Below are 528,861 nucleotides of genomic sequence, written 5' to 3'. Positions count from 1 at the left end.
AAAAAATTGACCCACCCTAATGTATGTATTTTATAGGGTCTTCGACATTGACAAAGGGTATAATGAAATTAAGAACTCATTCCTTATAATAGTCATAAATAAATGGTTATTCTCCGCAGTTATTTAGGGTTTCTAATTCAGTACCAAGATCCAGAGTTTAAGTAATCGGCACGTCCCTGAGTCGTATCAAGCCTACAGTGCTAAAGCGTGTGTGTCGCGTTAAAAGACTTTAAAAATGAATTCATTGTACCAAATCGAAAAATTGGATGAAACGAATTTTGATTCGTGGAAAGTACAAATGAAAAGTGTCCTAATACACGGTGGACTGTGGCATATAGTGAATGAACGTTTGATAAAAAATGAAAAAAATTCGGGTGAGTGGGAAGCACTCGATGAAAAAGCATTGGCTACAATAACTCTAAGCGTGAAAGCGTCGCAGCTTAGCCATATCAAACAATGCAAGCCGTCTACAGAAGCGTGGAAAGTGCTAGAAAAATTGCATCAGCCAAGTGGGCCTGTGCATAATGTGTCGTTATACAAGAAACTGTTGAATATGAAGTTAAGTGACAATGAAGGTATGCCGAAATATTTAAATTATTTTACATCGGTTGTTGAAAAATTATCAGAAGTCGGTATTGAAATTAAAGATGAGTTGGTGACAATTATTCTTCTTTCAAGTCTGCCGAAGCAGTACGAACATTTTGTTGTTGCTATAGAAACAAGAGACGCGTTACCACCGTTAGCCATTTTGAAAGTAAAGCTTCTAGAAGAATCAGAAAGAAAAAAGCAGTGTAAAAGGGGTACAGTTGAATCCCAATTAGAATCCCAAGCGTTTGCAGTGTGGTCAAAGAACGCTGAAAAAGGGGAAAAATCTTCGAATAACCGTAACAAGAAGATGCAAAACATCAAGTGTTTTAAGTGCGGGCAGCGCGGTCATATCGCCGCGAACTGTAACGTAAAGAGAGACATTTTCAATCATAGGTCAACAAAGAGAAACGAACATTCGTTTACGTTGTTAGCAGCAGCGGACGCAGAGGCGTTCGACAACACAACCTGGCTTATTGACAGCGGTGCAACATCGCATGTGTGTAGCAATAGAAATTTGTTTATTTCATTAGAACAGCATAAAGAGAAAATCTCTTTGGCTGGTAAAAAATACATTACAGCTGAAGGTGTAGGAAATGTGCGAATAAATTCACATAAGAGTGACATTATTCTTCGAAATGTTTTATTTGTGCCAAATATGTGTAGTAATTTCACGTCGGTCGCGAGAGCCGTAGAAGGTGAACTAAAAGTATTTTTTGATAAAAACTGTGCAAAGATAATGAAGGACAGCGAAATAATATTAGAAGCAAAGAAAATAAACAAACTTTTCGTATTTCAACGCGAAAATAACAAGTGTTTTTATTTTTCGAATGATAAGGCGGTATCATGGCATGAACGATACGGACATTTAAATTATGGTAGTCTGCAGGAATTAGTGAATAAAGACATGGTTCGAGGTATGGAAAAAGTGACATTTGGCAAAGACATTGTATGTGAAGTGGGCGCGAGATGCAAAATAAAAGTAAAGCCATTTCCGAAAAATTCAGAAAATCGTGCTAAAGACATTTTAGGGTTAGTGCATACAGATGTGTGTGGTCCTTTTCGAACAAAGTCACTCGGAGGCACTCGTTATTTTTTAAATTTTATAGACGATAAAACAAGGAGAATGTTTGTGTTTTTTTTTAAATCTAAAGAAGAAGTTTTGGATAAATTTAAAATGTTTAAAAACTTAGTAGAAAGGCAAACGAAGAAACGGATTAAATTGATTCGTAGTGACAATGGACGTGAATTTGTAAACAAAGATTTTGATAATTTTTTGAGTGAGTGTGGTATAAAAAGGCAATTGACAGTGCCATGCCTCCACAGCAAAATGGAGTTGCTGAAAGAGCAAATCGAACAATAGTGGAAATGGCACGAAGCATGTTATTGCAAAGTGAAGTTAATGAATTTTTATGGGCAGAGGCAGTTGCTACTGCAGTGTTCTTACGTAATAGGTCACCCACAAAAGCATTAAATAATGTGACGCCTTACGAAGCATGGTCAGGACGAAAACCAATTGTGAGTTTTTTTTTAAACATTTGGCTCAGAAGCCATCGCATTAAGCAAAATAAATAATACGAAGTTTAAACCAAAGGGTAAAAAACATATCATGGTAGGGTATTCGCTTACATCGAAAGCGTATCGCCTTTAGGACCCTGATCAGCGTATGGTCGTAGAGAAACGAGACGTAACGTTTTTACCAATTAAAAGAAATGAAGCGGTAGATTTTTCGGACACGTTTGGGGACGTGGATGCTATCATCGAAGAAGGTACATCTGGTGACTTGAGAGTAGATGAAGCAGACGACAGTGAAAACAAGTTTGAAGAAGCGAAAGCATCTAGTGAATCCGGTTGCGATTATCAAGAAAGTTTATGCGAATCTCCGATCCAGGAAGAGTGTCCTGCACAAATGGGGCGAGGCAGGCCTAATCTAGTACGTAGTGGAAAACCAGGACGTCCACGAAAAGTGTATAATATAGTAAACATGATGCAAAATGTACATATGTGAAATCGAAATTCCTCAAAGTGTTGCCTAAGCTAAAGACAGTAAATATTCGAGCGAGTGGTCAACAGCGATGAAACTTGAATATGATGATTTAGTGCGAAATAAAACATGGAAGTTGGTTGACTTACCAAGCAAAGAGAAAGCAATCGGTTCCAAATGGGTGTTTACCATAAAACATGACAAGAATGGTAAATAAATCGTTTTAAGGCGCGTTTAGTTGCAACAGGATGTAGTAAAAAATTTGGGGTAAATTATACTGACACATTTTCCCCAGTGGTGCGTTACGCTACAATTCGTATGGTATTGGCCTTAGCAGCAGAACTAAAAATGTATACACATCAGATGGATGTATGCAGCGCGTACCTTAACAGTGAGCTAAGCAACCTGAAAATTTCGTTGGCAAAAAGTTTCCAGAACGTGTTTTGAAGCTCAATAAAGCTATATGTGGGTTGAAACAATCTGGAAGACAGTGGAACCAAAAGTTGGACGAAGTGTTGAAGCGAATCGGTTTCGTGGCGTGCTGTAATGAACATTGTTTGTACAAAATGGGCAGTCAAGGTAATTTATGTCTCATTGCTGTATATGTTGATTTGATCGTAAGTTGCCAAGCAAAGAAAGATCTTCTTACAATCAAAGCAGAGATCGCAAATAGCTTCGAGTGTGTCGACAAAGGTCCAATCTCATATTTTTTGGGGATGGAAATCAGTAGAGCCGGGGAAACAGGCAGCATAGAAGTTGGTCAATTGTATGTTAAAGAGATCTTAGAAAAATATAATATGACCAGCTGCCGACCAGCGAAAACGCCATTAGACATAGGTTTTCAAATTGGGTGCACCAGCGAATCGTGTGATAAAGCTGACGTTAAACAGTACCAGTCAGCAATCGGTGCATTAATGTATTTAGCCATTTGTACGAAACGGGATATTTTACATTCAGTCGCTAAATTGGCTCAAAGAAATCATAATCCTCACAAAGAGCATGAATCAGGTATTAAGCATATTTTACGATACCTATCAATGACTGAAGATTATAAGTTGGTATATCGTCGTACGGGCAAACAAATAGAAGGGTTTGCTGATGCCGATTGGGGCAGCAACAGTCTCGACCGTAAATCATACACTGGGTATGTATTTTTCTTGGGCGGTAGTGCAATTTCATGGGAAAGTAAGCGACAAAGCAGCGTAGCCCTTAGTAGCACAGAGGCCGAATATATAGTACTATCATCAGCTACGAAGGAAGCGGTATATCTACGACGCCTAATAGCAGAGATTGGTATAAGTAACTCAGATGACCCGATCAGAGTTTACGGTGACAACTTAAGCGCACAGCAGTTAGCAAAGAATCCAGTTTATCATTCAAGAAGTAAGCACATAGACATTAATATCGGTATTCTGCTTGAGACGATTGTCTCATGTCTCTAATTTTCACAATCTTCATTTAGTGACTCTGTTAGTCAGGAGTCTCACTTTGGTATTCTGGCAGATACAGTATATTACTATACAGTATACTACTTTACTGTGTCTGCCAGAATACCAAAATGAGACTCCTGACTAACAGGGTCACTAAATTACTATTGTGACAATTAGAGACATGAGACAATCGTCTCACGCAGAATACCGATATACTCGTAAGTATCATTTTGTAAGAGAAGCAATAAATAAGAAACAAATTGAAGTTAAAGCATACATATGTACCAATGATATGATAGCTGATGTACTTACTAAGAATCTATGTAAAATTAAACATGAAAAATTTGTAAAACTTTTAGCTTTTGAACAACAATAATGTAAGCGATCTACTCGTGTTGAGGAAGTGTGATGAAAATGTTCTCGGTTACTATATATTACAACTCGAATAGATCGTACTACCAAATAATACAACTCTGTATAAGTGCCATCCTCCTATTTTGTATGCTATGTAAGCATAAGTCACTCGTGAAATAAAAGCCAAACTGTAAAGACGTATTTAAACATTTTTCTACAGTGTGGTATATTTTGGTGATCCTCGATTTAACCTCCAACAATTTTTATGTAGTTCAAATCGTATGTCACCCTCTCTCCATAATAATTGGTTGGTTGAGAATATCTTTTCTAATCTTCTTGCTTGTAATAGTTCCAATTTATTAGTATTCGACGTACTATATTACAATTTGAAAGTTATGCTTTTGAGTTATCGTGGATAATGTCCCAAGTACGAATAGAGAACTAATTCAAATGGCGATAAATACTGTTATGGCAATGACACAAAATGACAATAAAAACAACAACAATGAAAACGCAATGCCATACAATAAATGAATCCACTAAAGTTAGTTGTCTTGTAAACGACAGCGAAATAACAAACGAAATGGTAATGCGCACAATGGGAGTAAGGATTGATCCATTTCAACAGCTGCCTGCTTATCAATGGACTTACAGGGCGTTATGCAGCACGTGTAACAATTTTTTCACATGCCCTGCGCCGAATGAGCACCCATTTCGTTGCATAAACTAATTGGGTGGCAAACAAAGACAGAAATGGACAAACTACTTTACAAGCTAAAACACATAATTAAGTGAAAACATATAAGCGATAATAAATAAAATAAGAAAGTATGTGATTTAGATACTTTTATGTATAAAACGTGCTAGAAAAGGTTAAGATCGTGCAGGAATAGGGATTGCTAACGGAATACAATTTTTAGAATCGTATATCATAGATGTATACTCGTATACTACAATGATATTAATCGGTTATGCAATTTACTTACATATTTAGATACCCGCAAATGCTTCACGAAATATATAATAATACCTAAAATAACTCCGTTAATTTGTCAAAACTGATAATAAAGACCTTCATAAATCGAAAAAGTGGTTGGAGTCATCGACTAATGTTAGTTTCGGCTATGTCTCCTCGGCCGCCGAAGATTTGCCTTTCTTTTTTATTGCATAGACACCACTTATGCGGTTATAATCGAAAACACAGCATCACGCTCTAGTCGTTCTTCCTTTGCACTGTTTGATGCCAATTGGAGATATGTAGGTCCTTCCCCATCTGGTCTTTACAACAGAGTGGAGGTCTTCCTCTTCCTCTGCTTTCTCCGGTGAATACTTTCAGAGATGGAGTGTTTTCATCTATACGGACGACATGACCTAGCCAGCGTAACCGCTGTCTCTTCATTCATTGAACTATGTCAATGTCATCGCTCTTCGTTCCACCGAACGCGATACTCGCCGTTGCCGATGCGCAAAGGACCCTAATTCTTTTTTCTCGTAACTCGGGCTCATGTCCTTGCCTTTGCACCATATAGCGAAACGGGAATAATGAGTGACTTTTAGAAGTTGTCCGTCGTGAGAGGACTTTACTTCTCAATTGTTTATTTATTCCGAAGTAGTACCTGTTGGCAAGAGCTATTCTGCGTTGGATTTCGAGCTCATATTGTTGTTGGTGTTAATACTGCATCTGCATTATCTACAACTTCGAAGTTATGACTTTCAACAGTGACGTGTGAGCCTAGTCGCGAATGTGTCGACTACTTGTTTGATATTTCGTCTTGTCTTCATTCACTACCAGAGCCACTTGCTTCGGTTTCTTATCCAGTTTGGAAAAAGCAGAACTAGCGACGCGGATGTTGAGGCCAATGTTAGCAATATCATGGGCATACGCCAGCAGCTGTAAATTTTTATGAAATGTTCTACCTCCAGGATTAGATTGAAGAAATCGCACGATAGGGATTCACCTTGTCTAATACCTCGTTTAGTATCGAACGGCTCGGAAAGGTCCTTCCCGATCCTGACGGAGCTTTTGATATTGTTTAAAGTCAGTTTCTTTCTTCAATATAGTTTTGATAATTTACGCCCGACTTACCGCATAAACACCAATCGAACAATGTCCAGTAAGAACTTCTACGATCGCGGCAAGATGTACTTTGCTAAGAGCAAGTAGTTCGGGAGGTCTATTAATTACTTACTTAAATATTCTTCGACAAACAATCATATCAGTCAAAGCTAACGGTTTGTTTCACCTAAACCTACTCGAGTTTAATATAGAATTACATACAAAAATATGTTCAGAATGAAGAGACGAGTTAAAATCCTGGTGACAGTTTAGAAATGTAGAAATAAATTTGTTAGAGGCATACACATTTTACACAGCCGCTCTCAAAATTATGCGATAGTCGTGGGATCGCCGACAGTTAGGTGAAAACCCATATCTCGTGACCAGCTGTATCGATTTCAACCAAATTCAACAGGTATCATTATACTGACATCCCTATATTACAGTATGATATATGAGCCAAATCGGACTACAACCTTACCGACTTTCCTCATAAAGCCTATTTTAAGCACGAATAGTGACATCCTATGATCAAAAACTCTCCAAATCGAACCAAAACTATTCAAGGTCCTTGGCACTGAATATGTGGACCCCGGTTCCTATTGCGAATTTTTTATCAGAAATATCGGTCGATCTGTGAGATATATTATAAAAATTGAAGAAAATCTGTTACTGATAATAGTATGCTTGAATGTTAAGAATAGATTGAATATGGTCAATAATTTCTTTAGTCCTCTTATATCTAAGAGACAATTTTTAGAGATTGAGTTATCTTTTTGAAGAAGAGTGTTTCTCTTAAAATAAAGTATAGTATTTTTGTGCTTAAAATTGATATAATTGGTTGAAAACTTAACCTACCCTCCATGTACATACATAACTAATATTAAAATTTTCAAGCATCCGGTTGACTTTACTCCACATACATATGTTAGTGGTGGTATGTGAGGTACTTTAATGAAACTCAAAGAGTATAACTTTTTTGTTAGTTATATTGTATATAGTATATCCAAAAATCTTCTTCTTCTTCTTTACTGGCGTAGACACCGCTTACGCGATTATAGCCGAGACAACAACAGCGCGCCAGTCGATTCTTCTCTTCGCTACGTGGGGCCAATTGGATATTCCAAGCGAAGCCAGGTCCTTCTCCACTTGGTCCTTCCAACGGAGTCGAGGTCTTCCTCTTCCTCTGCTTCCCGCGGCGGGTACTGCGTCGAATACTTTCAGAGCTGGAGTGTTTTCATCCATCCGGACAACATGACCCAGCCAGCGTAGCCGCTGTCTTTTAATTCGCTCAACTATGTCAATGTCGTCGTATATCTCGTACAGCTCATCGTTCCATCGAATGCGATATTCGCCGTGTCCAACGCGCAAAGGATCATAAATCTTTCGCAGAACTTTTCTTTCGAAAACTCGCAACGTCGACTCATCGGTTGTTGTCATCGTCCTCTGCACCATATAGCAGGACGGGAATTATGAGCGACTTATAGAGTTTGGTTTTTGTTCGTCGAGAGAGGACTTTACTTTTCAATTGCCTACTCAGTCCGAAGTAGCACCTGTTGGCAAGAGTAATCCTGCGTTGGATTTCCAGGCTGACATTGTTGGTGGTGTTTACGCTGGTTCCAAGATAGACGAAATTATCTACAACTTCAAAATTATGACTGTCAACAGTGACGTGAGAGCCAAGTCGCGAGTGCGACGACTGTTTGTTTGAGGACAGGAGATATTTCGTCTTGCCCACGTTCACTGCCAGACCCATTTGCGTTGCTTCCTTGTTCAGTCTGGAGAAAGCAGAACTAACGGCGCGGGTGTTGTGACCGATGATATCATAATCATCAGCATACGCCAGCAGCTGTACACTCTAATAAAAGATTGTACCTGCTCGGTTAAGTTCTGCAGCTCGAATAATTTTCTCCAGCTGCAGATTGAAAAACAAAAGGGGGGTCACTTATCCGAGGCTTGTTGTTCCTTTTCATTGGTAAGATTTTTTACGTGGCGGGTCCCAAACCCAGCATACAGCCCTGCGGAGGGGATGTTTCGACTTCTCACTTTAGCTCGCCTTCAAACGGATGTTCTTAGGCTACCCAGAGGATACTTGGTCGAAGACCGGAAGTCGTGAGCTGCTTGAGTCATATGCATGTAAAAGAATCGTTTCTGGCCACTCCCAAGTGAATGGCGATCAGAGAACTTTCCTCACTTGCGTGAACTTCTACACATGACTCCATATCCAAAAATACATATATAAAATTGGGTCAATACTACCCCATCTCCTATATACCTTATATAAGCTTTTCAGACTTGGCTTTATACCGTATAATCGGCCAATGTGTAAGATATCTTAGAAAAATTAACTGATTGTATGAAATGTATATATTTAGCTTAATGCCGAAAATATCTGAAACTATTTATACTACCTTTTCGTTATTCTAACAAATCGTATGCCGAATATGTGCACTGTGTGAATTAATTATTTATAAAATTGCTTGAAAATATGCTCTCGAGTATACCTGAACAAAATTAAAGTATAAAGCAACAAGCTCATATGATGTTCCCACGAAAAATTTTAAGGGATTAGATTACATTTAATCTCTTCACTAATCTAGCCGTTCTCACTGCCATTGGACAGATGATAAAACAGACGTTTTTGCCATTCAAGAATTCAAATCATTTATTAAAAGAAAACATTGTTTTATAGTTTTTGTTATAAAAGCGGTCTTCTTTTAAATATTTTCCATATAAAAGAAATAATGGACGTATTTTTTATTTAAGAAGTCAATATTAAGGTGATTTCAGATTCATTGCATTTAATTTATATGTTTGTTTACACTTTCTTCTCTTTTTAGTGTCTAAATCAGCTGTGATAATGAATGGATGGATTTCCAATGTTGACAAGTAGATGGTGCTAAATCAGGGTCGCACAAAGAGTTTTCGTGTAGATTAAATTCACAGCACCTCAGAGAGGAGATTAAGAAGTATCATTTTTGTATGGCGAAATCTTGATAAATGTATAAGATTGGCGGGATAAAGTACTCAACAGCCGAAATCGGGTGATTAAGTGTCGGTCTGAACGTGGTATCAGACTTATAGCGGGATTCTGTAACCAGTCTCTAGTCTCTATTTGAGACAATTTGAGGTAAAATCTCAAGTTACTATTCACTAAACAGTCTCTAGCGTTAGTTTCAAAATATTGCCTCAAATTTGAGACATGGTAGTTACCAGGTCACAAAACTAAAAAGAACGCTTGTCTGCCATTTTGAACATACTGAATAGAGATCATCATAGATATTAATCGATTGCCGTTTTTTGTATTTGTAAGCAACTCAAACACGAAAAGGTTAAAAATAAATCAATTTTACATAAATTTCGTAAATATTATGGAGCAAAGTCAACATATATTTTTATTTTTATTAATAACACTAGCCGACAATTTTGACATTTTTTTTCTGCTCTGAAACCAAACTTGTTTTTTTATGTTGCTTTGATAAGGTACATATATAATTTGAATATAAAAAAAAATTGCTAGGTCCAGGTTAAGAGAAAAATAAATGTAAAGTTTTTGCAAAAAATATATTGAATATTACAAATTTTTATCCCTCAATTTATATTTTCTTGTGCTTTTTTGAACTTCTGCTGTATTGGTAGTCAGGATTATCACGTAAACATATCTAGCAATAGTCTTCTAGCATGCGAGGAGTCCATTTGCCTTGATACCTTTTCTCCATACTAAATATGTCTTGGTGAAATCTCTCCCATGTTCATCACTGACTGCACCTAAATTGGGAGAAAAGAAATCCAAGTGCGAATGTAGGAAATGTATTTTCAGGGACATGTTTCACCCTAAAGCCTGAAATCCGTCAATAGGCTTGATATGAGTTCTTCATAATCGGGTGATTTGGTGTTACCCAAAAAATTTTTTACAACCTCAACAAATGAAAGCCATGCTTTTTTTTCTAGCGTATTTAGTTTAGAGACAAAGTTTTGATCCTTCATAACTCGTCGTATGTCTGGCCCCACAAAAATCCCTTCTTTTAATTTCGCATCACTAAGTCTCGGAAATATACTTTTAAGGTATTGAAAACCTTCTCCCGTTTTATCCATTGCTTTTACAAAATTTTTCATTAAGCCTAATTTTATATGAAGGGGTGGCAATACAATATTCTCGGGTTCAACAAGACGAAGATTGGACACACTTTTCTGATTAGGTACATAGTCTGTTCTTTTTGGCCACTCTTTTTGGATATAGTGTTTGCTTCGAGCTCTGCTATCCCATTCGCACATAAAACAGCAAAATTTTGTGTAACCAGCTTGCATACCTAGTAACATCCAAATTCTTTTAAATCAGAACAAATTTTCCAAGAATGTTTAGCATACTGTATTTTTTGTAGTAGATTTTTGATATTTTCATAGGTTTCTTTGATATGTACTCCATGCGCTAGAGGTACAGATGGAAGTTCGTTACCATTATGTAACAAAACCGCCTTCAAACTTATTTTCGATGAATCAATAAATAGTCTCCACTGATCAGGTGAATAGGTACAAAACATTTTTTTCATAAGCCCATATACATCTTTGCAATAGACTAGATCGTTTTCCTTTTCAAAGAAATCCACAAAACTACTATGTCGTTTCCGATAAGTACAGATTCTTGTCTCTGGATGCAATAAATTCCATTGTTTTAGTTTAGAAGCTAAAAGTTCTGATTTCTCTTTTGGTAAATCAAGGTAACGAATCGCTTTGGGTTATCAGATGTGGCTCTGTTGTTGACCTTGTTGGTGGTGGCTCGTAGTCATCGTCGTCAAAATCGGTGTGGTCGGAAGCATAAACATCAACACTACTTTCTAAGCCACAACTACCACGAGAAGTTGACGGTTCGTTAGAAGTTGAGGTCGTTGGAGTTTGTAGGGTAGCTGGTTTTGACATAGACGACACATATGGGTACTTTATAATATTTTTAGATGTCGACTTCATTCCAGTAATGTTCGTTAGACAAAAATAACAATCATTTACATGATTTTGTTGTTCTCGCCATATAGCTGGCATAGTAAACGGCAATGGTGTGTGAGTACCTTGGAGCCACCCTGCGAGATACCGTGAACATTTTGAACACAAAAAACTCGGACTCCAAGGTTTACTTAGACTTTCTTCAGCGCCGAATCCAAAGTACGAACGATACGCTACCAACAGTCGCAGCGAAAACTTCTTCGAACTTGAGCGTGGATTAAAGCCTCCACACACAAAACAAAATAAATTTGGCGAATTTTTACACTTTCTGGACATTATATTAAACGATTTAATGCAAAAACAATGGGAAACAACTGAGATGCGCACGAGTTAACGACGAAAATACTTCGTCATCGTAGGTCGATTTCCAAAAAATGGACCAACGCAGAGTATTTCAACCAAAGGTCACATAAAATAGTTGAGAATTCGCAGAAATGAAAGACAAAGGAAAGCAAGGTTGCGCAACCTGAATCTATCGCAACCTTTTCCGAACTCGTATAAGAAGTATAACTTCAATAATATTATCGTAATTGGACCTAAGGATTTTTTTTATTATTTTTCTAATGATATACATACTAACAGGAACCAAAATATATAATTTTTATTTCAGAGCAAAATCCATTGTCGGCTAGTGTAATTATGTTTTTTGACTATACTTATTATAGAAAATTCAATATTTGTTATCGACATATTTCATTGAAGTGTAAAAACATTTGTGAATAATGAAATGTAATAGATTTTGTGACTGTCACTTACAGAATAGCAGACGATTCTCAAGTCTCAAAAATTGTCTCTAACTTAAAATCTCAAATTTAGAGACTTGAGACTGTATCACAGTACAGAATCGCACGGTTTCCTCTGCATAGCGATTTCCGCTTTCCAGCTTATTCTAAACCATTTAAGCTGATCAAAATATGTGCTATTAATGCAATCAATTGTACAAGGTTTCTTAAAAATTAAAATTCAAAATTATTTTGAGAGCTTAGCGCTGACTTAGAATTTTGGCTTGGGCCTTGGTCTAAGCATCATATTCCTAACATGATGAATTCCGAACCCTTAATTAACGTTTTTGACATCAATTCAATATAACATACGCCTGGACCAATTTTGTCAATTCTTTTTTTTAAATGTTCGTTGAGGTTCAAGGATGGTTTTTACGGCAAAAAATACGAATAATTGCGGGAAAACCCCTAAAAACACCCCTTTTCTTTTTCCCACAAAAACGAATGACTGTTTGTTTGTTAGTAACGCTAAGAGAACGGCTGCACTAATCTTGATGAACATTTCAGAGGTTGTTCGTTGTGGATCGAGGAAGGTTTAGAAACCGTATGCTTTTCGTGAGGAAAAGTCGGAAAATTGGAAAACTGCAAAAAGTAACTTTTTTTCATAAATTTTTTTTTTAAATTTTTGTTTGTTTTGTTTTTCAAAATTTTGATTTGTAAATTATTTGAATCGTTCATAAAATTATTGAAAATTATTCAGTGAAAACTTTACGCGTGTTTCACACAAAGACATCAATTGCAGATTGAAATTTGTTACGAAGCCACGAAGAGGTCGCCCTAATATCGATCGGAGTTCTTTTTGCCATCATCGTATGGCGGCCTATGGAAAGGTAAGGCAAGAAGTATTCCCAGGATGCGGTGACATACGTGCAGAATTATGGATCGCGGTCAATCAGCAAGCGATCGTCACGATGCACATAGGTTTCTGCTAGTGCATACTACGGCTAAAAATATAAGGAGTTGTCGCAAGACAATGACATTTGGTACATCATTGTTTTGGATTCCAATCAAGAAAAAAATGAAAAAATTTTTTTAAAAAAGTTTATTTTACGCCCACCTCCCATATAAGGTGAAACTTAATTTTTGACCTAGAGCACTGATTTTTGGTACATAGCATTTTTATGACATTATATATGTTGGTGTTAAATTTCAATAATATCCGCCCACTTTTACGCCCACCTCCCATACAACTAAATTCTCTTTTATCAAGTCTCTTTTAGCAACTTTTTTACATCTTCGTGACATTCTGACATTGTTTTTTTCAAGGGGGGCAATTTGGGGCAGCTGAATTTTTTTTTATCGTTTAGCTGAGACTTCAGGCTTTAATTCGGTATATGTACAGCGGTACGACAGCGGTAGACAGCGCTAAAAAGATGCACCACTTTGAATTTGAAGAACATTGAAATTTTGACGTCCAAATTATGTTGTTCCACAAAATTTTTTATACATTATTTTTTTCAATGGATGTTGATGCAAATTTTTTCTTTGATACATATTATAAATGAAAAATAATAACAAAGTTGAATTTCAATAGTTGTTTTATTCTATCAATGATTTGACTTTTGAGTAAATTTTTTGCTAATTTTGATGTTCTCTACATTCACCAACTTTGGGTATTTCTGGACAAAAAACTAATGCAGATAGAATCCTAATACTTTGGGAAAATAATGTGTAAATAGTTGGTAACAAACTGTGAAATTTTCATTCAAATCAGACAACATGAAATTTTTGAATTTCGGCCACAGATATTCCAATGTGCGATGTGACAGCATGACTTTTCAAACAACACTTACGATATTTGATGGACATTATCTTAAAACAAAGTATATGTGGTGCTGTTAGTTGCTAGATGCACTCTGCTGAGTGGCAAAGGAGAGGTTTGCCGCACGCACACATTCTTCTTTGGATGGTGGTTACACCAGATCAAATTTCTGTGAAAATTCCTTATGCAGAGAAAGATCTAGTATTATACGATGTGGCGAAAACCAATATGGTTCATGGACCTTGCGGACACTAAAATCCCACTTCGGTTTGTATGAGTGACAATAAATGCACGAAACACTATTCACCTGCTCTTTCGGAAACAAAAACTAGAAATGATGGATATCCACTCTATCGGCGTCGCTCACCAGAGGACAATGGCAGAACATTCAGCATTCAAATTAGAAGAGTGAATATCGAAGTTGACAACACATTCCCCATTATTGTCTAATTCACATTCAAAGCTCATATCAATGTTGTGTATTGAAATTTGGTGTAATCGATAAAATATGTTTGTAATTACGCCACCAAAGGAAGCAACATGGCGGTTATTGGTCTTGAAGGGGTTACATGGGTTTCACAGTTTCAAAAAATCGAAAAAAAAATTGTTTATCTTATTAAATTCTATAACATTTCTAGAATATTGTCCTAAATTTTCAAGTTAATTTGATCAATACTTTCGGAGATACAACCCTGAGAACTTGTGCGCTCGAGGCAATCTAGGCTAAGTGCGCCGTCTTTAAGCGCGTTTTTCTCGAAACTGTGTTTTCAAAGTCGGTTGTCAAGATTTCGCGCGAACTACTCAACCGATCTTGATGAAATTTTACACAGGTCTTCGAATATCATTTACAAGATCTTGAACGGAGGTTTTTTTTTTTTTTTTGTAATTACAACTATTAAAAAAAAATGTCGAGAAATCCAATTTTCATTTTTTTCCTTCGTCCAATACCCAGTTTATTGTCTCTACTAAAACACGTATTTTTTTATTTTTATTTCTGATGATCCTGAAAGAAGTTCTGCTGACAACGCAGATGCACCTTTTTTCCGAGGGACTGCCGGAAATGGCGTCGTAATTACTGCCATTCTGATATTTTTTTTTTTGAAAATTTTACAAAATGTTTACTAAATATGAGTCTTTTAAATAAAAAAAATTCATTAAGATATTTTATTTTTTATATGTAAAAAAAAATTATTGAAAAAAGGCCGTTTTTTGCCCGAGGAAACCCATGTAACCCCTGAACAATACGGTCGATACGTGGACTATAATAAAGCGCTTTGTAGGATATTTACTTTTGTAATTCATGAACGTTTTCCGACTGTTGTGCGTCTCGCAGTTAATTTGGAGAATGACCAAAGAGTGTATTTCAACCCAGAGAATACAGTACAGCCAATGGAAACACCGCCAGCAACAAAATTAACATTTACGAGTTTTTTCACAACTTTCGTCAGTGATCCGTTTTCGAGAACATTGCTCTATTCTGAAATGCCTTGATATTATACATGGAATGCATCGCCGAAGAAATAGTTGCGCAGAAAGTAAGGCCAACCAGTAGATTGACATCCAGGTGTGTTCTCAACTAATGCCTTCGGACGAATTTACACAATCTACCCGAAAAACGACGATTGTTTCTACCTTCGGTTCAGTGGCGTAGCTACAACTTCGGGCGCCCGGGGCCAAGGATATTCTGCCGCCCCTCTTTATCTACCTACCTACAAGTTTCATGAGGTGGTTCGAACAAAAGTGAATTTTTACAAAATATCTTCGATATTAAGTATATAAAATTTAGGAACTAGAAGCCACGCAAATTCTGAAGTGCCAAAATTCTCACGAAACGGTTTTTGAGCAAATTGATAGTAAGAGAACAAGACATCTCATTAAAAGCCATAGAAAAAAACCATTTCGCCCTATATTTGACACAATTTGCAGGCATTTTTGCCCGAATTGGAGTTTTTAAATACCATTTTTGAAAAATTGGAGAAATAAAAATATTTTATACATTCAAAGTATAGGGTAACTGTGATAGTGACACGTTGCTAGGACAAAGCTAAAAAAGTGCATCTTTAAGTTCTACCACTATTTTTAAGAAAGATATAAGCCAAAAGATATAAGACAAATTCAAAGACTGAAGAGTATTCAAGAATAAATTAATATTTTTCATTGATATTCAGATTATTACATTGTGAGTGTACAACTCTTTATCATTTATAATAAATTTTGTTGTTATTTTTCTGAATATTAAAAAACAGCGAAGATCGTTTTGCCGCCCCCAAGACGTTGCGACAGGGGCGACGGCCCCCTTCGCCATTCGACATTGCCGAAAACATTTTACATCGTCTTCGCAAAACATTGGAAATGGGTTAATTCCGGTTGATACTTCCGGTGGTTCGATATCAATTCCAATCGCCGCTTATCAATTCACGAAAGATGAACTCATCACGAATGTTCGGGCATTGGCCAAATTATCGTAACTACGATTCCTTAAGTACACGCGCAATGCCGATGTTTGTTGACTTAAAATGGAAGATTCAAAGTCAAATTCCAGGAGACTTGCGTTTATACAAATCGATAGATCGTCTTGACAATGAAGACGACGCCGTGAATTATACAGTGGAATTTCTAAATTCTTTGGAGAGGCTTGGTATGCCACCGCAACATTTGCGTCTCAAATTTGGATCTGTCGTTATTATGTTTCGCAATCTACACTATCGAATACAAAGAGGCAGAATGCTTGATTCTACGAATTCCTGTGATTTCTAACATTTGACATTTCAGTTCAAACGTATTCCGTTTGCAGTGAAAATTGAATTTGAGATGCCAATTAACAGGACACAAGGATAGTCGCATAGTGTGTGGCATAATTTGGAAATGCTATGTTTTTGACACGCCCAGATATACGTGGCGTGCTCACGAGCTGGAAAACCATCTTTTCCGTACACCGGAACAGAAACCAAAAAATGTTGTTTATCAGCTGCGTTACATTGAAAACAAAAAATGAAATGATAAATTTAACTTTCTTTTAATTTCAAAACACATAATTTCACGCAGGGCAACGGCTGTGGTGGCAGCTAGTATTATACACAACATCTGTCGCAAAAGAAACAGGACTGTTAAAAAACAGCAAAAATTTAATATTTTTCAAAAGTTATATTTTTTTATTCAAAGTAGTTTCCTTGTGCTTCGATACCGTGTTTAGCCCGGTAAATTAGCATTTCAATTGAGTGTTTAAGGTCATTTTTCTGAATGCTCTTAAGAATATCGGTCGTCGCCTTTTGGATGGCTGAAATGTTCTGAAACCAGTGTCCTGAAGTTTTCCAAATAGGTAAAAATCACAGGGTGCCATAGGGTGAGTAGGGTGAGTGATTAGTGGTTAATATGGAGTTTTTTGTCAAAAAATCAGTGACAAGCGTCGACCGATGACACGGCGAGTTATCGTACAATAGGCGCCAGGACCCTGCCTCACGGTATTGTGGTCGAGCACGACGAATGCGTGACAAACGACACAGCATTAATCGTTTGGCCAGGTGGGATGAACTCTCGGTGTACAGTACCCTCGGAATCGTAAAACACAAATCAGCATTCTTTATTTTTGACTTCTGAAGACGACTTGTCTCGACTCGTCACAGAGGTACTGACGACCTTCTTGAAATCGCTTAAACCACTCATGCACATTACTACGGAATAAAAACTGATCACCATAGACTTTTTTCATCATTTGAAATGTTTCAGTAAACGTTTTCCCAAGTTTAAAACAAAATTTAATATTTGCTCTTTGTTCGAAATGCATTTTACGATCGGTGATCAAACGCTGCTGTCACTTTTTAATCGATAACATCGATTGTAGTTATCCAATTGTCTTAAAATTTTTACGAAATGTCAACAAGAGATCAAACTTTTTATTTCATATACCCACCAATAGATGGCGCCACCAGAAACAGTTATTTTTAAAAAGTTCTGATTCTTTTGCAATAGACCTTGTATAAAAATGGAACACTATTTCCATATATGCTCGCATAACGTCCGAACCACTGCACGGAGAGACATAAAAAGTTGCACAGTTATTCATTTAGTCTTGCAGAAGGTTCTAAGGGAGGCGGTTTTTGCAAAGTCACCGTCGATTTAGCAATATCTCTATACATTAATAACTCAAGAACAGTGGTCGGCATGAGAGGATCTGTCACTGTGTTGGTGAGCACGGAAAAAAGTAGCCCAGTGAGAAATTGGAATTAAAATTAAGCATCTAATCTAAATAATTAATAGTATAATGAAAATTAACAAAACGTCTTTTAAGAATATATTCCCTATTATCTTTAAAAGACTTGGAACATAAAAGGCATTGCATGGCACCAAAGGCATTTAGAATCATAAAAGATTTCTCGCAGGGCATATTTGGTTTTGCGCAATAACGGCTCAAGAACGACTCAACCAAAAGGTTGGTTTGGAGGTAGCTTGGAACATCGGCTCGGGCACTGGCGTTTTATGTTAAAAGTCAAAACAATTCATATTCAAAAATATGTGTTTCAAATCATAAGCATGTATTCAGTATTCATGTAAGAATCATTTGAATATTTATACCCTGAACAGGGTATATTAAGTTTGTCACGAAGTTTGTAACACCCAGAAGGAAGCGTCGGAGACCCTATAAAGTATATTTATAAATGATGAGTATGTTGACGTTGCGAGTTTTCGAGAGAAAAGTTCTGCGAAAGATTTATGGTTCTTTGCGCGTTGGCCACGGCGAATACCGCATCCGATGGAACGATGAGCTGTACGAGATATACGACGACATCGACATAGTTCAGCGAATTAAAAGACAGCGGCTACGCTGGCTAGGTCATGTTGTCCGGATGGATGAAAACACTCCAGCTCTGAAAGTATTCGACGCAGTACCCGCCGCGGGAAGCAGAGGAAGAGGAAGACCTCCACTCCGGTGGAAGGACCAAGTGGAGAAGGACCTGGCCTCGCTTGGAATATCCAATTGGCGCCACGTAGCGAAGAGAAGAAACGATTGGCGCGCTGTTGTTGACTCGGCTATAATCGCGTAAGCGGTGCCTACGCCAGTAAAGAAGAAGAAGAGTATGTTGAGCTGAGTCGATTTAGCCATGTCCGTCTGTCCGTCTGTCTGTATATTTACGAATTAGTCCCCCAGTTTTTAAGATATCGTTTTGAAATTTTGCAAACGTCATTTTCTCTTCCAGAAGCTGCTCATATCGGACCACTATAATATATCTGCCATACAAACTGAACAATCGGAATCTAGTGCTGGTATGGGAAACTTCCTCATTTGACAATATAGCTTCACGAAATTTGGTATACGTTATTGTGCAAAGAAATAATGTAATATCGTAAGAAATTGTTCAGATCGGCTCACTATAGCATATAGCTGCCATACAAACCAAACGATCGGAATCAAAGGCTTGTATGGTAAACTTTCGCATTTGAAGTGGTATCTTCACAAAATTTGACATGGATTACTGCTTAGTGTAATAATATAATCTCTGAAAAAATTGTTCAGATCGGATTACTATAGCATATAGCTTCAATACAAACTGAACACATAGTTACTAAACGAAATACACCTGTGAAGGTTCGGTGCAGCGAAAGTTAACGTTTCTTCTTGTTTTTTAAGCTTAGTACGCAGCTCTCAAGAAACGTAAAAACTTCATATAAAAAAACGCTTAAGAAACGGTCCAGAAACGTTCCTGCGATAAAGTTACTTGTGCTAGTACGCAGCTCTTAAGAAAGCTAGTACTAATTTTTAATACTTCTTTTCAATAAAATGTGAATATGGCAAACCTGGTTTTGCGAAGAAACATCAAATCAACAATTGTTTCTTGCAGGAAATTCGAAGTAATCGTCAAATTCATCCTAAATTAGTTGAAATCATTATTATAAAGTATGTTCCATTTTGAAATGTTGTATAAAACCAACCAATCATCAACAACATTCCTTAAATCTCAATGAAAATATTTGTGTTACCATACACATATATACATACGCACAAAGTTTGTTTACTTTGTTTATTCTCTCTTGCTCTTCTAATGTGGATCATTCACAATGCGTAACCAGCTGTCAAAATTACTTGAGAAATAATGTATTTTTGTTCTTGAGCAATTACTTGAGAGCTGCGTACCAACCTTTACTTAAAAAGAAATTAACATCGCACAGGTACTGGCAGGGTAGAGTAGTTTTTGTTTACATACATACCTACAAGTAAATGGATTATACTCATAGTTGTTACTGAACAAGAAAAAGCATAATATCTCACAAATATTCCTGAATCACAGAAGAATGCAATATTTAAACGGCAACGATCAATTTTGTGTTTTCTTACGTGTACTATTATCTCGGTTTTAGCCGTCGATTATTGCATTCGATGAATGGTATACAGTACTACATACATATATGATTAGACATAGGACGTGAAACGCCCCTCTTCTGCTCAACTCATGCACATTTATACACTATAACAGTAAGCATATATTACGAAGTCGATATAAAATGTAGATTACCAACTTACCTATTCCATTATATTGTTATCATTATTAAAGATATCCCTGACAACAAGGAGCGAGCGAAACTTCGGGTTTAGGCTAGTGTAAGATAAATACGTATCTTATTTAAGGATGATGTTAATATAATAAAATATACTAATGAGACAAAGTGAGTATTTGATCTTCAAAATAAGTTATTAAGATACTAAATTTGATTGTAATTCATTCATAATTTCGTCGAAGAATGATAAGTTGAAATGCGGATATCCGTTTTTTCGTCCGTCCGAGCTTCTATCTTTGCAATTTGTAACTTTAGTAAAAAAAAATTGAGACATATGGAAAAAAATGGAGAACAAGTTCTTAAATGGGTGTAATAGAACCACTGCCACGCCCACAACATACCATTAAGTGAAAATTTATAAAGTGTCATAACTAAGCACTAAATTAAGACATAAAACTGTAATTTGGCACAGAAAATTACAGTTACATGGGGCACCTGCGGAAAATTTTTTTGCAACAGTGGGCGTTTCGCCCTCTAAATGGTTAAGTGTACACATCTTCCAAGCCACTAACGCTACCTTAACCAAGCTTGATGTAAAGAAGTATTTTTAACATTTCTTCATATACTGTGAAAATGGCTAAAATCAGTTAATAATAACGCCCACTCTGCGTATAACAGTTATGTTGAACATTCCTAAATGTGCGATAACTCAGCGAATAAATGAGCCACAAGCATTAAATTACACAACAAGCATAAACAGTAAGTGGCGTTATAAGAACTAGTGTAAAAATTTGGCAATGAGCGTGGCTCCACCTATATGAAATCCTATATCTCAAATACTATTTGACTAATTTCAACCAACTTTGCTGTGTGAGAAATGAGCCATATTGGTTGACAACCACACCCAACCTGAATTCCAACTTCAAGTCTTTCACTTTACAGTATACAAATCAAATATCAATGAAGTTATTTGAGTAAAACTTTACACAAATAGTGTCCTCAGGTTATTTAACGTTACACCCAATTTGGTTATAAATATGTGTATAAAATCGGGTCAACACTTCTCTTAACCCCCATATACTTGTAGTTATATAACATAAATATTTTTGGACTTCAGGTTCACTTTATAACGTATCTATCGGTCAATATGCAAGAAACGTAAATAAAATTCCGAAAAAATGAAGGTGTTTCTTAGGCTTTTATCCTTGTAAGTTAAAAGAATATAAAATGTTGCAGGAATACCCTTTAAATTTCATATGAACGTGTCTTTGTTTTAACACCGGTCGATACGATTTTTGGGTCTAACTTTTGCACGTTAAATTTCGGTTTCTACACTACTATACCAAAAACACGGGAAACAAGACATTTTTTCATGAAATTTGCTTTTGTGGACACTTAATTCATACTTTTTTATGTCCGTATGCGCTAAAAATAAACAGTATATTTCAGTACAACGACACTCATTTAGATGGTATATTTTCCATACTTATATGAAAGTGCAATTGGCGAACATTTTGTCTTCGTCACATTGACCATCGTGTTTGTACACATGTATTCATTCGAGCTAATTAAAATTGTAACACCTTTAGTCGGTCGCCACGTCAACATTTAGTTATTTACAAGTCTCTCACGACATACGCTACATACTGTCGCACATTCACACAATATATTTACGTATAAATACCAACATAAACCGGCGGCTCACCGCAATGTCAAAGAGTCACATTGCTCACATTTGCTCGCGCGTTAATCGCTATTCCTTTTACCTTTTCAAATTGCACTTGCATGACTGACCGTCGCATGCCGTCAAAACGTTGGCGCCGAAGTCAACGATGCTAACACATAGCGAATCGAACAGTATAATATGCAAACATACATGACAGCATGACCTCAGCCGAAATACAGCCGTATGGCCGTTGTTAGGCTATATTCATAATATCTATGATTATATATATGTATTACATATACACACATATATCATTTATGTATATTGTATAAATATGTACACACACTTGCATACGAGCCGATATATTCACATTAAACCTGTTAAAGCTCTTCATAAGACTTTTTTAAAAATTGTTATTAGTTTAAAAGCTTTATATTTTTGAAATGAGCGGACTTAAGTTCATAAGACTAAATTAGTGCTACATTTGCTACGGTTTGCGCACGTTGCCGATTTGATGACACGGTGTTAGGAAATAAACGGATAAGTGTGTAAAATCAACTAATATTGCTGCGGCAGTAGTATCAGCAGTTGATCGGTTGTACGTGGAGATTTTTTGACCGATTGTAGTTACTCCTTGCCTCCTAAACATTATCGTCATCGATCATCAATACATAGAAACGTATACGTTAAATTGTATGTAATTCAGGATATTGTTAGTTTCTTAGGACTAGAGAACTTTTTGACTCATACTAAGTTATTGGTTCGTTTTCTATATCATTTATTTTAAATTTAGAACTATTTCTGATAATGATTTGATAATATTTTTGATAATATCAAAATAACAAAGTTTTATTGCAGATATCGTATCGACCTTACTGGACCATCTAGTCGGATTTAGTTTTTTTAGAGTGGTGTCTGATTCACCAGTAAATTTAAATTTGTAGATCCCAACGTTTGACGCTGTTTCCGAAAAAATTATACAAATCTTGCAACATTGCAAACAAAATCATTGTACTTTTTTTAAATCAATATTTTTGTCGATAAATAATGTTGGCTCTTGGGTGACTAAATCTAATGCGCCTTGTTTGGCTGCATAGAAGCCTAGAAACACTTCTTTTACTTTAATATCAATTGGCTGTCCATTTTAACATCTGGTTACTGCATTCCTCACAACAATGCTTATCTGATCTAGTTTCGATATGTCCTGCGTCGTGTCCATTATGATGGCAAAAAACGGTGTCGCTCTAATTTGTTCAAGGAGACGGGTTTCGAGTTAGGTTTTCATGTTCTCGATAAATTCATTTTGAATTGTTGCACTCAGGGGGCCTATTCTGTAACTCGATTCGAAAAAAAATGTGCTCGAATTCGGATTTTGTATATTCTGTAATTCGATTTTCGGATAAAATATTCGATAGCTTTTGAGTTGTAGAAAGCAAAAACGAAAATTGTACGTATTTATTCTGGCACAGGGTGGTACAACTTTCGCATAATTATAAATTAGATCCGAATTTCGAATAGAATACATTTTCAAATCGAGTTACAGAATAGGGCCCCAGATATCTTGTAGATCTTAAAAACGTAGAAAAACACAATTTCAAAAAAGTCCTGATATTAAACAGTTAATATTAAATTATAATAAAAATTAAACGATAGAAAAACTTGGAAATAATTATATTTACCTTTGGGCATATCCAAAATTGCCGCAAAATGTGATCATACTGAGCGACAAGCTCTTCCGTGGTATTCTTCCTGACTTAAGTATTCTTGATGTCTTTCTTTGCGAATTTCATTTTCAAGTTCCTTGTCGATAGCATTAGTATCGTTTTTTTTTTCTAAAATTCATACACAGCACATGCTTCCGAATGGCCCCCGAACAATTGTGTTGTTTAATTATTTTTGATAAAAAATTCCAAACTCGAATTCCCGACACCAAACATTATTTCTTTGTAAAGGAAATAACCAGCAGGGTTGACAATGGACAACGTCAACTATTTCGGAATAACATATCCAAAATTTTAGAATACGAAACGTAATACGATTTTGAAAAACACCTTTGGTTTTGGTTGACAGAAAAGGTCCTAAAGCTGTATCAAGAATTTGACGTTTTTCGCCATCACATAGTATTTTGTTCGCGAAGTTTCCTAAGTCATAAGAAAATTTGTCGTACACATTTACGAAAAATGTAGAGGAATGTTGTTCCTCCAAACCCCCTGCACCATAAGATGTCATACAAACATCATCCACGTCTCTAATTGCAATGATTATGGAATCTTCTCCAGTAGGCTTCTCAACCAACACTGCAGTTACCACATAATTTGAGTCACTATCAATAAAAATATTTTGGCCAATGTACTTGCAGAAGGCTGATTAAAAAACTTGTCAATTTTGGACAATTTTGGTTTACTACGTTCTCTTTATTGGCTTTGTTTCCGTTTAAATGCACCACTGGATTTCTTCTTTTTATCTATAATTTTAGATTTCTAACTTATTTAAACAATACAATACAGATACAGATTAAGCTTAAGTACTCACTGTTCACTGACGACGTTAAAAGTAAAAAAGAAGGAAAAAGAAAAATAGTGTCGTTATGGAATCCCCGGAAAAAAATTATCACCGTTAGTGTTTCTACAATTAACAATTGACAATTTAAGACAATTCCCTAGGCATAACTTTGGGATTTCTCTCAACAGAGTTCTCATGATTAAAGTGGGGTTGCAACCTTTCATATTTATTTTGCCTCGGGGCACTGCCCCGCCTAGCCCCTAGGTAGCAACGCCAATGCTTCTAGATATAAATCCATAGGTAGAACTCCTTTAACTTTCTTAACGAAAGCAAATAATTTGAATTTTATACTCTTGCAACCTGTTGCTACAGAATATAATAGTTTTGTTTGATATATATTGATGAAACCACGTGGGAGCCATGTCGCGAGTGGAGAAACAGAACTCAGTAACAGTACACTCTTATAGAAGATTATACCTATTCGATTAAGTTCTGCAGCTCGAATCATTTTCTCGAACGGCTCGGAGAGGTCCTTCCCGATCCTGATAGAGCTTTTGGTCTTGCCCAAGGTCAATTTACAAAGCCGTATTAGTTTTGCGGAGATACCAAATTCAGCGGCATAGAGACAGCTTCTTTTCGCGCTGCCAAACGCAGCTTTAAAATCGACGAAGAAGTGGTGTGTGCCGGTCCTCTTTTCAAGGGTCTTTTCCGCAACTTAGCGCATGGTGAATATCTGGTCAGCTGTTGATTTTCAACACCGAAAGCCACATTAATAAGGTCCAATTAGTTTGTCGACGGTGATATTTCACACAATACGCTCAATAGAACTTTATATGCGATGTTGAGGAGGCTTATCTCACGGCAGTTGTCGGAGATTATGGGGTCTCCCTTTTGTTGATTGTTGTTGGATTGGGCAGAGCACACTTAAATTCCAATCGGCGGAAGGAGCTAATGCATGCTCCTTATCAGGTCCTCGCCGCCGTGTTTGAATAGCTCGGCCGGCAATCCATCGACCGCCGCCATTTTCTTGTTCTTCAGACGTGTAATTGCTATTCGAACATCTTCGATTGGTGAATCGGGTTCGTCATCTCCTGGTGTTGTGCTTTCACTGCCGTTCAGCAGACTGGAGAAATGTTCCATCTATAATTTTAGTATGCTTTGAACATCGGTTACTAAATTACCTCTGGGGCTTCTACAAAATTATGCTCCGATCTTGAAACTACCCCTGTCGGCCAGCTTGTCAAGCTCTTCATTCTCACGCATTTCGGCATCTCTCTTTTTCTGTCCCCAATACCGCGCGTGTTGTGGTCGACAGTAACGTTACGAGGTAGGCAGTTTGTTTTTATTCCGCTGCGACATGACATTCCTCATCGTACCAGCAGTTCTTTTGCATTCTCCGAAAACCAATGGTCCTTTTGTTTGTTGACAGTGGTGCGACTCGATGTCAGGGCCTCGGAGCGAACGCACGCCTAAAACACAATCACAACATGATCGATCTGGTGCTTGATGAATTTTCTTATGCTAGATTCTAGTACTACATATAAACATATTTCGGGCACCGGCGAAGTCGATCAGCCACAACCCATTTGTGGATGTTTCATCGTGGAGGCTGAATTTATCGACTCTAGTGCCAAAGAAACTTTCTTTGCCCACGCTGTCGTTAAAGTTGTCTAGCACGATTTCGATATCATGGCGGGGCAGCTCTCATAGGTGCGCTCCAAGCGCTCATAGAAGGCGTACTTGGTAACATCCTCCTTCTCTTCTGTGGGTACATTGGCGCAAATCAGAGATGTGTTGAAGAACTTTGCTTGTATGCGGAATGTTCATCCACCAGTACTCGGCGTCTGAGGCTCTCTCCCACCACGATCAAAAAACAAAGGCCGGAAGTCGTGAGCTGCTTGATCCATATATAAAAGAATCGTTTCTGGTCACTCTGAAGTGAATGACAATCAGAGAACTCTCCTCACTTGCGTGAACTTCTACACATGGCTCGATCCTCCATATTCCATATTCGTAGATCACACTGTGAAAATGGGCGAAGTCGGACTACAACCACGTCTACTTTTCATACAGCACAATTTTAAATTCCATTTGATTATTTCTCTTTCCAATACAAAAATCAAAAAGTAAATAATGTAACGGGATAAAATTTTGGGTCTCTGAGCCCCCATATACCTAATATAAAGATTTTCGAACACGCTACTGTTTTTATATTATATACATATATCGGCCAATATTAGAATTACCTCATTACAGAATGTATTTTACTCATAAAAGTGTATATTTAAGTAGATAATATTGGGTGAAAGCCCAACTCGCATACAATTGCTTCGACCCCGATGAATTGGTTGACGTTTTACACCTTAAGATTTCCCTGACTTTGATTCCTGTTACAAGAGTATAAAATGATCAATTGCAGCCGAACTCAGCCCTTCCTTACTTATTCTAATTAAACTTATTGCAAATACGAAGGGATACCTATATATCATATATTTTATGGGGTACTTCGTTTACTTCTATTTTTGCCTGAATTTGTTTATTGAAATTAAACAAGTTGAATTAAAGCTTCTCATTATTCTAGTGATACATTAATATTAACTATTTTTATGTCCCTAGAATCGGTTAAACCCTTGAAAATTTCAAAATCTTTTTAGGTCTATAAATCTTCTTCTTCTTATTTGGCGTAGACACCGCTTACGCGATTATAGCCGAGTTAACAACAGCGCCCCAGTCGTTTTTTCTTTTCGCTTCGTGGCGCCAATTGGATATTCCAAGCGTAGCCAGGTCCTCTTCCACTTGATCCTTCCAACGCAGTGGATTTCTTCCTCTTCCTCTGCTTCCCCCGGCGGATACAGCGTCGAATACTTTCAGAGCTAGAGGGTTTTCGTCCATTCGGACAACATGACCTAGCCAGCGTAGCCGAGTGTTGGGTCTTTTCCAAGATTTGGCGCATGGTGAATATCTGGTCGGTTGTTGATTTGTCAGGTCTAAAGCCACACTGATAAGGTCCAATCAGTTTGTTGACGGTGGGCTTTAATCTTTCACACAATACGCTCGATAGATCTATAAATAGTATTTATTTATTTAGGAAAGTAATTGAAGTTAAACAAAATAAGTCTGACAGAAGACCTAGAAAGAAACGTTGGAGACGCTATAAAATTATATATATTATATATATAACCGATCAGCGAACCTTCAGTTTTAGATGTCGACCTTTGTTTGCACATGTCCTTTTCTCTTCGAAATAAAACTCTTTTGTGGGAACCACATAACAGATAGCCTTCGTACAAACTGAATTATCAAAAGTGATCATAATGAAGTATACTCGTATAACTGATCATCGAACTAATCCATCAGTTTTAGATATCGACCTTTTTTGGCACACGTCCTTTTCTCGTCGAAATAAAAACTCTTTTGTGGGAACCACATAAGATAGCTTTCATACAAACTGAATTATCAAAATCATGTCCTTGTACGAAAAAAAAATTCAGTGAGATAATTTCACGAAATTTGGCTCGAATTGTTGTTTAAACCAACGGTACAATCCTTAAGAAATTGTTCAGATCGGATCACTATATGTATAGCTGAAATACGAACTAATCGATGAAAATCAAGATAAAGGTCTTTTTATACCCTTATACCTTATACCCTTTTTTAACATATTGGATTATATTTACTCGTATATATCGGTCACTAAATACAATGGAGTCACGGCTCGAAAAGAGGTAAATACTCAGGAAGAGCAAATAACAGTCCCTTTAAAAAATTGTGAAATTTTGAATGGTCGTCCATAATGTAGAACTTCTTTAAAAAGCGTCTGGCTCAAATATTGTTGATTTAGATTTACAGAGAAATTAATCAGCATATTTTAGCTAAGACATCGAATAACGGTGTGATAATTCCAATAATTTCAGCGATACATTTTATAATATAGATGATTAAACCCACTTTTTCAGATAAATAGACACACCGCAGAATATAGCAGAAATTTTACGATTTATTTCAGAAATAGCGATACATTTATGTACAAATAGCATTCTTATGTTGATACCGCACAAGCCAAACAGGGAAACCAACGCCATTAACCCAAAAGGTGACCTAACAGTGATTTCTGAGTTACGTAAAATAGTGATCATAATGAAATTTCTTGCGTATGTAATTAAGTGTATTTAGAATTGCTATATGGAAAAAAATCAATTTTGAGAATTTTTGAGTTGCGACTTTGTATTTATTTTTATATTGTATGTATGTATATATGTGAACACGAACACGGCATCCGATATATCAAATTTAATAGTGACGAATACAAACAACACAAATGTAGTAGAGCAGGAAACAACAATTATTAAATTCTCACACATAAACTAAAGGATTTGATGTTCTTATCCTGATGATACCAGTACGTATCAGGCTTAGCCACGGTCTCACAGGGGAATATGTGTACCTATTACAAGGGACGAATTAAAAAATTTTAAGAATCCTCACAGAACCGTAACAAAGGTACTTAGCACGGCCTTTTGACACTAGTGCGGAATTTCTTTAAATTCCAATTCAAATGCTATCATCTCTGACAAAATAATTTAACACAATTTGGGGGTGACAAACGCCTCTGATGGCTTTGAACACAAGCTTCATTGAATCTTCTCCTCAGAAATTTAATTTGCAATATCTACGATGTTAGACACGTCCATATAGGTTAGCGCCGTTTAAATACTTTGACATTCCTATTTTTTCTCAAATTTTAAGAATATGAAATGAAAAATTCTTCCTCACTGTAACATTTTTATTCCAACTTTGTATTTTGAATGAGTGTAGAAAAAATATTAAGGCCATTATTTTATTTTATTTAAAGGAAATTCTTCTATAGATTTGTAAATTATTATTTCAATAATTTCTAATAAATGGTATGGAGTTATGGTTGTTATTCTAAAAAGCATGATAATTTGAGATCAGTGTATAATAGTTCACAAATATTTTTGAAAAATTCAAAAGAATTAGTTCAAAAAGCAAGTAAAAATCAATTACATGATTATTTTATTATCTTAAAAAGTAAAATACAACACAAAGCTTCCTCCAGAATACAGTAACGCATTGCTGTGGTATACATTTTATACTATTCATATAACAAACTATTCAATACAGTGAAAATTTTATTTACGAATAAAGGCGAAAATGGTTTTATCGGTATAAGAATCCAAGGGATTGTACTTGAGGTTTAATTTTGAATATGTTCATGCCAATAAATTGCATAGGAAAATATAACGAATTTAAGGCTGCTTTAAAAATGTCCGGTTACCACCCTTTCTGTTCAGTTAATAGAGTTGTCCGCTTAATAGAAAGTCCATTTAGTAAAGTTTCACTTTATTTTTTATTTTTGAATTGTTTTTACTATCTTATCTTCTAATTTGGTTCAAACTGGACACAGTGTGCTAATTTTACTAATTTCAGTTCAGTAGTTTAGAAGTCCATCGCGAACAAACAACGTGACACGTAATTTTTATTCATTTTTTTTCTTGGGCCCACCATGTGAAACCGGTAAAACATTTATATCATTACAACAGAAAATAGCATTGGCAATTGAGTTGAGTGCACTGTGGTTCATGAAAAACTTGATTATTTCAAGTGTTTTCCTTGAATAAAAATCGTAATCGAATCGGATCATAAATGATTCGGTAATCGGACTATATACTCGTATTATATATAATAATTAACTATCTTAGCGGCTAAAATGTAGTTGTTGAGGGAATTAATTTCCAGATACAACAGCTATTCCCAGGCGATCTGTCTAATTTTACAAATTCTCTAGATATACCTGGATAAGTCTACATAATCAAAGGTTTAGGTTCACCTATTATTCTTCAGCGTAATTTTAATCCACAGCAGTTAGGCAACGGTAATCAAACATAGCCTAGGAAATATTACTGAAGCAGCGTTTTGGATAATATCATTTAAACTATAAATATTATTTTTAAAAATTAAGAATGATGTTTAAGAAAAATAACAAGTAAGAAAGGACTAAGTTTGGGTATTTTATACTATTGTAACGTGTAAGAACCAATGCCAGGAAATACCTTAAGGTGTAAAATGTCAACCAGAGGATCGAAATCTATGCAATTTTGTATATACTATACATATACACTATACAACTCATACACCGACATACATACATATTCGACATAAAAACGAAAATATTACATGTTATGTATGGGAGTTGAGATAGTATCAGGCCGTTTTTATCTTCTATCATGCCACAAACAAAAACATATTCATGCCACAAACAAAAACATATTCCCTGAGTTTCATATGTGAGGTACATACAATCACCAAACATATGGAATAAAGTCAGCCGGCTGTTCGAAAATCCTGGTAATATTTATTTGGCGGGCTGGGTCAAGTTTTCGGAAAATGTTATCTATTTTAGGCACAAAAGTTCACTGTTATGGACAAAACACGTTCCGTACTTTTCAAGTCCGATTTACCCCATTTTCGAACTGTGACATAGGAATGACAGAAGAATGCCACGTACAAATTTAGTCTGTAGGTCGGATCCTAAGATATGTGATCTCACCAAAAAGTTGGCGGTTCTACGTCCATCGTCCAATTTTCACACCGGCTCCCATTAAGCCCTCTTATACTATCTCGGTGGTAAAATTTAATGTTATTGATTTATTGCGTTTTTAGTAGTTTTGTAATATGGAGAGTCTGCGGGGTTATCATCCAATTTTTTCACACTGTCGCTAGGACCTTTTATGATATTTGCGCAAGGCATATTTGGTTTGGTTTTGGATATATGTCCATACAACTTTTTAGTAGGCTGGGCCACGCCCATATTTTAAATTTTTTTCCCCACAGGTGCTCTTTACTTCGGCAATCCCCTGTGCCAAATTGCAGTTTTATATCTTAATTTAGTGCTTGGTTATGGCACTTTATAGGATTTGGGCGATTTGAGGGCGCATACCAAGTTTCATCAAGAAATCTCAATTTTTTCTCAAGTTACAGCTTGCACGGACGGACAGAAGGACAGACAGTCTCCCGGATTTCAACTATTCTCGTCATCCTGATCATTTATGTATATACATATATAACCCTATATCTATCTCGTTTAGTTTAAGGTGATACGTACAACCGTTAGGTGAACAAAACTATAATACTCCTTAGTTTACAAAAAAAATGAAACAAAAAGCATTTCGTATGTTAATAAAGCATTGATTTTGGACGAAATTACTGTTGAACTTGGGATATACATCAGGGAAATTAATCGAGCCCAGTCAACAGTCCGCCTAGTGGACTGCATATTATGAACCGGTTTTCAAGCGTGGAAAGGCAAAAAAGTCGGCTGGCAAGGTTATGGCATCAGTCTTTTGGGATGCAGTGGTGTAATATTCATCGAATGATCACTGAGTCAATTTTAATCCACTCCACTACGTATTTGGTTGTCCTTCTATTCTACCATTCCCAATATTTAGCAATTTTATTATTTTTTTCGAAGGATCAGTTTGAAATTGTACGCTTATATTTCATAGTTCCCATTTAAATATTGCACTGATCTGTGCAATGCTTCGAAAAGATTTCTGTATATCTCAAATTATAATAGACCTTTTTATCAACACTCCAGTTAGATATATCAAACGCATATATGCGTTTGTGAATGCATTTGCGTCCTTCGCCCATATTTTAGTAAAGTAGCCGCAATGCCTTGACGACGAAAATATCAACGCCATATTTTGTTTTGATATATTATATCTGACGGGTTCATCCTCCAATAACTGCCTGGATCAGGACCATACCTGTTGAATTGAAATTAGCAACCACGTTCAGATTTCTTGCGGAAGGAGGATTCCAACGGTCTATTGGAAAGGATTCACATATTGCATGTGATAGGACGACGGTGTCAAAAATTTTAAAAGAGATGTTAAACGTTTTAGAGCGAACACAATATCCAAAGTGGGTAAAGTTTGGAAGGACACATTATGAAGTTCGTCAGTCCAATTCACATTTTTACAACAAATTTGCTATACCTGGCGTTATTGGCTGCATCGACGGGACTCACATCAAATTACTAAAACCTTGCGACAATGAGCATTTATATTTAAATAGGAAAGGTTGTTTTAGCGTCAATGCTATGATAGTAAGTTAAATAATATGGCTTTCATACTATTGTATATACAAAATTAATATTAACGTTTTTGCAGGTATGTGACTATAAAATGAGTATAACAGCTGTGGATGCGTGCCACCCCGGATCAAGTCATGATGCTTTTATTTTCAATTTATCCAATATAAAACAGTCTCTTTTATCCAGTTTTCAAAGCGGTGACCACAGCTCCTGGTTACTAGGGGATTCAGGCTATGCGTTAGAACCATATTTACTCACACCTTATCGCAATCCGACTACTGGAACATCGCAGCATAAATTTAATTTGCAACTTGCAAAAGCTCGTAACATCGTGGAAAGAGTAATTGGGGTGATTAAAAGTCGCTTTAAATGTTTGCAAACTGTTTTGCCATACACCCCACAGAAAGTTGTTAAAATTATTAACGTATGCTGTGCTTTTCACAACATATGTCGATTTTATAATGTTGATGATTCCATGTATGCGTTTTCCGAAGAAGTAATCGATGATGACCCTGCTGAAAACAATAGCAGTCTTGAAACTACCGCGACAAATATCAGGGATCAAATTGCAAACAATTTAATGCAAACACTTTCAATTTCATAATTTTTTTTTTATTGAATTGTTTGGTAGCAAAATAAAAAAGACTTAATGTACTTCAATATTATTTACAGAAGGTGCTTGCTTTGCATTTCAAGAACTTAATATACTACTTGCATTGGGATACTTAAAAATAAGAATTTAATGGTATCTATCACATTTATATTACAGTTAAAAAAATAAAATTTAATTTATCACATTGCTTATAAAGGGTGATTTTTTAAGAGCTTGATAACCTTTTTTTAAAAAAAAACGCATAAAATTTGCAAAATCTCATCGGTTCTTTATTTGAAACGTTAGATTGGTTCATGACATTTACTTTTTGAAGATAATTTCATTTAAATGTTGACCGCGGCTGCGTCTTAGGTGGTCCATTCGGAAAGTCCAATTTTGGGCAACTTTTTCGAGCATTTCGGCCGGAATAGCCCGAATTTCTTCGGAAATGTTGTCTTCCAAAGCTGGAATAGTTGCTGGCTTATTTCTGTAGACTTTAGACTTGACGTAGCCCCACAAAAAATAGTCTAAAGGCGTTAAATCGCATGATCTTGGTGGCCAACTTACGGGTCCATTTCTTGAGATGAATTGTTGTCCGAAGTTTTCCCTCAAAATGGCCATAGAATCGCGAGCTGTGTGGCATGTAGCGCCATCTTGTTGAAACCACATGTCACCCAAGTTCATTTCTTCCATTTTTGGCAACAAAAAGTTTGTTAGCATCGAACGATAGCGATCGCCATTCACCGTAACGTTGCGTCCAACAGCATCTTTGAAAAAATACGGTCCAATGATTCCACCAGCGTACAAACCACACCAAACAGTGCATTTTTCGGGATGCATGGGCAGTTCTTGAACGGCTTCTGGTTGCTCTTCACCCCAAATGCGGCAATTTTGCTTATTTACGTAGCCATTCAACCAGAAATGAGCCTCATCGCTGAACAAAATTTGTCGATAAAACACATTTCGAACCGAACACTGATTTTGGTAATAAAATTCAATGATTTGCAAGCGTTGCTCGTTAGTAAGTCTATTCATGATGAAATGTCAAAGCATACTGAGCATCTTTCTCTTTGACACCATGTCTGAAATCCCACGTGATCTGTCAAATACTAATGCATGAAAATCCTAACCTCAAAAAAATCACCCGTTACTAAAATAAAATTTTTTCAATTCTTCGTTTATACAGGATTATACTCGTATATGTATGTACTTATGTACATGATATGCTTAAATAACTAGATAAATTGTAAACAAAATTTAATTCTTAAATAACTAAAAAAAAAATTCCGATATCTCATAACATTTTAAGTATTTAAAAAAAAATAATAAATTAAAATTATCTTGCACGTTTCGTCCACTCCCACTTTTCTTCCTCTATCTCCAACATGCGTTTCTTCATATCACTTTTTTCTTTCCCAATTCTCTCCTTTATGGAATTATGCTGACGCAAAATTTCATTTTGTTCTGCGGTAAGAGAGTTCTGTATTGAAATGAGATCGCATAACTTTTCCATCGATTTTATCACTGCACCATTGCTATCTTTCAAAATGTTTTTGGTGTCATCAAAACTTTCCAGGAGCTTCCCTAACGTTCCAGATATACAATCAACCGCACCTGCTTCCGTGGCCATGTGTTCTTTGATACATGCTTGCATTGAATTTGGTCTTCGCGTTCTTGTTGCAACCGCTGAAGTACTCGGTGTGGGATTTTCGTCATCAGATGATTCATTGCTATTGTCGCATTGTACACCGAATGAGGAACTTTGTGGAATACCTTCTACACAAGTATAAAGACCGCAAAGTTCTGCAATTTTTTCCTCAGTGCAGCTTAAGACAAATTGGTTGAAGGGACCTCCGCCGGTAGCTCTTGTCTCCGATTTGTTGTGTGCAATTTTTTTGCGTACGCAGCCCTTTCAGTCCGACCAAACCTGCTCAAGAAAAATTGTTAATAACCACTTATGTGTACTTAAGATTATCTCTTTTGACCTTTTTCCATCCGTTGATATCTTTTTGTGGTGGTCCTTGGCTGTTTAATTCTTTGGCTAGTTCTGCCCAAAGAGCCTGCGCTGCCACTCGGTCGCCCTTGACATAATTTTTGGAAATGTCAGGATGCTGCTCCATAAAACTTAAAAAAGTTTCGTCTTGCCTTGGCGTTTTATGCTTGCCCCTAAATTTAAAGGCATAATTAATATATATCAATAAATACAAATTTAAAATACTTACATTTCTAATGTTTCCTTCAATTTTTCAATAAATTCGCGTGCCCGCAGCTTCACGATTTCAAAATGGAAAACAAATGGCGGTTTCGATTTCTGGCACATGCCAAATCGTTGCGATTTGATGTTCGGAAACGAAAACGGATCAGTGAAATTCAGCACATGTCAGCACGATTTCGCTGACAATTTCATGCGAAAACGAATTGCAGCACATGCCCGTATCTGTACTCTCGTCAATACATATGGAAAAATACTTGCTTTCTTGCACCCTTCGCATAGTCATATTATAAATATGTCGGCCTATTACTTCAGTGCGTCGAGTTATAGTTGTTCGTGATAAAGGTATTGAACTGATAGCAGCGAAAACTTCCTGACCTATAGTACTGAAACATTGAAAAACCTTTTGACACATATCTTTAAAAAAAAACTCCGTCCTCGAATGGTCTTCCCTGCTTTGCCAGCTCTAAAGCAACAGCAAAACTAGCCTTTCGTTGAGCATAACGAACGCTTGAGTTTCCCCCCAATGAATCGTTAATGAATTGCTTATAAAACGGTTTTTTTAGTTGGCATATAAATAATTCTCTAGAACTGCCCGTTACCGATTCATAAACAGAATTGTGTCCGCTATAATGCCTTTTAACGAAGTACTCCCTATTTCGTTTAGTTATGTGTTTACAAACTAACACATACATTACCGAAAAAGTTTTCGGAAAACAAAAACTTGTTTTCCCACTTATCAGCGCGCACATACAAATTACATGCGTAGCAGTCAACAGTCGTTGATCAAGTGATTTTCAAATGCACATTAATTTTCCACAATGTATAGAGAGCGCTTGACTAATACGTGTGAGTGAATCTCTGAGAGAGCAATAAAGTCGGCCGCCCACGGGCTAGGTAAAGCGCTTCACTGCTGTACAGAAACAACTCAGTTAAAAGTGGAGCAAAGTTATTATTGACTGTCTTTTCAGTTATAATAATATAAAAACATTCCTTTGACGTACATACTTGTACGTCGTTCAATATATTGCTACTAACAATACAACTTTTTATTTATTTTGTAAAGTCATGTTAAAAAGATAAAGGTCAATAAAATAACTTTTTTGATTAGAGTTGTATTCTTCTCCTTTAATGGCATAGAAATCGCTTACGCGGTTATATCCGAGTTAACAACAGCGCGCCAGTAATTTCTTCTTTCAATGTGGCGCCAATTGGAGATTCCAATCTAAGCCATGTCCTTCTTTACCAGTTCCTTCCAACGGAGTGGATGTCTTCCTCTTCATCTGCTTCCCCCGGCGGATACTGCGTCAAATACTTTCACAGCTGGAGTGTTTTCGTCTATTCGGACAACATGACTTTAATTCGCTGAACTATGTCAATGTCGTCATATATCTCATACAGCTCACTGTTCGATCGAATGCGATATTCGCCGTGGCCAATGCGCAAAGAACCATAAATCTTCCGCTGAACTTATCTCTCGAAAACTCGCAACGTCGACTCATCAGTTGTTGCAGTCAGTCTGCACCATATAAAGGGTGATTTTTTAAGAGCTTGATAACTTTTTTATAAAAAAAAACGCATAAAATTTGCAAAATCTCATCGGTTCTTTATTTGAAACGTTAGATTGGTTCATGACATTTACTTTTTGAAGATAATTTCATTTAAATGTTGACCGCGGCTGCGTCTTAGGTGGTCCATTCGGAAAGTCCAATTTTGGGCAACTTTTTCGAGCATTTCGGCCGGAATAGCCCGAATTTCTTCGGAAATGTTGTCTTCCAAAGCTGGAATAGTTGCTGGCTTATTTCTGTAGACTTTAGACTTGACGTAGCCCCACAAAAAATAGTCTAAAGGCGTTAAATCGCATGATCTTGGTGGCCAACTTACGGGTCCATTTCTTGAGATGAATTGTTGTCCGAAGTTTTCCCTCAAAATGGCCATAGAATCGCGAGCTGTGTGGCATGTAGCGCCATCTTGTTGAAACCACATGTCAACCAAGTTCAGTTCTTCCATTTTTGGCAACAAAAAGTTTGTTAGCATCGAACGATAGCGATCGCCATTCACCGTAACGTTGCGTCCAACAGCATCTTTGAAAAAATACGGTCCAATGATTCCACCAGCGTACAAACCACACCAAACAGTGCATTTTTCGGGATGCATGGGCAGTTCTTGAACGGCTTCTGGTTGCTCTTCACCCCAAATGCGGCAATTTTGCTTATTTACGTAGCCATTCAACCAGAAATGAGCCTCATCGCTGAACAAAATTTGTCGATAAACACATTTCGAACCGAACACTGATTTTGGTAATAAAATTCAATGATTTGCAAGCGTTGCTCGTTAGTAAGTCTATTCATGATGAAATGTCAAAGCATACTGAGCATCTTTCTCTTTGACACCATGTCTGAAATCCCACGTGATCTGTCAAATACTAATGCATGAAAATCCTAACCTCAAAAAAATCACCCGTTAGCAGGACGGGAATTATGAGTGACTTATAGAGTTTGGTTTTTTTTCGTCGAGAGAGGACTTTACTTTCATCCAGCCTGAGTACCCGCTGTCTTTTAATTCGCTGAACTACGTCAACACGGCATACCTCACACAGCTCATCGTTTCATCGAATGCAGTGTTCGCCGTGGCCAACGTTCAAAGGACCATAAATCTTCCGCATAATCTTTCTATCGAAAACTCGTAACGTTGACTCATCAGATGTTGCTATCGTCCATGCCTCTGCACTATATAGCAGGACGGTAATAACGAGTGGCTTATAGAGGTTGGTTTTTGTTCGTTGGGAGAGGACTTTACTTCACAATAGCCTACCTAGTCTGGTTGGCAAGAGATATTCTGCGTTGGATTTCGAGGCTGAAGTTGTTGTTGGTGTTGAAGCTGCTTCCAAGATAGACCAAATTATTCACGACTTCGAAGTTATGACTGTCAACAGTGACGTGGGAGCATAGTCGCGAGTGCCACGTCTGTTTGTTTGATGACAGGAGATATATCTTCTTGACCTCGTTCACCACCAGGCCCATTTCCTTCGCTTCCTTTTTCATTCTGCAGAAAGCAGAACTAAACGCGCGATTGTTAAGGCAATGATATCAATACTATCGGCGTACGCCAGCAAATGTACAATCTTATAGAAGATGGTACCTTCTCTGTTTAGTTCTGCAGCTCGAAATCTTTTCTCCAATAGTAGATTAAAGAAGTCACACGAAAAGGAGTCGCCTTGTCTGAAACCTCGTTCGGTATCGAACGGCTCGGAGAGGTCCTTCCCGATCCCGATGGAGCTTTTGGTTGCTGAACGTCAGCCGTATTAGTTTTGCGGAGGGAATTTTGGATTGGACAAAGCACACTTAAATTCCAATCATCGGGCATACTTTCATCCGACCATATTCTACAGAGAATCTGAAGCATTCTACTTATCAGTTCTTCTCTGCCGTGTTTGAATAGCTCGGGGGGCAATCCATCGACCCTCGCCCCTTTGTTATTCTTCAGACGGGTAAATGCTATTCGAACTTCTTCATGGTCGGGCTATTGAACGTCTGCTCCTGATGTTATGCCTTCATTGACATTCAGAAGGCTGGAGAAGTGTTCCCTCTTTAATTTATTATGTTCTGGGAATCGGTTACTAGATAACCTCTGGGGGTTCTTCAAGAGAATGCTCGGGTCTTGAAACCCTCTGTTAGTCGCTGCATATTTTCGTAGAAATTTCGAACATTACCCCTCTCGACCAGCTTATCAAGCCCTTCGTACTCACGCATTTCGGCCTCTTTCTTTTTCTGTCTATAAATGCGTCTCGCTTCCCTCTTCAACTCTCGGTATCTATCCCATCCCGCACGTGTTGTGGTCGATCGTAACTTTGCGAGGTAGGCAGCCTGTTTTCTCTCCGCTGCGACACGGTACTCCTCGTCGTACCAGCTGTTCTTTTGCACTTTCCGAAAACCAATGGTTTCGGTTGCAGCTGTACGTAAGGAGCTTGAAATGCCGTCCCACAGTTCGCTTATACCGAGTTGTTGACGAGCGCTCTCAGAGAGCAGAAGTGCAAGCCGAGTAGAAAATCGTTCTGTTGTCTGTTGTGATTGCAGCTTCACGACGTCGAACCTTCCTTGTATTAGTTGACGTACGTTTTTTGCTGCACAAAGGCGGGTGCGTATCTTGGCTGCAACAAGATAGTGGTCCGAGTCGATGTTAGGACCTTGGAGCGTACGTACGTCTAAAATATTGAAGACGTGTCGTCCGTCTATCACAACATGATCGATCTAGTTGGTGGCTTTTAGATCCGGAGACAGCCGGAAGCGTGATGAATTTTCATATGGTGGAATCTAATACTACAGATAACCATATTTCGGGTCCCGGCGAAATCAATCAGCCTCAACCCATGTGGGGATGTTTCCTCATGGAAGCTGAATTTATCGACCGTTATGCCAAAGCCCTCATAGGTGCCCTCCAAGCGATCATAGAAGACATCTTTGGTCACATCGTCCTTCTCTTCCGTCGGGGCGTGGGCGCAAATCAGCGATATATTGAAGAACTTCGCTTGGATCCGGATTGTGGCTAGACGTTTCTCCACCGGCGTGGATGCCAGGACTTGGCGACGGAGTCTCTCTGCACCACGAGTCCCGCAGTGAACTCGCGCTCCTTTATATGCCACAAGGACCTACTCTTCTCAGTCATTGTCCGTCCTTCGCACTTCTTGGACGGCGGTGATGTCAGCCTTTATTTTTACCAGCTGAGCAGCGCGCATTTTCAATTAAGGGTTGGACATTCGAGGTGCATGCCTCAAACAGTAATCCTTAATGCGTCACCTTAAATAAAAGAGCTTAGATTCAATTACATACAATTTTTTCGGAGATTATACTGTTACTTTTGACAATGATCCCTGCAAAATTTTGATAACATATCGTGTCAAATGCAAAAGGTTTTCAGTCAAGGACATGCTTTTGATCGTTAAATTTGTATGCTGTAATGATTCGATATCGGCGGTTCCGACATATGAGCAGCTTCTTGAGGAGAAAAGAAAGAGTGCAAATTTTCAGATCGATATCTCATAAACTGAGGTGCTGACGGCTATGACTAAATCAACTCAGCACATCACGCTGATCCTTTATACAAAAGGCTTCAATTTCAGGAACCAAATAGTCACCGGCATCATTTTTGAAGAAATATGAACCGATTATTCCACCGGCCCACAAACCACACCAAACCTTTGTTTTTTCCGAAAGAAATTGCAGTTCTTGAATATCTTCAGGTTGCTCTTCGTCCCTAATGCGGCTACTTTGCTTGTTTATGTACCCATCGGGGATGAGATTACTTTACCTTTGCCAAATCCTTTTGTTTCATTTGAATACCGATTAATATGTCAAGCGGTATGAGCAAGTGCTGCCGCTGGGCATGTGCGCAAGGCACCCGACACGCCTGAAGACCTAACGAAGTCTGCGATGTTTGGTCTGGAATCCAGCGTGAGACCAAGATATTTAACGATATTAGACATCCCTACTATTCATACAGTGAAGAGTCCTTCCTTTCTACGTGGGTATAAAGATCATCTTCGCGGTCTTCCATGTTTCAAGATAGCCAGTGAAAAGCTATCTTTCATCAGCCAAATAAGGTATGACGGTAAAACCTGCTCTCCCTGTTATAAAAGTTCACAAAAGATACCATCTGCCCTCGGGGGCTTGCATTTCGCGAACGATGATTGATTCCGCAGTAAAGAGTTGTCTTACGACTACTCAATGTAAACGAGGTGACTTGTGTTCGACTACAGGTAGACACTGGTATTCCCGAATTGCGCTCGCCGAAGTACCCTAGCTCTTTCTTCCGCACTGGTCGTATATGTCCCGATATATATTTTAATTGTAAGCATCGCTGCTTCCGGTGTAGAGTTGCTAAGGCTTTGCTGTTTTGCAGGCCTAATATCCTTATTATTGGAAGTTAGGTTGCATTTATATTCCTCTCAGTTCCCCGTACGCTTAACCTTTCATAGGTCTCCTCGGTGTGAGTTACGACTTTGTTGCACTGGGCACTTTTGTAGAGTGAACAATTCTGAGAAATATGCGTCTAAAGTCAAAGCGATGCCATAAAATACCTCTGATTTGTAGGAATTTAAAGATTAAAGGTTTTGGAACTCACGATTGCAGTGAATTTTTTGTGGAAATTTTTTACAGGTTCTAACCCTCTAACAGGCAAAACTAAAATCGTGGACAGAAAAGATTGCGAATTTTTTTGTAGGCTAATTAGGCTCCATAAACGTCAAAAATACGATGACATAATTTTTTTTAATTTTTTTTTGCTCACAGGTGAGAATAATCTGAAGCCCGCCTCAGGGCAGCCCTGCCGGTTTAAGTCAAAATAAAGAAATAGGTGTGGTTACAATTAAAAATTAATTTTATTTCAAAAGAAAAGAAAATAAGAAAAACAAAAGAAGAATTTCAATAACTAGGGGAATTCAAATGCCTAAGTTTAATAATTTTTGTGATGATTGTCAAAAAACCGTTTTACGTAGTTGAGTGGCATTAATTTGGTTTATATTTGGAACAAAAACTCTGCGTTTCTGAACTTAAGCACAATTTACATTTTCTTTTTCCATCATCTTTAGGAAAACAAATGGCAAAGTGACCATACTGATCAAAGCAGACATGCGCGATTTGATGTCCTGCTCTTTTGCCTACATTTAGTTTCTTTCCTACGGGTGTTGATGGTGGGAAACTTGGCCGAGCAGCAGGACGATTGAGTTTGTAAGCGACAAGACCAGGAGCAATTTCTTCACGGAACTCGGGCAACTTTAACAGCTTGTTATCTTGTGCTGATGGATTGTTGTTGCAATTTGTCCCAACTATATCTACGAAATGGTAAAAAAAACCATGTCATCGGATTTCGAGTATTTGTGAGGATACGGTAACGACCCATAAGTCCATCCATTAAGTCTACTCCATCCATATGGCTATTATATTCCCGTATAATTTGGGAGCTATTCAGTATGCTGTTTTTTCGATCATAGCTTGCAACTTTGGCTGATTGCTCCTTTACATTTTTTCTTTTAAATGGCTGAATGTCAACGTAAGTTGATGCCAATCTAACTGTCTTGTTGTCTTTCCACAAAACCGTGTTAATATCAACATCATATGCAGTGCCCACGTACTCAATTGAGTAGCCTCCTTTTTCGTTCTTTACATTCTCCTCCAACGGAAACTTCTATTTTAGTATTCGGTTCGCTCGTATCGTGCCCAAGTTGTAGAGGCCTCTTGCACGTAAATATACCAACAAATGTAACGATATATAGAAATTGTCGAAGTATAAGATGTGATTAGCAAAATCAGGTATTGTTTGTGATAGTGGTATAACGACATTTGCAGTACTTCCAAGATCCGGCTGACCTGGTAAAAAGATGTTAACGCCAGCGCCGTTATAGACTTCGAAGCGATTCGCAAATCCTCACACGAAACGAACAATTTTATTCCCCACTTGTGAGCATATACTGCCGAAGATGATGTTTTAATTCTGTACAACACAATGCTCATCGACGCAGGCTTTGGAACAGAATCGAACCGTTTGTTGAGTTCATCTGACAATTTTCGTATATCATTTCTGATCATATCCCGTTTTATCTTTTTCAATCCTCTAAATCAGTTTCCATAGGTGTGTCAAGCTTTGTGATACGTGGAGGTAAGCGTGAGTTGCTGCGAAAAGCCACTACGTTCACATCAAGCGCAAATTTTGAATAAAAACCAAAAATCTGAACCTGTAAAACAACGAGAAGAGAGAATGACTAAGGGACCAGTAGTTTCCAGGGTTGGTAATGGATATCGTGGTCTTTTTTTTAATATATTGCTGTCAATGACCTTGCTGCGGTAGAGAAAGATGCTTCAGGTATTTTAGTAAGCGTTGATGATCCTACACGTATATCATCAATTAAACTTATATTCAAGGGCATATCGGTGTTTTGTATAAATGAATCAGTTGCTTCATCCTTTTTCCGAATACACGCTGAAATAGCATATAATCGCGGTCGTCCAATTAATCGTCACTGTTAAAATCACAATCATCCTCGCCTAATTCAACTGATTCTATTAATTGGAGCAGCTCTTGATTACTAAGTTTACTTAGATTAAATTTCCTGTCATTTCTATGCTCCATTAAAAAAAAAATAAAAATAAAAAAATACCTAAGAAAAATTTCACGTAAACAGGCAAGACCGCCCTGAGACGGTCTTCGTGTTTGTGTTCTTAAAACTCGAAATACTTTTTATTTTTTGTTAAAAATTATATTAACATAAAATAAATTAACTTACTTAATCAAAAAAAAAAGTTCTTCGGTATGAATATTTCGGTAAAACACTTTTTTATTTCCCTTCAGATTAAATGCCTGTAAGCTAAATATACCATATATTCAAACACGAACGTAGAAGTATATAATAAGTGTTTATGTTCAATTACAATTCCAACTGTCAAAACTACCCTCATATAAGAAAATTATACAGGCGTGGCTTAATATTGCCCATGAACAGTTCTCATTCGTGCCGTCCGACCGGTGTTAATTAAACAGTTAATTGTATATACACTAGCTATCCTGCTCGCATCACCTAATTCGAGCCTCATTGCCGATGCGTTATATGCTTAATGAAAGCAATGCAGTCCTATTGGTCATAGTGCCGCCATTACAGTTCTGGGCTATTCGGAAATGTTCGGAATAGACGAGAACCAACATATGTATTTTCATATAATAAATGCTAAATGCACTGTATGTATGTACGACTTGGCAGCCCATAGCTCGCATGGCACTTTCTAAGCATGCTCTGTGTATACGTGTGTCCGACACATACTTAGAATCATTGTAATGACATAGAAATGTTTAAACATGCTGTCAACTTTTAAAAATCAAAACGTACTGAAACTTCAATCAAACAACTATTTACGCTGAACATGGTATATTAGGTTTGCTACGATATCTGTAACACTCAAAAGGAAAGGTCGGAGACCCTATAGAATATATAAATGATCAGAATGATGAACTGAGCCGATTTAGTCACGTCCGTCTGTCCATCCGTATCTCTGTATATACGCGAACTAGTATCTCAGTTTTGAGATATCAATCTGAAATTTTGCACATGTATTTGCGAAATTTCGTTTGGCATATTAATCAAAACAGCGGTACATTCTCCAAAGAATTTGTTCAAATCGAACAACTTTAGCATATAGTTTTAGTGTAAGAATAAAAAAGAACCGAGCTTCTTCGCTTAGGTATATTCTTCAACTGAACTAAGCTTTATTTTTAATCTGTGCCGCTTACATTCTAATTTTATGTGCGCGCAGGAACTTATGTGTATGTATACGCTATAAGTTTTGATGTATCTAATTTCATAATGCATGATAGAGCTATTTGCTTGGTCAGCAGAAATGAGTAATCAAGTTATATTCGCTTCAAGAAAGAGTTCTTATTTCACTTGAGTTTTGTACGCTTTTTTAAACTTTGAATCTTTTGATATTAAGTTATTTCCCTCGTCTTTAAAATTGTCTATTCTCTTGTTTTTTGGTTGTGCTTTGTTAACTCTATGATTCTTTATATATGACCTGGTTTACGAAAAGCGAGCTAACGTGCGAAAACTAGTTTTCTGGGAAACAGCTGTTAAAAAAAAACAAAAAAAAAATGATTTTTTGACACCTAAGCCCCCTTTCCGTAGACCAGGTCACATATATTCACTCTGAAAATCTTTTATGTTTAATCTGTTTTCTATTTTTTTTTATTGATATAATTTATTATATTTTCTTGTTCGGAATGTTGGTTATTAATGAAATCAATTGGTATCTTTTTTATCGTAGAGTGTATGGTATTACTTATATTATTGCTTTGAATATTTTTTTCTTTCAAATTGTCGTTGTTATTTGCATCGGCTTAAAAAGTCTTAAGTGTTCATTCAAAATTTAGTGTAATCTTTCAACATCTGCGTTACCTGTTTTATTATAAGTGGTCATTAGGTGTAGGTTTATTTTATTATCTTTTAAGAATTGTTTTATTAGCACTGTATCTAATTCATTGCCTGTTACTAAAGTTTCCGGTTTGCCTAAATATTGAATTCTTTGTTTTATGGCATTTACGATTGACGTCCAAGTTCTGTCTGCGTATTTTGTTAATTTATCGATGCTTGTGAGGCACATTATGCCTTTTTGTGGGTACCAAATATCAAAATGAACAATTTCATTATGTTTTTTATGAGTTCCGTAATATTTATTTAATAATTGATGTATTTCTGTATTTCTTTTTGCAGTTTGGGGTAGTAGTGTGTTTTTTTATTTCCTCAAATACTTCATTTATTCCCCTGTGATTATTTTCCAGGTGTTTCTTTTGTATCAATGTTAAAAATTATCCTTTGTCTGTTACATCCTTTAAATTTATGTTTGATTTCATTATTTTTAGATTTGCATTATTTGCGAAAAATTGTATATATAACTCTTGAATTTGTAGAAATAATTTGTCATCTGGGCAGTAAATTACGATTTTTTTTAAATGTCACTTTCAAGTGTTATGTACGTTTATTATGTTTCTTATTTTCCTCTGATATATTATTTTCTTTGTTATTGATTGTCTTTGCGCTCTTTGAATTATGAGTTGATTTTTATATACATATGTACATATATTGATTGCGGTTTCTGTTATTTTTATGAAGTATGTCCGTTTCTGCGCTGTGCACTGTATCTATGTCATCGTCATTGAATATTTCGTTTAAATTCAATTCCGGTCATATTAGTATTTTCATAATTTAGCCTGCTTATTTTTTCTTTCCTTTTATGTAATTAATATTAAAATCGCACTCATTTAGTTTTATTTTCCATTTTTGGAGTTTAGCGTTTGGTTCTTTTAAGTTGTTCAGCCAAAGTAATCTATGATCAGTTTTAATAAAGAAGTGTCGGTCAAATAAGTATGGACGGAAATATTTCGTTGCCCAAACTATTGCAAGTAACTTTTTTTCTATCGTACTATAATTTTTTTCATATCCATTCAAGGTACGACTAGCAAATGAAATTGTTTTGTTATCTTGCATAAGGGCTGCTCCTAGAGCAAAATTACTAGTATCTGTGACAAGAGTAGACATTTTTGCAAAGTCTGGGTGGATAAGAATGAGATCATTTTTAATCAACAGTCTTAATTTATCGAAACTATCTTTTTAGTCCTTGTCATTAACGTTTATTTTTGCGCCCTTTTTTAAGTACTTTATAAAATGATATGCGATTTGAGAGTAATCCATTGTGAATCGCCTGTAGTATCCCGTAATACCTAAAAATGCTTTTATTTCCATAACGCTTCTCGGAAGTAGAATATTTTCTATTGCTTCCACTTTTTGAGGGTTTGGTTTAATACCATCTTTTGTAATCAAGTGACCTAGAAACTTTGTTTCTTGTCTTAGGAAGCCGCATTTATTTAATTGGACCTTTAGATTTTTCTTTTATTCTCATTAAAAATTTTCTCAATGATTCTAAGTGCTATTCTACGCTTGTAGAAAATACTAGATTATCGTCCATGTACACAGTGCAGATTTTGCCGATATATTCTTTTAATATATCGTTCATTAGCCTTTGGAACGTTGCCGGTGCATTTCGCAATCCGAAGAGCAGTTTTAGAAATTTCCATTTGCAGTGGAAAACGCTGTTTTATCGATGTCGCGTTCGTTCATTTTAATTTGATGAAAACCTTTGGCTAAGTTAAGAGTCGAACAATATAGGCATCTTTCCAAATTGTCAAATAAGTATATCGTCTATATTTGGAATTGGAAATCTGTCCTCTGTAGTTACGCTGTTAAACTTGCTGTAGTCCATTACAATACGCCGACGACGGGCTGTTGTAAGCAGGACCATCTAAAACCAAGCTGCGGCTCTTGGGCACACAAGAATTTGGGAGCCTTTTTGAAAGTAAAACGAACGACTTATACTAAAATTTTTTTTACATTTAATGAAGGTAATCAATACATGATATTGATATATAATAAATGTCATTAATGATGATGCGTGTAGGTGTTTGTGTCTGTGTGTGTGTGTGTGTGATAGATCGATAGATAGATAGATAACGATTTCTTTCGGGATTTCTGTTGAGAAAAATCTTCTATTATATCTTTAAAGTAAATTTTTTGAAGGATATCACTTTCTATGCACATAATTGACAAACTACTCAATCGTTCTTGTAACATTGTTGTTCGCAATTCATTTTTTATTCTCTTAAGCTGCGAAAATGACCGCTCTCCACTACAATTGGTAACCATTAGACAAAGGAATATTCTAGCAGCAATTTCTACATTTGGAAAAGTTTCTTCCAATTTATCTGATTTTATTAGGTTATGTAATATTGAGATATTGAAATCCGCTGATTGCTTTGCTGCGTTTTTTAAATATTGGCTTAAATGAAAACATTCTGTTTTGAGCTCATCTGCATTAATGTTTTCATGATAAAATTCTGAAAATTCTTAGCATTTTTTGATCAACTCGCCCGATTCAATTGTTGTTAACTGACAAAGAAAACTAAATCGACTATAAATTTCTTGGTGTGCTGCCGAACGTTTTTTTAAATGTGTATTTAATGTGTCAATTATGGGAATGAAAATATCTACACGAAACTTATCCTTGCCCCTTAACTATGCAATCTCTGATGATCCTTCAAAAAGAGTGATGCTTGTGCTGCGATTTTTTTTCTTTCAAATGTATCTTTGTAGTCAGATAATGGATTTTTTTCTTTAGCAGCCGTTTCGTACTGATCAAAATTATTGCGTGCGGTATTGACACTTGTTTTATTCATAATTCCCAAAAGATCATTCCATATTTCCGTTAGAAGAGCAATCTCAAAATTTCAATTTTAACAGTATACAGATTTCTTTGCTGGTGAATAAAGGAGCCATTTTCTTTGTAGAGACTCATCTTTCGTTTGTTTCAGAGAAGTCACTATTTATATTTTTGAAAAACTCTGGTCTTTTTCGAATCCAAATATCACGGACTTCTTCCGGTAAAATGTCGTCACAGTAAGTACCAGGGCCAGGAGACGCAGATACATTCTCTAAGCTTGCAGTTATTAATTCACAGTGGCTTGAAGTCGATCTTTTTCCTGGTGACATTCAGAGGTACTTTTGTTTTGCGGTGATGACAATGAATAATCCCTCGCCTTATTTGTTTCTTCAACCGTAAAAACGAAGTGAGCTTTGGAAGTTTTTCCGTTATTTCTTTTTGAGCTGTAACTTTTTTTTTTTGTGAACCACTTAAATATGTTTTTTTCGACATAATGAAATAATGTTTAAACGAACAAATTAAAACTCCTGTCTATTTTACTCAATTTTAAATATCAAACCTTAGATAAATAATCCAGTATTTATTGATCTCAGACTGAGATTCTCAGTATCAAACGAAACAAAATAACGCCACTCACTCACTCCTATCAGACTGAAAGTTGGGGTATCCACTAATGATGTATTATCATCATGTCATGATGCATTATCATTTGGGGATTCCCCCAACCATAGACAATGTCGACATTTATGTTAGGCCTTGTTTACACGGTGCAGCTTGACTTTAGAATTGGAGGGATTGCGTGAGTGATCGCTAGATGGTGTACTTTGTAAATTAGGTAGAATGCGTTCGGAAATTTACCCTCTGATAAGATTACTGATTTGTGAAAAAAGTGTAGTATGCCCGACAAAAATGTGTGAGAGAAATTGGCGGTCCTTCCCCCACAAATAGGGGCCCTGGACACGGGCTGTGTCTGTGACACATTTATCTTCTATGTCATTATTGAAGATTTCCACCTCATTGTCTTTATAGCTCATTTTGTTATATATTTCTTCTTCTTTTGTTAGATAAAAAGTTAGTACTGTTTTATTTGTTTTTATAATTCTGTTTGGCTAGTCTATTATCGCATATTTTCGTTAAGATATTGTTACCAATAAGTCCGTCAAAGTTTGTCAAAGTCTTGTTGAAATTACATTCAAGGAACTCACATATGAATTATTTTTCATTAAATTCTTTAAAATCTGCAAAGTTTTTTAAATTCCAATTTTCTTCCCATTGCTGTGACTTACACATCTACTTCCCTCTTCCATTTCGGGTTATAAATATTTTCTTTGATCAGGCTGAATTCTGCTTCAGTGTCAATGATGAAATATAACTTTCTTATGTGTGTATCTATTATTATATAATATAATATATATATATATATATATATATATATATAATTGTTTTGTGAATCCCACTGAAAATTTGTATTTGCATTGCCAATATCCACAGGTTCTGGTTTATTTCGATTTGATATTGCGAGCCGATTATAATTTCATGATTGGTTATAATTTCGCTTATGATTCCCGTCTCTTTGTAGGTTAAGGTTTCTATGTGAATTAAAATTTCCCTGTTGGCTATAATTTGTGTTTGTTGTTTAGTTTGACATTCTAGTTTGGTTTGATCCGTTGCCACTGTTATAGTTATTGCCTACATTCCTTGGGGCATACCGTTTTACCTGTTAAGTGGCATATAATTGTTATTATTATATCTATTATAAAATCTTCTATATTTGTTGCCCAAGCGCTGTGAAGCCTTGATGACTAGCTTCTAATATTATTTTGTATGCTTCATCTAGACTATCCGGGTTTCTTGCTATAATCATAGTTTTAGTGGGTTCCGGAAGATGTTCCTTAAATGATTTCAGCGGTATCCTATTAATTTCATTCGTTGAGAAATTTTAACCATTATGCGCTAATTTTATTAATTTTAAAATAATAATGTTCTATTGTTGAGTCGAGACTGATGGTTTTCAACTCATCTATTGGGTTGTCAAAAAAGTCTTGCGGTGTTTTCGCTAGTTGGCGCTGAAAGCGCGTAGTTCTAGTTTTATTCGTCGCATCGGGTCATATACCTTTTTGGAAAGCTCATTTCACGCGCTAACACGTGTTTGATTGATTGTCGTTTCTTTTAAGTCGTTCGTGAGTTATAGCGTCGCAAACATGGAGCAAAATGAAGAGAAAATACGGCATATTTTACAGTGCTACTACGATAAAGGCAAAAATGCATCTCAAGACGCCAATAAAATTTGTGCAGTTTATGGACCCGATACAGTTTCCATTTCCACCGCACAACGATGGTATAGAGGTGGTCGAAGATGCGCCACGCCCCGGAAGGCCTGTCGTCGAAAATTGCGATTAAATCGCTTAATTGGTCGAAAGAGACCGGCATAGTAGCAGCCGTAGCATCGGTCAAGAGCTGGGCATGAGTCATCAAAAATTCATATCAATTTCAATAAAATTCAATAAAATTACCGCAAGACTTTTTTGACAACCCAATATAAGTTCCGCTGAACTTTTCTTTTCCCCGTAATTGCTCAAAAGTATTTGTTTCAATGTTTCCCAATTACTAACTTTTGCATCAAAGTTGATATTGTAGGTAATATGTCTTCAATTGGCCTAATAAAATCCGCTAATTGGTTCGGATCTCGTCCGTCAAATTCTGCAATTCCATTAATGCAGTTTAAAATTAGTTGAAAAAATGGTTTGGTGGATGCTTCCATTTTAAGAGAATTTTGTTTCAAGTGAAAATAAAAAATATGTTCGTATTTGTTTTGATTCAACTTTGTTTTGTGTAATAAGTTCCTACTGTATATTTTAATTGATCTTGTACGGTTTGAGAGGTACTGTCTACTCTTGTAGTGAAGACACCTATCTAACAGTTAAAAAACAATTTTAGTCGAGACACATTAAAAACTTTATCGTTACAGTTTTGGAGTCACTGTTTTAGTGAAATATTATTATTTGTTTTAAATTTTGCAACACTCTGTATACACACGATTGAATTTTAATTTTACACTATTGTGCGATAATTTTTACACATTGCTATGTATTCTATTACTTACTCTAACAAATTTTCGATATATGTATGTATATTTACTTGTTTTCTTACTCTTATTATAAATAGAGACACCGCGCTTCTTCGCTTAGATCTATCTTCAACTGAACTAATCTTTACTTTTGATCTGTGCCGGTTACATTGTAATTTTATGTGAGCGCAGGAACTTATGTGAATATGTATATACGCTATAAGTTTTGGTGTATCTAATTCAGTGTTGTCCAACGTGACTGTGTGCACGTTATGCTTGTGTTGGTTATTCTAGCGTCAACTGATCGCAAAATTCTGCTTTGTTTGCCTACGAAGTTGAATACAGAAGCACAATCGTGCTTTCACAGACACTTGTCGCGACATGTTGGTGTGAGGTGTCTGGCACTGTCCGTGCGCTATTGTGCGCATAGGCCGTGGACAACGCTGATCTAATTTCATAATGCATGATGGAGTTATTTGCTTGGTCAGTAGAAATGTGTGATCAAGTTATATTCGCTTTAAGAAAGAGTTCTTATTTGAAGTGCTTCTTGAAGTGAATATTGTTTACTTATGCATTTATGTCAATATGTTTATGGCCAAGTTCTTGTAAGGAATATAATATTTTGTATATGTGAAGGGTATAATATCTTCGGTGAAGCCCAATGTAAGGTTTTTTCATGTTTTTAATTTTAATTGATATTTTGACTTGCACTCCTGCTCTCTGAGAGCACTCGTATACAACTCGATATAAAGGAATTGTGTGACGGCATTTCAAGCTTTTTTTCTTCTTCTTCTTCTTAATTGGCGTAGATACCGCTTATGCGATTGTAGCCGAGTTAACAACCGCACGCCAGACGTTTCTTCTTTTCGCTACGTGGCGTCAATTGGATATTCCAAGCGAAGCCAGGTCCTTCTACACTTGGTCCTTCAGACGGAGTGGAGGTCTTCCTCTTCCTCTGCTTCCCCCGGCGGGTACAGCGTCGAATACTTTCAGAGTTAGAGTGTTTTCGTCCATTAGGACAACATGAACTAGCCAGCGTAGCTGAACTATGTCAATGTCGTCGTATATCTCTTACAGCTTATCGTTCCATCGAATGCAATATTCGTTGTGGCCAACGTGCAAAGGACCATAAATCTTTCGCAGAACTTTTCTCTCGAAAAGTCGCAACGTCGACTCATCCCTTGTTGACATCGTCCAAGCCTCTGCACCATATAGCAGGACGGGAATTATGAGTGACTTATAGAGTTTGGTTTTTGTTTGTCGAGAGAGGACTTTGCTTCTCAATTGCCTACTCAGTCCAAAGTAGCACTTGTTGGCAAGAATTATCCTGCGTTGGATTTCTAGGCTGACATTGTTGGTGGTGTTTACGCTGGTTCCAAGATAAACGAAATTATGTACAACTTCAAAGTTTTGACTGTCAACAGTGACGTACGGTCTCATTCAGTCCGCCCGACGCCTTAGACCGTGGAGTTGCATTGCAACCTGGCGCCGTGCACATAGTACGGAAGAAATCTGTCTGTCTGAATTTGGTATCCTCTCAAAACTAACACGGCTTTGTAAGATTTCGTTGAGCAATACCAATAGCTCTATCTATCGTTAGATACCAAACGAGGTTTCAGGCAGAGAAAATAATTGGAGCTGCTGAATTTAATCGAGCAGGTACAATCTTCTATAAGAGTGTACAACTGCTGGCGTATGCCGATGATATTGGGCCCTGAGGAAAATTAAAAAATGGGGCCCTACTGCTATGTAAACTGTTTAGGTTTTATCAAATAAAAATATGATATATAGATATATTGCAACTTTTCGTATTTGTTTTGAAAATTGGAGAAGTTTCAGAAGTTCAATACAAGCGTAAATTTATAAGAAAGTATTGTCTTAATGTTATGTTAATGTTTTTTGGCAAAAACGTTATCTTCGACTTCACAATTGCATTTCTTATAGCAATTATATGTTTCGCTCGTAAAATACACCATCTTATACTATGTACCGACCAAAAATCTGAAGTGATCTGCTTTTGCCATTAAAAAATTTAGATCTTTTGATAACTATCATAATAGAACATTGTAACGTCTTATTTTGTTATAAAAGTCGTCTTGTTTTATATGTTTGCCATTTAATATAAATAATGGACGCTTGTTTTACTATATTTAGTAGATTAGTGAGATAATCTAATTAAAACTAAAAAGTCGTGATTAACAGCCCTGTTCTGTGAAAATCTCATAAATGATTTATGAGGTTGGTTGTGAGGTTTATTTTGTGAGGTTATTCTTGTTCAAATCTCACAAAAAAAGCACAAAAAACCCACTACATGAAGTACAAAGCACTCTGCTGTGGAACTGCTGTTCTACAAAAACAAACAAGACAAACGGACAACCAAGATAAGTGAGTAATTTTGCGAATCTATTAAATTTGGTGCAAACTTATTTTTAGGATTTCAAAATGTGAAAGCACAACTCAGGAGCATCTGCACATTACAGGATATTATTTAAACATAAATATCTTTTTATTCGCACATATGTATATACATATATTATAAAATGATATGTTATTAGAATGAAGTAAAATGTACAAAGACCGTAAGTTATTGTAGATAACGCCTTTGGAAAGAATAGTTCCTCCATTCTATTTCAATAAAATAACTGTAAATTACTTTAAAAAAATTTAAAAAAACACACCAAACACAACCGAATTTGTATTGTGAGGTTTGCATTTAGAAATCACAAATTTGTGAGGAAATTGCGAATATTTGAGGTTTTGTAATCTCTCACAAATAGCAAAAACGTCTAAATAGTGAGAATGGTGATTTTCCTGAGGGCGGAACACGGTATTACTGACAGTTTCCTTACAAGAATCGAAAATAGAGGGCGCTAAAAGCACTAAAAAACACAACCAAAACCCTCTTAAGAAATAACTATTGGCAGAGAACGTATATTTATAGAGAAGGTTCACGATATCAAAAATTTAGGGATATTTCAATTTTGGGATATTTACTGCTTTGGATGAGTGCATTTCACCACAGAAAATTATTAGCGCATTTCACCACTTAACATCAGGGGCACGACAATAACAGAACTGAGTAGTTGTTGGAGCCAATGGGAAAAAATATGTTAATTTCAATGTTTAGAAATGTACGCTTACAGATTCGTATATTTACAATGCGCAAACGACTGCATATAATTTATATACAAGTTAGCACCAGCTAAGTTGAAACCAAAGCTGACACCAACACTATTGCGCTAAGTCAACAATTACAAAGAACTGGGAAATAGCCCAGACGCGCGCTCAGCAAAATTGTCAATATCAGCAGCGCAATATCCGGCATGCGCCGATCAAAATTCTGGATCGACCTAAAAAAGGAATAAGCAAAATAAAACACTTGCAACAACATCCGGCATGCGCCGACCAATACCAATTGCTGACACAGGTAGAAATAGGGTATATTTAAGAGAGAATAAGTAGAATTAAGTTTTAGTATTAATGTTTTGGTGATTCAATAAAGGTCTTGTGACCAACGAAAAAATCTTTTTTTTAGCCTTGTACAATACAAGTCGATAACTTACATACATACATATCAGAGACCTGCATTGGGTATGATCGATCCGATTTGATCAGCCACGCTCAAAACGGTCACAACTCAGCACAGCGGTTCTCAACAAAATTGTTCGATCGAGTTTCGTGCTCAAAACGAAGGAGTTCGATCAGTTGATTGGATTGCTCTGCTTATAGCGGCCATACACAGGCATACTTGTGCGTTCGATCTGTGTGAATTCGTTTGCCCATACACGACACACAAATCCATTTTGCGTTCGTTCTTCACACAGTTAACATCTGCGACAGGCAAGCGGAAAATTTCTTGGAATTTATATGTATATGAAAAAAAATAAACAAAAGAAAAAAAGGATTTGGGTAGCGGAAAGGATTGGTTGCGTAAAATGTGCGACAGGCAAGCGGGAAATTTTGTTGCACTTCTAGGAATTTATATGTGCATAAAAAAAAAAATAAACAAAAGAAAAATACAAAAAAAAGGATTTGGGTAGCGGATTGGTTGCGTAAAAGGAATAATCGCTCTCATGTACATTTGTTAAAAGACATGGAAATCAGTAGTGCAAGAGATTTGACAAACTTTTTGCGAATGGATGCAACTACATATGGGATGCTTCTGAGCAAAATAACTCCTGCAATACAGAAGAAAAACACTATAATGCGCGATGCAATTACGCCAAATGAGAGGCTATCTGTAACATTAAGGTTCCTTGCTTCTGGACAAACCTACGAAGATTTAAAATTCTTAACAAATATTTCAGCCCAATGCCTTGGAAAAATTATTTTAGAGACCTGTGAAGCTATAGTTGATCAATTAAAGCCATTTATTCAAGTAAGTAATAAATACATATGTACATACATAAACTAGTAGTCAATTCTCTAAGGACACTTTGTAAAAAATATAACATAACATAAAAGATAAAATACATTAATATTAAAAAAACAAACAAAAATTCAACACTGAGATCAAAATGTGGTGTTAATTCAGGTACACATTTGCATTTACAGAAATCTTGTTTTACAATGTTCTGTACTTAATGCTATAGTTGTAAACTTATATTATTCGCTAAAATCTTGGAATTCTGGGCTGTCGAATAAATGTTGGAATGACTGACTTGATGATGGAGAAATAACTTCATTCGAAATTATTTGTATTGGTACAGCTGGATGTGATGAATATTGCGATGAACGGTTGTAAAGCTGATAATTATGATGCGAAAAATGTGGCCGAGGATTTTCATTATTTATAAATGATGTTAGCTTTAGGTTTCCCAATTGACCATGTAACAAAGTTTCGTCAATCAATTTTTTAGCAAATAATTGCTGCTCCTTATTTAACTTCCTATATGTTACAGCCCATGCTTCTCCATAAATGGTCGCTTCATCCTTTTTTGGATTGCTTTCAGATTTATCCAAAAAGTTCGCTGCTTTTCTCAAGAAATCCTTTTCTGTGATTTTCTGTCTTTTATTGTTAGGTTCCTGAAAGAAAAAAGAAATACAAAATTATTTTTATAATTTCAGATGCCAAATAATGCCGAGGAATGGAAAATAATTGCAGCCGATTTTGAAAGTAAATGGAATTACAACCACTGCATAGGTGCTATTGATGGAAAGCACGTCAATATAATAAAACCAGCTAAATCCGGATCTTATTATTATAATTATAAAAAACAATTTAGCATAGTGCTGATGGCGATAGTCAGCGCAAATTATGAGTTTTTAGCAGTAGAGGTCGGCATGAATGGAAGAGCTTCTGATTCTGGTATATTTGGGCAATCAAAATTTAAATACAAATATGATGAAGGACTCCTGAACCTTCCACAACCAGAAAAATTGCCACTTTCTGACGATATTCTACCTTATGTGCTTGTTGGAGATGACGCATTTCCTCTTTTAGAAAATTTAATGAAACCTTATAGTCGTCGCAATTTAAATGTAGAGGAGCAAATATTTAATTACCGATTATCTAGAGCACGTCGTGTTGTTGAAAACTCATTTGGAATTTTAGCAAATCGTTTCAGAATTTTACATACAACTATGAATTTGGACCCCGAAAAAAGTGCTAAAATAACACTTGCATGTTGCTATTTGCATAATTTCTTAATAAAAACAAACTCATCTGTTTATTTAAGAAATGATGTAAACAATGATTGTGTCCACTTGGTAGACATGCAGCCGACGAACTATGGAAATATAACACAAAATTCTGCAAATATTCGTAACAAATTTTGTAACTATTTTAATACAGTTGGAGCCGTTGAGTGGCAAAATAAATTTCTATAAAATACTCAAATAAAACTTTATAATGTACAATATATTGTCTTTTTACTTACTCTTTCTTCATCGTCGCAATCCTCAAACGACGAAATCCCTTCCATTTGAATTTCTTGGTCCATAAGGAAATTCATGCTTTCAAAGTACCACAGTGTTGGTACATAAATATTTTCTGAGCTTGCTCCTGATTTCTCGCTTCTCCGAACTTTTTGCAATTCGCGTCTATAGCAAGATCTTAAACCATTATACTTTTTTTTGACGGTTTCTAATGTAGCACTTTTATCGATTTCTTTATATTTTGTTAATAAATTATTCCAACTTCTATTTTTTTCACTTTTATTTTTATATTTATCACTTTTCGTTTGCCAAATTGCCACTTCATTCTTTAAAAGATCAATAAACTCTGATACAAAATCTTTATTTACACTTGCCATTGTTCGTCCGCGATCTTCACTGCTCGGCGACACGAGAGAAATGAGGTTTTGTGCGTTCACAACGCCATACACGATAAACATGTTCGCGCACCGATCGTAAAAAATCAAAAATTTTCGCGAACATGGATCGGTACGCGAACAAGCCCATACACGAGTAAACCGCATGTTTACACATACCGATCGAACGCACAAGTGTGCCTGTGTATGGCCGCTATTACTGATTGAAACTGATTGGTTGGTTCCGGTATGATGATTGGAAGTGATTGTACAGAAAGAGACGATCAAGTCCAACGATGCACGAAAACTCAGACATCGATCAAGTTGCGTTTGAATTGATTGTGATTAGACCAATCAGATCGAGAATTGCCCTGCAAATATGTAAAGGGTGATTTTTTAAGAGCTTGATAACTTTAAAAAAAAAAAAACGCATAAAATTTGCAAAATCTCATCGGTTCTTTATTTGAAACGTTAGATTGGTTCATGACATTTACTTTTTGAAGATAATTTCATTTAAATGTTGACCGCGGCTGCGTCTTAGGTGGTCCATTCGGAAAGTCCAATTTTGGGCAACTTTTTCGAGCATTTCGGCCGGAATAGCCCGAATTTCTTCGGAAATGTTGTCTTCCAAAGCTGGAATAGTTGCTGGCTTATTTCTGTAGACTTTAGACTTGACGTAGCCCCACAAAAAATAGTCTAAAGGCGTTAAATCGCATGATCTTGGTGGCCAACTTACGGGTTCATTTCTTGAGATGAATTGTTGTCCGAAGTTTTCCCTCAAAATGGCCATAGAATCGCGAGCTGTGTGGCATGTAGCGCCATCTTGTTGAAACCACATGTCAACCAAGTTCAGTTCTTCCATTTTTGGCAACAAAAAGTTTGTTAGCATCGAACGATAGCGATCGCCATTCACCGTAACGTTGCGTCCAACAGCATCTTTGAAAAAATACGGTCCAATGATTCCACCAGCGTACAAACCACACCAAACAGTGCATTTTTCGGGATGCATGGGCAGTTCTTGAACGGCTTCTGGTTGCTCTTCACCCCAAATGCGGCAATTTTGCTTATTTACGTAGCCATTCAACCAGAAATGAGCCTCATCGCTGAACAAAACACGCGCGCGAAACACATTTCGAACCGAACACTGATTTTGGTAATAAAATTCAATGATTTGCAAGCGTTGCTCGTTAGTAAGTCTATTCATGATGAAATGTCAAAGCATACTGAGCATCTTTCTCTTTGACACCAAGTCTGAAATCCCACGTGATCTGTCAAATACTAATGCATGAAAATCCTAACCTCAAAAAAATCACCCGTTATATACATAGTTTGTATGTACATATTTGTGTGTTTTAACGGAAACAAGTTGCGATGCATAAAATTAACCAAAACATTACTGCATATATTTCTTCATTTTTAACGCTTAAAACTAAAATTCAATTAATGCTTAAAATTAATAAACAAAGGTAATGCTTAAAATATTAGGGAACACAAATTTCAAATTTTTATCACTTCTTCATTGAGATCAACAAAAACTTAAAATTAAAAGAAGGTAATAAACTTGGTTTCTTAATCGCTAAAGCTTTAAAAAAATGAATTTAAAAACAATAAATTATCAACTGAACATGGTCCGAACCTATTTCTTTTTTAAGTTATAATATTTCCAGCTAAAGAAAAAGAACGCTCAGCGACTGCGCTGCTGGCAGGAACCAACCGGTATGACCAAACGGTATGATTGTGATCGATCGGAATGCAAGCAGCATTCTCGAACATTCTTTGCTGCTCACACAAGGCTTTCGATCGAGAAAAATCATGCCGAAACAAGCAACAGTGATTGAAACTGATTGTTCGCTTCGAGCACGCTCGCTTACGATCATTCATTTTTATTGAAGCAAAGTTTTCCGTCACAAAAAATCTGAGTCAATTATCGGGTATGATTGAAAAAATTGTGATCGTTGCAGCTCTCTGATACATATGTATGTATATTTTCTATATATTTTATATCAAAGCACACAAGCGTGTATGTACGTTCAAATTGAACTATTTCATGATGAATTCCTTAAAATCTTTGGAAATATATATTAAAGTCATACATGCATTATTACCTATGTATGTAAATCTTTAATTAATGTAGGCTTGATAAGATATATACATACATATTTATTTACAGGTCAGGTTTTTAAAAGTTTTGATAACATGTTAAAAGACCAAGCGGTCGCACATATTCACGTATGTAATTATGTGTGCATGTAAACAAAAAGAAACATACATACGCATAATGTTTATAAATTTGTCTACCCACAACTTTGTATGTAAATGTGTACACTTATTGTTTCATGCGAAATCTTCGTTTCACGGGCAACCAATGGCTGAAGCTTAAGTTTTTTCAAAGAGTCAATGTGTCGAAGGACTGACGTGACAACAAAGCATCACAACATTGTTTTGTAGGTAGAAAATCCAAGCTGTGCCGAAAACACAAACGAACGATCGCCAATTGGCACTGCTTCCCTTGCCGCTGTAGCAGCTTTTTGAACAAACCAGCGTAGATATGTATGTTTGTGTGTCAGCTTGCATACATATCGACGTAGATTTTTGCAAGCCGCAATCCCGGTTATGTGCCACAATCAAAGATACAGATGTTTGTGGTTTGTAAAAATAAAAATATGTATAATATGGTGCATAAGCGACTGCAGATACTTAACCGAGTCATGCTTAAAACAATAGTTTGAATGTATTTCAAAAAACAAACCGTAAGAAGCTCCAAGATATAGGCAGTTAAGAGGGAGGATTTTCATTTAAGCGGAGTACTACTTAACCGGGAATCACTGTACACATAAATCAGAGGAATATTGAATATTTATTTGCGGGGTTGGCACTTTTTCTTTCTCATACAAATATCAGAAATTGTTAAATTTATGATTTTTAGCTTTTGCCATCGTCGCGAAAAGACGCTTGTAGGCAAAGGCGTGCTCGGGGAGATGTAATGGTGTCTACTTTTATGAATGAAGCGAGTTTGCCTGTTGAAAGTGCGCTTGCGTTCATGAATGAAAATATTGTTGTTGTGTGTTTTTCTACAAATTTGAGCATCGACTATTTGGCTGCCATATTGATGCTAATAGAGACGATTCTTGTTGTTGTAGAACAATTTTTGTAGTTTTTGCGGGTGACATACATATCTACATGGGAACGCATGTGAGTATGTAAGTTGTGTATGCAAATTAACTTCCCTTGTGTGGGAAGTATTAAAAAAATATGTTCCGTTCCGCTACGCGCGGTAGAAATTAAACAAAGTGTTGGTTTGAGTGACAATGTATTGTGCGCTTTGATCATCAAGATGATCACTCCATACGCTTGCCGATTATACACTGATCTTTATTAGTAAAAGCACTTATATTTATATTCTTATAATTCTATGCTTATTACTAAAGATGCTTTGGCATTACATTAAGTGATGAAATGCCAGAGCATTGGATTTCCAATTATTCTCATTATCAAAACAAATAATGGAATATTGGATTTTGCTTACTTATCAAAACAAGTGATATATTGATTTCTTATTAATTAAAGTATTCTGCTGACCAAGCAGTAATACTGTGAGAAGATACAATTTGTTTACATTTATCATTCAGTATCTGTGTGGCTGCTGCCGTTAACTCCCCCCTCTCTAAGATGAATCGTCCCCGATTCAGTATCATTTTTTGATAACGGGTGATTTTTTTGAGGTTAGGATTTTCATGCATTAGTATTTGACAGATCACGTGGGATTTCAGACATGGTGTCAAAGAGAAAGATGCTCAGTATGCTTTGACATTTCATCATGAATAGACTTACTAACGAGCAACGCTTGCAAATCATTGAATTTTATTACCAAAATCAGTGTTCGGTTCGAAATGTGTTTATCGACAAATTTTGTTCAGCGATGAGGCTCATTTCTGGTTGAATGGCTACGTAAATAAGCAAAATTGCCGCATTTGGGGTGAAGAGCAACCAGAAGCCGTTGAAGAACTGCCCATGCATCCCGAAAAATGCACTGTTTGGTGTGGTTTGTACGCTGGTGGAATCATTGGACCGTATTTTTTCAAAGATGCTGTTGGACGCAACGTTACGGTGAATGGCGATCGCTATCGTTCGATGCTAACAAACTTTTTGTTGCCAAAAATGGAAGAACTGAACTTGGTTGACATGTGGTTTCAACAAGATGGCGCTACATGCCACACAGCTCGCGATTCTATGGCCATTTTGAGGGAAAACTTCGGACAACAATTCATCTCAAGAAATGGACCCGTAAGTTGGCCACCAAGATCATGCAATTTAACGCCTTTAGACTATTTTTTGTGGGGCTACGTCAAGTCTAAAGTCTACAGAAATAAGCCAGCAACTATTCCAGCTTTGGAAGACAACATTTCCGAAGAAATTCGGGCTATTCCGGCCGAAATGCTCGAAAAAGTTGCCCAAAATTGGACTTTCCGAATGGACCACCTAAGACGCAGCCGCGGTCAACATTTAAATGAAATTATCTTCAAAAAGTAAATGTCATGAACCAATCTAACGTTTCAAATAAAGAACCGATGAGATTTTGAGATTTTATGCGTTTGTTTATAATAAATAGTTATAAAGCTCTTAAAAAATCACCATTTATATTGTAAATGCTCTCTAAAATAGCGTTATATGATAATTCTTGGAATTTTATTTTTTTACTTTGCTTATTAGTTTTACATGATTTTTTTAACTTTAAAATCTTATAGATTATGTATATTATTATTAATAGTACAAGTATTACAATTATGTACCAGAAAAGTGAATGATTTTTAAATTCTTTAATTCTTTCACTCAAAATATTTATGTTTTCAAATTCAAATTCTTTGTTTTTTGTTTCAATGTATTCTATAATTTCAAAGTTATTAATATGATTATTTTTTAAATAATTCCAAATTTTACAATCAATATTTTCGTAAGTTATATTATCAATATTTGTATAATTTTCAAATGTTACAAGGTAAACTCCATTTATGGCAGAGTCATCTATAGTATGATTTCCAGAGACTAATATTGCTCCTTCTTTAATTATATCTATGTCTTTATGTTTTCCTTTAATTTTTTTACATTTCCCTTTTTTATTGGACAAAATATCTGATAGGCAAGTATTTTTATTATTAATTTTACAATAAGTATTTATCATTTCTCTTTTGCAATTTTTAATATTTATATATTCTTTTTTGCATTTCGCAATTTCATTGTTAATTATTAATTTACCATCTTTTTGTGGAATTGCTCTTACTTCATAATATTTGCAATCATATATAATTTTTGGATACTTAATATATATAACTATTACATCTTTATTTTGTACTATTTTAAAATTTGAAATATCTATTACATCAGTTATTGTCAATCGTCCATGTTCATTCTTAATTATACTTTTAATCTCGTCTAAATTTAAAATTGTCGGGTTCAAAATTCCCATTTTTCCTATAGCTATTGTATTAATCATATTTTGTAATTCTGTTATTAGGAATTGATTTTTCCGTTTCATTAGAATTTTAATATTTGAGTTTTCATTAATGTTATTGATTGTTTCAGTTAATTGGTTAATAATTCCAAAAATTTTAGAATTTGTTGTGTATTGTTTATTATTATTGTCAATTAATTCGTTTAATTTATTATTTACTAACACTAGGTCGTCATGGTCTGGTGTTCCTGCTATCCACTTCCATAATGTACCTATTTCATTTATTCCTCTCCTATATCTTGTATCTTTAATTTGTAGTTGTTCTAATAAAGTTTCTATGAGTTCTATTTCTGGATCTGTGTCTAAATCATTAATATATGCCTTGTCTTGTTCATTATTTTGTTCAAAATTTTTATATCTGAGTTTTTTATTATAATAATTTGTGTCTGAACTTATAAGTTCTCTAAAGTATGTTAAATTAGTGATGTGAAAAATATTTCCGTAGTCATTATACAGGGCTACATCTCCGTCTTCTAATAATACGTAATCTTCTCTGGTGTAGTCCACAATGTCTGTCATTGTATTGGTAATTAATGTTAGAATAATTAGGGGTATCATCCTCTAAAAATATATGATTAAGATTTAATATTATCTTTATGTACTATTCTATTCCTGTAGTTAATTCTAACTTTATTCCCTAAGTCTTCTTTTACTACCTGTTTCTTGTATCTAGGATTTAGTTTATTTCTCTCTCCTGTAATCTTTTCATATATTACATCTCCGCATAAATATGTTTTATTAATTCTACTTTTATTGTGTCTTTCTAGCATCTTAGTTTGTGCTGATAAAAGTTTGTCTGGTAAAATATCATGAGAGACTTTATTATAAAGTACTTCAAATGGTTTCTCATTAGTTACCGAATGTATAGTTTTATTATATTGTTAAGCAGCTCTAAATATTGATTCTGAAAAGCTTATTAAATTATATTCTTGTTTAATACATCGTGAAATTTCAATTATTGTTGAATGTACCCTCTCGATTTGACCATTCGTGGTACTATGATTTGGGTTACAAAAAAATATTTCTATTTGAAGTCTCTGCATCAAGGACTTAAATTGTACGGTAGTGAATCCTGGTTCATTATCAATTGTTAACTTCTTTATATTAGGGAAGCTTTGTAATATTTCTAACACTTTATCTTCTAAATTAATCTTATCTTCGATTTGCTTAATAACCAAAAATTTGGAATAGCTATCTATACACGTAATGAATTTTAAAGATTGCGCATAGAATATATCCATGTGTATCTGTACTCCTTCCTCTGTGGGTATTGGGACCTCTCCAATTGGTATTTTTATAGGATGTCTATCATATTTGTTTTTATTACATATGTCGCAATTCCTTACATATTCTTTGAATTGTTTTCTCATTTCAGGCCAATAATATTTTTTGCAAATTTGATCCAAATTTTCTTGGTAACTTCTATGTGCTCGTGTATGCGTTTGTTCAATTATAATTCCTTGGTCTTCTCTGTTTGTTATGTCAATTGCAAAATTTTTCGTATATATGAATTTATTAGTAAATGTTCCTCTTATTTTCGCTTGTATTTCGTACAGATCCTCTATTGAGCAATGTATTGCTGTAACTATATTTGGTTTGATGTATTCCTTTAATATTGTGATTAAATTATCAACAGTATCGTATTCAATTAAATGTCTAATTTTCCCAAATTCTTGAATTTGCTCATGTATTGTAAATCTATTTTTACTTAGTAAAATTTGTTGTTTAAATTGGTTTAATGGTTTTTTTGTCTCGGGTATCTGAGTATGATCACTACTTTCAGCTGAATGTTGGGTTACTGTGGTTGACGATTCGTCGGATAAATTATTAAGAAATTGTCGTGATAGAGCATCTGCTACCACATTTGTTTTACCTGGTTTATATATAATTTTTGCTCCATATTCTCCAATTAAAGCATGCCATCTTTTCATTTTGGCATTTGGATTTCTAGGTGAGACTGCAAATGTTAGTGGTTGGTGATCAGTATGAATTTCCAAATCTGAAACTCCGTATAAATAATTTCTTAGATTTTTTAATGCCCATACGATAGCGTATAGCTCTTTTTCATTAGTCGCGCAATTTCTTTCTGTTGAATTTAATGTTTTAGATATAAATGTAATAGGTTTGCCCCCTTGGCTTAAGACTCCACCAATAGCTTCATTTGATGCGTCTGTCGTTAATATAAATGTTTCGTTAAAATTTGGTTGAATTAATTCGACTTGATCTACTAATATAGACTTCATTTTCTCAATTGCCAAAAGTCCTTCTTGTTCCAATCTAATTTTAATTTTTTTGGACATATGTTGTGAAACTCTTCCGTTTTCACCTGATAAATGTATTGTTAATGGTTTTGCTATTTTAGCATAATTTTTAATAAACTTCCTGTAATATCCAATCATTCCTAGGAAACTTCGTAACTGTCGTAGAGTTGTTGGAACCGGAAAATTTAAAATAGTTTCAACTTTTTTTGGATCTGTCTTTATAACATTCTTTGCAACAATATATCCCAAAAATTCTACTTCTTCTTGGTAGAATTTAGATTTTTGTAATGAAATTTTCATATTTGCGTTTTTTAGAACTTCTATTATTATACTTAAATGTTTTTTATGTTCCTCGAAGCTTTTTGAAAATACGATTATATCGTCAATATAAACGTGACAAAATTTTCCAATAAAGTCCCTTAAAACATTGTCCATCGCCCTTTGAAATATACTAGGCGCGTTTTTTAAACCAAATGGCATTCTTAAAAATTCGTATTTTCCGTTATTTACTGAAAATGCAGTTTTTTCAATATCGTGTTCTTTAATAAGGATCTGGTGAAAACCCGATTCCAGATCTATTGTGGAAAAATATTTCGAACTTCCTAAATTTGAAAGTATTATATTGCTATCCGGAATTGGATATTTATCCGATTTTGTTACTTCATTTAATTTTTTATAATCGATTACCATTCGCAATTTCGGCGTACCGTCTTCATTTACACCTTTTTTTGGTACAACCCAAATTGGTGAATTATATGCGCTCTTACTTGGCCTTATTATTTTATCTTCCATCATTTTTTTTACCTCTTCGTTTATGAAGGAATTAGCAGAAAGAGGATATGGGTATTGTTTACTCCATATAGGAGTTTCAACAATTGTCGTTATTTCCGCTTTTATATCCGTTCGAAACGGTAAATTCATATTTATTGCAGAATGTATTTGATATATTTCATTTCTAATTTCCTCTCTTAAATTTTCAATTTCATCTTCGTTTATGTCGGTATTTCCTTCGACTGGCGCTTTAGAGAACTTTTCCTTTAAAGTAATTTTGTTTACATAGTTTTCCTCTTCTATATTGCCGGTATTATCATCGGCTGGCGTTGTAGAACTTCTTTGTTCCACAATATTTTTTGCATAATTATTACTTCTATTCTGCTGGTATAAATCTTCAGCTGGCGTTGTAGAGCTTTCCTGCTCCACAGTATTTATTTTTTTATATTTGCCGGTATTTCCGTCGGCTGGCGCTTTAGAAGTCTTTGCTTCCAAAGTATTTTCGTCCTCCTTTACGATCTTTAAATTATCCTTACTTTTCTGATGCTCATATTTGCATCCCAAGCTAAATATATCCTCCTCTTTTTCATTATTTATTATTAACTTCTTTTTTTCCAAGTTAATCACAGCATTAATGTCGTTCAAAAATTTGTATCCTATTAACAGGTCTGCTTCCAAATTTTCGATTTCGTAGAATATTTGTTTTTTACCGAATAATGTGATAATGTGATAGTAGCGTATTATCGAAAATCCATTAATTGTTTTTACTCTCTTTTGTATGTCCAATTTATTTTTATTTTTGTATATTCCCGATTTAATATAGCAACTAGTTGCTCCTGTATCTATTAATATTTTAAAATTCTGACCAGTAACCCTGTCATCTAGAAATATATATGGCAGAGTTAATTTTGGCCTAAAAAATGATCCTCCTTAATATTATTAATGCGCTGTGTCTTAGTTGGTGGCTGCACATTTTGTTGTGTACTTCCATGTGGCCTTTTTTCCAAATTGTTTTGATTAAATGTTGTTGGCTTTTGCAACATACGGTTGCGTGTATGGATGCTTGAGTCGACATCCATTGGTGTAGGTCGTGGTTGGTTATTCTGGTATCCCATTCTTTGGTTGTAATTTCTTTGTGGATAGACTTGTGGGAACCGTAAATTATTATTATAATTACCATTATTGAATCTGTTGTTATTATAAGTATATTGCCTGTCATTATTGTTAGGTTTTGAATTGTTTTGGTTTTTCCAAATTGTAATGCGAAGGACGCTCGCATATTGTTAGACTCTAACTCTTGTGCTTTTGCCAAAGCATTTGGTAAATCGCTTGGCGATAGAGAAAATAGTATATTAGCTAAATTTCCGTTTAGTCCCGTTATAAATGTGCGTAAAGCATCCCGCCTATTTTTAGCATTGAATTCCTTAGTTACGGCGCTATCTGATCCGTAAGTCATTATGGTTTTATTTATTAGCAAGGTTAATTTCTCATTAACCTTATTATAATATTCAATTATAGAGTAATTGCCTTGACGCAGAATACTCATTTCTTGCTCGATTATATGAGCTGGTCGCTTATCGGCGTAAGCGAAATCTAATCGTGCTAATATAGCATCAAAATTTAGGACTGTTCCGTGGTTGGACAAGATGTCATTAGCATCGTGAGTGATTTTATTTCTTAATATAGTTAATGCAGCAAAATACCTACGGCTGCCTCTTATGTATAAGCTCATTGCGTTGTTAGCCGATTCCCTCCAGCTAACATATTTATTTTGCTTTCCCCCAAATTCTGGTAAAGATTTTATTACTTCTAGGGATTCGTCACAGCGAATCTCTGAATTTATTACTTCAGGTTTGTAATCTGTTATTGTTGTCGACTTCGTTAAGTCTTCTATTTGTCTGCGCATTTCAGATATTTCTAATCTAAGTGATGCATTCGTTGCGGCAATTAGTCTTGCGACTAAGGTCTCATTTTCGCTAGTTAGAGCCATTTTTATTTATTAATTTTCCTTTTCTTTAAATATGGGCAATTTTCAATTTTATGGTTGCTTTTACAATAATCGCAATAATGCAACCTTTCGTATTTTGGAGCACTTGTATTACTCCCCATTTAAAACAAATATTCCTTTTTTGATACTTCTATCATCTCTATAGTTTCAGACATAACTGTCTCCTGATTATAATAATCCTCAAGTGTGGCCTTCTTATCTTTTCCTATATATTTAAAAACTTTCTCCATACATTTAATTTTAAGTTTATCTTTATTTACATCCCTTTCTTTTTTGTTAATGCTATCGACTAATACAAATCCTTCAAGATTTCTAACTATTCTGTCTATTTCGTTATAGTCCAAGTCAGTTGGTAGAGCATCCGTCATTTTGTTTTTATTTTTTTCCTAATTTTTATTTTAATTTTTTGATCCTTTCTAGGAAAGGAGACTCTTTTATTCTGGAGGGTCTGAAGTTCAGAATCGCAGAATTGAGTTTTTATTATAAACCGGAGGGTCCCCCTTGCGGTGGTGAATCGCGGTTTTTTAAAAATATTTTATTATTTGGCTGGTCGAGCCTTCATTTAAAATTTTTAAGATTTAATTTTGTACTTTTTATTTTTGATCCTTTCTAGGAAAGGAGACTCTTTTATTCTGGAGGGTCTGAAGTTCAGAATCGCAGAATTGAGTTTTTGTTATAAACCGGAGGGTCCCCCTTGCGGTGGTGAATCGCGGTTTCAATATATTTTATTATTTGGCTGGTCGAGCCTTCAATTATTCTTAATGGTTTAAACTTAATTGCTTAAATTTATTGGCTTAAATATATATGTATATGTATATTTAATATGATTGGGTTTATTTCTCATTTAATTAATAAATATGGTCTTACTTACAACTAATTTTATGTTGTTGCTGCTATTGCTGCTGTTGTTACCTTTGCTGTTGCGCTGTTGCGGTTATTGTTGCCTTTTGACTATTGAGTTTAGTGTTGTTGTTGTTTTAAAAAATTTGCTAATCTCTTTAATTAATTCTGTTGATAAAGCTGCTGCGCTCACACCTTCGTATCACAAATTGTTGTAAATTTCCTTACTTTTACTTCGCAATTTATATGTGAGTATGTTTGTTTGTGTTTCTGCTTGCTCTTCTGCTTCTTCTTCTTCTGGTATTTTTTGCAATTAACCGCCGCTTATGGTTTATTAAATTGTCGTTAATTGATTGTCCATTAGTTATTGAGTAATATCACTTAAGCGTGTTGTTGTTTTTTTTTTTCACTTTTCTCCCTATTTTTGGGATACTTGTTTGTTTTTTTAAAAAATTTAAAGTGTACTACCTCTCGCACGAGGTTTATTGTACATTTTTCGGTTCCGGCACCGGTGTTCATTAAACGCGATTTTACGAACACGTGCCCCACGTTGGGCGCCAATTAACTTCCCTTGTGTGGGAAGTATTAAAAAAATATGTTCCGTTCCGCTACGCGCGGTAGAAATTAAACAAAGTGTTGGTTTGAGTGACAATGTATTGTGCGCTTTGATCATCAAGATGATCACTCCATACGCTTGCCGATTATACACTGATCTTTATTAGTAAAAGCACTTATATTTATATTCTTATAATTCTATGCTTATTACTAAAGATGCTTTGGCATTACATTAAGTGATGAAATGCCAGAGCATTGGATTTCCAATTATTCTCATTATCAAAACAAATAATGGAATATTGGATTTTGCTTACTTATCAAAACAAGTGATATATTGATTTCTTATTAATTAAAGTATTCTGCTGACCAAGCAGTAATACTGTGAGAAGATACAATTTGTTTACATTTATCATTCAGTATCTGTGTGGCTGCTGCCGTTAACTTGCATTATTTGTGTGGGAATGTCATACGCACATATTTACATGTGTACGCATATACATAAGTATGTATGATGCTATTTGAAACCATTATTGTTTTTGTAAAGCAATGTTTGTAGTTTTTGTGGGTGACATATTTACATATGTACATGTGTACTCATATTTATATGTTGGTTTGTGTATACATTATTTGTTCGGCAATGTCGTACACATATGCATGTACATTAGGGTGATTCAAAAAAAAAAATTTTTTGTTTTTTTTTATTGGTACTCGGAAAAATGGGTTCCTAGACACCTCTAAAAATCATCTCCAAATATGAGTTTTTAATTGTAACGGGAAGGTCCTCCGCTTAACGGTTTTCTATTTTTCTTTGAGCAGATAGAAAAATTTATATCTCGCTTCCAACTACTTGAAAAAATATCTTGTTAATTAGGTTTTGTAGGAAATTGAATGCTCTAAAATATGGTCTCTTATGATTTTTTCGTAAGCCCAACCGTTTAAAAGATATTAACGGTTGAAATTTGACTATTTTTGGAAAAATTCTTTATTTCTTATTAATTTTATAACTCAATGAAAAAAAAATATTATGAATGATGAAACACATAGTTTTGTAGGAAATTTACTTCTCTATAAAAATGGTCTACTATGATTTTTCGATTAAGTTAAGCGTTTACGAGATATTCATCGTCAAACATCAATGCATATTAGGGTGGATCAAAAAAAAAAAATTTTTTTTTTCGTTTGGTTCTGTGAAAAATAGGTTCCTAGACACCTCTAAGAAATCCTCTCCAAAAACCTATTCATAATAATTTTTTTTCATTGAGTTATAAAATTAATAAGAAATAAAAAATTTTTCCAAAAATAGTCAAATTTCAACCGTCAATACCTTTTAAACGGTTGGGTTTACGAAAAAATCATGAGAGACCATATTTTAGAGCATTCAATTTCCTACAAAACCTAATTAACACGATATTTTTTCAAGTAGTTGGAAGCGAGATATAAATTGTTCTATCTGATAATAAGAAAAAATAGAAAACCGTTAGGCGGAGGACCTTCCCGTTACAATTAAAAACTCATATTTGGAGATGATTTCTTAGAGGTGTCTAGGAACCCATTTTTCCGAGTACCAATAAAAAAAAACAAAAAATTTTTTTTTTGAATCACCCTAATGTACATATAGAGCAATGTACGCACACTTTTTACTGATAAATGATAACAGTTATGATATCCACTTCACCATCACACAAAATATTAATATAAACATACATGTATGTCTGTTTACATGCATACATACATGTACACTTAAACATACTTACGTCATTAACACATAAGTTATGATATCCACTTCACCATCACACAAAATATTAATATAAACATACATGTATGTCTGTTTACATACATACATACATGTACACTTAAACATACTTACGTCATTAGTACATAAATTAAAATAAGCTAAGTTCTTTTATTGTTTTCCACTTAATTGTGCATAAGAGGCATCGAACTCTTTAATTTTATTCATTTGTTTATAAAATAGTCAAAATTGCATTGATAATTATTTGTAACCAAAATTCTAAAGAATTTTAAGTGCATTTCCGCTTTGCTTCAAGTATGTCTTTACGATCGACATTCTTAAGAGGCGTTGCACTTATTGATTTTGCTGATAAGAATTCTTTGGAATTTTAATTGTATTTCGCTTTCTGTCTTTACTAGCAATTTTGTGTTTAAGATTAAGAATTTTTGTAAACTAAGTTAGTCATATTCTTTGATTCAACAAAGTAAGAGTCATATTCATTGATTCAACAAAGCGAGTCATATTCTTTGGCCCAATAAAGTAAGAGTTACATACTCTTAGAAATGAATATAAATATTTAAATAAATGTTTTAATTGGCGACGAGGATGGGATACGCGGAAAAGTTTCTTTGAAGAATCAAGGACTTTTCTTTATTTTAATAATTAACGCGTACCAAATAAATTTTTACTAAAATCCTTAAAGAATTAAGGTAGTGAACAAACCAACAATTAAAAAAAAATAAAAACATCGAAGAATCCTGTATAAAAAGACAACATTTACGAAGAATCCTATATAAAGTGAGTTCCTACAAGAAGAAGACAACATTTACGAAGAATCCTATATAAAGTGAGTTCCTACAAGAAGAAGACAACATTTACGAAGAATCCTGTGTAAAGTAAGTTATTTGCATATATATTTTAAGTATACGTTTTACAAAGTTATTGTTACAAAAAAAAAATCATTTGAATAACAAAAAAAAAAAAAAAAAAGAGAGAGAGAACCATTAAGATTACTAAGCAAAATTGCAAACTGAAATTCAAAGTGTTACATATATAAATTCATTTTATTTTTTAATCATGACCCAAGCACCTTCTATTACCCTTGACCCTATCAAATATCTCAAAACATTACCTGAATTTAACGGACAACGACATGACCTTTACAACTTTACTACTCTGATAGATAGAATACACCCCTTACTAACGCAATATGACCAAATGTCCCAACTTCTCTTCTCTGATATAATAAAAAGTAGGTTACAAGGTAGAGCTAGGGAAATAATAGAAATAAATTTTCATGTACAGTCGTGGGCGGACATTAAGAATGTCCTTATAAATAATTTTGGAGAAAAATTAAGCGTAGAAGAACTTTATGATAATATGAGAGCAGTAGTATTCAGAACAAACACGACAGAATTTTTGTTGAAAATTAAATAGAACGATCATTTATACTTATTAAATGCAACTCTGCTCATATAAGCGGACATATTATTCTTTAATAAAATATACTTTACTTCCGTTTTAAGTTCACTTGAAGATGACGTGTTTTAGTTCGGCTTCCAGATAAAACTAAATTTACAACAGGTTATGGGCCTATAAGTCACGAAATAATATCGGTTCAAGTAGAAAAGCTTGAAAAGTAAACTTTGAAAAAGGTTTCCGGCGCGGATTGATTACTGTGAGCTAGATAATTACGAATATAGATTTTGGCATGGCAACCAACGCGTTAACTTTTCCATTCGAAAAACTTAAAGGTCGCGAAAATTTCGATGTATGGAAGCGGCACGCGAAGTCATATTTAATCATTAAAAACTGCTGGAAGATAGTTGAAAATGGGCTATCGGCAGTGTCTACAGAAAAAGAACTGGATTCCGATCAACGTGCATTAGCAGAAATTACGCTGATGATAGAACCAAATAATTTCTCACACATCGCAACGGCAGAAAGCGCAAAGCAGGCGTGGACAGCGCTACTCTCTGCATACGAGGACACTGGTCTTACACGCAAGGTGGAGCTCCTGAAACAATTAGTTCAATGCCAACTCTCGGATTACGTATCCACACAAGAGTATGTCAACTCCATAGTAATGACGTCACTAAAAGTTCAAAATGCTGGACTGAACATTGACGAAGAGCTCACTGCATCATTGATGTTAGCAGGTCTACCAGACGATTTCCGTGCTCTAGTGCTGGCTGTTGAAAATTCAAAGGAAAAGCTGACGATCGATAGTGTTAAAACCCTATTACTGCAGGATGTAAAATTTGACCATAAATTTTCTGAAAATGTCCTATATTCTAAAGGGAAACCGAAAGAAAAAAAATTTCGGTGCCGCTCTTGTAAGCAATTAGGTCATTTTGCAAAACAATGCCCAAACAAATCGAAACGAGATGGCAGCACGTTTAATAAAACAAAAAATGTTCTTTTCGCTTCTCTCTTTACACATGACATTCATCAAGATGACTGGTTCATTGATTCTGGCGCAACTTCGCACATGACCAGAAATAATAACATAATGGTAAATGAAAAATCGGTACAAAATAAAAACATTCTAATCGCAAATAACAAAACTCTTTCAGTGAGATCAAAAGGTGATATAAACATGGTGTTGTTAACAAAACATTCAAAAAATGAAAGTGTTGTGAAAAACGTGGAATATGTGCCGGAGCTTTGTGCAAATTTGTTGTCGGTTCGACAAATGACCAAATACGGCAATAAAGTGGTTTTTGAGAATGATGATTGTAAAATCTACAACAATGAACAAAAGTTAATTGCCAGTGCATGTGAAGTAAATGGGCTATACCGGCTAAATTGTGAAATCTCGTCTAAAAATCAAATAAATAAAACATTCATTGCGCGACAACATGAATTATGGCACAGAAGAATGGGACATATATGCGACGAACACTTGCGTAAAGTAAAAAATGCATCGTACGGCGTAGAATTCGGAAAAATGAACGATGAAAAGTGCATTACATGCTTAAAAGGAAAGCAATCGCGAGCATCTTTTAAAATCAGTGAAACACGTGCTGAAGGTTTATTAGACATAATACATTCGGATGTTATGGGACCATTTTCGGTAAAATCGTTTTCTAACTCTCGTTATATAGTTACATTTATTGACGATTTTTCTCACAAAATTTTCTTAGTGTCAATAAAAAGTAAATCGGAAGTTTTTGCAGAATTCGTAAAGTTTAAAAATCTCGTAGAGAATCAGTTGTCGCGAAAAATTAAAGTGTTGCGTTCGGATAATGGAACCGAATACACCAACGAAAAATTTAAAAACTTATTAGCGCAAGCGGGTATAGTGCACCAAACCACGTCGCCCTATTCACCTGAACAAAATGGTGTAGCCGAAAGATTAAATCGAACAATAATTGAGAAAGTGCGTTGTATGCTAATAGACTCGGGTTTAAGTCATAAATTTTGGGCAGAAGCTGCAAACACTGCAGCTTATATATTAAATCGTGTACCCTTTAAATCTAATTCGAAAACTCCAGTGGAACTATGGACAAAAAAAAAACCAAGTTTGAAACACATGAGAGTGTTTGGTTGTAAAGCTATGTGTCACATACCACGTGAAAAACGCAAAAAGCTAGATAGTAAGTCCGTCGAGTGTGTTATGTTGGGATATTGTGCGGCTACCAAAGCATACCGCTTGTACAATAATAAAACCAAAAAAATTGTAATAAGCCGTCATGTTAGCTTTATCGAAGCGCATAACAAAGACGAAAAAAGGAACAACTACATTTTCGAAATTCCATCTGAAAATGATTCAGATGAACAGCAAAGTAATCATAGTGATGATATTGTGGTTAATCAAGTCAAGTCAAACAGCGATTCCCCTGAAAATAAATTACGCAACATTCATAATTCAGCAGAAGATAATGAAATTAATAAAAATCAGGAATTATCGAATGTAGATCAACAGCAAAAGAAGCACAGTGCAGATGTTGAAGTTAATCAAATTAAATTCAACAGCCATTCCCCTGTCCATGAAAACGCAAATGATTCTGAAACAGCAGAAGACGCGCAAGAAAATATGTTGAGGCGTTCTAAGAGAGTCGCAGGTAAGAGACAGGATTATAATTTTTCCGCAGTTGATTTTGTCTCGTGTGACCCCAATACTATACAAGAAGCGATGGGCAGTACTCATTCAGATGAATGGAAAGCAGCCGCTCAGGCAGAAATGGATTCCCTTCGAATTAATAAAACGTGGTGTTTGACTGAATTGCCACCTGGTAAAAAGGCCATTAAATGTAGATGGGTATTCAAAACTAAAGTGGATGCAAATGGTCAGTTTGTGCGTCGAAAGGCTAGACTGGTTGTAAAGGGATGCAATCAAAAGTATGGTGTCGACTATGAGGAAACATTTGCTCCTGTAGTCAGATATACGTCGCTAAGATTTTTGCTTGCACTGTCAGCTAAATACAATTTAATTATCTATCAAATGGATGCGATTACCGCATTTCTAAATACTGAATTATATGACGACATCTATATGACTCAGCCAGATGGATTCAACGATGGGTCAGGGCGTGTATGCAAATTACAAAAATCACTCTATGGTCTGAAACAGTCAAGCCGGTTGTGGAACGACAAGTTCAATGACGCTTTATTAAGCATTGGTTTGACACGAAGTGAGGTTGATCAGTGCGTGTACTATCGCATAAGAGGCGACGAAAAACTTTATCTGGCGTTATACGGTGACGACGTGCTTCTGTTTTCAAATAGAGCAGATTGTTTGAACAAATTGAAGGAAGAGTTGTCATCACGATTTAAAATGAAGGACCTTGGTGAAGTTGCATCAGTTCTTGGTATGCGGGTCCAAAGAAACAAGGTACGGGGTACAATTGAGGTTGACCAGCATCAATATATAGCAGACATGTTAAGGCGCTTTGAAATGTTCGACTGCAACTCTATGGCAACACCTATTGACATAAACCAAAAAATGAGCAGCGAAATGTCGCCAACTACTGACGTTGAAAAAGAGGAAATGGCGAAAGTACCCTACATGCAGGCTATCGGCTGTTTGTTATTCGCTTCGCAGATCACCCGTCCTGACATAAGCTTCGCAGTAAATTTATTAAGCCGATTCTCCTCAAACCCAGGTAAAGGCCATTGGACTGCTGTTAAACGCGTCATGAGGTACTTAAAAGGTACAATAAACAGTGGGCTTGTATTCAATGCAGTTACAAGCGACATTGTTGGATTCTGCGATGCAGATTGGGGTAGCGACTTAGTCGCAAGACGATCAACCACCGGCTATATCTTCAAGCTACAAGGTGCTCCTATTTCTTGGTCCACTCGTCGCCAGCGAACAGTAGCATTATCATCAACTGAAGCCGAATTTATGGCCATGACAGCAGCCATCCAAGAGGCAACGTGGCTCCAGCGACTTCAAGATGAATTGACACCAGAAGCATCAACCGTAATGGACTTACATTGTGACAACAAAAGTGCTATTCATGTCGCTTTAAACAATACGTACTCGCCTCGAACAAAACACGTTGATATAAAGGGTAAATTTATTAAGCAGAAGATAGAGAGCGGTAAAATAAGATTGTGCTACACACCAACAAACAACATGTTAGCAGACATCCTAACAAAAGGCGTACCTAAAGTCAAGCATTTGAACATAGCTAAAGCGATAGGTCTGTCAAATATAAGTTGATATTGTTTATCAGATATGAATTAATAACATTGTTTATTTTACTACTGAAATACTTTGAATTAATTAATAATTTTGTTTATATTTCCTAAACATTGAAATGTTTTGAATGAATTAATATTTCTGTTTATTTCTACTAAATATTGAAATGTTTTGAATTTTTATCTCGTATTTAATGAAGTATCGTTCAGGAGAAGTGTTGAAAATTAAATAGAACGATCATTTATACTTATTAAATGCAACTCTGCTCATATAAGCGGACATATTATTCTTTAATAAAATATACTTTACTTCCGTTTTAAGTTCACTTGAAGATGACGTGTTTTAGTTCGGCTTCCAGATAAAACTAAATTTACAACAAAATAAAAGATAAGCTACGGAGATTAAATAATAAAACCAATCTAATAATGGGAGAAAATACTGGCACATCCGAAATAGCCAGAAATAATATGAAATCAGCACTTAACATTTTTAAAGGAAAAATTCCCGAACCAATGAAAACTATTTTGACTTGTAGAAATCCAGACACGCTGGAGGAAGCAATGGAAATTCTTTTCCAAGCAGGCTACGCATATAATGGCAACAAGACCAAACAAATCGAAGAAGAGCCACGAAATAGAAATTTTAATAAACAAAACTACAAAAATGATAACAGAATTAATTCTAATTCACAAAGACCAAATTCAAATTTTCAAAACAGACATAATTTTAATTCTAATAATTATAATAGACAAAATACCCAATATAAACCTAATTATAATTCGCAAGAAAATTATTCTAGACAAAATTTTCAATATAGGCCTAACAATAACTCAAACCAACAAAGAAACTCTTATAGTTCTTATAATACACCCAATGTAAGTCACCAGCAAAATAATCAACCAGAACCTATGGACGTAAATATTTTCCAAAAACAACCAACATACGAAAATTTTCAATTTCCAGCCTCACGGGAAAATTACCACATATAACAATAAAATCTAAATTAGGCTACTTAAAATTTTTAATTGATACAGGAGCTTCACATTCAATTATTAATCCAGGCATATGCCACCCAAAATGGAATATACCAACGAATGAAATAACTATTAAAACTCTACAACATATAATCAAAATAAATAAAAAGGTTCGTATCCCTCTTTTTGAAGAACTAGGTAGTAAGGACGTATAAATTGATTTTTTTTTTTGTAACTTCCATGATTTTTACGATGGATTGATAGGAAATAATATTTTAAAGCCATTAGGAGCAATAATAAATTTAAACGACGACGTAATCATTATAGGTGAAAATAAAATACCTTTAATATATGGAGATCAACAAGTGGAACATCATTTTGGAAAACCAGGAATATATCAAGTTGAATTACCAGTAGAGTGCAAAGAAGGATTAGTGTATAAAAACCAAGAATTTTCAAACGATAAAAGTCTAGAAATATTAGAAGGCATATATGAAGCAGATAACTTTAAAATTAACGCTACAATAAATTTTAGTGGAGACACCCCACAAATAATAAAATTTTCACCTCTTAAAATTGAAAACGCTAATACAAAAAATTTTTGCATATATAATGTAGGAGAGGAAACCCAACAACTTCCAATTTCGGAACAAATAAGAGTTGAACACCTCAATTCCGAAGAAAAAGAAAAGATATTACAGTTAATAAACAAATTTAAAAAAATATTTTATTCAGAAATTAGCGATTTAACTTTTACCAATGCAATAAAGCATGAAATAAGGACTGTGAATAACATTCCAATTAATACAAAAACTTATCGATACCCATACATTCATAAGGAAGAAGTGGGTAGACAAATTAAAGAAATGTTGAATGCCGGGATAATCAGACCCAGCCATTCACCATATTCAGCTCCAGTATGGATTGTACCGAAAAAACTGGATGCAAGCAAAAAGAAAAAGTGGAGACTGGTGGTTGACTATCGTAAGCTAAACGAAGTCACCATTGATGATAAATATCCCATTCCCAACATCGACGAAATTTTGGAGAAATTGGGAAGGTGTCAATATTTTACGACCCTTGATCTTGCTAAAGGCTTCCATCAGATTGAAATAAATGAAAAAGATATTCCAAAAACCGCATTTAGCGTAGAAGGCGGCCACTACGAGTTCCTTCGTATGCCGTTCGGACTAAAAACAGCACCAGCCACTTTTCAAAGGCTGATGAATAATGTCCTAGGTGATTTTATTAATAAAATTTGTCTCGTATACCTCGATGACATAATAATATTTTCAACCTCACTTCAAGAACATTTGGAATCTATAACAAAAGTATTTAATCGTTTGAAAGAAGTAAATTTAAAAATCCAGTTAGATAAACGCGAATTTTTGAAAAGAGAAACTAGTTTTTTAGGACATATAGTAACTGAATCAGGAATAAAACCAAACCCAGATAAAATTTTATGCGTACAAAAATTTCCATTACCAACAACCCAAAAACAAATTAAACAATTCTTAGGTCTCGCAGGATATTATCGCAAATTTATTAAAGACTACTCGAAAATTGCACGACCAATCACAAAGTATTTAAAGAAAGACGCTAAAATCAATGTTAAGGATCCTGATTATAAAGAAAGTTTTGATACTCTAAAAAAATTATTAACTAATTCTCCTGTCTTGGCATATCCAGACTTCAATAAAAAGTTTGTTTTGCAAACGGATGCAAGCAACTTCGCAGTGGGAGCAGTGTTGTCCCAAGATGGACATCCTATTTGTTTTGCTAGTAGAACACTTAATGATCATGAGCAAAACTATAGTACTATAGAAAAAGAATTACTAGCAATTGTATGGGCTACTCAACAATTGAGACCATATTTGTTCGGCAGGCGATTTCTGATAGAAACGGATCATAGACCCTTAACGTGGCTATTTTCTATTAAAGAACCGAATTCTAAACTGGTCCGATGGAGACTTCGTCTACAAGAATATGATTATGAAATAAAATATAAAAAAGGAGTTTTAAATGGTAATGCAGATGCATTATCAAGAGTTGAAATAAATATTAATGAAGAAACCCAAAATACTGAAATGGATGAAACAGAGATGACTCAGAATGAAAATACCATTTTAGAAACTAATTACCCAATAAATTTCTATCGACGGCAAATAATTCTTAATAAAACTGTATCGGGATCACTAAAAATAAAAAACGAAAATATTTTTAAAAATAAAAGAAAAACAATAACTGCAAAAATATTCGACGAACAAACACTTATCACCATAATAAAAAACCATTTTAATCCTAATAAGACTAATGCCATATTAATTACAGATGAATCTTTATTTAATATTTTCAATGAAACAGTCAAGAAATATTTTAACGAAAATAGGCAATTCAAAATCATTAGATGTAAAAAGCTACTAGAAGATATCGCAGATGAAAATCAGTTAACAGAAAAAATTGAAAAAGAACACAAACGAAATAATCACAGAGGAATAAATGAAAACTTTGCAGAATTGAAAACAATAATCTATCACCCCCAACTAAGAATACGAATAACCCAATATATAAATAACTGCGATATTTGTAACAAGGAAAAATATGACAGGCGTCAAATCAAACAAGAATATAAAATAACTGAAACTCCTGAGAAACCTGGAGAAATTATTCACGTAGATGTTTTTTATAGTTTACAGAAAACACTATTTTTAACGTTTATCGACAAATTCTCGAAATTTGCACAGGCAATTAAAATAAAAAATAGATCTTGGATAGAATTTAAATTAGCCCTAACGCAGTATTTGTCAACAGTAGGAAATATAAAGAAATTGGTTGTAGATAATGAACTAGGTTTTAAAGCTCTACCTCTATTGGAATTTCTTAGAGAACAAGAAATTGAGATACATTACACGTCAAATAATAATCATACATCTAACTCAGATGTAGAGAGGTTACACAACACTATAAATGAACATATTAGAATTCTAAAACATGATCCTAATAAAGATACAGAAAATACAGAAGAAAAAATATATAAAATAATTATGTTTTATAACAATACAATCCATTCAAGTACAGGAAAGAAACCAATTAATTTTAGAAATGGAAATATAGACCCAAGCGAATATCAAATAATTAGAGAACTAATACTAAAGAATAAAGAAAAAGCTATTAATAAACTCAACAAAACACGCAAAAATGTAGAAATTCAGACAGGCCCTGTTTATTTAAAGGATGAAAGAGGAGGTAAAAACCATTCTAAATTTCGAAAAATAACCGTCACTGGATTAGATAATGAACACGTTATAACAGATCGAGGACATAAATATTACAAATCACACATTAAAAGAAATAAAAAATTTCAAAATTTAAATAACGTAATACCTCAAAACTCCTAATATACCACCTTTTCAGATGATTTTTCTTATATTACTTTACGCATCAGTGCTACTCGACACAGGAGCACAATACTTAGAAGTTGAAGACTTGACAGACAACCACGGTTATATACCAATTAAACTGAAGGATACGGAAATTATTGAAAACTACCTAAGAGTAATACATATTATTAACACTACTCAATACTTTGAAACAGTAAATATTTTACAAGACAATATACATAGACTTTCGGACACATATACAAATGTTACTCCTCTATTAGGAAGCGTTAACAAAAGCATGGACATATGTAGGACAAAAATTAAAAACTTATTTCCTAATTTTAGACAGAAACGAGGACTAATAAACGCAATAGGGAAAGGACTTAAATTTGTAGTAGGGACAATGGATAGTGATGACGAAAAAGAAATTATGGACAAAATTCAAACTCTAGAAAAAAGTAAGACTGAAACAATGACCGCCCTAAACGAAATGAATTATCTGGGGAGTTCCATAGAGAACAAAATATTAAATATCACAAACCATATTAACAAACAACAGAAAACTATTCAAAAATATATAAATAAGGGTAAAACCGAAATCCAAAACAAAATTCTCAATTTAGAAGACGAAACAAATTTTCTCGAAAACATTTTTCAGATTAATAATGATATCAACTTGTTGATAGACCACGTAAATGAAATAGGACACGTCATTTTTAATTCAAAACTAGGAATAATTCCATCAGACATATTGACAACTGAAGAATTCAATTTTATTAACAAAACAGAATCTTACCTACACACAAAAGTATCCGTTACATATAAAGAAAAGTTAGTAGTTTTGACATTGAGCATCCCAAAATTTTTAAATGAAACATTCGCTGAAGTTGTATTTGAACCACTACCAAACATCCAAAATAAAACTGTAGTTTTAAACGAAAATACTGTTTTAATATATAAAAATGAAATATATGAACCGAACGCTTTAGAATATAAGAAATTAACAAAAATAAATGATAACTGCTTAACAAACATTGTAAAAAATTTAGAACCTAATTGTAATATGACTACAATGAAAAACCAAGAAGAAAAAGAAATTTATCCAGGCTTACTTATATTTAAAAATTACCATGATAAAATTATTACCAATTGTAAAAAAACACGAATATTTGAAAATTTAAAAACATTTTTGATAAAATATGAAAATTGCTTTGTAGAAACTAATTTAAAAATCTATGAAAACTATAAAATAAATGTAAAAGAAATGTTTATCCTAAACAAACTAGCATTAAGAGTTAAAGAAAATAATATATCACTCCCGAATTTAAATCTTAACGAAATACATTTTAACGAAACAATAAAGGCTGTAAAACATAATCTTTCTAGAAATACTATAATAAACACTGGGAGTAATATAGGAATTCTAATTACTTTTATCTGTACTATTATTATAATCTGTATAAAAAACAATAACAGAACTTATGTAATCTCTTCGTCGGAGCCTCAGGCTAACGGTGGGGGAGTTATGATATCCACTTCACCATATATGTCTGTTTACATGCATACATACATGTACACTTAAACATACTTACGTCATTAACACATAAGTTATGATATCCACTTCACCATCACACAAAATATTAATATAAACATACATGTATGTCTGTTTACATACATACATACATGTACACTTAAACATACTTACGTCATTAGTACATAAATTAAAATAAGCTAAGTTCTTTTATTGTTTTCCACTTAATTGTGCATAAGAGGCATCGAACTCTTTAATTTTATTCATTTGTTTATAAAATAGTCAAAATTGCATTGATAATTATTTGTAACCAAAATTCTAAAGAATTTTAAGTGCATTTCCGCTTTGCTTCAAGTATGTCTTTACGATCGACATTCTTAAGAGGCGTTGCACTTATTGATTTTGCTGATAAGAATTCTTTGGAATTTTAATTGTATTTCGCTTTCTGTCTTTACTAGCAATTTTGTATTTAAGATTAAGAATTTTTGTAAACTAAGTTAGTCATATTCTTTGATTCAACAAAGTAAGAGTCATATTCATTGATTCAACAAAGCGAGTCATATTCTTTGGCCCAATAAAGTAAGAGTTACATACTCTTAGAAATGAATATAAATATTTAAATAAATGTTTTAATTGATAACATCACGATTTGAAGTGTACTTACATATGTATGTATGTAATTATGTGCTAATATCTAGAATCTAGATTCTAGAATCTAGATGCATATGAAAATTTAAATGATGAAATGTGATTTACATATGATATTGTTGTAATATATAATATTAAGTGTTTTAGGGTATCTCATATACGTATGTATATATGTATATACAACCATATTCATACATATTTATATGAAATTATATAATATTATCAAACATTATAAATATTTAATAAATAACTCTTATCCGCACATTAGCCCCAAATATGTATAGTTTTGAAAATAGCATAATTTAATTAGAATGTTGTCAGTTTTGCATGTATTCAGAAAAATACGCAAAATGATAATCATATCAATTAATATGATTGCATGTAAACGTACAAAATTATATCCAAAAGACTAACATACGTCTGCAATAAGAATGTATATTTCTGAGCATAATTTTCATTGAATGCTCAGCTCTGTTCCAGTGATCTGCAGTGAATGAGTTAAACACAACTTTGAGCCACTTGCGAAAAATTGAGTATGAAGCAAGCAAATTATTCACGGAATGAGTATAAGTGTGAATACTACTCACTTACAATTATGAGAGAGAGAGTTTTGGCTTGTGAGCTGCTTAGCTTGTATGAAGCATATAAGTTAATAAAATACTTTTTATATTTTTATTTTAAAAAGAATTTTATTTTATAATATAATTTTTTCCGTTTATTTATTATTATTTGTTGGGAAGACTATGTCTTCTTAATCCAACCTCTTTTCTTAAGTATTATTATTTGTTGGGAAGACTATGTCTTCTTAATCCAACTTCTTTTCTTAACTATGCTTATTGACTACCACTTAACTACTGAATTCAAAACTTATGTTAAAAATTAGTAAAGTGTGTGAGCAGCGATCATCACATGCATTGCAACGTGACCGTACATTCAATGCAGGCGCTATGTCAGCACTTTTGGGTCGCGCGTGAGTTAAGGAACATGTGTTACTTAATCACATTTTTGTATCGAAAACATAAATTATCAACTGGTAACCTAAACAAACAATAACAATAGTCTCGCCTAGCATCATAAATGTAACAAACAAAATGAATGTGCGAAAATGTAAACTGCATCAAACTATCTCATTAGCAAGTAAGCAAATATTGTAAATGCACTATCAATACAACAGACAATGTATATGTGTACAAACCTAAACAAATAATAGAATCTGTATCTACAGAAACTATCAACTAGTAATAAGTAAACATTCTAGTTAGTATAAATAGAAGCATAACCATACACGCTTCGTCTTTTGTATTTTGAAGATTACGAAATAAAGAACGTTCTACTGTCAAGGCAAGTGTTATTAATTGGCGCCCAACGTGGGGCACACATCAAAAAAGGATTCAGTGAATAAAATCCTTACGCGTGTGGCTCCTGATAAAAAGTAAAAGGATAACCTTTATCCTTCAAATCAACGCATATAAAATTAATAAAAAGTGAAAATTTAATAACAGTTTAAAACCTAAAAAATGAACGGCGAAATTCAAGCACTCCATACTATAGTCACCGAACTACAGCGAAAAATAGCTTCAATGGAACTAGCTAATCCAACATTAACTCCTCAAGCGGAGGAAGAGGACGACGTATGTGTATACAATAATGCACATGAGATAGACTTAAACATGTTCAAACTAATAGGAACATTCAGCGGCGATCCTAAAGAATATTGACCATGGAGAAAAATAGTGACCACTCACATGAATAACATTATGCAATTCAGAGGAACAAACTTATTTGCTCAAGCAGTGCTCATAATTTTAGGGAAAATAACCGGCAGTGCATCACAGGTCCTGGTTAACAATAACACCAGAACTAATTTTAATGCAATCATCGATCGGCTTGACATAACCTATGCCGACCAACGACCACTCTATGTCCTGGAAGATGAAATGAGAAGGTTACAACAAGGAAATTTATCACTACATGAATACTACGATCAAGTGAATCAAGCGTTAAACCTGATCCTGTCAAAGTTAGAAATGACGTATAAAAACGAAGCAGTCCTAGCATCACATAATAAAGAAGCACAATTAAAAGCCACGAGAACATACATCTCCGGCATTAGAAGTTCCTCGATCAAAAACGCATTATACTCCAGATACTGTGCATCACTCACAGAAGCTCACGATATAGCCAGAACTATGCAACATGATGTCGGCTATCAACACCTAGAATACATACCCAGGATGCGACCACATCCGCAACACAATTATACAGTAATCAACAGGAACACATTTCCTCAAAGGATCCAACAACCCAGAGTAGAACCTATGGAAACAGATTCCTCAACACGATTCCGACGACCTACACATCAAAGAAACTTACAACTACCAAACAACCCACCAGTCCAACCAAGACAAGCAATCCAAACAGTTGGCAACCAATTCAAAAGGTATAGAGACGAAACAGTCACTAACGCCCACAACAAAGCACAGCGAGTGAACCAACTCAACAATGAAAGAAGCGAAATCCAGTCACTCTACAACGAACCAAACAGCAACTACACTGAAGAAGAACATTTTTTATAAGATACCACGGTCTACCAACACTCAAGGGAACCGCACCAGATGGTAAGTCCGTGCACATACTGATCGATTCAGGTGCAACCAGTAGTTACGTAAGCAAAAATTATAAATACGCAAAAAGTATACCATTAGGAAAAATAATTAATACAACTACACTTCATGGTAGTTCAAAAATAACACATAAAAGAAAAATTAATCTAGTAGGATTCGACTTAGAATTTCTAGAAATAAATGAATTAAAAGACTTTGATATACTGTTAGGAGAAGATTCATTAAGGAAAATGAAGGCAAAGATAGATCTTTTCAAGTATTCAATAACGTTTACTAAAGTGTCAAATCACTCAAAAAGTGCAAAGGTAAACTATACAGTAGGCGAGAAACAGTTCGAAAATTGCATAAAAGATTTAATGAAAAATAATTATAGAAACGAAAACTTACCGTATACAACTACAATAAAAGCTGAAATTAGAACAGAAACTAATGATCCTGTATGGGTTAGGCAATATCCATATCCATACGCGGATCAAGATTTCGTAAAAAAGGAAATAAATAAATTATTAGCAAACGGAATAATAAAAGAGAGCAAAAGCCCATACAATGCCCCGATATGGACAGTCTCTAAAAAAGGATTAGATGAGGAAGGAAAACCAAAAAAGAGAATGGTTATAGATTTCCAAAAGTTAAACAAAATTACTGTTGCAGATAGGTACCCGATACCAGATATCAATATGACTCTACAAAACTTAGGAGAAGCAAGATACTTCACGACGCTAGACTTAGAGTCAGGGTTCCACCAAATTCTAATTAGGGAAGAGGATAGGGAAAAAACAGCCTTCTCCATCAACGGAGCTAAATATGAATTTTTACGACTCCCATTCGGCTTAAAAAATGCACCATCTACATTTCAAAGATGCGTGGATGACATTCTCAGACCATACATTGGTAAATGCGCGTACGTATACATCGATGATGTCCTAATATATTCAACATCTCCCGAAGAACATATGAAGCACATCACCGAAATTGTACAAACATTACACAACGCTAATATGAAAATCTCTGAAGAAAAGTCAAAGTTTTTCCAAACACAAACCGAATTCTTAGGACACGTAATAAAAAACGGTAGAATAACAGTAGACCCTGAAAAAATAGAGGTAATAGATAGGTATAAAACCCCTGAAAGTTTAAAGGAACTACGCTCATTCTTAGGCCTAGCTTCCTATTATAGGAAATTCGTGCAAAACTTCGCACACATATGCAAACCACTTACAATATATTTGAGAGGAGAAAACGGCAAGATTTCAAAGAATAAAAGTTCCAATGTAATAATAAAACTAGATAAAAATGCACTAGATGCTATAAATACAATAAAGAAACTATTAAAAGAAAAAATCGAATTATACCAACCAAACTTCAAAAAAGGATTCGACCTAACCACAGACGCTAGCAATTACGCTATAGGAGCAGTTTTAAGCCAAGGAAAAAACCCGGTAGCATTCATATCACGAACTCTAACAAAAACAGAACAAAATTACTCCACGAATGAAAAGGAGATGTTAGCAATAGTTTGGTCATTACAGAAACTAAGAAACTACTTGTACGGTATAGCAGATTTAACGATTTACACCGACCATCAATCATTAATTTTTTCAATATCGGAAAAAAACCCAAACACCAAATTAAAAAGATGGAAAAATCTAATAGAAGAATATGGTGCGAAATTAAAATATAAACCGGGACAAGAAAATGTCGTAGCCGATGCACTATCGCGTCAAATTAATACCACATCAGATACGTCTATGCACTCTGCAGAATCGTCTGAATTAAGACACATAACACAAGTGAAAACACCATTTAATTCCTTTAAAACACAAATTGAAATAATTCACCATAAAGAAAATAACTTAGAAGCGAACACGCCATTTCCCGAATACGAACGGTTTACGATTAAATTTCAAACAAAAGAATACTTAATAGAAACATTAAAAAAATTAATGAAACCTAAACGAACCACAGCTTTCCACGCAGACCTAAAAACATGGTACGACGTGAGGAAAGACATAAAGCTCACATTCGATACATACGCAAAAGTGTTTACTCAACACAAACTAAAAGACATAACAGACCCAACAGATAGAGAAAATATATTACAATACACACATACCAGAGCGCACAGAAACGCTAAAAATAATTATCAAGAAATTACAGAAACTTGTTATTGGCCAACACTAAGAAAAGACACAGAAAAAATAGTCAGACACTGTACAAACTGTACAAAGAACAAATATGAAAGAAAACCAATTAAACACATAATCGGAACAACGCCAACACCCAATTTAGCTGGCACATCTATACAAATGGACATATTCCAAATACGCGGCACGAGATACTTATCTAGCATTTGTCGCTACTCTAAATACACATACTTACGTAAACTCGACACGAAGCGACAATTCCACGAGATAATAGAAGAAGTCATCACACAAATATTCCCCAACTGTACCGAACTAATGACAAATAACGAAAATATATTCAGCGGCGTCGGCACAACAGCACTAATGAAAAAACTACAGATTAAACATATACTCACAGCAGTGCATCATTCAACATCAAACGCACAAGTCGAGCGGTTACATTCGACGATACTAGAAATAGCTAGGACATTAGCAGCAGATAAGGAAAGTACAGCAGATGAAGAAATATTCCAGGCAGTAAAAGAATACAACAGGACACTACATTCAGTAACCGAAGCAAGACCAGTAGATGTATTCTTTAACAGGAACCTACATCCTGATATAGCAGAAAAAATAAAAAAGAAACAAAATTACATGCTTGAATACCACAACAAGAAAAGAAAACACAGAGAATTCCAAGAAGGACAAATAATCTACGAAAAAACAGACAGAAGAGATAAATCCGGTCATCGTTATACAAAACATATAGTACAAGAAAACCGTGAGGACACAGTCTTAACAACCAAGGGGAGGATCATTCACAAAGATAACATACGAAATGTCAACACAACAAATATGGATATTGCTGGTAACAATACTACTACTACATAAACAACTACAAACATACGAAATAACTAACGTCGAAGACAAAAAATAACCCTTCCAGCTATAGATATATTAGAATACGCAGAAATACATATAGTCAGGGTAGATAACGCTTTCATTAATATATATAAATACCCAATCATATCAAAGCAATGTAATACCTACGACATAACTGCTCTAAAATATCATCATGGGAAACTTATATTAGGCCCATTGATAGCACAATGTAATAATAAACTCATAACAATCACTAAATGTACAAATAATATGAGTAAATATATTTGCAAGCAAAACAAACGAGACAATTGTACTATACCAATATTAGAATACCAAGAAGCCTTTTGTAATACAATAGAAGAAAATAATATTCCCCTATTACAGATAAACCAGGGAAACATTCTCCTCGAAGGAGAACACAAAATTAATAATGAAACAATTAATGGAATTAATTTAATACAATTTATTGATACCATAAAAATTAATGGTAAAGAATATCATAACCAAAAAGAAGAAATTAACGAATATATAAAAACACACTCTAATGATAAAATTAAACTATTAGAAATCTTGAATGGAGAATCTAACTATAAATTTAGCAACATCCAAAAATTACATACATTCATAATCCCTTTTGAGGAACACCCTATTAAAACAACTCTTATAACAATAAGTATAATCGCTATTTTAATAATTTTAACATATTTATCATTTAAGTTATATTATGCAGTACTTAGATATAAAACATTGAAAACACAACGAATGACACAAAAACGTTACGAGGAAATACTACGAAAACAAGGAATGGAATACCTAACCAAGAAGAACACCACTACAACCGTATAAAAAGGCAGGAGCCTTTACTCTTTTTTAAAGGAGGGGAGAGTTAAGGAACATGTGTTACTTAATCACATTTTTGTATCGAAAACATAAATTATCAACTGGTAACCTAAACAAACAATAACAATAGTCTCGCCTAGCATCATAAATGTAACAAACAAAATGAATGTGCGAAAATGTAAACTGCACCAAACTATCTCATTAGCAAGTAAGCAAATATTGTAAGTGCACTATCAATACAACAGACAATGTATATGTATGTGTACAAACCTAAACAAATAATAGAATCTGTATCTACAGAAACTATCAACTAGTAATAAGTAAACATTCTAGTTAGTATAAATAGAAGCATAACCATACACGCTTCGTCTTTTGTATTTTGAAGATTACGAAATAAAGAACGTTCTGCTGTCAAGGCAGAACTAAAATAATTTTTTTGACTAAAATAACCCAAGTGTTATTAATTCGTGCAACGATCGGAAATGGACTAAACAAAATTTGGGACGTAAACAGGAAATGATAGTCAGCGAAAGTGTAGCAAAAATATGCTTATACGTTTCGTAATAATTATTGAGAAATGTAAATATGTTTGGTGTTAACTCCTCCCTTCTTAATTTGATTGTCCTCAATCATTTTAGAAAAAGGGGAAGAAAAAATTTCAAACATGCAATGGAAATGATAATTAGACTAAGAATAACAGAAATTGACCATCCTCCGACTTTTAGATGTTTTTGAATGGTTGAAATAACCTCCGTATTATTTATCTGCAATTCATTGAGAGCTTCGAGTGATAGTAAGTTAATGCGGTCACTTTCAAAAGGAGTAGGCTGCATTAATGCAGGAATCATTTGTAGAGGTGAGGCCTCTATGTTACTAAAAATTCTATTGTTAGCTTTAATAGTGCTATTATGAAATTTAATAAGGAATGTGCCAGAAAGATTTCGCATCGTTTCATCGACATAAATAGATGCGTTGTAATTATTTAGTAGGATAACGCCAGATTCGATTTCTTCGATTAATGGGATGTGATGATTGTTGCTCCTTACACATGTAGAATTTTGACTACTTATAAGATTAGGAATACATTTTGTATCTGAAATATTCTTTATTTGATCTTCTTTACAAATTCTTATATTATTAAAATTTTCACAATCATTTACTATACCATGGATAGTTTTTCCGTTTTTTAAAATCCGTTTAAATTCTAAATTAATTATAGAGTTTTCCTTTTTTACCGGTCTTAAAATTATGTTTTCATAGGTTTCCTTTTTTGTTAACGGAACCTTCAACAAATATAATATTTTTTTATTAGTACTGTATAGGACAGATACTTTAGCAAATTGGAGTGCATCTTCGGGACTCACGAACATAATATTTTCTTCACTAATTTTACTTAAAGCAATTTCAATTTGTTTTTTGTCTAATATTGATGGGTTTACAATTCCAAGCTTTGCCCATTCGATTCCATTTTGAATATTTATCAATTCTTCTTTAATTAATCTTACTCTGTTTTGTAAACTTATAACTATTTCGTTTTCTAATAATACATCTTTTCTTATGGCATTTGAAATTTTATTTACCATATTTGTCAGGTTATTTAATCTTTTATTAAAAGCTTCGTTTACATAAACTTGTTTATTATTATTTTTATTTAGATCATTTATATTATTAGCTATTATTTCAAAGTCGTCGTGATCTGGTGATCCTGCGACGTACTTCCAAACAGTACCTATGGCGTTTATTGCCGTTTTATTTTTTATAGTGGGTGTTATATTTTCTAAAATATTTTCGGTAAGTCTTAATTCGTGGGTCAGGATAGGATACAGGTTGTGGTGATTTGGGATGTTTTGTTGGATAAATGTATGGGTGTTGGATATGGATATTGCGTACTGTGCCAGGTCTATTGGATGTAAAATAGTAAAAGTTCCTTGCTGAATTTTAGCTGTACCTCTACTGATCGTGATAACGTATGAAGACGTATAATCCAAGATTTGGACCTCCGTCGCCACACAAGTTAGGAAGAATATGAAAAAATATTTTATTGTCTTTTAATATTGTTTTTGTGAACAGTCCTGCCTGCCATCGTGAGGACGGTTGTATTCCTATCTTCTTTAACTATTTCTTTTTTATACCTTGGCGTAAGTTTCGATCCTAATCTCCTGTTAATCCTGACGAATATCTCTTCTCCTGGTGAATAACTTTTGATTTCATGCCTAATTTGGTTATGGTAGTTTAAGTCCTGTTTTTGTTTTTCTGTCAAACGATTAATGATGTCTTGTTTATCCAAGATAGCTTTTTTTAGATCATTATTTGAATTTCTGTGGAAAAATATGTCTATAGGCTTTCTACCGGTGGTGGAGTGAATTGATCTGTTATACTCGTGTATTGTTCTTGTAAGTAAATCGTGAAAAGTTGTATGAAGTTTATCTGGTTTTATGCATCTCATAATCTCTGAAAGGGTAGAATGAAGTCTTTCTACTTGACCATTAACAGAGCTGGAGTAAGGGGGTGTAGTAAAGATTTGTATGCCAAATTGATCTTTGAGGAGGAAATTTATTGATGCGGAATTTAGGGATTTTTCGTTATCTATGACCATGGATTTAGGAATACCGAATGCCAAAATTATTTCTTTTAACGGTTCTTTGACATCTTCAACTGCTTTTGATTTTAAAATTTTCGCTAAAGCATACTTTGAAAATTTATCTATTGCGGTGAGAACAAGGTTTCCTTCGGTGGAGTAAATGTCGATATGAACAATTTCTCCGGGATTTTGTGGTATTGGTGTGGGCTGAAATTGTGGTTTGTTGGGACGACGATCGTACTTTTGCTCTCTGCAGACTTGACAATTTTTAACGATTCTATTAGATTTTTCGTTCATTTTAGGAAAGTAGTAATTCTGTTTTTTTTGCTCTATATTTTCTTTAGAGTTTCGGTGGGCTCTTCTGTGCTCATTGATTAAGATTTCTTCTTGTTCTACGGCGTTAGTTATTTCTTTAACCTGTGACTGTGTGAATCTTATTTTATAGTTTCTGAAATGGTCGGGATATAAATCCTGAATTATTCCCATGATTGGTTCAGTGGTAAATAAGCCATTGATGACGCTAGGATTAAGATATTTTTTTAATGTTGAAATTAGAAGGTCCTTGGTGTAGTGGGGTTTTTGTATTATGTGTCTATGATAGGTTGGAAATGGAATCTCAAATTTGTAGTTGTCTTTATTACCTATTATAATATGGAGTTGGTTTTTGAAAACGTTTATGGGGCATTCTACTGCTGGTATTTTGTTATCCGAAGAACTTTCGTCACTGTGTTGGGTTGGCGTCATGGAATTTATTTGAGATGGCCTAGATAGTGCATCCGCAACAACATTTGTTTTTCCTGGTTGATACTTCAACTCGTAGTTGTATTCCTCTAGGATCGCTTTCCATCTTTTCATCTTGCTGTTAGTATTTTTGTTGCTAAGTGCGTATGTCAAAGGTTGGTGGTCTGTAAATATGGTTACTTTTCGCGATCCGTATAGATAGTTCCTTAATGAATTTAAAGCCAAAATTATAGCCAACATCTCTTTTTCGTTTGTGGCATAATTTTCTTCAGTTTTACTAAGAGTTCTTGAGAGAAATGTTACGGGCCTTTTATCTTGCGAGAGGACTGCGCCGATTGCGTAGTCAGAAGCGTCTGTCGTTAAATCAAAACCTTTTTCAAAATCTGGGTGAGATAGGGTGACATCGTCTGACACTAGTGAATTTTTTAATTTTTTGAATGCCTCTAAAGCGTTCTGGTTTAAACAAATTTTTACATTTTTGGATGAATTTTTCGAGATGCGTCCTTCTTCTCCTCTTAAAAGGGATGTAAGGGGTTTGGCGAGCTTCGCATAATCCTTAATGAAGCGTCGGTAGTAACCTGACATGCCTAGAAAGCTTCTCAAATCTTTAAGGGTTTTTGGTGGTGCTAATTGGGCTATTGCTTCTACTTTTTGTTGATTAGCTCGTATTCCTATTCGTATTCGTTCCTACGATAAATCCTAGGAATTCGATTTCAGTTCTGAAAAATTCACATTTATCAAGCTGTACTTTGAAGTTCGCAGCTTCTAATGTTTTAAATACTTTACTGAGATTTTCGAAGTGTTCTTCTTCGCTTTTTGAAAAGATAACTATGTCATCTATATATACGTAGCATATTTTCCCTATAAGGTTTCTCAGGACATCGTCTAAAGTACGTTGGAAAATTGAAGGGGAGTTTTTTAATCCAAATGGGAGTCTGACAAATTCAAATTTTCCATTGTTTACCGAAAAAGCGGTTTTCTCAACGTCACATTCCTTTAAAGGAATCTGGTGGAAACCACTCTTCAAATCAACAACTGAAAAGTATTTGTTTTTTCCTAGATTCGCCAGAACTTCATTTATTTCCGGAATCGGGTATCTGTCGGCTACAGTAATAGCGTTTAGCTTTCTGTAATCAATGACCATTCTGTACTTTTTCTCTCCAGATGCGTCCATCTTTTTTGGAACAATCCAAACTGGTGCATTATACGGAGATCTAGAAGGTCTTATAATTCCGTCGTTTAGGAGTTCTTTTACCTGTTTTTCAACTTCATTTTTTAGTGCCATGGGGTACGGATATGATTTCGAATAAATTGGTGAGTCTGACTTGGTGCGAATTTCGCCTCGAACTCGAGAAGTGAATGTAAGTTTGTTGTTGGGATCTGTGAATAGATTGGGATGGTTTCTTATGACTTGTTCTAATTGAGATTTTTGGTTGTCATCCATATGGTTGGTTCTAAATTCCATTTTATTTACAGACTCGGATATATGTTGGTGAATTTTTATCTTTGTTTTATGATTTATCATCATATATCTATCTTTTATGTGAATAACTGCATTAAGTTCTTCCAAGCTATCGTGACCTAAGATACCATGGAATGATTTTAGAGAAGGTAAAATGTAAAATTTTATGGGGTGGTTCGGTAAATTGAAAAGATTTGCAAACGTATGGTGGGTTATCTTTATATCACCTGAAACTGAATTGGCAAAGAAAGACTTTTCGTTTTGCTTGGGATTGGTAACAAGGTTTGGCTGGATATAATTTTTATTAGATCCCGTGTCTATTAAGATTTTCAAAGTTTGGCCATTCTTCGCTTTACATTCGAAGTATGGAAGCGAAGAATGTGTTAACCTAAAAAATGGATATCTGTTAAATCTTGGGTAGGGATTTCATATTGTTGATTCTGTTGATCAAAGGATTCAGCGTATCCTTCGATGTCTTCATTCTGCAGTTGCTGGTAGTAATTTTCTTCGTAATTGTCAGGTTGAACTTCTCCAGATTCCATTAAATTATTGTAATGTTGTTCTTCGGTTTGTATGTGAAAATTTCGTTGTTGTTTAAATGGTGGTGGAACATGATTCAGGGATGGAGGTCTTTTGCCTTGGAGTTGTGTCATTTGACGGGGTCTATTTTGGTAGTTAATATTCCTCGATTGTACCGACTTATCAACGTCCATCGGTTCAGGTTTTTGAGGTTTGGGTGCTGTTGGCCTTGGGGGTGGGAATTGGAATTGTTGGCGCATTTGGTAATGTGGTTGAAACATAGGTTGGGAGTTACGGTTAGGGAAAGGATGTTGATTTTCGAATGTATTTCGTTGCATATTATTTATAGGTTTGTTATAATTGGTTGAATGTTGGAATGTTAGTTCTGGGTAAAATGGTGTACTATTATTTCGTATATTACGCATTGGAGGGAGTGGTGGTTGTTGACGATGTTTATGGTTTTGGCGATTGTTCGCGTATTCTGACCTATAATGTTGATTTTCTAATTTCAAGCATAGGTGTAGTGCTTGTGGGAGGTCTGAAGGTTCACGAATACCAAGTAATCTTGGTAGATCTCCATTTAAACCACGGACAAAAGTATCAAGAGCTTTGTCTCGATAAGTTTGAGTGAGAAGTCTCATGGACTCACTTCCAATTTCCATGCAGCCAATTTTATTTAATATTAACGATAAATGTGCATAGACTTCCTGATAGAAATTCTGTATGGTATTTCTTCCCTGGATAAGCGCAGTCAGTTGGTACTCTAACGTTCCTAAGTCACGTTTGTCTGCGTAATGTAATGTTAGGCATTTTACTATACTATTCCAATTGAGTGGTGTATTATACGATTCTAACGCTATATCGGCATTGTACAAATGAGCATCCTCCCCCGACCTCAACACACACACTACATTACCACACCACATCGTTTCAAAACTTACATCACTAACACGCAACCTTCACCACATCACACCACATCGACTCAAACCTACATCACTAACACGCAACTTTCACCACAGTACGTTACAACCCACATCCTACACTATATATATACTACACATATGTATCCCCAATATACATATATATATATATATAACCAATTAAATTATTGTTCTTTGCCTTTAAAACTTACATTCGTGTATACAAATACACACTTTTCAAAAAAAAAAAAAAAAACAAATTTTTTCAAGTATTTACTTCCTAACATTCTGGCAATACCGCTTCGGCTTATTAACTGTGAGAGGGATACTTGCAAATGCAATACCGCTTCGGATTATTAAGGCGTGAGAGGGATAAATGCAAATTATACGGACAATACCGCTTCTGCTTATTAAGCTGTGAGAGGGATTGCTTCCGAAAAAGTTAGCAAAGGCATAAAGAAGAATAAAGCATAAAAAGCACAAATACAATCATACATATATACATATCCGCAAACGCAATACATAGCAAAAAGCAAACTTATATATACATATATTATATATTATTTGACATTCTCGCTTTCGCATATTTACATAAACGCGATTACGTTAACGCAAATTAAAGGGTGATTTTTTAAGAGCTTGATAACTTTTTTTTTAAAAAAAACGCATAAAATTTGCAAAATCTCATCGGTTCTTTATTTGAAACGTTAGATTGGTTCATGACATTTACTTTTTGAAGATAATTTCATTTAAATGTTGACCGCGGCTGCGTCTTAGGTGGTCCATTCGGAAAGTCCAATTTTGGGCAACTTTTTCGAGCATTTCGGCCGGAATAGCCCGAATTTCTTCGGAAATGTTGTCTTCCAAAGCTGGAATAGTTGCTGGCTTATTTCTGTAGACTTTAGACTTGACGTAGCCCCACAAAAAATAGTCTAAAGGCGTTAAATCGCATGATCTTGGTGGCCAACTTACGGGTCCATTTCTTGAGATGAATTGTTGTCCGAAGTTTTCCCTCAAAATGGCCATAGAATCGCGAGCTGTGTGGCATGTAGCGCCATCTTGTTGAAACCACATGTCAACCAAGTTCAGTTCTTCCATTTTTGGCAACAAAAAGTTTGTTAGCATCGAACGATAGCGATCGCCATTCACCGTAACGTTGCGTCCAACAGCATCTATGAAAAAATACGGTCCAATGATTCCACCAGCGTACAAACCACTCCAAACAGTGCATTTTTCGGGATGCATGGGCAGTTCTTGAACGGCTTCTGGTTGCTCTTCACCCCAAATGCGGCAATTTTGCTTATTTACGTAGCCATTCAACCAGAAATGAGCCTCATCGCTGAACAAAATTTGTCGATAAACACATTTCGAACCGAACACTGATTTTGGTAATAAAATTCAATGATTTGCAAGCGTTGCTCGTTAGTAAGTCTATTCATGATGAAATGTCAAAGCATACTGAGCATCTTTCTCTTTGACACCATGTCTGAAATCCCACGTGATCTGTCAAATACTAATGCATGAAAATCCTAACCTCAAAAAAATCACCCGTTATATTTATATATTGCCGTATATCTTTCAATGCCTGTATACCTATAGACATAGGATACAATTATACAATACAGAGAAGAAAAATAAATGAACAGTGCGGTAAATAAGAACAATATTTGGGAAACAAAGTAAATAGTTCGCATACTACATACCTTTGTACATACATACATACATATATTGAAAGTCCAATTTGGCGATTTCCGAGCATTTTCTTGTTCATTGTCAAAAAAGAACAAGCATAATTGCATATTTCATTTAACGCATATTATATGCACATAACATCCACACGTATGTACAAAGGGTATTAACCTTGTGTTCAGTGCGCGCTGATACAAGGGCATACGGATAAAGCCATAAAAAATATTTTTTCCGATATCAAAAAAAAAAAAAAACACGCAAGTAAATACGCGAGCAATAAAAGCGATAACGCATGCTTACATTCTTTTTCGGAAATAACAGCTCTTCTTTATTGAAAAGAGCTTTCGGTTATACATATTTTAATAATCCAATTTTTCGGAAATAAACAACTCTTATTTATTAAAAAGAGTTTTCGGGAACAAATATTTCTATTATAATAAAATATCCTTATATTTTATTAACTCAAATTTTTCTGAATGAGCACAGATTCAAAAGAATCTAAAGCAGAATTCTTAAGAATTCCAAAAATGATTACTGATGATTAAAGCCCATGTACACCTGCTGAAGCTACACGCTCAAAGCAAGGTGCTACAAAGCAAAAAAGGGGGAGGGACATCTCGTATATTAAATTCATTTCTGAGAGTGACAGCTTGATTAAATACTGCACTCGATTTGCATCTTCACCGATTCAGGACAACTCTGAATCGGTACTAGAAATAAAAAATAAATCTATTGACAATTTTTGGACACGCCTCCAAGCTGCATACGACGCAATAGTAGAAACTGATGATTCAGATCTACCTGAAAATTTTAAATCTTCGGCTTACGCCAAATACGAAAATTGCTTAGACCGCTATGAAGACACAAAAGCAATGATCTCAGATCAATTAAAACTTATTAAGTCAATTTCACCTACTCTCCACAGTAGAGTAGAGTTACCACAATTACAAGCCCAAGAGGCAAGTTCAGGCATTCATCTCAAAGTGCCAGCGTGTGATACGGAAATATTTCATGGAGGTTATGAACAATGGCCGTCCTTCCGGGACATGTTTACAGCCGTGTACATAAACCATCCGAAATTATCACAAGCGCAAAAACTGTATCACCTCCGATACAAAACTAAAGGTCAAGCAGGCGTAATAGTCAAGCAGTTCGCATTGAATGACGATAATTTTAATTTAGCTTGGGAAGCTTTAAGACAAAGATACGAAAATGAGAGAATATTAGTTGACAAGCAAGTAACGATACTTATGAACTTGCCTAAAATTCAAAGAGAAACCAGTGAAGAATTCATGAAACTAGAATCCACTGTTTCAAATTGTTTGTCGGTTCTATCGACACAAAATATTCCCACTCACAATTGGGATCCTATTCTGGTAAACATATGTACCGCCGCATTACAAGAAAAATCATTACTTTTGTGGGAGCAATGGCTCTCATCAAGAAGAAAATGCCCAACGTGGCAGCAGATGAAAGATTTCTTAACTACCCAATACGAAATTGCGGAAAGGGTAGACAAAAAAGTAGTCAGAACTAAAAACGTTCAACAAGACTTAAGTCGAAGCTTCAATAGACCCCAAGCCGGAAGCAACAACAATTTAAACAGAAGCTTTTTCAAAACACAATCGTTCACATCTGAACAAAATAAATTCACGTCATGCGAACTATGTTCTGGAGGGCATAAGTTAAAAGCTTGCGAGAAATTTAAAAAAATGAATGTCACTGAAAGGAACAACTTTATCAGGTCAAAAAGACTCTGTACAAACTGCTTGTCCCACTCACACAATCTCAATACTTGCGAAAGCAAATTTAATTGCGTATATTGCCACAAAAGGCATCACTCTATGTTACATCTCAATAACTTTCCCAACACATCTCATAGCATCGCTTTTTCAAAAAAAGCCACGGGTTTAGTTGCCACAGCAACTCCCGAAACAAAAGAAAATTGCCAAGAAACACCATGTTGTTCAAAGGCATTAAAAACTCAAACGCTACACAGCGAAAATCATAGTAGAGTACTACTACCCACAGCAGTTGTCTCCATCGAACATCGAGGAGAACTGTTCAAACTAAGAGCCCTTATAGACCAAGGATCGCAACGATCATTCATAGCGTCTAGGGCACAAAATAGGCTAAAACTGCCAACAAAACATGCCAACTATGAAATTACGGGAATGGGCGGACGAGTAGTACAAAACTCAAGTAAAATCTGCCCCATTACCCTAATTTCCCCCAAAGCGGATAAGCGCATTCAAGCAAATGCTATTGTCTTACCGCAACTAACAAACATGCTTCCAAGCTATCAAATAAATAGCAAGCATTGGGATAAAATTTCACACCTGACACTGGCAGATCCCAACTGCAACACGCCAGCTCAGATAGACATCTTAATAGGCAGCGACCTTATACCGCAAATCATATTAGAAGGTGTTGAAAAAATTTCGAAAACACTACTGGCGCAAAATACCATTTTCGGATGGGTCCTAAGTGGACTAGTTGCGGAACCAGTCACAGCCATGACAACTCAAGTTGAGGAAATCTCAAACGAGTACCTCAATTCACAATTGAGAAAGTTTTGGGAGTTAGAAGAACTCCCCCCCATTTCAATTACAACACCAGAAGATCAGTATTGTGAAGACTTTTACAAAGCCACAACTACTCGATCAGCTAATGGTCGGTATGTCGTACGACTACCAATAAAACATCAATTTCCAGACACACTCGCCTTGGGTCACTCTCGCACCTCTGCAATACAGCAGTTTCTAAGTATGGAGAAAAACCTACTTAGAAAAGGTGAGCTTAAACAAGTTTATGATGGTGTCGTGGAAGAATACCTTCATTTAGATCACATGGAGGAAGTAAGCCCATGTGAAAAAATCATAAGAGGCAAATATTACTCTTTCTACTTGCCACATCATGCAGTAGTAAAGCCTGAGAAGAAAACAACAAAAGTTCGAGTTGTATTCAATGCATCACGATCCACGAGCTCAGGTAATTCCCTAAATGATATTCTATTTACGGGACCCACACTCCAACCAGATTTAATGCTCCTCATATTGAACTGGCGTATATACAAATACGTATTCAATGGGGATGTCGAAAAAATGTATCGACAAATACTGGTTCATAAAGATGATCAAGATTTTCAGCGGATTATTTTCCGAAAATCTGCCAATAGTCCACTACGCGATTTTAAATTGAAAACAGTTACTTTTGGCGTAAACTGTGCCCCATATCTAGCCATTCGTACACTACACGAACTGGCAGAAGACACAAAGCCAGAATTTCCACTGGCAACACAAGTCTTAAAAACGCAAACGTATGTAAACGATATCCTGTCTGGAAGCCACAGTCTTCCACAAGCATACGAGACCTTATCACAGGTAATAAATGCCCTCAATACCGCAGGGTTTCCTTTAAAAAAAAATTACTGCCAATCACCCAAATATTTTAAAAAATATTCCTAAAGACCATATGTTGGATGCTAATTTCCTTATATTTGAAAAGGATGGTACAACAAAAACACTAGGCATCCAATGGAATGCGATATCGGACCAGTTTTCATACACGACTGAGTCCATATCCGCATTATCCGCCATTACAAAACGCCAAATTCTCTCCTCGGTGGCAAAACTTTTTGACCCCGCAGGATGGCTTTCGCCAATTATGATACAAGCGAAAATCTTGATCCAAGAATTATGGCTAGACGGAACCGACTGGGACGAACAAGTGAAACCTCTTCGCTTAGAAAAATGGTCCCAGTTCGCTAATAATTTGAACGACATCTCGAAGATACAAATTCCACGGTGGGTAAACTATTCCCCCGAACACAAAGTGGAACTACACGGTTTCTTCGACGCCTCTGAAAAGGCATATTGTGCCACTATTTATGTGCGCACACAAAGCGATATTGCAACCACAAGCCACTTATTAGCGGCAAAAGCAAAAGTTGCGCCTCTAAAAACGATAAGTCTACCACGACTTGAACTCTGTGGCGCTCTGCTACTAGCAAAGCTAGCTTCAATGGTGCAGACCCACTTAAATATGGCGAAATACAGATTATATTTATGGTCCGATTCCGAGATAGTTCTAGCCTGGTTAGAAAAACCACCACATGCGTGGAAAACTTATATTTCTAACCGAACATCTGAAATACTTGACCTAGTAGGATCAGCCACTTGGCGTCACGTAGCCAGTGCTGACAATCCTGCTGATCTAGGAACAAGAGGATGCAAGCCTCTGCATCTTGCCACCTCCACCCTCTAGTGGAATGGCCCCCGATGGTTAACAGAATCTCCCGATTCTTGGCCACAATCGCCCATGCGCAACATACTTGCCCCAGAAAGTCGTAAAATCGACACTTATCATGCAACACTGGATGACACTGACATCCTTGAACGACTTTCATCGTTTCCCCGAGCCCTCCGGGTAGTTGCCTATATTCTCAAGTTTTTAGAGCGGCTCAAACTTAAAGTTAAAGGAGCAACTTATCTCCATTGCGATAAATTGACGCACCAAGACTTACAAAAAGCAAAGGTCGCTCTTATCGCTGCAACCCAAACGCGCTACTTCAGCCGCGATGTAGAATTACTAAGAGAATCGAAGCCTATCGATAAAAAGAGCTCACTCTTAGTCCTAAACCCATTTCTAGATTCGAAGGGTTTACTTCGTGCGAATGGTCGGCTTTCTAATTCAAGCCTAACGTACAATGAACGCCACCCTATAATCATACCAGAGAGGTGTCCGTTTGCCACGTTATTTATTAGATATATCCACACACTAATGCTCCATGCCGAACATCGCCTCATGCAACATATGGTCCGCCAAGAGCTGTACATACCCCGACTGAAGCCCCAAATAAAAAAGTGCATTTTCATGTGCAAAATGTGCACTATGCATAAGCAGAAAATGCGATCGCAGATTATGGCAGCACTTCCACCTGAACGCTGCAATTTTGCTCTGCCGTTCACCACTACAGGTGTAGATTTTGCTGGGCCTTTTATGATAAAGGCATCCATGTTAAGGTCTCCTACCCTCATGAAAGGCTACGTGGCTGTTTTTGTCTGTTTCACGACAAAAGCAGTACACCTTGAGCTATGTACCAGTCTGACAACGGAGGCTTTTCTCGCGGCATTTGCTCGCTTCGTCGGAAGACGTGGCTTTCCATCCAAAATCATGAGCGATAATGGCAAAACATTCATTGGAGCTCAACGAGCCACAGAGAAACAGTTTGTCGATTTCTCTAAACAAGTATCACCTGACATCGTACAAAAGTACGCACCCCAAGGTATCAATTGGCAGTTTATCCCCCCAAGCGCTCCACATATGGGTGGCTTATGGGAGTCTGCCGTAAAAAGCTTCAAATCTCATTTTAAAAAGATAGCTGGCAACCACAAATTTAATTACGAAGAATTCACGACCCTCTTAATTAGAATTGAAGCCGTTCTTAATTCACGGCCTCTCGCTGCACTCTCGCAAGATCCCTCAGACTTTATTGCCCTCACGCCAGGGCATTTTCTTAAAGGAGCGCCCATTCTGGCCACACCTGAGCCAGGCGTGGAGTCGCTTTCCTTATTAAACCGTTGGGAAAGAATTAAAATTCTCCATCATGACTTCAGTCGTCGATGGAAAGATGATTATTTAAAGGACCTCCACAGAAGGTACCGATGGAAAACAACAGAAAATGCGCCTAAGCTTGGAGATTGTGTCTTGATCAATGACGATTGTCTCCCCACCACCGAATGGCGGCTTGGCCGCATAGAGAAGCTCTACTACGGCTCCGATGGTCATATTCGCGTAGTCGATCTCCGTACACAAACGGGAACGCTAACCAGGCCGGTCGTTAAGCTATGCTTTTTGCCAACCGCGGATAAAACCGAAAAGTAAACCGAAAATAACGTACCGTAACTAATAAACAAAGAAACGAAAAATAAATAATGATAAAATGCTCCAATATCAATAACTAGCAACAAAAACCAAGAAAAGAGAGTCGATCCACATGACGACTCACTCGTGCCACATTTCGTGGCACCAATGCCTATATGAATATATATGTATGTATATGTTAACTAAAATAAAATCTTTTAACAGATAACAATGGATGCCGAGATGCCAACTGCGCCCACGCCCACAATACGTTCGGCAGTTACTGTTCCGCGCTCGAAGACTGCACCAGTCGCAGCGCCGCGAACCACCATCGCCCCCGCAGCTCCCCGAGCAGTTTCAACGGCTCCACAAAACGACACGCGATCAACGGCTCCGGAACCACCTCAACTCGAATGCGCCCTATGTCGCCGTCGTCATCGGTTGCCTCGCTGTGGCATCTTTAAGGGGATGACCCCTCAGCAGCGCCAGCAGATCGCTCAGGCACATGGGCATTGTCTGAACTGTCTGGCGCCCACCCATCGTACGCAGGAGTGCACAACGGGCTACCAGTGCCAAATGTGCATGGGTCACCACCATACGCTGCTACACCGCACCGGCGTACTCGATGGCGGACGTCGTAATGCTCCTCGCAGCCGTAATGCCATCAGAGGACCCCAGCGATCGCAACCACGCAGGCCGGCCTACCCTACGGAGAACTCCCGTTCCTGGCGTCACCGCTCTCCTACACCGAACCGGAGGCGCCAGCCAAGGCCGCAATCGCGTCGTTCCACCGGCCTCAGCAACGTGGTAGCCACGTTACAACGGCTTCAGAGGCTACTAGGCTAGACACTCGCCTAGGGGGGCCAGGATGTACAAATGAGCATCCTCCCCAGACCTCAACACACACACTACATTACCACACCACATCGTTTCAAAACTTACATCACTAACACGCAACCTTCACCACATCACACCACATCGACTCAAACCTACATCACTAACACGCAACTTTCACCACAGTACGCTTACAACCCACATCCTACACTACTCGTGAGAGCATTTACACACCGACATCTACACACATCAGCACACATGTACACCAACACCCATCACATCATCCGATTCAGCACCAACGGGATCCAGGAAGGACCGATAAACAGATCGACTCGCTCAGTTCGTTTGCGATATTAACAGCGATCGGTTTGTGACTATTTTTCTGCGCGTCCCGTTTCCAATCCGCCATCATCCGAATCCACGCCGCAATTTAATTTATCAGTTTTTATATTAATGATTATTATATAATCATCACGAGTCGTTTTGTGCTTTTTTCTTGGCAATAAAAATCGGTTGGTGTCACCCGGACACAAGAATCACACCCCCTCGATAAGTTGGGTTATTTTATTTTATTTTCTTGCGCGTATTGGTGGTATAAAAATCAAAAGGGTGAGTGCAAAGATTTCCAGGCATTTCCTACTATTTTGTTCCTTATGACGCTAAGGATGCCATAATATTTGGGTGTTCCTGCCATAAACTATAAGCTATAAATTTGCAGTACTCTATCGACACTTTTCTTCCATGAAATAAATTCTGCGGGGTTTCCGGAAAAATCTCTTAAACTTCTCACAATATCGGGTATTTTGTCTAACTTGTTTAGGTTTCCTCTGTATCTTTCTTCTATGGTCTGGTCGTTTCCATAGTTAATGTCTGCGTTAGGGTTTATTATTGATTGTACTATATTTCTACACTGTTGTGCACAAATAGACGCTATTCTGTTCTCTAGGTCTTCTGCGGACATTTGGTTTGGGGGGGAATGGGGATTTGGAACGTTAAGAAGGAGTGGTCTTACTAAATTGTTAGGGTTAGCCATATTGATTCGCAAGGTTAACTATAATTTAATCTTCGTTTTTATTATTAATTTTTATTTAATTTTTTATTATTATTTTGTTTTTATTTCTTATTTAATTAGTATAAAGGTATGGTATCTCTATTTACTATTGAAACGTTTTTTTTTTTTTTTTTATTACTATAACATCGAAAATATTAATATAATTAATGACTTACAATATTAAGTAGACCTGCTGCATTGTTTTATTACTTGCTGCTGATTCTGATGCTGTTGCTGTTATTGGTGATTAGTTTTGTTGTTGATGTTTCTGATGTTGTTGTTTTCGATGATGAGTTTCGTTGTTGCTATTTCTGATGTTGTTGTTATCGATGATTAGTTTCGTTGTTGCTATTTCTGATGTTGTTGTTATCGATGATTAGTTTCGTTGTTGCTATTTCTGATGTTGTTGTTATCGATGATTAGTTTCGTTGTCGTTATTTCTTTTAAAATGTTCTCTTTGCTGTTTGCTGTTTGCTTTTTTATGCACAAAAATGTTTCTCATAATTTAATTTTTAAAAAAATGTCAGTATTTGATTGTTTGTTTTTTTTTTCTTTTAATTTACCGCACCGATCGCTCGAATTTCGTCCTTTTTGCATATGTTGCTACTCGGGATTCGGTAACGACACTTTATCGCGCGGTTGCCTGCGGACTGACACTACAGGCAAGGGTTTTCACGAAAAATTTTTTATTTAAATTCTCGCGACTTTAGCTCGGGCGCCAGTTAATAAAATACTTTTTATATTTTTATTTTAAAAAGAATTTTATTTTATAATATAATTTTTTCCGTTTATTTATTATTATTTGTTGGGAAGACTATGTCTTCTTAATCCAACCTCTTTTCTTAAGTATTATTATTTGTTGGGAAGACTATGTCTTCTTAATCCAACTTTTTTTCTTAACTATGCTTATTGACTACCACTTAACTACTGAATTCAAAACTTATGTTAAAAATTAGTAAAGTGTGTGAGCAGCGATCATCACATGCATTGCAACGTGACCGTACATTCAATGCAGGCGCTATGTCAGCACTTTTGGGTCGCGCGTGCAACGATCGGAAATGGACTAAACAAAATTTGGGACGTAAACAGGAAATGATAGTCAGCGAAAGTGTAGCAAAAATATGCTTATACGTTTCGTAATAATTATTGAGAAATGTAAATATGTTTGGTGTTAACTTATATTCACAAGTGTTTGCTTATGAGCTCACAATACTTATGAATCTTTGCTCTGACATTCATGAATACAAAACACTTGTGAATATACGAAGAAGCTCAATTGTGCGCAAGCCACTTGAGCCACTTGAGCCGTAACGCTATGAACCAAAGGCTAAGAAATCCATTATGAAATTAGTAAGAGTTACTATTATATTATTGTATAACAACAAGGATTTTGTAACTGGTTCAAATAATGACTAGATATAATGAAATAAAAAACTGGATTTTCATATTTTGTGTTAATTTTCTCTATTATTAAAAAAATCACATATACATACTTACATACATTAATATGTTATCACTTATAATATTACATTTTATTTTATAAAATGATAATTTAGTTCCTTTCAATGGAATTAAAATTAAAAATAAAAATCACGTCAGTTTAATGGTATAAAAATTACATGAATTATTATCAAAAAACTAAATAGCCAACTTCAGTTAATTTCGGTAAAAAATAAAAATAATAAGCATAAAATTTACTTCAAGATTTATGTACATACATAAGATTCAACTCCAAAGATACAAGTATATATTATAAGTATAGCTTCTAAATATATATTAAGATTGAGGTATTGCACAAAATTACTTTTCAATATCATTGTATATTTTTGTTTTTTAAGTTTCTAAGGTCTTTTTGTCATATTAGTTAGTCTTAAATATAGAATTCCGAAATATTATATTATCTACGGTTTTGGGTGCAAGTCGATTTCTTTTATCAGTTATTAAATTGCCTGCCAAGGAAAATACACGTTCAGACGCCGCACTACTTGCAGGTATAGTTAATATTTTAAGTGCAAATTTTGATATGCGTGGAAAGTTAGCTTTATGTTGCTTCCACCATTGAATTGCGTCAAAGTCATTATCAAATTGTATTCTTTCTGTAAAATATCTATCCATCTCATCTTCGATACGTTCCTGCGCGCTCATGTTTGAAATATTTGTAAAAAAGAAGTTCAGGTCACAGCTTCAATATCGACATCTCTCATAGCTTTTGCGGGAGGATATGAAAATAGTGCTACTTTGTGGTAAATGCTTAAATTAGCAAGCCATATACTGTCGATATATGTTGATATGTTACGTTTAAAGCTGACTATTGTTGGAATGTCTGTATGAACTGCTCCGCATATCGTTTTTAATCGAAAAATTGAAGGAAGTACAAAACATATTGACGCAAAACCCACCCACATTTCTTGTATAAGTTAAAAATAGAAGTCACGACTTGATTGTTCGCAAGTCAAATTTATTCTGATCCTTTCTTTGCAATCTCACGATCAACCAACCAAGCTTTTACGAATAACCGATTGACGCATTGTGGGTTGAATTAGATTAGTGAGCGAGGCAACAATTATTTTCTTACTTTTTAAGCGCCGCATTGCGGTTAGAGCGCGATGTATTGATCAAGGCATCGTTCAAGGCATCGTTATTGTTCTGAGAGCGCATGCGCTGTGTGGTGATGATTCTTATTTCTTTACTTCTTAAGCGCCGCATTGCGGTTAGAGCGCGATGTATTGATCAAGGCATCGTTCAAGGCATCGTTATTGTTGTGAGAGCGCATGCGCTGTGTGGTGATGATTCTCATTATCCGGTGAAATATCGAGCCGCTCACTGCAGTCAAGGAAATTGCAGATGGGGCTACACTTGCTATCTTAACTACCCTCCTTGTCAAGTCCGAAACGTCCCTGTTGCGGTAATCCATCAAGCTTAGGCAGGGGTATTCAAATGGTGTCATATGTTGCATGGCGCACTTCATAATGTTGTTAAAAAATTGTGATTGGTATTGTAAAGTATTGGTAGTTGGTAGTTGGCTTGGTTGATCGTAATATAATATTTTAAATTACAGTGTTACAAATTCAATTACTTATTACTCTATGAATAGTTGATAATATGGTTTAACATTTTACTTGATAATTTAGATAAATGACCCAACGTTTTATGTGATAACGTGATATGTGTTGATTATGATTTGGATTTATTTCTAAGGGTTTTTATTTTTTTTTTTTGCGAACGTGTGCGTGAACGGAAAATGTCATCTGAGATTACTTTTATGGATTTTTTTTTCCCGTCTATCAGAACCGTGGTACCTAAATCTCTTTCCACTACTTTTTCTACATAGATTTTATTAAATTTATTCCCAAGCCGTTTGTTCCTTTTCAAAAACACCCTCTCCCCTGATTCGTATGTTTTCATCGTTTTATTTTCGTTTCGTTTATTTAATGTTTTCTCTTGCACTTTATGCAATTTTTCGCGTATTACTTTCAGTTCTTCGTTTGAACAGTTTTGAAAAACATCAATTGGTTTGGCATTGGTTGTGGAGTGAATGCTGTTGTTGTACTTATGTGTTGCTAATAATATGAGGTCTATAGTCTCGCACAACTGCTGTTGCTGTTTGATGCAACGGGCTATTTCCATTAACGTTGAATGGAATCTTTCAACCTGCCCATTACTTTCACTGTGTAACGTCGGGATGAAAAATTGTTCAATTGAAAAACTATCTCTGAGGAAACTTTTTATTGTCATGGAATGAAAAGCTTTTTCGTTATCTGAAATAATTGTTTTAGTGTTTTTAAATATCAGTAATATTTCGAGAAGTGAGGAGTGAGGAGATAGGTTTAACAACCGCGTATTTAGAAAATTTGTCGATACATGTTAAGAAGTGCTGCTTATCAGTAAAAAAAATGTCGACGTGTAAAATCTCACCTGGTATGGAAGGGATAGGGGTTTTGCGGATTTCGAGGTTGGACGGTTTACGCTGGTATTTATTTTCTAAACAAATTTTGCAATTCGAAATTATGGATTTTAACAACTTTTTTATATTCGGGAAAAAATAATCGCTTATTATTTGTATGAAATTTTCTTGTAGGCAGCGATGTGCTCGGTTATGCTCTGTAATGAGCGTTTCAAATTGTTCAGTTTTGTTAATTAAGTCAATTACGAATATTTCGGTATGTCGAAATTTTATACCAGGATAGGCAGAAACTAGACGGTTTTGTATTTCCCCTAGGATTGTCAGATCACAGTGAATTGCGTTGATGGTATTTGGATTTATTACACTTTTTAGACATTGTATTAGATTTTCGAGCTTATCATAACAAATTTTATGACGAACGTATTTTTGGAATACAATTGTTGTACTTTTGTTTAACGACGGACCCTTTGTTAATATTAGTTGGTTCTTAAATTTGTTTACGGGATACTTTATTGTTTCTATGAAGTTGGTGCAAGACTCTTCGCTATGCGCTGTTCCTATTGATTCGCTTAAGTTATTAATACACTGTCTGGACAGAGCATCAGCTACCTTATTCTCCTTCCCTGGCTTATAATGAAATGTAGGCGCGAATTCCTCGATGAATGCACTCCATATCTTCATTTTTGAATTCGGATTTTTTTCTGAAATAGCGAATATAAGGGGCTGGAGATCTATGAAAATGTGAATATTCTTAACACCATAAAGATAATGCCGAAGGGTCTTCAGCGCCCATACTATAGCAAGCAATTCGCGTTCATTTGTTGCGTAGTTTTGCTCAGTTTTGGAAAGCGTACGCGAGATCATCGTAAAAGGCCTATTATTCTGAGACAATACAGCGCCTTACGCATTCGATGAAGCATCAGTAGTCAACTCAAAAGGCCTATTAAAATCTGGGTACAGTAAAAGAACGTCTTCAGATGCCAGAATAGTTTTAATTTTTTTGAAAGCGTGCTTTGCATCCGAATCGAGTATTATCGGAACGTTTTTTGACTTACTAGCTGCGACGTGCCCATTTTCGCCTTGTAAATATTTAGTTAATGGCCGAACTATAGCAGCGTAGTCCCTAACAAATCTACGATAGTATCCTGCAAGGCCTAGAAAAGACCGTAGAGCGCGTAGAGTTGCTAGCATTTCATAGTTAATAATATCATTAATTTTCTTAGGGCATGTTCTAATACCATTTCGAGAAATCAAAAATCCCAAAAACTCAACCTCTGTCTGAAAAAATTTGGATTTCTCTGGTGAAACTCGCATACCTGCTGTCTCTAGTTTCATTAAAATGTGGTTTATATGATTTAAATGCGATTCTTCGTCGGGCGAAAAGATGATGATGTCATCGATGTAGACGTGACAAGTTTTTCCTATCTCGTCGCGGAGAATGTCATCGATAGCGCGCTGAAAAATACTTGGCGCATTTCTTAAGCCGAACGGCAAGCGGCAGAACTCATATTTGCCGTTGTTGATATTAAAAGCCGTTTTTGGTCTATCTTTATTTCGCAAATTAATTTGGTAAAAACCCGCTTTTAGATCTAAAGTGGTAAAGTATAATGACTTGCCTAGGTTTGCCAGAATGACAGATATGTCGGGAATGGAGTACCGATCGGGGATAGTTTTTTCGTTAATTTTTCTGAAGTCTATGACCATACGCAGCTTTTGCCTTCCGTTTTCATCCAGACCCTTTTTAGTCACGACATGGACCGGTGAGTTATAAGGAGAACACGACTTTCGAATTATGCCATCTTTCAAAATAGATTCGATTTCTGTGTTGATAAACTCCTCTGCTGAAATTGGATAGGGGTAGCTTTTCGAAAAGATTGCGTCATCGGTGATGGTGCAAATTGTTGCTTCTACGTTCGTATTATATGGTAGGGCTCTATCTGGGTGTGCAAATGCATTTGAATTTTTATCAATCATTTCATGAAACTTTGCTTTAATAGTGACCGGGACAGAATCTGCTTCTATTGTGATTGAATTAATTTGATTGCAACGGAGATGCTGAAGTTTGGTTTACCCACTGCGATGACGTAAGTATCCAGCATCGATATCGATTTTCGCATTAATCTCTTTAAGGAAATCGTAGCCGATTATACCATTGAATGTGGTTATATTCGCAAGCAGATAAAACGTCAAGGTATGATTAAAGATATTGATCAAACATTTTTTTTTGTAAGATTGACCCCATTTATTGATTTTAATGTAAATGGGTTTCTCATTACCTTAATTCCGTTAAGGGGTTATATACAGTTAGGATTTTCAAAAAATCGATTTTTTTGTTTTTACGTTTTCTTAATATATAAATTTTTTATTATTTTTTTTGCGGACCTCTGCAAAATTGGCAATATCAACGTTCCCGATAATTATTTTTGGCAAAAAAAAAACATGTGAATATAGTTTAAGGTTGTCATAATATAGCTGCCAAGTTTCAAATCAATAAACCAAATAGTTTGCTTAGAAAAAATTCTTGAAAAATGCCTTTTTTTTCTACCTCCTAATAGTATATAACCCCTTAAGGAGTGGGAGATTTTTGATAAAATTTTTCAAAGTCCCTGTATCGATTAGTAATTTCAGCTCCTGACCACTTGTTGTTTTTGTTATGACGAATGGTAGGAGCGATTCTAGTTTAAATGATTAATTTCACTTTCTAAACGATCGATGGAGGCGCGTGTTTTACTTGAGTTGTCGCGGTGGCAACTATTAATATGCGAATGAAGACTGTAATGGTCATCGCAAATATCGGGTTCGTCAAAATCTGAACTTACTTCTTCTGGCATATAGTTTACCTTTTGAACCTTGGGATGTGATTTTTGAAAAGAACCAGACTGGTCCCGAGAGCGTTTAAATACTACTTGGTGAGGTTGTATGTGTGGCTGCTGTGGCAACATAACGTTAGGCTGAGATTGGTAGTTGTTTGGGTTATGGAATGACAGGTTGTTCTGACGCGCTGGTTGATTTCGGTAAACGGAAGAACCGGGATCGACGTCCATCGCAGTTGGTCTATTATTTATATTCGGTGGGAGAGTCTTACGATAGGGCTGGGAAAATGTGTACCGGTGTACTAAGTTGCCCATAGCAAATGTTTGCGCAAAATCGTAACGCTTATGATTCGTCTCGAGCTCCTGGGCAGCAGCTAATGCAGAAGGCAAGTCTTTCGGACTTGAAGAAAACAAAATATCGCAAAGGGGGCGACGAAGACCCGAAATAAAAATGCGTAGTGCATTCTCCCTTGCACGCTCGTTGAGAGCTATAATGACCTCGGCGTTCTCGCTGTGTGTCATCATTTGCTTATTTATGATAAGTGTTAAGTTCCTATCTACCATATCGTAGTATTCTGAAATCGGTAAATTCCCTTGCCTTAGAATACTTAATTCGTTTTCCAAGACATGAATTGGTCTTTTATCTGCGTAAGTGTGATCGAGCCTAGCAATTATTGCCTTGAAATTTAAGACAGTGTTAAATGACGATAAAGTCATGTTAGCTGACCCAGTAATTTTGTTTCTAAAAATACCCATTGCCACATAATACCGTTCCGAACCTTCGGGGTAATAGTTAATTGCAAAATTTGCCGCGGAACGCCAAGCTGTCACCGTTAAATTCAGGCAAAGATTTTATTAAGTCAAGACTGAAATTTCCCGATTCTATTGCTGGGTTAATCGAAACCGGTAAGTATGGTTCGACACGTGGTGGCTCGAGCCGTCTCAAAACTGAAGTAAGGTTGTTAATTTGTTCTGCTAGTTCTAACCTAGTTTCTTCATTAGCGGATGTTATTGCCTGTAGCACTTGATCCATTGAAATCGCCATTTTGTATTTTATATAAACTTTTTAATCGCACGTTTTTTTAAGTAGGTTAACTTCACTTACGAAAATTCTTGAAAGAATTAATCGAGAATGGTGAACGAAGTTCACCCGAAAATTCTAGTAAAAAGGCAAGACTATGACCTTCACTAATTTTGTGATTTGAAAAATAGTTTTAGTTAAGATAACTTTAAACTTTTCACCATGAAAGATGTAATTTAGTTGTAATTAATATAACTTTACAGTGAACAAGGTATTTTAGTTTTAGTTAAGATAACTTTAAACTTTTCACCATGAAAAATGCAATTTAGTTTTAATTAATATAACTTTACAGTGAACAAGGTACTTTAGTTTTAGTTAAGATAACTTTAAACTTTTCACCATGAAAAATGCAATTTAGTTTTAATTAATATAACTTTACAGTGAACAAGGTATTTTCGTGTTCGGAGCCCTGGGAATAATTTGATACCTGAAACTGAACTTTAGTTTTTTCTTAATTATAAAGCAGTTTCAGATGTGAAAACGTTATCCTGATCACCAGTATTCTAGTTAATTTAGTTAAATTAGTGAAAACCGATTAACTTATAAAAACGAGAGCGTGTAATTTTCCGAACGCAAGTTCACACAGTTCAAAAATAAACTTCCAATATTATTATAAACTTTTTATTTTCAAAATTTAATTTTAAGCACAGCTTGTCAGTCACACATTATCAATTTTAATTTTTTACTTACAAATTTACTCCGATGTAGCTTAAATTTATCCTGGGATTGATGCTCGATATTGATATTCCCTCGATGTCACGGATGCTGATGTCCTGTAAATTTTTTGGAGTCCCGTCCACTTCTGCCTTTATGGCAATTCTGCTTGCCGAATTCAGGTGGTTGTTAAGCGACGTGCCCCACGTTGGGCGCCAGTTAAATATAGAAGTCACGACTTGATTGTTCGCAAGTCAAATTTATTCTGATCCTTTCTTTGCAATCTCACGATCAACCAACCAAGCTTTTACGAATAACCGATTGACGCATTGTGGGTTGAATTAGATTAGTGAGCGAGGCAACAATTATTTTCTTACTTTTTAAGCGCCGCATTGCGGTTAGAGCGCGATGTATTGATCAAGGCATCGTTCAAGGCATCGTTATTGTTCTGAGAGCGCATGCGCTGTGTGGTGATGATTCTTATTTCTTTACTTCTTAAGCGCCGCATTGCGGTTAGAGCGCGATGTATTGATCAAGGCATCGTTCAAGGCATCGTTATTGTTGTGAGAGCGCATGCGCTGTGTGGTGATGATTCTCATTATCCGGAAAAATATCAAGCCGCTCACTGCAGTCAAGGAGATTGCAGATGGGGCTACACTTGCTATCTTAACTTATATATGTATAGTATCTCTTAGTAATTTTACTATGTTTTAATGTGATTTATTGTTCTATTTTAAAAGAAAACTGAATAAAAGAATAAGAAACAACGAAGTTTCAGTTTTGTAGTTTCTACGAAGTCACTAGACTCACTCGTTCCTTTTAAAACCCCTCCGTGTAGGTATAAACTTCAGGGACTCATCTACCTAAGCTCTTCACTTTCTAGAATGTAAGATAAAGATGCAAGGGTTTAAGAAATAATTGAATAAAAGGATAATAAACAAAGAAGTTTCAGTTTAGTAGTCACTTCAATCACGCGTTTCGTTCCTTTTAAAACCCCTCCGCATATGTATAAACTTCAGGGACTCATCTACCTAAGCTCTCCAATTTCTAGAATGTAAGATAAAGCTTAAGAAAATAATTGACTAAAAGGATAATAAACAAAGAAGTTTCAGTTTTGTAGTCACTACAATCGCGCGTTTCGTTCCTTTTAAAACCCCTCCGCGTAGGTATAAAATATATTTTGAATAGGCAAGGAATTTGTGAATGTATTCATGAATAAATAATGAGCCACTTATTAGTGAATGTATTCATGAGCCTTTCAAACTCATCTAATGGTAAGCAACGAATAGCTCAAACAATTGTATACAGAGAAGCAAGCCAAGCCAAGTGTGAGCGATAAGTGATTGTGAGACATATTCACACTCATTATTACACAAGCAAGCCATGTGATTGTGAGAAGATAATATTTTTAGTGAGAGCAAGTGTGAGTGAATATTGGGGGTGATTCATGAATATGAGAGTGTATTCATAAGCCAAGTATTCACTGCAGATCACTGCTCTGTTCACGCGCCACTGTTGAAGTTTCTCCTTCTTAGCTAGCTGTGGTGAAATTCACTCATCGCATTTTGTTAGCTTTTGACAGTTTACCCGCCTGTCCGTTGTTGGACCTTCTCTATAAATATACGTTCTTGTGGGCGAGAAATTTTGAGATCCTGTGCCTTTTAATGTAGGCTTTTCAATAAAAATATTTTTTCCTGTTCCACGTTGTTTTCTTCAGACCATTTGATACACTTCTCAAAGCAGTAGATGGCATCAGGATGCTTTATTGGCGGCACAGCTACAACTGCAGCGGTATCACCTTCCTCCTCTTCCGAAATTTCTATAGCTAGTTCATTTTCAGCACTCGGGTTCTCTTCTACAAGTACATTGCTGTACTTGCTGTACTGTTCCATGCTTTCAAATCATCTGTGTTGAAGTTTGATATTCGCCTTTCTTTAACGATTGTCGTCTCAATGTGCCAGCATGTGTACCTTTAACTTCTTATCACTTTCCGGCAATTTTTTAAAATTTTGCAAACACTCGATTTTGGAATACCATATTTCAAAGAGATTTCTTTCAGGGGTTTTCCCTTTTTATTTTTGTCAATTATTTTTAATTTGTCACCCAAGCAAAGCCGTTTCCGAATTGAAGGCATTTTTAAATAATTTATGCGATATCCTCACTTTATCACTTTGAACTCACAACTGCTATTTCGCGCAATGAAGCGTACATACAAAAATATATAGAATTTAAAAAAAAAAAATAGCTCAATAATAACAAGAACTAACGGGTATTTAACTGCCTGCATTGTTTTTTGTTGTAATACAACCAAAACCAAACACAAACGCCATACATTCGTAATATCGAGTTCATCCAATTTCCAGCTTTCTTTATATAGAGTCATCAATGTATTGAAAAACAGCGTTCGTTATATTGAACATTCGTTATATCGGCGTTCGTTATACTGGAGCACCACTGTAATTTTGTACGTTTACATGCAATCATATTAATTGATATGATTATCATTTTGCATATTTTTCTGAATACATGCAAAACTGATAACATTCTAATTAAATTATGCTATTTTCAAAACTATACATATTTGGAGCTAATGTGCGGATAAGAGTTATTTATTAAATATTTATAATGTTTGATAATATTATATAATTTCATATAAATATGTATGAATATGGTTGTATATACATATATACATACGTATATGAGATACCCTAAAACACTTAATATTATATATTACAACAATATCATATGTAAATCACATTTCATCATTTAAATTTTCATATGCATCTAGATTCTAGAATCTAGATTCTAGATATTAGCACATAATTACATACATACATATGTAAGTACACTTCAAATCGTGATGTTATCATTTATCAGTAACCCTGCAAACCATCAGCGGGTAAAAAACCAGATAATCAGTGGGTAACATGGTGGTAAACGAGGGGATAAACATATAGAGTGTGTCTTAGGCCGACCGAATATTTAACCCACTCACGTACGTATACATGTGATCATACAACAAAAAATAACCCGAAAATGTGCGTTGGTGTTAGTGCAAAGAGAAAAAATGTGTAGTTGTATTGAAATATTTGTCACAAGCGGGTAGCCGTGGTTGGCTGGGTAAAAAGTGTGCGTACATTGCTCTATATGTACATGCATATGTGTACGACATTGCCGAACAAATAATGTATACACAAACCAACATATAAATATGAGTACACATGTATGTAAATATGTCACCCACAAAAACTACAAACATTGCTTTACAAAAACAATAATGGTTTCAAATGGTTCATTCCACTGTTACGTACAGACAAGTTCAACTAATTTTACGGTTTATATTACATATAACACTTAATTGTTTTATCAGATATATATATTTTTTCTCTAATTTAATAGATTATATACTAGTCTTTAATAGTGCGAAGAAACATTTAAAAAAGTCATGAAATACTGAAGAAAAATGCAAACAACCCACGTCACGTACGGGACACATCAAGTCAACCAGAATTTGAAATCGTTAGAGTTTTATTCAAATTTCAGCGAATATATTACAGGTGCACAAAAAGTGTCTTCGAAGGAAATTATAACTAAGAATCAAGCTTGCTACTAGCGAAAAAAAATATTAATTAAAACACATATTTATTATTCAAAAACATTTTTTTTTATTGGTCACGTACAGACAAGTCGCATCACGTACGGGACATAGTTCAACTCTAATCTATAATATATGTAAACATTAATATGTAAATACAGTTGTGTCTTGGGAAAGGCAATGTTTTCTGCACTCCACAACTTTCTCGACAGTTTTAATAAAATGGAAGTTGGAAATTCCAGTTATCGCTTTGGCATTGTCCCACGGCGATGCACTTTTAATCCTTTCATAAATTTCAGAGGATGGCACATAAATCACACGGGTTTTTGTGACTAATTGAGAAGCTAAATCAGAAAAGTCCTTGGCTGATTGGACAATGACATGTTCATTTTGGCTCATCATTTTCTCTCTTACAAGTCTTTTGATATTTCCGCCAACTCCGTCTATCACACCTTTTCCATGCGATGTAGCAAAATATTTCCAATAAAAGGGCCTTTTGTACTTTTCGCTCAACATTGATGTTAGTTTAACCATATAACGGTTCTTAAATTAAATTAATTAAAATCAAGTCAAACAACTTAGTGATGAAAACAAAAACTGTATCCTTGTCTTTCGAATTCGCATCTGAGCATATAAGATATGTTTGGCAATTGCCTTTGTAAAAACTTGCAGCAGTAAATAAAAGAACACTTTTTCGTGACGAGAGTGCGCTTTGAACTTCATTCTGGTATTCACAGCCAAAAGACATCGCAAAATCAACTTGAAGGATTCGCACATTTTCATTGCGTTGGTCTTTTTGAAATTCACCGGCTTGAACTCGTTTTAAATTAACATGCTTCATCATAATATGGATAGAATCAATCAATTTTTCTTTAAGTTCACCTGAACTTGTTTCGTGGTTTACTAAACGCAGTTTATTTTCTGAGTTTTTTTCCCATTCTTTCCATACAGAGATTGTACTTAAATCCACAGAAATTAATATTTTTTTGCCATCAGAACAAGTATCACATTCATTTTTCCAGCACTTCGAATCCAAAAAAGGATCACATAAAATCATAGTCCACCAGTCGTTACAATAATTTTGTTTCAAACCTTTCAATTTGAACATAAAATTTTCATGAGTTAAACATTTGCACTGGTCTGAAGTGTGTCTTTCATTAGCAAAACGTTTTTCGGTCTTAGACTACAAAATTTTGAAAATCCAATTTCGATATTAGGAAAAAATTCTTTAAAAATGCAAAAGGCTTCTCGTAGGTACAAAGTCAAATAATGCTTTTGACTTCTTCTTAATGCCGTTTTCCCAAACAACGATGAAATCATTTGCGCCTGGGCAGGTATACACAATATCCGGACGATAGTAAAATTCTTTCACATCGTCATAACGTATATCGTCACCTGATGTGCTAATGTTTGGGCTTTCTTCTAGAGCAATGCCCATTTTACGCGCTAGTTCTGTAAAATCCACTTTTTTCTTTCTTGATGAATGAGGCAGTGCTTTTAGAGCCTTTTGAACAGCTTTAGATAAAGTCTGTTTCGACTTGTACGGAGATTTTTAAGTTCAATCCGCTTTTTTGCCCTTTGCAATCTCTTCCTATCCCTTTCCTTAAGTAAAATTGCTTTTAACTCACCTTGAGAAAGATTTTCTGCTTTTCGTTTACGAAGCTCACGCAATCTTTTAGTCTCATTAGCGGTAAAGTTTGGATCTTTCTCTTTTTGCTTTTCTCGAAATTTTCGCATGCGGCTAGCACTGGTTGATGGTTGCTGGTCGCTCATTTTTGCGTTATTGAGATTTGCAGTACAAAAAAGGGCTTTGTTTATTACAAACGCCAGTAAAAGTTGAAGATGTCAGATAACTTATTCTTTAGCGTTACGTACAGACACTTTATTATCACCAAGAATATATTGTAAGCGAAGCGATTTCAAACAAAATTGTTTCACCAGTTTTTAGACCGCTAAAATTTAGCTGTTAACAGAAAAATTCAATTTGTATAGTCGACTTGTTTTACAACTATTAATAGAAAAAGGAATTAAGCGTCACGTATGGGACATCGAAACTTACCTTTCCGTTATGATTAATTTCTTATCAAAAAAACACTTAACCGAAAAAATTAGTATGCATTTAAATACAGCAGACCATACACTATAACTAAGAACAGAAATATAATTTCTATCTGATAAACAATAGCGGCAGCGACCTCGCAAAAAGTTGTGTAAAGACTAATGAAAAAATCCGACTTGTTGTTACTCTCAATAAATAACGGTATTTACAAAAAATGAGACCTACTCACTACAACTTTTGTAAATTATTTTAGATGAGAACATAATCTCACTATGTACGTGCAATAATATATAAAAAATGCATATTTGTAAAACAGTTCAGAGTTCCACTTTTTCATGGAATGCTTCAAATAGCATCATACATACTTATGTACATGCGTACACATGTAAATATGTGCGTATGACATTCTCACACAAATAATGCATACACAACTTACATACTCACATGCGTTCCCATGTAGATATGTATGTCACCCGCATAAACTACAAAAATTGTTCTACAACAACAAGAATCGTCTCTATTAGCATCAATATGGCAGCCAAATAGTCGATGCTCAAATTTGTAGAAAAACACACAACAACAATATTTTCATTCATGAACGCAAGCGCACTTTCAACAGGCAAACTCGCTTCATTCATAAAAGTAGACACCATTACATCTCCCCGAGCACGCCTTTGCCTACAAGCGTCTTTTCGCGACGATGGCAAAAGCTAAAAATCATAAATTTAACAATTTCTGATATTTGTATGAGAAAGAAAAAGTGCCAACCCCGCAAATAAATATTCAATATTCCTCTGATTTATGTGCAAGTTAACGGCAGCAGCCACACAGATACTTAACGATAAATGTAAACAAATTGTATCTTCTCACAGTATTACTGCTTGGTCAGCAGAATATTTTAATTAATAAGAAATCAATATATCACTTGTTTTGATAAGTAAGCAAAATCCAATATTCCATTATTTGTTTTGATAATGAGAATAATTGGAAATCCAATGCTCTGGCATTTCACCACTTAATGTAATGCCAAAGCATCTTTAGTAATGAGCATAGAATTATAAGAATATAAATATAAGTGCTTTTACTAATAAAGATCAGTGTATAATCGGCAAGCGTATTGAGTGATCATCTTGATGATCAAAGCGCACCATACATTGTCACTCAAACCAACACTTTGTTTAATTTCTACCGCGCGTAGCGGAACGGAATATATTTTTTTAATAACGGGTGATTTTTTTGAGGTTAGGATTTTCATGCATTAGTATTTGACAGATCACGTGGGATTTCAGACATGGTGTCAAAGAGAAAGATGCTCAGTATGCTTTGACATTTCATCATGAATAGACTTACTAACGAGCAACGCTTGCAAATCATTGAATTTTATTACCAAAATCAGTTGGCAGAAAATCCGCTTTTTTATCGACAAATTTTGTTCAGCGATGAGGCTCATTTCTGGTTGAATGGCTACGTAAATAAGCAAAATTGCCGCATTTGGGGTGAAGAGCAACCAGAAGCCGTTCAAGAACTGCCCATGCATCCCGAAAAATGCACTGTTTGGTGTGGTTTGTACGCTGGTGGAATCATTGGACCGTATTTTTTCAAAGATGCTGTTGGACGCAACGTTACGGTGAATGGCGATCGCTATCGTTCGATGCTAACAAACTTTTTGTTGCCAAAAATGGAAGAACTGAACTTGGTTGACATGTGGTTTCAACAAGATGGCGCTACATGCCACACAGCTCGCGATTCTATGGCCATTTTGAGGGAAAACTTCGGACAACAATTCATCTCAAGAAATGGACCCGTAAGTTGGCCACCAAGATCATGCGATTTAACGCCTTTAGACTATTTTTTGTGGGGCTACGTCAAGTCTAAAGTCTACAGAAATAAGCCAGCAACTATTCCAGCTTTGGAAGACAACATTTCCGAAGAAATTCGGGCTATTCCGGCCGAAATGCTCGAAAAAGTTGCCCAAAATTGGACTTTCCGAATGGACCACCTAAGACGCAGCCGCGGTCAACATTTAAATGAAATTATCTTCAAAAAGTAAATGTCATGAACCAATCTAACGTTTCAAATAAAGAACCGATGAGATTTTGCAAATTTTATGCGTTTTTTTTTAAAAAAAAGTTATCAAGCTCTTAAAAAATCACCCTATACTTCCCACACAAGGGAAGTTAATTGGCGCCCAACGTTAAGGCACGTGTTCGTCGTATAAAGGGAGAGAAATGTATCCCTAGAACCATAACGGTCGCGATTAGTGAACACTAACCGGTAAACGTACATAAACCTCGTGCGAGAGGTAGTACATATGTGAATAACGCATTAAAAATTAAAGAGAAAAAACAAGTATCCCAAGAAAAGGGAGAAAAGCCAAACCAAACTTGAAGTAAAGTGAGCAAAAACTTCATTGCTTGTTGTGTTGTGACAATCGCAGAATAAATAAGAACAAAATTTTTTTTAAAATAAATTTAAAAAAAATGAACAGTGAATAAAAAGTAAAGAGTGACTTATGTAAATCACAAAATACAAATATTTAAAAAACAAAAAAAACATCATTAGGCATTGCACGTCAAGCAGCGGCGTAGCCATCGAGGGAAACCAAGGACTAAGGAAATTACAACACACCACAAAAGACGAGGAGAAGAAGGAGTAAGATTTTATTATCCACATTTATCAAATATATTAGTACATTAATATATAAGACAATCAATTTTAGCAATTAAGTTTAAACTATTAAGAATCATTGAAGGCTCGACCAGCCAAGTAATAAAATATTTTGAAGCCGCGATTCACCACCGCAAGGGGGACCCTCCGGTTTATAACAAAAACTCAATTCTGCGATTCTGAACTTCAGACCCTCCAGAATAAAAGAGTCTCCTTTCCTAGAAAGGATCAAAAAATAAAAATAAAAAAATAAAACAACTGACTTGGACTATAACAAAATAGACAGAATAGTTAGAAATCTTGAAAGATTTGTAGAAGTCGATAGGATTAAAATTGCCCATATTTAAAGAAAAATTAATTTATCAAAAATGCCTTTAAGTAGCGAAAATGAGACTTTAGTCGCAAGACTAATTGCGGCAACGAACGCATCACTCAGATTAGAAATATCTGAAATGCGCAGGCAAATAGAAGACTTAACGAAGTCTACAACAATAACAGATTACCAACCTGAAGAAATAAATTCAGAGTGTCGCTGTGACGAATCCCTAGAAGTAATAAAATCTTTACCAGAATTTGGGGGAAAGCAAAGTAAATATGTTAGCTGGAGGGAATCGGCTAACAACGCAATGAGCTTATAAAGGGTGATTTTTTAAGAGCTTGATAACTTTTTAAAAAAAAAAAAAGCATAAAATTTGCAAAATCTCATCGGTTCTTTATTTGAAACGTTAGATTGGTTCATGACATTTACTTTTTGAAGATAATTTCATTTAAATGTTGACCGCGGCTGCGTCTTAGGTGGTCCATTCGGAAAGTCCAATTTTGGGCAACTTTTTCGAGCATTTCGGCCGGAATAGCCCGAATTTCTTCGGAAATGTTGTCTTCCAAAGCTGGAATAGTTGCTGGCTTATTTCTGTAGACTTTAGACTTGACGTAGCCCCACAAAAAATAGTCTAAAGGCGTTAAATCGCATGATCTTGGTGGCCAACTTACGGGTCCATTTCTTGAGATGAATTGTTGTCCGAAGTTTTCCCTCAAAATGGCCATAGAATCGCGAGATGTGTGGCATGTAGCGCCAACTTGTTGAAACCACATGTCAACCAAGTTCAGTTCTTCCATTTTTGGCAACAAAAAGTTTGTTAGCATCGAACGATAGCGATCGCCATTCACCGTAACGTTGCGTCCAACAGCATCTTTGAAAAAATACGGTCCAATGATTCCACCAGCGTACAAACCACACCAAACAGTGCATTTTTCGGGATGCATGGGCAGTTCTTGAACGGCTTCTGGTTGCTCTTCACCCCAAATGCGGCAATTTTGCTTATTTACGTAGCCATTCAACCAGAAATGAGCCTCATCGCTGAACAAAATTTGTCGATAAACACATTTCGAACCGAACACTGATTTTGGTAATAAAATTCAATGATTTGCAAGCGTTGCTCGTTAGTAAGTCTATTCATGATGAAATGTCAAAGCATACTGAGCATCTTTCTCTTTGACACCATGTCTGAAATCCCACGTGATCTGTCAAATACTAATGCATGAAAATCCTAACCTCAAAAAAATCACCCGTTACATAAGAGGCAGCCGTAGGTATTTTTCTGCATTAACTATATTAAGAAATAAAATCACTCACGATGCTAATGACATCTTGTCCAACCACGGAACAGTCCTAAATTTTGATGCTATATTAGCACGATTAGATTTCGCTTACGCCGATAAGCGACCAGCTCATATAATCGAGCAAGAAATGAGTATTCTGCGTCAAGGCAATTACTCTGTAATTGAATATTATAATAAGGTTAATGAGAAATTAACCTTGCTAATAAATAAAACCATAATGACTTACGGATCAGATAGCGCCGTAACTAAGGAATTCAATGCTAAAAATAGGCGGGATGCTTTACGCACATTTATAACGGGATTAAACGGAAATTTAGCTAATATACTATTTTCTCTATCGCCAAGCGACTTACCAAATGCTTTAGCAAAAGCACAAGAATTAGAATTCAACAATATGCGAGAAGCATTCGCATTACAATTTGGAAAAAACTATTCAAATCCCAACAATAATAACAGGCAACATACTTCTAACAACAGATTCAATAATGGTAATTTTAATAATAATTTACGGTTCCCACAAGTCCAACCACAGATGAATTATAACCAAAGAATGGGATACCAGAATAACCAACCACGACCTACACCAATGGATGTCGACTCAAGCATCCATACACGCAACCGTATGTTGCAAAAGCCAACAACATTTAATCAAAACAATTTGGAAAAAAGGCCACATGGAAGTACACAACAGAATGTGCAGCCACCGACTAAGACACAGCGCATTAATAATATTAAGGAGGATCATTTTTTAGGCCAAAATTAACTCTGCCATATATATTTCTAGATGACAGGGTTACTGGTCAAAACTTTAAAATATTAATAGATACAGGAGCAACTAGTTGCTATATTAAATCAGGAATATACAAAAATAAAAATAAATTGGATATACAAAAGAGAGTAAAAACAATTAATGGATTTTCGATAATACGCTATTATCACATTATCACATTATTCGGTAAAAAACAAAAATTCTACGAAATCGAAAATTTGGAAGCAGACCTATTAATAGGATACAAATTTTTGAAGCACATTAATGCAGTGATTAACTTGGAAAAAAAGAAATTAATAATAAATAATGAAAAAGAGGAGGATATATTTAGCTTAGGATGCGAATATGAGCATCAGAAAAGTAAGGATAATTTAAAGATCGTAAAGGAGGACGAAATTACTTTGGAAGCAAAGACTTCTAAAGCGCCAGCCGACGGGAATACCGGCAAATATAAAAAAATAAATATTGTGGAGCAGGAAAGCTCTACAACGCCAGCTGAAGATTTATACCAGCAGAGTAGAAGTAAAAATTATGTAAAAAATATTGTGGAACGAAAAAGTTCTACAACGCCAGCCGATGATAATACCGGCAAATTAAATAAAAAATATATTGTGGAACAAAGAAGTTCTACAACGCCAGCCGATGATAATACCGGCAAATTAAATAAAAAATATATTGTGGAACAAAGAAGTTCTACAACGCCAGCCGATGATAATACCGGCAATATAGAAGAGGAAAACTATGTAAACAAAATTACTTTAGAGGAAAAGTTCTCTAAAGCGCCAGTCGAAGGAAATACCGACATAAACGAAGATGAAATTGAAAATTTAAGAGTGGAAATTAGAAATGAAATATATAAAATACATTCTTCAATAAATATGAATTTACCGTTTCAAACGGATATAAAAGCGGAAATAACGACAATTGTTGAAACTCCTATATGGAGTAAACAATACCCATATCCTCTTTCTGCTAATTCCTTCATAAACGAAGAGGTAAAAAAAAATGATGGAAGATAAAATAATAAGGCCAAGTAAGAGCGCATATAATTCACCAATTTGGGTTGTACCAAAAAAAGGTGTAAATGAAGACGGTACGCCGAAATTGCGAATGGTAATCGATTATAAAAAATTAAATGAAGTAACAAAATCGGATAAATATCCAATTCCGGATAGCAATATAATACTTTCAAATTTAGGAAGTTCGAAATATTTTTCCACAATAGATCTGGAATCGGGTTTTCACCAGATCCTTATTAAAGAACACGATATTGAAAAAACTGCATTTTCAGTAAATAACGGAAAATACGAATTTTTAAGAATGCCATTTGGTTTAAAAAACGCGCCTAGTATATTTGAAAGGGCGATGGATAATGTTTTAAGGGACTTTATTGGAAAATTTTGTCACGTTTATATTGACGATATAATCGTATTTTCAAAAAGCTTCGAGGAACATAAAAAACATTTAAGTATAATAATAGAAGTTCTAAAAAACGCAAATATGAAAATTTCATTACAAAAATCTAAATTCTACCAAGAAGAAGTAGAATTTTTGGGATATATTGTTGCAAAGAATGTTATAAAGACAGATCCAAAAAAAGTTGAAACAATTTTAAATTTTCCGGTTCCAACAACTTTACGACAGTTACGAAGTTTGCTAGGAATGATTGGATATTACAGGAAGTTTATTAAAAATTATGCTAAAATAGCAAAACCATTAACAATACATTTATCAGGTGAAAACGGAAGAGTTTCACAACATATGTCCAAAAAAATTAAAATTAGATTGGAACAAGAAGGACTTTTGGCAATTGAGAAAATGAAGTCTATATTAGTAGATCAAGTCGAATTAATTCAACCAAATTTTAACGAAACATTTATATTAACGACAGACGCATCAAATGAAGCTATTGGTGGAGTCTTAAGCCAAGGGGGCAAACCTATTACATTTATATCTAAAACATTAAATTCAACAGAAAGAAATTACGCGACTAATGAAAAGGAGCTATACGCTATCGTATGGGCATTAAAAAATCTAAGAAATTATTTATACGGAGTTTCAGATTTGGAAATTCATACTGATCACCAACCACTAACATTTGCAGTCTCACCTAGAAATCCAAATGCCAAAATGAAAAGATGGCATGCTTTAATTGGAGAATATGGAGCAAAAATTATATATAAACCAGGTAAAACAAATGTGGTAGCAGATGCTCTATCACGACAATTTCTTAATAATTTATCCGACGAATCGTCAACCACAGTAACCCAACATTCAGCTGAAAGTAGTGATCATACTCAGATACCCGAGACAAAAAAACCATTAAACCAATTTAAACAACAAATTTTACTAAGTAAAAATAGATTTACAATACATGAGCAAATTCAAGAATTTGGGAAAATTAGATATTTAATTGAATACGATACTGTTGATAATTTAATCACAATATTAAAGGAATACATCAAACCAAATATAGTTACGGCAATACATTGCTCAATAGAGGATCTGTACGAAATACAAGCGAAAATAAGAGAAACATTTACTAATAAATTCATATATACGAAAAATTTTGCAATTGACATAACGAACAGAGAAGACCAAGGAATTATAATTGAACAAACGCATACACGAGCACATAGAAGTTACCAAGAAAATTTGGATCAAATTTGCAAAAAATATTATTGGCCTGAAATGAGAAAACAATTCAAAGAATATGTAAGGAATTGTGACATATGTAATAAAAACAAATATGATAGACACCCTATAAAAATACCAATTGGAGAGGTCCCAATACCTACAGAGGAAGGAGTACAGATACACATGGATATATTCTATGCGCAATCTTTAAAATTCATTACGTGTATAGATAGCTATTCCAAATTTTTGGTTATTAAGCAAATCGAAGATAAGATTAATTTAGAAGATAAAGTGTTAGAAATATTACAAAGCTTCCCTAATATAAAGAAGTTAACAATTGATAATGAACCAGGATTCACTACGGTACAATTTAAGTCCTTGATGCAGAGACTTCAAATAGAAATATTTTTTTGTAACCCAAATCATGGTCAAATTGAGAGGGTACATTCAACAATAATTGAAATTTCACGATGTATTAAACAAGAATATAATTTAATAAGCTTTTCAGAATCAATATTTAGAGCTGCCCAACAATATAATAAAACTATACATTCGGTAACTAATGAGAAACCATTTGAAGTACTTTATAATAAAGTCACTCATGATATTTTACCAGACAAACTTTTATCAGCACAAACTAAGATGCTAGAAAGACACAATAAAAGTAGAATTAATAAAACATATTTATGCGGAGATGTTATATATGAAAAGACTACAGGAGAGAGAAATAAACTAAATCCTAGATACAAGAAACAGGTAGTAAAAGAAGACTTAGGGAATAAAGTTAGAATTAACTACAGGAATAGAATAGTACATAAACATAATATTAAATCTTAATCATATATTTTTAGAGGATGATACCCCTAATTATTCTAACACTAATTACCAATACAATGACAGACATTGTGGACTACACAAGAGAAGATTACGTATTATTAGAAGACGGAGATGTAGCCCTGTATAATGACTACGGAAATATTTTTCACATCACTAATTTAACATACTTTAGAGAACTTATAAGTTCAGACACAAATTATTATAATAAAAAACTCAGATATAAAAATTTTGAACAAAATAATGAACAAGACAAGGCATATATTAATGATTTAGACACAGATCCAGAAATAGAACTCATAGAAACTTTATTAGAACAACTACAAATTAAAGATACAAGATATAGGAGAGGAATAAATGAAATAGGTACATTATGGAAGTGGATAGCAGGAACACCAGACCATGACGACCTAGTGTTAGTAAATAATAAATTAAACGAATTAATTGACAATAATAATAAACAATACACAACAAATTCTAAAATTTTTGGAATTATTAACCAATTAACTGAAACAATCAATAACATTAATGAAAACTCAAATATTAAAATTCTAATGAAACGGAAAAATCAATTCCTAATAACTGAATTACAAAATATGATTAATACAATAGCTATAGGAAAAATGGGAATTTTGAACCCGACAATTTTAAATTTAGACGAGATTAAAAGTATAATTAAGAATGAACATGGACGATTGACAATAACTGATATAATAGATATTTCAAATTTTAAAATAGTACAAAATAAATATGTAATAGTTATATATATTAAGTATCCAAAAATTATATATGATTGCAAATATTATGAAGTAAGAGCAATTCCACAAAAAGATGGTAAATTAATAATTAATAATGAAATTGCGAAATGCAAAAAAGAATATATAAATATTAAAAATTGCAAAAGAGAAATGATAAATACTTATTGTAAAATTAATAATAAAAATACTTGCCTATCAGATATTTTGTCCAATAAAAAAGGGAAATGTAAAAAAATTAAAGAAAAACATAAAGACATAGATATAATTAAAGAAGGAGCAATATTAGTCTCTGGAAATCATACTATAGATGACTCTGCCATAAATGGAGTTTACCTTGTAACATTTGAAAATTATACAAATATTGATAATATAACTTACGAAAATATTGATTGTAAAATTTGGAATTATTTAAAAAATAATCATATTAATAACTTTGAAATTATAGAATACATTGAAACAAAAAACAAAGAATTTGAATTTGAAAACATAAATATTTTGAGTGAAAGAATTAAAGAATTTAAAAATCATTCACTTTTCTGGTATATAATTGTAATACTTGTACTATTAATAACAATATACATAATCTATAAGATTTTAAAATTAAAAAAAATATATAAAACCAATAAGCAAAGCAAAAAATTAAAATTTCAAGAATTGTCATATAATGCTATTTTAGAGAGCATTTACAAAATATCAAAAAATGATACTGAATCGGGGACGATTCATCTTAGAGAGGGGGGAGTTAACGGCAGCAGCCACACAGATACTTAACGATAAATGTAAACAAATTGTATCTTCTCGCAGTATTACTGCTTGGTCAGCAGAATACTTTAATTAATAAGAAATCAATATATCACTTGTTTTGATAAGTAAGCAAAATCCAATATTCCATTATTTGTTTTGATAATGAGAATAATTGGAAATCCAATGCTCTGGCATTTCATCACTTAATGTAATGCCAAAGCATCTTTAGTAATAAGCATAGAATTATAAGAATATAAATATAAGTGCTTTTACTAATAAAGATCAGTGTATAATTGAGTGATCATCTTGATCAGGGATGGGCACATTAGCCCTCAGTGGCATTTTGCCCGTGCGGGCACGAGTGCACATTTTGAGGGCTCGGTGAGGGGATCATCGCGGGCAAACATGAAGAGGGAAGTGAGAGCAACGTTTTACCACTCCATATTTACAAATGAGAGCAATGTATTTTCCACCACCATTGACTGATCTATCACATGTACAGTGGTGTGAACAAAATAGAAACAACCATAAGGTGTTGTGAAGTTTTAAAATATGCGATGAACATCATTTGATCTTGATGATCAAAGCGCACCATATATTGTCACTCAAACCAACACTTGTGTTTAATTTCTACCGCGCGTAGCGGAACGGAATATATTTTTTTAATACTTCCCACACAAGGGAAGTTAATTTGCACACATAATTACATACGTGAATATGTGCGACCGCTTGGTCTTTTAACATGTTATCAAAACTTTTAAAAACCTGACCTGTAAATAAATATGTATTCTATTTCACGAAATTTTAAGATAAGTTTACTGGTTATAACGACGACGCATGCTTTTTTATTAAGAATGAATGTCGCCGATCAGTTGCGGAATCAATAACGGTAAAGTACGGTACAATGTTTTTATGTCTTTCGCTAGTACATAAGTAGCTATTTACTTATGTACATATGTATTTTGTAAATTTTTGTAGATCAATCTCGTCTTCAATGTATAAATGTCAGTTAGTTAGTTATTTTTTCGCGGTCAGACAATAAGAAGATGCGCCACAATGAGTGCTCTAAAGAGAAAATGTTTTTCTATTGAAGAAAAAGCTGCAATTATACATCGCTTAGAAGCTGGCGAATCAAATGCACTTCTTGCAAAAGAGTTCGGTGTTAGTCATTCCACAATATCTAAAATCAAGGAAAATAAAAGCAAAATTGAATCTCTATTCAATGAAAATGTTCGATTTTGCTAAGAAGCTTAACATTTCTGGCTTCGAATGCTCAACAAGTTGGATCAGCCGATTCAAAGTAAGATACAATATTGTTGCAGGCAAAGTTGCTGGTGAATCTCTGTCAGTCCAAAAGAGTGATGTGAGCGACTGGTTAGCAAAAGTTTGGCCAAATTTGAAAGCCCAATTTAGCGATGATGAGATTTTTAACGCTGATGAAGCGGGATTATTTTATAAGTTGACACCAAATCAAACTTTAAAATTTAGAGGAGAAAAATGTTTAGGCGGAAAGCTGTCGAAAGAAAGACTAACTGTGCTAATTGCAGCAAACATGAGTGGTACAATAAAAAGAAAATTGCTTGTAATTGGAAAGCCAAAGCGTCCAAGATGTTTCAAAAACGTACGGTCGTTACCTGTCGATTATGTTAGTAATAGCAGAGCCTGGATGACATCTGATATTTTTACAAAATGGGTGCGTGATTGGGATCGTGAACTCGAGAAAACGAAAAAAAAAATCCTACTTTTGGTTGATAATTGTCCAGCACACCATAAAATCGATGACTTGAGAAGCATTACTCTAGTTTTTCTACCACCGAATACTACATCCATATTGCAACCTATGGATCAAGGAGTAATTCGTGCGTTTAAATCATATTTTCGAAAATTCCTTGTTCTAAAACTAATCAACGACCACGATAACAATAAAAATAACAAGGTTGAGCAAGTGAAGATTACAATACTTGATGCCATTCTTATGACGTATGATGCTTGGAACAAGGTTTCTGAAATAACGATTTCCAACTGTTTCAAGCATGCTGGATTTTCTATCGCGAATATAGGCGTTACCAGCACCTCAATATCATCTGATTTTGATGATGAAGATGATGTTCCGCTCTCAGTTTGGGCAAGTGCTTTTGAAAGTAGCCTACCCATATCAACAGAAGAAATCGAGGAATTTTCTAGTATTGACAATAATCTTGCAATATGTGGAGAACTAACCGATGAAGCAATTGTGCAAAATGTAATTGTCGACAAGAATGATAGTGATGACAGCGAATTTTTAAGAATGCCATTTGGTTTAAAAAACGCGCCTAGTATATTTCAAAGGGCGATGGACAATGTTTTAAGGGACTTTATTGGAAAATTTTGTCACATTTATATTGACGATATAATCGTATTTTCAAAAAGCTTCGAGGAACATAAAAAACATTTAAGTATAACAAGAGAAGTTCTAAAAAACGCAAATATGAAAATTTCATTACAAAAATCTAAATTATACCAAGAAGAAGTAGAATTTTTGGGATATATTGTTGCAAAGAATGTTATAAAGACAGATCCAAAAAAAGTTGAAACAATTTTAAATTTTCCGGTTCCAACAACTTTACGACAGTTACGAAGTTTCCTAGGAATGATTGGATATTACAGGAAGTTTATTAAAAATTATGCTAAAATAGCAAAACCATTAACAATACATTTATCAGGTGAAAACGGAAGAGTTTCACAACATATGTCCAAAAAAATTAAAATTAGATTGGAACAAGAAGGACTTTTGGCAATTGAGAAAATGAAGTCTATATTAGTAGATCAAGTCGAATTAATTCAACCAAATTTTAACGAAACATTTATATTAACGACAGACGCATCAAATGAAGCTATTGGTGGAGTCTTAAGCCAAGGGGGCAAACCTATTACATTTATATCTAAAATATTAAATTCAACAGAAAGAAATTACGCGACTAATGAAAAGGAGCTATACGCTATCGTATGGGCATTAAAAAATCTAAGAAATTATTTATACGGAGTTTCAGATTTGGAAATTCATACTGATCACCAACCACTAACATTTGCAGTCTCACCTAGAAATCCAAATGCCAAAATGAAAAGATGGCATGCTTTAATTGGAGAATATGGAGCAAAAATTATATATAAACCAGGTAAAACAAATGTGGTAGCAGATGCTCTATCACGACAATTTCTTAATAATTTATCCGACGAATCGTCAACCACAGTAACCCAACATTCAGCTGAAAGTAGTGATCATACTCAGATACCCGAGACAAAAAAACCATTAAACCAATTTAAACAACAAATTTTACTAAGTAAAAATAGATTTACAATACATGAGCAAATTCAAGAATTTGGGAAAATTAGACATTTAATTGAATACGATACTGTTGATAATTTAATCACAATATTAAAGGAATACATCAAACCAAATATAGTTACGGCAATACATTGCTCAATAGAGGATCTGTACGAAATACAAGCGAAAATAAGAGAAACATTTACTAATAAATTCATATATACGAAAAATTTTGCAATTGACATAACGAACAGAGAAGACCAAGGAATTATAATTGAACAAACGCATACGCGAGCACATAGAAGTTACCAAGAAAATTTGGATCAAATTTGCAAAAAATATTATTGGCCTGAAATGAGAAAACAATTCAAAGAATATGTAAGGAATTGTGACATATGTAATAAAAACAAATATGATAGACACCCTATAAAAATACCAATTGGAGAGGTCCCAATACCTACAGAGGAAGGAGTACAGATACACATGGATATATTCTATGCGCAATCTTTAAAATTCATTACGTGTATAGATAGCTATTCCAAATTTTTGGTTATTAAGCAAATCGAAGATAAGATTAATTTAGAAGATAAAGTGTTAGAAATATTAAAAAGCTTCCCTAATATAAAGAAGTTAACAATTGATAATGAACCAGGATTCACTATGGTACAATTTAAGTCCTTGATGCAGAGGCTTCAAATAGAAATATTTTTTTGTAACCCAAATCATAGTACCACGAATGGTCAAATTGAGAGGGTACATTCAACAATAATTGAAATTTCACGATGTATTAAACAAGAATATAATTTAATAAGCTTTTCAGAATCAATATTTAGAGCTGCCCAACAATATAATAAAACTATACATTCGGTAACTAATGAGAAACCATTTGAAGTACTTTATAATAAAGTCTCTCATGATATTTTACCAGACAAACTTTTATCAGCACAAACTAAGATGCTAGAAAGACACAATAAAAGTAGAATTAATAAAACATATTTATGCGGAGATGTTATATATGAAAAGATTACAGGAGAGAGAAATAAACTAAATCCTAGATACAAGAAACAGGTAGTAAAAGAAGACTTAGGGAATAAAGTTAGAATTAACTACAGGAATAGAATAGTACATAACGATAATATTAAATCTTAATCATATATTTTTAGAGGATGATACCCCTAATTATTCTAACACTAATTACCAATACAATGACAGACATTGTGGACTACACAAGAGAAGATTACGTATTATTAGAAGACGGAGATGTAGCCCTGTATAATGACTACGGAAATATTTTTCACATCACTAATTTAACATACTTTAGAGAACTTATAAGTTCAGACACAAATTATTATAATAAAAAACTCAGATATAAAAATTTTGAACAAAATAATGAACAAGACAAGGCATATATTAATGATTTAGACACAGATCCAGAAATAGAACTCATAGAAACTTTATTAGAACAACTACAAATTAAAGATACAAGATATAGGAGAGGAATAAATGAAATAGGTACATTATGGAAGTGGATAGCAGGAACACCAGACCATGACGACCTAGTGTTAGTAAATAATAAATTAAACGAATTAATTGACAATAATAATAAACAATACACAACAAATTCTAAAATTTTTGGAATTATTAACCAATTAACTGAAACAATCAATAACATTAATGAAAACTCAAATATTAAAATTCTAATGAAACGGAAAAATCAATTCCTAATAACTGAATTACAAAATATGATTAATACAATAGCTATAGGAAAAATGGGAATTTTGAACCCGACAATTTTAAATTTAGACGAGATTAAAAGTATAATTAAGAATGAACATGGACGATTGACAATAACTGATATAATAGATATTTCAAATTTTAAAATAGTACAAAATAAAGATGTAATAGTTATATATATTAAGTATCCAAAAATTATATATGATTGCAAATATTATGAAGTAAGAGCAATTCCACAAAAAGATGGTAAATTAATAATTAATAATGAAATTGCGAAATGCAAAAAAGAATATATAAATATTAAAAATTGCAAAAGAGAAATGATAAATACTTATTGTAAAATTAATATTAAAAATACTTGCCTATCAGATATTTTGTCCAATAAAAAAGGGAAATGTAAAAAAATTAAAGAAAAACATAAAGACATAGATATAATTAAAGAAGGAGCAATATTAGTCTCTGGAAATCATACTATAGATGACTCTGCCATAAATGGAGTTTACCTTGTAACATTTGAAAATTATACAAATATTGATAATATAACTTACGAAAATATTGATTGTAAAATTTGGAATTATTTAAAAAATAATCATATTAATAACTTTGAAATTATAGAATACATTGAAACAAAAAACAAAGAATTTGAATTTGAAAACATAAATATTTTGAGTGAAAGAATTAAAGAATTTAAAAATCATTCACTTTTCTGGTATATAATTGTAATACTTGTACTATTAATAACAATATACATAATCTATAAGATTTTAAAATTAAAAAAAATATATAAAACCAATAAGCAAAGCAAAAAATTAAAATTTCAAGAATTGTCATATAATGCTATTTTAGAGAGCATTTACAAAATATCAAAAAATGATACTGAATCGGGGACGATTCATCTTAGAGAGGGGGGAGTTAACGGCAGCAGCCACACAGATACTTAACGATAAATGTAAACAAATTGTATCTTCTCGCAGTATTACTGCTTGGTCAGCAGAATACTTTAATTAATAAGAAATCAATATATCACTTGTTTTGATAAGTAAGCAAAATCCAATATTCCATTATTTGTTTTGATAATGAGAATAATTGGAAATCCAATGCTCTGGCATTTCATCACTTAATGTAATGCCAAAGCATCTTTAGTAATAAGCATAGAATTATAAGAATATAAATATAAGTGCTTTTACTAATAAAGATCAGTGTATAATTGAGTGATCATCTTGATCAGGGATGGGCACATTAGCCCTCAGTGGCATTTTGCCCGTGCGGGCACGAGTGCACATTTTGAGGGCTCGGTGAGGGGATCATCGCGGGCAAACATGAAGAGGGAAGTGAGAGCAACGTTTTACCACTCCATATTTACAAATGAGAGCAATGTATTTTCCACCACCATTGACTGATCTATCACATGTACAGTGGTGTGAACAAAATAGAAACAACCATAAGGTGTTGTGAAGTTTTAAAATATGCGATGAACATCATTTGATCTTGATGATCAAAGCGCACCATATATTGTCACTCAAACCAACACTTGTGTTTAATTTCTACCGCGCGTAGCGGAACGGAATATATTTTTTTAATACTTCCCACACAAGGGAAGTTAATTTGCACACATAATTACATACGTGAATATGTGCGACCGCTTGGTCTTTTAACATGTTATCAAAACTTTTAAAAACCTGACCTGTAAATAAATATGTATTCTATTTCACGAAATTTTAAGATAAGTTTACTGGTTATAACGACGACGCATGCTTTTTTATTAAGAATGAATGTCGCCGATCAGTTGCGGAATCAATAACGGTAAAGTACGGTACAATGTTTTTATGTCTTTCGCTAGTACATAAGTAGCTATTTACTTATGTACATATGTATTTTGTAAATTTTTGTAGATCAATCTCGTCTTCAATGTATAAATGTCAGTTAGTTAGTTATTTTTTCGCGGTCAGACAATAAGAAGATGCGCCACAATGAGTGCTCTAAAGAGAAAATGTTTTTCTATTGAAGAAAAAGCTGCAATTATACATCGCTTAGAAGCTGGCGAATCAAATGCACTTCTTGCAAAAGAGTTCGGTGTTAGTCATTCCACAATATCTAAAATCAAGGAAAATAAAAGCAAAATTGAATCTCTATTCAATGAAAATGTTCGATTTTGCTAAGAAGCTTAACATTTCTGGCTTCGAATGCTCAACAAGTTGGATCAGCCGATTCAAAGTAAGATACAATATTGTTGCAGGCAAAGTTGCTGGTGAATCTCTGTCAGTCCAAAAGAGTGATGTGAGCGACTGGTTAGCAAAAGTTTGGCCAAATTTGAAAGCCCAATTTAGCGATGATGAGATTTTTAACGCTGATGAAGCGGGATTATTTTATAAGTTGACACCAAATCAAACTTTAAAATTTAGAGGAGAAAAATGTTTAGGCGGAAAGCTGTCGAAAGAAAGACTAACTGTGCTAATTGCAGCAAACATGAGTGGTACAATAAAAAGAAAATTGCTTGTAATTGGAAAGCCAAAGCGTCCAAGATGTTTCAAAAACGTACGGTCGTTACCTGTCGATTATGTTAGTAATAGCAGAGCCTGGATGACATCTGATATTTTTACAAAATGGGTGCGTGATTGGGATCGTGAACTCGAGAAAACGAAAAAAAAAATCCTACTTTTGGTTGATAATTGTCCAGCACACCATAAAATCGATGACTTGAGAAGCATTACTCTAGTTTTTCTACCACCGAATACTACATCCATATTGCAACCTATGGATCAAGGAGTAATTCGTGCGTTTAAATCATATTTTCGAAAATTCCTTGTTCTAAAACTAATCAACGACCACGATAACAATAAAAATAACAAGGTTGAGCAAGTGAAGATTACAATACTTGATGCCATTCTTATGACGTATGATGCTTGGAACAAGGTTTCTGAAATAACGATTTCCAACTGTTTCAAGCATGCTGGATTTTCTATCGCGAATATAGGCGTTACCAGCACCTCAATATCATCTGATTTTGATGATGAAGATGATGTTCCGCTCTCAGTTTGGGCAAGTGCTTTTGAAAGTAGCCTACCCATATCAACAGAAGAAATCGAGGAATTTTCTAGTATTGACAATAATCTTGCAATATGTGGAGAACTAACCGATGAAGCAATTGTGCAAAATGTAATTGTCGACAAGAATGATAGTGATGACAGCGAATTTTTAAGAATGCCATTTGGTTTAAAAAACGCGCCTAGTATATTTCAAAGGGCGATGGACAATGTTTTAAGGGACTTTATTGGAAAATTTTGTCACATTTATATTGACGATATAATCGTATTTTCAAAAAGCTTCGAGGAACATAAAAAACATTTAAGTATAACAAGAGAAGTTCTAAAAAACGCAAATATGAAAATTTCATTACAAAAATCTAAATTATACCAAGAAGAAGTAGAATTTTTGGGATATATTGTTGCAAAGAATGTTATAAAGACAGATCCAAAAAAAGTTGAAACAATTTTAAATTTTCCGGTTCCAACAACTTTACGACAGTTACGAAGTTTCCTAGGAATGATTGGATATTACAGGAAGTTTATTAAAAATTATGCTAAAATAGCAAAACCATTAACAATACATTTATCAGGTGAAAACGGAAGAGTTTCACAACATATGTCCAAAAAAATTAAAATTAGATTGGAACAAGAAGGACTTTTGGCAATTGAGAAAATGAAGTCTATATTAGTAGATCAAGTCGAATTAATTCAACCAAATTTTAACGAAACATTTATATTAACGACAGACGCATCAAATGAAGCTATTGGTGGAGTCTTAAGCCAAGGGGGCAAACCTATTACATTTATATCTAAAATATTAAATTCAACAGAAAGAAATTACGCGACTAATGAAAAGGAGCTATACGCTATCGTATGGGCATTAAAAAATCTAAGAAATTATTTATACGGAGTTTCAGATTTGGAAATTCATACTGATCACCAACCACTAACATTTGCAGTCTCACCTAGAAATCCAAATGCCAAAATGAAAAGATGGCATGCTTTAATTGGAGAATATGGAGCAAAAATTATATATAAACCAGGTAAAACAAATGTGGTAGCAGATGCTCTATCACGACAATTTCTTAATAATTTATCCGACGAATCGTCAACCACAGTAACCCAACATTCAGCTGAAAGTAGTGATCATACTCAGATACCCGAGACAAAAAAACCATTAAACCAATTTAAACAACAAATTTTACTAAGTAAAAATAGATTTACAATACATGAGCAAATTCAAGAATTTGGGAAAATTAGACATTTAATTGAATACGATACTGTTGATAATTTAATCACAATATTAAAGGAATACATCAAACCAAATATAGTTACGGCAATACATTGCTCAATAGAGGATCTGTACGAAATACAAGCGAAAATAAGAGAAACATTTACTAATAAATTCATATATACGAAAAATTTTGCAATTGACATAACGAACAGAGAAGACCAAGGAATTATAATTGAACAAACGCATACGCGAGCACATAGAAGTTACCAAGAAAATTTGGATCAAATTTGCAAAAAATATTATTGGCCTGAAATGAGAAAACAATTCAAAGAATATGTAAGGAATTGTGACATATGTAATAAAAACAAATATGATAGACACCCTATAAAAATACCAATTGGAGAGGTCCCAATACCTACAGAGGAAGGAGTACAGATACACATGGATATATTCTATGCGCAATCTTTAAAATTCATTACGTGTATAGATAGCTATTCCAAATTTTTGGTTATTAAGCAAATCGAAGATAAGATTAATTTAGAAGATAAAGTGTTAGAAATATTAAAAAGCTTCCCTAATATAAAGAAGTTAACAATTGATAATGAACCAGGATTCACTATGGTACAATTTAAGTCCTTGATGCAGAGGCTTCAAATAGAAATATTTTTTTGTAACCCAAATCATAGTACCACGAATGGTCAAATTGAGAGGGTACATTCAACAATAATTGAAATTTCACGATGTATTAAACAAGAATATAATTTAATAAGCTTTTCAGAATCAATATTTAGAGCTGCCCAACAATATAATAAAACTATACATTCGGTAACTAATGAGAAACCATTTGAAGTACTTTATAATAAAGTCTCTCATGATATTTTACCAGACAAACTTTTATCAGCACAAACTAAGATGCTAGAAAGACACAATAAAAGTAGAATTAATAAAACATATTTATGCGGAGATGTTATATATGAAAAGATTACAGGAGAGAGAAATAAACTAAATCCTAGATACAAGAAACAGGTAGTAAAAGAAGACTTAGGGAATAAAGTTAGAATTAACTACAGGAATAGAATAGTACATAACGATAATATTAAATCTTAATCATATATTTTTAGAGGATGATACCCCTAATTATTCTAACACTAATTACCAATACAATGACAGACATTGTGGACTACACAAGAGAAGATTACGTATTATTAGAAGACGGAGATGTAGCCCTGTATAATGACTACGGAAATATTTTTCACATCACTAATTTAACATACTTTAGAGAACTTATAAGTTCAGACACAAATTATTATAATAAAAAACTCAGATATAAAAATTTTGAACAAAATAATGAACAAGACAAGGCATATATTAATGATTTAGACACAGATCCAGAAATAGAACTCATAGAAACTTTATTAGAACAACTACAAATTAAAGATACAAGATATAGGAGAGGAATAAATGAAATAGGTACATTATGGAAGTGGATAGCAGGAACACCAGACCATGACGACCTAGTGTTAGTAAATAATAAATTAAACGAATTAATTGACAATAATAATAAACAATACACAACAAATTCTAAAATTTTTGGAATTATTAACCAATTAACTGAAACAATCAATAACATTAATGAAAACTCAAATATTAAAATTCTAATGAAACGGAAAAATCAATTCCTAATAACTGAATTACAAAATATGATTAATACAATAGCTATAGGAAAAATGGGAATTTTGAACCCGACAATTTTAAATTTAGACGAGATTAAAAGTATAATTAAGAATGAACATGGACGATTGACAATAACTGATATAATAGATATTTCAAATTTTAAAATAGTACAAAATAAAGATGTAATAGTTATATATATTAAGTATCCAAAAATTATATATGATTGCAAATATTATGAAGTAAGAGCAATTCCACAAAAAGATGGTAAATTAATAATTAATAATGAAATTGCGAAATGCAAAAAAGAATATATAAATATTAAAAATTGCAAAAGAGAAATGATAAATACTTATTCTAAAATTAATAATAAAAATACTTGCCTATCAGATATTTTGTCCAATAAAAAAGGGAAATGTAAAAAAATTAAAGAAAAACATAAAGACATAGATATAATTAAAGAAGGAGCAATATTAGTCTCTGGAAATCATACTATAGATGACTCTGCCATAAATGGAGTTTACCTTGTAACATTTGAAAATTATACAAATATTGTTATATATAACTTACGAAAATATTGATTGTAAAATTTGGAATTATTTAAAAAATAATCATATTAATAACTTTGAAATTATAGAATACATTGAAACAAAAAACAAAGAATTTGAATTTGAAAACATAAATATTTTGAGTGAAAGAATTAAAGAATTTAAAAATCATTCACTTTTCTGGTATATAATTGTAATACTTGTACTATTAATAAAAATATACATAACCTATAAGCAAAGCAAAAAATTAAAATTTCAAGAATTGTCATATAATGCTATTTTAGAGAGCATTTACAAAATATCAAAAAATGATACTGAATCGGGGACGATTCATCTTATAGAGGGGGGAGTTAACGGCAGCAGCCACACAGATACTTAACGATAAATGTAAACAAATTGTATCTTCTCACAGTATTACTGCTTGGTCAGCAGAATACTTTAATTAATAAGAAATCAATATATCACTTGTTTTGATAAGTAAGCAAAATCCAATATTCCATTATTTGTTTTGATAATGAGAATAATTGGAAATCCAATGCTCTGGCATTTCATCACTTAATGTAATGCCAAAGCATCTTTAGTAATAAGCATAGAATTATAAGAATATAAATATAAGTGCTTTTACTAATAAAGATCAGTGTATAATTGAGTGATCATCTTGATCAGGGATGGGCACATTAGCCCTCAGTGGCATTTTGCCCGTGCGGGCACGAGTGCACATTTTGAGGGCTCGGTGAGGGGATCATCGCGGGCAAACATGAAGAGGGAAGTGAGAGCAACGTTTTACCACTCCATATTTACAAATGAGAGCAACGTATTTTCCACCACCATTGACTGATCTATCACATGTACAGTGGTGTGAACAAAATAGAAACAACCATAAGGTGTTGTGAAGTTTTAAAATATGCGATGAACATCATTTGATCTTGATGATTAAAGCGCACCATATATTGTCACTCAAACCAACACTTGTGTTTAATTTCTACCGCGCGTAGCGGAACGGAATATATTTTTTTAATACTTCCCACACAAGGGAAGTTAATTTGCACACATAATTACATACGTGAATATGTGCGACCGCTTGGTCTTTTAACATGTTATCAAAACTTTTAAAAACCTGACCTGTAAATAAATATGTATGTATATATCTTATCAAGCCTACATTAATTAAAGATTTACATACATAGGTAATAATGCATGTATGACTTTATTATATATTTCCAAAGATTTTAAGGAATTCATCATGAAATAGTTCAATTTGAACGTACATACACGCTTGTGTGCTTTGATATAAAATATATAGAAAATATACATACAGTGACCCACACGTCTAACCGGACGCGCGCATTGCCAATGATGGCACCCTCCAATCATGTAGTGAACATTTTAAAAATGATACATATGATACATCAAATTAAAGGAAAAATCTTCTATTTTATTTTAAGAAACTTAAAAATAGTAATAAATTTATTCACTGCGTAAAATTTAGAGAAATAGCTCGCAACATATAAAATTCGTTCCACACAACTAACCGGATTTTTTAAAAAGCTAATGATTACTTAAATTTCGTAGCATATCCTTTTGCAGATAAAACTGCTTGTAGTCGCCTTGGTATAGAGGCGACCAGTTTTTGACAAAATTCTGGTGGTATTGTGTTCCAAGCCTCCAAAATAGACCTTTTGAGCCCAGCAACATTGGAATACTGTCTTTAGTACACTTTTCGACTGACTTCTTGTCATACGTGCTCAATAACGTTCAGATCTGGGGATTGGGCAGGTGTCCCCAGTACATGAGGGCAATTGTATATTAACCAAATACGAGCAATCTCCGATTTGTGCTTCGGATCGTTGTCTTGGTAAATTGTAAAATTGTCTTTAATTCCCAATGTGACACATGACTGCTTTAAAATTTCCCTTAAAATGTCGACATATTGGAAACCATACATAATACCTTGCACAAAATGCAGGTTGCCCCTTCCTTTAGCCGATATGCATCCTAAAACCATTACTGGCCCACCACCGTGCTTAAGTGTTGCCCTAGTATGTTTTGGCAAGTAAGCTTCGTTGGGACGCCGCCATACAAAACATCAGCCATCAGATCCCTGCAAGTTAAACTTGCTTTCGTGTGTGAAAAGAACCTTGAAAAAGAAGTAATAATACGGTTTTATGATTACTAAATCAAAATTATGCCATTTGCCCTTTGTCAAAACTCATCAAGCCTTTTTAAATACAATTTCGCAAATTCTAGCCTATTCATTCTATTTTTTTCGTGTATGTACGGCTTTTTTACAACTGCTGTACCATGTAAATCGAAGCTTCTAAGTGTGCGGCGAATTGTTTCAGCTGAAACCTTCTTCCCTTTATCATTTTCCAATATGTTTCTTACATTTTCCGCCGAGGAAAATGGATTTTTTTCAACAATTTTCAGTGTAAACTTTTCTTCGGCTTGTGTTAGCTTCTTTCCTTGACCAGCTCTACTAATATTATTGATCCTATTTTCCTTCTCAAACTTTTTTATAATATCGAAGACAGTTGAATTAATTCTTTTCACAATCTCCGAAATATCTTTAATGGTTTTTCTTTCTTCCCATAACTGAATAATTAGCTTCAGAATTTCGATACAAGAATGAGCACGTGGGGGTGTCATATTGTTGTGTGGCTTACTCACAGACTTACCGGTAACTACTAATATGCTGAAAATAATATTCAGTGTTTATTCCAGTGGAATTCCACAACGATCAGAAGTATCGTTACTTGTAGAAGGTTACTTCTTGTAATTTTCCGGTTAGTTGTGTGGAACAAATTTTATATGTTGCGAGCTATTTCTCTATACTAATTATACGCAGTGAATAAATTTATTACTATTTTTAAGTTTCTAAAAATAAAATAGAAGATTTTTCCTTTAATTTGATGTATCATATGTATCATTTTTAAAATGTTCACTATATGATTGGAGGGTGCCATCATTGGCAATGCACGCGTCCGGTTAGACGTGTGAGTCACTGTACATACAGTATAATCCGAATATAACGACCTCGCTTACAGCGTCCGACCGCTTTTAGCGACGTAAACGCAACTTAAAGTTTGGTTTTAGTACAAATTTTTGAAAAAAACATTGCTTAAAGCGTCACCGTTTTTAGCGACATACCGGCTTTAGAGACGTAATTTCACGAAATTTTAAGATAAGTTTACTGGTTATAACGACGACGCATGCTTTTTTATTAAGAATGAATGTCGCCGATCAGTTGCGGAATCAATAACGGTAAAGTACGGTACAATGTTTTTATGTCTTTCGCTAGTACATACCGGCTTTAGCAACGTAATTTCACGAAATTTTAAGATAAGTTTACTGGTCATAACGACGACGCATGCTTTTTTATTAAGAATGAATGTCGCCGATCAGTTGCGGAATCAATAACGGTAAAGTACGGTACAATGTTTTTATGTCTTTCGCTAGTACATAAGTAGCTATTTACTTATGTACATATGTATTTTGTAAATTTTTGTAGATCAATCTCGTCTTCAATGTATAAATGTCAGTTAGTTAGTTATTTTTTCGCGGTCAGACAATAAGAAGATGCGCCACAATGAGTGCTCTAAAGAGAAAATGTTTTTCTATTGAAGAAAAAGCTGCAATTATACATCGCTTAGAAGCTGGCGAATCAAATGCACTTCTTGCAAAAGAGTTCGGTGTTAGTCATTCCACAATATCTACAATCAAGAAAAATAAAAGCAAAATTGAATCTCTATTCAATGAAAATGTTCGATTTTGCTAAGAAGCTTAACATTTCTGGCTTCGAATGCTCAACAAGTTGGATCAGCCGATTCAAAGTAAGACACAATATTGTTGCAGGCAAAGTTGCTGGTGAATCTCTGTCAGTCCAAAAGAGTGATGTGAGCGACTGGTTAGCAAAAGTTTGGCCAAATTTGAAAGCCCAATTTAGCGATGATGAGATTTTTAACGCTGATGAAGCGGGATTATTTTATAAGTTGACACCAAATCAAACTTTAAAATTTAGAGGAGAAAAATGTTTAGGCGGAAAGCTGTCGAAAGAAAGACTAACTGTGCTAATTGCAGCAAACATGAGTGGTACAATAAAAAGAAAATTGCTTGTAATTGGAAAGCCAAAGCGTCCAAGATGTTTCAAAAACGTACGGTCGTTACCTGTCGATTATGTTAGTAATAGCAGAGCCTGGATGACATCTGATATTTTTACAAAATGGGTGCGTGATTGGGATCGTGAACTCGAGAAAACGAAAAAAAAAATCCTACTTTTGGTTGATAATTGTCCAGCACACCATAAAATCGATGACTTGAGAAGCATTACTCTAGTTTTTCTACCACCGAATACTACATCCATATTGCAACCTATGGATCAAGGAGTAATTCGTGCGTTTAAATCATATTTTCGAAAATTCCTTGTTCTAAAACTAATGAACGACCACGATAACAATAAAAATAACAAGGTTGAGCAAGTAAAGATTACAATACTTGATGCCATTCTTATGACGTATGATGCTTGGAACAAGGTTTCTGAAATAACGATTTCCAACTGTTTCAAGCATGCTGGATTTTCTATCGCGAATATAGGCGTTACCAGCACCTCAATATCATCTGATTTTGATGATGAAGATGATGTTCCGCTCTCAGTTTGGGCAAGTGCTTTTGAAAGTAGCCTACCCATATCAACAGAAGAAATCGAGGAATTTTCTAGTATTGACAATAATCTTCCAATATGTGGAGAACTAACCGATGAAGCAATTGTGCAAAATGTAATTGTCGACAAGAATGATAGTGATGACAGCGAATTTTTAAGAATGCCATTTGGTTTAAAAAACGCGCCTAGTATATTTCAAAGGGCGATGGACAATGTTTTAAGGGACTTTATTGGAAAATTTTGTCACATTTATATTGACGATATAATCGTATTTTCAAAAAGCTTCGAGGAACATAAAAAACATTTAAGTATAACAAGAGAAGTTCTAAAAAACGCAAATATGAAAATTTCATTACAAAAATCTAAATTATACCAAGAAGAAGTAGAATTTTTGGGATATATTGTTGCAAAGAATGTTATAAAGACAGATCCAAAAAAAGTTGAAACAATTTTAAATTTTCCGGTTCCAACAACTTTACGACAGTTACGAAGTTTCCTAGGAATGATTGGATATTACAGGAAGTTTATTAAAAATTATGCTAAAATAGCAAAACCATTAACAATACATTTATCAGGTGAAAACGGAAGAGTTTCACAACATATGTCCAAAAAAATTAAAATTAGATTGGAACAAGAAGGACTTTTGGCAATTGAGAAAATGAAGTCTATATTAGTAGATCAAGTCGAATTAATTCAACCAAATTTTAACGAAACATTTATATTAACGACAGACGCATCAAATGAAGCTATTGGTGGAGTCTTAAGCCAAGGGGGCAAACCTATTACATTTATATCTAAAACATTAAATTCAACAGAAAGAAATTACGCGACTAATGAAAAAGAGCTATACGCTATCGTATGGGCATTAAAAAATCTAAGAAATTATTTATACGGAGTTTCAGATTTGGAAATTCATACTGATCACCAACCACTAACATTTGCAGTCTCACCTAGAAATCCAAATGCCAAAATGAAAAGATGGCATGCTTTAATTGGAGAATATGGAGCAAAAATTATATATAAACCAGGTAAAACAAATGTGGTAGCAGATGCTCTATCACGACAATTTCTCAATAATTTATCCGACGAATCGTCAACCACAGTAACCCAACATTCAGCTGAAAGTAGTGATCATACTCAGATACCCGAGACAAAAAAACCATTAAACCAATTTAAACAACAAATTTTACTAAGTAAAAATAGATTTACAATACAGGAGCAAATTCAAGAATTTGGGAAAATTAGATATTTAATTGAATACGATACTGTTGATAATTTAATCACAATATTAAAGGAATACATCAAACCAAATATAGTTACGGCAATACATTGCTCAATAGAGGATCTGTACGAAATACAAGCGAAAATAAGAGAAACATTTACTAATAAATTCATATATACGAAAAATTTTGCAATTGACATAACGAACAGAGAAGACCAAGGAATTATAATTGAACAAACGCATACACGAGCACATAGAAGTTACCAAGAAAATTTGGATCAAATTTGCAAAAAATATTATTGGCCTGAAATGAGAAAACAATTCAAAGAATATGTAAGGAATTGTGACATATGTAATAAAAACAAATATGATAGACACCCTATAAAAATACCAATTGGAGAGGTCCCAATACCTACAGAGGAAGGAGTACAGATACACATGGATATATTCTATGCGCAATCTTTAAAATTCATTACGTGTATAGATAGCTATTCCAAATTTTTGGTTATTAAGCAAATCGAAGATAAGATTAATTTAGAAGATAAAGTGTTAGAAATATTACAAAGCTTCCCTAATAAAGGGTGATTTTTTAAGAGCTTGATAACTTTTTTTAAAAAAAAAACGCATAAAATTTGCAAAATCTCATCGGTTCTTTATTTGAAACGTTAGATTGGTTCATGACATTTACTTTTTGAAGATAATTTCATTTAAATGTTGACCGTGGCTGCGTCTTAGGTGGTCCATTCGGAAAGTCCAATTTTGGGCAACTTTTTCGAGCATTTCGGCCGGAATAGCCCGAATTTCTTCGGAAATGTTGTCTTCCAAAGCTGGAATAGTTGCTGGCTTATTTCTGTAGACTTTAGACTTGACGTAGCCCCACAAAAAGTAGTCTAAAGGCGTTAAATCGCATGATCTTGGTGGCCAACTTACGGGTCCATTTCTTGAGATGAATTGTTGTCCGAAGTTTTCCCTCAAAATGGCCATAGAATCGCGAGCTGTGTGGCATGTAGCGCCATCTTGTTGAAACCACATGTCAACCAAGTTCAGTTCTTCCATTTTTGGCAACAAAAAGTTTGTTAGCATCGAACGATAGCGATCGCCATTCACCGTAACGTTGCGTCCAACAGCATCTTTGAAAAAATACGGTCCAATGATTCCACCAGCGTACAAACCACACCAAACAGTGCATTTTTCGGGATGCATGGGCAGTTCTTGAACGGCTTCTGGTTGCTCTTCACCCCAAATGCGGCAATTTTGCTTATTTACGTAGCCATTCAACCAGAAATGAGCCTCATCGCTGAACAAAATTTGTCGATAAAAAAGAAAAGAACCGAACACTGATTTTGGTAATAAAATTCAATGATTTGCAAGCGTTGCTCGTTAGTAAGTCTATTCATGATGAAATGTCAAAGCATACTGAGCATCTTTCTCTTTGACACCATGTCTGAAATCCCACGTGATCTGTCAAATACTAATGCATGAAAATCCTAACCTCAAAAAAATCACCCGTTATAAAGAAGTTAACAATTGATAATGAACCAGGATTCACTACGGTACAATTTAAGTCCTTGATGCAGAGACTTCAAATAGAAATATTTTTTTGTAACCCAAATCATAGTACCACGAATGGTCAAATTGAGAGGGTACATTCAACAATAATTGAAATTTCACGATGTATTAAACAAGAATATAATTTAATAAGCTTTTCAGAATCAATATTTAGAGCTGCCCAACAATATAATAAAACTATACATTCGGTAACTAATGAGAAACCATTTGAAGTACTTTATAATAAAGTCTCTCATGATATTTTACCAGACAAACTTTTATCAGCACAAACTAAGATGCTAGAAAGACACAATAAAAGTAGAATTAATAAAACATATTTATGCGGAGATGTTATATATGAAAAGATTACAGGAGAGAGAAATAAACTAAATCCTAGATACAAGAAACAGGTAGTAAAAGAAGACTTAGGGAATAAAGTTAGAATTAACTACAGGAATAGAATAGTACATAACGATAATATTAAATCTTAATCATATATTTTTAGAGGATGATACCCCTAATTATTCTAACACTAATTACCAATACAATGACAGACATTGTGGACTACACAAGAGAAGATTACGTATTATTAGAAGACGGAGATGTAGCCCTGTATAATGACTACGGAAATATTTTTCACATCACTAATTTAACATACTTTAGAGAACTTATAAGTTCAGACACAAATTATTATAATAAAAAACTCAGATATAAAAATTTTGAACAAAATAATGAACAAGACAAGGCATATATTAATGATTTAGACACAGATCCAGAAATAGAACTCATAGAAACTTTATTAGAACAACTACAAATTAAAGATACAAGATATAGGAGAGGAATAAATGAAATAGGTACATTATGGAAGTGGATAGCAGGAACACCAGACCATGACGACCTAGTGTTAGTAAATAATAAATTAAACGAATTAATTGACAATAATAATAAACAATACACAACAAATTCTAAAATTTTTGGAATTATTAACCAATTAACTGAAACAATCAATAACATTAATGAAAACTCAAATATTAAAATTCTAATGAAACGGAAAAATCAATTCCTAATAACTGAATTACAAAATATGATTAATACAATAGCTATAGGAAAAATGGGAATTTTGAACCCGACAATTTTAAATTTAGACGAGATTAAAAGTATAATTAAGAATGAACATGGACGATTGACAATAACTGATATAATAGATATTTCAAATTTTAAAATAGTACAAAATAAAGATGTAATAGTTATATATATTAAGTATCCAAAAATTATATATGATTGCAAATATTATGAAGTAAGAGCAATTCCACAAAAAGATGGTAAATTAATAATTAATAATGAAATTGCGAAATGCAAAAAAGAATATATAAATATTAAAAATTGCAAAAGAGAAATGATAAATACTTATTGTAAAATTAATAATAAAAATACTTGCCTATCAGATATTTTGTCCAATAAAAAAGGGAAATGTAAAAAAATTAAAGAAAAACATAAAGACATAGATATAATTAAAGAAGGAGCAATATTAGTCTCTGGAAATCATACTATAGATGACTCTGCCATAAATGGAGTTTACCTTGTAACATTTGAAAATTATACAAATATTGATAATATAACTTACGAAAATATTGATTGTAAAATTTGGAATTATTTAAAAAATAATCATATTAATAACTTTGAAATTATAGAATACATTGAAACAAAAAACAAAGAATTTGAATTTGAAAACATAAATATTTTGAGTGAAAGAATTAAAGAATTTAAAAATCATTCACTTTTCTGGTATATAATTGTAATACTTGTACTATTAATAAAAATATACATAATCTATAAGATTTTAAAATTAAAAAAAATATATAAAACCAATAAGCAAAGCAAAAAATTAAAATTTCAAGAATTGTCATATAATGCTATTTTAGAGAGCATTTACAAAATATCAAAAAATGATACTGAATCGGGGACGATTCATCTTATAGAGGGGGGAGTTAACGGCAGCAGCCACACAGATACTTAACGCTAAATGTAAACAAATTGTATCTTCTCACAGTATTACTGCTTGGTCAGCAGAATACTCTAATTAATAAGAAATCAATATATCACTTGTTTTGATAAGTAAGCAAAATCCAATATTCCATTATTTGTTTTGATAATGAGAATAATTGGAAATCCAATGCTCTGGCATTTCATCACTTAATGTAATGCCAAAGCATCTTTAGTAATAAGCATAGAATTATAAGAATATAAATATAAGTGCTTTTACTAATAAAGATCAGTGTATAATCGGCAAGCGTATTGAGTGATCATCTTGATGATCAAAGCGCACCATATATTGTCACTCAAACCAGCACTTGTGTTTAATTTCTACCGCGCGTAGCGGAACGGAATATATTTTTTTAATACTTCCCACACAAGGGAAGTTTATTTGCACACATAATTACATACGTGAATATGTGCGACCGCTTGGTCTTTTAACATGTTATCAAAACTTTTAAAAACCTGACCTGTAAATAAATATGTATGTATATATCTTATCAAGCCTACATTAATTAAAGATTTACATACATAGGTAATAATGCATGTATGACTTTATTATATATTTCCAAAGATTTTAAGGAATTCATCATGAAATAGTTCAATTTGAACGTACATACACGCTTGTGTGCTTTGATATAAAATATATAGAAAATATACATACATACAGTATAATCCGAATATAACGACCTCGCTTACAGCGTCCGACCGCTTTTAGCGACGTAAACGCAACTTAAAGTTTGGTTTTAGTACAAATTAAAAAAAAAAACATTGCTTAAAGCGTCACCGTTTTTAGCGACATACCGGCTTTAGCGACGTAATTTCACGAAATTTTAAGATAAGTTTACTGGTTATAACGACGACGCATGCTTTTTTATTAAGAATGAATGTCGCCGATCAGTTGCGGAATCAATAACGGTAAAGTACGGTACAATGTTTTTATGTCTTTCGCTAGTACATACCGGCTTTAGCGACGTAATTTCACGAAATTTTAAGATAAGTTTACTGGTCATAACGACGACGCATGCTTTTTTATTAAGAATGAATGTCGCCGATCAGTTGCGGAATCAATAACGGTAAAGTACGGTACAATGTTTTTATGTCTTTTGCTAGTACATAAGTAGCTATTTACTTATGTACATATGTATTTTGTAAATTTTTGTAGATCAATCTCGTCTTCAATGTATAAATGTCAGTTAGTTAGTTATTTTTTCGCGGTCAGACAATAAGAAGATGCGCCACAATGAGTGCTCTAAAGAGAAAATGTTTTTCTATTGAAGAAAAAGCTGCAATTATACATCGCTTAGAAGCTGGCGAATCAAATGCACTTCTTGCAAAAGAGTTCGGTGTTAGTCATTCCACAATATCTAAAATCAAGGAAAATAAAAGCAAAATTGAATCTCTATTCAATGAAAATGTTCGATTTTGCTAAGAAGCTTAACATTTCTGGCTTCGAATGCTCAATAAGTTGGATCAGCCGATTCAAAGTAAGACACAATATTGTTGCAGGCAAAGTTGCTGGTGAATCTCTGTGAGTCCAAAAGAGTGATGTGAGCGACTGGTTAGCAAAAGTTTGGCCAAATTTGAAAGCCCAATTTAGCGATGATGAGATTTTTAACGCTGATGAAGCGGGATTATTTTATAAGTTGACACCAAATCAAACTTTAAAATTTAGAGGAGAAAAATGTTTAGGCGGAAAGCTGTCGAAAGAAAGACTAACTGTGCTAATTGCAGCAAACATGAGTGGTACAATAAAAAGAAAATTGCTTGTAATTGGAAAGCCAAAGCGTCCAAGATGTTTCAAAAACGTACGGTCGTTACCTGTCGATTATGTTAGTAATAGCAGAGCCTGGATGACATCTGATATTTTTACAAAATGGGTGCGTGATTGGGATCGTGAACTCGAGAAAACGAAAAAAAAAATCCTACTTTTGGTTGATAATTGTCCAGCACACCATAAAATCGATGACTTGAGAAGCATTACTCTAGTTTTTCTACCACCGAATACTACATCCATATTGCAACCTATGGATCAAGGAGTAATTCGTGCGTTTAAATCATATTTTCGAAAATTCCTTGTTCTAAAACTAATCAACGACCACGATAACAATAAAAATAACAAGGTTGAGCAAGTGAAGATTACAATACTTAATGCCATTCTTATGACGTATGATGCTTGGAACAAGGTTTCTGAAATAACGATTTCCAACTGTTTCAAGCATGCTGGATTTTCTATCGCGAATATAGGCGTTACCAGCACCTCAATATCATCTGATTTTGATGATGAAGATGATGTTCCGCTCTCAGTTTGGGCAAGTGCTTTTGAAAGTAGCCTACCCATATCAACAGAAGAAATCGAGGAATTTTCTAGTATTGACAATAATCTTGCAATATGTGGAGAACTAACCGATGAAGCAATTGTGCAAAATGTAATTGTCGACAAGAGTGATAGTGATGACAGCGCTGATGAAAATGACCAGATTTCTTCATCTCCAAGCGTATCTGAAGCTCTAAAATCTGCAGAAATTTTAAATCAATTTGTACATGCTAATTTCGTTGATGAATCTGCAAAAAATATATTCTTCATAATGCTGTACGCGATTCTTATTTTCACCATAACAAGAAAAAACAAGGTAAAATTACAGACTTTTTGAAGTAAATTTGTATAATTGTACGTATGTATATTACTATGTACGAGTACATATGTTGATAATATGTATGTATACATAATTTGAATTGGAATAAATTTTATTTTTACTGAAAACGGTTTTTTAATAGCAAAAAAAAATATTCCAGCGTACTACAGTTAGTATGAAAACACTAGGGGAAGCGTAAAAGCAAAAAAAATAATCTCTAAATTCATTTTGAACGTCGACCGGTTACAACGACGTACGTATTTTCATCGGTCCCTTGAATGTCGTTATAACCGGATTCTACTGTATGTATGTATGTATATAAATTATATGCAGTCGTTTGCGCATTGTAAATATACGAATCTGTAAGCGTACATTTCTAAACATTGAAATTAACATATTTTTTCCCATTGGCTCCAACAACTACTCAGTTCTGTTATTGTCGTGCCCCTGATGTTAAGTGGTGAAATGTGCTAATAATTTTCTGTGGTGAAATGCACTCATCCAAAACAGTAAATATCCCAAAATTGAAATATCCCTAAATTTTTGATATCGTGAACCTTCTCTATAAATATACGCTCTCTGCTATTGGCACCAAGGTTTAGAAATGTAATAATCTTCAAAGGTCAAGGGAACGTATGTGATAAAAATATCACCAATAGGTAGCGCACCCTTGAACTAAATTCAAGCAGGATTAACAGCGGGATTCTGTAACCAGTCTCTAGTCTCTATTTGAGGCAAAGTCTCAATTTGTGACTAGTTACTATTCACTAAACAGTCTCTAGTGTTAGTCTCAAAATATTGAGACCTGGTAGTTAGCAGGTCACAAAACTAAAAAGAGCTCTTGTCTGCCATTTTGAATATACTGAATAGAGATCATCATAGATATTAATCGATTGTCGTTTCTTTATATTGTTGCGAATTTACTCCTTGCTAGTTTTACTTTACTAGGTTCGTATCTGTGGATTGACAAATAAAACCAAAAGCCGTTTAATTCACTTCAACTAAATCTCTTTATTTTACAACTCGTCTACACTATAGCAGTTTACTCTTAGCACTGGTTGATTACGTTGGCGCTGCCATGGCTTATATAGCCACGCACTCCTCGCTGATGCCGACGTGTCCTTCTAGAATATTGCGTCTGGGAATTATAAGAACATAATGCTATACGGCGCCAAATGCAGCTATTGTTTAGACAAGCAGACAGCCGCGGCGCCAGATGTCTACAACAAGACAAATGCTATTCCATATACCTACAGCTATTGTTCATAATAAGGGATGCATATAGCAATACAAATACAACTTAATACTACTTTTGTAACAATATTTTATAAGCAACTCAAACACGAAGAGATGAAAAATAAATCAATTTTATATAAATTTCGTAAATATTATGAAACAAAGTCAACACATATTTTTATTTTTATTGATAATGATGTTTTTTGACTATGTTATAGAAAATTTAATATTTGTTATCGACATATTTATTTCCATTGAAGTGCATAAACATCTCTGAATAATGAAATGTAATAGATTTTGTGATTGTCACTTACAGAATAGCAAAATCGTCTCAAGCCTCAAAAAATGTCTATAACTTACCGTGCGATTCTGTAACGTGAGACAGTCTCAAGTCTATAAATTTGAGATTTTGAGTTAGAGACAATTTTTGAGACTTGAGATGATTTTGCTATTCTGTAAGTGACAGTCACAAAATCTATTACATTTCATTATTCAGAGATGTTTTTACACTTGAATGAAAATAAATATGTCGATAACAAATATTAAATTTTCTATAACATAGTCAAAAAACATAATTATCAATAAAAATAAAAATATATGTTGACTTTGTTTCATAATATTTACGAAATTTATGTAAAATTGATTTATTTTTCATCTTTTCGTGTTTGAGTTGCTTACAAAATATAAAGAAACGACAATCGATTAATATCTATGATGATCTCTATTCAGTATATTCAAAATGGCAGACAAGAGCTCTTTTTAGTTTTGTGACCTGCTAACTGCCAGGTCTCAATATTTTGAGACTAACGCTAGAGACTGTTTAGTGAATAGTAACTAGTCTCAAATTGAGACTTTGCCTCAAAATGTCTCAAATAGAGACTAGAGACTGGTTACAGAATCCCGCTATTAAACTCTCAAATTTAGAGACTTGAGACTGTCTCACGTAACAGAATCGCAGGGTAAATCGACGTTAGGGTCTATGATCTTTATCGAAGTCAGTCCGGATATTCCACAGAAGAAATGTTAACCAGCGGCTTCTTTTTACACACAGTTTAATACAATGTTCCCACCATATAACAATAAATCAATTTTACATAAATTTCGTAAATATTATAAATCAAAGTCAACATATATTTTTATTTTTATCGGTAATTATGCTTTCTTACTAGGTTATAGAAAATTTAATATTTGTTATCGACCAGGGTTGGGCATAGTGCACTAAGAAATAAATGCAATTAGGTTTCACTAGCACTACTTCTTCAGTGGTAGTTAAACAGCAAAATCCACTATCACTGAAAATTTAGTGACAGTGAAAAACAAATTGCACTACCACTAAACATTTAGTGACAGTGAAAAACAAATTGCACTACCACTAAACATTTAGTGATAGTGAAAACCTTTAGTGATAATAAACATTTTTCAGTAACATAACACTGTTTCTTGAAGAATAAAAATAAGATTATGTATGTATATGTATAAGCTGAAGCAGTATGAGGCAATGTATTCAAAACCGAGTATATACTATTTGCTCTTTTCAGATATTAGCATTGATTTTCATGATACAATTTTTACCAAAGGTTTTTTGAAAGTTTGATGATGATTTTTTTTCATATAACGTAAACATTTTAGAACATTTTTCATTGTTTTGTAATTATTTAACTTGTCGTAGGTGTTGTGATATTTCTACTGGACAAAAAAGCAAACATGCATTCCTTTTTGCTCCCCAGTGTACATTTGAACATTCATACAAACATATGTATCGCATTACTACTGAGCTTCAGTGCAATTTTGAGACTGCCAAATCAAGTAGTCCGCACTTGACACCAAGAAATCATGTTTTATTTCGTTGTATTGGCTTAATGACAACGTTTAATTATACCGCCTATATACCAAGAAACATGTTTATCAACAAACTAGTTGATAATTAATATCGGCCATAAAATATAAATTCAAATGTATTTAGTTAAAGCTCATGTTTCACTAAAGGTTTAGTGATATCGCATTACTACTGAGCTTCAGTGCAATTTTGAGACTGCCAAATCAAGTAGTCCGCACTTGACACCAAGAAATCATGTTTTATTTCGTTGGATTGGCTTAATGACAACGTTTAATTATACCGCCTATATACCAAGAAACATGTTTATCAACAAACTAGTTGATAATTAATATCGGCCATAAAATATAAATTCAAATGTATTTAGTTAAAGCTCATGTTTCACTAAAGGTTTAGTGATAGTGCATTTTTTTCACTATCACTAAATATTTAGTGGTAGTGCAATTTGTTTTTCTCTATCACTAAAGATTTAGTGGTAGTGCAATTTGTTTTTCACTGTCACTAAAGGTTAAGTGATAGTGCATTTTTTCACTATCACTAAATTTTCAGTGATAGTGGATTTTGCTGTTTAACTACCACTGAATAGACAGTGGTAGTGCAATTTAGTGGTAGTGCAAAAATGCCCAACCCTGTTATCGACATTTGCATTTTCATGCAATTGTAAAAACATCTCTGAACAATGAAATGTAATAGATTTTGTGACTGTCACTTACAGAATAGCAAAAACGTCTCAAGTCACAAAAATTGTCTCTAACTTAAAATCTCAAATTTAGAGATTTGTGACTGTATCACAGTACAGAATCGAACGGTTAATCTCTTCACTAATTTAGCCGTCCTCACTGCCAATGGACAGATGATAAAACAGATGTTTTTGCCGTTCAAGAATTCACATCATGGAAATAATGGACGCATTTTTTTATTTGGGAAATCGATTTTCAGGTGAATTCAGATTCATTGCGTTTAATTCATTTGCTTGTTTAAAATTTACTCTCTTTGTAGTATCTAAATCAGCTGTGATAATGTAATAGATTTCCAATGCTGGCAAGTAAGTGGTGCAAAATCAGAATCGTTTTCAGAGAGTTTTCGTTTGGATTACATTCAAATTAACTCGGCAATTAGATTAAGAATCGTAATTTTCGTATGACGAAATCTTGTTAAATTTATAAGATTAGTAGCATAATCTACTCAACAGCCGAAATTGTGTGATTAATAGTGGATTTCTGTAAGCTCTCTCTAGTCACTATTTGAGACATTTTGAGGTAAAATCTCAATTTGTGACTAGTTATTATTCACTAAACAGTCTCTAGCGTTAGTCTCAAAACATTGACTCAAATTTAGGACCTGATAGTTAGCAGATTACAAAACTAAAACGAACTATTGTTTGTCATTTTGAATATACTGAATAGAGATCATTATAATTTAATAAATATTAAATTAAGTTATAGTATGTTCAGACCAACACTTAATCACACATTTTCTGCTGTTGTGGTTTATCCTACTAGTCCTATAAATTTATCAAGATTTCGCCACACAAAAATGACAGTTCAAAATCACTTCAGAGATGAAATGGAGTGCCGTTATCGAAATAAGCAACTTAGAAACCAGACCTCTTCTTCTCTTCTTTTATAGTCGGATATAAAGGATTCTTTTATATTGTGCTTTGTGGAGCTGTCTCTCTACTTATCAAATTGCCAACATGTTACAGCGTTTTCTTAAAACAACAACAGAGTTTCTATTGAATAACGCACGGAAAATGAAAACGAGTTCTGTGCAACCGAACATTTTAAACTATTGCAACTTGCAAGAATCAAGGCAAGGGAAATAGTTTAAGGTGCGAAACCAATCATATAGAGTAAAGTCAGCCGGATGTTCGAAAATCCTTTTATTAAGTATCAACACCAATTTATTAGGTTGTCAAATATCTCCCTTCCGCTTTTTTGCTCTTTTTTCAATGCTTTATAAAAAGTGTTACAGTGATTGGATTTAGAAAAACTTTAAAATTGCGCGAATTTCGGCGTTAGTGAACTCCATGTTTACACGTCTATAACTGTTGAAACTAATCATGCATAGCGTCGTTTTGTAGGTTATGTCAAGACCTTTCAAAGATGTATACTTGTAGTATTACGAGCGCCTTCTCCATTGATGGAGAAATACTTTTTGAAGTTATACTTCTTATACGACGCCGGAAAAGGTTGCGATAGATTCTGGTTGCGCAACCTTCCATATAAAAGTAACGCAAAGTTGCGCAACCTCGCTCCATCCATATGAATGTAACGCAACCTTGTCTGCGAAGATGTGCGAGCAGCAAGCGAAGCTATGACAATCGGCGATCGTTTGTTCGTTTCTTTCGGCACAGCTCGGCTGACACAACAACACAACACAATGTTCCATGCTTATGCTGTTGTTGTTTTTGTAGAACAATGTTTCAATTTTTGGTTGGTGACATATTCACATGTGTGCGCATATGTATGTTTGTATGCTTGTGCATGAATGAAGTCATACTTCTTTTTCTTTCGTTTGTCTTTCATTTCTGCGAATTCTCAACTATTTTACGTATGTTTTGGTTGAAATACTCTGCGTTGGCCTTTCAGAATCACACAGAATCATTTCTGTGGTTTTTGAAACTGGCCCACGAGGACGAGGTACATATATGGTTTTATCTGGGAGCGTGAGATTTAAGAAAATCGCTCGCTTACAAGGGATAAAATGACTTCTGAGTGGCGATTTTAATGAATAAATTCACAGAATCATATCTGTGCTTTTGGAAATCTATACTAATAAATATTTTTTTTTTACTAATAGAAAATAAATTTATCACAGCAATATACATAAACATATACATAATATTGCTGTGATAAATTTAATTTCTAATTAGTAAGCAAAAAATTAATAATAAATTTATTAAGACTATACTTCTCAGGGCATCACAGCAATGTTATGTATATGTATATACATATTATGCATATCTATTGCTGTGATAAATTTATTGCGAAAGCAAATGTTCTACAAAGTATGTATATTTCTATACTTAAACAAAATTATTAGAACCATCGTATGTTTCTTGCATTCATAACCAAATCATACTTAAGTCAGGGCAACCTAATTGTCAATGGTGGTGTTGGTGGTAAGCGCTTGGAAGGTCAAGATGCTAACACAGGTCCCAGGTTCGAATCCCGACAGAATAAATTTTTAATTTTTTGCTTTTAACATCGTATACTATAAAAATAAATATTTTTCTTTATTTTAATTTCTATTAGTAAGAAAAATATTTATTTGTATAGTATACGATTTTAAAAGGCATACATCTTCTATCCTATCTTGTGTATCTGCACATGCTCATATGAGTGTATGTATACGCATGTGCGCGCATTGACTTGCATGTTCATACATTCATATATACTTATATGTACATATATTTGCATACATTGCCGAACAAATAAATCACAAGCATACAAACATACATATGCGTACACATATGAATATGTCACCAACAAAAAATTGATCTTCACAAGTCAATCCGGCAGCCAAATTGGCGAAGAACAAAAGATAGATGATTACGCTGCATATTCTCTTCCGCAACGAAGAGACGGAACTACTTTTTGAGTCAAAATTCATTCATTTAGACTTTGCTTTATTCTTCATTTTATGTGCATAATAAATTTATAAAATGTGAATTTAAGTTTTCTAGTTTTCTTTCATACAAAATGATATGCATTTCTGAATATCACTAAGAAGTATAACTTCATCCGCGCGTAGGGACTCCACGCACCTTTTTTTTTAAAGCATTTTAGTAATCGCTTAGTTTCAAGCACTGTCCCAGCCACACGTTTTTTTTATAAATTATTATTTATTTCAAGTCTTCTAAAAATAATTGAAGAGTGTTAATTAAAATCGGAGGGGTAAGAAATGAGTATATGGATTCTTGAATAATTATGGTCTGATTTCGAGTAATACTTGTACCAGATGTCATCAAGTATAGATGGGCGGACAGACGAACAGAAAGTCAGATGTCTATCTCGATTATTTTTAGGCACCGGAAGTCCGAACTGAAGTGCATTTTTTACCAATGGTCTATGGTATTTATAATAGTATATAAAATATTTTGCTTTTCATCCTTTTAAATATTTGTTCTTTACCTCCACTACTACCAAAACCGAAAAATATTAAAAAAATATTTTTATTAAGATTTTTCTTATTTCATATAACATATAAAAATGAGTTTTATTTATATTGAAACAGAAAGGAGCGTACACTTTTGACTCATGAATTACTGTGGTGTGGCAACATAGGTAACTATGGTGTCTCCCGTCTGTGTAGCATAGTCAGTACCGTTAGCAATTTAGCTTCCTGAAACTAAAAGCAAATACAAAAAATTCAGTTATTTAAGCAACGATTTCTAAGATTTAAATTTTCTGTTTATATTTTTCTCACTCAGACATGCTACGCGGGATTTTTGAACGTTCTGCCCCGCCGCTTCTTCCACGATGCACAGATTCATATCGCAACAGATCTGGCAGCACTGATCCACAACTGTAAAAATGGTCATATATTAGGGCAATTCAGAATCTGGTGCAAATGGTCTTGCATCTTTGCAATTGCAAATTAGCTAGCATATTTTTGCTTTTAGCACCGTCGATGCACCTGCCACACCCTCGCAAAAAAGCAACACTAATATCGGCATTCTGCTTGAGACGATTGTCTCATGTCTCTAATTGTCACAATCTTCATTTAGTGACTCTGTTATTTAGGAGTCTCATTTTGATATTCTGGCAGATACAGTATACTACTACTACTTTACTGTATCTGCCAGAATACCAAAATGAGACTCCTGACTAACAGAATCACTAAATAACTATTGTGACAATTAGAGACATGAGACAATCGTCTCAAGCAGAATACCGATATAAAACGCCATTGTATTATTTGCAACACTGGTTTTCAAATTATGAACTGTTGTCAAAAATAAAAACAAACAAATAAAAGAAATGGAGCAAACCGGTTTAAACAGAAAAAGAATTAAACGTGAAAAACCAAACAAAAAGTGGAGCGAAAAAGAAATCCAGGGTATACTGGATTTTAATTTTAATAGGCACCAAAAGCTCAAATTTTTTATAAAAAGCTCATTGAGAGCACGAAAATAGACGCCACGTGGGATCTAACACGGTGGAAAGTGCGGCACCTGAAGGCTTCATACAAGCGATTGGCGAATGTCAACAGGACCAGGCCTTCTTGAGTCTGATGCCGGCTCACACTTGACGTTGAAGGTAAGCGTAATGAATGCAAAAAATTTTGGTCTAATGTTTATACTTCAGGCAAAATGTTGCAGATGTGCTCACACTTTAATCGACTTAAATATATTTTTGGAAAAAACATTGAATTACCTTTTAAAATGGTTGATAGTGCCAATATGGTTCTATTCAATTCCAATCACTGAGCGAAACACAGCGTTGATTAAAAATCATCTAATGTTGACGAACCGCTCATTCGCGTACAATGTGAGCCTTCGGTCCAAAATGCTTTGCTCACGTTTGCTCACTTCACGAAATGTAGAAACTTTTGCGTATGAGCTGATTCAAGGAAAAATTGAGTTTTGCAGTTCCTGGTATGTATCAGAGAACTGCAAAACTCACTTTTTCCTTGAATCAGCTCATACGCAAAAGTTTCTATTTAAGTTCAATCACTGAGCGAAAGTGAGCTAAACATTTCGTGAAGTGAGCAAACGTGAGCAAAGCATTTCGGACCGAAGGCTCACATTGTATGCGAATGAGCGGTTCGTCAACATTAACTGATTTTTACTCAACGCTGTGTTTCGCTCAGTGATTGGAATTGAATAGAAACTTTTGCGTATGAGCTGATTCAAGGAAAAAGTGAGTTTTGCAGACATCCCGAATTTTGATTGTATTGCGAAATTCAAGCGTAAAAATGTTAGATCAGCAGGAGTGGCAATTTATCAGAAATCGAATGATACCTCGAATATAGTAACTTCGAACATGGACTTTCTATTACGACATATTCGTGAAGTTGATATTGGTCAGTCATCAATTGGTGATATATGTGCTGCTCACTGTGTTTTGGACGATGGAACAAACATCATAATGGTAGTTGTTTACATTTCGCAAAATAAAACAGTTAATAATATCATAAAGTTTATATACAGAAGACTTATGATTTATGGTCGCGTAGGTTCTGAAGAACTAGGAGAAAACTATCATACGTTGCCACTAATCTTAGCAGGAGATTTAAATATCAATTTCGCATCCGAAGATGGACAACTCTTGATAAACTTTCTACGAGATAAATTAGAATTACAAATGAATAATGACCGTAATGAGCCAACTACAAGACATGGAACAACAATCGATGCAGTTTTTTCTAGATTTCTGTCTAATTTTAATTCTAAAATATATGTATCGTATTTCTCGTATCATAAGCCTATTGTCTCGGTTTTACAATCAACCACAGTAATTACTGATGTACCCAATAATGAAAATAACGAATAAAACAATGAAAAAAAAATAAAAGACCTATGCAAAAATATTAATTTACTAATGAAAACATAAAATAAATTTAAATATTTTGTAGGAAATTAATATATGTATATGTGCATACGTGTATATATTGCACACACACATTCATATATATACACTAGCTGACCCGGCGAACTTCGCCCCGCCCAATTTTTATTTGAAATAGTTAAAACGCTTTTTGAACTCTGTTCAAGGCCATTTATTTGTATGGAATGTTAATATATTCAGGGAATAACGTCTCTAATCAATTTAAATATTTTTGGCGAAGTTCGTTCTTTGTTTTGTTGTGTAGCGTGTAAACAAATAAAGAAGATGTCTCTCCAACACGCTAATAGCCCTGACAGACGACAGCGCTAATATGCATTAGCGGGCTTAATTTACATTTATTTGTGCATTTGACCCATGTTAATGCAAGTTTGTAATGCATAAGAATTCCGTGCATTTGGTTGATTTTACTAAATTTGAGTAGGCAACTCTGATCAAAAATGGGCGATTTTTGCTATTTATTGACAGATGTCGCACTGTTGCTATCTATTTTTCCAATATTCTTAACTTTTTTGCACACTTTTTCCGTAGTACAATCAATTATTGCTCTTAATTTCACTCTATTATCTTTTAACGTAGATAATAATAAACGAATTTTTTTCGTTAAATTTATATTGATTTTCCAAAATTACCAAAATTTCTTTTAATAATTTATCTTATTCATTTTTATTTCACTTTTTTTAATAAAGAAACAAATTTCACTATCAGCTGTCTAAATGCACAAGCCTGCCGTCTGTCACCATAAAATTTCAATGCGTATTAGCGTTGATTAAGACGCATTAATTTTGCTCGTCTGTCAGGGCTATAACATGCCACATACATAAGTACCTATGTATGTACATATGAAACTGTAAAATTTTGAACTTAAACGATAAATCGGTTTGAATCATTCGAATTCTCAGAATAAACATTTCCTCACTTTTAGATTTGCTCTGTTGTAGTAAACTATTCACTACAGTGAAATTATTATTTATGAATAAAGACGGAAACCTTAGTATATATCTGGTATAAAAATCCACGGGATTGAGATTTGAACTTGAGGTCAAAATTTTTAAAATTATTGATGACAATTTTCGTAGAGTTGATAATAAGCACAAATTTTCATAAAATAGTTCATTTTTGATTTTATATTCAAGTTTTTAACAAATAAGTTAATTACAAAATTGTTAGTTGATAACATGTAACATTTAATTTTATAATCTTAGGATAGATAATTCTTAATTTTTAATAGTAGTATTTATTTTTTTGAATTATAAACATTTTAATTTAACTTAGCACTAATTGGTGCACAATATTTTTGGTTAACCTGTCTCGAGCTAACACAAATAGATTTGATGGTTTTCCCACACGTGAGCATGCAACATATAATTGCCCATGGGAAAAACATGGATTATCCAAATCTAACCCACAAATGGACATTGTTTGGCCTTGAGACTTATTAATGGACATGGCAAAAGCTAATCGAATAGGAAACTGTAGTCTTCTGAATGGTATCGTAGATTCTGACGGTATCATTGGAATACGGGGAAACAGGACCACTTCTCCTTTAAACTTTCCAGTCAAAATGGTTGCTTCAAGAATATTCCCTGTTAACTTTTTGATGACCAAACGTGTACCGTTGCATAACCGAGGGGGATTCAAATTACGCAGAAGAATAATAATTGAACCAATCTTCAACCGAAGAATATGTGGTGGCATTCCGGGTATATCTTGAGAGTTTAAAAATTCAGTTGGAAAATTTACACTTTCATTTTCATCAACAACAGTATCGACTGATTTAAATGACATCAGATCGCCTGGCAACAACTGTTGTATCTGGAAGTTAATTTCGTCAACATCAACATTTTTGGCTGCCAAAATAGCCCGCCCACTGAGCCAGTTATGATCTAAATAATTATTTTGTATATCCGGGAAAATACTTTGAATCAATTCAATTTTTGTGTGAACAACAGTGCAGAAATTGTCTGGCAGTTTAATGCATTGCGTGTTTGGTTGCCGTTCTATTGTACCGTTCCCAATATCTAGCAATTGTTCCGAAAATATATGTGCTAATGGATCATTTAGTAAATGTACGCGCTGTTGTAGTAAACTATTCACTATAGTGAAATTATTATTTATGAATAAAGACGGAAACCTTAGTATATATCTGGTATAAAAATCCACGGGATTGAGATTTGAACTTGAGGTCAAAATTTTTAAAATTATTGATGACAATTTTCGTAGAGTTGATAATAAGCACAAATTTTCATAAAATAGTTCATTTTTGATTTTATATTCAAGTTTTTAACAAATAAGTTAATTACAAAATTGTTAGTTGATAACATGTAACATTTAATTTTATAATCTTAGGATAGATAATTCTTAATTTTTAATAGTAGTATTTATTTTTTTGAATTATAAACATTTTAATTTAACTTAGCACTAATTGGTGCACAATATTTTTGGTTAACCTGTCTCGAGCTAACACAAATAGATTTGATGGTTTTCCCACACGTGAGCATGCAACATATAATTGCCCATGGGAAAAACATGGATTATCCAAATCTAACCCACAAATGGACATTGTTTGGCCTTGAGACTTATTAATGGACATGGCAAAAGCTAATCGAATAGGAAACTGTAGTCTTCTGAATGGTATCGTAGATTCTGACGGTATCATTGGAATACGGGGAAACAGGACCACTTCTCCTTTAAACTTTCCAGTCAAAATGGTTGCTTCAAGAATATTCCCTGTTAACTTTTTGATGACCAAACGTGTACCGTTGCATAACCGAGGGGGATTCAAATTACGCAGAAGAATAATAATTGAACCAATCTTCAACCGAAGAATATGTGGTGGCATTCCGGGTATATCTTGAGAGTTTAAAAATTCAGTTGGAAAATTTACACTTTCATTTTCATCAACAACAGTATCGACTGATTTAAATGACATCAGATCGCCTGGCAACAACTGTTGTATCTGGAAGTTAATTTCGTCAACATCAACATTTTTGGCTGCCAAAATAGCCCGCCCACTGAGCCAGTTATGATCTAAATAATTATTTTGTATATCCGGGAAAATACTTTGAATCAATTCAATTTTTGTGTGAACAACAGTGCAGAAATTGTCTGGCAGTTTAATGCATTGCGTGTTTGGTTGCCGTTCTATTGTACCGTTCCCAATATCTAGCAATTGTTCCGAAAATATATGTGCTAATGGATCATTTAGTAAATGTACGCGCATGTTTATAGTCAATCGAAGTGTTTTAACATTTCTCCATAAAAATGATTGTTTTAAACATGCGTTAATCTCATCGGCGAAAGTAGAGCGAGGTATGACCGGCAACGTCTGTCGGAAATCACCAGATAGCAATATGACAGCACTTCCAAAAAGTTTATCATTGCCGTTCAAATCTTGCATAGTTCGGTGCAATGCCTCGAGTGAATATTTGTGAGCCATTGTGCACTCATCCCAAATAATGATAGAACTTCTTTGCAACACTGCAGCTATTGCGCTATTTTTTTTATGTTACATATTGCGTTTGGGTTGCTATGAATTTGTAATGGCAACTTGAATGCTGAATGTGCCGTTCGCCCACCATCTACCATAGTAGCCGCAATGCCTGATGATGCAACTGCCAATGCGATTTTCTGTTGTGACCGTATCTTGGCAAGAATCAACGATATTAAAAATGTTTTACCGGTTCCACCTGGTGCATCCAAGAAGAAAAAGCCGCCTTGTTTAGCGCAGTCAGCATAATCTGATTATAAATAATTTTTTGTTCAGCTGTCAATAATGGCTCACTGTTCGCGATAATTGTAGCTAAACTACCATGGTCATATTGTTTTTCTCGTTGTAAATCGGTGTTAATTAAGTCGGTGGTCGGACGATCAGGTGATGGCATACCATAATAATTTAGTGGTGAATTTGAAATTAAAATACATAAATCCTCGATCAACACTAACGTTTCATTATACATCGCTGGCGTGTAATCTATGTTTGGGCATTGCTCTGTTTGTCTAATTCGGTGCAATATGTCTTCCGTCATACAATTTTTATATTTTTCCCACAAAGTGGTTGCTTGTGATGGATAACACGTCGTCAAAATAATTGCAAACAGGTGACGAATGTTATTTGGCGTTGATGTGAACGCAGCATCGGCAAGTCTTCTAGCAATTGCAGTTCGCGACATGCATCTTGATATGTATTAAATACTCGGGCATTAACTGTTCGCAAAAATTTGAAAGACGTTGGTCCGGGAACATTCACCAATAACAAACGTAAATAGAAGCATTCACGTTGTTTTGGATGTACCGTGTAAAGTCGTCCCAATGTCTTAGCTTTGAATATGCCTGTAATAGAAAGATGTGGTTTTCCTTGTTTCCATGGTTCCCATTTTTTACCTGATTTGTTCCATGTAAAATAGCGTGGAACATCAGTGTATAGTAGCGTCTTTGCGAATTGGCCTAAAATACCAGGTTTTTGACACAATGTAAAAAATTCAGTTAGTGTCGTTTTTGGAGCCTCAAGCGCTCTTTGGAGAACATTTTCTTCAGTGAAGTATGCACGCTGACCGTTTTCAAGATGCACTGCTAAATGCTGGACTGAAGGGTATCTTTCGTGTATGGGAAAGCTAAGAGTATGCCAAATTGCTTCGTTGCTGCTGATGTATCTACCCATTTGGTATCGTGTTATTTCATCATTCTTATTTAGGTTTTGTAATTCAATTACGGCCAAGTCACTACCTTTGTTGACATATTTACATATGTACTTAATTGATTTTACGGAACTGCAAAGCTCGACATTGATATGAGCCTTATACGTTTTTGAAAGTAATGGTGAATATGGTACCACCCACTGATTGCCAATTTCTACTTGATTTGTATTATTTGATTGCCGGATTGTGAATGTGTGGCCACCATTCGCAACATTTCTGCGGCGATACATAGGATAACCGTCAGTATCCGTGATTGTATCATTCGTATAATTCTTTGGGAAATGCTTCTTACATTTTCCATTTTCCATGCATGGCGATGCCATGTTAAAAGTACCGCACGGTCCGTGGATCATTTGATTGGTAAAAACATCAAACAATTCTCGATCAATTGATGGGTCTGGAATTTCGGCTGAAATTATTTGATCAATTTCTTCTGGACGGATTTTATCTTTAAACCAAACTAAAATGTGGGCATGAGGCAAACCTCGCTTTTGCCACTCAATAGAATAAAGCCAACAACGTGTGTTACCGAAAACTGAATATTTAACAATGAAATCAATTAAGGATTTCAGTTTTTGTTTGAACACACGCGCAGTTATATCATGCCGATGTATTGCTTGTTGTCCTGGTAATAATAACGTTTGTATATCCTCCCAATTCGGATTACATGTAAAAGTTATAAACAAATCTGGACGACCGTAATTACGTACGTAAGTCATCGCATCCTGTATGTATTCCTGCATGTTCCGTGGACTACCGATGTAGCTTGAAGGTAAAATGAAAGCATTACCGATGTCATTGGGGTTTAAGTTTCCATCGATGTTTCCGACAATAGCATCTCGTAAGTGAATATATTCTTCTGATCGTAATTTCTGCTGGTTGTATCGAATGAATCGCAAGCGTTCGCTTTCGATCTTAGCATACATATCCACAATGTATTGATGGAATAGCTGACGATATCGAAGAATATAGTTATCCTGATTATTCCTAATCATCAATCGGCTTGCGTAGTAGTTCATTAAACTTACTTTTTTATCTCTTGTATTACCTAAAAAGAATAATAAAGAAATTAAATAAGAAATTAAAAGCAATACATATGTAAGAAATTAAATAGTTAATTGTCAAATTTACCAGTATTTGGATCACACTGTTTGATGTTAAGCTGATATTCATCCTGTCCTTGCCAAAATATTAATGGATATTGGAGTGCGTCATATGAACGGTGCAGGTCCGAAATCATACTAATAGTGTTGTCCCGCCGTGTAATTTTTATAGCTCTATTTTCAACTGGATCACCAACCATAATAACAGCTACCTCATCAACAGTTGGCGCGTTAAATCTTCCAGCATGTTCTCCTGATGGAACTTTGTCGGCTTTGATGACGATTTGATAGTTGTCACTTAGCAATTGTGGTGATACTCTTTTAAACAATTGAATGAGTTTATTCTGAGTTTCTAAAAAATTTTCCAACAATATCACAATTGCTCTTTCCTCTGCTTGTTCAATGAAATTATATTGGCACCGAGTTGTCACGCGTTCTTCACAACTGCCCATAAAATAAATTTGTAGATACTTTGGATTATCATCAGGCATTGGCATCAGTGACCCAATTTTATGGTACACCTGACCTTGTATTTTAAATGTAGGTTTAGAATTACGTCCATCGGATGCGAGATCGCAAATTTTAGTTGCCCCAAATGATGTCATTTGGAAGCAAGAATTAAATTTGCGTATCTTTCGCAAAAATATTTTTGAATTATCTGAATCGCCAGCAAGAAGCGATATTAAAGGTTCCGGCGGAGTGGGAAGAGGTGGCAGCAGAACTTTTCCTGATGCACAACACATGCCGGGTGTTTCATTGCGAAATTTTAATGCATGACAATATGGACATAGTTTATCCATTTTCCCGTTGGCAATTTTTGAATGCGCAGAGTAATCAATATCTGCTTCATATTCGAACGCAAGACGAACAAATGTTGAACGTGTTAATGAGCGGTTGGTCCGCTGTCTCTGTACATCTCGTAATCGTGCTGTAACTATTAGGGTATTCACAAGGTGTCATAGTGTGTCATATCGTCATATTGTCATATTTTTTTATGACTGTCATAACAACACTGTTGTTGTTTCACATGCAAAATTAAAATATGACTGATATAACACTGCGTGGTATGTTTCTTGAGTTCGCTATTCTATCAGCTGTATTTGTTTACTTTCTTATTATTGGCGTTTAAGTGTTTGAAATTAATAAATTTAATAAATTTCGTTATTAATATGGAAGGAAACCACGATATTCAGGTAAATTAAGTTGAATGTAAGTGAAATATGGAAATATTTTGATGTTTATGTGGTTGCAAATGATTTTATTGCAGTGTAAACCAAAACGCCGCCGTTTCAACCCGGTGCATAAGTGGAATGCGGCAGAAGAAAAAGCGCTTGTGGAGTTCCTAATGGAAAATAGAAGTTTCGAGGTTTGTCATTTCAATTTAAAAAAACAAAACAAAGTCAAATAATTTTTTTTTAAAGAAACCAACGGCTCAAAGCTTTTATGGTCGTTTCATCGAAGACACGCAGCTGACGGTAGGATGGAAAGTAGTGCGCCCAAAAGTATGCAATATGCAATCAGCTGATTAAGAGTAGAAATATGACAAAATATGACATACAACAGTTAAGGGTGCTCACAAGTGTCGTATTTTTAAGAATATTAAAATATGACATAAGACATACAACAAAGCTTGTGAATTGCCTATATGTGATGTTCACGCGTCGCTCTTGTTCTGGTAACATTTTGTCGCAGACGTCTATCACGCTGTTCTTGGGATTCTTGTACACGACTCTCTGCTGTCCTGATTCTTTGAGCTGAGTTTCTTGCTGCGATTTGTTCTGCAGACTGCTGAACTCTTTGAACTCTTTGGCGTTGTGCAGCTTTATTCCGTGCATTATTGAGGTTCGATTTTTTCGGTGGCATTTTATTGAAAATATTACTTCAAAGTTCAAAATAAGATTTAATAAATAAAATGAAAAGCAAGCTAATAATACTTACTTTTATTTAATTCGTTTAAAGAGTTTTAAACAATAAAAAGAAAGCAGAGCGTGCCGAGTCTGATAAATTTTAAACACACGTTTTACGTTTAATAAATGGTAAAATTTAAACACACGTTTTACGTTTAATAAATGGTAAATTTTAAACACACGTTTTAAGTTTAATAAATGGTAATAAATAGGTTGGTCCGCTGTCTCTGTACATCTCGTAATCGTGCTGTAACTATGTGTTGTTCACGCGTCGCTCTTGTTCTGGTAACATTTTGTCGCAGACGTCTATCACGCTGTTCTTGGGATTCTTGTACACGACTCTCTGCTGTCCTGATTCTTTGAGCTGAGTTTCTTGCTGCGATTTGTTCTGCAGACTGCTGAACTCTTTGAACTCTTTGGCGTTGTGCAGCTTTATTCCGTGCATTATTGAGGTTCGATTTTTTCGGTGGCATTTTATTGAAAATATTACTTCAAAGTTCAAAATAAGATTTAATAAATAAAATGAAAAGCAAGCTAATAATACTTACTTTTATTTAATTCGTTTAAAGAGTTTTAAACAATAAAAAGAAAGCAGAGCGTGCCGAGTCTGATAAATTTTAAACACACGTTTTACGTTTAATAAATGGTAAAATTTAAACACACGTTTTACGTTTAATAAATGGTAAATTTTAAACACACGTTTTAAGTTTAATAAATGGTAATAAATAGGTTGGTCCGCTGTCTCTGTACATCTCGTAATCGTGCTGTAACTATGTGTTGTTCACGCGTCGCTCTTGTTCTGGTAACATTTTGTCGCAGACGTCTATCACGCTGTTCTTGGGATTCTTGTACACGACTCTCTGCTGTCCTGATTCTTTGAGCTGAGTTTCTTGCTGCGATTTGTTCTGCAGACTGCTGAACTCTTTGAACTCTTTGGCGTTGTGCAGCTTTATTCCGTGCATTATTGAGGTTCGATTTCTTCGGTGGCATTTTATTGAAAATATTACTTCAAAGTTCAAAATAAGATTTAATAAATAAAATGAAAAGCAAGCTAATAATACTTACTTTTATTTAATTCGTTTAAAGAGTTTTAAACAATAAAAAGAAAGCAAAGCGTGCCGAGTCTGATAAATTTTAAACACACGTTTTACGTTTAATAAATGGTAAAATTTAAACACACGTTTTACGTTTAATAAATGGTAAATTTTAAACACACGTTTTAAGTTTAATAAATGGTAAATTTGAAACACACGTTTTAAGTTTAATAAATGGTAAATTTTAAACACACGTTTTACGTTAAATAAATGGTAAATTTTAAACACACGTTTTACGTTTAATAAATGGTAAATTTTAAACACACGTTTTACGTTTAATAAATTTTAGCTAAAATAAACGTTTGGACTTTTAATATAACAGCATCTGCTTCTATAGCGCCATCTAGCCTAATACAGCGCACTTATTCAATTACCTTACAACGTCAGCCGTTAGTATCACAAATAAGTGTCAATAAATGTATTCTCATGTAGCGCCATCTACTGCAATAGCACATACAGCTCTAAATTTAACTCCAAATGTACTCCATACTTATGTTGTGCTTAAGATAAAACAGGAAAATAGTGTTTTACAGTTCATACATAGGTTATGCTTAAGCATTGAAAATGGGAGGCTTAAGCAATGCTTAAATAACAGCTGATTTTTGTTTTGAATTTGCTTTGAATTTTCAGCGACATCTTTCGTAGCGTAGGGCAAGTGTCCGTTCGTTTGCACTCAATAACAGCTTATACTTTTCCTTTAGTTCCCATAGGTGCTCCGACTCGCTAGTGATGAAATTTGGGGTTCTTTTGTTGTTTTCATCAATTTTTGATATAATTTTCCTCGCAAATTTATGTATTGTCTGTTATAATTTAAATATTTCAAACATATTTTTATGAATGACATTTGTAAAACATATGTTGCCCATAACGTTGCCATATATCATAATAAAATTTTATAGAAATTAAGCATTGACTGTGAAACGCAAACGACTACTCAGTTTGCAACAATACACAATATTTAGGTACAACTTAAGTATGGACTGTGAAACCGGGCATTAGCCATACAAAATTCTATACCTAAATGCAAATAAATGAAATTTTTTTTTGCATTTAGGAAATACATGCAGAAATCAACTCTGCGATTTCCTAAATTCCTCTGAAATCTCCCAAATTCGAGGAAGATTTACTGGAAAAGAGTGGCAGCATTGCTTATTTGTCTGACCATACATATGTACATAACTTTATTTATTTCACGGATTGTATGGGATTTTTTCTTAAATTTAAAATATTGGAAGTCATAGATTCGTATAACTTTACCACAAATAATATAAACTTCAAACAACGTATTTTCATTTAATGTTTTTAGCAAGTGGCAGCTTTTGTTATGACAGCCTAAATCCATGAAAATTTAGAAAGAAATGTAGCGCCATCTATTGTAACATACCGCACTTAGCGCCACCAACTGGTGGATAGCTCTTTGCTAATAATAAACAAATAATTTGCAATAAATAAGTAATGCGACTATAAGGAGAGTTATAAACTATCCTATCTTTCAAGTTGGACCAAACTGCACACAGTGTTGAAAATTTCATTAAAATCGGTTCAGTAGTTTAGGAGTCCATCGAAAACAAACATCGTGACACGTGATTTTTATATATTAAGATATTGTTATCGGATTCTATTCAGAATTTCATTGTTGCAAAGGTAAGTAGTTCTTTTTACCTTTTACATACAAGTGAAAGTGAAAAATGAAATAAAGTGTCGGGTGAGAAAACAAAATGGAAGAGTGCCTCAGGGCACTTATAACAGTTTACATGAAAATTTGTGTTTTCTTTTTATTGTTTTTGTTATGTTTTTTTTTTGCAGTGCCTGCCATTGTTTTGTAGCTGAAAATGGATTTTCGAAACCGTAAAAAGGTCAAACTGAGCGAAATGACCGATAAGCAAATTTGTGAATTTATGGAATCGGTTGAAAAAGACGAAGAAGCTGATTTTAGTAGCGATGACGATATGAATGATCCGGATTTCGAACGTAATGAAATAAGCCCCGAAGATGAACGGTACATATCGGAGGTAGTTCACCAAATCGATGAAGACGAATCTGCTTTTTTGAATAAAGCGGACAATTTTTCGTTGAACTTGAGTACAATCAAGGAAGATCTTCCCTCAACTTCGCCAAATGAAGAAGTTGAAGAAGCTTCAGGAGAAGAAGGGCCATCAACTTCAACACCACGTTTGAAGCCACCAAAACGTGCCCGTTCCCCTTTGCTTGATTTTGATTGTAGTGGTCCGTCTATTGTGCCTTCCTCTGGAGGTTTCAGCGGAACAGGTAATATGATCAGATGCCGTATTCATTTTATTTGTGAATCTAAAATTCCATTTACTATACGTATTGAAGCAATAACCAAAGATTCGGCTGAGTTTTCCAAAATTATATGGCGAAAACGATCGATGTGTTTGCATGTAAATGAGGTGGCCTTCCGTGGTGACTCAAGCCTACCATCTTCGCTCAAAGAGCCTGAAACTCCGATGGAGATATTTCGTTATTTCTTCACTAATAAAATGGTTGACAAGATTGCTTTAGAATCGAACCGGACAGCTCGCCATGTCGATATCAACTCCAAGTTCATAACATCCGGCGAAGAAATTTACAAATACATTGGCATTCATGTTTACATGAGCATTTACCGCTATCCCAATTTGGAAAGCTATTGGGGCCCAAATGCGTTTCAACCAATAGCAAAAACGATGTCTAAAGCAAGGTTTATGGCGATAAAACAATATTTGTCCTTACGTGATGAAAACACTAGAGCCAAAAAAGGAGAGCCTGGTTATGATGCGTTGTTCCGTATTAGAACGTTGTCTAATTTTTTAAACACACGGTTCGATTCCGTACCCAAAACAGCCCGAATGTGCGTCGATGAACAAATGTGTGGCACCAAAATAAAACATCATCTACGCCAATACATACCAAACAAACCACACAAGTGGGGCATCAAATTATTCGTGTTATGCGATACAAGCGGATTCGCTTATCGCTTCGAGGTTGGTGCTGGCGACAATGTGATCTTACCAGGACAACCAGATCTTGGAGCCACGTTGAACGTTGTTGTTCGTTTATCGCAAACTATACCAAACTTCAGGAATCACATTCTGTATTTTGATAATTTTTATACATCGTTGCCGTTGTTGGTATTTGGAAATTGATTGTCCTCAAATAATCAAAGAGTCCAATAATCACATTTGCGGTGTTGACTTGATGGACGCTCTGATGGGCCGGTACCACATACGAGCGAAGTCAAAGGATGCAATAACTCGATTGTTTTACCATTTCATTGACATGGCGATCACGAATGCATAAAAACAGTAACGTCAACGGTAGGAAATATAGAGCCAAGCAATTCGGGCGTTGGCCAAAATTCAAAACATCCCGTACATGAAGTGCGCTACGATAGTCAAGACCATTTTCCAATTTGGCTTGGCAAAGAAGGCGGAAAAAAATTGTGTAAACTCTGTAAGAAGTCGCAAACACAGTGTGTTTGCTCCAAATGCAATCTTCATTTGTGCTGCACCAACGCAAAAAATTGTTTTTTTCGATTATCACAATAAAAATTAATTCTTTTGATTATATTTCGTGTTTGCTTATCTTTCAACTTTGCTTTATCTTTCTTTTCCAATCTACTACTCTGTCGTGTATACCACATCATATATTTGGCATAAACTGTCATGAGTGCTCTGAGGCACTCTTTACCTTTTCCTTACCTGTCATTCGAAAAAACACGCAAATCCCTTGGGGATGGTTTTTTTGAATTACTTTACACTCTAATTATTCTATAAAAAATTCCCACTCGCCTTCTTCCACGCTGAGAGTTTTGAGTGATAGAGGGTTAATGGTATTTGTAAGGGTTGTACAGAAATCACAAAAAAGACGTTCATTGTTGATGGTAAATATTTGCAATTGCATAATTTTGCAAACTCAGATGCACCAGATTCCGAATTGCCCTTTTGTAATGCTTTTGTACACATTTAAATAAAGACAGTAGATTTTGGAACTTCAGGTTATGGGTCCACGCCTGTCCTAAGACGACTGCGTAAAATAAGTTTATTTTTAGATAAAAAGTTCAATTGATTGTTTTATTATAATAGTTGGTATTTTGAGAATCGAACCGCTAGACGCGGAGAAATATGACTCGTGGAAATTATAAATACGGGCTATATCGAATACAAACGATTTGGATTTTGAGTATGCTGTCGGCACGAAATTGCGCCCCACAGATGAGATAAAGCTCCAGGAGCGGGAAATTTTTGGCCAAAAGCATCAGGGGTCGTCACGTTGGCGATAGCACCAGTGCACGTAAGTTGGATTGAAATTGGAATCGACATTTCAGGTTAAAGATCCAACTAGAAATGCGACGTTACTTACCAAGTGTTGTATATATGTATGTAAGTACTACTTACTAACGTGTAGCATTATCGCCCATGTGCGAAGACTAGAAAGTTCAACATTCAACGTGAATACAAACATTTTGAAAGTGTCTAGCAAATTCATAACGAATTAAGTTCAGCAAATAATTGTTCGACAAAGATAAGTGGTGCTGGTAAAGTGTGAATTATGGTAGACTTGTTTATGAATGAACCCATGGTTATGATTAGTGACTATAAGAATATATTGGAATTCGAACGAACTGGTAATTTGTATCATTTAAAAACATAGAAAAACTTAAACACACTAAAATCTAGTCGACTGTAAAAATTTTGCCATTGAAAAGCAAGTGCGTGAGTTACAATCCTATACTCTAAACATGTAGTACAATATTGTATGTATGTACATATGTATATAGTAAATGCTTAATATCGTACTAACATAGAATTTGTGTTCCACATTAAGCTTAGTTGTGGAATAAGAGAGTGAGCGTATTTCTGGTATGCTAACGCCAACTAAACTAAACACATAAATTTATATATTAGGGTGTTTTTTTTTTTTTTTGAACTATTAATTTTTTTTTTCAGTCCCGTCACGGAATTTCCTTGGAAATATGACAGAAGCTATAAAAAAAATTTAAATGACAAAAAAAGAGATCCGAGGTCAAAGTCGCTATCATTAATACTTCTCGAGTTATTCAGCTTTTATAATTTTTTATAGAAATTTTATAGATCATACAGCCTTACTTAAAAAGCTGAATAACTCGAGAGGTATTAATGATAGCGATTTCGACCTCGGACCTCTTTTATAGCAAATGAAATTTCCTACAAATTTGTCATTTAAATTTTTTGTATAGCTCCTGTCATTTACGAGATATATACAAAAAATACAAAATTTTTGGAATAATCGGGTTTAGAGCACTGGGCACTTTTGTAGACTGAACAATTCTGAGAAATATGCGTCTAAAGTCAAAGCGATGCCATAAAATACCTCTGATTTGTAGGAATTTAAAGATAAAAACTCATGATTGTAGTGTATTTTCTATGGAAAATTTTTACAGGCCTTGGTCCAATTCCTAATGTTAAGGGCTAAAATTTTCAGGGAATTTTTTTAGGGTATTTCCAAGGAAATTTCGTGACTGGACTGAAAAAAATGTATAGTTCAATAAAAAAACACCCTAATATATACAATATAAACAATAAAATATAATATATTTTGGGTTGTCAAAAAAGTCTTGCGGTATTTTTATTGAATCAATTCGTGTGGCACCCATACATCGAGCTTCTTAGTGACTCCAAGCTTCTTCAAATGGTTTATAACGGTTTGATGACTATTATGCCGGTCCCTTTCGACCAATTCAGCGATTTTATCGCAATTTTCGACGACAGGCCTTCCGGAGCGTGGCGCATCTTCGACCACCTCTACACCAGAACGAAAACGTTGAAACCATCGTTGCGTGGTGGAAATGGAAACTGTATCGGGTCCACAAACTGCACACATTTTATTGGCGGCTTGAGCTGCATTTTTGCCTTTATCGTAGTAGTACTGTAAAATATGCCGTATTTTCAATCAAACCCGTGTTAGCGGGTGAAATGAGCTTTCCAAAAAGGTATAGCATGACCCGATTCGACGAATAAAACTAGAACTACGCGCTTTCAGCGCCAACTAGCGAAAATACCGCAAGACTTTTTTGACAACCAATATATACAGATATATATATATATATATTATGGTGTCCGTTATTTACCAAATTGATTATTTTTGACGAGACGCTCCCTAAAATTTTAGTTTTCCATCTAAAAAAAAATATCAGTTCATAAAAAGCCCTTAATTTTCATAATAAACCTTGCCCCAAACACGATACATTTCCCATTGAAATTACATGGGATTTTGCCACTTTTTACGAATATTTTTTTTCTCTGGAACTTTCTCGTTTGTAGGAATAAAAAAAGTCATATTCTTATACAGAATTGAATGCTCTATAAAAAAGTTCTGGACAATTTTTCTATATACTCACACCTTTAAAAGTTATTCAAGGTTAAAGTTACCTTCTGGGTAATTTCTGGAATTTTCGAACTTTTACGGTAAAATATTCGTAGAAAGTGGCAAAATCCCATGTAATTTCAATGGGAAATGTATCGTGTTTGGGGCAAGGTTCGTTATGAAAATAAAGGGCTTTTTATGGTCTGATATTTTTTTTAGATAGAAAACTAAAAGTTTAAGGGGCGTCTCGTCAAAAATAATCAATTTGGTAAATAACGGACACCCTAATATATATACATATGTATATAAGTAAACAAGCTAATAAGGAATGCTAAAACAGTTAATCCAAATATTAGAAGCGAACCAACAAAGAATGTTAGTACAGTTAGCATTAGGATAAGTAGTATTAGGATAATAAGCATTGTAAAATTATGTCAGTCTTAAGACTCAATGCAATAAAGGAAGAAGTAACAGCTCCAGTTTTTTATTTCAACCTTATGTCATTCCTGGCGCAGTCAATGGAACTTTTTCTTAAGACAAACCGAACTCTAAGCTAAATTAAAGAAATATTTAGTGTATTTTCGGTCACAAAATAAATATCAAAATATTTTTTTCGGCAATTCAACGTTTTCTTCCGAGTGTTACGAACTTTGTGGCAACTTAAAAACCGGATATAATTCGAATATAAAAATAGTGAAAATTTCGTAAACAGTAACAAGATTTCGATTATTGTGGTGTATAAAAATAAATATAAAATTTTGGCTAAACTATTTGCGTACAGCGCGTTTAAGAAAATAGCATTGAAAATTGAAAAGAAAAATTATATTAATTAAAATAATCGGCAAAATAACTTATGAACAGTAGACAAAAGCGACTCGACAAAAACCGGAACATAATAAATTCAGAGGAGCTTGCCCAAATAATAAGAAGACAAGAGGAGGTAATTAATAACATGCAGTAGCAACAGGTATAGTTGCAGCACCAAATGCAAACACAACAAGAGCAGCTACATAACCAGCAGTCGCAGCAGCTCATTCCTGGTGACGATAAAGTTATATGTAAGTCACTTTCGTCATTTAAAGCCATTCAGCGGTCTGATAGGATTGCAGAGATAATTAAGTATATATTTAGAGGCAAACTAAAAGTTGATGTTCACTCCACGAGGTTTTTATCCAGAAGAAAATGTTATATTACAAGAAGAATGAAAGAACAAAGTAATAACTAATACTTATACATGTAAATGTGAGAATGACAGTATGTAAAGAATGTAATGACGTAAATAATGTAATGACATGCATAGTGTTAGGTAAACGACTATCTTCAACACGCCCATTCAATATGCAGGTCATTCGGTAGTCAAACCAAGTCCGTTAACCCTTCTGCTATGTTTGGGTCAATTTAACCCAATTTTTAGTAAAACTCGTCGAAATTCGCGTGTTATGTACTGAACACAAAACGACGACAGACGACAAACGACAAACGAGAGTACGAAAGTGAAATGAAAACAAAACAACACAGCTGTCCATTTTGCATGTACACAACGTTGTGGCCATACTAATACCTTGCACTTCAATGAAATTTTAATATTTTGTTCAAAGTTAAATTTTTTATGCAAAAAATAAGTAAATAGGTATATATTTTTGTTTTAAATTATCAATTGTTATTACAAATGATATAATAGAGCTATTTTATGCTTTTATTTGTAAAATAACGTCAAGTTTGTAAGAGCTGTGAATAATTTTACATTTTACATATTAGTGGCATCACCACTCTTCCTCATCTCTCTTCTTCCATTCTACTGTCGTTCTACTGTATTTGGCAAATAGGAGTTAGCGAGAATGACAACTGTCGGCCTACAGTCGTGTATTCGTGTCGTCGTCAAAATAAGTGTCCATAAGAACGTGTGTAATATTTGACAGATGTCGTTTGTCGTCTGTCGTCGTTTTGTGTTCAGAGCATTAGTCTAGTCGTATTGTATTGATTCTTCTTCTATTTGTTAATTGCAGTAAAAGGAATAGATAAAAATGAAAATTAAAACAATATCTGTTTTTTATATTACGTTGTTGACCCACCTAGTGTTTTGAAACATTTTGCCGTTTATTATTACATCACTCGATCAAAAACGCCGACAAAGAAAGCTAGTTATCGGAAATCGAGTATATTTTGCACAGCTCTATGTTTATATATTCTCGATAAATTTTTAGCCTTTTCGAAAAAGGGGAACTCCCGTTTTATGCACCTGTGCAAAGAGTAAGTGTCGATTGTTTGCTTCGTTAGTAATTTTTTGTCGCGCAGTAAGGAGCTTATCAAAGTTTTTATAAAGAAAGTGATTGCTAAATATATATTTCTACAATGTCCCAAAGGAAAGGAGTAAGTCAAGTTATTTAACTATGTTTATCTTGCTGTTACACATTTTTATATTTTTATTTTTGAAAAGAAACTAAGTATTGAAGAAATACACCAAATTATTAATTCTGTTGCTGAGGATATTTTCGACGAAAGTGATAGCGATGAAGACTTTGTACCTATCGCAGAAAATGAAACGGACGATTCAAATACTTCATCCAGTGAAAGTGAAGTAGATGTCGGTTTTGAAGGTAGCAATGCGACAGAAGAAGTTAATTTGTCAAATATTTTATCGAAAGATAAGAGCATAATATGGCATGATCAGCCACTTCCAATTTCAAGCGGCAAAATTCCTCGAAATCAAATTTTATGTCGAAGTCCTGGCCCATCAAAGTGTGCTAACTATTTCTATGGTCACAGATATAAAATCCTCTTTTGATATTTTCATGCCCTCAAGTATAAAAAACGTAGTGGTAGAAATGAGCAACATCAAAGGATTGCACTTTTTTGGAGACAATTGAAAAATTATAGACCTTATAGAATTGGAAGCATTCATAGGATTGCAAATCTTAGCAGGAGTATACAAACCGCACAATGAAAGTCTAATTCATTTGTGGGATGAAAATAATGGCAGACCAATTTTTCGGGCCACAATGAGCTTGGAAAGACTTATCAACATATCACGATGCCTTCGTTTTGACTCCGCTGCAGACAGGGATGGGAGAAGACAGCATGATAAATTAGCACCTACATATAAGAAACATTTGGGATCAATGGAATCGGCAGCTCAGGTCATATTATCACTTACATGAAAATGTAACAATAGATGAGCAGTTAGTACCTTTTCGTGGTCGTTGCAGCTTCAGGCAGTACATTCCTTCGAAGCCCGCAAAATACGGCTTAAAAATATGGGCTCTATGTGATTCAAAAAGCAAGTATGCCTGGAACGTGGAAGTTTATTAAGGACGGGCAAGAAATACGCAACCGGAAAGGAACAAAGGTAATGCATTTATAAATTGGCTTTTTGTTTGTCTCAAACCTATGTACAGTATAAATAAACCGTCTCTATACAACTATTTTTAGGTGAACGTGTTGTTCTATCCCTATCAGAACCCCTTTCCAGAGGTCACACTATTCCTTTTTTTCGACGTACAATCTCGCCGTTCAGCTACTTCGCAGGAACATTACTTTAGTCGGTACAGTGAGGACAAATAAGCTTTTTTTGCCACGAGAAATTGTCGACATGAAGGAAGAGAACATTTTAGAAAGCAAATTTTTATTTACGGAAAATGTAACTATTGTATCGTACGTCCCAAAAAAATATAAATTTGTTGTAGCATTGAGCTCCCTTCACCATTCTTCACTTGTTGATGAGGGTAACAGAAAAAAACCAGAAATAATACTTCACTATAATAAAACAAAAGCTGGTGTGGATGCGCTTGATCAGCTGGTTGCTAACTATACATGTAAACGTCAGACCAAACGGTGGCCAGTTGCCCTCTTTTCGAATATGTTAGATATATCGGCATATACGCACACGTAATATGGACAGAGATAAATCCCTCATGGAACACCAACAAGCTTTATAAGCGAAGACTTTTTCTTGAAGAGCTGGGAAAGCAAATTGTCGAACCAAATATTGTCCGCAGAGAGAGATTGCCGCGAGGAATCGCTGCTAAGAATATTGTAAAAAATATTCAAGAAAACTTCAAATCTGCAGAAGAAGCGCCTACTTCTAATATTTTTGCCAGAAATGAATCCACCAAAAACCGACAGCGATGTTTCTTCTGTCATCATACAAAAAATTCGAACAAATATTCAGCTGTTTGTAGTACGTGCCAAAAATTTGTTTGCAAGGAACACAGCAGCTTAGTTTGTGAAAATTGCCGTTAAAACATACATATTTCAAGTATTTTCTACAATTAACATACACTTAACTTGATTCAAATAAAGAAATATGAACTCCTTCAATAAAATAGTGTTATTAGTGGAGTTTTTATAAGTGGGTCAAATTGACCCCAAACACTATATGTGTAATTTTTTCCTAACATAGCAGAAGGGTTAAGACATCTGTCGTGGCTTGCTCGCGTCAATGGTTTCGTCATCACATCCGCAGTCATCTCTTGAGAAGATACGTGCCTCAATGAAAATAACCCTGCGCTAATGCACTCTCTCACAAAATGATGATTGATGTTTGTTTAAAGTATCCATTTGGTTAACCTCTAGTCCAAGACAATAATTTGCTCTACCAAGGGCCTTAATGTTAAAATATTTCAAAAGTTGTTGCTTTAATTTGTGAATAATATTCACTTTACGTGACGCAATAAGTAGATCGTCTACATATATGAGGAGTAAAACTAAGTTATTCTCAAAATAACCATAAAATAAACACGATTCATTTTCAGTGGGCTTTAACCCCATACTTATCAACTTCGATTTAAGTTTGGCATACCACTGCCTACTAGCTTGCTTTAGGCCATACAGAGCTTTCTTAAGTCGACACGCATTACCTTCTTCGTTTAGTTTTATCAAATTTCATTGTTATTCGTTGCAAAATATCATATAGCATGTCTGGTACCTTCATGAGCACTTTTTCGTTCAACGTTCCATTCAGATATGCGCTTACAACATCAAACTGCCAGATAGTGAGATTAAAATGAGCCGACAATGCAAGTAATAACCGAATCGATTCTAAACGTGCTACTGGAGCATAAGTGCCAGTATAAATTATACCATATTTTTGACCGTACCCTTTGGCTACAAGACGCGCTTTGCGGTGCTCGATCTTACCATCTTCTTCTTCTTCTTTACTGGCGTAGGCACCGCTTACGCGATTATAGCCGAGTCAACAACAGCGCGCCAATCGTTTCTTCTCTTCGCTACGTGGCGCCAATTGGATATTCCAAGCGAGGCCAGGTCCTTCTCCACTTGGTCCTTCCACCGGAGAGGAGGTCTTCCTCTTCCTCTGCTTCCCGCGGCGGGTACTGCGTCGAATACTTTCAGAGCTGGAGTGTTTTCATCCATCCGGACAACATGACCTAGCCAGCGTAGCCGCTGTCTTTTAATTCGCTGAACTATGTCGATGTCGTCGTATATCTCGTACAGCTCATCGTTCCATCGGATGCGGTATTCGCCGTGGCCAACGCGCAAAGGACCATAAATCTTCCGCAGAACTTTTCTCTCGAAAACTCGCAACGTCGACTCATCGGTTGTTGTCATCGTCCAAGCCTCTGCACCATATAGCAGGACGGGAATTATGAGCGACTTATAGAGTTTGGCTTTTGTTCGTCGAGAGGGGACTTTACTTTTCAATTGCCTACTCAGTCCGAAGTACCTGTTGGCAAGAGTAATCCTGCGTTGGATTTCTAGGCTGACATTGTTGGTGGTGTTAATGCTGGTTCCTAAATAGACGAAATTATCTACAACTTCAAAGTTATGACTGTCAACAGTGACGTGAGTGCCAAGTCGCGAGTGCGACGACTGTTTGTTTGATGACAGGAGATATTTCGTCTTGCCCTCGTTCACTGCCAGACCCATTTGCGTTGCTTCCTTGTTCAGTCTGGAGAAAGCAGAACTAACGGCGCGGGTGTTGAGACCGATGATATCAATATCATCGGCATACGCCAGCAGCTGTACACTCTTATAAAAGATTGTACCTGCTAGATTCAGTTCTGCAGCTCGAATAATTTTCTCCAGCAGCAGATTGAAAAAGTCGCACGATAGGGAGTCGCCTTGTCTGAAACCTCGTTTGGTATCGAACGGCTCGGAGAGGTCCTTCCCGATCCTGACGGAGCTTTTCGTGTTGCTCAACGTCAGTTTACACAGCCGTATTAGTTTTGCGGGGATACCAAATTCAGACATCGCGGCATAAAGGCAGCTCCTTTTCGTGCTGTCGAAAGCAGCTTTGAAATCAACGAATAGGTGGTGAGTGTCGATTCTCCTTTCACGGGTCTTTTCCAAGATTTGGCGCATGGTGAATATCTGGTCGGTTGTTGATTTACCAGGTCTGAAGCCACACTGATAAGGTCCAATCAGTTTGTTGACGGTGGGCTTTAATCTTTCACACAATACGCTCGATAGAACCTTGTACGCGATGTTGAGGAGGCTAATCCCACGGTAGCTGGCGCAGATTGTGGGGTCTCCTTTTTTATGGATTGGGCATAGCACACTTAAATTCCAATCGTTGGGCATGCTCTCATCCGACCATATTTTGCAAAGAAGCTGATGCATGCTCCTTATCAGTTCTTCGCCGCCGTGTTTGAATAGCTCGGCCGGCAGTCCGTCGGCCTCTGCCGCTTTGTTGTTCTTCAGGCGGGCAACTGCTATTCGAACTTCGTCATAGCCGGGCAATGGAATGTCTGCTCCATCGTCATCGATTGGGGAATCGGGTTCGCCTTCTCCTGGTGCTATGTGTTCACTGCCATTCAGCAGGCTGGAGAAGTGTTCCCTCCATAATCTAAGTATGCTCTGGGCATCGGTGGCTAGATCACCTTTGGGGGTTCTACAGGAGTATGCTCCGGTCTTGAAACCTTCTGTAAGTCGCCGCATTTTTTCGTAGAATTTTCGAGCATTACCCCTGTCGGCCAGCTTATCCAGCTGTTCGTACTCACGCATTTCGGCCTCTTTCTTCTTCTGTCTGCAAATGCGTCTCGCTTCCCTCTTCAACTCTCGGTATCTATCCCATCCCGCACGTGTTGTGGTCGATCGTAACGTTGCGAGGTAGGCAGCCTGTTTTCTCTCCGCTGCGACACGGCACTCCTCGTCGTACCAGCTGTTCTTTTGCATTTTCCGAAAACCAATGGTTTCGGTTGCAGCTGTACGTAAGGAGTTTGAAATGCCGTCCCACAGTTCCCTTATACCGAGTTGTTGACGAGTGCTCTCAGAGAGCAGGAGTGCACGCCGAGTAGAAAATCGTTCGGCTGTCTGTTGTGATTGCAGCTTCTCGACGTCGAACCTTCCTTGTGTTTGTTGGCGTGCGTTTTTTGCTGCACAGAGGCGGGTGCGAATCTTGGCTGCAACAAGATAGTGGTCCGAGTCGATGTTAGGACCTCGGAGCGCACGCACATCTAAAACACTGGGGACGTGTCTTCCGTCTATCACAACATGATCGATCTGGTTGGTGGTTTTTCGATCCGGAGACAGCCAGGTAGCTTGATGTATCTTCTTATGCTGGAATCTAGTACTACAGATAACCATATTTCCGGCCCCGGCGAAGTCGATCAGCCTCAACCCATTTGGGGATGTTTCCTCGTGGAGGCTGAATTTACCGACCGTAGTGCCAAAGATACCTTCTTTGCCCACCCTGGCGTTGAAGTCGCCAAGCACGATTTTGACATCGTGGCGGGGGCATCTCTCATAAGTGCGCTCCAAGCACTCATAAAAAGCATCTTTGGTCACATCGTCCTTCTCTTCCGTCGGGGCGTGGGCGCAAATCAGCGATATGTTGAAGAACCTCGCTTTGATGCGGATTGTGGCTAGACGTTCATTCTCCGGAGTGAATGATAGTACTCGGCGACGGAGTCTCTCTCCCACCACGAATCCAACACCAAACTTGCGCTCCTTTATATGGCCACTGTAGTAAATGTCATAAGGACCTACTCGCCTCTGTCTTTGTCCCGTCCATCGCATTTCTTAGACGGCGGTGATGTCAGCCTTTGTTTTCACAAGGACATCAACCAGCTGGGCAAATTAAGGGACCGGACATTCCAGGTGCATGCCCTCAAATCATAGTCCTTATTTCGTTTGCCATGGTCGTCATCAAAAGGGGGGTCTCTCATCCGAGGCTGTGTTTGCTTTTTCATTGGGGGTGTTTTTTTACGTGGCGGGTCCCAAACCCAGCGCACAACCCTAAGTAGGGGATATTTCGCCTTCTTACTTTAACTCGCCTTCAAACGGATGTTCTTAGGCTACCCAGAGGATACTTGGTCAAAGACCGGAAGTCGTGAGCTGCTTGAGTCATATGTAAAAGAATCGTTTCTGGCCACTCCCAAGTGAATGGCGATCAGAGAACTTTCCTCACTTGCGTGAACTTCTATACATGACTCCATCCTCCGATCTTACCATCTAACCCATATTTATTTGTCAAAACAAAACGGCATCCCACTATATTTTTGTTGTGATCGACCGGAACAATATCCCATGTGTCTTTTTTAATAATATTAATTACTTCACATTCCAATTCGTCGCGCCATTCATCACTCTCAGACCCATTTAAAGCATCTTGTAAGCTAACCTCAGCTATACCAGCAAACACAACTCTGGTTGTGCCGTTTTCTGTGATGGCTCTGAATTAACACGACTACGAAACACTTTTCGCGGTCTTCCTCTATTTCCCATTCGCATCAGTTTTGGCCTACCTGGCGCTCTCCGAATTTCTTCAAATTCACAATCCGCAGCTGCTGTTGGTTCGCTAATTCCGTTTTCATCGGTTTGAGAATGAGAAAAATCTACAAATTTACGACAATTACTGTGATTCTCTTCAGGAATTTTAAGTGGTAGCAGCAGATCACTAGCTTCATCAGTTGATGTTCGCTAACAAACCGGACATCATGTGCACATATGACTTTATGCGCTTTCGGTATCCGCAGTGTTCTATTCATTCGTTCTGCGACTCCATTCTGTCGAGGCGTCCTGGGAACACTTAGCCGACGAGCTATGCCACATTCTGAAAGATACTTATCAAAATCATTATTTAGATACTCACGTCCATTATCGGACTGCAAACATTTAATTTTAAACCCAGTCTGTCTTTCCATGAAACTTTGGTACATCTTGAATGCTTTGAAAACGTCAGACTTCTGCCTTAGTAAGTATATTTCGCACGACCTTGTACAATCATCTATAAAGTGACAAAATATCGAGCTCGTCCAATGGATTCATCTCTGAACGGTCCCACAACATTAGAATGTATAATTCTCATTGGTACTGAGCAAGGCACTCTTCCTCTATTGAACGGTAATGCAGACATTTTGCCTAATATACATACTTCGCACTGTATCAGTTGCTTCACCTCGCCAATATCAGAGAGGCATAGTTCCTGCCATCTCTTACCAATTTTGATAAATCAGCCCCGTTAAGATGACCCAGACGATAATGTCACTTCAACAGTTCGGAGCACTTCGCCTGAATAGAAGCACACTCGCTGCTTTCTCTGATATAATATAAATCACGCATGCGATCAGCAATCAAAGTAATTTCATCACTACGTTGGATACAAACGCTCCATCTTTGGTAAATGTCACTTTATGTCCCTGGTTAGTAATTTTTGCCACCGAAACTAAAGTTGTGCGCAGTTCCGGAACCAACAACGTATTTTGTAACTCAACTATTCGCTGGCCATCTGCTCGTGTCACTGACAAATTTACCCCACCTTCACCTCGTATATCTGCACACGCCTGTTGACTTGCCAAATTCAACTTAACTTTGGATGATTTTTCCAAGGTCGTCACTACATAAATGAGCAGTACACCCACTTTCCAATACCCAAGCTCGTCTTCCACGCATATCCCCAAGAAATTTTTCTTCTATTGCAGAATGATATGCTGCATACGTTTCATCAACACAATATGCCAAATGTTTGGAATTATTGGAATATTTTCCGTGAACACCATTATTGCTCCGAACAGAACAAGAGCTCGCCTTGTGCCCTAATGCGCCGCACTTAAAGCATTGGAATTCTCTTTTATTCTTTATGAACTTTTTCCTACTCAGCTTATCTTGCACATGTGATTTCGCGGCCATAGCCATTACTGTATTACCAGCCGATTGCTTACGTGCTTCGCTCTCCTCTTTATTTTTATTTTCAGTACCTCAGCTGATGGAAGCGCATCGCGTGATTCTATGGCGCACCGAAAGTTTTCGTAAGTATACAATAGCATGATACATAACAGATCACCGTTTATCTGTACATTCATGCTCTCCAACTTATCTACCGCATCGAAAAATTTCGCCATGTGCTCTTTCACATCATCGCTTTCATCTAACTTTGGCAACATCAACTGCTTCAATAATGTTGCTTAACGTGCCGGTCCTTTTGACGCATAAATCGATTCTAGTTTCAGCCAAACTTCCCGCGAAGTCTCACAACCCCTGACTTGCTTTAGTTCGGATGGCTGAATTGACAAAACCAAATCTGCTTTAGCTTTCTTGTCAGCTTTCAACCAAGCGCTTCTTGCCGTAGAGTCAGTCTCTGCCGGCATCAAAATAGAACCATTTACGTACTCCCACAAATCATTTTTATTCAGCAATGCTTCCACTTGCATGCTCCAAGTGTCGAAATTGTCCTTGGAAAGCAACTCGATCCGAGAAGATGTTGACGAAGTAATCGTAGCCATTACTTCAGCCGTATCAAAGCACCTGCTAGCTTTACTGATTTCAATTTTTGGCAAAAACGCTTCTGAATTCTCAATATCACTCATTAGTCTTACAAACTCTCAAAATTTAAACAAATTTACGATCCCGGGCCCATAAACTGATAGGATTGCAGAGATAATTAAGTATATATAATATTTAGAGACAAACTAAAAGTTTATGTTCCTCCACGAGGTTTTAATCCAGAAGAAAATGTTATATTACAAGAAGAATTAAAGAACAAAGTAATAACTAATACTTCTATATGTAAATGTGAGAATGACAGTATGTAAAGAATGTAATGACGTAAATAATGTAATGACATGCATAGTGTTAGGTAAACGACTATCTTCACCAGGGTCAAAGGGTGACAATTTATTCGCTTTCATCAGTGCCGTCGAAAGAGGTTTTTCTTTATCTCACAAAAAGTACCATTTGGAGGAGTTCGTTACAGAAATCGTTGTAAACGAAAAATTAAGCGGCGATTAACCGGAGGAAACCTACTCGCAAATCTTCAATTGATGCAGAAATATTAAGATTAGTAATTTAGAGAACTTTTCGATTTCGTTTTGGACTCTAGTTATAGGCTTAATGAGCTATACGAATTTGAACCACCAACCAGAACTCAGTGCAGAGCAGATGCTATCCGAACCAAAGTATTAGAAAACATAGTAATCAAGTTTCCAATTATAATAATACATACAATAATTATCAAACCAAGCCTAATTCACACATGACTGTTGATAGTCAAAGTGCTAGACGTAGTCGGACTGGTGATGAGCGATATTTCACTACCGATGATTTTTTCACTGTAATTGAAAAATCGCATATGGCAAATGCGATCACATTTATAAATAGCAGGTCGCTTCTATGAACTGCAATTGTGATAGCAGTTAAAACCTGTGATTTTCGATAGCAGTTCGAAACTGTGAATTGCGATAGTATTGCGATTGCAGTTCACAATAAACTTGTGAAATTGTGATTTTTTAGTAGTATAGTACTTGCGATCACAATAGCAAATAGCAAAAAAGCAACCGCTTTCTTCAGGGTATTGTATACATGTATATATGCGTATATGCTATTTTTCGTCATAGCGGTTTGAAGTTTTGAGTGTAACGTTCTTATAATTTTAATAATGGCAGAAAATGTATCAAGGAAAAGAAGTAAAGTGATAGTTCGGGTGGTGGAGCACGGTGCTCGCTCGTTCCAAAGATGTGGTTGGCCGTGGGGAAACGGTCGGTGCAATTATTCCACAGAAATATTAAATAAAACAAAAGCTTTCATATAATAAATGTATTTTTAAAATAACAAACTGGACAAACATTTACCACGTCTGTATCGCAGGGATGTCGCAAAAGGAGCGAGCGCGCTTTTTAGTTAGAGTTTAGTTGCGCGCGAATTCAAACTTCGAAAAAACTTCGAAAAAGAGGAAAAGAAAAGATTGCTCTGCCGATACAGACGTGGCAAAAGAAATTGGGCGGGGCGGGGTCAACATTCTCCCCGCCTTGCAGTATTACTGCAAATGCGGTTTACAATAAATTACTTAAAACTAACTTAACTAACTGGCTCCTGCACTTCCTCTTCCACGTCTTCTTTGCAGATGGGGTGGCCGACGAGACGAATCGAGTCTGGTTCGGTCCGGGAAATGCCGCTGAGATGAATCGAATCTCAGTCGGTCATTGCCATGCCGCCAATTTGCATTGAAGTCACCACCGTCCGAGGTCGGCGAGACGACTCGAGTCTAACTCGATCCTGGGTAGGTGGTGAATGTGAGAGGCGTTGGCAGCCAGTGCACTTTATTGTGCCGATGTAATATGACGCCGGATATTATATATCCCAGCGACGTATTTTGGGCGATGAATTTGCCCATTGACGCTGGTTGTAACACGGCAATATGAGCAGGGAGTAAATGTCCGCTCCCAAGATTATTTTGACTGGCGCTGCCCCGTGGAATTCGTTATCTGCCAGTCTTAGGTTGCGGAATTGTTGAACTAAATGATCTTCCAGAGACCTTACTGGCGTCGGTGGTAACGGACGACGTTGTATTTGGGCACTCACGGAGATTTCTGTTTCTCCACACTGGTTGTCCCGAAACATTAATTCGCACACTCGGCTGTCTCCACGTGCGTGTATGCAGTCGCAATCGTGCAATCGTGAAGGCGAGGATAACCGTGGCTGGACTGACTGGACTGATAATGGCCCGCACTGTTACGAACCTCGTTGCGGTTCGAACACTTATTAAGGCGGTTAGTGAAAGCGCAAGTCTTTGTTGCCAAGGTTGTGTTGCGTGCCTGGCCTTGATGATACGGCATGCATCGGCTTGACGACGAGTGTCTCGTCCACGCCTACGCTTCGGATGGGGTGGCCGGCGGAACGAATTGAGTTCCGCTCAGTCCGGACAATGTCGCTGAGACGAATCGAGTCTCAGTCGATCGTTGCCATGCCGCCAATCCGAAAGGAAGTTACCAGCACGCCGAAGTCGGCGAGACGACTCGAGTCTGGCTCGATCTTGAGCGTGTGGTGTGCGGGAGAGGCATCGTTGGTCAGTGCTTTGCGGCTGCTTGACTGTTGACGTCGGTTGATATGGTTGAGAGGGGTCTGAATCCGTGTTTGCGATTGGCATCCTCGTCTGTTTGCGCTGCTTATTCTGATGATGATGATGACTTTATCGGCGCCCTTGTCATAATTCTTTACAGTTGATATAGAACTGTGCGTTATTTGCGCATGCTGTGACAATTGTGTCTTGTCGCTGGTGGTGGTCGTACTTCTGTTTCACCGGTGGTTTTTTTCTGATGTTTGTTGATCACTTGCATGAATTCGCCTTTGACGTCGAGTCGTAACTCTTCGGGCACACGTTTCATCTCCTCGTAGAGTGAGAGCAAGAAGAGCTTATCTGGATCACAATTCTTCCGTCTTTTTGCTTTTGCGGATTCTCGTTGCATTGCGGCTGCTGCATGTTGTTGGCGGCGCAACAGATGCGAGTGGAGGCCGCTGTGGAATGCCTGCAGGTGTGGCATCGAATTCTGTTGTTGTGACGAACTACTGCCAGAGATGTGGTCACCGTTGTGTGATTGCATCCAAACGCCGGGTGCTCGAAATGCGCCACCACGCGTATCGGTGTGATTCGTTGAGCCGGGCGCATCATTGTTAGTCTGATCCTGTTGTTGTTGTTGCTGCTGTTGATGCTGCTGATGTGGTTTCTGTTGTATAAATATAGAATTAGAATTATTTTCTCTACAAAAATGGTTTTGTGTTTGTTGTTGAATTATTGTTGAATTTTGTTTGTCGCCTTTGCCATTTACCTTCGTTTCTTCGGTGGGAACGGAACCTGTTATAATCCAACAGAACACTGTACTTTGTGCAGCGAGGGATCCGAAACTTTTCGATTTTACCCCATTTAGTATAATTTTCGGGTAAAGATCTGCTACGATCATCAAGTCAACCTTTTGACTCATATAGAAATTATTATCCGCTAAGGGGATATTGGGTAACCTTTTGACAATTAAAGGGTTAATTGATCTGGATGAAAGCAGTTCAGTCAATTTTGGCAGTACCAACGCTTCCGCGTCTAGTCTTAAACTTTTGTTACGGGGCGAGCCAATTGTAATCGAGCATACCGATTGAACTCGTCCTGACACGGTATTATTCAATCCTGAAACTCGGGCGCTGACCTTTTTGCTTGTCAGATTTAAGCTTTTCTGAAGACTGTTGCTTACGAAGGTTGCTTCAGATCCCGAATCAATCAGGGCTCTGAGAGTGAAGGTGTTCTCATTGTGACATATGGTCACCATGGCTGTACCTAAGTGCATGCTTCGACTTTTACAATTTTTGACTTCATGTGAGTCTGATAAACAGTTTAGGCAGACGTGGAGTTTCCTGAGAGCATTTAACAGTGCGTTAGGTTGCATCTCAATGAATCTTTGACAAGTTTTCAAAATGTGTGATAGAGATGAGCACAGTTTACATTTAATATTGTTTGTCTTGACGTGATTGTCATTGAGGGGTTTAGATCCAATCCTTGACTGCAAGGTTGGTATCCGATCTTCACCATCAGCCGACTTAACTTTGGGTTGAGTACCCAACTCGCCTTTGAGATTTGATACTCTCTCAAGCGTTTTAACCCGTTTAGTTAGAAACTTGTCTAACTCAACCTATTTTGGTATCTCTGAATCCGAATCCAGAGATTGTTCCCAAAGCGATAGTGTATAGTCCGGCAGTCGAATAGAACAAAAATACGTAAATATGGCATCCCAGCTATCTATATTAATGCCATGTATTTGTAAAGCTGAAATGCAGCTATTAATCTCCAGCTGTAAATTTCTGAGTTCGGTCTCAGATTCTGTTGAGATGTGGGGGAGCTTGAACAATAAATTCAATTGGGTGTTGACAAGCACTCGCTTGTTTTTGCACCTAGACAACAAATTATTTCAAGCCAATGCGAATCCGTCTTTCGTCAGTGGCGCTTTCGAAACAATAACTTTCGCTTCACCACGCGTTTTTTGGTTCAGATGGAATAACTTTTCTACCGGAGATAGCCCTGGGTTATTCCCATATATAGCGGCAAATAAATCCCTAGAAGAGGGTCATTGTAAAACATCGCCATGAAATATTTCGGTATCGCATGGCGGTAAATTGATAGAATACCTCACGGGTTCTACAGTTTGTTGTAATCGTTCAGGTTGAATCACTGTAGAATTTGAAGTAGGGCTTTGGTTAAACGCCGTGAGGTTGGTCATGTGTTCGCCCATCAAGGCCGCGCAACACACATAGGCGTGTTAACAGCTTGTATATTTAAGCTTAATGTCGTCAATTGAGCTTGTGTCGGAAGGATCCACTTTTGGCAAACACAACTTGTATTCTGACTTTACCTCTGCCCACAGAGATTTCAGTTCAGCTTGTTGTACTTCAAGAGAGTAGGCACTTTGGTTGTTTGCTGTTGGAGTAAAAGACTCCTCAAACTCCAGTAGAGCGTCTGCAGCTGTGGTAAAGGCTCTGATGGATTCCATTGTTTTCGAAAATTGAACCGGAACGGCAAAAATGTTGCACAAACTCGAATCTAAAACTTTAAATTAAAATTTAAAAATATTTGCAAATACTCATATGTTACAAAAGTTCAAAAGTTATAGAACCAATCACGGACAAATTTCAAATTTGTAGTGCGTTGTTTCTCAATGAACGTGAATTTTCGAAGGCACAAAAAAAATAATAAATTTAGTAAACTATTTTTCCGAATATATTAGAATGTGCTTGCTGGGTAATCGGTCCAATGCACGTGTACTTGCACTTGCAAATTTAATGAAGTATTTTCTCACAGTATTTTTCAAATTTTAATTAGAATGTGCTTGCTGGGTAATCGTCCCAATGCACTTGCGACTAGGCGTACTATGTACACAAACAAAATAGATTTGTGCTTAATTGCTCTGTTAAAATCCAAATACAAATACAGATAAAAATTCAAAAGCACTTATTTGATTTATGTCCACTATTCAATTTCACTTTTGTTCACTGGGTTATTTTCAAACTATTTCGATTTCACCACTACACTCTTTTGTTTGTTGGGATGGCTGCTGTGCTGCCTTGCCTTTGCTGCTTTGCCTTTGCTGCTTGCCTATGCCGCTCTCACTTTTTTGCTTTGCCTGTGCTTCTTTTCTGTGCTGCTTTGCCTTTGCTGCTTGCCTGTGTTGCTTGGACTTTGCTGCTCTCCCTTTGCTGCTGTATCTTCGCTGTTTGGCTTTCTTGCCGTCGCTCACTTTTCTGCTAATTTTTTTGTGTCACTCACTGCACTTGTAATTTTGTATTTTTTTTTGTTTGCACTCGCGGAACTCCAGCTGCGTTATTGCTGCTTGCCTTTATTGCTATTCGAGCAATATTTGGAAAGGCAGAGTTGTGCGACTAACTAGACTCAAATTAACTATAAGAAAAACCAAACAACCGAGAGAGATTTTCTCGAATAACAGAGAGTGTGGTTTTTTTGCAAAGTGAAATAAGTTCATTTGCCAGGTGTATTTGTTCTTGTACTTAAATGTAGTACAATACTACCACTTCACACAGCACAATGGGTTTTGTACATAAATGATGCACAAATTAACCAATCTATTGCCTTATAGCTTGCAGAGCACAAATCCAAAATATGTTTGGCTGTAACTTGCGAGTTGCTAAAGCGGGCAAATTATGCACTTTCACTTTAATAAAAAATCAACTTGTTACCTGTTATCCGGCTCGAAGGACCAATGATAATTCGGGTGGTGGAGAACGGTGCTCGCTCGTTCTAAAGATGTGGTTGGCTGTGGGGAAACGGTCGGCGCAATTATTCCACAGAAATATTAAATAAAACAAAAGGTTTCATATAATAAATGTATTTTTAAAATAACAAATTGGACAAACACTTACCACGTCTGTATCGCTAGGATGTCGCAAAAGGAGCGAGCGCGCAACTTTTTAGTTAGAGTTTAGTTGCGCGCGAATTAAAAGTTCGAAAAAATTTCGAAAAAGAGAAAAAGAAAAGATTGCTCCGCCGATACAGACGTGACAAAAGAAATTGGGCGGGGGCGGAGTCAACATAAAGTATGGCAGATGTTTGAAGTGGTAGATGAAATATATGTATATATTAGGGTGTGTCATTCTGAGGCAACCTTTTTTTTCAACTCGTAAAATAATCGATTTTTCAAAATCGATTTTCAGTAGTCGAAGTGGATTAAGAATCGGTTCTTGACATTCGAAAAATCGATTATTTTACGAGAAAACTCGATTCTCGAGTAGAATCGGGATGGAGTTTACCATCCCTACTGGCAGCCATCGGGGCACATATAAAACCTCCGCACAATAACCACCACAAAAAAAAATGATTTTTTTGCATGTAATTTATATCTTCTTCTTAATTGGCGTAGACACCGCTTACGCGATTATAGCCGAGTTAACAATCGCGCGCCAGTCGTTTCTTCTTTTCGCTGCGTGGCGCCAATTGGATATTCCAAGCGAAGCCAGGTCCTTCTCCACTTGGTGCTTCCAACGGAGTGGAGGTCTTCCTCTTCCTCTGCTTCCCCCGGCGGGTACTGCGTCGAATACTTTCAGAGCTGGAGTGTTTTCATCCATCCGGACAACATGACCTAGCCAGCGTAGCCGCTGTTTTTAATTCGCTGAACAATGTCAATGTCGTCGTATATCTCGTACAGCTCATCGTTCCATTGAATGCGATATTCGCCGTGGCCAACGCGCAGAGGAGGATGGAGTCATGTGTAGAAGTTCACGCAAGTGAGGAAAGTTCTCTGATCGCCATTCACTTGGGAGTGGCCAGAAACGATTCTTTTACATATGACTCAAGCAGCTCACGACTTCCGGTCTTTGACCAAGTATTCTCTGGGTAGCCTAAGAACATCCGTTTGAAGGCGAGCTAAAGTGAGAAGGCGAAATATCCCCTACTTAGGGTTGTGCGCTGGGTTTGGGACCCGCCACGTAAAAAAACACCTCCAATGGAAATCAACTATAAGCCTCGGATGAGAGACCCCCCTTTTGATGACGACCATGGCAAACGAAATAAGGACTATGATTTGAGGGCATGCACCTGGAATGTCGGGTCCCTTAATTGGGAAGGTGCCACTGCCCAGCTGGTTGATGTCCTCGTGAAAACAAAGGCTGACATCAAAGCCGTCCAAGAAATGCGATGGACGGGACAAGGACAGAGACGAGTAGGTCCTTGTGACATTTACTACAGTGGCCATATAAAGGAGCGCAAGTTTGGTGTTGGATTCGTGGTGGGAGAGAGACTCCGTCGCCGAGTACTATCATTCACTCCGGTGAATGAACGTCTAGACACAATCCGCATCAAAGCGATGTTCTTCAACATATCGCTGATTTGCACCAACGACCCCAACGAAAGAGAAGGACGATGCGACCAAAGATGCTTTTTATGAGTGTTTGGAGCGCATTTATGAGAGATGCCCACGCCACGATGTCAAAATCGTGCTTGGCGACTTCAACGCCAGGGTGAGCGAAGAGGTTTCTTTGGCACTACGGTCGGTAAATTCAGCCTCCACGAGGAAACATCCCCAAATGGGTTGAGGCTGATCGACTTCGCCGGGGCCCGAAATATGGATATCTGTAATACTAGATTCCAGCATAAGAAGATACATCAAGCTACCTGGCTGTCTCCGGATCGAAAAACCACCAACCAGATCGATCATGTTGTGATAGACGGAAGACACGTCTCCAGTGTTTTAGATGTGCGTGCGCTCCGAGGTCCTAACATCGACTCGGACCACTATCCTGTTGCAGCAAAGATTCGCACTCGCCTCTGTGCAGCAAAAAACGCACGCCAACAAACACAAGGAAGGTTCGACGTCGAGAAGCTGCAATCACAACAGACAGCCGAACGCACGCCAACAAACACAAGGAAGGTTCGACGTCGAGAAGCTGCAATCACAACAGACAGCCGAACGATTTTCTACTCGGCTTGCACTCCTGCTCTCTGAGAGCACTCGTCAACAACTCGGTATAAGGGAACTGTGGGACGGCATTTCAAACTCCTTACGTACAGCTGCAACCGAAACCATTGGTTTTCGGAAAGTGCAAAAGAACAGCTGGTACGACGAGGAGTGCCGTGTCGCAGCGGAGAGAAAACAGGCTGCCTACCTCGCAACGTTACGATCGACCACAACACGTGCGGGATGGGATAGATACCGAGAGTTGAAGAGGGAAGCGAGACGCATTTGCAGACAGAAGAAGAAAGAGGCCGAAATGCGTGAGTACGAACAGCTTGATAAGCTGGCCGACAGGGGTAATGCTCGAAAATTCTACGAAAAAATGCGGCGACTTACAGAAGGTTTCAAGACCGGAGCATACTCCTGTAGAACCCCCAAAGGTGATCTAGCCACCGATGCCCAGAGCATACTTAGATTATGGAGGGTACACTTCTCCAGACTGCTGAATGGCAGTGAACACATAGCACCAGGAGAAGGCGAACCCGATTCCCTAATCAATTACGATGGAGCAGACGTTCCATTGCCCGATCATGAAGAAGTTCGAATAGTAATTGCCCGCCTGAAAAACAACAAAACGGCAGGGGCCGATGGATAGCCGGCCGAGCTATTCAAACACGGCGGCGAAGAACTGATAAGGAACATGCATCAACTTCTTTGTAAAATATGGTCGGACGAAAGCATGCCCAACGATTGGAATCTAAGTGTGCTCTGCCCAATCCATAAAAAAGGAGACCCCACAATCTGCGCCAACTACCGTGGGATTAGCCTCCTCAACATCGCGTACAAGGTTCTATCGAGCGTATTGTGTGAAAGATTAAAGCCCACCGTCAACAAACTGATTGGACCTTATCAGTGTGGCTTCAGACCTGGTAAATCAACAACCGACCAGATATTCACCATGCGCCAAATCTTGGAAAAGACCCGTGAAAGGAGAATCGACACTCACCACCTATTCGTCGATTTCAAAGCTGCTTTCGACAGCACGAAAAGGAGCTGCCTTTATGCCGCGATGTCTGAATTTGGTATCCCCGCAAAACTAATACGGCTGTGTAAACTGACGTTGAGCAACACGAAAAGCTCCGTCAGGATCGGGAAGGACCTCCCCGAGCCGTTCGATACCTAACGAGGTTTCAGACAAGGCGACTCCCTATCGTGCGACTTTTTCAATCTGCTGCTGGAGAAAATTATTAGAGCTGCAGAACTTAATCGAGCAGGTACAATCTTTTATAAGAGTGTACAGCTGTTGACGTATGCCGATGATGTTGATATCATCGGTCTCAACACCCGCGCCGTTAGTTCTGCTTTCTCCAGACTGAACAAGGAAGCAAAGCAAATGGGTCTGGCAGTGAACGAGGGCATTTCGTCATGCCCTCCATAAATCTTTCGCAGAATTTTTCTCTCGAAAACTCGCAACGTCGACTCATCCGCTGTTGACATCATCCAAGCCTCTGCACCATATAGCAGGACGAGAATTATGAGTGACTTTTAGAGTTTGGTTTTTGTCTGTCGAGAGAGGACTTTGCTTCTCAATTGCCTACTAAGTCCGAAGTAGCACCTGTTGGCAAGAGTGATCCTGCAGGTTGTGGTGTGTGTCGATTCTCCTTTCACGGGTCTTTTCCAAGATTTGGCGCATAGTGAATATCTGGTCGGTTGTTGATTTGCCAGGTCTAAAGCCACACTGACAAGGTCCAATCAGTTCGTTGACGGTGGGCTTTAATCTTTCACACAATACGCTCGATAGAACCTTGTACGCGATGTTGAGGAGGCTAATTCCACGGTAGTTGGCGCAGATTGTGGGGTCTCCTTTTTTATGGATTGGGCAGAGCACACTTAGATTCCAATCGTTGGGCATGCTTTCGTCCGACCATATTTTACAAAGAAGTTGATGCATGCTCCTTATCAGTTCTTCGCCGCCGTGTTTGAATAGCTCGGCCGGCAATCCATCGGCCCCTGCCGTTTTGTTGTTTTTCAGGCGGGCAATTGCTATTCGAACTTCTTCATGATCGGGCAATGGAACGTCTGCTCCATCGTAATTGATTAGGGAATCGGGTTCGCCTTCTCCTGGTGCTATGTGTTCACTGCCATTCAGCAGGCTGGAGAAGTGTACCCTCCATAATCTAAGTATGCTCTGGGCATCGGTGGCTAGATCACCTTTGGGGGTTCTACAGGAGTATGCTCCGGTCTTGAAACCTTCTGTAAGTCGCCGCATTTTTTCGTAGAATTTTCGAGCATTACCCCTGTCGGCCAGCTTATCAAGCTGTTCGTACTCACGCATTTCGGCCTCTTTCTTCTTCTGTCTGCAAATGCGTCTCGCTTCCCTCTTCAACTCTCGGTATCTATCCCATCCCGCACGTGTTGTGGTCGATCGTAACGTTGCGAGGTAGGCAGCCTGTTTTCTCTCCGCTGCGACACGGCACTCCTCGTCGTACCAGCTGTTCTTTTGCATTTTCCGAAAACCAATGGTTTCGGTTGCAGCTGTACGTAAGGAGTTTGAAATGCCGTCCCACAGTTCCCTTATACCGAGTTGTTGTGAGTGCTCTCAGAGAGCAGGAGTGCAAGCCGAGCAGAAAATCGTTCGGCTGTCTGTTGTGATTGCAGCTTCTCGACGTCGAACCTTCCTTGTGTTTGTAGGCGTGCGTTTTTTGCTGCACAGAGGCGAGTGCGAATCTTGGCTGCAACAGGATAGTGGTCCGAGTCGATGTTAGGACCTCGGAGCGCACGCACATCTAAAACACTGGAGACGTGTCTTCCGTCTATCACAACATGATCGATCTGGTTGGTGGTTTTTCGATCCGGAGACAGCCAGGTAGCTTGATGTATCTTCTTATGCTGGAATCTAGTACTACAGATAACCATATTTCGGGCCCCGGCGAAGTCGATCAGCCTCAACCCATTTGGGGATGTTTCGTCGTGGAGGCTGAATTTACCGACCGTAGTGCCAAAGATACCTTCTTTGCCCACCCTGGCGTTAAAGTCGCCAAGCACGATTTTGACATCATGGCGGGGGCATCTCTCATAAGTGCGCTCCAAGCACTCATAAAAGGCATCTTTGGTCACATCGTCCTTCTCTTCCGTCGGGGCGTGGGCGCAAATCAGCGATATGTTGAAGAACCTTGCTTTGATGCGGATTGTGGCTAGACGTTCATTCACCGCAGTGAATGATAGTACTCGGCGACGGAGTCTCTCTCCCACCACGAATCCCACACCAAACCTGCGCTCCTTTATATGGCCACTGTAGTAAATGTCACAAGGACCTACTTGTCTCTGTCCTTGTCCCGTCCATCGCATTTCTTGGACGGCGGTGATGTCAGCCTTTATTTTCACGAGGACATCAACCAGCTGGGCAGCAGCACCTTCCCAATTAAGGGACCGGACATTCCAGGTGCATGCCCTCAATTCGTAGTCCTTATTTCGTTTGCCATGGTCGTCATCAAAAGGGGGGTCTCTCATGCGAGGCTTGTTCCTTTTCATTGGGGGTGTTTTTTTACATGGCGGGTCCCAAACCTAGTGCACAACCCTATGCAGGGGATGTTTCGCCTTCTCACGTTAGCTCGCCTTCAAACGGATGTTCTTAGGCTACCCAGAGGATACTTGGTCAAAGACCGGAAGTCGTGAGCTGCTTGAGTCATATGCAAAAGAATCGTTTCTGGCCACTCCCAAGTGAATGGCGATCAGAGAACTTTCCTCACTTGCGTGAACTTCTACACATGACTCCATCCTCCATGTAATTTATATGGAAAACAGAAAATTTGAAAAAGGCACCTCTTAATAATAATATTAAGAGCTCATCTTTTGAGTGACTTTTTTTTACACATTTTCGAAAGTTGTGAGCCTGTTTTTCAGTTAAAAAAAAACGGTTGCCTCAGAATGGTCTATGCTCCAACGGCTGACAAAAGTGATGACGAAATAGAAACTTTCTATGATGAACTAGACGAACTTATGTGATTAACAAAACTATACGAAATAAATATAATTCAAGGCGATTTTAATGCAAAAGTTGGAAGAGAAAAAGTCGAAGGAGTTGCAGTTGCAGTTTTATACATGGAAATCTCCATCGGACGCCTCTGATAATATCATCAGAAATCAAATAGATTACATTCTGATAAATAATCGCTTCTGTTCCTCAATAAAAAAGGTCAATACATATCCAGGAGCGGATGTACCTTCGGATCACAACTTGCTACTGGCAAAATTGCGTATTAGGCTAGCAGTAATTAAAAAAAGTAAGCCTAAAATTAAGCTAAATATAGATAAGTTGAGAGACGAAAGTGTGAAACGCCTAGTTGATTGTTAAATTAATGACAAAATAAATGATATCCCATCAGGAAGTGCAGAAAGTATATGGAGCGATTTAAAAGAGATAATTTGTACTACAGCAAAAAACTGAATAAAGAAAATAATAAAAATAATTGGATGACCGATGACATATTACTCGTAAAACTAATAAGTGAACGCCGGGAATATCAAAGTAAAAACACTGACATGTATAGACAACTGAATAGAGAAATAAGGAAGATGATCCGTAATGCAAAAACAAACTGGATAAACAATGAATGCCAAGAAATCGAAAGACTACAACTTTTACATGATACCTTCCATTTACACAAAAAAAGTGAAAGAAGCCGCAGGTATTCATCGTAAAAATCTGCCCTCAATACTTATAAATGAAAACAATGAGGTGGTATTTAACATAAATGAAAAGAAAAGTATATGGAAGAAATATATTGAAAACGTTTTTTCAGATGAGAGTAGATCAAACCAGAATCTTCATCTCCATCACAGACCAACTGGCAATTATATTACGAAAGGCGAAATAGAGAGAGCTATACAATCAATGAAAAATTACAAAGCAACAGGTCCGGATGAGGTTCCAGCTGAATTTTTAAAGTTAATAAATGAAAGTTGGGATTGTTCAAAATAAATAAAATGTCGAATCGAAATTGCGCGAACAACTTTTCTCAAATACAAAAACATATTATGTAGCCATGACCTCAACATCACAACCAAAATACGTTTTTTAAAATACTATGTTTGGTCAGTGCTTCTCTATGCGATGGAAACGTGGACTCTAAAAATCACAGATATGAACAAGCTAGAGTCCTTCGAGCTATGGCTTATTAGAAGATTCCTAAAAATTCTATGGACAGATAGAGCTACAAACAGTGAAGTTTTGAGAGGAGTGAACCGCAATAAAGAGTTGTTAAAGACTATAAAACAAAGAAAAGCAGCCTACCTAGGACATATTATGAGGCACTCTAAGTATGAGCTTCTACAAATAATTATCCGAGGAAAAATTGAAGGAAGCGGGGTATTGGCCGTAAACAACTTTCGTGGCTTCGAAACATTCGACAATGGACAGGAATCCAGAACGTGGGCAACCTTATAGATGTGGCGAGAGATAGAAATATGCTGCGATAATTCAAAATCTGTGATTTTTTTTATTTTTATTGTTTTTTTTTATACAATAGATATATTTAACATGTAAACATTACATTATTATATTATTATTAAGTTTATTAATATTGTACATATTATTAAATGTTATACAAATAAAGCAAATAAAGAAGAAGAAGTCGTGAGTTTTTTCTTTAAATTCTTACAGATCAGAGGTATTTTATGGAATCGCTTTGACTTTAGACGCATATTTCTCAGAATTATTGACTCCACAATAGTGCCCAGTGTAGCAAAGTCGTAACTCACACCGACGAAGTAGTACGGGGTTCTAAACCCGATCTTTCCAATAATTTGTATAAGATTTAAATAAAAGGACTTAAAAATAGTAAAGAAGTTGCAGTATAGGCACGTTACCAATATATTTTGGGTGTTAGATTCTCCAAGAGTCCTATTTTCACACATATAATACATACAATACTAAACTAAACTATTTGTAATAATTTAAACTAAAATAGATATATTCTTCAAACATTTTTAATAAAATAGACAAGGAAAACTTAGATTTATCTCATTTGAATTCCGAAGAAAGCCAATTACTAAAAAATTTATTACAAGAGTATAATGAACTATTTTTTGAAGAAGGAGAGAAACTTTCTTTTACACACGAAATTAAACATACAATTATTACGACAAATGATAGACCTATCTATTCGAAAATATATAGATATCCACAAGTCCACGAATTAGAAATTCAGAAACAAATAAAATAAATGTTAGAACATAACATTATTAGAGAAAGGAATTCTGCTTATAATAATTCTTTGTGGGTAGTTCCCAAAAAAGCAGATAAATATGGAAATAAGAAATGGCGCATTGTGGTCGACTACCGAAAGTTGAATGAAATTACCATTAGTGATAAATTTCCGATACCCAACATCTATGATATCATGGATAAGTTGAGAAGAGCCCAATATTTTTCTTCTATTGACTTTGCTAAAGGTTTTCACCAAATACTGGTGTATGAAAATGACAGGAAAAAACTGCATTTTCTACTTCGTTAGGGCATTATGAGTTCTTGAGGATGCCATTTGGCCTCAAAAATGCTCCATCGACATTTCAACGTCTCATTAATTCAGTTCTTCGAGATTTCATAATAAAAATATGCGTTGTCTATTTAGAAAACATCCTAATTGTTAGTACCTCTTTGTTAGAACACATAGACAATAGAAGAAAATATTCAAAAAATTACAACAATCGAAATTGAAAGTAAGACTAGAGAAATGAAGTTTTCTAAAAAAAAGAAACCGACATTTTAGGTCGTTTGTTAACCCCTGAAGGGATAAAGCGAAACCCAAATAAGGTGGAAGCCATATGAAAATTAAAGTTACCCAAAGATGTAAAAATTATCGTATATAACCCAAGTTATATAACTGCTTTTGAAAAATTAAAAGATATGATTACAAATCCTCCCATTTTAAGATATCCAGTTTTTAACAAAAGATTTAAACCAATAACTGATGCTAGTAACTTTGCTATTGGCGCAGTTCTCACTCAAGATGAGCATCCAATTGCATACGCTTCAAGAACATAAAAACTCACGAAAAAAACTACTCAACTATAGAAAAAGAGTTGTTAGCGATAGTGTGGGCAATAAAATATTACCGACCTTATTTATACGGAAGAGAGTTCGATCTTAAAACAGATCAACCTCTTAAGTGGTTGCAAGAGAAAAATTGTGGTAGGGATATAAATACTAGGCTACAGCGCACATAGGTTTCTACTAGTGCATACTGCGGCTAAAAATATAAGGAGATATCGCAGGACAATGACATTTGGTACATCATTGTTTTGGATTCCAATCAAGAAAAAAATGAAAATTTTTTTTTTAAAAATTTTATTCTACGCCCACCTCCCATAGAAGGTGAAACTTAATTTTTGACCTAGAGCACTGATTTTTGGCATTTTTATGACATTATATATGTTGGTGTTAAATTTCAATAATATCCGCCCACTTTTACGCCCACCTCCCATACAACTAAATTCTCTTTTATTAAGTCTCTTTTAGCAAATTTTGTACATCTTCGTGACATTCTGACATTGTTTTTTTCAAGGGGGGCAATTTGGGGCAGCTGAATTTTTTTTATCGTTTAGCTGAGACTTCAGGCTTTAATTCGGTATATGTATGTCGACAGCGGTAGACAGCGCTAAAAAGATGCACCACTTTGAATTTGAAGAACATTGAAATTTTGACGTCCAAATTATGTTGTTCCACAAAATTTTTTATGCATTATTTTTTTCAATGGATTTTGATGCAAATTTTTTCTTTGATACATATTATAAATGAAAAATAATAACGAAGTTGAATTTCAATAGTTGTTTTATTGTATCAATAATTTGACTTTTGAGCAAATTTTTTGCTAATTTTGATGCTCTCTAAATTCACCAACTTTGGGTATTTCTGGACAAAAAACTAATGCAGATAGAATCCTAATACTTTGGGAAAATAATGTATAGATAGTTGGTAAGAAACTGTGAAATTTTCATTCAAATCAGACAACACGAAATTTTTGAATTTCGGCCACAGATATCCCAATGTGCAGCGTTGGTTAGTACAATTGGGGGAATATGATGCAAAAATTTATTATATAGCTGAAGAAGAAAATAAAATAGCCGATTTCCTAAGCATTGATAGTAACGAGATAAAGATGATTAATACCAAAAATTTGGGAATGACCGTTGAACAAATGTTAAAAATTAAAGATTTAAACGCTGGAGAGGAGCAAAATCAAACAATTTCTATGGAAGTTCAAACCAACCATTCTCAGGAAGAAAGTTTTTATAATCATTTTACAACTCTCGATACGGTTGTAAATCGTTTCAAACAGCAGCTAATTTTGGTTGAATCAAAAGAATTCGAAGTAGTAAATATTTTCATAAATAAACGTGTTTTTATTGGCAAAAAGATATCACTAGCTTTAACATAGTCAATATTCTAAAAAGACATTTTAATAAAGGAAAGATCGCTATATACTCTGAATTTGGAATATATACAGATATCGCTTTTTCCACACACCCACAGCTAAAAACTAAAATACATGAAATAATAAATAATTGCGAACTCTGTAACGGAGGAAAATATGACCGATACCCGATCAAACCTAAGTTTCGCACTAGGGAAACATCTAACACAGTGAATGAAATTGTTAATAGTGAACACTCATTTATAGTCTTTGTAGATAAGTTTTCGAAATATGTCATTTGTTTTCATTTATTTGATAGAAAAAGCCAAACAATCGTATGTAAAATTAATAAATTTTTATCAATTTAAGGGCATGTAAAAAGTTTATTTTCGGTAACGAATTTAATTCATAAAACGTTCGTGACTTTCTGACCAAAGAAGGCATACAGTTTCATGCCACAAAGCCAAATAACCATACGGATAATTCCGACGTCGAAAGAGTAAATAACACACTTACAGAATGTATAAGAACACTAAATTTGGAAGAAAAAGCTCCAATCATAATCCAAATGTGTAAAGCCGTAAAGTTCTATAATAATTCGTATCACACCGCAATAAAAGCTACACCTTTAGATGTTCATAATAACAAAATCGATCATAAAATATTTAAAAAGCGATTAGAAGAAGTAAAAATGAAGATTATTTCAAAACATAACACCAAAAGAGAATCCTATTTAGAAACTATTGGCGAAGGTTTTATTAAGAATTATAGTAGTGTAAGACATAAAGACGAGCCAAAATTTATCAAAACAAACTTGAAAAACATTCATACTTCAAATATTAAGCGTCCTTTAAAATTCGAAAAATTTAATATTGACTTTCATATTAACAATAACGGTAATGACAACATAATCCTTAACGATTGTTAACGTTAAGTCAGAGAAGCTTTAACTTTAAACAATTCTACCTCAGCGTAAAGCTTAGTATCCAGCTCTCAAGAAATGTAAAAACTTCATAAAAAAACGCTTAAGACGGTCAAGAAACTTTCCTGCGATAAATTTACTTGTGCTAGTATGCAGCTTAAAAGTAATGTAGTACTAATTTTTAATACTTTTTTTCAAGAAAATGCTAATGTGGCAAACCTGGTTTTGCGAAGAAACATGAAATCAACAATTGCTTCTTGAAGGAAATTCAAAATAATCGTTAAATTCATCCTAATTTAGTAAAAATCATTATTATGAAGTACATATATTTCATTTTGAAATGTCGCATAAGCCTTACCAATCATCAACAACATTCCTGAAATCGCAAGGAAAATATTTATGTTACTACACACATACATACAGACATATTACGCACAAAAATTATTTTCTTTGTTTATTCTCTCTTGCTCTTTTAATGTGGATCATTCACAATGCGTAACCAGCTGTCAACAATACTTGAAGAAATAATGTATTTTTTTTGGATACGAACCTTAATAGAAAAGTAAAAGGGTGTAAAACAAAAACAAAAACACATTTACTACATAATTATTAATGAACTTACTTCAAAGAAATTATATTTTTTTATAGAAACTTCCTACAAAAAATAAAAAAATAGATCGAATAGTTTGCAGTTGATTTTGATTTGAAATTGATAACTAAGTCATTTTTATTAAAAAAATATCAAAAAGCTATATTATGCAGAATTAAACTTAATAACTGGAGTACCAAAAAAAAAAAATAATAGAAGTTGTATGCCGAATTAACTCATATGTAAAATAATAAAAGTAATTCAACGAAAGATTCCAAATCAATTGGAATACAATTGGAACAAAAAGAGCTAAAATGAAATGAAATATGTTCGAAAAGTTTATATTTATATTTTCAATATAAAAGAACTAGAATAAATTTTCTTTCCCAAACAAATATAAACATTGTAATTATAAATAATTTTGAATTTTTCTATACAAAAAAAAAAAACAAATTAAGATTGTTAACAAAATTATATACTCAAGAATCCATATACCAATGAATTATGTAACCATACGAATAAGCAACGAGATCCAGGAGAATCTCAAATCAAAGGGTGGAGGAGTTACATTCCTATACTCTAAAAATGTAGTAATTATAAGTATGTATGTATGTATATAGTAAATGCAGTTTGGATTCTTAAATATAGGTTTGTATCCAGCTCTCAAGTAATTGCTCAAGAAAAAAAATGCGTTATTTCAAGTAGGTTTGACAGCTGGTTACGCATTGTGAATGATCCACATTAGAAGAGCAAGAGAGAATAAACAAAGAAAATAAACTTTGTGCGTAATATGTATGTATGTATGTGTGTAGTAACGTAAATATTTTCTTTGCGATTTAAGGAATGTTGTTGATAATTGGTAAGTCTTATACAACATTTCAAAATGAAATATACTTCATTATAATGATTTTAACTAATTTAGGACGAATTTAACGATTATTTTGAATTTCCTTCAAGAACCAATTGTTGATTTGATGTTTCTTTGCAAAACAAGGTTTGCCATATTCGCATTTTATTGAAAAAAGTATTAAAAATTAGTACTAGACTACTTTAGAGCTGCATACTAGCACAAGTAAATTTATCGCATGAAAGTTTCTTGACCGTTTCTTAAGCGTTTTTTTATATGAAGTTTTTACATTTCTTGAGAGCTGAATACTAAGCTTAACGTAAGTGTGCCCAATTACGGCCTAATACCTAATCCCGTGCTATTTCGTTTACAAGTTTTTTAAATAAACAAAATAAGTCAACGCTACCCATCATTCAAAGGACAGTTATTTTAAATTGTCAAAAATATATTCAACTTTACATTTGAAAAATGTCAAACCATAAATCATTTTATTTCATATTAAATTCACATATGTTAATTGGCTGGAAGCAGTTGCCTAGCGCGGTGGTGATAATTAACAAGTTTTGTTGTGAAAAGTGTTAAGAGTTGTGTAAAAATTGTTTAAGACTGATATTATAATTGGGTAAGTGCATATATATATATATACTAAAATATTTGTACATTATAGCATTTTTTACCGAAATATATGCTTTAATATGAATTTTATATAATAAACTCATAAAAATATTAAATGCAAAATTAGAACGGAATTTGGTACATTGAAATTTCACCTGTACCGATCTACGTGCTATGAAACGGAATTAGGAACATATATCATATTTCGTTTTACTTTGTTTTGGGGTTGAAAATTGAGTTTTAATATATATTTAAATTCTTAGCTTAAAGTAAACTCAATAAATTGTTTAAAGATCAATTTCCGTCCTATCGTTTTTTGAGGAAAAAGCTTATTTTTTGCGTATGAAATTTCATAAATGAGCTTAAAATAAGTAAACACAATTCAGAGGCTTACTTTTTCTAAAGCTATGTTATTGGATTAACAAGACTTTATTTGCGATGATTCTTCATTGGTGGAATTTAAATTAGTTACAAAACAGTTTACATCAAATATTTCGGGAACTCCCTGCTTAATATTTATAAAAACATGTAGCACGAAAATAGGCTTCAGTTTTTAATTTTGTGCCTAATTCCGTTCTATAGGCCGCAGTTGGGAACGGTGTGTTTCTAATTACGTTTCAATTCATTTTAACAGAAATTTGAGTGCCGCCATCATGCCAAAATTTACACAGGAATCATTAAATTTAGCTCTTGAAGCAATAAAAAGCAATCGGATGACATGTTACAAGGCTTCAAAGGTATATCCTGTTCCGAAGCAAACTCTACTGGACAAAATTAAATATGTACAAGTATTCAAAAGGCTGCCCAGGAGCTTCAGCTGTGCTAACGACAGAAGAAGAAAGTTTTATTGTCAAATGGGTTTGTTATCTGGCGGAAATAGGCTTTCCAGTAACAAAATATCGACTTGTAAACTGCGTTACTAACTTGGTTATGGAACTAAATCGGCCGAATTCTTTTAAAAATAATATACCAGACAGAAAGTGGTTGCAAGGGTTTTTGAAAAGAAATCCCACAGTGAGTCAACGTGTTTCGCAATCCTTAACAGTTTCTCGTGCATCGGTAACAGAATCTTCCATAAGAAGTTGGTTTAAAAGAGTATATCAATACTTGGAAAATAACAATTGTCTCGATGTTTTAGAAGATTCAACACGAATCTTCAACTGTGATGAGTCCGCGTTTTTTCTTTGTCCAAAAGGTCAAGCAGTTTTGACAAAACGCGGTTCAAAGCATGTATACTTCAGATCTGGCAATGATGATAAAGAATGTTTTACATTATGCATAGGAGCTTCCGCTTCCGGTAAAATGATGCCAACTTTTGCTCTCTTTCCATACAAAAGACTTCCAACCAACATACTTTCCAAATTTCCTTCTGATTGGGCTATTGGAAAGTCGGATTCAGGCTGGATGACCTGTGAAACATTTTATGAATATATAACAAATGTCTTTTATCCCTTCATCCTGAAAGAAAATATACAACTCCCAATCGTACTATTTTTGGATGGGCACACGTCACATTTGTCGCTGCATCTTATTGAGTTTTGCAAGAAGCAAGGAATCATACTTATAGCGCTTCTTCCAAACTCGACACACTTGCTGCAATCAATGGATGTTGCAGTATTTCATAGTTTAAAAAATGACTGGAGAAAGCAAATACAAAATTGGAGAATGCTAAATAATGGACAAAGAATAAAACGGGAAGATTTCGGACCTATTGTTCAGAAATACATACAATCTACAATCACTTCTGATATACTACAAAACGGTTTTAAGGCTTGTGGCATATTTCCGTTTAATGAAGATGCAGTGGCTTACAATAAAATTTTAAAACCTGACATCAGAGACACATCCAATATAATCAGAGTACCAAACATGAATATCGCAGAAATTTCAGAGAACTATGAAGCAACAAAAACACTTGAAACTAATTCCGAAGAATTTTTACAAAGTTTTGAGAAAAGGTTGCCGGCTGAAAAGCTTAAACTGTTTATTGAGTGCAGCGGAACTTGGAAAGGTGATGTTAAGGACGAAAACTTATTTTACTTTTTGAGAAGTGTTAAGAATGAGCAAACAAGCAGCTGCATTGCAAGTATTTCTAATTCCGATCTTAATATTACGAGTATTTTAGCTAACAACGACTGTTTATTGGATATCGAAAACATGAGTATTGATTTCATAGATTTCAATGAAGAATTAGTTAACAAACATAATTTGAGCAGCTCAACTTCATCTTGTGCCGTGAAGTCCAAGCAGCGTAAAGTAGTACATATATTGGACAGTGTACCTTGCCCAGTAGCTCAAGCCATTAACTTCGAAGATATCCCAACAACTGTCAACCATCCACCAAGACCTCAGTTGCCCCCTAGGGAGGCGAATGGCAATGTAGACGTGGTTAATATTAATTCGAGAACTCCACCAAAAAGCAAAGTTAATGCAATAGAAATAAAATAATCTGAATTTCCAACGCCTTTCAAAAACCAACGCCGAACAAAAAATTTGTCATGAAAAAATTAACCCCAACTGTCGCCACTGCTTCTGAATACATTGAGTATCAGCGACGCTTGGATGAAGAAAAAAAGATTAAGAAAGAAAAGATAATTTTAAAAAAGAAAGAAAAGCAAGGTTCAAAGGTGAAAGTAAAACGGAACATTAATAATAGTTTTAATCCAGGAGACTATGTTGTAGTAAGGTATGAAGGCGAGAAATTTCTTGGGCTGGTGTTAAAAATTACTAATGGGAATCCAGAAAAATTTCAAATGAAAACCATGACAATGAGTGGATCTAACTGGCGTTGGCCAGAAAAAGAAGATATTTTAGAATACGACGCCGATGAAGTAGTTAAAAAAATTAATTTACCTCAGCCTATAAATAAGAGAGGAATATTTTCAATACCTGATATGTAATAAACTAAAATTTAATATTGAACTGACTTTATGTATATTAATGTAATTGAAATTATTTTATTTCACGTACAAGTAATTGAATGTATACAGTTTTACTAACTAAATACTTATTATTTTATGTGTATATATCGCATCAAATGCATAGCTGACAAATAATGTCATTAAAATATTTGAAGTTATTTTATTTATGTGAATAAAAATGTTTCCTTGTGTTCCACGTATAAACTGTGTAAGTTTTACTTACAAATTGCTAGGAATAGTTGAAATAAGAACTTTTTCTAATGTAGCACGGAATAAGGATCACTTTAGCACGGAATTAGGATTTTGACAAAATTTTAGCACGGAATTGGGGCCAATTGAGTGTTTCAGAAAAGCATTAATAACAAAAAAACGGTACAAAAATTCTATCATTTGAAAAGTGAATATGAAAAATAAAAGCTTTATTTACGATTTGTTAATAATTCTTCATTCCGTCTAACTTTTGATTCACTGTAATATGCGTATATTCATCAATCTACCTTAATATGCCGTAATTAGGAGCATTTATATCGACAAAAACGTTTTCGCCTTTTTTTGTCAATAAAATTTTCACTGTGTTGAATAGTTGTATACCACAGCAACGCGTGGCCGGATCCACTAGTATATATGTATGTATGTATTTATATACATATAAGTAAACAAGCTAATAAGGAATGCTAAAATAGTTAATCCTAATATTAGAGGCGAAACAAAGAATGTTAGTACAGTTAGCATTAGGATAAGTAGTAAGTAAACTAATAAGCAATGTAAAATTAAGTCAGTCTTAAGATTCAACGCAATAAAGGAAGAAGTAACAGCTCATGTTTTTTTATTTCAACCTTATTTCATTTCTCGCGTGGTTTTCCCTACATCAGACGGAAATAGGGCTGGGCTTGCTTTTTAATAAATTATAAAGATTTGACACCCATTTAATATCTTCACATGCGGTTGCCGTTCAAAGTGAGGGAAGAGTAGGTACGTTGTGTAGGACAGTATATGTATATTTGCAAATTGAGAAATAATGTGTTTCATAAATTTATTTACGAGACGCTGACTCGCGGCGAATTTATTAAAATTAGAAAGAAAAATGATTCAAGTGAAAATATAAACATCAATATAACGGGTGATTTTTTTGAGGTTAGGATTTTCATGCATTAGTATTTGACAGATCACGTGGGATTTCAGACATGGTGTCAAAGAGAAAGATGCTCAGTATGCTTTGACATTTCATCATGAATAGACTTACTAACGAGCAACGCTTGCAAATCATTGAATTTTATTACCAAAATCAGTGTTCGGTTCGAAATGTGTTTATCGACAAATTTTGTTCAGCGATGAGGCTCATTTCTGGTTGAATGGCTACGTAAATAAGCAAAATTGCCGCATTTGGGGTGAAGAGCAACCAGAAGCCGTTCAAGAACTGCCCATGCATCCCGAAAAATGCACTGTTTGGTGTGGTTTGTACGCTGGTGGAATCATTGGACCGTATTTTTTCAAAGATGCTGTTGGACGCAACGTTACGGTGAATGGCGATCGCTATCGTTCGATGCTAACAAACTTTTTGTTGCCAAAAATGGAAGAACTGAACTTGGTTGACATGTGGTTTCAACAAGATGGCGCTACATGCCACACAGCTCGCGATTCTATGGCCATTTTGAGGGAAAACTTCGGACAACAATTCATCTCAAGAAATGGACCCGTAAGTTGGCCACCAAGATCATGCGATTTAACGCCTTTAGACTATTTTTTGTGGGGCTACGTCAAGTCTAAAGTCTACAGAAATAAGCCAGCAACTATTCCAGCTTTGGAAGACAACATTTCCGAAGAAATTCGGGCTATTCCGGCCGAAATGCTCGAAAAAGTTGCCCAAAATTGGACTTTCCGAATGGACCACCTAAGACGCAGCCGCGGTCAACATTTAAATGAAATTATCTTCAAAAAGTAAATGTCATGAACCAATCTAACGTTTCAAATAAAGAACCGATGAGATTTTGCAAATTTTATGCGTTTTTTTTTTTTAAAAGTTATCAAGCTCTTAAAAAATCACCCTTTACCACTTAAAACTCAGAACAAAAAATTGGCTCCACATGTGTCATGTATTCTGAATGGCGAGTTTTATAATAATTATAACTGTTTTTGGAGGATGGAGTCATGTGTAGAAGTTCACGCAAGTGGGGAAAGTTCTCTGATCGCCATTCACTTGGGAGTGGCCCGAAACGATTCTTTTACATATGACTCAAGCAGCTCACGACTTCCGGTCTTTGACCAAGTATACTCTGGGTAGCCAAGGAACATCCGTTTGAAGGCGAGCTAACGTGAGAAGGCGAAATATTCCCCACTTAGGGTTGTGCGCTGGGCTTGGGACCCGCCACGTAAAAAACACCCCCAATGAAAGGAAACAACAAGCCTCGGATGAGTGACCCCCCTTTTGATGACGACCATGGCAAACGAATTAAGGACTATGATTTGAGGGCATGCACCTGGAATGTCCGGTCCCTTAATTGGGAAGGTGCCGCTGCCCAGCTGGTTGATGCCCTCGTGAAAATAAAGGCTGACATCACCGCCGTCCAAGAAATGCGATGGACGGGACAAGGACAGAGACGAGTAGGTCCTTGTGGCATTTACTACAGTGGCCATATAAAGGAGCGCAAGTTTGGTGTTGGATTCGTGGTGGGAGAGAGACTCCGTCGCCGAGTACTATCATTCACTCCGGAGAATGAACGTCTAGCCACAATCCGTATCAAAGCGAGGTTCTTCAACATATCGCTAATTTGCGCCCACGCCCCCCCCAAAGGAGCGCAAGTTTGGTGTTGGTTTCGTGGTGGGAGAGAGACTCCGTCGCCGAGTACTATCATTCACTCCGGAGAATGAACGTCTAGCCACAATCCGTATCAAAGCGAGGTTCTTCAACATATCGCTAATTTGCGCCCACGCCCCGACGGAAGAGAAGGACGATGCGACCAAAGATGCCTTTTATGAGTGCTTGGAGCGCACTTATGAAAGATGCCCCGCCACGATGTCAAAATCGTGCTTGGCGACTTCAACGCCAGGGTGGGCAAAGAAGGTATCTTTGACACTACGGTCGGTAAATTCAGCCTCCATGAGGAAACATCCCCAAATGGGTTGAGGCTGATCGACTTCGCCGGGGCCCGAAATATGGTTATCTGTAGTACTAGATTCCAGCATAAGAAGATACATCAAGCTACCTGTCTGTCTCTGGATCGAAAAACCACCAACCAGATCGATCATGTTGTGATATACGGAAGACACGTCTCCAGTGTTTTAGATGTGCGTGCGCTCCGAGGTCCTAACATCGACTCGGACCACTATCTTGTTGCAGACAAGATTCGCACTCGCCTCTGTGCAGCAAAAAACGCACGCCAACAAACACAAGGAAGGTTCGACGTCGAGAAGCTGCAATCACAACAGACAGCCGAACGATTTTCTACTCGGCTTGCACTCCTGCTCTCTGAGAGCACTCGTCAGCAACTCGGTATAAGGGAACTATCGGACGAAATTTCAAACTCCTTACGTACAGCTGCAACCGAAACCATTGGTTTTCGGAAAGTGCAAAAGAACAGCTGGTACGCATGCATATGCTTCTTTGCAAAATATGGTCGGACCAAAGCATGCCCAACGATTGGAATTTAAGTGTGATATGCCCAATCTATAAAAAAGGAAACCCCACAGTCTGCGCCAACTACCGTGAGATAAGCCTCGTCTACAACGCGTACAAGGTTCTATCGAGGGTATTTTGTGAAAGATTAAAGCCCACCGTCAACAAACTGATTGGACCTTATCAGTGTGGCTTTAGACCTGGAAAATCAACAACCGACCAGATATTCCAGATACGCCAAATCATGGAAAAGACCCGTGAAAGGAGAATCGACACGCACCACCTATTCGTCGATTTCAAAGCTGCTTTCGACAGCACGAAAAGGAGCTGCCTTTATGCCGCGATGTCTGAATTTGGTATCCCCGCAAAACTAATACGGCTGTGTAAACTGACGTTGAGCAACACGAAAAGCTCCGTCAGGATCGGGAAGGACCTCTGCGAGCCGTTCAATACCAAACGAGGTTTCAGACAAGGCGACTACCTATCGTGCGACTTTTTCAATCTGCTGCTGGAGAAAATAGTTCGAGCTGCAGAACTTAATCGAGCAGGTACAATCTTTTATAAGAGTGTACAGCTGCTGGCGTATGCCGATGATATTGATATCATCGGTCTCAACACCCGCACCGTTAGTTCTGCTTTCTCCAGACTGAACAAGGAAGCAACGCAAATGGGTCTGGCAGTGAGCGAGGGCAAGACGAAATATCTCCTGTCATCAAACAAACAGTCGTCGCATTCGACACTTGGCTCTCACGTCATTGTTGACTGTCATAACTAAAGTTGTAGATAATTTCGTCTAGCCTAGAAATCCAACGCAGGATTACTCTTGCCAACAGGTGCTACTTCGGACTGAGTAGGCAATTGAAAAGTAAAGTCCCCTCTCGACGAACAAAAGCCAAACTCTATAAGTCGCTCATAATTCCCGTCCTGCTAAATGGTGCAAAGGCTTGGACGAAGACAACAACCGATGAGACGACGTTGCGAGTTTTCGAGAGAAAAGTTCTGCGAAAGATTTATGGTCCTTTGCGCACTGGCCACGACGAATATCGCATTCGATGGAGATGAGATATATGACGACATTGACATAGTTCAGCGAAGTAAAAGACAGCGGCTACGCTGGCTAGGTCATGTTGTCCGGATGGATGAAAACACTCCAGCTCTGAAAGTATTCGACGCAGTACCCGTCGTGGAAAGCAGAGGAAGAGGAAGACCTCCACTCCGTTGGAAGGACCAAATGGAGAAGGACTTGGCTTCGCTTGGAATATCCAATTGGCGCCACATAGCGAAAAGAAGAAACGACTGTCCCGCTGTTGTTGACTCGGCTATAATCGCGTAAGCGGTGTCTACGCCAGTAAAGAAGAAGAAGAAGCCCAGGTGAATATTTTTCAAATACTTGAATAATTTTTTTGTAAGTTGTTCTAACTCTAATAAAAAAATATAGAATGTGATATTTTCCCCAAGTTACTTAACAATTCCTTAATGAGCGGTTTTCTAGGAAGCCATGGAGCTGACAATTATGAAGAATATCTCCATCATCGAATGTATAATTTTTCTAAATATGGACATGTTACATTCTCATTTACATAAATTTAAAGATAATATGGGAGCTTATTCAGAAGAACAAGGAAAACACTTGTATCAAGATATAATGGAATTTGAAATACGTTACCAAGGCCAGTATCCTGAACGCATGGTGGGTGACTTTATTTGGAGGTTAATAAGGGAAATTTTTACTGATGATAGGAAAAATAAAATTGTTAATTTGTAAAAATTTAGAGTATATTTTAAAATGTCAGTTGTAACAATGAATCCTAAACGGGATGGCCGGTATCTCTTAATAAATTATATGGTAAAACCCTTGCCCAAATACGCTTTTGACAACGAAATTTGATCCAAGGTGACAACATTATGTTGGACAATACATACATTAGATGATATGTTTTTAGCATCCAACAACGACAAATGATTTAAAACATCAAAGAAGATCCCGCCGCAACATTTTGATATGAAGGATATCGGAAATTACTAATGGGGATAGATTTCTATCCAAAACTTAATAAATGCGAAAATGCGAGAGGAAGTGTTGTGGATGCGAAGTAGTTCATACTAAATAGTAATAAATTAACATCTACTTAAAACTATGGGCAATAAATAGTAAGACTTTGTTCATATCTAATTCTAAAATTTTTATTGTATTCTTCAAAATATATTTCGTTCCTGTAAATCCACTTGTGCCAACTTTTTTTCCCAATTCTCGAAACAGTTGTTAAAGTAAAGTTCCAGAATAGCTTTCAATGCGGGAAGGGATTCTAGTTTAAGGTCTTCAATTGACTTCAAACGGTTGTTGCGGCACAATATTAGTTAAAAATTTTACGAAAAATTCCAGAAGAATCAGTGCAGTCTACAACGGTGCATTGTCGTGGTGCGAAACCCAGAAATTTGATTCCACACAAAAAACTTAATGGAACTTCATTATTGAATGATTTCACTCAACTTAAAAATCGCCGAATACACTTCATGTATTTCAGAAAGACAAGCGTATACCAAATACTAATGGTTATCTTGATTTGAAATTTGGTACAGATAGTCATACCAACCTAGAAAAAAAATATCGACAAATGAGATTTCTTCTTGTACTCTTTTTATTTTCAGTATTCATACATTGTGGGAGGATGGAGTCATGTGTAGAAGTTCACGCAAGTGAGGAAACTTAACACCATTCACTTGGGAGTGACCAGAAACGATTCATTTACATATGACTCAAGCAGCTCACGACTTCCGATCTTTGACCAAGTATCCTCTGGGTAGCCTAAGAACATCCGTTTGTAGGCGAGCTAAAGTGAGAAGGCGAAACCTTTCCTCCGCAGGGTTGTGCGCTGGGTTTGGGACCCACCACGTAAAAACAGTCCCAATGAAAACTAAACGACAGCCTTGCTGTTAACTCGGCTATAATCGCGTAAGCAGTGTCTACGCCAGTAAAGAAAAAGATTCATACATTGTAATGCATTTGAACACTTTTGATTAAGGTCAGTGTTATTATATCCGAGGACTTTACCTTCACTTAACTCCCACAAAATTTGTACGTTTGCGCTCTATCAGTCCTTAATATTGTATAGTATAACTTACCATTCATGCATGTATATTCCAGTTTTTTTTTTTAAATGGAAATAACTAATTACAATCAGGAGTAAATATATATATAACAACTATACACCATTTCATTTTTATATAAAGGGTGATTTTTTAAGAGCTTGATAACTTTTAAAAAAAAAAAAAACGCATAAAATTTGCAAAATCTCATCGGTTCTTTATTTGAAACGTTAGATTGGTTCATGACATTTACTTTTTGAAGATAATTTCATTTAAATGTTGACCGCGGCTGCGTCTTAGGTGGTCCATTCGGAAAGTCCAATTTTGGGCAACTTTTTCGAGCATTTCGGCCGGAATAGCCCGAATTTCTTCGGAAATGTTGTCTTCCAAAGCTGGAATAGTTGCTGGCTTATTTCTGTAGACTTTAGACTTGACGTAGCCCCACAAAAAATAGTCTAAAGGCGTTAAATCGCATGATCTTGGTGGCCAACTTACGGGTCCATTTCTTGAGATGAATTGTTGTCCGAAGTTTTCCCTCAAAATGGCCATAGAATCGCGAGCTGTGTGGCATGTAGCGCCATCTTGTTGAAACCACATGTCAACCAAGTTCAGTTCTTCCATTTTTGGCAACAAAAAGTTTGTTAGCATCGAACGATAGCGATCGCCATTCACCGTAACGTTGCGTCCAACAGCATCTTTGAAAAAATACGGTCCAATGATTCCACCAGCGTACAAACCACACCAAACAGTGCATTTTTCGGGATGCATGGGCAGTTCTTGAACGGCTTCTGGTTGCTCTTCACCCCAAATGCGGCAATTTTGCTTATTTACGTAGCCATTCAACCAGAAATGAGCCTCATCGCTGAACAAAATTTGTCGATAAACACATTTCGAACCGAACACTGATTTTGGTAATAAAATTCAATGATTTGCAAGCGTTGCTCGTTAGTAAGTCTATTCATGATGAAATGTCAAAGCATACTGAGCATCTTTCTCTTTGACACCATGTCTGAAATCCCACGTGATCTGTCAAATACTAATGCATGAAAATCCTAACCTCAAAAAAATCACCCGTTATTAATTATCTTTCTAACTTTCAATATGCCAATTTATGTAACAAATGAAAAAGTTTACGGAAAATATTATAATTTTATTTTATTATTATTAGGGTTTGTCGTTGTCTAAAAAGTTATACTATATTTCCGAGAAATATAAAATATGGGATACAAATATGTCTGACATATAGTATATTAGTTTCACCCTGAGAAAAAGTGCATGTGGGGCATAAAATCAAAAATTACATATGTATACTATACGAGTATGTCAGTAAAACTACATATTTTATTTTTTTCAAGCATACAGCCAACGCACTGGAATTTCAGGCTGTTTGTTTGACTTAACAACGGTCATGACTATACATGTACATTAAAATATCGTTAGCTTAGTATGCGAACGTCCTTAAACCATTTATTTTAATTTTTTATGCGAAAAATAAATTTGTGAAAATGAAGCAAAACGTGAGCTCATTGGTATTGGCTTTTGTTCAAACTTAAATTACTTGTTAAAATCATTTTAATTATATATTATTTATTTATTTACATATCACATTTGAATACCTTTCCATAACAACATGTAAGAACGGCATTCCGCCAAAGTTTTTGGTAATGATCTGTTTTTAGTTGTGTTATCTGCGTACGAATACAATTCTCAATTTTGATTAAAGTGAAAATAGTAATACTATGCGCGTTTGCAAACTAAAGCAACGAAATACATGTTACCTTAAGACGAAAACTTAAATAATGTAAAAACAACTTTTGTATAAAAAATTAATTATATAAATGTATATTTGATTTCACATGAGTAAATAAATATATTTAACGTTCATGTTAGGTAGGCTTGTGTCCGCTTATATGTAAGCGTATATGTATTGTATAAATAAATAAGCAATATTAAATACTATAGAACTCATCTCGCTATCACACAATTATTGTCTTATCGGCCAATAGACAGTTATTGCTGGAGAAATAGCAGAAACGGAATCGCTGTAGTGTCTTTGACATTCATGAGCAAGCACATTCGACCACTCGCATGTCTGTCCACGTGGAGATCTTCAGTTTTTCACTGTCTTTCTCGTCCACATGCAATACTTCGAGTTCGACTAGTTTAGAAGGCGCACAACAGGGGCGAGGTGCGCGTTCACGATTTTGCTTCCATATTAGACTCTGCAACATGGCGTGATGGTGAGCCGGATTATATCGCGGTGGACAACGGCCATGACAATATCCAGCATCGAATACCTTTGGCTGAATAATAAATTCAAAACCTTTGATTTCCTTGAATATTACTTCCATTGTGTGCCGACAGCAACGTTGATTGAATTTATGACAAGAAAGTTTGTCAATAGCACCGCTGGGACGTTGTTGGCCATTTAAAAATGTGGCCACGTTATGATAGTGACGTGACTTCTCAACGGAATTGGAATGTTTGTTGGATCTGATTTCCTTGTATGACACACCAAGATGACCAATTATGTTCAAAATTGGCATTAGTTGTGCACCATCGGCGTCCACATCGTCTACATTAGTGGGTGACGACATGTCGTTTAATATACGGGCACCAACACGTTGGCAATTATCACACTGCACTTCCAGACCCAGATTAGACCGCTCCTCGCGTAACCATGTCTCTACAGCTTTTGTCACATCAAACTGCACCCATTGGCTATGAGTATCATATTTGCGGCTGTGATCTATCTCGATGTTCACTTTAGAGCTATCGAGACACACGCGTTTACCGTTTCCCAAACGTTGATATACCTTCAAATTTAACAGATGTTTCTGTTTATCATTGGCCGCCGTGGTGTTAGCATGGCCCTTACCACTTTTTTCTACGCTGCTGCCACATGACCGATTTTTAGATTTCTGTTTTCTTTTATTGGGCTTGACTGCTAAAGCCGAGCTGTGTATTACCATAAGCCGAATGTTGGCCTCTTCGACATCGCCGGGTTGCAACTGAGCAGCGTTTGTCTCCAGAGCAAAATGTAAAATCATAGTAGTTTGTTTTTGCCGAAACTTTCGGTTATTGTTCCGCTGCTGACGTGGTAATACGAAATTATTAGATACAGTTTCAGCATCGGTTACCTCATGTTTTGTATGGGGAAAGTTGTTCAGAAAAGTTTGAGTGTTACGTTTTTGACGCAAATAAGTATCGTACTTCGTGACATTCGGAGCGATGCTGACTATACGTAAAGGGGCGCTTTCTAATTCCTGCTCAACTTTGTTTCTAATAGCATATGTTAATTGAGCTAGCTCTCGTCGCTTGCGATCGTGCACCCGCCGCAAATATTCCCGATACTTTGTAACATATTCACGTTGACTTATATTAATCTAAAACGGTAAAAAATGTAAATTTTAAACATCGCAAAATAGGAGCATTTCTTTAGATATCATGATATTACAAATATATTGCATTTTATATATAAAAAAATAAAAAGAGACGGTAAAACAAGAATATTTTTGCTTGCTCGGTACTCTGCAAAATAGGTTCTTAGACACCTCTAAGAAAATCTGTACAAATACTTATGAGTATCATACCTCGCTTCGAATAACTTGAAAAAATATCGCGTTTCATATAATTGGTAGGAAATTATGTGCTCTACAAAATGGTCTCTAAAGATTTTTTCGTAAACCGTACATCGTAAAGGAAATTAATGTTTGATTATTTTAAGAAATTCTTATTAGTGCTTTTAAGTTATATAACTGGATAAAAAAACATTTCAAGTTTCAACTGCTGTACAAAAATGGTCTATGTTTATTTCTTATTATTTTGTAGGAAATTTAAAATGAAAAAATATATATCAAAAAACAAAAAAAAAATAAAAGAATAAGAAACAATTCAGAGTAGAAAATTTCCTACAATACCATTAGTTTTGCAAATTATAATTAGTCCGAGTTATAAAATTTATAAAAGAATAAGGAAGAGCTAAGTTCGGGTGCAACCGAACATTTTATACTCTAACAACTTGCAAAAATCAAAGTCAGGGAACTATTTACTTTAAGGTGTAAAACCAATCATATAAAGTAAAGTCAGCCGGATGTTTAAAAATACTGATATTAGTTATATAGGGAATAACACTGTTATGAATAAAACACGCTCTCTTATTTTCATTGGGATAATTCATATATTGGCTGCTATATGAATTACAAAGTCACCCGGAAGTTCGAAAATCTTTATATTGAGTGTATAGGGGCTAAAGGTAGTATTGGTCAACCCATTTTTGACATACAAACATGCCATTATAAGAGAAGGATTATCTTTTAATTTCAGTTATATATATCACACATTGTCCAACTTTTTCGATCAAAAGTCAACTATAAGTACCAGGGTCTAAATATTCGGTACCTTAGGGCTTGAACAGTTTTTATTGGATTTAAAAACTTTTTGGTTATAAGGTGCCACGCACTAAAGACATTATTCGTGCAAAGTTTTATCCAGCTTTGACCAGCTTCTTGATTTATGACGAATCAAGTGGAATTTAAAATTGTGCTGTATGGGAAGTGGGCGTGGTTGTTATCCGATCTACGTACTAAATTTTGTCAAAATCGGTCGGACGGGTCCCGAGATATGGGATTTCACCAAAAAGTGGCCGGTGCCACGCCCATCGTCCAATTTTCACACTGGCTCTCATACCATCTCGATAGTAAAATTTGATGTCCCAGACGTATGTATATAGTTATTGATTTATCAAGCTTTTAGTAGTTTTTAACAGTACCGTTATATGGGGAGTGAGCGGAGTCATTCTCCCATTTCATCCATTTTTACACTGCCGGTAGAAGTTCTTATAAGATTCGTGCTCTGCGAATTTGTCACTTAAGTGGTTTAGGCGTCATGTACATTAAACTTGTTAAAGGGCGGAGCCATTCCCACTTTTTCAAAAAAAATTTTCCGCAAGTGCCCTTTGCTACTACGATCCTCTGTAATTAAAAATTAAAAGTTAAATTAAAGTTTTATAATTTAGTGCTTAGTTATGACACTTTATGTATTTTCGATTAATGGCGATTTGTGGGAGTGGCAGTGGTTCGATTGCGCCCATCTACAAACTCGATTTTTTGTACTAAGGAAGCAACATACCAAGTTTCATCGAGATATGTCAATTTTACACAAGTTACAGCATGCACGGACGGACGGAGGGACGGACAGACAGATAGTCAACCGGATTTCAACTTTTCTCGTCATCCTGAGCATTTATAATCCTATATCTATTTCGTTTAGTTTTAGAAGATACCGAGTCCCGTCATCACAAAACTCTCTTAAAATTTTTTTATACGAAATATTATTTCCATCCATCGTAACCCGATCGCTCTTATATAGTTTAATGGGTGTCACAGATAACTAAATGCCTTTATATTCCGGCATTTGACAACACTATTGTTGTAATCTGGAAACTCACACTTTTTTTGTAAAGTTTGACATTTTTATTGGTATGCTGACAAGACAAGACAATATGGAGGATGACTGGAGGTATTGAAAGTATGATTATAAATCTTACACATCATGCATAACATGATCCAAGATTTAATGAAATCACAAAATCAAATGCTGCAAAATTTAAAAACAAAAAAGTAAAAAATGATCTTACTAAATATCTGGATATGGAATGCTATTGATAATATCCAACATAATTCAAACATTATCAGATTTCTGTCTGAAAAGAATATAGATGTAATGCTTATAGCAGAAACTCATCTTACAAATAAAAATAATTTCAATATACCGGGGCTTAGACTCTATGTTACAAATCATTCGGATGGAAAAGCGCATGGTGGCACGGCAGTGTTGATTAGAAATCGTTTAAACCACTATTCTCTAGAACAGTGGTTCCCAAACTTATTTTGTCTACCGCTCAGTTTGAGAATAAATATTTTTTTAGCGCCCCCATTTTTTCACCTATTTAAAAAACACTATAACTTCAAATTAATTATTGTGACCTATACGAGGTGTGTTCAAAAAGTACCGCGAATTTTGTGTTTTTTCAAAATTATTTATTTATTCATGAATATCTATTTTGTCCCCTTCAAAGTAATCCCCATGAGATATTATACACTTGTGCCAACGGTTTTTCCAATCTTCGAAGTACTTCAAAAAATCATTTTTTTTACCTTCTTCAGCTCCTCCTTCGATGCCGTCTTTATCTCGTCAAGAGAAACGTAACGTCGTCCTTTCATGGGCTTCTTCAGTTTAGGGAACAAGAAAAAGTCACAGGGGGCCAGATCTCGGGAATACGGTGGCTGCGGCATGATTAGTGTGTTGTTTTTGGCCAAAAAGTCGCGCACAAGCAACGATGTGTGAGCAGGGGCGTTATCGTGGCGCAATTTTTTTGATAGGTAAAAATCGAAGACGATTCAAAACACGTGCAAGCTAAAGCAACTGTCAACAATTAAATGAACATTCAAAATGGCCGAGCTTGTCGGCATAAGTGAAAGACATGAGTACCAACATAACACCACAAAAAATTCGAAATTCCAATATATATGTACGTAACCAGCGAAAATTCAAAATTCGCGATACTTTTTGAACACACCTCGTAAATGTATATCAACGGAGAATTCTAAACGAAACTTTTACTATAACCAGCAACTTGAAACCTGAGCGCAGTTGGTAACATACAACGGCGCTTAGGTTTCAAGTTAACTCTTACGGGCTCCACCTGCCAATAAGAATGATTATTGAAACACAACTTTATACAGTCACCGAAATAAGTATAGTGTACAAAGTAAAAAAAGGAATTTAAGGAAGTTTACAAGCTTTTTTTTGAAAATGATTGCATGTAAGCAATTGCGACCTATTTGTTCATTGTTGATCAGAACTTATTAGTGGCACCGGTACTTTTGTAGTACCATTACTTTCTGTTTAATTTGCGCACTTGTACATTCAGAGCGAAATAATTATAGCGTACAATAAGGAAAAGTATTCGGTATCGACAAGACGTTATATTTACTCTGTATTTTTAAGGATTTTTAAAGTAAGTTTGTTTTAAATAAATTATTAAAAAAATATTTATCCATCCTAACGAGCTTAATTTAATAACTAATTTAGAAATGCCTCGCGGAACCCAGTCATCGCTTGTTGGGCGTTCTAAAATTCAAACGATGCGGAAGTGTGGAGCTGCAATAAGGGATATAGCTGAAATATTCCATCGCAACAAGAAAACAATATGTTCCGTTTTAAAAAATACCGAAATTTATAGTACAACAAAAAGAAATGGACGTCCTCCAAAGGTTGATGAACGGTTGAAACAGCAAATAAAGCATTTGGCAGTCAGTAAAAACATTTCTCCAGCAAAAATTAGGCTTCAACTAAATCTTGAAATGTCCACCCGTCGAGTTCAGTAGATTTTAAAAGAGAATAGTAACATCTAGTATGCCAAACGAGCGCCTAAGCCTAAGTTGCTCCCTCGGCACAAAACTGCAAGGATGCAATATGCCCAAAAGCATTAATTGTGGGACGACAAGTGGAAAAAAGTGGTTTTTAGTGTTGAAAAAAATTTTCATTTAGATGGCCCCGATGGCAATGACAAATATTGAAGAGATATTCGACGACCACTATAAACAAGGCATTCGAGAAATTTCAAGGGGTAATCTCTTATGGTATGGGGGGCTTTCGGATACAATGGTGTAACCCCAATTTGTTTTGTAACGTATAAAATAAATTCTATAAGTTATAGTGAACTGTTAGACAACGCCTTAATAGATTTTTTCGAACGATTTTGTGAGGAACCGGGAATTTTTCAGCAAGATAACGCCGCGATACACAATGCAGCTGCAACAAAACGTTTCTTTATGGACAGATATATAGCATTAATGGACTGGCCCGCTATAAGTCCCGACTTACACCCCATGGAAAATCTCTGGGGAATACTTTCGCAGTAAGTTTATTCCGGTGGTCGACAATTTGATACTGTTAGAGATCTAAGGAAGTGCATTGAAGCCGAATTGAAGAAAATACCCAATTCCACCCTTCGCTCTCTAATTGAATCCATGCCGAGGCGCATAAACAGCGTTATTTTGGCTAACGGTAACCATATAAGTTATTAACACTTCGAATAAGTTTGATATAATATGAAATATTTGTTTGTACGCTATACTTTTTTCGTAACAAGTGAATTAAATTTTTGAATTATTTTACTAATAAGTAGTAATTTTTGTTTTTAAATATTGTGTAAATAATCCTCGATGTTGATTCCATTAATAAATAACATAAAAAATAATCATATGAAATTAGAAGACGAATAAAATAGGATTAATTATTTCGTGGACTGTAGTATTAAAATAGAGAGTTTTTATTGAAAATAAAACTAAAATAATCGATCCATATATAAAAACTAATGTGAGGGGTGAATCTGATGCTGTTTAATAAGTTTTTTAATATCAGGTTCCAATTTACTAAAGAACAGTCGCAAGTCGCCACGTTCGGTAACAAGCAAACGATTCTTTGTTGACATTTGAAAACGGATCCAACACCCAGTCTGGTATTTCCAAGTTCAAAATGTCCTGTTATCGTTCGGTGAAGTCAATGTGGAGGTTTTCCAATGTTGGCAGTAGGCAAACAATTCGTCTTTACTGCATGATACTGATAAATTCGGAAAATTGTGAAACTCTCGTCTGCCCAGATTCTTTTTGTGTAGAATCAGTTTGGCTGCGAAAGCAGCAACGATGTTTTTTGTTTTAATTAAATTTAGTTTATCGCATTGCAGTTGGAGATTCCTGTCGTTGAACAATTTATACAGGTCTGTCATGTAAGCTATATCATTCTTTGATGTTATGAGCTTATCTTGAAATTCTGTATCTTTAGTTTCCAAGAACTCTATAACAGAGTCAAACAGGTTGTAGAACCGACTCAGACAATTGCCTCTTGATAGCCAACGAACTTCAGTATGAAACAACAAACGATTGAAATCCTCGTCATTAGTAACACAAAGCTGATGAAAAAATCTATCATACAAGGAACTGTTGCGGATTTTATTGACTGCTTTGATGACATATTGCAGTGATTGAAAAAGCTTTTCACTTAAGTTTCTAGCAACTAAATGTTGTCTATGAATAACACAATATACACCAAGGACATCTGGAATTTTATTTTTTAAGTGCGCTATTAAGCCTTTATGGCACCCTATCATAGCCGGAGCGCCATCCGGAATCTCTTTCTCATCGCAAAACTTTTCCAATATATTGAATATGGTTTCGCCTTTTGTATCGGTCTCTAAATTTCTAGCAAATAATAGTTCTTCACATATTTTCCCATCTTTAATAAACCTCACGTAAGACAACAACAATGCTTCATTAGTTGGTAAAGTGGACTCATCGAGCTGAATTGAGAATTGGCTTGTCTTCAGGTGATCGCACAATGATTCTTCAATGTTTTCAGCCACTCAATTCGTCTTTGCACAGAATTATTACTCAAAGGAATTTTTCGGATAATATACATAGTTCAAAAGCTCAAAACGTGCGCTACATCAGCTACCTACCCGACGTCATTTCGCAAGTGATAAAATAAATTTTTCAAGAACTCACAGCATGCGCTACATCAGCTCGAACCTACCGACCCTACACCTTTGCGCAAATGATTATATTATGATAGCAAATGCCCACATACAGATTTGGCAATGGCAATAGCAAAACGTTTGACAGTTAGTATTCTATAAATTCTATCCTGTCGTGATGCCCCGTTATGAAACGGAGCGACCGATTGACATGATTTTCATTTTTTCTATATTCAATAAAATAGGACAGATATATGAACTACGCGGAGAGAAATATAGAACCGAGTCTGAGCAATCTTTTAATTCATATTAGTTGATGTTCACAAGTTGTTGTTGAGAGTCGAGAGCTCATGTAGTCGTTGTCAAAGAGGCCTCCTTGCTAAATAAAATTACAAATAACCCCCCAGGCCTCTACACAACGCCCCCATTTTCTTTCTGGATCTTTTACCGCCCCCTTTGACGCCTGCAGCGCCCACAAGGGGGCGTTATCGCCCACTTTGGGAAACATTGCTCTAGAATCTCATGCTACACCACAGTAACAAGCTACAACAATATCACTAAGAAATCGGGGTTGTGACTTAAACCTTACCTGTCCACCTCGTTTTAAAATTACAGATAGCGAATTTAAAGACTTCTTTGGAACACTAGCTCAAATATTTCTAGCAGGTGGAGATTACAACGCAAAACACAGGTACTGGGGCTCACGTCTTATTAATCCGAAAGGACGACAGCTGTATCAATAGGCGCAATAACCTTGAAATAATATCTCCTGGTAAGCCGACATATTGGCCTAGTGATCGTAAGAAAATATCAGATTTAATTGATTTTGCTGTAATCAAAAATATAGATAAATCGCACATAACTGCTGATACATGTGCTGATCTTTCTTCTGATCACTCTCCTGTATTAATAAAGTTATGTAAACAACCCATATTCGTTAATCCAAAAGTGGGTCTAACTCCTTATAAAACGAAGTGGCTAAAATATAAAATATGCGTGAGTAGAAACATTAATACTGAGTACAAAATAAATACAGGAAGAGATATTGACTAGCACAGCTATCTTCGCAACACCAAACAAAAACTACAAGCTCCTTGGTCCCAGAAAAATCCCTAATAGAGAAATAGAAAAGCTTGTAAATGAAAAAAGGCATGCAAGACGTGAGTGGCAGATAAATCGTTCCCCTTCCACTAAAAAAATTGCTTAAACGTGAGGAAGAAATGAACACAGAAATGTATATAAAGAAGCTGTGTCCAAATTCAAACAAACCAAATTTCCTTTGGAAAGCCCAAAACTCCATGAAACCACCAGCTAATTGTTTTGCAAATCACCTATAAAAGGTATTGCAACCTAATTGGCCAAAGAACAACTTTAAGCTGTCAATCTTACGCAACACAGCTAAAGAGTCGCTCGAGTCTTTTAAGACTTCACCTTCTGAAATTATTGGAATCATCAAAGGCGGGACATGATAATATTTCACCAAAAATGCTAATTGAGTTACCAATTATTGCTGTAGAGGTACTCTCTTTGCTCTTCAATGCAATTCTTAGTTTCAGATACTATCCAATTTCATGGAAAAAGTCGCAGATTATCTTGATAGATAAACTTGGGAAAGATTTAACACAGCCGTCATCATACAGACCAATTAGTCTTCTCTCTATCTTTCTAAAGTATTTGAAAAATTATTACTATCAAAGATGTCTCTTTTCCTCCACGAAAATAATACAATACCAATGCATCAATTGGAGGATGGAGTCATGTGTAGAAGTTCACGCAAGTGAGGAAAGTTCTCTGATCGCCATTCACTTGTGAGTGGCCAGAAACGATTCTTTTACATATGACTCAAGCGGCTCACGACTTCCGGTCTTTGACCAAGTATCCTCTGGGTAGCCTAAGAACATCTGTTTGAAGGCGAGCTAAAGTGAGAAGGCGAAACCTTCCCTCCGCAGGGTTGTGCCCTGGGTTTGGGACCCACCACGTAAAAACAGTACCAACGAAAACTAAACGACATCGCGTAAGCGATGTCTACGCCAGTAAAGAAGAAGAATTCGGAATTCGTACGAAGCGAAACGTGTCATACATACATTGATGGAATACCTATTGATGGTCCAGAAGCAATTACTTTCCCAAAAGAAAGATTTAGGAAAGTGTTCCATGAGGAACTTAGTGGGATGCCTCTTAAGTCAAGAATCATCCATGACATTTACCGAAGCGACTGTGACTATGGAGACATCATCATGGATACTAAACAGCTACGCAGAAAATTTTCAGGGGCCATCTTGCTCATCGCGTACCATGGTGACCACTTCCACATTGTCCTCGACTGCAGTTATTCCAACAACTCATGTCTTATTTAAATAATAGACAATTTATGGTAAAAGTAGGAGATTTCATATCTTATGAAACAAGCGCTGGTGTACCACAGGGCATCCTTTTAGGCCCAACTTTATACATCATATATACAGCAGACCTTTCAACAGCTAACAATCTATTAACTTCAACTTTTGCGGATGATACAGCTATAGTGAGCCGTAACAATTGCCACATTTTAGCATCAAGAAAACTCGCGAAGCATTTAAGTCCTGTTGAAGAATGGCTAGCGAACTGGCGTATAAATGTGAATGAACAGAAATGTAGGCATGTTACATTTTCGCTTAGACCCGGCAGTAAAAATAAACAATATTTTAGTACCCCAAGCAAACGAAGTAACATATCTTGGTATTGAGCTAGATAGAAGCCTCACGTGGAGAAAACACATCTCTAGTAAAATGACATGTATGAAGGTTAGAGTTGCAAATTCAAATTGGCTTTTAAATAAAAACTCCAAACTTAGCCTAGACAACAAAGTGCTTTTATATAATGCGGTCATAAAGCCGATTTGGATGTATGGCATTCATCTGTGGGGTACGACCTGTGCAACCAATAAATGGAGAAATATTGAAAAAAAAATTGTGATTTAAAAAAATTATTGAGTTTTAATATATTATTTAAATTTTTTTGGTTTATTATCTTGTTCGTAATATTATATTTCATACTTTTCATATTAGTTATTGATGAAGTGTTTTTTAAGGTTTGCCAGTATTAACTTCGGCGGACGCCTTGGAAGTTTTATTTTCGTTATATTTACATTATTTTCTTTTACTTTATTGCCATATATTTTTTCGATTTTATTATTGGCATACATCAATTTGCTATTTGGGATATCGGTTGCTGCACCAATTTAAATTAGGAATTCAATTCCAAAATATCAAACCGAATAATATTTTCAAAATATTTTATGAGGGTCGAACCATAAAGTTATTAAAATTTCTGGGTTATTATAAATTTCGGGTCGTATATGGTATATGACCTGGTTGTCCCATATCTTTTGTAATACTAAAATTTTTCCCTAAAAAAGGTTTTCTTCAATATACTTTCTCTTATTCTCTTTGGTATACTGGTTGGTTGATAAATGGTCTGCCATTTATACCTGTTACTCCTAATTTGTGACATTGACATGATTTTCATTTTTTCTATATTCAATAAAATAGGACAGATATATGAACTAAGCGGAGAGAAATATAGAACCGAGTCTGAGCAATCTTTTAATTCATATTAGTTGATGTTCACAAGTTGTTGTTGAGAGTCGAGAGCTCATGTAGTCGTTGTCAAAGAGGCCTCCTAGCTAAATAAAATTACAAATAACCCCCCAGGACTCTACACAACGCCCCCATTTTCTTTCTGGATCTTTTACCGCCCCCTTTGACGCCTGCAGCGCCCACAAGGGGGCGTTATCGCCCACTTTGGGAAACATTGCTCTAGAATCTCATGCTACACCACAGTAACAAGCTACAACAATATCACTAAGAAATCGGGGTTGTGACTTAAACCTTACCTGTCCACCTCGTTTTAAAAATACAGATAGCGAATTTAAAGACTTCTTTGGAACACTAGCTCAAATATTTCTAGCAGGTGGAGATTACAACGCAAAACACAGGTACTGGGGCTCACGTCTTATTAATCCGAAAGGACGACAGCTGTATCAATAGGCGCAATAACCTTGAAATAATATCTCCTGGTAAGCCGACATATTGGCCTAGTGATCGTAAGAAAATATCAGATTTAATTGATTTTGCTGTAATCAAAAATATAGATAAATCGCACATAACAGCTGATACATGTGCTGATCTTTCTTCTGATCACTCTCCTGTATTAATAAAGTTATGTAAACAACCCATATTCGTTAATCCAAAAGTGGGTCTAACTCCTTATAAAACGAAGTGGCTAAAATATAAAATATACGTGAGTAGAAACATTAATACTGAGTACAAAATAAATACAGGAAGAGATATTGACTAGCACAGCTATCTTCGCAACACCAAACAAAAACTACAAGCTCCTTGGTCCCAGAAAAATCCCTAATAGAGAAATAGAAAAGCTTGTAAATGAAAAAAGGCATGCAAGACGTGAGTGGCAGATAAATCGTTCCCCTTCCACTAAAAAAATTGCTTAAACGTGAGGAAGAAATGAACACAGAAATGTATATAAAGAAGCTGTGTCCAAATTCAAACAAACCAAATTTCCTTTGGAAAGCCCAAAACTCCATGAAACCACCAGCTAATTGTTTTGCAAATCACCTATAAAAGGTATTGCAACCTAATTGGCCAAAGAACAACTTTAAGCTGTCAATCTTACGCAACACAGCTAAAGAGTCGCTCGAGTCTTTTAAGACTTCACCTTCTGAAATTATTGGAATCATCAAAGGCGGGACATGATAATATTTCACCAAAAATGCTAATTGAGTTACCAATTATTGCTGTAGAGGTACTCTCTTTGCTCTTCAATGCAATTCTTAGTTTCAGATACTATCCAATTTCATGGAAAAAGTCGCAGATTATCTTGATAGATAAACTTGGGAAAGATTTAACACAGCCGTCATCATACAGACCAATTAGTCTTCTCTCTGTCTTTCTAAAGTATTTGAAAAATTATTACTATCAAAGATGTCTCTTTTCCTCCACGAAAATAATACAATACCAATGCATCAATTGGAGGATGGAGTCATGTGTAGAAGTTCACGCAAGTGAGGAAAGTTCTCTGATCGCCATTCACTTGTGAGTGGCCAGAAACGATTCTTTTACATATGACTCAAGCGGCTCACGACTTCCGGTCTTTGACCAAGTATCCTCTGGGTAGCCTAAGAACATCTGTTTGAAGGCGAGCTAAAGTGAGAAGGCGAAACCTTCCCTCCGCAGGGTTGTGCCCTGGGTTTGGGACCCACCACGTAAAAACAGTACCAACGAAAACTAAACGACATCGCGTAAGCGATGTCTACGCCAGTAAAGAAGAAGAATTCGGAATTCGTACGAAGCGAAACGTGTCATACATACATTGATGGAATACCTATTGATGGTCCAGAAGCAATTACTTTCCCAAAAGAAAGATTTAGGAAAGTGTTCCATGAGGAACTTAGTGGGATGCCTCTTAAGTCAAGAATCATCCATGACATTTACCGAAGCGACTGTGACTATGGAGACATCATCATGGATACTAAACAGCTACGCAGAAAATTTTCAGGGGCCATCTTGCTCATCGCGTACCATGGTGACCACTTCCACATTGTCCTCGACTGCAGTTATTCCAACAACTCATGTCTTATTTAAATAATAGACAATTTATGGTAAAAGTAGGAGATTTCATATCTTATGAAACACAGATAAGCGCTGGTGTACCACAGGGCATCCTTTTAGGCCCAACTTTATACATCATATATACAGCAGACCTTTCAACAGCTAACAATCTATTAACTTCAACTTTTGCGGATGATACAGCTATAGTGAGCCGTAACAATTGCCACATTTTAGCATCAAGAAAACTCGCGAAGCATTTAAGTCCTGTTGAAGAATGGCTAGCGAACTGGCGTATAAATGTGAATGAACAGAAATGTAGGCATGTTACATTTTCGCTTAGACCCGGCAGTAAAAATAAACAATATTTTAGTACCCCAAGCAAACGAAGTAACATATCTTGGTATTGAGCTAGATAGAAGGCTCACGTGGAGAAAACACATCTCTAGTAAAATGACATGTATGAAGGTTAGAGTTGCAAATTCAAATTGGCTTTTAAATAAAACTCCAAACTTAGCCTAGACAACAAAGTGCTTTTATATAATGCGGTCATAAAGCCGATTTGGATGTATGGCATTCATCTGTGGGGTACGACCTGTGCAACTAATATTGATATAATACAAAGTTTCCAATCAAAAATACTTATATCAATCACGTGTTCACCATGGTACATGCGTAATGAAAATATCTATAAAGATTTTGGTATTCCTATGGTAATGAAAGAAGTAGGGGACAGCAGAATGAAATATATAGCTAAACTACGAGATCACCTAAGCCTTTTGGCCAATGCTTTGGTACAATCCTGCGATCAAACACGCCTTAAAAGAAGAGATATGCGTGCGTATTAAAGAGCAATCACTTGCTTGAGCCTGTCTAATTTTTAAATAGATTTAAGATTTTATTACTTATTGTTAGGCTTTTAAAACAAAACTCAGATCCAATAATTAGAGAAATATTGAAAAAAAATTGTGATTTAAAAAAATTATTGAGTTTTAATATATTATTTAAATTTGTTTGGTTTATTATCTTGTTCGTAATATTATATTTCATACTTTTCATATTAGTTATTGATGAAGTGTTTTTTAAGGTTTGCCAGTATTAACTTCGGCGGACGCCTTGGAAGTTTTATTTTCGTTATATTTACATTATTTTCTTTTACTTTATTGCCATATATTTTTTCGATTTTATTATTGGCATACATCAATTTGCTATTTGGGATATCGGTTGCTGCACCAATTTAAATTAGGAATTCAATTCCAAAATATCAAACCGAATAATATTTTCAAAATATTTTATGAGGGTCGAACCATAAAGAGTTCTTACATACTTCTTTGTTATTAAAATTTCTGGGTTATTATAAATTTCGGGTCGTATATGGTATATCACCTGGTTGTCCCTTATCTTTTGTAATACTAAAAATTTTCCCTAAAAAAGGTTTTCTTCAATATACTTTCTCTTATTCTCTTTGGTATACTGGTTGGTTGATATATGGTCTGCCATTTATACCTGTTACTCCTGATTTGTGGTTGGCTTGTTTGCACAGGCCTGGGATTATTTAATACTTGTGTAGTCTGATCTCCGTCCATTGGTTCTAGGTTATTGGGATTCATTTGGTATAAATAGACATTCATTTAAAAATATCTTCAATTATTTTGAAAATTTAGAAATCCTCGATACAGGTCTTTTCAACCAGTTTCGTTACATTTTTTGGAAAAACGCAAACCAAATTGTGATCGCATTTGATTTGAACGAAGCTCTTTGCGCCTTAGCAAGAGCATTTGGTCAATAGTATTTACATAGTTTAAGGGATGATTTAAACCAGTTATAAAAGATCTCAAAGTGGTTTCTCGATTCTTAATATTTAATCGTTTTGTGATTTCAGAATTCGTTCCGTGTGTACATGAGGTTTGTTAGTAATATTAGGCCTAGGGTAAGTTTTCACCCGATTTTATTAATTTTAAGTACAAATATTCAATTCAAATTCAATTTTTGACAATGAAGCTTCATCCAGTACTAGTGTTTATCGATTGTATAGTGAGGTCGTAGATTACTCCAAGACGAATCTTGAGGTCGTCAAAAATCAGTTGTTTGTTCGGAAACAATTGATCACAAATTGATACTACAAAATCGCCATGTGATCTGTCGTAAGATTTAGACAACTATGGGCATTGGTGATACCAGCATACATATACATACTTGTACATTCAATATTGCATGAACATTTCACTGTAAAAAAAACTTGTTCATATTGGATCCGCTCAAAAAAGCTAGTGTCGATTCGTTGATAGAAATGTTAACAAAATGCAGAGCGGTTCTTTGAACAGTGAAACCTCCAATAACCGGATACTGACGGTTCCACAATATTTGTCCGCTTATTTAAATACACTACTTCTTAAAAAAACATGTTTTATAGTTATAATAAAACTAGCTGACCCGGCAAACTTCGTTCTGCCCAAAATAGATTTTTTTTCATTTCAAAAATTAAAACGGTATTGGTTTTAATAGAATATGAACGATTTTTCCTAATTTCATTGTGTATACTTTAAATACCGCCTTTTTTGTCCTTGACAAATTCACAATATTGAAAAATAGTGAAGAAAAAATTATTGCTGATTTTTTTGAACTGTTTTTGATAAAAAATTTAAATAAAAAAACATGATATACAGGCAGGTTCTGCAATTTACTTCCGAGTGAAATTTTGTGGAAAATACTTTCTGCACCTAATTTGACAAAATTTTTACAAATTTTACTCGGAAGTGAATTGCCAGAACCTGCCTGATAAACATTTTTTTCGAGGGTACATTAATGCTTTTTGAATTTAATTGCTTGAAAAATGCTACTCTTTTCAATAGCGCTGACATATCACGTCCAGGATTTGTTGACAATTTAATAAAATTAAGTTTGTACTATTCTCATTCAATTTTATTAGTTTTAATCGAGTCTCGAAAATATATAATTTTAGTACATATTTAGTTTAGGGCTGCACGGTACACGATATTTTTGGTTTTCTGTTCCGCGGCGTAAATAAACAGTGAGGAAGGTTTTCCAACACGGGAACACGCCACATAGAGCTGGCCATGTGAAAAGCAAGACATTTCTAAATTTATGCCGCATACTTCCAGCGACTGCCCTTGTGACTTGTTTATTGTCATCGCAAATGAAAGTTTCACTGGGAACTGCAAACTTCTGAATTGGAATGGCAAATCTGTTGAAGTTAATGGAATTCGGGGAAGTAAGCATTCCTCTCCCTTGAACGGGCCTTTCAAAATGCTTGCCACTATTAAATTGTCCATTAGCTTGGTCACAATCAGTCGAGTACCATTGCACAGTTTGGGAGCATGAAGATTCCGTAGCATAATAACTACAGACCCAACTTTGAGACTCAAATTATGAGGCGGCATTCCAGGCGGCATCAAAGAGTTTAAGAACTACACTGGGTCATTTACTACCTCGTCTTCATTTTCAACGCGATCGATTGATTTATATGACCGCAGTTCTCCCGGAATTTGATTTTGAATCGTCCAATTCAAGTCGTTGACATCCATATTTTTTGCTGCTAAAATTGCGCGCGTGCTTAACCAATCGTAGTTACCATAATTTTGAGCAATATTTGGATATACACTACTGATTAGTTCATATTTATTAGATGTGAATTGGCAAATCGTAGTTGGAATCGATATTAATCCACTGCAAGGATCTATCGGAACTTATCCATTTCCGATTCGCAGCAGCTCTTTTGAAAAAACCTCCGCACTTCTATCGTTTTGCAGCAAAACTCGCATATTCATGGTCAATGAAATGGTTTTAACAAACCTCCACAAATGCGATGACTTCAGACATGCGTTTAGCTCATCCGCCTTCTGTTGATTTTGGAATAACGGGAAGTGTTTGTCTAAAGTCGCCCGACAGCAATATCATCACTCCTCCAAAGCAACGATTATTGTTGCGCAAATCTCTCAGTGTTCGGTCGAGTTCTTCTAATGATCGTTTGTGGGCCATTGTGCATTCATCCCATATGATTAACTTACATTTTTTTTAAAACTTGTGTCATTGCTGATTGCTTTGAAATATTGCAAACAGGACTTTCGTGTATTTGCAAGTTTAATGGAAGCTTTAATGCTGAATGTGCCGTTCTTCCACCTTCTAACAGTGTTGCAGCAATCCCGGTAGATACAAGAGCTAATGCAATACCACCTTGACTAGGTATTGCTGCTAGTATTAAAGACAATAGGAACGTTTTGCCAGTCCCGCCGGGCGCATCGAAGAAAAATATGCCACCGTTTCCACTATCTACAGCATTTATTAGCTGATTGTACGCACTGCTTTGCTGTTCATTCAACAGTGGAACATTTGTTTGTACTTGTTGTTGCAAGTGAGTTATATCGTAAGCACGCTCGCGTTCCAATTCGCGACTCACTAAATCCCTTGTTTGACGACTTGGTGCCGGCATATGAACTTCAATCAATAGTTTTCCTCTCATAAGTAAACATAAATCTTCAATAAGGACTAATGCTTCATTGTAGATGTCAGCGTTCATTTGTAAGTCGACATTTCTCGTCGCTAATCGCAGGCGATGCAAAATATCTTCTGTCATGTCATCTTTGTACGTATTCCATAATAGACGCGGGTTTGAAGGCTGACATGTCGAAATTATAATAGCGAAAAGTGTACGAACTGCAGTGGCTGGTGTAGAAGCTATTGCATCCGCTAGCGTTTGATTCCAGTGACTGTCGTGTTCAAGCAATTGTAATTGTTGACATGCTTGTAGAAATGTTGCACAAATGGTACCATCTACAGTCCTCAATGATTCAAATGAAGCTGAACCACGTACATTAATCAAAAGCAAACGTCGGTGAAAGCATCTTTGGATGGATTGTGTAAATTCTTCCCAATGCATCAGTTGAAAAAACACCTGGATAACCATCTACCGGATGGCCGTTCTTCCTGCACAACCATTTCTTCGACGATGCATTCCATGTATAATACCGAGGCATCTCCGAGTAAAGCAATGTTCACGCGAACGGATCACTGGCGCAAGTTGCAAAGAAACTTGTTAAAGTGGTTTCTGGTGCTATTTCCGTTCGCTGTACTATGTTCTCTGCGTTGAAATAAACGCTGGCCATTCTCCAAATGAGCTGCCAGATGCACAACAGTAGGATGGCGTTCATGAATTGCAAATGAAAATATTCTCCAGATTGCTTCGTTGCAGTTCACATATCTGCACATTTGAAATTTGCTAATTTCATCTCGTTCAACGCCAATAACCGCCATATCGCTTCCTTTGGTAACTTATTTGCAAACATACTTAATTGATTTTATTGAACTGCAATACTCAACATTTATATGTGTTTTGAATGCCTTAGACAAAATTGGCGAATATGGAACGAACCATGTGTTATCAACCACGAAATTCTTTCCTTTCAATTGAGTGATGAATGTTCTGCCATTGTCAGCGGGTGAGCGACGCCGATAGAGAGGGTATCCATCGTTTCCAGTTTGAGTTTTCGAAATGAAAGCACGGGGATAGCGTTTTTTGCATTTACTGTCCGACATACAAACCGAAGATGGATCGTGTTCTCCGCATGGCCCATGAACCATATTGGCCATCACCACTTCGTGCAACTCTGGATCTATTTCAACATCAGGAATTTCGGCGGAAATGATGTCATCAATTTGGTCAGGTGTAATTTTCTCCACCATCCAAAGAAGAATGTGTGCGTGGGGCAAACCTCTCTTCTGCCACTTCACTGAGTACATCCAGCATCGAACAGTGCCATATACACGTTGTTTCGTAATAAAGTCCATCAAACATCTGAGTTTTTGTTTAAACACGCGTGCTGTAACGTCGTAACGTGGTGATTGACCGGGATGCAATAAATTAGTAATGTCTGGCCATTTTGGATTGCAAGTAAATGTAACAAACAAATCCGGCCGTCCATAATTGCGCACGTAAGTCATCGCATCCTGGGAGTACTCATGCATGTGTCTAGGACTGCCAATGTATGTCGATGGCAAAATATAGAGTCGACCAATATCTGTAATATCCGCGTCACCAATCATTGCATCTCTTAAGTGAATATACTCTTCAGATCGCAACTTCGACTGATTGTATCGCATGTAATTAAGTCGTTCTGTCTCAACTTTAACGTACATGTCAACTTCATACTGTTGAAATAACCGTCCATATCTCAGTAAGTGGTTGTCATAGTTTTGGCGAATCATCATTCGACATGCGTAAAACTTCATTGAACTGACTTTTTTATTTGTCTCGACACCTAAAAGCTTAAATTACCTATATGAAGTAGCAAACAAAAATTTTTTTTACTAACCATTCACCGGATTTATCATCTTATATCCTAAGTGATATCCGTCTTCTCCACGGCAGAACATGAGCGGATATTGCATTGCGTCGTAAGACCGATGTGTCTCACTTATCCGTTTTAGTGCGTTTTGATTTCTACGTTCGATAACAATATCACGCGACTGCAAATTTTCTCCAACGACAACAACTGATATTTCGCTAACTGTAGGTGCATTATATTGTCTTTCATGTGTCCCTGTTGGTCTTTTGTCCGCTTGTATGATTATACTATGATCATCTGTTGGCATACGTTCCAACGAAATCGTAAACAGTTTAATGAGGCCACTGTGTTCGTGTAACATTTGCTCTCTTTTCGTTGTATTGAAGATAGCACAACGCCGATTTACTTCATCATGTGAATCTCCCAGAAAGTAAATTTGGAGATATTTGTGTTCTTGATCTGGATACGGCAACAGCGATCCAGCGAGATGAAAAATTTGCCCATGAACCTGTATAATTGGAGGAAAGCTCTGTAGTTTCTGTCGAATATTGTTTGGCAAAAATACCTTAAACGTTGGATTGCAGTTTTGTTCATTTACAATTTCACCGCCAAACGACGTCATTTGAAAACAATCGTTGTACATTTTAGTGTGCTTTAAGAAATGGCTCGAGTGAGGAGATTCACCGTAAAGCAGCTGGAACAATGGCTGTGGTGGTGGAAGCAATTCTGGCAACTTAACTTTCCCCCGGCGCAACATAACCCTGGCGGTTCATTTTTAAATTTGACTGCATTGCAATATTGACAAACTACAGACATCTGACCAATTTGAACAGATGCGCTATATTGAATGTTTGGATCATATCGAAAACCTGCCCGTTCAATGTTCACAAAAGAAAGATGTTGCCGCTGTTGTCGTCAAATAATCGCATGTTGTGATATTACTTCATCACTTTGGCGAGCACGAACTTCCCTTCTTCTCGATCGTTGTTGCTGATTGTTAACTTCCCTTCTTCTCAATCGTTCTTGCTGATTGTATGTTTGGTTGACATCTTCTAACTGGTGCATGCTATTCTCCAGCAGTCTATTTCGTGGTGATACCCTCTCAATAACATTTTCCCTTTGACGTGCTCTGCTATTTCGTGTTCTCCTTGCGGCCTGGGAACTCCGAAAAGTGTTACCATACGTATAAGGTTTTACGGACCAATAACTTACCTTTGAAAACTCCAAAAATGAATGAATTAAACTAAGGAAGCAGATCAATTGAATGATAAATTCCAATGTACATAAATCGGTATTCACCAACACGCTAAATCACTTTCGCTAAAAAACTCACTTTTTAAAACAAAATATATCAATATATCTGTAAAGCAAGGCGCATTTTTATTGCCCTCTAAATTTTGCGTGTTCGATTGCAAAGCAAAATTGACGTTAATTTAATTTGTGTTTGTTTCATAAAACTGCCATTTCCATAAACCAAAAATAGCACGTAACACAACCAAAATTACGATATAACCGCTACTGTCACCGATAAATAAACAAAAATAGCAAGAAACAACCAAAATGTTGTGCTAGGTGGAAAATGAGATAAATATATGGTGGATTAACAACCAAAATAATTAAAGATTATATGGGAGGTACCACGCCCCCTTTTTCGATAACGCCAAGTTTTATGGGTGAGAATGGGGTTGTTTCCTATAGCTCTATACCAATATTCATGTTCCAACCTTAAACACTTTTGAAGATATTCACCTTGAAAATTCAGTTTGTATGGGAGGTGCCACGGCCCCTTTTCCGATTACCCCTTCTTTTATGTGTAAGAAGGCTTTTGATACCATATAGGTCTATACCAATTTTCAGGTCCCTACCTTGAACCCTTTCAGATATTTTGCTTAAAAAATTTAGTTTGTATGGGTACCACGCCCCCTTATTCGATAGCCAGTTTTATAGGTGAGAGTGGTGTTGTTATCCTGTAGCTCTGTACCAATTTTCTAGTTCCTACCTTAAACACTTTTGAAGATATTCGACTTGAAAAATTCAATTTGTATGGGAGGTGCCACGCCCCCTTAATATTTTGTTCTGATTTTAAGACATGACCTGCGCGTGGTAATAACAAACAAATCCCCCAAAGGAAGTATTTCATTTGGTTCAGCCGTTTTCGAGTTTTAGCGTTACAACTATACACCATTTCATTTTTATACATATATATAGATGTAAGTGACATATGCAAGTATGTACTAATTATTTATACAAACTGTTTATGTACCTTCTCTGCTTAGAGCTAAGATTTCGACTCGCTGTCCTGAGCGAAGCTCAAGTCAGTCGTTAGTCAACAGCCGAAATTATAAGACGTCAATAAATTAGTTATTAAATAAAAATAAATGTGTAAAATATTACTGGCGCAGTCCCCTTAAAGAACCTACGTACTACTTTCTAAATAAGTATACATAAGCTGTTAAAAAAAAAATTAAGTTGTACTAGTATAAAAGAACAATAAAACCAAAAATTATTCAACTGTTTAAAAAATTGTGTGTGGATATAAAATTTACATTAACTGTAGGTACGTGAAGTACAAAAGTCAACATTAAATGACCTCTATATAGAGAGTACATATATAAATCAACATATACGCAAAATTCGTTATAGAATAAAAGAACACTAAAACCAAAAACTATTCAACTGTTGCAAATAAATAAAAAAATACATATTAATAACTGCAAATAATTTGCACAAGTTCACCTTTAATGACCTCTATTGGTATAGAGAGTACATCAATCAACCTCTGGGCGATATTCGTAAATTTCGTTCTCACGAGTGAGTTAATATACGTATGTATGACGAGGAAGTTAATAAGCTTTGTCAGCAATGTGTATGAACGTCAAAGCTACACCAACTACTTCACAGACAACAATAGTTAGCCTAGGAGAGGTAACACAGGTGAGTGCAACAGCAGCACAGCCGATAGCTGAATTAGCAACAACTTCAACAAGCTTATTGACAACAACATCACTAACAATGGCTGAAGCTAGAGCGCGTACCGTACAAAGCATTAAGTTGGTCGCTCCATTTGATGGGGATAGAAATTATTTAGCGATGTTTATTGATTGCCTAAATGCGCTGATTCCAGCATCGCATACTCTTAGTGAGGAAGAGAAACCATTTTATTTTCAATGCATAGTAAGTACTCTTCGTGGCCCGGCATTGGACGTAGTAAGAAGAGAGAAACCTGCAACATGGAAAACGTTGAGAGCTCTTTTAATTGATGAGTTTGCAGATCCTACACCAGTCACAACTGCAATATTATTAATTAGTAACATAAGGTGTAAAGGTAGTGTAAGGCTACTTTGCGAAGACATAAACACAGAGGTTTGTAAAATAAAAGATAACATAAAATTAAGAGAGTCAAATACTTCAACCATAAATTTTCTTCGTTCTGAGTTAAAACAAATTAGTTTAAAAACTCTTAAGAGAGAATTACCATTTCATTTAGTAGCGTTAGTTAATGCTAATATGGTTACGGATCTTAATTCCGCCATTCGCGTTTTAAAAGAAAATTTAGTTTACGATAGTGTAACTGAAAAAAATTTAAAAAGCAAACAAACAAAACAGCAGTTTAGTAATCATCGAAACTCAAATGCGCTTTCAGCTTTAGCTAGTAACACTTTTGTGAATGCTCAACAATACACTCCTAATAATAATAGTCTTACCGATATGCAGCGGTATTATCCAACTAGTCATGATTTTACTAATGTTCAACAAACGCCGTACTACAATGCCCGTTTTAGTAATAATGCACAAAATCAAACATATCACCCACAATTTAATATTCCTAACAATTTTAGTAACCCACAGTCCTCACATAATAACCCAGTAGTGTATCCACAACAAGTGTACAATAATCGGATAAGTAATTCAAATCAGTCTAGAATTAAGCGTTTCGGAAATCCTGAACCTATGGAACAGGATAGCGAAAATTTTCGGCTAGAGGCCTTGGATACTTACCAAAAGTTGAATTAAAATTCGAAAACCGCCCTTTAAAGTTTCTAATTGATACAGGCTCCTCAGTAAGCTTAATTAGACCTAACCTTTTCAAATCAAAAGTTTTAGAAACGAAATCAATTACTCTCACAACAGTTACAGGGGAGATAACATTAAATAAAATTCAAAAATTGCATAATAAGTGCGAAAAAATGGATTTAATATTTTACGTTTTCGATTTTTCGTCAAAATATGATGGTTTGTTAGGGTTCGATGTACTCCAAAAACTAAACGCTAAAATTGATATTGTTCGCAAATCTATTATTTTAAACGATGTAGTATATAAGTTTGTAGATAATATTGCTACAAAGCCATGCCAATTTTTTGAAAATTTAAGTATAACTAGTAATTCCAAAGATTTTGGATTTCGACTCGAACATCTGAATAAGGAAGAGCTTACCATTATAAAACAACTTTTAAATAAATACAATAGTATATTTTATAGGGAAGGTGACACGCTAACGTTCACAAATAAGATTAAACATAAAATTAAGACGATACATGAAGATCCTATATACGTCAGATCCTATAGGTATCCTCAAATACACAAATTAGAAGTAGACAAAAAAATAAAAAAAAATGTTGCAACAGGGTATAATTTGCCATAGCAAATCACCTTATTCTGCACCAATCTGGGTTGTGCCGAAGAAGCTTGATGCTTCTAATGTTCAAAAATGGCGAATAGTAGTAGATTATCGTAAGTTGAACGATATCACTGTAAGCGACAAGTATCCAATTCCGATCATGGATGAAGTACTTGATAAGCTTGGTAAATGTATGTATTTTAGCACTATCGATCTAACAAAGGGATTCCATCAGATTGAAATGGATCCAGATGATAGAATAAAAACAGCTTTTACCACTCAGAGCGGCCATTTTGAATTTTTGCGTATGCCGTTCGAGCTTAAAAATGCACCGTCGACCTTCCAAAGACTAATGAATACGGTATTAGATGGCTTGATTGGAAAAATTTGCATGGTCTACTTGGATGACATTATCGTCTTTAGCACTTCACTTCAAGAGCACATCGAAGCTCTTGAAAGGGTATTCCGCAGGCTCGATGAAGCAAATTTAAAGGTACATGTCGATAAGACCGAGTTTTTAAAAAAGGAGACGGAATTCCTCGGACACATTGTAACACCCGAGGGAATCAAACCCAACCCTAATAAAATAAACTCAATTTTGGAGTACCCATTGCCAAAAACTGAGAAAGAGATAAAGCAATTTCTGGGACTAATTGGCTTTTACAGAAAATTTATTAGGGATTTTTCTAAAATTTCAAAGCCTTTAACACGGTGCTTAAAGAAAGGCAACCAAATAGTCATAAACGAAGAGTATACAAATGCTGTAGATACGCTAAAACTTCTAATTACAAAAGGTCCTGTTTTGGCATACCCAGACTATGAAAAACAGTTTACGTTAACAACGGATGCATCGAATGTAGCTCTTGGGGCTGTTTTAAGTCAGCAAGGTCATCCTGTATGCTTTGCAAGCCGCACTCTCAATGAACATGAGTTACACTATTCAACAACAGAGAAAGAATTGTTGGCTATTGTATGGGCAACTAAATATTTTCGCCCATATTTATATGGAAGAAAATTTGTCATAAATAGCGACCATTGACCTTTTCAATGGCTCCACAATTTGAAGGAGCCGAACTCAAAACTACAACGGTGGAAATGGAAACTTAACGATTTCGATTTTGATGTTAAGTACATACCAGGAAACGAGAACTTTGTAGCTGATGCATTGTCACGTATTGAGCTTAAAGAATGCTATTAACTATAATGACGCTTCATCCAACATGGCTACTACTCACTCTGCAACGGAATCCTATATTCCATTTTCAGAAAGACCCGTCAATGTTTTTAGACGACAGTTGAAACTGCTAAAAAGTAATGAAAATAGTTCACAAACAGAACAAATATTCAAAAACACTGTTACAACCATTAAATATATCAACCTAAACACTGTTCAAATAAAAGAAATAATTAAAACATTTTCAATTGGCAAAAGCGTAGCTATTTTTATGCCTGTTGATGAAGATTTTGTGCAATTTCAAAATGTTTTTAAAAGTCTTATTAACAACAAGCGACACAAAATATTGCGAGCAACAAAAGAGCTCCAAAATATTAGCGACTTTCCCGAATTTAAAACTAAAATTATCGAAATCAATTTAGAAGGTCTTCATCAAGGTATTGAAAAAATTGCGAATCGTTTTAAAAGGGAATATTACTATCCGAATTATTTAAAAGAAATTACTAAAATTGTTAATGAATGTGAGCTTTGTAATAAGTGCAAATATGACAATATTAGCAACAAAATTCCATTTAAAATAACACTACCTGTGTACGAAACTAGGGAAAAATTTATAATAGACTTTTGGGAATGGGATAAAAAACATTATCTTACTTGTATCGATTTGTATTCGAAATTTGGAACTGCCGAAGCAGTCGAAACACTAAATTGGTGAGAGACCAAACGGGCTCTTACAAAAGTTTTTAATACTATGGGACCTCCAAAGGTGTTAAAAATCGATCAGGACCAAGGTATTAATAACGTTAACATAAAACAGTGGTGTGATCAACTCAACATTCAAGTAGAAATTACTACGGAAAAAACGGGCATTGCAGATATTGAACGTTTTCACAAGACTCTGAATGAAAAACTTCGCATAATTAAAAGTTCAGACGACAAAGACCTGAAATACATGCAAATTGAACAAACTCTGTTTACGTACAATCATAGTATAGTACATGCTACTACCGCTGAAACTCCTTATAACATATTTTTCAATCGTTTAGCCCCTAAGTTCAATGCCCAACTTATAAAAGAAAAAAGAATAAATAATGCAAATAAAACACGTAGAGAAAACATCATAGATACTTCTTTAATCAATGCAGAAAACTCTAGAAAACGTCTAGACAAGACGAAAAATCCTTTCAGAAATGTAGCGTTAGTTAAAGCTGAAACCGACAATGAACATTTTATTGTAAAATTTAAGAATCGTAAGGTAAGGAAATACAAAACTCAATTTAAAAGAAAGAAAAAATTTAAAGAAAATTAAAATATTCTACATCATAGAAATCATGTATATCGTTTCAATTGCTTTCTAACTTTATTTTTGCAGTTGTTTAATATCTCACTTTAATTGAAGTCCTAATAACCTAAGTAGAAATTTAAGTTCGTAGTTTAAGTCTTTTGTATTAAAATCGAACCTTAATTAGTACTAGTTATCTTTGGTGTAAGACATGATCAAGTGTTAAAATATTATCTGAAAATCAATCTTTCTTTTTGGTGGGAGGAGTGACATATGCAAGTATGTACTAATTATTTATACATACTGTTTATGTACCTTCTCTGCTTAGAGCTAAGATTTCGACTCGCTGTCCTGAGCGAAGCTCAAGTCAGTCGTTAGTCAACAGCCGAAATTATAAGACGTCAATAAATTAGTTATTAAATAAAAATAAATGTGTAAAATATTACTGGCGCAGTCCCCTTAAAGAACCTACGTACTACTTTCTAAATAAGTATACATAAGCTGTTAAAAAAAAAATTAAGTTGTACTAGTATAAAAGAACAATAAAACCAAAAATTATTCAACTGTTTAAAAAATTGTGTGTGGATATAAAATTTACATTAACTGTAGGTACGTGAAGTACAAAAGTCAACATTAAATGACCTCTATATAGAGAGTACATATATAAATCAACATATACGCAAAATTCGTTATAGAATAAAAGAACACTAAAACCAAAAACTATTCAACTGTTGCAAATAAATAAAAAAATACATATTAATAACTGCAAATAATTTGCACAAGTTCACCTTTAATGACCTCTATTGGTATAGAGAGTACATCAATCAACCTCTGGGCGATATTCGTAAATTTCGTTCTCACGAGTGAGTTAATATACGTATGTATGACGAGGAAGTTAATAAGCTTTGTCAGCAATGTGTATGAACGTCAAAGCTACACCAACTACTTCACAGACAACAATAGTTAGCCTAGGAGAGGTAACACAGGTGAGTGCAACAGCAGCACAGCCGATAGCTGAATTAGCAACAACTTCAACAAGCTTATTGACAACAACATCACTAACAATGGCTGAAGCTAGAGCGCGTACCGTACAAAGCATTAAGTTGGTCGCTCCATTTGATGGGGATAGAAATTATTTAGCGATGTTTATTGATTGCCTAAATGCGCTGATTCCAGCATCGCATACTCTTAGGGAGGAAGAGAAACCATTTTATTTTCAATGCATAGTAAGTACTCTTCGTGGCCCGGCATTGGACGTAGTAAGAAGAGAGCAACCTGCAATATGGGAAACGTAGTAAGAAGAGAGCAACCTGCAACATGGGAAACGTTGAGAGCTCTTTTAATTGATGAGTTTGCAGATCCTACACCAGTCACAACTGCAATATTATTAATTAGTAACATAAGGTATAAAGGTAGTGTAAGGCTACTTTGCGAAGAAATAAACACAGAGGTTTGTAAAATAAAAGATAACATAAAATTAAGAGAGTCAAATACTTCAACCATAAATTTTCTTAGTTCTGAGTTAAAGCAAATTAGTTCAAAAACTCTTAAGAGAGAATTGCCATTTCATTTAGTAGCGTTAGTTAATGCTAATATGGTTACGGATCTTAATTCCGCCATTCGCGTTTTAAAAGAAAATTTAGTTTACGATAGTGTAACTGAAAAAAATTTAAAAAGCAAACAAACAAAACAGCAGTTTAGTAATCATCGAAACTCAAATGCGCTTTCAGCTTTAGCTAGTAATACTTTTGTGAATGCTCAACAATACACTCCTAATAATAATAGTCTTACCGATATGCAGCGGTATTATCCAACTAGTCATGATTTTACTAATGTTCAACAAACGCCGTACTACAATGCCCGTTTTAGTAATAATGCACAAAATCAAACATATCACCCACAATTTAATATTCCTAACAATTTTAGTAACCCACAGTCCTCACATAATAACCCAGTAGTGTATCCACAACAAGTGTACAATAATCGGATAAGTAATTCAAATCAGTCTAGAATTAAGCGTTTCGGAAATCCTGAACCTATGGAACAGGATAGCGAAAATTTTCGGCTAGAGGCCTTGGATACTTACCAAAAGTTGAATTAAAATTCGAAAACCGCCCTTTAAAGTTTCTAATTGATACAGGCTCCTCAGTAAGCTTAATTAGACCTAACCTTTTCAAATCAAAAGTTTTAGAAACGAAATCAATTACTCTCACAACAGTTACAGGGGAGATAACATTAAATAAAATTCAAAAATTGCATAATAAGTGCGAAAAAATGGATTTAATATTTTACGTTTTCGATTTTTCGTCAAAATATGATGGTTTGTTAGGGTTCGATGTACTCCAAAAACTAAACGCTAAAATTGATATTGTTCGCAAATCTATTATTTTAAACGATGTAGTATATAAGTTTGTAGATAATATTGCTACAAAGCCATGCCAATTTTTTGAAAATTTAAGTATAACTAGTAATTCCAAAGATTTTGGATTTCGACTCGAACATCTGAATAAGGAAGAGCTTACCATTATAAAACAACTTTTAAATAAATACAATAGTATATTTTATAGGGAAGGTGACACGCTAACGTTCACAAATAAGATTAAACATAAAATTAAGACGATACATGAAGATCCTATATACGTCAGATCCTATAGGTATCCTCAAATACACAAATTAGAAGTAGACAAAAAAATAAAAAAAAATGTTGCAACAGGGTATAATTTGCCATAGCAAATCACCTTATTCTGCACCAATCTGGGTTGTGCCGAAGAAGCTTGATGCTTCTAATGTTCAAAAATGGCGAATAGTAGTAGATTATCGTAAGTTGAACGATATCACTGTAAGCGACAAGTATCCAATTCCGATCATGGATGAAGTACTTGATAAGCTTGGTAAATGTATGTATTTTAGCACTATCGATCTAACAAAGGGATTCCATCAGATTGAAATGGATCCAGATGATAGAATAAAAACAGCTTTTACCACTCAGAGCGGCCATTTTGAATTTTTGCGTATGCCGTTCGAGCTTAAAAATGCACCGTCGACCTTCCAAAGACTAATGAATACGGTATTAGATGGCTTGATTGGAAAAATTTGCATGGTCTACTTGGATGACATTATCGTCTTTAGCACTTCACTTCAAGAGCACATCGAAGCTCTTGAAAGGGTATTCCGCAGGCTCGATGAAGCAAATTTAAAGGTACATGTCGATAAGACCGAGTTTTTAAAAAAGGAGACGGAATTCCTCGGACACATTGTAACACCCGAGGGAATCAAACCCAACCCTAATAAAATAAACTCAATTTTGGAGTACCCATTGCCAAAAACTGAGAAAGAGATAAAGCAATTTCTGGGACTAATTGGCTTTTACAGAAAATTTATTAGGGATTTTTCTAAAATTTCAAAGCCTTTAACACGGTGCTTAAAGAAAGGCAACCAAATAGTCATAAACGAAGAGTATACAAATGCTGTAGATACGCTAAAACTTCTAATTACAAAAGGTCCTGTTTTGGCATACCCAGACTATGAAAAACAGTTTACGTTAACAACGGATGCATCGAATGTAGCTCTTGGCGCTGTTTTAAGTCAGCAAGGTCATCCTGTATGCTTTGCAAGCCGCACTCTCAATGAACATGAGTTACACTATTCAACAACAGAGAAAGAATTGTTGGCTATTGTATGGGCAACTAAATATTTTCGCCCATATTTATATGGAAGAAAATTTGTCATAAATAGCGACCATTGACCTTTTCAATGGCTCCACAATTTGAAGGAGCCGAACTCAAAACTACAACGGTGGAAATGGAAACTTAACGATTTCGATTTTGATGTTAAGTACATACCAGGAAACGAGAACTTTGTAGCTGATGCATTGTCACGTATTGAGCTTAAAGAATGCTATTAACTATAATGACGCTTCATCCAACATGGCTACTACTCACTCTGCAACGGAATCCTATATTCCATTTTCAGAAAGACCCGTCAATGTTTTTAGACGACAGTTGAAACTGCTAAAAAGTAATGAAAATAGTTCACAAACAGAACAAATATTCAAAAACACTGTTACAACCATTAAATATATCAACCTAAACACTGTTCAAATAAAAGAAATAATTAAAACATTTTCAATTGGCAAAAGCGTAGCTATTTTTATGCCTGTTGATGAAGATTTTGTGCAATTTCAAAATGTTTTTAAAAGTCTTATTAACAACAAGCGACACAAAATATTGCGAGCAACAAAAGAGCTCCAAAATATTAGCGACTTTCCCGAATTTAAAACTAAAATTATCGAAATCAATTTAGAAGGTCTTCATCAAGGTATTGAAAAAATTGCGAATCGTTTTAAAAGGGAATATTACTATCCGAATTATTTAAAAGAAATTACTAAAATTGTTAATGAATGTGAGCTTTGTAATAAGTGCAAATATGACAATATTAGCAACAAAATTCCATTTAAAATAACACTACCTGTGTACGAAACTAGGGAAAAATTTATAATAGACTTTTGGGAATGGGATAAAAAACATTATCTTACTTGTATCGATTTGTATTCGAAATTTGGAACTGCCGAAGCAGTCGAAACACTAAATTGGTGAGAGACCAAACGGGCTCTTACAAAAGTTTTTAATACTATGGGACCTCCAAAGGTGTTAAAAATCGATCAGGACCAAGGTATTAATAACGTTAACATAAAACAGTGGTGTGATCAACTCAACATTCAAGTAGAAATTACTACGGAAAAAACGGGCATTGCAGATATTGAACGTTTTCACAAGACTCTGAATGAAAAACTTCGCATAATTAAAAGTTCAGACGACAAAGACCTGAAATACATGCAAATTGAACAAACTCTGTTTACGTACAATCATAGTATAGTACATGCTACTACCGCTGAAACTCCTTATAACATATTTTTCAATCGTTTAGCCCCTAAGTTCAATGCCCAACTTATAAAAGAAAAAAGAATAAATAATGCAAATAAAACACGTAGAGAAAACATCATAGATACTTCTTTAATCAATGCAGAAAACTCTAGAAAACGTCTAGACAAGACGAAAAATCCTTTCAGAAATGTAGCGTTAGTTAAAGCTGAAACCGACAATGAACATTTTATTGTAAAATTTAAGAATCGTAAGGTAAGGAAATACAAAACTCAATTTAAAAGAAAGAAAAAATTTAAAGAAAATTAAAATATTCTACATCATATAAATCATGTATATCGTTTCAATTGCTTTCTAACTTTATTTTTGCAGTTGTTTAATATCTCACTTTAATTGAAGTCCTAATAACCTAAGTAGAAATTTAAGTTCGTAGTTTAAGTCTTTTGTATTAAAATCGAACCTTAATTAGTACTAGTTATCTTTGGTGTAAGACATGATCAAGTGTTAAAATATTATCTTAAAATCAATCTTTCTTTTTGGTGGGAGGAGTGACATATGCAAGTATGTACTAATTATTTATACATACTGTTTATGTACCTTCTCTGCTTAGAGCTAAGATTTCGACTCGCTGTCCTGAGCGAAGCTCAAGTCAGTCGTTAGTCAACAGCCGAAATTATAAGACGTCAATAAATTAGTTATTAAATAAAAATAAATGTGTAAAATATTACTTGTACATATTTATTTATGTTTAAGTTTTCAAAAATTTCTTTACCGTAGTTCAGCGCCTCTTTCCTTGTTTCTGTTTTATAACAGAATTTTTTGGCGTTCTTAAATCCAGTAACGTAGTCACTGAAGAATTTTTTAATGTGGCGAAATTGCTCTAGTGCTTCATTGTATGATATAATTTCACCCGCATCATGGGTGCATACTTCATTTAGGTCTTCGATTTCTTTATCAGATAATTTCCCAGTAACATTTTCGTCAATGACAATGTCAAATGCTGCTCTTCCCCATTTTCATTCCAAAGCTTTATCAAAGCCGATAACTTCGATATGAGAATATCTGCATCGAAGTCAAAAATGTTAATCATGTTCAAACTTTTTTGAAACCTGCATTTTAAAAACATTCTTTAATTGTTTTCATCTTTACGTTGTGACATGCAGTATTAATAAAATAAGCAGCCTCCAAAATGTCAAATGTTTTTGTAAGTTTGTTCATTGAAATGTCTTCTACTCTAGTCAATATATCTATATATATAAAAGAAAGTCGTGTTAGTTACATCACTTATAACTCAAGAACGGCAGAACAGATTTGGCTGAAAATTGGTAGGGAGGTAGCTTAGGGCCAGGAGACGAACATAGGATACTTTTTATCTCTTTATGTCAAAATTTAATACAACTCATAAATACAAAAATTATATTTCAAATCATAAGCATTTGTTCAAAATTCATGTTTGTAGGAATCATTTCAATATTTCATTTCTTCAAAAAAAAAAAAAACAATAAAAACAACCTTACATCTTCGTCTATATAAATATGTATGTATGTAAAAATGAATCGCCAAAATGTATGTACGCGCATAACTTTAATACGACTGAACGAAATTGGATAATTCTTTTTTTAAAATATTCGTTTAGGTTCAGGGATTATTCGAATAATTGCCGGAAAACCCCTAAAAACAGTCCTTTTCTTTTTCTCATACAAACGAATGAATGTTTGTTCGTTAGTAACGCTAAGAGAACGGCTGAACCAATATTGATGAAATTTTAAGATGTTGTTCGTTGTGGATTAGGGAAGGTTTAGAAATAAAAACATCTTATACTTTTCATGAAAAGTCGGCAAATTGGATAATTCCAAAAAGTAACTTTTTTCCAAAAACATTTTTTTTCAATTTCTGTTTTGTTTTTCAATATTTTGATTTGGAAATTATTTGAATAGTTCAGTCTCGATCGCTTGCTTTTTTATTCCGGCTATTCAAGAGAAAAATTATTACTATTACGATTTACGATGCTTTACGACAGGTTGTGAATTGAACAATTGAAAATTATTCAGTGAAAACTTTACGTGTGAAAGATCCAGTATTATATGAAGTGGTGGAAAGCAATATGGTTCATGGACCTTGCGGACACTACAATCCCTTTTCGGTTTATATGTCTAACAATAAATGCACGAAACACTATCCGCTTGCTTTTCTTTCGGAATCGCAAACTGGAAATGATGGATATCCACTCCATCGACGTAGCTCATCAGACGACCATGCAACTTAGAGTAGTGAATATCGAAGTTGACAACATATGGATCGTACTATATTCTCCACTGTTGTTTAATTCACATTCTAAACTCATATCAATGTTTTGCAGTTTGGTGTAATCTATAAAATACGTTTGTAAGTACGTCACCAAGGGAAGCAACATGGCGCTTAATGGTCTTAAACGATACGGTCCATACGTGAACTGCAATAAAGCGCTTTGTAGGATATTTACTTTTGCAATTCATGAACGGTTTCCGATTGTTGTGTGTCTCGCAGTTAAAATGGAGATTGGCCAAAGAGTTTATTTCAGCCCAGAGAATACATTACAGCCGGTGGTAACACCGCCAACAACAAAACTAACATTGACGAGTTTTTTTCTCAACTTTCGTCAGTGATCCGCTTACGAGAACATTGCTCTATTTGAAAATACCTTGCATTCATGGAATGCATCGTCGAAGAAATAGTTACGCTGAAAGCAAGACCGAACAGTAGATGGACATTCAGGTGTGTTCTCAACTAATGTATTAGGATGAATTTACACAACCCACCCAAAAAACGATGATTGCTTCTACCTTCGGTTGCTACTGATTAATGTTCGCGGCGTATTGCGTACTGTGAATGGTATGGTGTGTGCAATTACAATTGCTGGAACACGATAATCAGTGGAAACAAATGTTGGACGATGCGATAGCTACTTCGAATGCCACTGAAGTTCCCACACTTTTCGCGATAATCATTTCACCATATCAGCCTTTAAATCCGCGTCAATTATGAGATACGAACAAAAATGACATTGTCGAAGACATTTTACATCGTATTCGCTAAAAATTGGAAATGGGTCAATTCCGGTTGATGCTTCCGGTGGTTTGATATCAATTCCATCTGTGGTTTATCAATTAACGAAAGATGAACTCATCACCAATCTTCGGACATTGGCCAAATTATCTTAACTATGATTCCTTAAATGCACGCGCAATATTAACTGCCAAAAAATACAGATGTTCTTGACTTAAACTGGAAGATTCAAAGTCAAATTCCGAAAGACTTGCGCTCATACAAATCGACCGATCGTCTTGCCATTGAAGACGTCGCCGTGAATTATCCAGTGGAGTTTCTAAATTCTTTGGAGAGGCTTGGTATGCCACCGCATCATTTGCGTCTCAAAGTTTGATCTGCCGTTATTATGTTTTGCAATCTGCAAGCGCCGAAACTATGTAATGGAACCCGACTGATTGTGACGCAGCTATCGAATACAAAGGGCTGAATGCTTGATTCAACGAATTTCTTTGAGTTCCAACGATTTGCCATTTCAGTTTCCAGCGAAAATTGCATTTGAGATGACATTCAACAGGACACAAGGATAGTCGCATAGTGTGTGCAATAAGTTTGGAAATTCTATGTTTTTCACTCGGCCAGATATACGTGGCGTGCACACGAGTTGGAAAGCAATCTTTTCTGTACACCGGAACAGAAACCAAAAAATTTTGTTTATCAAGCTGCGTTACATTGAAAAAAAAAAAATGAAATGATAAATTCAACTTTCTTTTCATTTCAAAACACATAATTTCACGCAGGACAACGGCTGCGGGGCCAGCTAGTATTTTATAATATTACATTTGTAGTGAAGTCCAAAATTTTTTAAGATTTTTGCTTTTTGTTTCTAATAACGATTTAGAGTTTTCTTGAAGCGGTGAGCCCGAAAGTCTAGTGTAGCATCTTAATAAACTGTCACTTTCTGAAATAAATTTAGCAACTGAGCGTGTAGCTCTTGCCGGTGTATTTTGATTTTTATTATTATTCATTATTTTTAATGTATGGTAAAATATCTATCAAAATTAATTAAATTTTTCTCGGTGTAAACCGATACTTTTTTTACAAATGTTTTTCTGGAAAAAATAAGAATTCAGATTTTTGGACGACTATATAATAAATGTGGCATTGATTTTATATACCAATTAAAATAATAAATTTAAAATGAGCAATGATATTTTGATTTATGCTCGTAAAAGTTTATTAAATTTAAGACTTCGCTCATTACCAACCCATTTTGCATATTTTTCTGTGAATTAACAATATTAAACTAAATATTACCCTATTAATTTTTTGGTAAAATGTCATTTTGAAAATGTACTTTATTTTTATAATATAACACAACCGTCTTAATACTCGCTCTACTAAATTTAATATTACTGAAATGAAAATGCCGTCGGCATATGAGTAAATGGGATATGTTGCCACTTCGAAATTATCATAGAAATGAAAACTGCGCTGTCAAACTGCTGAAGTGACAGCTTATTGCTTTAAATATATGGCTCGCGAATTAGTATTCCATATATTGCTTTCCATAAGCAATAAAGAGTCTCTACAGGCAATAGGCACGGCAATATAGTTAGTATGACATAAATTTTATCCTGTCGAGATGCCCCGTAATGTTTTGCATAATTCTGTTTGTTTTTGTTTTGCACTATATCAGGAATAAAGGAATGTCCAACTTATTCCAGTGTGAGAGCGCTTCAAAATTAGCGTTTTTTACAACATTTTTCCATTATGGCCAGATTGAACAAAATAATAATTTTTGGGCATTTAAATTAAAACACCCAACATTTAGTACGAATAAAAATTACTATATAGTGGTTATTTATTATATGGAGAAACTTTATAAATATTTTTATAGTATATAAGAACGATTGATTTTTGACTTTTCAATACACAATAAAAGGATTTAAGCTTGTTCGCTCTCAATCATTAAATGTTTTAAAAAATTGAAAATATTGACATTGAAAATAATACTATGATGCGTCAAATTACACAACGTTTTTCAAATACCTTTCAATTTCAAAAATTTATTTAATTTTCATTGTTTTACATTTTTTATAAGTGGTCTTGAACGATGCAACAAATCCCTCCGTTTACATATTTTTTTGGTAAGATTTCAATCTGGCTATCGCTCGTTTCCAATTGCTAAACGTAAAAACCTCCTGAACTCGATCAACTGTCAAAGTTCAGGAGGTTTTGGCGTTTAGCAATTGTTCTCTCACTTCCAATGAGAGAGGAGTTGGACATCTCTTTATCTCTGATTATATATTTACACGACGAAAAGAACGCGAAAACGGATTCCGTAAAACAGATGTTTTCGGTATGCACTATTATATATATACGAGTACATATCTCTCATTTGCTGCAAGACCGGCATAAGTCCAAAAATTGGATTCTCCAGAAAACGCGTTTACACGGTGACTCCAACCTTGCACCTCTTCTCAAGCGGAGCATATAAGAGGTATTCATATGAATTTTTCACTCAACATGAAGTGTGATATAACGAACAATTCTGCAGCATTAACTCAAAAATCACGTTTTTTGATTTATGCCGGTCTTGCAGCAAATGAGCGATATGTAAATAATCATATGTTCTAATAATTATGATGTTATAAGTATGTAATTTGTATGTTAAGGTTTCTGTGAATATGTGTTTGTGGTATGTACATACATACATAAGTGTATTAAGAATATATGAGGAGAAATATATTTCCACTATGAAGATATGCGAATACATATGTATGTATGTTCTTTTTGCAACTCTTGCTTTGTTTTTTATGTTATAATTTTCATTTATGTTTGTACCTTTGCTTATTTCATTTATGCAAACCTGCTTATTGTTTTGTTAAACATAAGAGGTATGACGGAAAAATTGCAAGTTTTTTGTTTGTTAATAAGTGCTTGAATACACAAAGGTAAGCTAGTAAGTAGGCATCGAATAATTAGGTATTTGTATTTATGTATGTGTGCATATATCATTTACAATATATACATATGTGCATATAATATATTAAATGACTAAATATAAATAATATACATATTAAAAGATACGCTCGCTTGGTTAGTTATCCTGTGCAGGGTGTGTGTAGGTATGTACATATGTTGCCCTAATGCCTTCTGCGTTTTTGTTCCTTTTTCTGTGTTTTTTTTTTTGTGTTTTCACAATTGTCACTTTTTGTCACCTTTTTCCAGGTTTTACATTATGCCACTAAATAAGAACTTATACATATACATACATACATATACGTATATGCGCGTCACTGAACTTTTTTCATATATTTATGTACATATCTGTATGTTTTATTTATGTCACCGCACCATATACATATGTACATATCGCTCATTTGCTGCAAGACCGGCATAAGTCAAAAAAATCGATTCTCCAGAAAACGCGTTTAAAGTTTTCAACTGACTACAACCTTACACGGTGACTCCAACCTTACACCTCTTCTCAAGCGGAGCATATAAGAGGTATTCATACGAATTTTTCACTCAACATGAAGTATGATATAACGAATAATTCTGCAGCCTTAACTCAAAAATCACGTTTTTTGATTTATGCCGGTCTTGCAGCAAATGAGCGATATGTCGATCTGTTTTTGTTATAAAATTCCGTAAAAAGGAATAATGCCTTTCGGTAAGGCTCGAAGTTCATGAATAATTTTTAATTTAATGTAAAAACGTAATTTTGACACTTTACATAAAATCAATATGAATAAAAAATGTAAATAACGTAATTTAATAAATGATTTAAATTTCGGCGAGCAGACGGTAACGGCATTCGGATGTTGATCGTTCGTATTGGGTTGAACGAAGTGCGCATAATTGATGTTGAGCAAAATAAAAGTAAAAATGTCTGTGAATGTGTAAAAACAGCGAAGATCCCATCCTTTTGAAAGTTGACATCTACTATGGTGAAATCAAATGGTTTCCTAGGTGTGGTGTATTGGTGATGATGTGGTGGGCAGTATTAGAGTGTGCAATTAGTTGTTCCGTGCAGAGTGGGTGGAAGCTTAACTCATTTCAACATAGATTTCAGCAGATGGAGATTACTGTGCAAAACATATGTATTGGGGCTCACGACTGATTAATCCGACGACAGCTGTATTACACTATAGGCAATAACCATGACACAATATCTCCTGGTAAGTCGACATATTGACTTAGTGATCTACCCAATATACCAGATGTAATTGATTTTACTGTAAACAAAAATATAGATAAATTGCACATTGATATATGTATGTACTGACTTATCTTCTGATCACTCTCCTGTACTAATTTTAGTTGATTTAAAAGTGGGGCTAACATCTTATGAAACGATTTGGTTATAGGGATGCAAACATCGTGAAATTAAACATCGATGGTTCGATGTATCGATGTTTCTTGAAACAACATCGAAATCCAAAACATCGGCCATTGAAACGTCGATGTATCGAAACATCGATGGATTTTTGAACTTTTTTAACGTATTTTATTAGTGAGCATAAAAAGCTTATTTCAGAACCATAAATAAGTAAAATACTGTAGTACGCCTTTAATTGATATTTATTTTAGCTACCTATTAAAACCTTTTCTCAATAAATAAAAGATATAAATAGTTTTTGAATAAACAACAAATTACTTATTTAAAACAGAATTTAAAAATAATAATTTGGAAAGTCTTTTCCCTGTCAAGCGATTTCTTTGCTGTGTCATCGTTGTTCCAGCTTTAGCAAACAACCGTTCACTAGGGACTGAAGTGGCTGGATAAATATTTGGAAGCTTGTTTATACAATTCAGGAAATACATTTTTCATATCATCCCATATTTCGGTTGGATTCTGATTGATAGAAGCAACAGCTGATCAAAGATACATTTGCACTTCAACTTCCGTTATTGTAATAGCAGATAAATTGGAAAACTTACATTTCATATTTTGGTGGGCCAACTGTTTATGAAGGCTCCAAATATCAAACGGGTTTTCTGTTGCACACTCATCGGAGATGCCAGTGCATCTTTAAAATGAAGAAATTTGAATCTCGGATCTAATACAGTAGCCAACGCCAGAACTGAATTAAATGCAAGTTTGTCAAATCTTTTATTCATGATCTTTTGCAGTTCACTTTTTAGCTCCCCTACAATGGCGTATTGAGCTGAAATTTTTGTCAGAGCTTCAGTTAAACAGCTTACTAAAGGTATAAGCTTGCTAATGGTAACGTAGATATCAGCCGAAAGCTCCCTGGTCAATCACCTCCTTAATTTTGTTCAGCTCGGAGGCATTTGTTGTTTGTGTTGTTTTGGCTGATAGGTAAAAAAATGTTGAAAGATGTAAAGACAAGAAAAATTGCAACAAAGCGCAACAGAAAATAAACAAAAACGAAAAATAAATAAATAATGAAAGCGACTGCAAGACACGAAATATCTTCAAGGAGAGCGGAAGTTATTATTCGCTTTGGCATAAACGAAAATGTGAATGCAAATTTTTTTAGGTGTATGCGTCTTCATAATGCTACGAGCACCGTGTTTTATGGACAAATAATGTTGCAAGGGGGACAAAGCAAAGGTGGAACGAGGCGACTGGCGTTGGCAACTGAGTAGAAGAAACTACAAAGTCAGTAAGGGTAAAAATACAAACACTATTAGTTGACATAAAGATGCGAAAAACAAATTAATTTGCCACATGAGTGAATGTGAAAAGTGCAACGGTAGCAGATGCGTGGGGTGAAAAGTCGTGTCTCAAAGTCATTAAAGGTCAATTGGCAGATTTCATAGTGCAACACTTACAAAGGTGTGTGAAAAGTAGATAAAAAACAGCAAAACAAAAAGTTTATGTTTATTTTGCCTTCTCCTTCAATGTTTCATACTTAAAAGTGACTACAGTTACCTTCTCTAATCCAGTTGCCTTGAAATTTGTTTGCTTATTGAAGTTTTACAAGTTCAGTTTACAGCCTCCACGCTTTCATTTCTGGTGGCGGCTTAGTGTGAATCACAGCGCACCACTTTATTAATTTCTTGACCCCATAATCCTTTGCATGCTGCCAAATTTAGATTGCACGTGTCCTTCGACTATTTTGACTATACTAGGAGACGATTCAATACATACAGTCTTCTTATTACTATTGTCGGATAACTCACTTGACGTTGTCGTCCCAGCGGTTGGTGATATGTTACTTATTTCAGAAATGTTTCGCTGTTTTGGTTCCGAGTGCGGCGTAGTTTCGGAGGAGCATTCTGCATTATCAACTTGATCGAGTAATACCTTTTTATGTACATTCTCAACGTGACAGCGACGATTCGACGTGTTACCTGGTGAAAAAATATGTAAGTGGTTATCCCCCACAAGTAAAATAAAAGTCTCCGTTTCGCTGAAGTTTATAATTTATAAGTTTATTTAGAACGAAAATATTTTACTTTGTACAAATATTGTTTATTAGAATTAAAGGTTTTAATTATTTAAGTAATCGACTTAAACGTAGGTATGTAAATATCGCGCCAGATCGCTGTTGCCAAAATGCTAACTTTAGCGGGCGGGACGGGTATTGTAGACGGAAAAAATTTAGTTGAGTGCGAACTTAAGCACGGTTGCGTGTTACAAAGCGTAAAGTGTCGAATTGATGATGTGCGCAGTGGTAAATCGAAAGTAGAGGTACAAACTGGATGTGACGAATGTTTAGAACGGATTGTTTTTAACGAATTGAGGCTGCCTTCCCGTTGCGCATCCTTTTTGTTGACAGGGTTGGTGTACAAATGTGTTTAGTTGTGTTGTAATCATCAGCTGTGGTGAATTACACAGGAGCCAATCGGCTAATTCGGCTATTATTTGATCGAGTAGTTGTGGCTTTAGAGAAGTGCTCACAATACTGATCTGTTATAGTTTTATTTGCTAATGAAAGTTTCTTTAACTTTTGCGATTTACTTAATTGTGATCTAAAGTTTTTGTTCTCAACCTGAGTTGATCTGGTGGAAACTGGTTCTGTAACTAGTTCTCTTTGTGATTCGCTATGCAGCGTTTGAACTTTTTGTGCCTTTGAGCAACATAGTGTCTCTTGGCAATTTTTCGAATTTTGGTTTTCGGGACTTGCTTTTGCAATTATAACCGTGGTTCTTTGTGAATAAGCGCTTCTTCGGGGTGAGATGGGATATTTGCCGTAATGAAGCATTGAATTGTGTCTTTTGTGACAATATAAGCAATTATATTTGCTTTTGTAATTTTTAAGATTGTGTGTATAAGACAAGCAGTTTGTTCAGAGTCTTCTTGATCTGACAAAGTTGTTCCTTTCGTTAATATTTAATTTCTTAAACTTCTCGCAAGTTTTAAGCTTATGCCCTCTTGTGCATAGTTTGCATGACGTGTGTGTTTTCTGTTCGGATATGAACGAGTGCGTTTTGCAAAAGCTTTTGTTTAAATTGTTTTTGTTACTAACTTGAGATCTATTTAAGCTTCCATTTTGGTCGTGTTTGTTCTTAGTTTTGATTATTTTTTATTCTAACCTTTCCGCAATTTCAAATTGGGTGGTGAGAAAATCTTTAATTAGTTGCCACGTTGGGCACTTTCTTCGTGATGAGAGCGATTGCTCCCATAGAAGTACCGACTTTTCTGGTAATGCGGCGGCGCAAATGTTTACCAGAATTGGGTCCCACCTGTCTGTGGGAATATTTAGTGTCAATAGAATCGACAAGCAATTTGAAACAGTGGATTCTAGTTTGATGAATTCTACACTTGTTCCTTTTTTAACTTTTGGCAAGTTGTTATCGACCAGTATTCTTTCATTTTCGTAACTCGCTTTTAGAGCTTCCCAAGCCAAATTGAAATTGTCGGCATTTAATGCGAACTGTTTAACTATTTCGCCTGCTTGACCTTTTGTTTTGTATCGGAGGTGATACAGTTTTTGTGCCTTTGATAGTTGTGGATGGTTGATGTAAACGGCTGTGAAGGAAGGAAGGACGGCCATTCTTCATAACATCCGTAAAGCGTTTCTGTATCACATGCAGGCACCTAGAGTTGGATGCCTGAGCTTGTCTCTTGGTTGTCTATTTGTGGCAGCTCTACTCTACTGTGGGGAGTAGGTGCAATTGCTTTAATGAGCTTTAATTGATCAGAGATCATAGCTTTCGTTTCTTCATATTGGTCATAGCAGTTTTCGTAAATTTTGTGGTAGATCTGAATCGTCAGAATCTACAATGGCGTCATGAGCCGCTTGGAGGCGAGTCCAAAAATTTTTTTCAGTTTTTATTTCTAGTAACGATTCCGAGTTTTCGTGAATCGGTGTAGATGCAAATCTAGTGCAGTATCTTAAAAAACTTTCACTTTCTGACATAAATTTAGCAACCTGTTTTGAGCGTGTAGCTGCTGCAGGTGTATTTTGATTAGTGTCGTTATTAACCATTTTTGCGAAATAATATTATTTATTTATTTTATTTTAGCTTTAAGTTTGAAAATATTCGCACTTTTACTTTATTACCACCTTTAAGTCCTTATGTTAGTATTTAGGTACACCCTAATACTTAGACTTGTGTGTATGTGCTCATGAAGGTACTTATGTTTTCTGTAATTGAGAGCTCGCTGAGGAGATCAAATGCTATTTACCGGCATTTTTTAAAGTCCAATAAAAAAAAACTAAGAACATTTTTACTATCAAATTTTTTATCAGATATTTATTGGAATTTTAAGAATACAAAAAAAAAAAAAAATTGTGATAATTTGATTAATTGCGGCGTGGTGGCGTGGCGGGGGTTGAAAATAAGGGTGTGCCCTTCCTGACACGATTCCAACTCTTTGGGTGATCCGAAGAAAAAAGTTTTTTTTTTTTTAATCAGTACAAAATGCCGCTATCGTCTGAACTAGGATAAAAAAAAAAATTCAGTAAATGGCAACTGTTTGAATTTTTTGCCCGTTTTTTGGCAAAGATCAAAATTTTTTAAAAATAGTAAAAATCAAATTTTTTTAATAATCCTAGTTCCGACCATAGAGAGATATATAAACAAGGTCCACACCAAATTTCTAGTTAATCGGTTCATTAGAACTTGAGAAATCATGTCAGAAGTGTTGAAAATAGTAGTTTCGAGAAAAACGCGATTAAAGTTTTACGTTATACGATATTCGCTCAACCATTATACGATATTCGCTCACTAAAATGGCTATAATTTTGAAAATAATTGGAGTTTTGAAAAATCCTTTTAGGGAGATATTTTTGAATATCAAAACTATAGAAATATAAAAAAAAAAATTCGATTTTTTCAAACTTCTAGACTAGAATACTCCCTTAAGCAACTGAGAGCTCGTTAGAGAGATCAATTCGCTTTTTTGATTAATATGCACAAATTGTTTGTGCTAATGTACATATATGAGCAAACAATATGCTGTAATGCTTGTGTAATTTTGCTTTTTTGTTTGGCAATATATTTGCACGACGAAAAGAGAGCGGGGAAAATGGATTCGGTAAAACAGATGTTTTCCGTAAGCACTATTATATATAAGTACGTGTAATATACCTGCACTCGGTAAATATGCATAGGTATGTCGGTTTTGTTGCTTTATATTTTTTTTTGTGTTGCTTTTAATATTATAATTTTAATGTTTGCCTTTGCTTATTTTGTTATATGCAATCTGACTTGCTGTTTTATTAAGCAGAAGGGATATTGCCGAAAAATTTTCGCAAGTAAATGCTTGTAGAAATATGTATATTTATGTTATATAGGCATTTTGATTTTTTTTTTCGGAAACGTAAGTTATTACCGTTTGGTACCAGTTTTGTTATATTACCCAAACGGATTTTTTAATACAGGTTATAAGTATTATTATATAAAACTTTGATTTCAGGAATACATATGTATGTACATATGTGCTTAAGATACAATAATAATAAATGGAATCGACACAACTCACTTTATCTTCCCGCAGGGGTTTTTTTGGGGGCTAATATTTGTATTACATGTGTATGAATGTACATATGTGAATGTGTATGAGATTTTATTGCCAATTCCTTGTTTCTCTCTTCTTCTATAGCCTTCCAGCAGTCTGGCTTCAAAGAACGTCTTCTATTTATCCTTCTCTGCTGGCTTCTTGAGCGAGTTGTTTGTTTGTATGTAAATATACATGTATTCGTTTTAGTTGTTTGCGCCCTTTATTTTGGTTTTTTGTTTGTTTATTTTATATATTTTTTTTGTTCGCCACTGTACTTCACCGCACTGACTTTTGTTTTTTTTTGTATATTTTGTTATTATCCGTTCATGTTCCGCACTCAGACCTCGCGAACTTTAGTTTTAGTTTGTTAAATCCATTTTTGATGTTTTTTGACACGCACGTTTTATACCGGAACTTTTTATTTTGGAAATTATTTGTTTATATATATATTTGCAGGTATATATTTTTTTCCAATATTTATGTATCTGTTGGTTTCAATTCTGCCACCGCACATATTGTATGTATGTATGTAAAAACGTTTCTCTCTTTTTCTTAATAAAATTTTGTAAGGCTCGAAGGACCATGAAAAAATATGTAAGTGGTTATCCCCCACAAGTAAAATAAAAATCTCCGTTTCGCTGAAGTTTATAATTTATAAGTTTATTTAGCACGAACATATTTTACTGTGTACAAATATCGTTTATGAGAATTAAAGGCTTTAATTATTTAAGTAATCGACTTAAACGTAGGTATGTAAATATCGCGCCAGATCGCTGTTGCCAAAATGCTAACTTTAGCGGGCGGGACGGGTATTGTAGACGGAAAAAATTTAGTTGAGTGCGAACTTAAGCACGGTTGCGTGTTACAAAGCGTAAAGTGTCGAATTGATGATGTGCGCAGTGGTAAATCGAAAGTAGAGGTGCAAACTGGATGTGACGAATGTTTTGAACGGATTGTTTTTAACGAATTGAGGCTGCCTTCCCGTTGCCCATCCTTTTTGTTGACAGGGTTGGTGTTCAGATGTGTTTAGTTGTGTTGTAATCATCAACTGTGGTGAATTACACAGGCGCATTAGGATGCGCCAGTTTTACCGGGTAGAGGGGTGGATGCTTAACTCATTTAAACACCTGGTGTTTTTAATTTCTTGTTGCAGAGTTTGCATGTGGTGGAAGCATCTGAATTTCTTATAAAGAAGCTCGAGACATTACTTTTTAATTTTGAAGGCAGCATTTTGAAAATCTGAAATATTATGTGCACATTTAAACGTCTAACGCCATTATTTACATATATTTTATCTTTATATATATTAATCTTCTGACCGTGTATTTGCATTTGAACTGCTCCTAAACGGATGGACCGATTTTGATGAAAGTTTGTGTGTATGTTCAAGGAGATTCGAGAATGGTTCAAATTTACAATTTGGTCCACTGGAAAATGTTGTTTAAATAATTTTTTCATTTTTAGTCAATTGCTAATTTTGGAATGTTTGACCGATTGATGGCGCTACCATCGCAGTATCCAATATTCAAACCTTAAATTGGCGTAAACGTGCATTAAACAAAACGATGCCAAAGTAAAAGGCGACATCTGTGGATCAAGTTTTTATATTGTGGACAGAGTTCGTTCTTAATACCATGTTCAGACCGAAAATTTAAAAGGTTAAATTACATTTAAGCAGTTCAAAACCCAACAGTGTTCTCACTGCCGTTAGAAAGATCAAAAAACAGCTGTTATTGTCATTCAAGAATTCACATCGCTTAATATTTATCAAAAGAAAAGATTGTCATATAGTATTTTGAAATAAAAGCCGTCTTTTTTTCAAATATTTTCCATATAATAGAAATAGTGGATGCATTTTTTCATTTTTTAAGTCGATTTTCAGGTGAAATTAGATTCATTGCTTTAAAAAAATTTTTTTGTTTACATTTTTTTCCTTTTGTAGTGTCTAAATCAGCTAAATCAGCATGTAACAGATTTCCAATGCTGACAAGTAGGTGGCGCAAAATCAGAGTCGCACAGAGAGATTTAGCGTGGATCAGTTTCAAACCATTTCAATGAAGTGATTTGGAAATGTCATTTTTGTATGTCGATATCTTGATAAATTTTTAAGATTAGTGGGATAATCCATTCAACAGCCGAAATCGTGTGATTAAGTGTCGGTCTGAACATGGTATAAGTAATAAATTGAGTGATTCAATACATATATGGGTAGCTATAACATTTTTTTCATACCTACTAACTATTGGAGGGGGTATCTTGACAGGCAATTTAAAATTGCAAAAGGTCTGGCATAAAAAAATAGCGGCATAACTGAAGTGTTGATAAAAAATTTGAGATATACAGAAATCTTTTCGAAGCATTGCACAGAGCAATACAATATTTAAACGGGAACGATGAATACATATATGCGTACAATTTCAAACTGATCCTTCCTGAAAAATAATAAAATTGCTAAATATTGGGAATGGTAGAATGGAACTGCAATCAAATACACAATGCAATGAATTAAAACTGGCTCATTTATCATTCGATGAATAATATACCACGGGCATCCCAAAAGACTGATGCCATAACCTTGCCAGCCGATTACTTTTGTCTTTCCACGCTTGAGAACCGTTTCTTAATATGCAGTCGACCAGGCTGACAATCAATTGGGCTCGATGGATTTCACTGATGCACAGCCCAAATTCAATAGTATTTTTACCCCAAAAACCAACGCTTTCTTAACGCACGAAATGCTTTTTGATTCATTTTTGTTGCTTCATCAAAAATGCGATTATTCCTTAACTAATACTTATAATCTAACTAATAGAAATCGTATACATAGATGGTAAAACTTATATTAAACGCTCAAAAACAACTTCTAACACACATAGCACGAAATAGACTGTCACACAAAATGTATTTTCGATTTTTTGTAAAACTTATTTCGCATTAATTCATAAGCGAATTCTCAGTATTATTCAAGTGCACATTCAACCAACGAATTCTCCGTATTTTACACCAAAACACATGACAGTTTGCTAAAGCGTTTCGAAGCAGATGTTTTCGCATTACTACCGAGAAAAAGTGCTGCAAAGAGGTGGAGTAAAATTTGAAAAAACATCGACATAAAACATCGATGTATCGATGTTTTTAGAATCGCAACATCGATGCTTTTTGGCCAAAAAAATCGATGTTTCTGAACATCGATGCATCGTTTGCATCCCTATTTGGTTAAAATATGAAAAACAAGTGAGTAGTTACATTAGTTTTGAGTACAATATAAATACAGGAAGAGATATTGACGAAAGCATAAGAAAACTCAATGATATAATAACTAACGGATCTTAGCAATACCAAACAAAAACTCTAAGTCGCTTGGTTTCAGAAAAATCGCTAATAGTGAAATAGAAAAGCTTGTAAGTGAAAAAGGCGTGCAAGACGAGAATGGCAGTTAAATCATTCCCCTTCTACTCAGCTTCATTTGAAATCTACCGTACGTAAATTAAAAAAGCGCTTAAAAGCGAGGAAGAATTATATACTGAAATGTATATAAAGAAGCTGTGTCCGAATTCAAGCAAGCAAATCTCCCTTTGAAAAGCCCAAAAGTCAAATTTCCCAGAAGATTTGTCGTACACATTTTCGAGAAATGTGTGGAGGTCTAAGGTTCCTCCAAATCGTCCGTTTTTATGTAAGTATGTCATGCAAACATCATCCACGTTCACAGGATCGGTGAAGGAGGTATCTCCAACTGCAATAATTGTCGAATCTTTTTCAGTCTCAGCTTCTCAACCAACACTGCAGTTACCACATTATTTGAGTCACTATCAATAAAAATATTTTTGCAAGATGGGCTTGAGGAAGGCTCACTAAAAAACTTGTCAATTGTGAACAAGTTTTGTTTACTATCTTCTCTTTCTTGACGTTTTTTCCCTTTAAACTCACCACTGGGTTTTTTCTTTTATCCATAATTTTAGTTTTCTAATTTATTTAAACCATACAGTATTAATTGTGCGCGAGTAGGTAGTAATAGTCAATAAATCGTGTGAAATCTATAGATTTATGCTACAGCTTATTGTATAACGCGAAATATCGTGAAGTATACATCTGCAGTAGGTACATTAATTCAGTGCAGGAGATCGTCCGTGGTCTCCACTGTTAAATATGGTAACAGTAACGGTAATCATTTTCGTCACTTGTAGCGTATCTTTTTATTTTACTTTTAACGTCGTTAGTAAACAGTGAGCTACACAATGAGTTTTACAAGTGATGTAAAAAAATTATCACCGTTAGTGTTACCACATTTAACGATGGAGACAGTGGCGGATTTAGAAATTTGCCGCCAGTAGGCTATTCAATTTTTGCCGCCCCTATTGACCTCATGCGCTAGTTTAGTTCACAATCATTATTAATTACATTTGTTATGTGATTTGAGCTCTATCGTTCTCATTACATTGTTTTATTTTTCGTTATTACGAGTAGTATGATTTTGAACTAGGGGATAGTTGTGTCAGATTCTAGATTATTTTTACAACCCACGATGTAGTGAAGAGTGTTTAGTGTTGAGCTACAACACTAAACACAGCAGGATGGACCATAGAGCTCGAGCGATGTACTAATTATAAGGTGGGGTAAGGTATGCCTTAAAAATACTTATACACCATGTCAACACAACTTATACAAAATAATGTGTAGTCGGTAAACGTTTAATTGTTAAATATTTTTTATTCCACTTACAATACAAAAACAACACATACAATATCTATTAAATAATCTGTTAACAATTAGGTTAATGGTGACAATGAGGTCAATTATGTATGTCTTACACTAACTTTTTGCGAGATTTTAAATTCGCAAAATTATTAATTATATCGTCTTATGAGATCTTGTTCATTAGTTCTGACTCTATGCACAAAAGAGATAAGGGGTTAAGCTTTTCTTGACTTAAAGTAGATCGTAGATAGTTTTTTACTCGCTTTAAACAAGAAAAGCTCCTCTCACCTGAACAATTTGTTCAGTTTGATGTTCTGTTTGATGTACATAGAGCCATGCTATATCCAAGTTTGGATAAATGTTCTCCAAATTCTGTTTTCGTAGAAACAAAGATAGATTTTTCAATGATCCAGAATCTGGTTTTATCAAAATTCTTTCAGAAGAAAGGTGACATTGAAAGTGTACGCATTCCTGAACTAAATCAGTTTCTAAATCATTGGGATACATTTTTTTCCAAGCAAAGGGCTTTTTCCGTCAGGGTCGATGGTAGCAACTCACTCATTTTGGTTAGAAATGAAAGCTTCTCGTTAAATTCGTTGTAGGCGTTTTGCCGTTCTAACTCGGTCGCCAGTTTATCTACGAGGACGAGAAACGTGTTAACACTGAAACTTTCACTCGCAGTCATTGTAATAACTTCTTCTGATGTTTCATCAAATCTTTTTTCTTTTCGGTTGCCTTTTTCCAATTTCTGTTGTGTACTGTTTCGATACGTTTAATTCCGTCGCCTTTTCTTCGAAATACTTGCAATTCTCTCGTTCAGCTAGGAAAAACTTACGAAGTGATTCGTAAAGATCGGCAACAGTGATCAAATCTACGGCGGAAGCCTGAATTTGAAATTCACTTTGTTGATTCTTTCCAAAAAAACATTCCACACAACAACCATTACCGCCATTTTCAGTTTCTCCAAATACAAAAGTATTCCCGCTGCTTCTTTTCGCGTTACAGGCTTTTCGGTACAATCGTCTTTGATTGATTCCAAAGTCTTAAGAACTTCGTGCCAAGCATCTCTCAAACTTTTACACGCGTCCTCTCTCGCTGATCAACGTGTCAGATTCATTCTTTTCAGGGCTTTGCCTTCCCTATTTCACTCATTAATTTAAGCCAGCTCCAAAACCGGTTTGTTTCGTAGATAGCAGTGTTTGGTACTTAACCGTCGACATTTAAGTATAATAAAACAAAAAGTGTGAATTTCCATGCAAACCTTCCAAAACAGAATCAAGTTGAATTACTGATTCGTTGCTGATGATTTATTGTAATACATTAGAATTTCTTACCTTACTATAAGTATGTATTGTATACAGCGGTGATGTGATGTTATAAAAATTATACTTTTATGCAATCCCCTAAACAGTCTGAAAAGTTAAAGCACACTTCTTCTTTCTTTACTGGCGTAGACACCGCTTACGCGATTATAGCCGAGTCAACAACAGCGCGCCAGTCGTTTCTTCTCTTCGCTACGTGGCGCCAATTGGATATTCCAAGCGAAGCCAGGTCCTTCTCCACTTGGTCCTTCCAACGGAGTGGAGGTCTTCCCCTTCCTCTGCTTCCCGCGGCGGGTACTGCGTCGAATACTTTCAGAGCTGGAGTGTTTTCATCCATCCGGACAACATGACCTAGCCAGCGTAGCCGCTGTCTTTTAATTCGCTGAACTATGTCGATGTCATCGTATATCTCGTACAGCTCATCGTTCCATCGAATGCGATATTCGCCGTGGCCAACGCGCAAAGGACCATAAATCTTTCGCAAAACTTTTCTCTCGAAAACTCGCAACGTCGACTCATCGGTTGTTGTCATCGTCCAAGCCTCTGCACCATATAGCAGGACGGGAATTATAAGCGACTTATAGAGTTTGGCTTTTGTTCGTCGAGAGAGGACTTTACTTTTCAATTGCCTACTCAGTCCGAAGTAGCACCTGTTGGCAAGAGTAATCCTGCGTTGGATTTCCAGGCTGACATTGTTGGTGGTGTTAATACTGGTTCCTAAATAGACGAAATTATCTACAACTTCAAAGTTATGACTGTCAACAGTGACGTGGGAGCCAAGTCGCGAGTGCGACGACTGTTTGTTTGATGACAGGAGATATTTCGTCTTGCCCTCGTTCACTGCCAGACCCATTTGCGTTGCTTCCTTGTTCAGTCTGGAGAAAGCAGAACTAACGGCGCGGGTGTTGAGACTGATGATATCAATATCATCGACATACGCCAGCAGCTGTACACTCTTATAAAAGATTGTACCTGCTCGATTAAATTCCGCAGTTCGAATAATTTTCTCCAGCAGCAGATTGAAGAAGTCACACGATAGGGAGTCGCCTTGTCTGAAACCTCGTTTGGTATCGATCGGCGCGGAGAGGTCCTTCCCGATCCTGTCGGAGCTTTTCGTGTTGCTCAACGTCAGTTTACACAGCCGTATTAATTTTGCGGGGATACCAAATTCAGACATCGCGGAATAAAGGCAGCTCCTTTTCGTGCTGTCGAAAGCAGCTTTGAAGTCGACGAATAGGTGGTGAGTGTCGATTCTCCTTTCACGGGTCTTTTCCAAGATTTGGCGCATGGTGAATATCTGGTCGGTTGTTGATTTACCAGGTCTGAAGCCACACTGATAAGGTCCAATCAGTTTGTTGACGGTGGGCTTTAATCTTTCACACAATACGCTCGACAGAACCTTATATACGATGTTGAGGAGGCTAATCCCACGGTAGTTGGCGCAGATTGTGGGGTCTCCTTTTTTATGGATTGGGCATAGCACACTTAAATTCCAATCGTTGGGCATGCTTTCGTCCGACCATATTTTACAAAGAAGCTGATGCGTGCTCCCTATCAGTTCTTTCCCGCCGTGTTTGAATAGCTTGGCTGGCAATCCATCGGCCCCCGCCGCTTTGTTGTTCTTCAGGCGGGTAATTGCTATTCCAACTTCTTTATGGTCGGGTAATGGAACGTCTGCTCCATCGTCATGGATTGGAGAATCGGGTTCGCTTCTCCTGGTATTGTGCATTCACTGCCATTCAGCAGGCTGGAGAAGTGTTCCCTCCATAATTTAAGTATTCTCTGGGAATCGATGACTAGATCACCTTTGGGGGTTCTACAAGAGTATGCTCCGGTCTTGAAATCTTCTGTTTGTCCCCGCAGTAGAATTTTCGAGCATTACCCCTGTCGGCCAGCTTATCAAGCTCTTCGTACTCACGCATTTCGGCCTCTTTCTTTTTCTGTCTATAAATGCATCTCGCTTCCCTCTTCAACTCTCGGTATCTATCCCATCCCGCACGTGTTTTGTTCGATCGTAATGTTGCGAGGTAGGCAGTCTGTTTTTTCTCCGCTGCGACACGGCACCCCTCGTCGTACCAGCTGTTCTTTTGCACTTTCCGAAAACCAATGGTTTCGGTTGCAGCTGCACGTAAGGAGTTTGAAATGCCGTCCTACAGTTCCCTCACACCGAGTTGTTGACGAGTGCTGTCCGAGCCCAGTCCAAAGTGGCGGGTGCGGATCTTGGCTGCAACAACGGAGTGGTCCGAGTCGATGTTAGGACCTTGGAGCGTACGCATGTCTAGAAGAACAGTGGAGACGTGTCTCCCGTCTATCACAACATGATCGATCTGGTTGGTGGTTTTTCGATCCGGGGACAGCCAGGTAGCTTGATGAATCTTCTTATGCTGGAACCTAGTACTACATATAACCATATTTCGGGCCCCGGCGAAGTCGAGCAGCCTCAACCCATTTGGAGATATTTCCTCATGGAGGCTGAATTTGCCGACCGTACTACCAAAGATACCTTCTTTGCCCACCCTGGCGTTAAAGTCGCCAAGCACGATTTTGACATCGTGGCGGGGGCAGCTCTCATAAGTGCGCTTCAAGCGCTCATAAAAGTAATCTTTGGTAACATCGTCCTTCTCTTCCGTCGGGGCGTGGGCGCAAATCAGCGATATGTAGAAGAACCTCGCTTTGATACGGATTGTGGCTACACGTTCATTCACTGGAGTGATTGATAGAACTCGGCGACGGAGTCTCTCTCACACCACGAATCCAACACCAAACTTGCGCTCCTTTATATGGGCACTGTAGTAAAGGATCTACTCATCTCTGTCCTTGTTCGGTCCATCGCATTTCTTGGACGGCGGTGGTGTCAGCCTTTATTTTCGTGAGGACATCAACTAGCTGGGCAGCGGCACTTTCCCAACTAAGGAACGGACATTCCAGGTGCATGCCCTCAATTCGTAGTACTTATTTCGTTTGCCATGGTCGTATCAAAAGTGGGGTCTCTCATCCGAGGCTGATTGCTAATTTTCATTGGGGGTGTTTTTTTTACGTGGCTGGTAACAAACCCAGCGCACAACCCTATGCAGGGGACGACTCCATCCTCCCATAGCTACGTCAGGGCAATGTTTTAGGGCCAACTCTATACATCATATGTAAGTTAATGCTGCCCACCAATAATATCAACACGCACCTTTGCTGCTGGCAAAAATTGAACTCTCTTTATTCAACAAATTTACTTAGTTTTTATAATCAAATTTTGCTTACTTACTAAAAACTTACATATGTACGAGTTCTTACTAGCTAGAACTTATTTCTATACATCAAATAATCATAACGTAAGCTAAAACCAGTGCGAACCTCAGTTTGGTTGTGAAACGGCTCACATTGCGGCGGCACGGTTTCCGCTTGTTATAGTGCCGACGAAATGTGTTTTTGTTATTGCACTTTTTGGAAATTAATTTTATTTGATTTAATTTTACTTGAGCAATGCAAAATATTGCTGAATTAGATTTTACTTACAAAATTGTCTGTATATTTTGTATATGTGCTAACTCCCCCTTTCTTAAGCATCAGCGTCTCGCTGATAAAATTTCATTTGCTACTGAAATCTGTGGATAATCTACTATTGGTGGAATAAAAAACGAATTCCTATTTTTTGGTTTTAGTATGATATACAAAGATAATGATAGTGTTATTGCAACAAGAATTGTTACGAAGCTTGAGCTAACTGAAAGAATGTTTTTTGTTGTTATGTGTTCTAGCTTATTTACATTATTTAAATGAAGTTGATGTAAATAGTTTAGATCTAATTTAATTTCATTTTCTGTTAGGTTATTCTGAAATATTGCGGGTAAGACCTGGTTCGTAATTCTTTATTTTTGATCTCTTTTTGTTATGATAACTTAACATAATTTTTTGGTTTCTGGCTATTTCATATGTATAGTGTTATTGTATCTGTCAACTGCAATGTTGATGATTACTTTAATAGAGCATTCAGAGTATTCTACTTGGAGGCATCTGGTTATTTCAACAATAGTGGAATGCACACGTTCTATTGCACCATTAACCTCACTCTTTTGGGGTGGTGCTAATCCTTCTAAATAATTCAATGTTATTGGGCTTATAAAGCTGCCCTCGTTATCCATGACTAATGTCTTTGGTACAGTAAAATAGTGAAGAAGCTTTATCAGCTTATCCCTGATATGCAAAACTGATTTATTCTTGATTCTAAAAAATTTCGCAAATTTAGAGAATTTGTCAATGCACGTAATAATCTTTTCACCAGATATTTCTATAATGTCTATATGCAGTATTTCTGTTGGGTATGAAGGTATGGGAGTTGCTTGTAACTTGGGTTTTTGTGGATGTCGGTCGTATTTATTACATCCACAAATTTCACATGACTTAGTATATTTTTTAATAAGTTTAGTCATCTGCGGGAAGTAATATCTTTCCAATATCTGGTCTTTATTTTCCTTACCGTTTCGATGAGCTCTTTTGTGTTCCTGTTCTATTATTTTAAATTTAACTTCCTCATCAGGGATATCAGTAACCACTTTCTGTGTTATCCTGATACGAAATTGTGAGAAATATTCTTGGTATACCTGCTGTAATAATGAAATATATTTTTCGTGGATTTTAATACCATTGATTATATTTGGGTTGAGAACGCTTTTTAAGATTTCAATTAGTTTTTCCTTATTGTAAGCTTCACATGTAATGCGGTGCCTGTGGTACCTTGGATGAGGTTCTTCGTGAATTATCTCCTCCTTTCCTTCTAAGAATACAATTTGATTTTTGAAAACATTTAATGGCGCTTCACAGTGGGGAATCAGTTTTGAGCTATCCTCTTCTGCGCTATGTTGTGAATTTTCATCTGTGGATGTGAGCGTATTTATTTCTATTGGTAACCGTGATAACGCATCAGCGACTACGTTAGTTTTTCCCGGTTTATAAATGAGTTTATAATTATACTCTTCTATCCTTGCTTTCCACCTTTTGAGCTTGGCGTTGTTGTTACTGTTACTTAGTGCAAACGTCAGCGGCTGGTGGTCGGTAAGGATTTTTATTTCCTTAGCTCCATATAAGTAGGTCCTTAACTTGTCGAGGGACCATACTATGGCGAGCATTTCTTTTTCAATTGTGGAGTAATTCTCCTCGGTTTTATTGAGTGATCTAGATATGTAAGTTATGGGTCTATCTTTACCGATTTCCCCTTGTGAAAGGACTGCCCTAATTGCTGTATTGGAAGCGTCTGTCGTCAAAATAAATGGTTATTGAAGTCTGGGAATACCAGGATTTCGGAAGACATAAGCAGATATTTTATATCATGAAATGATTTTAAACATTCCTCTGTTAGCGAAATTTGTATTCTTTTAGATTGACTTGCTTTCACTTGCGCATTTTCGCCTCTAGTTAAATTTGTAAGTGGCTTGACAATTTTCGCAAAGTCTTTTATAAATCTCCTGTAATATGACGCTAAACCTAGGAAACCTTTTAATTCCTTAAGGTTAGCAGGTGCACGAATCTTTTTAATAGCGGATATCTTTTCAGGATCTGGCAAAATACCTTCTCCTGTAACGATATGCCCTAAAAATTCCACTTTCGTCTTGAAAAATTTGGATTTTTCTAGATTGACCTTTAGATTTGCTTTACACAAGAGCGCGAATACATCTTTAATATTGTTTAGATGTTCTTCTTTAGTTTTCCCTGTTATTATAATATCATCAATATAGACGTAGCAGGACTTCCCTATAAGAGGTTTGAGAACGTCATTGATGATTCTCTGAAAAATAGAAGGGGCATTTTTTAAGCCGAACGGCAACCTAGTAAATTCGTATTTACCATTGGCTGTTGAAAAGGCTGTCTTTTCTATGTCCTTTTCCTTCATCCTGATTTGGTGGAATCCGGATGTAAGGTCGAGTGTGGTAAAATAACTGCACTCGCCTAAGCTAGCAAGAGTGTTGTTTATATCAGGTATTGGGTAGGAGTCAGGTATCGTTACTGCATTTAGTCGTTTAAAATCGACGACAACTCTGTACTTCTTTTCCCCTGTCGGTCCTGATTTTTTTGGTACAATCCACAATGGTGAGTTATATGGGCTCTTTGAGGGCCTTATTACACCATTGTCCAGAAGTTCTGCTATCTGTCTTTCTACCTCACTCCGGAGGTTGGTTGGGTAAGGGTATGATTTTGTATAGATCGGCTCTTCACTTGTTGTTCTTATTTCTGCTAACACGGTTGTATTGATTGTCCCACTGTCAGAGACTGGTCCGAAAAGTTCCTCCTGTTCATGGGTCGTTTCTTGAATATTATTTATTTGTTTTGATACTTTTTGTTTTAGTGGCAGTACCACATCCCCGAGGGTTAGCGTATCATTTTTTCTGTTTATAATCGCTCCCAATTCTTTGAGGGTATCATCACCTATGATGCCATCAAAGGACTTTAAATTAGGTAATATAAAGAAATCAATCTTATTTGTTATACCTATACTTTTAAAAAATGATCCACACAGTTTATGGGTTATTTTTACTGGACCCGCGGCTGATTGGACTTCAAAAGGACATCTAAGTTTACTGGAATACCTTGAAAGTTTTTCACACACAAAATTTTTATTAGCTCCTGTATCTATAAGGAACTTTAAGGTACCCCCATTTTTTAAGGTGAGTTCTAGATGGGGTAAACTAGAGAGGCGTCTGTCATAAAATGTATTTCTTCGCACTCTCCACCTTCAGTAAATTCTTGGTCCTCTGTTTGAATATTAAATAATTTTGGGTGTTTCCTAGGAATATTTGAAGAACTGTTGGATGGCCTTACTAAAGGTATATTTACCGGTCGGTTCATATAATTTATTTTTTGTGAATGTATTGAAAGGTCTACCTCCATCGGGACCGCAGGCTTGGGTTGGGTTGGCCTAGGTGGAGGTAGCGCTTGAGTTTGAATATTTTTATTATAGATTTGATTTTTTTCGAACGAGTTTAATTCCCTTGGTACAAATACCTGTTTTTGGTTCATTTGGTTTCTTTGCGTTTGGCTTAAGCTACCTATATTTCTTGGGTAGATTGAATAGTTTCTTAAGTTAATGTTTTGTATTTCAAGACAGGAAGCGTATGCTTCGGGTAAGTTCTTGGGTCGTTGGATGACTAGCATCCTGGATAGTTCACCGTTTAGGCCTCTGATGAATACGTCAAGGGCTCGGTTCTTATAAGTTTCTAGTAGCACGCTACTTGTTTCTCTGGAATAGTCCTGTCCCTTTATTTTATTGATTATCAAAGATAATTGGTGATTAATTCGAGCATAGAACTGCTCTACGCTAAAGTGCTTTTGAGATAAGGATCCTAGTTCGTGTTCTAGGGTCCTTAGGTCGCGTTTGTCTGCGTAGTGCAGTGACAAACAACTCTTGATTGTCCCCCAGTCGTCATCAAATATATTATATGATATTAAGGCCGTATCCGCAGGACCTTTCACTTTTTGCCTAATGTGCCGTAAGATGGCTCTATAGAGTGGCTTCGTCCTTACCACCTCATAGTCCTGTAAAATAGATTCTACATTGTGGATCCAGGAGATAAATTGGATCGGGTCTCCTTCGAGTGTCGGTAGGTTCTTTACACTATCAGGCAATCTGCTAATTTCGGCTAGGTCTGCCTCTGTTAAGTGAATAAGGTTATTTGGGTTAGCGCTTTCGCTGTGTGGGTTGATTCTAGCTTCTTATTGATTTATTCTATTGCTTAATATTTTAGCTTGCTCGATTTGCGCGTTTATAGCGCCTGTCAAGTGTGTGATGGCTTCTTGTACTTGCTCCATACTGAGGCTCACCAGTTTTTACAATTTTTTCTATTGCTAATTGCTATAATCTTGCTCTTATTACAATTTATTTTAAATTGCTCAATACATAAATTTTATTACAAAAAGGTGAATAACTTAATTTTAATTCTTACAACAGTATCGGGAGTATCAGCTTCTGCATCCTGATTTCGGGCGGTCCACTTGTTCCTTTTTGACGTGTTTTACTCCGCTACTTGGGAGTGGATGACGTCACAGTTCAGGCTTTGATTGTTGTCTTGGTGGTTTTGCACTTTTGTCTACACAGTTGAATATGCTGCGAGAATAATTTTCTCAGTTGCATAGTTATTATTGTCGTATTAGAGTCACTTTGAGCACTTGGTGTTATGGCAGCTTTTCTACGTTGATTCCTTCTTGTTTAGGGGCAACAAAAGTTTTTATTAATGCACAGTTTTGAGTCTCTTTGAGCACGTTTTTAGATAACAGCAGTTTTGTTAAGCTGCTTAGTTACTTACACGCGGATAACAGAAGTTTTATTAATGTGTGATTAGAGTTACTTTAAACATTTTGTTTAGATAACAGCAGTTTCCTAACGCTGTTTTTTTTTTCTGCTCGCGGGCAACAACAATTTTATCAATGCGCGATTTAGAGTTTTCTAACGCTGCTTCTTTCAACCGATATAGACAATTTAAATTTGAAGTCTCGGGCGCCAGTTAATGCTGCACACCAATAATATCAACACGCACCTTTGCTGCTGGCAAAAATTGAACTCTCTTTATTCAACAAATTTACTTAGTTTTTATAATCAAATTTTGCTTACTTACTAAAAACTTACATATGTACGAGTTCTTACTAGCTAGAACTTATTTCTATACATCAAATAATCATAACGTAAGCTAAAACCAGTGCGAACCTCAGTTTGGTTGTGAAACGGCTCACATTGCGGCGGCACGGTTTCCGCTTGTTATAGTGCCGACGAAATGTGTTTTTGTTATTGCAATTTTTGGAAATTAATTTTATTTGATTTAATTTTACTTGAGCAATGCAAAATATTGCTGAATTAGATTTGACTTACAAAATTGTCTGTATATTTTGTATATGTGCTAACTTGTATGTCTAATAAACATTGTATATACAGCAGATCTTCCAACAGCTAATAATGAATTGATGTAAACTTTTGCGGATAACACAGTTTTAGTGAGCCGTAACAAATGCCACATATTAGTATCAAAAATATTAGACTAGCATTTAAGTTCTGTCGAACAATGGCAAGCCAGCTGGCGTATAAGCGTGAATAAACAAACGAGTAACCATGTTACATTTTCGCTAAGACCCAAAATGTTCCCGGCAGTAAAACTAAACAATACTTTAGTACCCCAAGCGAATTAAGTAACTCAGCTTAGTATTCACCTAGATAGAAGGTTTACGTGGAGCAAACATATATCGAGTAAAATAACTTGCATGAAGATTAAAGATGCAAATTTAAATTGGATTTTAAACAAATATTCTAAACTTAGCCTAGACAACAAAGTGTTCTTATAAAGGGTGATTTTTTAAGAGCTTGATAACTTTTTTTTAAAAAAAAACGCATAAAATTTGCAATTTGCATCGGTTCTTTATTTGAAACGTTAGATTGGTTCATGACATTTACTTTTTGAAGATAATTTCATTTAAATGTTGACCGCGGCTGCGTCTTAGGTGGTCCATTCGGAAAGTCCAATTTTGGGCAACTTTTTCGAGCATTTCGGCCGGAATAGCCCGAATTTCTTCGGAAATGTTGTCTTCCAAAGCTGGAATAGTTGCTGGCTTATTTCTGTAGACTTTAGACTTGACGTAGCCCCACAAAAAATAGTCTAAAGGCGTTAAATCGCATGATCTTGGTGGCCAACTTACGGGTCGATTTCTTGAGATGAATTGTTGTCCGAAGTTTTCCCTCAAAATGGCCATAGAATCGCGAGCTGTGTGGCATGTAGCGCCATCTTGTTGAAACCACATGTCAACCAAGTTCAGTTCTTCCATTTTTGCCAACAAAAAGTTTGTTAGCATCGAACGATAGCGATCGCCATTCACCGTAACGTTGCGTCCAACAGCATCTTTGAAAAAATACGGTCCAATGATTCCACCAGCGTACAAACCACACCAAACAGTGCATTTTTCGGGATGCATGGGCAGTTCTTGAACGGCTTCTGGTTGCTCTTCACCCCAAATGCGGCAATTTTGCTTATTTACGTAGCCATTCAACCAGAAATGAGCCTCATCGCTGAACAAAATTTGTCGATAAAACACATTTCGAACCGAACACTGATTTTGGTAATAAAATTCAATGATTTGCAAGCGTTGCTCGTTAGTAAGTCTATTCATGATGAAATGTCAAAGCATACTGAGCATCTTTCTCTTTGACACCATGTCTGAAATCCCACGTGATCTGTCAAATACTAATGCATGAAAATCCTAACCTCAAAAAAATCACCCGTTATAATGCGGTCATAAAGCCGATTTGGATGTATGGCATTCAACTGTGGGGTACGACCTGTGCAACTAATATTGATATAATACAAAGGTTCCAATCAAAAATACTTATGAGTAAAAACACGTCAAGTGGACCCCCCATTTTCCACTTGGTCATCGAATTTGAATGTGAGTATTTTTTTCATAAAGTAGTCACCATGAACAAATAATCCCCCTCCCAGTTTTTTTTAATTTTAATTTTAACAATCTTTTTTTTAATTGAAAATTTGTACTACTTTTTTTTTAAATTAATAATTAAGAAAGTATTTGTGATTTTTTGATAAAATTTTCAGGAGTTATAGTTCAATACTTGTACTTTCAGAAAATATGCATGAATTTTAATTATTTTTATTTCTTCATATTGTTTATTAACTTTTAAGTTAACAAATGAACATTTTAATGACTTCTCCCTCAAAAAATAAAAATTTGTTTTTTCAGTATTTTGCAATAAATATTCAAGTAACGAAATCCGCGAAAAAATTTGACTGATCGCAATTAGATTAAGCAAAAAAAAATTTTTAAGACGGGCGGTCAGCGCTGCCGGTACATAATTCGTGCATATTGCGCAGTAGAAGAGTTCCGTTGAACGAACAACTTGGATTCTCGTGCACGCGCTGTATACGAACACGCAATTATATACGAGATCACTTAAGCCTTTTGACCAATGCTTTGGTACGTGCCTGCGTACTAAAGAGCAACGTATCACCAAACAAAAAAAAAAAAAAACAGATCCAATAAATCAAACAATATTGAAAAAAAAAATCCCGTTCATAAGAAATGAACTAAGACGTCAACGTTTTTCGACAGCGGTTGATGCGTTCAAAGGGCATGTTTTGGAGATACCGCAATCAGAGTATCAAAAGTGCTTCGTCAATTAGTTCAAACGGTTGCAAAAGTGTATAGATACGTCTTAATGGATAATATTTTGAAAAACTATAAAGCGATTTATGATGATTAAAAAATGTTTTTGTTCTCGAATCCCGATCCCATGGAACGTCAGGCACTATGTCAAAGGTAGAACAATAGTTAAGTATTTTTATTTTTATTAATAAATGTGTATTAGTTTATTTATATGATTTTCTTATCCTCGTTTTTGTCGGTTTATAAATGGCCAGGATGACGAGTCAATTTGAGTGTCGACTGACTTTCTGTCTATGCGTCCATCTGTACCAGCGTTGATGGAAGAAGTATTGCTCACCTAATGCCTCGCCATTTTTTGAAATCATTTGAAGAACAATTCCGAAAGGGCTGACAAACATACAGGATCACCAAGGTCTCGATCGCCTCACATGTCTCGAAAATACTGCAGGATAGTTGTTGGCCTACAGAAAGTTACATACGAGCTGGATGGACATTAGTAACGAGGATACATGAAAACAGTAAAAGGAAATAGGCCTTAGGTATCTAGGAACTTCATAGCTATAATAAATGGAGTATCAAAATTAGATATCAAGTTTCTCTTAAAGTTCGCAAAAAGCCGTGACATTCTGTATGACAAATACTCCAGCTCGAAACATTGTAGAAACTAAATAATTGACGTGGTGCAGTCCATTTTATTTAGATAGATAATGATATCTCACAAAAAAATTTTAATGAGTTTGATTTATGGCAATTTCATGACGTCTTATAAACATAATTTGAAAAAACCTCACGTATGAACACGTCTTGTTACAAAATTCCAAATATTTTCTTAACCGCCGGTTCATAGACATATCTCAGCCAATACGTCGAAATCTAATTTAAATTAATTTGTTTTATTTAACATAAAGTGATTTAATTTTCTGAAACCTTAGAGAACAACCTTCTCTTAAGTATACAAATATTATGATTTTTCTGAATCAATCAGCGAAGTAATATTTGATGTATGGCATATTATGATATGGATATTTAAATATCGTCCGAAAACCCATTCATCGAAATATTTTTTTCTAGGTTAGTATGACATCTGTGACAAATGGTACATTAAAATAATCATTAATGTTTATTATACGCTTATCCTTCTGAAGGAGGAAGGCCTTCGGTGATAATTTTTTGAGCAAGTGTTTTTGATTGGCACAAATTAGTTAAAGAGGGGCTTAAACGTGGTACAGTCCACGTTTTGGTGAAATCCAGTATGTCGGGACACAACCAAATCGATTGCGACAAAATTTAGTACATAGCTTTCTTCTTACATTCTTATGTCGCATTGTAGAAATGGACGAAATCGAATAACAACCACGCCTACTTCCCATATAGCAGGATTTTAAATTCCACTTGATTCGTTCAGTTTCCAGTACATAAATTAAGAAGCAATTAATATAACGGAATAAAACTTTGTACAAACAATGTCATAAGTGTGTGTCACATTATGATCAAAAATGTTTCAAGCCAGGTACTGAATACTTAGACGCTGGCCCCTACAGTTGACTTTTGATCGAAAATGTCGGTTATTGTGTAATATATATGTATAACTGAAATCGAAGGATAATCATTCGCTTATAATGGTATGTCTGTATGTCATAAATTGGTTGAATCGGACCTTTACTTCTCTTAGCCCCCATATACTCCATATAATGATTTTCGAATTTCCGGGTGACTTTGTACCGCATATTACCAACTAGCTGGCCCCGCAGGCGTTGTCCTGCGTGATATTATGTATTTTGAAATGAAAAGAAAGTTGAATTTATATTGCATATTTATATATTTTTTTCTATTCCGCTTTTGCAACTCGTGAACATGCCACACATAGTCATGTGAAAAACATAGCATTTCCAGATTTATGCCACACATCTCTACCAACTATCCTTGTCTTCTGTTGATTGTCATCCCAAATGCAATTTTCTCTGGGGACTGAATAGGTTTGCACTGAAATGGCAAATTTTAAGAACTCAAAGGGATTCTTAGAATCAAACATTCTGCCCATTGTATTTGACAGCTGCGGCACAATAAGTAGGGTTCCATTACAAAATGTCGGCGCATTAAGATTGGGAAACATAATAATGACAGATCCAAGTTTGAGACGCAAATAATGCGGCGGCATACCAAGGCTCTCCAAAGAATTTAGAAATTCCACTGGATGATTCACGGCTTCGTCTTCATTGTCAAGACAATCGGAATTTGCCCATTTCCAATTCTTAGCGAACACTATGTAAAAGGCAGTGTAATTTTTGATCGTGTCCCATAATTGACGCGGATTTGAAGGCTGATATGTTGAAATGATCATCACGAAAAGTGTGCGAAATTTAGTGGCATGCGAAGTAGCTTTCGCATCGTCCATGGTTTGATTCCAGTGAATATCATGTTCCAGCAATTGTAATTGATGCCATGCTTCTCAAAAAGTTGCCGTACCAATCACAGTACGTAATAACTTAAATAAAGGTCAACTGCGTACATTAATCAATAGCAACCGAATGTAGAAGCAATCGTCGTTTTCGAGTGCATTGTGTAAATTCGTCCCAATGCATTAGTTGAGAACACCTGTTGTCCATCTACTTGTTGGCCTTGATTCTGAGTAACCATTTCTTCAAAGATGCATTCCATGTATAATATCAAGGCATTTCCGAATAACAGTCGGAAAACGTTCACGATTTGCAAAAATAAATATCTTACAAAACACTTCATTACATAACACTTCATACAGTTCGCGTATCGACACATTTGATACTTGCTGATCTCATTTTGACGTACTTGCAAACGTATTTGATCGATCTCACCACACTGCAATACTCAACATTGATATAAGTTTTGAATATGAATTAGACAATAGTGGCGAATATGGTACGATGTGTTGTCAACTTCGATATTCACTCCTCTAAATTGAATTGTTCTGCCATTGTCGTCTGGTGAGCGACGGCAATTCAATGGATATCCTTCATTTCCAGTTTGCGTTTCCGAAAGAAAAGCACGTGGATAGTGTTTTGTGCATTAATTGTCAGACATACAAACCTAAGTGGGATTGTGGTGTTCGCAAGGTCCATGAACCGTATTGGTTTTTATCTCTGGATCAGGATTTTCAGCAGAAATTATTTCATAAATTTGATCTGGTTTAACCACCATCCAAAGAAGAATGTGTGCGTCAGGCAAACCTCTTTTTTTCCGCTCAACAGAGTACATCCAGAATCTAACAGTACCATATAGTACTTGTTTATACATACATACATACGAATACTTTGCTTCAAGATAAAGTCCATCAAACATCATAGCTGTTATTTGAAAAGCCGTGCTGCGACATCGTGACGATCTTGCTGATTGATCGCGATTCAATAATTTCGTAATCTATGGCCATTTTGCATTGAAGTGAATGTTACAAACAAATCCGCTCGTCCATAATTCCGCACAGGTATGTCATCGCATCCTGCGAGTACTCGTGCATGTGCTTTGGACTGCCAATGTATGTTGATGAAGAACGCCGACCGATATTAGGGTGACCTTTTCGCTTCATCGTAAAAAATTTCAATCACACAACGATTCAAATAATTTACAAATAAATCAATTGGAAAACAAAACAAAAAAAATTTCAAAAAAAAATTTTTATGGAAAAGTCACTTTTTGGAAATTTACGCTCGTAAGTCGGTTAAAAATGAACAAATGAAGAATAAGAGGATTTTCGAACATCCATTTGACTGTACTCTATATCAGCGTTTCCCAAATGCCGGGTCGCGACCCGGTACCGGGCCATCAAAATTAAATATCGGGCCGCAACATTCCCGCCTTGTTTTCAAAATAATACCTACTATCGATCGATCGATGCATCGTAATATTCGTAAGCAGAGATCGGCGCGCGGGAGTTAAGGAACGTTTCATTTCTCAAAAAAAACCAAAACATCTCTTGTTTATGTCGAACCACGTATAAACAAATAGTGATAAGCAATTCCAATATATGGTGTGAAATAGAAATGGTATCACACATAACGAGTGTAATCTCCTACACGCTATTCTCTCGGGACTGTTTGTAACGACAAACAATCGACTGTAGATAGTGTGTCTATCTTCAAATAATATAGCAAACAGCAAATAGAAACTACAAATAACATAGCAGACAGCAAATAGAAACTGGTACCATAAAGTAGTATAAATAGCACTAAATTATCAAAATGTACTTAGTCTTAGTTTTGTATTAATAAAGGAACTTGCCCTGACGGTGCAAAGCTCATACAAAAGTGAATCAATTGTGATTAACTGGGGGCTCAACCGGGATAGCAAATTTTTACTTGCTATCAAAAAGGGGCACGAGACATCCTTGAAAAGACAGGAACTCTGCGATCCTAAAGAAGGATAAATAAATTATTATTATTAAAATACCACGGGTAGTAGGACTTCCAATACAAAGTACTTGAAAAAGTAGCATACGATTCAAAGCAGAACCTGAAAAAGCGGACAGCGCCGAATCCAACAAAACCGAAACAACAGTAATCTAAGAAAGAAGATTGCATGTTTACACCTCGATCAAACAGCAAGATAGCAGCCTTTGACGACAACAAAAATATACTCTAACTAGAAGCAAAAGCTATTAAGGTGACTGAAGCAGCAGCACTCAAAGCACACATTGATGTCCTTACGACTCAACTCAATTTGTTAAAATCCGACTTCGATGCATTAAGAACACAGTCACAGTTTTCGATGACCACGGTACCAACTATGCCTGCTCAAAAACCACAAAACGCACAAGCAAGCCGAATAAGCAAAGAAATTTTTAAATGTTATCAACATTTGATGGAGCAGAGGGCGAATATAACCCTTGGCGCACCCAGGTGTGGACACAGATGGAGAATATAAAAGAATTTATATACAGCCCTGAGTATTACAATTGCGTATGCATAATCAGAGCAAAAATAATAGGAGCTGCTTCTAAAGTTCTATCAGTTAATGGAACTCAACTTAATTTCTATGCTATAATCAACCGCTTGGATTATACCTATTCGGATAAACGACCACTACATGTCCTGAAGAAAATGATGAAGAAAAAGCAAGGAAGTAAAACTCTCACTGAATTCCACGACGAAATACATCAAGCCTTAACATTGATTCAACAAAAAATAGAAACAATGGAAGAAAATATGCGAGCTGGAAGATTATCAGACGTGAGTGATGACGTCATCCGCACATTTATTATGGGACTCCGGAGCAACTACACCAGAGGTATACTTTATTCAAATAAACCAAAGAGCCTTAGTGAAGCATATGCGATTGCTTGCACCATCTACCATGATAATCAGGATCTACACTTCGAGAGCACTGTTCCCAGTCGATATGATTCGAGACATGTAGATCAGACCGCCTTTTATCACCAAAGGAATAATCATCAACTGACACCAGCATATCGCGTTAGTCCTCAACGGCAACCAACGTATGAAGAGAGAAGGAAACATAATTCTGGTAGCTACATCCATCGAAATGGCCAACAACAATCAAAATTAGTGTTCTTCAGACGAACTATAGTCAATGCACTGCATGAAGCTAATATGAAAATTTCGGACGAAAAGTCGCATTTTTTCCAGGACTCTGTTGAGTACCTTGGCCACATAATTAAACATAAAAGAGTAACGGTTGATCCAAGAAAGATTCAAGCTATAAAAGAGTATCCAATGCCAAAAACCTTAAAATAACTCAGATCATTTTTAGGTTTGGCTAGCTACTATAGGAAATTAGTAAAAAACTTCGCACAAATCACTAAACCACTAACTATACACCTACGAGGTGACTCAGGAATGATTTCAAAAAATCAAAGTAGAAGTAAAGCTCGATGAAGCGGCAATTACTGCCATAGAAAAAATAAAAGATGCTCTGCAAGAACAGGTAGAACTTTATCAGCCTGACTTTACCAAACCATTTGAACTAACTACCGATGCCAGTAACCAAGCAATTGGAGGAGTTTTCTCCCAATTTCGCCAACCTATTGCTTTTATTTCTCGAACGTTAACCGACACTGAAAAAAATTACAGCACAAATGAAAAAGAACTTCTTGCAATCGTGTGGGCGCTACAGAAGCTCCGCAATTTTTTATACGGCATCACTGATTTAACCATTTATACTGACCACCAATCACTCATTCATTCTATTTCGGAAAAAAATACCAAATAAAAAAGGTGGAAGAATTTTATTGAAGAATTTAGTCCCAAACTTGTCTACAAACCTGGTCACCAAAATGTAGTACCTGACGCACTCTCCCGTCAACAAATCAACAATACAACAGATTGTTCTCAACATTCAGCACAGAGCTCCCCAACTGACCAAATAAAGAGGGTGAAACAACCTTTGAACTCATTCAAAAATCAAATAATACCTATTCTAGATCCCACAAAAGAGGCAATTGACTCCAAAACCACTTTCCAGGTAGGACGCGTCACACATTTTATTACAAAAATAAGCAAGATTTTTTAACAAAACTACAACAAGTAGCTAAACCCAATGTAACGCGCTAAGAATAGATGAAGAGTTAATATTCCACTTTAAGGATGATATTCTTTCCCAATTGTACCTTTGTGATAGCACCAAACTTGCTAATTGACATTACTAACCAAAACGAACAATTAGAATTAGCAGAAAACAATGTGCAGGAAATATTGCTTAACTACTTTTGGCCGAACATCAGAGAAATGTGCAATAAAGAAGCGATAGACTGTCAAATTTGTTTGACAAACAAATACGAACGACAACCAAACAGACAACCTATTCGAAAAACACCAATACCAACAAAAACTGGAGAATATATACAGATGGATATATTTCACATGCATAGTTGTATGTATATAAGCTCTACCGACAAATATTCGAAGTATTGCTATCTCCAAAAAAAGCAAACTGTCACGAACATATTGAAGAAATACTTACACAAGTGTATCCAAATGCAAAACATCGGGTGTATGAATTAGCCCCCACTGAATTAACCCCCACCGGGCAAAATGACTTAAGCCCCACCAATTTCTTAGTGAATCTTTCCCCACCAAAAATGACGGAACGCTCACGAAAAAAAAAAATGAATTAAACCCCACGAAAATGATTTTATCCCCACCAATCGAAATGAATTAAGCCCCACCAAACGTGGGTGTTCTTACATGACAGAATCCCCACGAAAAAAAAAATGAATTAAACCCCACGAAAATGATTTTATCCCCACCAATCGAAATGAATTAAGCCCCACCAAACGTGGGTGTTCTTACATGACAGAATCCCCACGAAAATGACTTTAGCCCCACTTTACTTCATTTTTAATTTATTTTGCTTGCTTTAAACGTCAAGTTTTTAAATCAAAATTTTAACAAAAATTCAATTATACATATGTATGTAATATTTCAAAAGAGAAAGGTTAAGAATTAAATGAAAATATGAAAATGTGAGAAAAAGAAAATAATTAAAGAAAAATATGTAAATATTCATCAACATCTTCACGACAAAAAGGGCATTTAAATTTATTAAAATTGTTTGCCACACTCTCTGCTTCTATTTTAGATCACTTCACTTTAACAAAAATGGCAAGGTTATGTTCGAAATTATGGCACAGCTGTTGTAAATTCGAATGACCACTATTGATTCATGCACTGATCGTTTTCGAATTATCGATATTCTCAATATACGAGTCTGAACGAGAATTGGTAAAAATGAGAAATACATAATAGGAAAATGTATAATTAATTATTATAGCAGAAAGAAGAAGAATTTGGACACAGAAGAATTATGAACACCGGGGTTTTGGACCGACCAGGGATATTTTTTTTCGAGCGCTCTTCTTCTTCTTTCTGCTATAATAATTAATTATAAATTTTCCTATTATGTATTTCTCATTTTTACCAATTCTCGTTCAGACTCGTATATTGAGAATATCGATAATTCGAAAACGATCAGTGCATGAATCAATAGTGGCCATTCGAATTTACAACAGCTGTGCCATAATTTCGAACATAACCTTGCCATTTTTGTTAAAGTGAAGTGATTGTGAAGTTTTTCATATTTTTATAAAAATAACATAAAAACCAATTTCTGTTATTGATTAACTAAACAACATCAATCGAGCGCTCGAAAAAAAATATCCCTGGTCGGTCCAAAACCCCGGTGTTCATAATTCTTCTGTGAAAAGTATTACGTTGCTAACTGTTTGATTTATTTTTATAAAAGATCACGGAATTAAAATGAATTAAGCCCCACGAAAATGCTTTTATCCCCATCAATCAACATGAATTAAGCCCCACCAAACGTGGGTGTTCTTACATGACAGAATCCCCACGAAAAAAAAATGAATTAAACCCCACGAAAATGTTTTTATCCCTACCAATCGAAATGAATTAAGCCCCACCAAACGTGGGGGTTCTTACATGACAGAATCCCCACTAAAAAAAAAGAATTAATCCCCACGAAAATGTCTTTAGCCCCACTTTCCGCCATTTTTAATTTTGTTGTAAAATTGGTGGGGCTTAAGTCATTCTGCCCGGTGGGGGTTAATTCAGTGGGGGCTAATTCATACACCCCAAAACATCTAATGACTGATAACGAAAATGTATTTATCAGCAACATGGCAAAGGCCGTTTATACTCGACTACATATACAACATACTGCCACACCTTTAAATCACTCGACAACTAACGCTCAAGTAAAGGGTGATTTTTTAAGAGCTTGATAACTTTTTTTTAAAAAAAAACGCATAAAATTTGCAAAATCTCATCGGTTCTTTATTTGAAACGTTAGATTGGTTCATGACATTTACTTTTTGAAGATAATTTCATTTAAATGTTGACCGCGGCTGCGTCTTAGGTGGTCCATTCGGAAAGTCCAATTTTGGGCAACTTTTTCGAGCATTTCGGCCGGAATAGCCCGAATTTCTTCGGAAATGTTGTCTTCCAAAGCTGGAATAGTTGCTGGCTTATTTCTGTAGACTTTAGACTTGACGTAGCCCCACAAAAAATAGTCTAAAGGCGTTAAATCGCATGATCTTGGTGGCCAACTTACGGGTCCATTTCTTGAGATGAATTGTTGTCCGAAGTTTTCCCTCAAAATGGCCATAGAATCGCGAGCTGTGTGGCATGTAGCGCCATCTTGTTGAAACCACATGTCAACCAAGTTCAGTTCTTCCATTTTTGGCAACAAAAAGTTTGTTAGCATCGAACGATAGCGATCGCCATTCACCGTAACGTTGCGTCCAACAGCATCTTTGAAAAAATACGGTCCAATGATTCCACCAGCGTACAAACCACACCAAACAGTGCATTTTTCGGGATGCATGGGCAGTTCTTGAACGGCTTCTGGTTGCTCTTCACCCCAAATGCGGCAATTTTGCTTATTTACGTAGCCATTCAACCAGAAATGAGCCTCATCGCTGAACAAAATTAAAGCGCGAAACACATTTCGAACCGAACACTGATTTTGGTAATAAAATTCAATGATTTGCAAGCGTTGCTCGTTAGTAAGTCTATTCATGATGAAATGTCAAAGCATACTGAGCATCTTTCTCTTTGACACCATGTCTGAAATCCCACGTGATCTGTCAAATACTAATGCATGAAAATCCTAACCTCAAAAAAATCACCTGTTAGAACGGTTGCACAGTACGTTGATTGAAATCAGTACGAGTTTAGCTAGTCAAAATAATACGACTCCAAGTGAAGAACTTTATAACGCCATCCGACAATATAATTCTAAAATTCACTTGTCTACAGGACTCAAACCTGAAGTAGTTTTCTTTAATCGCCAAAAGTATCCCGAGATTAAAGAAATCCTTCAGAATAATCAGGAGAAGCTATCGCTATACCACAACAAAGGACGAAGAAACATCACGTATAAACCAGGAGATATCATATATTCCAAAACAGATCGTAGGAATAAAATTGCTAAACGATATAATCAGCACAAAGTTAAGGTAGATCGCGGGGACACGATCCTTACAACGAGAGGGAAAATTATTCATAAAGACAACATCCGCAAACAAGCCACACAATGCGATCCGAGACGGTATTAATTAATCTATTTTTATTATTTGTTGAATCCCATTCTGATCTAATCACAGATCTTAAATTCAAGAAGTATGTTTTAACAAAGACCGATCCAGACTACCTATTTGAAAGTACGTCTTATCTGTACCACGTAGCAAACTTGTCAATTATCCTAGGTCCATACGAGAATATCATGAAATCCAAATACGTTGCAGAAAAAAAAGAAGAAGTGATTCTTATTAATAAAATAGAGGCACTTAAGACACAGCTTATACCTTCTAATCGTAGACTCAAACGCCCATTAAACTTTTTAGGTTCTATTCTCAAGTTTGTCACCGGTACTCCTGACCATGACGACCTTATAGAGATCAAGACAGGACTCAATCAGTTGATAGAAAACAATAATCAACAACGGAAGATTAACAGTCAATTTGAAAAAATACTAAAAACACTAGACCCAAAGTCAATTACTCAAGAATTAATTATTACAGAAGTTTACAAGGAATTAGAAAAATCACGAATACCATTAGTTTTGCTAAAACAGGAAACTTTTATTCTGATAAAAAGACCTCAAAGACATTCAAGAAATTGGCTCCATAGAAGATTTTAACATACCCATAATAATATTTTAGAATATTCTGATATTTATGTAAGCATGTACAAAGATGCTATAATTACAATATACAAATATCTCTGTACCATCTGTACCATCCCATTGCTTGAAAATAATAAGACAAACTGTAATGTTATTCAAGAAAATAATAGACCACTTAGTGTGTTAGATCACGGAAATATAATTATTGATGGAGAACATCTGTGGAACGGACAACGTGTTAACGGTCCAAACCTGTTACAATTTAATCACAGTACTAATTTAGATAATAAGGTATATTTCAATCACGATCAGGAAATTAAAGATGTGATTCATGCACACCAAGATGAACAATTAGAAGTTCTAAAAAAAATAACCTCCAATTCTGATTATACATTTTCAAATACTTAAAAAATGTATAAATACATGATTCCTATTGAAGAACAACCAGAAAAGTTTATATTGTACCTAATTCTTATTGTAATACCTTTAGCTTTATTAATCTATGCTGCTTTAAAATGATGCGAATGCTATCGAGTACATTTAGAAGATAAAAAGGAACGATTATTCCGCCAAACATACGAGATCGAACTTCGTCGACTCCAAGCCCAGATGGGGACATTTCACCTTAACACAGGGGAGAGTTAAGGAACGTTTCATTTCTCAAAAAAAACCAAAACATCTCTTGTTTATGTCGAACCACGCATAAACAAGTACAGTAGAGGCCCGCTAATCCGGACACGGCCTAATCCGGATCTCACTGTAATCTGGACAGAGTTAAAAAATTCAAAATTTCTATTATGTCCCTTGTAATCCGGACCGACATTCTCTATCAGTATTCTCTAATCCGGATCACATGTTTATTATTCGCTTCGCACTTTATTTCGCTACTTATACGTGCGCTTTGTTTCATACTTGTGTGAATCTGCAATATTCTGGAAATTACTTCCTGATCAAACATGGGTGTCTGCTGTAGAAAGAAGTGCTCCAGGGAGAAAAACCTCTAAAGAGAGAGTAACATTTCTTGCTTGTGCAAACGGTGATGGCACACATAAACTTAAAATGGTGGTCATTGGATAAGCGGAAAATCCCAGAGCTTTTAAGAACTGTAGCGATCTTCCAGTTGAATATTACACGACAAAAAATGCCTGGATGACTTCAACTATTTACGTAAAATGGTTTTACGAGTCGTTTGTCAAACAAGTAAAGGATTTTCAAGCAGAAAACAACCCAGATGGAAAAGCTATTTTACTAGTTCATAATGCTTCTTGTCACGCATCGATTGCGCAGCTTACGAGCGATGATGGTAAAATTATAACCATATTTCTTCGACCTAACTACACAGCTCTTATCCAACCAATGGACCAAAACGCAATACGTTTAACCAAATTGTATTATCTCAAAAGCCTCTTGGTGCATATCCTGTCTTTGGAAGAAAATGATGTTTCCAAAATTATTAAAAATCTCACAATAAAGGATGCTGTTTTTTTGCTTGCGAATTCTTGGGACAAGCTGTCGTCTGATACAGTAGCAAAATGTTGGCAAAAAATTCTTCTCTATTCAGGGACAATCTGAAATTAGTGAATGGCTTATTGGACATAACGACCATTTACCCCTCCATAGTGACGACGATTCCTCCGTTGAAGAAGTCGAAAACAATGAACCAAAAGCTAAACATGAAGACGCTATTAAAAGCTTCAGCACCTGTATACAATGGTCAGAGGAAAATAACGTTGACTCGGAACAAACTCAGTTTGTGTATTCTTAGAACGCTACGGCAGTAAGCAATGGAGGCTAAACAAAAAAGCGTTCACCAAACAAAATTAACCGATTTTTTCAATTAAATTTAGAATTTTATTACACCGCTTGATACATACAAATTTCTAACGTTTATTTTCAATGCATTGTTTTAAGTTTGTTTTTGAAACATGTGTATTATTTGTTATAATAAACAAACAGAAATTTATAAATATTTTTTCTTAATACATAGTTCTGATATGTCTTTGGTAATCCGGATTCCCTTGTATTCCGAATAGGGGTCGGTTTTAATTGATCCGGATTAGCGGGCCTCTACTGTAGTGATAAGCAATTCCAATATATGGTGTGAAATAGAAATGGTATCACACATAACGAGTGTTATCTCCTACACGCTATTCTTTCGGGACTGTTTGTAACGACAAACAATCGACTGTAGATAGTGTGTCTATCTTCAAATAATATAGCAGACAGCAAATAGAAACTACAAATAACATAGCAGACAGCAAATGGAAACTAGTACCATAAAGTAGTATAAATAGCACTAAATTATCAAAATGTACTTAGTCTTAGTTTTGTATTAATAAAGGAACTTGCCCTGACGGTGCAAAGCTCATACAAAAGTGAATCAATTGTGATTAACTCGCGCGCCCGCATGTGCCACTCACCGCTGATGACTGAGCTGAAGTTGAAACAAAAGAGCGAGGCGAAAGCTCAGCCAGAGAACTTAAAGATATAGAAAAGGTGCAAATTGAATTCTGTATGATGTTCAATTGGACGGCTAACATAGATTATAGAATTGTAGTACGGAGTTCACCATTCTCGGTGCTATTTAACAGAAATGAGCACATTCAAAGGGATAAATATATGTAAAACGACTGAATTCATGCGAGAATGAATAAAGAGAAATGCTTTGAAGAAAAATATACAAAGTCACACAGAGAATGTAAAAAAGCATTCTCTGAGTCACATATGCGTGATCTTATATCATATGAACCATTTTTTTCAGAAAAATTGTAAAAATTTTAATTTTTTTACAAAATCGTGAAAAATTAGGTAAAAAATAATTTAATTATATTTTATAATTTTTAAATTATTTCAAAAAAGTTATTTTTATTTCGAATATTACAAACTGAAGATGTGTCAAATGAACTGAAATGTGCTCATATAAACACGTCATTCCTTTCATTTCTTCAAAAAAAAACTAATGACCTTCACACATTCGTACCAATTGGTTTTTGGTTATCTTGTCGTCAAGAATACATAATACTAGCTCATCAAGTAATGATTTTTTTAATGCCTTTTGTGACCACTTACAAATATGAACTGGGTTTTCAGCACTACTTTGCCTTAAAAATAAATATCGAAACAGACTGGAAGTGGAACCCTCAGAATAAAACTTTCAGCAATTTCAACAAACTTGAACTCTATAATTAACAATAAACTCTATAATTAACAATAAACTTCGCACTAAAAAGTGAGTACCAAAGATACCAAAATATTATAATTTAATATTAATAAAACATTTCTCTTACTATTATTAAACGTGTATTATTTAATCTCTTGTAACCGTCTTGAGTTTAATATTATTAAGTGGGTCACGAAAGGACAGTGTGAAAATTACCGGGTCATGGCAAAACTAAGTTTGGGAAGCACTGCTCCATATGATTGATTTTATACCTTAAAATATTTCCTGGCTTTGATTTTTGCAAATTGCAAAAATATAAAATGTATAAAAAAATCGATGTACGAGGTGTGTTCAAAAAGTATCGCGAATTTTGTGTTTTTTCAAAAATTATTTATTTATTCATGAATATCTATTTTATCCCCTTCAAAGTAATCCCCATGAGATATTTTACACTTGTGCCAACGGTTTTACAACGGAATTGGTGCTTGGGAATCAATGATTAAGCAAATGACGTTTGAAAAAACTTGACGAATCTTGATGTAAAGCACATTATAGTTGCAACATACAATTTGTGTGTATTCGGACAGTTGCTTACGCTGGCTTAAACTAGCTTATGCACATTATAGTTAGGCCTTAAGAAAAGTGGAAGTACGATTGGTTCCAAAATCATTCAGTTTTTTCGAAAAACAGCGTCGCGTAAGGGTTTGTGAAACAATGCTTTCCTACTTTCAGGAAGTCATGAAACGTATTATTACTGGTGTTTAATCGTGGAATATGGCCCGGAAACAAACGATCAATCTGGCGAATATCATGGCCAAGCTGAAAAAAACACGTTACAAACCAAGATTATGTTGACAATTTTCTTCGGTTATCGAGGTGTGCAACACTCCAACTTTCTTCCGTCCGGCCAAACTGTCAACAAAGAATTCTATTTGAGTGTTATACGTCGTTTGCGCGAAGCTATTCGTAAAAAGAGACCGGAATTATGGACCGCCAACTCTTGGATTTCGCTCCACGCCAAAATCGCCTCGCCAAATTTTCAGCAAATATCGTGCCGCAATAACCATATCGGCCTGATTAACTCCGTGTGAGTTCTGGCAAGTTTACCAAACTGAAACGACCGCTCCGAGGAAACCGTTTTGAGTCAATTGAAGATCTTAAGCGTAAAACGCTACTTTTAGAGGGACGACATAGATTTTGAAGAATAAATTATGAACAAAGTCTTACTGTTTAAAACTATCCTAAATCCGAAGCTCACCTCGCGGCTTTTTGTCAAGGATATCTTTAATCATGATAGCAATATATTGGATTAGTTAAATTGGCAAATCACTTAAGGAATAGTATATATGTAACAATATTGATGTAACAATATTTTCACAAATATCTTACCACTTGATGAAATAATACGTAAAATACATATGTCACAGTCTCTGCATAATACAACATCGTATATCGTTACGCATTAGGGTGATTCTCTTGCTCTACCAAAATCCTATACCGAAATATACAATATTGAGAATGGCTATTGTGCATGACTATTGTGAATTAGCACACCTTCTGCATTCATTCTTAAGAAAAAACTGTAACAAATCTTTATAATTTTAGAAGAAATTATAAAATCTATTTAAATCTTACCTTCCTCAACAATTTAAAGGCGAAATATGTCTTTATGTAAAATGACAGGTGACACAGGGTTGCAATTATTTTTTTACGTGTCATTGCACGAAAATAAACATAGGTTTTGGTCTGACATTTTTTACAGCCATTGCAAATAATTTTCTGCGTGTGTTTGTTGTTGTGCCGTTGCACCAAGTGGAAAATTCTGTAATTCGTGTACCGTGCAAGGGTTTTGCAAGAGCAAGAGAATCCCCTTAATGTTTTTTGTCATAGTGCACAAGTATTTAGAAGGAGACGTGGCTATGTCTGACCATATGGTAATATTTTGTTCAACATTCATCGAATGTAATTGTAAAATCGACAGCTCAAACTCAGACAAAGATAAAATGATATGAAACTCTTTTCTTACTTTCTCGCTTTTCAACTGGCAGCGGACCCTAATCTTTTTTCAGAGCTCGCAACAAAACACAATCAGGGTCCCGTCAATCTGCAGTTAGTCAAAAATGTCTTTAGCGCATGCCACTTTGTGACAAAAAATTGTTCAAATTCAACCAAAACTGTTCAAGACCCTAGCTACCTAATATAAGGGCCGTAGTACATATTGTTGACTTTTGTTGGAAAATATCAGATAGAATCTTTTTCCTGCAGTAGTAATTCTGTGTATCCAATACTTCTCTGAGCCCCCATATACTTAATATAAAGATTTTCGAACTTCCTGATGATTTTATGGTGGATATATCCGCCAATATTTGAGTTATATCAATGAAAATTTCAGAAGAAAAATGACTCATAATAGTAATAGTGGCTAAAATTTTGGGCGAAAACTTCACCTAGCCCCCAAATGACCATTTTTGAACACCCGGCTATTTTTGTATTATGACTACGTATGTATTATATAATGATTTTGGTTTTTCTAACAAATCTTATGCCGAATATATACGTACACTAGAGGACCCGCTTACGTTTTACTGTGGCTGATACATAGATAGTACTACTAATACCATCTATATGATTTCTAATAGTTAGATTATAAGTATTAGTTAAGGAATAATCGCATTTTTGATGAAGCAACAAAAATTAATCAAAAAGCATTTCGTGTGTTAAGAAAGAATTGGTTCTTGGGGTAAAAATACTATTGAATTTGGGCTGTGTATCAGTGAAATCAATCGAGTCCAATCGATTGTCAGCCTGGTGGACTGCATATTAAGAAACGGTTCTCAAGCGTGGAAAGACAAAAAAATCGGCTGGCAAGGTTATGGTTGGGATGCCCGTGGTATATTATTCATCGAATGATAAATGAGCCAGTTTTAATTCATTGCATTGTGTATTTGATTGCAGTTCTATTCAACCATTCCCAATATTTAGCAATTTTATTATTTTTCAGGAAGGATCAGTTTAAAATTGTACGCATATATGTATTCATCGTTCCCGTTTAAATATTGCATTGCTCTGTGCAATACTTCGAAAAGATTTCTGTATATCTCAAATTTTTTATCAACACTTCAGTTATGCCGCTATTTTTTTATGTCAGACCTTTTGCAATTTTAAATTGCCTGCCAAGATACCCCCTCCAATAGTTAGCAGGTATGAAAAAAATGTTATAGCTACCCATAGATGTATTGAATCACCCAATTTATTACTTAAGAACGAACAACTCTGTCCATAATATCAAAACTTGATCCACAGATGTCGCCTTTCGCTTTGGTATCGTTTTCTTTAATGCACGTTTACGCCAATTTAAGGTTTGAATATTGGATACTGCGATGGTAGCGCCATCTATCGGTCAAACATTCCAAAATTAACAATTGATTAAAAATGAAAAAAATAATTTAAAAAACATTTTCCAGTGGACCAGATTGTAAATCTAAATCATTCTCGAATCTCCTTGAACATACACACAAAATTTCATCAAAATCGGTCCATCCGTTTAGGAGCAGTTTAAATGCAAACACACGGTCAGAAGATTTATATATATAAAGATATAAAAATGCTTTGATTCCGATCTTCTGATTGACGTTTTACATCTTAAGGTATTTCCCTGGTTTTGATTGCAGCAAGTTGCAAGGGTATAAGTTGTTCGGTTGCACCCGAACTTAGCCCTTTCTTACTTGTTATCTATAAGATAAGAAAAATCATATAAACTATATTCTAACTTCGAGGTAAGTTTGTTTGACTGTAAACTGCGGAAAATGTGTTAATAATTTTGCCAAATTAAAAATTTTCATAATACTCGAAAAAGCTTCGCAGATATCTCGACGTATTTCAGATGTTTTTAATTCTACAAATTGGTAAATATGCTAAATAATTTATTAAATATCCAATTACGCTTGATTTAGCGCCTTAACCATTGTTTGTAAGCTTAAATTTATAAAAAGTGCAACTCACTCAGAAAAAATAAAGTAAGTTTTTCGACTTTGGAAATATGCTCTTTATAGTATGAGCTAATATTAAAACAAGTGGATAGATGTGTATATCATTTTAATATTGGAAATGTAAATGCGTTTGATATGGTGAAGTAAAATCATTTGTTACATTAAATTGTTATGTTGTCTGTTATATAAGCTTCAGATGAAATAATGTTTGTAATTAAGAAAAAAATAGATATGTATGTATGTGTACATACCATACATATGTATATGTATGAGTAACCCTAACAATAAAATTTCTACATTTCTAATATTCTTGTAGACTTGTACTTGTCAAACAGGAAATTCTAGTTTTAAAATTATTATGGCGCATCTCTATTTTAATTAAGTCATATGCTGAATACAATGATAACGACACGACACGGCAGCACGACAGCGAGCTGAAAATGGCGTTGCGCATCTTACTACATGAACATTCGTAAGAATGCAGCAACATAACAATGGCCGGCATGTACACAAGACAACGCAGTTGTCCATTTTGCATGTACACAATTTCGTTGTGGCCATACTAATACCTTGCACTTCAATGAAATTTTAATATTTTGTTCAAAGTGAAATTATTATGCAAAAAATAAGTAAATAGGTAAATTTATTTGTTTTAAATTATCAATTGTTATTACTAGAGGAGCCAGGCGAAAAACTCCTGAGGTGCATTAAGCTGCAGAACAAATCTGTACCTGGTATAGATGAGTGGCAACTTATAAAGGAGGAAAAACCGAACAAAGCAAGCAAGCCAATACTAGTGGCCATTTGCGATGAGTCCATTGAGGCTCTGAAGAAGACTGACAACAAAATCAGCTTCGGAATACGCAAGGCTAAGACTAAAAATCTTCCAAGGCGACAAAGCGGCTGACGAAGACGACACGGAAGAGGTCGACGACGCCAGCCAGTTGCTAAGGAATGTGGGCATTGAAGAACCCCGAGATGCCCAATAACAACAACATAAGATGCGTACAGATTAACCTGCAGCACTCGAAGAGTGCTACAGCGAATCTGACAACCCTCGTGACCGAGGGGGGCATCGACATCAGCCTAATACAGGAGCCCTGGGTCAATGAAGATACCATAAAATGGCTAAACAGCAGCAACTATAACCTGTTTTACACACGGAACAGAGGTAAACCCAGGGCATGCATTCTTATCAATAAAAGTATAAATGCATTTCTTTGTCCTAATTACAGCACAGCAGATATCACAGTGGTAAAGGTGGAACAGAAGGTCTTCTTCTTGGTCTCGGTCTACTTGGCCCATGACGAAGACATACCACCGGCGCCGCTCACCAGGCTAGTATAGGAGAACAAGAAGGATGATGTCCTAATAGGGTGTTATGCAAATGCAAGGCACACCGTATGGAGTAGCTCCAGTATAAACACCAGAGGTGAGTCACTTTTGCAGTATATTTTGAATAGTAATCTAAGTATATGCAACAAGGGCGATTAGCCGTCTTTTATCTTCCCAAGCTCGGATAGGTTTCCGGGGTGGGAGGAAGTTCTTGACCTCACGCTATCAACAGACACAGACAGTCTCGTTGTGGATAACTGGAGGGTATCCGATGAGCCTTCCATGTCGGATCACTCCTGGATACTCTTCAGCCTCTCAAATACCGGAACCCTAGAAGAACGGCATGGGGAAAATTTACCAGTATAGCAACAAAATGCCTCGAAAAGGGAGGCAATAAGAGTATCAGAAATCCCGAGGAACTAGATTCAGAAGTAGAGAAGTTGGAAAAAAATCTTAATCACAACTTTTAACAAAACTACTCCGCTAGCAGTTTTGAAAAAGAGAAAGTCCCTTCCTTGGTGGAACAGTGAACTCAAGAATTTGAGAACACAACTAAGGAAAACTTTCAATGAGAGTTTTAGAACCAAAATTTGGCAGCCATATAAAGACATTATGAAGGAATACAAAAAAGCAGTCAGGAAAGCTAAAAATGACTCATGGCGATCTTTCTGCACATCGATAGAAAGCTGCAGAGAAGCCGCTAGGCTGAGTAAAATGCTATCCAAAGACCATATTAATACTGCCTACATTAGGGCGGAGGGAAGTGATTGGACCTCCTCGGCAAAAAAGTCTCTGGAGGTACTAATCACAACACACTTCCCCGGGAGTCAGCAAACACCTTCAACGAGGGTTCAACTAGAACCACCGGTGAACGCAGCTGACTATCGAAGCCAAATAGTAGACAAAATGAAAATCAAATATGCCATATATAGTTTTGCACCATTTAAAGCGGCAGGTCTTGACGGGATTATGCCATAATGCTGCAAAAACTGGTAGAACCAATGGTTCTAAGGCTTGAAAATATATACAAAGCGAGCATTCAACTATCTTACATCCCAAGAAGTTGGAAAAGGAGCAAATTTGTGTTCCTTCCGAAACCAGGCAGAAGAACACACGAGAATGCCAAGGATTTTAGACCTATAAGCCTTAACTCATTTATGCTGAAGGTACTAGAAAGGCTAATAGATCTACACGTAAGAACAATAATGGCGGGGAAGTTATCGAAGTCCCAACATGCGTACATAAAGGGTCGATAAACCGAAACCGCCCTTCACGAGGTGATAAGTGTGATTGAAAAATCACTTCACCACAAACAATACATCATGGCTGCTTTTCTAGACATAGAGGGTGCCTTCAATAACATAGAAGTAAATACGATAATTAATTCTCTGGCGCATGGGGGCATAGATGACACTGTGTGCAGATGGATACTATCGATGCTCGAGAATAGGAAGATTATAGCTTCAAACGGCGCTGCAACACAAACAAGTTATGTGAGTAGAGAGACGCCTCAAGGGGGGGTCCTCTCTCCGCTTCTATGGGTTGTAGCGCTGAACGAAATACTCCTCCAACTAAACGGTGGAGGAGTGAAAGCAGTAGCGTATGCAGACGATATAGTGTTGTTGGTATCAGGTTTGTTTCCTTCAACAGTCAGCGAGATTATGGAAAGAGCACTTCGTAGGTTAAACCTATGGGCTAAAAGCAATGGTCTAGGAGTTAACCCGAACAAACAGAACTAATGCTATTCACAGGCAGAACCAAAATACCTAAGTTTCAACTTCCGGTACTAAACGGCACAACACTCACCCTATCCCCAACAGCTAAATACTTGGGGGTGGTGATTGACACCAAGCTGTCCTGGAAAATAAACATAGGAAAAAGAATAAACAAAGCATACATGGCTTACTATACTTGTAAGAAAATCGTCAACAAGAATTGGGGCCTCAAACCAAGTATAATCATGTGGATGTACACGGCGGTCATAAGACCCATACTCACATATGGAGCTCTGGTATGGTGGCCAGCGCTAAACAAACAATACAACATTAGAAAATTAAATGGAATACAAAGAGCAGCATGTGCTGGTGTTACGGGCGCAATCAGGTCATGTCCGACTGATGCGCTCAATGTGATCCTGCATCAACTATCAATAGACATTTTGATTCAAAAAACAGCTGCTATTGCGGCGATAAGAATAAAAGAATTGGGAGGTTGGAATCAGCAGAACTACGGACATAGTGTAATTCTAAACAAGCTCACTATTAAAAATCAGACTACATTCTCCCAAAGCTGGATTTCAATAGACACTTCCAGGTGAGGATATCATATATCATCTAGACGAGAATGGAGAAGAGGTCCAATAGCAGAGAAGGATACCACCTCAGTCTATACCGACGGGTCCAAAATGGACTGCGGAGTGGGCACGGGGGTATTCTCCGCTGATCTGGGCATATCTCTCTCTATACGTCTACCGAACTCGGCTAGCATCTTCCAAGCAGAAGTACTAGGCATAGGAAAAGCCTGCGAAGTTCTATTAGAAAACCACGGGAATATACATAAAGCAACTATATTTACGGATAGCCTGGCGGCCCTCCTGGCACAGTCTTCACCCATGACAAATTCCAGTATAGTTCACAACTGCAAGAGAGCACTAAGCTCAATAAAAGACAAGCTCCAACTGAACTTGATCTGGGTTCCCGGCCACAGGAACATTTTCGGTAACGAAAAAGCAGATGAGTTGGCAAAGGCAGGAGCTTTCCTCAACGAATCCGAGGCGGTGCTAATACCAAGCCCGCTAGGATCGATCAAAGGAGAGATCAATAGACAATTTCAACATAATGTAAATAACAGATGGAAAAACATTACAAAATGCACCATAACTAAACAATTATGGCCAACATACGACAGGAAAAGAACCAACGACTTATTAAATAGGTCAAGAAGAAGTATTTACAGAATAACAGCTACCAGAACGGGGCACTGGCCATTTGGGGAACATGCGTCCAAAATGGGTATGCCCCACAACGACATCTGCCGTGGCTGCGGAGTAGCAGGGAACAAGGAAACAATCTTCTACTTTCTCTGCGAATGTCCAGCTCTAGCACAGATCCGACACAAAGCACTCGGAATCCACCAAGCACCAAATCTTGAATGGATTTCCACCAAAAGCATATCGGACATAAGTTGTTTCATTGAAACCTCAAAATGGTTTGAGAGAGTAGGTGAAACGTAATAGCAGACACAGGAGGTTTCTACGAATAGTGTACCAAAATGGCACATCAGTGCTAATTGAGCCCGATAGGGCTGCACTCCTACCTACCTACCTACCTAATACAAATGGTAAAATAGAGCTATTTTATGTTTTTATTTGTAAAATAACGTCAAGTTTGTAAGAGCTGTAAATAATTTTACAATAAATAATTTAATATTTGACAGATGTCGTTTGTCGTCTGTCGACAGCATTGTATTCAGCACTTCATAATGAATGTTACCAACGATCGATGCAATTGTAATTATGGTAAAACACTCAAATTTGCTGGATCAGTTTACTGTTCATTTCACCATTCATAACATTCTATATTTACCAGAAAAAACGTTAATTTCAGCTGTACCATAGACTTGAACAATAATCCATGCTAAATTTATTGTAAATTAAAAAGTTTTACATACAAATACTAGATTTTCATCATTTAGTGGCTGACTTCGAAGCGTACTACTGCAAAGTATCGATACGGTATGACTGCAAAGTATCGACACGGTATGACTTACATTACAAAATGATACGTTGTATAATTTGACATCGTAGAACACTTTCACTGCAATGTTTGCTTTCCCAGTAATTTTTTTTGTTTTTGTGAACGTATAAAGATAAAAAATTATCAAATTAAAATCAAATAGATAATAAAAATAAATAATTTCTTCAACTTCATCGAAAATGGAAGCACAAACATCATTAAAATATTCATGAAAATAAATTTTACCTGTATTCTTGTCATCATAAGTATATCATTGCTTATGTAAATATCAAAAGCATCAACTTTATTTGTGATGAGATATTTTCGCTCTCACTGCGCATGGACTACCATTCGTTTATGCGTTTCAAAACATGATGTAATTTGACAAATATTCCGGATGCAGAACATTATACCTTGTGTGCATTGCAATTGAAGTTTTCTAAGTCAGCCATTATGTATGGCAGCTCTTCGCTAAAGTAGTACGATCTGACAAAATTGTTCGAAAATTATGCCTTTGTCTTAGATATAATCCATGACAAATTTTGTGAAGATATCTTAGCAAATAAAACAGTTTTTCCAATAAGAACTTTATTTTGATCGTTTAGTTTATATTGCAGCTAAATGTTGTAGTTGTCCCGTGTCGTCTAAATCAACTCAGCTCATTTAAATAGTATGTATAATCACGACACCTTTTCAACGGGATTTTCTGCCATGCTTCGTGGACTGTGCTCCATAATCCTCTAGCATTTGATGGTCTTCGGGCAGCAACACCTTTATTAATATCTGCTCTTAAATTTTCTATGGGGTTAAGGTCAGGCGACGGAGCAGGACACGACATAACCTCAACTTTATTGACCCGAGACCATTCCCTTGCAGATTTACTTGTTCGTTTCGGGTTGTTAACTTGCTGAAACAACCACTTTAATGGCATATTCTATTCCACGTATGGCAGCATAACTTTTTTCAATACATTCACATGTATGTACTGATCCATGGTTTCTTTTATCAGATGGACTGGTCCCAAGCCGCTGTGCGAGAAACTTCCCCCAAACCATCACTTTTATACCACCATGTTTCACTATCTTAAGAGTGTATTGCGGATTATATTCCGTATTTGGTGGACGACGGATATACAGCCTAGATCCTGCGCCACCAAATAAAACTACCTTACATTCGTCTGCTCACAAAATATTTCTCCATTTCTCCGGTTATCAGTTGACATGGTCCTTGACAAATTGGAGCCGTGGTTCAATATGTTTCTTTGTCAAAAATGAAACGTTTTGCTGACTCTCCGCAAATAAATTATATTCCAGTAAACGTCTATTTTTGTGAACAGCATAATTCAGTGACCGACACAAATATGAACTTATAAAATTGCAAATAATGTAAACAGCTGAAATTTATGCTTTAAGCTTTACTCTCGGAATACCGTTAAAAATATTTCTTGGCGTTCATGTTCTGACATAATAAATTTGTTGATTAAATATTTTATTTATTTAATTAATATTTATTTAGGAGTGTAAAACCCCTGAACAGGGTATATTAAGTTTGTAACGAAGGAGGATGGAGTCATGTGTAGAAGTTCACGCAAGTTAGGAAAGTTCTCTGATCGCCATTCACTTGGGAGGGATCAGAAACGATTTTCTTACAAATGACCTAAGCAGCTCACGTCTTCCGGTCTTTGACCAAGTATCCTCTGGGTAGCCTAAGAATATCCGTTTGAAGGCGAGCTAAAGTGATAAGACGAAACATCCCCTCCGCAGGACTGTGCGCTGGGCTTGGGACCCGCTACGTAAAAAACAGTACCAATGAGAAGGAACAACAAGACTCGGATGAGTCAAACCCCTTTTGATGATGACCATGGCAAACGAAATAAGGACTACGAATTGAGGGCATGCACCTGGAATGTCCGGTCCCTTAATTGGGAAGGTGTCGCTGCCCAGCTGTTTGATGTCCTCGTGAAAATAAAGGCTGACATCACCGCAGCCCAAGAAATGCGATGGACGGGACAAGGACAAAGACGAGTAGGTCCTTGTGGCATTTACTACAGTGGTCATATAAAGGAGCGCAAGTTTAGTGTGGGATTCGTGGTGGGAGAGAAACTCCGTCGCCGAGTACTATCATTCACTCCGGTGAATGAACGTCTAGCCACAATCCACATCAAAGCGAGGTTCTTCAACATATCGCTGATTTGATTACTTTTATTAGCGCTCGAAGCGCACTTATGAGAGCTGTCCCCGCCACGATGTCAAAATCGTGCTTGGCGACTTTAACGCCAGAGTGGGAAAAGAAGGTATTTTTGGCACTACGGTTGGCAAAATCAGCCTCCACGACGAAACATCCCCAAATGGGATCGACTTTGCCGGGGTTCGAAATATGGTTATCTGTGGTACTCCGGATCGAAAAACCACCAACCAGATCGATCATGTTGTGATAGATGGAAGACACGTCTCCAGTGTTTTAGATGTGCGTGCGCTCCGAGGTCCTAACAACGACTCGGACCACTATCTTGTTGCAGCCAAGATTCGCACCCGACTCTCTGCAGCAAAGAACGCACGCCAACAAACACAAGGAAGGTTCAACGTCGAGAAGCTGCAATCACAACAGACAGCCGAACGATTTTCTACTGGGCTTGCACTCCTGCTCTCTGAGAGCTCTCGTCAACAACTCGGTATAAGGGAACTGTGGGACAGCATTTCAAACTCCTTACGTACAGCTGCAACCGAAACCATTGGTTTTCGGAAAGTGCAAAAGAACAGCTGGTACGACGAGGGGTGCCGTGTCGCTGCGAAAAAAAAACAGACTGCCTACCTCGCAACGTTACGATCGACCAAAACACGTGTGGGATGGGATAGATATCGAGAGTTGAAGAGGGAAGCGAGACGCATTTATAAACAGAAAAAGAAAGAGGCCGAAATGCGTGAGTACGAAGAGCTTGATAAGCTGGCCGACAGGGGTAATGCTCGAAAATTCTACTGCGGGGACAAACAGAAGATTTCAAGACCGGAGCACACTCTTGTAGAATCCCCAAAGGTGATCTAGTCATCGATTCCCAGAGCATACTTAAATTATGGAAGGAACACTTCTCCAGTAGACGCACCACCTATTCTTCGATTTCAAAGCTGCTTTCGACAGCACGAAAAGGAGCTGCCTCTATGCCGCGATGTCTGAATTTGGTATCCCCGCAAAACTAATACGGCTGTGTAAACTGACGTTGAGCAGCACCAAAAGCTCCGTCAGGATCGAGAAAGACATGGCGACTCCCTATCGTGCGACTTCTTCAATCTGCTGCTTGAGAAAATTATTCGAGCTGCAGAACTTAATCGACCAGGTACAATCTTTTATAAGAGTGTACAGCTGCTGGCATATGCCGATGATATTGATATCATTGGCCTCAACACCCGCGCCGTTAGTTCTGCTTTCTCCAGACTGAACAAGGGAGCAAAGCAAATGGGTCTGGCAGTGAACGAGGGCAAGACAAATTATCTCCTGTCATCAAACAAACAGTCGTCGCACTCGCGACTTGGCACTCACGTCACTGTTGACAGTCATAACTTTGAAGTTGTAGATAATTTCGTCTATTTAGGAACCAGTATTAATACCACCAACATCCAATCCAACGCAGGATTACTCTTGCCAACAAGCGCTACTTCGGACTGAGTAAGCAATTGAAAAGTAAAGTCCTGTCCCGACGAACAAAAGCCAAACTCAATAAGTCACTCATAATTCCCGTACTGCTATATGATGCAGAGGCTTGGACGATGACAACAACCGATTATTCGACGTTACGAGTTTTCGAGAGAAAAGATCTGCGAAAGATGAGAATATCGCATGCGATGGAATGATGAGCTGTACGAGATATATGACGACATTGACATTGTTCAGCTAATTAAAGCGGCTACGCTAGCTAGGTCATGTTGTTCGGATTGACGAAAACACTCCAGCTCTGAAAGTATTCGACGCAGTACCTGCCGGGGGAAGCAGAGGAAGGACCAAGTGGAGAAGGACCTTGCTTCACTTGGAATATCTAATTGGCGCCACGTAGCGAAGAGAAGAAACGACTGTCCCGCTGTTGTTAACTCGGCTATAATCGCGTAAGCGATGTCTACGTTAGTAAAGAAGAAGAAGAAGATGTCGAGCTGAGTCGATTTAGCCATGTCCGTCTGTTTGTATATATACGAACTATTCCCACAGTTTTTACACAGTTACAGTTTCTCTTCCAGAAGCTGCTCATTTTTCGGAACTGCCGACAACGGACCACTATAACATATAGCTGCCATACAAACTTAACGATCGGAATCAAGTTCTTGTATCACATTTCACATGTTGATACTGAAGATGTCCGCTAAACAAAATTCGGAATTGAGGACGAACCTGTGGGATATATTCCATCGTGGCATCACTCCAGAACGTGATGCCATAGTTATGAGTATAAACCAAGACTCGTACGCATTCCTCGAATTCAGTTCAAGGTCGGTTACTACAACATCGCGACATCACCTCCGATAGAGAGTTACCCCTGCCATTACCAATCTGGAAAAAACAAGTATGCAGCTTATTATTTGAACAGATGCTGCTTCCCATCATACAGCTTTGACCGTAATGCTAAGGGAATAGCTCTGTTCGACTACATTAGCTATAAGGACTCTCTCACTATAAATATAGGTAACACCCCCACCTTTCTAAACTAGCGTGGAAGAAAGTCTTAGATGTATATATAATAGAAATCCGGTTGGCCAAGTATCGGACTTAAAAGTATCTTCAGCATTCCTTTTCCGGCATCAACTTCAAAGTTAATATCAGGAGTACAGAGATACCGATGCATAGGAGTAGGTCCAGAATGAACATATGTGGCCGAACTGAGTCGCTCAATAGGTACTCTCGCAGTACTCGCTGGTGCTTTTGAACCAGCATGCCACTTAGAAGAGCGTTTCCACCCTAGACAAACCATGGATGAATGAGAAATCAATCAAACTTCCATGGAAGTCTGGTAGGGCCTTTAACAAGGTTAAGCGACAAATGTTGGGTTGCTTATTTCGTAAACACAAACTCAGAATAGCAAAACGCAATTCGTGGTGTTTTTTCTGTGATCAAGTTGACAGAGTAAGTGGTACGGTAAAACTTAAAATAAATTTTATCGAAAGATCACAAGACGAGGTACTTAACGTGAAGGATTCTACAAATTTACATATGGCGTGGTGGTATAGGAGATGGCATTATCGAAAAAGTACCGCATTAAATCCCTGAACAAGTACAGCGGGTCTGTTTACTGAGGATTAGGGCGCAATGAAATCCATAAAACGACCTGCTGACTCATGAATTTAGGACACTCGAGTCAGACTCGGCGCCATCACGGGGATGACATCATACTCGACCTTGTTAAGGAACTCGGGCTGAATTGGCAATTCGACCGAGTAAGGGAAACCCAAGAGGAAGTAAACACTACGTTTCAACTCCTAAATAGAGAAAAAAGGACCAATGGTTCTGTTATCGATAGTTCCAACGGCTAAATATAAAAATTCATTGACCAACTTAAAAGACCTTGGGCAGATATTGTTGGATAAAGCCCTTAACAATGGTGAAAGCAGCCTCCTGCTGTTACGTCATCAGATGACGCCACCACTCCTACGCTGGCCCAGCCTAATGTAAGAAGAAGTTTTTTTAAAAATATTAAAATTGTAAATATGTGTATTTTACAATAATTACTGCGTACATACAAGGTCTGTCGCATAAGAAACAGAACTTTTTAAATATAGCTGTTTCTGGTGGCGCCACCTATTGGTGGCTATATGAATTTCGTAAAAATTCTAAGAATCTAATTCGGAATCGATCTCCAGTAGTCGAAGTCGATTAAGAATCGGTTCTTGACATTCGAAAAATCGATTATTTTACGAGAAAACTCGATTCTCGAGTAGAATCGGGATCGAGTTTACCATCCCTACTGGCAGCCATCGGGGCACATATAAAACCTCCGCACAATAACCACCACAAAAAAAAAATGATTTTTTTTCTATGTCATTTATATGGAAAACAGAAAATTTGAAATAGGCACCTCTTAATATTAATATTAATAGCTCATCTTTTGAGTGGCTTTTTTTTTACACATTTTCGAAAGTTTTGAGCCTGTTTTTCAGTTGAAAAAAAGAGGTTGCCTCAGAATGGCACACCCTAATGTACATATATAATGAAAGAAACCGACTGAATGTATTATTATTATATATTGGAGTACGCCTTGGTTGTAATTAAAATTCGCCCAACTTCACATTGTACGATAAAAATAATTTGAATAATTTCACAAACCAAATATGGTTGAAATTGGTCTTATTATGTCTGAGATATAAGTTTTCACCTTAAGATGCACAGTGCACAACTCTAATATCCATGTTAATGATCGCGGGTCGATTATTTTTTCTATGAATCGCGTGTGAGAGAAATTCTCTCCGGATTATTATGTACAACTTTGCCGAAGAGACTCTGGCTCTAAAGCAGATTTCGACCAGCGAAGTTTAAAAAAATCCGAATAATCAGATGGGAGATACATGTTTTAGTTGTACGATCTAGCCCAGACCTGTCCAACATACGGCCCCCGGGCCACCATCCGGCCCGCCATCTCTTAGAGTCTTTGGGCATCCCAGTTGTATAGGTTTGCTTCTATATGTTTACATTTGTGTGTGTCAATTAAAAAACTTACTCTATTGCAAGTAAAACAGTGCTCCCTGTAGTAAATAAAATAAGCAGTTGATAAAAAAGAGTACATAAAGTACTGTACTTTGCAAGTGCCTACAAATTGGTTTAAATCTCATGAGTATATCAAGCAAAACGCGTACATGTACAAAAAGAAAACAAAACAAAAGAAGCGTGCCATATGGCACGAACTGATTCAAATAGCGCAACAACAAATTCATGAGAAATATTTTCGTCACAAACATCAACACGAGCTAATGGGAAAACTTGTGTGTTTGTTTTTTCGCATTTTCGCTCCAGCAAATTTTGTGGAAAAAATAGCAACAACATTCATCATTTTTTCTTATGATCCGTTAACCAGGAAGTAATAGGAAATCCTATGCCCAAAAATGATAATTTGGGAGCGATAAAAAAACAAATTGTTTTTGTTCTCGCACCATAAATTTCATTTTTGGAAAGCCTTTGCATTTGTTTTTGTACAAATTAATATACATAATATTAATTACATACAAATTAATATAATATCAATTACATACAAATTGTTTGAAAAATAAGTAATTAGTAAGTGATGGATAAAGTAGTGCAGACAGTTAATTTTATACGCGCAAGAGGGCTTAACCACAGACAGTTACAGGCTTTTCTGGCTGATGTCGGTTCAGATCACGAAGATATTGTATACTTCAGTCGCGTTCGCTGGCTCAGCAGAGCAGCTACACTAAAACGATTTTATTCCATGCTGGACGACTTAAAGATTTTTCTTGACAACAAAGACCAAGAAATTACTTTCCTTACTGATGAGCAGTGGTTGGCTGATCTGGCTTTCCTGGTTGATATAACTAAATATCTTTCTGATCTTAACTTGAAACTGCAAGGGAAAAACCAACTATGCACACAGTTATACGAACACGTTCTAGCTTTCACAAAAAAGCTTTTGTTGTTGGAAAAGCAGCTGAAACAAAAGCAGTTGATTCATTGGGAGACCTTATCTACAAGAAAGCAAGATACCTTGGATTTTGACAAGTACGTGTTGGTGTTACAAAGATTAAGGAACGAGTTTGACGACAGATTCGCAGACTTCAAATCACAAACTCCCTGCATGAAAGTGTTTCAAAATCCATTTGATGTTGAAATTGAAGGCGCTGCGCTGAATTTACAGCTGGAGTTAATAGAATTGCAAAGCAGCTCTCATCTAAAAACAGCATATTATAATTGTCTTCCAAACTTAATTGAATTTTACAAAAAGTATATTACACCCAGTCAATACCAAAACCTTACTAAGCTGGCTATTCAACAAATTTCTTTATTTGTTAGTACATACAGTTTGCGAGCAGCTGTTTTCTCGTATGAAATTTAACAAATCAAAAAGCAGATCATCTTTATTAGATAGCCATCTTAAAGGCGTTTTGCGCATAGCCACTTCTAAAACTCCAGCTGACATATGTAGATGCGCTGTGCAAACAGAAAAAATTTTAGACATCTCATTAATTAGATTTTAAGAATAAGAATATCTTTATATGCTAAGGCCATAGTTACATTAATAATAATATATTAAGATTTATGTGATGTTGCTTTTTATAAATAAATAAATATACTAAAACTGAAGGTCTTTTTATTGTTTTTTTGGCCCGCTACGGTTATGAAAATGCTAAACCTGGCCCTTCACAAAATTATGTTGGACGGGCTAGATTCTAGCCGATTCCGACAAATTCTCAATAGAATATCAAAATGTACCTATGTTTAAAACCTCATTCGGAGATCACAAAACCTGACGACCAAACTTCGCCTTATAAATTGTCGGCTCAAAACTGGTTTTAAGCCAAGTTGTTCAGATTGATCCGCAGAACAATTCCCGCATACGCAATTTTCCCCTTTTTTCATCCCTGTAAATGAACCCGCTCTAATGCGGACATGCGTAAAACAAAAAAACCCAGTATTAAGTAAGTATTTTTATATATGTACCTATATTTATATTTTGTTCATTAACCCTTCTAGTTGATAAAATATCATTTCTTTATAATTTAAGTTCGTGAGGAGTGACAAATCCAATTAACATACAGACTTACATAATTAAATATAAACAGAATGCATGCGATTGTATCACTTTCATGACATGTACATATACTCGCTAGTATAATGTAACTTGAAAATGATAAGAGAACTCGAACATAACTAGCAAAAAAACAACGAAGAATCAAAGAAAGTTTATGAGTACTTATAAACATTTGAAACTTATTGGACAGACGAAATAAAAGATTATTGCAATATCGAATAAAATGTATGATATGATCCGTTATTGCCCATTATAAAACATAATGTAAATGAAATATATTTTGGTATCTATATTAAATGCATCAAAATGCAGTTAATGCGAAAGATAAAATTATATGGTAACAAGGAAGAAAGCGGTAAGGGTTTCATCTAGTTTCACGGAGTGGTCCTTCAAATACTTGTTCTCGCCAATGTGACATGTAGATTAAACCGATTAGGGGAGAATCGCAAACTCATTTTTTAACCCATACTTGTAATACTCGTATATATAACTTTATTCCTATCCCGATTAGTTTTAGATGTTACACAAAACAATTAGGGGAAGATACCTATTATACTATGTTGCATGTTTTTGCAGGAGTATAAATATATGTACAAGTATCGCTTTTAGTGCAAGATTTGAAAAAATCAGCAAAGTAAGTATATTTGGTATAAAAAGGTTAAAGGTACTAAATTTGCATTTTTAATTTCCAATTCTTTTGTTGAGAGATCTGGCCTACTAACGCATAAATTTGTCAATCAGATGGCCGAATAATTTATGCCTGATATATGTACATATGAGAATTGAGAAGGAACCGATATCAACCATTTTTAATGACGAATGCATTTAACTCATGTTTGGTAATAAATTATCTATATGTAAAAAAGAATTAGAAGAAGAGTATTAGTTACACTACTTATAACTTAAGAACCGAGTTGATTGAAAATTGGTGGCGAGATAGCTCAGAAACAGGGGACGGACATAGGATACGTTTTATCTTATTAAATATGTTCATAATTACAAAAATTATATTTCAAATCAAACTTCAAATTCATGCACAGATGTGAAACTTATTTGAATATTTTATTACATTGCAAGAATACAGTAATTTTCGTATACATGGAAGATAAGTACTGATCGTTGCTATTGGACATGGGACGCACCACGTAGAACCAGTAATACATTTTTATACCAGAATTCTGTACTGTAATACAGACACTAGTCTCAAAATTGGAGATTTTAAATTTCTGAGTGATCATCAATTGAAAACGAGCAGGTCTAATCAGCTTTTACATTTCCTTATTTAAAGAAGTATATAAACTTGAATGAACAAATATTAAATTTTCTACATAGTCATAAAGCATAATCTTATATATAAAAATGAAACTGTTTTCGTTGTCACGGCATCATTTGGCTAATTTTTTTAGTTGTATTTGTTATTATTAGGAGAAGGTTCTTATGTAAGAAAAAATTACAAAAGTTGCTGGAAAACCCCTAAAAACAGCCCTTTTCTTTTTCCATACAAACGTTATTTTGTAAATACATATATACATACATACATACATATGTACATATGTATGTAAGTAAAAATGATTGTGTGTTTGTTAGTACAGTAGAGGCCCGCTAATCCGGATCAATTAAAACCGACCCCTATCCGGAATATAAGGGAATCCGGATTACCAAAGGCATATCAGAACTATGTATGCATTAAGATAAAATATTTATAAATTTCTGTTTGTTTATTATAACAAATAATACACATGTTTCAAACTTAAAACAATACATTGGAAATAAATGTTAGAAATTTGTATGTAGCAAGCGGTGTAATAAATCTCTAAATTTAATTGAAAAAATCGATTAAATTTGGTTTGGTGAACGCTTTTTTGTTTAGCCTCTATTGCTCGCTGCCGTAGCGTTCTAAGAATACACAAACTGTCCGATTTAACGTTATTTTCCTCTGACCACTGTATACAGGTGCTGAAGCTTTTAATAGCGTCTTCATGTTTAGCTTTTGGTTCATTGTTTTCGACTTTTTCAACGAAGGAATCGTCGTCACTATGGAGGGGTAAATGGTCGTTATCTCCAATAAGCCATTCACTAATTTCAGATTGTGGCAGTTGATGATTGTTATTATCCATTCTCTGCAAAATTTCCGATTTCTGTTAGCTCTTGTGCATCTTCACGCTGTGACGTCCTTTCTTTGAGAACAGACAGAAAAACGCTATCATCTGGATCCTCATCGGCATCGGAACTTTTTTCGGTATAAACTATGTCGTTATTCCCTGAATAGGGAAGAATTTTTTGACAACATTTTGCTACTGACGACAGCTTGTCCCAAGAATTCGCAAGCAAAAAAACAGCATCCTTTATTGTGAGTTTTTTATTAACTTTGGAAACATCATTTTCTTCCAAAGACAGGATATGCACCAAGAGGCTTTTGAGATAATACAATTTGGTTAAGCGTATTGTGTTTTTGTGGAAGAAATATGGTTATAATTTTACCATCGTCGCTCGTAAGCTGCGCAACCGATGCGTGACAAGAAGCATTATCAACTAGTAAAATAGCTTTTCCATCTAAGTTGTTTTCCGCTTGAAAATCCTTTACTTGTTTGACAAACGACTCGTGAAACCATTTTACGAAAATAGTTGAAGTCATCCAGGCATTTTTTGTCGAGTAATATTCAACTGGAAGATCGCTACAGTTCTTAAAAGCTCTGAGATTTTCCGCTTATCCAATTACCACCATTTTAAGTTTATGTGTGCCATCACCGTTTGCACAAGCAAGAAATGTTACTCTCTCTTTAGAGGTTTTTCTCCCTGGAGCACTTCTTTCTACAGCAGACAGACACCCATGTTTGATCAGGAAGTAATTTCCAGAATATTGCGGATTCACACAAGTATGAAACAAAGCGCACGCATAAGTGGCGAAATAAAGTGCGAAGCGAATGTAGTGAATAATAAACATGTGTCCGGATTAGAGAATACGGATAGAGAATGTCGGTCCGGATTACAAGGTACATAATAGAAATTTTGAATTTTTTAACTCTGTCCGGATTACAGTAGAATCCGGATTAGGCCGTGTCCGGATTAGCGGGCCTCTACTGTAACGCTAACGCTCGAGAACGGCGGAATCAACCTTCATGAAATCAGAAGTTGTTCGGTGTCGATCTGGAAAGGGTTAAATATAAAAAAACAATATACTTTTCATAAGAAAAGTCGAATAATTGGAAATTTCCAAAAAGTGACTTTTCATACAATTCTTTTTTGTTTTGTTTTTCAATATTTTGATTTGTAAATTATTTGAATCGTTCAATTTCGTTCGCTTGCTTTTTTATTCCGGCTATTTAAAAGAAAAATTATTGAAAATTATTCAGTGAAAACTTTATGTGTGTTTCAAACGAAGTGATCAATTACAGATTGAAATTTGTTACGAAGCCACGAAGAGGTCCCGCTAATATCGGTCGGTGTTATTTTTGCCATCAACGCCAAAGCACATGAACGAGTACTCCCAGGATGCGATGACATACGTGTGGAATTATGGATCTGGGTCAATCAGCAAGCGACCGTAACATTGTCTCAGCACGACTTTTCAAACAACAGTTACGATGTTCTTCTTGGGATGGTGAATAGTGGTTCCACCAGATCAAATTGATGAAATCATTTGTGCGGAATTTCCTGATGCAGAGAAAGATCCAGTATTAAACGAAGTGATGAAAACCAATGTGGTTCATGGACCTTGCGGACACCACAATTCCACTTCGTTTTGTATGCCTAACAATAAATGCACGAACATTATCCACTTGCTTTCCTTTCGGAAACACAAACTAGAAATGATGGATATCCAACTCTATCGTCGTAGCTCATCAGACGAAGATACAACTTATAAAGGGTGATTTTTTAAGAGCTTGATAACTTTTTAAAAAAAAAAAACGCATAAAATTTGCAAAATCTCATCGGTTCTTTATTTGAAACGTTAGATTGGTTCATGACATTTACTTTTTGAAGATAATTTCATTTAAATGTTGACCGCGGCTGCGTCTTAGGTGGTCCATTCGGAAAGTCCAATTTTGGGCAACTTTTTCGAGCATTTCGGCCGGAATAGCCCGAATTTCTTCGGAAATGTTGTCTTCCAAAGCTGGAATAGTTGCTGGCTTATTTCTGTAGACTTTAGACTTGACGTAGCCCCACAAAAAATAGTCTAAAGGCGTTAAATCGCATGATCTTGGTGGCCAACTTACGGGTCCATTTCTTGAGATGAATTGTTGTCCGAAGTTTTCCCTCAAAATGGCCATAGAATCGCGAGCTGTGTGGCATGTAGCGCCATCTTGTTGAAACCACATGTCAACCAAGTTCAGTTCTTCCATTTTTGGCAACAAAAAGTTTGTTAGCATCGAACGATAGCGATCGCCATTCACCGTAACGTTGCGTCCAACAGCATCTTTGAAAAAATACGGTCCAATGATTCCACCAGCGTACAAACCACACCAAACAGTGCATTTTTCGGGATGCATGGGCAGTTCTTGAACGGCTTCTGGTTGCTCTTCACCCCAAATGCGGCAATTTTGCTTATTTACGTAGCCATTCAACCAGAAATGAGCCTCATCGCTGAACAAAACACGCGCGCGAAACACATTTCGAACCGAACACTGATTTTGGTAATAAAATTCAATGATTTGCAAGCGTTGCTCGTTAGTAAGTCTATTCATGATGAAATGTCAAAGCATACTGAGCATCTTTCTCTTTGACACCATGCTAATCCTAACCTCAAAAAAATCACCCGTTAGTAGTGAATATCGAAGTTGACAACATATGGATCGTGCTATATTCTCCACTGTTGTCTAATTCACATTGAAAACTCATATCAATGTTTAGTATTGCAGTTTGGTGTAATCTATAAAATACGTTTGTAAGTACGCCACCAAAGGAACCAATATGGCGGTTATTGGTCGTGAACGATACGGTCGATACGTAAACTGCAATAAAGCGCTTTGTAGGATATTTACTTTTGCAATTCATGAACGTTTTTCGACTGTTGTGCGTCTCGCAGTTAATTTGGAGAATGGTCAAAGAGTGTATTTCAACCCGGGGAATACATTACAGCCAGTGGAAACACCACCCGCAACAAAATTAACTTTTACGAGTTTTTGCTCAACTTTCGTCAGAGATCTGTTTGCGAGGACATTCGGAAATACCCCGATGGAATGTATCGTCGAAGAAATAATTACGCAGAAAGCAACGCCAACCAGTAGATGGACATCCAGGTATGTTAACAAGTAATGCATTAGGACGAATATAGACAATCCACCCAAAAAACGACGATTGTTTCTACCTTCGGTTGCTATTGATAAATGTACGCGGTTCAATTTGAGTCAATGCGTACTGTGAATGATAGGTGTGTGCAACTTTTTGAGAAGCAAGCCAGCAATTACAATTGCTGGAAAATTATAGTCACTAGAATCAAACGATGGACAATGCGATAGCTACTTCGAATGCCACTGAAGTTCGCACACTTTTCGCGATGTGATCATCGCCTTCAAATCCGCGTCAATTATGGGATACGACCAAAAATTACATTACCGAAGGCAATCGTATTCGCTAAGAATTGGAAATGGGTCAATACCGGTTGATACTTCCGGTAGTTTGACATCAATTCCATCTGCCGTTTATCAATTCACGAAAGATGAACTCATCACAAATGTTCGGACATTGGCCAAATTATCGTAACTATGATTGCTTAAGTGCACACGCAATGATAGCTGCCAAAAATAGCGTTGTTGATGACTTAACTGGAAGATTCAAAGTCAAATTCCGCGAGACTTGCGCTCATACAAATCGATCGATCGTCTTGACAATGAAGGCGATGCCGTGAATTATCCAGTGGAATTTTTAAATTCTATAGAGAGGCTTGGTATGCCACCGCTTCATTTGCGTCTTAAAGTTGGATCTGTCCTTATTATGTTTCGCAATCTGCAAGCGCCGAAACTGTGTAATGGAACCCGACTGATTGTGACGCACCTATCGAATTCAAGAGGGCAGAATGCTTGATTCTACGAATTCCTTTTCAAACGGATTCCGTTTCCAGTAAAAATTGCATTTGAGATGAAAATCATCAGGACACAAGGATATTCGCTAAAAATGTGTGCCATAAATTTGGAACTGCTATGCTTTTCACACGGCCAAAAATACGTGGCGTGCTCACGAGTTGGAAAACCATCTTCTCTGTACATTTACGCACCGGAAAAGAAACCAAAAAATGTTGTTTATCGAGCTACGTTACATTGAAAAAAAAAACAAAAACAAAATTATAAATTTAACTTTCTATTCATTTCAAAACACATAATTTCATGCAAGAAAACGGCTGCGGGGTCAGCTAGTTACCAATAAAAATAAAAATTATGTTAACTTTGTTTCAAAATAGTTACGAAATTTATGTGAATTAAATTTATTTTTAACTTTTTCGTGTTTGAATGGCTTAAAAAATATAAAAACACTACAAACGATTAATATCTATGATGATCTCTGTAAGTGAAGTATCAGTATATTTAAAAGGACAAACAAGAATTATTTTTAGTTTTTTGACCTGCTAACTATTAGGTGACAAATGTGCGACAATATTTTGTGACTAAAGACCAGAGACCATGAATAGTAACTTGTCAAAAATTGAGGATTTACTTCAAAAGGTAAAAAAAGTGTCTAGAGACTGCTTACAAAATTGCGCTATGAATATCAAAACAGAAAATTGCATTGTATCGCCAGGACATTGCTCGAGTATGGCCAAACAAAACACCGATATTCATAACAAGTTAAATGCAATATCTAATAAAAAACATGTAAGGAAAGGGAACTTAGCCCTTCGAACGGTTCGGTGCAACCGAACATTTTATGCTCTTGAAACTTGCAAGAATCAAATCTCGAAATTTTTCTAAAAAAAAATTTGCAAAAGAATTAAACATTTATTTTCCTATGAAATCGGTAAGTTTTATTAAAATTAAAATCACGCATTTTGACCAACCTGAACGGTTTAAATATAAATATTATAATATAAAAATTAAATATGGGTGGAAAGGGATGATTACATTAATTTTGATATCGCTCAAGTACACTCGGAAACATAATTTGAAGAAATTTTATACAATATACATATGTATAAAAAATACTTACTGACGACATATTCGGTACAAAACTTGTTGGAATAACAAAAATCACTATAAGTAGTATAAGGGAGTTGGGGCCGCATTGATTCGATTTTTCTTTCAGACCCACAAAAGTACAAATGACGATCACGAAAAAAATTTCGCAACTTAGGGTAAACAGTAGGGTGGGTCGATTCCGGACTTTTTTCGATTCGGGATTTCTAATAGTGCGGAAAAGTTGCCTTAGTACTTCCTGATTCCAATGCAACTTTTTGTTTTGAGATCGAATTGCATCTTCAACCCCAACTCCGGCCTTGAAATTTCGGAAATTCGCCTAAAATCGTTTATTTGTCACGTCATTTGCTACCGAAATGGTTTCTGTGATAATGGCTGTAGGACGAACCGTTCCCGAGATACGAGCGAAAAGGCGGCGCGCCACAGCGCAAGGTGAAAATTGTTGCAGCTCTCAGCTAACCTGTATTGGTCACCCAGAACCCACCGCGTGGAGGTGGCTGCTCTTCGGGTTCCTCCCAAGCCCAACCCAACCAACCAACCATATGTCAGGCTTGTTTTAGTCTGAATCTGTGTCAAATTTATTGATAAAATCAGATTTTGTACTAAACTTTGGCACTTGTTGCCTAGATTTCAGTGTAGAGCGTATAAAACGATCACGAGATTGGGGGCCAATAACTTTAGAAGATGTCTCTGTCACCAGTTTGACGGTTCTCTCGACTGCCACGGTGTGAGAGGGGAATTCACTAAATTTCCATACCTCTGCAGTGTCTCCCGACAGCCCTTTTATGAGTTCTTCGTTAGAAACTGAACAAAGAACTGGTGGAACAGTCAAGGTAATAGTCTTCCAGTTAATCATATCGTAATAAGTATTAGCTTTGAAATTCAGCTTTGGCACTTTATTACATCTAACCCTTCCATTTACAGTGTCAGACTCTGCTTCTCTGGCTGCCAGAAGACGGTCAAGGTCCAACTTTCTGACTTCTATCCGTTCGTCAGTCATCATACTAAGGAGAATGTTTTCTGGAAGAGCAAAGAAAGCATTCTGTTGAATGGATGAATCGACAACCTTGCGCAGTTTAGCAGGTAAGTATCTCGACCTTTGAATTGCAGCATAGAGATGGCGCGAGCCATATTTGATTGAACTGTTGAATCTTATTGAGAACCACAAAGGTGAGTAAACTGTAAGTATGTACTTGACCAAAATCTTTATTTCCTTTGTTGGTTTGTGTGTAGAAATGTATAATCTCAGAATTCTATTTGCACAGGTGAGCCAGCGAGATTTGCACATGTTACCTGGATGCATCGACGCTAAATCAGAGGAACATTGACCGGAAATAACAGCTTCTGATATTTTATAGAGATAAGCTTGGTCTGTGCTAAGTTGGGTCGGATTAATAACCTCAAAATGTAATTGGCAGGATGGAAAACTTTCAAATTTGACAACTGGCAACTTCTCACAATCAGGGAGCAGTTTACCTATGTCGCTAGAGAATGTATTTGGAGTCTTTGAGACACCATCTATGTGTTCGAAAAGAGCACGAAATGGAAGTTCGTTGAAATGTAGAAGACAAACCCGCTGTAATGGCCTACCTATTCTTTCTTCTAGTTTCCGAATGATTCCACCTTTCCAACCTGTGTTCGTGTTGGTGCCATCAGCACCGATAACTTCTAGATGTTCCACATCAACTGAATTGTCTTCTAAATGTTGCCATATAGGTTGCGTCTCATCCTCAGCTGACCCGGAAGGAGAGGTGACGTGGCCAAAGTAAATGACAACCAGGTTACGCTATAAGAGAAATATGTTCCTCTTTGACAGTGTCGCGGTAGTACTTTTCACCTTCGCTGACTTGTGTAAGTGTATTGTCTTTGCGGCAGTCAAAATACAGCCCATATACAGAGTCAATACTTTCGATGTTTTGGAGCTTAACTCCAACACTTTTTTTTGCCCGACTAATCTTGCATTTGTCAATGACAAAGCTAGCCTGATCCTCTGTTATCAAACCTGCTTTTTCAGAAAAGCAGATGAAACAATCAAGGCCGCTGCTCTATCACTTACTCCAAATCTTTGGGCAGCTAAAGCAGTGTGTTCTAATACTATTGTGTTTTGCTTGGTTTTAGAAGATGGAAGAGAAAATTCATCATCAGCATCGTTTTTGGAAGAATCCATGTGCGACGCACCTACATTGTTGTCGTCTGTATGAGAGTCTGGCTGATCTGAATGGTCACGTGTTCTAGCTGATACTTTTCTGGTAAGTGTTGATGTTGAATGACGTTTTGAAAGCTTTTCTTTACGTTCATTTTTCTTTGTAATCTTTTTTGTTTCAGGTAGATCAACACTTCCAATGCCACCAATTCATCTGGCTCTCCGGTCCAAGAGAAATGGTTGTTCATTGATAGGACCTTTCCTTTCCTTTGGACAAGTGCAAGAAGAAAAATAAATGCATTTACAACCAGCGATGTCAAATAATTTTCCGGCAGAAGAGACAAAGTCGTCTCTTTTAGAGCTCAAACCTATTGGCTTCCTTAAAAACATTTGTTTAAGAGTCAGAAATTTCTTATGGTATGTGGTGAGCATTTGTACAACTCTGGTGTGAGAAACTATCGGAATAGATGACATTTTGAAAGTATTTTCAACCTTTTTTGCAACTAACGGGTGATTTTTTTGAGGTTAGGATTTTCAAGCATTAGTATTTGACAGATCACGTGGGATTTCAGACATGGTGTCAAAGAGAAAGATGCTCAGTATGCTTTGACATTTCATCATGAATAGACTTACTAACGAGCAACGCTTGCAAATCATTGAATTTTATTACCAAAATCAGTGTTCGGTTCGAAATGTGTTTATCGACAAATTTTGTTCAGCGATGAGGCTCATTTCTGGTTGAATGGCTACGTAAATAAGCAAAATTGCCGCATTTGAGGTGAAGAGCAACCAGAAGCCGTTCAAGAACTGCCCATGCATCCCGAAAAATGCACTGTTTGGTGTGGTTTGTACGCTGGTGGAATCATTGGACCGTATTTTTTCAAAGATGCTGTTGGACGCAACGTTACGGTGAATGGCGATCGCTATCGTTCGATGCTAACAAACTTTTTGTTGCCAAAAATGGAAGAACTGAACTTGGTTGACATGTGGTTTCAACAAGATGGCGCTACATGCCACACAGCTCGCGATTCTATGGCCATTTTGAGGGAAAACTTCGGACAACAATTCATCTCAAGAAATGGACCCGTAAGTTGGCCACCAAGATCATGCGATTTAACGCCTTTAGACTATTTTTTGTGGGGCTACGTCAAGTCTAAAGTCTACAGAAATAAGCCAGCAACTATTCCAGCTTTGGAAGACAACATTTCCGAAGAAATTCGGGCTATTCCGGCCGAAATGCTCGAAAAAGTTGCCCAAAATTGGACTTTCTGAATGGACCACCTAAGACGCAGCCGCGGTCAACATTTAAATGAAATTATCTTCAAAAAGTAAATGTCATGAACCAATCTAACGTTTCAAATAAAGAACCGATGAGATTTTGCAAATTTTATGCGTTTTTTTTTTTTAAAAAAGTTATCAAGCTCTTAAAAAATCACCCTTTATTTCTGTAACCTCTTTACTCCTAGGTTCAAAGTTGTCGCCCTATACGAAATCTTTCAAACTGATAACACAAAACTACATCCTGGTAAGTAGGTAACTGGGACTCAGAGAGATTGTACGGATATATGTCAAACACAGGACATTTCTGTCTAAATTTAAATTTAGATACAGACATTTTGAGTTCTGTGTTCTGTTGAGAGAATATAAGTGATAGCACTCGGCGAAATCACCGATTTTCACCTTGCGCTGTGGCGCGCCGTATTTTCGCACGTATCTCGGGAACGGTTCGTCCTACGGCCATGATCACATTTCGGTAGCAAATGACGTGACAAATAACTTTTGTTTTATACATTTTGCCATGAGATGCGTATTTCAGGCGCTAGGTAGACAATTTCACGATTTTAGGCGAATTTCCGAAATTTCAAGGCCGGAGTTGGGGTTGAAGATGCAATCCGATCTCAAAACAAAAAGTAGCATTGGAATCAGGAAGTACTAAGACAACTTTTCCGCACTATTAGAAATCCCGAATCGAAAAAAGTCCGGAATCGACCTGTCCTAGTAAACAGCATTGCGACATTTAGTGCACTAAGCGAAAATGGTGACGTTATGAAACACATTTTTTCGTGGATGCTAATTCAGCGAACAAAACAATTAGCAGCAGAGACATTTGCATATATAGAGCAAACAATTACTTCATTGACATGACAAATGAAATTTATAAATTTACTGGATTGGAAAACAACTTTCAAGTTAATACCAGAAATAATAGTATTAACAATAAAAATTTTCATTCAAAGGAACATAGAAAGATTACTTATCAAAACAGACCACTTTCAGGGCAATACCATCCACAACAAAATCAAAGTTTCTCATGACGATATCGTCCACAAAACCAAAATTTCTCAAGACAACAGTATCGTCCACAATCTGGACAACGTCAAATGAGTTCATATGGACAACAATATAACCAAACAAGACAGCCATTGGGGCAAAGTCATTAAAATTATTCAATACAAATTCAAGCAAATCAAAACTCTTTTAATTACACGAGTCCGCAAAGAAGCTCGGAAAATAGTGACAACAACTGCAAATAAGGGGACAAGAACCCATGGACGAGTAGAAGAGATGATCTAAAAGAATTAAATACGAACGAGGAGTTTTTTACAAAGTAGCCTCGGAATTTTGGGAAAATTAAATTATAATTGTATTAACGATTTTTAAAAAAGTAAAAATTGGCGTTTTCCGGATATTTGAATTATTTTGGTCAAGGGCTTTTCGCCTTAATATTTGGTGTTTAAATTATTCCGTTTAAAGTATTCACCATAGTGTTGTCACTTTCAAGCACTGGCAATTTAAATTGTTTAAAACTACGAGTAGATAAAATAAATAAGTAAATCAATTAAATGCAGACGATTAGTACCCTCTACCAAATATCGAAGGAATTTCGGATAAATTGACAATAGATCTAGCAAAAGGTTAAACAAGATTTTAATGGTTAAAAAATGCCCCAGCTATTGGTTGTCAAAAGAGTCTTGCGGTATTTTCGCTAGTTGGCGCTGAAAGCGCGTAGTTCTAGTTTTATTCGTCGCATCGGGTCATGCTATACCTCTTTGGAAAGCTCATTTCACGCGCTAACACGTGGTTGATTGATTGTTCTTTTCTTTTAAGTCGTTCGTGAGTTATAGCGTCGCAAACATGGAACAAAATAAAGAGAAAATACGGCATATTTTACAGTACTACTACGATAAAGGCAAAAATGCAGCTCAAGCCGCCAATAAAATGTGTGCAGTTTATGGACCCGATACAGTTTCCATTTCCACCGCACAACGATGGTTTCAACGTTTTCGTTCTGGTGTAGAGGTGGTCGAAGATGCGCCACGCTCTGGAAGGCCTGTCCTCGAAAATTGCCATAAAATCGCTGAATTGGTCGAAAGAGACCGGCATAGTAGTCATCGAACCGTTATAAACCATTTGAAGAAGCTTGGAGTCACTAAGAAGCTCGATATATGGGTGCCACACGAATTGATTCAATAAAAATACCGCAGACTTTTTTGACAACCTTATAAATACATTCCAAAAATGTATGAACGAGATATTGAGAGAATATATGTATAAATAAAATAAGTCTCGTATATTAAAACGACATGCTAATAATATAGAAGAGCACATAAGCTCATTGCAAATTTTATTTGGAAATTACAAGAAAACAAATTAAAAATACAGGCAAATAAATGCAGTTTTCTTCAAAGAGAAACTAAATTCGTTGGACACATTTCAACGAAAGAAGGTATCAAGCCTAATCCATATAAAATTTTTGTAATCGTAAATCTACTAAATAAAAAAATGGAGCAACATGTTACTATAGAAAAATCATAAAATATTTGAAAAAAGGCAACAAATTAAATACCAAAGCACTAATTTCATCTCACTCAATTCCAAAATTCCCAGATTATGCTAAAGAATTCAGTATCACAACTGATGCTAATGATTATGCCATTGGAGCAGTATTTTAACAAACAGTGTGTTACATTTCAAGAACTCTAAATAATCACCAACAAAAAAACTCAACTACAAACAAGGAATTTTTAGCAGTAATTTTTCAAATGACATATTTTTCCCCACTGTTTAAATGAGTTAAGCCTCGACCCACTCTACCCGAGAAAAACTGGCGCACCTTAGCTTTACACAACACCAACTCACCACACCTGCGGACACATTGGATTCTACCACAGCAGATGTCAAAAGGATTGGATCATCGCTATTATTTTTGAAGACATTCGCTGACACACCGCGCCCGTCGTGATCACCAGGTCCGCTTCGCTGCCGCATCAATGCTTCAACTGTTTTCGTCCGCTCGCCGTGGGTTTTACATTAGTACGTTTAGATATTTTACAGATTTGTAATTAAACGTAAAATAACAAAATTATCTTTGTTAATTAAATTAACTTAATTAAAATAAAATAGAGCATTTTTCTTGCCTCCGTTTAAACATGGTCCTTCGAGCCTTACCGAAAGGCACCTTCGGATTTTTATAAACACAAAAATCAATATTATAATATACTCGTATAATTGTGGTGACAAAGAATCAAGCTAAAGTGCAAAACAAAGTGCAGTGACACAAAAAACACACAAAAAAACATAACAAACAAACAAAAAAAAAAACAATAGACAATCGGTCGCGAAACCTTAAAAAAAAAACAAAGTCAAGCAAATAAACGCGCGCGAAAACCTAATTCACCTTGCAAGAAAACAAAAACAGAAGCACTGTGCGCGAAAATAAAACAAAATATAGAAAACTTAACAAACACAAAAAACATAAGTCGTGCACGAACGGGGAAAGAACCTAATCAATAACACAAACATAAATGCAATAAACAAACGGGAGCGAATTAAACAAAACAAAAACACAGACAATCGGGCGAACAAAAAAAATAAAAAAAAAAACTACAAACAACAAACACCACAAACACAACAGATACATACGTATATTACAGGCGCACTTTACATACAAAACGAATACCAAGTGAGCGTATCAAGTCCTTTAATATACATGTAATAATATTCAAACATGAATACATAAATACAAATACCTATTTATGCGATGCCTACTTACCTGCGTGTATTCAAACACACTTGTTAACAAATAAAAAAATTTTTTTACACATTTACTTCCAAATTTTTCCAACATACCTTTTATCTTTAAATAAAACAATAAGCAGGTTTGCATAAGCAAGGACATAAACATACAATAGAATTATAACAAAGAAAATAAAACAAGAGAGTCAAAAAATATAAACATATATATAAGCACAAGAAAGCTAATTCTTCAATTCCGTCTCCGCGCTCTCTGCTCAGAGCGAACATACATATATAAATATATTTGTACATATAATCATACGGCAAAAAATCTGCCTGTGACACTAAAGAAAATATAAATACATTACATATTAACTTATACATTAGTACAAACACATATTCAAAGTCCACATTGGCAACTTTTCGGCAATACCCCTTGTTCTTTGGCAAACAAAAACAAGCAGGATTGCATGCAAAAAAGCGAATTGATCTCTCTAACGAGCTCTCAATTGCTTTAGAATATAAGAACAAAGCGTAACAAACAATTCGTGCATACTTATGTACAAAGCATATTGATCTCTTTAACGAGCTCTCAATTTCACAAAACATAAGCACATACAAGTCCAAGTATTAGGGTGTACCTAAATACAAAATATTGGGACATAAAATATTTTAATTAATAAAAAGTACGATTTTAATAGCAATTAACATTTCAAATATATTTTCGAACTAAAATATAAAAAAAATAATATTATTTTGAAAAAAATGGTTAACAACAACAATAATCAAAATACACCTGCAGGAGCTACACGCCCAAAACAGGTTGCTAAATTTATTTCAGAAAGTGACAGTTTAACAAGATACTGCACTAGATTTGCCTCTTCACCGATTCAAGAAAACTCTGAATCGTTATTAGAAATAAAAAGCCAAAATCTTAAAAATTTCTGGTCTCGTCTCCAAGCGGCTCATGACGCCATAGTAGAATCTGACGATTCAAACGTACCACAAAATTTGAAACAATCGGCTTACGCAATATATGAAAACTGCTTAGACCAATATGAAGAAACAAAAGCTATGATCTCCGATCAATTAAAGCTAATAAAAGCAATTGGACCTACTCCACATCCGAGAGTAGAGCTGCCACAAATGCAACAATATCAAGAGGCAAGTTCAGGCATCCCACTCGAGTTGCCCGCTTGTGACACAGAAACCTTTTACGGAGGTTATGAAGAATGGCCGTCCTTCCGGGACATGTTCACGGCCGTGTACATAAACCATCCTCAATTATCACAAGCACAAAAATTGTATCACCTCAGATACAAAACTAAAGGTCAAGCAGGCATAATAGTAAAACAGTTCGCTCTTAATGACGATAATTTCAATTTGGCTCGGGAAGCTCTAAAAGCGAGATATGAAAACCAAAGTATACTGGTCGATAAGCAAGTAACGACATTATTAAACTTGCCTAAAATCAAGAAAGAAACAAGTGAAGAATTTGTAACACTACAATCCACTGTTTCAAATTGTTTGTCGATTCTATCGACATTAAATATTCCCACAGATAGCTGGGACCCAATTCTGGTAAACATTTGCACCGCCGCATTACCAGAAAAGTCGTTACTTCTATGGGAGCAATCGCTCTGATCACGAAGAAAGTGCCCAACGTGGCAACAAATGAAAGGTTTTCTCACCACCCAATATGAAATTGCGGAAAGGTTAGAAGAAAAAAGAATCAAAACTAAGAAAATTAAACACGTCCAAAATAAAAGCTTCAATAGACCCCAAACTAGAAGCAAATCAAATAGAATTTTTAACAAAATAAAAGCGTTCACATCCGAACAGAAAAAACACACGTCATTCGTACTATGCACAAGAGGGCATAAGCTTAAAACTTGCGAAAAGTTTAAAAAATTAAATATTAACGAACGGAACAACTTTGTCAGATCAAAAAGACTCTGTACAAACTGCTTGTCCCATGAACACAATCTTAAAAATTGCAAAAGCAAATTTAATTGCTTATATTGTCACAAAAGACATAATTCAATGCTTCATTACAGCAGATATCCAATCTCAGTCCAAAGAAGCGCTTTTACAAAAAGAACCACGAGCTTAGCAAAAGCAAATCCCGAAGTCCACAATTTTAAAAACGGCCAAGAGACACCATGTTGCTCAAAGGCACAAAAATTTCAAACGCTCCACAGCGAAATACAAAATGGACAGATAATTACAGAACTGGTCACCACCAAACCAACTAAAGTTGAGTATAATAAAAACAAATACCTTAATTCACAATTAAGGAAATGTCAAAACTTAAGGAAACTTCCCCCCATAACTGCTCAATTAAATAATGGCCGGTACGTCGTACGACAACCACTAGAGCCACAATTTTCCAATACCCCACATAAAGGTAGAAAAAGCAAGGTCAGATTCCTTCTGACAACATCATATGAAACCAAAAATATATGTTCGTAACCTTTCGACCCCGCAGGATGGCTTTCGCCAACAATGATACAAAAAACCTGCTTAAAAAATCTCAAACTATGTGGCGCGGTACTAAACGTCAAATTAGTGCATACGCACTTAAACATAAAATATAACAAAAGTGTCTCAAAAAGTCAAAAACAAAATTGACACTTTTCATACAATATTGCCCCACAGAGGCGTAAATTTTCAAATAAATAAAATCTCAAAAGCAAGTTAAGAATTCACCATATGCCCAATGCAATACTATGACGCACATAAACTTGCCAAAAGCGAAGGTAGCTCTTATCGCACCTACATTAGCGCTTCTCGTAAGGGTAGTTGGTGGGAATTTGTTGTACAACTTGAACATCCCACTTAAAAAATTATAATTCTAAATGAAGCCGTTCGCAATTACCGGACTCTCTCGCAAGATCCCTCTAATTTCATAGTCCTAACTCAAAGGCTAAGGAGTACCCATTCTGGCCACATCTGAGCCAGGCGTGGAGTTACTATCCTTTATAAGCCGATAACACAGAAAGGCAAATAGCCAGTTGAACAAACCGATGTTAAACCAATTTGAAATAAAAACACAAATATAAACCTGTCAAAGAAACAACCGCAAATATAATAACTATGAAAAGCAGTTACAAACTCATAACTCCGTAAAATATAGTTTCTTATTGCACGCACGTAAAAGTATATGTACATACCAAATACTAACTATGTTTAAAACCAAAGCCGTTTCCAACATTTATAGCATGTGTACTGCGCCCTCGGCTACTCTACCAGCAGTACGCCGAAATACAGGCAAGAGCATATACGTAATGCTAGGCAAAATATTCGCCTAGGGGGCCCAGGATGTTTAAATGAGTTAAGCCTCAACCCACTCTACCCGAGAAAAACTGGCGCACCCTAGCTTTACACAACACCAACTCACCACACCTGCGGACACATTGGATTTTACCACAGCAGATGTCAAAAGGATTGGATCATCGCTATTATTTTTGAAGACAAACGGAATAGTAGCAATATTTTAGCGGATTTCCATAAGATGCAGAAATTACTCATTGAAATTTTTGCTCAAATTAGAACTTTAAAATTTTTAAAATGCACAAAAAGAACCTCAGAAATATAAAAAGAAGAGGAATTACATAAGCAAATATCGTTTTACCATACAAAAGAATCTATGCAACGAAACATATTATAACACAGTACAACAGCTAATCTGGGGGGTGAGAAATTCCAAGTCAGGGTGATGGTACTAGGTCAGTGTAGTAAAACCCTCAAAGAGTTTGGCGTTCGTATGTGTCAGTTTTTTTTTATGACCTTTTAAATTTTTTCCTTATCTTGATGTTTTTTCGCTTAGTTGTAACATTTTGGCAAAAACGTACATAGTTTAACATAACTCGCGAATCACTTGTCCAATTTTGATGAAACAAATTTTAAAAAATTAGGAATTACAGTTTCTGGGGTTTTGGGTTGTCAAAAAAGTCGTGCGGTATTTTCGCTAGTTGGCGCTGAAAGCGTGTAGTTCTAGTTTTATTCGTCGGAAAAGTGGTTCGCGAGTTATGTTAAACTACGTTTTTACCAAAATGTTACAACAAAGCGAAAAAACATCAAAACAAGGGAAAAATTTAAAAGGTCATAAAAAAACTGACACATACGAACGCGAAACCCTTTGAGGGTTTTACTATACTGACCTAGTACCACCACCCTGACTTGGAATTTCTCACCCCCCAGACAATAATCCCAAAAATGTTTCACAGTGTAATTCACAAAAAGATAAAATATACAATATTACTCTAAATTTAAGGAACATATTCAACTACTAATAAACAACTACTAAAAATGACAACAACGATACGATCAAACACGATAGGAATGAAATAAAACTAAAATTTCAATTAACAGAAACCCCTGAAAATAAAAATGAAATTGTGTACATTGATATTTTTTATTTCAAAAAACACGCCCTTATAAATCAATAAGCTCATTAAATTTGCGACAGTTTATAAAATAACCGATAAAAACTGGCCCGCAAAGAAAGCAAAAATTATTAATACCATTTTTTGAAATTCGGTAAACCAAAAAAAAGTCATTATGGATAACGAATTTAATGCAGAACGGTCACTGGTATATTTTCGGAATGAAAGAATAACAGGAATTGAGGACCCTGATCTTTCAACAGAGATGAGAATGGAAGTCAAGGGAAGAAGATCCAATTAAGAACTGCAAAATAATACGACATAAAGATCAACCGTATTACCGAATTAATCCAATGCAGAACGTTCATCTGACGAATATAAAAATACCAATGAAATGGGCGAATATTGAAAACCCAAGAGAGAGGGATGAAGATTCATTTAGTTTAAGGGCATTTAATGGAGATTGTAACACTTAAAAAAAATACAAAAAAAGTTTTATTGAGTAATTTTTATAACACCCCATTGAGGGTTCCTACATATCTTCTCTCTATTCACAGAAAACGATCAGACCTCACTCAGTAACAGTTTCTCTATTCCTGCTACCAGAGAACGAATATCATAGAGAAGGTTCACGGTGTGGCCACTTTTACAATATTTAATTTTTCGAAGGGGTACTGTTTTGGATGAGCGTGTTTCACCACACTTAACATTAGGGGCCCGAAGATAGCAGAATTGAGTATTTTCAGGGTTAAATGAGCAAAATTATGCTAATTTCATTGTTTAGAAATATGTATGTACGTTTGCAGATTCGTATATTTGCAATGCGCAAACGACTCTGCATATAATTTATTGATATTTTATATGAAAGCATGTACAAACAAGTATGTACAAATTGAACTATTTCAGAATAATTTCCTTAAAATCTTTTGAAATACATAATAAAGTCATGTTTATCTTGTTACATAAAAATTTAATTAATGTAGGTTTGATAAGATATATATTTATTAGGGTGCCTTAAAAAATTTTTTGAATTTTTTTTCAACTCACACATACATTTAACATAGGAATTTTCGTTTTTTTCATTCAAACTAAAATTTCACCAACTAATTTTCGTTTCTCAAAAATAACCATCACATATTCAGAAAGTTCACTTTTAAAAATATCTGCAACGAGACTACCAGCAGTTACACAAATACGAAAAGTGTTGCGGAAAAAAATCATGGGTATAAACAGGAACAAAATTCTTGATGCTCAAACGGATTTATTCGAAACGCTGTTGCACACGTCCAACACTTTTCCAACAAAGTCTGACATGACAAATAAATACAAATCAAATACATTTGATTTTAATCATGAAATCTCCATATTCAAGAGGAAAATTCAACTCTTCAGAAAAGTAGTGGATGATCTCCACAAAATCACTACAATAAAAAGTGATGATACCAAACTATTGAAATTTGTGTTTCTTCAAATGCACAATTTTCACACAACTAACTTTTTAAAAAATTTTCTTGAAGTTGAAAATTTGTATTTTGAAATAACGGCGGAATATTTCGAGGTTCTTAAGCTTTGTAAAGCGAGATTACAAGAAGGAAAGCCCGAAATAAGTTATAGTTCTCTTCAGCGTGATGTCCTGTTTGAAGATTTTACACAAGTTTTGCACAAACCACTCACTCTTCTAAAGGCATCAATACACAAATTGCTAAAATATATGCAACCGCGTCCATTGCATTAAAGCTAAAAACACATGGCGAAAATAATAATAATTCAACACTGGACTGTGATCTACCTAACGAAGAGCCTAATTAAGACGTGGAAATTAAAGCCGCTGACGATGTAGGCATGAAAGCAAAGGGTGCAGAACTGAACCCAAAAGTCAAGATGAAGAAAGGTTGCGATGTCCGCCAACAAAACAAGTACAACAATCACCGAAAGACGGAATCAGTGCAGCAGAGTATACAAAGATACAAAAAAAGGAAGGTAAAATCAAAGGTACACCGTCGTCCGACGTAAAAGAGGAAAAACCGACAGAACACGAATTTTAAGAAATAGTTACGTGCAAACTACCCTGACACAACACAGGAAAGTGCATAGTTATCGTGACCGTCACTTAATTGTGGACCATGACAGGATCGCAAGCTATTGTCACCTTTTCAGCAGCCACTTTTGCTGTCCGGGAGAATGTTAAAAATTGAACATGCCGTTATATTAAATAAGATAAGAATTATCATATACATACATATCCATATACAGTCCACTTATAAAACATAACAAGTCCTTCTGTTATGGAGCGATCATTTTATCTCTTCTTGGGATTCCAAAGCACCTACCGTGCCATCCATATCTTCCGACCTCCGCTATAACAAGTCCATCTGTTATAGTGCGGTCATTATATCCCCTCTTGAGATTTCAAAACACCAACTTTGCCATTTTTTATCTTTATTTCTCCCTTGGAAATCAGACGCATCTCCTCTTGAGTCATCCAAATCAACTGCTCTACTTATTTGTCTATTTGGCATTGCTTTCAAAAATTCATGCGCATACTTAGGTTTTTTTTGTTTTGCTTGTTAATGATTTTAAAACATATCTCTCTCTGAACTTACAAGTTTTGTTAGGTGACCATTTTCTTCTTTAACAACACATGGTCTCCTACATTACATTTTACTATTTTTGCCTAAATAAAGCGCGAGCATTAATTTCAATATTTTCCTTTCCTTGTTTTCTTAAAGACTCCCTATCAATTAAATTATTCACGTCTTCACCTATTGGTAATAGGCCAAAAGATCTAACTTCTGTACCGATTAGCATTTCTATAGACCTTGGTGACTCGATTGACCGTACAATTCATTGCTAACTGTACTTCGGTTAAGGCATTTTGCCACGACCTCTGACTGATTTCATCGGTGGTCAGCATGCTTTTATGCATGCTCATTATATATTCTACCCTGCACAACTCACATTCGTAGGAATTAAATATAGCTCTCACTCTCTATATATTTTTTTGTTTGGTTTAAGAACAAAATTCACCGAATTCTGAGCTTGCAAAGTTACGGCCCTGATCCGCTTTACTTCGAGTAGGTATACCAAACAAACACACAGCGGTTTTAACGACTATAATAGAACTTTTAGTGTCAATGTTTAAGGTGTGATGAAAATAAACAAATTTTGTAAATGCATCTACCAAAACAATTACGTACTCCTTTAAGTAATTTTTTTTTTGATCATCTTCACCGTTATGTCCATATGCACTGCGTGCCACGGAATGTCTTTCTCTGGAATCGGATTTAATTCAACCTACAATTTTTCTATTGATAGCTGAGCTAATTTCAGATGATACAATTTTCGACCAACGAACCAACCAACGAACATAAAGGGTGATTTTTTAAGAGCTTGATAACTTTTTTTAAAAAAAAACGCATAAAATTTGCAAAATCTCATCGGTTCTTTATTTGAAACGTTAGATTGGTTCATGACATTTACTTTTTGAAGATAATTTCATTTAAATGTTGACCGCGGCTGCGTCTTAGGTGGTCCATTCGGAAAGTCCAATTTTGGGCAACTTTTTCGAGCATTTCGGCCGGAATAGCCCGAATTTCTTCGGAAATGTTGTCTTCCAAAGCTGGAATAGTTGCTGGCTTATTTCTGTAGACTTTAGACTTGACGTAGCCCCACAAAAAATAGTCTAAAGGCGTTAAATCGCATGATCTTGGTGGCCAACTTACGGGTCCATTTCTTGAGATGAATTGTTGTCCGAAGTTTTCCCTCAAAATGGCCATAGAATCGCGAGCTGTGTGGCATGTAGCGCCAACTTGTTGAAACCACATGTCAACCAAGTTCAGTTCTTCCATTTTTGGCAACAAAAAGTTTGTTAGCATCGAACGATAGCGATCGCCATTCACCGTAACGTTGCGTCCAACAGCATCTTTGAAAAAATACGGTCCAATGATTCCACCAGCGTACAAACCACACCAAACAGTGCATTTTTCGGGATGCATGGGCAGTTCTTGAACGGCTTCTGGTTGCTCTTCACCCCAAATGCGGCAATTTTGCTTATTTACGTAGCCATTCAACCAGAAATGAGCCTCATCGCTGAACAAAATTTGTCGATAAAAAAGCGGATTTTCTGCCAACTTTTCTAGGGCCCATTCACTGAAAATTCGACGTTGTGGCAGATCGTTCGGCTTCAGTTCTTGCACGAGCTGTATTTTATACGGTTTTACACCAAGATCTTTGCGTAAAATCTTCCATGTGGTCGAATAACACAAACCCAATTGCTGCGAACGGCGACGAATCGACATTTCACGGTCGACAGCCACACTCTCAGAAACAGACGCAATATTCTCTTCTGTACGCACTGTACGCATTCGTGTGGTTGGTTTAATGTCCAATAAAGTAAACTGAGTGCGAAACTTGGTCACAATCGCATTAATTGTTTGCTCACTTGGTCGATTATGTAGACCATAAATCGGACGTAAAGCGCGAAACACATTTCGAACCGAACACTGATTTTGGTAATAAAATTCAATGATTTGCAAGCGTTGCTCGTTAGTAAGTCTATTCATGATGAAATGTCAAAGCATACTGAGCATCTTTCTCTTTGACACCATGTCTGAAATCCCACGTGATCTGTCAAATACTAATGCATGAAAATCCTAACCTCAAAAAAATCACCCGTTATTTACTTTGACATTTCTTCGAATAAATAAAATCCATCGACTTTATTCAACCCGAAATGCATAATAGCTTCATGGACGTGATTAATCACTGTCCATCTAAATGCTCTAGGAATTACGGACGAACATTTAGTTTTACCGTTTCTTTGTATCGTTCTATGTAAAACTCCTTTCCTCAAATCATATGGTTTCTCTAAATTTTCTGTCAAAACATTATTTTTTTTAGCTGGAAAACTCGGCTACCACGTTATTCAGATACTACCCAATTATCATTTACTTAAATGAATTCGATCCGTCTTTTAACTATTTTTGAAGTAAAACTTCTTTAGGCGCGCTTGGCTTGGGGAGTAAGCTGACGAACGCGTAACGAAAAGTGTGATCAGGCGAGGCGAACGCAGAGAACGTATAATATAGAGAAGGCTCACCGCGTTGCCAAATTTACGACATTTTATTTAACATATGTACATATTAAAAGACCAAGCGGTCGCGCATATTCACGTACATACATATGTATGTAATTATGTGTGCATGTAAACAAATTTGCAAGAACCAGAGAACTTAAAAGTATAGATAGAGAACATAAATTCGCCTCGCAATTTTAACATTGTTTACAATTCTTTCACATATTCTAACCGAGAATATGAAGAGACAGAAATATATGTATTTACGGCATATGATGACAAGGCATATATGCCGAAGAAGAGAATATGAAGAGACTCCCAACGAAGAATTTCGTTTTGCTTGTTTATATTTTGTTTCATTTTGACACCGAAAATGTGTACAAAATACATTATGTTCTCTGTCTCACATACGCAAGAATATGAAGAGACATAAATATATGTATGCATGAATATGAATATGAAGACATAAACACATGCATGCATGCTCCTTATGCAAGTTCATACATATGCATACATATTTACGCACGTTGGAAGGCGAAGCTGTTACAGCGGCAAGGGAAGCGGTAACAATCGGCGATCGTTTGTTAGTTTCTTTCGCGTCTCGTCGCGTCAATGCTTCGACAGATTGATGTGCTGAACACATAGAACGCGACAGACTGCAATCGCCATCTGAATCTGATATTGAAATACACACATTCTTAAGGACACAGTTATTTAGCCAGCTGCACAACTACATAACTGTGTCCATAAGAACGTGTGTATTTTCATATTTGACAGATGTCGCTTGCAGCCTGCCCCGCTCTATGTGTTCCGGGCGTGACTCTTTGAGTTTCGGCCATTGATTGTCCGTGACAACGGAGATGCGAAAGATGCGTGCGACACTTGTTATTATGAATGTATGTACATATGTATGTACATATGTATGTACATATGTATGTGGCTCGCATTTGTTTTCGTAACATACAGACAAATGTGCCAAAGAAATAATATATATATGTATGTATGTATATGCCATAGAAATTCTATTGGTACAAATATGGAAATGATAATGAAATAATGCGAATTTGCACATTTCATGGAGGTCATCAATTTTCTTTGAAGAAATGAAGTTCATTTTGCACATCTTTACTTTGTAATAGTGGAAATAAATATAATTTATTTGAAATATTACTTTATTTAAATAAAAATAAAGAGAAATAAAATTAAAATAATTTTTCCTGATTTTTCCCGTGTTTTGGACGATGGAACAAACATCATAATGGTAGTTGTTTACATGTCGCCCAATAACACAGTTAATAATATCATAAAGTTTATATACAGAAGATTTATGATTTATGGTCGAGTAGGTTCTGAAGAACTAGGAGAAAACTATCATACGTTCCCACTAATCTTAGCAAGAGATTTCAATATCAATTTCGCATCCGAAGATGGACAACTCTTGAGAAACTTTCTACAAGATAAATTAGAATTACAAATGAATAATGACCGTAATGAGCCAACTACAAGACATGGAACAACAATCGATGCAGTTTTTTCTAGATTTCTGTCTAATTTTAATTCCAAAATATATGTATCGTATTTCTCGTATCATAAACCTATTGTCTCGGTTTTACAATCAACCACAGTAATTACTGATGTACTCAATAATGAAAATAACGAATAAAACAATGCAAAAAAATAAAAGATCTATGCGAAAATATTAATTTACTAATGAAAACATAAAATAAATTTAAATATTTGTAGGAAATAAATATATGTATATGTGCATACATGTATATATTGCACACACACATTCATATACATATATACATAGAGAGAAAGAAGTTTTACTTCAGTCGTGCGGTCATAAGCACACTCTCTTTTTTTCGATACTCATCCATTCTTTAATCACAAGATTCCTTGATAAAACATTTACGTGTTTCATTTATAACTTTTGGTTATGCTTTTATCAACTGCTGGGCATCACAATCCATGCGAAAACAAGCTAATATATATGTAAACTCATACTTTCACACATACACCGTACAATTTTTTCATCAGTTGAAGAGGTCGAAGATCGTCCAGTACTTGGTATGTCTTCAATGATTTATCGACCGTCTTTGAGGACTTTGAACAACGAGGTTGCTTGAAATTCTGTGTTCTCAAAATAATCATGGCCACAGAATGGTTGTAATGCTAGCTTGTTTTAAGGAATCTACTTTATCAAGAACTCAAGTACTTGAATGGTGAAGTGAAGTGAAAGTGACGTGTTTTTCTGGTGCTCCGCTTATGGCATCAACTACTAGTGGAAATACTCTAAAATTATTTTCCAAGTGCGCGAAAAACATAGTGCCAACACCATCTGAGACAAGTCACAGAACTGAGCAGGTGCTCCTGTGCAAAGAAGTAAGTAATCAAATATATATTTTAAATAACTATTGTTTTCTTGTGCGAAGGTACACAGAAAAGAGAATTCGCAAAGAGCGCATATTCTCTCTCTCCCTTCCACAAAAGCAACACATCCCACAACCCACGTTCCACACTATAAGAAATTACCGAGGGATTTATTCCTGAGGAATTTCCGCGATCACCAGCACTAAAGAATTGCTGTAGGCGTAGCTGAGGAAATTAAATTTTCCATGAATTTAATTTTGATTTATTACAATCTCGTTTCCACTTTGTATTTCGCTTTACATTTTTAACTCTATGCTGGATTAGGATTAACATTCAAATTCAAGTAAATCAATTTCGAAATTACTAACCAACCACAACTTTTAATGTGCATTTAGTACATACAGTATCCGACAAAACTATGTATACCCCAGCACATTTTATATTGTTCTTTGAATATTTTTTTCAAAAGTTCAACAATTAAAAAATTGTACATACGGTAAGTGCACACTATAAGTTGACAAATAATAATGGTATGACATTTACCGTTAGCTTTTATTTTGCTTGCAGAATGTGCACTTATTGATGATCAGTTGAACTTTGCAGGCGACAAAATTATGTATACCGTGGCAATATTTGTGCGTAGAGCTTCTTTGCGTAAATAGTTTTTGCAAATATTTAGAAACAAACTCGACAAAGGTAAAATTTCATGATTTTATACTCGATAAAAGTGTTTGGGTAAGATCTGCAGAAATAAGCGTTGACCTGCGAAAATTGATTGTTCATGATCATTTAGATGGAATGGAAAAATTGCAAACAAATATTCTAAAAGCAAGGCCACAATCCAAAAAGTGATAAAAAATTACCAAAAAAAATGGTGGGCTAGAGAGTGCTCCAATATCAGGCCGCCCTAGAGTAACTACAGTGCGCGAAGAGACAAAAATAGTGAGAGAAGTGAAAAAAGATCTGACTGTATCAGCCCGATTTATTAAGTAGAGCCTTCAAATAGATGTTTCCGAGCGAACAAGTCAACGAAGAATTCGAGAAGACGGGTATTCCAGCCACTACAAGATTAAAAAACCGTTCATCAGCCAGAAAAATTTAAAGGCACGATTGGAGTTTGCAAAAAGGTATTAGAAACTGCCACCAAATTTTTGGAAAAAAGTAATTTGGAGTGATGAAAGCAAATTTGAATTTAAAAATACTAAAGGACGGCAAAAAGTTTGGCGAAAGAGCCACGAGAAACTTTAGAGTAAACGCATTCAAAGCACCATAAAGTTTGGAGGCGGAAATGTATTGGTTTGGGGTTGTTTTAGCTACAGTGCTCTCTCAAATCTCGTAATGATCGAAAGTAAAATGACGGGAGAGTCTTATGTTCAAATGTTATGTACCAATTTTGAGCCAGCTACGCAAAAAATGGGCATAAGGATAACGTCATATACCAGCAGGACAACGATCCCAAGCATACAAGTCGGGTTGCAAAAGAATACTTCGAACAAAAATCGATAGAACTCCTACCATGGCCTGCCCAAAGCGCCGACTTAAACCCCATTGAGCACTTATGGCAATATTTGGATGACAAGCTTGACCGATCTTCTTGCCGTTCAAATAAAGGCGAGATTTTTAATAAATCGAAAGACTCCTGGGAAAACATACCCCAATCACTCCTTCAAAACTTGGTTGACAGCATGCCTCGACGTCTATTGGCAGTAATTAATGCTAAGGGTGGCAACACTAAATATTGAAGCTCTAGTGTGAAGGTAACCTCAAAATTTATTCGGGTATACATACTTTTGTCGTTTCTAAGAATTTCTCTTTTTCAGATTACCGCGTATTTTGCAGTCACTAGCACTAAAATGCAGAAAATTAATTTAATTTTTTGTATGTAGTATACGGGAGTGCCACAAAATCCCCAAAAAAAAAATCCCCAAACACAAAATCCCCAGCTGAAAAAAAATCCCCAAACACATAATCCCCAAAATCAAAATCCCCAAATTTAAAATCCCCTAACACGAAATCCCCACCTTTTGTTTGAGGCAGTGTCACAAAATCCCCATTTTTTTTTTCGGAAATTTAAAGTGGCATGAATGAAACACGCAATAAAACAGAATAGGAGTGAAAAAAAATTTAATATTTTTTAAAACTGGTTTATATCTGAGTGCAGAACCTGAAAATATTGAACATATGGAACAGGAAGTGGTGAAGCGTAATCAATAAGACACTCAATTTCGAATTTTTTGATGATACGTTATTTTGCATTTCAGATGATGATATGTACAAACATATGTATGACTTAAAATACAAATAGTACCGTTACCTTTTCTACAATTATTTTACCATATGCATTTTTTCATATTACATATTTATCACATTACGTGTAATTAATTGTGATTAAAATTACATAGTTATATTTTTGATTAAATATCGTGTTAAATAATATTTACAGCGTGTAAAATAATAACTGTCGCACTAAAACAACTGTGCATATTTCTTTACAATCACATCACAACATAATTTTTTTTATTTTATTTTTATTAATAATTTTTTCACATTTCATTTAAATAAAAATTTTAAAGAAAATGGAAGTCGTAGTTTCTGTGTCAAATAAAGGAAATAATAAAATATTTTTGGATGGTTTTGATTACCATTTTCATTCCAAAAATGAAAAAAAGAAAGAGTTCCGCTGGTCGTGTGCGCAAAGAAAATCGCTACTGTGTAAAAGTGTTGTTGTGACACAAGAAAATAGTGGCGATCATGTAATACGACGCGCTCCTACTGCCCATAATCATGATCCAAGGGCCCATCAAATATCTGTGGCACAGGCGAACAACAAAGTAAAGAATTTGAGTACATCATCTTCACTGGCGCCTTCCCAAATTATTAGGGAAGCAGTTGTAGATTGCCAACCAGACTGCCGGGTGTACTTACCATCGAAACGAGCCCAAAAAATGAAGATAAGTCGACTTCGAAAGGGTACATATACCAACGAACCAGGAAATGTACAGGAAATTAATATACCGGAGGATTTGAAATACCTGGAGGGTGAATTATTTGTGTTGAGTGATTGGGATTTCGATGGTGAAAAGAACATTATTATGGGCACAACGAGTTCCCTAAAGGAATTGGGGAGGTCACACTGCTGGGTGATGGATGGGACGTTTTTTGTTGTACCGAAAGTTTTTCGCCAACTGTTCACCATACAAGGGCTAATTGATGGTCAATTTGTGCCTCTAGTTTTTTGCCTGATGAGCAAAAAATCCAAGCAGGCGTACACTGAATTTTTTCATCAACTATTTAATTTGGCTTTAGCATATAATATTAATCTTAATCCGCAAAGAATTATTACTGATTTTGAGCGAACCATCTCGTCTGCGGCAAAAGAGTATTTTCCTGATGCCCGATATAAAGGGTGTCTATTTCACTTTGGCCAGATCATTTGGAGACGAGTTCAGAAAGAAAGGCTCTCTCAAAAATATGGCAATGATGAAAGTTTCAGCATAGCTGTTCGTATGCTGAAAAGTTTATCATTTGTTCCCCCAGAATGTGTGGCAGATTATTTCAGTGAACTGAAGAGTAGCTCGACAGACAGAGATTTTAAAAAATTGTGTGCTTGGTTTAAAAACCAGTACATTAGTGAAAATATGAAGGCGGGTGCTATGATATATAATCCAAATTTTTGGTGCGTTTCGGATTCTTTTAAGGATAATTTTCCACGTACTCAAAATTCAATCGAGGCTTGGCACCGTAGGCTTAAAGTAATTGTAGGGAGAAAAAAATGTGGTGTTTATGAAATCATAAAACATTTAAAAAAAGAAATGATTGAGGTTAAATCAACCATAGAAAAAATACACTCAGGGATCGGTGTGCGAAAAAACAAAAAGAATGTCGAGCGTGTAAAGAAAATTAAAAAAGTTGTTAAACGTCGTTTAGAGTTAGATAAACTTGTTTATTTAAAATCGATAGCACACAGTATTTCATTATGTAATTAGAATTTCCATACATGGTTTATTTATGTAAATTTTTTGAATTTATTGCTTTTTTGTTTATTTTCATCACTAAAAATTTGTCTACATATGTATGTATATAAATATATGTATGTTTATGTTAATTTATATAAGCTATTCGAAAAATTGTGAAGTTTGTATTTATTTATGTTGTACAAATATGTTAAACTGATTGATATAACATGTATTGCATTTTCTTTAATTTACCTATTAAATATTCGTGAAACTATTAAACATAAAATATCTCGTGAACTTCAACTTTAGATATAATATTGAGTATAGAATTCCCTTTTTCTGTGTGAAACACATTGAAATTAGGTTTAAAATCGCGGCGATTTTAAACCTAATTTCAATGTGTTTCACACAGAAAAAGGGGATTTCGATTTTGGGGATTTTAATTTTGGGGATTTTGATTTTGGGGATTTTGATTTTGGGGATTTTGATTTTGGGGATTTTGATTTGGGGATTTTGATTTGGGGATTTTGATTTTGGGGATTATGTGGTACACCCTGTAGTATACTCATAAGCAAAAACAAAAACCATGCAAAAAAATAAACTTCACTTTTCAAAAGATATGATAATTTTCTTTTCAACTTTCATGGGGTATACATAGTTTTGTCGGATACTGTATATTGACAAACACTAACCATCACTTTCCTTCATGTATGAATATTCAGCTCCAGAGATAAATCAAAATGGAATGGACTCACCTGATAATTTTACAGCCACCTTTGGCGAAACTAAAGTGCAAATATCTGCATCTTATATCTCTTCTCTCTCTCTCGCTGGTCCGGATTTCAAGACATGAAGTGGAGCAGTGTCCCATTTCGTTGCACTTGAAACATCGAATACTGAATATTTCCTTTAGCGTTCTTTACCCTTTCCAAATGACCACGGCATTCGGCAATTTTATGGCTAATCTTTCCGCAATGGTGACACTCCGGTGCTGTGCTTCTAGCGCTGCGAGGATCTGGCACGAATCTCAGCTTGTAATATTAGTTAACCCAGTTCTGATGTAGAGGATTTCGTTCGAAGGTTGATTTTGTAGAGATTTGCTTGGGGATATTGTTGTATCATTTTACACTTTACTACAGCACAATAACTTCACTTTTCATTTTCACTACACGAGCACAGCAAGTTCTGCTCCTATCAAGATCACTTCTTGAACTGATTCTGCGAGGACATAGCGCCTAATTATATACGCACCCCTTCATTGCTGTAAAAGTAGCTAACGGTTCCTGCCTCTCTTCACTATGCTCGCAGAATACGATCAGACCTCACTCCGTAAAAGTTTCCATAATCCTGCTTTTATGCTCATTTACGCATTAACAATCTATAGTACCGTAATATATACCGCTAATGCGTCGCCTACTTCAAACGACGTTTTGGCACCTACAGTTACCTACAAAATATTATCACTCCGAAGTACGCATGTACACTAACATACAAAATACAAGTACTACCGCTCCGACATACACTTGTTGTTTCATGCGAAAACTCCGTTGTCGCGGACAACCAATGGCTTAAGCTCACGTTTTGGCAAAGAGTTATGTGCTGAACACATAGAGCGCGACAGACTGCAAGCGACCTCTCTCACTTATAAAACAACACACGTTTCTACGGACAGAGTTATTTAGACGACTACACGACTGCAGGCTCTCAGTTGTCGCTCTCGCTAATTTAAAATTATTTTACAAATTTTGCCGACGACAGTAGTGAGCAGAGGAGAGGATGCTACTAATATGTAATGTGTAAAATTATTCAAAGCTCTAACAAACCTGACGTTATTTTACAAAGAGAATCATAAAATAACTCTGTTATAACATTTGTAATAACGATTATTATTCAAAACGAATAAATTTACCTATTTAACGATGGTCATGCATAAAAAATTTCAAAAAATCCTAAAAGTGCTCACTGACGACCAGAAATTGCAGTGAGTGGAAATGTGACACGAAAATTTTAACATGTGTGAAAGTGACCCCCAAATCTTGAATAACGTTATCATAGGTGACGAGTCATGGATCTTTGAGTATGATCCCAAGACAAAAAGACATTTTGAGACGACAGAGCGGAGCTATTCGGGAGAATGCCGTCCGTTACGCCTTGAATTCTTGGAAATCGCACTGGCAGCACTGCACCAACTCAGAAGGAACCTATTTTGAAAGTTTCCCTTTTCACTTATTGACCTCCGCCATAACAAGTCGATCTGTTATAGTGCGATCATTATATCCTTTCTTGGGATTCTAAAGCACCTACCGTGTCATCCATATCTACCGACCCCCGCTATAACAAGTCCATTTGTTACAGTGTGGTCATTATATCCCCTCTTAGGATTTCGATTTCAAGACACGTACTGTGCCATTCTTATCTTTATTTACCACTTGGAAATCGGACGCATCTTCTCTTGTCATCCAAAGCAACTTCTTTATTCATGCGCATACTTATGCAAGTATGTTCTTTTCGTTGTTAATGATTTTAAAACGTATCTATCCCCATATAGCAATTCGATCATTTCAAACCTTTAAATATTGGGCCAAGTTTTATTTGGTAACGCTCTTTGTTGTTTTTTAGCAACACTCCTCTCCTTTGTTATATTTTATTATTTTTGCCTTATTCTTATCATACCTAAGTTTGTCATAACGAACATTAACTTCCAAATTTTACTTTGCTTGTTGTCTTAAAGATTCCCTATCAATTAAATTATCCTCTTCTTCACCTATTGGCAATAGGCCAAAAGATCTAGCTTCTCTACCGATTAGCATTTTCTTATGGGCAGACCTGCCACGACCTCTGACTGGTCTCAACGGCGGTCAACATACTCTTAGGCGTGCTCATTATACGTTCTACCTTATCCTGCTAGCACTTATAGCAATTAAGTGAGGTTCAATTTTTTGAGAAGAACACAATTGACGGAATCCTGAGAATGCAAAGTTACGGCGCTGAACCGCTGTAATTCGAGTAGGCACATCAAACAAAAACTCGTCAGTCTTAACGGTTTTGATAGAACTTTCAATGTTAGTATTTAAGGTGTGATGAATATAAACAAATTTTGTGAATGCACCTACCAATAAAATTACGTACTCTTTTAAGTCATTTTTTTCTTCCAATCATCTTTCCTGTTATGCTTATATGCACTGTGTGCCACGGAATGTCTACCTTTGGAATCGGATGTAATTCAGCCTGCAATTTTCCACTGGTAGCTTTATTAATTTAGTTTGACATATCTCGGAACCAATAAAATCCACAGACTTCATCCAACATTTTTTTCCTACCTAATTGAAAGTAGCTTCGATGACGTGATTAATCACTGTCCATCTAAATGCCATAGGAATTACGGACACACATTTGGTTTTACCGTTTCTTTGTATTTTTCTATTTAAAACTCATTTCATAGGGCTTGTCTACATTTTCTTTCATTATTTTTTTTTAACTTAGCTGTTCAGATACTACCCAATTATCAGTTACCTCAGTCAATTCGATCCGTTTTATTAACTATTATTTCTACTCCCTTACATTTTTTAATCAGCGGATTCTTTAATAAAAAATCTATGTGTGCCATTCATAACTTTTGGTTATGCTTTAATCAACTACTGCCCACCGCAATCTATGCAAAAGCGAGTTGATAATTAAACTCACACTAGCACACATACACACGCACACTGTATAACGAATTGACGAACTTGTAAGAATTCCCTGCCAACATTTTCTATCGCAAAAGTCACGTATAAGTGACTTCAAGAAGTTACAATTCAACGTCTGCGATACATTTTTTTCATCGTAGAAGTCACTTCCTTATTGAGAAGTTGTTCCCCGCGGACGTTACTTTCAGAAGTTACGTATTAGTGCCTTGTGGAAGTTACGTATTAGTGACTTGTAGAAGTTACGTATTAGTGAATTGTGGAAGTTAAAATTTTCGTTTTTAAATTTTTTATATTTATTTCAATTCAAAAATGTATTACAAAAAAAAAATAAATAATTAATTCATGTGAATATTAGAAATAAGATTTTTTTAATTTTTCAGTTCATTAATTGTTTGTTTGTTTTTTTTTTTTTTTGCACCCTGTCTCGGGCGTGAAGTATGTGCTGTTGACACACTTTATTTATATCCATATCGGTCGAGTTCGAATATTTGGAATGACAGGCATCTATAGGAAAATAGAATTAATTGATTCCTTTATAGTTATAGTTTTATGTGAAATATTACTTTTTATTAGTTCAAATGTTGTAAAGCGTTGGATACTGGGTTTGTCATTTGTTCCACGCCAAGTTAAATGAACGGCCATAGCATCCGATATAATGGATTTCAATGCCATTCTTAGGAATGAAGGGAAATCCTTTCCTTCAACTCTATATAAGACATTTTTCTAAAATTAAATATGTTCCAAATATACAAATTTATTCATAATTATGGGCATTCAGTATAAGAAAATCGACCTACCAGCTGAGATGTTATTTTGTCGTTTAACAACAGCTTCGTGTCAAAATCAATAAAGTCCTTGACATTCATGAAAGGCAAGGAAGGTATTAGAGACGTATCATCCTTCTCACGCATATTTCTTTGCTGCTTGACTTCGGTTTTTAACGCAAAAACTTCTTCCGTCAAAGTTTTTATTATTTTTGTATTAGTTTCTTCGAATTTTGCATATTAATTTAATAGCCTTTTCTGACAATTCACTCATTTTAATTATATTTTCAATAATATTGCAAATTAAAACACCACGAAACAAATAATTTTTCTAGTTCCAAAAACAATATCGCACTTTAGCACTGACCACAAACTGCAGAAGACACAAAACCAATGAACCAGATGTCAACAACTTCTTTTTCTATTCTGTTGTTTTCATCTAATTTCATTTTGCAGTCGCTGCGACTTCAACGTCGGTGATCGCGTTCATTGTTTATCTTTTGCATAACGGGACAACAATCTTTAATTTAACGTCTGGAAGTGACTTAAAAATGACGCATTTGGCGTTTGACACGTGAACGCGACAACTATCTTTATTTTAACGTACGGAAGTGACTAAAGCGTGACGTATTTGGCGTTGGCGATAAAAGACACTTCCAAATGTTGGCAGGGTTAGGGAGCGCCCCCGTGGCACTTCCCTTCACTATCTATTTGTGCCATACGCGATTCGATATCTTAATAATTTTAGTCGCTTCTCATTTTCCAAGCACTTAATTTTTATTTGTTACAATTTCGGCCCTACCTTGCATTGCGCTTTACATCTCTAACATCATAATGGATTAGGATTCTGTTTAAATTCAACATTCGGATTCATGTAAATTAATTTCGAAATTACCTCCTTCAAAGTAATCCCCTCGCCCTTCGAAGCTTTTTAGCCTCATACGACGCGTATCTCAAATACTAAGAAATATTTTTAAATGAAATTTAGCATATATGTCACTAAAAGTACTTCCAACTTACAGAGAAAAAAATTCGAAAAACACACGAACTATAAATTAAAAATTTACCTGATCACAGTAGTATATTTAAACGTTCTTGGTATCGTATTACATAAGCATAAAATTGCTTACATAAGTTATACCGGGTCGTTGATAGCGGGAAATGTCGAGTCAGCACAAGGGCTCTAAGTAAAGTAAGCTAAATATAGTTTAAGAATGAAAGAACATAATCAATAAAGAACAAGACGACAAACCACTCAGTACGGTAAATCGGGGTATACTTTATTCAACTAAAATACATTTTCTGTTAAAATAATAGAAATCGTAACTCGCGCCTCCCCTTTGCAACCAACCAATCAACCCACACGTAGTTGCAACGTAGTGAGCAACAATTATTTAGAAGGATTGATGAGTCTTTAACTTTCCAAATAATAGGGGTTTTTCGAAATTTTTTAAAGGTATTTTTGAAAAATGCCATGGCGTAATGATAATGACTTCTTTAAGTTTTAATGCTATATGTGCTTTCAAGCTGCAATTAATATAAGTAAGTAGGCAAAGATATTTGTGTATAGGTAAGCAAGCATCCGCTTTAATACTCTAGTTCGGACTTCATGCTAGTGCAATAGTTAATGTGTAACATTCTTAAGCGTAGAAAATATATGCCCTCACCAAAAATACTAATATACATAACTCGGAAATTAGTTACCCAATAATAGTAAAAAGAAAATAATACAGATCACTTCAGATACATTACGATTTTTAACCAAAGCATCTTTTCTAATACGAACAAATTACACAATCGTTCCTCTATAGCAAACAGCCACCATTCCAACAAAAGGGTTTCTAACCATTTTTTTTTTCTTTGTAAAACCGGGAAGAATTTAGTATACCATCCCAGGATTTCGGGAATAAAATGGGTATGGTCGGATAGAGGAGATTCTCCAGATCACGAATATATATGCAGGAAGCTTATAGTTTTCGAGTTATTCGCGTTTTAAGTTGAAAATTTGCAATATTTTAATTACATATTTTCGATATATGAAATTAATTTTGCACTTATATTCTTCACTTTTATATACACTAACACATCACTTATTCATTTGCACACATTTATTTTATATAATATAGTGCAAAAATAGCTTTTAATACACATTTAAATTATTGTTGAATTTGATTATTTAAGAATGTTAAATGAATTATAAACTGTCATATAATCAGTGTTACCTTATCAACATCATTTGTAAAATAACTAAATGAAATAAAGGGAACAGATTATACCCCAAATACGAAAATCAACAACCTATAAAAAACAATAACCCTGGTCGGTCCAACACCAGGGTGTATCACAATTTTTTCGCGTTGAACTCCTTTTTGCGTGGGCGGCTTTCGGCCGCGCTTCGAAAAAATAACCCTAGTCGGTCCAACACCGGGGTGTATCAAATTTTTTTCGCGTAGAACTTCTTTTTGCGTGGGCGGCCTTCGGCCGCGCTTCAAAAAAATAACCCTGTCGGTCCAACACCGGGGTGTATCAAATTTTTTTCGCGTAGAACTCCTTTGTACGTGTAAAATAACTAAAAGAAATTAAGTAAACAAATTATACCCCAAATAAGAGAAAGGAAAACATAAAATATAAATAAATTATGTAAATTTAATAAAACAAACGTGTATTAAGGCTTGTATATAAATTTTATTGCCTCTAATAATTTGACGAAAGGATCTTCGTGTCTGTTGGCCACATTTTTCCGCCAAACATACTCAAAAATTCGATCGGCGAAGTTTTCGGGATTGTTGTCCCTCGCAAAAAACCTTTTAATCACACGCCACTGGGACTCTATACGCTGCGTATGCGTTCCATCTGCAGCCACAAATGGATTGTCCGGATCGCTGTGATTCACTTTTCGGTGCTCATACCCGTGATTCGCCAAACCATCGTACGCCTTCCAGCAATCTGTGCTTATTGTAATTCCTGGCGCAACATGCTTCTTAATCAGGGGTATGAGCACCTCCGCAGACCTAACATTATCTGGGCATACCTCCAGCCGCAGGTCGTCGTTCTCATCCGCAATCATCCCCAACACCCAGTGACCTTCCACACTCCTGCCTAAAATGAGAAAAACATAGAAGTAAGTACCTAATATTGTATATTTTTAACCTTACCTTTATTAAATTTCCTCTTCCCGAATTTGCTTTCATCAATTTGGACCTTTTTGCCAGGGCCACCTATTTTACCTACCGCCTCCTGATTTTCTACTTGATATAAAACTACCGCTTCGCGACAGTAATTATACCAGTCACATATGGTAGCGCTAGATAAAATAGATTCCCTGACAATACTGTTTTTCCTTACTACGTCATGCGACCAGTGCGATGCGTAGCAAAACATTAGGTAAAAAACTTGTGGCAATGGTATTCTAACATTTTCCAGCCAGGTGCCCGTGGATCGAGATATTCCGGAACGCATTCGGCAAGATCCTTTTCGGCACCTAAGCGTACCGACGGTGCTATTTCCCGTCATGGAGAGCACCATCGGCAGTCTATTCACCCTGCAAGTCCTTCCTCTGGCAATGAGACCCTCCTCTTCGCAAAATAATATGCAGCTCTCCTTTGTTTGAAATGTGTTGAATATTTTTGAAATATTCCACATTCTCTTCACCTCTGACACGCTCAATTTGTTTGATTTGCGAACATTTATGGTCGCTTCTTCTTTCAGATCTACATATAATTATAACAAAGTATTAGAAACATGATTTAAATATTCTTTTCAGTATTTAATTTATCATACCTGATGAATTATTTTCCATTTTTTTTATAAGTCCATACAGCTTAATCTTCCAAACACGAAATTATTATAAAAAATTACAAATAAAAGCAACGGTACTTTGCTTTAAAAGTAGCAGTACTTATATCCGTTAGATCGCATTGATGTTAGAGTGGTTGTTATACCCTCTATGACATTGCTACTTCTTTGCGTAGAACTCCTTTATGCGTGGGCGGCCTTCGGCCGCGCTTCAAAAAAAAATAACCCTGGTCGGTCCAACACCGGGTATATACTCGTACATTTTTTTTCTCCCGTAGAACTCATTTTTACATTGGCAGCCACTTAAATTTTTTATATTTTTTTTTAATGTTTATCAACGATTATGTTTCCTGTATTTAGGGTATAATATTTCTTTATATTTTTTTTATTTTATTTTGTAAAATATTTTACTATAGTAACACTGATTATTTGACAGATTTATTTTTACAAATGATGTCGGCAAGATAACACTGATTATATGACAGTTTGTAATTCATTTGTTATTCTTAAATAATCAAATTAAACAATAATTTAAATGTGTATTAAAAGCTATTTTTGCACTATATTATATAAAATAAATGTGTGCAAATGAATAAGTGATGTGTTAGTGTATATAAAAGTGAAGAATATAAGTGCAAAATTAATTTTATATATCGAAAATATGTAATTAAAATATTGCAAATTTTCAACATATTCATGATCTGGAGAATCTCCTCTATCCGACCATACCCATTTTATTCCCGAAATCCTGGGATGGTATACTCAAGCCGACCCGTAAAACCTTTACTTCGACTTAAAAGTTTTTTATATCAAACATGGCAAGAAAATACAAGCAAAACTTTTTCTATTGAACGCATAACCTTGGCCACAGAACTTCTTCTACTGTATTGGCGTGGACACCGCTTACGCGATTATAGCTGAGTTAACAACAAAGCGCCAGTCGCAGTATCTTCGCATGGCGCCATTTGGAAATTCCAAGCGAAGCCAGGTCCTTTACCACCTCCAACGGAGTGGAGGTCTTCCTCTGCTTCCCCCGGCGGGTAATGCGATACTCGCCGTGGCCAACGCGTAAAGGATTATACAGTAAACTTATACTACATACACCTAGTTCTATTAAATTACGACACGTTTATTTGTTATGAAATGGATAAATTTGTATTTTTTTATTTGCGTAAACAGAAAATATTTTGATATGCTATATTTAATGTTGGAGGATGGAGTCATGTGCAGAAGTTCACGCAAGTGAGGAAAGTTCTCTGATCGTCATTCACTGGGGAGAGGCCAGAAACGATTCTTTTACATATGACTCAAGCAGCTCCCGACTTCCGGTCTTTGACCAAGTATCCTCTGGGTAGCCTAAGAACATCCGTTTGAAGGCGAGCTAAAGTGAGAAGGCGAAACATTCCCTACTTAGGGTTGTGCGCTGGGCTTGGGACCCGCCACGTAAAAAACACCCCCAATGAAAGGAAACAACAAGCCTCGGATGAGTGACCCCCCTTTTGATGACGACCATGGCAAACGAATTAAGGACTATGATTTGAGGGCAAGCACCTGGAATGTCCGGTCCCTTAATTGGGAAGGTGCCGCTGCCCAGCTGGTTGATGCCCTCGTGAAAATAAAGGCTGACATCACCGCCGTCCAAGAAATGCGATGGACGGGACAAGGACAGAGACGAGTAGGTCCTTGTGGCATTTACTACAGTGGCCATATAAGGAGCGCAAGTTTGGTGTTGGATTCGTGGTGGGAGAGAGACTCCGTCGCCGAGTACTATCATTCACTCCGGAGAATGAACGTCTAGCCACAATCCGCATCAAAGCGAGGTTCTTCAACATATCGCTGATTTGCGCCCACGCCCCGACGGAAGAGAAGGACGATGTGACCAAAGATGCCTTTTATGAGTGCTTGGAGCGCACTTATGAGAGATGCCCCCGCCACGATGTCAAAATCGTGCTTGGCGACTTCAACGCCAGGGTGGGCAAAGAAGGTATCTTTGGCACTACGGTCGGTAAATTCAGCCTCCACGAGGAAACATCCCCAAATAGGTTGAGGCTGATCGACTTCGCCGGAGCCCGAAATATGGTTATCTGTAGTACTAGATAAGAAGATACATCAAGCTACCTGGCTGTCTCCGGATCGAAAAACCACCAACCAGATCGATCATGTTGTGATAGATGGAAGACACGTCTCCAGTGTTTTAGATGTGCGTGCGCTCCGAGGTCCTAACATCGACTCGGACCACTATATTGTTGCAGCCAAAATTCGCACTCGCCTCTGTGCAGCAAAAAAAGCACGCCAACAAACACAAGGAAGGTTCGACGTCGAGAAGCTGCAATCACAACAGACAGCTGAAGGATTTTCCACTCGGCTTGCACTCCTGCTCTCTGAGAGCTCTCGTCAACAACTCGGTATAAGAGAACTGTGGGACGGCATTTCAAACTCCTTACGTACAGCTGCAACCGAAACCATTGGTTTTCGGAAAGTGCAAAAGAACAGCTGGTACGACGAGGAGTGCCGTGTCGCAGCGGAGAGAAAACAGGCTGCCTACCTCGCAACGTTACGATCGACCACAACACGTGCGGGATGGGATAGATACCGAGATATGAAGAGGGAAGCGAGACGCATTTGCAGACAGAAGAAGAAAGAGGCCGAAATGCGTGAGTACGAACAGCTTGATAAGCTGGCCGACAGGGGTAATGCTCGAAAATTCTCCAACAAAATGGGGCGGCTTACAGAAGGTTTCAAGACCGGAGCATACTCCTGTAGAACCCCCCAAGGTGATCTAGTCACCGATGCCCAGAGCATACTTAGACTATGGAGGGAATACTTCTCCAGCCTGCTGAATGGCAGTGAACACATAACACCAGGAGAAGGCGAACCCGATTCCCCAATCGATGACGATAGAGCAGACGTTCCATTACCCGGCCATGAAGAAGTTCGAATAGCAGCTGCCCGCCTGAAGAACAACAAATCGGCAGGGGCCGACGGATTGCCGGCCGAGCTATTCAAACACGGCGGCAAAGAACTGATAAGGAGCATGCATCAGCTTCTTTGCAAAATATGGTCGGATGAAAGCATGCCCAACGATTGGAATTTAAGTGTGCTGTGCCCAATCCATAAAAAAGGAGACCCCACAATCTGCGCCAACTACCGTGGGATAAGCCTCCTCAACATCGCGTACAAGGTTCTATCGAGCGTATTGTGTGAAAGATTAAAGCCCACCGTCAACGAACTGATCGGACCTTGTCAGTGTGGCTTTAGACCTGGCAAATCAACAACCGACCAGATATTCACTATGCGCCAAATCTTGGAAAAGACCCGTGAAAGGAGAATCGACACTCACCACCTATTCGTCGATTTCAATGCTGCTTTCGACAGCACGAAAAGGAGCTGCCTTTATGCCGCGATGTCTGAATTTGGTATCCCCGCAAAACTAATACGGCTGTGTAAACTGACGTTGAGCGACACGAAAAGCTCCGTCAGGATCGGGAAGGACCTCTCCGAGCCGTTCGATACCAAACAAGGTTTCAGACAAGGCGACTCCCTATCGTGCGACTTTTTCAAGCTGCTGCTGGAGAAAATTATTAGAGCTGCAGAACTGAATCGAGCAGGTACAATCTTTTATAAGAGTGTACAGCTGCTGGCGTATGCCGATGATATTGATACCATCGGCCTCAACACCCGCGCCGTTAGTTCTGCTTTCTCCAGACTGAACAAGGAAGCAACGCAAGTGGGTCTGGCAGTGAACGAGGGCAAGACGAAATATCTCCTGTCATCAAACAAACAGTCGTCGCACTCGCGACTTGGCACTCACGTCACTGTTGACAGTCATAACTTTGAAGTTGTAGATAATTTCATCTATCTTGGCACCAGCGTAAACACCACCAACAATGTCAGCCTAGAAATCCAACGCAGGATCACTCTTGCCAACAGGTGCTACTTCGGACTGAGTAGGCAATTGAAAAGTAAAGTCCTCTCTCGACGAACAAAAACCAAACTCTATAAGTCGCTCATAATCCCCGTCCTGCTATATGGTGCAGAGGCTTGGACGATGACAACAACCGATGAGTCAACGTTGCGAGTTTTCGAGAGAAAAGTTCTGCGAAAGATTTATGGTCCTTTGCGCGTTGGCCACGGCGAATATCGCATTCGATGGAACGATGAGCTGTACGAGATATACGACGACATTGACATAGTTCAGCGAATTAAAAGACAGCGGCTACGCTGGCTAGGTCATGTTGTCCGGATGGATGAAAACACTCCAGCTCTGAAAGTATTCGACGCAGTACCCGCCGCGGGAAGCAAAGAAAGAGGAAGACCTCCACTCCGGTGGAAGGACCAAGTGGAGAAGGACCTGGCCTCGCTTGGAATATCCAATTGAAGCCACGTAGCGAAGAGAAGAAACTACTGGCGCGCTGTTGTTGACTCGGCTATAATCGCGTAAGCGGTGTCTACGCCAGTAAAGAAGAAGAAGAAGATATTTAATGTTAAATATACAACTTTTGAAATAGATAGAAAAAAATAAATATTTATATATTTTATAACTAATAAACATGTCGTAATTTAATAGAACTAGGTATATGTAAACCTCATTGGTTCTGTGAAAGATTTTCACTTGCACTCCAGCTCCTTGTAAACTCTTAACGTCGACTAATCGGATGTTGTCATCGTCCATGCCTATCAGGACGGGAATAATGAAGGATCATAGAGTTTGGTTTTTGTTCGTCGAGAGAGGACTTTAATTCTGTATAGCATACTCAGTCCAAAGTAACAGCTGTTGGCAAGAGTTATCCTGCGTTGGATTTCGAGGCTGACATTGTTGTTTATAGTTCCAAGATAGACGAAATTCTCAAATTAAAAATAACAATATTTAACAATTAATGTGGGCCAAACTCGACTCTGACATTTGGATTATAATGATTAAAATGAAGTCATTGATACTTTTGCGAAAACTAAAGCTATGAAAAAATTGTAAATGTAATTGTAATTTAGTCAGTCTGTAGGCCTTTTATTTAATAAGTCCTTGAATCTTCGTTTTATTAGCCGAACCAAGTATTAGTTGTAATTTATGTTGTTACTGTTTAATATTTTTATTACCTGCCCTGGAGTGCATACAAAATAGCTTAGCATTTTTAAAGTATTTCTATATATCATATTTTTATTTGATAAAACTTAATCAGTTTACATAGCAGTAGGGCCCCATTTTTTAATTTGCCTCAGGGCCCTTGGTTACGCCTGCCAGACCCATTTGCATTGCTTCCTTATTTGTTCTGGAGAAAGCAGAACTAACGGCGCGATTATTAAGGCCATTGATATCAATATCATCGGCATACACTAGCAGCTGTACACTCTTATAGAGCTCGATTAAGTTCTACAGCTCGAATTATTTTCTCCAGCAGCAGACTGAAGAAGTCGCACGATAAGGAGTCGCCTTGTCTGAAATCTCGTTTGGTATCTAACGGCACGGAGAGGTCCTTCCCGATCCTGATGAAGTTTTTGGTATTGCTCAACGTCATCTTACAAAGCCGTACACCACAGACATCGCGGCATAAAGGCAGCTCGTTTTCGTCAAAGGCAGTTTTGAAACCTACGAAGAGATGGTGTTTGTCGATTTTCTTTTCACAGGTCTTTTTCAAGATTTGGCACATGGTGAATATCTGGTCGGTTATTGATTTTCCAGGCCTAAAGCCACACTGATAAGACTCAATCAGTTGTTTGACGGTGGGGTTTAATCTTTCACACAATACACTCGATAGAACCTTATATGCGATGCTTAGGAGACTTATCCTACGGTAGTTGTCGCAGATTGTGGGGTCTCCCTTTTTGTGGATTTGGCAGAGCACACTTAAATTGCAATCGTTGGGCATGCTTTTATCCGACCAAAAAAAGCTGATGCATACTCATTATCAGTTCTTCGCCGCCGTGTTTGAATAGCTTGGCCGGAAATCCATAGGCCCCGCCGCTTTGTTGTTCTTCAGACGGATAATTGCTATTCGAACTTCTTCAGGGTCGGGCAGTGGAACGTCTGCTCTATCGTTATCGATTGGGGAATCGGGTTCGCCTTCTCGTGGCGTTATGCTTTCACTGGCTTGTGAATGCCAACAACTATTTAGAAGGATTGGCTGAAGAAGTGTTGCCAAAGAACAGGCGTACCAAATTTCGCAAAAATATTTTAATTTTTAGATGGCGTTGTCTTGTACAAGAGTACCTACCAACAACCATGCCTACTTCCCATAAATCAAAATTCAAAATTTCATTATCATTATTTCACTTTACTGAATGGAAATCAAGCTCTAATGAAGTTGTTCGAATAAAACCTTGCACAAATATTGTCTTCGAAATACTCATGTCCAATGATAATGGAAATCGGACTATAGATTTTGAAGTTCTCAGTTAAGGAAATTGATTTTTTTCCGAAAATATTGGTAAAACTTATAGAATATTATTGAACTTCAAAGAGAAACTTTCCTTTGCAATGGTGCCTCGTTGAGTCCAAACAGGACAAAATCTGGTCAATACTTACATTTTCCGGACTTTATACCCTGAACCTGTGAGATATCGTAAAGAAATTCAAAGAGTGTCACTATCTTCTTATTGTACCTAATATGGATGGAATAGGTCAACATTTACACTTAGCCCCCCTACGTCTAATATACGAATTTAAAATTTCCGGTTAAACTTATAGCGTATAAATCGGTAAATAAGTAAATTTCCGTAGTAAACGCAATATATACAAGTCATCCACGAACTATAATTAGTATATGGTTTGGACTATTTAAAATTATATTTAAAATTATTTTATTTATTTTTCCAGACTTTTTGTCAAATATTTCGGTCAGTGTGTTATCTTCATAAATGGTAAATGTAACGGCGATTTCAATACAGATGATACAAAAGTAGACTGATAAGGACAGCAAACGACACCATATTTTTCACGCTCTTTTGACATTTCTCTTCAGTAAGGATTGCCATTTTATCATGGAATGATATACGTTCCTACAGCGAGTCGAAATTATAAAAATTTACTACTGAAATTTGGAGTCAGTGGCCTCAACTTTAAGAGCGCCACGTAAGCCAATGGTCGTCATATCAGCAATTGAGCGTCTAGTGGAAAAATTTTAATCCACAGGCACAGTACAAAATGTTTTCGTGACAGTGAGGCAAAGAAGTGTCCCTAATGTCGAGAATATTGCTGGCGCCAGCGCAGAAAGACACAAATCAGTCTCACACACGTCGTTCTCAAGCGTTGGGTATTTATGTTACGTCGTTGTGGTGAATTTTACAAAAAGATCTTGGCCTACATCCCTACATAATCAAATTGACGCAAGAACTGAAGCCGCTTGACTATCAGAATCGTCGTATGTTCGTTAATTTGGCTTTGCAACAATTCGAAGATGATCCGGATTTTCATAGAAAAATCATCATCAGCTATGAAGCTCATTTCAGGCTGAATGGCAATAAGCAAAATATGTGTTATTGGTACTCCATGAGTTACCAGTGGCGTTATTGGGCCGTACTACTTCCATGATGATCAAGACCGGTACGTTACTGTGAATGGGAGTCGCTATCGTTAATGATAACTGATTATTTTTTGCCAGAATTGGATGATATGGACTTCGCAATATGTGTTTTCAACAGGACGCCACCAGCCACACAACGAATATCAAGATCGATTTATTGAAAACCAAGTTTGGTGAACGTGTTATCTCACGAAGTGGCCCACTCAATTGACCGTCTCGGTCGTGCGATTTAACACCGTTAGACACGCTTGATGAAATTCGTAAAAATATCAAACGTGAAATTGCAGCACAAACGTCCGATTTATGGTTGAAAACTGTCGAAAATTGGGTTCAGCGTCTGGACTTCTGCAAGCGTGCCCATGATGGCCATGCAAAAGAAATCAAGTTCCATACATAAAGGCATCGAATATACTTTCACAGGAAAAAAGTATTGATATCCCAAACCATTTGTGTTTTATCTGATAAAACTTTTGTAGCGGCTTTATTGAAAACCTCGTTACTTCAGGGCCTTGATCAATTCGGAGAATTATGCTACCATTAGTCACCGACGTGCCACCCTTCCTTAGTGACAACGTAGTTGTTGATGAACTCTTTTGATCACATTTGTTATAATTATTCAAATTCCAATTATTACAAATAGTCGGTATGACTATAATTTTGAGTTAGTTTTATAAAATTTCAAATATATTCAAGTTTATTTTTTAATTACTACAAAATATCTAAACTGGCAACCCTGAGTTTAAGAGAGCAATCTAAGAGAGCTAACTGATTTCTACGAAAAAAATTCAATTTGCGCAAATATCTACGTCACGGATGATAAAAGCGGTGGTGAGTTTCCATTTACATTGAAACAGAAACATTGCCCAAATGAGAACAACAACAATTACGTTGTAACTATGGAAGGGAGGCACGTCGGTAACTATATGTAGCTCCAATTAGTGAATTCCTTAGTGACAACGTATAGATAAAAATTTGACAACTGAGGAACTATTAGTTAATGAGATATAACATTTTGGGTTAGTTTACAAAAAAATTGATCAAAAAGCATTTTGTGTTTTAATAAAGCATTGCTTTTTGCAATACGAGTACTGTTGAATTTGGGCTCTGCACCAGGAAAATCAACCTTTGAAAAGAGATGACAATGAAGGCAGAGGACACCCTAAAGAGGCGAAAGCTCTGTGCAAAGTGAGTGCCGCGCAAATTCATAATCCAAAAAAACAACGAATGCTGATTCTGAGGAGAGTTTGAGTGCTCTTTAATCTTAATTAAATCGAATTTTTGCGTCGGTGTGTGACAATAGAAATATGGCTCCATCATTTCACACTGGAGTCCAATCGACAACCAGCCTATTGGACTGCACATGATGAACCGGTCCTCAAGCATGGAAAAAAGGAAAAGTCGGCTGGCAATGTTATGGTATCAGTTTTTTGGCATGCACGTGGCTTAATATTCATCCACTGATTACTGAGCCAGTTATGATCCATTGCACTTCGTATTTGGTTGCAGTTCTAATCTACCATTCCCAATATTTAGCAATTGTATTATTTTTGAGGAAGGAACACTTTTAAATTGTACGCACATTCTTCATCGTTTCCCTTTAAATATTGCTCTGTGGAATGCTTCGAAAATATTCCTGTATATCTGAAGTCATAATTGACGCTTTTATCAATATTGCAGTTATTCTGCTATTTTTTTGTGTAAGGTGACGCATTTGCGTCCTTCTCCCAAAATCTAGCAAAGTAGACGCAATGCCTTGACGACGAAAATATCAATGCCATTTTTTGTTTTGATATTAAAAATATCTGATGAACGTTTGCATGCATACGAAAATTAGTGTTCTTCTTCAAAATTCGAGTTCGTAGATGGGGATAATCGGAAGATATAAATTAAGGGGTCAGTAGGGTAATCTGACATTATTTTTCATTGATATTTTTATTCTACAATAGAACTTTTTTCACATATCACGTATATCGTGGAGTGTATTATCAAGCGCTACTATTATTTTTTGGACCTTTTTCCAAACCTTCCAATGGTAAAGTGGGTTTCTACATTAGTTGTAAGGGTTATAAGGGAACAGAAAATGCAAAAACAAAAAAAAATGGAAAAAAGATTACCCCTAAAGATTAAGCTATAATAACCAACTTCACTGAATACAAATATTATAAGAACTTCTACCGACAGTGAAAATGTTATGAAATCGAAGGATAACCCCGCTCACTCCCCATATAACGGTACAGTAAAAACTTCTAAAAGCGCGATAAATCAATAACTAAATACTCCAGAGATATTAAATTTTACCACCGAAATGGTATGAGAGATCTTTCTAGGAGTTGATGTGAAAATTAAATGGTGCACGTGGCACAGCCCACTCTTTGGAGAAATCTCACATCTTGGGACCCGACAGACCCAATTCGACAAAATTTAGTATGTGACATTCTTCTTATATTCTTCTGTGATATTGTGAAAATGAATGAAATCGGACAACAACCAGGTCTAACTCACATATAGCACATTTTTTAATTCCACTTGATTAGTTCACAAATTAAGAAGCAATCAATATAACCGGATAAAAGTTTGCGCGAATAATGTCTTTAGTGTGTGCTATCTTACGTCCAAAAATTGCCCAAATTCAACAAAAACTCTTCAAGCCTCTAGGTGCCGAATATTTAGATCCCCGAGAGATCTCTATTGGTCCGATATCGGCGGTTCTGATAAATGAGCAGCTTCTTAGGGATTAAGATGTGTGCAACATTTCAGATCGAAATCTTTTAAACTGAGGGACTAGTTTGCATATTTTCAGACTGACTCTGCTTGTCTTGCTGATTATTTAAATTTTATAGGATCACCGACGTTTCCTTCTGGGTGTTACAAACTTGGTGGCAAACTGAATATATCCTGTTCAGGGTATAATAAAGAGCTTTTTGCAAAAACTGCAACTTCAAGGGACTTTTGCAAAAAAAGAATGAACTTCTCATACGAGGGCCGTCCTAATGTATATGCTTTCATGAGTATATTTTACAGATATCAAGGGAGATAGATGAATATTTGTGCATATCTTTTTGACATAAACACAAGTAGACAATTACAGATTCACTCACACATATAGACTTGTTTTTGCATAAATCTTCTTGTTTTAGTACGAAATGCATTCGCTGTTATCAACGCTAATTATCGCTACGCTAATAAAGATAAACGGTTAGCACCATTGTGAGTTTATAGCTCTCCAGGTTATTCTGGCGTATTTTCTTTTATATTCTTCGTCAAACATTAATTGCAGTTTCCGCATCGTTTGTTAATTCCCTACCTACTTTCCTAATGTTCTTGTGTATACCATTTAAAAGAGAATAAACAATAATAACACAAAGTACCAGTAGTTAGCAGTCAGAAATGCGTTGAACTTAGGTCCATGTGATACTCATTCAAAAAACAAAGTTTGCGTAAAATTGAATGCAAGAGTTTTGTCTAATGTGCGGTATTCACTACGTTAAATGTAATGCCGAAAAAGTCATCTAAATTTCGTCATTTGTAGGAACATTTCAATATAATTAAAACTGCATATATAGTCAGGGCCGATACGAGACAATTTGCTGCCCTAGGTAAATGCCAAATTCTGCGCCCTTCTAAGTTTTTTTTTGTCTTAAAAACAAAATTTATATCTTGGAAATTACTAAGGTCATTTTGTTAAAGACGGAATTAAACTCCACTCAATTGAATTGAAGAAACTGTGCTCCCCTCTAGCTACTTGTAAATCAACTGATTACTCGCAATCAGCGTATAGCAACATAGGCTTACACCTGCTAAAAAAATAATAATACTTCTGTTTTGTTTATAATTTGTCTTAGAATTTCAAAAATATAACCTTTGAATATTATAACAAATGAAATAAATAAAGAAATTTTTACAACTATTTTATATTTAGCTAAGAAAAAATAAAACATATAAATAAAATTAGTCAAAATGCCGCTTTAAAATTTTTGTTCTTTTGGCAACTGCCTATATGGACGGGCAGGCCCTGTACACAGCAAATTGCCAAACGAAAGAAAATCAATGGTATCAAATTAATTCAGCTGTCTTTGAGTGGCCATTTCTTGGCTCCCTTCTCTGTGTTATAGTAATCTAGTAAATTTCTTAAAGAGAGTATGCGGATATCTCATTAAAGTGGTATAACCGCCATCTTAAAGTTTTGTTCTGCATAGATCAAATACTCAAATGATAAATGAAATTATTGCAAAAATTTATTTTTTCTTTGAAATAAAATAATAAGTCTTAAAATCAATTATAATAGTTTATAGAAACAAAACTAAGGTGGTTACTAAAACGTTTTTTTGGCGTGAAACAAATAATTTCTAAACCATGAAAGAATCATATGCATAATGGAACGCATTCGCTAAAGGAAAGCGATGGAAAGGTTCATTTAGTTCATATTTGAGCTACAATATTTCAACAGTAAGGGTTCATATTGCCTCGAAGAGGGAGACAAAATTTAAAATTTAATTTCTAAAGTGTCTTAGTATATAACAAATCATGTACTGTTTACTCACTTTCTTCATATTAGGCAATTGTTCTAGACCTAATCCATCCATTACCAATTTAAGCAGCTTTTGATTATTTGCACTAGGCGTTTTTTGATTTGAATCTTCAACGGAAAATTTAATGTTATACCTATTGGTGGTTATATTTGAATTGCCAGATAATTCGCTTTTGAAGGTACGATAGTTTTTACTATTTCTATTGCTATTGTTATCTGATTCCATATTATTAGTTTTAAGTTGTGTAACAATAGATTCGGCTGTACCGCGCTTGCTGCGACGTCTCTGTTGCAATTCTATTATCTTCTGTTGGCGCACTTCAATTTGCTCCTCGTTAAAAAACTTCCTTTTCTTATAGTTATTATAAATAAGTTTACTAAATTGAATCTGGCTGTTGTTGTGCTTGTTAACGTTTTGTAGTTTTGCTGCAGAAACACGTCTGAAATCGCTGTGATGATTACTTTTCCGGACGTCATATGATTTTGATTGTTTCTGTGTACTATCCTGCCTTTTTAGTTTTATTTTTTGAGGTTCGCGGGGTTGTACATTATTTGTTTCAGTTATGTCGAACATATTTTTAACAGTCGTAGAACTCACAGGAATTATAGTTGTTACTCCCATATCCCTCGCTGTTCTGGCCGTTGTCGCAGTCGCAGCCGCTGTAGTTGCAGCTATGGGTAATAGATACTGTCCGCTCACTCGTTGCAGAGTCAATACCGTTAATATTAAAGCGATCATTAAAAATGCATTTCGAACCAAACTTAAAAAGCTGGTTTTGAGTGTTGTTGTTATTGTACTCGGCTTACCAATCTTTAGAGTTGACGGTATTATAGCACGGCTGCAAGTTGCATTAACATTAGTGTAAAAAAGTGTTTCCTTCGACAGAAGTGTGGAGGCAAACTCTTTTTTTGCGGTTGTTCTTTTATCCGCATCAGCACATATGTAAGCACTAGTGTCTGACCGCATAGTTGCAGTCGGGTTTTGAGCAACGCTACCATTTACTGCGATTTCTGGTGCTGCGACTAACTCGACCTCTAGCGCAGTCTCAAATGTTGCCGCAACGACATCGATATTTGGTCGGTATTGTAAGCTGGTGGTTTGCTCAGACAATCTAATTTGCTTTAACCTTCGATGTTGCATACATTTACTGTTTAGAATATTTTGTCGTAGTTTTTGTCGATTACATGGAGTTTTGTAATCGCAAAAACATCTATTCGTACCAACGTCACCATCATCACCACATACGTTTTGTTGGATAGGTGTCTGTCTGCGACGGTTGTATTTGGAATAAATTGCCGCATTGGACAACTGCAACATTTTGGCCGCGAATAAATTGTAAGCATTCTTGGAGGTGTTTAAAATTGCTGCATGCAGAAAAGTTGGTTGTTGGGCCAAACCATAGCTGGCAGTCGACTGCGCTGCAATTGATTTCATTTTAAGACCTTTTTCGCGGCGTTTTAACATCATCCGCGCAAGCTCTAATGAAAGTGCAGTAGACGATGGACTACCCGCTTTTGTTGTTGCTACCAAATTACTGCGAGAGCTGGTGTTCAAAATTTCACGTATTTTCTATTTGGTCTCACTTATATATGTGATATTCTTTCATATATTTATGTGAACTTTTATTTTGCTTTACGTTTTAAATTGATATTACTGAACTTATTTTTTTTTGTGATGAGGTATATCATAACAAAATTATATGTATCCTGCCATGATTCGTACTGTTTTTTCCTGATTTATTATTTGGTTTCGCTTAACATCATTTGATTTGCTACCACGGGCGTCTTTTTCATGTAATCGTTTTATATTTTCTTGACGGTTTCGCCGTTATTTAAGTTAAGTTTTTTGTTTAATTTTGCAGCAATAAAATTTGTTTCTTCTTCCCTGCAAATACAATAAATAAGAATCGTTCAAAAATAACATAAAAACGTCGTTTCGCGAAAACTAGTTAACTTTTCTGCTTAAACCAATTTGTTAAAAAAAAAAACAAGTAAGGAAGTAACCGAATATTTTATACCCTTGCAACTTGCAAGTATTAAAGCCAGGGACCTTCGGGTACATAAGGCTTGTTAGTTATATGGGATCTAGGCCAAATTTCAGCCGATATATATAAGGTATATGGGGCTAAGGGAAGTATTGACTCGATTGAACCCTTTTTGTCAAACAGACATATCAGGAATGAATTCTCTGAATTTCAAATATATATCTCACACCGATACCGATTTCGGCAAAAGGTCGACTGTAAGCACTGGGTCCACATATTGACAACCAAGGCGCGAAAATAGTTTTCGTTCGACTTACGCCGTTTTTAGTCATAAGGTGGAAAATACGCTATTCGTACAAATTATTTCATTCTTGACATGTGTGCTTGAAAATTGAAAGTTTCAAATGGAATTTATATTGGAAGTAGGCGTTGCTGTGGAAACATAGAAGGATAGGGTCAGAGGAATGTTACGTACCAATTTGGTTGAAATCGTTTGAGCGGGTCCCTAGATATGTTATTTCACATAAAAGTGTGCGGTGCCACGCCTAATGTTAAATGTTTACCTACCTCTACAAAGCTTTCTCTTATCATCTCGGGGGTAAAAATTTATGTATCTGTCGTATTTAGTTATTGATTTATCGCGCTTTCAGTAGTACACGCCGTCGGTTGGTGTTTTTATAATATTTGCGATAGACGAATTTGGTTATTGTAGCTTTAGTGGTTCAGGAGGTTAAAAAAAAATCCCTTATGTGCCCCTTACCACTGTGCTAAGTCAAAGTTTTATATAAGAATTTAGTGCATAGTTATGGTCCTGTTTTTGTTTAATAGCGTTTTGTTGGCGTGCCAGCGGTCCGATTTCAACAATCTACGCACTCGATCCTTTCTTTTGCCAAAGTCAAGTTACAGCTTGCACTTACGGATGGACAGACAGTCACTTGGATTTCTACTCGTCTCTTATCCTAGTATATTTATCACGATTAGTTTCAGATGATACATACAACCGTTAAGTGAACAAAACCAACATGTTGAAAGAGTATAAAAAAACAAGAAATAAGCGTCCAAGTACACCGATGCTGTAATACCCTGAACACGAGTATTTCTTATAGCAACTCTACTTTGTATGGCTAAATTTGAAAACGTAACCGGCTAACGGTTTGATCCTACGGAAAACATTTTGTTAGTTTTTATAGCAACTTTGTTTGAAATAAACAATTTTGAATAAGGTCACTTAATGAGATTATTCCATGAAGATCTTAATCATGTTTTTTCTTTCAAATAGCAGCAATGTCCTCTAGTGTGAGGTTCGGAGTTTGTGGCCTTGTCTTGGATAACAGTCTATGCCGAAATTGGTGAAGATATCTTGTGATATAAAAGAACTTTATATACAAGAACTTGGTTTTAGTCGTTCTGTTTGTATGACATCTGAATGCTATAGTGGACCGATATCGGCAGTTCCGACCAATAAGTAGCTTCTTGGAGAGGAAAGAACATGTGCAAAGCTTCAGATCGATATCTCAGTAGCTCTCATATATATAGATAGAGAGAAGGGCTTGGCAAAACCGACTCAGGTCGTCGCGCAAACTATTTGTAGTTATACAAAAATGTATACTTCCGCTTCCTTTTGTGTGTGACATACATGTAAAATTACAAATTATGGTGTAAACATATTGAACAATGCGATTTCCTGAATTAAGTATTTAATTTATTTTAAACACAAAGTGCGCAGGACGAGCGATCGATTCCTGTTTTTATCAACACCCCGAATACGTATTAAATGACAATAGCGCCCCAGCAGGCAATGGTAAACCTCCAATTGTTTATTTGTGCCGAGAAAGCGTTTGTTAAAAATGAATTAGGCATCCTGTAGGTCTCTTGATGATGAGGTTTATTTTAGCCATAATGAATACGTAAATAATCAAATAGCAGTATTTAGAGAAAAAAGACCAATCACGATATACGAGTATATATATATGTATATTGTATGTGTATATTTTAATAATATGGTGGCATGAGAACTTGGAGTGTTTAGTGGTTAGTTAAGCCAAATCAAACACCATATAACACCACTGATATATTTGGGGTATTAACAACGAGTCATAAAGTATCGTAAAATCATAAAATCGTAAATTTTTATACTAGTTTAAAAAATTTGTTGTTGGATTGCATACTGAAATACGTTTACGCAAATACAACTCTGAACGCAATGTTTTCAGATCGTTTTAACTTTATGAGACTAGTATTATATAATTGGGGTACTCACAACGGGTCTTAAGGCATCGTAAAATCATAAAGTCATAAGTTTTTATGCTAGTGTAAAAAATTTGTTGTTGGATTGCATACTAAAATAAGTTTACGCAAATACGACTTTGAACGCTATGTATTCGGTTCGTCAAAACTGATCAGCTGATTTCGGTTTACATAAGTTTGCTTTTGTGTTGTGGTTACATTTGTGTTTGAATTTAAATTTCTTCAAATTTCTTTTGTCGAGGGTTTTCGGAATAATGGAGCAATATAATGTTATACAGGTAATATCAAAATGCAATAAATACAATTTAACTAATTAAATGCGCTTTTAGACAAAACCAAAGCGGGTGCGTTCCAAAACAACCAGAAAGTGGCTGTTTGAAGAAGAAAAGGCGTTCATTGAATTTTTGACACAAAACAGGGATTTTGAGGCAAATCTATTAATTAAAATACAGCTTAGAAGTAATCTATTATAATTTTAATTATAGAAGCCAACGTCTCAAATGTGTTATAGACGATTTTCAAAGAAGAGCAACATTGCGGACTGGAAGCTGACACGCTCGAAGGTTCGTTATATGCGTGCAACATATAACAAAGCAAAAGCATGGGAAGGTTCGACGGGTGCAGGGAGTGTGGAAGGCGAAACTATGAAGGGTAAGATTTTGTTTTGTAAATAAATCAAAATTTTCACGGTTTCTGCGTGCGTATAGAAGTGAAGCAAATAGTATTGACGACAATTGCGAATTTGTGTAAATGGTTCAAACCATAAAATGAAGCGGAACGACTAGTAAATCGCATCAGAACTTGAAAATTTAAATGTTATTCATTCTTCTAGTGGTACTTAGAATAACTGGACATTTTTATTTCAGCCACTTTACTTAAATTGTGTACGTTTTTTTATAAAATGGAAGAAATTTTCGGCAGTAGAGTGGTTGAGTCAGCAGTAATAAACGAAAGTTTGGAAAACAACGAAAACTATTCGGAAGTAGACCTCAACGAGTCAGCTTCTTCTGCGGCTGTATGCGAAGGCGAAGGCATAGATAAGACAATTCGTAAAGGAATATATTCCAGAACTGCGGCATCAGATATTCTGCAATTTCAGTCTGAAATGATACAGCTGAAAAAGCAGAAAATGGAGCAAGAAATGAGTTTTAAGAAGAAAGAGTTGGAATTAAGAGAAAGAGATTTGAGGATTAAAGAAAAAGAAGTAGAGTTAAAGGAAAAGCAAGAATTATTACTAAAAGACAAAGAAATTGAGATGAAACTAAAAGAATTGGAATGTAATGATGTTAATTTGAACGCTTTCTTCGTTTTCAGTTTGGAAATTGATTAGCATGTTATGAAGAATGCAGCATACCATGATCCACTCATTGCATTCTTTTTTAATTTGCTCATTTATCATTCTAAACTTCAATTCCTTCAAGCTACCGAATTTTTCTTTTAAAATGCCAAAACAATTCTCAATTCGCACACGATATTTTGAAAAGTACTTATTGAAACTTTCTCTTTCTTCCGTAGTGTAGTCCGTACTATTTTGCCTGAACGGTGTAAATAAAAATTCCTTGAGTGGATAGGCGCTATCTCCAGCAATCCACTGAGAGTCAGATAAAAATCGCTGAGGATGTTTTGCAAGAGGGCTATTCAAGAAGATTTTGGCATCATGAACACTTCCAGGGTATCCTATTGTGACTTGTCTTATGCGTAGCCTATAATCACAAACAGCTTGTATTTTAATAGCATACTGGCGTTTTCGTGAATAAAAAAGTTCATGTTTTTTAGCTGGCGCTTCAGCCAACTTTAATTCGGATCCATCAATATATCCTATACAACCTGGCATCTCTTTCCGCGTTGCAGTAACAATTTCCAACCGTTCATTTTCATTTGGCCAAAACAGAAACTTCTCTTTTAATTTCAATATTGCTTTAAATACGCGCTTAGCTATAATTTGAATAGTGCCCCCATCACCCACGCCAAACAATGAAGCAACCTTTCGTATGGATAATCCATCTCCGGAAGATCCCAACCTAAATAGCACTATTTTTAATTGTAAATCTAAAGGAAAGTGCGTTCCAATAGAATTTGTGTTAAGTACACTATCGTCCTTTATATAATATAGTATGCGGCAAAATTCGTCCGGGCCAACACGAATCATTTCGTTGAAACGGCTGTCATCAAAGTGCCTAAGCACATTATGTCGCCATTGGGATGACTTTGGTACTCCGAGATGAACACTTATACGAGTGTTTAATAAACAAAGTAAACTCAATGAAAAATTTTCAAAAAATTCGTCCGCATCTTCGTCGTCGCCTGGAAATTAATTTTTACGTAAATAAATATCAAAGTGAGACTTGCTTATAATGGTAAAATTCACTTGAGTCAAGTATTATCAGGTTTAATGCCTGATTCTTGCACAGCGCATCCATTATTTTAAAATTTTCACGTCTCCTTGGCATTTTGACTGCGAAATCTTATTTTTGCAAATATTGTAATTTATGTTTTTTCAATCAGCTGATTGATAAGTGATTTACGACAACATATTTATAACGCCGTGTTCACAACCATTGTATTTTGTCTTAACTTTTGTTTATGACTTATAACTTTATGACACGTTGTGAGTACCCCAAATATATGAAGTCTGTATATCGTATCGTGGAGTATCATACCAAATACTCGAAGCGGTTCAAAGTAAACAGCAATTCTGTTAGTGAAACAATTTTTTTAAAAACTTGGTAAGGTAATTCAATTTCTAGAATATTCATAATATTTATTTAGTAAATATATGTAGTTTCGAAGGTGAGTATTTGTGTTAACGCATAAAATGTCTGTACATGCGTCATGGTATAATCGAAATTATTTCTTTGTAAATATACGATAATACTGGTTCCATTAAGTAACCTGAAGCAAAAATTTCGGAGAAAATTATAAATGCGGGAGAGTCGGTGCGTCACAAGCATTCCGTTAGCCATGTATGCATACCAGAATAGAAAATAAAATTAAACATTTTAATGTTTTTACATCCTTCAATGGTAAAAGGCCAAAAATATAAGAAATCACAGGGCATAAGAGCATAAATTAACCAAGAAGCATGTGGAATTTTATGTATAAAGGTCATTGAAATATTCATTAAAACTACATTGTTGATAAAATGAAAACGTGTTTATGTGGTTCTCTTATATACATACTTATACTTAAATGGATGTAGTTATTTTATAGGAATGCTTGATCATTTGTGCATATAACAAATCAAGCATGCATAAAAATGTAAGGAAATATGTATTTATGTCAATTAGTTTTGCTAATATAAACTGTATTTCTTTATAAAAGCATAAATATTTTATATGAAATAAAATAAATACATAAGTCGCTATGTCTAAAATAAATGTCTTGGTCGAAAATTGGGTATCCCGGTTGAAATTTATTCGTGCCAGCCGCGGCGATCACTTAAAAAACATTAAAATAAATTAAATTCTTCGCTAAAATATTAAACCATATGCGTTTTATTTCTTCTTGAAAACCACATGTCTGAAAACATACTTTGTGAATATACTAATTTAATTCGGAGAGTATAAAATGTTTTATGTTGTTGTTTTTTTTTTAACCAAATGCATATTATTTAAACAATATTGTGCAAATTTTTAAGTTAATTGTAGCAAAAGTAAGGAAGTCACCAAGATTTGTATACCTGTTTTAACAATACATATATTAGATCACAGATTACTGTTCACATTTTTAATTATTACCTATAAGTTTTCAAAAGTCAATTTTTTGCTTTTTCTTAAAGTAATATATTTTAAAAAAGTTCTCTGAAAACTTTACGTAAGTCCGATAAATAAATTAATTATTTTAAAATTATTAAGTTTTTTTTTTTTTGATTTCTGTCAAGTCAAGTGGAAACCTAACGTAATGATGCTATGTTAGTAATAATTTACTGACAAAGAAAATATTATTTCAAATTGTATTTTTTTCATGTATCTGACTGTGCCTTAAAGCGTTTTCTCCGCAACTCACGTTTTCAAGCAGAAACAGCCAAAAACGCTACTCCCTTCTTTCCTTTTCTTTCCTTAGCGAGCAAAATGTGTTAAAAGTTGAGCCCGTGGTAAAAACGCAGAAATCAGCCATCTTTGTTTGTTTCTTTTGAATAATGTTGCCATTGTTCAATACGCATGTATAGTTTTGTACACATCTATGTTTTCAATTACAATTTTTTATAATATACAATATCAAAACTGAAAACAAACTATTCAAAATAGTTTATATGTTTATAAATAATAGCATTCGACTCTGATTTTGAGTTATTTTAAGAAAATTTCAAACATATTGAAGACAACCTTTATAATTACTACAGTATATCGAGATTGGCAACCCTGCGTTGTGAGAGAGCAATCAGCTGACACGTTTCCACGGTAAAACTCCAAATACCGTGGGTTCCCACGGCATCCTATGGCAAAGAGAGAAGGGAGTAGCGTTTTTCGCTGTTCACTTACGGGGCATCTCGACAGGATAAAATCTATGTCTTACTAACTGTATTGCCGTGCCTACAAACTAATTACTTTACCATATATTTTAAGCAATAAGCTGTCACTTCAGCAGTTTGACAGCGCAGTTTCATTTCTATGAAAATTTCGAAGAGGCAACATATCCCATTTACACATATGCCGACGGCATTTTCATTTCGGTAATATGAAATTTCGAAGAGCGAGTAATAAGACGGTTGTGTTGTGTTATATTATAAAAATAAAGCAAATTTTCAAAATAACATTTTCCAAAAAAATTAATATTTAGTTTAATATTGTTAATTTACAGAATAATTATGCAAATTGGGTTGGGAATGAGCGAAGTCTTAAATTTAATAAACTTATACAAGCATAAATCAAAATCATTTCTTATTTTAAATTTATTATTTTAATTGGTCTATAAAATTTATGCCACAATTATTATATATTAGTCCAAAAATATGAATTATTATTTTCCCAGAAATACATTTGTAAAAAAAGGATCTTGATCCTTTTCTTATTTTTCACAGAAATACATTTGTATACAAAAGGATCGTAATCCTTTTTTTTATATTCCTCATAAAAGGTTTAAACAGTTCAAGAGCTCAAAACATGCGCTACATCAGCTATGTACCTACTCGACGGCATTTCGCAATGTGATAAAATAAATTTTTCAAGAGCTCAAAGCATGCGCTACATCAGCTCAAACCTACCTACCCTACGCCTTTGTGCAAATGATTATGTTATGATAACAAATGCCCACATACAGATTTGGAAATGGCAATAGCAATAGATTTGACAGCACATTTTTAGCCCGCAAAGTTTGCAAAGTGCGCACGGGGGCTAGATGAGGGGATTATCAGTTTACGGAGAGAAGGGCATAACAAGTTGAGAAAAGTTGCGAAAAAAAATCAATTACATTCCTCCGTAACTTGATGTTCATCGTAGAGTGCAGAGATAATGAGATGTCCAACTCTTCTCTCACTGGAAGTGAGAGAACAATTGCTAAACGTCAAAACCACCTCAACTTTGACAGTTGACTGGATTGAGGAGGTTTTGACGTTTAGCAATTGGAAACGAGCGATGGCCAGACTGAAATCTTACCAAAAAAATATGAAAACGGAGGGATTTGGTGCCGCCGTTCAAGATGGCTAATAAAAATTTAAAACAATGAAAATCAAAGAAAATGCGAAATTTAAATATATTTCATGAAACGTTTTGTAATTTGAAGCATAATAGAATTAATTTTCTATTACAATTGATTAAAAACATTTATTAATTGAGAACTAACAGGCTTAATTCACCTTATTAAGTATTGAAAGATCGAAAGTCAGTTATTTTAAAATACCAAAAAATCATAAAAAAGGAATTAAGTAGGTTCGCCATATATTAAAAGTCCAATATATAATAATTTGCAATCGTAAATAATGTTGGGTATTTTAATTTAAAATGCCCAAAAATTCTTATTTTGTTCGATCTGGCCATAATGGAAAATGTTATAAAAAACGCTTATTTTGAGGCGCTCTCACACTGGAATAAGTTGGGCATCCCATTATCCCTGGCAGAGTGGTTGCGGCAATACTGACATTGTACACAAATTAAAGAGCGGAAGTTTACTTCATATCGGAATTGTACAGTTGTGTGAACAAAAAGAGGTAAACATAATTTCCAGGGTTTAGAGTTTCGCATTAAAATTTGTTTTTATTTACCTTTGCATGGTGAGAAATTCTAATCACTGTTAGGAAAAAATATACATATAAGTTATACTTGTATCTAAAAACAATTTTATTTAATAAGAAAACAGCATATTTTAAAACTTCACAACACCTTATGGTTGTTCCTATTTTGTTCACACCACTGTACTTGTGATAGATCAGTCAATGGTGGTGATGCCAGTTGTAAAAATTCATTTTAGTTACAATTGGGAAAACTTGTATCAAGTTCTGGGCTTTTATACGTACATACGTACATATGCATATCTGCACATATGTATGTTTAAAAAAAGATACTTATGACCATTATATATATTGTGTTTGAACATATTGCAGTTCCATTTAATGAAAATGCTTATATAAATATATGATTTGTGATATTTTCAGTTTGGTTGTTTTATCAAAATCAAAGAATTGAGGTTTTTTTCTATAATTGTTTTAGTAAATTTTAAAAATCTAAGTTGCCTCTGGAAATGTATAAAAATAATAATATGCGCTATAGAATTGGAACACATATTTTCAAAAATATAAGAAATCATCAAATAAAAATATATTTGCGCGGTATGGCATTATTAATTGAGAGTGGCTAAGCACACAAATAGAATACAAACGCTAATGGCAGAAACATCTTCTCATTTCGCTACCTGCGGCAAGCGTTTTGTTCTCGTTTTCATTCGAACAATGTTGCCATTATTCAATACGCATATGTAGTTTTGTACACATCTAAGTTTTCAATTATAATTTTTCATAATATATAATATCAAAACTGAAATCAAACTATTAAAATTAGTTTATATATTTGCAAATAATAGCATTCGATTCTGAATTTGAGTTATTTTAAGAAAATTTCAAATATATTGAAGACAATTTTTGTAATTACTACACTATATATCGAGCCTGGCAACCCTGCGGAAAACCTAATGTCGTTGGAAATTCTACGATTGGCGGGTGGTAGAAGGGTTGTTGGGTAATTATTTACATTGCGCTCTCATAAGATTCATTTGGTCATATCGCTCATTTGCTGCAAGACCGGCATAATTCAAAAAATGTGATTTTTGAGTTAATGCTGCAGAATTGTTCGTTATATCATACTTCATGTTGAGTGAAAAATTCATATGAATACCTCTTATATGCTCCGCTTGAGAAGAGGTGTAAGGTTGGAGTCACCGTGTAAGGTTGTAGTAAGTTGAAAACTTTAAACGCGTTTTCTGGCGAATCGATTTTTTTGACTTATGCCGGTCTTGCAGCAAATGAGCGATATGTGTTTGAAGAAACAGTGGTTCATAAATTGAAGTTATTACTGAAATTACTTTTTATAAAGAAGAAGTTTAAAGAAATAACCTGGTTTGAAACTTTTTGCTTCGAAAATTATATCTAAAATAAGAAGTAGGTTATCTGATTTAAATTTTGGTACAATAATGCGTGTAGCTATAGCAAATGAGATTAAACCAAACATATAATTTATTATTTCAAATAAACAAAATTAAATGGAGATATAAAGACATATTAAAAAAATGATTACTAAAATCAAATATTTATTATACTTTTTGTTATTTGTCTTACATTTTATAAATTTATAGTAGTTACAAAGAAATTTAAAATTGTTAGGCAATTTTATAATTATTACCCACAGTGCAACTTCCCATATATGCGTGCGCTCTCATTTGTAAACATGGTGTGAGAAAATACGTTGTTCTCATTTGTAAATATGTAGTGGTAAAATACGTTGCGCTCACTTCCCTCTTCATGTTTGCCCGCGATGATCCCCTCACCTAGCCCTCAAAATGTGCACTCGTGCCCGCACGGGCAAAATGCCACTGAGGGCTAATATGCCCATCCCTGCTTTATGGTATACATGCACGTTATACGGTCTTATTGCCGTATTTTTAATATGTCCTTGTAAAAATAATTTATGCAACAATCTTTTAATTTCATACTTTAATACACCTTTGATTTTAATAGAGGCTTAATTTTATCGTCTCAAAATTAACAAATATACACACATATGTATGTATGTGTGCGTTTTTAAACGATTATTTTCAACTTTGTTTTGTAAGAAATATGTATGTACATATCGCTCATTTGCTGCAAGACCGGCATAAATCAAAAAACGTGATTTTTGAGTTAATGATGCAGAATTGTTCGTTATATCATTCTTCATGTTGAGTGAAAAATTCATATGAATACCTCTTATATGCTCCGCTTGAGCAGAGGTGTAAGGTTAGAGTCACCGTGTAAGGTTGTAGTCAGTTGAAAACTTTAAACGCGTTTTCTGGAAAATCGTTTTTTTTGACTTATGCCGGTCTTGCAGCAAATGAGCGATATGTACTTGCTTCACGGCACGACAACACCGGAAAAAGTTACGTACCACTATTCGAATCGAGGTCTCAACACATTTAAGCAATTTTATGCCTTATAATTTTATTTACTTTTTACATTCAATACATATTTTCTGGGAAATCGAAAAACACATTGTAAGACTAAAATTTTTCTCTTTTATGGTATTCTTTATCCCAGCTGTTGTTGTTGCTTTCAATGTGCGCACTGTGTAATAAACTTTTGACTCTATTTCAGCGATGGGCAAATGAAATGTATGGATGTATTGGTAACCGCGAGCGTAAAGTGGCTACCATGGGACAAAGAACATTTGCAGTCAGTTGATTAACAAACAACAGCGAAGCAACATCGTGCGCCGCTTGATTGTTTTATGATACTATTTATGCGCATACCTATATGTGTTTGTTCAAAATGGATGACAAATATTGCTTTATGATTTCCGATGCCTTTGGTAATATGCAATGTCTATTGTGTAATATGTGTGTAAAGGGGACCCGGGCATAGGTATAATTTTAGGAGGCACTATAATACCTTCCATAAATACTTTGAGAAATATGAGGGTATTGAGAGAGATAATATGTTAAAAAAAAAAAAATTTCGAGAACTTCACAATTTCAACTTTATCTTAAAATTTCCGCTAACTAGTTTGCTAGTAAAAGTAGTCAACTCCCAATTTACCCCACCAAAGGTATCTGAAATTATAACATTTTATTTATGTTATACATTTCAAATGGGGCATAAACATCAACATACCGACTACCTATGTTACCTCGTTGCTGTCTGCAGCGCAACTAGCAGGAAAATCAATTCATTATCCCACAGTGCAAAACTGGTTTTTTCGCTCTCAATAGCGACTGAAATAAGAGCGTAAGAATACGTGCGCTGAGAGTAACTGCTCATGTGAGTCAAAACGCCCATGTATGCTCTATTTTCTATTTTAAGCATGAAATAGTTTTGTTTAATAACTTTTGTATTCACAACTTGCGCGTGTTGATTATGTTTTAGGTACATATATGTAAATAAATTCGTTACTAATAAGACAAATTCCAAATATCTAATTCATTAGCCTTCTATATTTGTGTATGAACATACATATGTATGTATATGCCTGCGCACGTATTTATGTGAGTACTTATACATATGTATAGTATATACATGCATATACATAGCAGGCATATAAAAATATACGCATCTGCAGTATCAAGTTGATTTCACACTTAATACAACAATAATCAGTAAATAGAATATTTCTTCTTTGGTATTTTCTCCTCATTAAACAATAAATTGCTGAGGCATTTTACAGCTGTTGAAATGGTTGTAAATAAAATGCTATCTATCGTAGTTCGTAAATTACATGACATTTCCATTCAATTTTGAAAGAATAACATTCGCGACATACACAGAGCTACGCACGCGTAAATGCATTACCGGTGTTTCATGAGTTACTTTATTTATCATTTTATAATTTATGACTATTTGTTAACGTGCATTTCGATGGCGCTTATGCGAATTCAGGATGTAAAGTTGCTATCCTTTTCGCGCTACAGCTACAAAATAAGCACTCCGGTTTGCTTTGTTTACACGAGCATGTACTTTTGTAGACATACTACATATATGTACACGGATGTAGCAACTCATATTTGCTTATTGAAATTTGCCCACAATATACACATTCATGCATACTTACATATATGTATGTATTTATATAGAATAATTTGCTTACAGGCTAATTTGTTGTGCTAGTTGCTGATAAATTGCAAATGCCCATTCATTTAGAGTACATCTGCGTGATCATACATACATAAATACGCCACTGAATTAAGTTACGCAGTACTGCACATCTTTTTAATTAACGTTTTATTATTGCAATTTATTTTCTTAAACCGGTTTTAAGTTTGGCTTAGTTATTCAACAAAATTAAATGATCGGTGTATCTTAGAGTTAATTGGTCATTACGAAAAATGCTTGTATTTATTTCATGAATCTTTGTTAACAAAACTAAAACAAACTAAATTCTTTATGAACACGAAAACACACATCGAAGTGACTGATATCGCAACAGCTTAATACGAACGTCTCAATTGCTGAGGTAGAATGTATGTATGTAACTACACAAACGTCCAATACACACCAAATTAAGAAGTGGACTAACCTTTTAATATTGACATGCCTTGCGCTTGTACTGTACTATGCTCGGCTGTTTTTTTGACGTTTGGCTTGCGCGCTACCAGCTTAGTTTTCATACTCGCAATGCTCATTAAAGGCTCAGTTATTCATACATAGCACAGCCCCGCAAACATTTCATGTGAAACATAGTCCCAGTTTTACTTCACACAGAGCATAGAATTTATCTGTTTTTAATGTTTGTGTTGCCATCTTAGGGGGTTTGGTCTAAATCTAAGGGTCATAAGAGTCGAATTAGATTTTTTGGGGTGTTATATTTCTTGGGCTATTTCAGGGGTTTTATTTACTTTGAATACTAATAATTAACTAAAAAAAATATGTTACAGATTACCTACATACATATCGAGGCGTAGTTAAGCAAAGCGAATCTAGCAATTTTATAGGTATATACATATACTCTATATAACTCATACACTGACCGACAAATTCGGCATAATATTTGAGAAAAGCCAAAGTCATTATATGTACATAGTAAATGGGAGTTGGGGTAGTTTCGACCCGATTTTATCTATTAACTATTTTCATGCCACATACTAAAGAAATGTTCCCTGGGTTTAATTAAGAATCCAGTCCACCAATCAAACAGGGAATAGTCAGCCGGATGTTCGAAAATCTTGATGTTAGTCATATGGGACTAGGTCAAGTTTTCAACCGATTTTATTATTATTATTTTATTTTCAGCACAAAGATACGCTGAGATATGACATGAGTAAAAAAATTTTCTGCAATTTTCATTGAGATAACTGAAATATTGGCATAAAGTCACCTGGAAGTTCGAAAATCTGTATATCAGGTATAAAGAGACTCAGGGAAATATTGACCCGATTCAAACCATTTTTGATACACGGAATAACTATTGTCAGTAAAGGGTTTTATGTGAATTTCAATTATAACTATATCTCACACATCGATCGATATTTTCAGTCAAAAGTAATCTGTAGATACTGGGGTTCACATATTCGGTTCCTACGGACTTCAACAGTTTTTGTTGGATTTTAAAATTTTTTGGTCATACGGTGGCATACTTTAATGGAATTAGTAGTGTAAAATTGTATCCTGTTGTATTAATTACTTCTTGATTTATGTACTGGAAAGTGGAATTTAAAATTGTGTTATATGGGAAGTAGGCGTGGTTGTAGTTCGATTCATCCCATTCTGTCCCATCACTGTGACAAAGGAATATTAGAATAATGCCACGTGTTATATTTAGTCGAAATTAGTCGGCCGGGTCTCGAGGAAGTAAAATTTAATGTCTCTGACATAATTAATTATTCATTTTTTGCGCTTTTAGTAGCGCAGAGGATCGTAGCAGTACTTATTTTCTAAATTACTAAAGCTACAATAACAAAATTTGCGCTAAGCTCAGTACTGTTGCAATCCTCTTCGCCAAATTACAGTTTTATATCATAATTTAATGCTTAGTTATGGAGTTATCTTCCAATTTCATCCATTTTCACAGTGTGGGTAGGATTTGTTATAATATTTGCACTCAGCAAATTTGGTTGTTGTAGCTTTAGTAATTTAGAAGATAAGTACTGCTGCGATCCTCTTCGCCAAAATACAGTTTTATGCTTAATATACGAAATCGATTTTTTTTTTGTACTAAGGAACTCGCACACCAAGCTTCATCAAATATCTCAGTTTTTACTTAAGTTACAGCTTGCATGGACGTACGGAAAAGCAGACTTCCGGATTTAATTTTTCTCGTTATTGTGATCATATGTACATATATATTAGAGTGTTTTTTTTATTAAATTATTAATTTTTTTCAGTCCCAGACCCCAAAAAAAATCCATGAACATTTTTGCTCTTAATATTAACATTAAGAAATGAACCAAAGCCTGTAAAAATTTTCCATAGAAAATTCACCACAATCGCGAGTTTTTATCTTTAAATTCCTACAGATCAGAGGTATTTTATGGCATCGCTTTGATTCAGACGCACATTTCTCAGGATTGTTCACTCTACAAAAATGCCCAGTGCAACAATGTCGTAGATCACGTTCTAAACCTGATTTCAATTTTCACAGATTTTTTAATACATACCAACAGAAACAAAAATATTTAAGAAACTCTGGAGCCTCTTATACATCACTTTCCAAGTCGAAAAAAGAAGTAAATGCCAGCTGTATAAGGCCACCCTGCGGAGCAAAGTGCCGACTTCGATGCAATGAACTAATTTCCGAATCGATGCGCCTTGAAATATTTAAAAAAATATTGGGGTTGCAGTGACTTGCAAAGACAGAGAGAGTTTATAGCCAGGCATATGAAAGAAATTAAACCAAAATACAGATACACCTGTACAGATGGGCTTCGCAAACTTAATAATGCTTTTTTCTTTGAGCTCAACTCAAAGACTATTAGAGTGTGTAAGACTTTTTTAAAGCAACCCTTGACATAAATGACAAAGTTATGCGAAAACTTATAAAAAAAAAGAACGAACGTGGTTTCATTGAGCTGGATCTTCGTGGAAAGCATGATAATCATATTACAGTAAGCCCAGAAATCAAAAACAGTATGAGAGGATTTATTCAAAATATTCCAAGAATCGAGTCTCATTATTTACGTGCTAAAACTTCTCGCGAGTTCATTGAAAGCAGTAAAAGTATAGCAGATCTATACCATGACTACAAAGAATCTCCTGAAGCTGACAATTTGGAGTTTGGGAGTAAACAACACAGAATTCATCATTGCTTTTTTCAAACCAAAGAAAGATCAATGCGATGTTTGCGACTCTTTCCTAAATGCTGATGAAAATGGAAAAAGAGATTTGGTGCAAGCTTACACACACCACGAAGAAAAGAAGCTATGCAGAACCGAAAAAGATAGAGATAAGAAAAAAAGCAATGTAGCTGTGAATGACTTATGTACAGGCTGTTTTACCATTGTCAAAAGGCTATACCTCTTGTTTTTACTACAAAAGTAAAATTAACTGTTACAATTCTACCGTAAGTGACCTCAGTGCCAAATATGTAGAATGTTTTTTTTGACTGAAGTACAAGGAAAACGTGGGAGTAATGAGATCGGCACCTGTGTGCTTTTATATATCGAAAATCTGGTAAAAAGGCAAAAAATGCTCAAGATTTAGATATAATTTTTTATTCCGATAACTGCTGTGGACTGCAAAAAATAAGTACATTCTTTCAATGTATGCATATGCTGTACATAAGTATAATCTGAAAAGCATAAATACCTTATTAAAGGCCATTCTCAAAAAGAAGGAGACAATGTGCACAGCGTTATTGAGAAGCAAGTAAAAAGGCATTTAAGTGGTAATCCCATTTATACGCCATACCAATACACAAGTCTAATAGCAACTGCAAAAAAGACTGGCCCCCCATATAAAGTTCGAGAATTGTCATATGAAGTGTTTTATGATTTAAAGTCTCTTCAAGAAGAGTGGGGTCACAATTTTTCTACAAATAAAGACAATCAGAAAGTTATATGGCGTGATATTAAAGTTCTCCAAGTCAATAAAAAAACCCACATTCATTTTTTTATAAAACATCTTATAAAGATATCGACTTTCAGGAAGTGTGTTTAAGAAACAACTTAAAGCCTTGGAGTTGCATCAAGTAAGAATTGAGAAGCATAATACAAATTGCTTTACTTTATTTCGCTGTTTTTAAAAACATTAAACATTTTTTTTAACAATAATATTTTTAGCTTATGTGCCATTTATTCGGGAAGGCTATCACTTCCACATATAAAGCAAAAGGACATAAAGGAACTGGTGGATAAAAATCATATTCCAAAAAACTTTTATGAGTCATATGACAAATATTTATTTATTACATAGTTTCAATGGCATTTAAAAACCTAAACTTTTGAAGATTTTCTTTTTTAATATAGTGAACTATTTTGATTTATTTGCTTTATTTCAAAATAGAAATATTTAAATAAAAACATACATTTCATTACTCCTGTGATTTTCTTATTATTCTTATTCTTCTATTCAGTCGGCGGTTAGGAAACTTATAAAATTAAATCATTTTATCAGTTAAAAAGGCACAACTTAAGATCATATAACTAGTTAATCGAAAAAATTTCACTTAAAGAGTCATAAATCAAAATTTTGTTTTATTTTCGCAAACATAATATAAAATTGAAAAAAATATAGCAGAACCTTCTTCAATGTCGTATATTTTCATGATGGCACAATATTTTCTTTAAATATTGCAGAAATTTTACATAAAACGTTTTCGTCTCTCCTGAAAATCTTAGTATTTTGAGTTGTGACCCTTTTGTATTTAGGGTGCGATATATGTAAATAACCCTATATCTAATACTATACTCGGACCGACATTGAAAACATTTTGAAAACACATTTCTATGTTGTGGAATATAAGTCGTTCGGACCGACAATGTGTGTTTTCGATGAGTTTTCACTGACAACTATCAATACAGGGATTCTCTTGCTCTTGAAAGATGACACAAAATGCAAAAATCCTATACCAAAATATGCAAGGCCAAGAGAGCACCCATTGCAGAATCTAGGGATATATGACGGCACGAAAATAAACATGGATTTTGATCTGACATGTTTTACAGCCATTGCAAATAAATTTTTGCGTGTGTTTGTTGTGCCAAGAAGAAAATTCTGCAATTGGTGCACCGTACAAGGGATTTGCAAGAACAAGAGAATCCCCTTAACAATGAGAAGCTGTATTTTTATATGGAATGTAAACAAATATCAAGTGACAATTTAGGGCCGGCAAAATATGTCTTCCAAAAAAAACTAGAAGCAGGCACCGATTATAACGAGTAGAATGTAAGTTTTCAAGTAGTTTTCAGCGAAAACTGTCCGATCATAGTACATATATAACTCATTTAGTTTTTGGTGATACGTACAACCGTTAGGTGAACAAAACTATTATCTCTGTAGTAACAGGTTGCAGGAGTGTAAATATGAAGTTTTAAAAAATGTTGCTAAATGATTTTAATTTTTTTTTTACAATTAACAATTTGTTATTAATTCAGTAAAATTTAATCACTTATATTAATTAATATTATGATAATTCAGTACAAACTATTTATTTTAATAATAATTTTAAGGGAAGTTTAGGAGATTTTTTTTTAGTTTTAGGGTAAACAATTTTTTAGAGTTTTAGACTTGGGAAGAAGTTGTTGAAATGTCTTAATAGACGCTATGAGAAAAAAAGAAAATAGAGCCACAATGAAACGTCACAAAGCATAAATATCAAAATTCAATAGATCCGTTCGGTAATCATACACATTAGAGAACGGCATCGACTGAATGAAAAACATTCGTACGCGCTCAACAGCCGAATAATCACACTTCGGATTAGCCGATCAAACTTGCATGCGCTCACATTTTCGTTGTTGATTTTAAATTCGCTCGGGTGTGTGCGATTTTTTGTTTCACTCTGAGTTTGTTCGGCTCGTTTTCAATATAATGACGCTTGCTCATTCGGTTCAACAATCATTGTTTTGAACAAGAACAACACTCAACTCGCAAAAATCAACTCGTATGATTTTACTCATGCGCGCAGCAAGCGGCACTTTTTCTGCACAGATGAAATGTGAGAAGAACGAAAACAAAAACAAGCTACAACAACAGGCTGCAGTTCGTGGAACGCATGGGGCTTGCATAGAAATTGTTACTGTACATGCACGCTCACATCGTGTCGTCTTGTCGCTAATAGTTTACTCATAATCGATCAACTCAAATTGAACCGAATAATGCTTTCGTCAACACATGCTCATTTTATTGAACGCTGACTTTTGTTCAGTGAGTTGAATTGATTGAGAAATTTTGAACCGAAGACCCAAGATCCTCGGAATGATGTGTACGGCAAAATTAGTTGATTTTTACTCATCACTCTGTTTTTTTCAGTGAGTTGGGATGAATGAAAAAGTTCGCGTATGAGTAAATCAAGAAAATAGTGATTTCTGCAGTTCTCTGATACACATGCAAAACGAAGTTAACAGATTATTTATGTGACAGTTGGGTCAAACCACGTCAGGTAGTCCATGAAAATGAATAGCAGTTCATTAGGAAGTAGGGTACCAGACGCATACCCCGCGATATAAATATTTCGTCAAAATTCTACTTTGTTAAAGTTAGGTTGAAATTTAGAGCACGACAAAATTGTAAAATTATTTCCTCATGAACTAATGGAGATAGATGGAAAAAATTGTGTGAAGTCAAAGAAAAACGTTCGTGTTATATTGTTAGGTATACAACTTTGCCGTTTTTTTTTTTTGTAAACTTAAGGCTTTATTTTCTAAAAACGGTTCAAAAGTGTTTTCCCTTATTCCCTCAAAAAGCAATGCTTAATTAACACACGAAATGCTTTATGATCCATTTGTTTGTAAACTAACACAAGTTGCTTTACAAAAGTTCTAAATTTTTTTTAATACCTAATAGAAATCATATAGATGGTAGTAGTAGACTAATAGTATTATCTAAGTAAATAACTATGTCAGCATCAGTAAAGCGAGGACAGGTCCTCAGCTGCACTTTTCTTGGAATTAAAAAAAAAAGCATAATTTCCGCCAAATGTCGAGAATTCGGCTCAAAAAGTTACATTTTCAGTTGAGAATAAGTTTGGGATGCAAACAGATCTCTACAAATACTTTGTTGGGTTAATGTTGACACAAATGTCCAAGATCGATATAAAACGATTTAATCGACCAGTGCTTGAACCTAGAGACATCTATTGGTCCATTTGATTAAATAAAAACACTGGTGGACACATCATGAAATTCTTAGGTGTTTCTAATGCAGTTGGATACCCTGAAGTCGAGCCTTAATAGATTTTACAATTTTACTGTGATCAAATTGAAAGGTGAATTAATTTATACTTCGCGTGTTTTTCGAATCGGTAATTTTTTTTTGTAAGTTGGTAGTACTGTTAATGACAGCTACGCTAAATTTCACGTCAAAATATTCATTAGTATTTGAGATACTGATCGTTTTGTGAGGCCGTAAAAGTGAATTCTTCGATTTTAACTATGTCTGAATTTATTGAACAAAGAAGTGCGATAATGCACCATCTCATACTGCATTGGTTATTCGTGATCATTTCGCCATATTTTCAACTAATATCGTGCCGCAACCACCGCATTCGCCTGATTTACCTTCGTGTAACTTCTGGCTATTCAGCAAATTCACATGACCACTCCGAGCAGTGGCCAGTACGTCAGGCATTCACTCCGCGACCAAAAAAAAACGTTACCAGTGAACCTCTAGCTGATCCCAGAAAGGTATTACTACCACCTTTGCAAATTAAATTGGATTTAATGAAGAATTTTGGTAAGGCAATGGCCAGAAATGAAAGAGGGTTCTTCTATCTGAAACAAAAATGTGCAAGAGTCAGCGAAGCAAAAATTAAGGAGGGCATGAGTCAAAACCTCCTGAACTCGATGAGCTGTCAAAGTTTAGAAGGTTTTGACGTTTAACAATTAGAAACGTGGGATGGCCAGATTGAAATCGTAACAAAAAAATATGTAAACGGAGGGATTTGTTGCCTCGCTCTAGACCGCATAAAATGTAAAACAACGAGAATTAAAGAAAACACGAAATATAAATGTATTTGATAAAAGGGCGCCGCAATATATGAAGCAGCATTTTATTAATTTTCTTTGGAAAATTATTAACAACTTTTACTAATTCAAAGCTAATAAACTTAATGTCCTTATTAAATGTTCAAAAAAAATTATTTAGATATAGCATAAAAATGTTTAAATATTTTTACCATATATTAAATGAGAACTATATAGTAATTATCAATCGAAATAAATGTTGGGTGTTTTAATTTAAATACCCAAAAATTATTATTTTGTCCGATCTCGTTATAATGGAAAATGTCATAAAAACGCTAGTTTTGAGGCGCTCTCTCACTGAAATAAGCTGGATCTAGGGAGAGTATTGTATTGGCTTCAATGCAAATTAATAGTGTCGTAAATTCTTCGTAATTAAATTTGTAGTTTCCAGCTACTCTTTTTAAATGCCATTTGAAGTTTTTTACAGCTGATTCCCATAAGCAACTCATACGAGGAGCTCTTGGGGGGATAAATTGCTAATTAATGCCTTGAGGAGCGGACTTTTTTACAATCTCAGGGGAGACTTGTTTAATAAAGTCCAAAAACTGTTTTCTGCAGCTCTTTGAGCCTTGATAAAGGTTTTTCCATTGCCGCTCATAAGTTTGGAAGAAAAACTGCGTCGTCCGAAGACCATTCGACCAAAGAGCGGTGATGGCAAGGTGCAGAGGCTTGCGCCCTTTTGTATCTAGATCGGCAGGATTGTCAGCACTGGTTACGTGTTGCTAAGTGGCTGATCCCACTAGGTCAAGGATTTGAGACGTTCGATTGGAAATATATATCTTCCATGCATGTGGAGGTTTTTCTAACTAGACTAATACAATTTCGGGATCGGACCGGAGATACAATTTATATTTTGCCATATTTAGATGCGTTTGCACCATGGACATTAATTTGGCAAGCAGTGGCGCATAACAATGTTCCGGTCGTGGCAGACTTATTGTTTTTAGCGGAGCCACCTTTGCCTTGGCTCCTAGTAGATGACTGCTGGTCGCTGTGTCGGATTGTGTGCGCACATAGATGGTGGGACAATATGCCTTTTTAGAGGCGTCACAGAAGCTACATATGTAGTTCGACTTTGTCAGTCAGTTTCGTCTAGCCACAATTCTTGTATTTTTGCTTTTATCATAATTGGTGAAAGCCATCCTGCGGGGTCGAAAAGTTTTGTCACCGAGGATAAAATTTGCCTCTTTGTTATAGCTGTTAGTGCGGGTACTGACTCATTAGTGTATAACTGGTCAGATATCGCATTCCATTGTATCCCCAAAGTTTTGTTGTGCTTTCTTTTTCGAATTTAAGGAAATTATTGTATACAGTAGAGGCCCGCTAATCCGGACACGGCCTAATCCGGATTCTACTGTAATCCGGACAGAGTTAAAAAATTCAAAATTTCTATTATGTACCTTGTAATCCGGACCGACATTCTCTATCCGTATTCTCTAATCCGGATCACATGTTTATTATTCACTACATTCGCTTCGCACTTTATTTCGCCACTTATGCGTGCGCTTTGTTTCATACTTGTGTGAATCCGCAATATTCTGGAAATTACTTCCTGATCAAACATGGGTGTCTGTCTGCTGTAGAAAGAAGTGCTCCAGGGAGAAAAACCTCTAAAGAGAGAGTAACATTTCTTGCTTGTGCAAACGGTGATGGCACACATAAACTTAAAATGGTGGTAATTGGATAAGCGGAAAATCTCAGAGCTTTTAAGAACTGTAGCGATCTTCCAGTTGAATATTACTCGACAAAAAATGCCTGGATGACTTCAACTATTTTCGTAAAATGGTTTCACGAGTCGTTTGTCAAACAAGTAAAGGATTTTCAAGCGGAAAACAACTTAGATGGAAAAGCTATTTTACTAGTTGATAATGCTTCTTGTCACGCATCGGTTGCGCAGCTTAGGAGCGACGATGGTAAAATTATAACCATATTTCTTCCACAAAAACACAATACGCTTAACCAAATTGTATTATCTCAAAAGCCTCTTGGTGCATATCCTGTCTTTGGAAGAAAATGATGTTTCCAAAGTTAATAAAAAACTCACAATAAAGGATGCTGTTTTTTTGCTTGCGAATTCTTGGGACAAGCTGTCGTCAGTAGCAAAATGTTGTCAAAAAATTCTTCCCTATTCAGGGAATAACGATATAGTTTATACCGAAAAAAGTTCCGATGCCGATGAGGATCCAGATGATAGCGTTTTTCTGTCTGTTCTCAAAGAAAGGACGTCACAGCGTGAAGATGCACAAGAGCTAACAGAAATCGGAAATTTTGCAGAGAATGGATAATAACAATCATCAACTGCCACAATCTGAAATTAGTGAATGGCTTATTGGAGATAACGACCATTTACCCCTCCATAGTGACGACGATTCCTTCGTTGAAAAAGTCGAAAACAATGAACCAAAAGCTAAACATGAAGACGCTATTAAAAGCTTCAGCACCTGTATACAGTGGTCAGAGGAAAATAACGTTAAATCGGACAGTTTGTGTATTCTTAGAACGCTACGGCAGCGAGCAATAGAGGCTAAACAAAAAAGCGTTCACCAAACAAAATTAATCGATTTTTTCAATTAAATTTAGAGATTTATTACACCGCTTGCTACATACAAATTTCTAACATTTATTTCCAATGTATTGTTTTAAGTTTGAAACATGTGTATTATTTGTTATAATAAACAAACAGAAATTTATAAATATTTTATCTTAATGCATACATAGTTCTGATATGCCTTTGGTAATCCGGATTCCCTTATATTCCGGATAGGGGTCGGTTTTAATTGATCCGGATTAGCGGGCCTCTACTGTAATAGATTTTCTTTAGGTCTATCCTTTAAAATATTAGGGTGGTTCACTGTCATATGTTTTAACGGAATCCCTGCTGTATTGAGCGCTTGTGTCACTTGTGCTAGTGACTCGTACGCCTGTGGAAGACTGTGGCTTCCAGACAGAATGTCGTCTACATTCGTTTGTGTTTTCTTCACTTGTGTTGCCAGAGGAAATTCTGACTTTGTGTCTTCTGCCAGTTCGTGAAGTATACGAACGGCTAGGTATGGGGACAGTTTACGCCAAAGAGTGTCGTCTACATACGTTTGTGTTTTCAACACTTGTATTGCCAGAGGAAATTCTGACTTTGTGTCTTCTGCCAGTTCGTCAGGTATGGGGCACAGTTTACGCCAAAGGTAACTGATTTTAATTTAAAGTCGCATAGTGGACTATTGGGAGATTTACGGAAAATAATTCGCTGAAAATATTGATCATCTTTATGTACGATTATTTGTAGATACATTTTTTCGACATCACCATTTAAAACGTATTTATACATACGCCAGTTTAATATATTATGAGGAGCATTAAATTTGGCTGAAGCGTTGGTTCCGTAAATAAAATGTCATTTAAGGAATCCTCCGAACCTTTGTGGTATTTTTGTTTGGCTTTATTACTGCGTGATGTGTAAAATGAATGGTATTTACTTTTTATAATTTTTTCGCAAAGGCTGACTTCCTCCATGTGGTCTAAATGGAGTTATTCTTCTAAGACCCTATCGTATTCTGGTTTTAGCTCCCCTTTTTTAAGTAGGTTTTTTTCCATACTTAAAAACTGTTGGATAGCAGAGGTACGAGAATGACCTAAGGCGAGTGTGTGGGGAAATTCTGGCTTTAGTGGTAGTCGTACGACGTACCGGCAATTATCTAATCGAGTAGTTGTGGATTTTTAAAAATGTAGCATACTTTCTGCCTTAGACGCTATAAATGATCGTTGAGATCCTTGGTCTATTAAGGCCCTAAGTTTAAACAGTTCTCCTCGGTGCTCGATGGAGACCTCTGGGGGGTAATAATATACTGTTTGGTTTTCGCTGTGTAGCGTCTGAGTTTTTAATGCCTTTGAGCAGGATGGAGTCATGTGTAGAAGTTCACGCAAGTGAGGAAAGTTCTCTGATCGTCATTCACTTGGGAGTGGCCAGAAACGATTCTTTTACATATGACTCAAGCAGCTCACGACTTCCGGTCTTTGACCAAGTATCCTCTGGGTAGCCTAAGAACATCCGTTTGAAGGCGAGCTAAAGTGAGAAGGCGAAACATCCCCTGCATAGGGTTGTGCGCTGGGTTTGGGACCCGCCACGTAAAGAACACCCCCAATGAAAAGAAAAAAACAGCCTCGGACGAGACACCCCCCTTTTGATGACGATCACGGCAAACGAAACAAGGACTATGATTTGAGGGCATGCACCTGGAATGTCCGGTCCCTTAATTGGGAAGGTGCGCTTCCCAGCTGGTAGATGTCCTCGTAAAGATAAAGGCTGACATCACCGCCGTCCAAGAAATGCGATGGACGGGACAAGGACAAAGACGAGTAGGTCCTTGTGACATTTACTACAGTGGCCATATAAAGGAGCGCAAGTTTGGTGTGGGATTCGTGGTGGGAGAGAGACTCCGTCGCCGAGTACTATCATTCACTCCGGTGAATGAACGTCTAGTCACAATCCGCATCAAAGCGAGGTTCTTCAACATATCGCTGATTTGCGCCCACGCCCCGACGGAAGAGAAGGACGATGTGACCAAAGATGCCTTTTATGAGTGCTTGGAACGCACTTATGAGAGATGCCCCCGCCACGATGTTAAAATCGTGCTTGGCGACTTCAACGCCAGGGTGGGCAAAGAAGGTATCTTTGGCACTACGGTCGGTAAATTCAGCATCCACGAGGAAACATCCCCAAATGGGTTGAGGCTGATCGACTTCGCCGGGGCCCGAAATATGGTTATCTGTAGTACTAGATTCCAGCATAAGAAGATACATCAAGCTACCTGGCTGTCTCCGGATCGAAAAACCACCAACCAGATCGATCATGTTGTGATAGACGGAAGACACGTCTCCAGTGTTTTAGATGTGCGTGCGCTCCGAGGTCCTAACATCGACTCGGACCACTATATTGTTGCAGCCAAAATTCGCACCCGCCTCTGTGCAGCAAAAAACGCACGCCAACAAACATAAGGAAGGTTCGACGTCGAGAAGCTGCAATCACAACAGACAGCCGAAAGATTTTCTACTCGGCTTGCACTCCTGCTCTCTGAGAGCACCCGTCAACAACTCGGTATAAGGGAACTGTGGGACGGCAATTCAAACTCCTTACGTACAGCTGCAACCGAAACCATTGGTTTTCGGAAAGTGCAAAAGAACAGCTGGTACGACGAGGAGTGCCGTGTCGCAGCGGAGAGAAAACAGGCTGCCTACCTCGCAACGTTACGATCGACCACAACACGTGCGGGATGGGATAGATACCGAGAGTTGAAGAGGTAAGCGAGACGCGTTTGCAGACAGAAGAAGAAAGAGGCCGAAATGCGTGAGTACAAACAGCTTGATAAGCTGGCCGACAGGGGTAATGCTCGAAAATTCTACGAAAAAATGCGGCGGCTTACAGAAGGTTTCAAGACCGGAGCATACTCTTGTAGAACCCCCAAAGGTGATCTAGTTACCGATGCCCAGAGCATACTTAGATTATGGAGGGAACACTTCTCCAGCCTGCTGAATGTCAGTGAACGCATAACACCAGGAGAAGGCGAACCCGATTCCCTAATCAATTACGATGGAGCAGACGTTCCATTACCCGGCCATGACGAAGTTCGAATAGCAATTGGCCGCCTGAAGAACAACAAAGCGGCAGGGGCCGACGGTTTGCCGGCCGAGCTATTCAAACACGGCGGCGAAGAGCTGATAAGGAGCATGCATCAGCTTCTTTGCAAAATATGGTCGGACGAAAGCATGCCCAACGATTGGAATCTAAGTGTGCTATGCCCAATCCATAAAAAAGGAGACCCCACAATCTGCGCCAACTACCGTGGGATTAGCCTCCTCAACATTGCATATAAGGGTCTATCGAGCGTATTGTGTGAAAGATTAAAGCCCACCGTCAACAAACTGATTGGACCTTATCAGTGTGGCTTCAGACCTGGTAAATCAACAACCGACCAGATATTCACCATGCGCCAAATCTTGGAAAAGACCCGTGAAAGAAGAATCGACACTCACCACCTATTCGTCGATTTCAAAGCTGCTTTCGACAGCACGAAAAGGAGCTGCCTTTATGCCGCGATGTCTGAATTTGGTATCCCCGCAAAACTAATACGGCTGTGTAAACTGACGTTGAGCGACACGAAAAGCTCCGTCAGGATCGGGAAGGACCTCTCCGAGCCGTTCGATACCAAACAAGGTTTCAGACAAGGCGACTCCCTATCGTGCGACTTTTTCAATCTGCTGCTGGAGAAAATAATTCGAACTGCGGAACTTAATCGAGCAGGTACAATCTTTTATAAGAGTGTACAGCTGCTGGCGTATGCCGATGATATTGATATCATCGGTCTCAACACCCGCGCCGTTAGTTCTGCTTTCTCCAGACTGAACAAGGAAGCAACGCAAATGGGTCTGGCAGTGAACGAGGGCAAGACGAAATATCTCCTGTCATCAAACAAACAGTCATCGCACTCGCGTCGTGGCCCCCACGTCACTGTTGACAGTCATAACTTTGAAGTTGTAGATAATTTCGTCTATTTAGGAACCAGCGTTAACACCACCAACAATGTCAGCCTGGAAATCCAACGCAGGATTACTCTTGCCAACAGGTGCTACTTCGGACTGAGTAGGCAATTGAAAAGTAAAGTCCTCTCTCGACGAACAAAAGCCAAACTCTATAAGACGCTCATAATTTCCGTCCTGCTATATGGTGCAGAGGCTTGGACGATGACAACAACCGATGAGTCGACGTTGCGAGTTTTCGAGAGAAAAGTTCTGCGAAAGATTTATGGTCCTTTGCGCGTTGGCCACGGCGAATATCGCATTCGATGGAACGATGAGCTGTACGAGATATACGACGACATTGACATAGTTCAACGAATTAAAAGACAGCGGCTACGCCGCTAGGTCTAGCGGCTACGCGGCTAGGTCATGTTGTCCGGATGGATGAAAACACTCCAGCTCTGAAAGTATTCGACGCAGTACCCGCCGCGGGAAGCAGAGGAAGAGGAAGACCTCCACTCCGTTGGAAGGACCAAGTGGAGAAGGACCTGGCCTCGCTTGGAATATCCAATTGGCGCCACGTAGCGAAGAGAAGAAACGACTGGCGCGCTGTTGTTGACTCGGCTATAATCGCGTAAGCGGTGTCTACGCCAGTAAAGAAGAAGAAGAGCAGCATGGTGCTCCCACAGCTCTTTTAACATTAGCGTTATTTTGATCAAAGTTGGAAAAATTTGTAATTTGAAGCATTGAGTTATGTCGTTTATTTCAATAAACGCAATTAAATTTGCTTTCGCAATCTTTGAGCGTATGCGCATGTGACAAAAACTGGTGGTACAAATTTTTTTCGTTCTTACCAAATTGTTTCTTTCGTTAATATATATTTTTTTAAATTTCTCGCAAGATTTCAGCTTGGGCACAACTTTACACAGTTCGCATGACATATGTTTGTTTTGTTCGGATGTGAACAATTGTTTTTTCAAAAAGCTACGATTTAAGTTGTTGTTGTTACCCGCTTGGGGCCTAATGAAGCTTCTCTCATGAAAATTCGTTGAAAACCGGGTATTATTTGTATAAATGCTTCGTAAATGTATGCAAAGTATACTGACAGATTGAAGTGGTTATATTAGATAGTTTAATATAATTGTCTTCTTCTGATTATTATAATTATTAAACTATCTTTATTCGTCGATTTAGTAATAGGTTTTTTATGTAAAGGTAAAATATACTTTCTTTCAAAGATTTTCAACACTCAAATAAATATTGTATATTAAATATGAAAAATATACATATATATAATATATATTGAAAATATGCGTAAGCAATTAGAACAAGTTAATGAGGAAATGAAAATGATCAAACATCAGTAATTTATCTCTAATTTTGTCATTCGAACGCTAGTCAATCGCACTGTAGACAATGCTTAATATTATTTGATGTTATTTAAAACAGACTGTATGGAGAATTAATAATAAAAAAGAAGTTTAACTACTATCTAATTGATAAAAATATTAATTATTGGATTTTCAAGAGTAATAAACATTTGATCGAAAGAAACTGATCTTTTATGGATAGTTGGAAATCTGAGAAAAAGTATAAAATAATTGATAGTTCCAAATTCTTACTCAATTCCGGGTATTAGGTGTAAATTATAGCGAACAAAAATTATTTTTAAAATAAATAATTTACAATTATAACGAATTTTTGAATGACAATTATTTTTTTGTAGGTTCTGGAATTTTATTTTCGGTCAGGAAAAAGTCATGGAAAAGTCGGGCAATTTCGAAATTAGTGTTCAGTCGACACCCTGTATATTTATGGTTGTTTTTGTTTTTGTTATTTTTCTTTTTTCTTTTAATTTGCGAAATTGTCTCAGCTTACTTTGCGCAATCCTGCTTATACTCTTTTGAGTATAAGGGGTATTGCTGTCATTGTCAAGTGAATACTTGCGTTTTTTTTTTGTTTTTTATAAAATTTGTGTGTTTGGATACACACGTGTAAGCATAACTAGGCCTTTTTTCAGATATATATATGCCAGTATATATGTATATAATTATATATTATATATTATATATTATATATTATATACATATACTATATACTATTCATACATATATGTGGACGTACATACATATGTAGTGTATCAAACTGTTTTCGGTTTCCGGAAATCAACCTTAAGTTCAAACAGTTTGGTAGCATCGTTCTATTAAAAGTTAACAGGTTTGTATACAGTTTTTAGCAAGATGAACTGTAACTTTCAACATACATATGTATGTATATGCCAATAAAACAAATTTTATAAGAATGGATGGAGTCGATACACTTTGTACCGCTTCAAGGGTCTTCGATAGCGTTATATGTGATTACGTAGGGGGCTTAGGTTATGCCACTGCATCCAATTTGTATCCTCTTGGTTTCCTGCCCGTTTGCTGCTGATGTATATGTTCCGTACTTATGTACATATGTATTGTTCCCAATATGTTGGTAGTCTTTGTTTTCCCATTTTTTATTTCCGAAAATTATTGTATTTTTAAGCTTCGCGCCCGTTTAGATTATTTTATAAATTATTTTTTGCGCCCGGTGTTTTTATATATACACATATATACTAAATTAGGGTGTTTTTTTTTTTTGAACTATTAATTTTTTTCAATCCCGTCTCGATATTTCCTTGGAAATACCCCCAAAAAAATTCCCTGAAAATGTTATCCCTTAATATTAACATTAAGAACTGGACCGAGCCACGTAAAAATTTTCCATAGAAAATACACTACAATCGTGATTTTTTTATTTAAATTCCTACAGATCAGAGGTATTTTATGGCACCGCTTTTGACTTTAGACGTATATTTCTCAGAATTGTTTATTCTACAAAAGTGCCCAGCGCAACAAAGTCGTAACTCACACCGGCGAGGTAGTACGGGGCTCTAAACCTGACTTTTTCACGAAACTCGCATTTTTTTGTCTATATCTCGTAAATGACAAGAGCTATAGAAAAAATGTACATGATAAGCTTGTAGAAAAATCGCTATCATTAATATTTCTCGAGATATTCAGCTTTATAAGTAAGGCTGTATAGAATTTTCATAGATTTTTTATTACATACCATCTATGGAAATTCTATAAAGCCCAATAAAACATATATCGTTGGTTTTTAGCACAGTATTGTATATATACGTACATATATGTATATATACGTATTTATATGTGTTTTTTTTCCCTTCTTTTTTTATAACTGCACACAATTTAAATTTTTCTTAACCGTTTTGTGTTTTCCGTTTTCAACCTGTTTTTTTATATGTGTAGTTGTCACTGCACTTTAATTTTTCTGCATGAAATGTTTTTTTTTTTTGTATATTTGTGCAGCTCTGTTCAAATAATAGGAGTGCCCCTGAGAAAAATATTTAACTATCATGTCAGACTATGAACGTCAAGCACTTTTCAAGAAATATTTCTTACGGTATTCCTCGAGTAAAACACAAAGCATAAACTTCATATGTTTAGATTATTTCCAATGTTATGAGTTCAAATCTGTGTCGGTCACTGAATTGCGCTGTTCACAAAAATAGGAGTGTGAGCTCCCAAATGGTATAATACATTTTTATTTAAACAAAATCTGTAAAAAACTAAAAAATAAGCACAAAAAATAAAAGCGATGGGATTTTTTTTAAAGGATAAGTCATTTATTTTAATAAATGGGTAGAGGAAAACATCGCTGCGACAATAAACGTGAAGTCATTAAAAATCTTAGCAAAGAACGGGAAAATTTATAAAGAAATACTCGGGTGCTCTGATCAACTCATTTCAAATTCGCTGTCCTACAAAAATAAGGCCGGATCACATGGACGAAAACTCAAAAGTACTAAAGATCTTGATGTGAAGTAACAGTTCGTAGACGTTTATTGAAATATAATTTATTTGCGCGGAGTCCGCGAAAAGTTCCATTGTTGACAAAGACACATATTGAAGCACGGCTCCAATTCGCCAAGGAGCATGGAAACTGGTAACCGGAGAAATGGAGAATTATTTTATGGACAGAGGAATGTAAGGTAGTTTTATTTGGTGGCACAGGGTCTAGGCATTATATCCGTCGTCCACCAAATACGGAATTTAATCCGCAATACACTCTTACGACCGTCAAACATGGTAGTGCATAGTGGGAAAGTTTCTCGTATAACGGCGTCGCATCAATCCATTTAATAAAAGAAACCATAGATCAGTACATGTACGATATGTGGATATATGGAAAAAAGTTATGCTGCCATACGCGGAATGGAATATGCCATTAAAGTGGTTCTTTCAGCAAGAAAACGACCCGAAACATACAAATAAATCTGCAAAGGAATGGCTTCGGGTCAATGAAGTTGAGGTTAGTCGAGAAATATTAATGATAGCGATTAGAAATATTAAAGATGACCTTGGATCTTTTTTTTAGCGAATGAAATTTCCTACAAATTTGTCTATACAAAGATTTTCTATAGCTCTTGTCATTAACGAGATAAATACAAAAAAAACGAATTTCTTGGAAAAATCGGATTTAGAACTCCGTATTACCTCGCCGGTGTGGGTAACGACTTTGTTGCACTGGACACTTTTGTAGAGTGAACAATTCTGAGAAATATGCGTCTAAAGTCAAAGCGATGCCATAAAATACCTCTGCTATTAAGAGCTAAAATTTTCAGTGAATGTTTTTTGGGGTATTTCCAAGGAAATTTGGTGACGGGACTGAAAAAAATTAATAGTTAAAAAAAACACCCCAATGTACATACATATATGTCACCTCACTTGAATTTTGTGCTTAAGTTTTTTTGTATATATTATATGTATGTACATATATGCCACCAATTTTTTATTTCTTTTTTCAATAGTGCCTTTCTTTCCGGCTCGAAGGACCAATGTTTAAGCCGTTTTTCACTTCACTTCACCGTGCAGGTTCAAATGCAGACGAATAATAACTGAACTGTTGTTTTTTTTTTTTTTTTTTTTTTTTTTTTTTTTGAAGAGATGTGGGGGGGGGGGGTAGTGTCGGATTCGCTTGATGCGCCTACCGACTAAAACCCCCCCACACCGGTTGCCAACCATATGGTTATGAACCTAGAATGTAATTTGGGGGAGAAGGAGGAAGATTCATTTGTGAGCGGTAGTGGCCCTCAAAGGAATCTGACGCTAATAAGCGAAGCTCGAATTTTTGGTTAGATGGGAGCGGAAGGGTTTGATAGGATGCATGGCCTTCTGAAACGGTCGGTTTTCTTGCACCTGAGAGTGGCAAGACAGTTGATGCTGGGGTTGGCGTGGGTAGCTACTGACGCCCGGAGATTTGCAGCGTAGGTAATGGCTGCCGATTGAATGGAAGGAAGATTTGTTTCCTCTAGGATCTGTTTGTTTCTAACATACCACGGGAAGTTAAGAGCAGATCGTAGTAGACGCATGTATGTGGATTGAAGCCTGGACACTTGTCTGGGTGAGGCAGAGCCCCAAATAGGGATGGCGTAGGAGCAGATGCTTCTAATGATGGCATTGAAAGCTCGCTTTTTGGTGCTTACTGAACTGTTGAGATGCTGACCCTTTTTGTAGAGTGCTTCCCAGTGTGGTGTGTCTTTGCGTGTGTGGATGTGAGGTGCTCTCGCTTGTGGGTCCTGTGGTATACGGTTTCTGTGTGTGTGGTGTATTGGAGTGTTGGCAGTGATGGGTCTTCGTGTTCTGCTGTGTTGAGGTAGTGGCTATAGAAGGAGGCTTATCTCATTTAGCCATTTATAAAAAAATGGGTTGCAACATGCCCCTTAAAATTCATTTTCTGGACTCCCATCTGAATTCTTCCCCGAAAATTTAGGGGCCGTAAGTGACGAACATGGGGAACCGTTCCACCAAGACATTTCTTCTGTGAAGAAACGGTATCAAGGCAAGTGGAGTGCCAGTTTGCTTGCCGATTACTGCTGGACATTGTTAAGGGATACTCCAAAAACAAAATATCGGTGAAAAACATCGACAGTAACATTTTAAGGTCCTCTTTAGTTAATAAAATAGTATATTTGTCGCTGTTTTTTTTAACGAAAATCCTCATAATAACTAAACTATAGGTGATAGTAGAAATATGTAGGTATTTTCTGCATTTGTGTCAATTTCTACATAATAAACACTTTGTTCTGTTCATGTCACAAAAAACAAGTGGATTTTTGTTTACCAGTGTAATATTTCACATAATTTTTTGTTAAGCAATTGAAATTTTTCTTGCCTTTTGCAGGCCAAAAAATATGAAAAGTATGTGACACAACGGAAAACAAGATGACGCCAAACTATTTCATGTGACGTTATTTTTCAAGAATGAGAAGAGACAACAAAACAAATATTTGGATAATTTTAAAATATATTACTTTATATAATGTGTTGACAACATTGTTGCCGATGAAGTGAATGATTAATATGGGTTGTGATTATGCGACATCCAAGAGTATTTTTTTTATTATATATTTGCAAAAATTAGCTGGTATCGAAATTGTAACCATTCGAAATCAAATAGAATGTCGTTCGAAAAAAATTCCTGAAATCAAAACGCCTTCACCTTCGTACTTATATTTATTTTCTCCACCGCAAATCAGATGCCATTACAATGTAGCTGGTTTATATTCCGCAGTATAATCATACCGATCCGATTGTTAGTTGCAGATTATGAAATGGTAAACTAAGCAGTTCCAGCGAATTAATCTTTGAATAGATGACATCTTCGTCTTGGTTGGCAAAGAAAGCAGTCGATTGTAATTTTGAGCATTTTTTTGGGTAAACTTTTTTGATGAGCTTGGTCTTTGTTTTTGATATATTCCGATGATGCTTTCGTATTACGTATCTCCGTTCTGGCAAAGTCATCATTCTGTCACATTTCAAATACAAGGTAAAGTTTCTCTATTGTACCTCAAAAATTTACCGATATTATCCGTAAAAAATAAGCTATTGGCATTGAAGTCTACATGTTACGAATATGAGGTTTAGAGAGTCTAAAGTCCGATTTTGACTATCTTTGAACGTGAGATGGTGTACCTTAAGACACTATTTGCATTAGGTTTTATTCTCATTACTTTCTTGGTGCTTGCTTTATATGCTATAAAGTAAGGGATTCATAAGGTATTAACATTTTTTATGTACTTATGAGAAGTAGGCATGGATGTTGCATTTTCACATTTGCATGATGCAATGGTTGGAATAGTATCATGCACCGAATTTGGTTGAAATTGGTCCAGTATTTCTTGTAATCTGAAATTTCCCCAAAGGTGAGCGGACCATTGTCCGAATTTTATGCCGTTCATTCCGAATTTCGTGAAAATGTAGCATTAAATAAAATAGCTTTCGATGGTTGTTTGTATGGGAGCTATGTATATGCTAAAGTGATTTGATTTTGGTGTTTCTGATAAATAGTCAGCTTTCTGGGGAGAAAAGAACACGTGCTCAATTTATACGCCGATAAAAAACGAGTGTATACAGACAGACGGAGATGGCTACATGGTAACGCTGATTATAAACAAGTTTTATAGGATACTGCCGTTTCCTTTTGGGTGTTACAAACTTTGTGGCGCTTCATAGCAATATTTTTACAAAGTGCGTTCCAAAGTAAACAGGACTTAAAAAAAAGAACGAATGGTTTTTTCGGCAAAATCAATTTATTTTATTCAAAATAGTCTCCTTCTGCCTCAAAACAGATTTTTGCACGGTCCAAAAGCATGTCGAGCAAGTGTTTTAGCACGTTGGCCTGTATGGCCGCCAGTATGCAGCCTTTTGAATGGCCTCTACGTCTGCATAACGCTTTCTTTTCATAGATAAATGCATTTTTCCGAAAATGAAAAAGTCGCACGGTGCCACATAAGGTGAATACGGGGAGTGGTTAATGGTTAAAATGTGATTTTTGGTCAAATAATCAGTCACAAGCGTCGATCGAATGTTGGATTCTGAGCAATTGTTGGTCGTCAGTCAATTCGTGTAGAACAAACCGTGTACACACCTTTCGTAAGCCCAAATGTTCGGTCAAAATGCGATAAATCGATGTTTTGGAGATGTTCAATTCCATTACTATGAATTTCAATGATAATTTCGGCTGATTTTTAATGAATTCACGCACAGTTTCGATGGAATTTCCGGTGATCACGGATTTTGATTGACCCAAGACCACTTTGGAAACGTTGAAACCACACTTGCTTTCTGCTAGGGGATAGGCAATCATCGCCATAAACTTGTTTCATCAATTGAATCGTTTCGGTAAAAGTTTTACCAATTTTAAAACAAAATTTAATGTTAGCTGGCTATTTGTTCGAAGTTCATTTTCGCACCGATAACACAAACATACTGACACTTAAAACGCAATAACTTCACTTCTAATCGATGAAATGTCATGAATGGACAATCGATAAAGATAACAGATTCTAATGCACCAGTCCACAAATAGATGGCGACATAAGGGCCCGCTAGAACGCACCTTGCAGAGATAAAGAGATGTTTAACTCCTCTCTCTGAGAAAATGAGATAGCAATTGCTAAACGTCAAAACTACCTAAACTTTGACAGTTGATCGAGTTCAGGGGATTTGACGTTTAGCAATTGGAAACGAACGATGGCCAGATTGAAATCTTACCAAAAAAATAAGTAAACGGAGGGATTTTTTGCATCGTTCAAGATCACTTATAAAAAATGTAAAACAATGAAAATTAAATAAATTTATGGAATTTAAAGGTATTTGATGAAACGTTTTGTAATTTGAAACATCATATTATTATTATAATTGAGAGCTGACAAGCTTAAATTCTTTTATTGGGTATTGAAAGGTCAAAAGTCAGTTGTTCTAATATACTTCAAAAGGATTTAAATAGTTTCTCCATATAATAAATAACCACTATATAGTAATTTTTATTCGTACTAAATGTTGGGTATTGGGTTGATAAATACCCAAAAATTATTATTTTGTTTAATCTGGCCATAATGGAAAATGTTTCCCTTTATGCCTGCACCTTGTATAAGCCAACTGGGGTTTTTACTACGTGAAGTCTTATTCAGGTATAGCAAAAAAGCACGCTCTGAATAAAGGATGATAGAATACGAGATTACGACAAGTATTTATCCTTATCTCTTTATTTAGGCTGTTGCAATTGTTATAAAAACAACCGTCATATTGTGATATATTTTTTTTGGAATAACAAGAAAAATTATAAAACAACACGTGAAGGGTTTACCAACAAGAACGACGTGATGTTAAAATGAAATAAAACACTAAAATCTGGTCAAATTGCGTTATGCTTTTTTTTTTTGTTATGCCGATAATTTTATGTCATTTATGATTTAAACAAAATGTCGGTCAAATGATCACCACGGCACTGTTTGCAAATCTCTACCCGTTACTCATAGACTCCGAAACAGCTGGCCGATTTTAATGAAATTTTATAACGATCTTCAGGATGGCCCAGGGCGTGCAGTGATCTGCAGTGAAAGAGTTAAACACAACTTTGAGCCACTTGAGAAAAATTGAGCATAAAGCAAGCAAATTATTCACGGAATGAGTACAAGTGTGATTACTGATCTCTTACAATTATAAAAGAGAGAGTTTTGGCTTGTGAGCTGCTTAGCTTGTATAAAGCATACAATATATTCACAAGTGTTTGGTTATGAGTTCACAATACTTATGAATCTTTGCTTACGGGGCATCTCGACGGGCTAAAGTTTATGGCATAATAACTGTCAAGTCTATTGCCATTGCCATTGCCAAATCTGTATGTGGGCAATAAATGAGCATCCTCCCCCGGACATCCACACATGCACCGCACTATCACACCACATCAACTCAACTTCACAACACTGACACGCACCTTCACCATACTCTCTTCACAAATCATCAGGGCTTACAACCCACATTCCACACTACACATGAGAGCACCACACATCGGCACTCACATACACGTACACCAACCAACCACATCACACGATCTGATCCCACACAGCAAAGGGAAAAAAGAAACCACAAGGAGATCAGCAACTTCACTTCGCTTTCGATCTCAGTAGCGACCAGTACGCGTGTGCGAACTCTTGAACGGAGTTTTTCCCTCCTCCAGTTTCCTTCATTTTTCATCCCGTGTCGGAATTATCAACCGCTAATTATTATTATTTTATAAAGTGTTTAATAAAGTGAACATTAAAATTTTACATAAACAAAAAAAACGCAATATACATATATACACGCGTATGCGCATTGAAGCAAATCCATTTTTCAATTTTTTTTTTCATTTTTTTATAAAACAAAACTTTGTGGTGATCGAGAAGGTAAGTGCGTGCGAAAAAGAAAGAAGAATTTGAAGTGCACAGCAAAAAGGTGAGTTAGTGGTCCTTCGAAGCCAAAAAGAACGGCACATTGGTGAAACGATAAAAAAATTATATATGCATATATATATGCATATACGTAAAAACAACAACAAAAAAAGTTTTACATACATATGAAAGTGCAGTGACACCAGAATAAAATATATTAGAACGAAGTGGTACATAAATCTACATACATACATGCGTATTTGTATATGACAAAACAAAAAGAGTGGTGAAAAAAGAACAAAAAAAGGCAAAAGCAGAAAAATAGTGCAGTGAAATAATATACATACATACTAAAACTAACACATGTGTACAAAATTGTGATAATTAACAATAAAACATTAACCAAAAGTGGGTGCAAACTAACACTAAATAAAATACGGGCGCGAACTCATAATAAACAAATAAATAAAATAGCCAAAACACAAATTAAACAAAAAACAAAAAAAAAGAGAACCATCGACACAACAAAGCGGAACGCAGCCGCCGTTGGAAGGAATTCCCACCCAAAGAAGCTAGAAAAGGAAACACACCACTTTTCACCAAAATTCTATATCTAAAATCAGAGTGAGTGTATCAATTCCACTTTTGATTTTATTTATTATAAGTATGTATACAAGTTAATGGTTGCCACCAGATGATTAATAACACGCTGTGTTGAATGGTGAAGTTGAACTCAAATTTCTTTATTGAACACATTTCTTTTATACAGAATTTGCTTATTTAGTATAAACTTACATATGTACGAATTCTTACTTACTAGTACTTATTTCTATATACTCTATAATGATAACGTAAGAAATAATTATAGCAAACCTCAGTTTGGTCGAGAAACGACTTACATTGCGGCGGCACGGCTTCCGTTCTGGTTTAGTGCCGACGAAATGTGGTGTTGTTGTAAATTTTGGGAATTAACTATATTGAGCAATGATATTGTATATTTACAGAATATTGCTGAATTGAGTAATATCAGTATATTTTATAACGTTATACAAAGTTATAGTTTCGTTAAAGAAGTTTATGAGAAAAGTACCATTTATGTATTATTATAGATAATATTTCCAATAAAATTTGAAAGAAATATTGTTCCTTCACTAATTAATTCAATTATAGCTTGGTTTACATATTGGTAATCGCAAAGCGCTTTTTCTCCGCTAAGGATCTGTGAAATGCAATGGGTTTTCTTTAGTTTTTTAAGTTGGTTTCTCTTGTATATAGTACTCGTAGTATCATCTACTTCAATGCAATTTCCAAATATGCCATACTTGTCGTTTTGGGATATGAAAAGATTGGTGAATTCTATGTATACTCGTTTAAGGTGTTTTACAGTCGAACGTATGATAATATTATTGTAAAGGGTATCTTCGGTTTTTGGAAGTGAAATTACGAGTACATGTAAAAGAAGTGAGTCTTTAATAATCATAGAAGGTTATGCATATTTGAGTGCTTGTAGTTCATTTTTAAAAGGTAATGTCTCAGTTTGAGAGATAATATTTGCGATATCTTCTTTATTTAGAATTTGAGAATGAACGATTCCTTGTTTTGCTAATTGGGTAGCCATTATAATTTTTGCAATTTCGTCTTTTACGATACCTAACCTATTACATAATTAAGGTGTTCACAGTTCTTTATTATCTGATGTGTTAATTTTGCCATCTGTTAACTTCAAAACATTTTACCACGTGGTAACTTTGTTTGTTGTTGTTTCCTATACAAGTTCGAAATAACAGTCTTAGGCAAAATTACTCTACTTCACTTCGTGTTTTTGTTTCCTGCTAAACTCGCAACTTTGATCAGCTGACTATTCGCGTTTAGAAAAAATGGAAAGCAACACACAAATACAGAAGGTAAACGCAATTCGCAATATTTTTAAATATAAATATGAAAATATTCTGCCTATAATTGTTCTATTGCAGGTTGTACATAAACGTGTTCGAAAGGCTCCCTACAGAAAGTGGACCGACAACGAAAATGAAAGTTTAATCAACTTTTTGACGGACAACAGGCCACTAGAGAAACCAACGGCCCAACATTATAATAAAAGATTTTTGAACCAAACTGGCAGCGACTTGCATTGGACTCTGGTGCGTTGTAAGGTAAAAAACTTAAGATTGGCGTACACCAAGGCCAAGTCCTTGGGAAGTAGCACCATGGATAATTGTGACACTACCAAAAGTAGGTTCTACACATCATAAATTTTTAAATGTATATATCCTACAAATACACTTTATTTTTAGACGCGATCGTAAGGATGTGTCCCCGGTACGATGACTTAGAAGACATTTTTGGCTATAGGGAGCTCACTTCAAACTTCCTTGTATTGGATACCGAGGACATTGCATGTACTGGTTCACCAGAAGTTCACCAGAAGTTGCCACGTCCTCTGATATAACCGTCGATGAAATCGTGGCATTATCCGAGACTCTGGTCACCCCTTCTACGTCAAAGGCTGTCCGAAAGGGTATATATTCGCGTACAGCCTTATCAGACGTTCTCGATGTACACTCCAGCTTATTGGATGCAAAAAAAGACAGAATCGAGAAGGAATTTAAGATGAGGGAAAATGAATTAATGCTAAAAGAGCAACAATTTTTGTTTGATAAAGAGTTGGTAGAAAAAAAAACTGACAGGGAAATTCAAGTTATGGAAATTCAAATGAGGGAGAGAATAGCTATGAAAGAACTGGTAATGAAAGAAAGAATTGAAATGGAAAAAATGAAAATAATGCAATAAAAATCTCGCCGTGCTAAGTATTTTCTTCCATATAGAAAATAAATCGCGTTATATGAAGAAAACATGTATAACACCTTCATTAGAAAAATATTAAACATCTTTTATTTCAATAAAATTTAATAGGCTATTGAACTGCATACCAAAAAGGCTAAAAATGTCGACTAAAAGTTAATATTTCGATGAAAATTTGTAAAGTTTAGATTTCTATACGAAACTAATTCAATTTAAATAACTAAAGCCTGTGTTGATAAAAACCTGTTTTGCAAATCAAGCGTAAAGAAAAACACGTCGTCGGAAACACTGCTACATATTCTTTGGCGGTTTTTATTTTCTGTACTTTATAATTTTTAACCCATTCCGAGGATACACCAAGAAAGCACTACGAATATGATATAAACAAAAATTACTAGTCTATTTATTAATTACATTGGAACTCTTCCTTTAAATATTAAGATAATTGTCTTTACAACTAAATGGTATTTGGTAAAAAAAACACATTTAGTTCTAAAAATTAAAAAAAAATCACTTAGAAACTTTTATTGGGAGCTCCGATTATTAACAAATTCAGCCAATGCAATTCGTAATTCGTGTTGTTCATAAATTTCTGGAGGATAATCAATTTCTTCCCCATCACAGCTATTATCGTCGTCATTGTTAAAGTCTTGCAATATATTATGCAAAATGCTGCAGGCTAAAATTCATCTGCAACAGCTCTTGTAATTATTTTCGTTGGACAATCGAAACCGAAGCACTTTTAAGCTGCTAAATCTTTCTTTTAATTTGCCGAAACAATTTTCCACTCGTACTCGATATTTAGAAAAGTATTTGTTGAACCTATCCCTTTTATATTGTGACAGTTCGTTGCTATTTTGCCGAAAAGGTGTAATTATATTTCTATTTAAGGGATACGCAGAATCACCGGCTATCCATTGCCTTTCATAAAAATAATTTCCAGGTGCTTGTCCAATAGCTGATTCTCCAAAAATCTTAGCATCATGTACACTGCCCCTATATCCAATTGCTGCTTGTCGAATTCTCAAAGAATAGTCGCACACTATTTGCATTTTCATGGAATACTGTTTTTTCCTGGAAAAATAGAATTCATGATCCTTAATTGGAGATTTCGACAAACGTATTTCAGTGCAATCGACATAGCCAATGCATCCTGGCAGCTCGTGCATTGTATTGGCTACAAGTTTGCGTCTTTCTTCCCTAGTTGGCCAATACAAAAACTTATATTTCAAATTTACGATGGCAGAAATAATGCGGTCTGTAACTGTAATCACAGTTCCTCCATCTCCAACTCCAAACAAGGTTGCAACCGTTCTGATGGATGCACTATTCCCACTAGAACCAAAACGGAAAAGTGCGATCTTTAATTGCAATTCCACTGGCATTTGAGGAACCAAATTTTTATTTTTAAAAGCAGTGTCTTCTTTGATTAAGCTTAGTACGCAGCTCTCAAGAAACGTAAAAACTTCATATGAAAAAACGCTTAAGAAACGGTCCAGAAACGTTCCTGCGATAAAGTTACTTGTGCTAGTACGCAGCTCTCAAGAAATCTAGTACTAATTTTTAATACTTTTTTTTCAATAAAATGTGAATATGGCAAACCTGGTTTTGCGACGAAACATCAAATCAACAATTGTTTCTTGAGGGAAATTCGAAGTAATCGTCAAATTCATCCTAAATTAGTTGAAATCATTATTGTAAAGTATATTCCAATTTGAAATATTGTATAAAACCAACCAATCATCAACAACATTCCTTAAATCTCAATGAAAATATTTGTGTTACCATACACATACATACATACATACATAAGCTTAGTACGCAGCTCTCAAGAAACGTAAAAACTTCATATAAAAAAACGCTTAAAACGGTCTAGAAACGTTCCTGCGATAAAGTTACTTGTGCTAGTACGCAGCTCTTAAGAAAGCTAGTACTAATTTTTAATACTTTTTTTCAATAAAATGTGAATATGGCAAACCTGGTTTTGCAAAGAAACATCAAATCAACAATTGTTTCTTGCAGGAAATTCGAAGTAATAGTCAAATTCATCCTAAATTAGTTGAAATCATTATTATAAAGTATATTCCATTTTGAAATGTTGTATAAAACCAACCAATCATCAACAACATTCCTTAAATCTCAATGAAAATATTTGTGTTACCATACACATACATACATACATGCATACGCACAAAGTTTGTTTACTTTGTTTATTCTCTCTTGCTCTTCTAATGTGGATCATTCACAATGCGTAACCAGCTGTCAACATTACTTGAGAAATAATGTATTTTTGTTCTTGAGCAATTACTTGAGAGCTGCGTACCAACCTTTAAGCTTAAAATATGTTGAAATTCCGGAGTTTCCAGTCGTAACATTTGCCGCATACGATTGTTATCGAAGTTGGGAAGGATTGTGTCAATCCAATTTGTAGATTTTGGCACATTTACGTGGCTGCATCTTCTTGTGGACAAAATTATTGCTGCACTAACATTAAAGTCCATTAGAATATCGCAGTCCTCATCTTCACTGCCTAATCAATGCGCAAAATTATAAAAGTTATATGAATATAGAAATGTGCACCTACTTGAATTTTGGAGCAGCAATTCCAACATGTTTTTTAAGCACAGTCCGTTTAGTAATTTTTCTTTTCCACTTCTGCGAGGCATTGCTTACATGTAAATATTTTTGTAACTACACAATTTTTGACAGTTCGAATCAGCTGTTTGAAGGGTTGCTCACAGTTTGAATGTGTTATCTTGTTAAAGTTGCCACCTATTAACTTTAAAAGTAAACTCTGAATAAATGTTTGTGCGAATAATTCTTTGTTATTCTTACTTATTTCATCCACAATCATGTTATAACTATCTAATATTTTATTATTTGTCTTGATAAGGTATTGCTTTGTGGTGTACTGTTACTGATTTCAGTCAGTTCATGTGTTGTGGAAAGTATTTGGTCCCAGTCAGTGGCATCGGGATTTCCTGCTAACCATTTCCAAGCAGATTCTATCCAATTGATTGATCTCTTTTGAATACTTGCATTTTTTGTTCGCAGTTTGCTTAATAAGCTATCTATCTCGGAAAGTTGATGTTTTAATTGTGGAAATAAAATATTTGTTTTACTAATTTCGTGGTACATAGTAAGTCTGACGTCGTTGGTAATTTTTTCGTAGTCGTCCAAGTCGATAGTGTGGATAATTTTATACGTCCCTTTTGTAATCTTTCCTAGTCCTTGTTTGATCGTCACGAGCGGGCTGTCATATTCGTAGGTGTCCAGTAAGGTAAGAGTCTAAATAGTAAATGTCAGTTAGTTTTTTAAGTGGGATTTATGAATCTTTCTGTTATCTTTAGTAGTTATTGTGACGGTATTGTCTTTAGCGACAGTTTCTTTTTTAAAAATGGGTTTCGTTTTCCCTTTAATTTGTTTGTTCTTTTTAAATACAGTATCACCAGGTTCGTAATTTCTTATTTTTGACCTATTTTTGTTGTGATAATTTAGTGTATTTTTTTGGTTTCTGGCTATTTCATTTCGAAGGTCAGAATTAACTATTTCCTTAAAGTTTGTTAAATCTTGGTAGTTGATTCTCTGTGTTCTTCCAAAGAAAATATCAGTTGGTTTCGTTTTCGTAACTGAATGTATCGTGTTATTATACGAGTATCTGTCAACGGCAATGTTGACAATTTCTTTAATAGAGTAATCAGGATATTCCACTTGGAGACATCTGATTATTTCAATAATAGTGGAATGCACTTCTATCTCACCATTGACTTTGCTTTTCTGAGGTAGTGCTAGATAGATTTCAATTCCTAACCCTTCTAAATAGTTCAGAGTTATTGGGCTTATAAAGCTGCCTTCATTGTCCATGACCAAAGTCTTTGGTACAGTGAAATAGTGTAGAAGCTTTATCAATTTATCCATGATATGCAGTACTGATTTATTTTTTATCCTGAAAAATTTTACAAATTTAGTGAATTTGTCAACGCACGAGATATATTTTTCGCCGGACATTTCTATAACGTCGATATGCAGTATTTCTGTTGGATACGAAGGTATGGGTGTTGCCTGTAACTTGGGTTTTTGTGGATGCCGGTCGTACTTATTACATCCGCAAATCTCACATGATTTAGTATGTTTTTTAATAAGTTTAGTCATTTGTGGAAAATAGTATTTTTCCAATATCTGGTCTTTATTTTCTTTACCATTGCGATGGGCTCTTTTGTGTTCTTGTTCTATTATTTTAAATTTGACATCTTCGTCTGATTTGAAGAATAATTGGATGGCCCTACTACTATAGGCGTATTGTTCGGTCGATTCATATAGTTTATTCTTCGTGAGTGTATTGAAGGGTCCACCTCCATAGGGATTGGTGGTTTAGGATTGGTTGGTCTGGGTGGTGCTTGATTTTGCATGTTTTTATTATAGACTTAATTTTTTCGGCAGAGTTTAATACCCTTGGTACAAATATTGGTTTTGGATTCATTTGATGTTTTTGCATTTGATTAGAGCTACCACCGTTTTTTGTATATGTTGAATAGTTTCTTAAGTTAATGTTTTGAATTTCAAGGCAGGAAGCGTATGCTTCGGGTAGGTTGCTGGGGCGTTGAATGATTAGCATTCTAGACAATTCACCGTTTAGGCCTCTGATAAATGTATCAAGGGCTCGATTCCTATAGGTTTCCAGTAGAGCATTATCAGCGATAGTTGGTGATTGACTCTTGCGTAGAATTCCTCTACGCTGAAGCGTTTTTGGGATAAGGTTCCTAGTTCATGGTCTAGAGTCCTTAGATCGCGTTTGTCGGCATAGTGTAGTGACAAACAATTTTTGATTGTTCCCCAATCTTCATTGAATATGTTGTATGAGATTAAGGCCGTATCTGCAGGGCCTTTAATTTTCTGCCTAATATGTCGTAGGATGGCTCTATACAGTGGCTTTGTTCTGACTACTTCGTAGTCCTGCAAAACAAATTCGACGTTGTCGATTCAGGATATGAATTGGATCGGATCTCCTTCGAATGTTGGGAGGTTCTTCATGCTGTCAGGTAATCTGCTAATTTCTATTAAATCTGACTCAGTTAAGTGAATATGGTTATTTGAAATAGAACTTTCGTTATGGAGACTAGTTCTACTTTCTAACTGATTTATCCTATTGCTCAATATATTTGATTGTTCTATTTGTGCATTAACAGCACCTGTTAGGTGTGTAATAGCGTCTTGAATTTGCTCCATTACTGTGACTTACAATTTCGACTATTTATTGCTTTAACAATATGATACTTTATATATGTATATTTATTGCTATAACAATTTTTTAGATTTTTTATATATCGGGTATAAATTTTATTTGCTTATTAAGATTTTTAATATTTTTTTGTATATCGGGTACTTATTGTAATACTTAAAATTTATATGACCGATATTTATTGCTATGCAATATTTTTAATATATCGGGTAGTTATAATTTTTATGTAAGCTTAATATTAACTTACAGGAGTATCAGCATCAACTTTGTCATTCTCTTTAGACGGTCCACTTGGTCCTGTTTGAAGCGTTAGTCCTCTACTGGGGGGTGGATGACGTCACTCCAGGCGTTAATTTGGCGGCTTCTTGTTTCAGTTGCCCACTTTATAAGTATTTTTATTTTGATTTGTCGAACACTTAGCTTTATTGTTTAACAAGTCTTATAGTCTAAGAGCCAGTGAATGGCAGAGTGCATGTATTTTACCAAAGATGATATTTTGTTTGTTGACCCTTCTATACAGACCTTACATGAAATGGGGAACAGCTAAGTCCAGCGAAGGTAGCTATGACGTCTCCCAGGTAAGACAGGTACGTAAATCAGACCAAGTTCGCAAGTATTTTAACAAAGCTGGCGTTTGGTCATAGCAAATAATATGGTAAATATAACCAGAAAAATAAATAGCAGACGATTTTTTCCGTTGAAACTTCGTGGCAGACGTTTTTGACATTAAAAAAAAAAAAATTCGAAAGTATTTAACCAAATTTGATTTTTATATATGTTATTTGTAATAGTATTATTAGTTTATTTTTCAAACGGCGGACGTTTTCTCTAGTTAAAATACTCCGGCAGGCGACAATATATATTGATAGTGTGATTATATGTACCTACTGTGATACCAACCAACCAACTTAGCAAATTATCAAATATATTTGTAGCAGGGTTTGTTAAAGTTCGAGATCTAAAAGATTGTGGATTTACTGTTTGCCTTACACCACTTCTGATTATTTTAATACATAGGTATATTTTTAATTTAATTCATGTAACTGATTCGAAATAAAAAGTGAATTATATATTTTTTTCAATTTATAAGAAATAATAATTATTATTAAATAATAATTTTTTTATTATAAAGAACCCAAGAACATGGGCATACTTAATTGAATCTATGTAACTGATTGGAAATAAAAAATTAATTTAATTTTTTTAAATTTATAAGCAATAATTAACAATTTTTATTTTCTCCCGTTTTCCCGGGAATCCCGGGAAATGAAATTTCGATATCCCGAAATCCCGGGAATTCGAAAACACTCCGGGAGTGGGAGCTCTAATAGGCATGCCTCTACCTGAAGGTATGTTACATGACGGTCTTGCCTTATCAGTTCACGTACGGCATCGATGTTTTCTGGCACAACGGCTGTTTTTGGACGACCTTCACGGAATTCGTCTTTGAGCGAGCGTCGGCCACGATTGAATTCGTTGAACAGTTTTTCACAGAGCTATAGGATGGTGCCTCATAGCCATACAAAGATTTTAGTTCATCGATGCACTCTTGTCGTGATAATTCACGTCGAAAGTTGTGAAAAATGATCGCACGAAAATGTTCACGAGTTAATTCCATTTTTTGGGAGAGATGAATTTTTTAATTCCCTGTAAATAAAACAATTCACCATTAAATGACAAAACGTTCTGAGTGATGTTATGCTAAAAAATGTCAAACTTTCCAATGGAAATGTCAGATTGCACCTGGCAACACTTAGTGTTGCCTAGTCCAGAAATATATATTGCAGCCTATGTATACGAATGTACTATTAACTATCGATACTATGTATGTATTCATCTACTACCCATTTCCATCAACATTTATAATTAATTGAACGTTAATTTCAGGTATCTTAAATAGAGACTATGGTATTCGTAGTATCCAATACAAATACTGCACTGGCTATGTACAGGATAACACATGATAATACCGAAATAAAATAACAAGAAATAATTGTGTTATGTGGTTGAGAACACTCATGATTAAGATACATATGTACGTACATATATGTACATAATGTCCCTATGTGTAGTAGATTAGTAACGGGGTTTTCAATTGGGACGCTACAAAAGTAGACCGGTAGGGGCAAAAAATGACGCCATATTTTTTCGCTCTTTTGACATGTGTCTTCAGTATGGTTTGTCATTTCATCATGAAAAAATATTCGATCCAACAATGACGTGAAATTATTAAAATTTACTACCGAAATTCAAAGTCAGTGGCCTCAACTTTAAGAGCGGGTTTTTCAATAAGAGCGATACAGAAGTTGTTTTTAAATAAAACAAAAACGGTTTGGGATATCAATGAAATTCTTTACTACTGTGAAAGTACATTTATGCGTATTTCATGAGTCATGGGCCGATGGCGTCAAAAGGCCGTACTTCTTGCGTGATGATCAAGACCAGCTCGTTACCGTGAATGAGAATCGCTACTGCTGAATGATAACCGAATATTTTTGACCCGAATTGGATGAAAGGGACTTGGGAAATATGTGATTCCAACAGGCCGGCGCTACAAGCCACATAGCGAATGTCACAATCGTTCTATTGAAAACCAAGCTTGGCGAACGTGTTATCTCACGAAATGGCCCAGTCAATTGGCCGCATCGGTAGTGATATTTGACGCCGTTAGATTATTTCCAGCGGGGCGTCGTCAGGTCTATGGTCTTTGTCAACACCCCAGCGACGATTGATGAGATTCGTACCAATTTTCCAACGTGAAATCGCAGCATTATCGGGCGATTTATGCCTGAAAACTGTCAAAAATTGAGTTCAGCGCCCGTGGTGGCCATGAAAAGAAATCGAGTTCCATACATAATGGCATTAGATGTACTTTCCCAGCAATAAATAATTTCATTGTTATCCCAAACCGTTTTTGATTTAATGAGTTTAACTTTTTAGCGCTGTTATTATAAACCCCGTTATTAGGATATGTGCATGTGGTGTTTACATAAATTAAAATAAGGAAAATTTATACTCGTATATAACAAATTGATTACCCCGATTTTCCTTAAACACGTAAGTGAAAATTAAAAAAAATTAATGAGTAAAAAATAAGAAGAATTCGTTTTTAAATACAGGAGTGAAAGTACAAAATTGAGAATTTTTTTTGCAAATAGGTGAGTGAAATTAAAAAAGTGTGTGTTTAAAAAAAATAACAATTTAAAAACAAAAAATTGTCTTCACTCCATCGATATACCGACAAGAGAATATTTTTATTTTTTTTCTTAAATATCTTCTTAACTTTATATATAAATGAACTCCTAAACTACTGAACCGATTTTAGTTAAATTTAGCATTTAGAAGATAGGATAGTAAAAACAATTCATAAAAAATACAGTGAAATCTCTATTAAATGAACGCTCTATTAAGCGGACGTCTCCATTAACCATGCAGATTGTTAATAGTAGGGGAGCCCAAGAGGGGATTTTTGCAGTTACTTAAGCGTGTCAGAAAACTATATGGGGAGAAACATTGCACCTTTTTAGGTACCCCTACCAAATATGAGCCCTTAATATGGGGGCGTGCGTTGGGGGAGGTTCGTGAGATTAGAGAAAAAAAATCGATCCTTCGGGAAACTCGAGCGCGTCAGATTAAGAGATGGTATGTTAAATGCATGAAGACGAGTGTATATTTCAATATTCTGACAGTTTGAGGGTGGCTTAGAGATAGATAGATTTTTTTTTTTCATTTTAAAGGTAATTCTGTCAGAATCACGAAAATCATATAATCTGACAATTTCCGTGGGGCGATACAGGTAAAATCGTCGACAAAAGGTCCGCTTTTAATTCGTTTTTTTTTGCTAACAAAGTCGTCGCCAAAGCAACGGGTAAGTGCCGCTATTTTTTTTATAATCAATCTTTCTAACATCCATTGTAAAAATGAGTGACGTTAGTGTAAAATGTGTTTTCTGTGGCGAAGAAATTTGCGGAAAATTCAAAAAGTTTACTCCACAAACTTTAAATAAATGTATAACTGTTTTGGAGTATCGCAAAGCGAAGCCGGTTGTCAGGAAATCGAGCAACGTTTATGCTACTGTTGAACTGTCAGAAGAAACCTCATTGAACGATGGCTATCATACCCAGTGTTATAAGCTTTTTACAGCACTTAAAATACCATCTGATTTTGGGAGACAAATTCAAATTGGTACAGATAGTGAGCAGGCACGTGTTAATGTACCAGAACTTTCTGGAGAGAGTCTCGAGATATCTACTACTAGCACTTTCATAATAGGGGCTGTTGATACAATAGACGAGTAAGTGTTAATGTAATAGATTATTTATTATATTGTATTAAATTGTGATGTTGAAAAAAAAAATTATTCCTTTCAATCTATATACATAAATAAAAATGAATCGCCAAAATGTATGTACGCTCATAACTTTCATACGACTGAACCAATATTGATGAAATTTTAAGAGGTTGTTCGTTGTGGATCGGGAAAGGTTTAGAAATAAAGAACCTGTATGTCTTTCATGAGGAAAAATCGCTTCGTTGAAAAACTGAATGGAAAAGATACTCTTCATGACACGGTGGGGATAATTTTTCAAAACATTACTCCAAATGAGGATACGATGTCTAAAATACCTTTAGCTGCTAATGAAATCGAAAATCTAGCTCCTAGTCAAACTGAATCCAGCAATACTTCAGAATCTACGCTTTCGACGTCGAGAAATCGAAAACGCCGAACTTTTGAAGAAATAACTTTCGAAATGCGTCCATTCACAAAAAAATTAAAAATAGCAACTTGGCATCAGCTTGACATTTCTGCACTCAACAAAGTTCCTGGAAGTTTAATTACATCAAAGCAATTGGATGTGATGTGGATGCTATCGCATAAGCTCAATGTACGTGATACTCCAATGTGGGTTGGATATAATAGTAAAATTGTTATTGGCAATTCACCTGTCCAAAAAATTTCGTATTTGACTCCCATAAACGAGTCTCCCACTAAGCATTCCACCGTTTTGAAAACTTTAGAATTGTGTCAAGAAGTTGCAAACGAATGTAATGCTCCATACATTCAGGTTACATACGATTTAGCAATAGCTCGAACAGGTTATTGCATTCAAACTCAAGAATCGCCGAAGTTCGATAACATTTTTATTCACTTGGGGGCTTTCCATATCGAAATGGCTTTTTTTTAAAGCAGTTGGCACTTTTATTGAAGAATGCGGACTCACTAATATCATGATAGAATCCGACCTAATTGCTGGAGGATCAGTTTCAGGTTTTATTATAATTATAATAGGTGTAAAAGATTACACTCTATAATGGCGTTATCGCTGCAAATATTTCACTTTAATTCTTTTATGTTAAACACAAATTTCACTGTTGAAGATTCTGTAATTGAATATCTTGCTGTCTTGTCGCAACTGGAATATAATTAGCCTCAAATACAGCACCCTGAAACACAAAATCTTCTCCACTTATATGATCAATATACAGCAGAAACATTACAAGGCAGGCACGGCAAAACGGCCCAATTTTATGCTATGTACATATATTGATTTCATTAATCTTTACCATTTATTTATCAGAAGTATAAGAGTTGGAGACTTAGACCTGTACATTTATGTAGTTGATTTAACGTTGGAGCAAACTATCAGTGGTGAAGCAGCACGTCGGCTCAGAGGAATCGTGAATCTCACAAATTCTATTTCTGCCAGACAACGTTGGGCACGAAATCACGGTGCTCGAACTCGAATTATTTCGCTCGTTTTAAAACGTGCAGGGATGAGTAACAATAGGGAAGACGTCGCCGCAGATCTACATCCAGATAGACTTAAAGAACATGAAAAACAAATCGAAGCTTTCATGCATAGCATCGAGCAGACCACAAATCCATTCACTTTCTCGATAGATAAAGATCAACTGTACAATATCTCTACTGGCCAGGCTACTACCCCACAAATTGCTAATTGCTTGCTAAACGCTGTTTCGCCTGGGATGTTTCTTCGCGATCAGCTTATAACGGAATGTAATATGAATCCGGATAGATTTCACAAATCTCTAAAGAAAAATCCGATACTTATTTTTGCAAGTTTAAAGAAGAAGAAGATTATGAAGATTGGACAAAAAGTTCATGAGGTCAAACTGGAGCGGGATTTATTCGGTAGATTATTAGCTCTGTCTCTGATTACTAACTTGGATCTTGAAAAAGTACTGTGTTTTCCAATAACACCAGTCCCTTGTCGCTATGTCATATAGATCGTTCTTTTAATAAGACTACAAAATCAGTACTAGCTCAAGAACTCGAAAAAAAATTGAAAAAATGGATCAACTGCCACTTCAGATAGACTGTGTAATTGTAGATGGATTCTTCTTTTTAAACACCTTCCAACAAATGCCACGCAATTTTAGAGACTTATCAAAGAAAATTTTACAAACACTTGTAAAATATTCAGCAGATAGTGTAGCTATTATATTTGATCGTTACTTCATGCCTTCGATCAAAGATTGTGAACATGCTCTCCGACGCAATGTAGATGACAAAGATTTTTATATTGCTGGTCCTCAACAAAGTAGAACTTCTGATTTCGCTAAAGATTTAAAAAACATAAAGTTTAAAGAAGCATTAGTAAAATTTTTTATCGAGCATTGGGCTGACCAGGAGATGAAATCGATAATTGGTAACAAGAAAATATTCCTAATTCATGATTTGTGTTACGTATACTCTGTTATTGATAATAAGGTATCACGCATGATTGATCATGGATTATCATGTCCCGTTCATGAAGAAGCGGATACGAAATTTTAAGAGCCGGTTCTGCAATTCCCAAGACAGCCGGTTCTCAATTCCCAAGACAGCCGGTTCTACGCACCGGAATTGACTCGGATTTTATCCGACCAAGGGCTGTTGTTTCGGCGATTTAACCCCGTTTGGATCGGTGAGTATTAATTTGTGTTTGTCGTCATTGGAGCAACGCCTTGCAGCAGGGTTGCTCCGTATCCTCCTGAGTCGTGCTGGCATTGAGTCCAACCCGGGCCCGAAGGAATTCTTCTGCTGCGTATGCGCAAAAAGGCTCTATCCAAACTCCACCTCGGTCAAGTATAATACATGCAATGGATGGAGCCATCTTAAGACCTGCTCAGGCTTTAAGACTCACAGGGAGTAGACCACGCGTTACGTGGCCCTATGTTGCCTGCGCAATACTACGACACAAGCCTCTATGGCTGTGCAATCTGCACTTAGTTCGCGCGCCGCGCCACCACTCAACCTGAGTGGCAAACAGAGGACCTCTACGGTCTGGAACTCAAATAGGCAACATAGCTCCCACCCGGCCGAAGCAGCTGTCTTAGCTAACGAGCGCGACACCTTACGCCATGCCGATCCCGGGGATCCCCGAATAAGAGATCTAAATTTGGAGATTCGGCATATGGTAAACCAACATAAGCGGACGAAATGGATAGAGCACCTGAAGTCCTGCAACCTCTCCACCGGCGTGAGTAAGCTTTGGGCTACTGTCAAAGCTTTGTCTAATCCGAAAAGACATGACGACCGAGTTGAAGTTCAATTCAATGGTCACGCCTCATAGGACCCGAAGACGTGCGCGAGCTATTTTAGCCGGCAGTTCACACTGCACCCTTCAGTAGACAAAGAAAAGAGATGTGTTAAGCGACGGCTGCGCAAAATGCCAAACAACTGCGCGCCGCTTACTTTCACCGATGAGGAGGTTCAGAGTGTCATCAAAAAAGCAAAATCATCCAAATCCATTGACCCTGATGGAATCAACATGCTAATGCTAAAGCATCTAGGCTCGACGGGAGTAAGTTATCTCACCAAGGTCCTCAACCTGTCACTAACCACTCTTCAAAAACCCGATGTGTAGAAAATCGAAAGATTGGTACCACTACTGAAACCTGGGAAACCCGCCAACAAAGGGGAATCTTATCGCCCGATAATTCGGCTATTACACGAAGCAACTTTTGTTGAGGCAACTCTTGGTTTATGGGCGAGGGGGCGACGAAGAGAGGAGAATCGCGCCGAGTTTCCAGTGTTCAACAACTCGCTTTGTGTTCTTATTCGTAACAGTTCGCTGCGACGTTTTTCGGCATTCGTGTTCTTCGCCCAGATAGTCCGTGGCCTCAACCAGAAACCACCCTACGAAAGAACGATCCTCGTAGCGTTGGATCTGTCAAAAGCTTTTGACACGGTCAACTACACAACACTACTGCAGGACATTGAAAATACCGTACTTTTTCGAGGTGAAACATCTAAACTGAGAAGAATTTAACAAGGGCTTCCAAAATCCACAGCGACCATATTTACAAGCTGGACAAAGGAGTATAGACTTGAACTTAATATTGCAGTCGATGGCGTCAAAATTCCGACTGTTAATAACCCTAAGATTTTAGGCGTAATCATCGATAGTCTATGCTCCTTCTCTCCCCATACGACCGCGATTATCGCCAAGGTACAGAGCCGCAACAAAATTCTCAAGTCGCTAGTCCGCAGCACATGGGGAAAAGACAAGGAAACGTTGTTGACAACTTATGAAGCAATTGGCCGGCCGGTCCTCAACTACGCAGCGCCAATATGGTCGCCTGGATGCAGTGGTACGCAGATGAGGAAACTTCAGATCTGCCAGAATACTGCACTCCGGACCACGACGGGATGCCTTTTGATGTCTCCCATTGAACACCTCCACAGTGAGACGCGTATGCTACCTGTAAAGGAGCATAATGAACTCCTTTCCCAGCAGTTCCTGCTGGGATGTTTCCGTAGGAATCGCCCTGGCAGCCATCTGCTTGGAGCAGAACCGCCTCCTAGGAGCATCAAAAGGTCATTCCTCGACTTCGTCGACGACATCGAACAGTACGCCGACCGGACTTCGGACGCAACTGACTTTCGGCAGGTACTAACCGCCATTCACAGTGGAACCATCAACACCTTCACCGCTTCCCTTCCCGTGAATGGCGTTCTTGAAGTCAAACCACCACCTATCGCAGACGAAGAGCTCCAGTTGCCGCGAGAAACGCGAGTGACCCTAGCGCAACTTCGTTCTGGATATTGTAGCAGGTTAAACTCCTACCTATCCAGAATCGACTCTGACATACCTAACGTATGTCCTGCATGCAACGAGTCTCCGTATGACACTGGCCACCACTTTGCATGCCCTACAAACCCTACTCATCTAATACCCTCTTCCCTTTGGTCCGACCCCGTCGAAACAGCACGTTTCGTGGGCTTACCGTTAGATGACCTCGACAACAACGCAAACGACCTTTACCATCTTAACGGGGATTAGCTAAGCCGTTAAAACAACAATAACAACATCAAGAAGAAAATGCCCAACGTGGCAGCAGATGAAAGATTTCTTAACTACCCAATACGAAATTGCGGAAAGGGTAGATAAAAAAGTACTCAGAACTAAAAACGTTCAACAAGACCTAAATCGAAGCTTTAATAGACCCCACGCCGGAAGCAACAATCATTTAAACAGAAGTTTTTTCAAAACACAATCGTTCACATCTGAACAAAATAAATACACGTCATGCGAACTATGTACTGGAGGGCATAAGCTAACAGCTTGCGAGAAATTTAAAAAATTGAATGTCAATGAAGGGGACAACTTTGTCAGGTCAAAAAGACTCTGTACAAACTGCTTGTCCCACTCACACAATCTTAATACTTGCGAAAGCAAATTCAATTGCGTATATTGCCACAAAAGGCATCATTCTATGTTACATCTCGATAACTTTCCCAACACATCTCAAAGTAGCGCTTTCTCAAAAAAAGCCACGGGTTTAGTTGCAACAGCAACTCCCGAAACAAAAACTCCAGCAATTTGCCAAGAGACACCATGCTGTTCAAATGCATTAAAAACTCAAACGCTACACAGCGATAATCATAGTAGAGCACTACTACCCACAGCAGTTGTGTCCATCGAACATCGAAGAGAACGGTTCAAACTTAGAGCCCTAATAGACCAAGGATCACAACGATCATTCATAGCGTCTAGGGCACAAAATAAGCTAAAACTTCCACAAAACATGCCAACTATGAAATTGCGGGCATGGGCGGACGCGTGGTACAAAACTCAAATAAAATCTGCTTCATTACCCCAATTTCCCCTCAAGCGGATAAGCGCGTTCAAGCAGAAGCCATAGTCTTACCGCAACTTTCCAAAATGCTTCTAAGCTATCATATAGATAGCAAACATTGGCATAAGGTTACACACCTAAAATTAGCAGATCCCAACGGCAACACCCCCGCTCAAATAGACCTTCTATTAGGCAGCGATCTTAAATATATCGCAAATTATACTAGAAGGTGTTGAAAAAATTTCGAAAACACTACTGGCGCAAAATACCATTTTCGGATGGGTCCTAGGTGGACTAGTTGCGGAACCAGTCACAGCAATGACCACTCAAGTTGAGGAAATCTCAAACGAGTACCTCAATTCACAATTGAGAAAATTTGGGAGCTAGAAAAACTCCAGAAGATCAGTATTGTGAAGACTTTTACAAAGCTACAACTACTCGATCAGATAATGTTCGGTATGACATACGACTACCACTAAAAAAACACTCGCCTTAGGTCACTCTCGCACCTCTGCAATACAGCAGTTTCTAAGTATAGAAAAAACCTACTTAGAAAAGGTGAGCTCAAACAAGATTATGATGGTGTCTTAGAAGAATACCTCCATTTAGACCACATGGAGGAAGTAATTTAATGCTCCTCATATTAAATTGGCGTATATACAAATACGTATTCAGTGGGGATGTCGAAAAGATGTATCGACAAATGCTCGTATATAAAGAAGATCAAGATTTTCAGCGGATTATTTTCTGAAAATCTGCCAGTAGTCCACTACCCGACTTTATATTTAAAACAGTTACCTTTGGCGTAAACTGTACTCCAAATCTAGCCATTCGTACACTACACGAACTGGCAGAGGACACAAAGCCAGAATTTCCACTGGCAACACAAGTCTTAAAAACACAAACGTATGTAGACGATATCCTGTCGGGAAGCCACAGTCTTCCACAAGCATACGAGACCTTATCACAGAAAATAAATGCCCTCAACACCGCAGGGTTTCCATTAAAAAAGATAACAGCTAATCACCCAAATATTTTAAAAAAATATTCCAAAAGACCATTGGTTGGATACTAATTTCCTTATATTCGAAAAGGAAAGTACAACAAAAACACTGGGCATCCAATGGAATGCGATATTTGACAAGTTTTCGTACACTACCGAGTCAATATCCGCATTATCCGCCATAACAAAGAGACAAATTTTATCCTCGGTGGCAAAACTTTTCGCCAGTTATGATACAAGCGAAAATTCAGATACAAGAATTATGGCTAGACGGAACAGACTGGGACGAACAAGTAAAACCTCTTCGCTTAGAAAAACGGTCCCAATTCGCTAATAATTTGAACGACATCTCGCAGATACAAATTCCACGGTGGGTAAACTATTCCCCCGAATACAAAGTGGAACTACACGGCTTCTGCGACGACTCTGAAAAGGCATATTGTGCCACTATATATGTGCGTACACAAAGCGATGTCGTAACTACAAGCCATCTACTAGCGGCAAAACCAAAAGTTGCGCCTCTAAAAACGCTAAGTCTCCCACGACTTGAACTCTGTGGCGCTCTGCTGCTAGCAAAACTAGCGTCAAATACACTACAAATTATATTTATGGTCCGATTCCGAGATAGTTCTAGCCTGGTTAGAAAAACCACCATATACGTGGAAAACGTATATTTCTAACCGAACGTCTGATACACTTGACCTAGTAGGATCAGCCACTTGGCGACACGTAGCCAGTGCTGACTATCCTGCTGATCAAGCCTAACGTACAATGAGGCCACCCTATAATCATACCCGAGAGGTGTTCGTTTGCCACTTTATTTATTAATATATCCACATACTAATGCTCCACGCCGAACATCGCCTCATGCAACATATGGTCCGCCAAGAGCTGTACATACCCCGACTGAAGCCCCAAATAAAGAAGGTCATTTTCATGTGTAAAATCTGCACTATGCATAAGCAGAAAATGCCTTTTATGATAAAGGCATCCATGCTAAGGTCTCCTACCCTCATGAAAGGCTATGTTGCTGTTTTTGTCTGTTTCACGACAAAAGCACTACATCTTGAGCTATGTACGAAACTGACGACGGAGGTTTTTCTCGCGGCGTTTGCTCGTTTTGTCGGACGACGAGGCTTTCCATCAAATCTCATGAGCGATAACGGTAAAACCTTTATCGGAGCTCAAAGAGCTACGGAAAGACAGTTTGTGGACTTCACAAGACAAGTCTCGCCTGAAATTGTCCAAAAATACGCTCCTCAAGGTATCAATTGGCAGTTTTTCCCCCCATGCGCCCCTCATATGGGCGGCTTATGGGAATCAGCTGTAAAAAGTTTCAAATCTCATTTTAAAAAGATTGCTGGCACCAAAAATTTAATTATGAAGAATTCACGACACTCTTAACTCGAATTGAAACCGTTCTTAACTCACGACCACTCGCTGCACTCTCGCAGCGTGCCAGGCGTGCAGTCGCTTTCCTTATTAAACCGTTGGGAAAGAATTAAAATTCTCCATCATGACTTCAGTCGCCGATGGAAAAATGATTATTCAAAGGACCTCCACAGAAGGTACCAATGGAAAATCACAGAAAATGCGCCTAAGCTTGGAGATTGTCTTTTAATCAATGGCGATTGTCTCCCCCCTACCGAATGGCGGCTTGGCCGCACAGAGAAGCTTTTCTATGACTCCGACGGTCACATTCGCATAGTCGATCTTCGTACACAATCGGGAACGCTAACCAGACCGCTCGTTAAATTATGCTTTTTGCCAACCGCAGATAAAATCGAAACTTAACCGCAACTAGCAAACAAAGAAATAAAAAAATATATATATATAACAACAAACTCACCCACTATAAATAAATACCCACCAAAAACCCAAACCAAAAAAAAGGGGTCAATCCACATGACGACTCACTCGTGCCACATTACGTGGCACCAACGCACATATGAGTATATACAAACATAATAATTAACATGATATCTCTTAACAGATAAATATGGATGCCGAGGAACCCACTGTTCCTACGTCCACTGTACGTTCGGCCGTCACTGTTCCGCGCCCGAAAGCTACTCTAGTAGCAGCCCCGCGCAGTGACCCGCAATCAATGGCTCCGGAACAGCCACAACTTCAATGCGCGCTATGTCACCGACGACATCGGTTGCCACACTGTGGCATTTTCAAGGGGATGACACCCTTGCATCGCCAGCAGATCGCGCAGGCACACGGCCACTGCCTGAATTGCCTGGCGGCTACCCATCTCACGCGCGAATGCGCGACCGGGTATCAGTGTCAGGTATGCATGCGGCACCATCACACGATGCTGCACCACACCGCCGAACCCGACGTCGAGCGTCGTCATACCCCTCGTGGCCGTACTGCCAGCCGACGACTCCCGCGACCGCAACCGCGAAGGCAAGCCTTCCCTTCGGAGGAGTCCCGCTCCTGGCGCCATCATCATACCACCCCGCATTGGAGGCGCCATCGTAGGCAGCAAGCCCGTCGTAAGACAGGCCAACTGCAACACTGCAACAACTTCAGAGGCTACTATGCTGAATACTCGCCTAGGGGGGCTAGAAGGTATAAATGAGCATCCTCTCCCGGACATCCACACATACACCACACTACGAGTATCACACCACATCAACTCAGCCTCACAACACTGACACGCACCTTCACCATACTCACTTCACAAATCATCAGGGCTTACAACCCAGATTGCACACTACACATGAGAGCACCACACATCGACACCCATATACACGTACACCAACCAACCACATCACACCATCTGAAAAAAGGAACCACAAGGAGATCAGCAACTTCACTTCGCTTTCGATCTCAGCAGCGACCTGTACGCGTGTGCCAACTTTTGAACGGCGTTTTTTCCCTCCTCCAGTTTTCTTCATTTTTCATCCCGTGTCGGAATTATCAACCGCTAATTATTATTATTTTATAAAGTGAACATTAAAATTGTACATAAACAAAAAAAAACAGCAGTATACATACATACACGCGTATGCACATTGATGCAAATTCATGTTTCCATTTCTGTTTAATTTTTTATAAAATAAAACTTAGTGGTGATCGAGAAGGTGAGTGCGTGCGAAAATATAAAGAATTTAAAGTGTAAAGCAAAAGGGTGAGTTAGTGGAAAATACAGTTATCATAACATAATCATTTGCGAAAGGCGTCGGGTAGGTAGGTTCGAGCTGATGTAGCGCATGTTTTGAGATCTTGAACTGCTTAAAGTTTTATATGGATGACAAACATTTATGTGGAAAATAAAAAAGGAGAAATATACTTTTTTCTAGAAGTGTTTTTCTTAAAAAAATACTTTTCATATTTTCGGACTATAATAATTGTAGTATAAATTTTATATACCAAATAAATAATAAATTTAATATGCTTGTATAAGTTTATTAAATTTTAAACTTCGCTCATTCGCCAATCCATTTTGTATAATTTTTCGGCAAAGTATCAATATTAAACTAAATATTACTTTTTTAGAAAAATTTGTTAAATTATTTTAAAAATGTACTTTATTTTTATAATTTAACACAACCGTCTTAATACTCTCTCTACTAAATTTAATATTACCGAAATGAAACTGCCGTCGGTATATAAGTAAATAGGATGTGTTGCCTCTTCGAAATTTTCATAGAAATGAAAACTGATCCGTCAAGCTGCTGAGGTGACAGTTCATTGCTTTCAATATATGGCATACTAATTAGTATTCCATAAGCAATTTGAACTCACCACACGCAATACGCCCAGCAATACAGTAAGTACACAATAAATTTTTGCCTGTCGAGATGCCCCGTTAGGATTCATTGACAATTATGAATACAAAACAGTTGTGAATATACTTACTTATGTACAAGCTACTTGAGCCTTTTGAGCCGTAATGCTATGAACCAGGAATAATGGGATGCCCAACTTATTCCAGTGTGAGAGCGCCTCAAAATAAGCGTTTTTTTTATTCATTTTCCATTATGGCCAGATCGAACAAAATACGTGGGCTGCTATATATATTTCTGGCCTAATAATGAAAATAGGCATATTTATCAACGAAAATGTTTTTTTTCCGTTGGATTTGGCTCGTCTTGGAAGATGAATCGCACGAAAATGTTCACGAGTTAATTCCATTTTTTGGCCGAGATGAATTTTTTAATTCCCTGTAAATAAAACAATTCATGATTAAATAACAAAACGTTCTGAGTGATATTATGCTAAAAAATGTCAAACTTTCCAATGGAAATGTCAGATTGCTCCTGGCAACACTTACGGGGGATCTCGACAGGATAGAATATATAGAATACTAGCTGCATTGCCGTGCCCATTGCCTGTGGAGACTCCACATTGCCCATAGCTTACTAGATATAGAATACTATCTAGTTTGCCATGTATCTTAAGCTAGAAGCTGTCACTTCAGCAGTTTGACAGCGCAGTTTTCATTTCATGAAAATTTTGAAGAGGCAACATATCCCATTTGCACATATGCCGACGGCATTTTCAATTTGGCAATATGAAATTTAGAAGAGCGAGTATTAAGACGGTTGTGTTATATTATAAAAATAAAGTACACGTTCAAAATAACATTTGTTCAAAAAATTAATATTTAGTTTAATATTGTTAATTTACAGAAAAATTATGCAAATTGGGTTGGGAATGAGCAAGTCTTAAATTTAATAAACTTATACAAGCAAAAATCAAAATATTATTGCGCATTTTAAATTTATTATTTCAATTGGTATATAAAATTTATGCCGCAATTACTATATAATAGTCCAAAAATATGAATTCTTATATTTTCCAGAAGTACATTTGTAAAAAAAGGATCTTTCTCCTTATCTTATTTTTCCCAGAAATACATTTGTAAAAAAAAGGATCTTAATCCTTTTTTTATTTTTCACATAAAAGATTTAAGTAACCTACCTCTCATTTACGTATATATACCGACGAAAGTATTATTTCCGACTGCATTTCGCAAATGATAAAATAAATTTTTCAAGAGCTCAAAACATGCGCTACATCAGCTCGAACCTACCTACCCTACGCCTTGCGCTAATGATTCTATCATGATAGCAAATGCCCACATACAGATTTGGCAATGGTAATAGCAATTCGTTTGACAGCTAGTTTTCTATAAATTCTATCCTGTCGAGATGCCCCGTTAGTGTTGCCTAGTCTAGAAATATATATAGCAGCATATGTAAGAATTTTTGGGCATTTAAATTAAAACACCTATCATTTATTACGATTGCAAATTATTATATATTGGACTTTTAATATTGTACTAGAGGACCCGCCCAAGTTTTACTGTGGCTGTTAGATAGGTAGTACTAATAATACCATCTATATGAGTTCTATTAGTTAGATTATAAATATTATTTAAGGAATAATCGCATTTTTGGTGAAGCAACTTGTGTTAGTTTACAAAAAAATGAATCATAAAGAATTTCGTGCGTTAAGAAAGAATTGGTTTTTGGGGTAAAAATACTATTGAATTTGGGATGTGCATCAGTGAAATCAATCGAGTCCAATCGATTGTCAGCCTAGTGGACTGCATATTAAGAAGCGGTTCTCAAGCGTGAAAAGAGAAAAAAACGGCTGGCAAGGTTATGGCATCAGTCTTTTGGGATCGAAAAGATTTCTGTATATCTCAAATTTTAACAGACCTTTTTATCAACACTTCAGTTATGCCACTATTTTTTATGCCAGACCTTTTGCAATTGTAAATTGCCTGTCAAGATACCTCCTCCAATAGTTAGCAGGTATGAAAAAAATATTACAGCTACCCATAGATGTATTGAATAACCCAATTTATTACTTAAGAACGAACAACTCTGTCCACAATATGAAAACTTGATCTACAGATGTCGCCTTTTACTTTGGCATGATTTTGTTTAATGCACGTTTACGCCAATTTAAGGTTTGAATATTGAATACTGCGATGGTAGCGCCATCCATCGGTCAAACATTTAAAATTAGCAATTAATTACAAATGAAAAATTAATTTAAAAAAACATTTTCCAGTGGACCAAATTGTAAATCTAAACCATTCTCGAATCTCCTTGAACATACACACAAAATTTCATCAAAATCGGTCCATCCGTTCAGGAGCAGTTCAAATGCAAACACACGGTCAGAAGATTTATATATATAAAGATATGGCGAAACTACTTAAGTCCTTTTTTACGATTTTATGGTTTATTGAAACAACTAACTTTTGGTCTTTCAATACTTAATACGGTGAATTAAGCCTGTTAGTTTTCAATTAATAAATGTTTTTAATAATTTGTAATTGTAATCGGCAACAAATTACTCCGTTCGCCTTTTTTGATGTTAAACAATTTCAATCTGGCCGTTCCAGTCATTCCAATTACAAAACGTCAAAACCTACCCTTTCCAGTCAACTGTCAAAGTTCGGAACCAGAGGCTAGAAAATCCATTACGAAAGTACTAAGAGTTACTATTATATTATACAACAAGGATTTTGTAACTGGTTCTAACAATAACTATGTATGTACATATAATGAAATGAAAAACGGGATTTTCATATTTTTATTATTAAAAAAATCACATATACTTGCACATATATTAATGTTATCAAGTATAACATTACATTTTATTTTATAAAATGATAATTCAGTTCCTTTGAATGTCATTAAAATTGAAAATAAAAACCACGTCAGTTCAATTGTATAAAAATTAATTATTAACAAAATAAAAATAAATAAAAAAATAACACTCTTCAGTTCATTTCGGTAAGAAATAAAAATACTCAAATTAAAATTTAATTCAAGACATACATATGTATGTACAAACGATTGAGCTCCAAAAATATATTCTACATACATAGCTCCGAAATATATCCTTATATTGAGATATAGCATAAAATTACTATTCAATATCATTCCGTATTTTTGCTTTTAACGTTTCGAATTTCTTATTGCCATATTAATTAATCTTAAATATAGAATTAAGGAATATTATATTATTTACTTTTCGGGTGCAAGTTGATTTCTTTTATCAGTTATTGAATTGCCTGCCAAGGAAAATACACATTCAGACGCCGCACTACTTGCAGGTATAGTTACTATTTTAAGTGCAAGTTTTGATTTGCGTGAAAGGTTAGTTTTATGTTGCTTCCACCATTGATTTACGTCAAAGTCATTATCAAATAGTATTCTTTCTGTAAAATATCGATCTATCTCATATCCGATACGTTCCTGCGCGCCCATGTTTGAAATATTTGTTAGAAGTTGTGTCGAAGTATTCGCACAATTCTACCAAAGAGTTGAAGATTTATTATATATGTAGATTTATATCAAACAAACGACTTTGTTGTTTATTTGCTGTTAAAATACTATCGATAGTCGGCCAATTGTCTGAAATGGACATAAGCATTACCAAGTAAGAGTTCCATGGTGTGGGGCAGTGACTTTTCAATGATGTTTGCAATGTATGTTAGAGATTAAATTTTTTGAAATATTTTACAAGACTTTTGCAAGAACCAATTAAAGGTTTTAAATCATTTGTATTCTGAAATGTAGTTTTGTAATGCGATTTTGATATTACTTCAGTCCCTATCAGTCGCAAATATCACTGATTCAAGGTTAAATTGAGAAAATATATATTTTTTTTCAATATTTCTTAATTCATTGGATATGCTTGGTAAAGCTTAACAATAAGTATTCAAATCTTAAATGCTTTTTAAACGCGTTTGATTCCAGGAATATACCAAGGAATTAGCCAATGGGATGTCCCCGAAGTTTAGAAATATAGTACATATATCTTATTCTGCTGTCCTCTATCTCCTTCTTTAGGAGGAATATCAATATCTTTATGAATGTTTTCATTACATATGTACCATGGTGCACCCGCGATTGTTCTAAGCATTTTAGGTTATATATATATATATATTTTCCCGTAGTTCCTAGGTGGAACATACGGCCTCAATAAACAAATTATAATTCATTTTATTTACAGCTATAAATTTAATTTCGCTCCAAGAATAACCACTTCTCTGTTCTTTTGCTTCGACTTCCTGTCTCCAGGTGTTGGCTGGTCTTCCACGCCTTCGGCTTCCTTGCGGATTCCAATCTAGCGCTGTTCTGCTAATGTCGTCGTGAGGTTTACGCAGAGTGTGGCCGATCCATTTCCATTTACGACGTCGAATTTCGATGTGGACCGGTAGCTGTTTGGTTACGGTCCAGAGGTTAGCATTGCTAATAACGTTAGGCCAGAATATCCGCAAAATTTTTTGAAGACATCGATTAAAAAAGGATTGCAGCAGTTGTAAACCATTCGCTGCAATATTCCACGTCTCGCAGCCATATAATGTAACGGATTTCACGCTTGAGTCGAATATTTTTAGCTTCGTACGTATGGATATATGTGTGGATCTCCAGACTTTATCCAACATTCCGAAAGCAGCGCGACCTTTGGATATACGGTTTTCCGTTTTTAGATATGATACTACCTAATTAGCAAAACTCGTCGACCTCTTCGAGGCATGTTCCAGCGATCTGTAGGTTTGGCGCTTCGGTTGTGTTGATGCGCATGAATTTTGTCTTCGCTATATTAATTTTAAGTCCAGTTTGTGCGGCGAGATCACTGACAGCTTCAAGTTTCACGGAAATGTGCGAATATTTATGTGACAACACACATATATCATCCGCATAGTCCAAATCTTCAAGGCTACCGCTTAAACCCCAAGATATTCCTCTATTAGTCGCACACGCTTGTCGCATCACCAAATCCAATACCAAATTGAATAAAAGGGGTGATAGCACGCACCCCTGCCTGACACCAGTCCTAACTTGGATGCCGCTACTTAAAATATTTCCACACCTTACTCGACAACTAGCTCCTGAGTACAGCTGTTTTATTAGGTTAATTAATTTTTCCGGAACTCCTTTGCACACTAGGGCTCTCCAAATCGCATCATGTTTGAGAGTGTCGAACGCTTTCTCAAAATCGATAAAGCAAAGGTAGAGAGGAGTTCGCCACTCTACCGACTGCTCTACAATCACTCGTAAAGTATTGATGTGATCGACACATGAGCAATGGGGTCTGAAACCAACCTGCTCCTTACGCAGTCCATGCATCAGCGAATCAGATAACCTTTTGTGAATTATGTGCGTTATTATTTTATTCACCATACTTAATAGTGTTATTCCTCTCCAATTCTTACATTCCGATAAATTTCCCTTCTTCGGAAGAAGAGTAATAACACCTTCTTTCAACTCGTCTGGTATCTTTTCTGAGGCCCAAATATCTTTAAGTAAAGGAAACAGTATCCGCGCAGTCGTCTGAGGGTCAGCTTTTAGGAGTTCTGGGTTGATGTTATCCGGCCCAGGAGTTTTGTTGTTCTTTAATGCTCTGATAGCAGTCATTATCTCCGTCTCATTCGGGTACGAGGTGTGAATGTCACGTCTTGGTATGTGACGTTGGCAACCACATGCCTGAATAGCCTCCGACGAAGTTGGTGAAAGCAATTTTTCATAATAACGCTCCCAGATGGTAATCTGCTTATCTTTGGCCGTTGTCAATTTGCCATCTTCATCTTTCAGCGGTTTGGAGGTTTTGAGTGTTGCGTTGGTCAGTTGTCGTATCGTTTGATACAGGTCACGAGTGCGGTACGTTTCCGCGGCCTCCTGTGCTTTTCTAGCTAAGTTGTCACTCCAGATTCGTTTATCCGTTCTAGCGCTTTTCTTTATCAGCTTGTCGGTTTTGCTGTAAGTATGCCGCCGCCTTGGCGGATCTCGTCTTAGCGGAATTTAACTGATTTTTTATATCTCTACGTTCGTTTATTAACCCCCATGTGGAGTCTGAGATCCAGGATTTTCGTTTATATTCTTTGAATCCAATACAGTATTCCGCTGCTTTTAGGAAAGTTTGTTTTATACTTTTCCAGTCGTTAGTTAGAGTGTATTCTGTTTCATTTAGCGATTCGATAAACCTTGCGCGGGTAGATTCATCTTTCAGTTTCTCTACGTCGAATTTTTTCTGTGTCTTCTTTTTCGAGTTGCTAATTGCCGCAACTTTGAGTCTGACTGACGCAATTAGGAGATGATGGTCACTGGCAATATCAGCTCCACGTTTATTCCGCGTATCCATCAGGGAACCACGCCATTTACGACTGATTGCTATGTGATCAATCTGATTTTAGGTTGGAACCTTTGAATTATATCAATGTTGGTTGCACAGGTCATACCCCACAGTTGAATGATATACACATCTAAATCGGTTTTATGATTTAAATTTGCTGCTTTTAACATCTTGCAAGTTATTTTACTCTCTTTATTTTTGGCACGTGAGCCTTCGATCCAGGTGAATCCCAAGATAAGTTACTTCATTAGCTTGGGGTACTAGAACATGGTTTATTTTAATTGTCCGACATGTTTCTGTTCTTAGCGAGAATGTAACATGCTTGCATTTTTGCTCATTAATATTTATACGCCAGTTGGGTAGCCATTCTTCGACAAAAGTGTAGTGCTGCTTTAATACTCTTGATGCTCTGATGGGACACTTGTTACGGCTTACTAGAGCTGTGCCATCCGCGAAAGTGGATGTCAGTACGTTAGTAGCTGTTGGAATCTCTGCTGTTGTACAGAGTTGGGTCTAGCATGCTACCCTGAGGTAAACCAGCCCTTATTACTGGTTCTTCTGAAATAAAATATGCAATTTTAACTGAAAATTTCCTGTTTCTTAAATATGACTCAAAAGTTTTATGCAATTCGTAAGATAAAACATTTTTATTTTCCATAAAAGGCTTTCATGCCAGACCTTATCGAACGTCTGAGCTACATCAAGAAAAATAGCTGTACATTACTCTCTGTGCTCGAATGCTTTCCTGATTTCGTTGGTAATTGTATTGACTTGCTCTACAGTGCCATGTTTAGCACGAAAACTGAATTGGAATTGGAATCTACTGGTGGCTTAAAAGACCTTTGGGCTTTTCAAAGAGAGTTTTGAATAAGTCCTAACTTCGAAGTTGTAGATAATTTCGTCGATCTTGGAACCAGCAACAGTAATGTCAGCCTCGAAATCCAACGCAGAATAACTCTTGCCTACAGGTGCTACTTTGGACTGAGTTGAATAGGCAAACTCTATAAGTCCTTCATTATTCCCGTCTTGCTATGTGGTGCAGAGGCATGGACGATTTCAACATCTGATGAGTCGACGTTATGAGTTTACGAGAGAAAGGTTCTGCGAAAGATTTATGATCCTTTGCGCGTTGGCCACGGCGAATATCGCATTCGACGCAATACCCGCAGGGGGAAGCAGAGGAAGAGAAAGACCTCTACTCCGTTGGAAAAGGACCTGGATTGCGAAGATACTGCGACTGGCGCGTTGTTGTTTACTCAAGCTGTAAACACAAAACGACGACAGGTCGACAACGACATCTGTCAAATATTACACACGTTCTTATGGACACTTATTTTGACAACGACACGAAAACACGGCTGTAGGCCGACAGTTGTCATTCTCGCTAATTCCTATTTGCCAACGAGAGTAGAACGACAGTAGAATGAAGAAGAGAGATGAGGAAGAGTGGTGATGCCACTAATATGTAAAATGTAAAATTATTCACAGCTCTTACAAACTTGATGTTATTTTACAAATAAAAGCATAAAATAGCTCTATTTTATCATTTGTAATAACAATTGATAATTTAAAACAAAAATATATACCTATTTACTTATTTTTTGCATAAAAAATTTAACTTTGAACAAAATATTAAAATTTCATTGAAGTGTACACGAAATTGTGTACATGCAAAATGGACAGCTGCGTTGTTTGTGTACATGCGTTGTTTTGTTTTCATTTCACTTTCGTACTCTCGTTTGTCGTTTGTCGTCTGGTCGTCGTTATGTGTTTAGTACTTCAGCTATAATCGCGTAAGCGGTGTATACACCAGAGCCGCTCAAAATAATGCGCAATTTATTTACCAACGCATATAATCACACACACGTCATAGCGTACATGTTTCGACTGCATTTGCTTGCCTATACTACGAGTATAGGCATGAAAAATTGCGCATTATTTTGAGCGGCTCTGGTATACACCAATAAAGTAGAAGAAGTTCTTTGGCAAATATTATGCGTCCAATAGAAAACGTTTTGCTTGTTTTTTCTTGCCATGTTTGATATAAAAAACTTTTAAGTCGAAGTAAGGGTTTTATAAAGAAAAAATGTTATGAAAAAATCCTTTAGTTAGAATGGTAGCTATTTGCTAGAGAGGACCGATTATTGTAATTTGTTCGCAGTTGGAAAAGTTGCTTTGGTCAAAAATCGTAATATATCTGAAGTGATCTATATTATTTTCCTTTTAATATTATTGGGTTATTAATTTTCGAGTTAAGTATATTAGTATTTTTAGTGAGTGCATGTATTTCCTTAATACTCGTAATCTATGCTTAAGTATGTTGCACATTAGCTATTGCACTTGCATGGAATCCGAACTATATCTTTGCTTACTTACTTATATTAATTGCAGCTTGAAAGCAGGTTTTGTTTATGCACATATAGTATTAAAACTTAAAGTAGTCATTATCATTACGCCATGGCATTTTTCAAAAATACCTTTAAAAAATTTCGAAAAACCCCTATTATTTGGAAAGTTAAAGACTCATCAATCCTTCTAAATAATTGTTGCTCACTATGTTGCAACTACGTGTGGGGTGATTGGTTGGTTGCAAAGGGGAGGCGCGAGTTACGATTTCTATTATTTTAACAGAAAATGTATTTTAGTTGAATAAAGTATACCCCGATTTACCGTACTGAGTGGTTTGTCGTCTTGTTCTTTATTGATTATGTTCTTTCATTCTTAAACTATATTTAGCTTACTTTACATAGAGCCCTTGTGCTGACTCGACATTTCCCGCTATCAACGACACAGCATAACTTATGTAAGCAATTTAATACTTATGTAATACGATACCAAAAACGTTTAAATATGCTACTGTGATCAGCTAAATTTTTAATTTATACTTCGCGTGTTTATCGAATCGGTAAATTTTTTCTATGTAAGTTGGTAGTACTGGTACTACATCTATGCTAAATTTCACGTCAAAATATTTATTAGTATTTGAGATACGCCTAGTTTTGTGAGGCCCTAAAAGTGAATTCTTCGATTACCATTGGTTATTCTTTACCATTGGTTATTCGTGATCATTTCACATTTTCAATTAATATCGTGCCGCAACCCTAGCATTCGCATAACTTACCTTCGTGTACCTTCGGGCTATTCAGCAAATTCACATGACCTCTCTGAGGACACCGTTTTGACTCAATTGGGGATATAAAAGCTGAATAGAAGAAGGCTCTGATGGCCATCACGACGGAGGATTTTTCAAAGTGCTATGATGCCTGGAAAATTCGTTGGCATAAGTGTATTGCAGCGGGAGGGGATTACTTTGAAGAAAATGAAATGGACAAAATTCACCTTTCAATTTGATCACAGTAATATAATTTTCAGCGTTGCGTTCTTCCTCGCATTTCAGCGCTTTTTTTAATTTATGTACATCAGATTTGAGTTGAAGCAGAGTTGAAGGGGTGATTTCCTCCACAATTTCTGCATTTTTTTATTTAATTCGCCTTTCCTTAGGGTGCATTTAGAAGTGGGATGTAAATCACCACATACCAAAAAAACACTGTGTAGAGATCAATATGATTTGGTATGCCCATATTCTTGGCAGTTAGTACATTGTACCTTCTTTTATGTGGTTCTTCAACTGTTACTCTGCGATGCAGCAAATATTTCAAATTACAAGCTGCGTTCTAAAGTAAACAGGACTTTTTAAATCTAGCGCCCCCTGCTAGCGACATCTATATGTCGACTAGTGCGTTAGAAGATAGCATCTTTATCGATTGTTCATCGATTTCGTGACATTTCATCGATTGGAAGTGAAGCATTTTAAGTGTCAGTCTGTTTGTGTTATCGGTGCGAAAAAAAAAAACTTTTACCGAAATGTTTCCATTGATGAAATAAGTTTATGGCGATGATTGCCTATCCCGTAGCAGAGTGCACGAGTGGTCGTGAAGTCAATGACGATTAACATGTGGGTCAATCAAAATCCGTGATCATCGGAAATTCCATCAAAACTGTGGGTGAATTCATCAAAAATCAGCCGAAATCATCATTGAAATTCATATTAGGTCTACAAGTTTGCTTCCGCCATTTTTTTTTTTGTAAATTTGAGTCTTAATTGTATAAAAACGGTCCAAAAGTGTTTTCTCCTATTCCCTCAAAAAGCAATGCTTAATTAACAGACGAAATACTTTATGATCAATTTTTTTTTGTAAACTAACACAAGTTGTTTTAAAAAAATTCTATACTTTTTTAATACCTAATAGAAATCATATAGATGGTAGTAGTAGAGATGGCAAATATTTCAGTACCTGTGATTTTGTCACTGCTACTTAAAAATCACTGGTCACAGCTGTGACAAGTTTCCTAAAGTAGCAGTGACGTGGCAAACTTCAACAAAGTAGCAGTCACAGTATCACATGAAAAATTGCGACTGTGACAAAGTAGCATTCACAGTGAAACATGGAAAATTGCGGCTTTGATGAATTCATATTCATTAAAACTATGAATCCTCTTCAATTTTAGATAAGTAAAAATTGGTTGACATATAAAATAAGTTAATTTACATAGCTTTAAACGGGTAATACTTATGTACAAATTAAATTGATTACAGAAACCTCGATGCGGTACTAAAGCCAAAACTTTTAATCTTAAAATTGTATCAATTTTATATACATACTATATATATTGGTACTGTAAATATAAGTAAGGAAATATGTTTAAAAGTTTTCGTTTCCTTTAAATAGTTTCTATTGAGTATCCTTATATTGAAAAAAAAACCTTCAGAGATTATATTTATTGTGACTTAAAAAGTGTGCTTCTTAAAAAATAACGGATCACTTACATTAATTTTTGTACGAAACGGTTACAAATCATTTTGCTTATACTTAATAAAAATTAAAGATGTATATATCAAAAAAAACCAAAAGGAGGTATGTGTGGCAATTTTTTAAAGAAGTGGATGCTGTTTTCGCAAAATGTGATATTTGTAAATCCAAAATATCATATAAAACGTCAACATCAAATTTAAAAAAACATATGGAACGGAGGCATCCTACTGTTCAATTGGATATGCTAATATAATTTGGAAGTTATATCAAATTGGTATTGTGAAAATGTTTTTGCAGTCGGAAATAATGCCAGGCCGCAAATTGTGCCTGTTGCTTTTGAAGAGGATATTCCATCAACTTCGACTGCATTACCAAAGCCTTTAACACAAACTAAGCTTTTAAATGTCGAGCGGCTAAAATCAAAAATTGAAATTACAAGCAATTTCTTGCAACCCTTTTCGGTGGATTTGCAACCTTTCTCCTTAGTTGAGGACAAAGGTTTTCGGGAATTTGTAACAGCCCTAAATCCATCTTATGATATTCCTAGCAGACGTGTGATTTCTAAATCAATTATTCCTGCATTGTATGAGGAATGTAAACATAAGGTGCGAGAAAATATTAGAAGTGGGGAAAAGTTTGCATCACCAATGATTGTTGGACAACGCGCAACACGTTTACCATGCCCAACTTATTCCAGTGTGAGAGCGCCTCAAAATAACCGTTTTTATAACATTTTCCATTATGGCCAGATCGAAAAAATAAGAATTTTTGGGCATTTTGAATTAAAATACCCAACATTTATTACGATTGCAAATTATCATATATTGGACTTTTCATATATGGCGAAACTACTTTACTCCTTTTTTACGATTTTATGGTATATTAAAACAACTGACTTTCGATCTTTCCATACTTAATAAGGTGAATTAAGACTGTTAGTTCTCAATTAATAAATGTTTTTAATCATTTGTAATAGAAAATTAATTCTATTATACATCAAATTACAAAACGTTTCATGAAATATTTTTAAATTTCGCATTTTCATTAATTTTCATTGTTTTAAATTTTTATTAGCGATCTTGAACGGCGGCAACCAATTCCTCCGTTCACATATATTTTTGGTATAATTTCAATCTGGCCGTTCCAGTCATTCCAATTGCAAAACGTCAAAACCTACCCAATCCCGTCAACTTCGGTAGGTGAGCGGCTCTCACTTTTCCAGTGATAGGAGAGTTGGGGATCTCCTTATCTCTGACGTTTACTTTCATTGCTATAACGGTACATTATGTCTCCTAACGACTAACGTCAGTACTTTTATCGTCATCCCAACTAAAACAAAATCATACAGCTGAAAACTTAGGTGAGGCGATACAACAAATCGTAAGTGATTGGAAAATTAACTATTAAATATTTCTAACTGTTTCGGATAATGCTAGTAACATAAAAAGTGCAATAATTAATAAGTTAGGTTGGAAGCATTTTGGATGTATGGCTCACAAAATTAATTTAATTGTAAAAGAAGGATTGCGTATTCCTGAAGTAAAACAAGTAACTGATAAAGTTAAAGTAATATTTAATCACTTCAAGATAAGTACTTCAGCAAATCAAGCATTTGAAAATTACCGGCACAACAGCCGTAAAAAATCTCTAAATTAATTCAACAGGTTGAAACGAGGTGGAACTCCACATTAGCGATGTTGCAGCGCTTTTCAGAGTTGGAGGAAGCGGTGAAATGTACATTGGTAATTATAAATAAAAATTTACCAATATGAACCATCGACGAGTGGGCGACTGTTGCTGCTTTGTGCAAAATTTGCAAACCATTCAGAGAGGCTACAGTAAGCTTAAGTGGTGAGACGTATTGCACAGGTTCGCTGGTAATACCAATCGTTAATGGTCTATTAGATGAGTATAGACACTTGCGAACTGAAACATTTTCAAATACTATAAAAAATTATTAAAATTTTTGTAAATGGAATTAGAGAATGTTTTAGCAGTTTGCAACACAGCAATACACTTACGGTTGCTACCTTCCTCGACACCAGATTCAAATTAGTGGCGTTGACTGATGAATCGGCAGCACATAACACAAAAAGCTTATAAAACGTTATCTAATAGAAATGCAAAGGGAAGAAATAGAAGAAAATGTAGAAAAATCGGTATCAATATGGAGTTCTTTTGATAAATACGCTAATGAACATAAACCACATAGTAGCGTAGAAGCAAAAGCAATTACTGAAATTCAGCGTTATTTGGAAGATGGGCTGGTCTCCCGTAGTTGCGTCCCATTTCATTGGTGGCTTGAAAATAAATACAGACACCCTAAGATGGCAGAACTAGCAAAAAAGTATTTATGTTCCGTTCCGTGCGAGAGAATTTTTTCCACAGTGGGGCAAATTGTAAGTGGTCGTCGGTCAAGAATAAGCACTCCTGAATTATTGTTGTTTTGGAATACAAATGTAAAATATTTATATAGTCACAGTCACAAGTAGCAGTGTTCCTTAAAAGTCACAACATCGCCCATCACTAATGTATGTGTCAGCCTCAGTAAAGCCGAAACGGGTCCTCAGCCGCACTTTTCTTGGAATTAAAAAAAAAAGAAAAATGTCCCTCAAATGTCAAGAATTCGGCTCAAAAAGTGACATTTTTACTTGAGAATAAGTTTGGGATGCAAACAGATCTCTACAAATATTTTGTTGGATTAATGTTGACACAAATGTCCAAGATCGATATAAAACGATTTAATCGATTTAAACGACCAGTGCTTGACCCTAGAGACATCTATTGGAAGTAATAGTAATGAAATTGAACATCTCCAAAACATCGATTTATCGCATTTTGACCGAACAATTGGGCTTACGAAAGGTGTGTGCACGGTTTGTTCCGCACAAGTTCCTGATATGGCACCGTGCGACTTCTTCCTTTTCGGAAAAATGCATTTGTCTATAAAAGGAAAGGTTATGTAGACGTAGAAGCCATTCAAAAGGCTTTCACCTGCATACTGGCGGCCATAAAGGCCAACGTGCTAAAACACTTGCTCGACTTGCTTTTGGACCGTGCAAAAATCTATATTGAAGCAGAAGGAGACTATTTTGAATAAAATAAATTGACTTTGCCGAAAAAACCATTTGTTCTGTTTTTTTTTTAAGTCTAAGTGTTTCTATTTAATATATCTACAACAATTTTCTGGTTTTTTCCGTTTAGGACTGAATTTTTTTTTCATCTATATTGCCTTTTTTCAAAGGTACTATATGAAAATTATTTGAGCTCCGCTCCCGCAAGTAAATTGGAGGGGGTTTGGCATTTACGGCTGTGGTGGTACCCTTTGCATCGTCGTTAGGCTCTGTGGTCAATAAGGCAAATCTGTTGCCATTAAGAATTTCTGGCTTTTTACTTTTTGGCGTGGCTTGTTGAAATTTTTTGGTACTGACCGCTGATTTAATAGACCTCGATCTCTTTTTTGAACTGATTTTCCTTTTTTGCTTGGTACATTCTCACCTTGCATTTTGTTTTCTTTCGCTGTCCGGGAGCTTTCTGGTACCTGCATAGTGGCTGCTGTCAGTGGATTTGTTGTTGCCCGATTGCTGTTTACAGCTGCCTCTGCTGACTGCGCTTGCTTGGTTTCATCATCAGTTGCTTTTGTTGGCTCGACAAAGCTGAAGTAGGCACTTAAAGAATGCCTACGGTTTTGCTGGTGATGCTGCGAAGCCCTCATTATTGTTTGTTTTGTTTTCTGTTTTGTGCACTATTTATTAATGTTTATTATTAATAGTTTGTGTACACTGGTTTTTATTTGACTGTTTGTTTTATAATTTATTATTATTTGTTGTTTTCTGTTTGCAAAAATCAGAGTACGCGTAGCGAAATCAAAAACTCATCCCTGCACCTTCAACACTTATTCTTCTGTCTTAAATATGCTGAGTATTTTGTTTTGAATAATTTACACCTGTTGATTTCTCGAAGTCCAAAGACTTGATACCAAAACTAGGTAAATTGGAACCGTCGAAAAAATGAAGCGTTGTATATAAAAAATGTATGTTCACACAATTGTCAGTCCAGAGATCCGTGGTTACAGAATCATTTCCTTCATCAACAATTTTTTTTTAAATACGATTTAATTTCGGTTTTCTCCTCCTGAGCCATTTTATAAATCATCCGCGAGATAGTAGATACATTAGGAATCAGGATGTATATTAACATTTAATTAACATTTCCACCGTATTTCGATCAAATTTCAATAAAAAAATCTTGCTTATTTTTCAAATTCAGATCCTTCAACGGCAATAAAAGGGCTGCAATCTTCTATTATCCATTGTGAATAGACATTGATAGCGAATTCCTTGTCTTCTTGGCTTACATTTTCCATAACCACTTCCTGTCCAGAAGTGTTAGCGAAGCATTTGTGACGCATCAAATGACTGCTTTGCCATTAAACGTCAACAAATTCTTGCATTTGCGACTGTAAACAAACTTCCAATGTACTTCCATCTTTTTTTGTTTTATTTCAGCAAACACGCTCCAAACTGCACTTTTACTACGTTTCTGCGTTAATTGATAATTATCATTACCAATGTTCTCTATTTAGTTAAACGGGTGCAAGAAAAAAGCACTCTTATATTTTTTAATACAATTTAATTTATTAAAAAGGATCAATTTTGACACTTCACAGAATAATAAAGATGTATAATAAGTATATAAAGGCATTCGGTACATGCCATGCAGGATCCCGGTCGAATTTATTGGTATAATTATTGGTTTATTGTTGTACGCCGCATGCAGTATAGATCCGATTTAATGTGTATTAGCGAGAGTCAATTGTAGCGCGCGGGTTGAGTGTCGAAAAAAAAGGAAAATGGAGATGCGAAGTTTATGTGACGAATGTTTAGAACGGATTGGGAGGCGCCGACGAGGCGTAGTGTACTTGCGCAAGTTTATGATCGAATTACATGAGAGTCGAATTGTGTCCGCTTTCCCTTTTTTTCTATCCCTTTCGATGAGTGGGTTGATGTACAGCTGTAGTGAGATGTGTTGGTGTTCTGTTGTGGTGTCATCGGCTGTGGTGAATTGCGTGGTCGTATTAGGGTGCGCCAGTTTTTTCGGGTAAAGTAGGCGGATGCTTAACTCATTTAAACATCCTGGGCCCCCTAGGCGAATATTTTGCCCAGTGTTGTGTACGTACATCTATGCGATGGAATGTATATCGCTGTACTGCTAGTAGAGTACCCGAGGGCTCAGAATAAATGCTGAAAATGGCTTTGGTTTTAAACATACGTATGTATTTGTTTTTACGTTCATACGATATGAAACTATATGATGCGCATTTACGAGTTTGTAACTGCTTTTCGTAGTTATTATATAAAGCGGTTGTTTCTTTGATAGTTATTATGCTAATCATTTATTACTTGATTTTTCTGTATTATTGGCAATTGTTGCAATATTTTTATGATATTTAATTTACGATCGGCTTATGAAATATAGTAACTCCACGTCTGGCTCGGATATGGCCAGAATGGGTACTCCTTAGCCCTGGGGTTAGGACTGTGACAATAGAGGAATCTTGCGAGGGAGTGGCCGTGAATAGAGAACGGCTTCGATTCGTGGAGTAGATAATTTTTTTATATTTAATTTGAAGCTTTGTATAGCTGATCCCACATAGATACGATAAGAGCGACCTTTGCTTTTTGTAAGTGTAGGTGCATCACTTTATCGCATTGATAGTATGGTACTCGTTGAACCTTAAATTTGTTGAAGATTTTATTTATTTTGAAAATTTACGAAAAAATGTCGATTTTTCGACTTTTGATACAACTGTGTTTATTATTTATTTTTATTTTATGTTTTTATGTATGTACTAATTTGGCGTTTAGTAGGCCGCCACCGCTCTAGGATCTGTTCAGATTTTTTTTTTTTTTCATTATTGGCGAAAGCCATCCTGCGGGGCCGAAAAGTTGTATGTGCTTTTAATATAGGAGGAAGTTTCCCTATATTTCGAAATTTCCTTAATTGTGAATTAAGGTATTGATTTTGTTTTTTCTCAACTTGAGTTGGTGTGGTGGTAACTGGTTCTGCAACTAGTCCACTTTGTGTTTGACTGTGCAGCGTTTGAGATCTTTGTGCCTTTGAGCAGCAGGTGTCTGTTGGCAACTTTTAGTATTTTCAGTTTCCGGATTTGCTTTTGCAATTAAACTCTTGGTTTGTTTTATAAATGCGCTTCTTTGGGGTGAGATGGGATATCTGATGTAATGAAGCATTGTGTGATGTCTTTTATGACAATATAAGCAGTTAAATTTGCTTTTGCAATTTTCAAGATTATGTGTATGGGACAAGCAGTTTGTACAGAGTCTTTTTGATCTGACAAAGTTGTTCCGTTCGTTTATATTAAGTTTTTTAAACTTTTCGCAAGATTTTAGCTTGTGCCCTCTTGTGCATAGTTCGCATGACGTATGTATTCTTTGTTCGGATGTGAACGATTGTATTTTGTTAAAAATTATGTTTGATTTGTTTTTGCTTCTAGCTTGAGGTCTATTTAAGCTTCTATTTTGGTCGTGTTTAATTTTTTTCTTCTTCTTCTTTCATATTGGGTGGTGAGAAAATCTTTCATTTGTTGCCACGTTGGGATTTTTTTTCGTGATGAGAGCGATTGCTCCCATAGTAACGACTTTTCTGGTAATGCGGCGGTGCAAATGTTTACCAGAATAGGATCCCAGCTGTCTGTGGGGATATTTTGGGTCGACAGAATCGACAAACAATTAGAAACAGTGGATTGTAGTGTTACAAATTCTTCACTTGTTCCTTTCTTGATTTTAGGCAAGTTTAGTCGTGTCGTTACTTGTTTATCGACCAGTATTCTTTCATTTTCGTATCTAGCTTTTAGAGCTTCCCAAGCCAAATTGAAATTATCGTCATTAAGAGCGAACTGTTTTACTATGATGCCTGCTTGACCTTTAGTTTTGTATCCGAGGTGATACAATTTTTGCGCTTGTGATAATTGAGGATGGTTTATGTACACGGCCGTGAACATGTCCCGGAAGGACGGCCATTCTTCATAACCTCCGTAAAAGGTTTCTGTGTCACAAGCGGGCAACTCGAGTTGGATTCCTGAACTTGCCTCTTGATATTGTTGCATTTGTAGCAGCTCTACTCTCGGATGTGGAGTAGGTGCAATTGCTTTTATTAGCTTTAATTGATCGGAGATCATAGCTTTTGTTTCTTCATATTGGTCTAAGCAGTTTTCATATATTGCGTAAGCCGATTGTTTCAAATTTTGTGGTACGTTTGAATCGTCAGATTCTACTATGGCGTCATGAGCCGCTTGGAGACGAGACCAGAAATTTTTAAGATTTTGGCTTTTTATTTCTAATAACGATTCAGAGTTTTCTTGAATCGGTGAAGAGGCAAATCTAGTGCAGTATCTTGTTAAACTGTCACTTTCTGAAATAAATTTAGCAATCTGTTTTGGGCGTGTAGCTCCTGCAGGTGTATTTTGATTATTGTTGTTGTTAACCATTTTTGCGAAATAATATTATTTATTTATTTTAGTAGAAAATACTCGGATGTGGAGTAGGTGCAATTGCTTTTATTAGCTTTAATTGATCGGAGATCATAGCTTTTGTTTCTTCATATTGGTGTAAGCAGTTTTCATATATTGCGTAAGCCGATTGTTTCAAATTTTGTGGTACGTTTGAATCGTCAGATTCTACTATGGCGTCATGAGCCGCTTGGAGACGAGACCAGAAGTTTTTAAGATTTTGGCTTTTTATTTCTAATAACGATTCAGAGTTTTCTTGAATCGGTGAAGAGGCAAATTTAGTGCAGTATCTTGTTAAACTGTCACTTTCTGAAATAAATTTAGCAATCTGTTTTGGGTGTGTAGCTCCTGCAGGTGTATTTTGATTATTGTTGTTGTTAACCATTTTTGCGAAATAATATTATTTATTTATTTTAGTAGAAAATGTACTTTTTATCAATTAAAATATTTTATGTCCGAATATTTTGTATTTAGGTACACCCTAATACTTGGACTTATACGTGCTTATGTTTTATGTTTTGTGCAATTGAGAGCTCGTTGAAGAGATCAATGCGCTATTTACCTAAATGCACGAATTGTTTGTGTGCTTATTATGCTTTTCCTTATACAGTAATACCCCGGACTTACGCGATAGGTGGGTCCGAGCGGTTGCCGTGTAAGTCGAATTCGCGTAAGTCGGGGTTCAACGTTGCATATAAATACATATAAAGTTTGTTTAATCGGGACCAGAGTTTAAAGAAAACAATAATTTAGAAGAAAAATGTTTAATAAAGTGTAGGATAATAAAAAAATATTACATTGTTATGAATAAAGTAAGCTAAACCGAAGTTATTTTGATGTCGAAGGCTTCATATATTCTAACAGTGTTGCCTGACGAGTTAAATTTTTCTTCTTTTCACGTAAAATTTCCTCGTAGCATACCAGTAATTTTTTTATCCCTCGTTTTGTAGTAGAAATGCGTTCTTCATTAGAATCAATTTTTTCTAAAATTTGTAACCCCTTTTCAATTGAATTGAGCCCTTCTGTTAAGTTTGCAATTGTCATTTGATTTACCGATTCAACTGGGTCTAGCGAATCAGTTTGGTCAATACCTTGCTCATACTTACGCATTTCTATTTATAACCTCGTCAATTGTTAGCTCTTGATTGTGTGATTCTAGCAATTCTTGAACGTCATCATTATCGACCTCTAAATTTAATTGCTTGGCGATATCGACCACTTCTTCTATTATGCTATCGATTTGTTCAGGATCTGAAATGGTTTCTCCTTGGGTTTCAGAGGTGAAAAAAAATGGACACAGTTTTTTCCAGACACCATTGAGAGTTTTTTGTGAAACCTCATTCCAAGATTGTCCAATAATTCTTACAGCATCTAAAACATTGAATTGCTTCCAAAAGTCTTTAACAGAAAGCTCATTGTTTTGTCTCATAGCTTCATGTAGATGTGCAAATGACCGCCTTGTGTAGTAAGCTTTAAATGTTTTAATGACTCCCTGGTCCATTGGTTGAAGCAAGCTGGTAGTGTTTGGTGGCAAAAATACAACTTCCACACGTGGATCGAAATTAATTAGAGTTGCGGGAGGATGACCTGGCGCATTGTCAATTAGTAGCATCACTTTAAATGGGATTTCTTTTAATCGGCAGTAACGTTCGACTTCAGGAATAAAATGATGGCCAAACCAGTCTTCAAAAAGAGAAGCTGTCACCCAAGCTTTTGCATTAGACTTCCAAATGACAGGCAAACCAGCTTTAGATTTATTTTTTAAGGCTCTTGGATTTTCTGAGCGATAAACTAAGAGAGGTTTTAATTTACAATCTCCAGCTGCATTCGCACCAACCATCACTGTTAATCGATCCTTGGCGGCTTTAAAACCTGGAAAAGTTTTCTCTTCACGCGCAATAAAAGTTTTTTTAGGCATTTTCTTCCAAAAAAGACCTGTTTCATCTACGTTGAAAATAGTTTGACTAGTGTAGCCACCTTCATCTATCATTGTTTTGAGTTTTTCTGGATAGAGAGATGCAGTTTCTTTATCAGCGCTTGCCGCTTCTCCACTCTCTGCGATGCTATGCCAATTACAACGACTCTTAAATCGGCTGAACCAGCCGTTACTAGCTTTAAACACTTCATTTTCAGCCGCCTCCCCAGCTTCTTCTTTTAGTTTTTCAAAAATCTGCTTTGCTTGAAAGCACACTGTATTTTGATCAACAGGACAATTTTTCACTCTTACTTGATTATCACACCATGACTGTAGCAATGTTTCCATCTGTGCGATAATACCGTGACGCTTACGGATGATACTTGAATTCAAAGATTGAGAGTCTTTCACAGCGGTCATAATTTTTTCTTTACCTTTTACAACTGTTCGGACTGTTGATTCCGGTAGGTCAAATTTCTTTGCCAATTCACAAATTTTCATTTTTGCTTCAAAGTCTTTAATTATATTCAGTTTACACTCCAAAGACAGTGTTTTTCTTTTCTTGTTAGGCTCAAATGACTCATTTTTCGTTCTTTTAGACGGCATAATTAGAAATTATAAGTAAAACGCACTGCGCACTTAAAACAATTTCACGCGGAACACGTTTAAACCTGTCGCAAATTGAATACTGAGTGGGCGGAGCGAGAGAGCCGATGCGCGCGGCAATCAAAATGAAAAACCGCGTATCTTCGAATTCGCGTAAAACGGGGTAGCGTAAGTCGGGGTATTACTGTATTCTTAAGTAATTGAGAGCTCGTTAGAGAGATCAATTCGCTTTTTTGATTAGTATGCACAAATTGTTTGTGCTAATGTATATGACCAAACAATATGCTGTAATGCTTGCGTAATTCTGTTTGGTTTGTTTTTGTTTTAAGCAATTGAGAGCTCGTTAGAGAGATCAATTCGCTTTTTGTATGCAATCCTGCTTGTTTTTGGTAGCCAAAGAACAAGGGGTATTGCCGGATAATTGCCAATATGGTCTTTGAATATTTGTTTGTACTAATGTGTTAATATGTAATATGAGATTTTGCTAGTGTCACTGGCAGATTCTTTTCCGTATATTTGTATATAAATGTTATTATATTTTTTCCAAAAAGTGAGAGAGAGATTTTAAACGGAATTCAAAAAAAGTTGCACACCTTTATATGTGAATATGCACTTTGGAAATATTTTTGGCTGTATATGTATATATGCAGATATAATATACTTATTTTCCGGTTTTGTCTTTTATTTTATATTTTCGACTATTGTTGCCTTGGTACTTGTTGTATGCGGTCCTGCTTAATGCTTTATAAAACCTAAGGGGTACTGCTGGAAATTTTTCAGAAAGAAATGTTTGAATTTGTACGGTTTTTTGTAAGTTAAGCTAGTAAGTAAGCTTCGAATAGTTAGATATTTGATATTATGTATATGCTTCTCTCAGTTGGTTGGACCTGTTGTGTTTGTTTGTTGTTTGTAGTTTGTTTTTTGTTTCTGTTCGCGCCCGAATAGTGTTTGTTGTATTGATATACTTTTAGGTTGGTGGTTTCGCGCTCGTTTTCTGCGTTGTTTTGCACCTAACAGCTATACATTTCGCGCCCGATTTATGTTTTTCTTTCTTGGTTTTTGTTTTGTTTTTCTTTGTAATTTGTTTTTGTGTTTGTCACTCCACCTTTTTGTAATCTTTTTTGGTACATATAAATATATTTTAATTTGTTTTGTTTATTTTAATTTGATTTTTTGTTTTTCTATTTGAGTCACTGCACTTTATGTTTTTTATTTATTTGTCTTTTTGTTGTTATGTGTTTAGATTTGGCGCACGTTACTTTTAGTTCGTTAAATCCCTTTTTTGTTTATTATGTATATATGTTTTTTTTTTGGCTGGGTCACTGCACTTTTTTTTTTGTCTTTTTTCCACTGCACTTTTTTTTAAGTTTTGTCACCACAATTTGTAGTTATATACACATTTATGCACTTTGGCACTGTATATATGTATTTAATGTTTTTTTTTTTTATAAATTATCCGAGGTGCCTTTCGGTAAGGCTCGAAGGACCATAGTTACACGGGTGCAAGAAAAAAGAACTCTTATATTTTTTAATACAATTTAATTTATTAAAAAGGATCAATTTTGACACTTCACAGAATAATAAAGATGTATAATAAGTATATAAAGGCATTCGGTACATGCCATGCAGGATCCCGGTCGAATTTATTGGTATAATTATTGGTTTATTGTTGTACGCCGCATGCAGTATAGATCCGATTTAATGTGTATTAGCGAGAGTCAATTGTAGCGCGCGGGTTGAGTGTCGAAAAAAAAGGAAAATGGAGATGCGAAGTTTATGTGACGAATGTTTAGAACGGATTGTGAGGCGCCGACGAGGCGTAGTGTACTTGCGCAAGTTTATGATCGAATTACATGAGAGTCGAATTGTGTCCGCTTTCCCTTTTTTTCTATCCCTTTCGATGAGTGGGTTGATGTACAGCTGTAGTGAGATGTGTTGGTGTTCTGTTGTGGTGTCATCAGCTGTGGTGAATTGCGTGGTCGTATTAGGGTGCGCCAGTTTTTTCGGGTAAAGTAGGCGGATGCTTAACTCATTTAAACACTATTATTCTATTTTGATCAGTCATAATTTTTTAACCCTTTGTTCTCGCACTATTTTAGACGTTGGCTTTCAGCTAATCAGCTCCACTTTATAGCTGAAACAAGCATTTACAAACCCTCGTATAACTTATTATAATTTTAGAACTACATAAGTAGCGTTATTTTATTATTATTACTAATTCACAAGATGATATTTACCAAAATTCACCAAACAATTTATTCACTAAGAACGAATCATGTTTCCGCTTTTCTCATTCTTAGATCTGTGTACTGTTCAAAGCTTCAAACCAAAATGAACTTTGCTTTGAAAATCTTTTCTCCCTTAATGCTATTTTCAAGTGGTTGCGAGAAGTAGAGATGAGAAATAAAGAAGTTTCAGTTTTGTAGTTTTTACGATTTATTAATATTTTGAATAGGCTCGGAATTTGTGAATGTTAGTGAATGTATTCATGAATAAACTATGAACCTTTCAACTCATCTAATGGTATGCAGCGAATAGCTTAAACAATTGTATGGAGAGAAGCAAGCCAAGCCAAGTGTAAACGATAAGTGGTTGTGAGACATATTCACACTCATTATTAAACAAGCAATTCATGCGATTGTGAGAAGGTAATATTTTTTTTTTTTTTGAGAACAAGTATGAGTAAGGAGTAGAGGAGATTCATGATTTTGAGAGTAGCCAAGTATTCACTGCAGATCACTGAGGGCGTATTCCTGAAAAGTTTGGTGGCAATCGATATTTTTATGTTCTTAAATATTTTTATGCGCGTACCTATTAAGATTTTAAATACATGTACCCTGTCACTAACTTATCCTTGGCTATGTTGGCTATGTTTACATTTTTGTTCATTTTGCAGTGCTTTTATATTCAAAATTGACTTATGCTCTTTTCAAGTACTACGATTTTTTGATTGGGCTGCATTTTCTTAGCGTGGAATATATAAAATGGGCTAAATCGAAAAACTGTGAAAATATATATTACGTAAAAATATAAAATAATTATGTTGCAGGATACAGAAGTTCATATAAATAGTATTTTTTTAATTCAATACCACATACATATACATGAAAAAATAAATAAATGAGATAAATTTTGAGAGTCGCCAATGAGCCACTTTGCGCTTTTTTTCTGAAGTGAACAACGATTCTTCAATTTCTGGACAACATGCAAATATGAAGTTTTCAAGCTATTTTTCTTCTCAATTTTATTGACATTTTTTTATTAAATTTTGTTTCAAATTCTTTTTGTTATTCTCGAGCATTTGAGGGGAGGTTCCTTGTGAAAATGAATTATGGTTGAAAGAGGCGCACAGGAAAAAAACGGCAGAGTTATGAACTCACTTGACATCGTGGAACGTGCGCGTTCCTTATGAATAAATTTGATTTTGTTGTAATATTACATACTAGGAAATAATACACAGCTTGCTCGAATCTTATTGGTCAATGACGGTGCGTCTGTGCCTTTTTTTGTCGCTTGCGCGAATTTTTGATAAGCATTAGTTAAGCATTAGTTCTTGTATGCTTAATTAAAGCCAGGCGGAGCGTGCTGAATATGAAATTTATTTGTAAATATGTACAAACATACTCGTATGCCCGCAAAATCAATATTATTTTTAACACTATCCACTTTTAGGTAAATTTAGCACTTTATTTTCAATCGAAACAACCGGACTACACTAACGCCCGAAATTCTAAAATTTCACCAAGTTTGAAGATACAAACCATACATACGTGGTTTATTGTCTTACGGACGTAGTTTATAGAGCACAAAAAAAAATATATTTTTTTTTCCGGAATCAACTTTATAAATAATAGTTTCAAATACAATTTTTATTTTTTTAGTATGAACGTTTTTTTTATCAAGAATGCCAACACTTTGGCATCTTTGTATTATTAACAAATATGAAGGTCTTAGCATAGTTGAAATATAATTGAATCTTACTTACACTATTTTTCATAAAAAATTAATTGAAAATGGGATATGTCACATTAAATTATGCTTGAACTTTTTCATAAGACTGTAGTTATTCCGCTATTTTTTATATTTCATGTTCTATTTGGTTTGTAATGAATATCTCTGCGATGCATTTACCAATGCGATTTTCTGTTTTGATATTACAAATGTGCCTTGTCCAAAAAAACCGCCTTGTTCACTACCACCAATCACTATAATTCATATTTATATGTGTGTATACAAAAATTTGTACCCTAGCAGTAGCTGTGTGAAGTTATTTTTTTTTTAATTAAAAAAAATACTAAAATGATATATGATTTGAAATATAATTTTTATATATGAATTTTTTTGACTTTTAACATAAAAATATAAAAAGTAGCTTATGTCCGTCTCTTGATTTTAAGTTACCCACCGATTTCAACCAAATCGGTTCAGCCGTTCATGAGTTATTAATATAAAAAGGCCTCCGCTAGGATCTCCAGGACTAATACCAAATTCAAAAAATCGAAAATTGTGATTATGAAAATCGAACTTGTTGAAACGTGCAATTAGCGCAAATAAAGTAAGTTTTAATAATATATCAAAAATCAAAACCTCAGTTCAATTGAATAGTACCCTTTTTCTTAAAACACATTTTTTTAATTTTTGATATGCATTTTTTACGTCCGTATTTTTCTCACAGCAAAAAACAAAAACATCTACCTGATACATGAAGTATTAATTCTACGCTTCACTATGCCGAAAAATTTCGGTTTTCCGCGTCGTTTGTGCACTAAGATTTTACGAATTTTAAATAGTTCGACTGTGGCATCTAGGTATGTGCACATACATGCATGTATGCATGATATTGTAATTTGTACATTTAATTTTGGCCGAGTGCTTTTTACACTACTTTGGTTGAGCAAATTGTGCACTGTGTGCATTCAATCAGTTTGGCGTAGAGCTCGATCATTCGTGTTGCTCCAATAGTGACAGCAACGGCGGCTAATTCGAGAGTAGCTTATTCATAGTTCAAATTTGGCAGATCTGTAATTTGTTGGAAGATAAAGTAAGTGTACTCGTATACAAATTGACAACAAATTTAGTTCATATGTATTAAAATATAGAAAATTTGGGTGCTATTGTAATCTGTACCATAATAATACATATGTTCGTAGAATTAACGATATTGTGGTACGCAAAATAGCGATTTTGTGCAATGCCTACTTACTGTAAACGCAGTTATGTAAGTTTTGAAGTAGTAAAGCTACTTAAAGAATTGCGGACAACCGGGCGTATTAGTAATCAGTAATATTCTGAAGTCTTCATACAAGTACATAAATAGATATTTAGTACATGCGAACTATATTATTATTAACATATAATTAGCATTTTAATGAGTGAAAGAATAAGTTGTCATGATAAATTCCAATCCACATACAAAAATAAACATCGACCTACATATATGTCTATACATAAGTATATATCTGTATAAGTATGTACAAACATCGCGACAGGCATTCCTAAAGGTATCAAATTTTACGGAAGATCGACATCGTTTCACTTGCCTTTCATAAATATACTTAATTTGTACCTATATATAGTATACCTGCGTTGGTATATTTAAATAAGACGTTGCTCGATATTGCAGAGATTTGGGATACATATACATATATATTTTAGTAGCCTATTATTTATATTTTAGTATACATATATATTTCGGTTTTTGCAGACCTTGATGTATTAAGGGTGGGGGGATACTGGAGGGGTGGTGTTGTTTGATGTAAGGTTTTTAAGGTAAAAAAATAATTTTTTTGCGAATTTATTTCTTAAGTATCGATTGAGTAATTTTATTCGGATCTTTTGTACATTATAGAGCATACTTTTGACAATATATAGTAATTTTTTTATGCAGCAATATTGAAACATAAGCCGATAACAACTTCTCCTAGAACATCTTGAGAAAAAACACTTTGGGGAAACTATACACGGCTGGAAATTATTCGAGAATAAAAAACAAAGAAAAATTAGTCAAATTTTAATCAAAATTTCCCCCAAAGTCCTCCGGTAATTTTTTTTTCATGTAAAAACTTTTGGCAGACATTTAAAGTGAAAACTGTTATTTTTCACTTAAACATTCCGCCATTTTGTGGGTGGAAAACACCCTTAATGTAAAATAAAAATCTAAAAAACGTCGGGGGAAGGTATTTTATATGTCAAAAATGTGTACAAAGTTTGAAATGAATCGGTTAAGTAGTTTTATTACATATTTAAGAAATAAATTCGCAAAATAAGTAATTTTTATCATAAAAACCTTAAAATCTCTTAAACCACAGCATTTATTAAACCATAGCAGTATCCACATTTTGCTGCACTATATTTTCAAAAAAGAAAATAACGATTTAAAGGAAAGCAAAGAAATTTCTTTTAAAATACATGCTCAAATCTAAGTGTTTTTCTAAAAATAGGCTTAAAATAATATCGACGGTAAGCCCGTGAAAGGCGATATAGGCGATATCTCCAACTTAGCAATATGTTCAGGATATAATTGAAACAATAGTAATCTTGTGATCACAAAATCAAAGCAATTTTTATCCAAACTTCAAAGGGAATATACAAGTTGAGCCATATACATAGTTGTGTTTCAATATTTGCATTGACGTTTCTATAATATAGGTAATTAGTTATATAGCCAGTAAGTTTAGTTATAGTTTAAATTTGCCGAATTTTAATATGTACAATACATATTTGAAATTTGGTATACATTGTAAAAAGAATGTGTGAGATATGAGAATGGCCGATGCCAGTCCCATATCACAGTTAAACTGATGAGCAAGTAAATACCAAAATTCGTTTTTGTGACAAGTCTTTTTAAAGTGATAAAAATATTCATATTGAATTTTAGTTATAATTGGTTTTATCCATAGCCAAATATTCATTACAGGTATATACCTCGAAACTTATATTGGCGGCTGTATATGAATAATTTTTGTATATACATTACGAAATGTAACAGAGGAATGCTTTTACTTAAACTGTTGTTTTACATGCAGTACTGATATTATTGAGCAATAGTCGCAAGATTCCATTGAACCAGAGTGCTCTTATAAATAGCTAGTAAGTAAAATTTTAAGATAAAATGGTTCGTGCAATGTATAACTCCAAAACGGAGTGAACATTGTTTAATAGTCTGTCTTATGTTTGATTACGGTATTCTAAAAATAAATTACAACATAGAGAATGCTGGCATGAATGACCTTGTTTCCGTATAATATCTATGTCAATGTACTTCAGAGAATTTGCAAACTAATTACATTGTCTACATACTTGTATGTATGTATGTATATACTTTGAAGAATTCAAGAATATTCATTACTAGAAAATTGTGCATTCCCTAAAAAATTGATTTGTGTGAAAATGGTGTTTTATTTTCCTTCAGGCATGAAAATTATTTCCTTCAAGGGGACGATGTGCTTTTAAAGAATTTCTGTGTTCGATTTATTTTTGACTTCTACCGACTTATTTATCCTGTTGAATTAAAAACATGTGGATAACTGTTACTATGATTATAGTCTCATTTTTTTTTCGAAGTACATATATGCTGTTTTGCCATATATGACAATTATAATCGCCTTTTATCTTACTATTTGCAATATAATACTTAAAATTAACTATTAGAAATCAGTACTAATGAAAATTTGTTCATGTCGCAATTTCTGCAGAAACATCAAACCGTTTTCAAAGTTGAGAAGCAAATCTTAGTAAATATGTCTACTAGCTCAACCACGTCCTTGGCATTCACAAAAACTTCACGCAAAGTGACGAAAAAGTCAACAATCAAATCGTCTAAAAGCCAGAATATTGAGGAGGCAATTACCGTTGATTTTAATAACAGTATTCTCGACGACGTCGACGGCAGCTGTGAAGAGAATGCCAATACGCCGGTTAAAGTTAACAAGAAAAAATTTCCGGGCGTCGGTACAAAAAGCTCTGTGTCCAGTTCAACAACCACCAAAACTAAAATTTCCGCAATCATAAAAGAGCAGACCGAGATCCTGCAAAATGAAGACGTTGCAAGCGTCGAATGTAAACAAGAAATAGCGACAGCCAAAGGCAAAAAGAAAGCAAGATCTAAGAAAAGTAGAAAAGGTGAAACGGATCATGAGAATATATCGGTGGTAAGTTGGAAAGCTTTAATGATAAAGCGGAACTTGAATTTTTATTAATTCTTTCAATTTGATTTAATTTTATTGACAACCATTAAAGGTGTATATTAGAATAATTTAAAACAAGTAAGGAAGGGCTAAGTTCGGGTGTCACCGAACATTTTATACTCTCGCATGATAAAGTGATAATCGAAATTTCATTATCCGTCATTTACACATTTTTTTATTTTGCTGTAAAATTAATTAGAATTAAATTCTGAGAGATTTACCGATATTTTCGGTGAAAAATTAGGTTAGGTTAGGCACTGAGTTCTTCGTGTTCGATATCAGGGACCTTAAAAAGTTATATTCCGATCACGACAATTTTTCCACAAGGGATACCTCAGCTCAAATAGCGTATTTGTGTAAAGTTTTATTCCGCTATCATCATTGGTTCCTAATGTATATATTATACAGAGAAGGCATCAGATGGAATTCAAAATAGCGTTATATTGGAAGAAGGTGTGGTTGTGAACCGATTTCACCCATATTTTGTACATGTCATCAGGGTGTTAAGAAAATATTATATACCGAATTTCATTGAAATCGGTGGAGTAGTTCCTGAGGAATGATTTTTGATCCATAAATGGGCGACGCCAAGGGTGCAGCTTCCTTCTGCCATTTCTTCCGTAAAATGTAGTGTTTCTGACGTTTTTTGTTAGTCGGGGTGTTAAGAAAATATTATATACCGAATTTCATTGAAATCGGTGGAGTAGTTCCTGAGGAATGATTTTTGATCCATAAATGGGCGACGCCAAGGGTGCAGCTTCCTTCTGCCATTTCTTCCGTAAAATGTAGTGTTTCTGACGTTTTTTGTTAGTCGGTTAACGCACTTTTAGGGATTTTCAACATAACCTTTGTATGGGAGGTGAGCGTGGTTATTATCCGATTTCTTCCATTTTTAAACTGTATATGGAAATACCTGAAGGAAACGACTCTATAGAGTTTGGTTGACATAGCTATAGTAGTTTCCGAGATATGTACAAAAAACTTTGTAGGAGGCGAGGCCACGCCCACTTCTCCAAAAAAATTAGGTTCAAATATGCCCCTCCCTAATGCGATCCTTTGTGCCAAATTTCACTTTAATATCTTTATTTATGGCTTAGTTATGACACTTTATAGGTTTTCGGTTTCCGCCATTTTGTGGGCGTGGCAGTGGGCCGAGTTTGCCCATCTTCGAACTTAACCTTCTTATGGAGCCAAGAAATACGTGTACCAAGTTTCATCATGATATCTCAATTTTTACTCAAGTTACAGTTTGCACGGACGGACAGACGGACGAACGGACATCCGGATTTCAACTCTACTCGTCACCCTGATCACTTTGGTATATATAACCCCATATCTGACTCTTTTAGTTTTAGGACTTACAAACAACCGTTATGTGAACAAAACTATAATACTCTCCTTAGCAACTTTGTTGCGAGAGTATAATGAATCAATCGCTTAAGTAATTTTTACAAATTTGATTAGAAACCAAATATTCATATGTTTCCACAATACCAGTTTAGCGCACATCTTAAGACTTGATTAAGTTTATCAAATGGTTGGAGCAAATTACTTGCTGATATTTGAATTAATTTGAATAATGGTTGATTGATTTTTTTTAGAAATCCAGCTTTAGCAAATTCGATGCTCTACAGAAGCGCAATTTAATTCATGTACGTTCAAGTGACGCTGGTAAAGCACAAAAAAAGTTCAGTGTAAGCATTCATTCATTTTTAACCCAACCATGTTACGATATCATCTTTTTCAAACAAAGTAAATGTTTATTATATTTAATCTCTAGTGATATTATCATTTTACTAACAAAAATGTTTATATACTCTCGCAATACACGAATGTACTATACTACACATTATAAAATCTTGTTGTTGCAAAAAATTGCTAAACTTTAACTGAAATAACTATAGGAAATGTTTTGTTTGGTTTTGCATTTAACTAAACTATTTTCGAAATATGTTTAGTATTGATACCTTACGAAACGAAAGTGCATTTTTTATAAATGGTCTCTCCATGAAACTTAAATACCCTAAAGCGGGAGGATTCTCGGCCCATGATTGGTCGTTGTTTTTAATAATTTCCGTAAATTACAATACAAAATGTGGGGATTCGATTTTCATAAGCTTCTCTTGAGGCAAATTTTTCATTCGCCATGGATAGGAATAGGTATTAATTGTTTGGAGCTCCGGACTGTAAGGTGGATGCTTAAAAACCTTCCTCCGAGGCTTCCGACGAATCGACGTTTATGGTTTGACGTTGTCCTCGTGGAATACAATTGCCAAAGCTAGCGTCTTTTGAGCGATTGATGCTACAATTGCTGTAAGTACAGTTTCGAATTAAAAGTTGGACGTAAGGAAGCAGCTCATAGTAGATGTTTCCTTGTCAAACGCACTAAACACATCCCGAAACCTTCCTGCCCGTCAATCACCTATTGCGCCGGCTCACCGCTCTTCGACCGTGGCTATTTTTGCTTAGCGTTGTCATAACTGACCAGTTTTCATCTTTAGTAATAACCCGCATTAGAAATTTTGTTGCGATTCATATGCACCGATTCAAAGATTCGGTCGATGAAATTTTTGTCTTAACTGGTGTTCCACGTTTACCTGTTCGAGGCAGACATTGCTCTATAAAAATCCTCCTCCTTATTCTATCGTCTTATGATTTCCGCACTGAACCAGAAGTTCTGCGATATATCTCTTGCGAATTTTTCGGAAAGACTGATCCCCAATTCCAATATTGAGGTGTATCTGTATCTTCGTAATTTCTGTTTCTTAATCACCAGACCCAGGTGTTTAAGCCCTTATTTTTTCAGTAGTCTGAGGTAGTAGCATAGATAACTTGATACGAATCTCTTTGGTTCGAGAGAGAGCTGTCAAAACTCGCCATTTGCCAATAATGCCACTGCTGGAAAATATTAGATTGGGCATTTCCTCGTAATAAACAACTTTTGGGTAGTTTGAGTTTCCACATTACCACTGAAGTATGCAAAAAGCGCGTTACTGATATTATTTTTGGGTGCTCGGTTCTCCAGTAGGCATATATCACTAATATATATAAATAATTTTACATACTACTAACATCTAATTTTACAAAATTTTAACAACGCACTAATTTTGGCAGTTCGTTTTAACGCTGCTCTTCTGGCATCCCGCCTTTTTCACTAACTGCTGGTTGACGGGACCCTGATTGTGCTTTGTTGTCAGCTCAGAAAAAAGATCAGGGTCCGCTGCCAGCTGACAAGCGAGAGACTAAGAAAAAAGATTCTGATCAATTTATCAATGGTAGTAGTCTGTAGAAGCCTGGGCAGAACACTATTTTATTATTTATTAGTGATATTTTTTCTGGTACAAAGTGCTGGTACTGTCCAACATTCTGTTCCCTCATTTCTGCAGTTTATTAGCAGCAGTCCTGACATGAAAAATACATTTTTGGCAGTACCGTCATTCCAATGGTTTTGTGGGCATGTGCTGACTATCCCTTTGATATGTATTTATTTAAGATTCGGGTTAGTTAGGTAAATTTTAATAAACAGTTGCTCACAGTGAAAATGGTTCACCAGTAACATAACCCCCATTCCAATGGATTTGAGGGCTTGTGCTGTCCCTCCCCTTGGTATGTATGTATTTAGGATTCGGGATAGTTAGATTGATTTTAATATACAAGTACAGTTGCTCACAGTGATTCATCTGTAACAAAAGCCCTTTAACTGAAACCAAATCTGTGAAATTTATACATATGCCAAAAGCTTTATATTTTATTAAATCTTTTTATTAAAATAAGTTTTAAAAAATAAGAAAAGAATGCATGTAACAGTGAAAATTATCCACCCTATCAGAGCTACGATAGATAACGAAACTTTTTTGGAAACTTATGTTATTTTGATATGTATGTTTACTTCAATTTACATTCTTGCGCTGAAATGAACTCTTGTTTAATCTATTAATAAAATAGTTCAGTTCTTAATTTCAAGATGGGCCGCCATACTACAATTGAGTAGCGAAATTTAGTTATTAATTAAACATTATAAAAACTGAAATGTCTCAAAGAAGCATTGCCAAAGTTGTTGAAAATCCCGAACAATAGTTGGTTGGTTTAAAAAAGAAAATCGAGTGATAAATAAGCCGAAAATTAACCAAAAAAAGGTTTTTCAGTGGCCGTCAAGAGTGGTGGATTCTAAAACAAAGCAAGATTGATCGACTGAGTGCACCAAATGGTATGGTGGAGAAACATTTTAAAATAAATTGTAACGTCAACACTATTCTAAGAGTCCTGCGCGAAATGGTAAAATTGCACAATAGAAATCGTTTGCTAGCAAGAAAAATAAAAACTTGAGATTGCAGTTTTCCCATAATTACATTCGGAAATTCTTTCTGAAAGCACGTGATATTCACTGATGACAGCAAATGCAATATTTTTGGATCAGATGGCAGACTGAACGTTCTCTTGATTGGGTTTTCTTTCTGGGCTATGTGATGATCTGAGGTGCTCGTTCAGCTGTTGGTGTTGGTGAATTACACTTTATCTAAGGGATTATGGACAAATATCATTATCCAAATACTTAAAAAATATCATACAAAGTGCCGAAAACCTTTAAAGGCAAAAAAAGGATATATTTTTATTAAATTTAATGACATATTATTGTACCACTTTTGAAGTATATTTAAAAAAAATTTTAATGAAAAATATTAATAAATAAGCCTGTGACGGTGAATCTCCACAAACGCAAAAAGTGGTGAACATTAACACTCGTTACCGGATCGTCTGAAACAAAAAAATTGATGCTTTAATAGTTATAAGTTTTATATACTATGTACGAGTAGTTTTATAGTACTTTATATAATAGTTGCTGAATGGTCCACTCTTACTGTGACATGCATTTTTCTCCTACATATTTGGTTAAACTCACATTTTTATGAAAAATGTAATCGAATTAATAAATGTTTTGTTGTATTTATAGTTTTAATAAAGTGAACTCACCAAATTCACCTAAATATGTTTTATTTATAATGATTTTCCAGATTTTTTGCAGTTAAAAGCGTTTGTTTACAGGTGGACTATTTTCACTGTGAACCACTGTAAATGTTTCGAATATAGGAAGTAGTAGTAAAGTAATGAAGATAAGTGAACCCAAGAATGAGTAAGTGAAACATTTCACTCACATTTAATTATTTCAAAAAAGTGAGAATATATAATGTTCAACTGCTTATATACGAGCATAACCCTTCATTAGTTGTTTTTAACGTTATAACAGTAAGAAATGTATTTGCCGTCGCAGAATCCCCAATGTGATAAAGAAATCAACTGTCACCTTTGCGCTAAACCTGTTTACAAAATGGAGGAAATCAAGGCCGAAAAGAGCATTTATCATAAGAATTGCTTCCGCTGCCGTGAATGTAATAGACAATTGAAGTAAGTTTTTCTACTAATTTCATAAGTATATACAAATTTGTCTAACTCAGTTGCTCACTATATACTATATACTAACAGGGATAAGAATAATTGAGCTGATTCCTCGTATTATTATTATCATAGGGTCGACAACTATCAGAGTCATGAGGGAGTCCTATACTGCATGGTGCATTTCAAGCTATTATTTTACCCGAAATGTGTAGAAGATTCTGAGACCTATTCTCCAAGTAAGCCGGAATTAATCGTTAGAGAAAATCAACCACTTGAGTTACCTCCAGATGTTGTAAGAGGTATATTAACCAACAACTTTTTTAAACGCTTTTCATGTTAGCACAAAGTATATTAATTGTTTACAAAAAACTAGCTTCAGATAAACCTAACCTCGGCTTGGAAGAATTACAACCGTTTAATGTTCGTTCAAAATTTCAAGTTTTTGAAAATGCAGCACAAACCCATAAGGAACAAGAAAAGTATCGTGAGGAGCGAAACCCTATTAAACACACCAATTCGATATTATCCAAAATAGCGAAATTGAAAGCACACGGAATTAGTTCAGATCTAAGTTTAAAAGCGATTGGCGATACACAGATAAACAGTGTGAGTGATTACTCATCGAAGAGCAACAGTGATGTAAGCGATGCAGAAATTGCAGAAAATATAAATGAAGATTATGATGCGGACCTAGTTCGCTCAAAAAAACGAACACAACGTGAACGACCAGTCGGACTTGGTCATGTCATGTACGATATAAAAACGAGGTTTGAGAAGGGACACATGATGTCCAAAGAGGAGCGGCGGGAAGAACGTAAACAGGAAATTCAAAACATACGTTCACGGCTCTTCATGGGAAAACAAGCTCGTATCAAAGAGATGTACCAACAAGCTGTCGCTGAATCAGAGCAAGGTAAGTTTATTAGTAAAAATATATTCTAAAGATAAAGGTTCATTAAGGATATGCAAAATTGCATAAAACCTATTCTCCTACCTAGAATTACAATTAAAAAGGTTTCAAGCCGTTACGGAGGATTTCGATAACAAACACCGTGACACAGGATTTATATACCATATATTAAATAAATGTATAGATTATGTACGGTTCATTGTGAATATACTCGTATTTGTGCTAGTTTCTCTAAAAGGTCTTCCTTACCTAAAATTACGTAACTCATGTAAAATATATGTATATACACCAACTCTTTTTTTACACGGATTTGAAGTTACACGGTTCAGAATATTTTTTTTCTTTAAAAATTTTTTAATCTATTACGGTTTTTAAATCACTGTCTTGTAATTATGTTTGTTGTTACCACACTTAGCACCATTGCTAAAATGAACATACATAGTAGTAACTTGGAAATCCCCTTATTCTATAACTCTTATCTATACATTTTGTTCGCATGATATTTACATTGCTGACATGGATATCTCCAACGAATATACCGACTTGAGTCCAGTTCGTCACAAACAATGGCGCTTGTTATCAAGTAGCGATGAATAATTATGTACCATTGTTAATATTTATTCCTTATTTATATTCTAATTTTTCTGTTCTTAGTTCTGAATTAACAGATTTCTTTTATTTTTTGCTTAATCTACCAATTTTTCACCTGTATGAATTATGTATTTTAAGTTTTAATGCTCAATAAAATGCCATATGAACATACAATTTGTATGCATATCCGAAATTTTATAGTTTTCAACATTTTTTACACGGTTTTTCAAAGTAAATACAGTTTTTATTTCATTTTACACGGTTTTCAGACGACATGCAACGTATTCCCCCTTTTTTCTATAGGAAACACCTCTTTTTTTACACGGATTTCTGAGGAACGTATCTACCGTGTAAAAAAAAAGAGTTTGGTGTATTCATTTTTGAAGTAGCTTAGAATTGATCCACTGGCTATGTTAATCCTATTACAAGTTTTAAATATGGAGGCAGTGTGCAGAACTTCGTTTCAAAATCAGTAAACCAAACTTTCTCCCCAACTAGATTTAGTGAAAATAAAAGTTAACGATTTTATAAAGAAGTATTGGACATTGTATCTATCATATCTCTCAAGCTCTAGCACCACATCTCAATGATTTGTTGGAATTCAAGTTGAACATTTATTCACTTTTCTTCTTGCTATATTTCAGCTGTGCTAGAATTAACAAATAGATGTAAATAATTATGATTTTGTGTATTAATAGGAATTACGGCATCTGACAAAAAACTCGCCATAGAGCATGAAGGGGCTGCTCGTTCGCTTAAGGAACGATTCGAAAAAGGAGAAGTATTTAAAAATTCTCCCGATAATAGCGAAGATAGTTCGACATATCACAAGGCTTTACAGAATGAAGATGTTTTTGAATCAGGTTAAAAAAAATATATATATATTTTATAATATTAATATTTGTTATGGCAATTTCATTTCAGCGATTAGTAAAAAATCACGGAGCATATTTATGGAATTGGATGCTAATGTGGTTGCTAACAGGAAAAATTTGAACTCACCAAAATCGCCACAAGGAGATAAACTACACATATATAACGCAAGAGAACAGAATAGCGAAAATGAAAACGAGGTGAGAGAAAAGGAATCAACTTAAAAATCCTGCCATAAGTTCTGTTACAATTTTAGGCTTTTATAAAAATGAAACCGTAACTCTTTTTTCAATAGAATTCATTTAATTTAATAATACATACAGTATCTCCCACTTAATTGACTCCCGGTTAATTAATTTTCCAGTTTATTTAATCACCTGATCAAAAATATTTATGTACATAATACGTGTAAATTTTCCCGCTTAAAAAAAATTTTTAATTTCCCCCCGTTAATTGCACCGAAAACTTACGTTAAAAAAATAATCTCTAGTATCCGCATTTAAAAACATAAGTTTATTGGTGAATATGTTTTGGATGGTGCTGATAAAAATAAAGATGATCATTCAAAGCCCTCGTCAGTTCTCGAAGTTTTCAAAGACATACAAGAACAGTGTGAAAAGGGGAATATGGAATCGCATATGATATCACGTAGATTGAATAATATAGAAACAAAAAATTACAAACTTCTTCAATGAAATTAAAAAAAAGAAGCAGCGCAAATGCTGCTTATAAATAATAATATGCATTGTTTTTGTTCTATAACTTTATTTTTGTTACAACTATGACTTCTAATTATATAAGTGTATTGTATTTTGTTCATTTAAAAAAATTAAAATTTAAAAATTCTATTTACATACCATTACTAAAGTATTGTATACTGAATGTAATTAAAGTACTTCGGAGCTTAATAAATAAATCAAGAATGTAGTTCTACAAATATTATGTTTAACCAAATTTTATAAAAATGGCTCGGCTATTTACAATTTGATTTTTTCGATTTATTGAAGTAATAGGGTTCCACAAAGGTCATGCGTGTAATAATAACATAATAAGAATCGAATCGAATCGAATTTCGAGTTTCCAGGAGTACTATTTTTTCAGTATATTGTATTAGAATGTTCTTCTAATATCATATATAGCTTATTGCGGTACAACCACAATTACAAGCTTAAAAGTTGTAAAATAGCTTCTTCGGTGATCTTGCTGCCATATATTTTTTACGTTTAAAGTTTAAAATACACTTGTATTTTAAATATCATTACTAAAAACTAAGTAAGTACTTAAAGTGCACAGATGAATTTTTTAAAATTTATTGTCTAATTAAGCAAGATTTTTGTAATTAGACGAATTGTTAGTTAAACGATTATCGGTTTATTGATTCTTTGGTTAGTTTGGCCAGACGTCGTGTGATTTTTGAATTGCAATTATGTGGGAAATGCGGTGTATTAAATGATCGGTGTAGAAAATCTTACTTGAAGTGGCCACCTTTGCTTTCACACAATCTCTCAAATGATTCAGACATTGATCAGTAGCGCCATGCGCAGTTTCTATTGCCACTTCTGTGTGTATTCGATAGGTCATATTCTAAAACTCTGACCACAAACTGTGGAGCAATCGATTCAAATCTGAACGCTTTTAAGCTGCGTGTTTTCCCTTGTGTGCTAGAGAATAATCTTGTTGGAAGATTCAATGCTCTCTATCGAATAAAGTATTACTTAAGGTAGTAGTCTGGTAACTTATGTCTATTTTCATGACTTCTTTGGAGGGAAATAAAAAGGAATTATCTTCAATATTTAGAGAGTTTTATTTACATATTGAAATGAAAAAATTTAATACTTTATTACTGTTATTATTGTCACTCGAAGTTGGATTCTTAAAAAAATGCACGTGGGTGGCCCGGGTGATTTTGACTCTTGATGTCATCTGAAATTAAATATTCTTGATTATTTCTAATCTATAGACATGTCATTCTGGTCGGAACTACTGAAGTTAAATTTCAAGGGTAAATAACAAAATGGCGGACGTTAAAAAAAATGTCCTTTTATTTTAGGGGTTGTAAAATAAAAAGTTAAAATTTGAAAGCAATCGGTTCAGTAGAAAAAGAGTTAAGACCCGGGCCGACCAGAAAAATAATGTTTTGAAAAAAAAACGCGTTTAAAGTTCAACAACTCCGAGAGAGAGGGCTCTGAGACGCTCTAGGAAACTCGTTATAACTCCCGAAATATTTCGAATTTCTGTCTGAAATTTTCAAAGTATATTCTTAAAACATTGTACTTTCAAATTAAGCAAACAAAATTTTCGATTTTTTCAACCCAAGCTTCCAGACTACTACCTTAAATGCTTTACCACGCATTCTAAAACATTCTGCTGATACACTTTTGCCCCAGTTTTAAACCCTTTTTCAGAGAAGTGAAGAGGTGTAACGCATTTGTTGAGCCTAATCTACTTCAATCGCATTGTCAGCAGATAACCAGTTAAGTGGCGATAGGCTTTCGTGTGCAGATCATTTCATTGATCTAGTCGATATATCCATTTCCCTTGACATCATTTTCTGGTTTTTTAACGGATTTCTGCGAATCACACCACGCGAGGGCGACTGTTTAACTTTATTCCATCAACTGTAGACGTTAGAGAAAAGCGATTAGTACACTGCACACAAATGATAATAAAAAATAACTGCAGGTTTTCTTGAGAATTTGTCCACACTGTATGCATTGTAAATTTTGTAACAGAATTTATGGCACGAATATATATAGCTTATACGTTGGACATTTGGATTCTTAGTAAAATCTGGAAATAATTACCGCCTATATTTTATATTTTTGGAACTTCAGAGTATATATCCATAACTTAAATGATCGCTTTTAATATGCAAATGTGGTACATAAGTTACTTAGCATTCACAGAATGTTTTTGCTTAAATTTTTGTACACTTAAGATTATTTTGATAATAGACTTATGATATTCCATAGTATGTTTCTCTGTTTTCCATATCTTCTGGAATGAATATATTTTAACAATTTGATTTCTATACCTTTGCTCGGGTAGTTTGTACTTGTTTGTGTAATGTCATTTATAAGAAATTCATTGCTTCTATTGGTTTAACCAAAAACAGGACATCGTTAAGTATGATGAGAAACCAGAGGATATAAAAATCGAGACCTCAGAAATAAGTTCGAAATTTAAATTTTTTGAAACATATCGTCCAACCGAGCAAAAAAGAAAGGAATTTCGTATAACTCCGCCAAGGGAGGGAGTTGTGAAAATGCCCACGCCTGAATCGGAAATTGAAGACTCAAACGATACTGATAAGCTAGAGGAAGAAACTCACGTACTCGAAAAATTTCACACTACCGCAATGATTTTAAATAAGTTTCGTGAAATTGAACAAAATAGTAGTTGCCAAAAAGCTGGTCCCAGACCCCTGAAGTGTTTTACACCTCCTTTAGATGATAGTAACAGTGTGTATGATGATGACAACAGCACCGACTTAGAATCACAGGATGAAAACGAAGACTTCGAGGAAGTGGATGACGATGAAGATTACTATTCATCAAGTAGGAATTACAAGTGTTCTCTGGATGACGAGGCTCTCAAGGAGGTGAAATACATGTGATCTACTTTTCTTACTATGTATTACCGTATGCATTCGCAATAGGCAAAAACAGCAGCACGTGCTAAACAATTGCGAGTGAAATTCGAGAAGTGGGAGGCCAATGAGAAAGAGCGAGAATTGAATGAAGGACGCATTGATATCTACTCTAAGGAAGTATCTGATAACTCAAATATCGAAAGCACAAAAATGTGAGTTTGTACTAAATCCGCGATTTTTTTAAGTTAAAATGTTAATATTTAAACCTTCAGCATACGGGAGCGATTTGAAAATATGAAAAACTCAACACAGACCACTCAACAAGCAAGGCCGCGGTATCAAATTAACCGTTTCGTGGTAAATAAATATAAAATATATATGTATTAATGAAAACTTAAATTGCCATTTAGAATTTAACTATATTTCTTTTTTTTTAATTAGTAAAAACTCACAAGATCAAGCGTCAGTCTATTGAAACTGCTGAATTAGGTAGCTGCTAATGAGTATCTGTACAAAATGCTATGAAATAAATTTATAAATTTATAAATTATTATATTTTTATAGTGTATTCTTTTATGATGGAAGCAAACTTTTGCCGGCTTCATACAAGGCTTGCCCGTACATATAGGAAAGATTGGCAATTGCAAGAGCGGCATTTTGGCAATTTTTCTTTAAATATTTTGTTTATTTGTTAATTATTTCTTTTTTTAGAAAAATACATAGACATCTGTCAAATATTCAAATATACACGTTCTTATGGGCACAGTTATTTAGACTGCTGCATGACTACATGACAGCAGGCTCTCAGTTGTCGCTCTCGCTAAATTAAAAATATTTCTAATTTTGCCGGCGACAGTAGTGAGGATAGTAGAGAGGAGTAATGGCACTATTATGTTAAATGTAAAATTAATCAAAGCTCTAAAAAAAATTTACAAAGAGAATCATAAAATAGCTCTGCTATATCAATTGATAATTTAAAACAAATAAATTTACCTATTTACTTATTTTGTGGATAAAACATTTCAACAAAATCGTAAAATTGCATTGAAGTGGAAGCTATTAGTATGGCAATAACGAAATTGTACACATACAAATGGACAGTTGTGTTGCTTTTGTGTACATGCCGACCATTGTTATATCGCCTGGCTTCTTACAAATGTTTGTAGCAGGCTTAACGACGTCATTTACAGTTCATTCAGAAAGTGCAGCATTTGTCAGTATGTTTACGAAAGCAAAAACGAGCCACATATACAAATATGTATGTGTCAAACGATTTTAAAAGAATTAAACCAGGTGGTTTGGATATTGGAATCAGACTAAACTTTCACTTTATTAATTATATTCATTGGAGTTACTATTGCAATGAATTATTGCTTAAAAATCATAAATACTTATTACATATATTTTGCAAGAAAGTAAGTGTTTGCTTATATATCATATTTACTTAAATGCTGATTAAAGTAATAACCTCATAAATTAATAGTTCATACAGATTCTCGGAAATATTGTTAACAAAGTGATTTTGTTTTGTATCATTTAATTTGATTTTTGCAATAGCAAAGCAAATGGTATCATATTACAATTTTACTGATTTCCGGTTGTTCTATTTATTTCATTAAGAAATTCAGCAAATTTATCGGTTTTACTGTTTGTTGTTGGGTTATTTATATATGTAACTATTCCCCCTTTTAGATTAGAATTCCCCTGAATTCTTTTACTTAATGTTGTTTTTATATATTTGTGTTTTTTGATAAGGACGGTAGCTACTAACAAAATTATAATCATGCTTAATATGTTGCAAATATGTGATACATTTGTATAGGGGTATTCTCTTGCGGGGAGGATGGAGTCATGTGTAGAAGTTCACGCAAGTGAGGAAAGTTCTCTGATCGCCATTCACTTGGGAGTGGCCAGAAACGATTCTTTTACGTATGACTCAAGCAGCTCACGACTTCCGGTCTTTGACCAAGTATCCTTTGAGTAGCCTAAGAACATCCGTTTGAAGGCGAGCTAAAGTGAGAAGGCGAAATATTCCCTACATAGGGATGTGCGCTGGGTTTGGGACTCGCCACGTAAAAAAAACACCCCCCAGCGAATAGTAATAACCAGCCTCGGATGAGAGACCCCCTTCTGATGACGACCATGGAAAACGAAATAAGGACTACGAATTGAGGGCATGCACCTGGAATGTTCAGTCCCTTAATTGGGAAGGTGCCGCTGCCCAGTTGGTTGATGTCCTCGTGAAAATAAAGGCTGACATCACCGCCGTCCAAGAAATGCGATGGACGGGACAAGGATAGAGACGAGTAGGTCTTTGTGGCATTTACCACAATGGCCATATAAAGGAGCGCAAGTTTGGTGTGGGATTCATGGTGGGAGAGAGACTCCGTCGCCGGGTACTATTATTTACTCCGGTGAATGAACGTCTAGCCACAATCCGCATCAAAGTGAGGTTCTTCAACATATCGCTGATTTGCGCCCACGCCCCTACGGAAGAGAAGGATGATGTGTCCAAAGGTGACGCGCTTGGAGCGCACTTATGATAGCTGCCCCCGCCACGATGTCAAAACCGTGCTTGGCGACTTTAACGCCAGGGTGGGCAAAGAAGGTATCTTTGGCAGTACGGTCGGTAAATTCAGCCTCCACGAGGAAACATCCCCAAATGGGTTGGGTCCACCAACCAAATCGATCATGTCGTGATAGGCGGAAGACACGTCTCCAATGTTTTAGATGTGCGTGCGCTCCGAGGTCCTAACATCGACTCGGACCAATATCTTGTTGCAGCCAAGATTCGCACACGCCTCTGGGCAGCAAAAAACGCACGCCAACAAACACAAGGAAGGTTCGACGTCGAGAAGCTGCAATCACAACAGACAGCCGAAAGATTTTCTACTCGGCTTGCACTCCTGCTCTCTGAGAGCACTCGTCAACAACTCGGTATAAGGGAACTGTGGGACGGCATTTCAAACGCCTAGCCTAGCTGTACGTAAGCTGCAATCGAAACCATTGGTTTTCGGAAAGTGCAAAAGAACAGCTGGTACGACGAGGGGTGCCGTGTCGCAGCGGAGAGAAAACAGGCTGCTTACCTCGCAACGTTACGATCGACCACAACACATGCGGGATGAAAAGGGAAGCGAGACACATTTGCAGACAGATAAAGAAAGAGGCCGAAATGCGTGAGTACGAAGAGCTTGACAAGATGGCCGACAAGGGAAATGATCGAAAATACTACGAAAAGATACGGGGACAAACAGAAGGTTTCAAGAGCGGAGCATACTCTTGTAGATTTCCCAGAAGTTATCTAGTAACCGATGCCTAGAGCATACTAAAATTATGGAGGGAGCACTTCTCCAGCCTGCTGAATGGCAGTGAAAATATAACGCCACGAGAAGGCGAACCCGATTTCCCAACCGATGACGATGAACCTACCGTTCCATTACCCGACCATGAAGTTCGAATAGCAATTACCCGCCTAAAGAATAACGAAGCAGCAGGGGCTGATGGATTGTAGGCCGAGTTATTCAAACCTGGCGGCGAAGAACTGATAAGGAGCATGCATCAGCTTCTTTGTAGAAAGTAGCCAGAAGCATGCCCAACGATTGGAATTTAAGTGTGCTTATTTATCCCATGTCTTGACACCATCATCAACACCAACAACAACGTCAGCCTCGACAGCCAAAGCAGGAAAACTTCCGCTCCGTTGGAAACACCAGGTGGGCCACTATGCGAAAGAAGAAACGACGGTTTCTACGCTAGTAAAGAAGACATACTATGTAAAAAACGTATAGTGCAAAGTAATTGATTGAAATTACACCCCAAATTGTTCCCCTAGCTTTGACTCTTGCAAGTTGCAAGAGCATAAATTCTTCGCTTGCATCCGAATTTAAACCTTCTTTACTTGTTTATATTATTTTCCTTTATTTAATTGTTAAAATATTTACTTAAACTAATTGTAATTGTTAAATCAATTAATACCATATATGTATACATAGCGTGTGAGGAATAATCAGTTTTATAAATACGGGTTATTAATATAGACAGTCGCAAGCTTTTAATGAATTATTTGAGCAACCTGTAGTCATTTTAAAAACCTAAATTAAAAGGATTGGCTGTAGGTTGTATTGCAAATCTACCTTCAACCTCGACGAATTTTTCTGTCCCCTGGTACCCTAATGAAAAACTTAAAAGTAAAATTCTATTAGAAATTCATTATTTCAAACAAATGTTAGGTGCCCCAGCAGTGAGTGAGATTTCTTTTAGTGTACGAAAATTTTAAGAAAAAACATTGAAAATGGGAATTTAAAAAATGATTGTGAATATACCCATACCCCACAATTAACATATGGTTGATAGCGCAATAATAGACCCCTATAAGCGAGGGTCAAAATTAGCTCGAACACCAGAAAAGGTTCTTTTCATGAAAAGGCCTGTACGGGCAAGAACGTCGCCGCCCTCGCTACAAATAGGTGGCACGCCTACAGTAAAAACTGTGCAAGCGGGTAGGGGTTATGTAGCAGAACTAGGGACAGCATCAATAAGCTCTTAAGTTTTATATGTTCAGCTCAACGTTCTATTAATAATGGCATGCGAGAACTTATAACTGCTATTTCGAGGCTGCATACACGTGCACGAGAGCAAAATGCAATGAAGGCAAAATAGAGATGAAAAAAATTCTAGGCAACAAGGTAAGAAACTAATAAAAATTTGGGACTTATACGATGTTACTACAAAGAACGATGTAATTCAGGAACACAAAAAGCAGTTTTAAGTCTTCCAGAGAAAGAGGCAAGGCATATACTTCTTCTTCTTCTTTACTGGCGTAGACACCGCTTACGCGATTATAGCCGAGTCAACAACAGCGCGCCAGTCGTTTCTTCTCTTCGCTACGTGGCGCCAATTGGATATTCTAAGCGAAGCCAGGTCCTTCTCCACTTGGTCCTTCCAACGCAGTGGAGGTCTTCCTCTTCCTCTGCTTCCCGCGACGGGTACTGCGTCGAATACTTTCAGAGATGGAGTGTTTTCATCCATCCGTACAACATGGCCTAGCCAGCGTAGCCGCTGTCTTTTAATTCGCTGAACTATGTCAATGTCGTCGCATATCTCGTACAGCTCATCATTCCATCGAATGCGATATTCGCCGTGGCCAACGCGCAAAGGACCATAAATCTTTCGCAGAATTTTTCTCTCGAAAACTCGCAACGTCGACTCATGGGTTGTTGTCATCGTCCAAGCCTCTGCACCATATAGCAGGAAGGGAATTATGAGCGACTTATAGAGTTTGGTTTTTGTTCGTCGAGAGAGGACTTTATTTTTCAATTGCCTACTCAGTCCGAAGTAGCACCTGTTGGCAAGAGTAATCCTGCGTTGGATTTCCAGGCTGACATTGTTGGTGGTGTTTACGCTGGTTCCAAGATAGACGAAATTATCTACATTTTAAAAGTTATGACTGTCAACAGTGACGTGGGAGCCAAGTCGCGAGTGCGACGACTGTTTGTTTGATGACAGGAGATATTTCGTCTTGCCCTCGTTCACTGCCAGACCCATTTGCGTTGCTTCCTTGTTCAGTCTGGAGAAAGCAGAACTAACGGCGCGGGTGTTGAGACCGATGATATCAATATTATCGGCATACGCCAGCAGCTGTACACCCTTATAAAAGATTGCATCTGCTCGATTCAGTTCTGCAGCTCTAATAATTTTCTCCAGCAGCAGATTGAAAAAGTCGCACTATAGGGAGTCGGCTTGTCTGAAACCTCGTTTGGTATCGAACGGCTCGGAGAGGTCCTTCCCGATCCTGACGGAGCTTTTCGTGTTGCTCAACGTCAGTTTACACAGCCATATTAGTTTTGCGGGGATACCAAATTCAGACATCGCGGCATAAAGGCAGCTCCTTTTCGTGCTGTCGAAAGCAGCTTTGAAATCGACGAATAGGTGCTGAGTGTCGATTCTCCTTTCACGCGTCTTTTCCAAGATTTGGCGCATGGTGAATATCTGGTCGGTTGTTGATTTACCAGGTCTGGAGCCACACTGATAAGGTCCAATGAGTTTGTTGACGGTGGGCTTTAATCTTTCACACAATACGCTCTATAGAACCTTATATGCGATGTTGAGGAGGCTTATCCCACGGTAGTTGGCGCAGATTGTGGGGTCTCCTTTTTTATGGATTGGGCATACCACACTTAAATTCCAATCGTTGGGCATGCTTTCATCCGACCATATTTTGCAAAGAAGCTGATGCATGCTCCTTATCAGTTCTTCGCCGCCGTGATTGAATAGCTCGGCCGGCAGTCCGTCGGCCCCTGCCGCTTTGTTGTTCTTCAGGCGGGCAACTGCTATTCGAACTTCTTCATGGCCGGGTAATGGAACGTCTGCTACATCGTCATCTATTGGGGAATCGGGTTCGCCTTCTCCTGGTGTTATGTGTTCACTGCCATTCAGCAGGCTGGAGAAGTGTTCCCTCCATAGTCTAAGTATGCTCTGGGCATCGGTGGCTAGATCACCTTGGGGGGTTCTACAGGAGTATGCTCCGGTCTTGAAACCTTCTGTAAGCCGCCGCATTTTTCGTAGAATTTTCGAGCATTACCCCTGTCGGCCAGCTTATCAAGCTGTTCGTACTCACGCATTTCGGCCTCTTTCTTCTTCTGTCTGCAAATGCGTCCCGCTTCGCTATTGTCTGCAACAATATAGTGGTCCGAGCTGTTTAACAAAGCCAAGCACACGGGCAGCTGGGAAGAATATAAGCGGCAGCTAACAATCTACAATAAGGAGATTAGGCTTGCCAAGACAAACAGTTTCAGGAAATTCTGTGAGAGCGTCTCCTCGACCCCGGAGGCAGCAAGACTGCACAAGGCGATGTCGAAGGGTAAGACGGACACAGTGTTATCCCTAAAAAGACAGGACGGGACCTATACGACAAGCGCGGAGGAGAGGGCGGAAACACTCCTACAAACGCACTTCCCGGAGACAGTTCAAGTTGACCTAACCCCAGCTTCGGTCACGCGTAGGCCAGATCGCTCAGACTGGCTGACTGCAAGGAATCTGTTCACTGCAGACTCAGTCAGATGGGCACTGGCCTCCTTTTCGAGCTACAAGTCACCGGGAGTGGACGGCGTCTTCCCGGCCCTTCTGCAGCAAGGTATGGACATTCTCCTACCGCACCTGCTAGGGCTGATGAGAGACAGTCTGGCGATGTCGTATATCCCCGAGCCATGGAGAATTGCTAGAGTAATTTTCATCCCCAAGATAGGAAGAAGAGACTATTCGGTAGCCAAATCATTCCGGCCCATAAGTCTGACCTCCTTCTTTCTGAAGGGGATGGAAAAGGTAATTGACAACCACATAAGATCGAAGGTGCTGAAGGTCGCACCCCTGCATGACAGACAACACGCGTACAGAGCCACAAATACTGCTCTGTACCAACTCACGTCTGAACTGCAGGATTCACTAGTCAATGCACTATAGCCGAAATTGCGATTTTAGCGGCAAAAAGTCAATTTTTCAAATTTAAATTTTTGGAATTATTTTGATGGTGTTCAATACCCAACATATTGCTAAGAAAAAATTAAAAAAAAAAATACTGTTGGCAACCCTGTTTAAGTACACACATCTGGTAATAGTGGGCGCGGGCCGCCCATTTTTTCTAAAGCTTTTTTTGTCAGAAGAAGTCCGTTTTCAAAATTTGATGAAGCCGGCGTTTTGGTAAGTATTTTTGGCGACAATTTGGGTTTTGGGTATAGGAAAAAGAGGGCGTGGACCGTTCAATTTTTTCTCAAGTTGCTTTTTTGTACCAGGAAGTACGTTTTGCCACTACTTTGAAAAAAGGGGGCGTGGCCCGCCCATTTTGTTCTCAAATCGATTTTTTTATCATTAGAAGTCTACACACCAAATTTGGTGAAGCTGGCTTGCCAGGAAGTATTTTTTGCCGCTAAAATCCCAATTTCGGCCATAGTGCAATGGCGAGGTAGCGCTTTGCGCCTTCCTAGACATTGAGGGTGCCTTTGATAATGCATCTCACACAAGCGTGATCAAGGCACTCGAGAGAAGGAATGTAACCCTCCCGATACGCAGATGGATTGAAGCCCTTCTGCGCACTAGGGTAGCAGAAACAACAGTGGGAGAAAGTAAGATTCGTCTTAGCACCACGAGGGGATGCCCACAGGGCGGAGTACTATCCCCTCTGCTATGGAGCCTGATAGTAGACGAGCTACTCGAGCTACTCACAAGCAATGGAATCCGCTGCCAAGGGTATGCGGACGACATCGTCATAATGGCGAGAGGCAGATTTGTGAACACTCTCTGTGACATTGTTCAAAGGGGCCTAAACTTGGCGAAAGGATGGTGCACCACGGTAGGGCTAAACATCAACCCAGCAAAGACCACCGTGATCCCATTCACAAAGCGGAGATCTCTTCCGGGCCTGAGATCCCTTACAATCGGAGGCACAGAGGTGGAAATGTCAAAAGAGGTCAAATTCCTTGGCCTCACCTTAGACTCACAGCTAAGATGGAGTAGGCATTTGGACCTAACGCTATCCAAGGCAACAAGAGCACTTATGATTTGTAGACGCCTGGCCGGCAGATCATGGGGATGCAAGCCAAGCATCATTAGATGGCTGTATACCATGATAGTAAGACCTATCGTTACCTATGGAGCGGTTATATGGGCCACCAAAGCGGCGCAGTCATCGGTGATAGGAAGACTGTCAAAGCTGCAAAGACTTGCATGTGTCTGTGCTTCGGGGGCAATGCGCACATGCCCCACGGTGGCACTGGAAGTCTTACTAGAGCTCACACCGCTTCATCAGGTGATCAAGCTAGCAGCAAAGCACACCATGCTGCTAATGTCAGCAGAAGGCTATGGAAGAGGGAAGATCATGTCCTCTAAACAGATGGACGCCCTAGCGGAAAGCACACCGCTGGCCCTCCTCCCACGAGATGGCACAACAAAGAAAATTAATCTCAAAAAGAAATTTAAAGTAACTCTAGGCAGCAAGATGGAGTGGAATGATTCCACTCTGGAGAAGCTACTGGAAGACAGTACCATTCAGTGGTACACTGATGGCTCAAAAACACCGGAAGGTATTGGGGCAGGTATTGCGGGACCGCGTACTAAGCTGTCCATACCTATGGGCAGCTTCCCAAGTATCTTCCATTCTGAAGTTTTTGCCATCAGTCAGTGCGCGGAAGTCAACCTCAGCCGCAACTATCGCAACCAGCGCATAGCTATTCTCAGTGATAGTCAAGCGGCACTAAAAGCGATTCTATCATACGAGACCAAATCGCTTTTAGTCGAGGAATGTATAGAAAGGCTAAACCGCCTGTCCCTGTGCAATCGGGTACATCTAATCTGGGTACCAGGGCACAAGGGAGTAGAAGGTAATGAGAAGGCCGACGAGCTGGCCCGCACGGCAGCAGCATCCAAGATGTTGGGACCAGAGCCATATATAGCGGTAGGACCCCACACTCTTAAGGAGCTGCTCCGCACGGAGGAAAGAGAGGATAGAGAGCGGCACTGGCGGCAGGCAGCAGGTATGCGCCACGCTAAGCTGCTCATGGGAGGGTATAACCTCTCCAGGTTTAAAGCATTAATTAACCTACCTCGTGAGAAATTCCGTCTCCTCGTCGCAATATACACCGGCCACTGTAAACTCAAGAAGCACCTGTCCAACATGGGCATGGTCTCCGGTGCCAACTGCCGGTTCTGCGACCTGGAACAGGAGACACCAGCACACCTTATCCAGGATTGCACAGCAATCTGTGGGAAAAGGCTTAAGGCCCTGGATTCAGTGTATATCAGCAGGAATCACATAACCTCAGGTTCAGGCTGCTTGGGCTCTGTGAGGTCATGTGATATAGGAGAGGGCACAATAGACCCTAGGTCGCGGTGCATTACCTCATTTAATAATTCTAATTCTAATTCTAGTGGTCCGAGTCGATGTTAGGACCTCGGAGCGCACGCACATCTAAAACACTGGAGACGTGTCTTCCGTCTATCACAACATGATCGATCTGGTTGGTGGTTTTTCGATCCGGAGACAGCCAGGTAGCTTGATGTATCTTCTTATGCTGGAATCTAGTACTACAGATAACCATATTTCGGGCCCCGGCGAAGTCGATCAGCCTCAACCCATTTAAGGATGTTTCCTCGTGGAGGCTGAATTTACCGACCGTAGTGCCAAAAATACCTTCTTTGCCCACCCTGGCGTTGAAGTCGCCAAGCACGATTTTGACATCGTGGCGGGGGCGTCTCTCATAAGTGCGCTCCAAGCACTCATAAAAGGTATCTTTGGTCACATCGTCCTTCTCTTCCGTCGGGGCGTGGGCGCAAATCAGCGATATGTTGAAGAACCTCGCTTTGACGTTCATTCTCCGGAGTGAATGATAGTACTCGGCGACGGAGTCTCTCTCCCACCACGAATCCAACACCAAACTTGCGCTCCTTTATATGGCCACTGTAGTAGATGTCACAAGGACCTACTCGTCTCTGTCCTTGTCCCGTCCATCGCATTTCTTGGACGGCGGTGATGTCAGCCTTTATTTTCACGAGGACATCAACCAGCTGCATGCCCTCAAATCGTAGTTCTTATTTCGTTTGCCATGGTCGTCATCAGAAGGCGGGTCTCTTATCCGAGGCTTATAGTTGATTTTCATTGGGGGTGTTTTTTTACGTGGCGGGTCCCAAACCCAGCGCACAACCCTAAGTAGGGGATATTTCGCCTTCTCACTTTAGCTCGCCTTCAAACGGATGTTCTTAGGCTACCCAGAGGATACTTGGTCAAAGACCGGAAGTCGTGAGCTGCTTGAGTCATATGTAAATGAATCGAATGGAAGGAGGTAAATTTGAATTATATTAAAAAATATAAAATAAGAAAAAGAAGAAGCATTTGCGAGCGCTCAATACTAGACTCTCCGGCATGCGGTTGTGATGCGTATTTTTTTCGCTATATATAAGTATGTTTTTTAAAATGAAAAAACACTTTATTTCTTGTCATTGACTCCTTTCAAGTACCAGCGCTTATTATTAATAGGAGGCATCTTGATAGGCAAAATATTATTTGGAGATGAGCTGGAATAAAATGTAGGTAGGAATGGTAGGTAAATACATACATATGTGAGCATTTTCTATGTATGTTTACAGTGAATATTTTAATGCGAATTGGCATAAGTGTACATATTTTTTACTGAAATTAGTACCTTCAAATCCTGGAAAAATTATTGTAATTAGTAATCCTTTAAAATGATAATATATGTATTTAATATATATGTGTTTTAAAAATGCAGTACTTCGTATAAATAATACTAACCTTATTCATTCTTCTCAAATTTTTAAACGGTTCAAAACCGAACCAGCTCGGCGTGATTTTAAAAGTCAAATATCAAGATATCAAATGCCCACATAAAGTATTTCCCAACTGCAATAACAATCGAGTTGACAGTTAGCATTTTTTTTTTTTATTTGACAATTGTACCTAGTATAAAAAAATAAAATACTAACAACGATTCTAGTCTAATTAGTTAGGAGAAATACGTAGAAGCTTGATGTTAAGATATACATTTGCTGCTCCTGTTTTCTTACAAGGTCGGAAGGCTTCTTGCGTTTCAACCGGATTTCTCGCCCAGTAGTTTCGAAGAGTCTGGAGGCTTCCTCATTAACGAGCTGTCAAAGCCTCAGTTCGTGAGACTTTGCATTTTTGGAGATTTCATTTACCACTGAATTCACGCCTAGGCGCAGGTCAGCAGATCTAACGTACCAAGGAGCATTAACTTAAGTCCTTAGTACCTTACTTTGAAAGCGCTGAATGCTGGCAATACAGCTAAACTGGCTTTAGAACTTGATTGTATACTAACAGTTTGTTTAGATTTGATAGAGTGGATTTTCTGCCAACTAGGTGGTAAAGTTTAGCAAATTTCATATCAGCTCACTTATTTTTTTTGACATGCTCTTTCCAGCGTAGCTTAGCATTTAAGATGACACCTAGGTACTTAGAACCAAGGAGAATGGGATGCCCAACTTATTCCAGTGTGAGAGCGCCTCAAAATAAGCGTTTTTTTTATAACATTTTCCATTATGGCAAGATTGAACAAAATAATAATTTTTGGGCATTTAAATCACAACCCCCAACATTTAGTATGATTGCAAATTATTATATAGGGTGATTTTTTAAGAGCTTGATAACGCATAAAATTTGCAAAATCTCATCGGTTCTTTATTTGAAACGTTAGATTGGTTCATGACATTTACTTTTTGAAGATAATTTCATTTAAATGTTGACCGCGGCTGCGTCTTAGGTGGTCCATTCGGAAAGTCCAATTTTGGGCAACTTTTTCGAGCATTTCGGCCGGAATAGCCCGAATTTCTTCGGAAATGTTGTCTTCCAAAGCTGGAATAGTTGCTGGCTTATTTCTGTAGACTTTAGACTTGACGTAGCCCCACAAAAAATAGTCTAAAGGCGTTAAATCGCATGATCTTGGTGGCCAACTTACGGGTCCATTTCTTGAGATGAATTGTTGTCCGAAGTTTTCCCTCAAAATGGCCATAGAATCGCGAGCTGTGTGGCATGTAGCGCCATCTTGTTGAAACCACATGTCAACCAAGTTCAGTTCTTCCATTTTTGGCAACAAAAAGTTTGTTAGCATCGAACGATAGCGATCGCCATTCACCGTAACGTTGCGTCCAACAGCATCTTTGAAAAAATACGGTCCAATGATTCCACCAGCGTACAAACCACACCAAACAGTGCATTTTTCGCGATGCATGGGCAGTTCTTGAACGGCTTCTGGTTGCTCTTCACCCCAAATGCGGCAATTTTGCTTATTTACGTAGCCATTCAACCAGAAATGAGCCTCATCGCTGAACAAAATTTGTCGATAAAAAAGCGCGAAACACATTTCGAACCGAACACTGATTTTGGTAATAAAATTCAATGATTTGCAAGCGTTGCTCGTTAGTAAGTCTATTCATGATGAAATGTCAAAGCATACTGAGCATCTTTCTCTTTGACACCATGTCTGAAATCCCACGTGATCTGTCAAATACTAATGCATGAAAATCCTAACCTCAAAAAAATCACCCGTTATATTGGACTTTTAATATATGGGTGTTTCCATGAAATGGTCCACCATGACTTAAAAAATCCAAACGCTCGCAAAATTTTTTTATGCACAGAAAATGGAAGAAAACTATTGATATTTTACAATGCAAAAAAAAAATTTCAGCTCATTTTAATTTTAAAATAAAAAAAAATTTATGCAAAACTTATGATTCTTTTATTCACTTTAAAAGCTGTATAATGTATTACTTTTAATCGCTGCTGACGAAAGAATGGTATACATATGTTATATCGCAATTTGGTATATAAGTAATTGATACAACTACAAATGAATATAAAAATGAGAGAAAAGATCAAACTGCACATCGATAACGGTATTTTTTTCAGTTCTATTTCGGCAACATTCGTATGTTACGTGCGTAATGCAATAGAACCACATGGTGCCATTATTCGCGCATTATCAGTTTAAGTGTTTTTTATTTAGTTTGTAAAGCAAGTTTAGTATTTGCTAAAAAAATGTATTAATACAAATAGCGTTCTACAAAAATTAATTTTTTTCTTTTTGAAATTTGTCACGTGCGTAATGGTAAGTACGAAAAATTTAATTAAATTATTAAATTTAATTTAATTAAAATTAAATCTTAATTAAAGTTCATTTGATAAATATTATTTTAATATTACATAACATATTACACCTAGATGTCACGTAATGCTAAAAAACAAAATCGGTGGAGGGAGAGGCTTAAGCAAGATGAAAATAAGCTTAAGGAGCATAAAGAAAAACAAGCTGAAAGAATGCGTGAATATCGGAAGAGGAAGGCATGAGAGGCCAAAAATAATTCAAAAATATTGAAAGAAAAAATAAATAGAGATCGCGTTCGACAACAAAAGTATAGAGCAATGAAAAAAAATTCAAATACCCAATTCAAAAGTGGATACAAGTGTAAACAAACACTAGCCAAAGCTATAAAAAAGGTAGAGAGGGCGATGAGAGACCAATGAAGGCAATAAAGAGAGATGAAGTTCTACAAGCTTTTTATAAAAAGTATCCCAAGCTCTCGAATAATGAAACTGAGACACCAGTATGTTCAAATGATAATATGCCAGAAAACATTAAAGCAGTCCACGAGTTTTATATCCGAGATGACATAAGTGTTCAAGCTGCCGGCCGGTAGGATACTTTAATCAGCAATAAGCTAGTAGTTGCAAAGCGTTTTATGATTGTATCTCTATCAGAAGCTTATCAACTGTACAGAAGCGAGGTCACTTCAGAATATCTTTGTAAATCCCATTTTTTTTCACCATCGACCAAAAAACGTCAAATTAATGGAGAAACTTCCGCATAATATGTGGGTATGTAAATATCATGCGAACTTCGCATTTTGTCATAAAGCTATGCCTCAGTTTCCATCTCATTTTGAATCTTTTTTGAAATTAACATGCTGCAATGTATTGAACGAAAAGTGCACGATTAGTGACTGTGATAAATGTATACGGGATCTAAAACATGATTTGGTGCATATATATTTTCTATCCAAAATGGAAGAAAATGTTAATTGGAGCTATTGGAGGAAAGTTAATGATCGCTTAACATTATGCGATGCAAATGAAGATCGCACACTTTTCGCGATAATCATTTCGACATATCAGCCTTCAAATCCGCGCCAATTATGGAATACGAACAAAAATGACATTGCCGAAGACATTTTAAATCGTATTCGCTAAGAATTGGAAATGGGTCAATTCCGATTGATACTTCTGGTGGTTTGATATGAATTCCATCTGCCGTTTAACAATTCACGAAAGATGAACTCATCACGAATGTTTATCCGAACATTGACAAAATTATCGTAACTATGATTCCTTAAGTGCACGCGAAACGTTAGCTGCCAAAATTACCGATGTTGTTGACTTAAACTGGAAGATTCAAAGTCAAATTCTGGGAGACTTGCGCTTATACAAATCGATCTATCGTCTTGACAATGAAGAAGTCGCCGTGAATTATTCCGCGCATTTTCTAAATTCTTTGGAGGGGCTTAGTATACCACCGCATCATTTGCGTCTCAAAGTAGAATCTGTCGTTATTATGTTTCGCAATAATATATTTAAATAATAAATTCAATTTTTTATTTCAAATTACATAATTTCACGCAGGACAACGGCTGCGGGGCCAGCTAGTCTATAATATAAAAATTAATTTCAAAATGTGTTGCTAAGCACATAACTCAACAACGCCTGGACCAATTTGACCAATTCTTTTTTTAAATGTTCGTTTAAGTTCAATGATGGTTTTTACAGCGAGAATATTTGCCGGAAAAACCCTAAAAACAGCTCTTTTCCTTTTCCCATACAAACGAATGAATGTTCGTTTGTTAGCAACGCTAAGGCAATTCTCAGAGGTTGTTCACTGTGGATCAGGGAAGGTTTAAAACTAAAAACAAAACCGTTTGCTTTTCGTGAGGGAAAGTCGGAAAATTGGACAGCTTCAAAAGGGCAATTTTGTTATACACATTTTTTTCCATTTTGTTTTGTTTTGTTTTTCAATTATTTGGTTCATTCAAATTTGTCATTTGCTTTCTTTATTCCGGCTATTTAGAAGGTAAATTATTAAAAATTATTCAGTGAAATTCGGCGTTCTTTCTGATACCAACAAACATTGGCAGCTTAAGGCAAATGGCCGAGTACTCCCAGGATGCGATGACATACGTGCGGAATTATGGATCGCGGTCAATTAGAAAGCTATCGTCACGATGTCACAGCACGACTTTTCAAACAACAGTTACGATGTTTGATGGACTTTATCTTGAAGCAACGTATATATGGTGCTGTTAGATGATTGGAGGATGGAGTCATGTGTAGAAGTTCACGCAAGTGAGGAAAGTTCTCTGATCGCCATTCACTTGGGAGTGGCCAGAAACGATTCTTTTACATGTGACTCAAGCAGCTCACGACTTCCGGTCTTTGACCAAGTATCCTCTGGGTAGCCTAAGAACATCCGTTTGAAGGCGAGCTAACGTGAGAAGGCGAAACATCCCCTGCATAGGGTTGTGCGCTGGGTTTGGGACCCGCCACGTAAAAAAACACCCCCAGTGAATAGTCATAACCAGCCTCGGATGAGAGACCATGGCAAACGAAATAAGAACTACGAATTGAGGGCATGCACCTGAAATGTCCGGTCCCTTAACTGGGAAGGTGCCACTGCCCAGCTGGTTGATGTCCTCGTGAAAATAAAGGCTGACATCACCGCCGTCCAAGAAATGCGATGGACGGGACAAGGACAGAGGCGAGTAGGTCCTTGTGACATTTACTACAGTGGCCATATAAGGAGCGCAAGTTTGGTGTTGGATTCGTGGTGGGAGAGAGACTCCGTCGCCGAGTACTATCATTCACTCCGGAGAATGAACGTCTAGCCACAATCTGCATCAAAGCGAGGTTCTTCAACATATCGCTGATTTGCGCCCACGCCCCGACGGAAGAGAAGGACGATGTGACCAAAGATACCTTTTTTGAGTGCTTGGAGCGCACTTATATGAGATGTTCCCGTCACGATGTAAAAATCGTGCTTGGCAACTTCAACGCCAGGGTGGGCAAAGAAGGTATCTTTGGTACTACGGTCGGTAAATTCAGCCTCCACGACGAAACTTCCCCAAATGGGTTGAGGCTGATCGACTTCGCCGGGGCCCGAAATATGGTTATCTGTAGTACTAGATTCCAGCATAAGAAGATACATAAAGTTACCTGTCTGTCTCTGGATCGAAAAACCACCAACCAGATCGATCATGTTGTGATAGACGGAAGACACGTCTCCAGTGTTTTAGATGTGCGTGCGCTCCGAGGTCCTAACATCGACTCGGACCAATATCTCGTTGCAGCTAAGATTCGCAACCGCCTCTGTGCAGCAAAAAACGCACGCCAACAAACACAAGGAAGGTTCGACGTCGAGAAGCTGCAATCACAACATACAGCCGAACGATTCTCTACTCGGCTTGCACTCCTACTCTCTGAGAGCACTCGTCAACAACTCGGTATAAGGGAACTGTGGGACGGCATTTCAAACTCTTTACGTACAGCTGCAACCGAAACCATTGGTTTTCGGAAAGTGCAAAAGAACAGCTGGTACGACGAGGAGTTCCGTGTCGCAGCGGAGAGAAAACAGGCTGCCTACCTCGCAACGTTACGATCGACCACAACACGTGCGGGATGGGATAGATACCGAGAGTTGAAGAGGGAAGCGAGACGCATTTGCAGACAGAAGAAGAAAGAGGCCGAAATGCGTGAGTACGAACAGCTCGATAAGCTGGCCGACAGGGATAATGCTCGAAAATTTTACGAAAAGATGCGGCGGCTTACAGAAGGTTTCAAGACCGGAGCATACTCCTGTAGAACCCCCCAAGGTGATCTAGTTACCGATGCCCAGAGCATACTTAAATTATGGAGGGAACACTTTTCCAGCCTGCTGAATGGCAGTGAACACATAACACCAGGAGAAGGCGAACCCGATACCCCAATCGATGACGATGGAGGAGGCGTTCCATTGCCCGACCATGAAGAAGTTCGAATAGCAATTGCCCGACTGAAAAACAACAAAGCGGCAGGGGCCGATGGATTGCCGGCCGAGCTATTCAAATACGGCGGCGAAGAGCTGATAAGGTGCATGCATCAGCTTCTTTGCAAAATATGGTCGGACGAAAGTATGCCCAACGATTGGAATTTAAGTGTGCTATGCCCAATCCATAAAAAAGGAGACCCCACAATCTGCGCCAACTACCGTGGGATTAGCCTCCTCAACATCGCATATAAGGTTCTGTCGAGCGTATTGTGTGAAAGATTAAAGCCCACCGTCAACAAACTGATTGGACCTTATCAGTGTGGCTTCAGACCTGGTAAATCAACAACCGACCAGATATTCACCATGCGCCAAATCTTGGAAAAGACCCGTGAAAGGAGAATCGACACTCACCACCTATTCGTCGATTTCAAAGCTGCTTTCGACAGCACGAAAAGGAGCTGCCTTTATGCCGCGATGTCTGAATTTGGTATCCCCGCAAAACTAATACGGCTGTGTAAACTGACGTTGAGCAACACGAAAAGCTCCGTCAGGATCGGGAAGGACCTCTCCGAGCCGTTCGATACCAAACGAGGTTTCAGACAAGGTGATTCCCTATCGTGCGACTTTTTCAACCTGCTTCTGGAGAAAATAGTTCGAGCTGCAGAACTCAACAGAGAAGGTACCATCTTCTATAAGAGTGTACAACTGCTGGCGTATGCCGATGATATTGAAATCATCGGCCTCAATACCCGCGCCGTTAGTTCTGCTTTCTCCAGACTGGACAAGGAAGCAAAAGAAATGGGTCTGGCAGTGAACGAGGGCAAGACGAAATATCTCCTGTCATCAAACAAACAGTCGTCGCACTCGCGACTTGGCACTCACGTCATTGTTGACAGTCATAACTTTGAAGCTGTAGATAATTTCGTCTATCTTGGAACCAACGTAAACACCACCAACAATGTCAGCCTGGAAATCCAATGCAGGATAACTCTTGCCAACAGGTGCTACTTCGGTCTAAGTAGGCAATTGAGAAGCAAAGTCCTCTCTCGACAAACAAAAACCAAACTCTATAAGTCACTCATAATTCGCGTCCTGCTATATGAAGCAGAGGCCTGGACGATGTCAACAACAGATGAATCGACGTTGCGAGTTTTCGAGAGAAAAGTTCTGCGAAAGATTTATGGTCCTTTGCGCGTTGGCCACGGCGAATATCGCATTCGATGGAACGATGAGCTGTACGAGATATACGACGACATTGACATAGTTCAGCGAATTAAAAGACAGCGGCTACGCTGGCTAGGTCATGTTGTCCGGATGGACGAAAACACTCCAGCTCTGAAAGTATTCGACGCAGTACCCGCCGCGGGAAGAAGAGGAAGAAGAAGACCTCCACTCCGTTGGAAGGACCAAGTGGAGAAGGACCTGGCCTCGCTTGGAATATCCAATTGGCGCCACGTAGCGAAAAGAAGAAACGACTGGCGCGCTGTTGTTGACTCGACTATAATCGCATAAGCGGTGTCTACGCCAATTAAGAAGAAAAAGAAGATGGTAGATGTACTCTGTTGAGTGGCAAAAGAGAGGTTTGCCGCACGCACATATTCATTTTTGGATGATGGAAATTGATGAAATCCACTGAAGTTCGCACACTTTTAGCGAAGATCATATCGACATATCAGCCTTCAGACCCGCGTCAATTATAGGGTGTTTAAAGCAGCAGTGTCCATTCACCTTCTATCCTTTAGCACACTTACCACTTTCACTTTTAAATAAAACCACTCGGTTAAGGTATACAAGTAATCACGGTTTTAATGATGTTATTGATTTATGTGTTTACAAATTCGGTAAATCGAGGTTTTTGAATAGTATTGCCGGAATACGGGGCAATTAAAAGCAAACGTTAATTTTAATTATTATAATGTTGAAAAGATATGCGGATGAGCCAAAAAGGCGCGAGGTCAAGCGGCGATGCGTAAGCTCCGTATGTAGGTCAAAACGAGACTGATCTTAACTTTTTAGTTGACCCCCTTTTCACCAGTGTGGTATGTGTTTGCGTGTGTGGATGTCCCCTCGCGTGTGGGTAGTGGAATGTAGCTTCGGTGTGTGTGGTGTATTGATGGTGGTGGTGTATTTGTGTAGTGGCATTAGGGGGGGGGGGGGGCGGCTTATCTCGTTTAGCCATCCCGGCCCCCCAAGGCGAATATTCAGCCTAGCAATCTTTGCAGTTGCTGGAGTGTGGCCACTACGTTGCTGAGTCCAGTGGCGGGGCGATGCTGTGGCGCTTTTGGACGACGCCTGGTTGGTGCAACGTGCTGCGAACGCCGTTGATGGGGCGCAGGCCGGGCTGCTGTAGTTCGGCGTCGCACCGTCCGGTTTCCTTGCGTGGATCTACCCGTGCTTGAGGCAGCTGGCCGACCTACATCGCGTCGGGGGGTCCTGTGCAGCAGCGTGTGATGTGGTCTGCCACACGTGTGGCATAAATCGGCTGAGACACACTCCTGCGTCCCATGCGTGTGCGACAGGCAGTTGAGGCAGTGCTCATGTGCCTGGGCCACACGCTGTCGTTGAGTTGGTGTTAGCTCCTTAAAGAGCCCACCGTGTTGGAGTCGATGTTTCCGGCGACATAGTGGGCATCGAATGCGACGCGGCTCGACTTGAGCGGATGGCGTTGATGGGGCTGCTCGTGAACCACTACCAGAAGCAGCAGTCGATACTGTCGCCTTGGTTGAGCGGGGCGGAGGAGTAGGCCCAGTAAGTGGCCCGTTGGTGGCTGACCGAACAGTTGGTGTTGTAGGCATGTCCACTAGACCTGTCCTTAAAATTCAAAATGTATTCTATGTTTACAGAATGGGTTATTTTTTTTCCTTTTTATGTAAAAATGTTAAACAAAAAATTTGGGGACAATCGGATGATGGGAAGACGGCGCGGAAACGTTTTAAAATTAAAAATTTCCTTCCTATAGCAAAAAACAAGTTCTATGTATTCAAGTATCAATTTTTCTTTTAGTGTATTATTTTTCTCCAATTTTTTGCATTATATTAACTTAAAACTACTATTTAAAGGAAATATTTTTATTCATATCAATTTATTTAATACATCTAGAAATATTAAAACTTAAATTAATTCTGATTTTTTATAGATCTTATATTTTTTTTTTGTGTTCTTCAACAACTTTAAGGAGGAACTGTTTTTCTTCTTCTTTATTTGTAAGAAAAGTATTGAAATCCTTTATAAATTTTAAACCTCTTTCCGCTGTATCATTAGTAACAAGCAATTTGTGGCATATTGTGCGACCATTTTGGAATTCCTCGTTTGTTTCCCAAGACTCTGGATCCAAATACAAAAAGTTGGTTGACAACTTGTACATCATAAAAAATGTTAAAGTTCTTTTGGATACAAATCCGCTTAAATCCGAATTGCCTAAGTCACTTAATTTTTTTGAAGTTATACTTCTTATACGACGCCGGAAAAGGTTGCGATAGATTCTGGTTGCGCAACCTTCCATATAAAAGTAACGCAAAGTTGCGCAACCTCGCTCCATCCATATGAATGTAACGCAACCTTGTCTGCGAAGATGTGCGAGCAGCAAGCGAAGCGGTGACAATCGGCAATCGTTTGTTCGTTTCTTTCGGCACAGCTCGGCCGACACAACAACACAACACAATGTTCCATGCTTATGCTGTTGTTGTTTTTGTATAACAATGTTTCAATTTTTGGTTGGTGACATATTCACATGTGTGCGCATATGTATGTTTGTATGCTTATGCATTATTGAAGTTATACTTCTTTTTCTTTCGTTTGTCTTTCATTTCTGCGAATTCTCAACTATTTTACGTATGTTTTGGTTGAAATACTCTGCGTTGGCCTTTCAGAATCACACAGAATCATTTCTGTGGTTTTTGAAACTGACCCACGAGGACGAGGTATATGGTTTTATCTGGGAGCGTGAGATTTAAGAAAATCGCTCGCTTACAAGGGATAAAATGACTTCTGAGTGGCGATTTTAATGAATAAATTCACAGAATCATTTCTGTGCTTTTGGAAATCTATATGTACTATTAAATATTTTTTTCTTACTAATAGAAAATAAATTTATCACAGCAATATACATAAACATATACATAATATTGCTGTGATAAATTTAATTTCTAATTAGTAAGCAAAAAATTAATAATAAATTTATTAAGACTATACTTCTCAGGGCATCACAGCAATGTTATGTATATGTATATACATATTATGCATATCTATTGCTGTGATAAATTTATTGCGAAAGCAAATGTTCTACAAAGTATGTATATTTCTATACTTAAACAAAATTATTAGAACCATCGTATGTTTCTTGCATTCATAACCAAATCATACTTAAGTCAGGGCAACCTAATTGTCAATGGTGGTGTTGGTGGTAAGCGCTTGGAAGGTCAAGATGCTAACACAGGTCCCAGGTTCGAATCCCGACAGAATAAATTTTTAATTTTTTGCTTTTAACATCGTATACTATAAAAATAAATATTTTTCTTTATTTTAATTTCTATTAGTAAGAAAAATATTTATTTGTATAGTATACGATTTTAAAAGGCATACATCTTCTATCCTATCTTGTGTATCTGCACATGCTCATATGAGTGTATGTATACGCATGTGCGCGCATTGACTTGCATGTTCATACATTCATATATACTTATATGTACATATATTTGCATACATTGCCGAACAAATAAATCACAAGCATACAAACATATATACATATGCGTACACATATGAATATGTCACCAACAAAAAATTGATCTTCACAAGTCAATCCGTCAGCCAAATTGGCGAAGAACAAAAGAGAGATGATTACGCTGCATATTCTCTTCCGCAACGAAGAGACGGAACTACTTTTTGAGTCAAAATTCATTCATTTAGACTTTGCTTTATTCTTCATTTTATGTGCATAATAAATTTATAAAATGTGAATTTAAGTTTTCTAGTTTTCTTTCATACAAAATGATATGCATTTCTGAATATCACTAAGAAGTATAACTTCATCCGCGCGTAGGGACTCCACGCACCTTTTTTTTTATTTTGCGATTGTTTTGTAGTTTAATAGTTGGCTCTTCTGATTTTAAATTTTTTACCATTTTTTTCTTAACATCTACAGAAACATTGAAATCAAAGAAAGCCATTGCGACGTTTTCCTCTGACATATACCACATGTGTTGTTGCATTTTTCTCAGCAATTCCGAAGAAATACTTGGGTCCACTTTTTCATAATTAATACATTCTTTTACAAAGTTTAAATCATGCAGGGGAGAGGTAATTGCATTAGAGCATTTGTACCAAGCTTTTATATATAAACGCACTAAAAAAACGCAAATTTGACTTAAGCCTTTTAATTCAGCTTTACTCAAGTGAAATTGATCACGAAAAAGAAATATTTTCAAGGAATATATTCCCTTTGTTATCCAACGTGCATGACTTGTAACTCCGGGTGTTTTAAATTTACCACCTTTGTCACCAAGAAATGTAAGTACTAGACGTAAAAATTTGTAGTCAGCACGAACAAAAGTTTTTTGTAATTGTGAATGACAAAATTGTTTGATGTCATTGCAGATGCCATCACTTATATGAGATTTTATATCTTCACAGTCGAGCCCACTCTTAAATGATGAAGTGTCAATATTTGGCCAGGCTTTGGCAAATCTCTCGAAAATTGAGACTTCTGGTGCTTGAGTCACTTTGAAATGCAGGTCGAATACACTACGTAAGTATATTTCTAGAATATGGTGACGGCATGGTAACGTCAACAAATTTCTTCCTAACATGCGTTGCAATTGAGCGCATGCTCCATTCATTGGACCAGTATTAGTGGACGTGGTGTCAAAAGACATGCCTTCTACGCGATCTAAAATATTCCATTTACTAAGTGTATCAAAAACGGCTGTAGCTATATTTTCACCAGTGGCAGATATAAGTTTTGGAGCGCCTAGAAATTTGGATTCGCCATTATAACTAACAAGCACTGCAATTAGCTCAACTTTTATTTTTTCAATTAGATCTGGCAATACTTTACCATCCCAGTGGACGACCATTGCTTGTGTATCACTTATCTAGAATAGAATATTATTAGTATTTAAATAACCTATACGTATATTTTCAATCATGGTATACTTTGTCAATAAAACTCTCTTGAATCCTCTGTGTTTCTTTTCTGCGATGCTCTTCCCTCAGTCTATGGAGAGTAGAACGATTGACTACCAAGTCGCTAGTGCAATGGCCCAATGCTTCTGCAGTCGCCATCAGAATGTGCATCGCCTTTCCATCGCTTACTTTGGCGCTATCAAGTGCTGAAAGCAATCGCGGTGTGATAAAATGTTTTCTTCCCCTGTTAATACAAGTTGAAGCAGTTTGTTCTGTATTTTTTTCACATTGGTTTCCGCTACTTCAGGCTCACTTTCACCAATATCTTCTTCATAGTCCATACCAAAATCTTCGTTGAGTTCGACTACACAATATCATTTTAAAATTGACCATTACCACTATAAATAAAATTAATTTCATTTGATAAACTTACGATTCACTTCCGACATTTGTTGATGTTTCCTTTTTCTAGACATTTCTTTCTCAATGCGGTGATCTGCTCTGTTTTGTCGCCGATACAATACCATGTCAGCACCGGCCATGCTACCAGGGCGACCTTTTTGCCTTTGTAGAATCAAAAATTCCTTGTCTTCGCTAATACGCATGTTTTGTAAGGCATCTCTATGAGCAATGTCAAACAAATTATCCAATACTGCAGAAAAGTCTTCAACAATTTTTTCTGAGCATCAGATCTCTTATTTGGTACGGGTTTTTGAATCTTCTGCCATAATTTGTACAGAGATTTTAATTTATCGACACACCTAGCTACATCTTTTGTCGGAATTCGAGCTTGTTGCCAAATTTTAATACAGCATTTATTGTTAATTTTGCACTTTCTCTCAATTGCCGATACACAAATCTAATGTTATAAAATAGTAATTGCAGTACTTGTTTGTTCGATGGTAGTTTAGCACCTGTTATCTGATGAGATATTCTTCCAATTAGTTCAATATTCACAACTTGTTTAGAACGTTGTCGTGTTTGTATATGTAATGTACTCGCAGTTGCTGGTAATTCACTCATTTCTTTTTTTTATTAAATAATCACAATTTCGCACAAATTAACACAAATTAACACATCTGATTTCAAATGCCAAACAAACGAGAGTGACAATTATTGAAAAAAGAACACAGTCCATTTACTGTTTTATTTCGCTGCCCAAAAATACCGTTAACAAAGTCTGCAGTCGTTCGTTTTTTATTTTTGCAAATATTGCTGGTCCACAGTCCATTTACTGTTTTATTTCGCTGCCCAAAAATACCGTTACCAAAGTCTGCAGTCGTTCGTTTTTTATTTTTGCAAATATTGCTGGTCCACAGTCCATTTACTGCTTTATTTCGCTGTCCAAAAATACCGTTACCAAAGTCTGCAGTCGTTCGTTTTTTATTTTTGCAAATATTGCTGGTTCATGTTGCAAAAATAAAGCAATCGTCAGTTACGACGATGGTGCGATAAAAAAAATATTATTTACCGTTTTTTCACTCGAAATAAGAACAAAATATTATTAAAATTATTCTTTATATCGTGCTAGTTGAGACATATTAAAGCATACATATTCATTTAATAAATACACTAAAAGAAAAATTGATACTTGAATACATAAAACTTGTTTTTTCCTATAGGAAGGCAATTTTTAATTTTAAAACATTTCCGCGCCGTCTTCCCATCATCCAATTGTCCCCAAATTTTTTTTTAAACATTTTTACATAAAAAGGAAAGAAATTAGCCCATTCTGTTAACTTAAAACACTATTTCAAAAATCTCCATATAACGTGGAACACCTCTAATATATATATATATATATATAATTGTATATATACTGGCATATACATATCTGATAAAAGGCCTACTTATGCTTACATTTGTGTATCTAAACACACAACATTAAAAATCAAAAAAAAAATTTTTCAAGTATTCACTTGACAACATTTTCCGGCAATACCCCTTATACTCAACAGTATAAGCAGGATTGCGCAAAAAGTAAGCTAAGGCAATTGCGAAATTCAAAAAGAGAAAAGAAAAATAACAAAACCAAACATACATACATATATGCCAATAGTCACCACTCTCATATGTACATACCTTACATATCGAAACAAAGTGAGAAACAAAATTAATGCGACATACGCCCACATGTATGTATAAACAGTAGAGGTGTTCTACGTTATATGGAGATTTTTGAAATAGTGTTTTAAGTTAACAGAATGGGCTAATTTCTTTCCTTTTTATGTAAAAATGTTTAAAAAAAAATTTGGGGACAATTGGATGATGGGAAGACGGCGCGGAAATGTTTTAAAATTAAAAATTGCCTTCCTATAGGAAAAAACAAGTTTTATGTATTCAAGTATCAATTTTTCTTTTAGTGTATTTATTAAATGAATATGTATGCTTTAATATGTCTCAACTAGCACGATATAAAGAATAATTTTAATAATATTTTGTTCTTATTTCGAGTGAAAAAACGGTAAATAATATTTTTTTTATCGCACCATCGTCGTAACTGACGATTGCTTTATTTTTGCAACATGAACCAGCAATATTTGCAAAAATAAAAAACGAACGACTGCAGACTTTGGTAACGGTATTTTTGGACAGCGAAATAAAGCAGTAAATGGACTGTGGACCAGCAATATTTGCAAAAATAAAAAACGAACGACTGCAGACTTTGGTAACGGTATTTTTGGGCAGCGAAATAAAACAGTAAATGGACTGTGGACCAGCAATATTTGCAAAAATAAAAAACGAACGACTGCAGACTTTGTTAACGGTATTTTTGGGCAGCGAAATAAAACAGTAAATGGACTGTGTTCTTTTTTCAATAATTGTCACTCTCGTTTGTTTGGCATTTGAAATCAGATGTGTTAATTTGTGTTAATTTGTGCGAAATTGTGATTATTTAATAAAAAAAAGAAATGAGTGAATTACCAGCAACTGCGAGTACATTACATATACAAACACGACAACGTTCTAAACAAGTTGTGAATATTGAACTAATTGGAAGAATATCTCATCAGATAACAGGTGCTAAACTACCATCGAACAAACAAGTACTGCAATTACTATTTTATAACATTAGATTTGTGTATCGGCAATTGAGAGAAAGTGCAAAATTAACAATAAATGCTGTATTAAAATTTGGCAACAAGCTCGAATTCCGACAAAAGATGTAGCTAGGTGTGTCGATAAATTAGAATCTCTGTACAAATTATGGCAGAAGATTCAAAAACCCGTACCAAATAAGAGATCTGATGCTCAGAAAAAATTGTTGAAGACTTTTCTGCAGTATTGGATAATTTGTTTGACATTGCTCATAGAGATGCCTTACAAAACATGCGTATTAGCGACGACAAGGAATTTTTGATTCTACAAAGGCAAAAAGGTCGCCCTGGTAGCATGGCCGGTGCTGACATGGTATTGTATCGGCGACAAAACAGAGCAGATCACCGCATTGAGAAAGAAATGTCTAGAAAAAGGAAACATCAACAAATGTCGGAAGTGAATCGTAAGTTTATCAAATGAAATTAATTTTATTTATAGTGGTAATGATCAATTTTAAAATGATATTGTGTAGTCGAACTCAACGACGATTTTGGTATGGACTATGAAGAAGATATTGGTGACAGTGAGCCTGAAGTAGCGGAAACCAATGTGAAAAAAATACAGAACAAACTGCTTCAACTTGTATTAACAGGGGAAGAAAACATTTTATCACACCGCGATTGCTTTCAGCACTTGATAGCGCCAAACTAAGCGATGGAAAGGCGATGCACATTCTGATGGCGACTGCAGAAGCATTGGGCCATTGCACTAGCGACTTGGTAGTCAATCGTTCTACTCTCCATAGACTGAGGGAAGAGCATCGCAGAAAAGAAACACAGAGGATTCAAGAGAGTTTTATTGACAAAGTATACCATGATTGAAAATATACGTATAGGTTATTTAAATACTAATAATATTCTATTCTAGCTAAGTGATACACAAGCAATGGTCGTCCACTGGGATGGTAAAGTATTGCCAGATCTAATTGAAAAAATAAAAGTTGAGCTAATTGCAGTTCTTGTTAGTTATAATGGCGAATCCAAATTTCTAGGCGCTCCAAAACTTATATCTGCCACTGGTGAAAATATAGCTACAGCCGTTTTTGATACACTTAGTAAATGGAATATTTTAGATCGCGTAGAAGGCATGTCTTTTGACACCACGTCCACTAATACTGGTCCAATGAATGGAGCATGCGCTCAATTGCAACGCATGTTAGGAAGAAATTTGTTGACGTTACCATGCCGTCACCATATTCTAGAAATATACTTACGTAGTGTATTCGACCTGCATTTCAAAGTGACTCAAGCACCAGAAGTCTCAATTTTCGAGAGATTTGCCAAAGCCTGGCCAAATATTGATACTTCATCATTTAAGAGTGGGCTCGACTGTGAAGATATAAAATCTCATATAAGTGATGGCATCTGCAATGACATCAAACAATTTTGTCATTCACAATTACAAAAAACTTTTGTTCGTGCTGACTGCAAATTTTTACGTCTAGTACTTACATTTCTTGGTGACAAAGGTGGTAAATTTAAAACACCCGGAGTTACAAGTCATGCACGTTGGATAACAAAGGGAATATATTCCTTGAAAATATTTCTTTTTCGTGATCAATTTCACTTGAGTAAAGCTGAATTAAAAGGCTTAAGTCAAATTTGCGTTTTTTTAGTGCGTTTATATATAAAAGCTTGGTACAAATGCTCTAATGCAATTACCTCTCCCCTGCATGATTTAAACTTTGTAAAAGAATGTATTAATTATGAAAAAGTGGACCCAAGTATTTCTTCGGAATTGCTGAGAAAAATGCAACAACACATGTGGTATTTGTCAGAGGAAAACGTCGCAATGGCTTTCTTTGATTTCAATGTTTCTGTAGATGTTAAGAAAAAAATGGTAAAAAATTTAAAATCAGAAGAGCCAACTATTAAACTACAAAACAATCGCAAAATAAAAAAATTAAGTGACTTAGGCAATTCGGATTTAAGCGGATTTGTATCCAAAAGAACTTTAACATTTTTTATGATGTACAAGTTGTCAACCAACTTTTTGTATTTGGATCCAGAGTCTTGGGAAACAAACGAGGAATTCCAAAATGGTCGCACAATATGCCACAAATTGCTTGTTACTAATGATACAGCGGAAAGAGGTTTAAAATTTATAAAGGATTTCAATACTTTTCTTACAAATAAAGAAGAAGAAAAACAGTTCCTCCTTAAAGTTGTTGAAGAACACAAAAAAAAATATAAGTCCTATAAAAAATCAGAATTAATTTAAGTTTTAATATTTCTAGATGTATTAAATAAATTGATATGAATAAAAATATTTCCTTTAAATAGTAGTTTTAAGTTAATATAATGCAAAAAATTGGAGAAAAATAATACACTAAAAGAAAAATTGAATACTTGAATACATAGAACTTGTTTTTTTGCTATAGGAAGGAAATTTTTAATTTTAAAACGTTTCCGCGCCGTCTTCCCATCATCCGATTGTCCCCAAATTTTTTGTTTAACATTTTTACATAAAAAGGAAAAAAAATAACCCATTCTGTAAACATAGAATACATTTTGTATTTTAAGGACAGGTCTAATATATATATATATATATTATACCATATACTGTTCATACATATATTTGGATGTACATATGTAATGTACCAAACTGTTTTCGGTTTCCCGGAAACCAACGGTAATTTGGAACAGTTTGGTGGCATCCGTTCTATTAAAATTTACAGGATCGTATACAGTTTTATAGAGATCAACTGTAACTTTCAACATACATATATGCAAATAAGTACAAATTGATTAAAATAATAAATGGAGTTGATACACTCACTTTGTGCCGCTTCAAGGGAGTTTGAGGGCTTTATATATAGTTTTGAATGGGGAAGTGGGAGTAGTTTGCCACTGCGTCCAATTTGGTTCCTCTCTGTTTCCTTTCCTTTTGGTTGCTTGTTCCACAGGTTTAAGTTTCTCTTCGTTGGTTGGCTTTCCCCCGTTGGTTTGATTTCCTTCGTTGGTGGGCTGTTCTTTTTATTATTATTATTTTTAAAATTATTTAATTTGGTGTTTTTAATTTTACGTTTATTTTGGTTTTTCACAAGGAAATTAGATTTTTTTTAAAAACAAATTTTTAAATATATGTCAAATTCGCGCCCGGTGTTTGATTTTTTTTTTTTTTTGGTTTAAGCACTGCTTTGTATGTATATGTATATTTTTATGTATTTTGCACTTTGGTTTTTTTTTTTTTGATTTTGATTTGGGTGTCACACAACGGAACTGTGTCCGTTTTTCAAACCGTTTTTTTTTTTTATATACATAGATGTATATGTCACCTCACGGAACTTTTTTTTTTTTTTTTGAAAAAATTTTTTTTTGTATGTGTATATATGTATATGTACAGATATGTCACCTCACGGAACTTTTTTTTATTCTTGAAAATTTTTTTTGTATGTGTATATATGTATATTCATATGTCACCGCACCTTTTAGTTTTTGGATATTTGTATATGTCACTTTTTAATTCTTTGCCGCTTGAATCTTTCTTTTTTATATATTTTTTTTTTCCAAATAGTGCCTTTCTTTACGGCTCGAAGGACCAATGTTTAAAGCAGCAGTGTCCATTCACCTTCTATCCTGTAGCACACTTACCACTTTCACTTTTAAATAAAACCACTCGGTTAAGGTATACAAGTAATCACGGTTTTAATGATGTTATTGATTTATGTGTTTACAAATTCGGTAAATCGAGGTTTTTGAATAGTATTGCCGGAATAAGGGGCAATCAAAAGCAAACGTTAATTTTAATTATTATAATGTTGAAAAGATATGCGGATGAGCGAAAAAGGCGCGAGGTCAAGCGGCGATGCGCAAGCTTCGTATGTAGGTCAAAACGAGACTGATCTTAACTTTTTAGTTGACCCCCTTTTCACCAGTGTGGTATGCGTTTGCGTGTGTGGATGTCCTCTCGCGTGTGGGTAGTGGAATGTAGCTTCGGTGTGGGTGTTGTATTGATGGTGGTGGTGTATTTGTGTAGTGGCATTAGGGGGGGGGCGGCTTATCTCATTTAGCCATGGGGTATGAACAAAATTGAAATTGCCGATGATATTTTACATCGTAGTCGCTACGAATTCGAAGTGTGAAAATTCGGGTGACACTTCCAGTGGTTTGATATCAATTACACTTGCCTTTTGTCAATTCACTTCAACGATCACGAATTTTTATCCGAACATTGGCCAAATAATCGTAACTAGGTTTCCTTGAGGATGGAGTCATGTGTAAAACTTCACGCAAGTGAGGAAAGTTCTCTGATCGCCATTCACTTGGGAGTGGCCAGAAACGATTCTTTTACATATGGCTCAAGCAGCTCACGACTTTCGATCCTTGACCAATTATCCTCTGTGTAGCCTAAGAATATCCGTTTGAAAGCGAGCTAAAGTGAGAAGGCGAAACATCCCCTGCATAGGGTTGTGCGCTGGGTTTGGGACCCACCACGTAAAAAAAACACCCCCAAAGAAAATTAACAATTAGCGTCGGATGAGAGACCCCCCTTTTGATGACGACCATGGCAAACGAAATTATCCGAATCAAAGCGAGGTTCTTCCACATATCGCTGATTTGCACCCACGCCCGACGGAAGAGAAGAACAATGTGACCAAAGATTCCGTCTATGAGCGCTTGGAGCGCGCCTATGAGAACTGGCCCCGCCACGATGTCAAAATCGTGCTTGGCAACTTTAACGCCAGGGTGGGCAAAGAAGGTATCTTTGGAACCACGGGCGGTAAATTCAGCCTTCACGACGAAACATCCCCAAATGGGTTGAGGCTGATCGACTTCGCCAGCTCCGAGGTCCTAATCTCGACTCGGACCACTATCTTGTTGCAGCCAGGATTCCCACACGCCTCTGGGGAGCAAAAAGCGCACGTCAACAAACACAAGGAAGGTTCGACGTCGTGAAGCTGCAATCACAACTGACAGCAGAACGATTTTCTACTCGGCTTGCTCTCCTGCTCTCTGAGAGCACTCGTCAACAACTCGGGAATTGTGGACGGCATTTCAAACTCCTTACGTACAGCTGAAACCGAAACCACTGGTTTTCCGAGAAAGCAAAAGAACAGCTGGTACGACGAGGAGTGTCGCTGTGGCGAGAAAACAGGCTGCCTACCTCGCAACGTTACGATCGACTACAACACATGCGGGATGGGATAGATACCGAGAGTTGAAGAGGGAAGCGAGACGCTTTCGCACACAGAAAAAGAAAGAGACCGAAATGCGTGAGTATGAAGTGCTTGACAAGCTGACCGACAGGGGTAATGCTTGAAAATTCTTCGAGAAAATGCGGGGACTTACAGAAGGTTTCAAGACCGGAACATACTCTTGTAGATCCTCCAAAGGTGATCTAGTCACTGATGCCCAGAGCATACTTAAATTATGAAGGGAATACTTCTCCAGCCTGCTGAATGGCAGTGAACGTACAACGCCAGAAGAAGGCGAACCCGATTCCCCAATCGATGATGATGAAGCAGACGTTAAATTGCCCGACCAAAAAGAAGTTCGAATAGCAATTACCCGCCTGAAGAACAACAAAGCGGCGGGGGCCGATGGATTGCCGGGCGAGCTATTCAAACACGGCGGCGAAGAACTGATAAGGAGCATGCATCAGCTTCTTTGTAAAATATGGTCGGACGAAAGCATGCCCAACGATTGGAATTTAAGTGTGCTCTGCCCAATCCACAAAAATGGAGAGCCCACAATCTGCACCAACCACCGTGGGATAGGACTCCTTAACATCGTTTATAAGGTTCTATTGAGCGTACTGTGTAAAGATTAATGCCCACCGTCAACAAAATGATTGGACCTTATCAGTGTAACTTCAGACCTGGTAAATCAACAACCGACCAGATATTCACCATGCGCCAAATCTTGGAAAAGACCCGTGAAAGGAGAATCGACACTCAGCACCTATTCGTCGATTTCAAAGCTGCTTTCGACAGCACGAAAAGGAGCTGCCTTTATGCCGTGATGTCTGAATTTGGTATCCCCGCAAAACTAATACGGCTGTGTAAACTGACGTTGAGCAACACCAAAAGCTCCGTCAGGTTCGGGAAAGACCTCTCCGAACGGCTCGATACCAAACGAGGTTTCAGACAATGCGACTCCTTATCATGCGACTTCTTCAACCTACTTTTGGAGAAAATAATTCGAGCTGCAGAACTTAATAGAGCAAGTACAATCTTTAATAAGAGTGTGCAGCTGTTGCAGTATTGTGATATCATCGGCCTCAACACCTTTAGTTCTGCTTTCTCCAGACTGGACAAGGAAGCAAAGCAAATGGGTTTTTCAGTGAACGGAGGCAAAACGAAATATCTCCTGTCATCAAACAAAAAGTCGTCGCACACGGGACTTGGCTCTCACGTCACTGTTGACAGCCATAACTTTGAAGTTGTAGATAGTTTCCACCAACAATGTCAGCCTGGAAATCCAACACAGGATAACTCTTGCGAACAGGTGCTACTTCAGTCTGAGTAGGCAATTGAAAAGTAAAGTCCTCTCTCGACGAACAAAAGCCAAACTCTGAAAGTCACTAATAATTCCCGTCCTACTATATGATGCAGAGGCTTGGCGATGACAACAACTGATGAGTCGACGTTGCGTGTTTTTGAGAGAAAGGTTCTGCGAAAGATTTATAGTCCTTTGTGCATTGGCCACACGATATATGGAATATCGCATTCAATGAAACAATGAGCTTGGCTAGGTCATGTTGTCCGAATGGGCGAAAACACTCCAGCTCTGAAAGTATTCGACGCAGTACTCACCGGGAGAAACAAAGGATGAGGAAGACCTCCACTCCGTTGGAAGGACCAGGTGGAGGAGGACCTGGCTTTACTTGGAATATTAAATTGGCGCCACGTAGCGAAAAGAAGAAACGACTAGCGCGCTGTTGTTAACTCGGCTATAATCGCGTAAGTGTGTAAGGGTGTCTGCGCCAGTAAAGAAGAAGAAGAATTCCTTGAGTACTCGCGCAATTTTTCCGATGTCGTTGACTTCATTAGGAAAATGCAAAGTCAATTTCCGGGGGAGTTGCGCTCATACAAATAGTTCGATCGTCTTGACAATGAAGACCACGCCGTGAGCCATCCAGAGGAATTTCTAAACTCTTCATTTCAGTTCAAACCTATTCAGTTTCCAGTGAAAATTGCATTTGAGATGACAATCAAAAGGACACAAGGATAGTCGAATAGTGTGTGGTCACACGACCAGATACACGTGGCGTACTCACGAGTGGGAAAACCATCTTCTCTGTACATTTACGCACCGGAACAGAAAACAAAAAAATGTTCTTTATTAAGGTGCGTTACATTGAAAAAATTGTAGAAAAATCGCAAATAAACGATTTTCAACACAATATAAATTAACCTTTCTTTTGATTTCAAAAGACATAATTTTACGCAGGACAACGGCTGCGGGGTCAGCTAGTTACCAATAAAAACATAAATATATTTTGACCTTCTTTCATAATATTTTCGAAATTTATGTAAAATTGATTTATTTCGTGTTTGAGTTGCTTACAAAATATATAAAAACGAAAAACCATTATTAGCCCTGATGATCTCTATTCAGTATATTCAAAATGGCAAACAAGAGTTTTTTTTTAGTTTTGTGACCTGCTAACTATCAGGAGGATGTAGTCATGTGTAGAAGTGGAGGATAGAGTCATGTGTAGAAGTTCACGCAAGTGAGGAAAGTTCTCTGATCGCCATTCATTTGGGAGTGGCCAGAAACGATTCTTTTACATATGACTCAAGCAGCTCACGACTTCCGGTCTTTGTCCAAGTATCCTCTGGGTAGCCTAAGAGCATCCGTTTGAAGGCGAACTAACGTGAGAAGGCGAAACATCCCCTGCATAGGGTTGTGCGCTGGGTTTGGGACCCGCCACGTAAAAAAACACCCCCAATGAAAAAGCAAACACAGCCTCGGATGAGAGACCCCCCTTTTGATGACGACCGTGGCAAACGAAATAAGGACTATGATTTGAGGGCAAGCACCTGGAATGTCCGGTCCCTTAATTGGGAAGGTGCCGCTGCCCAGCTGATAGACGTCCTCGTAAAGATAAAGGCTGACATTACCGCCGTCCAAGAAATGCGATGGACGGGACAAGGACAGAGACGAGTAGGTCCTTGTGACATCTACTACAGTGGCCATATAAAGGAGCGCAAGTTTGGTGTTGGATTCGTGGTGGGAGAGAGACTCCGTCGCCGAGTACTATCATTCACTCCGGAGAATGAACGTCTAGCCACAATCCGCATCAAAGCGAGGTTCTTCAACATATCGCTGATTTGCGCCCACGCCCCGACGGAAGAGAAGGACGATGTGACCAAAGATGCTTTTTATGAGTGCTTGGAGCGCACTTATGAGAGGTGCCCCCGCCACGATGTCAAAATCGTGCTTGGCGACTTCAACGCCAGGGTGGGCACTACGGTCGGTAAATTCAGCCTCCACGAGGAAACATCCCCAAATGGGTTGAGGCTGACCGACTTCGCCGGGGCCCGAAATATTGTTACTACAGATAACTAGACTAACTAGACTAGACTAGATTCCAGCATAAGAAGATACATCAAGTTACCTGGCTGTCTCCGGATCGAAAACCACCAACCAGATCGATCATGTTGTGATAGACGGAAGACACGTCTCCAGTGTTTTAGATGTGCGTGCGCTCCGAGGTCCTAACATCGACTCGGACCACTATATTGTTGCACCGAAAATTCGCACTCGCCTCTGTGCAGCAAAAAACGCACGCCAACAAACACAAGGAAGGTTCGACGTCGAGAAGCTGCAATCACAACAGACAGCCGAAAGATTTTCCACTCGACTTGCACTCCTGCTCTCTGAGAGCACTCGTCAACAACTCGGTATAAGGGAACTGTGGGACGGCATTTCAAACTCCTTACGTACAGCTGCAACCGAAACCATTGGTTTTCGGAAACTGCAAAAGAACAGCTGGTACGACGAGGAGTGCCGTGTCGCGGCGGAGAGAAAACAGGCTGCCTACCTCGCAACGTTACGATCGACCACAACACGTGCGGGATGGGATAGATACCGAGAGTTGAAGAGGGAAGCGAGACGCATTTGCAGACAGAAGAAGAAAGAGGCCGAAATGCGTGAGTACGAACAGCTTGATAAGCTGGCCGACAGGGGTAATTCTCGAAAATTCTACGAAAAATGCGGCGGCTTACAGAGGGTTTCAAGACCGGAGCATACTCCTGTAGAACCCCCCAAGGTGATCTAGCCACCGATGCCCAGAGCATACTTAGACTATGGAGGGAACACTTCTCCAGCCTGCTGAATGGCAGTGAACACATAACACCAGGAGAAGGCGAACCCGATTCCCCAATAGATGACGATGGAGCAGACGTTCCATTACCCGGCCATGAAGAAGTTCGAATAGCAGTTGCCCGCCTGAAGAACAACAAAGCGGCAGGGGCCGACGGACTGCCGGCCGAGCTTTTCAAACACGGCGGCGAAGAACTGATAAGGAGCATGCATCAGCTTCTTTGAAAAATATGGTCGGATGAAAGCATGCCCAACGATTGGAATTTAAGTGTGGTATGCCCAATCCATAAAAAAGGAGACCCCACAATCTGCGCCAACTACCGTGGGATAAGCCTCCTCAACATCGCATATAAGGTTCTATCGAGCGTATTGTGTGAAAGATTAAAGCCCACCGTCAACAAACTGATTGGATCTTATCAGTGTGGCTTCAGACCTGGTAAATCAACAACCGACCAGATATTCACCATGCGCCAAATCTTGGAAAAGACCCGTGAAAGGAGAATCGACACTCACCACCTATTCGTCGATTTCAAAGCTGCTTTCGACAGCACGAAAAGGAGCTGCCTTTATGCCACGATGTCTGAATTTGGTATCCCCGCAAAACTAATACGGCTGTGTAAACTGACGTTGAGCAACACGAAAAGCTCCGTCAGGATCGGGAAGGACCTCTCCGAGCCGTTCGATACCAAACGAGGTTTCAGACAAGGCGACTCCCTATCGTGCGACTTTTTCAATCTGCTGCTGGAGAAAATTATTAGAGCTGCAGAACTGAATCGAGCAGGTACAATCTTTTATAAGAGTGTACAGCTGCTGGCGTATGCCGATGATATTGATATCATCGGTCTCAACACCCGCGCCGTTAGTTCTGCTTTCTCCAGACTGAACAAGGAAGCAACGCAAATGGGTCTGGCAGTGAACGAGGGCAAGACGAAATATCTCCTGTCATCAAACAAACAGTCGTCGCACTCGCGACTTGGCACTCACGTCACTGTTGACAGTCATAACTTTGAAGTTGTAGATAATTTCGTCTATCTTGGAACCAGCGTAAACACCACCAACAATGTCAGCCTGGAAATCCAACGCAGGATTACTCTTGCCAACAGGTGCTACTTCGGACTGAGTAGGCAATTGAAAAGTAAAGTCCTCTCTCGACGAACAAAAACCAAACTCTATAAGTCGCTCATAATTCCCGTCCTGCTATATGGTGCAGAGGCTTGGACGATGACAACAACCGATGAGTCGACGTTGCGAGTTTTCGAGAGAAAAATTCTGCGAAAGATTTATGGTCCTTTGCGCGTTGGCCACGACGAATATCGCATTCGATGGAATGATGAGCTGTACGAGATATACGACGACATTGACGTAGTTCAGCGAATTAAAAGACAGCGGCTACGCTGGCTAGGCCATGTTGTACGGATGGATGAAAACACTCCATCTCTGAAAGTATTCGACGCAGTACCCGTCGCGGGAAGCAGAGGAAGAGGAAGACCTCCACTGCGTTGGAAGGACCGAGTGGAGAAGGACCTGGCTTCGCTTAGAATATCCAATTGGCGCCACGTAGCGAAGAGAAGAAACGACTGGCGCGCTGTTGTTGACTCGGCTATAATCGCGTAAGCGGTGTCTACGCCAGTAAAGAAGAAGAGAAGAAGAACTATCAGGAGGCGAAATTGAGACTAACGCGAGAGACTGTTTAGTGAATAGTATCTTGTTACAAATTGAGACTTTATCTCAAAATGTCTCAAATAACTGCTTACAGAATCGCGCTATTAGAGACAGTTTTTGTGACTTGAGAAAATTTAGCTATTCTGTAAGAGACAGTCACAAAATCTATTACATTACATTATTCAGAGATGTTTTTACACTTGAATGAAAATAAATTTGTCGATAACAAATATTAAATTTTCTATACTATACTCAAAAAACATAATTACCAATAATAAAAAATATATGTTGACTTTGTTTCATAATATTTACCAAATGTATGTAAAATTGATTTATTTGTAAAATTTTCGTGTTTGAGTTGCTTACAAAATATTAAAAAACCACAATCGATTAATATCAATGTTTCCTTTAAATAAATAGTAGAGTAGATTCTGAAGTTACCAGCTGCTAACAAATCTGAGTCATCCGCTCGTGTCGCTGTCATATAACTAGAGTCAGATGGAAAGTCACTGGTAAAAAGCAATCAGTTAGTATGCTATAAACTTTTGCCCTGTTATAGTGCCGCCTAACCTGGCAGCTTGAGCAGCAACCATTCGACATTTCTCAAATAACTTAGAATTTTGACCATGCGATATCTTTCGAACGGAATGTCCAAATTTAATATTTCGAAAAGTTATATAATGGTATTGAAACACACTTACAGCCCTATTCTCATGCCCTCACAAAAGTCACCAACCTCACTACAGTGATGTTTCTCACTATAGTGAGGGTTACCTTATTCTGGCGAAAATTCAAAAGCTCAAATGCTCACTATTATCACAAATATCTGTGACGTGTGAAAGCAGCCATCATAATAGAAAACATCTGTGTTTGTTTTGTTTTAAATCAATATTTTACATTTTTTAAAAATTGAGAATTGAGTGTTATAATTAGCATGGAGGAACTATTATTTGTGTATGCGGCAATTGTTGAGGAGGAGGAATCGGGGAGTAGGAGGTTGTTGAAGGGTTTGCGAAACAAAAGCGATCCTTTTACTATGCAGGACACAACATTTGTCAATACATTTCGATTCCCAAAATCGCTATGTAAATGATGATGTGCAGAAGTCAAATATACTCGTACCTTTTGATCTGCGTTTATTGGCGTGTTTGTATTTTTACGGGCATGGCTCTTACCAAAAATGCGTTGGTAATAGTTATATGCTCTCTATGAGCCAGCCCTCTGTGTCTAGAGCTCTGCACTTTATTCCGAAATTAATTGTGGATGTTAAGGGCAGTGAAATTTATTTCCCTTCAAGCGCGCAGGATGTTTCAGATACAAAGAAGGGGTAAGATAAATAAATAAAAATAAATATAAATAAATAAATAAATAAATTTTTTCTTAAAGATTTTACACGAAATTTGGGATGAAGGGCACAATCGGCGCAATCGATTGTACCCATATTGGTTTTGTTTCACCCTCAAGCACAGACGCCACTACTCCTCTCTCACTTTTCATGAACCGGAAAGGATTTTACAGCCTTAATGTAGAAGCAGTACGTAATGTTTTATACTATACAAACTATTTACCAATCTTTCTATTAATACATCTTAATATATAAAAATCACGTGTCACGATGTTTGTTTTCGATGGACTCCTAAACTACTGAACCGATTTTAATGAAATTTTCAACACTGTGTGCAGTTTGGTCCAACTTGAAAGATAGGATAGTTTATAACTCTCCTTATAGTCGCATTATTTATTTATTGCAAATTATTTGTTTATTATTAGCAAAGAGCTATCCACTAGTTGGTGGCGCTAAGTGCGGTATGTTACAATAGATGGCGCTACATTTCTTTCTAAATTTTCATGGATTTAGGCTGTCATAACAAAAGCTGCCACTTGCTAAAAACATTAAATGAAAATGCGTTGTTTGAAGTTTATATTATTTGTGGTAAAGTTATACGAATCTATGACTTCCAATATTTTAAATTTAAGAAAAAATCCCATACAATCCGTGAAATAAATAAAGTTATGTACATATGTATGGTCAGACAAATAAGCAATGCTGCCACTCTTTTCCAGTAAATCTTCCTCGAATTTGGGAGATTTCAGAGGAATTTAGGAAATCGCAGAGTTGATTTCTGCATGTATTTCCTAAATGCAAAAAAAAATTTCATTTATTTGCATTTAGGTATAGAATTTTGTATGGCTAATGCCCGGTTTCACAGTCCATACTTAAGTTGTGCCTAAATATTGTGTATTGTTGCAAACTGAGTAGTCGTTTGCGTTTCACAGTCAATGCTTAATTTCTATAAAATTTTATTATGATATATGGCAACGTTATGGGCAACATATGTTTTACAAATGTCATTCATAAAAATATGTTTGAAATATTTAAATTATAACAGACAATACATAAATTTGCGAGGAAAATTATATCAAAAATTGATGAAAACAACAAAAGAACCCCAAATTTCATCACTAGCGAGTCGGAGCACCTATGGGAACTAAAGGAAAAGTATAAGCTGTTATTGAGTGCAAACGAACGGACACTTGCCCTACGCTACGAAAGATGTCGCTGAAAATTCAAAGCAAATTCAAAACAAAAATCAGCTGTTATTTAAGCATTGCTTAAGCCTCCCATTTTCAATGCTTAAGCATAACCTATGTATGAACTGTAAAACACTATTTTCCTGTTTTATCTTAAGCACAACATAAGTATGGAGTACATTTGGAGTTAAATTTAGAGCTATATGTGCTATTGCAGTAGATGGCGCTACATGAGAATACATTTATTGACACTTATTTGTGATACTAACGGCTGACGTTGTAAGGTAATTGAGTAAGTGCGCTGTATTAGGCTAGATGGCGCTATAGAAGCAGATGCTGTTATATTAAAAGTCCAAACGTTTATTTTAGCTAAAATTTATTAAATGTAAAACGTGTGTTTAAAATTTACCATTTATTAAACGTAAAACGTGTGTTTAAAATTTACCATTTATTAAACTTAAAACGTGTGTTTCAAATTTACCATTTATTAAACTTAAAACGTGTGTTTAAAATTTACCATTTATTAAACGTAAAACGTGTGTTTAAATTTTACCATTTATTAAACGTAAAACGTGTGTTTAAAATTTATCAGACTCGGCACGCTTTGCTTTCTTTTTATTGTTTAAAACTCTTTAAACGAATTAAATAAAAGTAAGTATTATTAGCTTGCTTTTCATTTTATTTATTAAATCTTATTTTGAACTTTGAAGTAATATTTTCAATAAAATGCCACCGAAAAAATCGAACCTCAATAATGCACGGAATAAAGCTGCACAACGCCAAAGAGTTCAAAGAGTTCAGCAGTCTGCAGAACAAATCGCAGCAAGAAACTCAGCTCAAAGAATCAGGACAGCAGAGAGTCGTGTACAAGAATCCCAAGAACAGCGTGATAGACGTCTGCGACAAAATGTTACCAGAACAAGAGCGACGCGTGAACAACACATAGTTACAGCACGATTACGAGATGTACAGAGACAGCGGACCAACCGCTCATTAACACGTTCAACATTTGTTCGTCTTGCGTTCGAATATGAAGCAGATATTGATTACTCTGCGCATTCAAAAATTGCCAACGGGAAAATGGATAAACTATGTCCATATTGTCATGCATTAAAATTTCGCAATGAAACACCCGGCATGTGTTGTGCATCAGGAAAAGTTCTGCTGCCACCTCTTCCCACTCCGCCGGAACCTTTAATATCGCTTCTTGCTGGCGATTCAGATAATTCAAAAATATTTTTGCGAAAGATACGCAAATTTAATTCTTGCTTCCAAATGACATCATTTGGGGCAACTAAAATTTGCGATCTCGCATCCGATGGACGTAATTCTAAACCTACATTTAAAATACAAGGTCAGGTGTACCATAAAATTGGGTCACTGATGCCAATGCCTGATGATAATCCAAAGTATCTACAAATTTATTTTATGGGCAGTTGTGAAGAACGCGTGACAACTCGGTGCCAATATAATTTCATTGAACAAGCAGAGGAAAGAGCAATTGTGATATTGTTGGAAAATTTTTTAGAAACTCAGAATAAACTCATTCAATTGTTTAAAAGAGTATCACCACAATTGCTAAGTGACAACTATCAAATCGTCATCAAAGCCGACAAAGTTCCATCAGGAGAACATGCTGGAAGATTTAACGCGCCAACTGTTGATGAGGTAGCTGTTATTATGGTTGGTGATCCAGTTGAAAATAGAGCTATAAAAATTACACGGCGGGACAACACTATTAGTATGATTTCGGACCTGCACCGTTCATATGACGCACTCCAATATCCATTAATATTTTGGCAAGGACAGGATGAATATCAGCTTAACATCAAACAGTGTGATCCAAATACTGGTAAATTTGACAATTAACTATTTAATTTCTTACATATGTATTGCTTTTAATTTCTTATTTAATTTCTTTATTATTCTTTTTAGGTAATACAAGAGATAAAAAAGTAAGTTTAATGAACTACTACGCAAGCCGATTGATGATTAGGAATAATCAGGATAACTATATTCTTCGATATCGTCAGCTATTCCATCAATACATTGTGGATATGTATGCTAAGATCGAAAGCGAACGCTTGCGATTCATTCGATACAACCAGCAGAAATTACGATCAGAAGAATATATTCACTTACGAGATGCTATTGTCGGAAACATCGATGGAAACTTAAACCCCAATGACATCGGTAATGCTTTCATTTTACCTTCAAGCTACATCGGTAGTCCACGGAACATGCAGGAATACATACAGGATGCGATGACTTACGTACGTAATTACGGTCGTCCAGATTTGTTTATAACTTTTACATGTAATCCGAATTGGGAGGATATACAAACGTTATTATTACCAGGACAACAAGCAATACATCGGCATGATATAACTGCGCGTGTGTTCAAACAAAAACTGAAATCCTTAATTGATTTCATTGTTAAATATTCAGTTTTCGGTAACACACGTTGTTGGCTTTATTCTATTGAGTGGCAAAAGCGAGGTTTGCCTCATGCCCACATTTTAGTTTGGCTTAAAGATAAAATCCGTCCAGAAGAAATTGATCAAATAATTTCAGCCGAAATTCCAGACCCATCAATTGATCGAGAATTGTTTGATGTTTTTACCAATCAAATGATCCACGGACCGTGCGGTACTTTTAACATGGCATCGCCATGCATGGAAAATGGAAAATGTAAGAAGCATTTCCCAAAGAATTATACGAATGATACAATCACGGATACTGACGGTTATCCTATGTATCGCCGCAGAAATGTTGCGAATGGTGGCCACACATTCACAATCCGGCAATCAAATAATACAAATCAAGTAGAAATTGGCAATCAGTGGGTGGTACCATATTCACCATTACTTTCAAAAACGTATAAGGCTCATATCAATGTCGAGCTTTGCAGTTCCGTAAAATCAATTAAGTACATATGTAAATATGTCAACAAAGGTAGTGACTTGGCCGTAATTGAAATACAAAACCTAAATAAGAATGATGAAATAACACGATACCAAATGGGTAGATACATCAGCAGCAACGAAGCAATTTGGCATACTCTTAGCTTTCCCATACACGAAAGATACCCTTCAGTCCAGCATTTAGCAGTGCATCTTGAAAACGGTCAGCGTGCATACTTCACTGAAGAAAATGTTCTCCAAAGAGCGCTTGAGGCTCCAAAAACGACACTAACTGAATTTTTTACATTGTGTCAAAAACCTGGTATTTTAGGCCAATTCGCAAAGACGCTACTATACACTGATGTTCCACGCTATTTTACATGGAACAAATCAGGTAAAAAATGGGAACCACGGAAACAAGGAAAACCACATCTTTCTATTACAGGCATATTCAAAGCTAAGACATTGGGACGACTTTACACGGTACATCCAAAACAACGTGAATGCTTCTATTTACGTTTGTTATTGGTGAATGTTCCCGGACCAACGTCTTTCAAATTTTTGCGAACAGTTAATGCCCGAGTATTTAATACATATCAAGATGCATGTCGCGAACTGCAATTGCTAGAAGACTTGCCGATGCTGCGTTCACATCAACGCCAAATAACATTCGTCACCTGTTTGCAATTATTTTGACGACGTGTTATCCATCACAAGCAACCACTTTGTGGGAAAAATATAAAAATTGTATGACGGAAGACATATTGCACCGAATTAGACAAACAGAGCAATGCCCAAACATAGATTACACGCCAGCGATGTATAATGAAACGTTAGTGTTGATCGAGGATTTATGTATTTTAATTTCAAATTCACCACTAAATTATTATGGTATGCCATCACCTGATCGTCCGACCACCGACTTAATTAACACCGATTTACAACGAGAAAAACAATATGACCATGGTAGTTTAGCTACAATTATCGCGAACAGTGAGCCATTATTGACAGCTGAACAAAAAATTATTTATAATCAGATTATGCTGACTGCGCTAAACAAGGCGGCTTTTTCTTCTTGGATGCACCAGGTGGAACCGGTAAGACATTTTTAATATCGTTGATTCTTGCCAAGATACGGTCACAACAGAAAATCGCATTGGCAGTTGCATCATCAGGCATTGCGGCTACTATGGTAGATGGTGGGCGAACGGCACATTCAGCATTCAAGTTGCCATTACAAATTCATAGCAACCCAAACGCAATATGTAACATAAAAAAAATAGCGCAATAGCTGCAGTGTTGCAAAGAAGTTCTATCATTATTTGGGATGAGTGCACAATGGCTCACAAATATTCACTCGAGGCATTGCACCGAACTATGCAAGATTTGAACGGCAATGATAAACTTTTTGGAATGCTGTCATATTGCTATCTGGTGATTTCCGACAGACGTTGCCGGTCATACCTCGCTCTACTTTCGCCGATGAGATTAACGCATGTTTAAAACAATCATTTTTATGGAGAAATGTTAAAACACTTCGATTGACTATAAACATGCGCGTACATTTACTAAATGATCCATTAGCACATATATTTTCGGAACAATTGCTAGATATTGGGAACGGTACAATAGAACGGCAACCAAACACGCAATGCATTAAACTGCCAGACAATTTCTGCACTGTTGTTCACACAAAAATTGAATTGATTCAAAGTATTTTCCCGGATATACAAAATAATTATTTAGATCATAACTGGCTCAGTGGGCGGGCTATTTTGGCAGCCAAAAATGTTGATGTTGACGAAATTAACTTCCAGATACAACAGTTGTTGCCAGGCGATCTGATGTCATTTAAATCAGTCGATACTGTTGTTGATGAAAATGAAAGTGTAAATTTTCCAACTGAATTTTTAAACTCTCAAGATATACCCGGAATGCCACCACATATTCTTCGGTTGAAGATTGGTTCAATTATTATTCTTCTGCGTAATTTGAATCCCCCTCGGTTATGCAACGGTACACGTTTGGTCATCAAAAAGTTAACAGGGAATATTCTTGAAGCAACCATTTTGACTGGAAAGTTTAAAGGAGAAGTGGTCCTGTTTCCCCGTATTCCAATGATACCGTCAGAATCTACGATACCATTCAGAAGACTACAGTTTCCTATTCGATTAGCTTTTGCCATGTCCATTAATAAGTCTCAAGGCCATGTTTTTCCCATGGGCAATTATATGTTGCATGCTCACGTGTGGGAAAACCATCAAATCTATTTGTGTTAGCTCGAGACAGGTTAACCAAAAATATTGTGCACCAATTAGTGCTAAGTTAAATTAAAATGTTTATAATTCAAAAAAATAAATACTACTATTAAAAATTAAGAATTATCTATCCTAAGATTATAAAATTAAATGTTACATGTTATCAACTAACAATTTTGTAATTAACTTATTTGTTAAAAACTTGAATATAAAATCAAAAATGAACTATTTTATGAAAATTTGTGCTTATTATCAACTCTACGAAAATTGTCATCAATAATTTTAAAAATTTTGACCTCAAGTTCAAATCTCAATCCCGTGGATTTTTATACCAGATATATACTAAGGTTTCCGTCTTTATTCATAAATAATAATTTCACTGTAGTGAATAGTTTACTACAACAGAGCAAATCTAAAAGTGAGGAAATGTTTATTCTGAGAATTCGAATGATTCAAACCGATTTATCGTTTAAGTTCAAAATTTTACAGTTTCATATGTACATACATAGGTACTTATGTATGTGGCATGTTATAGCCCTGACAGACGAGCAAAATTAATGCGTCTTAATCAACGCTAATACGCATTGAAATTTTATGGTGACAGACGGCAGGCTTGTGCATTTAGACAGCTGATAGTGAAATTTGTTTCTTTATTAAAAAAAAAGTGAAATAAAAATGAATAAGATAAATTATTAAAAGAAATTGTGGTAATTTTGGAAAATCAATATAAATTTAACGAAAAAAATTCGTTTATTATTATCTACGTTAAAAGATAATAGAGTGAAATTAAGAGCAATAATTGATTGTAATACGGAAAAAGTGTGCAAAAAAGTTAAGAATATTGGAAAAATAGATAGCAACAGTGCGACATCTGTCAATAAATAGCAAAAATCGCCCATTTTTGATCAGAGTTGCCTACTCAAATTTAGTAAAATCAACCAAATGCACGGAATTCTTATGCATTACAAACTTGCATTAACATGGGTCAAATGCACAAATAAATGTAAATTAAGCCCGCTAATGCATATTAGCGCTGTCGTCTGTCAGGGCTATTAGCGTGTTGGAGAGACATCTTCTTTATTTGTTTACACGCTACACAACAAAACAAAGAACGAACTTCGCCAAAAATATTTAAATTGATTAGAGACGTTATTCCCTGAATATATTAACATTCCATACAAATAAATGGCCTTGAACAGAGTTCAAAAAGCGTTTTAACTATTTCAAATAAAAATTGGGCGGGGCGAAGTTCGCCGGGTCAGCTAGTATGTATATAAATATTTGCATTTTTGGCAGGTTTGTGATCATCGACTTCTGTTCACCGCTGTCAACGCGAGATATCCCGGGTCTTGCCATGCATCTCATAAGTACCTATAACACGCAAAGTGAATCGTGGTTGTTAGGTGACCAAGGATATCCATTGGAGCCATGGCTGTTAACACCAGTCGCTGAACCTTCAAATGCAAGGGAAGTGTGTTACAATAAGTTGCACGCCAAAGCACGTATTACCATCAAGAGAGCTTTTGGTGTTTTGAAGTCACGATTCCGATGCCTCTCAAAGCACCGCATTCTTCATTACAGCCCTGAAAAAGCGTCTTTGGTTATTTACGCGTGTACAATTCTTCACAACATTTTACTGAAGCATGGTGTGGCTGCAGACCTTGGCTTCGAAGAAGTTTTAGAAGAATCACAAGACACCGAAATTGTTTTCGAAAACCCCAAATTTAGGGAGGGTGCTAGAGTAAGAGAACGTTACATCATGTCTTTATAATACACATATGTATACATATATTTCCAGTGGAGTTATGTACTATAAATATAAGTACATATGTACATATAGTTAGTATGTAAGTTACTTACTGTCTCTGTACATTTTACTTCCTCTAAGAATGAATAAAAAGACATCTACATACATATGTTTAAATAATTCATTTTATTTTATTTTATTTTATTTATTAAAAAATGTATTTTATTTTATTTATTAAAAAATTTATTTTATTTTATTTAATTTTTTTAATTTTTTTACATTTTTATTTCAATTTTTTTTATTTTTTTACATTTTTATTATTACTTATCTAATTTTTCAGACAATTTAGACATAACCTCTGACAGCGAGGTTAGTGCTTTTGTCATTTGGGTCAGCACCCCTGTCATCTGCACATTTTGCTCTACAATTTTTCTTTATAGAGCAATGGTCTCCTCCTCTCGCTTTTCCCGATCCTCCATTTTCTTTAGCACTGTCCCAAGCATCTTCGCTGCAGTCAATTTTTCAGGAGGGATGTAAGAAGGAGATGGCATAGGAGAAGATAAGATGGGAGGAGATAAGGAAGAAGATGGAGGTGATGGTGAGGAAGAAAAATGAGGTGATGGCGAGGAAGAAAAATTTAAAGTCAGAGCAGGAAAAGCTGGAGCAGGCGATGTGACTGCTAGCGAGGGTGCTGGATGTGACTGTTGGTGTTGGCGTTCCCTACGGGGTTGGGAAAAGAATATTCCCGCGGTAAGGCATGCCTGTCGTAAGAGGCGACTAAAATCCAAATGCACTATGTCCGACATTCACATGTCTGGTTTAATTGAATGTCGGCATGGTCAGAGATGTCAGAAAAGTGCTATATTGAAATGAAATCATATTCTTTGAATGGGTTTGCGATTGTATGACAATCACAAAAATGAAATGACACATAACACATCATACAGCCGGGTCCTTAAGAGCTCCTTGGAGTTCTTGGGGTCCCCGACTGGCAGTAGGTCACAGGTGATACTGTGATATACAGGTCACACCAAAGTCTAAAACATGGTACTACGGGGAGCAGTTTGCCTTTGGAGTTCGCTCCAATCTGCTCATTGGGTTCGGCCCTTTGGGGAGATTCGTGGTGGCTGTGGTTTCAACCTAAATGCAGGAAGGGCTTTTGTCCAATGTGGAGTCGCACTGCCGGTGGGTGCCGGACCCAGAGTACGGCAAAGGTTTGGGTAGGCCTCGAACCCGACCAAGGTGGATAGGGTGTTTCCTTTGGTTTTCACCCGAACCGATTGGAACCAAGGTATAGGTGTATGTGGAGCACTATGCTTTGGTTCTCCCATTGTATGGTGTTGTGCATGCACTTATGCTTTGGGGCTTTGATCGGCGCGTTATACTGATCTGCGTGTTTCTAGAAATAGAAAACACCATGGATTTGAGCCTTCGTAGGCAGATACTCACGTAAAAACACATTGACAGTTGTTGGTGTTGGCGCTGGAGCAGGCGATGTGACTGTATTTAAATACAACGGCAAAACCTGTAAGTATAAAACGGACCAATTATTGCCTCATATATAGTCCGACAAATATTAAATTAAAATATTACCTTGTGACCCAAAGTCGCAACACCCGGCAATCCATCCACCGCTGCTGCTCTAAAAGTTGAAATAGCTTGCTCCTCGAATTCGCTCATTCCATTTATCGGAGGGCCTCCACCAGTCGCTTGCGCATGTGCCTTCAGTTTGCGCGCTCGCGATCGCAACTGATGTTTCCAATGCATCAATGACTATGGAAACATATTTTAATAATGTGAAACATACACAAGCATTTATGAACTTACCTCCCTCCACTTGGCTGCCGACCGAGTTGGACCTCTTAAAGCATTTAAATTATCTGCTAACTCCGACCAAAGTATTTGCAGCCCTTGAGGGTTGGTCGCAGTTAGCTTCCCCCGTTGCAACTCAGGATGCTGCTTGCAAAACATTATGTAATGTTGCAGCTGCTCCTAAGTTGTCCATTCCGTTTTTGTATGCCTAGGAATATATGAAATCTATATAAATAAAAATGAATCGCCAAAATGTATGTACGCTCATAACTTTCATACGACTGAACCAAATGATGATTCTTTCTTATAATGTTCGTTGACATTCAGGGATGGTTTCTGCGGAGAAAAAAATTCGAATAATTGCCAGAAAACCCCTGAAAACAGCCCTATTCTTTTTCTCATACAAACGAATGAATGTTTGTTCGTTAGTAACGCTAAGAGAACGGCTGAACCAATATTGATGAAATTTTAAAAGGTTGTTCGTCGTGGATCGGGAAAGGTTTAGAAATAAAGAACCTGTATGTCTTTCATGAGGAAAAGTCGGAAAATTTAAAAATTCCAAAAAGTTAATTTTTTCCATACAAATTTTTTTATTCAATTTTTTGTTTTGTTTTTCAATTATTTAAATCTTTCAAATTTGGCGTTTGCTTCAAAAATTTTTGAAAATTATTCCGTTGAAAATGTTATGTGTGTTTCACACAAAGTGTTCAATTACAGCTTGCAATTTGTCACGATGCCATGAAGAGGTCGGCGTTCTTTTTGGCATCAACATACATTAGCAGCCTAAGCCACATGAACGAGTACTCCCAGGATGCGATGATATACGTGCGGTATTATGGGTCGCGATCAATCAGAAAGCGATCCTCACTATGTCATAGCAAGACTTTTCAACAGCTTCGATGGCATTATCTTGAAGCAACGCATATATGGTGCTGTTAGATGCGATGTACTCTGTTAAGTGACAAAAGAGAGGTTTGCCGCACGCACACATTCTTCTTTGGATGGTGGAAGGTGGTTACACCAGATCAAATTGATGAAATCATTCAATAATGCGGCAATTCCTGATGCAAAGAAAGATCCAGTATTATACGAAGTGATGAAAACCAATAAGGTTCATGGACCTTGCGGACACCACAACCCCACTTCGGTTTGAATGTCTGTCAATAAATGCACGACACAGTATCCACGTACTTTTCTTTCGGAAACACAAGCTAGAAATGATGGATATCCACTCTATCGGCGTTGCTCACCAGACAATGGCAGAACATTTAGCATTCAATTTAGAGGCGTGAGTATCGAAGTTGACAACACATGACACACACAACATAATTCACATTCATAATTCATGTCAATGTTGAGTATTTCAGTTTGGTGTAATCGATAAAATACGTTTGTAAGTACGTCACCAAAGCAACATGGCGATTATTGGTCTTGAACTATACGGTCAATACATGAACTGCAATAAAGCGCTTTGTAGGGTATTTAGTTTTGCAATTCATGTTTTCCGACTGTTGTGCGTCTCGCAGTTAATTTGGAGAATGGCCAAAGAGTATATTTCATCCCAGAGAATACAGTATAGCCAGTGGAAACATCGCCAGCAACAAAATTAACATTTATAAGTTTTTTCTTAACTTTCGTCAGTGATGTGTTTGTGAGAACATTGCTCTATTCGAAAATACCATGATATTGTACATGGAATGCATCATCGAATAGTTACACAGAAAGCAAGGCCAACCAGTAGATTCACATCCAGGTGTCTTGTCAACTAATGCATTAGGACGAATTTACACAATCCACCCGAAAAACGACGATTGTTTCTACCTTCGGTTGCTATTTATTAATTATAATCAAATGCTGGAACACGCTAATCACTGCAATGAAAATGAAGTTCGCATACTTTTCGATATAAACCTCGACATTGTCAAAGACATTTTACAACGTCTTCGCTAAAAATTGGAAATGGTTCAGTTTCGGTTGATACTTCCGGTGGTTCGATATCAATTCCATCTTCCCTTTATCAATTCACGAAGGATGAACTCATCACAAATGTTCGGACATTGGCCAAATTATCATAACTAAGATTCCTTAAGTGCACGCACAATGTTAGCTGCCAAAAATACCGATGTTGTTGACTTCAACTGGAAGACTCAAAGTCATGTTCCGGGACCTCATACAAATCGATCGATCGTCTTGACTATGAAGACGATGCCGTGAATTATCGAGTGGTATTCCTAAATTCTTTGGACAGGCTTGGTATGCCACCGCATCATTTGCGTCTGAAAGTAGGATCTGTCTTATTGTGTTTCCCAATCTTCATGCGCCGAAACTGTGTAATGGAACCCGATTGATTGTGACGCACGTATCGAGTACAAAGGGACAGAATGCTTTATCCTACGAATTCCTTTGAATTCTAACGATTTGCCATTTCAGTTCAAACGTATTCCGTTTTCAGTAAAAATTGAATTTGAGATGACAGTCAAGAAGACCTAAAGATAGTCGCATAGTGTGAAGCATAATTTTGGAAATACTATGTTTTTCACATGGCCGTAGCGTGCACACGACTTGGAAAACCATCTTTTCTGTACACCGGAACAGAAACCGAAAAATGTTGTTTATAAAGCTGCGTTACATTGAAAAAAAAAAATGAAATTATAAATTTAACTTTCTTTTCATTTCAAACTAACGGGTGATTTTTTTGAGGTTAGGATTTTCATGCATTAGTATTTGACAGATCACGTGGGATTTCAGACATGGTGTCAAAGAGAAAGATGCTCAGTATGCTTTGACATTTCATCATGAATAGACTTACTAACGAGCAACGCTTGCAAATCATTGAATTTTATTACCAAAATCAGTGTTCGGTTCGAAATGTTCGAAATCGACAAATTTTGTTCAGCGATGAGGCTCATTTCTGGTTGAATGGCTACGTAAATAAGCAAAATTGCCGCATTTGGGGTGAAGAGCAACCAGAAGCCGTTCAAGAACTGCCCATGCATCCCGAAAAATGCACTGTTTGGTGTGGTTTGTACGCTGGTGGAATCATTGGACCGTATTTTTTCAAAGATGCTGTTGGACGCAACGTTACGGTGAATGGCGATCGCTATCGTTCGATGCTAACAAACTTTTTGTTGCCAAAAATGGAAGAACTGAACTTGGTTGACATGTGGTTTCAACAAGATGGCGCTACATGCCACACAGCTCGCGATTCTATGGGCATTTTGAGGGAAAACTTCGGACAACAATTCATCTCAAGAAATGGACCCGTAAGTTGGCCACCAAGATCATGCGATTTAACGCCTTTAGACTATTTTTTGTGGGGCTACGTCAAGTCTAAAGTCTACAGAAATAAGCCAGCAACTATTCCAGCTTTGGAAGACAACATTTCCGAAGAAATTCGGGCTATTCCGGCCGAAATGCTCGAAAAAGTTGCCCAAAATTGGACTTTCCGAATGGACCACCTAAGACGCAGCCGCGGTCAACATTTAAATGAAATTATCTTCAAAAAGTAAATGTCATGAACCAATCTAACGTTTCAAATAAAGAACCGATGAGATTTTGCAAATTTTATGCGTTTTTTTTTAAAAAAAAGTTATCAAGCTCTTAAAAAATCACCCTTTACATAATTTCACGCAGGACAACGGCTGCGGGGTCAGCTAGTTATTGTATATATATATATATATATATTTAAAATTTGCAAAATTACTTACATATGCTGATTATCCATTCTTGTGTACTTTTTTGTTTGCTTATTTTTCTTAAAACAGCCGTTTGACAGCTAAAAGCTTTTTTCCTCACGTGGTGACTTTTTTAAGCTTTTTTCTTATGAGGTTTGAGCAAGAATAGCCTCACAAAATATGCCTCACAAGAAATCTCTCAAATTTTTCCTTTAAATTCCTTTATTCCTGGGTTGAGATTTGTGGTTGTAATGATGAGTTGAGGGTTTTTCCTGTGTTTGTTCACTTGGATATATCACTTGGTACACTTGTGTTTGTTTGTTAATAATAACTTTGTAGAATACTAGTAAATTTCGCTTAGTTTTGTTCTCCGTGTTCACTGTCTTTTATTTATTGAATGTCTCACTATTCGCTTGTGTTTCACTTGTTGTATTGGCGGGATAATAATATGCCTTAAGGCAAAAAGCGCGGGAAAGTTATTCTCTTTTGTCCTTTTTCGCCTGCTGAATTAAGTTGGGGCGATTGATATTCCTCTGCATTACGCCTCTATTACTTTATGTAATTTGTGGGAGTAATGCAGAGGAGTATTTGTTTGGATTAAACATCCCGGCCACCTTGCAGAATCTGCGAAATAATTTTAGTATTAATAGGGTAATTGATTGGGTATTGAAAATTGAGATTTTTTGAGTATTTATCAGCAGTATACTTAGGGTTATATGGTGCCAGTAAGGGTCCAACCAAATGCTGTATTCTGCGCTACCATTGTACCATTGTCTGGTTTGAAGAGTCCACTTCTGATAATGTGTGGGTAGATATCCGCTCCAATCTCCAACGTTAGCTTTTCGTTGCTGTGGAATTGAGGGTCAGCGAGAACTAAGTGTTCAAAGCGCATTTGCACATCGTCACTTAAGTTTCGCTCATGGTTTTTTGGGTAAGTTGTGGGTGATAACTGCGTTACATTCCAGACAAAACTTTGGGTCATTATTTGAGCTAATTTTTATGCTTCAAATACGATAAGTGTTGAGGTATGCAATTGGTAGTTTGAATTTTTTGACGAGTTCGGCCGCTATATTCGTAATTTTAAAGGTGGGGTTCAAAACGGCTAGAACTTTAATCCATTCACCATCGCAACTTAAGTGGATCTTCAATGTGGGTTCTAGGGTCTGCTTAGTCGATGCCAGTGGAAGAGCTGCCATTATTTGGGTTTGTTGAGCCTTGTTGTGTATAATGCACGTTTTGCATTGATGAATTATTGTTTTAATCAGCATCTTTGCTTTGGGTATTCAGAATTCTGTCCTTAGGAGTTGAAGAACTAGCTGATTTCCGCCGTGTAACGTTGCTAAATGGGTAAATTGAGTTAGTAATTTTGTCATACGACTATGATAGGATAGGGTGACGCTCATTATATGATAGTGCTGCGGAATTGGTTAATCTTCCGTCACTTCGCATAACTCCTTCAGGGTCAATGAATGGATTTAAAGTCAATAATGAACTTTTCCTGTGTATTTGGGTTTTACGAGTCAATGCATCATATTCTTCTCTGAAATGTGTTTTTTGGGTGTGAATAATTAACTTCATTCGAGTTGTTTTGAACTCTTCCGGGGTTATTTCGTGAGGTTGAGGCTTTTATCCCAGTCAGATTTATCTACCCATATTTGTTGCATTATTGTTTTTGCAGTGATTATTATTGGACTAAGCCAACCGGCTGGGTCAAACAATTTTGCTATGGCTGATAAAACTTCACGTTTGGTGTATGCGGGTTTTTTCTCCATTGGGTTGACGAGGAAGAAAAATGAATCCTTTTTGGTGTTCCATCGAATGACCAGGGTTTTGGTGTTCTCGGGTTCCGAAAGGTTGAGTGTTTCCGTCTCTAAAAGATGATCCTATGGAAGTCCTTTCAGAATGTGTGGGTCATTGGAGGTCAATTTTCGCAGAGTGAATCCTGGGGACTTCAGAGCGGAAATGAGTTCATCTCGTGCTGACTTTGCCGTGGTCAGGTCATGTGTTCCAGCTAAAATATCGTCTACATACATTTTCTGGCGAAGTATTTTGGCTGCTAATGGGTGGGTTTCTTCTATATTATCGGCTAACTTCAAGCGGGTACGGATCGCTAGATACGGCGTACAATTTATGCCGAACGTGACTGTTTGCAATTCGAAGTCTTCTATTGTGTCTTCCGGGGACTTCCTAAATAGTATCCTTTGGAACCGAGTATGATTAGGGTCTACGAGTATTTGCCGGTACATTTTCTGAATATCCGCATTAAATACGATTTGGAAGAGTCGCCAATTTGTGATCAGAATAACAAGATCTTTCTGTAAAGTAGGCCCGATATGTAAGACGTCATTTAAGCTTTTGTTATTTGACGTGGGGCAAGATGCATTAAATACCACACGCAATTTCGTGGTTATACGATCGGGTTTAATGACTGCGTGGTGTGGTAAGTAATACTGGGTCGCCTTAGCAGAAGGGTCATATTCTACTTTCTTCATTTGTCCGAGTTCCAAATATTCCATAATTGCTTTGTCATATTCTGCCTTCACTTCGGGTTTTTTAAGTAAAAATCGTTCATTTCTGAGGAATTAGGCCAACGCTATATGTCTAGAGTATCCGATATCAATATTGTCGGGTTCTTTGAAGGGTAGGGTTACTATATAGCGCCCATCTGGATTACGACGGATAGTTTTTTGGAAAATTTCCTCACAAATTTGGTCCGATTTGGAAACTACGGATTCCTTTGGGATTTCCTCCACCTCCCAAAAACGTGTGAGTAGATTCTCAGGGTTCATTTTATTGTGAAATGAAACTATGGCGGAATTTTAGGAGGGTTGGGTTATGGGTCCGGACAATATCAATCCGAATTCTGTCTCTTGAGCTAAGAGTGAACCTAGTACGTTTCTCTTTACTCCATTGAGTAAAATACTTGGATAGATATCACTACCGATTAGTATATCCACGGGTCTGGGTTTGTGAAATTGGGTGTCGGCTAAAGTGAATCCAAGATTTTTAAGACACTGCATTAGATCTATGGGGTATGAGGGTAAATTATCAGTTAGGCTGTTTAGTATAATATAAATGCCTGTGCTGATAGCTTATAATTTGAGTTTAAGGGTGAGCAAAGCGTGATTTCACAAATATTCGTTGGTGTTGCTAAAAGTGCATTGTTTAGTCCGGTAACTTGGGCTGATACAGAGTGGCTGGGTATATCCAAACTTCTCTGAAGTCTTCGAGATATAAATGTGGCTTCCGATCCTGAATCAATAAAAGCACTCGCGGAATATCGCTGGCCATTATGTTCTATTTGCACCATTGCAATACCGTGTAATATTTGCTTCCTACTTGGGTTGGGTGGGTCTTGGGTTGATGATTTAGTGGACTGTATAGTTGTTAGGATTGCAGATTTATATTTGTGCTTTGGGTGGGTAGTGCGGTACTTGAAACGTTTTCAGGGTTCGAACTAGTGACGTTTGGTATTTCCGGAGTGGATTCAGGTCGAAAGCTGGATTCTCTGTGTATCAGAGTATTGTGTTTTTTGTGACACTTACGACAGGAGAATTTCCTCACACAGTTCTTGTAGCTATGTGAAATGGCCAAGCAGTTATAACAATAACCATATTTTTTTATTGTGGAGATACGTGTCTCTACATTCATTGCGAGAAATTTGGGCCATTCTCGAATAGGGTGCTGCTTTTTGCAGAGCTTACAGCTTTCGGTATCTATATTATGTTGGGTAAAGTTGAAATTAGTATTCCTTTGAGTATTAGAGGGTCTAGCAATTTGCGTTTCAGCCACGTTAGCATGAAAAGTGATATATTTCTTTTCATCTGTTCTTTCAACTGTACCGGTGTGGAATAGGGGTAATTTTGCTACTGAAGCTTTGAAATTTCCAACAGATTCGAGGGTTTTGTATTTGTTGGTTAAAAAACTGTCGAAATTTGTCCACGTCGGTATATCTGAATTATCTGCTAGGGTATATTCAAAGGTTTCGAGAGTTTGTCTAGGTAGTTTTGAACTACAAAGATATATTAATATCGGATCCCAGCTTTGTGTGTCAATCTCAAGAATGTGTAAATTGGTTAAAACGTTATTAACCGAACGTTGTAAGCTTTTTATAGCACAACCGGTTTCTTGGGTTACTTGGGGTAGGTTAAACAGGGTCGTTAATTGTGTGTTTACCTGCAACCTTTTATTTTCGTATTGGTCGACTACATTTTTCCAGGCAAGTATGAAACCGTCATTTGTTAGGGGTGCGCTTTGCTTCTCCTCGGGTCTTCTGAGTAAGGTGAAAGAGTCTTTCAACATTACTAATCCTTGGGTTACGGATATACAGAGCTGTAAACATATCCCGAAAGGTGGGTCAAGTTGTGTAATCTCCGTAAAAGATGTGGTGTCGCAAAGATGAACTGCAGGAGCGAAATCCATCATTGTGGCTTCTGAAGTCCTTTCCTTAATGGGTTGGGTTGACACCTGTGTTTTACGCGTATCTTCGTTGATGGAAGCTAAGCAAGAGAGGTACATATGATAATTTTTTCGGTATTTTTCTTTCACTTTAAAGAAATCAATGGTTTCATGACTTTCGCGGGAAATTCTTTGGTCGCATCGTATGAGTGCTTTGCTTTTTCATAAAGCGAATTTAGTTCGACCCTTTTAATTTCTAGGGTATAGACCGATTCATCTTCACTTTGGGTCTGAAGATGGTCTTCCACGAATTCAATTAAATCCGTTGTTGTGATTTTGAAATTTTCTATTTCCATTTTTGGGTAAGATATATTTGATCTTTGGGTTGAACGAAAAAAATAAGTCGCGTAGAGTTACGAAAATTTAAGAAAACAAACTTTAAAAACTTTTTGTATAGTGATTTATTTAGTTTAATACTGATGGGAAATTATTAAATTTCCTATGAATCGTAGAAAAAAAATCGATAAATAAAAAAATTGCAGGGTTTTGCACTTTTTCCTACTGGGTAACCTTTTAATTTCCTACTGGGTAATTGTTTTTTGATGTGCTGTTCGCTAACAATTTTCGTTACCAACAAATATAATGCGGATGGGTGCCCTATTCGTAGGTATTCGCGGATGTATATTTATTTATATGTAATTTTAGTTTAACTAGAAGAATGCAATGGCCGGCGGCAAAATATATGCATATATTTTATTATTGCACTTCTTCTCTTGGGTAAATATATGAAAATATGTGTGCATAATTAAATAGTGCAGATCAAATTTTTGTTAACCCAATAAAATAAATAAATTGTGCTTAAGTCGGCTTAAGGACACAATTTGACAATTGGGTGTTTTTTAACAAATATGATTTGCACTTTATATTGTATTATTATATTGAAAAATATGTGGGTTGCACTTACAAATTTTTTCCGGTTTGTTTTTAGTTATAGTTACTCGTTTGGGTATTTGTTGATTTAGCTTGCGGGCTTTTTGTTTGTTAGGTGCACTCTTTGGGTTGGGTTCTGGAATTCCAACGTTGATGTTGTTGTTAAAATTCCCACGAAGACTTTTTCTTTTAATTATCGCGGCTCGATAGGACCAAAAATGTCGGGGTATGTCGACGTAAGGGGGCCGATTGCATTTAATTAAAAGATATTTCGTTTAGTATAATCGTTATAAATTGTGAGTTTAATATTTATTGTGTATATAAGTTTGGGGGGGGGGGGGGTGGGGGGGATTGTAAGCTTGAAGGCAGGTAGTTATGTAACAACAGTTTTTCAAAAAAATTTTACAGTTGATTTATGTATGTACCATATGTCCATGAATATACAGTGTCGGACAAAACATATTGGACTCATGTCAACGAATTACATTTCCAGCTCCTATTCTCGCAATTATCATTTTATATATGAACAAATGGCTTAAATTTGAAGAATAACTATTTATTTTATGAAAACATACAAAACCGTAGAAATTATTTGATTCCTTGCCATTTTATACGAAAAAAATTAAATATATTCAATATTCAGTGCGACAAAACATATTGGAATAATGATTGTTATTTAATATTTTATAGCATAACCGTAATTTTTTATTACTTCACTGCATCTATTTGGCATAGAAGTTATAATATTGTTAATAACTACTTGTGGAATGCTTAACCAGGCTTGTTTTTCAGCTTCGAACAATTTGTTTTTATCTCAATTCACTCCTTCTCTGTTTATCCTTCTATTTGTTATATACCAAAAATTTTAAAAAGGATTGAGATCCGGCGATTGAGCTTGCCACTTTAGGACAATAATATTTTGAGCTATGAACCGGTTTGCCACTGGTTTCGACGTGGGCTTTGGGTCGTGTCGTGTTGAAACGACCATGAAAGTGGCATATACCCCTTGGCATGGGGAAGCATCACGTTCTCAAAAATATTCTTGTATAATAATCGATCCATATTGCAATTGATTCGATGAAGCGGTTCAACGCCAAGCCCGGAAAAAACATCCTCATTCCATAATGCCACCTCCAAGATGCTTAACCGAGCCTTGGCAGTATTAGGGATCTGACCTCTTATTTTTGGTTGGCGAACTCATCTCATTCCGTCTGAATTTTTCAAATTAAATTTTGATTCATCAGGGAAAAGAATGGTTTTTCATTGTTTCACTGATCAGTTGATATGTTCCCGAGTAAATTGTAATCTTCTTTGTCGATTTTTTCTTGATATAAAACGTTGTTTAGTTGTCCCATAATTTGTTAGCCCACCTGCACACGCTCTTCTTTGTACAGTATGGCTTGAACTTTCAAATTGAAAGCTTTAAACCCGCTCGCTGCCGACATATAAGGAATCTGTTTTAGTTCTCTAAGTTTTTTTGAATCATCATGTCGTGTTCTAGCTTTGGGTCCTCTTTCACGATGTCTAGTTTTCACAGATCCACTGTGGCTAACTTTCTTTATAATAAAGGTCACTGTGGATTTGTTGATATAAAATTTGTTACAAATGTCTTTTTGTGATAATTCATTCATGTAGTCTTTACTAATTAATTGTTTTAATAGAATTGAGTGTTTGTTTCTAGCCATGGTCACTTTTTGTTATTAATTTCTTCGAAATAAGTAGAATTTTAATCACGTCACAACTTTTTATATAAAGAAAATTAGTTAAACTAAAATGATGCTGATTTTTTATGTCGTTGTTCAAATTGCGGAGAGAATGCAAAATCGTCAGAAAATAACGGGATTTTCGACCGTTATCACGAAAAAATCCGACTAGTCCAATATGTTTTGTCGCAGTAAATATTGGGTACTTGTAATTTCTTTCGTATAAAATGTAAACTATTAAAAAAAATTATATGGTTTTTCATTGTTTCACTAAATAAACAATATGCCTTTATAATTAAGTACTTTTTTGATATCCAAAATTGTAATTTTTGTGGTATACTACATGTTTTTAGCATTCATAGCCATCAGTCCAATATGTTTTGTCCGACACTGTATGTATATTAATTACGGCATATAAAATTTGGCGCGGAAAGTTCGATTGCCTATAAATCTTTGTATGTATGTATATGCCCATATGTATGTATGTATCTCTTACACGATCGAGTACCTTTACTTATTTTTGTACATATGTATGTATTTGCATGTTCTTTTTTGGCTCGCCTTTGCTTATTTATTATAGGCGATCCTGCTTGTTGCTTTTTTAGCCCAAGGGGTATCACCAGAACATGCAAGTAATAATACTTGACTTTGAAAGCAAAATTTTTTTTTTTTTTTATTTTGGAAAACTACAGTGTGTTTGCAAACACAAAATAAGCGATAGGCAGGTACCGAAATTTTTTCAATTATTTCGGTACCTATACATAAGTACATATGTATATACCGAACTGTCTAACCGATTTTTCGTATAGAACAGTTGGGTTATTTCTAAATAGCTGTATGCCGTCTTACAGCTTCAACTGTATATCAAGCATACGTAATGGACTCACTTTTTCTTCCGTCAAAGGTTTTTGGGCAATACTTTGTGTTCTCCTTAGTCGTTTTCCTCTTTTTGGTTTTTATTTCTTCTCTGATGTATTTTGTGTTGAGTTTGTATTCTCCTCTCTTCCCACGTTGCTTGAAATCCTTGTCTGCTTCGCCAAATGTTTTTGGGTTTTTGCACGTACATATGTATGTATGTACGAAATTTTCGTTTTTTTTTCACTGCACTGCACTCTAGTTATATATGTGCTATGTATTTTATATGTATATGTACATGTGTACTTCGTTTTCTTATCACACACTTTTTAGTATTTTTATTCTTACACTTGTAGCCAGTATTCGCACTTTGGTTTTTACTTTCTTTAGTTAGTTTTTGTATTACTTATTTCGCGCCCGTTTATGTATTTTGTATAATTGTTTTATGTTATAACGCGCCCGTTTATGTATTTAAAAATATGTATGCCCGCAAATTTTTTTTTTTTTTTTTTGCACTTTTACTTTTTCGTTTTATCTTTTAATCTTTAATTTTCTATTTTTTGTTTGTGGTGTTTAACTTAGGTGCCTTTCGGAAAGGCTCGAAGGACCATTTGTTCGTTGCACTTAGTTTTACAGGGTATACTTACGTGTGCCTTGGATTATATATCCATTTTTGTTCGCGCTTAATTACAAAAAAATTTATAATTTAAAGATAAAAGTGTAACAATTCAATTCACGTATATTTTTCGTTTCGGGGGAAACTTCACCAGGTTGGCACTTTAGTATTCACAATGTTTGTATTTCTTATTAACTACGTATGTACAATATATGCATATGGTTTATTGTGATTTTCGTGTATCTTCAACAATAGATATACATATGTTTTATTTGTATGCTTTATTCTTCACTGCTATTGCTGCCACTGCACAACCACACACGACCGAACTGAATTTCTTTAGAGTTTGGGCACAATTTCGACGAAAAAGGAAACAAGAGCTGGCGAGACGCGTGCTAAGTCTTCGGGCGTAAAAATCAGGAATAATGGGATGCCCAACTTATTCCAGTGTGAGAGCGCCTCAAAATAAGCGTTTTTTATAACATTTTCCATTGTGGCCAGATCGAACAAAATAAGAATTTTTGGGCATTTAAATTAAAATGCCCAATTGCACTTTCCACACCACCCAGGAGGTATGCAAAGCGGCGCGTTACCGAAGTTAGTTTTGGGTGCTCGGTTCCCCTATAGGCCTATATCACCCATTAATAAATTTATTTACATAAATCAACAAAACGATAACAATAACAAGTGTATAACGAAAAAAACTAAACGATAAAATTATACATATAACGAATAAAACAAAACAATAACAATTCATATAAAAAATATATAAAAATATCACAACATAGTTATTTACATACATATATACAAATGCCTACATTTACATCCCAAATTTTAATTTTCCTTAAAAAAAAATGCTTTCTTATTTTAGAGCCTCTTTATTCTAAATGTTTACAAAATTTTTACTTTTTTATTTTCTATCGTAAGTTTAAGTTCGCTTATTGTAACCACTAAAAAATAAAAAAAAAATTGAAACCTATAGGTGTGAAACACACAAAATTTTATTTTTAAAATTAGGGA

The 528,861-nt window shown here is 36.1% G+C and overlaps 13 protein-coding genes and 2 pseudogenes across 40 annotated transcripts; 8 read left to right on the top strand and 7 right to left on the bottom strand.

The window, feature by feature from the left end:
• Nucleotides 1-18,522: 18,522 nt before the first annotated feature.
• On the top strand, nucleotides 18,523-57,219 carry LOC125779377 (uncharacterized). 3 transcript variants are annotated; one of them, XR_007423269.1, is made up of 2 exons: nucleotides 18,523-22,707; nucleotides 56,418-57,219. XR_007423269.1 is itself a non-coding variant. In XM_049460712.1 (2 exons), exons 1-2 carry the CDS (start codon nucleotides 55,444-55,446, stop codon nucleotides 57,177-57,179), a joined length of 1,047 nt encoding a protein of 348 aa, XP_049316669.1. In that variant the 5' UTR covers nucleotides 54,695-55,443; the 3' UTR covers nucleotides 57,180-57,219. The 3 variants fall into 3 exon arrangements, 1 of the variants encoding a protein (XP_049316669.1); XR_007423268.1 differs by having other exon boundaries at nucleotides 18,523-22,802; XM_049460712.1 differs by lacking the exon at nucleotides 18,523-22,707 and adding an exon at nucleotides 54,695-55,728.
• Nucleotides 55,735-58,901, bottom strand: LOC125779396 (uncharacterized). Its single transcript, XM_049460740.1, has 2 exons — nucleotides 57,230-58,901; nucleotides 55,735-56,375 (listed from the first exon to the last, which is right to left on the bottom strand). Exons 1-2 carry the CDS (start codon nucleotides 57,767-57,769, stop codon nucleotides 55,956-55,958), a joined length of 960 nt encoding a protein of 319 aa, XP_049316697.1. The 5' UTR covers nucleotides 57,770-58,901; the 3' UTR covers nucleotides 55,735-55,955.
• Nucleotides 58,902-133,136: 74,235 nt separating this feature from the next.
• On the top strand, nucleotides 133,137-155,790 carry LOC125779236 (tigger transposable element-derived protein 4-like). Its single transcript, XM_049459874.1, has 4 exons — nucleotides 133,137-137,614; nucleotides 145,710-146,015; nucleotides 152,924-153,202; nucleotides 155,746-155,790. The coding sequence occupies exons 1-4, from the start codon at nucleotides 136,814-136,816 to the stop codon at nucleotides 155,788-155,790; spliced, it is 1,431 nt and encodes a 476-aa protein (XP_049315831.1). The 5' UTR covers nucleotides 133,137-136,813.
• Nucleotides 155,791-158,998: 3,208 nt separating this feature from the next.
• LOC125779877 (small nucleolar RNA U3) lies at nucleotides 158,999-159,132 on the top strand (annotated as a pseudogene).
• A 7,931-nt stretch (nucleotides 159,133-167,063) lies between these two features.
• LOC125779235 (uncharacterized) lies at nucleotides 167,064-169,742 on the bottom strand. Its single transcript, XM_049459873.1, has 2 exons — nucleotides 168,811-169,742; nucleotides 167,064-168,727 (listed from the first exon to the last, which is right to left on the bottom strand). The coding sequence occupies exons 1-2, from the start codon at nucleotides 169,580-169,582 to the stop codon at nucleotides 167,064-167,066; spliced, it is 2,436 nt and encodes an 811-aa protein (XP_049315830.1). The 5' UTR covers nucleotides 169,583-169,742.
• Nucleotides 169,743-209,539: 39,797 nt separating this feature from the next.
• On the top strand, nucleotides 209,540-212,823 carry LOC125779298 (uncharacterized). The gene has a single exon (XM_049460565.1). The coding sequence runs from the start codon at nucleotides 209,558-209,560 to the stop codon at nucleotides 211,073-211,075; it is 1,518 nt and encodes a 505-aa protein (XP_049316522.1). The 5' UTR covers nucleotides 209,540-209,557; the 3' UTR covers nucleotides 211,076-212,823.
• Nucleotides 212,824-219,554: 6,731 nt separating this feature from the next.
• Nucleotides 219,555-451,834, bottom strand: LOC105225491 (uncharacterized). 15 transcript variants are annotated; one of them, XM_049460340.1, is made up of 4 exons: nucleotides 376,514-378,111; nucleotides 375,773-376,092; nucleotides 363,725-365,596; nucleotides 219,555-221,634 (listed from the first exon to the last, which is right to left on the bottom strand). In XM_049460340.1, exons 3-4 carry the CDS (start codon nucleotides 365,177-365,179, stop codon nucleotides 220,309-220,311), a joined length of 2,781 nt encoding a protein of 926 aa, XP_049316297.1. In that variant the 5' UTR covers nucleotides 365,180-365,596; nucleotides 375,773-376,092; nucleotides 376,514-378,111; the 3' UTR covers nucleotides 219,555-220,308. The 15 variants fall into 15 exon arrangements, 11 of the variants coding, with proteins under 11 accessions (XP_049316297.1, XP_049316303.1, XP_049316301.1 ...); XM_049460346.1 differs by lacking the exons at nucleotides 375,773-376,092; nucleotides 376,514-378,111 and adding an exon at nucleotides 451,816-451,834; XM_049460344.1 differs by lacking the exons at nucleotides 375,773-376,092; nucleotides 376,514-378,111 and adding an exon at nucleotides 451,106-451,124.
• On the bottom strand, nucleotides 231,006-241,742 carry LOC125779283 (uncharacterized). 3 transcript variants are annotated; one of them, XR_007423255.1, is made up of 3 exons: nucleotides 239,722-241,742; nucleotides 234,779-239,667; nucleotides 231,006-231,135 (listed from the first exon to the last, which is right to left on the bottom strand). XR_007423255.1 is itself a non-coding variant. In XM_049460510.1 (3 exons), exons 1-3 carry the CDS (start codon nucleotides 240,449-240,451, stop codon nucleotides 238,682-238,684), a joined length of 1,659 nt encoding a protein of 552 aa, XP_049316467.1. In that variant the 5' UTR covers nucleotides 240,452-241,742; the 3' UTR covers nucleotides 233,984-238,681. The 3 variants fall into 3 exon arrangements, 2 of the variants coding, with proteins under 2 accessions (XP_049316467.1, XP_049316466.1); XM_049460510.1 differs by lacking the exon at nucleotides 231,006-231,135 and having other exon boundaries at nucleotides 233,984-239,667; nucleotides 239,722-240,202; nucleotides 240,260-241,742; XM_049460509.1 differs by lacking the exon at nucleotides 231,006-231,135 and having other exon boundaries at nucleotides 233,984-239,667.
• On the bottom strand, nucleotides 343,980-363,716 carry LOC125779385 (uncharacterized). 3 transcript variants are annotated; one of them, XR_007423272.1, is made up of 5 exons: nucleotides 351,652-363,716; nucleotides 351,027-351,581; nucleotides 347,905-350,970; nucleotides 347,671-347,830; nucleotides 343,980-347,611 (listed from the first exon to the last, which is right to left on the bottom strand). XR_007423272.1 is itself a non-coding variant. In XM_049460723.1 (3 exons), exons 1-3 carry the CDS (start codon nucleotides 351,668-351,670, stop codon nucleotides 350,537-350,539), a joined length of 1,008 nt encoding a protein of 335 aa, XP_049316680.1. In that variant the 5' UTR covers nucleotides 351,671-363,716; the 3' UTR covers nucleotides 347,620-350,536. The 3 variants fall into 3 exon arrangements, 1 of the variants encoding a protein (XP_049316680.1); XR_007423271.1 differs by having other exon boundaries at nucleotides 347,671-350,970; XM_049460723.1 differs by lacking the exon at nucleotides 343,980-347,611 and having other exon boundaries at nucleotides 347,620-350,970.
• LOC125779309 (tigger transposable element-derived protein 1-like) lies at nucleotides 445,471-451,085 on the bottom strand. Its single transcript, XM_049460583.1, has 2 exons — nucleotides 449,358-451,085; nucleotides 445,471-449,254 (listed from the first exon to the last, which is right to left on the bottom strand). Exon 2 carries the CDS (start codon nucleotides 447,118-447,120, stop codon nucleotides 445,702-445,704), a length of 1,419 nt encoding a protein of 472 aa, XP_049316540.1. The 5' UTR covers nucleotides 447,121-449,254; nucleotides 449,358-451,085; the 3' UTR covers nucleotides 445,471-445,701.
• A 168-nt stretch (nucleotides 451,835-452,002) lies between the features above and the next one.
• On the top strand, nucleotides 452,003-467,409 carry LOC105224315 (LIM domain and actin-binding protein 1). Of its 7 annotated transcripts, XM_049460373.1 has the most exons (14): nucleotides 452,005-452,161; nucleotides 454,037-454,209; nucleotides 454,815-455,270; nucleotides 456,908-457,000; nucleotides 460,576-460,709; nucleotides 460,833-460,999; nucleotides 461,074-461,613; nucleotides 462,900-463,064; nucleotides 463,126-463,274; nucleotides 466,190-466,675; nucleotides 466,733-466,878; nucleotides 466,939-467,023; nucleotides 467,108-467,155; nucleotides 467,231-467,409. In XM_049460373.1, the coding sequence occupies exons 3-13, from the start codon at nucleotides 454,860-454,862 to the stop codon at nucleotides 467,108-467,110; spliced, it is 2,379 nt and encodes a 792-aa protein (XP_049316330.1). In that variant the 5' UTR covers nucleotides 452,005-452,161; nucleotides 454,037-454,209; nucleotides 454,815-454,859; the 3' UTR covers nucleotides 467,111-467,155; nucleotides 467,231-467,409. The 7 variants fall into 7 exon arrangements, with proteins under 7 accessions (XP_049316328.1, XP_049316333.1, XP_049316331.1 ...); XM_049460371.1 differs by lacking the exon at nucleotides 454,037-454,209 and having other exon boundaries at nucleotides 452,003-452,161; XM_049460376.1 differs by lacking the exons at nucleotides 454,037-454,209; nucleotides 456,908-457,000 and having other exon boundaries at nucleotides 452,003-452,161.
• Nucleotides 467,410-488,126: 20,717 nt separating this feature from the next.
• On the top strand, nucleotides 488,127-488,256 carry LOC125779842 (small nucleolar RNA U3; annotated as a pseudogene).
• A 900-nt stretch (nucleotides 488,257-489,156) lies between these two features.
• LOC125779334 (uncharacterized) lies at nucleotides 489,157-490,951 on the bottom strand. Of its 2 annotated transcripts, XM_049460626.1 has the most exons (3): nucleotides 490,814-490,951; nucleotides 490,411-490,744; nucleotides 489,157-490,349 (listed from the first exon to the last, which is right to left on the bottom strand). In XM_049460626.1, exons 2-3 carry the CDS (start codon nucleotides 490,549-490,551, stop codon nucleotides 489,285-489,287), a joined length of 1,206 nt encoding a protein of 401 aa, XP_049316583.1. In that variant the 5' UTR covers nucleotides 490,552-490,744; nucleotides 490,814-490,951; the 3' UTR covers nucleotides 489,157-489,284. The 2 variants fall into 2 exon arrangements, with proteins under 2 accessions (XP_049316583.1, XP_049316584.1); XM_049460627.1 differs by lacking the exon at nucleotides 489,157-490,349 and having other exon boundaries at nucleotides 490,356-490,744; nucleotides 490,814-490,945.
• Nucleotides 490,952-491,435: 484 nt separating this feature from the next.
• On the top strand, nucleotides 491,436-495,955 carry LOC125779300 (uncharacterized). Its single transcript, XM_049460567.1, has 3 exons — nucleotides 491,436-493,882; nucleotides 493,952-494,285; nucleotides 494,347-495,955. Exons 2-3 carry the CDS (start codon nucleotides 494,145-494,147, stop codon nucleotides 495,697-495,699), a joined length of 1,494 nt encoding a protein of 497 aa, XP_049316524.1. The 5' UTR covers nucleotides 491,436-493,882; nucleotides 493,952-494,144; the 3' UTR covers nucleotides 495,700-495,955.
• Nucleotides 495,956-507,453: 11,498 nt separating this feature from the next.
• LOC109579401 (uncharacterized) lies at nucleotides 507,454-513,363 on the top strand. Its single transcript, XM_019989406.3, has 2 exons — nucleotides 507,454-508,797; nucleotides 508,881-513,363. The coding sequence occupies exons 1-2, from the start codon at nucleotides 507,672-507,674 to the stop codon at nucleotides 510,542-510,544; spliced, it is 2,790 nt and encodes a 929-aa protein (XP_019844965.3). The 5' UTR covers nucleotides 507,454-507,671; the 3' UTR covers nucleotides 510,545-513,363.
• Nucleotides 513,364-528,861: the final 15,498 nt, after the last annotated feature.

This window comes from Bactrocera dorsalis, chromosome 6 (genome assembly GCF_023373825.1).
Source record: "Bactrocera dorsalis isolate Fly_Bdor chromosome 6, ASM2337382v1, whole genome shotgun sequence".
Taxonomy (NCBI): domain Eukaryota; kingdom Metazoa; phylum Arthropoda; class Insecta; order Diptera; family Tephritidae; genus Bactrocera; species Bactrocera dorsalis.
The sequence above is the reverse complement of the archived record's forward strand: the minus strand, read 5'-3'. Positions and strand labels throughout refer to the sequence as shown.

Coding starts and splice junctions, on each gene's coding strand:
- LOC125779334 (XM_049460626.1), bottom strand. CDS start 490,551: ATGCACATTCTGATGGCGACTGCAGAAGCATTGGGCCATTGCACTAGC. Junction 490,350..490,410: donor AAGAGAGTTTTATTGACAAA/GTATACCATGAT, acceptor ATTCTATTCTAG/ATAAGTGATACACAAGCAAT.
- LOC125779396 (XM_049460740.1), bottom strand. CDS start 57,769: ATGCGGTTTACTCGTGTATGGGCTTGTTCGCGTACCGATCCATGTTCG. Junction 56,376..57,229: donor ATTGCGACGATGAAGAAAGA/GTAAGTAAAAAG, acceptor TTTTTCTTTCAG/GAACCTAACAATAAAAGACA.
- LOC105224315 (XM_049460371.1), top strand. CDS start 454,860: ATGTCTACTAGCTCAACCACGTCCTTGGCATTCACAAAAACTTCACGC. Junction 457,001..460,575: donor AAGCACAAAAAAAGTTCAGT/GTAAGCATTCAT, acceptor TTGCCGTCGCAG/AATCCCCAATGTGATAAAGA. Junction 461,614..462,899: donor TGTCGCTGAATCAGAGCAAG/GTAAGTTTATTA, acceptor GTGTATTAATAG/GAATTACGGCATCTGACAAA.
- LOC109579401 (XM_019989406.3), top strand. CDS start 507,672: ATGCCACCGAAAAAATCGAACCTCAATAATGCACGGAATAAAGCTGCA. Junction 508,798..508,880: donor ACAGTGTGATCCAAATACTG/GTAAATTTGACA, acceptor TATTCTTTTTAG/GTAATACAAGAGATAAAAAA.
- LOC125779235 (XM_049459873.1), bottom strand. CDS start 169,582: ATGGATAAACTATGTCCATATTGTCATGCATTAAAATTTCGCAATGAA. Junction 168,728..168,810: donor ACAGTGTGATCCAAATACTG/GTAAATTTGACA, acceptor TATTCTTTTTAG/GTAATACAAGAGATAAAAAA.
- LOC125779300 (XM_049460567.1), top strand. CDS start 494,145: ATGCACATTCTGATGGCGACTGCAGAAGCATTGGGCCATTGCACTAGC. Junction 494,286..494,346: donor AAGAGAGTTTTATTGACAAA/GTATACCATGAT, acceptor ATTCTATTCTAG/CTAAGTGATACACAAGCAAT.
- LOC125779377 (XM_049460712.1), top strand. CDS start 55,444: ATGGAAATCAGTAGTGCAAGAGATTTGACAAACTTTTTGCGAATGGAT. Junction 55,729..56,417: donor AATTAAAGCCATTTATTCAA/GTAAGTAATAAA, acceptor TTATAATTTCAG/ATGCCAAATAATGCCGAGGA.
- LOC125779283 (XM_049460509.1), bottom strand. CDS start 240,451: ATGTTGCGCCGGGGGAAAGTTAAGTTGCCAGAATTGCTTCCACCACCA. Junction 239,668..239,721: donor GATGATAAATCCGGTGAATG/GTTAGTAAAAAA, acceptor TTAAGCTTTTAG/GTGTCGAGACAAATAAAAAA.
- LOC125779309 (XM_049460583.1), bottom strand. CDS start 447,120: ATGCCGTCTAAAAGAACGAAAAATGAGTCATTTGAGCCTAACAAGAAA.
- LOC125779385 (XM_049460723.1), bottom strand. Junction 350,971..351,026: donor GAAGAGGAAATTTAATAAAG/GTAAGGTTAAAA, acceptor TTCTCATTTTAG/GCAGGAGTGTGGAAGGTCAC.
- LOC125779298 (XM_049460565.1), top strand. CDS start 209,558: ATGGAACTAAATCGGCCGAATTCTTTTAAAAATAATATACCAGACAGA.
- LOC105225491 (XM_049460346.1), bottom strand. CDS start 365,179: ATGATGTTAAAACGCCGCGAAAAAGGTCTTAAAATGAAATCAATTGCA. Junction 221,635..363,724: donor AATTGCCTAATATGAAGAAA/GTGAGTAAACAG, acceptor TTACCGTTTTAG/ATTAATATAAGTCAACGTGA.
- LOC125779236 (XM_049459874.1), top strand. CDS start 136,814: ATGCACTTCTTGCAAAAGAGTTCGGTGTTAGTCATTCCACAATATCTA. Junction 137,615..145,709: donor ATAACAATAAAAATAACAAG/GTTGAGCAAGTG, acceptor AAAAATAACAAG/GTTGAGCAAGTAAAGATTAC. Junction 153,203..155,745: donor AGATTTCTTCATCTCCAAGC/GTATCTGAAGCT, acceptor CTTTCTTACTAG/GTTATAGAAAATTTAATATT.